We start from the raw sequence: 576,716 nt of genomic DNA on the forward strand, positions 1-576,716 counted from the left end.
ACATGAGCTGGCAATGTGCACCTGGAGCCCAGAAAGCCAATTATACCCTGGGAACAGGTTGCCCAGAGCAGTGGAAGATGTCCTATCCAAGGAGGCAAAATTTCAGGTCAGATTGAGTTGGGGTCTGAACAACCTGGTCTAGTTAAAGTTGCTCCTGTCCAGGGCAGGAGTGGTGGACAAGATGACCTTTAAAGTTACCTTCCAACCCAAACTACTCTATGATTCTACAACATGGCAACAATGCATGGTGGAACTGTTCTTCAATGACTCCTACAATATAAGAACTGGAGACTACTCAATTAAATCAGAAATAATCCAGTTTATCACAAAAAACCAGTTTTTGTTAAAAGAATAGACAGTGAACTTTTAAGAGTTTGCTACCACATGGAGCTGTGGAAACAGTGTCAAAAAGGTTAAAAAATGTGAACAGGTGAATTCACAAACAGGCCAATAAATGCAAAGAAAAGGCATAGGTAGGATTCTACCTCCCATCCTTATATATCTGCTGGCAGATACTGAGGAAATGGAATTGAACCAGTAAGCAGCCAGGCTTACATAATTTCTCAAAGTAACATCATTTTTGTGTGACTTTCAGAGACAGAATACTGGGTAAGATGCATAATTCTGGAGGGCTGAAGGCACTATTGCTCGTGTCAAAATTTACATTGTTTTTACACTGTTAAAAACAATGCTTATGCCTGCCACTGAACTGTGTAAAAAGGTGGGGGCTGATTGTCAGATCCCAGCATTACCTCATGGAAACGTGATATTCATAGGTCAGCTTCTGGAGTGCAATGCCTACCCCTGTTCCCTCACAGCCCCCCAAAAAATTTAGCATTGTCTAAGAGAAGGCAGCTTGATCCCTTACCTACAGCAAAGAATCCTCTGAAACAGACACAAATCAGGTAGAATCAACTTGTTTATAAATAGATTTTATTTCTGAATTTACAATGTTTAAAATAAAATATATCAGTATGTAGCTATTTCTAATAAAAGCAAAAATACAAAATTTCCATTTCCTTTAAAAGTGCAGAAACATAAATTATAAAATGGCAATTTTACAACATACAATGTTATTTGTCAATGTTTCTACTATCAAAACAGATTTGTAAAACAAGCACCATAATTTATCTTACAGAAGACTTTTCATCAAATCAGCATCACAGGGCAAAACAAGTAGGACATTAGTATGGAAATGTAGTAGCAAACCTTTTAATATTTTAAATTATATTAACTGTTATAAATTCTTATAAACAGATAAAAGACTGTTCTATTCTTTTGCAATAGCTTTACCATATAGCTGAATTTTAATTGGGCTATATTTGCTTGTCAGCACAACGAAGACATCTTCGAACATTCCTTCCACCTTTGGTTTGAACTGGACTGGCAAAGCAATGTAATGACAGGATCTAAAAAGGCAATTGTGGGCAGAAAAACTATTAATAAACAGGTAAATGCTACCTGACAGACAAATTCTTGTCTAGTTTGGATTACCACCACAATGTGTGCACCAGATTGTCAAGTTTAGTTTTATAGATTTGATTGTCTATTTTTCTTCTGAAGGACTTTGATCTTCAAGGTCATTTTTTCCTTCTGATTATACAAAGTAATACAATACTTTATTACTTCTAGTTTACCCTGGTAAGCTTGGGCTGCCTCTTGGCAATATTGACAGTGCATAAACTTTATTTAGAGCAAAATTACTACATTTCTTCCCTTCAAACATCACACAAGTACACTAAAATTTCCAATTCTTTTCTGAAATCCATGCATTTGAAGCTACTAAATTCTATTACTTCTAATTGCCTCCAAATTAAGAAATATTTTGCTGAATTATTGTAAATCACTATGTCCATCCTCAAACAGCATTTTAGAAATTTTACACCATTTTTACATAATCCCTCTTCTATTTGGATTACATAAAAACATACCAAATGTAATGGGTATCTGTGTTAATTGCCAAAAGCCTAGACTAAATTACTTAAAAATATAAGCTGTAAAAGCAATAGCTGAAAATTCTGAGTGGCAGTCTATTGGATTCTATGGCATCCAGTAGAAACATCCAGCACTGAAACAGGTGGCAGTAACAGGCACAGACTGAAATAAGGAATTATGAATATCCCCACTTCGTAGAAACAGTAAAGACAGTTTTGTTTACTTTTTCTATTCCTTCAATTTTCTTTCCTTAACAGTGTATAGTATTGTCCAAAGTCCTGTGGAATGTGCTTATTTCTACTTTTTCTCACAGTGTTCCTACCTTTTTGTACTCCTTTTCTCTACACTAATCCAAGCTATCATAATCAGTCTATGATTTTACCTTTCTACCCTATCCTTTACCCACATCTGAAATCGTAACACCTGCCTTACACACAATTCTCATTTGCTACTATCATCCTTAATGAAGTAACCACACCAGCATTTTTTTTCTAACAACGCTCTGGTCAATCAAATAAGAGTACACACATTTAAAATAAAGACTGAGATGGTACTGTATTTTTCCATCAGGTGAATACAAAAATAAAGTACTAATTGTACATCCAACAGTACACCAAAGGAATACAACCCAATCAGTTTCATGTCTCATACTCGACTGCCAAGTGTTGTATAACAAATCTGGCAGTGTCTGTCTTTTTAACCATCTATGATACACAGGCTGAAGATATTTACTCAGCTATTTAAAAGGAAATCAATTTCTTAAAGTGAAGGACATCAGTATGACTATTTAATCTGTACATGCATTATGTTAGAAAACATAAATTTTAGTAGGAATAGAGTGTGAAGCTGCATATAACTAGGCCACCTAAGAATTTACAAAAGTAAAAGTAAATTCAGTAGAAAGCCAGAAGAGATGCAGAGGTCTGTATCATCTCCAAAATAATATATGTATGCTCCCTGATACATTATAGAACACTTACTCAAAAAGAACAACATTACCATACTCAAACTTACACTTTATCAAAAACTTAACTGTAAGTTAGGTATTGCTGTTTCAAAAAAATGGCCACATCTGGCTGGCGAGTTTTAATTTCCAGAATATGTACCATATGGCCTCAATGGTACTGAGGCACAGCAGTTTCTTAGCAAATGACAGCCATATGAAATTCCTCTTGATCTCTAAATTCAGGTGTCCATTGGGTGGGTGCTAAACACATTACTGTTCTTCCCTAAAAGCAGAGTAAGTCAGACATTATGTAGTCTGCTTTTTAATTCTCACAACTGAGATAAGACTCATCACACTTGCTTCCATTTCATTTTCTCAGCTACAAGACTGGAAAGTTTAGACCCCAGATGTAATAGCCCTTTGGGCTACTCCACAACATAAATGTTCTCAGAAATTAAGCAGCCTGGAAGATTTTTCTCAAGTACAGTAATCAAAAACTATAGATTCAGGACAAGTAGAATTCTGCTGCAGTTAACTCTTTTTCTCTTAAAACACCCCTTTTATTTCAAACTTTCCATTATGCCTGCACCTCAGTCTCTGAATAGTGGCTGGCCTTTACAGGTTGTTGCACCAGTTTCAAGTGGTATTTCTGAAAAGTCAGGCACGTCTGAAGTCTGCTTCACAGGCAAACTAATCCTCTAATCCTCAAAACACAACACTGCAACAAGTTGAAAAAGAAGAGTATGGGCAGTTAGCCCAGTTTAAGTCATAGTAACCAGATGGTTCATCAATGAACAGTGACCACTGACACCCAGAAGGGTGGCTACTGGAAACAATAATAATTACTGAAGGGAACAACTCAACAAAGAGCTTTACCTTTTAGTAGTATCTGGAAAATATACTATTCTGTAATCAGATGGCTTTTGAAAGCAATAAAATTGGGACACTTGTTTTCAAGCTTTAAGTAGGCACAGCAAACTGGTAGTCCTTCCAGAAACAGTAATTTACCATTTTTTTAATGCTTAATTCATATTTTTCTATCACTTAAGAGTCATATTGTTAAAAGTATTTTCTTTGCAGTAAAAAAAATTCTGGTCTGTCAACAAACTGAACTCTTTTGGGTGTAAATTGCAGACAGAATTCCACAGCAGCACTGTGTACAGGTACTTGGGATTGCCTAACCAATTGAAGAACTGGCAAAATCACTACACCAAATTCTGAAGGAGAAGACTCTTGATATTAGATACAAAGTTTCACTTTCTTTATCGAGATTTAAAACTTGATTACACAGGATTACTTTTAAATTTGGCCCTCAAAATTAAGAGCATGCAATAGACCATGTTTAGTACATGACGGGTTTTTTGGCAGAAAACATAAAGATAGATGGTATTTTCTACTCTTATACTCTTATTTACAGACTAATATTCCAAGTTCCTGCAAAGAGTCTTCTCATCCAATTAGTTTTGAACATTACTTCCTAAGATGCCCAAGTTTAGAAGGAAACAGTTACCAGTGGCTTTATTGATATCCTCCTTGATGCTATTCTTGAATAAAAACCACTTATAACAGTTTTAGCATTTTTTAAAAAAACATCTATCCAAGTCAAGCAAATCTTCTGTGCTTTATGCTCAAAAATGGGAGAGCACTATGTTGACTTCAGAGAAATTATTTTTTTTTAAGATGGGAAAAGCTGGTATTTACAACCAAAGAAAAAACTGCTAAAGTTACTAGGGAAAAAAAAGTAGACTGACTTTTAAACTTGTTAAGGCTACTTTAGATAAATGCAGTAGGAGTTCATAATCTCATGCAGAAAATATACCAAGTAGTTTTTACAGCATTCCTCAAAAATATTTTTGAAATATCCAAGTGTCTTCCAGTGAAGTTACTATTTTTTTGTCAAGGATGTCTAAATCAAGCCATCCTGTCCTTTGTGTGCTGCTGAACAGCCTCAGACAGACCTAGCTAGTTGTCTTTATTTGAATAGATGTTATGCTGGTCACTACTCCCAAAAAAACCCTTCTGTGCCATCTCATGTGAAAGATTTAATAAAAAGATGACATTTAAATTGAAGCACTAATAGAAGCCTAAGAGGACTTGGCACTGGAAAGTGGCCTAAAGAATACCTTGAATACCTCTGGCTAACACCACCACAGGCCTGTCTCTGTGATGAATGTGGAGCAGATTAGGAGGCAGAATATCTAACTCCATTTACAATTTCTGTTCTCTATAGCCTTAGCTTCCCTGTGTTTAAAATGGGAACCTGTTTCAACACTGAGAATGTGTGCTGCACCACTTCTAATGAAACAGTTGCATTTCTGCTTCCTGACAATCCCACTGCTGCAGATGAGCATGTGAGATGCTGCACTTCTCGAAGAGATGAGTAATACTACTGTCACATACTTGTAATGAACTCCACAGATGACTGGGTTTATTTTCAGGGATTGCTATCACTAACTCAAAAATTTCTTTTATGCAGGTAAAATACTGAAATAGTTGGTAGGGCCAGACAATTCCAGTGGCTGCTGAAACCTTGTGTTTGCAAAGAATCTTTGATGCAGCTCTGCAGGTTTGTCAAATTAGAAGCATGATGAAGGCAATTTGCTTGGTCTGTTGTGCAGAAAGTATAAATGGAAGGAATGACTTGATTGTGCACAGCATGCCAAATGGTTACATGAAGCATTAGGCTTAACATTAAAAGCAGCAGCACTGTTAGAAACAATTTGCAGGGAAGAAATTGGCAGATGCAGAAATAACTGTGTGGGCTCATTCTGTTTCGAACAGAGATTAGAGAGTACAGTTTAACAAGGAAAAAAAAAAAAAACCACCCAACAACCAAAAAAGCCTCACAACCCCCTCCCCTCTCCAAACCTGTAACCATAAACAAAAGCATCCAGAATATTTAAATGTACATTTTAGCACTGTACGTATATAGAAGATATTTATCTTACTGAATCACTTGGTTAATTTCTTTGTTAGGAGAAAATGTTAGCATATGCATTACTCACCTTAGAGAGTATTTCAAGTGCCTGATGTAGAAAGGCTCCCTGGGACTTAGAAATTTCAGCTGTAATTTAATACAACATGCTTAAAAGTGCACTATATTTAAGCCCATCATATTCAATTTATGACATGTGTAAGATAAATCAGGTCATTTACAAATACAGCTTTACACAGACCCAGGGTTTAAAAATACAGAATGCCCACATTTGTGAACAGTAAAGAAAAAAATTTACTTCAATATTTTGAATTAATTTAAAAAAATTAAAATCAGCAAATCAGAATAATAACAAATCTATGTAAACTATGATCTACCATGCTTTACTGCTAATATATTACAAATACACAAAGTTATTCAGTCAGACAAAATAAAAAATTATACAACAAAATTCTTCAACTACTGATTTTTGGTCCTAGCAAACTAAGACATGTACTATTGCAGTCTTAGTCAAGAGTAAAAGAGAAAAAAACAGTGCAGTTGAGCAACTGAAAGGACTCACAAGTATCTATTTAGATGAAGTCTGTCAGACTCACCATGTGTGTTGTATGGGATTTATTCCGCAAGTGCACCTTTAACATGCTTGTTTCCCCAACTCTGGTTAGAGGGAAAACATAGACATCTTCTGGTGCATATATCCCTTGAATGACTTCTTTTTGTCTGATTTGAAAAATGGATTTAAGATATTAACATTTCTGACCTGTATGATCAGTGTATGTTGATTGCATACTTGAATTAACAAGTGTAATTTTTTTGAGAATAAATCAGAAAAAATAGAAAGATCCAGAAAACATTGACTCTCTCACCTTAAGTTTTGTAGGCAAGATATTCTAGCCAAAAAGAATAACAAAAGCATCACTCTGGCATAAACATACAGGAATTTACTTATCTGCAATTTCACAGTCTGAACTTTTCCCCCATATGCTTTACCAGAGACCTAGAATCTTATCAAAGACTGCAGGTTTGACCAAACGTTTTACTCTCCTGCCGTACTCACATCATCCCATTGCAAAAGAACTGACAATTAACTTGAAACTGAACAGCAAGGTTAAGACATGCAGCACTGTGGTTTTCTCAGAATTTACTTTATAGTCAATTGGGGTGTCCAAAAGGCAAATATATAAAATTCTACTGCCAATACCAGTTCATTCACCACAGCATATCATAGTTAGATAACTTAGAAACTCAACTGAAAACAAAAAGCATGGAAGATTGAACAATACAAAGCCACTAAGAGGTTTTGGCAAGTCTGCTTTTTACACCTGCCTACTCTAACATAGAATCATAGGATCATTCAGGTCAGAAGATACTCAGATGGTCACTAGCTCAACCTCTTGCTCCAGTCAGGGTCAGATGTGAGGTCAGAGCAAGCTCACCAGTTAAATCCCAAAACCATTTGAGGACAGACAGTGCACAGACTCTCTGTGAAGCCTGTTCCACCCCACAGATGTCCCAATACTAAAAAAGGTTTTGGTTGTGGAGTTGGATTCTACTCCCTCACCCTTTTGCCCAGCTGCAGACACACTCTTGTCAGGTTTTGTCCATACATACCTTATTCTTTTTGGTTGTCCTTCAGAGTAAGCTTTCCTTTCTGGTGTAACTGCAAGCTCAGTTTTTTTAAGGGCACTTGGAGAAGATTTTACAACTGGTGTTTCATTTTCTGCTTTAGTACTCTATTGGCAAAACCAAAGAAGATTGTAAACTTCAAGTTCAAAAGTATTTAAGTATTCAGGAATGTAAGTCATTCCCCTTACCCAATCCAAGACTTTTTATTTAAAGAATAATCTTTCAGGAGCATGAGAGTCTGGATCATTGAGATGGAAGCAATTAGTTAGGAGCACTATGTCAACAGACTTCTGTACTTTACGAATACTTATTTATTATGAGACAGTTCACAACAAACTAGGAGTGCAAGTGGAATCTCAAAAGGGCTGCAAGCAACCAAGATTTTACTAAAAGCCAAAAAATCCCTCACTTCCTCTGCAGATATTACGCCCGCATGCCTCAAGAACAATCAAGTTGTTTAGCCAACTGCTCAGAAAGAAGGAAGACATAAATCATCATTATAATCTGAATTCTCAAAACAGCAAAAAGCTTGGTAATAATTTTGTACTATGAACAATACATCCTTCTCAAAGAAAGGCCTCTCCAGAGAGGCAGAAGCAGATAATGCACTATATGGTATTTTCTGCATTCAGAAATTAGGCCAAAATATTCATCATCACCAAGACCCCCATTTAGGGTATTCTAACACAAGACCAGATCACCCAATGGGAATAACTGGACAAATAACCAATTTCAAATTCTGTGTTGCTTAGTGAATCTTGCCAGATATTCTTTGGAGTCCCCTTGGGTCACAACATCTTAAACAAAGTTAAAGAACCTCCTACACTTATGGTTGTACAACATTATGTCAATTTTTGAAATGGTGCTGACGTTTTAGACAAGCAGTTGATTCCCTGACGCAGGGAAGATGAAAAAAATAGATTCATCTTCAATAGAGCTGCTATGACAAACTTGTCTTTTAGACATTCATTTCTTCTATTGAAAGAGCTGCTAATCAGTCTGTCAGAAATAGCAGCAGCCATAAAAAAAAAATCTTATTTTAAAGAATATATTTTTCAGTCGCAAATAACCCATGAACCCCAATAGAACCTAATAAAGACAAGAAGGGATTTGCACATGTGTCTTGTTTCAAGAGCTTTTATTTTTCCACATAGTGAAAAACAGTGGGCATCATGCCTGTTATCATTCAAATTCTAATTTATCAAAAGGCAATTTGACTGCAAGAGAATAAGGTACATTATGGAAAATGATCACAAGTTACCCCAGTATTTATAAGGGCATATTGAAATACTGCTTGCTTTACCACAGCCTGTACTGACTTCTGCTGTTTCAAATGAGAGCAGTACATTAATACTCCAAATGATTACAATTGAGTGTTGCAGTGCCAAAGACACCTCAGGAACACAGAAATTAGTATAGCTTGAAAATTGGAATTATTTCTCTCACAGAGTATAAAAAAGTTCTCCCTCTTCTCACTTCTGAGATACACAAAGATGATGCAGCTCTGTGCTGCTGATACTTTCAAACTTATTTATGTTACTTATGTACATTACTTAACTTTTCAAAGTAAATAAACCATGTAAATTAAAAAAATGGCATACATTCAACATTTGTAGTATCTTCAAAAAGTAGCACGGGTTCTTTAAAAAGCCCTCAACTTTCTACATGCTAAAGGAGCAGTCAGGACTTTGATGCTGTCTCAGCCTTGTGGCAGGTGCTTGCTAGTTCACCCACAAGGGACTGATAGTTAGACCCAAATACCAGTCCAAGACTCCTGTGCACAATTCTCATTTTCAGCTCAATGATCTTCAAAGAGCCCCCAGTAGCAGCTCCCAGCAGCAGGAACAAATGCTCCTCAGGAAAAGAAAAAACTAAGTTTGAATGACCAGCGCTGAGAAGCTGGGGCTCAGACCACACAGAGAATCCCTCCTTCCTCTGTCTCTCAGACTGGTTTTGGAGACATGATGAGCTGAACTCCTGACTATAATTTCCAATGGTGAGAGGATTGCAAACACATGTAGAGCATAGTCAAGATTACAGTCAATTAATTTGCCAGGAAAAAGATTAAAGTGGTATGTGCCACTGATTTTCCTAACTTAATGTTCTTTTAATTCCTTCCTGAGCTCTTTTAAATTTTTCATTTCTTCTGAAGTGGTGCTATAAATAAACATCACTCAGTCACTCTGAATGACAGTCAGTCACTCTTCCCACTTCATTCTATCAAAAGTCACATTAACCACAGCTGTAGCCCCCTGCCTCAGCAAAGCCACCAGATTCCAAATCCTTTTCAAAGTTTTAGTAACACTGCCTAAACTCTTGATCCCGAGAAGATAACAGACTATGATTCACTTGTCTTGCCTTCTCAACTAAAAGCTGCAACACCCTAAATGTTCTGTGTTGATCCCTCTTCTGAACAGATGTATGGCTCCCTACCTCGTTGATAAATACAGTACTTCCTTTTCAAATCTTTCTGAAAATGATCGTGACATGCATTTCAAGTATTTTCTACAAACTTTTTTCCCCATGTACAGAGATGCTATCAAGATCTAATTGTTAACAGCTCTGAAAAAAATCAAGAACAAATCTGACACAGTAGTTCAAAAACATTAATATCAAGTCATGCTGCTCAAAGATCTACACAACTCTGACAACTAGTCACGTTTTAAGAACAGACTTCCTTAAAACTCTAGAGTTCTGTTAAAGAATTAATCTCCACATTTCAACTAGCTTTAAAAAGACTAATGATTTAGATGTTTTCCTCATTTTCAGGAAAATTCATCAAAGAATTTGATGAAAGTTTAATAAAAAATCCTCTAAAACCAAACATTATACAGGACAAAAATTAGAAGTTATTTAATATAAACCTTTTTACAAGTACTCTTTCAACACAATTAATTTGGAAAGAACAAGGAACCTACAGAACAAATGTAAGGTACCTCAGCAAGAAGGATAAGTAAGGTTCTTTCCTACTACTGAAGCATGCTTAATACTCCAAAGAAAGATCCCAAATCTTTGAGTGGACTTCTTAGAAAAATAAGTCAAACTTTCTAAAGAGGACAGCAAAGCATAGATAGCAATCATGACATACTGAATGTACAAAGCACTTCACATTCAGCTTATTTAACTGATCATTATAATCAATTCTTCCTTATGGTAATAAATCCTCTGTCCTAGGTAAATTCCTTTGTATAGATGGGATAAAAAGCAAGGTAAGGAGAGAGAGCACAGAAAACCAGTTGCAACTCCCAACTCACTTCTTCCAAGCCTTACCATGAAGTTTGAGCTGAGGAACCAAAGGGGAGCAAAGGAAAGCTCAAACCCAGTAGCTCCCATGTATAAATGTCACAATTATCCCCACCTACATTGTTACTCTGATAAAATACTGAAGCAGGTTTTATTAGAGACACAAATACCCATTTCCAAGATGGATATTTGAAAATTCCAAAACTGCACTGAGTTATGTATTATAGCAAAGGTCAGTTACTTCATTACTTATTTACAGAAATAAAACCAGCAAGCAAAAAAACAAACAAAACTGATAGAAATACCTTTGTCTACAGAAACAACTCCCCTAGAATGTAAATTTGTCTCTACTTTCTTTGAGCTAAATAAGGTTTTATATCATAAATGGCAAAAGATAATGCATTATCACATAAGGAAGAGGAACATGAGGAAAAAATACAATTTAATCCTGCAAAAATACTAGCAGGGTTGAGTTTTTTTCCAGAATATACCAATGTATATATGAAAGAGTAGTGTCTAGCAAAATCAAGATGATATCAAAAATATACTCACATTTCCAGAAAGCTGAAATTTTAATTTGTGTTTCCTACTGGGATTTCCAACTGAGTAATACTCAAGATCCCAAAACTGGGAATAATCTCCTTTATCTCTAGGTGAAAAAATCACAGCAACCTGAAAAAAAAAATTTTTTTTTGCAGAATACTAATAATCTTCAGAATCTTCACATCTTCACAATCTTACCTGTACAAAGTTATGGTTCAGCCAGCACAAAATTTACACACTACAGAACACACATGGCACACACAGGCGATCTTGCAGAAATCTATACAACCAGCTAGTCCTTCTCTGCCAGCAAGTGGAAAAAATGGATGAAAAATGTTGCGCAAGCAGTTTTGAACAAAACTTGAGTTCAGATAATCTGCTTTAAGCAAAGCCAGCAAGCGCCGGCACAATTACTTCTGTTAGTAAAATGGAGAGAAAGGGGACCAGGAAGGGAACTATGTGCACTTGAAAAACTTCCTTCATCTGGCAAATAAGTTGTGAAGAACTCAACTCCTCCAGCTCCAAATCTGTATGTACACTGTACTACAATTATTAGAAGGCCTAAAATTTAAACCAACTTGCAACCTATAAATTTGATCATCCTTAAAGATCACCCGTAACAAAGCCTTGTCTCCATATAGTGCTGTACCAGGTTAATTCAAGAATAAACTTTCGGAACTGAGGTTGAGGGAAGAAGAGAAAGAGAGCAGCAGATTAGAATAGACCACTACAACTATATCTAATTAGCCAATCATAATATCCACTGCAAAAAAACCAGCCAGTCATGATAGCACTGTACCTTATCAGCTCCAGCTCACAGCCTGGCATGCCAATGATGTAAATGTTATTCAAATAGGCCTGAACTAGGATTGCTAAGGTAAATTCAATTGTTTAAATTGAAATAATGGCTTGCAATATTATGAAATTACTATGAAACTTCACAGGAATAGTTTTTTTATTCTTGTAAACAGACTACAAATTGCATGTCTATGGAAATAATGTCATAATTACCCATAACAATGAAAAGATAGGTGTTAATGAAGATGAAAAGATAAAACTCAAGTAGCATTGTGAGAGAAGATGAGGGAGGAAAGACCCTTACAAACCCATTCAGTCTATCCCTGGATGTGCTTTATAACTGTGGTTATGAAACCCTCTACTGGCCAGGAAATAAAACTACAAGTCAAATGAAACCAACTTTAGGAGCACACAGCTGTTCCTGAGCATGTAGAGCAACAACACTTCAAGGAAGGGAATCAGGTGCTTATAACAGTTTTGTAAGAACCCAGGATTATTTGCCATTTTCTTCTGGAATTTTACAGAATATTTAAAATAATTTGTTCTTAAAACCCCCAAACAGTAACATAAATACATCACCACTTTGAAATCAAACTACTTTGATTGCATGAATTCTTAGAAACAGCTCTGCTGAATTAAGCTGATGCAGAATATCTGACACACTCCAGAGCCCAGTACTGAAAACATTTTATCATTATCAAATAAAATTTCTTTCTCATTTAAGATCTTATTTTGCAATTGAGATACACTAATATGCCTGAAATATTTATAAATGTTTACCTTCTCTTGTCCGTGAACTTCGAGGGTACCAGAAACATGGGAAAATCCAAAAGCAGGGTAAGGAACCCTACAAACAGTGCCACTTCCATCCACACCCTGCAAATCAATTGATGAGTCAGATTTGAAGGGAAAGGAAAAAAATAGCCTGAAACCACACAATACACCCACACCCCCCCTTCCCTTGCAGAAGACTGAGGAAAACACACCCAATTAAGGTACTTTTAAGTAAAGAATTGAAACTGACTCCCTAAAAGCAAATTAATAAAGACAAACTACCAAATCCAATCACCACTACTACTGGCTTACAGTTCAGAGATGGTGCACTGGCTGGAACATGACATACTCAGTCCCATGGGTACTGGCAAGGGTGCTACATAACCATTTTTCATCATTTCACAACAATAGAGCATAATAATAATTCTAGCATAAAATCCAAAATCATCACAGCATGTCAGACTATCAAAAAATAGGGAAGCATTTACAAATACCAACAGCTAGGCACAGGCAACAGCACTGTAATTAAATAACCTTGACCTAACTCAAATTTCTACACAGACACCACAAACAGTGCAATTTCAGCAGCGTAAGTCTGGAACAAGACAAGTCTGGCATTCTGCAGCCAAAAAGAGACACACCTATCTTTCATTTATGCTTGGTCACTTAATACAATCTGGATGATGACACTGTGCGAGCACAAGCAAACTCTGTAAAGCAGTAAGTGAAGCAGAAACTGTACCACTGAGCACTGACTGATTCATAGTCAGGGAGCACATTAGGGATGAAGAAAAGGAGCAAAACATTTCCCTGATATGGACAGAGGAAAAAAACCTTTGTAACTGAAGTCATGCTCAAATATATATTCTTCCTTGAGAGGCAGCAGGGAGAGAGAGCACAGCAGGAAGAGAGAAGTTAAAATAAAACCCAGGGATTTGCATAAAACTCCCAATGCAAGCATTCACTCACTTTAATATAGGGTGGTGCAAATGATGATAATTTCCACTTCAGATTTTCATTCCCTTTATTCTCAATTTCCAGGTAATTCTCTAAAAGAGAAATATCAGAACAGCATACTAAACATCTTTGTTCAAGTATCCCTGGTGTAAAGAGTTAGCAGAAACTGTGTCTCCAGATGAACACAAGTTTAGTGGAAACAGTTTTCACTGCAACAAATCTCAAGAGCAGACACAAACAAAGCACACTGTCATAAAATTTGTAGAAGCTTATACACAAGAAATTTAGACTCCATCAATAAATCCCCAAAAGATATCCAACTCCTTCCCAAGATATTATTTGATCATTCAGAGACAAAACACAGCATTCCAGTCTGGGACCAAATAAACTTGTATCAAATAATGTGTTTTATTACTCAGCATGCATATAAATATATGTCTCTTGGCAAGAAATTATTAGGACAATATCATCTCAGTCTAGAATAGCACTTTAAAAAGTTTAATTTGCAGACATAAATTATATAGGAAATATATAAACACCAAAGTATTATATTTCAATCCTTTCATAATTCTAGCCAACCCCCCAAGATACAATTGATAAATTAATTCTTGAAAGTCCTCAACTTTACTGGAAAAAAAATTAGTGGCAATGGATCATTAAGAAAAACCTTCATTACCTATAAAAGTAAGTACTAGAAAAAAACTTGGTATGTAGATAACAGAATGAGAGTTCCACAGAGTTACTTTGAGAATTTTAAGCGTTACTGGAACTAAAAGTACAGTCCAAGCAATTCAGACTCCATTATCTACCCTGTCCTCCTCAATCACTATGTTCCAAGACAAGGACAGCCAACCTCATAGCTGACACTCCTACTGTCCTTAGGAAGAGCATTTATTTCCCTGCTAAACACAGACAGATTGGTCTCATCTCTTATGGGCCACAAGTGCAGAGGAGAAGGGATCTACTGCAAAGGTGCCTGAACCAGAAGAGTTTCAAGCAGTCACAGTAATCTTTTAACAGTCTCTTTTCCCAGGCACAGCGTAGCTGCATTCATCATAGTGGCAACTGATTTGCCTGTACACAAACCTATCTGAGGAAAAAAAGGTGTGACTATAGTGTTTAAGGAGAACTGGGGGGCGGGGGGGGAAGTCCCCACAAAAAAAAAAACCCACCCCAAAAAACAAAACTAAGACAACAAAACAACAAAAACAAATAAAACCCCCCAAAATAATCAAAACAAAACAAAACAAAAAAAGCAAAAACAAGAAACCCAAACCAAACCCAACAACAACAAAAAAACTCAAACACCCCCAAAAAACCAAAACACAACCCAAAAAACCACAAAAACCCAAAGAGCATTTCAAACTAACGGCAGAACTGAGGAACTGGTCATTCATACTTATGAGTGTGAATTAAGAGAACAAAACCAAAGTCAAGGCACTAAATTCCCAAACATGCAATATAGTACACAAAGCCTCTGATCACAATTCACTACAAATGCTACATTTAATAACTAATTCCTCTTACCTGAGCTTTGACCAGGTCTTGTTTTAGGAAAAACAATGTTTCTGTTTTTTATGTCCATTTCTGTTAGAGGGAACCTGGGGAGAGGCTTTGGCACACCAACAGTGGGATTTTCAGACTGCGGAGCAATTATGTCACATCTTCTACATGGAAAGTCTGATCCAGACATGCTCTCTGTGACAGCCTCTTGAATAAGCACTTTAATAAACTATTGCACAATTTGGAGAAAAGCAAAGTTTTAAACAGTGAATATTGAAATATCAATAAGTCAAACTATTTAGCTTACACATGAGAGCTTATGTTCAGCTTTACATTTCAACAAAGGAAAGCTCTCATACATTACATCACCAGATCTTCTCCAACCTCAAAAGTTTAAAGATTCTAGGACAAGTTTAATTTAGGAGAAAAGGAACATTCACTGAAAATTTGCCATCTAGGCATTTTAGTCCAACAGGAATAATAATTTCAACTAGTTTAACTGACAATTCCTACAACATTCTCTGTTGCAGATAATGGAAACAGAGCTGCTTCATTCAGAAGGAGCTCTGTGTTCCTTTTTGCTACACAATTAGAAATTTTAAAAGTTTCAATTAACACTTGTAAAATCATAGCATACTTTTTGCTGATTTGGAGAAGCAGCAAATAAATGACAAAAGCATTATTAACTACCAGATTTCCTGTAATTTGATGGGTTTTGCTACATTCTCTACACTTGTCCTAGTAGATCTCTTAAATCCTTTTCTCATATTGTAGAACATAACATAGTTAACTCCTTCTCAACAACTTTCCTGTTTATTTGGGTTTTTTGAGGGCAGTTTCCAATTCTGTATCATTCCTCACACTTCCCTCCATGCAAAAGGAAAGTAGATACAGTTTTATCTTTTCAGTGTCTACTTCTCTCTCCATGCATTGTTACAAATAACTCAAAACCTACACTGACTGTAAAAATAAGAAAAAAAGTCTCTCTCTTTAGTAGAGATTATCAAGGAGTCCTTCTGCTCTTACATAGAAGAAAGAAAAACTATTGGCTTCATAATTTTTTTTTCTATGCCTCAGTTTTATCAGGCAAATATCTTGGATTAAAATCCATGAAGAGGCAGAACCTATTCTAGGCATTCTTTATCACAGACCTGTCATACAGAAGGTCAAGTTTACTTTAGGGGAGTTCAAAAGGAGCTTTGGTGACTTGTCCAATATCCTCATTTAACTTCTTTTATTTTACAATATGACATCTATATATACATATATGTAGAGTTTTAGAAAATGATGCATAAGGCAGTGGTGGGTGCAAATTTGTTGGAAATTTAGTGTTCAATCATGGTATTTCTTCAGAGATGAATGAACCAAAAATCAGTTTAAAAAATGGCATCTTAACTACTTTTCTTTATGAGAACATTACAAATTTATAAGAATAATGGAACTTGACAGAGCTTCTGACTCAAATCTACTAGGTTTTAGCAACTTTATTAGAACTGACAAAGTAAAATAAAAAGTTGAATCTGAAGTCTCAAGTAAACCACATACCTTTAGTCCATTATCACAATGGATATAGATTAGGCCGCTCCAAGGAATTAATATGGGCCTTGTGGCAAGTGATGGATTAGGACTCACAAGAATTAGTGTACTGCTCCTAAAAGAAAAAAAAAAATTAAAAAAAAATCAACTAGCATGACTCTCATACTAGAATCAGTATCTACAACATTTGTTACTAGCCCACCCAAAAAAATTATGCACTTTTAAGATAGCAGGTAAGTGAAGATGCTCTACAGATTGTTAAATCTAAGGTAAGCAGATATGCCATATATTCAGCTTTAATAGCCATGATCCCAGGATCTACTTTCACCATCACTGAGAAATCAGATCACCTCTTTTCATGGCCTAACTCAGTTCAAGGAGTCTGCAGGCTCCAGCCCTCACAGTGCAGAGTATAAAATATTCTGGCTGGCTCCTATTGTGACAGGTTGACTGCCCTTGGCACTGTGAGGAGATGGTCATGAAGAATAGAAAACTGGGCAAGTGTAGCTTGCTGTGCTTAAGTCAGCTGTTCCCACGGGTCTGCTTCCCACTTGCAGACCTCTGTTCTTGATCCAAACTACTTACTTGGACCCAAAATGTGAGGATTCTGCTCACTCTTTTCCAGTGAACACATTTTAAAATTCTACACTGCAAGAAAATTGCTTGCAGAAGGCCTTCAATACCCTCTTTGTAAGATATCATCCAGACGATCCTGAATTTGGTGTATGAGACACTCAGTACGCCCTTACTTTCACAGCTACTGGAAAGTCATTCATTGTTACTGCTTTTTGAGACTATTTTTCTTGGCACTGACTGAATCTGCAATAAGTGGCAGATATACTAGCCTGTCCATGGAACTCTATTCTGCTCTCACTAGTGATGAAAGTTTCCCAGAAATTTACATCTACATGAATATGAAATTAAGTGTTGAAAATGCAATCAGCAAGGCAGGACTGAAGAGAAAGTATTTTGTGTAAAATCTTCAAAGTTAAAGCAACTACTGAAATATAATTCTGAAAGCAAAACCTATTTTTTGGTGGGAGACTTTTTTTTTTTTTGGAAGATGAGAATAGTTTAATAACAGGGTCTTGAAGCTGTTCTGAACTGAACCTTAAAAAACACCAGAAATTTAGAAGGGAGAGGCAAGCAGACCTTTCAAGCACAAATCGTGGAAGTCTTATATACATAGACAATGATATTATCACTACTTTTCCAAGAATACCTTAATTGAGGCATGGGCAAGCTGACACTGGCTTGTCACTATTTTCGTACCTACAGATACTGAGAAGCCAAAGGTTGAATGGCAAAACCCAGTTTTCTCAAAATAAAAAGAATTTCAAAATTAAGTTGTGAGGAATATCAGCACATTTGCTAAAGAATATGCTAAGTCCCCAGAAGAGAAGCCTTCTATAAGAACTGTAATTTTGGGGTTGCTTCTTGGTTGTGGAATGGAGGAAGAGTTTTTTGTTTTTAAATGCACAGCTAAATTTTAAACAAAATTTAGCTGGCCATTCAGCTCCTTGAAAACTATGCAATTATAATAGTACTTCCAGGCACAGAAAAATAGTGGCATCAAGGTAATTTTACTCATGACAGAAGAACATTCCCATAACACACAACTGTAAAAGGATAAGGTCCTAAAAAGAGCTAGATTTGCATGTTAGTTGACAAAAAGTCTATACCCTGGAACTAAAATAGTTTCAGGGTGCAGTCTAAGCAAACTAAAGTAAATTCCTGAAAACCAACTAAAATTCCTAAACTGGTTACACACTTCAACTAAAAATAAATTCCTCCAAAACGTCACCACACTTTCACACATAAAGGAACTTATGGAAATATACTCACCCTGGTTCAACATCTCCATGCTGTGGGGTTACAGTAAGGCAGTGAGCTGGCCATGAAAGTTCAAATGTCAACATACGATTGGAATTGTTGAGAATTTGTACACGTCTAGTATCTGCTGCTTCACCTGTAACACACACAAAAAAGCTAACACATACAAAAATTCACAAAAATGTCCAAGATAAGGAGATTCAGCAATGAAAAGAAAGCATTTTCTGCCCTAATTTTACCTTCACATTACTTTAAAACCTTCATGGGTATGCAGTGCATACTGTATGTATACACAGAGCATATAATCTCTGATGACTTATCCAAAACTGTGCTCAAATCAAGTCTGCATAAAGATTACTGGCCAATCCACACTTACAAACATCTTATGCAGTTCAGTTATCTTAACACTTAAGTGGCTATTTCATTAACTTCAAAAAATACTTACCAAGAGAAGGAGATGTCAAAGTCAAATACTCTGGTGTAACAGCCCAAGTCTGTTGAGCATCTGATTTATTCTGAGTTAGATCATTAGTTTTTGCAGCTAAAGAAGCACCCTGAGGTCCTTTAACAGGAAGAACGTCCAAAGTTGTAGCAGTAGGTGTGACAGAGTTCTCCAACCTGAAAATAAGACTGCATTAGGCAAAAGCAGTAAAAAAATATCTCATGAACAATTATAACAGCCTACTCTTAGTATTTCTCAAAATTTTATTATTGAAGTACGATACTTTGAAGTACTTTTTACATGGGCCCTCAATTTAATTCAATTCTCCATTAAGTATAAAACAATCCAGCAGCTACACCAGGACACAGCTTTTTCCCAGAATGTTTGGAAGTGGAAGGTCATTTAGAACAAGAGGAACTAAAACAATTATCTTCAGAAGATAATAATATAAAATAATTTAAAAACATATACAGAGAAAACAAGTACTGCATAGAGAAATAAGGCAATGCAAGCTGAGTTTCACAGCATGCTGTGTAACACATTGTGCAGATCAGGAGGGACCTGTGGAGATCACCCAGTCCAATAACCCTGCACAAAGGGGCAGCTACACCAGGCAGTTCACAACATTGCCCTGCCAGATTTCTGATTTCTTCAGAGATGAAAACTTCACAGCCACTCTGGGCAAGCTGCTCCAATGCCTAACCACCCTCACAAGTAAAAAACCATAATTACATAAATATAATTATTAATTATGGTTCCAATACCTGCCCAATTCCAACTGGGATCCAGTACACTGCTGAATGCCATCCTGATCACGAGCAGAATATCCAACCACAGAAAGGAGAACCCTTTGCATATTTGCATAGAAAAGATGGATATCATTTGTCTCTCGTGGGACATCACATACTAAAAATGAGTAATAGAGAAATTCTAGTAAGGAAAATTCTATAATATTCAGAAATTACACCACAGAGATTTAAGACATAGGCCTAGTTAATAATCCATCAGCAAAGAAATCCAAATCATTTCAAAATTACTTCCTATAAGCTTAGTTATCAGGTGTAGCTCAACACTAACATCAAATACAATATATAAATCTGAATACTTTAAAATTTTTTATTATAATATATAATAATAATGACATATAAAACAATAAATATAAAAGGAATACAATATAATTTCCACCTTTACAGAAATGCTACATACTAATTTGATTCTATGCCAAATTAGAGTAAGCTTTTAGGCCAGTTTTCTCCAACACTGGTGTAACAACTTCAAAGGATTCTCCAGAGCCCAAATATCTAATGTTCACTAGGATCTCACCTCAGCTAAGATGAATGATTAAAAAAAATCTTTACTTTTCCAAGTAAAGACAAAATACAATTCATAGGGAAAGAAACAGACCACATTTATTCAGGTGTAGTAGCCTTAGGACAGTAAGTAATTCTATATGTGAATATAACTAACTCAAGAATAGGGTTTGACAGCAAATTTATTCATGACACTTATGGGACTGAACACTTGGGGGGGTGCTTTAAGGAACCCTTTACAATATACTGTATTCTTATTAATGCAATTCTTACTAACAAGCAGAAGAAAAAGCTGTAAAATTTAGGAAGGAAAAAAAAATTATTTTGGTGTTAGCCAAGTTCCTGCCTCTCAATCTTCAAATATATCTGTCTAAAACAAACTGAATCTTTCCAAATAGTTAGTAAGGCAAATACTTTCCAAATAAACGCTGCATTTTCAATGCTATTATATTTACAGACTGGGGTCTCATGTTCCTAGGAGAAAATTACAAAAAATCCTTTAAATAAATAGATACTGAATGAAAAAAGGCACATTCTGTTCTGATGGGTTGACCCTGGCTGGATGCCAGGTGCCCACCAAAGCCATTCTATCACACTCCTCCTCAGTTAGACTGGGGAAAGAAAATACAACAAAGCTTTGCCCAGTACACCTGTCCAAATTCATAATTTTTCTTCTACATTTATTTAAAAAAAATAGTGAAAAAGTAACTAGGATTCAAGCCAAAAGCACATTTGTCACATGGAAACAAGTATTATATTTTTCTTTTAAGAAGTCATAGTCTTACCTTCTGTCACAAACTGCTCTCCTTGAAATTCCTCATCAAATACTGCATTTCTCACTAAGTTGTTTTCTGGGATGATGCGTTTTTCCACCTCAGCTTTATACATCACAGCTCTGTTAGAGGTAAACAGGACTCATTAAATTAAACAAAGTACTAGAAACAACAAATTGAAAAGATTGATACGAATCATAATAATCCAGCATCACTTTCACTTCATCTTGACTACACCAAGCTCAAATCTGGGAGCATCCATTTAAAACTGAAGTCTTTTCACAGTCTTAAAATGGTTAAAGAAATACCTGCTCTATTGCTGCAGAGTAAAAGGAAACACTGAAATAATGGTTACCATATGTTTGTCTTTCTATACTTGTTCTCTGCTGTCAGTCACACCTACCTAGATTTTTGATAAGTATATCAGGCATCTGAGTGATGTTTCAATCACCACAGGAAGCAGGAGAATGCTATTTTGGTTACAAGTGAAAGTCTTTTGAGAGGAAAAATTGACTAGTCAATGTCAGAGTAGCAGCAGGTGCCAGCCAACATCAGGAACAGAGAGCCAAGGAGCGTGACTGCCAACAGAATAGAAAAGACTGGGAGGCACAGGGATATAAATACTCCTGGGAAAAATGGGAAGCTACAGGTCAGCAAGAGGAAATCTGGCACTCAGATAAGGTCAGGGTGATGGAGAAGGAAAGAATACATGAGCACTAATAACTCTCAGGTCTAAGCTACTTACTGGGCTGCTGACTATATATAATTTTGGAGTAAGGAACTTGGGGCACAAACTGACAGATGAGACAGAATACTAATTTCACATTCCTGCCCCTAAGTCCCAAATCATGCTCCCATTCTAGTGCATAATTACAGAATGGGGTTGGACTGGCTTGGAGAACTCAGTCATTGCAAAACATACACATCTCTTTCAAGTTATCAAGGGAGATTTCAGAAAAACTCCCACCAAGAAACAACCAGCTAGACCAGTACTTTCAAGAACAATATGCCAGCCTGCTGACTAATAAAATCATCAAGTAATTTTGCATGCATAACAACATCCAGAATCTGAATTTAAAAAACTAAAAGTTTCCAATAATACATATGTAGTTGTATTCAGCCTCTAGATGGGTTTTCTGTTGATCTGTAGACCAAAACTGTTCCCTAAGTACTTCATCCCTTTAAGGAGGATTCCAAGATAGAGAGCATTGCCTCAAACAAAACAATTCACACAAAAAACCAGGAACAAGCAACTTCTAAAATATCTAAAATAAGCCAGTTTCCTGTCAAGATCAGGAACTATTCCACAAGCTTCTTATTCAAAGCCATGCAGTTAAATCCAGCCATGTTTAACACTTCATTTGGATAATATACACAATGACTATCATATATTGTCAAGGCAATGGCATTTAAAAACAATAATGAAACAATGCTGTTTTGAAGTTTTGCACTGAATTATGATTATCAGCACCTTGCTGCTCTACCTAGTCAGAACATTCTGCATTACACTGAACCCTATGGACAGCACAAGTCACAAGTGCCACTTATGTCACTGAAGGCAGAATATGCCATTTCTGTGTGTTTGAGTTACACAAACTGAAATGCAGAATAACATGGCCACTATTTAAGACCAGCAAGGTACTCTCAACAAGTTTCCTTTGTGTGTCATGAGCATATGTGGATGTTAATTTTCTCATATACACATCTACTCAAACACATTCTTTGTCAACAAAATTCAGCAAACCAAGACATGAACTTTGTTTGAAATGTAATACTCCTGGATTTCAGTACTATTCTCTTAATGAGCCTCTTCTTTAAGAATTACAGTTACATACACATTAGAAAGAGAGATACCAAGACAGAACACAGATCTCCTTCAATACAAAAAAGAAAACATTTTCCCAAAACCCAACACACTTGAATTTAAGTTAAAACAGAATAAAATCCTTAACTGGGATTCTAGCTACAGTATGTAAGCTAAGCCATAAATGAACAAACCCCCATCAACAACTTGCATGTGCAAGGCTTAATAGATCTCTACATATCATCATCATCTTTGAGCTTGTTCTTCCTCTTTTTGGAAATACATTAAAACCCTACTTGTGGCAGCACATACTCCTAGCTTTAACTTCTTATTAAACATCTGTGTGGTACAACAGCAAAGCACATCTTACCTGCGATACTGCTGCCTAGAAACTTCATCTCCCCAAAAGAGACATAGTGTCGATACCACCACGGTTGGATGGAAGTTCTCTTCCATTGGATTCCATGTTACAGTAATCACCTGATAAAATAAATAGACAACGCACCAAGGAAAAAAAATCTTATTGTTTGCATTAATGTTTGGACTATGAGTCAACAGATTACTCCAATCAAAAGTGAAACAGGACATAACAAAAAATAGGTGAGATTTCAATAAAGAACTAGTCAGACATTTTCACTGATGACATTTAATTTAAATTCATAACATTTGCTCAGAACAAAGCACTGTACTTACTTCATGTGTTCCTTCTCTTAGTACAAACTGCTCTGGAGACACTGTCATAACCCGAGGATCCATCACTGTTTTTGTCTGTAGGCTTCCCAAGCACAGCACTTTAACATAGGCAGCCCGGGAACCTGTGTTTCTCACGTGGAAGGAAGCTTTCTGTGATCTTGCAGACAATGAGCTTTCCAGTGTAACCATGAAGCTACCTGACAATTTTTTAACATTTTCTAAAATTATATTGCTTGTTCCTCCATATCCAGATAACGGTATCTGGGAGAGAAAAAAAACCCACCACCAAAACAAAAAGTACTTCAAATGAAAAAAGCTTCTTAGTAAAACACATTTATGTACAACTATGGTAAACTATATAGAGTTATAGAAAAACAAATGAAAATGTTAAAAACGTGAACTGAAAAGCCTTTGCACGAAATAGAAAAGCTTAAATTTGCTCTATCATTTTCAAGTTCTACTTCCAAGTTTGTTCAAGACCTACCTATAGAACAAGACAAGTTCAGATTTTTAACACTTCTAGAGTTAAAATCTTAGGCTACTTTTAGTATAGTACATAATAGTACTATAGTACTTTTAATATAGTATATATTTCATCATTCTCAAAGGAATTAATTACATGCAAAATTGATACTCATGCTCAAAGCATAAAACATGACTTTAACAAGTATACAGATATCCATAACATGGATCTTGAATGCTCAGGTTTTTGACAGAAACACCTATTTGATACTAGATTTTCAACAATTACGAAAAAAGTCCATTTAAAATTTTTAGTTATTTAAGTCATGTTGGGACTCTTACAGTATACTTCACCCCTGTCTTTGATTGAATCCCCAGCTGTTTGATTTCCAGCTTTGCAAAGCAGCAAGTTACTCGAGTGGGAGAAAACATCAGGTAGATGTTAGTATCTTCTTTGGGACGCATTCGGAGCTCCCAGTTACTGGTTAAGCGTTGTTCTGATCCAAATATACTTTGCAGCTATCAAAACAAAGACATCAGAACTGAGTGACTATAATAGAAAAAAAAAAACATACCAATAAAACTTATTACACTAGGAAAGAAGTATTAACTTATTTGAACTCCACATTAACTTCTCTGATAATGGCATATTTAAAGTTGCAATGCTTAATATGCAATGAAAAACACAAAGTCCAAGATACTTTACATTCCCATAATGAACACTTTGATGCCTCTCAGTTTAAACAGACTTTTTTGTCCTCAATCCCCAACATGTCAAGGCTGAACTTTACTAGCAGTACATTAATTCTCTGTCAGTATAAGATTTTAGATTAAAAAAAATCTGAACATCTGAGGGAAAAGGGGGATATAAGTCAATGCAGGTTACATAACAAAAAGACCCATTAGCTATGGTAATTACTAAAGACTAATTCCAGTTTTTCTATCCTTGTCTAGAGTCCCTCCTGCAAGAAGGGCCACTGATGGATCACTCCACCAAGTACTGACTCTGTTGTGAAACAGCAGCTTAGAGAGCTATAAACTGAGCTCCAGTTTGCTGCAGCACTCCTATTTCAGCAGCTCCCAAGGACACCAGTGCAGCTTAAGCTCTGCTACCACACTCATCTTGGCAGCCTCCAAACAAATACACAGCCTGCTAACACTCCAGGGCAAAAACATTTTCATTATAAACACATACTCTGGTAACTGTCATAAACACTACAGAGAAATTTTAATGGCAGGCACCTGAAAGGAGTCTTGATCCTGGCCTCTTATCAACAATCTTAAATGCTGGGTCACAGATGGAGAGTCATTTCTTATAATTAACTTCTTCTGTCTGAAAAATACATTTGGTTAGATTTTACAGCAAATCCAAATTAACTGCATATATTAATTTATGGAACCAATGGAACTGGGCCAGTCAATTTTGAAGTCATTTAATGGGAAAAAATCACCTCTTGGGACAACAGAATATGTTAAATAAAAAGCTATTTCTGTATTATCAAACTTACACACCCTACACTGTTATACACCACACAAATACCTATAGCAAAACAATCCCCAAATATACATATATATTTAAAAAATATATAACTTTTCTGTAGTTCCAAGTACTGTACTTTACAGACTGAACTTTCAAAGAAACCAGCAATTGTATCAATACAAAAACTCCTTAAAAGTCCCCACTTCAGGACACAGTTATGATGAGATTATCCAGAGAGACTTAGTTATGCAGAAACCAAATCTCATGAGTAGTCCTGGCCCAGATTCAAAGGAACAGTTGTAAAGAACTAAATTCAGGTAACTTTTCCTTCTCATATACTTCTCAACGTAATAGTAACACAATGAGTGTTGCTAAAGTTACAGTCACTTAACAGAATCAGGCTGACAGATTTTTTTTTTTTTTTTTTAAAACACCCTAGTGTTGACCAGGCTTCTGGTACTCAGAGCCTTCCTCAGCTGATGTAGGAAACATCTCCAGCAAGTGCAAGTGCCTTTGTCATTTTAACAAGTCAAAAAACATCGACACATGAATTTGACAAGTCCTAAAACTGCTACAACATAAGAGAATAGATCATGTAGCTGGAATTAAAGTGGAGGACAGAGAGAGTAAAACCTCTCTCTTTCAACACTGTTAGACACTCTTTTGTAACTGTTGAAACAAAATTACAGAAGTAAGTTCAGCTTCCTAAAACCAAGGGTTCCTCAACACTGTTTTACAGGAGGAACAGAAAATAAGAAGAAGTAGCATACAGGAAAGAAGCAGTAATTCCAAAACACCATGTACAGGGCGATTGTAGAGGGTGATCTGGTCCCCCAAGGAGCAGCAGCTGGTTCAGTTGCTGAAGATTGGAGGTGGGCCTGATCTTGACAGGCCACACCTGTAACCAACAAGAACTAGTGATATACAAGAGTAAGGAAAGAGGAGTGAGGGGAATCAGATTACTACTGCAAGGACCTGGAAAAGTCAGTGTGTAGAGGAGCAGCCTGCGAGGAACATCAAGAAGGTGTGAAGCTCTGACAATACAAAAACCTTGTGCTATGATGATGACAGAACTCGTGATATCTAAGACAACACACCAAATAACCAAAACCACTGTTGGAAGCACAGTGCACCCTAACAAACCAGAAAAACAGAAATGCTGCCATCAGAAACTGTTCCTGGATACAAACATGGATTGATTTTAAACTACCAGGAACATCATTAGAGTCCTCAAAAGGTTCAGTATCAACCAACAGTGGACTAGTCGTCCAAGTAACAATTATTATAAGTTCAGAGATCTGCAAAGCTTGCAGACTTTACATATAAAAGAAGCAAAGAATATCCTAACAATTATGAACACTTTCACTAAAGTGTAGAATACTGAACCTGTAAACTTGATACTAAAAAAGTGTGGACAAGAAGTAGTCTGAAGGATAAAATAATATATAATTGGGGCAAAACAGATTCTTCAGCACTAGTAGTTTTAACTCTGAAACACATTCAAATCAATTAAGGGGTGTTCAACTGTTTATGCTATTCAGATGGTCAAATTATATTACACAGACTGGATTCTGTTCATTGTAATGGATGAGATGAAGCATAATTAATCCCTAGCAAGAAATACGAACAATTCTGTTGGTTCTTTTGATACCTTTCAACTTAATTGAAAAATACTTTTCTCCTCATTTTTATGTAGATGACACCTAAACTTACAGAACCAGATATTCTAAGCATAACTAAAGAGTCCTCCAAAATAGACAAAGTTCAAACAAGATCAGTTTGTTTTCAAAACTTTCTTGCACAAGAAAAATAATTGCAATATACTGCTTCTTTCACTTGAGGCACAGAACAAATTGCTGCCAATTATCAATGTCAATGGGAAATTTAATTTCAAATAAGTGCAATATAAAATACTTAACATGATATTTTATATGAACAGCTGTCCAACTTATACTTACACTGATGACCCAAGTGATACTGCTCCCCAGGCAACAAACTGCTTGTTGGAGAGGATGGGTGGAATGTCTGAGCATTCAGCTGGTGTAGATACAGGTCTGTTTTTCCCAGATTCTACCTCACCTTCTATCATCACTTCAAACTGAGGCCCCGATGGCAGCACAAGGATTTTCAAGGTACTTTAAAAATAAATGCATAAATTTAAATCCCACAATAGAAAAAGATTAGCTGATGAAATCAAAACATAACTGAAAAAATATTACAGGTAGGCACTTCTAAAACTACCTTCTTAAGGTAAAATTACAAATACTTTTTTATTTTATGACATAGACCAGTTTTAGGTATAGCCCTGCATTTACATCCTTTGGGCTGTAAGTATATATGCCCCATGTACCTCACACAGTCTTCTGAAGTATTTCATCTGGAAATTATTCATATAAATATTTTAGAGACTACAGCTCAAAAGTATTTTTCATCCATAATAATTTCTAATTATTTTGACAGACTAATTTTAGAAAGAAACAAAGTCTGGCTTTAGATTAAAAAGATGCCTTTTGAATGCCATGAGAAACTTCATTGAATTTTTACAGGTGTGAGATATCCAGGAGCACCAAGAAGGAAATCTAGCTTTTAAATAATAGCCTGAATCATTTGTTATAGCAGAGAGAGACTTCAAGTCTCTTCAGGAAAAAAAACCCTCAAGAATCTCCATTCTAGCTGTCAGTGAATCCCTATGATGCCAGCTGACAAAGCCCTGAATCCCATCAGCAGGGAACATGGACTCTGGTTACTGCCTCAGTTAGTTTATTAGTTTTTAGGCAGCACTTGGATGTAGATTACCACGTCTCCAATCCTCCTGAGTACTTAAAGCCTGTAAAAATTCAAGCTATCCAATAGGATCATACTGTCACTAACACAGAACTTCATTGTTTAATTTCAAGGCACTGGGGAGGCCTGGTTAAGCTAGCCAGTGAAGTTGAACATATTTTGAAGATACTCCTTTGTCCATTCTTGCAGAAACTGGAAATCATGTAGCAAGAGAGGGAAAGCTGCTCTGGAGAAATGAGTCAGACCCCTGTCATGCCAAAAACTCTCACATGACATTTTAACTGTCACTTGAACCAGTGAAGTTTGTTTTGCAGAATGAAGTTCAACAGGTGCTAACAAGCAAAACTATGAATGCTTCATCCATCAGCAAAGGGAACTTGTACATTAGTGCTGTACAGAACAAACTTTCATCTGATTACAGCAGACAAATGAATACTTAGAATCCTGATCTGTTCTTGAGTTTTTTCACATGTAAAACAGAAATAACATTTCCTTTGCCTCAGCAGAGAGAGAAAGAGGAAAAAAACTGAAGGGGCTGCTGAAAGTAAGTATTTTGAATCTTCGCTGTACTTTAGAAATAACTACCATATAAAGGGCCTCACAGATTCACTTCATTTATTTACACTAAACAAGTCTTAGACTATTTCTTGATGGAAAATATTATCTATTCATTCTGCTATACACACCTGAAGGGGCAGATGTTCTATAGAAAAGCTGAACCTTAAAAATTCTTTTGTAATGGATGAGAACACTCATGAAAACAACTGAAGTCAAAAACTCTCATATGGGTGAAACTTTCTATTTGTTCATTACCTTAAGGTCAAAAGCAGATCAGTTTAACACATGCACACAGAATCAGTTATATTACCTTTCTGTAGTTATTGTGCTTTTTGGAAAAAACTGGACAGTCACTACTTGTTCTTCTCCAGGAAAAAGGAAAAGGTCCTCAGGTTTAACAGTAAAGCAACTGTCCTGATCTGATGTCTGAAAGCAGGCAAGGGAAAAAGGGAGGGTTAGTTACCAATTTTAATCCCTTAAACACTTTTCCAAAATGTAATACAATCTGGTTGTGCATCTGTTTTACGTGCAATCCAGACAATTTGAATACACCTGGAGTCTTCAATACTTTATCAATTAGCACCCAGTATCATCACTTAATGTGGCATTTGTGATAGGGGTCATATGTAGAGGGTGATCTTGTCCCCCAGTGAGTAGCAGCTGGACCAGTTGCTGAAGATTGGAGGTGGGCCTGATCTTGACAGGCCACACCTGTAACCAACAAGAACTAGTGATATATAAGAGTAAGGAAAGAGGAGTGGAGTGAGGGGAGTCAGATTACTGCTGCAAGGACCTGGAACAGTCAGTGCATAGAGGAGCTGCCTGTGAGAAACATCAAGAAGGTATGAAGCTCTGACAATACGAAATCCTTGCGCTATAATGATGCTAGAACTTGTGATATCTAAGACAACAGTCATAGATCCTATTTCCATGGCCTCGGATCTTAGCAATGATGGGCTGACACATCTCTTTTCAGAAAATGGAACCAACTGTTCCTTCTGTTGAATTTGAAATGCAAGTTTCAAATGTGGTTAGTTATCTTTCAGTCTGGAACCATACTTTCCATGGATTCTCAAAAATGTGAAGTAAAGATACTGCATATCTGAAAAGAACTTGCTTTGAGTTGGCAAGAGGTACACTAAAAACTACTGCAGTTTTGTTAGAAAACACAGATGTTTCCCAATACTAATATTCATCTTTGCCTTAAGCAGGCTTTACTCTACCAACTAACTTAACACCTGCTTTGCATCACAGGCTTCACTACTTTTACATATAACAAATATTTTAGTTAAATTTAGTAAAAACCATAACGGTATGTTTGTTATAACAAATAAAACTGAAGTTGAGCAAAAGAACACCCATATGCTTTTTCTAAAAAAGTAAGCAAATCTCCTTGCCATTTCTCATTCCCTATATGTAAGCTTGTAAAGCTTTTATTAAACCACAGAGCTGAGCTAAAATCCCAAGGCTCATCTCTAGCTTCAGTACCATATGAACAGCAGAAAAATCATGATTTCAAGAGGGAAAAGCCAACCTACCTTAACTTTCAAATGTACACTAATGTTTCCAGAATTTACCAATGGCAGCTGCTGATTGACTGTTGAACCCACACTAGTAGACAGATGTATTTTCTGTAAAAATAAAGTGTATGTTTGTACATATACATAATAAAACCATACATTCCAAAAGTAGGAGTCTAGGAGAGGCAAACTGTTCTTGAAATACAGTTTGTAAATACACACAAACCTCTAAGTCCTTTGGAAAACGTATCCTTGCTCTTCCAGCTCTTGCTCTGAGAAAAATACTTTTAATCACAGTGCTAGGTCCTGGACTATCCACTTCCACATCCACTCTTGCCAGGAACTCCTCTGGTGGACCCAAGAAATCTAGGAATGTGGAAAGATGATGGTTACATGACAAAGGCTATGTAGACATGCTCTGGATAGCTGAGAATTGGAAAAGTACTGGACTCAGCTAATCTGACTCCATGCAGCTGCAATGTTGCTGTGGCCTTGAGCATGGCAGGATGATGTAGCTGAGAGAGAGATGGAGATGTAAGTTGTAAAGAATGAAGTAAGGGGGGGGGGGAGAATTGATATTTATAGTATAACCAATAGACTGCTTAGCTTACAGAATATGCATGAGCTTATTACTTGTTGTGCTTAAATGTCTGATGCTTTAATCAATAAATGAAGCTTGCTGAACTCTCCCACTGAGCGACCCAACTTCCCTCACTGTGACATAGGAACAATTTCTTCAGTAGCAAAAGCAAGTCTGCCAACAGCAAAGGCCATTCCTATGGATGCATGTCTCACTTCAACTACTCTTCAATCTTAACATATTCATGGGGTGATAATAACAGCTCTCCCATTACTCCTGCAACGTTTTTTCTCCTCTTTTAAATAAAGTCTACCAGGACCTTATTTAAGAGTTTTACCTTTTTGTCGTATGTGACTGAAATTGTCACTAATGCAAACAAAAAAACCCAGCCTACCACACCAGCCAAAATAGTTGATATATATATATACTATTTTCTATTCAGCAAGTCAGAACAACTCAGAGATTTCTTCAAATTTATTATCTTCTTTGCAGTCAGTGCAAATTTTTCTTAAGTGATGGTTTAATTCCCTCAGTAAAGAGAGTTAACACAAATTCCATGCATCTTGGAGTACAAACATTGTACAGCTTCGCACTTAAGTAAAAATGTCCCTAGTAATATACAAAGGATTAAGACAGAGACATTCTGCCTCCTACAATTACTAAACATTAGTACGACACCTGAAATATTAGCACACACAAACCAAACATGGTTTCAAGTTTGCAGCCTGTTCCTGCAATTCTAACACATGTATACATTAAAAGTCAAATCTGTTTCAGCTGAAATGAAAATCAAGTTACTTTACCTGAAGAAGAAATTTGTTTCTTAGGTGCATGAAACAGAACCCAAACTGTTAAAGCTTCAGGATCCTGAAAAAGATAGTAGTTGACTCACCTTATGGAAGGGAGAAAATTATTAGAGGAGAAAACAAAACATCCACAAAAATTGAACATGCAAAACGTGTGCTGCCCAAAAATCATTACTGTGAACTCAAATATTCAGCACTGTCATTTCAGACAGCAAGTAAAAAGATGAATCAACCAACTACTCACTTGCCCATCACAGCTTGCATGTATCACATGGTTTACAACTGATGGAGCTGCTGTCTGAGAAACTGCATCCATTTGTTCATTAGAAGTAATAACAGGTTCCTTGGAAAAGGTGAAGCACCTCCAGGCTACTGCATTCTGTAAAAAAAAAAGTATTTCAAGTATTAAATCTCTTACAGTCAGTAACAGCAATGCTGAAAAAGCTGAGAAATGCAAGACAAGTTTTAAATGATCCAAGTAGTTTGGAAAAAAAGAATCAAAAATTACGCTGTGGTTTTGGTAAGTATATGATAGTCCAGCAAACCCTCTAAAAACAACAGGAAATCCTTTTGCAGTAAAAGGGGACTTTTAGTGAGAGTCTGGTTAGCTTAAGCCCTCAAGCAGTTTGGCTGTTCAAAACCAAACATCACTAGTCCCCAAGACAACCAGATCCACCTCAACAAAAGGCCAGTCCTTTCTTGTTCCCCTGCATAAGGAAACAAAGCCAGCTCTTCCCATAGCACAAATCAGCCGTCAGCCCAGCCTAGACAAAAACATGAAAACTGCATTGCTAGAGATGCAGAGGACCACACTGTAACTCTCAGACAGGCTATTATATAGAGGGAAACAAAGCAGATCAAGAGAAGAGTCCTGCTCTTGCAGAGGAAGAGGGAGCATGTTAAACTTGTTAGCAGCAAGCTTGGCTGCTTGTTTGAACAGTCAGCTGTTCCATTTGAATAGTGGAATATGTCTTCAGCTTCTCAGAGAGAAGAGGAAAGCTTCCAGCTTCCTCAACTTCTCAAAGGGAAGGCTCAGGTAACACAACCCTTTTCCTATCTGCTGCCCTGTGCTATCAAAGCAAGCAGCAGAGGTGGAATCCCATGGCTAAGCTACAAAAAGTAACCAACAGACATGAAACAAAACACCACACTCGTATCCCAGAAGCATTTTTGTTGGTACCTTTACAGGAGAATCAAATTATTACCCTGCAAAAAAACCTATTTATTTCCTGACTAACAAAAGACTTCTTGGGAAGTCTTAAATAGAGTGGCCAAAATATATTTCTTAAAGATATGTAACAAAGTGATTGGGTACTAAAATTCAGTATCACAAGATGTTAACTCTCACATACAGAAGTTTACTGTACTTACTGCGTTAATAATAAGTCTAATTGGCATAAAAGCATGTGTTTTGTTGATAAGTTTTAGGGGAAGAGCCTTCAAATTGCCAAAAGGCAAGTCACCAAAATCCAGGCAATCTCCTCTTCCTGTTTCCACCTGGTTTTAAAACAAAGGAGAACTTAGAAGAAAGGAAAACCTTCAAAACACACTACCTACAAAAAAATACCAGGATGTTACTCCTCTATTCCACCCTCTTTACCCTATATCCACACAGAATACAAACCTCCTACCAGGGGTAGGAAGAGTCTAAGAATCATGTTTTCTTTGATATTAGAAGGGGCCACAGCCAACTGCTTATCTCCCATGCATTTTACCTCAGTCAATTAAGTCAATCTTAGTGCAATGCTTATCCACCAAAATCCAGCATACAATCAAATTATGTTGGATAATTCAAATTCAAAGTAAGTTAAAACCATGATTATTGTTAGCAAGTAAGAAATGTCAGTTTTAGACAGTTAATACCACATTTCAGCAAGTTGAAAGTTAAGAAAATAAGGGACAGTTACTTTTTGCTAGCTTAAAAACACTTAAGTGTCATGATCTGCAGCAAAATACAGCTTTTATTTGGTACTTTTTCCAATCTCAGGAATGTAACAACATGCAGAGATTGAGCACGAGGTTTAAACTTTATTTGAACATGACACAAGCTTGAATATACTATGAATAACATGAAGAATGGACTACATGTGAAAGAATAAAAAATGCATTAAAAACAAATTAAAATTTATGGAAGAGGCATTAAAAATTACATCAATTTGTGTCCATTCATTACTTCAAAACACATCATTAGCCCAAAGCAAGTTAAAAGACCACCATAAATGAAAATGTCCACTGGGGCTGATGACTGAAAATTTTACTTTTAACAATGTCACAGACTACCATGTAATTTACTCAGGCACCTCCAGAAGTATCATCAAGCCTTTTTATGTCTGTCCATACTCTTAAATCTAGAACTCTTTGAAGCCAGATTTAATTATTAATGTCACACTCTCTCCCACCTGGTTGTTCTTCATGATAGGACACAAGACAAAAGAGCTTTACACATGCACTTACTTTTAATTTTTAATTAGCCCAAAATAAGAAAATAGTCTCTACAATCGTAAACAAGCTAGTGGTAGTGAAAATCAAGACAAAGCCTACTTGATGTAAAAAATAAAGAAATCCTTACAATTGGAAATAAATGCTTTTTGTTACATTAAACTCCCAATCCAACAGAGCAGATACCTAGTAAGCATCAGATGTTTAAGATCTTAACAATGAAAAAGTAATGCCCAGTCTTTTAACAACGAAAAAGTAATTTTTAATTTATTCTTTCCACACAGAATCCTTCATTTCTAGCTAGCTGCTTTTGCACAAATGGAACTTCCCAGACAACAATATGCTTCTCAAAAATTTTTTTCTATTCCCACTCAAAACATATGAAATTCCAGGTTTCTTTGAGGTGCAATCTTGCAATCCTCTTATTTTCCATTGTCATTAAATTATTCATAAAACTGCAACAATGAAAGGCCCACAATAAACAGCAACTTACTTCTAAATTAGGATTTTCAGCAACTGCTGTCAGAACTACCCTGCTTGCCAAAGCTGCTGACTGTACGATTGCCTCGGCATCTGCAGAAACTGGCCAAGATGAAACATTGAGGATACACTGGAAGATCCCCGAATGGGAAGGCAAGAAAAGTATTTTCAAGTCGTTGGTAGAGTACGGTCCTACAATGGTTTTGTTCTTGAAAACCAAACATTGATATTTCATAGGATCCATCTGCAAAACAAAATACCTGTCATTTGCAAACAGGCCTTTTACCAGAAGACATTTCCTTTTCCAAATACCATGTTTATCTGGCTGCTTAACTCAGACATTTTGTATATATTTCTCCTCCATTTAATTAATGCATCTTCATATCCATGGCCCATTTGCATCCTGCTCAACTGCAGGCTTTTTCTTTTAATTTAATTTAAACAGAGAAGTCAGCCTGAAAATTGCTCAGGTTTCTTTATACCATCTAGTGAAAGAGTGCCACTGGGAAAATTATTAAGTAAAACCCTGATTTTTGAGAAAGAACAGCAGTGGATCTCAAAGCTGACTGAAAAAACATCAGTTTTAATCACACTATGTAAACAATTGCATATATTTATTCATGAAAACAACTGTAAAGCAATTTCATTTTAAAAAATCACCTCTTGATCCAACAGAATTGCTGGTTACAGGAGCTGCACAAAAGCTCTATGAAGCTGATTAGAAAATTATGCAACAAATCCTTATTCTCACACATACACACACATATATATACATATATATAGGAGCACACAGAATTGTGGCCTGATGTTCTTTAAAGAGGAAGCATTCTAAGAAAACAAGATCAAAACCAGAAATCATACTCCTGGAATGACACATGCTACACCTGCTGGAAGACTATACCTGAGGGATGTGACCTGACCAGGATTTCTAAGACTTATAAGATGCAATATTTAAAGCAAATAATTGTCTGCTATTCCCCAGTAATATGGACCAAATGAAAAAAAAGCATGAACCATATTTAAAAAAAAAAAAAAAAGCAATACTTTATACAATCTACATCTGAACTGAACTGTGGACAACACTGCATAGTTTCAACAGATTAGCTAGATAAAGAGCACTATACCAAAAACTTAAGAACAGAAATAACATCTAACTAAAGTTACCAGGTATCAAACTGCCATAAGTTCAGAGTATCCTATGCTTGTTCTGTTGTATATTCTTCTCTATTAAGTGTATTCATCAATAAAAGAAATTAAATCCTTCTGATGGACCTTGAATCTAACCCACCCTCAAGTTTTCAAGATATTTTACTTCTGGAACTATTAGTATGATAACAGAATTATACAGAATACAACAAAACTGAAGTGGAAGACAGCCAACGTATGGCCTACAAGCTACCTACAACCCACAGAACAACCCATCTAGTTTGAAGCCTGCTCTAAAAGGCTTCTAAAATGCCTACTCATTTTCCACCACTCAAGATCTCCTGATTTCAAGAAAAAGAGAAGCAAACTGCCAAAAATGTTTTTGCAGTAACAGTCCTCAGCATGGATGTTTTCTGGCCTAGGGTTGACTTTTCTTGCATACACAAAGGTGGGACTGAATAACCCATAAACTCAAACCTTCCACATTTCATACACACAATATAATTCTACAGATCAATCACCTCGTGTGGCATTTGCCTCACAAAGTCTACTTCTTGGAGGAAGTCAGGTGGCCTGGCTAAAGAAAGTAGCATTGCTTTTGTGCATATTAACGATAAAACAGGGGGAAAAATCACAGATCTGTAAAGAGGGCCTTGATTTTACACATGATATCTGGGAAGATTACAGTATTATTGAGTTTTATGAAAAAAAAAATCTCTTACCCTTTCCCCATTAACTGAAACACTGAGTATTCCAATGTTGACCTGCAACCACCGGTCAGTTGGATTATAAATACTAAGAACCGTTTGAGATGCAATTCCCACACAACAGGCATTCGGGAACTTCAGTTCTTCTGGTACTTTTATATGCCCTTTGGAAGAAAATATGCTCCTGTTAGTTACAAGTACTCAGAAGCAAATGAGCACTCAGGCTGTCACCAAGTTTATGAACTCATCTGACAAATGCTTCATTAAGGCAAGGAAATGTTTGACTCCTACAGTTCTCATCAGGACGTTTTCCATAAGCATGACATTTGAAATTTCAATCATTTTTAATTTGCATCTTAAAGTTCTACTTATGGAAATGGCACATTCCATATGGACCCACAAAGTATATTTATAAATACACCTAACATAAAACAGTAAGTGGTCACAATTTAATCTGCACTAGCCCAACTCTGAAAATTTGAACATTACTATTACAAAATCTTGTAAGTATAAAAGTAGGTAAGGAGTATTTCACTATTTTAAAATGCACTAAGATCAACTATTTGAAACAATCAACAAACAAGCTCTAAACTGTTACAGATTCAAATCTTCAACCGCACTAGCTTGTCATTTAGGCTGAAAGAATTAGCCAGAAAAAAAAAGTACAGCAAGATTGTAGGTTAAAATAAGTTTTTAAAAATAAATAGTAATTTGTGTTGCTTAGGTTTAGAGCTCAGTCTCGATACCAAGTAAGAGCAGAAAGGACAGAGGACACTTAGCAGCTTGTCTTTCCCTTCATAACCAGCAAACAGTTTCAACCTTCCATGGGGTTCAGACTTCTTAGGAGTTTTGGCCTTCACTGACTGCTAATACCAAACCAGGCTGGAAATAGAAATGTCCTCTGCTTTCCAGATAAAATACAATGAAATTTCAAGAGCATGACAAGTCATGCTCTTGTCTAGTTTGAACTGCAGCTAGGATTTCTCTTTCTTCTGTGAAAGGTAGTTCTAGATCCTTTACACAAACACAAAACTACTCAATACTGAAGAATGCTGAAATTTTGAGAAATGTTTTTTAAGACCATTAGGGGAGCTGTAAGAATAGACACTCAATTCAGAGAACAACATTAAACAAGGAACACTAGTAATAGGGTTTGCATAAGCAATAATTGCAGTTACACTTAGTACCATCCTAATTTTATTTACTGCAACATAAGCAACATCACTATCACCATTCCTGTCCACAGCTGTATTTCAAACACACTGTAAAAATCACACTCACCAATACCAGGTGACTTCGACAACTCCCACACTCTTCCCCCAGCTCCAAGAGGTTGAGCAGTACATGGTTTTATATTTAAGATATTATTACTCCATGAAGTACTGTGTGGATTATAAGCTGAAGCTGCACCCAAAAAGCCAGGACCGATATTTGGACCTAAAGGAATTCCTAACATAAGTGGATTTTCAACATGTCCTGCTGGTATACCGGAACAAGGAAGCCCTGCTGGAAGGCCAAAACCTGCAGCACTGCAGCCATGAAACTGAGACAGAACTGCATTTCCTGTAGGTTGTTTAGTTCCCAGATGCTGTTGTGCAAATGGAGTTGTTGCAAGACAATGCCCTGTAAGTAACGTGGGGACAGAAGAAGAAATTGCTTGACTCTCAGAGGTAGTGACATGGGATTTAACAGTTGATACATGAACGTGCTGTTCACCAGATGAGTTTTGTTTGCATGGCAAACAGGTGTTTAATCCAGAATACACAGGTAATACATTCCGAGATGGCAATCCTTGTCTCTGTGCTTTGTCTGTCTGATCCTGACACATTTCTTGTGCATCAACGTTGACAGAAAGTGGTGGAAAGGTGCAGAGTTTACTTGGTAAAGCTGATTTAACATGGTCTAGCTCTTCATGATTTGCTGGTACATTTGAAGGAATAAATGGAAGCTGATTCATCCTCAGAAAACCTTCTTTGGCCAGTTCTTGGTCCAGTGCATTATGAGGTTTTCTTTGAAGACCAGTAAGTTCATTTTCTTCTTGTTCCTGGTCAATACGAAGTACTGCTTTTCTTCTATTTCTTTGGAAGGAGCGGTCTTCTAGATTTCCTTTTCTGTGTTCCTGCAGAGGAACTGGGCTGGCCTGAATTATTGTTGTGCTCAGTTCACCAGCATCTTCAGCCTAGTAAACAATTGTAACATGTAGTATTACATATTTAAGAAACGTAATAGGGTACATAAGACACACCTAATTCTGGTACTGCCTGTTCAGGAAACTTTCCTGTCTGATTATTACTGGGACTGCCAGCCAATATAAATAATCAAGTTTGTCTTATCAGAAGTTTTACTTTTTTAACTGTGACTCTTCACCTTGAAAAAGAAAACCTGAAGCTTCAACCTGTCTGCTATCCTTAAGACACATTCTACTGGGTCTGCCTGAGATGGAGGTGATTTTCTCCACAGCGATCTCTGTGGTGCTGTATTTTCAGATTTGTGTTCAAAACAGCATTGACAACACACCAGACATACTACTAAAAAAACCACAAACTGAATGCCCTTGAACCAAATCACTATCTGAAAAGTATCTGAGATGCATGAAAATGCACTGATACAAGCATTTTCTTTGTGTGCTCACAAGAAATCACTGGAGCCCAGAGACCTGCTATTTTAACAGGTATGGTGTCGATGGCATGGACACTCATATTTACACAGACATGCATGTAAGTTAGAAAGGTTCTTCAGGTTTTATCTGTCTGTTTTGTAAAATTCCATCCACAATTACACACACTTTGGAAAGCAGGAGACATAACAGATTCCAGATTCCAAGGAATGCACATCCACATAAATGATTGCCAATTATTTTAATCAGTGTAAGACTGCAAGTCTGAACACAAAATTTCACCCTCAGTGTACATTCTTTTCTAAACAAGTAAAAACAGTCAGAATGGCTGTCAGAGGTAGAAAATTATAGTTTCAGTCCTGAAAAAAGTAGTACAAGCTACATTATGTATTTATAAACACTTCTCCAGAAAAAAAACAAACCAGGAAAATTGCTCTTCTAACAGCTGAAGCTGAACAGCAAGGGAGCCTCAGGTGTGATGAAAGCAATACAGATCCTGCAAAATGCTACTGGAGTACTGCAGCACATTCCAAGAACAGAATGAATTCATGAGAAACTATTGAAAAAAATTAAAGGAAAAAAATACATGAACTCAAACTTTTTCAAAAGTTCCTAGTTCTTTAGAGATTGTTTTACTATGTTTGTATTTATTAGAGTGTGTGCATTTAGCACAGTTGACACCGAAACTCAAATTTCCATATTACTCAGAAGCTGGAAAGAAGAATATCTTCTCCCTATGCACAGCATATCCTAAACTGTTTGAAAACCCTTTAAGCTTTCCTAATTTAGAATTAATTTGACCTATAAATTTTGATTTAGGGGCAAAGGTGAGATGCTGTCCTTTTCTTACCCAGGATGCCCCTGGACTATGCATCACTGCTGAGTTCTTACAGGTACTGCCAGATGCAGAGACATAGGTTAACCTGCTCATGCTTGGACTCGAGTAAACAGACTGAGGTACCACATTCCCTTTGCAAGGAGATTCCTGACAATGTGATGGGTAAGTAAAGTCCACTTCGGATCTGAAAAAGAGATTCAGAATATGCCAGTGTTAACATATATATTTTTAATGCTGCCATCAAGAAAACCAATGTTACTCATTACCTGTACTACTCTAAAAGTCAACTTAATTAGATGTTCTGTTAAATGCAGTCAGTAGAAATGACAAATCAGCTCTCAATTAACCTTCACAAGTTGTGGCTTTGATATACATAAAACGCATTTTCATTCTATATAAATCCATATAGGTAAAGCATCAGAGTTCCAAAACTGAAATCAGATGCTAAGGCCACAGAAGCAATACAACTTATTAAAAGAGGTGAATCAATATACTTGTATCTAACTTGATTAAAAAGTCAAGTGAAATCACTTGACCTCTCATCACATTATTAGTTTCCTATTCGCTGCTGAGATTCTCTTAATTTCAAGTAGCTGAAAACACAGGATCTCTCAGCACTATGTTCAACAAAAAAAGCTAAAATGACAACAATTAAAGTCACCGACAATTTTAACTGGAAATCCTAATAGCTATATAACATGCCACACAAATATTTCTACCCACCCTCCCCCACAATAAGCAATGATACAAATCGGAGAACTAGATGGAGCAAAATACTTCTAAGTTTAAAAAACACATCTTCATTGGTCTATACAATGTCCAGCTTAGTGTAAAATGAAGTCTTAGCCTAATAAAGATCATAGTCAACATTCAAACAAACACATGATCCCTCAACAATCCCCATGAATCACTAATTCTTATAACCTGCACCAAGAAATTTACCCTGAAAATGCTGCTCCAGAAGTCTCACTAGGAGAAGAGTGAATCAGAGGTGAAGTTGAAGGCCTGAAGCTACACTGCTCACCCTCCAGATTTAAGTCACACTCAGGTAGTACAGGTTTATGCTCTGGCAAATAAACAAAATTTAAGTACCATATTAATTTCTGGACAGGAAACAAGTTTACGGACAAAAAAAAAGCTTTTTCAACAAATTATTGCATCTATATAGGTTTACTTACCATTACTATTCTGGAAAGTTGGGGACAGCTTCTCAAAAGTTACATGTTTTGCATTCCCCCTACGAGGAGTACTGGCATCCTTGTTTCTCTTCTCTGTATTTTGCTTCCTGTCATCATTGTGCAATTTCTGCACAGGCTTGGCTGTTGTAGGACTTACTGGGACATATTTACTAAATTGCTTGTCAAGTTTTAAGTTGCTGAAGGACACAGTATTTCCTGCACTTCCCTCCACATCATTACACAGTTCAGGAACAGCATTCGCTGCTTGATCTACTGTTTCTCTATCTTCAGCTGTACTACATGCATTAGTGAGATTGCTGTTCTGGTAAGCAAGCAGATTTCGCTGTGCCACATCCATTTTTGCTGCTGAGAGAATTCCACATGTGTGGGCTTCATTTTCATTAAGTGTCCCTGATCTAGTATCAGAATCCATTGACGGTAAATGTTTACGGTTTACCAAATCTGACAACTTTTCTGAACATCGAACATGATCTGCAATTCCATCTCCACAGCTGGAAACACCAGACAGGCTAGAAAAATTCTGTCTGTCACCCTCTTCATTAAGATAGTCAAACAATCGCTTCTCTATTCCTTGCCGTTTGCTGTGATTATTCATCCAGTCTTCTCCAAAAGCATCCTTATGCTTATCTTTACCCACTAAAAAGGTATCAGATATTAGATTTTGGACAGATGCTTCGTGTTTCTTGACACTCTCATATTCACTTTCACATCTTTTCTCATCTGTTTTTTTGAGGTATTTTTCCATATCAAATGTGCTATTTTCCTCACTGCTGGATAATGCCTCATTAGCAGAGAGTTCAGTCTCTTTAACAGCTCCAGGAAGGACACGTGTTCTTTTACTTTTATTGGAGAGTGCCATTATCATAGCAGCTAGCTGGGAAGGTTCAGCACTGGAGGAAGCATTAGCAATAGCATTTGCAATTGTGCTGATACTCAAGACAGAGTCAGAATGATTAGACAAGCTATTCTCAAACTCGCCTTTATCAATTCCGTCCTACAACAAAACAAAACGAGTTAAGTACCACAGTAAGAAAATTTTTGTTCAGTGTTTTGTTTCGTGTTTGCATTTCAGGATATGGCAATATATTAACATTCATCATTGATGCATTTTTAAACACCTGTCTAGAAGGAACGCTACAACAGGCATTCTCATTCTCCTGATTTTTAAAGTCTACTTCACAAAGGCTTTCTAGATTAAATGATAATAATAAATAATTCTTCCTTCTACTAGGAAGCCTTAGTTCCTGTGAAACTTTTAGAATCCTGAAATGCTTTATTTAGCTCAGTTGCAAGAACTGGGAGTAAAATCCTATCAGGGACAAACAGCAGAAAAGTTACCATGACCAAATACACAGTAACATCCAAAATAACTTGAAATCATCTCCCTCTGCAGAGAGAAGACACAGCTATTCCTACAGCTTTTTCTGTTACTCAATGTAGAGGGCTAAGTACATGACAAAGGCCATGTAGACATGCTCTGGTTAGCTGACCAGGAGTTGGAAAAGTACCAGACCCAGCTAATCTGAGTCTCTGCAGGACTGCTAGCAGGATGATGTAGCCGAGAGCGAAAAATGAGAAAAGAGAGATGTAAGTCGTAAGGAATGAGGGAGCAAGATAAGAATTGATATTTATAGTATAACCAATAGACTGCTTAGCTTACAGAATATGCATGAGCTTATTACTTGTTGTGCATAAATGTCTGATGCTTTAATCAATAAATGAAGCTTGCTAAACTCTCATATTGAGCTGTCCCGAGACTTCCCTCACTGTGACAACTCAAGTCTGATTTCTTCTTTAGTTTTCACATTGGCTATTCTTAGCAAAGGGCACAGAGTAGGTATAGACAGTTAGGTCCAGAGCCCAGTTTCTTTCTCTCTCTCTCAGACAGACACAAACTCAGGAAGAACTGAAAACACCTGTCCTACTGTAGATACCTATGCATGACTTAACACCCCCAAAAGACAGGCAAAGCACAGAGCAGACGTTACACCATGACTGGACTGAAAACAAGCTGAACTGCCAGGCTCAAACGGTAGATCAGCAGCACCAAGTCCCTCAGGAGGCCAGTCACTCACTGGTAGGGACTATCCTGGGGATCAAGACAGGGACCAGTACTGTTCAACAACTTCATTAATGATGTGGATGATTGGGCAGAGGGCACCTTCAGCAAGTTCCATCATCATACAAAACTGGGAGGAGCGGCTGATATGCCAGGAGAGTCAGCTGTCATTCAGAGGGAGCTCAAGTGGACAGAAAGACTGGCTGAGATTTTCAAAGGGAAATGCCAAGACCAGCACATAAGGAGGAATAACCCCAGGCCCCTGTACAGGCCCTGGGCCAACCAGCTGGAAAGCAGCTTGGCAGAAAAGGATTCCAGGGTCCTAGCAGACAGGAAGTTGACCACAAGCCAGGCAAAGAAGCTCAACAGCATCCTGGCCTGCATTAGGAGGAGCGCTGACAGCAGGCTTAGGGAGGTTCCACAGGCAGGGAAGGTAGGTATCCAGGACTACCAAACTAAAAAGACACTTTTTTCAGATGTGCATCGTGCTTATATTCTTAAATGCTATCCACTAAAAGCTTTTATTCCAACGCTAAAGGTAAGCTGTTTCATTAAAAAACTAGAAGGGGAAGACACAGCTGAAATTCAAAAACTTGATCACAGAACATCAACAGCCTATGAGTCTCTGAAAAACTATGAGATGACAGACTAAACAATTCCTAAAGTGAAGTGGGAAGAAAAAGGAAAATGAGATGGTGATAGTATCTTACTACTACAATTGGATTATGCCATTCTAATGAAACTGTCTTTGAAATAGGGGCACCTACTTGGATTCAAATGATCAATATAAAAAGCAGTGAGCTGATGTGAAAGTCAAAATTTATCTGCATTTAAAGAAGCAATAATAACTGGAATAATTTGAATTTTGTTTCAGTTCATAGTTGCACTTTAAAGAAAAATACAAGAGAAATACCTTTGCTTTACTTTTGGCAGCAGATTCTGTATTAATATTTTCACGTATTCCAGCAGCAGTATCCACCCTATGCCCTGAACCTTCAGAGCTGGTAAAATCTGCATGTTTTTTTGTTTGTGCCTCTGAGTCATCTAATAACAACAACATCCAAAAAAAAAAACAAAAAAGAATTAATTTACAGTAAGGAAATTGTCTAAAAACCTGCATTCTTGGATGCTCGTGCTCCCTTAATGCCCCCCAGAAAAAAAGAGCTGTTCCATAAGTACCTGAAAACACCTCAGACAACTGTGAAATCTCTCGGCCGATGTCACCTCCAGATGAATCAGATCGCATTAGCAAAGGAACAGGCCGCCTTTTCTTCGGGGATGTAATATAGTAACCAAAAGATGGCTATGAAAATATCCCAGAATACAGCATGAGTAAATTTAATAATGAACAAATAGGTTCAATACACTTCCAAAGCAGTTCTGGCCCACGGTGCTTGCTGGGTACACCTCTCATACCACTAAGAAATAACACAGCAGTGCAAGTGCCCAATCTGAACACATACACTGCACTTCCCATACATACATAAAATAAACTAACAACTGGCTGAACCCCAGCTAGGGACTAAGTACCACACAGCTGTTTACTCACTCCCCACCGCCTCCCAACAGAAAGAATTGGAAAGAATAGGCAAACCTCTTGGGTTGAGATAGGAGCAGTTTAATAACTGACACAAAAATAAATTACAACTGTAATACTGGAAATGAAAAGGAAGGAGAGGGGAATAACACCCAAGAGAAACAAGTGGTGCCCAACACAATTGCTCACTGTCCACAGACCGATACCCAGCCTGTCCCTGAACACTGATCCATGGCTGCCAGCCAACTCCCTCCAGTTTACAGACTGAGTAGGATTCTATGACACAGAATATCCCTTTGGTCAGTTTGGGTCTGCTGTTCTGGCTGTGCTCCCTCTGAGCTTCTTGTGCACCTGCTTCACTGGCAGAGCATGAGACACTCCCAAGTCCTTGATTTAGGGCAAGCACTACTTAGCAACAACCAAAACATCAGTGTGCTATCAACATTATTCTCATACTAAATCCAAAACACAGCACTGTACTAACTGATACAAAGAAAACTTAACTCCATCCCAACTGAAACCAGGACACAATTTACTTACACCAGTTACTCAAAATAAATAAATACAACACATCATCTCTGCCTGAAGGCGTGGTCTGCCACTAAGCCTTTAGGACAGACTCTAACCCTGCCAACTCCAAAAATTCCTCATGACACAAATTAATTACGTGAGCATGTGTGACTACTTCTTCCCATTGTACACACTTCCCCACGTTTTTTTTTTGGGTGGTTTTTTTTTTTTTGGCATGAAACACAGGTGAGATCCTGTCTAACAAGAGTAGAAGAGAGAAGTGCTAGGTATCCACCAGATGCAAGAAGTATACAGATGGTGTTAAGTCAGAATCTAGATGATTAAAATTTTAGTGAAAATTTTAATCATCTAGATTAAAATTTTAATCAGACAGCACATCAATTATCAATAGTCACTCTGAGATGCCCTCACTGTTCAAATACCCTTGTCTGAGCATTTCACTCAACTGTGTGGGTAATTTGCTGGGACTTCCAGCATGCCTCCTGTATATGGCGTACTTTTTTCCCTCTACTCCTACACATAGTTAGGTCCTGACCAAAAGGCAAAGATCAACATTCAACAATAACACCAGGCAGCACTTGACATCAGAAATTCCAGTAGGAAACCAGTCAACCCACACCTGGTAACACTCAGAGAACTTCCTTCCTAAATTAACTAAGAAAATCAGATCCCATAAAGAACTGTTAACAAAAAAACAAAACCAGGGCTAACTGTTGTTTGTCCTGTTTTTCCTCTTTTCTCAATATTAAATGTAGATACATGTAGAGGGTGATCTTGTCCCCCAATGAGTAGCAGCTGGATCAGTTGCTGAAGATTGGAGGCGGGCCTGATCTTGACAGGCCACACCTGTAACCAGCAAGAACTAGTGATATATAAGAGTAAGGAAGGAGGAGTGAGAGGAGTCAGATTATGGCTGCAAGGACCTGGAACAGTCAGTGTGTAGAGGAGCTGCCTGTGAGAAACATCAAGAAGGTATGAAGCTCTGACAATGCAAAATCCTTGTGCTATGATGATATTAGAACCTATGTTATCTAAGACAACAGATACATACCCGTTTCACATCACTGCCTCCACCGAGACATCCCAGAGCTTCAGATCTCTGACCAAAGAACTCCCCCAAAGACAAACGTAAATAGCTGGCATCTTTATCAGATGTTCTTGGCAGAAAGAAGCTATTAGCAGATCTCCACGAAGTATTTGCTAAATCAGCTGCAGTTGGACTGCCTACCTTTCCTGCCTGCAGACAAAGAGATTTCAGAAGTTGCAACTTGTAAATAAATTAGAAAACTATTTTGTTTACATTGAGGTCATTAGTTACCTGCATAAGCCTGTGTTCTTTCTCAAATTCTTCCTGGTCTTGTGCAATCATAGCTGCTGCTTCAGCTTGAAACCAAAGAGAACATTTATTAAAATAAGGCAAAAGTTACAAAGTACCATAATTAAACTCAATTTGATGGAAAGTTATTGCACTATAAAATTCTAGACCTGAGACAGTCTGGACACACTAGGAGTTATTCAATCCCAGTTTTGTGAAAAAAGTTATATGAAATTAGTTAAAAAGGAGATCTTGCTGGATCTCTAGAAGCCGAAGTAAAACCAGCATTCAGCAAATTAATTTAGTGGTGAATAAAGAAAGTTTCTAACAGCCTTAGCCCCACGCTAAACTATAAATTTTTATAGATTATTGTTGGGGCTTGGTTACATGACAAATGTCACGCAGACATGCTCTGGATAGCTGAGAAGTGGACCAGCTAATCTGAGGCTCCACTTGTGAAGACACTGTAGCCTTGTATAGCTGTATTATGATAACAAAGATGCTGTAGCCGAGAGCAGAGCATGAGAAAAGAGAGATGTATGTTGTAAAGAATGAGGAAGTAAGAATAAGAGTAAGAATAACCAATAGACTGCTTAGCTTACAGAATATGCATGAGCATATTATGTGTTGTGCTTAAATGTCGGATGCTCTAATCAATAAACAAAGCTTGATGAACTCTCATATTGAGCATCCCATCTTCCCTCACTGCAACAGATTATGATACCCATACTAGCCAGGACCAAACATCATATAGCTAACTCAGATCAAACCTTTACTATTTTTGAGGCTGAAAATTTTTCCATTGTACCTATTAATGAAAAACCCATGCAAATTAACAGGCCAAATAACTCCATCTTATTTTTGAATTCAAATGCCTGTACTAGTTTCCCAATTACCATCTAGAGAACAACTAACATTTAAGAATCCCTTCACCAAAATGTTGTGAAAAATTGATCAAGAGATACTACTCTACTACCTGACTGCAATGTTAATGCATCATTAAGCTCATCAAAACTTCAAAAATACATGTCCTTGTACACAAAGCATCCCCAGGCATAGAGGGCACAGGGCAAAAGCTAAGAATGGATGCAAACTTGTAAGGTGAATACAGCTGCTGTCCATAAAATTACTCATGGGAAGTCACAACACATACTCGGAGGAAAAAACAAAGTTGACAAAGTTGGAATACCTCTTTATTGAGCAATCCAAGTTCATGTCCTAAAGGCACTATCAATGACATGTTGTTATATTCAGCTGAACTCTCAGTCAGCAGCAGTTCTTTATCTTCTAAATGAGTCCTACAGCCTCCAGAGACTTTCTGAAGCACCCATCACTGTCAAGTGAGCACTCCTGCACTACTCCGTACAAGAACACACTGTGTGCACAGTTTGCTGACAGAGAGACACGTCATAAATGAGACTCCAAAGATGTAACATGTCCTTTCTGTCCTTACAAATAAAATTTCTTCAGCTGTCACACACCATTGAAGACAGACAAGCAGACTAGCAGCCAGAAAAATGGATTCTGTCAGTGTGTTATCATCTACCACAAAGAGGTAAGCTCATTGACTTGAAAGCAGAAGCATTTAAAAATCTATCAGGTGGAAAAACCTAAATAGCCTCGGAAAAATTTACAACAGTGAAATATTCTAATCACCTGACAACTCAATTCTAAGATACAGAAGGTGTCTGAAATATAATGATTCTGAAAAATCATGGATGAGTTCTACATTACTGACATAATGTGTCACGCAAATGGTATCTTCTTGAATCATCAGAAAATCACTACAGTGTTGAAAAACATTATTTCAACCAGTCAACCCTGCTTGATCACTCATTCAAAATAAACAGCATTGGACATCATTCACTTTGAAAGAAAGAAGAACCTTGAGTGGACCATGGACATCTTGAGAATACATTAGTCCACCTACACGTCAGCTTTAGAAACTAGGAGAGATTAGGAGAAATGCTGCTGCACACATTGCTTGAATCACTTACAAAACATATGAGCAGATGACATTTTGGTGCTAAGGAATCAATTTGCCTATGACATTGCTTTATTATCCAAGCCTGTACGACAAATATATAGACTCTCATGAAGATCAGTCTGACATAGCTTAAGGATAATGAACAACTTTTTAAGTAAACAGAGGTTCAAAAGCCTGGAATTCAAGGGAAGACAAGAGCCCCAATGTCCCTCAAAAAGCTCCAACATTTTTCAGTACCACTACCATTTTTCAGCATCAAGACATTCCTAGGAGACTTCACAAAAAATCAGCAGCTGGACAATTCAACACTTTCAAGTCTCTCAAATTTTGACACTGTTTGCATTCTATTAGATTTTGTAGTAATTCCTATTGATAATTATTTCCTCTCTTATAAGCATCACTCAATACAAATTACTCTTCTTCTCTTTTCCTTGCAAGAAAGGAAAACAATCATTAAAGTTCAAAGGAAAAACTGTGGAAGTGAGAGGAGTTGCCTTAGCTCATACAATAGGTACCAACAACAAATATTAGAATGCTTTCTGTTTTGTTTTAAAACACACTTCATGGGAAGAGTAGGAAACACAGAAAGAAGCTATGTACTATAAATAATGATACAATATCATTACAGACTACTATCAGCATCAGCTTCCAAATAATTTGTAGTATCTAAAACCTGGAGACTTTGAAACACCAAGTACTGATTTGCTGAAGTGGAAAAAAAAAAAAATGGAAGAAAGTTTACTTAATATTATTGCAGACAAGAGTTAACTGAAAAAGATGACTACATACCACCAGTAATGAACTCCTCATTTCTTTGATCATCTTCAGACATATTTAAACCTTGCTCTTCATCAAATGCAGTATAATATGCAAGATCAGTCACCCATTTGCCCTCCTCATTTTGATAGACAATGCTGTGTGGTAAATCCCCTAAAAGATACATCAAATGCTACATTATGGATTAAATAAAAAAGGGATATGGCAAAAGTTACTGCAACTGCAAGCTTAAACTAATTTCATCAGCAAATAAGTAAGAGTTAAGTACAACATACAACAATCAGTGTTTCTGAAAAGAATAGCAAATCAGAATTAATTCATGCTACACTGGTTTTTATTACCAACTCCTACAACTAAATAAAAATGCCTAGCTTACAATATTATTTCTTTTTCCATGCAACAGAATATGGTTACAATTGTATGGACTGGTTTAATGTAAGGATAGGTTGTATGTAAATCATCCTACCTTTGTCTGTTGTAGCTAAACTTAAGTTCTCACAGCTGTCCCCAGCTGGAGACAGGTAAGTATCAGGAAGACCAGATTTACACTGAGTTGCATCTGCCTGAGGCGCATTTGCACCAAGAACCTCAGGAGTGGTGTCATGTCCCAGAAATCCTCTTGCTGTGTGTAGCACTTCTGCATCAGAAGAAGCAGCCTGACAGACAGAGGACTCCACTTCTTGCTTCGGAAGGACATCTGAGACATCAGCTTTATGGCTGTCCATGCACTGTCCATGGAGATACATGGAATCTAATCGCAACTCAGCAGCTGTGCAGGAATCCAGCACATCCCCAGCAGTCATGGAATTCTTTGAAAACAATAATCATTTGAAAAGTAACAGAAGCACAGTTATTAACTGCATGTATTAGAAGTTCTAGATACAAAACAGTCCAAGCTGACTATGTTTCAAAAACAGGCCTAGAACCAAAGTGGTATTATTAATTTTTTGTAAAGGAAGGTTGGGTGGCTAGCTAAAGATCTAATAAGTTTTCAAACACACTGCCATCTTCTACTACAGGCTTACTCTACATGAATAATAGGAATTTAAATGGCAACTTCATACCATTTGCTGCACTGCTCTGGGCAGCACTTCTCTTTGCACAGGACATCCAGTTATCCCTTCATTTTGTGAATCTTCATCACTATCACTTCCAGAGTCTATTCCAGTCACAGCCCCATAACTGGCAGATTCCTTAAAGTCCTCCTTTAATTAAAAAAATATAAAATATATAGGTTCCACTAGAATAAATAAATATATATATTAAAAAAACCACTACAGGGCCTTTCAGCATGTTAAAAAAAATCTCTAGTAGAAAAGAGATTAATGATACTTTGTTCACTCATATGACACCATCATAGCCAGCACCTCTAGTTAGCCTCTGCCACTAAGAACAGCTCCTGGCCACACCAATTCATGTGCCTGCAAGGGCATGCACAGCAAGAAGATACACAGCTTATTCCTACTGCATCTTTTCATTCCCTTTGACATGGGTTCTGTGTTATCCCCCTTTCCCTCCTAGCTGACCCATTGCTGGATGAGGGCTCCAAATCAGACTCAGAGCCTTTTGTACCTACCCTACTGTCTATCTACAAGGCAGTGAAGCAGGAACATCTTGCACAGAGAAGCCCTGAGAGCAGAGCTGTTATTCTCACTCTTAAAACCACATATCCCTTCCTTCATGCACTGCTGTAACAAATTGCAGCCTACCAGACTACTTGTACAGGGTTAACATCACTTCCCAAACAGCTTGGAAACTCTGATGTCAGTTGGGAAATTTTTGAAATTTCAGAAGCTGCAGTTTAACTGTTTAAATCACACTTTTCCACTGTGGTCAAGCACGAGACTGCCAAGATCACATCGACTGTTGAAAAGCCAAGAAAATGGAAAGGCACTTAATCCCTGGCAACTTGTTTGGAATAGAGCTAAGTGTTACTCTAAGGCAAATCACAAACTAGCCTGTTGCTGCCCTACATTTAACTTCCACATATTTACCAATTATTTAAGAGAGTTATTGACTCTCCTGGAAAGCCAATGTTTCTGTGTTGCTATACACTTAATAATACCTTGGACATTGCTATGCAAGATGAAAAAAAAAGTTATTTAAACAATTATTTATAAACTTGGATCATAAAAAAGAAGTGCCAGCATGTTGCCTTAATACCTATTGAAACAAAAAAAGGAAACCAAAAATATGATTAACTCTGTTTAGAAATACCAACAAATATAATCACTGAAAGTTTAACATGTTTAAGAGCCATTGGGCATGCTGAGCTTTGAACTTTAAACCTACTTGTAGTAAGACATTTTCAGAAAGCTTCAGTGCTGCACAGCGTTCTGAGAGGTTTTGCAGATTGGTGTCTCTTCTTATTTCTGGTTGTATCAGCTGCTCAAAATACGCTTCCAATTTGTTATCAAATTCTTCATCATCAATATCTTCACCTACGAAAAGAGAAGAAAATATTCTTTTCACTTTTAACCGACATTTTATATCACCTGACATACTACCAAAACAACTCCATAATTTACACTGAATACTGAATTGCATGATAAAAATAAACAACCCAGTACTGGAACCCTGAATAGGCAAATATTTCCTGCTAACAGCTACCAACTCCTCAGAGGACAATCAAAAGTAACTTCATCCTCCTGAGTAGAAAAAAAAAACAAACCCAACCAGTATTTCCACTCAGCAAACTATTAACTTAATTCCTATATGCTTAACTCTCAAGTGAAGTTATGCAACAAGAAAGAACAAAACTACTTCAAAAGGCAGTCATGACATACGGATGTGCCATGGGAGAAATGCAGTAACCCTACTTTACTGCAAGGGCACTTCATCTCAGAACAGTCAACTTATTGATCACTCTGCCTTCCCCCCTGGTACATCCAAGAACATGCCCTGTCATCCTTCATGTCATGGGCAAAGTCAGCTGCATTAATGAAGAAGAACAGGTTTGTCCTCCTGCAGCAGCCACTGGAAGGGCACAAAAAGTTCAAAATTCTTTGTGATATAGAACTCATGCTCTCACTTTTATGTTTGCAGGTAAACTGGACTCAAAACACTGATGTCACCCCACACACATATAAAGAGAGCACATAAAGAGAGCTGGACTCAAACTCAAGTAAAAGTCCTTTTTAACTGCATGGGTGTGCTCTTCACCACAGAATTTTATCTCTACTGAACTGAACATGTAGGTAGAGTTACCACTTTACTAAATCAATGCTGACGTTGCCACTTCTATCTTTGATTCACAGTAACTGAGGACTATTGTTTAATTTTTTAGATTAAAATTCCAGTTGTGATCTTCTCTGACAAATTCCATAGCCACCTACTCCTCTTACAATTTTAAAATGTCAGTTTTCCAAAGAACAGTTTTCTTTAATATTGTTAAACTACTTTTTTATCAAGCACAATCTGATATGAAATACTTAAATAAAACAGGATCTTTCTTCTCAGGTATGCAATAACATTGAGTCAGAATTAGACTCTGCTACCAAGAGTTATAAACGCACCTACCAGTGGAATCTTCATCTGTGCTTAGAAGAGATGAGAGTTTCTCATTCTCCAAAAAACTTGAAAGGCTATTGCTAAGATGAACACTTGAGATAGCACCTTCCATCAGCTTTTCAGAAGGTTCAGATGGGCCAACCTGTGAAAAGCACCCATAAAGAAATGTTTCTAGAAATAACTATCGTATGAATTCAGTTAATAAAAAATAATTAATGAGGTGAATAATAAAAAAAAAAAATAAAGAGGTGAATAATATTGTAAAACTTTGCACACTTTTTTTTTTACTTATCCCAGAAAACACTCTAGTTCCAATGGACTTTGCCTGCTAGCTTCCAGAATGGATGCATGCAAGAAACATGGGAAACATAAAAGGGGAAGAGCAAAAAAGCATCTGAAGGACACCAAACTTACGAGATCTCAAAATAAAAATCTGAAACATTGCATTAGAGTTTACACTTGAAAAAACTGTCCTCCATCATTCATTGAGCTGAAATCCCAACTTAAATGTACAAAGACATCTCCAATAGTTTCCTGCGCTGTTAAAACACAGCCTCTTCAGAAATGGTACACACAGATCCAAACTTTGTTGGAAATTTCTCCAAATGAGCACACTGAATTACTCAAAAAGTAATATTTCAGCTGAATCTAGCTAACAGCAAATACTCTGTCTTTTCTATAGCTGAATGATTTTTAAAAACAGCATGATGTAACATCTGCTATGGATTTAGAGTCATATTCTTTGTGATGAACAGATCATCTTTGATGCACAGCAAAAAACGTCCAAGTTCATAAAGTAAAGAATTCAAAAGGAAAATGAATTATGGTTTTCAGATGACAGCCAGCAAGCATTCAACTGCACTCACTGACCACTGTGGCTGCCACAAAAATCAAATTACAGAAAACTAGCTGACACATTAAGGAGTATATATTGGACAGTATTTGGTCGCAGCCTGGTGTGTTTTCTAAAAGGAACAGGAGATCCCCCATTCCTGTCTGCATTGGTTCTCTGTGACCAAAACTCTTAGCTTCTCTAACTCAGTAGATAGAAATGGGTGAAGCATAACCCCACCTGTCAACACCAGCAGCTATTTGCTAGCTCTGGATTGTGTACTTCAATTTCCAAAAGCACTACAAAAAAATTCCTCAAAAGATGCTTCACTAAGATAGACTAGAACTAGGATAAAATGCAAGGTCCTTACAATGAAAAAGAACTACAAAACAGTGGAGGCTAGGAACAAACAGTTTTCTCAACTGAGGAAGATTAGATGGAGTCATGCTCACATGCTACTAAGTGATCTGCAAAATGAAAGCAAAATGAGTCATGCCAACACCTTTATAAACTTAAGGTCTACACAATATAAGACAATAAACACAGTTCCATTCCTCCTTCCTCCTCTCACAGAATTAAATCTATTAGATTAATAGCAGAAAACATTTAATTTCACTGTATTTAGAAAAGCTTTTACCTTGCTGTTTTTAACATCTGGGAGAAAACACATTCCAGTTGGCAAATCTGAAACATAATTAAGTGGTGTATTTTAGTAGTAAAACATGAGAAAATAAGTGCTGTTATGCTCTAAGGTTAAATTGAGCCTCTGGAAGGTTTTGGCACACACCATAGAAATAACCCAAACGTACAAATTACCACAACACTAAACCTTGTACATTCTTATGACAACGATCTAAAGCAACTTGTTAAATAAGCAAAAATTTCATCAGGGCTAGAACACTAAAAATGATGAAAGATATTTACTGCCTTAAGGATTTCCACAAGGCAGCACAGGAAAGCAAGGAGTCCCACTTTGTACTAGAGGAACAAGTGTTCTGTTCCACTGTCACATTTCACCTATTGGACCAATTCTTGTTTTGGATCATTTTAAGCAGCTTCCAAATGTCTTTTATATCCACACATAATCCAGCGGGAAGTTCCACATGACAGAGAACAGTTTAGACTTGAGCATACAGATTTTAGCAAAACAGGTTTGCAATTCTTCAGTAATAGGTGTGAATAAAAGACAATTTCCAAACAACAATTTCCAAGTTAAAATCAAGTAACTAAATCCGACTAGCCACTATCACATCCAAAGACTGGGCAGTCTCAGCTTTCCAAAGCATCACCATTTTGTTGCCACTTCCTCAAGAATACAGCAACAAATGACTGGAGCCAACACTTCCCTGTTAGAATTGGTTTTTTATAAGGGTCTATTTATATTACAGATCACAATACTTTCTAATTGAACAGGTTATCTGTCAAAATTATTAATACTTCACAAAAACCTATACAAATACTCAGAGCTTGGAAAAGGATAATGTCTAGAAGTATGTATTTACTAACTGTATTAACTGAATTTTAAAGGACAAGTAGAATTTATTCACAGAACTAGCATTAGCAAAAACACCAGACAATCTTAATATCAGTATATACTTTTCCTTCCAGTACTCTACCCAGACTTCAGAAAAGAGATAGTTTTCACAGCAAGTATTCAAAACTATTTTTTCATGCATAACCTCACTAGAAGGGAATGCTTCCAACACCTAAAGCAGCAATTAAAGACATCTATTACAGGTTGGAATAGGACAAGAGAAGAAATGCTAATTAAAACATCACCTTGCAGCCTTACTGAAATAGAAGGGGCAGAGAACAAACTACATACACTTCTTCCACAAAGCTCCTGTGTAGAGGGTGATCATGTCCCCCAATGAGTTGCAGCTGGACCAGTTGCTGAAGATTGGAGGTGGGCCTGATCTTGACAGGCCACACCTGTAACCAGCAAGAACTAGTGATATACAAGAGTAAGGAAAGAGGAGTGAGAGGAGACAGATTACGGCTGCAAGGACCTGGAACAGTCAGTGAGTGCATAGAGGAGCTGCCTGTGAGGAACATCAAGAAGGTGTGAAGCTCTGACAATACGAAATCCTTGCGCTATGATGATGCTAGAACTTGTGATATCTAAGACAACATTCCTGAACTAAGTCAGATTACTACTGGCATTCTATTTATGGTACTATATAGCAAACACTGTTTTTAACAACTTGCTGTATAGCTTTGTACTTTGAGGAGAACTCCAAGAACATGTCAACCACAAGCTTTCTCTGTTTTCAATTTGCTGAAATCCAAGAGATTTTTTTTCAAAACCCATTTATAATCTGCCACAAAAGAGTGAAAGGGTCAAAAGAAGACATCTATAGCATAAAAAGCTAATTACAGTGACAATAAATACACAATTTTTCCCAAAATTTAATACCTTCCAGTTGTTCAAGAGGCAAAACTTCACATAAGGTACTTTGACTGCAATTTGAATGTTCAATGACATTCTGAGGTTGCTCTCCATATATTGAGTGGGATTCTTTCAAATTAACACAGGATGGCTGAGGCTCTTTAATTTGTGTAGCAATTTCCCTAGAAAGAGAATTATTTAAATGAAAAATCAGTTAGCTACACAGACTATCATCTCTCGTGATAAAGATTTGATAAATTGGCAATTGCTTTGTCTCAGTCTGTTGTTTCTATATAGGATAGATTCTAGAGACCTGTCATTGTACAATAAAAGAAAACGTGCCAAAATTACAAGGACTTCAGTTTCACAATCTAAACTGTGAAACAGTTTAGATTGTGAAAAGAGTGGAATTTCGTGCAAAATATACCTCTCTACCTATTTGTTTCTCTCTTCCATTTCCATAAAAAGAGGGAAAAGTATAAGGACAAACTCTGAACAAGTTCCATGACCCATGTGAGACCAAGTCAAACACTAGAAAACATTTTAGCAAGTCCACAATACCACCAAGCCTTTTGTTACACTAAATAAGAGACCAAATTATAAGGAACACGAATTACTAAAATTGCACATAGTTAAATAACAGCTTTTGCAATTATGCAGGAAAGTTATCCTTCACTTCTGGTTTTACAGAATGTCCACACAGGCTTATAAACTAATCATGCCAGAAGTTAAAATTTCATACTTTTGTTTCAATATTTTAAATAAATAAATGAAACTAACATTTGAAAGTCTAAAACACAACAATTCCATTGTTCTGGGTTTTGTTTTCTTACTTGAGTACAATCAAGACACTGACTCCCTCTCAAATCTTATATTTTTCTTTCTGATAGGGACACACTGCCTAGGGCTTTATCAGTGAGAAAGGCACACAGTGCAGTTGCTGTCACAAGAGAAGCACATCTGGCCTTGGTGAGAATAACCTATGCAACAGCTTCCAGAACTTCCACCACTCAGCTAGGCTTTCTCAAGTGCATCACTAACAATAACTATTTCCTAAGAAATACCAATCACTGAGACTACAAGGAAGGCAAATTTAATAGAATCTGTTGCTCCTTTCTGTATGCAAGATGCTTGATACTTACTCAAAACATATTTATATCAGTGCAAAATGCTATTCATGGCATAACCAGAAACACCAGTTTAATTCTAGATTATGTAAAGTGAACTAGATACAGACAGGCCAAACACAGGTAAATCAATTAAATAATCATGCTTAGGACACTTTAAATTAGTATGACAAAACAAAACCTCACAGTCTAGGAAACATCCCTTCTGAAGATTTTGCTCCTGTCACATACACGAAGTCTAATTAATCAATCAACCAGCAGAATGCTGCTGATGTAGGGCTGCACAGGCTAAGTGGCATCAATCACTGAGTGGAAGGCCACTGGGTGCTTCCACATGGCCTAGCACTATCCCCCTTCAGAAAACATGGAGGAGCTGGTTTTGTAGGAAAAGCTGCCCAGGCTGTCAAACACCACAAGCCAGCAGGCAATGCACAGCTGAGCTGTCCAGTTACTGCAGGCCAGTAGTAAAAGCTGCTGCTTTCAACTCTGCAACTCAATTCTGAAGTAGCCCATAATTAGCCATGCAGTACATACAAATCTACATATTAACTTACTGGTATCTGCCTTTTAGGGCAGAATTAGATTTTAACTACCACACTTACGTGTCATCATGAAAGCAGAGGGCAAATCTTTCCACTGGCTCAGGATGTGACTGACTGCTGTGAGAAGATCCTGACAGAGGTGAATGTCTCCCTTCCAAATAGGATGCACAGTCATCAGGAAGCCTGTAAATGTGGGGCAAAAAAACATACATCAGAGTCATTCCAATATGCACTGCTCCTGTTTTCCAAAAAACTGGGGGGGGAGGGGGGCAAAACTCTTTTGGTATTGTAAGTGGTATTTGTGACCACTTATTTCCTGTAAGTTATTTCAATATTTTAGGTAATCTGTATTTACAGATACACATATGTATTCTGAATGCTCCTCTCCAGTCTTCTGTAGCTCTTTAGAGAAAAACCACGTTACAGTGTTTAGTGGCTAATAGTGTCCTTCTGGAACACACACTTCTGCAAGGACAGGGTATTAAAGTCTCATCTTACTTGTTGTTAAGTAACAGGGCAGCAGTTAAGCACAAAGGCTTCAAATTGCTACTCTTTGCTCTATTTCTTGCTGAGCAAATTTTAGTTCTTACAGATAACTCTAGCTCTTACAGTTTCTAAAAGGAGCTAAATTCAGGTAAGTTCAGTGAACAGTTAACAGAGAACACACATGTAAAAAATACATTATTCTCTACATAACTTCAAACTCCAGTCAAGTAAGCTGAACAAACAAGTTAAAAGAGACTTGACTGTTACAGTCTAAAAATTAAATTACTTTTGAAGGGCAGCTTTTGTAAATGTTAAGTATTGAACTAGTTACAAATTAAATGCAAAGTTTACACTGGTAATACAGACAATCCTATGTTTGCTGATTACTGAGATACTGATTAGTAAATAGTTTTATCACCGACCAAGTAATCTGCAAAATTAATTTTTGCTCCCCAGAGTTAGATGCTTCAACTGTTTTTTTATATCTCTGAATGGCACTTACTGAGACCTCACCTGTTGTCACCACCCTCTTGGCTCCGGGCAACAGTGGAGGCCGCCACAGGTAACCCCGGGTTGGAGACGGTGACATTCTCAAAGACGACACTCGCGCTGCTGTTGAAGGAATGGCCCAAGTAGCTCGGGAACGTCTCGTCGGCGATATTCCTGAAGTCTTCCATCATCCTGCACACACTGCCTGGAACAGCACTCGGCCCGGCAACACCATCAGCCTCGCTCGGACAGCATCTGCAGGCAGGATCCAAACAGCCTCACTCTTACACGCGGCAGAGCACTTCACTCACACATCACTGCCAGTATTCCTGGGCAACCACCCTCTTTAGCCACAGACGTGCTCGATAACCATTCCCAGCCCTCTCCCACCAAGACTTTAGGGGGACACACTTTCACAGCCCTCTCGGAGTGCCTAAGCGGGGCTCCTGCCACTCACACCAGCGCCGCTGCCAGACGCGCCAGCCTATATTTAGCCTGTAAAGCCGCCCGGACCGAGGCAGTCCCAGCCTGCCTTCCTCTCTCCGCGGCCCCTCCAGGGAGCACCTGAGGCGACACCAACTCCGGGTGGCCGCGAGCCGCGGCGGGAAGGCTCCGCGACTCACCGGTCACGCTCCGCCGCGCAGTTCGGCGACGGGGGAGCGGCTGGAAGCCGGCGACCGCCTATTTGTCCAAACAGGAGGAAGAGAAAGGCTCTGCCTTTCCCGAGGGTCCCAGGCGCGGTAGGAGAGCTGGCGGACAAACGGACAGACCGCCAAAACTCGGGATGGGATCCGCCCCGCGCTGCCGCCGCAGCGCCCCCCAGCGGCCGGGCGGGCACCTCTCACTACCCAGGCGCGCAACGGAAACGGCCGCGCGGCCGGCGGCGCGTGCGCAGCGGCGCCGCACGCGCCTCCCGAACTTTGGCCAATGGCAGCGCCCCAAGCGGAGCCTGCCATGGGCGGGCACGGAGCGGGGCGGCAGGCGGGGAGCGAGACAGTCGGGGCGGGCGAGGCGGCGGCGCTGATTGGGCGATGCGCGCGCGGCACCGCCCAGCTCCGCCCCCGGCAGCGTCCCAGGGGCCGTTAGGCGGGAACGGGGGCGGGAATGGGCGGCGGAGCCGCGAGTAGTGTGGGCAATGGGATGATGTCAGCGGTGAGTTTTGCTTCAGGTATTTGCTTTCAGGCCAGCCGGGCTTACGTCCCTGTACCAGTGAGTAGCTCGGGGTCTTCCAGGGAAAAGACCGCTGAACATCCCGCCTGCGAAAAACGCCAATCACTTGTTTTTCAAATCTGAAAAGTTTAATAGTAATAAAATGGTTATAAAAGTAGTAATTGTTATGAACAAAGAAAGGCTTACCCTTTTTTTTTTTTTTTTTTTTTTGTAAAAGTTGTAGAATTACAGGTTTAACCAGTTCTGGCAGAGGAGTGCTTTTGTTAGCTGCTTGATGTAATCACCTGTTAAGTAGCAGGTCGTTAGCCATCTATGGTTGAGAATTCACTCTATTGTATCAGCATCACCCTGCTTGTGGCCAGGTGGGAGGATGACATCCCCCCCAGATGGTAGAGGGGAGGGGACCAGGAGTTGATATGCAGATAAGTTTAGAGCCAAATGCAATGGGGCAAGCCCCCATTCCAAACGCAATTAATAAACCCCTAAACCAGCGAGCCAGTATGGAATTTAGTGATCAAAGTGGTCTCTAGACATCAGGGGTGAGGTGAGGTAAGAAGCCAGCAGAGACTCTGAAAACCTTAATGGCCCCTCACCACAACTTAGAAGATGTTAGTTGGAGTCAGTATCCGAGACTGCCAAGGCACAATGGGGATCCTGGTGTTGCATATCTGTCCCGTGGTCTCGTGAGGACCGGCCCCGGAGTCTGTGTCCTGGTGGACGAAGCAGCATCTGCCTCCTCCTCCGAATTAGTCCAGGAAGCTGCGACCTGCGACGGTGGATCTGCGGATCGGCCGGGCCTCTCAACCTTGAGCTGATCACTTTTATTAAGGTTATCATAAAGGAGAGATATCTCCTGCCCTGGTTGTTTCAGTAATACAATGAGAGTAATAATAACTTGGGTAATTTGAATTAGGGCATTATGAGACAATAGAAACAAAGTGTTACAGACGTCCTGGTGCCTTTTTCTGGGCACCATAACCCGGAAAAGGACACACGTTTAACAGAGGATTAACCCTTAAAAACAATAGCCCATTGCATATTCATACACCTTGTACATGATGCATAATTCCATTCAAACAAAGGATTCTGTCTGGTCATCGTCAACTTCTTCCTCTGAATCCTAACAGCGCCTTCGAGGTGGGAAGAAGTTCGTTTCTTCTGATAAGAGGGCAATAAATTCTTTTTCTCTGAAAGATTTACATGTCCTGTGGCTGCTATCTCGCTGCAAGTCCTTTCTTTAAAAAAAGTATCCTACATAGCATAGTTTCTATTTTAACATTTTGTTATAACATAAAGCTATATATAACACACTACTTAAGAGAATTAATACAGCATTACTTTCTAACACAACACATGTAATATTCATTTTAATATTTGCGAAAAGCCAATCATAAAATATGCATTTTTCACACCGCCTGACCCTGCTATCCCTCATCCTACCTAAAAATGGGGGGAAAAAAAATCCATTCGGATTAACTCATGTGACATTGTTTATATTCCCAGCTTTGTTTTCTGTTCCGTTTTTGCCATCTGAATCAGTTAGATGAGGCTGAGAAGCAGAATTGTTAGAGGTGGAAGAAACTTCTGGAAATGGTGCAGTCCCACCCCCACGCCAGGGCAGGGTCACCCAGAGCAGGTGACTCGCTCCAGCTGGGGTTTGACTGTCTCCAGGGAGGAGGGCTCCACGACCTCCCTGGGCAGCCTGTCCCAGTGCTCGGCCGCCCTCAAAGTTCTTTCTCATATTGAGGTGGAACTCCTTGTGTTCTAGTTTATGTACAGAACATAGAAAATTTCATTTTCATGCTGAAGCATACGTGTAACAGGGTTTTCTTAAGTAGAGGATGTGACCAGATGCCTTCCAAACACGTGTGTTTGTGTGTGTGTGTGTGTGTGTGTGTGTGTTTGCATGAAAACTTCTACAGATTTACATCAAATTCAGTGCTGTCCAGGAGGTTTTCACAATGCATTTCTACAGTTGTATTCCTGGTATAAAGAGTGCAAAAATCTAAAGGAGTGAAACCACATTTGTCATAATCAGAAATTCATACTGGTTCAAATACGTTCAAAATAAAACCAAACCACAATGAAAGCAAAACCACCATGGATTCAAAACACACACACACATACAAAACCAAAGAAAAACAAAGAAAACCACCAATGCCATCTCATGGCTTCTACAAGACCTAAAAACTTGTAATCCTGGCAGCTCAAACTAAGATGTGCTCCAAGCATAGAAGCAGCAGAAGGGCTATTGCTGGTATTCTTGCAGAAGAAGAAAAAGGAGTGTAGCCTTAAAAAGTGCTGCATAAATTTTAAATATTGTGTGTCCCTGCTGTAATTATCCCTTTAAAAGCCCTTCTATAATCTTTCCTCCTAGAGTTCTGCTGCCTATGTCCAAGGGTCCAGATCCTGCACAGAAGTACAGTTCACAGGCTTGAGTTAAGGAAGCAGAGGTGGAAAGTCAGGGATGTGGATCAAAGGCTCCTGGTTTGGAGAGAGGTCAATACAAAACAGCAGGTAGGGGCAAGGCAGGCTTCGGCCGCAAAACCAGCCTGAGTTCATTTGCTGAGGGTAAAGTACCTGGCCCCTGTGTTCTAACATGACTTGTTTGCACTGAAACTTACAGCATGTTTCCATTAGTAAGAAGTGTGACTGGAATTAGGATACCTAATAATAACACATGTTCATCACAGAGGAAAATACCGTGACCATGCTGAAAAAAACTATTAACAATGCACTACTAGAAGCTGCAAAAAATTGTTATTACTCTAACTGGTTAATCTGTCACCTCTTTGAGGGTTAAGACACAAATTCTTTTCATCATGTAACATTTCTGTTTATCATACAAAGTTGGCATGGTTTTGTGTTAACTTTTTCTAGTAAAGGTATAGCATTTTTTTCCTTCTCTTCACTTCTGTTCCTGTTGGTGGAAAGTATCAGCAGCATCCCTCCACACATGTTCAGCAAGCACATTCTAATACCAGTGTACCTCATGGATTTTTAAATTAAAACTTGATTCCTCAGAAAGAAACTAAGAAACAAATGTAGTGGATCTGAGCAAATGAAGTTTTCACAATACAAGGAAAGCTCATAGGAACATGTCATTTTGGAAAAACACAAGTTGTTCTCTCCCTTACCTCACAGTAGTGGTCTGGGAAACAGGCTAAGTCCATTTTGAAGCACATTGAAATATACAATTACACTTGGGGTTTCTGCAGCACAAAGGCCTCCTCTTTCCTTCCTTCCCCCCCCAGGATCTGCCCAAAAAACTCAGCAATCCCATCCTGTGCAGTAATGCTACTCCTGGGCAATACCATGCATTCTTTGTCCAGCATTATCTTCCTGGCTGTCCAAGTCAGTGCCAACACGCTGATCCACAGCAGTGACGCTCCTGTGCTGACACAGCACAAAAGACATTTGGCATTTTTCAAGCTAGCACTCTTTCTTCAAAACGTCCTGATTTAATTCAATCACTGAAAAAGAACTGAGAGGTAATGTGAAACCCAAGAGCTCTAGCAGTCTCCACATATCTCCAGCACAACCATGGGAAAAGTCAGAGAACACCTTGTGGCACAGACCAGGAATATGCAGCTGCGCATCAAGAAGGGCACAAAGCAGAGCTAGGAGAGTGGACACCTGGATCAAAAAACCACCTTCATCAGGAACAATTAAAAAATCATTAAAAGGAAAAACATACGAATACAGACCTTTCAGAACAAGTTTATTAGTCAACCACAATTATAAAATTTAAATATTTATATAGCAAGATGGAAAAATCTTAAGTAACCAAACACTTCAAGTTATTTTGCTGCAGTATACACAGGAATGGTTTTGTTTCTTTAACAAGCTGATCCAACACCATTCTTCACTCACAAGTGTCTTGAAGGCATGTCTGATTTTGAGAATGTGTTTCACACATAAATGCAGTATACAAAAAGAAAAAATTAAAGACCATACTAAACTGATTAAGGAAAAAAAAAAAAGAAAAAAAACCCCAGGCAAATTGAAGTAATCTACTCCATAAAGAGCTCATGGCTAATACTGTTTATATATGTTGCCAAAATTCAAAGGGTACAAATTAAAATGGTCTTTGATACACAAATAACATGTTGTAAATGTTTTTTGTTTAGCAAAACATGCATGAATTTCCCACACTTTTAAAAAAGTCTTTTGTACCAGAGAAGGAATACAAAGGCAGCCAGAAATGGAAGCATTCATAAACACCCAGAATAAGGCCCTTCAGAATTTATTTAAAGTAACACATTAAACCCCTTCATTCTCAGGTAAGAGATTAAGAGGCCGAGACACACATCGTCTGCGAGGGTGAGGATACTGGAGGTTGGCAGTGTCAGCATCACAAGACTGCTCTATCAGAGGAGGAGGAGGAAGGAGCTGGGCATGACTGGACCATCTCGATCCAGCCCGTGGGGAATCCAGAGGGGGAAAGAAATACCTGAAACAATTAAGAAAGGAACAAAACACCAAAACAAAAAACAAACAAAAAAACAAACGAACAAAAAAAAAAAAAAACAACAAAACAAGAAAAGAAGAGAAAGGTAGTAAATACAAGGAGAACCAAAGGGGAGAAAAGACATGCTGGAAAAAAAAAAAGGCTTTAGTATATCCATGCCGAAACCAATAGAACATAATAGCAGAAATCAAGGCTTGTAATTCAAAACAAGACAAATCTGGAAACTTTTCTTTAAAGCAAAATGAGTATTTTCCACTGAAATTCATCGAAAATAATACCATAGTCATAGTCCTAGCATGCATTTTTACAAAAGAATGGATTGCTTTGAAGTCAAAAAGGTGGTGTAGTACAGCTATTAACAGGATTTCATTCTCCCAGAATTTCTGTGATTTGTTAACAGCTTTCAGTAATGCTTTGTTTATGACACAAAACATACATTAAATACTATCAAAGTACACTTGCTGCATATTCCTCTAATTCAAATTAACGTCACAGCATTTCTAGAAGAGACGTAAAACCACCACTTTTTACATTAATGATATACATTTACAGAGAATAACTGCTTTGAATGAAATACAGTCCTTGTATCTATTTACATATTTCTGCAAAATCCTCAGTGTAAATTCAAGATTCCTGGTGAATGCAAGATTCAGAATTATGCCACTCCATGTAATTTTGCTGCTGTTTTTATTAAAACTTACCCGTAACATTTGTGCATTTTAGTATAACTATATTATGCTTTCTGTCTTGTTTACAATTCTGTGGACTTACAACAAAGAACAGCTATCAGTTTATTAAGGAAATTATGGGACAATTAACAACAAACTGTATTTTGGCTTCTATCTCTGTATGGCTAAAGTGTTTGCATTTTTCAAGGATATTACGTTTAGAGAATTTAAGTACTCCATGTGATTATAACTACTACCACAGGAATGTACAAATATGTAACAGAAAAAGTACTTTTTTAGGATGAAGGAAGTATGACAGTACTTACAAAACATTTATTTGAAGTCATACTAAAGAATATAAACGATGCAATTACAAACCACTAAAAGCCATCATCTGTACAATTGTCAAAACAGTTTTCTCACTCCTTTAGAACTAACAGTTGCATATATTACAAAGCAGTTACAACCTTGTAATGTTTAGGGACTCTTAATCAAATGCTGAACACTCTGATATGCAAAACAAACTGGTTCTCAAAACAATTTTAATGAAAGTTATTATAATGGTCGTTTCCCTCCTCCCATCCCAATCAAGGACAAAAATTGTTGGTTTTAATCACAAACTATCTTTTAATTTTACAAGCTTTCAAAAATACGTTCTGATGGAAGTTTTGGGGTTTGGGTGGGTTGTTTATGTTTTTTTTCCAAACAAGATGCCTCTCCAAATATTTTTCTATCAGGTGTTCCATCAGTATGAAACTGTGCAGGCTAGTACAAAGACTGCACACAACGTGTTTGAAAAAGGCTTTTTGAACAGTATTTAGTAGTTAGCAGGCTGCTGGTGTCTTGGGAGAGGTCAAACGGCGCTGGGGAAGGGGAAAAAGGAGTTCGTTTTCCATTCCTGTGTGCATGCAACAAGCAGCAAAACACCAAAGTTACTCCAGTTAGCTTGGTATCAGCTCTGCTTTCTGTTAAAAAGGACATAATACAAATGGAAAATGGAAATTGTATCATAAATCTAGACACACAATTACATCAACATAATAATACAGCCCTACTGGTTTATTTCCTAACAATCTACATTGCATGTTCTGAAATTTATTTCGAGTACAAATCCAGTTTGGCCATAGCTTTTATAGCCTTTTCCTGTGCCATAGCTCTTGTAAATGTTTATACATAATAGACATGAAACACAGCATGTACAGTCAGAGACGAGTTATGTGTAGGATACCTATTTAGTCAAATGTCAATGCATAAATCTTTATCAGCATGTTAACACTAAGACAGAAGTTAGGAACTGTGCTTACACAACTCAGGCCAGTATCACTAAAATAGAAAGCCTGTAGTAAAGTGTGTAAGGCTCAATCCTAGGACAAGTCACAGTATGTCCCGAAATTCCACAGCCCCTGAATTAATTCTGGAAATAACACTGTCTTACAAATTAAAGGCAAGAATAATTTATTAAAAACCAAAACAAAATACCTTCCAAAATACAAAGCAATGAAGGGAATAGAAATAATGCTAGAAGTTTCAGCTGCACAATGGCTTAGCACCAAGTTCAGGGACAGGAGAAGAGCCACCAGTGGGGGTGGGGATGGTTAGTCTTGGTGGCACGGCAGTCTTAGATAAGGAGATTGTAAAACCACACCCTATGCTAAAGAGTTGTAAGACAGCCTGCATTTCCCCACAGGAGCCCAAGCAAATGCAGCTACACAGCTCTGGGTATACCATGTCCAAGGCAGGGCTGCAGTTCATTTGCTACACTGAAAGTAGAATCTGGAATCATGACCAACATCATTTTACTGCCCGTTCTTGTAGGGACTGGGCCCTTTACCAACTCTTGTGTCCACATTTATCTTGTGAGGAAAATGTGAAACCTGTTCTCTGTTCAGCAGGGCTAGGGATCTTGAACTGCCATTCAGGATTTACTGCTGAAAGGGCAAGAGGGTGCAGGCTGGTGCTACTCTCCAAAAGCCAACTTTACTGATAAGCATTCCAAACTGAAGAAAAACCTCACATGAGTAGCTGCACATGGATGGAAAAGAAAACTACCCCAAGGCATTTGAAACAAAGGTGACTACATAACTTAGAAACTGCTGCTATGGAATCTAGCCACATCTCATCCTTAGATAGGACTTATAATTCTGTAAAGCTGATTGTACAGACTGCACCATACACATGCAAGACTCAGCATATTTCTACATTTCAGTGTGCACAAATTTTCAGAAGAGGTAGTAAAATTTACCCATTAAAAAGCAACTATTACAGAATAAAAACCTAATGGAGATTGAGGCAAATTATTTGCAACATGAATGCCATATGAGGAAAATTTAAAAACCACAAAACTTTTATTCAACTGATGCTACAGACCTTCAAAAAACAAGAAAACTAACACTAACATTTGATTGTTGAAACTGTTATGAAGTAAATTTTCTTCCTTCCCTTCTGCTATCTTACCCCAGAGAAAACAGAATTTGTTGCTGGCATTTTTGCTTCACTTTTAAACACGTATCTAAACCAAAAGGGCAGTTACATGCCAGTAGGATGAAGCTTCTCATTTGAAAGTATTTCAGAAATGTTGTTTTTAATAATATGAAAGGACTAAAAATGAAAATAATTATTTACATTGCTTATTTATACAGACTGATTCAGTATGACTTACTGTTTTGTTCATTTTCCTCTTAACACTGGAATAACAGACGAACCACAGAGCAAAACCAGAGGAGCTTATAGAAGTACTCATGCAATAAATGACACTGCACTTTAAAAACACGTGAAACAAATATGAGAGCTAATGAAATGAAGATTCAGAGAAAAGACTACTGAAAATCAGTCTCTCTACTACTTAACCTACCTGCTGGCAGATGATCCATTTAGTGAATTCTGCAGACTTGTATTGGCTGAACCTAGAGAGGCATTAAAAATTCCCTGCTGAGAACTACCATTCACCGGACTCCCATTACCTTTCAATATACCAGTACACTTCCAGTTGTCCATGTAATTAGCTGCAAACACAGATATACAGACACTGTTAGTTTCTCTTCTGAAGCTCAGTTTCTCTACAAATATGTTTCAACTGCCCCACACCTGGTGTGAATCACACCTGAACTTCAATACCCATATATAAATCTCAAACAGCTGGGGATCTGGCCTTTTAGCCTGATATTCTCTGCCTGTCCATAATTTAAAACTCAGTTTCCACTATTACAATACTGAGGAACAAATGAGAATGTGTAAGGTAACTGCTAGCAGATTTTTATTGTTGTTGTTTTGGGGGTTTTGGTTTGGTGGTTTTTTTTGTTTTTTTTTTTATTTGGTTGGTTGGTTGACGGAGGGGGTGCATTTATCTGTTTGTTTGTTTTCTCTTAAAATGTAAACATAAAAATCCATATCCCAGGACACTGTGACTGAATGTAGATTTTCTAGGTTTAGAGGAAAATTTCCAAGTCAGGAAAAATATCCACCTTACTTTCTAAAATGACAACTTTATGTAGCTCTAGCCTGGTGAAACAATTTCAGGGCACGGTAACAACTATTCACAGCAGCCTAAATCATGCAAGTATTTAACACAGGAAGTTATTTCTGAATTCTGTTTTTCTTAAATGTAAACAGAAATATAGAAAACATGAATCTATCTTTCACAAATCAAAAATGAACACTCACTACAAAATTATTTTTTGAGTAAAATTTCTCAAGTATATTCAGCAGACTACAAAGTTAATGTGTTTCAAGTGGGTGACCTTACCCTTCCAGAGCCTAACACAGCCATCATCACCAGAGGAAGCAAGCACTGTGCCTGTAATATTCCAGCTCACTCGCCACACCTGGGAGTTGTGATTATCAAACTGTGCCACAATATGAATTTCAAATTTTGTTAATCCTCCTGATGAAGTCAATTCTTTCCTGTTTAAGAGAAAAGTGACAGTTCTGTACAACTGTTCAAAGGTCTGGGCTCTAACATGATGTCAGAGAGAACTAAATCTTTGAAATAACAACTGTTATTAGATTAGGTATTCAGGCAAAATTATAGACTTGCTTACATCTTGTCACCTTCAAAATCAGGCTGCTAAAAACTATCCTGCATACATTATTAATTTGCTTTGCAGAGACAATTTGAACAAGACTGTATAGTATGCATCACATCGCACCAAACCATCTTCCTCTTAAGCTCACCTTAGAGGTTTTAGTGTGAAAATTCGTACGTCTTTGGTTGCTACAGCCAAGATGTGGAAGGATCTTCCCAGATTTGGAGCAAATGCAATATCATGTACAGGATCAGTGACTGTCATCAGAGCCTCTGCCTTTGCATATTTCCTGTACAGTGCAAAAAATTAACCTTTAATGCCATGAAAATTGCCAGTGATGCAAATTATATAAAGCAGATATAGAGGAAATGGGGAAAAGGGTTAAGTATACACGATAAGACTTGCAAAAAAAAAATTTTTTTTAAACATAAATTTAGGCAATATTTTCAAGCAAATTTCTTCAGGAATTGAATCTATCCAATACAGTAGCCACTAAGTACAGTATGCTACAGTATTGTGAGTCATACAACAAAGCAAGAATTGCAGTACAAAGGACATTTTTGTCTGCAATCGGAAAAGAGAAATAAAGATAGACATTCCATTCACAAAACTAAAGGAAATTTGCATCTCAGTAACTCACTAAGTTTTCCATGCTTTTAGGCAGACCACTGTCTGCCTCCTCTGCTCTATGATAAACACATATTCCACTTTCTTAGTAAGTTACAGTAACTTTATTGTTAATGCATAGAGAGCATTGCCTGAAGCTGGACATAAAACGCACAGAACACTCTGGCTCTTTTCCCACATTGGTCATTCCCAATCAAACACAATTTCTCTGTTATCATTTAATTGGAAGTGGTGGTGCACAAACTTACTAGCCTTTTCTGATTCTGTGAACTCTTGACTTGTACAACCTGAACTTTGACAGACCATGAACAATTCACAGCGCTTTCTGTCATTGTAATAATGCCTTTAAAATCATTGTAAGGTGGCTTTGAACAAAACAGTGCCTGGTGCAACACAATTCAAATTTCAACTGTTAACTCCTTGTGCAAAATTAAACACATAATTTAATAGACACAGAACAACTCTCCCTTTAAAATGCTGGTAAGAACACTGACATTTCTTCACTGACAGAGAATAAAATTATCAATATTATTTCTCTTAACATCAGTTACCATTCTGAAGTCTTCCTCTTTTCCTACCCAATGGATCAGAGACAAAATTAAGGTATTTTTATTTACTACTCCACTTCACATCTAATGATAGGAATAAAAGGCCATATATTATAAACAACCTCATGATCCCACAAACATTATGTATTGTTATTTAGCATACCTGGTGTTTTCGTTATATTCATAAATTTGAACCTTAGCCAGTATATTTGGACTGTTGTCATCGCTTCCTACAGCTATCATTGGAGAATGTGCGCGAGAGCTAAAAGGTGAAAACAAATGCTGTTATATTTACATATTATACCTATATATCTATATAATATTTATATATAATATTTCCCATAGAAAGTACACCAAGCCATTTGTTAAATTTTAAACACATTATCTATGGAGAAACCAAAACAACATCACAAAATACCACAAGGAAAAAATCCCAAAGAAACAGGAGTTAAATGCTAGCCACAGTTACCACTATCTTCACTCTGTTGTTTTGAAAGCCCACCTTATACACTCACTAAGGTGAAATCATTAGACAACATTATTTAGCAATTCAAGATGATGTTCTCAGACAGAAGAACTGACTTTCTATAATAGACTGCACCTGCAGTCTAGTATTTGCCAAAAGTCTGGCAGAGTCTGCATTCTTTGCAGTACTTTTAATTATTGATTTAGTGATACTTCATTCAGGTTTCAGAAGATAAATCACATAAGCTAAATGTACATGAATTCTAGTTTTTAAATCAACTTTAATCCTATCCCATGCATTAAAGTGAATTCCTGTACGGTGAACCTTCAGCATGGATGGCTACTGAATAGGAGAGTAACTGGATCAGCAGGACACAACGCTGTGTCCACAGGGAAAGCCATTAAGTGCTTCTGGACAAACAAAAATCAAAGCAGTTCAGCTTTGAATGGTTTTTCCCTTCCTGTTACAGTCATAAAGCAAATGTTTTAGTAACATACCTTGAAGGATTCCAAGAAATACAGCTGCAGCTGAGCTTACACGAGATTTCATGCTGAAGTGACCACTGGCTGAGATTCATCACATCTGGAGCTTCATAGATCCTTACAACTCCATCTGCTGAACAGGTTGCTAACATAAGACCCATATGTTTGGGAGCGAACTTCACATCTGTAACAGATGTTCTACTGTCTACTAGAGTGGTCCTCTTGACCTGCAAAGAAATTTCCATCAAAAATTTATTCCCTAAGGAAGGCTAATCAAAGACTGACAACACCATTTCACAGGATTGCTTACATCTTCCACCACAAAAATTACCCCCCCAACTTATCTATTGTTTGAAAGATGAGCAAGAACAGCCAATGCTGTTTCACATTATCACTTGTCAGAGAAAAACCCAACTTGAAGTCCACTGTAGGTGCGATTCATGTCTGCCAGCTGTTTGCCAGGGAACATCTTATTATGAAACACCGTTAATAGTGACACAAACTGGCCTGAATGCAGCCTGTTGCAGTGTGTTTTTATTTTGCAGGTTATTGTTTGATTTGTACTTTGGTAGTCCTTTTGGGGTTTTTTCTCCCCCTGTTTTAGAGGGGCACAAACCTGCCTTTGTTATTCAATTGAGCCAGGTGTCAGTTTTATCTGTTTGTTACTTAGCTACTTTTCTGCCAAGTTTCAAACCCCTTCCTCCCACATCCAGTTGTTAACCCCTCCTGTCCCATACAGTTTTCCTCCCTTCCATTCCTTGCCCTTGTGTTCCACCCCCAGTGCTCTTGATTAGTTGAACACTGTATCCTCCCTTGAGACCTGCCCCCCTTTACAAGCTGCTGTTTGCCCCCAGTTCCTGGCCTGGGACCCCGAGACTTGGGGAGTGTAACATCAAATAAAGTAACCCAGTGCCACCCAGGCCCGTGCTGTGGCCTTTTTATTCCGTGCTGCTCCTCCCCTGGTAGCTGGGATTCTGCGGAGCCCCGAAACAGGGGGACTGTCTCCCCACCACTGTCACCATCTAACTGGGACCTTTTACAGTAGCCAGTTAGCTGTTTTCCTCAAATGTTTTAACAATACTTCCTTTGTGTTGGAATGTTGCCACAAATGAACAAAACAAAGGCAAAATCAGAAACTTTACAACTACTGAAAAGAAGTCTCACCCAGTGACTCTGGCCTCGGAGTTTATCATTTGACTCTCCCACTATTTCTTCCCATACAGCTGCTGTTCTATCAAAGGAGCAGGAAGCCAGGACCTGCCCAAATTCAGGATGGGCCCATGTCACACGCCACACTGATCCACTGTGTGTCTGCAAGAAAACATCAGAACACTGTAAAGAAGCAAACTTACTGAGTTAGGCCAAGGAACCATATATTTTCATTACTTTCTGAAGAAGAGAATTCTAGGAAGTAGTAACACTGTTCCTCTGAAACCTACGTTCTTTTATATAAAGTTAGGTATCAGCTGTTGCAGTTCTTTATTCTAACCAGCACTGCAAAGTTGCTGCTCTTAGTGTTTAAATGCAATTCTTACAAGCACATTTCAAGGCATTATTTATTACTACTTTAAGTTCCAAACTATAATTCTGCCTTGATGCAAAAAGTACAGTTTTGTTCTCAATCAAATTTCAGCCATTATCACGTTTATTTCTAGCTTGCCTGTACTTTTCAAAAGCACTTGCAAGCACTATTAATCTTCTTTTTAATATGAAGCTCCTCTTTCATACCTAGTCAACATTCCTGTCTTAGAGAAGGGGAATTCAAAAGCCTCCCTTGCGTTGCCATTTACAATTGCATGTGTATGACTGCACTGTGGTCCTATTAAACATAAGTTTAAGACCAATTCAGAAGCTGAATGCACTAATTATCCAGATGAAGCAGAGCCTCTATATGACACAGTTCTCAGAAAGGTTTTGAAGAACAAAAAGCAGAGGTCAGATATTGTAACATTTAATAGCCAGACATCTTCTTTTTAATTTCCTCCCTTGTATTTTTTTTTAAGTCTTACTATATGTGAAAGGAAATATTAAATTAGAAATTAAGGTAGTGTTTTCTATTCCCTGAACACCAGTCACTGATAACATTTACTAGGACTAGTCTGCCAACATAACTAGATACTAACAAGAGCAGACTGCATGTTTGCCCTGCTTTAAGTGAGAGGCACTACAAAAGTGAGATGCTTTACAAAAGCAAAGAAAAAGTATTTTACACAAGACATACAGAATCTACATCAAACCAAAAGCATTTCTGCTCTAAAATTCAGCAGAACCAAAGCACGTTTCTCCAAAATCAAAGGAGAAATTATGATTATGTCTGTGTAATTTTTACAAATACATACTTTCCAGCTGGCAGTGCAATGCCAATCTCCATTTTCACTTTTGTCCCAGACCTATTGAGAAATCAAAATACAATTATACAATTTGTAAATAAACCTTGCTGACTAGTACTTTAAAGACACAACCATTCATATATATATAAATAAAAATAAACAAAAACATACACACACATCCCACTAAACCTTTTCATCCAGGACACTGTACTGGGTTCAATACGAAATTGCACTATACTCCACCATGAAACTATCCCTATTACAAGGGGGGAGAAGAGGCACCACCTGCAAAACCCACTACTGTATGACTTCTATCTCTTTTTAAACAGTAAATTCCATAGAAGAGAAATTATTACAACTCCCAATAGTTTATTCACTTTGCTCCGAGAGCACACTGTTCTGTTTCATTCTAGAGCCCCCAGCACTCTCATGTGCTCAGCTCTGGTTGCAAAACCCAAATGCAGCTCCCAGCACTCATCCCAAAAGCAGAGTAGGACAGTAAAATAGACATCAGGGTAGTGGGGGAACAGATCTTGTTTCTTTTTATGAGATTTCTGCCTTGATTTTTAACCACATGCAAGTCACTGAACCTTCCCCTGTCTTGATTTTCCCATACATCTTTATACTTAGGAGTTTTTTACTGAAAAATTATGTAGAAAGTCATGAACATAACCAAATGAATGACACCACCTGACACTCCTGTTTGTCACTCATTCACTTTAAAGCTGCACTGAAATTCACCTCTTGTCTGCCACTCTGGCTCTCTAACACAACCTGGGTCATGCCGTCCCCTCTGGTTGGAGGAAAACTTCTGAACAGTCTCATAAAGGATTCACTTATGACTGGAAAGTAACATCACACTGCTAAAGAACCGTTTCTGTGTCCAACCCACCTCGTGGCATCTCTTTTAAGAACTGCACACTCTACGTAGTCAGTCCAAATCAAAGATCCCCATGGCTTTGGCTTACTTTCTGGGGGGGGCCATTTTATTGTGGTTGGTTATTTGCTTTTTCGTCTGTGGTCAGGGAGAACGGGCTGCTTCTTTGTTTAAGCCTAATCTACATATGACACAGCTTTCTACAAAAAAAGTGACTTTTTCAACCGTTGATCTGGATTTAATAACAAACATGTCCGCTCTCTAAAAATTAGATTTCTTAAGTCTATTCAAGTGACTGAGTCCCAAATATTTGCCCATCTTCTCACTATGCACAAAAAAAGGAAAAAAGCAATCAACTTTTCGTTTAAGTAAATGTAAAATGCTACTTTATTTCCTCTAAAGGAAAATGAAGGCTTCTAGTATTCCACACTTTCCCCAGTCTGCCAGGGCACACACAGAACACTCCGGCTTTTTGCTTACTGGCACTTCACCTTCTTCCCACAATAAATACAGATTATTGGCACTACATTATGAAACAGCAATCTTTTTCGTAAGCATCCTTTAATAAACACAGATTTGCAGCTGAATAAACTCCACAAGCGGCACGACTGCAGGCGCAGCAGTCGGGAATGCTTTCCCTGCCGCAGCACTGGCTCGGAAGCGGAGTTCCCGTGTTTACACGCGTTAGCGCGCACAAACACAACGCGCACTGTGCGCTAAAGCCTCCCGCCCCCACGGCCCGACACCGCGCCGGGACCGAGCGCGGACCGAGCCCTCGGCCGCGCCCCGGCCCGGCCCACAGCCCGGTAGGCCGCGCACGCCCGGCGTCGCGACACTCGCCCAGCACCAGGCCGGGCGGCTCCCCGCTCACCTTGACGCTCTGGTCGCTGGAGCAGGTGGCCATGCGGCGCCCGTGGAAGTCGAAGGACACATCGTGGATGAGGTCGCGGTGATCCGCGGCGATGCTGCGCGCCACAAACATCCCGCCGCCGCGGCCACGCGCGCGCACGGCGCACGCCTCACGCGGGGGGCGAGGCGGGGCAGGGGGCGGAGCTGCCGCCGCGCGCGCAGCCGCCAGAGTCCGCCCTGTGCGTAGGGGGCTGCTCCGCGCATGCGCGCTCCTTCCCACCACCTGGAAACGCGGGGGAGGGCGGGGCTCGGATCGGACCGGACGGGATCGGACCGGGCAGGTTCGGACCGGGCCGGCTCCGCTCCAGAGCTCTAGAGTCAGCCGCTGGGGGTCGGGGCGGTATGGGAAGTTACTCTGCTGCCGCGCCTGACTGCGACATGTACCCTCAGGAAGCGACAGGACGGGAGGACGTAACCTCAAGCTGCACCAGGGCAGGTTTAGGTTGGACATCAGGAGGAATTTCTTCTCAGGAAAGGTGGTTAGATATTGAAATGGGCTGGCCAGAGGGGTGCTGGAGTCATCGTCCCTCGGGGTGTTTGAGGAAGGACTGGACGCGGCACTTGGTGGCATAGTGGTGTTCGGTCTCGATGGTCTCGGAGGTCTTTTCCAGCCGAGCTGGATCTGGGATTCTGTGTGGTTGCTGTGCCCACACCGCAGTCGCATTCCATAGCGGGTCCGAAAAGCTGCGGAGGTCGCTGTGATACTACAGATCAATAAACAAGCGCTCAGCGCGGCGCAGTGGGATGTGCTGCATTTGCTTCGTTAATGATTTACCGTACTACTGAGCCCTGTCAGATGAGCCTTGTGGTGCGAAAGAATGAGACCTGCTTCCTTGTCGGAGAAAGATTTGGGAGGATGAAGTGCGTGACCGGCAGTGCTGGCAGAGGAGCAATCCGCGGAAGGTTGAGCAACTCCTGTGAGGAAAGGCTAAGAAAATTGAGATTGTTCAGTCTGGGAAAGAGATGGCTTATGGGTGACCTAATTGTGCCCTTCTTGTACCTGAAGGGAGCCTACAGGAAAGATGGAGAGACACTTTTTACAGGGGTGTGTAGTGACAGAACAAGGGGGAATGCATTCAAACTGAAAATAGGTTCAGATTAGATATTAGGAATAAATTCTATACTGTGAGGGTGGTGAAGCACCAAAACAGGTTGACCAGGAAAGCTGTAGATTCCCCATCCCTGGAAGTGCTCAAGACCAGGCTGGCTGGCTCGGGCTTTGAGCATGCGGGTCTAGGAAAGATGTCCCTGTCCATGGCAGGGGGGTTGGAAGTAGGTGGTGTTTAAGGTCCTTTCCAAGCCAGGCTATCCAGTGATTCAAAGTGAGACACGGTGGGTGCTGGATAAGATCCAGACTATGAAGTGAAAGAAGCAGAATAGAGCCTGGCATGTGGTAGAAAACATCACGGGTGACTGAGCTCTGGGCAGGAGCTACAGAGCAGCGATGGCTGGTCTGTAGTCAGAAGACTGTGCAAAATAAATGAACCACAGCAGATGGAGACTCTTGAGGGCTCATACTTTCACCCCTAACCTACCACCTTTCAAGGAGCTCCTTACCAGAAGAAGCACTTTCTTCCGGTTTGTGTCTTGCAGTATCTCCTCCCAAACTGGGTCATGCAGCTCACATGCCAATACCTTTTAAATACCATTCATTCATTGTAACACTGAGCACAAGACTGTTACAGCATCCTGTTTTTAAGGAATGTTTGATCTGCAAGCTGTGTTATTTACTGACTGTTCTGAAGATAACTACAACAGTGGACAAGTATTAGCAAAGAGAAAATAATTCATGCACTGTATTCCAAATAGCAATTATGCAGTCAGTAGATTTAAGAGAAAAAGGAATAATGAAATTATTATTGTGGCAATAGACAACAAAAGCAAATACATTTGTATTTAACTAGTTTATATTTCAGGACCAAAACAGTACTGAAGTCATCAGAACACCTCCAGTGCCTTAAAGCTATGATCCAGTTTTCTAGTCATCTATTAAAGGGGAAAGGATGATATTCCCTGATACGAGATATATCTGGTGTGTATATTTGAATTGAATCAAATTCTCTGGATTCAAGACAGATTCAGACGTTTTCTAGAAGATTTTTGGTAATTGCAGCTTTAACAGAAAATTAGGTTTGACATTTTCAAAAAGACTTTTGCTTCTCACTATCTCATTTAAAATTTTCATGTTCATGGCAATGAGAATTCAATTTCTGTCCACTCAGTGAATGGAATTTGTTCAGAGATGTCCAAATTCTTCCCAGAATTATAAAGAAACTGTTACGTGCTTGTGAAATAAACCTGACAGTTTGATATTTAATGCATTTATTTTTGCAAACTGCAGACTACATTCAGTAGGGACTGATGGAGGTGCTGTTATCACATGCCAGAGGGATCCTTTCACTCTTTCTGCATAACCTGCATACAAAATATGCAAATACTTAGCACCCTAATGCATGAGTTTCATTGGCAGGCCTTATATTAAGAGTAGATGTGGTGGTACCCAAATGTGATAAGGAATTATAATAGACAGAGAATAATAGATTAAGGTAAATTACAACAAACTTGGACCTGAAGGTACACCATGGCTTTAAAATGCTAGGATTCAATTATTTTTGTGATACTGGGTAAGGAAAAGTTAACATGTTGAAAAATATATTTTTGCCCAAGTACAGCAAATATAAAATTGCTTTCAATTACAGAGGGTCAAAAATGTGGAAGAATTTGGAAGAAAAATCACCAACTGATTTTACATTCTTGTCCAAGTTGGCCAATATTAGTTTTAAAAATATTTTTTTTAAATACTGAAGAACTAAATCTCAATGGATAACAACATCTGGAGATGAAAAGAGGAATTTGCAAGAAAACTGTCAAGAAAATTTGGATATCTAAGCTTTACCTGTTTATATTAGTGCAGAAATTTAGTTGGCATTTATAACTAAGAGAAAACTTGCAAAGCATTTTTAAAAACAAGAAGTTAATGAAAGGAAGAGGTTAATATTTTCTCATTTCTGAAGATGAACTGGTATTGCACAATTCCTCTCCTAGAGGGAACCTCACTCGGGGCTCTAGGTCTGGAGTACAAATACCCTTTTTTTCCCCTGCAATCACATGCAATCACTTTGGGAGTGGAAATTTCAGTATTTTCTAAACAATGGCTAAATTTTAGGTAATGCAATAGAAGAAGCAAGCAAATGTGGTTGTGACTGTTTCAGTGCTGTAATGAGAGAGACAGTAAATTTTTCATGCTATCCTCATATGTAAGGAAACAAACAAAAAAAGGGCAACCCCCCCCGCCCAACAAACAGTAGTAATGCATCTATTTAGATTGCTAAGAAGGAAGATTTTTATTTTTTAAATCTTTCAGCATAATTAGAGATGTGTATTTTGAACCTTCAGTTATTGCTTCATTCAAGCAGCTGGAGAGACAGTGCCTAATAAAAACATTAAAGCTGACTTTTAAGTTCTTTGGTCTGTGACAGTGTATCTGAACGGTCAATTTTTTTTTAGCTATTTGGGGAAATGTCTTTTACTGTAAACCACTGACTATGTTTATAAAAACTGCATTTTTTTTTTAGAACAATTGTTTCCAGTCAGTGATTCAGCTGTCAAAACCCAATTCTTTTGCAATTTTAGTAATGTAATGGTTTTGTTGAGACTTGAGTACATTTCAACTAATAAATTAATATCTTTCACCTGCTCAAGTTTTGTTTATTACTTCAGCCAGTAATATTGGTATAGTTCGAGCAGGGCAAAGTTGTCAGATTCACAAATAATTAGCATCAATAATTTTCATTTAAACAATATACAAATATGTAAATATATCCCAAAGGCATATTGTGACCTAAAATGTTTGTTTTCTCTGAAAAGACACAAAAATTGTACACTTCAAGTCAGGATTAGACTTTATTTCTGACATTTTAGTTTGGTCAGTAAGCAAAAAAAAGAAAATCAAAACCAAATAACTGTTTTTTTTTTTTAAATACATGTGCACATACACAAATATTTGTCCATTTTTAGATACAACCAGCCCCTGACCTCATTCCCTAGATTCAAAGCAAGTTAGGTCAGTTTGGATTTATTTAGAAACTGGGTCCAAAATCATCACTTACTTTAAAAAATCCAGGAAATTTGGATGATTGTCATCCCAGAATCTTAGTTTACTGTGGTGTCTGGTTTTAGTCAATGCCCAGGAATGAGATAAACACATTTGCCTCTTCAGTTAGTAGAAAGACTGATACAGAATTAAGGTTCAATAGAGGAAACATTTAATAGTGAAACACCAGAATTAGCAAAGGGATGAGAGGACAAGATACAGCCTTTGTTAAGGCAAGCAGTCATTAAATAGACAGCCAATTAGGATGGAAGGCATCCAGTCTAATGAAGAGGTTTCACATTTTCTGGGAAATGAAACAACACTTGTTTAAATTCTTTTAAATGGCCAGAGAATCTCTTGCATTAAAAGTAAAACAAAATTTGTTGAATAAGATCAAATCTCTCTGGACCTCTTCAGGAAGATTTCAAATGTTACCAAAAATTGGCTATAAAAGCTAACATGCTACATCAAAAGAGGGATTTTCCAGTGATGTAACATGAACACAAATTATCTTGGATCACAGAAGTCTTGACATCTGGGATAGTATGGTAAATCAGATGGAAATAGTATGAAGAGTATGTGAGCATTTTCCTTTTGCTTCCTCACCTAGGTCTAATAGAAACTTTTGTTATGAATATTCAATTTCTTCTTATCTTAATCTAGGTGAAATTAATAACAAATTCAAGATTACTGCCTAGTGAGACATTCCCCTTTGAATGGTATAACAAATCCAGAAAGCAAGACACTTAGTGCTGAAATGCAGCTCCCTGCTGCATTTCCAGAGTATCCAGAGGGTTGTAAAGTTGGTGCCCAAAGGGACAGTCCCACTGCACAGCAGTGGTTGGCAGCTACCATGGCCAGGTCAGGGGGGCACAAGCATCTGCTGCTGACGGTAACCAGAACACTTCCTGTCACATAGCAAGATAACGGGAAGCAAGCTGGAACTCAGGGAAACCACAGGAAGGTTTGCAGGTTCCAGTTATCTGAGGCGTGAATCAGGATTCAGCTACCAGCTAACCTTGGAGACTTCCTCTTACAGCTGAGTAGTAAGGAAAGATATTCAGTTTGTGGTGATGGTGTGCATGAGGTGGAAAATACAGTTGTGTTTTAACATTACTATTTGCATAATGATCTGCAGAAGAAGATCACACAACTATGACAGTGCTGGTACATATTTTTTAACATTTTGATTCAGTTTTACGCCTTGATTAAATTTAATTGAACCGCAGCACAGAAGAAGTAAAAGCATCTGTAATAAGGTTAGTTTTTCACTTTTGACACAGTAGGCCAATTTTGTTCTCAATTTGACTTTATAAAACTGCATAACTTAATTTATTTCTGCCAGAAGTCCAGTGTAAGTGTATTAGCATTGGTAGAGATATTCAAAATTATTTTAACTGACATTGCTTTGAATTTTAAAAAATACAGTTAGTACTTTCCTTTTCTCCCTTTTGACTACCTTCTTCAAGTAAAAGATGCTTTTGCCTGTAGAGAGAGATCTTATAAAATGCAAAGGCCTACCAAAAATAAAGTAAATAATGAACTGTACTCATTAAGAATGTTTGTATCAGCATGGGATAGAGGGTGAGGAAGCCTGCTTAAAATGGCTACCACTGTTACATGCTTCAGTCATGTCTGCACTAGAAGCTGGTCTGTTACAGACACTCATGGATTATCATGAGTTTGCCAACAGCAAACAGCTTTCAGCAGAGTTAAAGGTTCTATTCCTGACAACCTTTTAAAAATATTATTTTTGGCAAGGAAGACATACCTGACCCTGTGAAATCCACACAGTTTTTGTACCATGTTTTCCTTAACTTAAAAACTGGATTCACAACAATTAATAGTATTTCACAGAGAGTAAAAGGATATCTGCTATTATATGTCCTGGATTAAGGCAATGTAGAAATACAGACTGGTGTTATTGAGCAATTAGATTTGGGGGAAAAAATCTGGTAAACCCAGACATTTAGGAGTTTGCTTAGCTTCAAGAATCTGAGGCTTAAAACTTGGAAAGAGTTTGAAAATGTTAGCAAGTGGTCTTGTATGTGTAACAAAAGTGTCATACAAACTGGAAGTCTAAAGGTGGATGTTTCAGAGGAAAGCAAGCATAATCACAGCAGTGTGTGCAAGATGTGGTTTGAATTCCTGTTCACAAAAAAAGAATACCAGCAATTACTGTTATGAAGAGTAAGACAAATTAAGAGGATCACTTACCAGGCATGACTGGCCTATCATGGCAAGAAATTATTAACAAAGTATTATTTTATGTGAGTAACCTGAGAGCAAAACAGGCACCTAAAGCAGGGCAGTGAACCTTTATGTACCAACCTGCTTTGTTGCTGCTGCAGAGTTCCACTCAGAACCTGGTATTTATTTTGCTAGGAACTCAATAGAATGTCCTAAAGTGGATTTAAAACTAAATGTTTTATCTAAAAAAAAAAAAAAAAAAGACTGTTAGAAAGATGCAAAAAAAAAAAAAAGTTCCAACTCTATAAAATTAGGTTTTACCACTTAATGTAAAAAAGAGTAAAGGAAGACAAAGTAAGCAAAATAATTATTAGAAATGACAGTCAAGCAAAGCAGTTACTCAGTTGTGATCAAGTATAGCTGTGGCAGCACATAAAGTTGAGTTAAGGAGAAACAGAAGTGGTGCTTTATGTGTAAGTGGCTTATGGATGGGAAACTATTCTGAGTCATATGAATGTGCGAAGAAATGTGAGGGAAAATTGGAACAAAAGTTGACAAGCAACATAACTGACAGCTAGGAAGGGAATACTGATGGCTTCATAACAGATGAATATGAAGGTTGATCTCAGATGGTATAATTACATCAGAGCTATCTTTAAACTCCTGATCTTAAGTTGGGAAATAGAAACAGCTTGTAGGAGAAAAAGGAGAAAATAGCTGAGAGTTTTCACAGTAAGAACAGACAGAAAAGTCTAAACTTAGCAGCGGTGGCTTTCCTCCGTCTGTTCTGGAGTGTGGAAAGAAACATCAGAAGTAGAAAACAGGGTATAAATGCTAACAAAGTTACCAGTTAAATCATTTTTGCAGACTACAATTATGGTAGAATATCCAATGCATTATTATAGCTGTTGCTTACAGAATGGTTGTGTATGCTTGTTTATGGGCTGAAGAAGCCTTTAATGCCTTCACTGTTGGGTGCTAACACAAATCTTTTGCTACCTTATAAAAAGATTTCCCAGCACCACTAGTTACCACTGTAATATTTAATGATTTGGACAGTGAGGTCAGGCAGGGTTTGGTGAGCTGGGTTTGAAGAAGGACTTCTGCCTTGTACATTCCATAGCCTCTCAGTGACCTCAGAGATGAGCCAGCTCCCATTTCCTTCAGCAGTTCGCTCGTGCAGGGGGAGAGCAGTACTGAGGGAAGGAGCATGTGCTGCAGCCATTCCTCTTCAGCCTCTCACCATGGATTGAGCTGCAGGATGACAGTCCTCCTGCTTTGTGGGGACAAAAGAGGCACAGCTGTGGTGGGCCACAGAAAGCAGGAAACTTTCTGTGTTGCACCACAGTACATATAGCATTTGATGCCAAATACACATCATGATGCCATCCATTCTGAATGTGACAATTTCATTTACTACAGGTATATCTTTAGTAAATAGTAATAAAAATAATATTTTTAGTAAATAAAATAGTAAATAAATATAATAAATATAATAATAAATAGTAAATAAAAATAATATTTTTTCTTTTATTTGGAGTTTTTCTTTCTCACGTATTTGAAGTGAGCGTACAACTTAATGTGATCTGCTTAATAGATTGGAAAATTTTAAGTAGCTGGTTCCTGGAGCTGACTCAAGGCTTCTCCACGTACAGGAAAATTTGAATTTTGCAGCAGTACTAGACTCTACAGAAAAGAACATGGAGGTTGTGGAAGGTGGATGTGCATGAAGGAGAGCATGGAGGAAATAGGAGAGGGAGGTGTAGGGAGATCCATTGTCAAGACCATTCAGCAAGTTTTGGGATGACCAGGAGTAGAATTAAGACAGCTGCTTCATCAGTCACTGGATGCCAGCTCTCCAGTTTCTAGTTTCAGGAGATTGTTCCTCTCCTTGCCCACACTCCTCACCTTTCAAGCAGCAAATATCTCGTCATTTACACCTCCTCCACTTCTTCCAGGGCTCAGCTGCTCTGGCAAAGGAAGGGGCAGAAATAGGATTGGCTCAAAAAGTCAGGTTTGCTACTGCTGCTGATGCATACTCACTCTTAGAGTGAGTATGAAACACACACACATACGGTTTAACACATATATCCTTACAGTATAAAAGTATAAATTACCTATAGGCTGAGCAAGTTTGCTGTCAGAAGGTAGAGATCAGTTGCTCACATGATATGAACAGGTCAAATGCATGGTGTTCCACAGGAGAAAGGCCTTGGCAGAGGAAAGAGCAGAACTTGGCTGCTCTTTATTGGGGCCCTTGTGCCACCCTGAACAGCCGTATCCATAGGCAACCTGCCCGCATTGCCTATAGCTGCTGTATTCTGCTCAAATAAAATAAAAACTCTAAATTTAAAATGGAAAGCTCACCAATAATTTTCTTTCAGAATTTCTTTTTCATTTGGAAAAAGAAGAATAGATATTTATATTAGGGTGTAATATCCAAATGTTTGTCTGATACAAATCTGAGTTTATAGTGCAGCAGAGCTGGTAAATGCAGTTTGAAGGATGATAACAACATGGTGAAGTAACTCGCTTATTACTTATTATGTGATTGATACTTTTGTTGTTGGTAAGTGTAACAAATATGCTTCATTAAAATGCTATTTAGCTATAATAGACTAAAGAGCTTTTGAAATCAGCGTTTTAGGAAAACCACATATTCCCCAAACACAACAGGATTACCCATTCTAAAAAAAAATTACTTAAGCAGCTATACAGAACATTAACATATCTTTGCATCCACAAGCAGAGCAGCTCAATAAACTCAGGGTCCATCCCAAAATCAACCTTATACTTCTATCTTCCAGCAAAATAATAATTATTGGAGCCATTTTCGTGTATCTAAAAGAAGACACATAAGAAATAAGGACCTATTATGTGCTCTGGGGGTTACAGGAATCTCAGCTGAGGCAAGTGGCTGTACCTACAGGCAGCTTCAGACTTAAGGAATATATATGAAGGGGCATAGCCAAGATTGTCAAACTGTTAGATGATTCTTCAGTCTCTTCTTATGGAGACTAGACCCTGTCTCTCTATCACAGATTTCAAATTAAATTTCTGCAAGGTGCATGGGGAGACTATGTTATAGATATGGAATCACATATTTAGGGATGTCATATGCTATATATAGCATATATATAATCATGAGGCATAACAAGACAGAGTAAATTTGACTAAGGCACAGTCTGGGGATATAGTCCACATAATATATACCAGCAAATTTTAAATAGGCAGTGTCAGAGCAATTATCTGCTTTGACCACCATTAAGAGAAGCTAAACATATTTGTCTAGGGAGGTTTCAGACTCCAGTAGAGAGAACACCAAAAGGCTCCCTAGGGATGTGCTAAGCACTCCTCCTCCCTCTGACATTTCTAAAAGGAAATGTGATTAATTTATTCTGACAATAATAATAGTTCATTGTTTCCAAAGCATTTGAAACATCTGGATTAAGAACATGTAATGAAATCCCAGACAAGATTCCAGGGGAAGCATACTGAATTTCTGGAAGACACATGACTACAAAAGCTAATTTCCCATTCACTGGAAATTTTGAAAATATCTTGTTGTGCTCAATTGTGCTCTCCTCTGCCCATGAAACTCTCACTAGCAAAAATGCCTTACTGTCAGATGTGAGGGTACACTCCCTTTAAAGAGAAAATGTACTGTGACTTCATACTAATCACCAGCCACTTTATTCATCTTATGTCTCAACTCAGCAATGCTGTTAGATCAGAATCATAACAAGGAGAACTTCCCAACAGAAACTCCTATGACGACAGATTACTCAAGGGAATCATTAAAAGTAGCAAAGAATTTATATAATTTGTGAATGTTATTGTGTATACGGTATGGTCATAATTTACGTTAACATATTTTAAATTAAATTATTTCTAAATCTTGAAATTTCACTGTTGCAAGAGAAGAATCAAGTCTGCATGTTGTTAAGTCTCTTTTCTACAGTCTTGTACAAATTAGCATGGTTAGTTGGCCTTACAGGAATAAGAGATTTTTGTGTTGTGACAGAAATTTAAACTGAAAACTCAAGGCGCATGCCAAAGCAAACACAGCCCAAATCTGAGAGAGCATCCACCATACGAACATGCTGAAAAAAGTACTTGGGTATTTTAGGAAATGTTCACATCGTGCCACAGGATTAATGGTGCTTTGAACATTCCCACACAGCTCTATCGTGGAGGTGTACTAGCAACTGCTGTACAGGGGATGCTCCTCTCAGCCAAGGTCAAGTCAGTGACACTAATTGCCAGCGACTGCTTTCTGCCCAAGGTAAACCCATTGCTACATTGTGGAGGAAACAGTGTATGCCAAAAAGACATCATTTTTACCCACACAGCTTTTTCAGTATTTCCCCCACCATTATGTTTTTGAACAAAATGAAATACAACTATTTCAGATAGATGTATCATTGGTGAGTGGCTTATGTACCATCCCTAAGTGCTGAGCATCTCTTCTGAGCTCCTGCCCTTGAGATATCTGAAATACAAAGAAAATACCCAGTACACTGAAGCATGCTGTGGGAGGACAGCAGGAGCAGATGATATTTATATACACAAGTATCATGCACGAAGTACGGGCATACAAATGGAACACTGAACAGTGTACAGAGACTACTTAACTACCATCTGCTGACTTGCACAGATTAGCGAAAGCAAAAATATTATTTCAATTTTTCCCCAATAATGCTAAATTCTGATGAAAGAAGTAAACTTCCAAGAGTTAATCATGCAGTTATCTGCCTGATCATTAAAATTATCTGACTTATTTCTTACAGAAGTAATTAATAATTTTAAATTATCAATAAAAATATAGTTCAGCACTTGATAATTTTAGCTAATTTAATTTCTATCACATTGTGTTAGAAGGGTGGATTTAAAGGTACACATCTATGAAATTCTCATTAGGAAAACAATTGTATAAAATGCTGTGCATTGAAGTTTCCAGTTAGAGTAACCAGAGGGCTATAACTTTCAGCATAGATTTCATTAATCTGATTAATTATCAAACCTATTAATGACTCATTCCTCTGTGTGAACAAAGCACCGCCCCTTCTTCCTCTCTGAGGAAAGTGAGAGGTAAAGAAAGAGAAGGGAAAGTTTTTAAATCACCCTAAGAAGCATATATATTTATGTATTAGAAATGTAATCCTTGCATTATTTCATTGGAACCTCCTGTACAAAGAAATTAAGGATTTATGCCATTTGCTGTGACAGAATTGTGTAAATTCAATAGTAATATTGCATACTGTTGATGCATATCTGACAACAGAATTAGCTGTAATTACTGATGCAGTCACTTCCTTCCGTTGTCTGCCTCATCCTGCTTTCCAAGGTTGCTGAAACTCTGGAAATTAGGTGACAGTTATCCTTACCACTTTTTCTGAGACAAAGAAATAATGTCATTGCATGATTTGTGATGCTCCCCAGAGAAAACTCCAGGACAAAGACCGTGCATGTGGCAGAGTTTCATAAACAATACATCTCACTTCTCATTCACCATTGCTGCTGGCATATTGTTCCTTGTATGGCATTTACCAGCCAAAATATATTCTGAATCTAGAAATTAGATTGTGCATTTATAACTTCTGATAACAGTATCCATAAGGTATTACCAAGATGATGAGAAGCAATGGGAAATCCAGACTGTTCTGATTATGACATACATGTTAATGTAACAACTTAGGGAATGCAGATACAGGTTTATGGCAGTTGTATCTCCTAATCCCCTCCCACTGTATCATTTTCAGGAATCTAGTCACCAGATTCAATTAAATGTTCTTTCTTAAGTAAAAAAAACAGAAGGGAATACTGAGATGGTCTTTGATGAGCACAAAACAGATAAAAAAACTCCAAACATCTTTGGTTTTACTCTGCACCTCACCTTTCCTGCTCAGTGCTTCAGAGGGGGCTGGTATGAAGGAAGCAGCCATCTTGGACAATGAAAATTCATTTCAAGTGAATAGAGCTTCCAAAATTAGTGTAAGAGAATGGGAGCTAGAAGCTACCTGAGATGTTGAAGTGACCATGTGGGATATTTCTTGACAAATGCAACCTTAATAACATACTTTGTTTCTTTATTTCTTTCTAACATTTTTCCCTTACTGCAAATCTATGTTAGAAAGTCTGTCACTAAAGAACTTGCAGGGGTCTGCTTGAGGAGGGGTACCATACGGTTTTTAAAAGGAAAACAGTGTCTTTTAGTGATGTCTCTTTGTACACAGTGAGAGATTAGGAGAAAAAAACAATTAAAATGTATAACATGTAAAAGATCCAGAGAGTTTCATATACCTATTTTGATACTGGACACGTTCTGCACAAGGGCACTTTTCTCCCTGGGTTGTTAATTCCAGTAAGTGGTCATGTCATGACTTGAACTGCTGGAACTGTTCCCCTGGCTAAAATAAGATGTTAAAGACCTTGACAGCATTCCAATTGGAAAATGCGTGTTATGGATCCTTCTTTGAGTACATTACATTCAGTTTTTCTTTTCTTTGAGAAAACAAACAAATTGGCTTAGCAGTTATAGCCCATTTGTATGCCACAAGGGTATGAATTAGAGGTTTGAAATGTCTGGACCAAAGGAAACATAGCATATATTCAAAAGCTCTATTATACTGGTTATGCAAAACAGATTTTTTAGACTCCTTACTTTAGTAGATTAATTTCAAAGACATTTTTATAAGAGACATTATCAAATTAAAGAAGGAAAGGTAAATTTTACATGCACTACTAATTTGTTTTTGTTAGGAAATCATACTGCCTGAAAAATTAACAATTTCTTCATGGCTCTTTGCCACCTACAGGCAAAATCTATTTTCCTCCTTGCTTTTTGATTTACTTTGGAGGTAAAAAGAGAGGTGCATTGATTATTGCAGTCCTGCCTTGCCAAGTAAGTGCAGCAATGCAAATTTTGCTGTAGTGTTCCACGGCCCTTACAAGATCCAGTGCCCAAGTTTCCCCAGTGACACAAGTGTGAGCACCTTGTTCTCTATAACATACCGAAGGACATCTCAGCAGGCGAAACGAGCTGCACACTCATGGAACTCTGCCATCAAAACAGTGACTCAGAGAATGTGGCTCCTACAGGGCTGCTCATTATCTCAAGAGGACAAGCTTCTACGGGAAATTGTATGAAATTCGATATATTAACGTCAACTTAAAAACAGGCAAAGATATCACAAATCCTGTACAGACCTACCTCTGCTATCACAGGAAAGACAGAAGTAATTATTGTAATAAATGCTAAAGGCTCAACACTGCATGGTAAATTTTAGTATCTACGAAGTTGGTAACAATAAGATATTTTAAATCCCTATTACAGCAAGTAGTACAAGAAAATCCTTTCCTGTTATTGGCACATCAGGCTGTCTACTGCAGGAGTACAAATTACAAACATGGACTACAATCTGAAGACTCTTATTTTGAACAATTGGGGCAAAAAAAACCCAAAAAAAAAAACAAAAACAAACAAACAAAAAAAAAACAATTCAGAGATTGTTAGACCCGTGAAAATAGTCACAATTGCTTTGTTTTGATGCTGGGAAACCCAAAGGAAAACCGGAACATAAAACTGAGAATACAAGTTTATAATAGAAACATTTACTGTTACTCCTCAGGAGAAAGTCTTCTTCTGCTAAAACAGTATTTTCTTACCAGAACTTCTCCTAGCAAACAACAGTGGTCTGGTGCATCACAATCTTTCCTGCTGTAATTCAGAAAATTACCTTAATTTTGTAATTTGGAAGATAAGCTTGAATATTGACAAAGATACATATAATCAAGCATGGAAACCACTAAAATACAGAATCTGTGCTAGAAACAAGTTGCAAGATCATGATACTGTGACTTCACCATTGTAAGAGAACTTGAGTGAAAGACTCGCTGGCCAGCATAAAGAACTGCTCCAGAGCTATTTCCAGAACTGCTCATTAACCATTATGCCATCATACAAAGTAATGTTTTGAAATAATAGCTGTGAGATTAGAAATGGTCTAAGCAAGGAACAGCCCTATTCAGTCTGTGAGGCAATTTTTAAGTCTAAGAAACCCCTGATCTTCAAACAAACTTTCAACATGAAAACTATGTCCGCTACAGGCAGTTACTATAGATGCCATTTCTAGCAAAATTGACCTTCTGACAGGGACCATGGAATGACACTAAGCCACACTCACTGAATTAAGAGTTCCTCACTTGCAAATGATGATTTCAATAAATGTCTCTGTAGCTAGGGGTGAAAAGGAAAGAGAGATAGAAAGTCAAGTAACGTACACAAATCATTCCCAGAAAGAAAGATCCTCTCTACAAGCAAGAAAAATAGTAACTCGGAGTCATCTTTCTCTTGGCAATGGCTCTTTTCTTCTTCCCGTAGCTGTACCCAACACCCCCTGCATTGACTCATAGGCATTAGGCTTTGTGGCTGACTGCACACCCCAGCTTAGGTTGCTGGAAGGGCTGTTTCACAAAGCCACAGCAGAGCCTAAAGTTGTTCTATCCCTCAGACATCCTGGCTGGCGGCCTTTTCTGCCAGCTGGTGTGTCCATTCACTCGTGACAGCACTTCTGCCAGTTACCCTTTTCTTTTCATACTCCACAATTATTTCAGCTTCACCATGGGAGTCCAGTGCCATACAGAGTCCAGTGGCACAAATGTCTAGACTGTGAAACAGACTTCCTTAACAGTTCTTGATATTTCCTTTCTTCCTTGGCTATGAATTTCTTCTACATAGAACTCCAGACAACAGTTTGGGCAATCGTATAGTCTGGGCACAGCTGCATTGCCCTTCTCCTCCACAATCCCATCACCTTACTACAGAACTGTTTTTTTCAGACACTGAACACTAGGATCCCACTGTTGTGGATTTCTGACTGATGTGAAAGACCTCCTCAGCTGAAAGCAAATCTGTTTGAGGCCCTTGCACTTCCGCTTTTGTTGCTGCTTCAATGATTTGCATTTTGCTACATACATTTTGAAGGGTTTGCTATGGGTGTTTTCTTTCTTTTTTCCCCCCTTCTTGTTGTATGCTAGAATATAATTATGGGCAGGGGAAGGAAAGCAATAATATAGCTGAGGAAAAGTATTTGCACCAACACCCACTTTCAGTAATGAGAATTTTAACGTTCACTTGAGCAAGGAATACAGCTTCCAAAAGTCTGAAATATGAGTGCACTGTAAATGCACACAAAAATTGAAACCTGTTTTATCCTGACCACTAGACCTTTTCATTCAGCTTCTCCTACTATCTACCAGATGTCAGAAGAGTGTCCAGCCCTTCTGGGTTTCAAGTCCTATCCAGTTCATCGGGGAAAGAGGATCCTCTTCTCCTTTAGGCCTTGGGCTATAAGACTTGAATCAGGAATTACATGTTCTCCTCCTTTCACATCATGGCAAGCTCAAGCACATTACAGCTCTCTTCCTTAACAATTAAAATTGATGTGGAGTGTATTTGTGAATAAAACTACCTCAGGGAAGAATTTGTTCTTCATCTACCAATCTCTAAAATGGTTCTCAGAAAAGCAGCACAAACCAGATCATTTCCAATAAATGGTGCTTAAGTAGTTCCAGTGAATGACCCAAAAAAGTACACACAGAGGAACAAACACTTAGTCTGTTCCAGACTGGTACTAAAATAATTGTTCAGCCAAGGTCACTGGACAAAAACATTTAAAATTAACTCAATTAGTCTTCATGGCACCAAAGTAAATTTTGAAATCAAAACTGCAGTGGATACCAATTACTTTGGGGTGACTGCTTTGTCAGTACAGCAATGGGCTTCTCAAATTATCAGAGATTTTAATTAAAAAACATTGCTTGCTTGTGTTTATACTAAGGCAGAAACACTACAATACACTAGACTTTACAGCAACTATGTTGTCCCTCTTTGCATGTCTCACATGGTCTCAAGGGCATAAGACTTTCTGTAGTAGTTCATCTGGGCTTGGCAGCACAGCTAATACAGAATGGGAGGTTATTATTGGCAGAATAAATTTTCTAATGAGTGTACTTGGTTTATCTTGTATATATAGTTCTCCTTCACAGACCATTGGAAATGTAATCTTAGGCCTATCCTGGGCTCAGATGGTAAAAGCCAAAGAACTGGTGCTGCACTTTCTAGCATATTTGCAGTAAAAATAAAGCAACCCAAATATGGACAATAGCAACTTCTCCAAAACAAAAAAAAACTGGTTTACAAGTTATTGCTTTTCTAAGCCAGCTCCAAAGCCCAATTAATAAACATTTTTAACTTTCCATGAGACGTCTCTGGGCACTGATCTGCATTAGAGATTCTAGATGGAGCTGCTACTATAAAACTCCTTTTTCTAACCACATAATTATATTGCTGTCCCAGTATCAACTACATCCCCAAATATCACAAGCACAAGTGAAAAGCACATCATGTCATAAATGCTATAAATCCAGACCAATCAGCAAGCTTATATACAGGGAAAAGCCTATCAAAGACTAAAATCAGTGAAGAAGATGTCTATTTTAATTTCTTTATTAAAATACATTATTTTTCAGACAGCTTCCACATACCTATTTACTGTCTTACACCCAGTTGTGCAACATAAGTTTTCTGATGTAAAGAACAATTTTATTCATTGAATTAAAAGAAATCTATTTCAAATGAAAATCAATCATTACCTTGAGGATGGGCACTTGGACTCTTTTCTGTACTCTTAAATCACAAACATAATTCACAAATGTTTTCTTATTTGCTTGTTTCATAACTGATCATACATAGAACACTGACTAACTAGAGAGCACTTGCAGAACTATAGACATGACCCATGCCTCAGTTGTGCAGGCAGAAAAATCCAAGAAAGCCATTCCGTATATTGATTTCAAAGCTTGACCCCATAGTTCAAGAAAATCTTGTACAACATTTCCCTGAGTTAGTTGGAAAAACTTGTTATGAACTTGATCTAAGCTGTCCCATCTGCTGTAATTCAAAGGCATCACACAGTCCCATGGTGTCCAAGACTCCAGCTTTTCTTCCAGGACTTGGGGAAGCACAAGAGCCAGTAGACTTGGAGCATTGTGTGGCAGAAAGGAAATGCAGCAGCATTCAGTGACAGGTATTCAAAATCTAAAGTCTGTTTCAAAAAAAATAGTTATTCTTCTTGTTGTGCTTAAACATCAGGTGAGGACCACAGGAGGCAGGGGGCTGTGGTGGGGCTGCGGTGACAGCACATGAGGAACCACAGTGACGGCACAGCCACACTCAGCATTGTGAGGGTTATCACAGGGGCTGCAGATCACAGAATCATATGATCTGGAAGGGATCTTAAAGATCCCCTAGTTCCAACCCCTTTGCATTCCACTAGAGCAGGTTGCTTAAAGCTCCATCCAACCTGGCTGTGAACATTTCCAGGAATGGAGCATCCACAACTTCTCTGTACAACCTGTTCCAGTGTCTCACCACCATCTGAGCAAAGAACTTTCTCCTAATACCTGATTTAAACCTACTCTCAATTTAAGGCCACTCACCCTTGTCCTATCACTACATGCCCTTCTAAAAAGTGTCTATGCATGTCTTTTTGTTGGCTTCTTTCAGATACAGGAAGGCCACAAATAGATCACCCCTGAGCCTTCTCTTTTTCAGGCTGAACAATCCCAATTCTTTCAGCTTTTCCTCATAAGAGAGGAGCTGCATTCATCTGATGAACTTGTTGGCCCCTCTCTGGATTTGCTCCAACAGGGTTGATGTCCTTTCTATGCTCGGGACTCCAAAGATGGATGCAGCTCTCCAGGTGGGGGTGACAAAAGCAGAGCAGAGGAGCAGAGTCCCAGGATGTGGTTGGCTTTCTGGGCTGCAAGATCACACTGCTGGCTCGTGTCTTGCCTCGCACCCACCAGCACCTCCGAGTGCTTCTAGGCAGGGCTGCTCTCCATGTATTTAGACCCCAATCTAAATTTTGTCCTGCGGTTTGAAGTGACCACTAGGTCTTGATAAACCTCATGAGGTTCCAATGGGTACACTTCTCGAGCTTGTCCAGATCCATGCCATCCCTCTGGACGCCTTCGCGTCCTTCAGCTGTCAGTCACACCACAGCTGACACGCTCAGCCCCTGCCCGTGTGTACGTGCCTGGTGTCGGGCACTCCGAGGGGCCCGGGGCAGCGGGTGCCGGTGCTGGCCGAGCAGGGAAGCCGAGGGGAGTGGCTGGGGCGCGCTGCAGGGCGGAGGGCCCTCGGGTCTGGGAGAGGGCAGATACAAATGTTTCCAGGGAAACCTCCCAGCCGGTGAGGGGCCGTGTTGGGGGTGGGGGAGACCCTGCGGCAGGGAAAGGGTGTGCCAGGAGTTAAGGTTCAGGTCAGGAGCCCGCGGGAGAGGAGGCGGCCGCGGCGGGGCCGAGGGCGGGACTGTCACCGGGGTGCGGGGAGGCGCTGTCACCTCCCACAAAATGTGGAAGACTGGGAGAGATCATCTGATCCAGCCTCCCTGCTCTAGCGGGGTCATCCTAGAATACATTGCCCACAATTACGTCCAAACGGTTCTTGAGTATCTCCACTGAGGGAAACTCCACAACTTCTCTGGGAAATCTGTTCCAGTGCGCGGGCACCCGCACAATAAAGAAATTCCTTCTCATATCCAGGTGGAAAATCCAGGAAGGCACGCTCCCTTCAGATACCTACACACACTGATGGCACGTAGTTCCCCTTTGTGGCACTAATTCACGCAGTTTTAAGGCGCCGGGCGTTACCCAGTGGTCTGCGCCGACACACGATCTGTGCTGGGCCCCGCCTGCCCGGGGGCCCTAGGCTGGTGACCCCAGCAGTGCGGCCCTCTCTGACCCGGCCCGACCCCTGGCTTTGCCCAGCGTCTGCCGGAGCCGTCCCTAAGGGATTTTCTGTCCCAGTGAGGCAATCGCTGCGGGACACGGCGTTTCTGCTTTCGGGCCGGCGAGCCCCGCCGTGATTTGTCTGTCCGACGCGTCCGTGTCTCCGCTCCGAACCAGCGGCTGCCGGCGGAGCACATCGCCGGGGGTGCGGCACTGAGCCGGGCTGGGGACTCGCCGGCGGCTGGAAGAGCTCATGCACCCTTCGGGGCCGTGTCCGCTCAGTGACATCGGCACAGCGATGCAGCACTACAGGCTGAGGGCGGAGTGGCTGCAAAGTGGAAAAGTGGAAAAGGACCAGTGTTCAACAGCAGCTGAACGAGAGCCAGCAGAGTGTAGAGGTGGCCAAGAAGGCCAGTGGCATCCTGGCTTGTATCAGCGATAGTGTGGCCAGCAGGATCAGGGCAGTGAAGGTTCCCCTGCACGCACTTTGGTGAGGCTGCACCTTGAATACTGAGGTCAGTTCTGGGCCCTCAGCTCAGAAGCACATTGAGGTGCTGGAGCGTGCCCAGAGGGGGACAGTGAAGCTGGGGAAAGGTCTGGAGCACATGTCCTGTGAGGAACGACTGAGGGAGCTGGGGGTGTTTAGCCTGGAGAAGAGGCGGCTCTGAGGTGACCTTATCGCTCTCTACAACTGCCTGAAAGGAGGTTTTGGCCAGGTGGGGGTCGGTCTGTTCTCCCGGGCAAGCAGTGACAGGACGAGAGGCTGCGCCAAGGGAGGTTAAGGTTGGACATTAGGAAGAAGTTCTTCACAGAAAGGACGATTAAATACTGTGACGGACTGCCCAAGGAGGCGATGGAGTCACCGTGCCTGGAGGTGTTTAAAGAAGGCTGTGGCACTTAGTGCCATGGTCTAGGTGACGTGGTGATGTTCGGCCACAGGTTGGATCTCTTCCAACCGAAGTGAGTCGGTGACTTTTGTGACAACAAACGCTCGGTGGCCATTTGGCGACCGAAGCCCCCGGCCCTGCCGAACCCCCGCGACACCTGGGTGCGGCCCCACCAGGCCAGTGACATCACCCCAGGTGCTTCCCGCCTCCCCGTCCCGGGGAGGCGTGATCTCTACGGCCCTCGGTGGGCGGGGCGGGGATCGCGCATGCGCTCGGCGCCGGCTGCGGGACACCCGGTCGCGAGCGTATGTGCGCGCCCGCCGCTCCCGTGAGGCGGGGGGCTGTGCGCGAGCGGTTGCTGGCTCGCCGCTCGGCCTCCTGCGGACAGGCTTGCGTGCCCTGGCGGCCGCCGCCATCATGTCCGCTGCCATCGAGCAGGAGTTCCAGGAGATCGACGCCACGAACGACTGGCAGGCGCGTTATCTGGTGAGCCGAGCGGCGTGGTCCGCTCTAGCCGGAGAGCAACAGGGAGGGAGGAACGGCGGGGGGAGAGAGACCCGCGGGCCGACTGCACCCGTGCCGGGCGTGCGGCTCCGCTCCGCCGCCGCCTCAGCAGCGGGGAGAGCGGAAGTCGCTGGGCCAACACGACTCTCGCCCTCAGGTGCGAGCAGCGGAGCCGTGGGCAAGCGCTACGCATGCGCATTCGGGGCGGACTCGGGAGGGGGGCGGTGGCGCGCAGGCGTGGGGCGAGGCGCGTGCGCGTGCTCGGCGGCGGTTCTTGGTCCGCGCTGCCCCCGGGGCTCAACGGAGCGGGGCCCGCTTCGAGCCGGGCCCTGGGGTTCCCGCGGCTTGCGGGCGGGGTGGGAAGCTGTGCCCGATAGTACGGATTCGGCCTAGGCTTGGGCGCCCCCCCCTCCTGCCCCCCTCTCCTGCCCCCCCATCCCTCCGCTGGTTCGTGCGGCTCCTCAGGCACCCGTGTCGTTCCCCAGCCCCCGTTCCCGCTGCCTTGGCCAGCTCGGCGTCTGCTGCGGGGGTTCTGCGCGAGTGCCAGTAAATAAAATGCAGTATTTGCAAATTTTTTTTTTAAACGAGATTAAGAACTTCCAAGAAGAGTCAGTTCCATAAAAAAAGGCGTTATGTATCAGCTGGTGTCGCTAGAGCAGTTATTTAAGCCCACAGTATTTTATAGCACTGTTTCACAAACGAGGAAAGAGAACCGAACCCCAGAGTTTTCTTTACTGACTTCAAATTATGCTTTTTCTCTGTTAAGTCAGTAATTTATTTGATTTATAGGCGACTCAAGTACAGTATCTCTACTGCAGTATTTCAGATGTTGCAGTTTTGGATATAGCTGTATTACAAATAGGTAGGATCTAGCACCAAGCCTGCCAGAGTTCAGGAAGGGTTTGGACAATGCTTTCAGGCACATGGTGTGGTTCTTTGAGTTATTCTGTGCAGAGTCAGGAGTTGGACTTGATGGTCTTCGTGGGTCCCTTCCAGGTCAGGATGTGCTGTGTTTCTGTGGGATGGCTGGGTATTATGTGGGAAAACTAATATCCGAATTAGGCATTAAATTTCTTTAGATTTAATTCTTACTAGCAAGCCTACCCTTCCACACCATCAGTGTATAAGTGTTTCTAGCTATTTTAATATTTCTTTACCAAAGCATGGGTCTGTTTCTGTCCACTGATGGTGCAGCTGCTTTAAGAAACAAAATATGTTGCATCCTGTCACTGAGTAATACAAAATTTACCTTTCATGGAAACTTGGGTGTGAATGTCTGCCAGATCCATTCACTCCATGAGCAAGTTCCCAAAGCTTGTCAGGCATGCAAACAAGAGAAGTTCCAGTGTGCTGTTTTAAAATTGATAACCTAATTCAAGAGGTTAAGAACAAGAGGTTTTTATACAAATAAGTGGAGTATTGGTGCTTGGCAGTTGCTGCTCCACATTGTGATTTATGTTCTTAGCAGATTGGCAGTACATTTTAAAGAAAGGTCATGCAACCAATACTAAAAAATAGAGCTTTCTTTTGTATGTTATACTTCTGCTGATGCCCTTTCTGGCTGTGTTCACTGTCTGGGAATAGACTAGACTCTTTAGGAAGTTTGAAGACAAAGATAGTGGGAACATTGAGAAGACCAAAGAATGCTCAGTTGTAGTAAGAAGTTTAAATGCCCTTTGGGACATAATGATCAAATGTAGCAACATAATCTAAAAACAGAAAGAGAATTCGAAGTAAAATATTGTTAATTCTGTACTGAGCAACATTTCTGCTGAGATAGCATTAGCAGAGAGATATAAATGCAAAGCAGAATACATTGAAGGTATTTTCAGTTTTCTACATAAGGTAATTCTGTATATCTTAGTGAAGTCGTAGAAAAGGTGTACTCAGGGAAGAAATCAATAAAGCAGAACATTCAGAACATGTGAACAGTACTGTCCTAAAAACAGTGTGTTAGTCTGAGTATCTCATAGATTATTAGAAGGTTTGTATTAATGCGTGAGGAGAACAGGCTTTGATTCCCATTGATATTTGTGACTCCAGAATTCTTCATCTTGGTTCACATTTAACTACAGCTGGATGAGATGAGCCATCAAACCACCAGGAATAATCCTATGGCCCTTAAATAGCAGACATAAAATCATTAACTGGTTCACTTATGTTTTTGGGGTTTTATGCTGCCAATTGCTTTAAAGGAGCCCGCAGAATACTGCTCTTGCATCTGAGTCCCTCACTGCTTTGGGAGATAATGTGCAGCTCTGAGGTAAACTGTAAGCATAATAAATTTTTGGGATTAGGGTTGTTTTTTTTTTCCCCTTTGATCCTGATGCATCATTAGCTTGTCAAATGTAGGAAGATCTAAATGGTAGCAGTTTGGCCATGAATGAAATGGATCTTCTGGGTGAAAATGACACTAGGGGCAGTAAAACTTAGTTTAAAAAACGTTAGTTATTAGTACTGTTGCTTAATTAATGGTATGTGTAGAACATTAATCTTAATCAGGTTGCTGACTATAAGTCAATTCTTTATTTTGTCTTTTCAAGGAAATCCGACATAAATCCAGTGACTACCCTCACAGAGTTGCAAAATATCCAGAAAACAGAAATCGAAACAGATACAGAGATGTTAGTCCATGTGAGTATCTTTTCTGCAGTCATTGCAGTAAACTTACTAGACCTTCTCTTACCCTGTCGACACTGGAGGTGATAAATCCTGGTCATTGCAACTTATGCATTTTGTTTATTTCTGTAGACGTGTATCCTGTGATAAATGTGGGATTTTTGGTAACACATACACAAATGTGTCTAACAGGAGGGAGAAGAGTCTGCATGTTAAGCTCATTGTGCTGAATGGTGAATGAGAGATGGTTGCGAATCACAGGTATTAGCGTATAGGTAAATTTTTGTGAGCTGCAGAGTAATGTTTTAGAGGTATTTTTCTCATAGGGAAATGATTTGTTTAATAGTGCTTTATCTGTTGTAAAAAATGAGTATAGAGGTTAAGTTAGTACATCTTGACTAAAAGAAATGTTTTTATTTTGGGCTGAGTGATTCTGCACATTTTTAAGGTGGTTTGGAAAAATGCCACTCAGTTTCTACTGTTACTTTAAAGAATGCTTGAAATTTTGTCGGTTTTGCCCATGTAGTAAATAAGGTATGGAGTGCTTTGTACTTCTGCTAATTCCCATAAAATGGTCTTTTTGACATAATGATCTTATGTCCCATGTGAAAAAGCTTTTTTTAGACCAGCTTCTCTGCTACAGAGATGATGTGGGCTTCTTTTCATCAGCATTTTACTTCAGAAATTGTAAACCAGAATTATTGCAAAAAGATATGTGAGCTACAGATAGGGGAAAAAGTTATATAGCTTTAATTCTTTTTGCAGTATATTAAAGTTGGGACAGATAACATGTTTATGTGTTCCTTCTGAAGTTTCCCAGAATACTGGAGGGTCCTGAAAACTACCTTGTTACTGGATCTAGAGTTTTTGGAGGGTTGCTGGTATATTGGGGCTTTTCGCTTGGGAGCCTGATCTGAATACCTATTCTAAGATTTGGAGAAGTGCTGAGCTCCTTGTTTCCAGTTGAAAGTTGTGGTGACATCATGTGCATAGCACTTCTCAAAATGGCACAGAAAGGGTCTTGGATTGAGTCACACTGGTCAGATGCAGCGCTGCTCCTTAGACTGCTGCCAGGATGCTCCGCTGGCACAGTGAATTCGTCCCACATGGATCCAGTCTGGCGTGGTGCTGAACCCCCCCTGAAATTTTCTGTAAATCCATTTCCCACACACGCTGATGGAACTCAACCTAGGAATTCAGTGCATGGCCTCCTTGCTATGTCTGCATGGCATCCCATTGAAGGGGAGTGTCCAGTGCTGAGGAAGATACTCAGATGAGGCACGGCTGACTTTCACCAGGCTCAGGAAATGGAGGCAGGCCTCGGGTGGACACGTGTTGGTTTGTACAGAGGCACTCGAGTGTCCCAGCTTTGCTGTCCTGCTGCAGCACAGCATTAGCGTCTTACCAGTGCTGAAAGAGACGTTTTATTCAATTTCTGTTTCATACCTAAGTTGCAATGGGGGTTGTAAGATTAGAAGGCAATAAATAAGATTTGAGCCTAGAAATCCTAGGTTCTAGTCCTGGGTCTAACAACCTATACAATTTCCATGTCAGATGCTGTATCTGTGCATTTATCTACTGTTTCTCCGAGACATTAATGTAATTTATGTAAAGAGAGTGAATATTTACTTTCAAACTGTTTGTGCTTTTTTCTTTTTAAGAACAGGGTTTCTAAAAGAAATAAAAGTACATTATATTATTTAAGTAGTATCTAATAATGCCTCCAGTAATACCTTATGGATGTGACTTGTATTCATCTCCTGCAGTTATGTGGAGCTCAATATTTTCCTTAATCACGGCATGCCTTTTACAGTCATGGGGAGCATCAAATGCCTTTGCTTTAGTCATGGCAAAACCTGCTTCTGAAATGCATGTTTAGCCAGTAGAAAAAAAAATGAATGATTGTATTAATTCCTCGACCCAGTGCAAAAGTAGAGAGACAGATAAAATCTAGTATTGAAGTAGTGGTTGGGCTTAGGAAAAGGTTATAGCTTTTCTGTTACACTCTGACATAGATTATTACATGATGAATGAACTGAATAAGATGGTGAATTTTATGAAGAATTTGTCGGTTTCTAGCATTTATAAAAGAAGGATGGTTTGAATTGGTTCACCTAGCTAGCTTGCAGAACTGGGCACTAGGAACAAAGCTGTATCAGGAGAACATGGCAAAACACTGTATTTGAACTAGCTAATTCCTGCTGAATTTTACTCCTGTATTTTTTGATATGACTCAATTGCTTCAGTAAGAACAATGAGAGTCAGGAGCAGAAAGAGGCCTGGAAAGGAGCTGTATGATAAATAAGATTTTGAGGTAGCAGTGCCTAAATTTCAAATCAGCTGGGATAAAAGCTGCGTGGTTTGGTCACTGTGGTGAACACATCTAATTGTGGTGCATGTATGCAGGGACTTGGTGTTGCAGAAATGTGAGATAACTCAGTCTCACACAATCTTGACGTCTCCGTCCTTCACTTTGCAAATTTTGCTGCTTTTAAACAGTTTAGATGAAAAATGGGTGGTGCTAATATTCTCAAATAGTCAAAGGCCTTCAGAACCAGCTGTTGGACTTTTAAGATCTAGCTACTTAATCATACTGAAAGATGAACTTTAAAGAAAGAGTTTTATTTCTCCAAAAGCAATGAGAAATTGGTTTATTAACTCTGGTAGCTGCCAAGCCTGTCTAAAATCTGAGGTGGTGTGTCTGCAAGAGAAAGTGCAAATGTTGTTCAATTTTATGGGAAATATGTCAATTGCGAGTCCAGGAAAAAATATTTTGGGTTGGTTTGCCCCATTTCAACTGTGATACCTGGGACAAGTACACTGAAACAAAGTTGTTTCTCTTACATACATATCCAGATAAAAATTTATTTCTGTTTTTTGGGAAAAGCTAAGCATCTCTGTCCATTACGGTTGAGTTTCACCGTGTTTCCTGTTTCATAAGTATTTTTGTTAGTATCCGTTTTCGTTGGCTAAAGATCTGTAGCATATGTAAGTTTGGTTTGGTAAAAGCCCTCAAGAATTACTGCCTAGATGAAAAAAAATAGCTATCTAATAGTTTGGTATTAGTCTAGAATAGGGAGAGGAGTATTTTGGCTTCATAGTACTGAAACAGGAAGTTAATCTGAAATAGGTTTGGTTTGACAGCCAGTCATTTCCGGACAGATGAAGCCATTTCTCAGAAAACGTTGTTAACAGAGGAAAGTAACTTGTGGGGGTTTTATTCTTTATTAATTTTAGTGAAACTCCAAAGATTTCTGTAATTAACTTTTTCTAAATCTTAACCTTAGTTCTTATCAGTGGAGTTTGGTGTCTCAGATTGACTGTAAACACCTTTAGAGCTGAGGTCCTAGATTTACAGGCAAGAAGGAAATCCCCTCAGCAAAATTGGCAGGATTTTTTTTTTTTTGCCTTTTGCTTTTGAAGGGAAGATGGGGGTTTATACGATTTTCTCTTCAGCCTTGCTTTGTAATATGGTGTGTTGCTCAAGAACCTGGGTCATCTGAGTATTTTTGCTGATAGATCATATTGCTTTTGGAAGATTGTGCAAGGTAGTGATTTCTCATGTTTTCTTCCTGTGGCCTTGAGTAGATTTTGTGTCAGATCTTTCAGCCGTAGGCTTACAGTTGGCGTAGAGTACGGGAGAGGAACATGAAGAGAATTGTGCTTTACAGGGAACAGAGTTGGAGCTGATTTGAATGGTTTTACACATGGTGCTGATTAATTATCATTGCAGGAATGTTTGTTCCCTTTCTGTCCTGTGCTTCAAGTGTATGTGTTGAGAACAGGGAGATGTGCAGCCCAGAATAAGCCTGCTGCATTTCTTGTCCACAGTAGAAGCTGACATCGGTGATTTTTATGACATTATCTAATGATTCTCTAAAACATCTTACCATGTGAAACATTGTAAAATAAACTCAACTTGCTGTTGAATCTGGAGATACTTCTACCTTTGGTGTTGGGGAAGAGGGAAATTTTATAGCACATACTGATCTAAACATTATTGTGCCCTAGGATTTTTACCCATAATCCTGCTTACAATTTTAAGGATGCTATGCAGTAGGGACATGTATATTTTGGTATGAATACATTTCAGTGGTGAGCTAGGCCATGACTGAAATGATGGCATTCATTGTGTACAACCAGTGACAGCATGGTGAGGAAAAGTAATTTTGCTTTTCCTTTGCCTTAGGCTACCTCTGAAACTTGAGACTGTAAGTCTAGTGACAAAGTATTGCAATTTTAATAATTTAGCAGCTCAGATAGTCTAGATTTAGATTAGTGAAATGGAAGGGATTTGTTGGTAGGCGGGAAAGGTTAGGCAGGGTCACTGGGATGGCTTGCGGCTGCATGTTTTATTTATGACTTTCTTTAATCCACTAAGTAGCATTTCTCCTTCCTCTGTTGTTAATGGCTCTATATTTGGGGGACCAGAGACATCTCTTGGATAAAAGATAATTTTGAAGTTATACAGTGTTCTAGAAACACACTTGTTTTATGATGAAAGCCTTTCATTAACCAACTGCAAGAACTGCATGATGTAAAATGCCAAACATTTTTTATCTTGGTTTCAACTGGATCTGTTATTTTCTGTTAAGCAAGAGGTGAGCAGATTGATGAGCATTGTGAAGTTTTAGCATTATTTGATGCATAGGAAGTATTGTCAGTGGGATGGAGTTCCAATGGAAATGGGTAATCAGAATTTGCTTGCTCAGATAGGGTCATTCTGGGAGTGTTTTTTCTCAGTGCAGGAGCCAGAATGAGAATAATTTTTAAGGTTTCCACTTCCTTTTCAGGCTATGTAGTTTGTCGAAATAGGGGAATTAGTGCTTCAGAAAAGCAGTACTGTATTTTAGCTGCTGTGGGCATGGCAACACACGAGCTAAATCTTATCTTAAAGATAGGTTTATCATTCATATAAATCTAAGTACTTTGTAACTGGAAATTATATACATACGGGAAATAGTTACAGCTAACTCACTGTCAAAAGCTGGCTTGCTTCAGTTAATTCAGGAGAGCAAGCCAGGGTTTGAATGAGGTTTCTAGGTCATTGTGTCCTTTAAGAACCTCATCCCTTGAAAGAAGAGAAATCAATATATTCTAGTGTTGTTTTTTTTTTTTTTTTTTTTTGTTGTTGTCCTGTGGACTGTCTGCCAGAGTACTTGCAGGATCTCTTCTGTTTTAACTGGGGAGGGAGAGGGAGGCTGTCTCTTTATAGAATTAGTATTAAAGGGACTTCAAAAAAACAACTTGGAGAACTTTGTCTTGTTTACAAAGCGAAATTTGTAAGAAGGGAAAAAATGAATCTGAGAATGTAAGGATTAAAGTAGGAAACCTCCTTAGAGGCTTCAGTTGTTTGTCCCTGGCAGCAGTACAGCAGCTGCCGCTGGGTGATTAAATTGTTAACAGTGCTTGCTTGCGTCACCTTTCCGAGAACACTGGTACCGGTATGTGTGATTTACTATAACTAGATCTTAAGTTTTTCCTGTTGGCAAATGACATGTAATATTTACAGAGGTCTTGGTTTCTTTCCAGTAGAAACATTTCAGATAAAGTGATACATGAAAGGAAAAAGTAATGCTTTCCTATCCTGGCAAAATGATACTAAGAGATATATTTTACTTTAAAATGCACATATGTCTTAATTTTGCTGTGTCTTGGCTTTGATAATATTTTTTTTTCTTCACGCAGGGGTATCATAAATCTTTTAAGACTCCTGAAAGTTAAGATGGTGTTGCCTTACAGCTGGAATGCTAATGAAAACAGACTAACCCAATATATTTCTCATGCTTTTATATAAAAAATAAATTTCCAGCATTTTTCTGTTCTCTGCACGTTTGTATGTGACTGAATATAAAAGCTAGGAGCTAAGGGAGGTGGGCCAACAACCCCAAATTTGAGTGCTTCAGCAGCAGCAAAACAGTTCTACTTTACTTTACTCAAATCCAACAAGATCATCTTTGGTGGTTGCCAATAGCAGATAGATGAGAGAGAATTTAAAAGCAGATCAAGACCTAGTAAAGGTAATTTTCCCAGGTTTCCAAACACATGGAAAGTGTTAAATATAAAATCATATTAAATTGTGCAAGTTGTCTGTAGAACAAGAGTCTATCTAATTCATTAACTGTTTTTTGATTGCCATCAGCTTTTTGCCTGTCCAGGTTTATATTTATGGATTTCTGAGATAAGCCTGGTGCTGCACAGGCTGGCTGTGAGTTCATCTATTGCAGTTGTGCTGAATTTGATACTTGGTAGTTGCTAATGTCCAAAGTGTCTAAAGGAAGTGAGCCTTTTGGTGCAAGGATGGGTGGGCTGGCATTTTAACAGCAGTCTGGGCCCTAATTGAGTTTTATGGATCAGACTAGGTGCATTTAGTTTTAAAAACTGGTATTGCATCATAATTCGCTCTGCTGTCAGTTTCCTTATGGAATCTCTTCTATCTCTTCCTGAGATATGTTGAAGTTTCTTAAAGCAATTTTAGCTTGCTATTTTTTATTTACTTTTCTTATTCTGCTAGGTGTTGGGCTTTGGGAGGTTTACAGTCAGTTGAATCTTATTTTCTGGCATGTAGTTGTGTACAAGTTTTAAACTGAAAAGACTGTTTATTTAATACAGTGACTGACAAATGGCTGAAGCATTACTTACTGCAGACAAGTCTGATTACCTAAATGTCTCCTAGAGGTTCATAAACCTCCTAGAGGTTCATTAATCACATACTAAAAGGTTCTAGAAACAACCACAGTGACTTTTTATTATGCAGTTTTTTAGTTTGACAGTATGATAATCTTTCTCATTTTAATGGTAGAATTTTAAACAGAGTCCTTTGCTTGCCTCTGCCATTAAAAGAAGAATTGTCAGTCTTGCTTGTGTAATTTTGAGATGAAACCATGTTGTTAGATTAGGCTTCATTTAATTGGTTGATTTATTGACTATTTTTGGTTTTGCATGTGCCTTTTAAGTATTTTTATGTTGTATAATATTAGAAAATGGCTTGCATGGAAAATGAAATTGATCAAATTCAAGCCTGGCTTGAATTACTGCAAGTAGATTTTCCTGTGGTTTTTTTAGCTGTGCGAGCCTAACTTTGTTTCTACACCAACCTTTGAAACTTCAGTTCACCAAAAATCTTGTAATTTAGGAAATAATGAGCTTAGTGCTGTGGAGTGATCTGGTGTGATAGGACAGTGTTGGCTAGTGTGAGTTGTGGTGCTGTTGTATTAAGGAAATGTAACTGTTGAGGGATGACTGTGAGGACCTTTAGGCTTGTGTGGGAGTGTTATTTTGTTTGCTTGGGTTTTTTTAAAGAAAAATAGGTATTCCAATTTTCTGAGCAGCTTCTATTAATAGCTGCCTGAAATTACTCTGATGAAATGCCAATGGGAGAATGGGACAGTTATCAAAGTTATGTGAGAAATTAGTTTCTCTCATTTTTTTGTTTTGCTGTTTGGGTCATACAGCAGAATTTAGTTCTAGTTGCTTGTAGGCTAGGCCTAAACCTAAACTTGCCTGTTAGAGAGTATTCATCGAGATGGATGCATCATTAATTCTTAATTTTCTTTGAATTTTAGATGATCACAGTCGTGTAAAACTCCAGAACACCGAGAATGATTATATCAATGCCAGCCTAGTGGTCATAGAAGAAGCCCAGAGATACTATATTTTAACACAGGTAAGCAGTACAATTACTGGGTTATTACAGGGATTGAGAATCTAGGGGAGGGGGATTTGCACAGTTGTAATTCGTATTTGGATTGTTTCTTCTCTCCATGAATTAAAAATATCTCGTTATTACATAAAGTACAGTATCTCAGTGTGATGTAGTTGCTAACAGATTATTTTATGTTTTCAGAAAAGCTAAAGGGGATATTGAAGTATGAGTAATTTACTGTATATGAAGCTTCTCAAATACTTCTTGCACTTTTCTTCAGTTCTTTTGTAAATATGTTGCAACAATACTTTGACCCCTTTAAGCCATCTTGTATCTTCTGAGCATGCCTGCAGTAGCTTTTCTTCTAACAGTGCAATAGTAGTGATTCTTAAACCAAAATAACCATTCCCTGAGTTCTTACTGTTTTGTTGTTTGGTTTTGTTTGGTATTTTTTTCCTTAAAAAAACTCAGCCCTTTGAAGTCCTGGAATGATCTGTGGCTACTTTCTTGCTTGCCATTTCTATAATTCTACTAATAATTTGTTTAAACTTAGGGGGAAGACTCTTTCCTGCTTCCCACAGTGAACTATTAATTGTGCTCAAACACTGCTTTGCCTCTACATTCTCATGCCTGTTTTTTGTATTTTTTACTACACAGGGTCCACTACCTAACACATGTTGTCATTTTTGGCTAATGGTATGGCAACAACAAACCAAAGCAGTTGTCATGTTGAACAGGATTGTTGAAAAAGAATCGGTAAGTGACATTAGACCTAAAGTTGTAAAATAAGCCACACAGTTGAGCAATGTTTGGTTGTTACATTAGAAGAATTAAAAGATGTTCTCACTGATGTGCAGTATAATGTGTATTTAATATGACAGTGAAGTGTGGGAGCTAAGACATACAGTTCAGTTTGGTGAAAATAGCATCTAACAAAGGTACATCCCGGCGTAATGGTGAAAGTAGCATTCTGAGAAGGGATGTACAGATAGAACTGCTGAGGAGTAGAGGCCGTGTAAGATGTTCCTAGGACAAAATGGGAGGTGGGAAAAAAAGTATCTTTAGATTGATTCTTCTAAATGTAATTGAGTAGTGTACCTGTTATATAGAGATATTACCTGTAACAATGAAGGCAGACTGCTGCCCAAGAGCTGTTGAATTTATCTAGTTATTTTTGATTCTTTAGTACCATTGGCATATGTGCAGAATACACAAATCTTCTGTTATGATGTAGTTTTTCTGCTATGGTGCCTTAAAAGCATTGCAGATTTTTGTTATAAACGCATGTCATTTGAGGTTTATGTGTTTATTCATTGCAGGTTTGTGAAAAAAATTTGACTGGTCTGTTAAAAAGTGACCTATTTTCTTGTACAAAAATTTTCCTACAGAAAGTTTGAGTGCAGAGCAAGAGGTATACAAGACAAAGAATAGTTTTGCATTGGTTTGTTAGTTCATTCTTTTGTTTAACTAGAGCCTTCCAGTATTCAGCAAGCCTGGGTAGAACTGGGTGTGATAGATGAGTTCTGTAAATGTGCAGGTGTGCAAGTCAGAAACAAAGGGGGGAAATGCTGAAATAGCTAAGCTGAGATCTCAGTTCCCTGTAGAGAACTGGAGGGGGGAGAGGGAAGGCTTAAGATGTATCTCGTTAGCCATGTGATGGAAGAAAGCGTAAACACATAAAACTGGAATGCATAATAGCCACTGAAACAGTTGTAGTAACTTAGCTGTAAACATTATGGACTTCAGGAATTCCTCAAAGTGGGAGCAGGTACTTGAGTCTACTGTATTGAACAATGTGGACTCAGAATCTACATATTCAAAGCCTAAGATACCAGGATATTTAACAAGGTTTTTCTTTTTTTCTTTTCCCTTCTTTTTTCTTTCTCTTAAAAAAAAAAATCCACTAGGTGAAGTGTGCACAATACTGGCCAACAAAAAAAGAAGATGTTATGACATTCAATGAAACAGGCTTCCGTGTGAGACTGGTGTCTGAAGACGTCAAATCCTATTACACAGTGCATCTACTGCAATTAGAAAATATCAACGTAAGCTTTTCTCAGTCTGTACAGCTTCTTTTCATGGGCTTAAGTGTGTCACGAGAACAACTTAGCATGATGTAACTTCAGGTTTGAGTGAGCTTTTACACTGGAAATTTTAATGCATTTTGCTTCTGAGAATGTTGAAGATGTTTGTGTGGAAATAAGCAGGTGTGATTTAGACCTCAGTCTATACATTAGGAGAGATAACATCTTTGGCATTTGTATACTTGTGTTTTCCATTTCGCAGTACCTTAACATGCTGAATTCTAAATGATGGTAATGGTGATTCTAAGAGAAGCTGTAAGAATTAACTTAAGGGAGGAGCACAAGAGTGGAAAATTCTGATTTCCTTTGAATATCAGATACCTGACTAATTACTGATTTTGTACCGGAACTTGAGTTTTCTATGTAATTTAGTCCAGCTATCTTAAGTCTTTGTGGGGAGGAGTGATTACCACCCTTTAGTTACCTACCTAAAGGAGGTAGGTAACTTTATCTCCTCTTGCTCCACCTCTCCATTTGCTCCAGAGGACCAACCATCCTTTTTTCTTGAAAAATTAAGCACTTTGACTATTTAACCAAGTTAAGCTCAAAATAATTGTTTCTGGCCTGTGCTTGGGTTGGAATTTACTGCTTCTGTTTCAGAGTGGAAGACAGGATTGAAGAGCTTGTCTGTTTGTTCCAGCTATGTCGTGTAAGATATTCTCGCTTCCTATAAATCTTGCCTTATTTTAATTGAAAGTGCCAGTATGGCAAGTTTTCAAGGTCATCTTTGTCAGCAAACTTGGGAAAGGAAAGCTTGAAGATGTTCTTCTTGTTGTTTCATACAACTATTGATATATTTGTTCCCAAATATTTGAATTTATAGTAACCGTTGATGGTATTCTGAGATAATATTTGTTAATTCTTAACGTCCCTCATGACATCAATGTGATAAAACTTGGCATATTGTTGCTTGGTCTTCTCCGTGTTAAAAGGGCTTTATGAAATAAAGCTGACCTGAAGATTTTCTCTTTAGTAATTTGTTTATTGACAAGCAAAGGCAAAAGAAAGATGAATAATACTGGCTAGCCAGTGCTTGAAAAAGGACAACTCTGCCTTTTGGAAAGCTGAGGCAAAATTTGGTAACTACAAAAAGTCTTCTTCGTGGAATTGTTTGGCTGATGTTAGCCCTTACCTTTGAACTTCTTATTTTCAAAGGATGCAGTTTTCTTTACATGTGTATGTTTGAACATAACATTAACTGGAAAATGCAGAAATGCCTCAGGGAACAGCACAATGTATACTTCAGTAGACTTTTGAGTTGGAGCTATTGAGCACTCAAATTTCTGGGTTTGTTTTGGAGCAGCAATGCAGTTTCTTGTATGTCATTGTCCTGGTTTAAGACTGCAAACCAGGACAGTCATATAAATCAGTTTCACAAATACCAATCTTTCTGTAATTAATTTTTATTTTATATCTCTAGCCCAATGGTAAGGCTCCATGAATATTAACTCCAACACACAATTTTTGTAGAAGGAGCAGAACATACTTGGTTACTCAAGCAAAAAATGCTGCATAGTTTGTAGTCTAACACTGTCAATGTTATATGCAGCCTTTTGTAAGAATTTGATAATTATACCATATAACTTGTGGGAACTGACTATTCACAGTAACTTGAGATGTGAGCTTAACTGTGTTTATGTAAGTTATTCTGCAGGGGCCTTTGGTGGAGGCAGAGTGTAAGACATTTAGCCACTCAATGCCTGGAATATAGGATGACTCATGAACAAAATATACTCTGAATGCCCAGAATACTTGAAACTTAGTATTTCCTTGAAAACAGAGAGAACCAAGGTTGTCTTTATAATGCAAGCATTCTGAGCTCAATTAAGTTTGTCTTACTGCAGCAAATCTCTTTAAGACATAAACACTTTACTCTTCATATACCCATATTTTGTTTATGTTGTTACCAGTGAAACAACCTGTGAGTATTTAGTTGATTGGTTTTGTTGCTTGTTAAAGATTACTTAGAAATACAGATAGGATTTGGGGCTGTTCTTTTTCAGGATTGTATGGAGGTATTTCTTGGTTTGATTTTTTTCTTTTATATTCGTTCCAGGAAGATTCTGTTCTTGGGGCTAGCACAGAGAAAATGGAGAGAAAATGGTGTTTATTGGTATCTTCCCAAAAGTTTTGAAAATATGTCTAATGTTCTTTGTTTTGCTGTTGATCATTTTAGAATTTATTTATTTTTTTGCCTGACCCAATCTGTGGTTTAGAATATAGGTATTTGAAGCTGCTTTTCCACCATGGTTCATTTTGTATCTTCCATGGGTTTGGTGGTGTCAGTTGTCAGCTTTTCTGAAAGTTGAGTGCTGTTTTCTACTGTAATAGCTCAGGTAGAAGAACTGTCCCTTAATAGAGACTTATTTGAAGGCTTCCACCAACCAGTGCTTCTTGGAAAATAAAGGGAGAAGGAAGATAATGTGCTTATGTTAAAATTTTATAATAATTTATGAGTGAAGCTTTTGAATGGCTGTGGTTTGAAGCAAAGTCTCCTGGCTTATTGGAGAAGTGATAGTGAGGTGTAGGAAAGCCTATTAAATCTATAAAATTACCTTTGCAAAATGCTGCAGAAGAATTGTTAGGTATTGACATCTGACTTGGGAAAGACTCCACCTTGTGTTGAATATGTATTTTTATATTATTCTTTATTGTTGCGTTTGGCTTTTTTATTCATTAATGTCACAACTTTTTGTATTGGTCTTTGGAAAAAGAAAACTTTGTTCTCAGTAATTTCTGATGTGGCAACCCAGATGTCCTGAGAAAGATACAGTGTGACACATAATGAATGTTTATAAGCAAAACTACTGCACAGGTACAAAGGAATTCAGAGAAGCTGTGCAAGGGCAAATGAGCATCAGATCTTCAGGGAAACCAGGGATTGCTTGGATTAGGAAACGGAGCAGTGGAATTTGATATTGCAGAAGGAACCTTTCTGAATGCATCTCAGACTGGGTTTTTGGAAGTAAGAATACAGCAGTAGAAGGAGAGGTTGGTGAAGAAAGTACTTGTTGGTGGAGAAAGGACTAGGACAAATTAACTAAATTTGATGTGACACTGGTGGTGTAGTACTTTAGAGTGAGGACCATTAATAAATCTCTAGTGGAATCTTGAGTCCTCCACAGTAGCAAAACCCATTAGTAAAATGGATTCTCAACTTAGTACCAAGCTTCTATGTGGCTTTGACTGTCAGATTAAGGTAATGCAAGGCTGCTTAGCTGCCCTAACTAGTGATCCTGTGGATGAACCAGGATGTTTCTGATGATTATTTGGCCCCTTTATCCTCAAGGCCATTTTTATTTAAATTTTGGAAAACATTTTGTCCATCATGAATGAACAAATAGAGGAGGCTCTGGTGGAAATTGATTTATGATTTTGAATTTCAGTTTATGGAATACTGCCATTATAGGATGCCTTTTCATTTTTATATGATCAAATCAGTTGTTAATGAACTTAAGGCTTGTTCATTAAATATGGAACCACTGTATGGTTGTAGGTGTTTTATATCCATATATTTGACCATTTCAGTAGCATTTTGATTATGGCTTTTAGAAGCAGTGTGTGAAACTTGACAGACCAGTGTTGTTTTGTTATCCCCTGTTTTACTTGACCCTGAAGGCACCAACTTAACCTTTGAGCATAGTGTTTTATTCATGTTCAAACTCTCACGTGACTGAACAAACTGAAGTTACTCTTAAGATTTTTGCTCCTTTTTGTGTTGAGTGATTGGATAGTCAATGTAAAAAGGTTATGGCAAGTCTTGTTTTGCTGGAAGTTAATCCAGTGGGATATTCCTTTTCTGCTCAAGTCCTCCTGTGGATCTCTGTAACTTGGATCTTGTCCTTTAATTATACTGTTGATGTTTCCAGCAGTCAGTGCAGAGCTGTGCACAGTGGTGTCTGCTTTATAAGTTCATCAGGTTTAGCTATCTTGGTTATTTATGGAAAGCTTATCCTAGTAGTAGTAGTTCATAGTAGTTCCACAGTTTGAGTAATGAAAACCAAAATAGTCATTTAAGTTTTGTCCCATGAGCATTCAAGTGTTTTGGGTTTTGTTTTTCTTTTTTTTTTTTTTTTTTTTTTGGGTAGCTAGCTCTAGGGAATAAATCTTGGAAAATTGCATTGTGGTTACTACATAACTAGCTGATTTTCAGTTACCATTCAGAAATAGATAATATTTCTGTGTCATATCCCTTGTATATTACATATAAAATTTTATAGTGCTGCCTCAGTCTTGGAAGTCCAGGGGTTTTTATTTGAAGAGATTAGCTAGTTTCCTGGTAACACTTCAAATTAAATTAGTTGTTATTTAAATTTGACTTTTTGTCCATCAATAGTTGTGAACCAAAAGCCAGACCTCTTCTCGTAACAGTCCCACGTCACTTCATGTAAGTGCTGCATGGCTCAGTGACTGGGAGTTGTTTAAGAAAGGGTGGTACAGATCCTCACAAAGGCAGTGTTTCAGCTGTGCAGCTTGGCTGCCAAGCACCACTTGAAAGAGCCATTCTGTTTAAGAGAGCAGTGTGGGAGGTTTGAAATACTCAAATGGGATTTGGCTGTAGGATTAGAGACTGCGCGAATTCAAAGATGACCAGCTGGTTCCAGTGCCTTGCAATGGGACTCTTGTAGAGAGATGAAGAGACTAGGTATTTCTAGAATGAGCTGAAGGGATGGAAAAATCATGGGATGGATAAAGCCTTCATACAAAGGAAAGAAAAATGTAGTTCTGTGGGTTAGATCAGAGTGACATGTACAACAGCACTGTTTCATCTGTCTTTTAGAAATAACTATTTCAGATTAGTGTATGAGTAGGGTGACACTTAGCCATACTTTGTTCTTTTTCTTTAGGAGGAAGATGCCAGTGCTTGTTGTGGATGGGATTGGGGTAAAAAAACCCACACAAAAGAACCCCCCCAAGCAAACAAAAGCCCACACAAACAAACCCCACAGGTCACCTTTTTTGAGGTGACAGAAAAAGGCACTTTTAACTTCTTGAGGTGTAAGGGATGGTTTCATCTGGAATGCCCTTTCAGAATGTTGAAGTAGGGAGAATCAATTGCTACCTACAGAGACCATCTAGATTCACAAGAAACAACTTCAGTCTTTACTTTGCATGTGCATTTAGCTCACCTCTCTAGTCCTTTTCTTAGTTTTGTTTCTAAAGTGATGAATTGTTTTTCTTAGAAGTGGAGGAAATTGCTTAAGTGTTACTTACAGATTTCTTATGAAAAATGTGCCTCCTTCATAATTTTTAAACAAACAGGTCATTCAGTTCATTTGTGAGTTAACCTGCTACTTGAAAAGCTAGGTACAGAAGAGCAGTAGGAGGGCAAATGCAAACTCTTCAATGCTTTCCTCCAGACAAGGGGAAGTCCCAGTATATTTATACAATTTTTGGCCTGATACTCCTTTTTTCCCCTATGAAATCTTAACGCAAACTTGTTTTCCCAATATTGTAGATCACACTTTGTTGTCCTTGTTGAGCACCTAGCCAAAAGACACAATATTTCTGGAAGATAGTTGTGCATCCGAGAGTGATTGGACTCATGTTAATATCCACTGTTTTCTGTGAAAGTATTGGCGGTCTAGTAGTATTGGGCATTGAAGGCAAAAGACAAGTTGGGAGACTTGTTTTTGTTACTGCAGAAACCATGAAATGGATTCTTTTAGTTTTACAAAGGAATTTCATAAGTTGTCTCTCATAAGAAGTAGAAACAGACTGAGCAGATGAAGAACAGTAGAATTTATTTTATTTCATGGCTATATTTTACTGTTGCTGAAAAAGAAGAAGAATAGCTTTTCTGGAATACATTGATTTTGAATCCATTTGTGTTCAAACTTTGCCAAGGTTTATGTAAGTGTCAGTCTATGTGAAAAATTAAATAACTGAAATAATAAATTATAGCTGAATTAATTAAAAATTAAATAGCTGAATTAATAAATTTTAAAAAATATCTGAACACTTATAAAATTCCTGAGCTAAATTCAGAATGACCATGGCAAGGAGAGCAGCATTTAACAGCACAAAACAAAAAATTGATCCAAATTTCATATACATACTCTTGCTGTCATTTCAGTACCTGCAGTTAGTTGGTTGTGTTAGGAGAGGAACTCTTTACAGAATGATTTTAAAGCAGCTGTATGATTTTGGAATCCTCCTTTTTTACTTAGAAAAGATAGAAGATGTCCAGCAGAAGTCTTGCTAGATGTCCTGCTGTATGGGTTTTATAGCCTTTTCCAGGAAGGAACACTTCCTGCTCCTCTCAGTAATGTGGTTAGTCTAAAGAAGATGTAACACCTCTTGGCATTAAAACTTGCTTGAAGCAAGAATGCAGAGTGTGTACAATGCTGACATGGGTTTTTTCAGTCATGTTAATTCTAGCTGTCTAGAACTGCTGTCAGACATTGAACTGCATTATTGGTAGACAAAGAAAGACATTTGGGAGTAAGTAGTAAAGAAAACCAAGCATAATATTGGAAGTTTGAGAAGAAGAAGAAAAAAAACCCCAGTGTGTGGGTAATAATTGCAAAGGAGAAAATTACCAACTCAGATAAAACTGCTTCAGTGTGCACTGTTGGTTGTCATCCAACTTGAAGCAAGTTACTGGGTTGTTTGTCTTAATGGGAGGTTTGAAATAGAAAAGAGCTGTTGATTGAGTTTGGGGGAATGTGCACTAACTGAGCCAAAGAGGAATACTTTCTAGTTCTAGTGTTTATTTGTTTTCACTTTTAGAGTGGTGAGTCCAGGGTGATCTCTCATTTTCATTATACTACATGGCCAGACTTTGGAGTTCCTGAATCCCCAGCTTCATTCCTGAACTTCCTGTTTAAAGTCAGAGAATCTGGTTCACTGAGTCCCGAGCACGGACCTGCAGTAGTTCACTGCAGTGCGGGAATAGGACGTTCCGGCACATTTTCATTAGTAGATACTTGTCTTGTTCTGGTAAGTGTTTGCATTCTCTCTGTCACCCCTTCCCTTGGTCCTGACACCCTGCCAACCTTCCCAATATGGGCTTTTTGGTCAGAAGGCTATAAAAACATTGAAGTTAATGACATTCCAGTGGAAACTTAAATTAAGACATCATGCTCTTTTTTTCTTCACACATTTTGATGGCAAAAACACAGCTCTTGAAATGCATTTACAAATTCCTCTTGAAGTACCCAGGACAACTATATATTCTCAAAGCTTCCTGGAAAGTAAATTGTAAACATTCTTTTCCTTTTATGTAAGATGTGCTTAGAAATGGTTGAGGATTGGTTGTTTTTTTCATATGAAAAAAGCTTGTGAATATATATTGAGATGATTGAATCTGTAAGTCTTTTTCTCCAGAGCCCTTTCCTTAAGCATGCAGAAAATTGTTGTTTTATCTGAATTAGGATGAGAACTCAGGCATGCTCCTAATTCTCCTGCAGTGTGTAATGAAGGGTGGTGCAGAATTTCCCCTGCTGTGCAGCCCTCTCGGTAATGGGGCTTGGCATCCAGTTCCAGTGCCACATGGATGTGTAGATTGTTTGCTTATAGTAAACCTGTCATCTGTAGTTGCTCATGACATAAGTGAACCATGAATGTTAAATAATATTTTAAGTAAATCAAAATTTTTTCTTGGACTTGAAAGTCCAGGCACAGAGTTTTCTCTTTGTGCTTGGTAATAGTGAAAAGGACAGGTTTAACTGAAATAGAATTTCAGTTGAATTACAAGAGACACATTTTCTGGTTACTTGAGTTTTATGCATTTTGAAAAGCATAGGGGTATATTTTGATGGAAATGTATTTCAGAAACACCCTGTGAATGTAATGCGGGGATAAGCATGTTCATTGCTTGGATTTGGAGTTCTGCTTTACATAAGGAAGCTTCTGCCATAGTCAGTCTGAATTGCTGTTCTATTCAGAAGCAGTAGGAAATACTACTTTACAGCTCTTATTCTTATAGTCCTATTTCAAAGTCCAAATAAGAGCCTGAATAAAATTGAACATATTTATATGTCTTAAAATTAAGACTTAATGTTAGGGTACTAATTTATTTGTTCAATACATGATCCTTGATTTGGTCATAGTAAGTTTTCATTAGATGGTTTGCATTTTTCCTTCAAAAACAAATTAGAAATCATTGGAGATGTTAATCTTCCTTATAACTAATAGAAGCATAATATGGACAAATTAGATTTAATTTTTAACTAATTTTTACTTGTAATTATTTTTATATACCATTGACACTTTCAATGTAACTTGCTTTACAGATGGAGAAGAAAGACCCATTTTCTGTAGATATTAAGAAGGTATTACTGGATATGAGAAAATATCGAATGGGACTTATTCAGACTCCTGATCAACTAAGATTTTCATATATGGCTGTAATAGAAGGAGCAAAATTTATAATGGGGGATTCAACTATACAGGTAAATGTTTAGCTCCATGTATTTGAATAGCAGATTGCAACAGTAGTTAAAAATAAGCTCCAGAATATTTTAAAAATGTAATTTTGTGAGATTTAAATGATTAACCTTTTTTAGTAGATGCCTAGTAGGTATCAAAGGGTATCTGTTCAGTGCCTTCTATCAAGCTAAACTTTTAACCCTGTGTATATGTTCCCCTCTTAGATAAAATATGAAAATAATTTATCTGTCCAAATATATAAAGAAAAAAAAATGGGTCAATTGATATTTTCAATACTAAAAAGGAGAGGTAATGTCCAGTATCACTTTGAAGATAGCAAAGATCTGTTTTACAATTTCTTTGGTATTTTCCTAGCAAATGAGTTGCCTGAAGCTACAGATAATATTTTTTTGTAAAGTTGCCTTGTTTCTTCATAGCCTTTAAAATTTGTGTTACAGTTAGTACAATCTAGCCAAGTATAATGATTTTGGGTGCAAAGAGGTTACCAAATAACTGTTTTATCAGTGTGGTTTGGAGATTACAGCTTTGTTAAGTGGCTGGGCCTAGGTGGGAGGGAGAAGTGGCAGCAGAGGCTTCAAAACACATTTAATTCTGCTTTCATATGCTAGGACTCTTTTATTTTGTAGATTTCTTGAAATCACGAATAGGCAGATAAGCTAAAAAACACTTCCTTTCTTTATGGTACCAGTAGTGGTCTGATTCTTCCCCTTAGCAAATATTTCTTGACTTGCTGTGTAAATAAAGTAATAATTTTTCACAACTGCTAATCAACACGTAGATAGTGTGCTGTTGGTCTGATACCTGTGCCATATGTCTAGAAGACTTCATGATTCATCCTAATGCTAACAGCAGTTTAGTCTCTTAATTTTGTGGAAGCTGTTTCTGGTGGTATATGGTATTGTGTCTAGTAATATTTTTCTGCTTCACCTTTTTTAAAAGCCATGCTCCAAAGTGATCAACTCTGGTTCCAACACTTACTCATCTAGATCACAGGATTTCTTACTTCTGGATACAAGGGAGCATTGTCAACTCAGAAAACTGCTTGTCATGTTCAAGTGTGTTAGTAATTCATAGTAAGAGAATGCCTAGGAAGGCACACTTCTCATTTGTTCTTGTTTTCTTGTTACGATTGTTCAGATGATCTTCCTTAAATCAGTGTTTCCTGCAGTGCCAGGCATTTGTCCTGATGCTTCTCTCTTGAGGCCTTGGCATTATATGCAGAAAATCAATTGGCAGTGCTCAAAAAAAGCATGTTTCTCTTTCTAGGTCAGCTAGGTTGACCATTTTTATTCCATAAGGAATGGTTGACTCTTCGGAGTGTGAGAGGTATTCACTTCTCTCTGCTAGTGATGAAGAGGGCCTGAAGTTATTGAATGCCTCTCTTATTTAACAGTAGCCAGATGTTCATCTCTGATGTCTCCTTGATTTTTAAAGGCAGTACACTGTGCAAACACAACTTTAACTTTTAATGGAGGAGTCAGTTCATTGTTAAAACTCATTTTGCCAGCAGTCTATTTATAGGTAGCTGTTTTTTTATATCACTCTCTGAGTTTGATATTTCGTTTAGACCAGCAATCTTGAAATCATTCCACAGACAGGAGTCTATTACTTGGTTTGAGAAGATTCAATTTTTAGTTCATCTACCTTATCACAGACTTTTAAAAGTAACTGATTTTTTTTTCCTACAAGGTATTCTATGTCTCTATAGGCACTGGCTGATTTGTGTGAGGAAAATGATTGTTTTTTGGGGCTGATTCTTTTCCTTCCTGTGCACTTTCTAGGGTTCTTTTCTGCGTGAAATTTTGTTGTAGCAATTAATTCTTCAGGCTATTTATCATTAGGACAGACATCTAGCAAAACAGGTTTACTTCCAATTTCTTTTTTATTCCATCTCATTTCAGATTATTTCTCAGAACAAGGTGAATAACTATTTTATGATGCAGTGGATCTCTGGGCTAATGGGCCACTAAGTGAAATAGTAGGCCATGACTCAGGCGTAGATAGCTCTGTTAAATTTTCCCAGTTCTCTCTTTTTAGGCAGTTCTTGTATACAAGGTCCTGTTGTATTTTGAAGCCATAGAAGGTAAGAGCACAGCACAGGCCTGTAGCAAGTAGAGGGAGATGGGAAATGTGGGACAGTCTGGGATTTTATAAGACACAATGCTTCCTAATTGTGGAGCTGCTGTGGACAGTACAAACCCTGGAGGTAGAGGCCTCATGCCTTTGCAGTAGCACCATCCTGGAAAAGTAGAAAATAGGATCATTGATGGTTGTTGGAGAAGACACATCTTGACCTAACTTTATTTCTTCATGTAGCAATTTTTTTTCTTGATCTAGTAGTTCCTTTAATCTGCTTCTGTGACTGTTCTTTTGGAAGACATCTTGGCAAGGGGGCCCTTAAATATTAGGGGAATGTTTGAAATGTGTTCTTGTTTTCAGAAACGGTGGAAGGAGCTCTCTAAGGAGGACCAAGCGCCAAGTTCCGAGCAGTCTCCTCCACGCCCAACCAAAATAACCACAGAGAAGTACAATGGGAACAGCATAGGCCTGGAGAACAATGATCAGATGGAGAAAAATGCTGATCTATCCACTAAGGTTCAAGATATCATAGATGGGAACATGGAAAAGTAAGCAAGATAAAGAAACTTTTTTAAAAGGCAGATGCACTCTCTCAAAAGGCTGAATTATTAGGCTGCTTTTCTTATTGTAAAAACATTAAACATTCTTTCTGCAGTAGCAAGGGAGAATGGGCGGTATTTGACCATATTATTTAATGATTTTAAAAATACCACCTCAATGATTCCTTGTGATTTGGTTTTACTATTCAGAAGTCAAGAGAAGAAAAGCAAGTGTCATTAACTGAAGCAGCTAGACCTCATACTTTGAAAGCATTTTCTTAACAGATTGTAAGTGAACTCCACTGTGAAGTGTGAATGAGGTCCCAAAATTGTCCAGCATTTCATACTGATTTTTAAATACAATGCTGACTTATGTGTCAGAAATTACATGGTTCCTCAGAAACACAAAGGTTTTATCACATACCACATTTTGTGTAGTGGTTGAAATTGTATCATTGGAGCCATGTATTACCCTCTGTTCCTATTAAATCTGCCTGCTGTGAGTAGGTTCTTGTGGTTTAGCCATGTCAGGTCAATTTGCCTTTCCCTCAGACGTGTTGATGCCTCAGCTGGGAGGCACAGTGTCACTTGGGCCTTCCCACATGTGGGTTGCCAAATGTTGATCCATAGCCAGAGATCCACAAACTGGGTCAGGGCTGTGCCAGGCTGAGCCATGTGATGCATAGAAGGAGGCAGGGTGTGTCCCAAAGGGCTGCAGCCTGAGATGAGACCCAGCAGTTCAATGTAGATAGGCTGGAATTGCAAAATAACAGCTAGCTCACCAAATGTCCCCATGAATTTCTTTCTGTTTCTTCAAGAGTGTTTTGAGAGAGAATGACAGTAATTCTCTAGTTGTTTGAAGGAGCCCCTCACAGGAAGGAGTGAGGCTATGGGGTTGTGTGTTAGAAGTCAATCAAAGTTGGTTTTTGTGTCCGAGTTAAGCTGTCTTAGAGATTTCAAGGGCACTTTTGGAGACAAAAATTACAAGGTTGACCTGCTAGTGTAACACACAGAACTTGGTTTATCATGTGTCCTGTATCAAGATCTGGTTTGCATCCTGAGATGAGTACCATTAATCCTGCATGCAGCTGTGAGTAGGAGTTGGAGTCAGTGTATCATGGAGACTGCTGTGAACTCTGCAGTGGAGGCACTCATGTAAATACTGTGACACTTGGATGTGGTACCTGGCACTGCATATAAAGGCAGCCTCCACACAAAACATCTCAGCCACCAAACGGGGCACAGACAGGGGCAAAAAACTGAGCTCAGATAATTTAACTCATTCTGTTCTCTGTCAAACTTGTAGATGAAGTACCGTGTACATCTTTACGTCTGTCATTTACTTATTTGTGGGGCTTTACTATCTGAAACTCTCTACATCAAGGTGGTTAAAACATAATAAAAGATTGCTTGGTTTGGATTTTATATACTGCTGCTACATGCTACTGGTGGGTTAACTATTGGGAGTGTTGGAAAGAGGTTAGTTTTAATATGATAATAGCCTTTTTTCCTGTTCTTCAGTGTAAGATTGGCCTTTTTTTTCTTTTTAAGTTCTGTCCGAAAGCGACTGCGGGAGGATAGAAGAGCGCAAACAGCACAGAAGCTGCAGCAGATGAAGCAGAAGCTAAATGAGACTGAAAGAAAAAGGAAAAGGTGGTTATACTGGAAACCTATTCTCACTAAGATTGGGTTTGGTACACTGATTTTAGTTGGTGCTTATTTTTGCTGGAAAATGTATTTTCAGAAACATTCCTTGTAAGTGAACAGTAAGTGTGACTGCTCCAACAGCTGATTTTGCTGGAAGGTAATGAGTAGGGTTGTGACTTTAAGCATAAACTCCTTATTCCTGGAATGGGTACAGACTGTTACATACAATAGAGAAGTGATGTAAACTTGATCTCATGTCGACATCTCAGGACTTTCCACTGCAGGTACTTAGAAAAATGAACCGCTGCCCCCCATAGAATTGATGGTTTTTGTTTAATATGAGCAGGTACAAACTTGCTGCAACTGTTTATATACTTTTTAAAATGGTGTTCTACCAGATCTTGAACAAATGCTGAACCATGAAGGTTTAGCTACTGAAGGCTGTCTGGATTTAAATTTACATGCCTGACATAAGCAATAAACAGTGTTGTATCATTTACATAATGCAAAGAAGTTATCCTTAAATATGTGTAATGTGTAATGTACTAGTGACATGAACATAAACATTTTATATTCTTACGACCTAGGATAAATATATTTTATAATTGCATATTTAATCTTTTTGTAGTTCACTGTACTTTTAAAAGCTCAGTTTGTACAAATTTCTGACCAAAAGAATTTCATTTTGAAACTAAATGTAATTATAATTTGTGCATGAAAAGAATAGTGCACCCATTCCCCACATTTGACTCTCCAGTTTGAAATGAGCAGCTAGGGGTCTGATGAAGCACTTGCCAATTTCTACTCTGTTAATTTGCATTCCTTATTTATTTTTATAGTTTTCATTATTTAAGACTTAGAATTTTTTTTAAGGCATTTGAGAACTTAGCCCCCACTGAAATTCATACTGTTGATTAATGTATTCAGACATTAGCTACTGTTTGAAGGCCAACATTGTTCAAGTTCTGACATTCCATTAAATGTAAAACTTAATGTTTTGTGTGTGTCTATAGATTTTAATTGCTAGAATGAATAAAATTAATTCATCATAGGAAACACATCAAAGGAAACGGTAGTTGAACTTCCAAGTGGCTCAAATAGAAAGGAAATGTTGGTAGTGTTCTCCCATACCCAGTGTTTTCAGCTGTATGAGCCACTTTGGTAGCTTCACAAAGATTAGAACTGCTTTTTAGGTTCCCCAGCACTGTATTAGACATGCTAGTAAAACACTTAAGGACCAATATTTTGGGAGTATCTGTGCTACAGCCCCTTTAAAATTATCGAGCACTCCCTTTCCATTACTTGAGTAGTAACACTTCCTAAATAGTAATTCAACACAAACCACTTTCTGCCCTTTCAATTACCTTTGAATACAGAGATGGTATATGGCTGAATGTAGCTTGTTGTTCAAGCTAGGATCTCATAATTTATAGGATTGGATTGTACTTTGAAACAAGAATTTTATTTATTCAAGCATTGCCTTGCTGGGTAACTTCAGAGAAGTTATGTTTTCTTCTTCCATTTTCTAAGCTTGGTTGTTTTCTGTTGGGTGTGGGGTCCTGGGGGTTTTCTTCCACTCCCCTCCCCCATTTTGTAAAGCACTTCTTGGATTTACTGCTGAAAAATACTCAAAAGAACTGGATGATTATTTGCTCCTTATTCAAAGGAATAGACTTCAAAGTTTTCAAGTATGTCCAAGCTTGGTAGTCACATATGAGGCATGGTGCCCAATTACTCTGACATTTACTACACAAAGCTAAGTACAGTTTACTCTTTAAAATTCTCATTTCGCAATAGCTAATACTATTCTGGACTATGCTGTTTGTATAGTAAACAAATGCTGAAGGGTCCAGATGAGGAAAACAAATGTAGTTTCATGGAGCACTGGATTTGGGAAGTTGTGCGTCAGTAGAACAAGACAGTTTGTTCCACAGCATTGCTGACCAACTGTGCAGCTTGAGTAGCAAAATGACTGCTGGGACATAGCACAGGCAGGCAGCTCATGTATTTTAAGACATTTCACAATTTTTACAACCACAGTAACTTTTAGCCAGCAAGAAGATTGTCAAAAGATTTTTTTTTTCCTTTAAATTGAGGATAGGTTTTTCAGTATCAGCTGTAACTGATAGTAGGTGTAAATGTATGTGCCTTATAAAGATATTTTGGTTATGGAAAAATACATTGGAATGTAATTTAAATGCTTTTGTAACAGAAATATTCCAGATTTTATTCTAGATACTTAAAAGCAGCTAAGGAAAAAGTGCAGGCGAAACTTGGACTGATACCACACTGTTATTTATTGCCCTTCTTTTGGCATGAGGAGGATTTCCTGGGCTACCAGTATCCTACAGGCACTGAGCTCTAACTGCAGCTTGTCAAGTTGTCACTTGATTTTTTTTTTTTTTCCTGATTCCATTTTCTAAATTCTGGGGTTTCAGTTTTCTTGATCCTGAGTAAGCATTCCTTAGTTCAGGGTGGGGCAGGGCAGGGGGCAGCCAATTCAGATCACCTCATACTCTGTTACCTTCTTGATGCAATAAAGCAGGACTTGCACATTCAGCAGTTGTTCTGTAAAAGTTTGGTTCTGTGATTGCAAGTACCTTGGGAGTCTTAAATGTTAATAATTTAAGGAGGATGAACCAGTACAAGCCTTGGACAAAACTATTTTGAACAGTGAATTGTTCATGATAGTCTGATAATAGTAAGGAAAATCAAATGATTGGTCTCTTTTTACATTCCAGGAAATAATTTGGATAGAAATCTTCTTTCTGGTCCATCACTAATCCTTAAAACCCAAAATCTGGAGGATTGTTTTCCTTGCTGCACACTAAGCACTTGTGATACTTTGTTATTCTGGAGGATTTAAATTTGCAGCTTTTTTGCACATCTTGGATGTTAAATAGGAACAAATATGGGCCAAAATGAAGAACTGTTGATCCCAGTCATCTCTATCATAGGAAATGCTTAAAGGGTGAAATTGAAGGACATGCCTTCTGACCCCTCTTCTCTCCCCATCCCCAAGTTCTGGCAAACTGCTGCCTGGTCCCATGCTACTACTAAAATGTCATTGGGCTCAATTCAAAATTGGTTTTGGTTTGGTTGGTGTTTGTTTTCCCTCTCTTCTCTGGAAATGCATCAGTCAAAATATTTGATGCATAGTGGGCATCTCTGATTAAACATTTGGCTTGCAGATGAACGCTTGCGTACAAATCACGCACGTTTTCATAAATAAATACCTAGCAAACATTTGGATCTTCATTGCAAGGGGTTTGCAAGATTGGAATTAATCCTCTAGGTTTCCTATTTGTGTTCTTGGTGCAGGGACAGTCCACTTAGTGACGGTACATCTGTATTTTCTTTGAAATGTATTAAGTAAAATAATTTAATTCAGTGTGAAATAGCAATTTGGAAAAAAACCTCTGGATTTGTTATGGAAGTGAGATGTTGCCAGTGAAATGTGGCTTATTCTGTTAAACCTCGAGTAATATGGTTTACTGACATCAGTTTATGTCCCCCTGAAAAGGGAAGAGGCGTAAATGTGTATGCATGTATGTGTGACTGGATTATGCAGGCGATGAAAAAGCCTGGTTAGCTTTATGTTTAATGAATGTAAACCAAATTATTTAGTTTGCTGTTTGGCATTATAGTAAAACCTGAGACACTTGAGGACTGCACGAGAAACTAAATTAACAATGACAAAAGAGGAAGTCTTCTGCAGGGCTGAGTGGCTTAAGCTAGAGGACGGTATTTGCAAAGGTGACGTGACACACAGTAGTCTTCCTGGGCCTTTTTGTTTGCCCCCAAAGTTTTAAGTCAGTCTTTCATTTTTATGTACAAAAAATAAACGTGTTCAAAATTGTATCTCTGTCTGAGTCTTTATTTAAATTGGAAGGATAAATACTTGGAAGCCCTCTTTCAATGTGTCATACCTGGTGGAGGAAAGCTCCTTTATGAATCAGTGTAGTGCTTGCAGAACTCATGCATTTTACTTGTAGTAGCTCGGGGTTTTGGTGCTGTGAACACCATGGTCTTTTTCTGTAGACTCTCGGAGTAGAGTCTTCCCTTGCCTAAAAACATAATGTCCAGTGCTGGGATGTCTTTCTCACTACAGGAAATCTTTGCCTAGAAACAGTTACTTTCAAGCTGCTGTAGCAGGATTGGCCTCCAAAGCTGTGAGAGGTGATGTGTTTTGAGATGCAGCCTGCCATAGTCCCTCTGAGGCCCAAGGAGACTTCTGCAGTGCTTGTGGTTACATGTGTGAGGAAGTGGTTTGCTGGACTGAGACTTGTACTTGAAACTCTCCAGCAAGGATGTGCCTTATATTGTAACGTGGAAATACCTTCTGGAAAAGCAACAGCTTTCCAAAAATACTTGCTCAGAGGCGGTAGTTGCTCCAGGGAACACTTGAGAAGCTGTTTGGTTGACAGTGAGCTGCAAACCTGCTGTCAGTTCTTAGCTCTTTTTTTTCTTGTTGTTTTTTATCCCCGTACTCTGTACTGAATCGGTGACTTTCTTTTGGTTGTATGTCGCAGGCCGAGACTGACTGACACCTAAGCCTTCGAGACTTGTGAATATTCTGCAGCTATAAACTGCAAATAATTGACATGCAAAGCGAGACATGACCCCCCCTCTTCGGGAACAAAAAGTGAGGTCTGTTAAGTACCAAGAAGACCTCAGTTATCTGTTTACAGCGTAAACTGCACCGAGGGGATGAAGACCACCAGCAGCATGTGCTACTTTGCAAAACGAAATAATTTGCCATCTTGTGTTTTTATAATGCCTGTATTAATGTAGAAAGCTGTAAAAGAACTAAATTAGGAAGTATTTTGTTTTGTACTGCCATTCTTATTGTATTTTTATACTTTTTGGCAGCATTAAATATTTTTTTAAATTGATGATGTGCTGTTGTGTGCGCGTTATGTTAGGGAGAAGCTGTTAAGAGTGTTTGTTGTGGAAAAAGAAGGGTTTTGCCTTAAGGTACCTGTCTTAACTGGAAAATGGCAAAATTATTAGAGTGCTTTTTGCAAGTATTTTCATTAATGCTAAGTATTGTAGTTTGATTTAGGAGGAATTCTTGTACATTTCTTTTGTAATACACCACTAAGAATATTATTTTAATAATCTGACCAGTTGGTTTGGTAATTCTTTTTATGTTTGCTATAAAATATGCACAAAATGTTCAGAGTAACTTTGTGACGGGAAAGTGTTCTGTTGGTGATTGCTTTAAAGGGAAGAGAGGTTTAACCTGACCTTTCTTGACCCAGAGTCCTGTGCAGTTAATGGGAGCCGAGGAAGAAAAACAAAGTGCACAAAAATCAATGGTGTCTGTAATTAAAAAGGTTTTGGATTGTGCCATCACCGTGTGTTCTATCTACGGTATTTTCCTCACATCTCCCACCTTCTGTCAGTCTTCTCCTTGACATAGTCAGGATGGATTGAAAATGGGTAAGCCAGAGTGCTGCCTAAAGGAGTTCTTTTAACAAGGTCAGCAGGGTTTCCAGCCCTGTGCCTTCTGTAACAGATCTGATCTCAATTCTGCACTAGTTCTCTGATGGTTTCAGATAAACCTTAACTCACAAAACTGTATATTTATTATGACTGTCTAAACAGGCATGTGGTGGGGTTTTACATGGTAGCAGCCTGAAATCTTACGAGAACTTAGTCTTGAGGTCCATTCATGAAAGCAGTGATATTCAGAGTTGCGTTCAACTTGAAGGGAAAGCTGAAGCAGGGGAGTCCTTAATGCTATTACTTGAGCTAAAGACACACTTGACACCATCCTGAAATGGTCTAAATTTCCAGTCTGGTTTGTTCCAATTTTTTTTTTTTTTTAATATGAATACCATTGTTCTGAGCCTATGCTGGAGGAGAAAACAACATTGTGGCTTGATTCAGTTTTCAAGTTGGTGCAGCTGTGAAACCAGGAGTGTTTGTAGCAAGAGATTAAGCTCTGCCAAAACCACTGCAAGAAACCCTGCTATTGTTGATTATGGGAATAGGGCCTGTTTATACCACTAGGGACATCTTTGCATAAGGCTTTCAGATATTCATGCCTTTTACCTTTAGCTATGGTTTAGGTTTTCATTATTTTCCCCCTCTTGGAGTTGTGAAGAAGCACACAGTGCATGACTACTGGCAGTGTGCATGCCAGTATTCTATTCCAGTGCCGTATTCTACCTGCTGCTATCGTATGCAACTAGTTTATCTTGTGGGGCATAAACAGCTGAATATTCTAATAGAAATGCTGATTGCCCTTAGTTTTTAAATGGTTTTCAACTACTGAGATGATGGAATAAAGTCGATGTCAGCCAACTAGATGAATCGGCAAAGGAGATCAAGATAGAGTAGTTCCAAAACCTTTGTTGTGTTTAGTTGAATGCTGTCTTGTGACAGGAGAAGTTTTGCTTTCTGACCTCTATACTTGTTTGGTTATTTCTACACAGGCCCCAATTCTTGACAACTGTTGAGAAAGTGTATTTAAAAAGGTGAAGGAAGGGGAGAGAAAGGACCAAGTGAGTGTGTAATTGTAACCTTTAAAGAAATGGCTTTAAAATGATCAGACTTGTGATAGGCATTTCTTTCCAAATGAGGAAGCTGTGATTTACTGACTGCGATTTATTTTCTCCATGCTCAAGGGCAGTGTTGCAGAGGTGTTTTTATTTTTGCTGGTCATCTGAAGAGCAGGGCAAAGGCGCAGCCTTAGTCCTGCAGGAAGGTTTTGGTGCGTGCAGGGCTGTGCTTGCCTGTCCCGGGCACTGGAGGCAGGAGTGGCTCGGGGCAGCGCTGCCCGCCGAACTGCCGGCCTTGGAGAAGCTGCGTCCTTGTTCCTTCCGCAAGGATCCGACTGCCCTCTACCTTCTTCACAGGGAACAGGAAAGCCCCGAGGATTTTGTCTTTCGGAAAGTACTCCTCAAGAGGCACAGCCGAGTGAAATTTCAAGAAGGGAAGAGGAGAAAGTGTTCTCCTTTTCCCTTCTTGAAATTTCACTCGGCTGTGCCTCTTGAGGAGATAGTGAACATCTTTGGCTCACTTAAGAAAAATACCGTGAAGCAAATAACACCCCTTTCGTTGCTTCTGTCTGCTCCTTTGGTCCCTCTAGACTTCATTTGCTTGCCTGCTCTATATACACCTCGTAGTCACTTGGCTCAATTTGAATATGGTTATTTTTCTAACTAGCTTTAGGCTTATCAGACTTGCCTTCTGCTGCACGTGGCCTTTTGTCTGCATTCTTTGACTACATCTGCATTTTGACTCACCAAATTTGACTTACCTGTTTGGATACCTGTGGGAGCTCCTAAAAATAGATTTTGGTTAATTCTCACTTTTCAACTCTAGAACTAACCATCTTGCATCCATGATTTAAAGTTGTTTTTAAATCAGCTGATGTGACCAAGCACTTCCAAAATGTCAAAACTGAACACATAGCTAAATAGTATAGTGCAACAGATACCATGACAAACATGTCACATGTGAACCATCCATCATTCAGCTGCTCTCTCAGATAAAGCCTGTAAAATACACAGATACCAGACTTCCTGATATGACACAAGGTTTCCTGATTCCTTTATATTTCAGGGCACTGTATTAATGTTCAGTCCAAGAAGGCTCATTGACCTAGAATGCTTTAGTTTAGGGAACTTAGCAGCTTCTAGAAATGGAATGGAAGCTGGGAAAAGAGAAGGCTTCGGGGTAACCTAATTGCGGCCTCCCAGTTCCCAGAAGGACCCTACAAGAGAGCTGGAGAGGGACTTTTTAGAAGGGCATGTAGTGAAAGAATAAAGGGAAATGGCTTCAAACTAAGAGTAGGTTTAGGTTGGGTATTAGAAGAAATTTTTTACTTTCAGGGTGGTGAGGCACAGGCTCAAGTTGCCCTGAAAAGCTGTAGATGCCTCATCCTTGGAAGTGTTTAAGACTAGGTTGGCTGGGGCTCTGAGCAACCTGATACCTCCTAGTGGAGGGTATCCCTGCCTTCAGCAGTGGGATTGGAACTAGAGGATCTTCAGGATCCCTTCCAACCCACACCATTCTATGATTCTATATAGACAGAAATGACAGAGCAGGCTGTTACACTGCTTGCAGTCTCCCCAGTTGAAGCTACCACAACAGCACTGGGAAAAGAAAGCAAAACCAGATCACTTCTGACCTTCACTTACCTCACCAGGAAGTCTTGGAAAAAAAAAAGTTAAGATCCGCAGTTGACATGGAAGTGGAAGGGTTTATCTTCCAAGAAAATCTATGCCTACACATCTCTCGCAGTTCTCAGCTGCATTAAAAAGGAGCACCTTAAGCTTGTCCATGGCAGTAACACTTAACCAGGGAAAAAAATTTCTTAAAAAATATTTTATTAGAAAAGACTTCCAACCCAAGTTACTCAATAAACAACTGTACAAAACCTATTTCTTTGGTGAGTTTGTGAAAGTTACCTTAATTTCTTTAGCTACCCACATACACAAAAGGAGTTTTTCTTAAATAAAGCATTTATGTAGAAACCAAAGCAAGCTGCTGCTCCTTGGCATTTACTGTGTAATCACCACCTTGAGGGACATCTGCGACCGCACACGTGACTCGCAGCGAGCTCAGAGCTGATCAGAAGAGGGCAGGTGGGAGACCGTTGCCAAAAAGCAGGCGCCAAGAACTCGGTATCTTCCACTGTGAAGAAGAATCTGTGGAATTGTTGCTCTGCAACAAACCCAGAATAATTCAATTTTAAGTAGTAATAATGTAACTGGGTATTAAAATAATAGGCAGCAGCACAAATGTCAGTGTCATGGTGGGTTGCTTTAGAGAAGGGCACTGGAAGAGAGAACTCAATAAAACCTTTACACAATTTTTGCCCGCACCTGTCAAACAAAAGAACTGGTGTTCAGATTTGTTTTTTCAGGTGGGCAAACTCCCACTGATATTTTAATACAAATATATATTTTATTTGGCATATTCTTGATGACCAAGAGCCAAAATTAACCCATCTGGACTGAAGCAAAATGAAAATAATGGATATAAAATATGACAGCGAGAACTTTCGATCAAGCAGTACTTACTTCACTTTTAATTAGCTGGAGCCATTCGTTAAGATAGTTAACAAGAACAAATGCATCAGGGATGTTGTCTCCTTCTGAGCAAAATTTCAGAAGAACTGCCATTTGGATTCCCTCTGAACAGCTGCAACAGAAATGAGCAGGCATTTATATTTTGTTTTTAGATCCAAAATAATTATATTTAAGTATTAAGAGCAGGAACAACATGCATGTATCTTGTGAAAAGTTAAAACCAAAAAGGAAAAATGTATGTGTATATATATTCTTTTTCCTCCAGATCTCCTAGATCACATTTTCACACTTCATGCTTTTTTGCTTAGTCTTGAATTTCTTCCTTACTTTGCAAGGCCACAATCCTACATCTTCCAAGAGTATGCAGGCCTTTTACATATTTAGTTTGCATTTTTGTGCTGGTGAGGTGGCTTCACATCCTTTGATACAATCACTCCTTATCTTTCTGTGTTTTTAAACTAGTAGTTTTGCAGGCTGCATATCAGTACTTCACTCAGAATATTCTTATTTTTTTAATTTAGATATTAATATGGTTACTTTAAATCATTTTACCTCAAGTCCTGGCAGTTTTTTTCTTTTGCAATTGTATATGGTTTCCATTCTGAAGTCTGTATAATTGTAAGCATGGCATTAGCAACTTTGCTGCTGTTGAATTCAACAGTGTGGTCAGGTGTCAAAAGCAATAATTAAAAAATAAAAGTAAATTTTCCACCGGACACAATGCATCTTTTGCAGAACCACACAGATGTGCTATAAATGAGTATTAGTTTCTAAAATTAAAAAGCTCAGCTTTCAACACAACTTCTGATGCACGCACCTTTTAACAAAACCCCCACATCTCATTTTTTTGCTGGCCCTGAAATCTTAACTCCTTCATAGTGATCAGAATTGTCAGCGGATTTTTGGGGTTTTTTGTATAACTGATGTTGGAACCTCTTGCCTCAGGAAACAGTTTTAGTTAAAGCAGCACAGATATAGGAATTCTATTTACAAATTGTGGTTTGGATAGTTTCAGATACCAGATTGATTGTGATCAGAACTGTAAAGACTTTATTATTTTCCTTTAGCCTATTCCCTTATATTTTTATCTTATTCTAACTTCATGATCCAGGACTCCCTACTTTTCTTCCTCCTAATTATGGGCCTGACCTGAAAGAAATTCTATTCCCATAAAGCCCTGTTCTATAAACAGAAAGACTTTTCTTTTCCTGTAATGTAGCAGTTTATAAGATAATTTTACCCAAGTACTAAAAACAAGACTTCTGATATCTTTCCATGCTTACCTTTAGGCAACTCACCTCTCAGTAAACAATAGTTTTGTGATGCCACCTCCAGGTATATGCAAAACTTTGTCTGTATTATTTATTCCAGGATAAGCTGCTACTTTTTCCATTTCTTTCCAGTTTAGCTCCTTCATGCGGCCTCCAACTGCTTTCTCCAGATCAGGTGTGAGCAGGTAGCGCAGTGGTGTCCTAGAAACAAGTCAAGGATGCACTCAATCTGCCAAGGAAGGACACTGCCCCACTTATCACCTGTGGCAGACAGAAGGTGCCAGCACTGAGGACCTCAACCTGCAGGGAAGAACTGCTCTGACATTCTCTCCCTCTTCAGATCAAAGTTAGAAAGTAAGTCTGTGGCCTCAAAACTGTACAAACTATTCAAATTTATGCCACAAATAGAATTTAGGTACCCTTTCAGGAGCTCAGTTAACTGGCAAGTGCCAAATACATAAGCACCTAAATAGGGAAACTGCTTATGGTTGTTAAAATAATTTACAAATAAAATGTGCTTTTTCTTCCTTCAGATAGGAGGTGATTAATTCAAAATCTGTTCTGGTAAACTTAGACTTCACCACTGTACAGTATTTTTAGTAAGCTCACACTACTAATACATTTAGACTTCAGTCAAGTTAAAAGTATTTTCTGAATGCACTACCCTCACTCTTTAGTAAATCTGCTATAAGGGAGTTGTTCTGTGGTGCTGAGGGAGCTGGGAGGGTTTAAATCACGACTTATCACTTAGACCTCATCAAATAACCATCAGTCCCTCTCACTTCATTCCGTGTTAGCTGGCCATCCTGCAGTTGTATGGATCTACCACTATATCTAACATGGATGGGACATGCATAGATGGGACATGCATAGATCTAAACCTCCTTTGAGGCCCTATACATCTATAGAGCCTGAGGATAACAACCGCTGAAATACTGATTTTATTTGTTTCTCTTTAAATCACCAATTATGATGCCCTCAATCATCAAGAAATGCCTGGGTTTTGGATGGGTAATATCTAGTTAAAAAATACTGCAATTGCATCCTTGCAGTTGCCTCCCAACAAATAATAACTGGTAACTTCCTATTAAAAAAAATTTTAAAAAATGACAACTTACTGTACCAAAGAAAACCTTTCAAATGTAGAATGATGACAAAGAGGTCAAAAACAAACCACTACTACAATCAAGTATTAAAAATCTAACCTGTGATCTGTATGTCAGCAGTTAATCCCTGACATTGTCTGCAGGCACAGGAAGTTAAAACTGAGGCAGTGCAGGCTAAGTGCAATTTGCTTACAGCTTTTCATTTGATCAGTACTTCTGACAGTAGCAGCCCAGAAAATTCAGTGACTTATCCTGTAATACGTCATGTTTTAACAATATACTAAGCATTTTATGACCAATGCATACATGCAAGCAAAAGCACGTGCTTAAAGTACTCAGGACATGGAAGAAGAGGGAAATATATCAGTCAAAAAAGCCCAGAAACATCAGTTAGGTCTTTTAAGGACCCAAGCATACCCCAGAAGCTGCTCATCATCGCGCTGGTACGCATGGCTGCTGGACAGAAGGACAACCCTGGCACATTTGCTGCTCTTCACCCAAGAAAGAAGGGTTTCACAGAATGGCCTGTACTTGTTCTTCATGCAATGACACAGACAAAAAAGTGAAAAATTTAATGTGTCCCTAACAATACTAGGTGTTACATATAATGTTTGGCAGTGATGTAAATTATTCTTCATATCCACTTAATCTTCAGCCCCACATATATCGTTAGAAAGCAGAGAACTGCCCTGGTTGTTTAGTTAGGCAAAACTACATAGAATTATAAGAATCATCATTAAGACCATGTCAACAACAACAGTATCACCTGTTTTGTGTGCCATTAATACCAAAGGGAAAAGCTTTAGAGCAAGATGGGATGGCATGATCACACAGTATTTTTCCAGACTTTGAACTGCTAAAATACTGCACCACAATTTTCTCTTCTGTCATGGCATTCTGCTTATTTTAAATTACAGCCACTGCCCAGTTAATGAGTAATACTAAATTCCTCATTTTTACCAAATGAGTGCTGTAAACTGAATCTAGAATACTATGAAATAATTAAATTGGCCTGACACACAAAAATAAAGCTATTACAAAGAACACAGAAAAATAATAAATGTAAAAGAAAAAAATAAACAGACAAACCAAAGAGTGAAGTAAGAACAATCAACAAACATACGTACCTTTATAAAAGGTGATCTGATCTGCAGAACTACAAGTTTCTTTGAAGGTAAGGAATACACTACAAGAAGAAATCATTAAGTCTTGATGAGCAGAAACTGAGAAAGAGGTCTGGGTTTAAATATATCAAGAATTATCCCATTTACAAACTTCAAGTATGTGCACACTTGATATTGCTTTGGATTAACATCACAGAGAGTTTTGGCTGCACTGCAATGGCTCAAATTCAACATTTCTCACTGGTTCCAAATGTCAAATTGATTTTCCAAAATAACAACAGGAACAGTTTCCTCTGTGAAATGTAAATACATTCCCGTTTGTAGGTTTCTGCAGCTGTTATTACTGACCTTAATTTAAGAACATCAGCAAAATATAACAACAACAAAAAAAGTAAATGTGATGTTCTTGAATCTTATTTGCCCCTTGCAAATACCTTCAGCATTCAAAACCCACCTTCAGCATTTATACTCAGCTCCACTGAGTTTTCCTCTGCTGTTGCATATGGGTTATTTCCAACCATTGGCACCAGGCAATCGGTGTAGAAGTAACCAACTTTAGTCATGTCAAGTGTGGAAATCACCAGATCTATTGCCAACTGACCGACATTCCCCACCGACACTGCTGGCTGAAGGAACAGAATGAACCCAATTACAGCGTGCTTTGGGGATGGCATAAGGTGCTGTTCAAATAGTGAAAGCTTAAAATCTGGTCAAACATGATTTCTAAAAGTGGCTGCTCATCTTCTGGCAAAGGTGACTATCTCCTACCAGAAGAACTGGTAAATACAGGATTTGGTCTCTGTCTGACAAAAAAACATCCTGGCCACTTTTGTGAATAATTCTGTCTCATTGTAAACTGAAAGAACAGCTTGGAAACTCACCTCCTTTTTTCCACATTTTTGGATTGAGAGTAGGCAAAAGACACTCAAGCAACTGATGTGAGACTGGCAAAGCTCAAGTGATGCCCAAAGGCAGCCCTGGTATTACATATTAAGCCTCTAAATCTCAGACTGACTCATAAACAAGAATAGGTTGTTTTTAATTTTTTTAAAGATAAAAACGATAAGGGTACCCTTAAATTAATTTCACAGGAATTGCTGCGGGTTATCAATCGGGGCAGATACTGACCTAACATACTGACCTAATATAATGGCACAGAAAGTCAAGAGTCTGTGTCCTTCCAAAGAAACTATTAAGGAAGACAACCATAAAACGTTCGGTTGCTTTCCTCTAATTTATGATCAAATCTAATAATTGCTGCTGCTGCTGCTGCCCGTTGGGGAAAGACAGCGGATTTGAGGCTGGCAGAAGGCGAGGGAGGCTGCGGCAGCTCTAAGCGTCCCCAGGCCCTGGCTGGTGCCGAGCTCCCCGGCAGTGCCAGGCGAGGAGCCCGGCAGTGATGTGTTTCCTGCTGCTTGTCAGCTGACCGGGAATGCCTTCCTGCGCAGCCTGCACAGTCATGCCGTGCTCTGCAGCCCTGCCTGGGAAGTGATGGGTCCCTGCAGCGAGCCCAGCAAGGGCAGAACTGACGGCGTTTGCCGCTCGGCAGCCTGCGCTGGAGCTCTGGTCCCACACCGACATCGTCACCGCGGGCACATGACCCGACACTGATGTCACACCATGTGTGAAGGCGATAAAAACACTTCCTAAAACAATCCTAATCCGAAATTTAAATGTAGTAGAATGATTTTTTTTTTTTAAACACTGTAAACATTTATATATCGCATCTAGATGAAAAAAAAATCCCAAGCTTTTACTGCAGTGACAACTCACGGGTGCTGCAAATCCAGTAAAAGCACAAAGGGCGCATTAATTCCTAGAGCAACAGCATACAGCTATAGTTCCAAAACAGCATCTAGCTATTGCTCTAAAATAAAATATACAGCTCTTGCAGCTCGGCACGGATCGTCTTGAAGGGGCGAACCCGAGGTTCTGAGGAGGGACAAGTTGACAGAAACGGAGAACACCGCTCTAAGCTCTGCTGCAGAGAGAGCCCTCCAAACCCTCTTTTCCCCGGCGAACACCCCACAGATTCCACGCACACCGCCTGCCCTGCGCTTTCTCCACTTATCCCGCGGCCAAGTACCCAGGGACTCGGGCCTCGGGCAGGGCAGGGACACCAGACCCCCCGTGTCCCGCCGCACAGGAGCGGAGCGGAGCCCTCAGCACAGAGACCGGGGGCAGCGACCCCTCAAACCCACCGCGGGCGGGAAAAGGGGAAGCAGGAGCGTGACTCACCATGAGCAGGGTGAAGCCTTTCAAGTCGGGGGCGGCCGAGCCCCCGCCGCGGTCGCACGGAATGAACATGCCGGCCGTGAAGGGAGGAGGGAAGCAGGCAATGAAGAAAGGAAGGAAAGGAAGAAGGAGGGAGGGAAGGCAGGAAGCAGGGCGCGGACGCCGCACCCCCGTGCTGCCGCCAGGGGGCGGTGGCGGCGCTGCCCGCGCTCGCCGCGAGGCCGTTGGGGCTCGTTCCCTGGCGGCTCCGCCATGTCGCTGCCGCCGGAGAAAGCCTCAGAGCTGAAGCAGATCATCCACCAGCAGCTGCTCAAGGTGGGACCGGCGCCGGAGAGACTTCCCCTGGCTCTCAGGGAGCTGTGCCGCCCCCCGTGCCGCTGTGACCCGGCCGCGGGTGGCGGCAGCGCCCGCTGAGGCGGTGGCGGAGCGCGCCCGCTCCGGCGCCCCGCTTTGTTTCCCCAACTTGGGTTGCTGCAGGTGGTTTCCAGGCGCCGCTTGGTCGCTTTCGTGCTGCTTTTTGAGCGAGGGTCTTGAAACTGACCGGGAAATAAGTAAGGAGGGTGTAACTCCTGTATCTCTTGTCAGTGCAGTGGTGAATGTTCCTGCCCGTCACACAGGAGAACGGGGTTCCTGGAGCGAGTCCAGAGGAGGCCAGCAAGATGATTAGAGGGAGGCAGCTTCGAGGAAAGGCTGAGAGAACTGGGATTGTGCAGGCTGGAGAAGAGAAGGCTCAGTGGAGACTTCATAGCAGCCTTCCAGTACCTGAAGGGAGCCTGCGAGAAAGAAGGAGACAGACTTTTTACCAGAGCGTGTAGTGACAGGACAAGGGGAAATGGATTCAAATTGAAAGGCAGCAGGTTTAGATTAGATATTACGAAGAATTTTTCATTGTGATGGGTGCTATGGGACAGGAACATATTGCCCAGAGAAGCTGTGGATGCCCCATCCCTGGAAATGTTCAAGGCCAGGCTGGGTGGGGTTCTGAGTGACCGGATCCAGGGGAAGGTGTCCCTGCCCATGACCGGGGTTTTGGAGTGAGAAGATCTTTAAGGTGTTTTCCAACAAGGCCGTTCTGTGATTGTGTTTCAGTGATTGTGTTTCAGGTCCCGGTGGCTGTGTCCTTAACATCCTTCCAGTGTGAAAGTCAGCTCTATAAATCCATCTGCTTTCACTGCTCAGATGATGGGCAGACATTCTCAGATTTCCTTTTGAGCACAGGGAAAGCTTGCAAGGGGGAATCTGCTACTTTTGTGCCTTACCTGTACAAAAGCATACTATTTCCCCTTAAAAAATAAGGAAGTATTGTATTAAGCTTGAATTTTGAGGGAGGTGATAAATTGGAACAGTGACCATTTTGTAATTGATGGATTTGCAGACCTTTTTGTAAGAAGGGAAGTTCAAGATGAGTTGCTGTCAAAGAGCAGTGAAAACACCTAGGTTTTGTATGCTTGTAAATTTTTTTTACTGGGAAAAAATTCACTGTTTTGTAAAATAGTGGCTCATTTGATTAGTTCTGCAAGGATCAATGTTTTGGTGTAGTTATTTCTGTGTTCCTAGTAAAACCCCCTTAGGCTTACAGACTTAATTGGTAAGTTGTACCTGCTGCCATACAGAGGGCTGCTGTTTGTAACACAAAATGAATTTCCTTTCAGATGGATGTCCATGGGAGGATACGAGAAGTTCTTGCTGAGACTATACGAGAAGAGCTGGCACCTGAGCATCAGCAGCTCTCCACAGAAGATCTGATAAGAGCCCTCAGACAGCGGGGAATCATTGATGATGTTATGAAGGAACTTAAATTTGTAACTGTAAGTAGCTTTTTAAGAGGGGAAGTATTTCTGCTTATTCCTCTTACTGACATGGTGTTTTGACAAAGTGAAACTGTGCTGCTTCTGGAGGTTTGTAAGGATCTTACTGCTTTAAGACATTATAGGAGCAGAGAAGATTAATGCATATGCTGAAATTGGTTTTAATACTGCACTGAAAATATTTGTTCAGTTTTAGAATTAAGAAGGGAGCATACCTAAGGAATGGCTTTCAGATGAAATGGAGGATCCTTTAATTTTTAGAAGACTGTGGTAAAAGCACTGTTGCATCCCTTGAGTCCTTAAAAAATCTTAATTGTAATTCCAGGATATGAATGAAATGGGAAGGACTTCAGCTCCAAAACCATCAACACATTTTGTTGACAGAGAACCACCAGTTTTGAAAAAAAGTATGTTTCTTACTTATTTAATTGTTTGGATCATAGCTTTGAAACAAATTTGAAGTCTATGATTTTTGCAATCTGAATTAGTAATCCAGTATGAACTGGCATAAAGGTGGAAGTTTCCTCTGCTTATCCACAGGGAGTAAACTCATGTAAGCAGCAGCAGTCAGTGTTGCAGTAAATATGATTTATTACTATTTCATTTGATTTACACTAAGATAACTTCCATATATTCTAAAATTACTTTCTCCTAAGCATGTTTCAAAGAAGTTTCTTTTTTTGCTAGTCTCTTGTTAGTTAGCTGATATTGAACAAAATAAGCTTTCTAAGATCTGTTTGTAGTCTCTTCATTTTTATTGCTACGCTTTACAGCTAACATTGACCCAACACGGAGGTATCTTTACCTTCAGGTTTTGGGTGGAAAAGCTTTTCTGGAGCATCTTCAGGAACCAGAGCCTCTGCCTGGCCAGATCTGTTCTACCTTCACTCTGTGTTTACATTTTCGAAACCAGCGCTTCCGTTCCAAACCCGTACCCTGTGCCTGTGAGCCCGATTTTCAGGATGGTTTTCTACTTGAAATACACAAGGATAGCCTAGGTAAGGAGCATTGTGAATTTAAAGCTGATGCTGTTGGGATTTTTTCTGACCTAAGAGTTACTGTGAAATACGTTTGATATTATTTAGTGGATTTCTTTCCTGTTTTTTGTCATGTTTTCCTGAGGAAATGGATTACTCTATTGGGTCATGCCACTTGTAGATCTTTCTCTGCTCTTGCTCTTTTCCTTCTTTTTGACTCTGAAATACTTGAAATTGACCAGCTTTATCAATTCTTAAATGTAAATTCCATTTTAATTTTTTGTGTATCTTGACCTAGTTGCATTACAGTATTAACTACAAAAATAATTTTATCTTCTCTGTAATCTCTCTGTAGCTCTGTCCTAAAATGAGTATGGTTTTAGAGATGGGACCATTGCTTACACTTCTGGACTCAAGATCTTCTTTATACTTAGGACAGACATTGCATTTTGTTGCATACTGTTTTAAAATCCTGAGGAGAACTTGGGATGTTAATATTCTTGCTGTCTTCTTTTGGTTTAATAATGGCAGGTGACGGAAGCAAGATGGTGGATGCAACCACTATGTTATCTATATGTGACCCAGTGCATATGGTTCTGATCAAAACAGACACATTTGGTGAGACCACACTGGTAGCATCCTATTTCTTGGAGTGGAGGTCTGTCTTGGCTGCAGAGAATGGCATAACAAATGTTGCTGTGGAACTCCTGGGTGTAGGTAAGGATGAAAAATGAGCATGTTATGATGACTTAAAATACTGGATACTGAGCTTGCTTACAAGCTTAAAGCAGTATTTTTGATCTAGTTAATTTCTTTCCACAATTCAGAAGTAACTGTTAAGTATCCTTAGAAAATGCTTAGAAGACTTAATGGTCAGATTTTTCTGTTACCGAGTTGCTAAAAATGAGTATTCCAGATCCCCTGCAAAAATAGTCCTCATGTCTGGGAATTCTCACTATTGATTATCTGCAAAATCTGGTTAAAGTGTCAGAAACAAACCAACCAAACAAAAATCCAGTAGTTCATCTCCAGGAATATATCTGATCAGTGCACTGGGGAGTAAAATCCAGCTTGTGTGCCTTTCGTAGCAAACCAACAATTGCTGGAGAAAGGGATCTCTGCTCTGCTCCCATTTATCCCAGTGGCTGGAAGTGTGTTTTCTGAACAGCTTGGTTTAGTTGCTTAGCAGTTAGTACACTTAGCAGTGTGTATTTTTGTATGTTGCTTGTGTTGCTTGTCCCCAGTCCTCTTCTCAGGACTTCCAACCCAAGTTTTTAGGATATGATTTAGTGAATAAAGATTCGGTCTCTCATGACTTCCTACAAGACTTTTTACAAGAGCAGGTAATCACAGGACAAGGGGGGATGGATTCAAACTGCTTGAAAGTAAATTTAGATTAGGTCTTAGGAAGAAATTCTTTCTTGTGAGAGTGGTGAGGCACTGGAACAGGTTGCTCAGAGAAGCTGTGGATGCCACATCCTGAGAAGTGTTCAAGGCCAGGTTGGATGGAACTCTGAGCAACATGATTTTGTGGAAGGTGTCCCTGCCCATGGCAGGGTGATTGGAAATAGGTGATCTCTCAGATCCCATCCAACCCTGGCCATTCTGATTTTAATTTTCTATAATGAATTGGAAATGCATAACAAATAAGTTTGGTTTAATTCTCGGACAGGTTATGGAGCAAATTAAATTTAATTCTCAGTAGCTTTTTTCCAAGTAATAAAGTATCAGTCCAATAAATCCAGTGCTTTTTCTCCTCTTCAAAATCCTGTCATTGTACAAAATGCATGTTGAACATCAAAGGATGCTGCCATCTCAGATAAACAGATAAACTATTATGTGAGGTTTCTATTGCTTGTATTGCTTATGGACCCATCTGTAATCTGTTCTGTAATGCTCATTGTTGTTTATGTAATCTTAAATTTTCAGCATTAGTTGCTGTTCATTTGTTTGTTGTTTTGGGGAGTTTTTTCTAAGTTGATTAATCTCTTTGTATGGCAGCCAGTCCTTCATAATGACCTGTGTCCTGGGGGAAGATGAGCTTCTTATTTCTACCTATTTAAATTTGAGCTACTTGTGTAATCAGTAGAATTAGGCACATTTACAGTGTGTGATTCTCTGACATGATTTTAGAGGCTCATTCTAGACATTTCTAGAATACCATTTCAGAATTCATCTTATATGTTCCAGGACTGGCTGCAAATAGGGCCTTGGATAATTGTCTTGGATGTAGACACCAGTGCTTTTTTTCATATATTATGCTTTCTTACAGCCTCATTTGAGTTTAAAATTTAAATAAAGATTTCCACTTTGTCTATGTTGAAAGAAGTTTAGTTACTTTTTGTGATTATATAAGGCTAACATACATATTTTATTGGTTTGCCCCTGCTTGGCTGGAATAATCTAAGCAAGTTGAATATGAGAGAACTGATAAAAATTTATTTTGTTTCAAAGGTACAGAATCAAAGGTTTCTGTTGGTGTTTTAAACATCAGGCTGGAAATGTATCCACCTCTTAATAAGACACTTTCTTCAGAAATAACTAGTACCCAGGCAAGTAATTTTGGGAGGGCTAACTTATTCTTTTGTTGGTGGGGGGGAAGCTCAGTATAGAGTTATAGATGTTGAGCACTGTGGAGTTTTTGAATGTTTAATACTTCTTTTTTTTTTCTATTAAATTTAAATATAATTACGTTTTTTAAACTACTTTATCTATACTGAACAAGTTAGCTATTCTGCTTGGAAAGCCGGTAAATTCTGGCCTCAAGGTGCATTCAGATATTTCTCTGCACATTAAAATCCAAGCAATTCTTCTGTGCAGAAATACATTACTGAAAATGAACAGTACTTCGGTGAAGCCTAACATGAACCTACAAACAAGAGATAAAGCTTGAAGTTTTTCCTCACTGGATTTCCATTTAAAGATACTATGGATTTGCATGACACACTTAAAATGTTAAGCTTTATTTTACATAGGCCAGGATGTGGTGTTAATGTACTTACTGGGTATGATGCCTTGAGAGGCTACCTAGAACAAAGGCTAGACAGAGTTAAAGGAATAAAGTAGGTATTTATTAAAAGGCCTTCAAAGGTTACTCCTTGGGCAGTGCAAGAGCCTGGCCATGGCTACACCCAGGATGGACACTGGGTCATGAGTTTTCACACTTCTGTGAGTTTTGGTCCATTTGCATGTTGGGGTTAATTGTCCAATTACAGCTTCAGGTTATGAAGCCCCATCCTCTCAGATTGCTTTCCTCAGTTCGCAGTTGTTTGTACTTTTTGGGCCTGAAGCTGCAAGGTGACCTTGGTTCTTGGGCTGGAAAAAGTTTGTTTTGTCTAGAGAACTTACTAACTCTTGATATGAAGTTCAGCATTACATACTAAAGCAGTACAGAATCTGGAAGGTATGAAAGCTAAAATTTAAGGCATCATTCATGGGCTTTTTTCTCCTGTTTGGAATTAGTATGTGTAGGATTGGTTTTGTTTTTCCTACCTACAGTTCACTTTGGAACGTCAGAAGACAGCAGAAAAAGAACGTTTATTTCTTGTGTATGCTAAGCAGTGGTGGAGAGAATACCTGCAGATCCGGCCTACCCACAACACAAGGCTGGTAAAGATCTTTGCACAGGTTTGTACATTTTACAAATGGACCAAGCCTTTCTTTAAATTTTCTTTTGATTTTATTTTGAACTTCATGCATACGTGGAATCTGTATAGATTTATGATATGTTTATGTTCGGGTCAGGGCTAAATGTGGTGTATTGTGCAAAAAAAAAAAGAAATTTTTAAGGACTGAACTTCTGTTTGCCTGTTGAAGCTTAAGAGAGTGGTGCAGACAGGAGGGTTGCTCTGACTACCTCTGATGTACCAAGTGAAAAAGACTGCTCAGTCTTGTCCTTGAATACTCACAAATGTCAGAGACTTAGGTGATCTGTACAAACTTTTTCAGAAAAGTTTTGTACCAGATAAAACAGATAAAAAATTGACTTCGTAGATGTATTAGAACGGATCCTCAAAATATTTGAACTCTATGTCCTCTGCAATGCAGTCTCTCTGGTTTATGTCCTACAACAACTACAGTTAAAATTACTTCAGTCTGATAAGTTACTGTATCAGTTACTTCTCAGTAACTGTACCTCAGTGAAAGGAATGGTATGATCCTTGCATTTTTCGCGCTATGAATTTATCCTGCTTAGTATCAATTTTCCTACCACAGTAACTTCTTATCTCCAAGCAGTGTCCTGAAGCGATCTGTGCCCCCTCTTCGGTGAGGCAACAGCGTCCCTTCTGGCTGTGCCCTGAGTGCGCAGGAGTGATGTGAACTTCCAAATCCCAGCCAGCAGCTTAGCCCCACCCCGTCACTCTCTCACTCCTCATCAGTGGGATGGGGGCAAGAATAAAAACTGCAAAAGAAAGGAAAAGTTCATGGATTGGGAGAAAGGTGGTTTAGTAACAGAAGTCAAGCAAGGAAGAAAGCAAGCAGGCAGAGGAGGAAGGAAGGAAGAAAGAAAGGGAGGGAGGGAAAGCAGTGATGCAGAGACAGTCACTCCCCTCCTCCCAGAGCAGACAGATGCCCTGATAGTCTCCAAGCAGGGGCAAGTTTAGAAAAAGTCTGTTTCCCACCCTCACTGTTGTTGTTGCTGAGCATGCCACTCTATGGCATAGAATATCTCTTTGGTCAGATCAGGTCAGCTGTCCTGGCTGTGTCCCCTTCCAGCTTTTTGTCCAGCCTGAACCGACAACTGTGTGGTGGCAGAATGAGAAGCAGAGGTGGCCATGATCCTATACGAGCCCTGTTCAACAGCAGCTAAAACACTGGTGTGTTCACAGCACTGTTTGGGTCACAAATCTTAAACACAGCACTTAGGAGGGTTGCTGTGAAGAAAACAAACTCCCTTCCAAATAGACCCAATACAAAGGCGTAAGGGTTTCAGGGCAGGGTATAAGGAGAAACAAGTCTATAATGAGATAGGATAGGAACTAGGCCCCTGCTAGTTTTGTACCTATTTAGAGCTTGAGTTTCCCATTGGCCCTAGCAAATCCTAGTAAAACTTTCTGGGAACAGAAATGAGTTTATTAGATCAGTTTGATAATGTAGTTACCATAAAGTTTCAGATGAGAAATGCAGAAACAGGCATTATATATATGAGACAATATTAAAAAATAAATCCTGCCTGTGGGGGTTTTTTAGATTGCTTTCAAGCTGTGAAATAGTTTTCAACAGGATTTCAGTCAGCCTCAAACAAATGCTGCTTTTTTTCCACCAGGTTGCTGGAAAAGCATGACAAAACCTTAACGGGGACAGTATGTGACTACAGTAAAAATATGAGACCATAATCTCCTGAAGCTGCAGAGATTCAAAAGGCTTTGATCCTTTTTTTAAAAATGCATGAGCATAAAAGTACCAATTTAGCACAGTGAGGAACAGAAGACCTCTATGTTCCTTGAAATAGTTTTAATAGATGATAATCATAGTATTTGCCTGCAGCATGTAATAAAACAGATTTTTAAAAGTCATCTTATTTTTTGATTTTTACAAGAACTTAGAAATTCTTAGTAGTATCGCTTAGTTTAGATCCAGTTACTAGATGTAATTGCTTAGTAGATCTAGTTACTTCATTTTGAGTAATTTTTTATTGCTTGCTGTTACAAAAAGAGGTATTCAAAATTAGAAGCAAATAGACAACTTTTAAACTCTAGAATCAGTTGCTGAATGTTTACTGTTTTTGGGGGAGGGTTTTTTTGGGGGACGTTGTGGAATTTGGTGCTAGATTTGTTCTGGTTTGTTTTTATACTTGATGATAATGTGGAAATGGGCATAGTAGGTAGAGCATAAGCAGTTCCTCACCCATTTGAGAAAATTAATTGCAGCCTGTGCTGTTCCTGGTGTTCAGACATTCAGTCCAGAGTGCCCTGTGAGTGACAGAGCCCCTCTGAAATCTGATGTCTCTAAATGAGTGGTCTTAATGGTCTTGTGTCCTAATTCTGGGGATATTTTCATGTTTTACCGTTTCTGAGTGATACTTATTCCAGGGAGGATACATCCCAGAGGAAAAAAGTCTAAACTCAGATTAACGTTTTTGCTACACTTGCGCGACCGACAAATAACCCCGTTTGACGTGTTCAGGATGAAAACGGGGTGAACCGGCCGGTGTGTTCGTACGTGAGACCCCTGCGGGCCGGGCGGCTGCTGGACACGCCGCGGCAGGCAGCGCGCTTCCTCAGCGTCTTGGGCCACGAGAGAGCGCCCGTCATCGGCGGCGGCGGCGGCAAGCAGGAGCAGTGGTGCACCCTGCTTGCTTTCTTGTGCAGGAACAAGGTGCGTGACAGTGCCCCTGGTGTGCCACTGCGGGGGAGGTGGCCGGCTCTCAGCCTAGTCAGGAGTTTAAAACAGGATGCAGATAAAATGCATTAAAATCAGATTTGGATGGTTCTGTTGCAGTTGTGCTTGAGGTTTTTAAAGATAAACAGGTGATAAATAGTAAACAAGAAGGCTTTGGAGCAGACTTCCCTTTCTACTGTACTAGGGGTCCATTTGTCAATGCATGTCTTTGACACTGAAATTTCTTCTCTTCTGTTGCGTTTGTAAGAACACTTATTGTCATCCAATGAATCCCTGCTACTGTGCAGGACGCTAGTTAAAATTCTGCACTAATCCAGGAAGAGTAGAAAAAGTCTCTTTAGTCTCTTGTCTCTTTTGCTAATTTGGTGGGGTTTTTTCTGTTGGTTTTTGTTTTGGTTTGGTTTTGGGTTTGTGTTTTTGTTTTTTTTTTTTTTAAATAGATGGCCTGAAATATGCCGATGGTTTTTACATTCCATTTTTGAAAGATCGGAATTTTCACTACAAGTTTCAGCCTATTTCTTGGTGGTCCGACATTTGTATCATATGACTGTAATCAAAAGGCAAATCAAATTGTAACTGGTTCTGGTTTATAACTCTTCTGTTTTATAAGCAGAAGTACCACTGATCACTACTGATACCTCTTTGGAGTGGTCAGTGCTTTTCATTGCCATGGAGATACTTCTGCCTTCAAAAATTACATCACTGGTGTGTTTGCATTTAAAAGATATGTTCAGGGCAGCAGGAGCTGTATCCCAGGTTTTAGACCTGCCTCCAAGACCATGTAGAACAGGCATTGGCTGTTGTCTCTGAATATCAGATGATGCATAGGTGCTGTATGAAGGCAGCTCTGGCTGCCCACTGGCTTTCAGATGGAGATGGCAGTAGGGACTTTGAGGACAGCTGTGTCTGGAGACACAGAGAAAGGTGTTCCTTCAAGGCAGAAATGGAAAGCTGTAAGGAAAATAACTGAATTTAGCCCCTGAGACACCAGACACCATCATTTTTCTTGTGGAAAGTGGTATAGCATTATTAAAATAACACAGGTTCGCTACAAACTTGTTTAAGCTTACCTTTCTACGTATTTCCTTTTTATACTGTGGTAGGGCAAGATTGTGTTGTTTTGATACATCCAGGAACTCTGAATTTTACATTTTCAACATTCTGAATAGTTATTTGCCTAAAAAGCCTTACTGTTCTGCTTCTGAATGCTGTACTTTGTGTTATGAAGCCTTCATTGTTTGAGCAATTTTTGTTCTTACTTTACAGCTAACAATTGTAAAGAGCTCGAGACAAAAGATATTAGACATTGTATTTGGAAATTGTTTCCTGTGAATTATCAGTGGTAGTAATGTGTTTATGAGATAAATGTTTTCCTGACTGAAGGAAAAAAACAGCTGCACATGGTTCCCAGCTGTTTTACGGTTAGATCTGTGGGGGACCTTGTTTTATCTTTGTCTAGTTCCTGAAGATTAACAGCACATTCAAGAAAGTGAAATACCAGTAGTTACATTTTACTAAGTGAAAAAATTCCTAACTGTGAAAATACTGCATAATTTCTAGTCTTGCCTCAGGTATTTGCCTTATATAAATTTTTACATTTAATTAGAACATTGTTTTTGTTGTCATGGTCAGTAGATTCTGGTTTTGGGTTTCTTGAAGGTATCTCTATAATCATAAGGAATGTTTCCCAGTGTTAATCATACACTATACTTGAAGAAACAATATCAACAGTCTATCATGCATTTTAAATTCATTTATTCTATTACAGAAAACCAAAACTTGTCTAGTTTAAAAGGTAAAATCCTTACTTTTGATACATGCTTTAGATAAACAGGAGAGTAACATAACTTGTTAAATGGTGGCTTGATAAATAGCACTATTTTCTTTCTTTAAGGTTTTATTATTATTAATAATATTTATTAATATTTACTGTCTAGGGTGACTGTGAAGACCATGCTAATCTTCTGTGTAGTCTTCTTCTTGGGTTTGGATTGGAAGCCTTTGTGTGTGTTGGAACAAAAGCAAAAGGAGTCCCCCATACTTGGGTAATGACTTGTGGATCTGATGGAACAATTACTTTTTGGGAGAGCTTAACAGGACATAGGTGAGTAAAAAGAATATAAGTAAACAGAACAGTGTATTTTGAGGTTTCTGTAGGACATTTCTGCTCTTGTGGTTTTTTTTTTTTTTTTTGTCTCCAAATCCTTTCATATAATCCAAGTGATGTTTGTCTTTGAGTTTTTTTCCATCTAATGCTTTTGCTTGGAAAATAACTGATTCAGTGTGAGGGGAAGTATTTAATCAGTTTGTAATATATTAGTGTCTTTAATAGTGGTATCTGTTTTGTGTCTTAGGGCAGCTGATTGCCATCGATGTTACTGCTGCCATCATTTGTAAAGGAAGTGAAATCTGACATGATTTTTTAGGAACCTATATTTTTTGCTTGATTTCATCAGTGAAATCAGTGTTGTATTACTTTTTTTCCCTCTGAAGAAATCTCTCCGAGTTCTCTGAGATTTTCTCTTGGCTTGACTCATTTGAGAAGGGCACATGTAACTGTTTGGTGTACTAAAGCTTCTGGAACATGTTTTTTCCAGTGTTCAAAAAAGCAATTCTCTTTTGCTGCTGTTTGTGTATCCTGTGATTAGCATTTGCACGTGTATTTCTCTAAATGTGATGAATAGCAGGGCAACTGGATGAGCATGTTCTTCTAGTTGCAACATTTAACTGCTTGATTAAACAGCTTATTTTTCTAGATTTAAAGACTAAAAATGATGTATTATTTGATTGTATATTATGCCTCCAAAGCTTATACAATTACATTTCTGTAAACAAATTAATGCCATTTTGGGGGGAAAAGTTGATGACAAACTTGGCTTGTATTTTTAAAGGAAAAATGGCTATATCTCTCCCGTCTAAATATTTTTACCTTGCCTTGAAAGAAGTTGTATTTATGAGAAATTGAATCTTTTTGACTAGGTACATCCACAGACCTATCAACCCTGATGACCCTCCCCTAGCTGAGCAACCCAAGCCACTGTACCCATACCGCACAATAGGTTGTATCTTCAACCATGAAAAGTTCTTTGGAAATTGTCAGCCCTCTGATGCTGTGGAGGTCTGTGTGTTTGACCTGCATGATGAATCCAAATGGAAACCCATGAGTAGAGAAGCAATAAAATCTGTATGTGCTCCTGGAGCAACGTCTTCAGTTCCCCCTTTTCCTCCTCTGTGTGCTTCTACAGTAGATGCTGCTGTAACAAGCAACGAGATGGAAGTGCAGCTGAGGATACTGGTCTCTGAACACAGAAAGGTGAGAAAGATTGGCACTGATCTGTCATGGTAATACAGGTTCGTGTGTTAATTGTGTACTTGTTTTGGATAGCCATTTGTTAGTTAACATACTTGTATCTTTGCAATGTCTTTTCCATCAGCTTTTGCAGAAATGTGAAATGGGAAAGGTGAAACAACTGAACAAAATATTTGGGAAGACTGTAATGAGCAGTTTTAGACTATTACTTGCAGTGGTGATCCAGCCTCATGCATGGGCTTTTTCCCCCCCACCCTGCCTTTGCCCCTCATTTTAGGTCCATGATCTTCAGCTTACTGGCACCTGCAGACCACCCATGAAGGGTCTCTAAAAGCACCAGGAAGATGAAATCTGGTCATTAGTGGGCTTTGCCAATCCAGTACAAATATTTCTGGTTCCTCGATAAAGCAGGCTTTCAGCTTTCGTGATCTTACTCTGACTGCTTTACAAAATCTGAGATATTTTTAGAAGTTAGTTTTGTCCTTTACCAGGATTTTTCAAGGGATAATGTGCCAGAAATTATACTTCCTGTGCTGGACATGAAGGCAATGATCTTTTAAGTCCCTGTCAGCTTATGTCTGTTTTTAATGAGGGTTTTTGATTGTTTCTGTTTTATCTCCCCACACAATGCTCAGCCTTTAGGGTGGCAAAGTAATTCTCAGAGTGTGAGTCTGATGCAGTGTTGAATACATACATAGAAGATTTTTCTACTTCTTTGCATTTGGGATGCTGGGAGGAAGGTGCATGTACATAGTGGGAAGATAGATAGTAGAAAGAAGGTGCCTTTGTGTTTCGGGGAGCTGTTGTGCATCATTTTTTCAGAAAGGGTTTTCCATGAGACATTTGAAAAAATGTCAGGTGAATCTTAGTTGATCTTTTCCATATTTTTGCTACATATTTATGCATATCTTCTTACATTTCATGCAGAGATATTACAGCTGAAATATCTGTTTCAACTCTGCTGACCTTATGTTTTAGTCTAATAGTTTAACTTCATTCCTTGATAAATGTTTGATACTTGTGGTGTCACTTGCTTCTCCCATTTGGTGTGTGAGTCAATACATGAATCTCATTGCTTCCTTCACTGCCATTAACTGCCAATATAAAGATTCTTGGATTTATTTGAATCTGTACAGTAAGTGAGTTTAGGCATGTCCTGATGTACCTTCTGCACAGTTCTCATGGTTCTGTGACTTGTCTCCCAGGATCTTGGCCTTTCAACTGTTTGGGATGACCAGCTGTCCTATCTGTTGTCACAAGCATTAGCAGCCTATGAGCTGGAACGCACAACAGGTGTTTCTGCAGGGAATGAAGAGTTTCAGGATGCCGTAAGGAGAGCGGTACCCGATGGTCACACCTTCAAAGGGTTTCCCATCCATTTTGTGCACAGGAATGCCAGGAGAGTATTTGCCACATGTCTTAGGTAAGTCTAAGTGTAAAGACAGAGTTGTATGTTAAAACTAAATAGTTTACTTTTTTAGTAATGAATTTTAAAGAAAATTAATTTCCTTAGGTTGGAGCTGGAGGAAGAGTGGTGTGGTATGTGTAATAGATTATGAGGTACAGAGCTTTTAGGTTACATTGGTGATTCAGTGGTCATAGAATTCTTGTGTATTAAATTGAAGAATGAGGAGTCAATTTTATTTCTCTGTACCTCTTAAAAATTATCAGTGGCGGTGTTATTTTCCTCCAAGGCAACAGCCCTTGCACTACAGAATGATATTATTTGTAATGACAAACTCACGATATTAATTTTTACTTAAATGCTAGTCACACTTTAAAAAAATTGCAATATGTAATTAAAAGCTTTAACAATATCTTAGGATTGTCTTTTACTCCTGTGTTTCTTTTTGTCATATAGGTCTCCTTTTTGTGAAGAAATAATCTGTTGCAGGGGAGACCAAGTGCGACTTGCAGTTCGTGTACGAGTGTTTGCATACCCTGAATCTGCGTGTGCTGTTTGGATCATGTTTGCTTGTAAATACCGCTCTGTCCTTTGAAAAAAATCCCAAACTCTTCATACCTTTTTAGTGCTGCAAAATAATGTATGTGGGTGTAAAGTGATTCAATTAAAACAAATATAGTATTTTATATAAATGGCGCTGATTTTGAACACCACAGTGTGTGTATTGAAGGGGATTGTGTACACAGTAATGATTGTATTTATAAAGAGAATTTATTCTTTGTAATAAAAGTTACTTTTTATATTTATACAAGTGTGAGTCAAGTTATTAAAATGTGTCCAAAAAATACTGTCTTGTTCTTTGCAGTTCTGAATTGGTTTAAGAGTTTCTTCAGGTCTGCTTTACCTCTGCAGAGTAAGAGACTCTTTTCTACCTCATCTTTCCCTGTAGTGTACAGTGAGTACTTTGTGAGTGACTGAGATCCATAAATACTGGTGTTTAGGCATGTGTCCTTCAGACAACAAAATTTATTTCTGCTTCTTGTGGATCTAACCATAACTTCTACATTTAGCTTCTGAGAGCAGTTCAGTCAGATAAAGGTAAACTTGTTAATCTGTGAATTTATGGACTTATTTCAAAAATACACAGTAAGACTTGGATACCTGAAGATGTGAATAGCTATGATGGGTTAGATAAAGTAGTTAAACTTGGTGTCTTTTGCCCCTTGATACCTTAAGAAGTTTCTGAGGTAGAAGTTGTAGCCAGACCATTTTGCTTGACAGCCATTCGTGATTTTGTCTAATTCTGATGCTCAGATCCGTACTTAATTAGCCATCTGTGATTTTTGTCTGTCTTAAACCTGTGGGTGATGATTTTGCTGAATATCTTTATGCTTTGCAAAATGGCAAGCTGATGGGTTTACTGAACTTTTCTGTTCCAAACTTCTCAGGTTTTTCCCCATGTGGACTCCAGGCATCTCTTCTTATGGCTGGAAAATCTGAAACTGTTTGGTTCCTCCTGCAGAAGCCATTCTGTGTCAGTGATAGCCCATGACCATCTCTTTTGGTTGTCCTTATAAGAAAGAGGCAACTCTCTCTGCTGCTGCTGGCCAAAAAAAAAAAAAAAAAAAACAAACCTTAGAGAATCTTGCAACCCACACTGCAGGTTTGAATGTTAGCATTTTGCATGGTACATTTAATCAGCACTGTGGCAGTGTGACACCATTTGTGTCTTTTTTCTTCAAGAGGTGTTAAATACTTCCTATGGCAGCACTGAGCTTTTTCAATTTTAGGAGTCTAATAGTACATTATGTACTTACTGGCCCTGCTGCTAACTTTAGAAGTCTGGTTTTGTGTTATTTTTTTTTAATACCTGAAAGATAAAAATGCATTCATTTGTCCGCTCTACAGCATACAGGATGCTGATAAAAGCTTCACAAGTACAATTTCTCCCCCAATTTCCTTGTCTCTAAACGTAGCCTGAAAGGCTGGATCATATTGGATGGTGAATATCGCCAAATTTAACAGCATTGTTTAAATACCACTTGTATCTTGTATGCACCGCTGTAAATTACAAGAGAAAGGAAGAAAGAAGCAGTGGTGTTCAGAACAGCTGGAAGTGAAGGGGGAGAGAGGAGCTGGAATGGGAAGAGAGGAGCTGAGAGTGGAACGGGAAAAGGAGTTGGCAGTGCAATGGCAAGAGAGGAGCTGAGAGTGGAACGGGAAAAGGAGTTGGCAGTGCAATGGCAAGAGAGGAGCTGGGAGTGGAATGGGAAAAGGAGCTGGCAGTGCAATGGCAAGAGAGGAGCCGGCTGCTTGAAGCGGCGGGGCCCTGCCCAGCTGCAGTACCGCTCCTGGGCGGCAGGGGGCACCCCCGGCGCTGTCCCTCACACCCTCCCGGCTCCCATTGGATCAGGCGCGAGCGGGGGATTTGTAGTTTCCTTTCACATCTGAGAGGTAGAACACTAAAAAGAGAAACAGAGAGTGTGTTTTGTTGAGCTGCAGATTATTTAGTCTGGTGTTTTTCTGCGTGAAAGTGCTCGTTTGCCTGGGGCGAAGCTGGCATGAAGGGCCGTGCCCTTCTGGTGCCCAGGTGTGTTCAGAGGCAGGAACGTCAGTTCCCAGCTGCTCTGAAGGATTCCCTTGTTCTTCCCTTTCCAGACTGAGCTGGTTTAACTCTGCTAGCCTCTCTGTGTACCCTGGACGCTTCCAGCCTTGCTGCTGCCTGGGATGGAAGTTTCCCGGAGGAAGTGTTTGCTTTGGGAGGGCAGACCCTGTAATCCAAAGGCACTCGCTCTCCTGCTGTGGAAGCGGGGCCCTGCTAGTATGTTTCGCTGTGTCTGTGATGGCGCGGGTTGGTGTCAAGCGTTCAGCACTCGGGGGTGCAGGGAGTGTCATCCCGCGTTCTGCCGGGAGTTGTTTGTTTCTGGAGGTGGTGGTTACCGACACCCGGCGCAGAAACAGCGGCCCGAGGGCTGTGGGAGGAGTGCCGCACGTCTGTTGGTGTCTCCGGCAGAGCTGGAAGCGGCGGGCTCGGCCGGCGATGCGGGCTCGGTTGCCGTGGCAGCCCCGAGTGAATCCTCTCCGCGCCCGCCATGGCGGCCGTGCCGGCAGGGGGCGCTGCGGCGGCGGGCGGCGCCGCGCGGTGGGGGCGGGCGAGGACGAGGACGCCATTGCGTTGCTATGAGCTGTCGCTCCCCCTGCGGCGGCGGCGGCAGCGGGCGGACCGGGCGCCGATCCTGTGCTTGCCTTCCTCCTGACTCCTGCCTGTTTCCTGGCTCCTGCTGCCTGCCGCGCGGGCCGGGCTGTCTGTCCGGCGGCCTGGTGGCACTAGCGGGGCGGAGAGGATGAGCACGGCGGGACCGGGCGGCAGCAGCAGCAGCACAAGCAGCAGCAGCAGCAGCATCAGCGCAAGCAGCAGCAGCATCAGCCGCTGCCGCGGCGGCGGGGCCGGTCACTGAGCGAGGAGCACCGCGGCGGACTCAGGGCATGGAGCCCCAGCCCGGCGCCTCCCGCCCGGCCGCCGAGGAGGAGGAGGACGGCGGCGGCGGGTCCGGCGGGCAGCCGGAGGCGCTGTCGCTGGAGGAGATCCTCCGGCTCTACAACCAGCCCATCAACGAGGAGCAGGCGTGGGCCGTGTGTTACCAGTGCTGCGCCTCGCTGCGCGCCCGCGCCCGCCGCGGAGAGACCCCCGCCGCCAGGCTGGGGGCGGCGGCCGCGCACCTCCGCGTCTGGCGGGACGGCGCCGTCACCCTGGAGCAGGACGAGCCCGACCGGCCGCCCCCACCCGCCGCAGGTAAGGCCGGGGACCGCCGCCGCCGCCGATCCCGCGCAGCCACCGGCGGCAGCAGCCGGGGGTCGGGCGCGGGCGGCCGCCCGTCTCCATCAGCCTTTGTCCGGGACGTGACGGTCCTTCCCGCCCGAGGGTCGCGGTGGGCGAGCGCTCGGCTCCTCGGTCCTGCCGGGGGCTGTGGGGGGTCTGCGTGCGTGTGTCTATGTCTATGTGTGTGTGTGTGTCCCTGCGGCATCTCGGTGTCGTGCGTGGAAAGGTAGAATCCCTCTCCCGGGATGCGATCGCTTGCGTGCGGGCACGGGCAGGCGAATGCGGGTCCAGTGTTTTATAATTGCGTCGTCTCTCGTGGTGCGTAATCAATCCCGTGTCATCCGCACCCCGGGAGCGCCGCTCTTGCGGGCTCCTCGCTCTTTGGGTTCCTCCGGCCGGGCCGTGCATCCCGCAGCGGCTCCCGGAACAGTTTGGCATCAAAAGGCACCCATTAGAAATATATCCATTTAGATGTGTGCTGACACTAAGTAATTGAGAAAGCCGTGTACAGGGGCTTAGCACCTACCATCTGTTTCGTTAAAATACCCCGGAAAGCGTATTTTGTATTGGAAAGGAAAATGAGGGCGCGTGTCTATTTCTCAGCCTTTCAACGCTTCTGATTTTAAATGTGGAAAGCAGTATTTTTTTCTTGCAAGTAAAGCTCGATTTCTGAAAAGAAATCAAAGATGGGCAGCAGAAGGATGTGGCCAATACGTGATGGTATTCCCCAGTATCAGCCTAGTCCTCATTCAACATCACAGAATTTTCTAAGACAGAGGTTTCAGCATTTTAAAGCTGTGTGAATCAGAAGGCAGTGGTAAATTCACAAAATGGGATTAATGAAGCCCTCAGCATTTAGAGCACGAATATTATGCCTGGTGTTACAATTTAATGAAGCCTTTTGATACAGTGCCTGTCTGAAAAGTCTTTTGGCAGAGACTTGCAGTAATCCAGTTTGGAGCTAGTGGTACATGCAAATATCAAAATATATTTAGTGGAAGAAAGGACATCATTTTGTTCTGCAATTGTAATGAGTCCAATAATGACTTCCATTTAAATGTGATCTGGTGTGCTTTTAGAATTATTTTAAAAAACAAGTCTTTGTAATGTTAATTAAATGCCAGACCAGCACCCAGAAATTCCAGGAAAATGCTCTCCTGACCAAGGCATCTGCATGTCACAAGCACATTGTAGAGTTTTGTGTTGCATGTCGTGTGCTGCTTTTGCTTACAGTCTTTTGAGATGACATCAAGACTTTTTCTTTTCTCTTTCCTATTGCAGGAAATACATTAGTTTACTATGTATTTCTTTCTTTTGTGGCTTTTTTTCTTGCTATTGGTGGACTTACCTTGTTTCCTCTTACACAGTATCATTACTGGCTGCAGGAGAGTGTTGAATATACTTGAATATAAAGTTCAGGCCCCTCACTGATATTCAGCATGTTTATGTTAAAGCTTTACTGTGAAAATGTTTCAGTCAACATGTCCTAACCTGTGTATGTTGAAACCACATCTAAATTTTTGGATGGATGAGATTTTTTTTTTTAAATATTCCAGCCCTGTCCATTTTTCTTTATTTTCACCTTATTAGTGTATGTATTATTTTGTATAACACCACATGTGTGTGCTTATATCTTGAGAATCTTAAGAGAGTGTGTCTATGTACCTAAGCAAACATAACCAGTCTGCGAAGACCTCCCAGGAAAGCAGGAGGCAGGAGCTATCCCAGGGAGAGTACCCCCTCCAGTGCCTGTAATAGAAAAGGGGAGGCAGGGATTTTTCTGCCAGCTGTCCATTCCTAAAGCATCCTTGGTGAACTCGCTTTTCCATCAGCTGCAGGCTGGTAGGTGCCTGGATTTGAAAAGAGGCAGGATTCCTCCTGGGGTACTTTCCCTGCACCTGGCTTTCCTCATCTTCCTAACTTTGAACAGACTTTGGAAACAGGCTGCTCAGCCTCCAAGCTTTCACAAGGGATTTTGTGTTCTTTGATTTGTGAAACCTGGAGCAGGTTTTCACTGGAAATTGTTATATATGTGATACATCGCATGTTGGGAGTTCTCTATACTGAATATTGAGGAGCTGACAGAAGGCTTGCTTGTCTTTGGTATCTTTTGATCTCTTCCTATTATTTTCTTTATTGCTCACTGCATTCTCTTTGAATGATGATTAATGTGCTTCCTCAGCCAGTTACAGCTTGAGCCTCTGGAATAGGTATTTGTTTGTAGGCTCCTGTATTCTCTTTGCACCAGTGAAAGCTTAGGAAGAACCAGAGCTCTGGCTCTGTGGCCTGGGGAGCAGCACAACATAACAGGCTCTGAAGCTGTATGGTCACAGTAATTTTACTTTCAAGATATAAATTAAAGTTCTCTTAGAAAGAAGTACTGATTATGCAGAAACTGATGGTATTTTTCCAAAGCAGTTTCTTGTGAAACAGTTTACCAGTTCATGTGCAATACTTGAAATTCCAAGTAACAGTACATAGAAATTGGGGAAAAATGTCCTTGAGATACGAAAGAGATGAGTTTCGCTGATAGTGGGGCAGAAAAATGCCCTTGGAGTTGAATCCCATCCCTAAATAAAACCAGAGACTGATTTTCAGATCTTTTCAGTTTTATCTGTGGGATCTATTAATTAAATGATCTTAAAAAAATACAAGGTTTTGGTTAAAAAGAAGTAAAAAGATGAAGGATGAAAATGCTGCCCAGTTGTTCCTCTTCATGTCACCATTGATATCACCTGAATCCCTGACAAGAGGAGGATCAGGAAGGATTCCTGCCTTTGTATTTCAGACAATTTAGATTTAAATGCCTTTGTCAGGAGGTTTGTTAGAGCAATAGGGGTTCTGCGGGGGAATGCTCTGAGTTGTAAAGCTGTTTTGTTCTAGAAATACATAAAAAATGTATAGGTGTAGGTTGGTGCATAGGTTTGGATAATTCACAGGAACAAATATTGGCTGTTATTTTCTGTTTTAGTAAACAACAGAATCCTGTGTGGGCAAATAAAGGAATGAAGAATGGTGTCTTTGGGTAGTGAACATTCAGGCTTTGTCCAGGATTGTGGCAAATGATGTGATCAGTCACGCCTGTCAGTGGGGCTCGGGCAACGTCAGGAGCAAACACAGTCGTGTCACAGTTTGCTCTAGAGATGCACATGTAGCCATGTTTTTACAGAGCAATAATAACTTTTTGCTTTTCCAGAACCAAAGAAAGAAAGAAAGAAAGATAGATTTTGTGTGAATATGCAAAATAAACGTAAAGCTCACCATGGTTGTCTTAGTGACATCTAAATGCCACAGAAGTGTGGGTTGCTTTGAAATACCCATGGTGGAATTGGAGATGTAGAATTTATTTTGACTAGTGGGTGCTTTAGCAGTCTTTGTAACTTGCAATTTATGTGAAAAGAGCTAATGGTGGCATCAGTAAAGTGCCAGATGCAATAAAAAATAACTTCTGAATGAGCTAAAACATTTGGGGTAAACATGTGGTTTGACTTCTCCAAGCTCTCTTCTTGTAGAATCGCATTTACACATGTTTTTGTAAACCTGAAGTAATAATGAAATGATAGATAGAGGAGCAGAAAACCCACACAAGAGCTGGCAGTCGATATCATGCCCAGGATTTGGGGGCATCAGGATACTGTAGGGTGCCAGAGGCTGTTTCATTGGGGTTGTGTCATTGCTGCAACCTGGATAAGGAGCTCTTGCTTTTCAGCACAGAGGCTGTGTCACCTCCTTCTCAGAGGTGGAAAACAGAACAGTTTTGGGGGGGAGTGAGTTTGGTAAAATGAGGGTTTTCCCTGCATGTTTTGTAAGTGCCAGATCCCTGGCTTAGCAAAGGTGGCCACCGATTTTGGGCATTGCACTGAGCTCCTGAAGAGGAACAGGCCATGGGGATCTTGGAAAGTGGCAAAGAAGGATACTTTGAACACCGAGTTGGGCTCACTTCCAGCTGTTGGCTGTTCAGGGCTGGCATGAACATGGTGTTCCTTGGCCTTCATCTCCCTCCTGAGACCCTAAGCTGTGGGTAGTGTCAGTGGCCCTTCTTTTGCCTCGTCCTCCAGCCCTAAGAGAGAAAACACACAGGAAATTACTGCTGGTCTTACCAGAAGCAAGTACTATGCAGATTTTTCTCTTGGAAATCTGCCAGGTGTTCAGCAGGAGGGCATAATGCATGGCGTATTCTGGCTTTGAATCAAACAGATCACAGAAAAGTTGACTGCATGGTGGCTTTCATGGGACTTGGAGGGCTCAGGGTGAGACATGCTGGAGAAGAATAGTTTATGTTGTCTTGGCAGTTTTAATGACTTCCATGTCCATTTTACATCCTTGTGTGCCTAGGTTTTGGAAGGCAAGAATGGAGAAACAGGATGAATAAATGCAAATTCAGCTTGTGTGCATGAAGATGTTCTTATTTGTCAGTCCCTGGTGGATTACTGAAAAAAATATGCATGATTTTTAGTGGAAAATGAACATACTACAATTTTTCTTCTAATTTTGTTAACCCTTTTTAAAGATGATGGGTGGGAGTAGCCTTTCTTGATGGTGGAGTTTTGAAAGAGGTGTCGCTATGATTAGTACTAAAATAAATAGTACCTTTAGGATGAAGACTTAATTATGTTTGGAATTCAAATCTAATTCAAGGGTATTCAGAAACATCTGCATTTAAAAATAGTAAGGCTTGATGTATTGAGCCTCACTTTCTTGTGTGAGAGTTTTAAGATAGATGCCTATATAGGTATTTTAATATTGGATGTCAAGTAGGAAGAAAATACTACTAGACAGCAGAGAGGAGCCTCGGTGAGTTGATGCTTTTATCTCTTCTTGCTCTACTGATCTGTGGAAGAGAGAAAGCTTAGGCCTTATTTATGCCAGGCTTTCTGCCATCAGTGTGGCTCCCAGTATGTAAGCATGAGCTGGAAGGCTTCCAGACATGGCTTATATGGATGCATCCCATGCACTGGGGGTTACGTGGGCTCTCTGTGAATATCAGCAGATGCTGGGCATCCTATTGTAGGCAGTTCTGGTAAGGAGGACAAAATAAGCAAAGAAGAGATCTCAGCATAACAAAATAATGTATTTGGTTTAAAAAAATAAAAGCATATTTCAAATGCCTGCACAAAAGAAATGGAAGGAAATTGCCAACAGGGATAAGTGACCTTAGTTGCCTGTATTTGTATGGAGAAATACTGAAGATATTAAGTATGCAGTGAACAAATGAACTCTGATTTGGTGTTGTCTGAAAACTGCATTTATTCCTGAGGAAAACATTGAAATTTGAATTTAGTAAGAAGAACTTTGAGGAATTGTGGGCCCCTGGTATTAATAATACCAGGGGGTACTATTAATAAGTAATAGATAAGACTTTAACAGAGATTTTCTTGTCTAATGCAGTAAAAAAGTTGCTTTAGAAAGGAAAATGGAATTTTAGTTGTCATTGTTAACAGCAGTTGAAGAGAAGAGTGAAAAATGAGACATCTGCCATGATGTTGCAGAGAGTTAATATCATGTCCCTGTGGGACATTGCTGGAGAAAGAACAAAGATGCTTTTTTGGGGGGTGTGGAATAGGCAATGGATAATGGAGTCCAGCTTCAGGGCTGGCTGGGGGTGATTGTTTACTCCACAGTGCCCAGTGAGAGGTGATGGGTGAGACTGGGGGAGCACAAGCAGAGCTTTGAAAAGGAAAACAGTAGCAGTGTATGATGTGACAGAGGGGAAGAGAGAGAGAGCCTTGAACAGGATGATTCAGAGCAGGACAGGATCAGAGTTACAGGCAGTGCAAATGACCTGCACAGCAGCAGAGTTGTGGATGGGTCTTACCCAAGCCTGTGTTTGCCCAGTGTGCAGTAGGAATGTTGCAGGTAACAAGAGGATCAAAGGTATATAACATCCTGCATCCATATTGGCAATGAACATATCTTCATGAAAGTGGAGAAGCTTTTTCATGATATCTGTTAAAAACAAACTGAGGAGTGTTTGCTCTTTGTTTCTGAATTAGTTTATCACATGACAGCATCAGATCCAATAAGGAGACAATATTGTTTTATTCCTGATAAAACCTTAAACCAGCTTGCATGACATGCACAACTATGATTGCATTACTGCATTTTATATGTGTGCACTTTAAGAGGAACAGAAGGAGATCAGTCGCTTTGTATAGTGCAAAGACAGAGCTGAGGTAAGGAATTAAGAGAATTCCTTTTTCATTTAATTGAGAGAGCTTATTAACAGCTGGTGACAGTTCTCAACAGATCCAATAATGCTGAGTTATCAGTTTAGAAAAGCTGTAACCTGCTGGAAGCTCTGGATCCGTCCAAAATGATGGGAGAAACTGCTGATGGCTTGAATGGAGTCACAGTTCTGCCAGGAGCACACATATGTATTGAATGAGCAGGCAACTGGGTAGCGCTGGGAAAAATTAGAATATGATCAGAGTAACAGAAATTGTAAAAAATAAAAATCAAGACCTGTGAACTCTGCAAATTCACACTCTTTTTTGGGAAGAGTCGATACCTGTACAGGCCAGAGGAGGATGAGTGCAACATCTGTATTTATTTAAGCATCTACAGAAGAGATTGGCAGCTATGAATGGAGTCCAGTAGTACTTGGAGATGCAGAACTACCACAGTATTTATCTTAGAGTGACAAAAATTGATGTGATCCCAAGGGAAACTTACAGGTTTGCTAAGGAGAGCAAGCAGTGGAACATAGAAAAATCCTGTTGATCACAGCTTTGTGCAGAATAGAAATGAGACAAGACAATGACCATGTAATTATATCTTAGGAGGTAGCATGGATTTGTTAATTTGCAATTTAAAATATTTTTATTACAAAATTTAACAGGGTATTAATACAGAAGAGCTCTTAGTCATTACCTTTACTTTGTGCAATAGACAAAAAATGCTTATGACTGTTCAAAATTAGGAGTAACTTCCGTGAAATGTTGAATGGAGAAAAAAGAAGGCATGAAAAAAGATTGGCACAGGGAAGCAAAGTCCTGATTGCCATTGGTCTAGAAGAATCTCTAAGAATTTTCCCTGTATTCTCTTAAAATCTTTACAGTTTTCTCGTTCCTTTCCTAAGCAGAAAAATGAGGCATATAATTACTAAGTCATCAGCTGTAGTCTGATACAGAAATCATGAGTCATGGCCAAAAAGCCACAAGCTCTAAAACACCATCCCTTTTCTTGTTACCTTCTAATTACAGTTTAAAGGAAGGATTTGTTGATCCTAAGTATTTTTCTTAAGAACCTGGGTCTCTGTGCTTCCTGCTCAGAGGGAGTCTCTACTTCTCCTAATCCAGTCTGCTTCTTTTCACGTCCTCATGTTCTTGCTCTTTTTGACCTTCTTCCCTGCATCCTGATGTCTTAGTCCTAAGATATGCTTTGCCTATATATAGACAAAGAATATATTAATATTTTTCACTTTTTAAATTTTGTTAAAATATTTTTTGTCTTTATATTTTTCACTTTTTTTTCCCCTGTTTCATTTTATGTTACACGTTTTCACTGTCTTTCCTCAGCTTGGCTCATTTCTCCTACATCAATATTTTCCTCTCCCTTCATTTAATTACAAATCCCATTCTTTGCATATTTATCTCTTTTCCTTTTGTGGTATGATTGCCTTTGCTTTCTTCTTTCATTCCCTTTCCTTTTATTGGTGCTCCTCTTGACTCTTGTGTTGATGAACTTGTCATTTTTGGTAACTAATCTGACCGGTTTCAGATTAGCTACCAAATCTCCAGTTTTTGGTAATTCCAAAGTTACCAAAATCCCACTTTCTGGATGTTTAAATGTGAGCCTGAACTTCTGTTTATTTCTTTTCTTGAGGAATCCTCATTCTCTTAAGGGAAAAGAAAAGCTCACTGTTGTAGCTACGGTGCCTCTTGAAGATGTAAAAGCTAGAAAAGCAAATACAAATTCAGTTTATTGTTAATTTGGGGGGTGTGACTAAAGACTGTTCAACTCAAGGAGCCTGAGTTAGTGACTCTCATGTTCTTCTTGCTCCCTTTCCCTAGGTTAGCCCTTAGGTTCTTTCTTCATCCTCTTCTTCCACTGTCTTTCAGTGCATACAGGCAGCATCTGTCATTCCTGAGGGGAACTTGAGTTCTGTTGTTGTAGCAACAGCAGCTCGATTTCACTCCAAACCTGCAGAAGTGGGGTGTGACATTTAATTATAATGTTAATCTTTAACACAAAATGAGTTTCAGGTTTGTTGCCAATTTGTGCATCAGTCACAATGTTGCCAGAAGAATCGGTGCTTGTCATTTCAATTCTCAGAGAAGCTCTCTTGAAGGAACTGTCTGTGGATGTGAGAAGAGGAGTCTGAGACACTAGAGGAAGGCTAGGGAGATGCTCTGAGCTGCAGGGCTCTCAGACCAGCTGATTATAGCCAAAATGGTGGCTGTGTGATTGTGGTGTCACATCACTAAAGTCAACTCAGTAGCTTGGTTTTTCTTTGGATGGAGGAGTGCAGATGTGTTGGCACACCCCACATACTGTCCTACAAATACCCTGGGTCAGTCCATTCTAACATACTGAGTTATGTGTGTTACTTTTAAGACTCAGTCTTAAATGTGTGCTTCTTACCCTTGGTAGGAGTACAGGGAGCTCCAGCCTGAAGGGTTGAGATTCTTCCCTGGTGCTTGAGGAAAGTTTGTCATGACTCCTCTTGCTGAGGGTTTGATAGAAGAATACTTTTCAAACAGAAATTTTGAAGAACAAAAAATGAATGTGAAGGTTTGGGGTTTCTTTTTAATTTTATTTTTTCTGTCAAATGTGTCTCTCTGAAGACTGTTTTTAGAAATACAGGAAACCTCCAATGTAAGTCACTTTCCTTCTTTCAAAAACTCTTTAGTTCTTGCATTTCAACAGAGAGCGAAAAATGATCTAATTTTCCAAACCATAATTTGTTTATAAACTGCAGTTGACAGTTAAAGTTGTGCTGTTTACTAGTAATGAATGCATTAGCTTTTATTTGAAAACTGTCATGGAAAATTACCATTGAATATTTTTTGGCAGTCAGAGTGGTAAAAATGCTGCACAGATGAATATCTAGTTGAGTGGTTCTGAAGCCTGGAAAAGTCTGCATTTGTGTTAAGAATCAGCAGCTGGAATAGTTTTTTATTCACCTGTTTACCAGAGAAACACTTCATCCTGCTTGCAGACAGAGACTGTTCTATGACTTGTGGGGGATTTTTTTTTTACTCCAGTGCTAATGAAGGGAGTGTGACCCTTAGGCTACATTTATGCGTTACTGCTCTTTCAGTCATGTCAGCTGAAGAGAGACGAAATTTCTACTCCCAGCCACTATAGATAAAGCCAGTATAAATAAATTGGCTTGCAGGGGCCATATAAAAGCAAATTCATTTCAGTCTTGATAGATACATGTGAGTGCATCAACAGTATTGTTAATGATCTCTGCAGAAATGTAGTAAATTCCCAGTGGAGGGAGTCCACGAGTGGCTGTGACCAGCTTTGGGAAATCTGCTAAGTGCCTAGCTGGTCTCAGGGCACAGAGGCACATGGAATGGTTAATAATTACCATAATGCAGTGTATATTAAAATGTTGTAAGTCAGTCACTTGCACTAGCTAGGATACTGTCTGGGTGCATGAAAGACTTGTTATCCTCCCTTCCTGCCCCTGCACATGCTCTCATGACAATATTATTGGGATTTAAAATACTGGTGTAAATAGGAATAAATAGTTGAGTTTAATAATAAAAAAAAGCACTCCAGAGTTTGAGTGCTTTTCCTTGAGGAACAGCTTTCATGGAAGTTTATCAAAGGAGCTGCAAGATAAACTTCTTGCTGTTACTTTTGAGAAATTCAAATTTTGTCTTTCTTGTTTTGGTTCAGGCTGATTTATTTGTTTTCTGTGCTTCAGGACTTGTTTGGCACTCTGTTAAAGGGATGTTCATAGGATCTCAGCTCTGCTGTGAGGTGCAGCTATGAGTGCTTGGTGCTTCTCAGAGGATCTAGAGGACAGCTTGGCTCCTGTTCCCTTAGACCATAGGAGATGCAAGTCTGAGTATTTTAAACTATCAGCGATTGCAAGCATTGGTGGCCTAGTGTATGCACTGCATTGCTATAGGTTTAAAATTTGTACTTTTTAATGAAGTAGTAATTTTTTTAAAAAGTAATGTCTTTTTAAAGACAGCATGTGCTTTTTTCTTCCCCTGTCTTGACTGCATTTCTCTGAATTAATCTTGTATCATAAAGATACATTGTTTTGGTCACCTGTCATTTGACTTCACTAAAGTAGCCCCTAATATTAGTAAATCTGCTAATAATCCTAGCAGTTAAAAAACATTCTCAGCAAATTTCCCCTGCTTGTAGTTTGTAACAATCACGTGAATGTTACCATTTTAAACACGAAAAGATTTATTATGTGGATCTGAAAGTGAGTGAACCAGAGGTACCAGTCCTTTTGAAAAGATAATAGGAGATGCAAAAGCCTTTTAAAGTCACTCTTTGCTCTTGGTTTTGAAGCCAGACACCAGCACTAAGCATTAGCTTGCTTTGGCAACAGTTCAAAAGGAAAGTAAACAACTTTCACTCTGTTAGGTGGGTGTTCCCTATGAATTCAGGATGTGTCTAACCTTTAGCTTCAAAGAGAAGGTGACCAGTTCAGTATGAAAACTTAGGTTTTTCTGTGCAGGTGACTCTACCCAGAGCTGAGTGTTTTGCATGCCGTTCACATTTATCATGTGAAGTCAGTGGGATCGCTCCTCTGTGCAAGCATTGTGCCAGCCAGTTGGCTGAGCTTCCTTGGGCTTGTCAGCCAGTCTGATGAAATAGTCTTTCCAGTTATGGGTACAAATCACAGGCTTTTCCAAACTACTGCAGTAAATCCTTCCTAATCATCACCTGAACATGTGCTCTTAGAATACTCATGCACAGTCAAGCAAATGCATCCTGTTCTGGTTTTTAAGTACATGAGATCTCAGAGTTCTGTCATGCATTTTGTAGGCTCTATGCTATTGGGTCCAAAGCTGCAAATTCTAAACCAGCAGTGTGAATGCAATGAAGCTGAAAAGCTAAGACAAAAAATGTAAAATTTTATATCCGTGTGTTTCGGAATTAAAGTTTTGGGTAGATCCCCTTTCAAATGGATAGATTTCTGTGGAACAATTAAATTCCTTGAATAATTTTTTTCCAGCAGGAAATCATCCTGTCAGGATTCCTTGACCCTACTTTGATAAGGATTATTAATACAAAATTATAAACTTGCTGCTTTCAGTGATATGATGCTTTCCTATGATGCCCTGTGAAATTCTAGTCTTCTTTTTGCTAAGCTGTCAAGCCACTTTGGTATAAAATTATTTTATGTTTCAGAAAACTGAGATTTCAATTTAATGAAACAGTTCAGAAATTTAATTTTTCTTTATTATGCAAATTCCTAAGTGATGTTTCTGAACTCAGAGGAAATGCAAAAATTGACAAGTGAGACTTACAAAAATAGTATAGTAATGTTTTAACTTTAATTTGTTTGAACTTCATATATCTGTTGAACTCTTTGAAATCCCAGAAGTATCAGATGAAACAGTGGCTTTTCCCTAGTTTATGAATTAATGCTGCTTATTCTCTTGAAATAACTATTTGCTACTGCTTAATTTAAGCCAACATGTTTTCATGTTCCCTCCATGGCTAAACATCAATCATACAATTTAAATAATGAAGCCAGGCATTAAAGACACTTCTTTTTAAAAGCCAGTATTGTAAAGGATCCAAAGAAAAATCTTACAGGGTAGGTCCTTCTTGTTGTTAACACCAGGATGCATATATAATAAAACATTATTGAAATGTGTGATTCAGGTGAGACAAGGAATATTTAGCAATTACTCAAAAAAGAGAAGTGACTCAACTTTTTAGTTTTGTTCTTCATTGTCTCTTTATCTGAAAACTTTTTTTTTCTCTTACAGATAAATCAGGCCGTTTACACTGCACAGAAATGGAGGTAAGAGAAGTATTTTGTGTTCTCTCTTAGTAGTGATTTAGCTCAGCTCTTTCTCATTAACTTAGAGTGTAGATGTAGTATTCTTACAGTGTGGAGTTATCTTTGCAAAGTTGTAATGTTTATTGCATTTATAGCTTTCACTGGCAGCTGATAAGTGTGTCTTAACATGGGATGTTTAGTCTCATGTTCAAAAATACAGGAAAAAGGCTGTGTGGTTTTTCAAATCCAAGATTAAAGATTTGTGATGCAGCCAGTGTAATCTCATTTGATATTAATCTCTTAAAAACATATGTGTATTTTAAAGAATATTTAATGTAGGCAATTTCTGTTGGATAAATTATTCTGTTATACTTACTTTTGAAAGGACTAATCAGTCATGGAATAAATACTTAGTGTTTATGGAATGGCTTGGTGATTTTTCACAACCTGAGAATTTGGGTGGACCAGAGAATACAAGCAATCTCAGGGTTGCTTGTTCATTTAAAATCATCCTGATTTCAGATACTTTTGGTATGACCTTTAAATTATCACTCAGCAATGTTGTGGGGTCCAAGAAATATTGTTGTATGTCTTGCTGGGGTAACAACAGAAACACAAATCCACTTAAATCTGCTTGATTTATATCTTGACCGTTATTTAAATCTGTATATTTGTCACTAAACTGTGATTAGTGTTGTAATTGTTTAAATGTCAGATTCATAGATTTAATCCAGGACTGAATGCAAAACTAAGTAGAACATCTAGTTGAACAAGATGTGGACTCATAGTCTATTTTTTATTATCATACAGAGTAAATAATACAGTCTACTCAAATAAAGCTTTCCAGCAATAAATACAATTTCTGTGTCCTTTGCAGGGCAGCCTTTTCTCACTGCCTTTGAACTTTCTTTGAAATGTAAAACTGAGTTTTTACTGCAACTGTTCCATCCGTACCTCAGGCTGAGCCTGGAGATGGGACAAGCGGTGGAGCATCTTTAATTGGCGGCTTGTCAGCGTTCTCATCAATAATATATGTGAAGGTGACAAAGTGCTGTTACCAAGTGCAAGTGGTTTATTCATAGATAAACTGTGCAGGATGATGGCTGGCTATAAAAACAAAATGATAGGCCAGCTAATTCAACTACAGATGGTAAAATGCTAATGTTATCCAGGTGTTTTCAAGTATTATTAATAATAATAAAATCTGAAATGTTCTTCCTGCAGGATAACAGTGTAAGGAGCAATTCATAACAGATAGAAGTACAGAAATTGGAAGTGGGCATGTTTTATTGCTTTGAGTGGTTTGGTTTAAACAAATGCATCCTGCATTTGTTACAGGATTTGCAAAATCTCAGTTCACAAATCTAGTGCCTTATTTACAAATTATAATCTAGTGTGTCGTATGCTCTGCATAGTAAATATGTTTACAATTTTGCTTTGTGTTTTTTAAAAGGAAGGTAATCAAAGGCCCTAATATTAAAAATACAGGTAATATACCACTGTTAAAATGTTTTTAACAAAACATAAAGTACTTCATTTTGGGAAAGTAGAAGTGTTATTGCTTCAAATGGAAATGTCTAGTAAGAGTCAGTTCAATATGCTATATTTCATCTTCCATGGGAAAAGAGTTTTTTAATTTTGGTCTTCTAAAAGTTTATTTGTTGATAGTTGAAAAACAGATTGGAGCTTCCCATGAGGCAGAAGCTTCACTTTAGAATGTCTCTAATAAGCAGCACTGTGACCATTATCATATTGACTCTTCTCTTTATCTTTGTCATTTTGAAGGAGGCTGTGAAGGAGTCAGTAACTTTTTTCTCCTCCAAAATTCCTTTGGGGTTGCAGCGTTAGGCTTGAAGTTGATGATGTTTGTGTTTTTCAGAACTAGGAATTCAGCAGAGACAGCTCATCTCACTTTTTTTGGTCTTGTGGAAGAGAGTGGCCTAAATGAACATACTAGGATATGTGGGAAACTTCTTAAAATCTTAATGAATAACAATCATAACTTTTTTTACAAAACATAAACTGTCCAGAATTGGTACACCTTTTATTTCAAGCCAATAATGTGAGTGGTGTGTCAAGTTCAGAGTCCAGATGCCATAGCCATAACAGGAGGATGGGAGTAAGGAATAAGGTGACCTTGTTTAATCTGCACCTGCCTATAACTCTGTTATGTACATAATGATAGCGCTCCTTAGTCATCTCAGCCGAGGTGGTGAAATTATATAAAATATGCCAGCCTCATTTGTAAATATTTAGTGCTCACATAGAAAGTATTCTGTGAATGTGAAATGATTCATATGTAGGAGGGTTTAATTGCCATCTATTTGAAAAGACCCACCTAAGTGAGCACAGGCCTGTTGTGTGTGATTAATGCAGTTAACCAGGACGTGTGCTAACACAGAGACACACGCAACCTCTCACGCTGCTTAAGGGTCAGAAGGGAATTAAATAGCCTGTCCCAAACAATGGTGAATAAATCACTCAACACTATTCAGTCCAAGTCAAATCACAGAAGGAATCAATTGTAGAAATGTTTTGTGGAGACTGTGCGCTGTCTATGCAAATTCTATTCATGAGCTCTCAGTATCATACATTAAGATTAAAAATCTTAATGTATATTGAAAATCACAGTACTTGTGTATGGAGCTAGTTTTTTTTAACCTTTTCATTGGAAACTTGAAGCATTGACTGTATTTTAGATAATTATTCAGGGGAAAAAATATACAGCTTATAAGAATACAGCGTTCACTGTCATACAAATGAGAATATACCTGTAAGTTCAGTGTATTGATGCAAATAAAATTAACCACCCGTCTCATGCAGATGAAAATGAGAACAGGTATTTAATAGCACAGAATGTTAGGATTTCAAAAGAGGTGTCATAATTTTGCATTAAAAGCCATGCCACCCCTGTATTAAAGTGTGTTGCCTGCTCATAATTCAAGCAGTGTAAAATGGGTATTTAGCATATAGTAATATCTAGGGTTCATATTTTTATCCTTGTTAAGTGTAAACAAAAGTAACATTCTGATTGAAGAGTAATTGCTGCAGCAAACAATCCTTGTCATGCACAGTAATAGTCACTTTGTTCTCCTTCCTGAGCATTAACCCTATGGTGACAAGGGAGAAGAAATGTCACTGCACAGAGGACAGGCAAAAATGTTTGAGAATAATTAATTTTAGTAAAATATGAATGCATGTGACTTCCATCAAAATAAGTTTTCATTACATACTGAAAAAAAAAATTTCTCTGTGAATGCTTGGTTGCAGATCTGGTAATTCTATGAAAGCTTATGATTCCTTGTGCTTTTAAGAGGAAAATTACCACGAGCTCTGATTTGCCTTCTAGAAACCAAGGCAGAATCATGCATCTTTTCTTGCAAGCATTAATTTGTGCTTAGCATTATGTGGCAGTTCTGATAAGTGAAGCACTCATCCCTTGCTGATGGAATTATCTCGCAGAGAAGCTGCACTCTAGCCTTTGAGGGACCTGTTATTTTAGATACCTGAAAGTCCATTATGCTTGTTCATTGATGTGGGGTTTCCCTGGGAATCAGTCTGACCTCCAGATTTTCCTGAAATACTCCATAGTTGCAGAGAAGCAGCTTAACAGACACTCAATTAAATAACAAACACACAAAAAAACCATAGTTTAGGTTTTGACCTTCAGTGTTTTGCAATGAGCTGCTTTTTCAAGAGGAGCTTTGCCTTTTTGTAATTTGTATAAGTTTCTAGCACATCAGGAAGAGATTTATCTTGGAGAAAAATGGATTTCTGATTTTTCCTTGCTATAAGCTTAACACATTGCCTTTTTCATTCAGCAGTTTCATTGGGAATACACAGCAAATATTGGGCTGGAGAACTAATAATGTATTTGACTAAGCTGATTTAGTGATAGTCAAAGCCTGCCATCTGTCCAGAGTTCTCGAGGAGAATTTGGCTGTTCCTTGTAAAGGCTTTGTAGTTTTGCAGTATATGATGTGCCTTTATTAATCTACACGCCCTGAAGTCACACAGGATTTATGATGAAATCTCCATTCCAGAGATACCTCTGATAAACCTTTCAATCAACTGGGGAAGAGTCCAGAGGCAGTTTCAGCCTTTGGTCTTCTGACAATTTCAGATAATGGCTGGTGGAAAACTAGGTCTCACAGTAACTTGGGCCCTTCCAGGGAACCTTTTGCCTGCAAAAACTACAAATAATAGAACATAGAGCATGAATTTAGGTGGTGTTGGTGTTTATTTGATGTTTTGGGGGTTTTCTTGGTTTTGGTTTTTTGGTTTTTTTTTTTCTTTTGGTAACTACAGAATTCCCTTTTTTTTCGTAGGATGAGATAGAAAAATCTGCAACTATAGATTATATGAATCTGAAACAGGGCTCAGAGTTTAGGAAGAGTAAGATAATTTTTACAGCTCTTTAGTTTTTGCAGAACTCCTTCTGTATAAATTCTATTTAATTGTGCTTGAGAAGATACCCATCTAATCAGAAGCATGCTAGCTTACCTATGGCAGCAATCATATGCACTCATTGATAGCTATCATATCAATTAGCTTTAAGGTGCTGTTTTTTGAGTTAACCAGTGCTGGTGGATGTGCTTTCCTGTCTGTTCAGACCAGGAGACTAATTTGATTGCTCATTCAAACTGGAAGAAAAAATTAAGCTTTACATGCTTGCATACCAACAATTTAACAGCCCTTTGTGTTGTCCTTCTTTGTTGTTCTGCATAATAAAACACAAGTTTAGAGTTTCAGTATGAAATAGCAATGCTGTCTCAAAACTTTTTTTTTTCTGCTAAATCTCTTGAAGCCTTCTGAGATTATATAACATTTTCCTATGAACTCTGCTACTTATGAATTTTCTGTTAGAGATGCTGCGTCTTCCTACCTCTTTGCTTATTTCCAAAAAGTTAATAGTCAGAGCACAATAACATGAGGAGCATTCTGTGGATGAATAAAAGAGGATAATAGTGTGGTTGCATGGTGGGAGTTCTTTGTTATTGCTTGAAGGACTTTGCCTAGGGCAGTGCTGAAACTGAGGTAAAATACACCCTGGAGTTCAGTATGTTCAGTTTCAGTGATAAGTTTGACCTGATAGCATTTGCTTTTGGATCTGTAGGGGACGAACTCCAACTCCACCCCTATTCCTGAATGTCTCTATTCACTTAGAAGTTCAACATCCACAATATAAGAAGTTCAGGAGATAGGCAGGTGATGAGAATAAAATATGTAAAATGTAGGTTAAATGACAGATGAAAGCATATAAAGCAGCTCAGTCTCTGAAGATTTCCTGTTGTTTACATCTCTTCTTTCCCTGCACCACTTCAGTCCACACAGTGCTTACTTGCAGTGATGAGTTTTGGAGTACTGAATAAAACAGTTTGGTATTTGATTTTTGGAAAGCCAAGGAAAATGAAACTTTAGCACTTTTTTTTTTTTTAAGATGAACAAGAAGCACTTTAGTGGGCTAGTTAAGTACCTTAATATAATACTGCATTTATTTTGTGCTGCATTTTTTCTTCCATATTCTACTTTTGATGTTGTAGGACATGAGTAACTTCCTTTGACTGAAGTAGATATTCATGGTGTTTCATGAAGAGATTTGGATTTTTTTTGTTTTTTGTAAAATGCTACAGTCTTAATCTTAAGAGAGAAAGTTGTTCAAAAGACCTTTTGTGTCTGTGTGTTTCTAACTGATGTCTAATTTTTTTACATTTCTGTAAAAAATTTCTGACTGGGTTTAGAGGCTCTCTACCATAAAATTCCTGGAAAATCTAAGCAGCATTATTTGAACAATAACTTGCATTACTGGCCATGGCTAATTTTAACACAGCTAAGATAGCCTAATTGCTTGTTAATCAGTTTTGAATTTGGTCAGTGGTCAAAGAAGACAGGAACTCAAAGGAGCTAAACACTATTTCACTTCAGCAGTTCAGTTACCAGGCACTGGTTTTCCAATTTAAAAGCAAATGTTGTTTTAAATTTAGGCATTAAGAACATGAGGTAAGGATTGAAAGAGAGTTGTTTTCAAAATCTGAAGAGATTTAAAGTGAGAAAAATGAATAAGGTGAATTCAGAGTGCTCCCAGCTGCTTTGTTAAATACACCTGTGCTCCCCTTTCAATTGATAACTTATTGAGTCATTCTAACATTCCTTCTTTGAATGCACTTAGAAATATTGATCTAGTTCATCTGAACAATTATTGTATGAAGCAGATAATGTTTTAACATTTTAATTCTTGTTAGTCACTTTGTACTTCACATGTGTTAGACCCTTAGCAATTTATACTTGGGAAAATAACAAATCCTTATGAAAGGCTTTTTTTAAATGCAGCTTTAGGTGACCTAATGTAGATGAACACATGGAATTTTTAATGAACAAATAGACAGTGCTGTTAATTTTTATTTGGTCTTCATTCTGTCTTGCTGCCTTCTGTTATTTTGTCTCTCTGCTGGAAGCAAGAACTGCTGTTTTGTGCTTGTGAACATTAAGAAGCTGCATTTATTGCAAGAGAAGGGAGAAGAAATGTGGTGTTCCTCACAGGATTTCTAAAGGTTTCTTAGGGAAAGTACTAAGAGTAAAGCTTAATTGGAATTTTAGTAGAGATATGCATTTTCAGTAAGTCAGTAACAGGAGAGGACATGGTGGTTGCTTCAGAAATTCCCTGTAACACTGTCTTCAAGCATTCAGATACCATAAGGCTTATTCTTGCATGGAGTGAGATCAGCAGAAAACAATCTGTTGAAAGTAACATGGGTTTTTTTTTTTTAATAGTTTCTATGTTTTAGTTAATACATACCCAAATAGCTACATTTTTTCTTTGCACTTTTATAAGTAAATGTTTTTCTTCACATGAACATTTATCATGTAGCTTTTTATCAAAATCTCTTGACCTGAGAAGTTGAGGCATTGAACAAAGCAAGATTTGCAGTCGAGTAGTGAGAGTGTGCAGCACTGCGTGCTTTCTTTGGCAGAGAGGATCCTGACTTGGTCTTGGGGCTCACTGAGGCAAAAGGGGGTTTTGTTAGTTTTGTACTTTCTTTTGTTTGACTTGACACAGTGCAATTCATTTGAGCTTTTGTTCCAGAGTGAACTGTATTGCAACTGGTAAGTTTCTGTGCTGCCCATGACCTACCAGGGTGAACATTTTCATCTTAAGCTGTTTGATTTTGTCTGCCAGTTACATGTCTGTAATGTCAATCATGGGAAGACAAAGCAAGCTCCAAGATTTCTTCTTAATAGCATAAAGGAAAGAAAGATGTTCCGTGCTGAACTGTTGGATTAGCCTTTAGTGTTGCTGTGAGCTGTAGTAGGTGAAACAAAATACTTTTATTTACCAAAAGGAAATGCAGAGGGTAAATTGAACACACAGTTAAAATTAGACTAAATTCTAAATGTGTATTTCATCACGTCCCTTTCTTCTATTAACCAGTGGCTATTAAGAAGCACCTGTAATGCTTTTAGTACTTCACCCTCAGCAAGAAGTAAAGGTTAAATAATTAACTAGGACAAGGCAAGCTGTTCACACTTAGTAGATTTACTCCTGCTTCATTTAAGAAAGTAGAGGTACTCTGTTAAATTGACAAGTTTTTCTCTTCCACCTATTAGACCCTAAGCCTGAAACATCCTTGTCCATGTCGCAAGTCACAGTTTCTCACCTGTATTGTGCCTTTACTTCCAAGTGTCCCTCTCCTGCTTTCTTCCAAAATCTTTTATAATTCATTCATTAACTTCCTTTTTTTCTGTTTCTTCTTAACCAAAAAGTTAATCATCTGCTTTTGCAGGTGTGTGTTACTGCCTCTGCGCAATATTTTATGATTCTCAGTGTTGCTGAGATGACCCTCTGCTCCAAATGTGTGCTTTCACAGAACTCTGCTCTTCTGCTTGTTTCTTCTGGTCCTAGTGGATGATGTACAGCTATCTGAATTAATTATTTTTCTGCTGTGTATTTCTCATTGTGTCTTTATCTTCCTCCATTATCTGGACCAATGATACAGGCGTTATCTTTGACTTGCACCCTTTCCTTTCCTCCAGATGCTTGCCAAATCCTTAATTGCTGTCTGCTAAAAGCACCCCTCTCTTCTCTGTTGCCAAGCAGGCTTTGTGTTTTTTGTATTGTGTTGTCTTGGCTAATGCAAACTGCCTGCCACCTACTCCTTTCTGAGCAGTGATGGGAATTATTTCTTCAAAGTTTTTTGAAAGACTCTCCTCTGGCTGCGTTGTGGGTTTGGGATTGCCATATGTTGCTTTTTACTTCACCTGTGACCTACACATTCAGGCTATCTTCTTTCTGCTGTTGTAGATCTGAAGCAAACACTCACTGCATAGTAAACAAGTTGCTCCATCTGGTCTGTTTGTTAGGAAGATGTGCCATGCGTTGTTTGCTTTGAAGGGAAGCTCTTACAGATGCTTCAGGGAACATAGATGAGAAAAACATGCATATATCCTTCGACAAGATATTTCAAACTCCTTCACTATTTGGTGATTGGGAATCAACATTGTCTTTTGAATATACTTGGTAACATCTCAAATGACCTTGTTTTTCTGAGCATGTTGCCTGTCCTTGAATATTTGAGTACTTCACCTTTATTCTCAGAGTGAAAGCTCTGTGCAATTCTTAAGTCTTCCTGAAATGTTTCATGCCACTGGGCATGGAGAAGATACATACTGTTGAAACTGCATGGAAACAGTCACGTAATTGTGGTCTCTAGTCCTTGGCCACCTTTTTGCTTTGTAATTTTCCAAAGAGCTGTTCTTTATAATTTTGTATTGCTTGGTGTTGGAGTTAGTTTTAAATCTACAACTAGTAAGGCATGTAGAAAAATAGTTATTTTCCCTTTTCTTCTTTCTTTTTTTATCTGTCTGTACAATGACAGAAATGAAGCCCTTAATGAACTTTGTTGGCCAGAATAATAACATCCAGCATTACTTTATCATAATAGTTTTAGTTTTCATAGACCAACTGAATGTCCTCAAGGACTTTTGATTTTATTTAATACACAAATTTTTTCTTAGAGTGAATTTGTCTTCAAAATTCTGCCAGTTTCAAAATTTTGTGAGCTGTCATTTTCATCTGATAGAGAGAGCTAGTGCTGAACCTAGCTTTCTTTATGCAAAGTCTGGTGCTTCCACTGCACAGCATAAAGGGTATTTGAACAGTAACACTGCATGTTTATGGAGAGTCAGCTTTATAGTTATGCCTGTAACATTTAAACCATTGGCATTGGGAAAATGTGTTGGAATACTATTTGGTTTTCATGTTTTGGATTCATTGCTGGATGAGAAATAAAAAGTTAATCTGAAAAACACAGGTAAGGGTTGTTATATGAGACAAAGGAAGAAAAACATCCCATTGAGATGGGGAGACTTTTGCCACTTATTTAGAGACATTATAGCAAAATTATTTTTCAATTTAAAGTACTTCATTTTCTTACAGAGGGAAAATGTTTGTTTAAAAGTTCAGATCTCTTATCCCTGGCCTCCTAGCTTTCTGGAGTGTTTCCTGCCCGCAGCTCTCAGATCCTTCAGATGATTTCTATGTCTTGTTATGCTTGTTATATACACAGATGTGGTAGCAGACTGCACAGTTTAAAACCCAGACCAGGAGTAAACGAGTGCATGATGAACTTTTGGTTGTATGAGTTGCCCCAGTGACTTTATTATATGGACACTAAAGCAGACTTGATGAATATTTTGGTGGGAGAAAATAAACCTTCTCATTTTAGAGAAAGAAAATTGAAGTTTGAAGACATCGGGCAGATTGCCTGGTGTGACATTTGGACTACATGGTGGAGCCAGCCTAGAATCTAGAATGTTTAAGCCTTAATCACAAACCCCAAGATCTTCCTCCAGATTAAAAAAACTGCCCAAAGTAACAAACCCATTACTTTACTGCCAAGAAATTACTAATTCCCTGGAGAGACATTTCATCAAGATAACTAGGAATTTACTTTCAGGCTAGACTATTCTTTGTTTCTGGTGTCAAGTTGTTAAATACTTTGAAATTCTATAGAAGTAGTGGCCTATTCTCTTTAAAAATAAATTTCTTATCTTTCAGGTTTGTTCATGTAGATGTTGCCATCCTAATACAAAATCAGACTTTATTTTTTATTGTTCCTTTTCTGAAAATAGATAAGCTGAGCTTTGTTCCTACAAAGAAGACAAGCTTACCTCTAAGTTTCTTGTGTACATTTCAGTCAGAAAAAGCATTGCAAAAGAGACATAGAATGTTTGGAAAAGATAAAAATGAACAGTTTCATAGAAGGAAAAAACCAAACAGGGGGAATTTGAAGAAGGAGTCATATTTAAGTATGAATCAAGGGAAATTATTCCAGTAATAAAGGCTAGAAACATCAAGAACTAATACAAAATAAGGAAACTTCTTTTCTGCAGTGTTTGCAAAGACAGTGAAACAAATGATGCCTATTGTCATTTAAATGCGGATTAAATAATGTTTGTCTTTGCTGTGTGGTATTACTGTAATAGTAATTAGTAGGACAAAGAACTTGAACAAAATATTCTGTTAGAAGTGAGCAAGCTTGGGGTCCTGAAAAGAGAATTTCATTTCACAAAATCTGCTTGAGAGGACTGGCATCATTTTTTTCTTGCACTTGTATCATGAGCAAAGATAGAATCATTAAATCTAGCCTGAACCTCACTGTGAATTTATAGTGTAAACCAGCATGTTTGTGTTGTTCTAGCCTTTGAAATGTCATATGGAAACACAAAGTGTCAGACTAATAGGATTCCATACACTGTCCTGTCAGTGGCTTGTCCTTCTGTTTTTGGAAAAGATGGCTTGTATACATATGGAGATCTTGTTTCTTCAATCTTATGTCTGTGTGAATCTCTAGATAAATGGATTTTGGCAGACAGTGGGCACTGCAGCAGATACACATATACAGTGCCTTGCATTTCCTGGCATGGAAATTTGAACATGAATCACCAGACAACTGCATTTGTATTTTTGTTGTGCGGTTGTTTACCACTGATTGAATTTGTATGACACTGGGTTTTTGTTTGACTTGGCCTATTACAGGTTTTATATAGTGACAGCGAAAGCAAGTTTTCAAAAAGCTTTCTGAATGGAAGATAGAAAAGTGTTGGTTGCTGTGCTTCTCCCCTGTTTAATGGCTGCAGGAGCAAAGATCTGGTTAAGATCTTGCTAATGTCTTGTTAGTAGCATGCCCGTCCCTCTCGGTCACCCAGTACAACAGGAACTCTATATTACTTTTTTATGATTCATTCTGTTGAAATTATCTTGACTCACTTCTACTCTTTAACATCCCTTTCTCCTTTAAAATAATTATTTTCTAATTACTTTGCTTGTCACCTCTTAGTGCCAGATCTCTCTAGCTCCTCCATGAATGAGAATCCCAGTCTGCCCCTTTTTGTTTTGCTTTTTAAAAAAATTTATTTTAAATTGCTGCAATCTGCCTCCAGAGAACAGACTCCTCAAAGCATTCTTCTTGTCATCCACCCACACATGGAGTATCTCTGCTGCTCCAGAGTGTTCCAGTTACTAAGTGTAGAGCTGTCAGTGGATTCAAATCCCACAACCAGAGGAAGCAAAGCCCACATCTGCAGAATCCTTCCTTGGAAAGGAGATGGGTGGCTCTTTAAACCATCTTGGCCCTGTTTGTGTTCCAGGCTAATTCTGTTGCTTTAACCCAGTTCTGCCATGGCCCCAGGGGCTGCAAATGGCAGGAGTGCTGAGCATGGTAGTGCAGGATTTCATCTGCAGATCTTATGAGGGTATCCTGAGCTAAAAAACCCTGAGCAGAAGAATCTGATATGAATGGATACAGCAAACACTTGTCCTCAGCCACAAATTCTGCTAAATTCTAGTTGCCCTAAGCCTCCCAGGTGCTGCCACTGCACCTTGTGACAACACCTACAGCTGCAGAGAGACAGGATTCTGAATGTACAGCTGACTCTTACAGGTGCTGTATGTCCCTTTCCACCTTGGCCCTGTCACTTGTTCTTGGCCTCTGACCTCCAGCACGCTCGTGGGCACTGTGTCCTCTTGACACTAAAGTAGGGGAATAACTCCTGCTGCCACAGTCCATTTAGAGATGTAACTACTGCACAAAGTCTCTGATTTTCACAGCTTCTTCCATTACAGTGGCTGACTTAAGAATGTCTTGCAGAATTTCTAGGGTCAAGAAAAACAGTCATTGTCCTTTTCTAGCCTGCAGAGAATACTCCTGGGTCATAAGATTCTAAACAATCTGATTCTTGTATCATGAGACTGAACGATGCAACATCTTACTGAATTTGTACCTTTGGCAATATTCACTTGTGTTTCTTTCAATGAAGTTGGTTTTCCTGTTAATCACAATGTTATTTATGAGAAGACATTGAAGACATGTGAAGATATATGACAACTGTTCCTATACAGAAAATTTATGTTTTCCTTGTGGATACATAAAATTTATAACTTGCTCTGAAGCTGAAAAATTGTCCTTTAACATTCATAGGTCTGAGGCCTTCATATTATCTCTCAGACTTTTTGTCTTCACTGTGGAGTGAGTAACTGTGGGGGTTGCCTATCCCTACTCAAATCCTTTTGACATGGCTAATGTGTTGTGCCAAGACAGATTCTATCAGCTGTGGTCCTGTTGGCATTGCTGATTGCCATTTATTTCATGAGCCTTAGCTGCATTAGAGTTGATACTGGGAAGGTTTCCAGCACTGACTTCTTCAGCATGGGCACCAGGATCTCTGCAGTTTCATCAGCTGTGGCATTGCTGATGACTCTGGCAGCAGTGGTGTTTGCCTGGGGCTGTGCAGGGCTCTGGGTCCTTGCATGCATGAAGGCCTCTGCATTTTAATGCTTGTGTGTTGTTTGTGAGTCAGGGCTTGAAATCTGCCAAAGTTACAATGTTATGGAACCACAGAATAATATCTTTAGAAGGGACATTTGAAGTGACCTCTGGTCACCTGGCGTGGATGACCAACATGAAGGCTGAAGACAATACCACCTTCAAGTTAAATGTAGTTGATAAGGACCTTGCCTAGCTGCATTCAGGGTTGGACATCCCACAACCTCTTCAGGAAATCTGCTCCTCTTTCACTGCCCTCCTTGTGGAGATCACATATGCAGACAGCCACCCACCCAAACACAGAAAAACAACTTCTTAGTGGTAGCTGTAGTTACTTGAAAATGTAATTCATGGGTATGAGTACATTCTTTCTGTCTTGTCTTTAATCTACCACCACTTGTTTTGAATTGCAGGTTGAGAAATACTGAGGGCATGGAGGTTAGTACTCAGAGCAGAGCATTAATGTGGCAGCACAGCATGAAAGACAAAGGCATCAGCTCCATCTTGGAGTACTGTTGAAGCTAGAGACAATGAGTGATCTTATTTAAACTTTGTATTATTATTTTTTTTTTTTTTTTTTTTTTTTTTTTTTTTTTTTTTTTTTTTTTTTTTATGGATACAAAGCTCATATTTTATCATGCATAACAAGCAAAACCACATAGGAGTCTTTGTATGTATTTAGTTATATTTATTTTTGTCATGGTGAAATAGCACACAAAGGAAAGCAGAGTGGACACCTTGGTGTTTCCTGTGAGGAGCAGTATGGTATTGCTTGCTTTGCAGGCATGTAAAACAACATCAAGAATTGCTGTGGGTTGCACAAGGAAAAAATGAAGTGAGGCTTGGTAGCTTTTTGTTAAGTAGGTATGGTAAGCAGATATGTGCTCATTTTGAATATCTGGGGTGGGATGAAACAAATTCCCCTTTAAGTGAAATGGTGATTTCAAGAGTCATAGAACCTTGTGACTGATCACAAGTTTTAGAAGAAACTTCAGTTCACTGAACCTAATGTTGCTTACATAAAGTTTGTTGTTACTTAATGAGTCTTATGGATTGTAATGTTTAAAATTACCAACACGTGTTACCATGATGTAGTCATTTCCAAATGTTATTAAATGATCTTAAAAAGACTGTTAGGCTGCCATTGTTATTAGGCAGCTGGATGTATCTCAGTTTCTGATTTAGATTGTATCACTGTTTACCTGCACTCACACCAGTCATGAAATGTTTTCCAAACATATGAGCCTGGACAGTTTCTACATAAACTCTTTGCTCTTTGTATATCCTGGATCTTTCTGCCTTTGTTGTATACATCCTTTTCTTCTTCCCACCTGCATGTCTCAAATTTAGATAGATCTTTGACAGGGATTATTTGTATAGATTTTATATATCTGAGATTATTTAATGTTTCTTATAGAAATGCAGCTGCCTAACAACAAGTAACATGCTATAAAGCTTTTGCTCATATATATGCCTATACAAATAATTCAGTTTCAAAATAAGAAGGCTTCAAGATAAGCAAGTATTTCCCAGATATTAGTAATGTTTTCTTAGCTGCTCATTTTGTTAAACCAGCCTAAACATATGCTGTTTGGAACACTGGTGGTTTGTTTGCTCATTTGTCATAATGAAATAATTTATGTAAAAAAGACTAAATGCCCATGTGTAAATCAGTCCTTTTTATTGCTCCTTAAATGCTCTGAGTCAGGGTTATTTTAATTCTGCATTAGCCTCTTCAAGTGTTTGATGGGAAGAAAGTTTGGTTGTTTTCTAGGTTCAGAGAGGAGAGAAAGGGAGTCTAACACATGGGAGTCCTAAAACATGGAAATAGCTTGGAACACCCACGCTGCCCTTGCACAGGGAGATGAGGTGTCAGAGACAGCACAGGGAGGTTTCAGGGAGGAGGTGGAATTGCTGCCCTGGCCTCACAGACTGCCAGCTGACTCACAGAGAGTCACTGGGCGTGTAGGATGGTCAGGTGGCTAGGGGGAATGAGCCATCACGTTGGCTAAACCAGGCTAGTGTCTCTCAAAAGAGCCAGAGGTCCTGACAAAGGACAAATGGGAGGAGGATCCTGCTGCTGCAGCCCCCTGTGTGCACTGGGGGGGGTTGTGCCCCCCAAAATGAGTCTGCCAGTGCAGGAATTGCAGTCACGTGATAACCAAGACTGGTTTGTGGATGTGAAAATCACATGCATGTTCATGTTCAGTATTTTCTGCATAGTTGGTGTCATTTCTTTTAAAGGAACGTCTTATTTTTTACTGTTGATGGACCTAATTGGTGTTAGTTTCATAAACAATATTGGATTAAAAAGGCCATTGTTTGCTCCACAAAACCATCAATGACTTGAAAACAAACATTTTCCAGGATATTCCCAAATACAATAGACTTCATTTAATTAAAAAATGAACAGAACAAAAAAAAACAATGTAGGCTTCTGAGTAGTCTTATTGACAGCTATGAAACAAGTGTAGTGAGCAAATTGCCAAATCTTTATTCTGTAGGATGAAGTTTCTGTTTTCCCAAAGAACATGACTATTATTTTGTCTCATAGGTCAGAAAAACTCAAGATTAATTAAGAATCTGATGCAGCTTTCTCACAAGTGAACTTTCCAAGTCCATATATATTTCAGTTATGTCTTATATATCCTAAGTTATGTCTGAGCACTAGATTGTACTTTTCCTTGAGTTCAGACATCTGATTTTTCAGTAATATTTTCTTTTCTGATATATTTATATCAGACACATGTGTTTAATAGAATAATTCACATTTTTTGCCCCGTGTTTTGGTATTTCCTGGTACCAAAGTACAGTGCTCCATGCCAGGATCCTCTGCACACACCTCTGGTTTATAGGGATGGGTTTCCCATGCCCAAAGCTGTTTCTGCTGTGCCACAGTAGCCTTGGATCAGGTGACTGTGGAAACAGCCACATCAGAGGTGTGAAGAAGCCTTGTTGCAGGCATTCCACCTCCTTTCTAGGAGGAACATTTAAGCTGAGCCTTTGCATTTTGTCTCTTGAGCTATGCTGCACTTGTTCTGTGCCCAGCCACATCCCTAGCTGGACCTGACCCACTGGCTTCCCTTCCTGGCCAAGCATCCTCTTGCCTTGTCACTGTGGGATGACTTTGGTCATCGTGGGCTGTGGCTGATCCCGGTTCCTCTGACCAGACCTGCTCTGCTTTTCCTGTTTGAGGATGTGTGCCTGCATCCCTGGTCAGTGAGGGCACTGCCCCTGCCTCTGTTGTGGTCACCCTCTGCTCCTGACTCGCCTCCTCTTGTGGAGGTGGCTGCCCTTAAATGCTTCCTCACATGAGTTCAGGAACAGGGAAGCGTGTTTCCTTTCCCTGATCACAGCATGAAAAACCAGTACAGAAAATACAGACACACACAAATGCTGAACTTTGAAGGTGGGTGTGCATGCACTTCTTTTCTCTCCCTGTAGCACTGGCTGCCAACACATGCATGTGAGTACAGGTTTACACAGAATACAGAAGGTTTGGAAAATGCACACCTCCACTGCCTCATCTTTCTTGGGAGTATCATAGTGGGTATCAAAGTAAGTACCGAGGAGTTGTCCTGTGTCTGTCCCAGTGATTGCCCTACCCTAACTGGTGGCAGGAATCAGCATGCCCCAATGCCTGAGAAATTAATTCCAGGTTTGTTTCTGTATTTTACATCTGCATCCCCTCCCAGGCCAGTGAAGATGCCATGATGAAAGGGCCAATATCCATAGAAGAGCCACCAGCCAGCCAATTGGGTGGCAGTGGCCTATCCATGTTTTTCATCTTCCCACCCTTGATGTGTGATTTATGTGGCCATTGTGAGCTAGTCAAAGTATAAATTTAGATTATTACTGGGATCATTGTGCCTGTTTGCTCAAAGGTCAAAGACTTGTTTGTGATTAAGAGATATTCCTTTGTGGAAAATCAAGCATCTCGATTGTTTCATAGCAAATTATATTTAGAAAGAGATATTTTTACTGTAACTTCTGAGAAGAGAAATTATTTTACTGTTACTTCTTAGGAGAGAAATTATGACTTACTTTAAATAAGTCTTCTTACTTATGAGTCAGAAACAAGCAGGCTTAAACTTTCAGGCCAACAAAAAATGATATAATAAATACTAGATCTCTTCTGATACTCTAAGTGCCCTCCACTTGCTTTGACTAGCAGTGTTACTACCACACACTACTGTAAGCACAGTTTTAAAGCAAGCTAATACATTTTGTGTCCCTCTCTCTCAAAGAGAAGATATTGCATGGAAAGAGGGAGCTTCACTTGCTTTGAAGAGGAACAGTAAAAGCCTGACCTTCCCAAAGATGGATAACAAAGTCAGCCCTGTGTCCTTTCTCCTCTTGCAGTATCTGAACTGGGAGCTGTTTTGAAGAAACCTGAGTTTTGTAACTTCATAGTGTTTATGTATTAGTTAAAACTAGGTTTACTTTAATACCAGAGTTGACTTTGGATCTACAGGACACACAAAGTAGTTCTTTGCCCATTTTCATTGCTTCCCAAAGAGGAATGAACACATACTTCATGTATTTGTGGAGCTCTTCAGTTAGGAATATTTGTCAGATGGCTTTGCTTGTGATACTGTTGTTAAAGTGGTAAAGGAACAGAGCACATCAGAAATCTTCCTTTCCTGAATTACTAAGACAGTATTTCAGAAAAGCCCAGCAAAGAAAATGGCAGTGTCTGTCTGACCTATGGCTGCTCTATGAATAAAAGACTGAATATGAAAAATGATGAATCTGTTACTTAGTCAAGTGGTTATGTTTAAGAAATCCTACAGAGTGAGCATCCCATAATCATCTGATGCCACCTCTTTCACATCTCTGTGCCATTCTGGCTCCTCTGACTAGATGCTGCTGTGTTGCAAATACAGAAATTTCATTAAAAACAAGAACCCAATAGATCCATTTATTACATAAAAATTTTATTTTTGACCAAAGTATTTACAGATTGCAAACTGACTGAAGCTGTGAACCAGGGAGATTGAGTAGGGTAAGAATTGACATACAGATATTTTTTCAGCAGCTATTTTATAAGGGGTACCTCTCTTCACCATAACTGAATCATTTCCTAATTGATGAGGAGTGGGGAGAAGTTCCCCAACCAATGAGTAGTAATTGAGATTCTTCCATCCTAAGCTGACTGATGTATTTGGGCTGCCTTCAAGGCAGTGGAGCAGAGATTGCAATGCTTTGGATTTGAGCATGCAGTTTTTCTAGAAAAGAGGCTCTTTCTACTTAGAAAAGTCTCATATATACATATATATTTAAAAATTAAAATCAATGTATCTGATGCTACCATCTATACGGTGTGTATATATATGTGTGTGTGTATAGTAACATCTGGTTGTATAAATGCTTGAAATCTCAGTCTGGAACATAACTAACTCTTGGTTCAGTGACTGTCTTGCAGTGTGCTTCAGTGTTTGAGCAGGAGTTGTGTTTTGCTGAAAGAGTACAACTGCCACAGTTTCCAACAGAAAATACAAAACTTAGGACTTGTAACCACAGGGAATACCTGGCTCTCTGTTTCAGCCTGCTGGAGCTGACAGACATGTCCAAAACTAATGGTGTATCCTTATAAGTCAAAAATTGTCTCACCAAGCATGAAGCTTCTTTTTCTTCTGTTGGCAGCAGAATGTGAAAGTGGGAAACCTCACCACACTGCAGGTCTTACCTGAAATTCTGCAAGATAAATAAACTTTCAAGAGAATTATATCCTCCTATAAATAAATTTTGTCTGCCTTTTAGGAGGAGTAGCAGAAATATTTTTTAGGATATTGCTGTCTCATCAGAACAGTAGAAACATTCTATTTCTTAGGTCTCATGACATCTTGCATACTCAGTGTGGAGACTTTGGTCATTAAAACTGCCTGAAGCTCTACTAAGCACAGAATCATAAACATGTAGATAGAAGGGACTTTTAAAAAATATTGTTTAGTTCTCCCTTCTACATAGAAGCAGAAAAAAAAGTCTGTGTAATTTTTGCCATCACCTTTCACCCACTAAATGGTTTCTTTCTAGAAAAGTGTTGATTTGCTTGTTTATTCCTATTGACTTGCTTGTTTATTCCTGTGCAGCTCCTCTTTGTTCTTGCTCTTCCTACCTAAAAAGAAGATTAATGCTCATGGTTAAAAATTAAAAAAAAAAAAAAAAAAAAAAAAAAGGAATGTGAATCCTTATCTTTTGCTTTCTAGGTGGTGCCTTTCATGCCTTTGGGTAATTGTAATGCAATAGATAACCACCTCAGCTGTAAATATTCTATCCTGCTGATAATATTTTCTAGTTCTTGAATTCCTTGGGATGCAATAAAGAGCTGTCTGGTCTCTGGGGAAACAATGAAGTGAAAAACTAGCTAAGATTAAGTTTAGGAGAGGTTTAATGTAAAAACTGGAATGATTAATGGTTTTGGAAGAATAGTGTATTTCTCTTTGTATTTCTGCTTTTATTTTGTATGCTGCATTAGGTAAATTGCTTGAAAGTTTGTGAATTTGCTGCATGTGATTAGAAGACAAGGTGAAGCAAGCCTGGCTTTTGTAATACTGAATTTTTTGGCCTTGCTTAGTTAAGTACTGGGAAAGTATTATAGTGGTAATGGCTACTAAATCTGCTCATTTTGGGTAGGATTTGATGGCTGTTCAAAACAACCTTAATGTTTCTAGGAGTGAGAATGTTGATAGTTGGATAGTGTGAGTTTGGCTTTTTACTTCTTTTTTATTTTCCTTCCTAGAACTTCTAATACTGGTGTAAAATGTCCATAGAGCCTGGGTATCCTAAGCCTCCCTAGAAAATCTGCAGCTGTTGAAGTAGAAGTTACATAATGATTACTGTGGGAATACTAAATCTGAAATGAAGCAAAGCAGTAGTATAAAAACAAAGCATTTAAAATTGGGTCAGGCTTCAGAAAACTAATTTTTTCCCCCTCAGAAATTCTTGTTTGAATTCTTTAATTCCTTCCCTAAAGCCTTTTAGGATTCCTGGGGTTTGGTTTTGGTTTTTATTTACTGGAATTTAAAGGCTAAAAAATCTCCATGTTAAAATGAACAAGCAAAAATCCCTAAACTTTGTTGCACAACTCAGGAATTGTAATTGTAGGGAACTGACTAAATTGCATGAGTCTTTTGCTGAAATCATAAAAACTGCTAGCTGGTATTTCAAGTGCAATTACAAATGTGTCTCAAGACAGAACAGGTTTTAGTAGATATATGACCAGATAGTTTCCTACCTGCTGTGCTGCAGTCCTCATCATTTGTCTTAGACCACTCTCAGTGTATTGTCAGGGCTTGTCCTTAGATTTACACTTAAAGGTTTTCAGTGCCAATTGTGTTGAAGCCCCATGGAATGCCTAGAACACATATTCCTCTGCTACAACTTAAATATACCATATTATTATATATAAACATTATATTTTAGGGGAAAAAAGGGGAGAAGAGGTAGCTGTTTTATGCTACAAAAACCGGCCTAAAGAACAGCAAAATAATGTGTTTGTGATGAAGCCTCATCTTCTTGGGGGCACAGAAATCAAGGGGTTTTTTATTAACCACATCTAGTTCATATCCAGAAACTCCACCTTCATTTGGCAAAGTCAGAATATACTGGCATAATCTCTGCTTTTAACAAATAATATTTCTGTGATGCTGGTACAGTCTGGCTGTTCTGGTGGGAACATCTAATGCATTCTGTGATTACTGAGAAGAGAAGGTGACCTGGATTTTACAGTATGAATTTATGTATTTCAGGGAGTCAGCTCTGTCAAACAGCAGCGCTTCTGTGAGTCAATTAAACAATTTAATTGTTCAGATGAGAAAAACATTACCAAATGAGTCAATACTAATATTTTTGTTAAAGTCAGGAATTCTGAACATGCCAGAGTCTTCCTATTTGTTTCTCTTTATATCTAGTTTATTTCTAGTTGCTGTCTTTCAAATATGATATGGTGCCATTCCATCTTCCATTGAAGCTGAATGTTCTCAAGTTGGTCTCCTCCCTTTGGGATCAAGAAGGATGCATTTGTGTTTGGTGCTGCCCAGCAGGCAGTTGAATCAGATGGGACAAAAAGAGTTACTGTGCCAGGAGTGGGTTCTGGATCTTACAGATTTTTAGTGACTTTTAATTCTTTGGTATATTTGGTCTTTCCAAAGACCAAACTATAGTTTAGCACAGTGCTTAGAGATTCAGCTTTGTACATTGCTATCATCTGGACACTTGAAAGACTAGTAGAAAAATATACAGGGTTTAGCTGCTTATATTTGTTATTAAAAAAAAGGAGGGAGACTTCTTATAGGTAATTATTTTCACCCTATTTGATATAAAATGTACTTTTAAGGCTGTATAAATTATCAGTTTATAGATTATGAATTGTCATGTGTACATTTTGAATCAGCTTGCCAGGAGAATTCTTTATTGTCTGTTAGCCAGACCAAACACCAATCCCATAAACAGCTTTATTCCAAAATATCCACACATAAATATGTAATGACTTTTATACTTTCATTAAAATAACACATAACAATAGCACCTATGCTGTAAAAGAGATAATAATACTGCATGCTTGTGCATGGACTTGTGCCCATGGCAAGATTCCATCTTAAAACCTAATAAATACTGTCATAGAAATAAAGCTTCTAAGACTGGGGTTTTAAGTGACAGCCTTTATTTTCTTTTAATCACAAATGTGTGCTGATTTATCACAGTATTTCTAGAAAAAGGAAATTCCTCATTTCTGTATCTGCTGCTGTTGAGGTTGTGGCCATCAGTATGATTGCTTTATGCAAACTGCTGCTTCCTTTGCAACAGCAACATGGAAATTTAAAGAGAATTGTTTGCTTAAAAATTTCCAAACAGAACCATTAGGTTGGAAGGGGCCTCTGTTCAGCTCTCAGTGCAGACTAAGTTACTCAGGGCTTTTTTTGGGGTTTTAAAATCCTCCTAGGGCAGTGGCTCCATAACATCTCTGGATAGCCAGTTCCAGGGCTTCGTTGTCCTCCAGGTGTTTTTTTGTTTGTTTGTTTGTTTGTTTCTGTGGGGTTTTTTTATTATATCTAATCTGAACTTCTCCTATTTCACTTTACTTTCATGGTCTTTTGCTCCTGGCTCTGTCTTCTCCATGACTACTTTGCAGGTATCAGCAGGCTGTGCTTCACTCCCTCAGCAACATTTCCTCTTTTCCAGCCTTGAAGAAGGCCAGGCCCATCTGCCTGTCCTCTAATGGCAAGTGCTCTGGTACCACACATTCTAAAATAAAGGAAATAAGGACAGTCTCATCCAGGGATGATTTCCTTGTCTTTTTAATTCTTGGGTTTTTATGGGTTTTTTTAAACATGCTTTTCAATAAATTGTATTTAAGGGATTGTCAAAGAACACTAAAGGGCTAATTAGAGCAGAGGATGTGGGAGAAGCATTGGAAAGGAACATCTCAGAACTTTGTGAAGTTGAACAGAATGGAAACAGCCTATTCACAGCCAAACCCTGCTCCAAGGAACAAAGTGCTCTGAAATGTGCCTTACAGAGACACAAGAACCTTATTATGATACACATACAGGGTCTTTTAATGATTAAAAGTGAAATCAGAATGAGGAGGTGTTTTAAGCTTTTGAACCATGCAGTATATAGGCTGTCTCATGTTATCTGATTATCTGTTGTAAGCAGGCATGTATTTTTATTTTTTTTTCTGTAGACTTTCTTGGGTTGCTTTGTCAAGGTTTTGTTTAAATCAGCTCTGGGAAGTGGAGACGTGAGATACATCAATAGTTTTGAATTAATCCTCATGGAAACAGTATGTCATGTTGTGAAAGCAAAATGCTTGAAAGGAACATGTTCTGCAGGAAGGTCTGTGTGCTTTTAAAAATGAAAACTCTTTATAATTCATTTTGCTGGCAGTTATTCTGATATTGTGTTCATCCTTTGTTTTGAATTCTTTAAACTGATAATGTTCAAGATGTTCTTGGGATTTACTGTTTTTTAGTATAGAGGCAAAATAGTAGAGGTACTTATGATACCAAAAATTCTGTACACAAACATAAAATCCTTGGCGCTGGTTAAAAGTTAATGAAGCTTTTCTCTGATCCTTTATTTTTTTGAAAGCAAGGAGGGGAAAAAAATCCTTTTGTGATGCTTTCTTTAACTTTCTTTCTTCCTGCTTGTAAAAATGGAGCTTTGTATTCTTGACCTTTCTGCCCTTGCAGGCACAGAGCAAAATTCCTGTGCTGCTGCTCGATGTGTTTACTAACAAACTGTCTCATTGAAAGCCTCCAAGAAATCCTCTTTGGTGCTGTCTGTTCTGTATACTCATAACATTAATGTTCAACTGATATTATTTTTTATTTTTTATCAGACAGAATATTTGCATATATATATATATATATATATATATATATACACACATATACACACACAAAATTACTTTCTCCTACTATCGTGCACTCTAATTGTACAAAATCCTGTGGTATTTTAAATATTTTAAACAGCCCTGAATGGAAAAGGACATACCAAATCATCCTTGCCTTTTTTTCCTAGCAATTGCTGGCAAAAGTGTTGGAAATAATGTTGAAATGGAATACTGCAGAATACTTGACCTGAATAGGTACAGAGTAAAAGCATGTGCAAAAAAAGAAGCCATTCTGCTGTAACAAATATCATTTCAGTTTGCTGGTAATGCTTGTATTGACTGAAATGCATATCTTTCTCTTATATATCTACAGAGAGGTGTCAAAGTTCATGTTCATCCATGATCTTACTGAGAGCTGATTTTAAAAAATTTACTTCTCTTAAGTGCTTAGAAATAATTGCTCCTTTGTTCCCTCTATGACATCATTAATTAGAAAGAGCAATAGCATTTTAAAGGTTCATATTTTAACAGACCTTATGACTGTTCCTTTTAAAAACCCAAACAAAAAAGAAACACCAAGAACAACAGTATATTAGATATATTAGCTATGAACTCCCTAATTCTAGAGACCTCTAAACTGGCTAAGGGTTTCATTTCTAAAATGTAATTACTGTGTCTAGGTGATTATTTTTTCACAATTAATTTCATGTAATACCCTTGCAAGTCACATTTCATAACTGGAACTTCTTTATGTTCAAACTATGGTTGAACTTATAATTTGCGTAATGACACTGTAAAACACTTGTAAAGGAGACTTGCTATAATTAAGCGTTAAAAAAGCTTAAGCTGATTTTCACAAGCTCTGTGCAACTGACCTAATGCTTGAAATTTGTAGGTGGTACTAGCAGTTGGTAGTCAGGAAAAGCTTGCATAATTTCTTTAAATTAATTAGTTTTAATTTAAAGCGAGGTGCTAACAAGTGGCGATGATTAACATCTGATACGTGGTGCTGCTGGGGCTTCCAAGCCCTTCCTCTTGGCTGCTCCTCTGGCTGTTCTGGCTGATGGTCTTGGTGACAGGGACTGAAGCATGGTGCCTGCAGCTCTCTGCTGCATGACTGAGAGGCCACATGAAGGGGGCAAATGCCACCTGTCCCCTGTGGAAGGAGTGCTTAGTGCCATGCCCACGCCCTGTGCTGCGCTGGCCGCTGGTGGCATCCTGGGTGCGGCTCCAAATGGGGCTCCTGTGCTCAAAGCCCTCAATGGGCTCAGACAGCCTTATCACCAAGGCTGCCTGTCTCCTCCACAGTAGCTTCTCCCAAAGAAATAAGACTATTGAGGTGCACCTTTTGTCTCTACTTTGTGAAACACCTGGCACCAGATGGAAGGTTGAACATATTATGGTCTTCAGAAAAAGACAAACCCAATTTATGTCTGGGATTGTTTTTAAAAGCAATTATTCCCCTAACAGTTATGGTGTTAAATTGCTTCTTGTGATAAGCTTCCAGAGTAAATAGAAGAGGTTCAACTCTTTTAAAATAAGCAGCTTAGCTTCAAAGCCATAGAAGGGATAGACAGGAAAGTGGTTTACTGTAGGTTGTTGTGAAGACTTTTGTGTGCCTGTGTGCATGTGCTCTCACACACGTGCACACTGTGTGGGCACAGTAAAAACATCACTGAGGTGGGCTATGCACTCATGTATTTTAAATATTATTCTGAAGGAATATCTTAGTGTGCTACTATTTCTTCACACACACATTTTTTAAGAAAGGAAAAGCTTATTAAGGATGTACATTCAGGAGTTCACAAACTGAGAAAGCCCATAATTGATGGTGACGGCTTTGCAAGAGCAGTTTGGTTCCTTTCAGTGTTTGCATCATCCTGCAGGTTTTCCCCAGCATTTTCACAGAGTCATCCTATGTTATAATTGCAGCATTCAAATCAAATTTCAAAGAAGGGTTGGCTCTGTCATGGGCTTTGCCATTATATTAATTACTGTAATTTAAAAAGGTTTTACAAATGTATTTTCATAAAGTGCTTTCATTTTATTGTACAGATAATCTAATTTTAGGTGCCCCATTTTGAATACCTAGAATCCAATTTTCAGAGTACTTAACACTATATAGAGCACTTGAAGTTCTGAGCATGGAGCTTTCATTGATTTCTTTTCATTTCAGTTTTGGGGGTTCAGTACTTTTGTCATTCTGACCTAAGTGAAACTGAGGTTTGTTGGACAAGAGGGGTATAAAATCTAGGGATGAACTGTACTAAGTATGTGCAGCAGGTCTTTTGGATACTTATAAAGGTCTACTGTGACTGAATGGTAAAAGATTTTATTATAGCTAAGAAATGTCATTTCTGAAACCAAAGCCATGGACACCCAGATGTGTTTTAAGTCACTTTTCCAATCAGTGAAGACTGAAGTTTTACCAGCAAAAAGTTGCCTGAGTTTAACACAATATGTCTTTGTTCTCCCCATTAGGGGATGAAACAGGGTGAAGAATGGGTTGAAAAGCACAACCCATGGGGGGGATGAAAGGCAGGCCAGACACTTTTGAAGTGTTTTTGGGTAGAAATACCAAGGAGACTGCTGAGGATAAACCAGTCCATGTGGAAGGCAGAAGCCTCATATTGGATTAGGGCTTCAACCCTTGTTTTAGGGTTGAAGCTTGCAATTTTACAGGCGTCTGTATAGTAATGTTTTGACAGAGGTCATTTTTGCTAGCACCCAAGCCATCCTTTCTTACTTCTTGCTTTGCCAAAATAAAACCTATGACCTCACTCATGTGATAGTTGGGAAATGGCAAAATTAGTGTTGCCCCTTCCATCACAATAGCAACTCTCTTCTGCTGGTATTACAAGATTTTCATGTGCCATGACAAAGCATTCTGCTGTCTGAAACAATGAATTGTAATAATAACAATGAATTATATCAGTTACTAGCAATACCCTTGCTGAATCCTGATTTGTGTATTCTTTTTAAAATAAAATTAATTAAAGTGTCCTGGCAGGGGGTTGCTTCATTGACCCTTCATGCTATGCCAAAGGTATAGATTACATATGTTTTTTTGTTTGGTTGGTTCTAATTAAATCTGTTCAGTGTCTATAATTAACAGTAACAGCAAGAGATTCAACAGGCTATTTTCTGTCCTTTAAAATTTTAAGAAGCCCCCTCTTATTATTTCATTTCAGTGGGAGTAGCTATGAAAAAGAAATCTGCTATCTGAAACTAAAATTAGACATCTAACAATGCCTGTGGGTTTGGGGACAGGAGAGGGAAGGAAAAAAGACAGAGACAAGCCTGTGTAGTCAACACAAACTTTCTTTCTGTTTCCCTTTGCTCTTTGTTGGAATAGGATACTTGGGAGACACTAAAGCTTTCTCTTCTCTTTAACTGCATTTATCTGAACTCTGCCGGAGTTCAAGTTACAACCAGCTCGAGATATCTGACCTTGACAGCCCCAAGCCCTGCAGAACAGGTGTAGACCACCTGAGATTGCATCTCACAGGCTGGGCATTGTGAAGTAACTACAAAAACTAACTTGTAATGTAGATTTGTACATCAATGCTGCTTTGTGACCCGTCCTCATTAGAAGCCTTTATAGTCTCTTGTAATGTAGATTCAGCCTGGCAAACTGTTCAAGGTGATGCTGGACAAATGCTGATTTGCTCACATGTTATCTCCCCTTTGGAATAAATGCTCATTTGAGAGGAGTCTCCTTGGTAAAGATCTGTGTGATAAGATGGCTTAAAGTACTGCATCCACTTGTGTTCCCAATGCCATTTGTTTTAGGGACCATGTATCACAATTAATGGCTGTATTTTCAGGTGCATTTCACACAGGTTATCAGTTTTCACTTGGCTTTTTGATCCTTTCTTTTCCCGAAGAGACTCAACAGTGCAGTTTCACATAGGTGGGAGTGGTTGTATGCAGTGTAAGGTAGTCTTAAGCATCTTAAGCATCCTGTTTCTTTGCAGTTCCCCTCCCCTTTCCCACCCCTGATTCTGATCCCTCCAAAGCTCCCTTACTCGTTAGCACATGTGCAGATTTTTTGAGACAACACATTTCTTATAGGATGCAGGTTACTTCAGGTGAGGGTCATACAGGTAAAAACGTGGGCATTTTGTCTCTATGGGATTTTAACCTATTGTAACATCTGTGGTAAAAAGCAGAGGATTTTTGAAAAGCAGAGTGGTCAAACACTGTGAGATGACGTTGAAAAATATTACCTTGTGTCCAGATTAATCTGATATTTGTTGTTGTGAAGCAAGTGCTTATCACTGAATATTTTTGCCCCACTATCATATATCACATCATATTATATCATATAATAATTAATGTGTTTTAATCAAGCATGCCACTTCATCTTAATAGCTCACTTCATATGCCTCCTTTTCTACCTTTACAAGGCTATGAGTGTCATAGTTTCATTTTGCAGAGGACAAAGGAAAAAAGTTAAGAATTTAACTGCAGTCCTTGTCTGGCTTTCCTTGAGAAGCTGCTGCTCTCTCAGTTGCTGATTACCAAGTGTTAAGTAATTTATCCCTAGAGTGGAAAGATGGATTAGATTTGGTGAGTTCAGAGAATCCAGAATCCCTCTTTTGAGGTACTAGAAGATGTAAGCACCTTCTGGTTGTAAAAAGGGCCAAATCACAGTGAATCTGTGCTCCTGTTTCGTTCCCACCTCACAGTCCCTGCCCAGCAGACAGGGACTAAGCAGAGACAACATCCCTGACTGGCCAGCTGGGTACTCCATAGGTGAAAAGAATGTTCTATGGGAATGGTATGACTTGGGAGATTGTAGTTTTAGTACCTTATTCACAGGATGTTGTAAATGATGAGCATTTAACTACGGCTTGTTTTCATCCATATTTCATTATCTGTAGTCCCACTGAAACTGGACTTGCAGTAAGAAACAAAGATGTCCTAAAAGACAAATAGAGTGCTGAGCAATGTGTATATATAATGGTATTTATTTTGAAAACCCCACAACATTTGTCATGAGTGTTAGACTACCCATTAGTTTTTAGTTTCTTTTATTTAATTTACATTAACATATCCATGGCCTAGCCTACGTAGGATTTTTTTCCACAAAGGCTAAAGAAAAGTGGGTAGCAGGTGTATGTTTGAACTGCAGTACAGGTGAACTTATATTATTTCACCTTTTAATATCCAAAGCTCCAAATTATATTTTAGATCTGTTACATTATGGTGGTTATTACATTCCCCTGGTAATTCTACGCTGATGGTAATGACTTGCAGTTTCACAATAATGTAGCAGCAAGAAAAAAACACCTAAGTGTACCTGAGCTGCCCAACTAAAACTGCAGCTATTTTGTTACAGAATTTGGTCCAAGAAAATGGCTGCTGCTGTTATTATTTCTGTACTGGCTTAATAGTTTTCTGGGTATTTTACAATTTATGACATTTCAGTCTCAACTCAGTCTCTTGCATTAACAAATAGCTTTTTGCAAGTCTGTAGAGCAGCAAAGTTTGTGCCAAGGACCCTGTGTCCATGGAATACATATCCCAGTTGCTTTATTTCAGCTGTGCTCTCTTCTGAGAGCCTTAGGCTGAGTGTGCCATCAGCAAAATGAGTACCTTAGGTGGGCTTTTGGATTTCATCTAACGTTTTAGCTTCATCCAAAAGGAGCCCCATTCTGCACAGCAGCCCATGCTGCAAGCCAGAAGCTCAGGGAGGGATGATGGGGATGTTCAGTTCAAAAGATCTGTTCTGATCAGTCAGCATAAACATTAAGGTGAGATCCCCAAGGGAGAAGGTCAGTCAAAAATCTGTTTTATTAAGGTTAACAAAAGCCCATTTTGCTTGAGAAATGAAGTGCTGCATTACCCTCTAGCAACTGTGGCTGCATTATCCAAGCATGTGCTTCCTCACTTTAGCAGCCCACAGTAAGCCTGCAAGCATCATTTGGCTGGGTAGCACGTTCATCACAAGATGAATGATGAATGCAGAAACAGGGTGGTTTCTATGCAGTCACAATTTGTATGCAGTTACTTCTTAGTTACTGAGTTATAGAAGAGAATTTTTTTTAACAGATCCAGTGTATTTTTTAATGCTGTAGCTCAAAAAATGTGACTGAGCAATACACATAAAAATGGGCCCTCAGTAGAAAATATTGCAAAATTGGTGAATTGGTAGCACACCTGGTAGGTCTGATAGTCATCACAAGTCTCCTTTTCTAGGTTTAATGGTTGCTGTTCCTTAGAAAACAGTGACAAGTGATCTGTTGTGAACAGCTTAATGGTAACATTCAACCATCTTTTGTAAAAAACCACTTTGGAAAAGAATAAAATATTCCAATAGGGATTTAATTGGAAATTTCATAGCAAGATGAGGTATGTTTGGAGGAAGCATCTGTAAATCAGTCCAGAAAAATTAGCTGCACTCAAGTGATTAGGGAGATGTCTGTAAATATCCCATATGCTCCAAGAATATTAAGGTTTACCTTCAATTAAAAATTCCTCCAGAATTGTTCCTGTCTGTATCTGTGATGGCTGCTGGCAATTCTGCCTAACACAGATTTCATGTACTGTTCCCATAAGAGCAGCAGCCACTGAAGTCTCTGCTCACTGGAGGAAGTTTCTCCCTGAGGCCATGCTTTCTAGTGAGCAGTAATCCACAGTTTGAGGTGTACCTTATGCATAAGGGAAAAAAAAAAAAATTGTACCAGTTTCTAGGTCACATACACACTTCCACTGGTTGGTCAGTTCATGGTGTTTTAGCTGGGAGATGTGTTTAAAATTATTATAAACATTATTTGTTCCTATTGAAAAATAAAGAGTTTTCTAGGACAGAGAAAAGCTTAATTTCTTCTGGTAGAACACTTTTATTGGCTTAACTAGATAAGGGCAGTGAGCAGGGAAGGTTATCTTTATAGTCTGCTTGTTCCTTTGCACCTGGGCTTTGCTGGAGTGAAACATATTATTCCATAAAAACACCTTTGAGTGTAATGGAAAAGTCCTTAAAAACTTGATTTTAAGGGGTTTTATTTAATTCAGTTCAAAGAAAAATCTAAAAGAACACATTGTATTTGGAGTGTTTTACTCTGCTTTAAAATATCTTTCATGTTATTGGAGTTCTCTTACTAATAAATCTTAGTTCAAAATATTATTATGATTTGAGTTGGACATTTTTATTGTTTGGCTTTTGGGTGACTTGACTGATCTTAATATTGTATTTTTAAAAGAACCAAATGTTTCTTCTTTTAAGGTCCTTTTAAAAAAATTATTTATTTTTTAATCTTAACTATACAAAGCAAACCCTCCTACTTTTTCCTAGGTAGCTCAACCTACCCATCCTAGCTACACCTACCACAACAAGTATTTGGTAAAAATCATTGTTTATGGGTTAAAAATGGAGATTAGGGAAGACTACAAACATGGGAAAAACACAGAAAAATTGTTAGAGGGAGGATTGCATTACACCAAGAATTTTATCAAAATATGTTATGGCAAACAATCATGCAGTCACTCCTTTTTAAGGCTAATTTTAGCTCTTCCAGTTAAAGCAGACATTTATTTCTTTCATGGGTAGGAATAGATCTGAGGTTTCTGCTGTGCTGTACTTTCTTTTGCCCTAAAGCCAGCAACTGATGTCTGGTAGCACAGGATGCATCTGTGCAAGCACAGAGAGTGGGGGTTTGGGTTTGTTGGGCTTTTGGGTTGGGCTTTTTCTCCCTGAGCTGCTGAGGGAAATGTGACTTTTCCCAGCCGGATCAGTTTTCTGAGCTGTCAGACCACGCTGCAGCACAAGCCCTGTGATGTTAGCAGGGGGCACACAGGGCAGGGAGGGTGGCACCCACCCACTCCTCTGGTTTGGCACTAATAGGTGTTCCTTACAAGCAGCATTTTCTGAAACTGTGCCATTGCAGTTTGTCTCCTGGTGCTGGTCCTCACCAAAGGCTCCTCTCGCTTGGGAGGTGCTGCCTTTGCAGAAAGTAACATTTACATGGCTCTGCCTTTTGGTGCAAATAATCCCTGCTAAGGGCTGAATGAAAAGCAAAGCAGATTCTGCTGTCACTCTCTGCTTCAGAATTCACAGATATAAATTGTTCACTTGAAATACTGAATGTTTGAGTCCCTGGAGGTAGCTGAGTAGATGCTCTTTCAAACTGATTTAACTGAAGGTTTTTAACTCCTTCAAGAGTGTTGATGACTGTGCTCATTTAGTCAGAGAAATCTAGGCATATGTTTGTAGTACAATGATATCTTTCTTTTATTCTTTATTTCTTAAACTTTTTGGAGGCTACTAAATAAGAGAACAAGAAAAAAATTCTCTCTCTTTTTTTGGAAACAAATGGATATCTCTCCAATCTAAGAACATTACTTTTAAGTAACTTGTTTCTTGACTAGGCAGGAATTTTTTTGCTATTCCAAAACTGGGGTTCCTATAAAGTCCATCAGAATTCAATGTTTTATCTTTAACAGACTGTTACATTGTTGTTTAGTAGTTGGGGTTTTTGTGGTGTTTTGATTTTCTTATTGTTTTCTTCTTGTTGTTGGGGATGTTTTTGTATAATTTTGTTTTTAATTAATGACATTTTTTTATTCCCTTCAGGAAAATTTTTTCACTTGTTAGAGAACTATCTGAAAAAACAACCATTTCTTAATTTTTATTGGTGTAGGAATTGCCAGACAATTTCTGTTTGAGCTCTAATATGAACTGCAGAAAAGGTATTCCCAAAAGGGTATGTGGATATGGTAGAGTTTGTAAAATGTTAAAGTCTTAAAGGATAATAAAAATAATTAGGGATACTTAATTTAATTAAGGAGCAAAATTTAAAGCCACAGTGTCAAAAATCATTAAAACCTTGCTTTTCCCCCCCATTTCTTAAGCTTCAAGACATTAATTCTCTAGAGTGTGGTCTGGTATGTATAATTACACTGGTGCAACAAGACAAAGGGATGATGCTGTCAGAATTTATTTCCTGTGAAGTTTAGAGCAATCTGATATTCTACCCTTAGTAACTGTTTTCTCTGTGCCACTTACATTTAAAGAAACCACTCTTACATCTTGCTTTATGTTCTCAAAGAAAAGCAGCTTTATGTGTTGCATTGCACCCAGCTGATAAGCCTAACCATTAGCCTCAGGCATGTACTTTTCTTCATTTTTCCTGCCTCTAGTTTATTGGGAACAAAAGTCATATGGAAAGCTGGATGATTAGAAGCACTTCCAGCTGGGTTGAAGTCTGTGTGCATGTCATGCAGAAATATAATTTAGACTTGCACAGCACTTCTTATCCAAAGCTTTGAAAATGGGTTAATATCCTCATAGAGCAGGTGGTAAAATTGTTATAGGAGAGGGGAAATGACCAGTGAGAGGTTTCACTGGGAAGAGTGACAAGGAAAACCCCCCAGGACAGACCTTCAGCCCCATACAGTTCCTACATTTGAAACTAGCTCCAGTACTCCAGAAGAAGTAATGTCTATGCTTTGCAATGAATTTAGGAAGGGCAGTGCAGCTTGTTTTGCTGAGGAGGTTGTGGGTGTAAAGATGGGACTAAATATAGGATTTGAAGTCTTTTGTGTCAAGAAAATTGCAAGGGCATTTGTATTCTGATTTCAAGGTGCTATGACAACACTTACCTGGACATTATAAACCCTTAATTTTAGTTTATATTTTGCCCCAAAAGCGTGGTACTTTCAAATAATCAGGAAACTCCACAATATGAATATAATTCCTTGGCTTACTTTTTCTGGGTCTCTTTTTGTCATTTAAAGGGTAATAATGTGGTTAGAAAGACAGGGTAATATTGCAGCATTATTTTAGTTTCCAAAGATAAGAAGTCCAAAGGGATTTATAATCCCTGTACACCTGAGCTCAGCTCTGTTCTTTACAAGCCAGTGAGGCAGCTTTGGGAATTTGGTGTGAATCCTTCATTCAGGGGTCAATTGTGATTAGAGCTCCCATGGATGTGACAGGTCACTCTGTCCTGGTGTTCCCCCTTCCCCTTGCTACCACATTACCTCAGATACACATCTTTACCTACCTCTCTTTTCCTTGGGCTGAGCACAGCAGAGTGCCTTGTACAGGAACTTTAGCACATCCATTAACAAGGTCTCAGCATGGAAGAAAATCAGGATTGCCTCTTTTAGGCCTAAATTTATGAGACTCTCAAGTTTCCCAGGCAGTGTAAAATGCACTGAATGGAGCAGATGATTTTATTCTAGTTTTTTTTGAGGCAGTAAGTCTATTTAGTTGATATGCATATAGCTTTTTTGGTGTATGTTTTTGCTCCTAAGTACCTGAGTGTCTTACATAGATGGAACTGTTGGAATTAATCCCTCTCCACTAATTGTTGGATATCCAGTAACTTAGGTAACTGCCACCTAAGCAGCTAAATAAGTTATCTGGAAAATATCTGTATTCTATTCAAAGGTGCTGAGCATTGTAGAAAATTTGGCTGTGTGATGGAGGTTCCTGCAGATAGACAGAGTCAGGAATGCTTTGGTTTTGTTATAGTTTTTGGAGGTTGGTTTTGTTGTTGCTGGTTTGGGTTTTTAAAATCTAAGCATAAAATCCATATGATTTTTTTATTTTTAATGGTGTAACACTTTTAACCTGTGACTGAAGGCAAATCTATGTTATCATCACCGTACTGGAATACACAGGCATTGTCATTACTGGCAGAGAGCAGTAAAACAGTGCTCAGCAATTTGTAATCCAGGAATATGGCTGTTCCATTAAGGATAATAAACTGTCACTGTTCAGCACTTTGACAACTTTGACAGCTGGCAGGAGCTGGAATATCTTGTACTAAGGTACTTCATGCCTGAGGTTATAAACTATGTGCTTTATGTATAAATAGCTTCTATCTGTGATAGAGGTGTGTCTTAATATGTATTTCTTCTGTGGTGATTTCATTGTTCAGAAAGAAATAGAAACAGAAATTTGTGAGTGACATTTCATAAGCAGATTCTCTGGGGTTTTGTGGCCCTAAGAGCAGGTGCTGAACTTTTTGCTGAGTTTCAGCCGTGTCTTCTGTTGCTCTTTGGTGTAGGGTAAGTCAGCCTTCCATGCTATGATTGTATGAATTTCAGACCTGAAAAAAAGAATGTCAAGCTAATGTCTTTTTATAGGTAGGTTATTTGTCACCAGTGCCTACTTGTGCTTTTTTGAACTATTTTAGCAAATACAGTTTTTCCAATAAGGTCATTACGAGAACTTGAAGGTAATTTTGGAGTAGCTCCCCTTGCTTGTTACTCAAATATTTTATGTTCACTTAGGCATTCAGTTTTGGATGAATATTTGGGAGACACAAATGCCTGGTCCAATGTTGCTTTTTGTGGGGAAGAGGGCCTGGAAGAATATTCATAAAATCAGGAGCTTTGCAGAAGCTGTGTCCGCCTGCAGTAATATTTTGCATGACTTACCCAGAGATCATATGTGACCTAAATAATTAATGTGTCTGACTCATTAGTAATTCCTTGGACTGTCATGATACTCTATGTGAAAATTCACATGCTTCATAAGCAAGGCATGTCCTTATGTCAGGATGATGTTTCCTTACATTTATGACAAGCAAAAAAACCCCGTAAGAGCCACACATTTTTTCCTTTCTGGTCACAGGCTGTATGTGTGAATTCCCATCAGCTTCTTTAGGAAAGAAGCCTAAGTGTGGCTGAGTGACCTTCCACAAGGCAGTGGAGGTAGCTGGGCATGGTTTGTCTTAGGTGGCTACATGATAAATGCAACATCCCTGGACATCTTTGAAGTTTCTCCTTTGGCATGGATGGAAAGGACACCTTCCTATGGGTGGTTATGTGACTTGCCATGAACATGTGGTACCTCCAAGACAAGCAGTGTTAAATGAGGTTTGCTTTGTGTGGGGTTAACGAATGCTGCAGACACTAGAAAGGAGCAGCACATAGCAGCCTTCCTTTGTGCCACATCACTGTGAAAAGGACCTGTTGAGTCATTACATTTGGGCTTCTTTCTTGACAGATTTGATTTTATGCATGGAATCTTGGAATCAGGACAATTTGACTGACAAGAGAAGTCTGTTAGGAGGCAGAAAGACATATTTTTTCAGGAATAGAGGAAGATGGATTTGAGGAAAGCTAAAGCCAAACCAGAAGAGTTGTCATGTTCCCCACTAAACTTGTTCAGGTGCTTCATATCTCTCTGTAAAGTTCATCAGCTGTGAAACACTTGAAATGCAGGCATAGAACTGACAAATATGGTGAAAGCACCCTAACTTTTATAAAGTCTTTAGTGAGCTGCTGCTGGAAAGCATCTAACATGTACATGGAAATGTAAAACTTTACTAATCGAGAATTTGGATTTAAACAAATAGCTTTCATTGTCCTGGTATTTTGTTTGCTTGGCTTTTATAGTCATTAATTTTGGTGAAAATAGGTGTGAGAAAGTTCTTAACTCAGAGAACAAATGGTTTATATTGCAGCAGGTGTTTACTCACTTTAATTTTTGGATTAATTAAATGAGGGCCAAGCCTATAGCAGGCAGCTGTGATGGTTGACATAAAAGCAGTGGGGAAGGCTGAAAAATTCATGCAAACTGACTCTGTGAGTAGAGTAGTTAAACTGTGTAGATGTTTTGAATAAAAATGGCATTGATTTTGCATTGCTTCCTGACTACCATAAATTGAACTGAATCAAAGCTCTGGTGAGCTCTTTATTACATATCTGCTGTATCTTGTCTGACAGACCATAGGCAGGTGTGCAATGTCAGCCAAACTCAAACCAGTCACACATGAATTCTCAGCATCAGAGCTACTGAACTAGTCTCACTCTCCTTTGTGCCCCTTCTCCTTGAGCTGCTTACTTCTCTCCCTCACTGCAAAATCTTTTGCTGCAGTTGATCTGGTACTCTCATGTAATCTAGATAAAGCTTTTTTCAAAAGGCTGATGTGATAAATGGCAATTTCTGTTTCTTACACAGTTTGAACCCACTGGCATTTCTGTGGCCTGGTTATGTTTTTGGAAGTCAGCTGAAGTCTTTGCCCCTTCTGTTTCCTCACCTGAAATACTCACCTGCTTGCCTTCTATTTCTATAAAAATGATATGTATATGTTTAGCTATGTTTTATAAAATAAAATAAAAAAAAAAGACGACAGAACTAGAAGTTTGTGACAGGATTGGATTTTCTGTCTTTAACTTAGGATAAAAGAAATATTCTCCTTATTTAAATAGCATCAGGATAACATGACCTGTATTTGAAGCTTGATATGGATAGAGGACTATTTCAGAATTTTCAAATGACTTTCACCATCTACGTTACTTAATTATTGCATCAAATCCTTTTACTGAGGCTTCAGCCATTGCTAGAGTCTCCACAGTTAAATGAGAGAACTTAATTTTATTTTTTCTCTGGGTATGAACTGTCACTATGGTGAAATTCCTTCAGGTTGAATAAAGTCTGTAGTAACAAAGTAATGATTTGTCATGATCCTGGGGATTATAATGTCTGAACTAGAGCTAGGAGAAAATTGACAGTTTTGTTTCAATGTTTAAAATGAAACACTGCAGATAAAATGTAAATTGAGACTGATACAATAGAAAAAAATTCTGCTTTCATTTATGCTCATAAATTATATTTCTCCTGAGAGAATGTCTATAGTGCAACTTTAACAACTAAAAACCACCTTTATAATTATCAGAACCTTTCAATAAGTTGAAGAGTTGTATTCACTTGATCCTTACTAAACTTAAAGTTACATTAGTACTGCACTCCTAGAGGCAACTATGTCCACCAACATTTAACTCCTTCAGTTTTCACATATTAACTTAATAATAAACCAAACCAAAAAAAAAAAAAAAAAAAAAGCTAGTATCTCCTTTGTGTGTTTTAGGCTTGTTCTGTGTCTTTGATCAAAAGCTCTTGCACTGAATCTCTTTAACACACACCTGAATAGTACAAAGAATTCAGTAAGTAGGTCTGTCTGCCCACTTAGTGCATTCAAAGACTCAGGATATAAAACCATTTTGAAAAAGAGCTCTGAATATGGTAAAGAAATTTTCCTAACTCTGAGTGTATCTAAATGAGACTGAATAAAATAAAAAGGATTTATTTAATTTTGTCTCATATTTATTTCTATTAGACCTGACATACTCTGATTTTCTTTTTCTTTGCTTTCATTACTGCTTTGACTTAAAAAGCAAGGCTCATTATATTGCAGAAGGCAGTACCTTGTTATTTCAGTAGCAAACCAACATCACCCAGAAGTTAAATAATTCTATATCTTATGTCTATATTCTTTGGAAATTAATGATTCATTTGATTCGTTGGAAGTAGTCCAGATCCTTGTTGCTTTCCTGGAAGCACTTGGAATTTTTTTCACTATTCTCATTTGCCAGTCCATTGCTGTTGCTCTAATTTAGTGAAGGTCACATTTAAATTTAGCAGTGTCCCTTGCCATTAAAACCTGGGTAATGCTACCCCATTTCCACTTGGGAATGCTCTGGTGAAAACTGCTTTAATGTACCTGTGGTGTGCAGTGACAGCAGCACATCTCTCTTAGCATCCTGTTTGGACATGCTTTTCCACAAGGTGCTCCTGAAAGTTATGTAGGGCATCTCAGGATGAGCGAAATAACAAAAAAATGTACATGGGGTTATCTTAACCCCTTTCTTTGTTCACCTTTCTGAAAAGCCTGGTGTTTTTCAGTGCCAGAATTGAATGCAGAAGAAACAACAAATTACTTTGTTAAAAATGGAAATGAGAGCCAGAGCAAAAGCTTTCACCCTCTGTCATCTAGCTAGAGAAGAGCGAGTTGGTTTTGCATAACATTTTAACATGCCAGTTCTTTGGACCATCTTACAGAAATTGAGCACAAAAACTTGTGTGTGTTTGTCTTCTAATATGTCCCAGATAATTTAAGATACCTAACTCTTGACTTCAAGGGTGTCTGTGTCTATGTTTATACTGCATGTTATGGTGTCAGAAGCCTGGTGTGGAGCTCCTGGCAGGCTAATTGAAAGTCAGCGTTAGCACAGGTTAGTTTTTACATAGCAGAGTAGGTGGTGGAGAGGAGCTCTGCCCTAAGGAGTGCCAGCCCTGAACTCTGAGCACTCTCCCCATGAGGCAGAATGATTCTCCTTCATTAAGTGTGTTGGAGATCTGGGTAAAATATGGAAGCACTTAAAAATAATTATTGTACTGTACATTTTTAATAAAAACCTATTGCAATTGATAAAAGTGCAGCAGCAATGCAAATATTGTTCTGGCTGGTGGCCAAATCTGAAGTTTCTGTAGGAAAGTTCAAAGTTAGTTAACTCACCTTAGGAGCTGGAACTTTACAGTGTCTTTACTCCAAGTTTAGGGACACAAAACCTGAGTGGCCTTTGGACCAAGGGAGAGCTTTAGGGAGCATTTGGCATTTGAGCTGAAAAACAGTCCTTTGCTGCTCTGAGTACAAGCCTGTCCTTAGGCTTTGTGTGTTTAAAAATTGAGGCAGACCTAGGAAGGGGATGAAAGCTCAGACAGTGCCCCAATGTGTGTGCTGTGAGATGTGGATTCTGCCTGTTCAGGGAGATGTGTATGTTGAGGGGAAAAAAGGCTTTTTCTCAAAGTGAAGTACCTGCAATAAATGCACTTTTGCAAGTGTCAAACCTCTTTGGTTCCTGTATGAAGGCTGCATATATTTGGAGAGCTCAAGGATATTAAACCGGCAGAGTTCATGGGAAGACTGTAATTTGGGCCATATTAAAAACCTGAAACCCTGTCAAAGAGGCATTCCTTAGGCTGTTGGAGGAAGCCATATGGAATGGAAATATGGGCAGTGTTTGTGCATTAAAAGAATCAAAATAATTTTGGTTTTGTTTTTGCCATAAGTGTAAAAGGAGTGTGTGGATATTGTTTTTACATTGTTTTTAAAGTCAAAGTGTTCCAGCAACTTTATCACAGTCTATTACAAAAACACTGCATGAGTCCAGACTGGTGTAGAAACTGCAGGAATGCTCACGGTGGGACAAAGCTGCCCTTTCACTAATGATTTCAGCACAGCAAAGTACAAGTTCAGTCTGTGGGAAATGTTTGTGTGTTGGGGCTTTTTTTTTGGTCTGAAGCCATGACTTTGCAAAGAACTTGATGAGAAGGTATAAAGCTTCATAATACAGGCTTCCTTGCTTATTTTTAAAATTTATTTATCCACTGATTGATTTCCAGAGGTCAGGTCTTTGCTGAAATTTAAATCAATCAGGAGTAAATGTGTTCTAAATTTCAAGGTATTTCAGGTGTTCTGTTTTGTTTTTTTAACTGAGTTGAGCAGCATTATTTACTGTTAGTGATGACACTTATTTGAGTGTTATGTAGTTGTTTTGGGGTGTAAATGTGCAACTTTATGTGGTTTAAAAAAGCTTTACTACATCCATTTTTACCCTTGTTTTCCTTAATATATCTCTGTTTTCACATCTAATTGAAGACTATATCAGTGCTTGTCACTTGCTAGGTGCCAGAGGTTTTTATTTTCTGTTAAATTGGCCAACAGTAGAGTTTAGAACCTGTGATTTCTTTGTAAATAATTTATGCTTTAAAAAATTTTTTAAAAATAACAGTCCCTGATTATCCAACTCAAAAATCCCTCTTATTTCTCAATTCACCCAATTAGCTGTGAAAAGATTTTTTTTTTTTGTTTGTTTTTTTGTTTTGTTTGTATTTGATTTGTATTACAGGAAAAGTGACAGCACTCATGCGCTGAAGCAGCAATCAGTTGACTTGTATATTTTGCTTCCAGTTAAATAGACCTAAAAATTTTATTTGTATGAAGTTGCCTTAGTAGCTTTATTCATGGGAAGAAGCATTGACAATTCCGTGACTTTTGTTTGATAGTTGTATGGCAATTGAGTGGTTTGCAGGATCCTTGGTAAACTGATACTCCTGACAGCACTGAAGGTTTCAGTTTCAATGCAAGCCAAAGCAAAGTTACTTAGTTAAGTTGTTTGCTGCTTTGTCTTTCAGCAAGAAGAATCTGTGATACAGACAAGGAGTAAATATGGTTTTGATCACGTGTCCTAACTAAGGAGCTGAGGGACTGAACTACAGCTCTGACTTGGTGCTGTTATAGGCTTTCATCTTGTGTCAGCTTTGCATGCATTATGAAATGTGTTCATAGCACATAAAAACACACAAACCATATTTACTGGTCTGCAGAAACCCCACTGCTGATACATCAAAGGAAGCAGCAGCTGTCATCCAGTTATAGCCATGGTGCTTTTGAATGCCTTAATCCTCTTCCCAAACAGAAGAAGGCAGAGAGAATGCACTTTTTTTATCCACTCCCTCTTCTATTTTTTTTTGGAAGTTTTGGTAGCAAAATCCAGAAGCTGTGTTCAGCAGCCATCACTGTGTGGCACAAGACATAATTTTCTTTGCATCTGATCTAGACATTTCAGTCTTCATGGATGCTAAGCCCTTTCAAATGTACTTTTTATTAAAGCTAGAACATATTCACTTTGTGTTTATTCCCAGGCGCTCAAAGTATCAAAGTGATTATCCAGTTATCCTTTATTTTCATTTCAGCTCTTTTTGTTCCCTTTCAGTTGCTGAAGGGGTGGATGTTGGGATTGTACTCAGACACATGTCTACCATTGGAATGAATATATTTTACCCTGTGTGATTCCACATTTTCAGTTTATTTTTTTTAACAATACAAGTTTTACAAGACAGTTACTGCTAAACAGTTTCCTTAAGAAGTGAGCAAGGTATACTACAAATATAAGTTTAATCTTTTAGAGCTTTTTTAAGGTCTGTATGGTGCAGTGTTCTCTCTCCAAAGTAGTCATGGCAGAAGTCAGGGGAAGGGTACGAGAGCTGAGCAAGAAAGCAGTGATGCTTCCCTGACATACTTTCCTGTCTCAATAGCACTCCCCAAGACTGAAGCTGTTCTTTGAACTCAAAAAACACATACAGGTTTTTCCTCTTCACTAATTTGCCTAATCACTTTCCCTAGCTGCATGTTAAAATAAATATGTTTAAACACATTTCAAGGTTTTAGCATGTCCAAAAATGTTTTATTGAACTAAGTTAACAAAATTATTGGAAATAAATTATAAAATAAAGTGGTTTATATATTGGGTTTTTAATTTGTTTTTTGTTTATTAGCCACTGTCTTGCAAAGTGAATTTGCTCTGCAAAGTAATCCCAACAGAGGAATGAAGTACACAAGGGTAAAGCTGTCAGACTACAGCAATCATTAAATCGTCTGTCTAGATAAAGTAATGGGAAACGATTTTAAGTCTTTGCTAACCTGCAGCCTCTCAGACCAAAAATACTTTGTTGTGCTGAAATAAATAAGCAGCTAGAGTAAAGTTTAATGTTTTGAGAATCCCTTTGTGTTGTCCTATTTCCTGAAAAAGAATTTCAAAACTCTGCAGTAAAAAGTGTGTCGACCAGGATCGTACCGAAAGGCAGATTAGAGAAAATGTCATTTGATGACAAGGTTTGGTATATTTAGAAATGCTCCTGTTATTAAAGTTGCTGCTGTGCCAACTACTCCTACACTGGAGTCTGCTGATTTGTGTGACATGCTATCTATCCCAACACACAAGGAAGATCAGAGATTACATGCAATAACTCCAGTCCTACTTCCGTTGTCAGACAAGGATCTCCCAGCAGTGATATTACCTTCTTGTGGTTTACTATTGCAATCCCATTTTCCCTTCCCTCTTCATTAATACCCATTTTCAAACTCCTCAGTTTGAAATGCCATCTATTTACATCTTTAAAATCCCAGAGGCTTTGATATTGCTCATAAGGAAAATAACTAATGTCAAGAGAGAAAATGTGCATTCATCATTGTGGGATGTTCATGACAATCTTTTCCTAGCTCACACTGAGTAAGAGGTCATTGGTTTGCTTTGCTCTTGACAGGACACAAATAAGAAACCTCAATTCAATGAAAAACTGAGGTAGGACTCATCACTATGGAATACAGTTGTTGGCAGTTTCAGTGGCAAATGTGTGCCTCCACAGCCGTGCAACAGGCAAAGGAGTTCTTGTGGGCTGCTGTCCCAGTGCTCAGTGAGTAATGCTGGGACATCCACGGATGTGTCCAGACACCTCTCAGGTCAATGAAGAGCCACAAACTGAAGGGCAGTTTCCAAGTGTCATTAAGCTGTGAGAAGAAGAGGGCATCTCATGTTAGTTTATTCTTTCTTTGAATTTCTTCCTACCTGCCCCACAAAAAGAGATTATGTGTGCACAATATAGTCTTACAAAGTAGAGTAATGTTACTTTGAGGTTTGAAGTATCAGAAGGAAAAATAATCTTAAAAGGTCCTGCTTTGTTTTTAAACTATGAATTTTTATTTCAAATATTGAAATAAGAAAGTTGTAGGTATGTGGTATGAGCTGCTCTTGCTTGTTCTATGCTGGATTACTTAAGTGCTTACTCAAGTGCTACTATAGGTATTAGCAGATCATTTTTCTCTAAGATTTTGGTGGTTGTTGCCCTCTCAGTTGCTGGGTTCGTTATACAAACCCCAGAAAAGGTTGTTCCTCACTTGACCTCTTCGTTCATGTAAATGGCATTAATATATATTTCTGTTTTGTTTTTGCAGGTTATTGAATCACTAGGGATTATTATATATAAAGCTCTGGACTATGGTTTGAAGGAAAATGAAGAGAGGGAATTAAGTCCTCCACTGGAGCAGCTTATTGACTACATGACTAATGCCACAGAAACAGATGGGAGTAGGGATGAAGGATATGATGCTCTGGATGAAGGAGTGGAGGATGACGATGATGACAAAGAAGAAGTTGAGGCCATTCACTCCTATAAAGATGTCATGAAGGTACAGTAATGGGCAGTTTATATGATAGTTCTGTCAATGAGAAAGCTCTGTTTTCTGTGTTATTATTCTGTGTGATACTCGCTGTGTCATTTTCTGATTTCCCTGGTCCATTTGTAAGGTTTGTTTGTGAAAATGACATGCAGCATTATTTCAAGTTTGACATTAGGCAACAGAAAATCCATTATCAACTTTAGCATTGGATGTGCCATTAGTAACACAATCTGATTTAATCCCTGCACTGGATAGTCAGCCTTCCAGTGTAAACAGCTGTTGAATTACTTTGTGTACTCTTGGATCCTTCATGGTGTGTTTCAATTAATTCACCTTTTCATTAGCAGGTTATTAGGGTAATTATTTCTTATCAGTTCCTTCACTTGCCACCCTCCCCTCCTGAAGCACAGCAGTGCTTTTGTACCAGTAGCTTATTTGGATGGAGTGAGTCAGGACACAGCATTTCACTGGTGATCATTATGGTTGCAGTTCTTGACCTGAGTTGTGAAATTCAGAAGTATAGCTTATGAATTTTAATTGTGACAAGTTCTTTAATGTTATCTGGGTGACTGTGAATAATCATTTAAAAGTATTACCTTCTGTTTTCTACAGAGTAATGTGTGCATGTTTTAGAGCCCAGTGAGCTCTTATTACAGTCAGAGGTATTAATAAGCGTGGTTAAAAAATAGTGTAATTGGTTTAACTTATAAATAATCTGATATTAATACAGGTTGGAAAACATTATGCTAACTTTTACCAGAGGACTGAGCAATTTATAGTGCTTCTTCATAAATGCAAGTCATATCTAAGGACCAGGAGCTTAGTGCACCACATAAATTAAGTGTCATGGTGGAAGTTGAGACTAGAAGAATGTCCCAAATCAGAACACATTGACAATCAGGAAAAAGACCCCACTAAAACCCTTCATTTCTGGTGTGTTAAGAGTAGAGAGAAACTCTTAGGAAACTGGAGAGGGAGTAACTTAAGGATGATTTTGCATCTTCCTTGCTTCAGAAGTAATGATAAATGCTTAATGCCTTTGTTTTTCCTCCCTCCCTCAGAGAAGCAGAGGCCAGAGGGAGAAATTAATGAAATGCTCTTTTGCTCACTGTGATGGGGAGGTCCTGGCTGGCTGAAGTGCTCTGCCCTTCAAGCCCCTGCCCCTGCCAGCCTTGCTGAGTTGCTGCATGCAGGTGCTTGGCTCTCTCCTCCCTCTGCCTCTCCCTGACACCCAGAGGGGGCCAGCTGCACCCTGCTGAGCCCCCATGCAAGCTGCTCCAGACAGTCTAGAGGAAATGTAGAAGATTGATGGGATACATTCCTCCTTTTCCCTCAGTTTGGCAAAATGCTGTGAATTGGTGACAGCTGAAGTTTTTGATAAATGTTTTGATAAGGTTGATAAGTGAAAGTTTCCCTTAGTGCAGAGGCAGACAAGACCTTTGTATACACAGAGCTGAAGACCGTGGCTTTGTGGAAGTGGTTATTTTGCAAGTTCTTTACATGATTTCTGCAAACAATAAAGGATAGACTTGGAAAACTTTGCTGAACTCCTTTAGGTACACTGGTGTAGACATCCCTGAAATCAAAAGCAATAAGAAAATTCAACAGGTTTCAACAGTTAAGGCCATGGAATGGCATCCTGTTCATTTGGCTTTGTAATATCTCTACTAATTTGAGCTATCTACCTGTTTCTGTGTTTTAAAATCAACATCTTACATTTTATTTCTTCATCATATTTTGTAAATAGTTTTATATCAACCTGGACATGTACTGCTTCTGTGACTTCATCTTATTAAACTGAAGGTCAGCTGTCATTTGTACATCATCCTGACTTTTACTCCTACCTCCCTTGGAATTCTCTTTTATTTCTGTTGTTATTTTTGCCTTAATTATGTGCTGCAGGCCTAATTCTGCAAATTACCTTTATTCCCTACTCAGTGTTATTACTGCATTGAGAGGACTAGAATGGCAGCATTGTTCTGCCATAGTTTTGACATGAGTGCAGATTTGCAAGATCTTTTTTTTCTTGACTTAATACCTTTTTAGGGGTCAGACCATCTTCTGCATGTGGCTTTCTCTTATTCCCCCCCACCCCCCCCATCCCTCAGCAGTGGTAAAATGTTAGAGGCTACACCCTTATTTACCCAGTGACTGTTTCACAACAGTAATGTGTGCTCTTGTGACCATGAGGTTCAATTATTTTAAGATCCTCTTGGCAAGACTCACTGCAAAGCTTTTTCCTCCACAGTTTGCAGTGAATGCTGAAGCAAGTTTGCTCGTTGAATTGAGAACTGTTGTTCTTGCCTCCCCTTCATTCTCTGCATCACAAGCTTGCAAAATGGTAGTGATGGCCTGTGTGCTACTAATACTGATTTTTAAGGTTTCTAACTGTGTAGTCTCCAGTCTGGAAATTATTTTGTCCTTGAAAAGTGATTATATGGTTCCTCCTCCAAAAACTGTCTTTGTCTGGCTGCTAAAACTGAACTCTTCACCATTAATCACTAACTTGGGTGAGCACATTTTGTGATGAAAACACAGAGGTAGTTAAGGTATGTGTCAGGTTTTTCTGTAATGTGAAATAAGCAAGGTCAATCCTGCACCCTCCCCCTAGCCTGGAAAATGCTGAGTAATAGGGCAAACACTGATTCCCAAGAACTGGGAAAAGGGTAAGTGCTAAATAGTACTGCCAAGATTATCATTGGCAAAGCCAGTGGGGAAGACACAGACAAGCTTTTGTGCTGCTTCTTGGTATATTTGGTTGATTTAAGATCTGATTTCCTTGGCAGGATTATCCTGCTGCCCAGACTTGACCTACTGTTTTTAAAAATGAATCTGTGAATAGAGGAGACATTGGTTACCAGAGGATTTTAGTCTTTGATATATTTCTGATTTGCCAGCCCTGCTGCAAATGAAGGGAGAAACAGAGACAGCAAAGACTGGACATATTCAGACAGATGCTTTCCTTGTTTGAGTCCCTCTCCCCACCCCATCCACTGTGTGTACACACTGTGCTGTGTGGTTCAGGAGATCTGTACATGTGGGAGCCAGGTTGGCTCTGCATGCACACAAGGCACAGTAATCCCAGGGATCAGGAACACAGGTTGGCAGCACAAATACACCTTGGGAAGCCTTGGTCAACAGAGAATAGACAGGGAAGGCCTGGCATGCTGGGTAGTGTAGGGCTTGCTAAGGGTGTGGGAAGTCCTGTCATGTGGCACCTTTATCACAGCATGGGGCCCTCCCTGATACTGAGACAAGATGATGCAGTTTATCAGCCTCTTCCAGAGTATGCTCAAACCCTAATTCCACTCCTAATCTTAACATTATCACACTCCTTATCCCACAGATCTCTGCAGACAGATGGTTTAAACCAACAGCATCTTCCTGTTAACCCAGAGGCACTTTCTAGCTGCGATTTATCAATATCTGCTGGCTTGAGCCCCAGCCCTAAACCCAGTTACAGTATTATACTTCATTCTAGGTCAACACCCCTTTCTAATTCTGGATGTAAAGGTAACCTCAGAAGGCTTTGATAGCAGGTTTTATTCTGTGCTGGGCTGAACTGCCACCCTAGCCTGTCATTTCCTCCAGGTTTGAGCATCACTGTAGCCAAATCACTACTGCCAGTACCAGACTTTACTTCAGCCCTTCTGCAGAGCAGAGGTGTTGTAGAGGTGGTGTCAGTTGTGACTGCCAGCCACAACACTAACCTTTGTCACTGCCTTGCTACCTTTTTCTGCAGGTCTTGTAGGAGGTACATAAAGGAGGCAGCACCCTTCCTGAACCAGTGTCTTTCTCTTTCTTATGTGCACCTTTCATCCCAAAAGTTAACTCAGCTTTTAACAGGAGCCTTATCTGTAGCTGAGCCACACCTTCTTGTCCAGGACACAAATACAGGTGGATGGTCTCTGCTGCTCAATGGCTTCAGGTCCCAGGTCTTACCTAATTGCTTGTAAGAAGTTCAGGAGCAGTGTTTGTTAATTCTGACCAAAAATTAATTGTCATGCAAGTGCTGCTTCACAAAAGTGAATAAGTGGCCCAGGTCCCACAGTAAACAAAACTCATACATAGAAACTCCCCATGCTGACTTAATTTGCATGAAATTTTTTTTCAGAGCAGCATAGTCAGTATTGGTTATCTTGCTATAAGAAAAGTAAACAAGGATGCAGTTTGCAATATTTTTATTGGTAGAAAATTATGTTTGTGCTTTGCAGAGAGGAAGAATAAATTGTTTCTCTGAACCTCAAACACTTCTCCTCTCCCATTTCAGTTTTTTTAATCATTGGCGTGGTCATGAGATGAGAAACTTGAATGTCTAGGTGACTCATATATCTTGGTAGTTCAAGGATATGGCTGACTCTTTTCAGCTGAAAGGAACTGAAATTTACAGTGGTGATATTGATCTGCCTCTGTTTTATTTTAAGTACTCTGATAGTAGAAGAGATCTACCATCTATGGCATGTGTAGGATTATAGGGGAAAAGAAAAGTATGTCCTGTCTCACTGTAATTATAGGCAGGATAAGAAGATCTACATTTAGATCTAAGTATTTTGGAGACTCCCTTCTGAGTCTGAGGACTATTATCATATAGATGCTGTGACCCCATGCAACTATAATATGGGAACCTGTCAGAGAGGAACCAGAAAATGCAGTTAAAAACAAGTCAGGGTATTTGTTTATGACAGACAGTTAAAGAGTTCATGTTACTGGAATTCAAAAGCCCATAATTTTGTCTAGTCCAAGCTTAGTAAGGTGCAGCTTTCTTTGAGTATAATTCAGTTTAAGGCTAGGTTGGCTTAAGCATTTTTGAGCCTGAAATTTATGCTTTATTTCCAAACAAGCAACTTGCAGTGCATGCTGTAACTCTGTGTAAAGCTGGTGATGATTTGGAAACTTACTGAGATAGTAAAGTAAGTCCCAGATGTTGCCAATTCATTTTATATTAAAAAGGAATGCAGCAATGTTGGCCATTTGTGAAAATGCTCAAAAACTACAACACTGATCCTTTCCTTTCTCTTGAATCCTGTACTCACATGTTTATGTGCTAGTCTTTATCTTGGTGGATCTCATTTTAGAAAAACATGACTTTTGTCTCATGTGCATGGAGAGGCATTGAAATTACAGTGGGTTGGAAGTCCTCAATTCTCTTCACTTTTTTTCTCATAGTACTTGCTGGCTTGAACAAAAATTTATCATATTCCACTTGTGGATCTTCAGTCACATGGACCTGCTGTCTGAGACCCCCTTTGGAATATTGGGAAACCTCCTGTGCCATCTGCTTGGGTCTCTGAAAGTGCAGCCATCTAGTTTTTGTACCTCTTAAGTTCCGAGGAAGGCAGGTTCTCCTTTGGCTCCTTCATTTTTTGCAGTTTAACTTTTTGGGGACTGTCAGCTAGAAAGGACCCCCAGAATCTCCCAAAGTGACTTTGTAAACACAGCCCCATCTCTCACTGCAGTTACAGGACATGTCAGGGGGATGCCCCTGGGCAGTGTGGGCCTCTGGAGGTGGAGTTTCATGGTGCTGCTCTGACCAGGTAGACAGCTTGTGTCAGCACACCTCCTGGTCACCCTTTCTTTCTGCTGCATTGACAGAAGTGGGAGCTCTGAGCTCAGCAGCGAAGTCACGAGGACCAGGGCTCATCTCCAATGCTCAGGAGGTGAGCATGTGCTCAGCCATTCCCTTTGGGACTCCTACAAAACGATCACTGAGATTGCACGAGCAAAGGAACACATGGATCTTGGCTGAATAGGACCCATCCACTGGCCTTTTCTTATTCTTTCACCCTGCTTTGAGAGAACTTGGAGTTATCTTAGAAATGCAGTAAACCTGCTGCTTTTCTCTTGTCCAGGCAAGCCTTGTGCATCCTATTCATTCAAAACGCAGTGTGTTTCTCTTGTCTGTGCTGTCACCTTTGCTGGGACCTTTGTCACCTATGTGTTGTCAAAGCATCCCAAAAGTTTATTTGTCTGCCTTTGTTCTTTAATCAGTTCCTTCATCTACAAACACAATTGTGCAGGTGCAGAGTTAACAGTGCTCTTGGCTGAGTCATGGCCAGAGCCAGTGTTGGAAGTCCTGCTGGAAGTCCCACAGAGCTGAGCTCAGGACAGACTGTGCAAAATTAAACAGGAGTGTCTCTCTGCATGTTGGAGTTTTTGTATGAGCAATATCTCTATGTTGCTGATATTAAAATAAAAGTATTTAACAATAATAATAGAGCTTTGATATGAAGGGCTTGTATTTGCAAGAAGTTGTCCCTCAAGACCTTGGTCTTTCCATTTAAAAAGAAGAACTTTTTGTCTTCCTTGCTTTAATTGTTCTTGGAAACATTCCTTCCATCAGTAGGGGCTTAGATAGATTGGAGTGTCTTACTCCAGGCTGGGAGACAAACCAAATGACTTTTCCTGCAATGATTTATGGCTCACAGTAGCACATCTACACTGGTTAAAAAACCCTGTACCCATAATTCACATAATTATACTGGTATAACCTGTCTAAGGTCTAAAATAGTCTGAGGAATCCAAGGAGTTGTCCAACAAAAACAGGAAACACAGATGGGGTGTTCAGATTATTTTTATGGGGAGGTTAGAATACACCTGAAATTTGTGTGTGGGCCCTTATACATCTAAAAGAGGCAAGTAGGGCAGGGACTTTTTCTCTCTGTCTTTTTTATGCTGTAATTATTCTAAATAATTTATACAAGGGTAAAAATAAAGTTCCATATTTTAGTGCAGGTGGAAGGATTCTTTGGTGGTAATAGTGGCCCATAATGCATAAAAGGCAGAATTTGTCATGACAGATCTCCAGTTATCCCATAAAAAATACAAGTTTGAAAATGTGCAAAGCATTCTGTAAGAAATAATACATCTGAAGTATCAAAGAATCTGTGTGAGCCTGCACTGCCTAAAATATACCCTGGAGACTAAAGGAGATCAATGAGTGTTTACTTTCACAAGGTGTGTTCTGTTTGATCAGATTAATTTGAAGTTCTAAGTAATGACTGGAAATCAGAGTGATGATCAATTAACAGAGTAAAGCTGTAGAGACCCAAAACAAAGTAGGGAAAGAGCAGAGCCACAATTACAAAAAGGACCCATATCTTCTCTGCCCTGCAGATTAACTGCAGCACTCAGCAGAGCAGCGCTGCCTGACCTGGCCAAAGCTGGAGGGATCTGCCTGAGTCTCCCTCTCCAACTGTTCACCTCCCCTCTTCTCCAGGTGTTAAAACTGATAAGTGCACAGAAGGCTGTGATGGGTTTTTCAGATTCGCTGTCAGCCTGGTAAAGGCAGTAGATCTGTTCAGAAAAATTACCCAGGACAGCAGCTTAAGTTAGGATTTGGTGAAGGTTCATCTTGTCAGAGTCCTTTCTACCCATGCAGGCTTGGATGTTTGTGGTGTTGCTGGTGGCTTTTTATCCCTGCAGGCTCTTTTAGCTATTTTAAAAGTAAAGTCCATTCTTAAACAGGCTCACATGACATCTTCTGCTGTGCCTGTAAGGTGCAAGTGTTTGATTTATATTCCACGTAATGCCAGCATCCCACAGGGGATAACCCAGGAGGAATTTCCAGTGTAGCTTCCCAGGACCCCCTGTATTATTTACATCATGTGTGGGATACATGTTTCAGCAGACAGGTAAACTAATGGTGACAAGCAAAACTGATGGGCAGTTTTCTCTTACATGTAGTATTATGTGCTGCAGGTCCCCAGTCACTGCACTCATTGACTGTGCTCAAAACAGCAGATAAACTAATCTCTGCAGTTTTTATGTTGGGCATCTGCAGCTCATTTGAAATAGGCACTGTGGGTGTTCTTGTAGCTCTAGTGCTCTACAGGCATGAGAGAAGCAGGACTTGTGGGGTGGAGGAGAACTTCTCAATTAATCTCCCTGATTTAGCTGGGAAAAAATATGTTACTCCATCCAGGGTGAAAGAAAAGGTCCAATGGCAGAGTGTATGAGTGCTGGTCCTCTATAAATTGGGGAGTCCCTAACTTCTCTGAAGTGTTAGAGCCTCACAATCCATCAGCCTGTTCAGGAGAGAGGTTAAGAGGAAAAGTGGCTGTGGAAGTTTTGCCTTTTCTAGTTCTTGCCGGGAAGGAAATCACTGAATATGAGTGTGCTAAGTTTATTATTGCAGTATTGTGATGGCCCCGATGAGGGGAGAGAATTATGTATTTGACTCCATGGATATCAGAAGGCTAATTAATTACTTTATTTTACTATATTATTCTATACATCTAAAACTGAATTTGCTAAGTATTTGACTTTGCACACAACTGCTTACACTGCATTGAATTTCGTGACTGTCAGCCCACAGTCTCAACACAAACACACTCTTGGCCCTGATAGGCCAAGGAAACAAACCACTATGACTTTGGGTAAATAATTTCCATGTTGTGTTCTACTTTGCACAAACACAGGCCCAGCAAATGATAAGAATTGTGTTTTCTTTCTCTGAGGTTCAGAAGATGTGAATCCCAGAAATATTCTGGGGAAGAACTGTGCCTTGCTTTTCTCTGAAGAGAAATGTGGCCACAGTTTATCCTGATGATAGCAACTATGTAAAAAACTGTGCATTTTGCAAAAGTAAAAAACTGTGCATTTCAGATGTCAATATTGCTAGTCCAGAGTCACTTATAATGGTATAATTGCATTGGCAAAGAAAATAGAAGCAGCATAGATGCTACAAAGTTGCTTAACTCCTTACAGAGGCATATTGTCCTGTAACAGCAACATGGGAAAAATAAAGAAACTGAGGGAGGGCCCTTTAATTAAGCCACTGTGATCTTCTTGCTTTTGAATTATTCAAGAGGGAGCCTTGGGCTTGCGGCAAAATTTCTTTTGACACATTTATTTCAGTGCCAGTAACAGTATAAAAAGAAATTAAACATTTGGAGGAAAGGTCATAGAATTGATTTAAAAGTACCATTAATTGTAAAAAATAATAATCCCTCTCTTTTATCTATGTGATTTTTTTTAGTATGCTCTTGACTACTGTGCTCCCGTTACACATTTTCTGCTCCCTTTTGCTTAGGATACTGTTGCATGCTGTATTTTAGAAAAATATTGAAGTGAGATAAGGCCATTTGATACAAAAAAATAAACAGTGTCTGCTAGATTGTGCTGACCCCTGAAGATGCACATCTAAAAGGCAGGATATCATATTTATCCCAAAGATTGGTCTGAAGACAGAGCATGTTTTGCATTTCTTAGTAAAAGGTTTTTACAGTAGGTTTTTGTTTAAAACATTTGCTTCCAACATCCTTAAATAGTATTGTAACTGAAGCACTCCTGAGAGGTAGCTTTCAGAAGATTATTGTCTGCAGGATGTATGGCCCTGAGGGTGTTTTAAGTGATTGATTTGTGAATATTTTTAATAAAATAACAGAATGGGAAAAGCAGTATTCTTCTGGGTGGTGGCTTCAGGGCACTTCTCATGTAGTTTCAGGTTTGCCTCACTGCAAACTTTGGGCCATGCATTCCAGAGCTTCTTCATACGTGGGCTGGGTATGCAGAATTGTGGAGAATGATTTGAATGCTTTAACCTAGCAGGCTTTCAAATAACTCACACTACCCTGCAACTGAATCAAGTGGTCTCAAGAGATGAATTCTTCGAATCTACTGAGCTTGGCAGAGCTTTTACTGAAGGGAAGGTGTAGGGCAGCCTGGATGCTATAGAAAGATAGCAGGCATGGCAATTCAGGGATTTTATGTGAGGAGGCAAAAGCAAACCAGCAGCACTGAGTAGCAGCCACGAGTAGCTGTTGTTGGAGACCCAAACTAAACACTCTCAGGAGGACTCCGTAGCTGAGGGATTGACAAGGACAGAGAGCTCAGGGATTGTGCTAAGGGCAGGCAGCTGCACGCAGTGGCAGAGCTTCACATGCTGCTCTGGCTGCCTTTGTGTGAAGGCTGTAAAGAAGGCACCAGGAAGATTCTTTTCGGAAGCTTGGGTGAATGGAAAACAGGCATGTTATTGCCTCTGCACTGAAGAGAGAACAAACCCCTTTGTTTTGATATTATTTATCTATTTATCTCAGAGAAAGAGGCTAGAAACTTGATTTTAAACACTAGAAAAACCAGGCATTTGTTTTGTAGTTATGGCACTCATGTTGGCAGGGAAGAACGTGATACTTTGGGTGATTTAAGGCAAAAGAGAGTTGTATGGTTGGGGTTTTTGGAGCAAGTTGGCTAGGTTTGGGGTTTTTTGCCCTCTCTAAGGTCAAAGCAGGCTTGGAGTTGGGACAAGAAGGTCCTAATGAGGAATTGCATTTGTTTTTTGGTTTTGGCATGCCAAGATTTCTTGATGTGAGCATTAAGACCAACACTTGCTTTAAATCGGCAAATTCTCTTGAGGCCAAATCTCTTTATGAACTGGACTCTTCTAATCAATTCACACCTACCAGTCTGTTATACATACATACATACTGTATGAAACAAGCCCCCATAATAATGTATTTTGTACAGTCACTTACATAGGTAGATGTAAGATATCACTATCCTCAATCCACCTTTTGGAAAGGCAAAATTATAAGATGATGTTTAAAAACATGACAGTGTTAAGTGAAGAAAGTGAGCTATAGGGCTTGTTTTTAAAGAAATCTTCTGTGGTAGCATGTGATATTACAAAAAATATGAAAAACCCTGAAGTTCAGGCCAGTATTAGCAAGATTTATGAAGTCTTTTCATGTCTGGACAGAAGCAGCATGTCGCACTTAGAACTATTTTTAATGGTTCAGAGGTAAAAAAAAAAAAAAAGGAATATGTTTTCTGGGCAACACACATTTGGAAATAAAAATACTCAGGGAGTTAATTTTGTCCTTGTGTTTGCCCTTGTGCTAAATTTCTTATAAACCCATAGAGAAAGTGAAGGGATTCTTGGACCTTAGCTTGATGAAAAAAGCTGGGGACAGTTCGCATAAATCCCTTCAAAGTAATTTTAAAGCAGCTTTGAACGTGACAAGTGTTTAAGTGAATTATGTTGATAGACAGGTTTCATTAATTAAAGTGATGTCATTTGGTGTCTTCAGTTGTCCTGGTTTTTCATGTGGGGCAGTGTAACTGGAGGTCAACATGTGGTCAGCTTTACTTTGAAAGTAACCACTGTGCTCCTTTAAAAGGGTGATGTCAGTCCCTTTCACATTTGAGTGTGCTGGTGAGCAAAGGAGGATGCTTATTGCAATTCCTTGTCCTGGTAATGGTGCCTACTGTGTTTGGAGCCAAGGCACTTTGCTGGGGACTTTCCAGTGCAGTCTGGTTGCCAGAGACACTTGGCTTCATGCTGTCACCTTCAGGAGAAGTGCTGAAATCTGCCTGTACCAGAAACCTTTAAAAACCAGAAAATCTTACCTCAGAACACTGAGTTGGGCTTACTTTTCTACCTTGGAAAGGGAGAGAGGGAACATCCCTGCTCCTTCCTGGTGGACAGGGGATGGATGGCACCCACCTGCCCTCAGCCTGGCTCTCTGGTCAAGCGAGCAGGTAGAACAGGACGGGTGTTTCTGTTGTGTTCAGGACACTTGCTGAAGGTGAAACTCAGGAGGTTTGTAATCTCTGGGCAGGTATTGCTTGTGCCTGGGTGCAGGGCAGCCAGCAGCTGAGGGGAGATAACCAGCAAGATACCTAGACACCCCCCACAAACCTCTTTTGTCTTACGTGCCTACCACAATAAAAGGATTATTAATTTTCTTTACCACTCTGGCAGATAAAGATAACCTCTCTTTGAAGGTAATTTGGCAGCTATCTAGGCCTTTTAATGAAGGTGCTGCAAGCAGAGTGGTTTCTCTGCAGTTCCTTGCTGGTGTCATGCAGTTTGAGGGAACTGATCCCCCCTTGCCTTCCCTGCCTCCCCCAGATTCCTCTTGAAGCTGTCTTTCTTGTGGGACACTGATGTGTACTTCAGGATACTGGCAAAAAGCCCTGTAGAAATAGTTTTGGGCTTTTTGACAAGATAATGATGTTTTAAGATTTCTTTGCTGACAGAACAATCTGTGAGCTTTAACACTCATCAGTTTTACACCAGACTTTTGGTAGATGTGAGGGTACATCTGAAATTTGGTTCAGAGCTGTTGACTAACTCCATCTGAGGCACTTTGCCAAAGTCTTAGCTATGTCCCTTTATCCATTGCTATAAAGTTTAGTATGAAATTGATGTTAAACTGCCTTTCATCTTTCTGAAGGCAGCAATATCTGAAATAGATGTATATACTTGCATTTCCAGTTACTGTACTTTGCTCTAAGTCCTGGTTTTTAGAAATATAACTGCTCTGACTCTCAGCCTTCAAAAGTGGTTTTATTATGAAAAATGGTAGTATAGAAAAGAGTTGTCCAAGAGTAACAATTGGTCTTTGAGTACATGCAGGAGAGTGCTCTACCATGATCACCCCTTTGATAACCTTACTCTCTCTGGACTGAGGCCACTAGAGTATTAATTGCCTTCCAGAGATAAAATTCCCTTTATATTTCTGCTTTATAAGGCATTGATAGACTTATCATGTAAAAGCATCAATTTCAGTGGACATGTAGTAGATGCCTCTGCAAGTGCCAGGGGTTTTAAAGGTAGCTTTGAAGTTGAAGAACTGAGCTGGGAGTTCCTGCCTGACTTGTAGAGATATATCTTTCATGATGTGTAAGTGAGAACAGGTAAATAATTACCCATGGTGCAGGTCCTTGGAGTACTTGGCACAAAATTGTTTAATTATTTTTAGGGCTGTGTTTGAAAACAAAACAGTCATGCAGCCTTGACTGGAGAATTAGAAAAATGGTTTGCCTACCTCCATTTTTTCTTTTTCCCTTCAGATAACAAGATTTTGATGAAGAGATGGCTGGTAGCTGGGTTGTGGTGTGTGTGTGGGGGTTTGTTTTTGGTTTTTTTTTTTTTTTCTGTTTTTTTTCCATTAACTATTCTCTGTTGAGGGCCACATCCCTTTTAGTGAGGAACATACTTATTTTTACAAGGTTCCTTCTCAGATAAGAATGGTAAGACTAGTCTGATATGGTTGAAATAACCTAAAGTGCAAAATTATTTTATGCTAATTAAAAGCAAGGTAATAAAGGTTGGAAAGATTCTTCAAATACTTTAAACTATGTATATGTTTTCCAATGCATCTTTTTCTGAGTTTGCAAGTAAATTCATTTCCAAAAGAATGCTCAGCATTTGAAAGTACAGGGAAGTTTATTTGAAAATAAAACAAACTGTGCTTGTACAGTCAGAGATTGGCCCAGGTGCATGGGTTGCCCTACTTCTATAAGTGGCATATTTTGAAATAAACAAGATAACTGTTAGGAAGAACAGCCAAGCCCAACAGGAAGAGGAATAAATATTCTTGCATTCACTTTATTATTAGCAAGAGACCATCTCTCTTGTTCTCCATCTTTGGATTCCCATCTTGTCTTGAGGTCTGTGTCGTTCATCTGTTTTGGAAGCAGAGACTCATTGCTCTCCCCTCCAAGCAGTCATGATGTGAGGAAACTGATATATTTTAAGATTGCATCCTTTAAAATGTGCTAGAATCTTCACAATCTCTTAATTAGAAGTAGTGAAGGTTATATTTCGTATATATTCCTATGAGTTCAGCACCTAAGACTTCAAGAAAACCATCAATGCTTAATTCAAGAAAACCAAGATGCTTAATAATTCACTACAGCTGTCCATCCTAAATGTCCACATGGAGACCAAGATCCTTTGAGCAGAGAGAAGTGCAAATGGACCAACAGATCAGGGAAAGATATCCTGTAGCATCATATGGGATTTGGTCAGCAATGGCTTTGATCCAGAATTTTTTATTTTCCAAATTAAAAAACATTCCTGACCAGCCCACTGGGCTTTGCATTGACCTCAGCTGCACTGACAAAAATAAAATTTGTAATTCCTAATATCACAAGGGAGAAAGAATATGTGTGGGCATGGACTGCAAGGCTGTGAGAGAGCCCCAACAGCACAGCTACAGTCCCCACAGTGCAGACTCAGCACACTTTGGGGTACATGAGCTGGCCTTGAATTCTTGACAGAATGGTAAAAATGCAGTGACAAAGTGGTAAAATGCTTTTACTCCTGCTGCTGCCAATGGCAAGAAACGTGTGGAGGCAAAGTGAAGCAGCAGAGTTGTCTTTGCCTCAAGCCTCTGAGCATCCAGGGCAGTATAAACACCATCTGCAGTCCCTACAGGTGGTGAATCCCACCTATGTTCAGGGAGCATTTCAGAGCCATTGGCTCCAGGTAATTCAATTTCTAGTAATTACCATACTGGAGACAATTTCCAGGAATGAAGTGTGTGTGAGGAAAAGGACAAAAAAGGGCACCACCACTACAAACAGAGGGAACTGAGGAGAAAATAACACTTTAAAACACTTTAAAGTTCTGCTTTATTTGATATCTATTCTTTTTGAGTAATCAATGATATATATTTGAATCAAAATTACTTAATCAATTTAATCAATAAATTGTGGGTTAAATAATTTTGTTCATACCTATCTTAGAGTGGCACGTTTCACATTTATGTAACTGATATGCTTGATAAGACAATTGCAATGTAGATTCAGTGGCTATAAATTTTAAGAGAAAAGTGTTCAGCATACTTGCCTGGAGGAAGAAGAAGAGAAAGAATTTTTCTGTAGGCTTTTTTTATGCAATCAGGGTTCCAAGACCTGGTTTCCCTGACAAAGGTAGTACAAATAAGGAGTAGGCATACATGAAGGAGTAGAAAAGCTTTTCATAAGCTGAGGTCTAAAGGAAGCAAAATGAAACTGGCTAGAAGTTACTTGATTTTTTCATTGGGAGTGAAGTTTGAAAGCTTGTTATGCTTTGTCATGCTGTATATTTGGTTATGTGGCTGGAAAGCTGTTTTTTGGATAGGAATAAAAAAGTCATGCTTCAGGACAAAACATGAAAGCAAATTATTATTATTATTATGCCTACTGAGAGAAGTTTCAGCACTTTACATAAAAACAAACAAGCTTCCCACACACACATACACTTTAAATCTTTGTATGTGAACTGCAAATTGCTGCCAAGGAAAGTGCATGTTTTTATTTCAGTTGATATATTTTAATTGGATTTTAAGTGGCTCATGAATAAACTGCCTTACATTAATATATTGTCTCTCAATTAGAATGTATACCAACATCTGAACTGTGTAGTGATGAGATTGATGGGCATTATTCAAAAGCTGAGAGATGCAGCCTCTCTTCTGCAGTATTCTCCCCTTCCTTTTCTACATGTGTCTCTGGTTTGATTTGGTTTCTGATTTGGGGGTCATTCCCCAGAACTTTATGGTACCTTTTGTTAAAATTGTTTTTTCATTTAAACTGTTTTAAAAAATTCACTATTTTCTGCTGTTTTTCCTGAGATTCTCTGTTGGTTTTTTTTCCAAGCAGCAGCCTGGGTGTAATCACTGCTTTATCTGCTTGTGTGGGGGCTTGGGGAGAGGGGAAGAAAGAAGGGCATCCGTCCTGCCCTCATTCTCTGCTGTATGTGCCATGCATCCTGGTAAAAACCAACTCTCCCCTCTTCTCCTGAACAGAAGCAGTAATTCAGGAGTAGGAGAAGGCACCCTCCAGCCCTAAGGAGGGCCTGAGCAGCATGGCAGACAAACATACAAAATAGCTTTACAAGGGTGCAGCTCTTTGCTAGCAGTTGTTCAGGTCTAAGTTATTTAATAATGTGAAGGGTGGTTCCACAGCTTAATAGGCTCTTAGCTAAATAACTACAGGTAGCCCTGTGAATTTGCACAGCCACTCCCCTTCTCCTTTAATTATCCAGTTTTATCATGTTTTCCCATCTATGCCTCTGCTCTGCTTTTGAAGCTGTTTTTTTTACCCAGATGCCTCCGCCTCATCCTTCACTCTGCTGCTCTGGCATGAAATGCAGGTGTGAGTGGTACAGCTGAGAGTTGCAGTAAGCTGTTGTCTACCTGTGAAGCAGAGAGCTTTAGAAAGCATCGTTGCTGACAGGCTACCTAGTGGTTTTGCTATATGTTGCAGGGATTGACATTTCATGCAAAAAAACCCCAGAAATAGTAGGTTTTCTCCCTTGCCCATGAATAATCCCATTGATGTTCCACTGAATAGTCAAAGAAGGAGAGCTAGCAAATTCAGATTACTGCATATTTATATTATTAATTCCTCCATTATTCTGCTAAGAAACAACAGAGCACAGTTTCTCTGAAACTAAGAGAGAATGCAGAATTGGTTTGCACTTAATTGGCTCTTTTGAGACAAGTTTCTTTGAGAAACAGGATGTTGTTAGTCCACTGTGTAAAGACAGTGTAACAATACACTTAACACATAGTCCAGAAACAGCTGTATTTGAGGGGTAAAAATACCCTAATGGCTTTCAAGAAGAAATGAGAATTTATACAAGTGCAACTTTGTCAAGAAGTCTGCACTAGCACATAAAATTATTCAGTCATTGAAAATTTAATATCAAAATGTCCAGTGGAAATAATCATTGTCTCATAAAAACATAGGTTGACTTTCATTTAAAGTCTGTTTTGATAGTCGTGGTCTTCCTTCATTTTTAGAAAGCTAATAGAGTGAGAATAGGGCTCACTGAGCATGAAAAATACAGGATTTGGCTTAAAAATCAAGATGTAGCAAGTAACATATAGTGGAGTTTGCTTTTCTCTTCCTGACACCAGTGTAAGTTTTAAGTACTTTCAAAAGTGTTTGTAATTATGTTAAATATTTGTAAGACTCATTTACCTAAAGATGGTATCATATAAATGTAACAGATTACAAATTATCTTCACCTTTAATTGTCTGTTGTTGGGTAAGGTTCAAGTTTATAGGTGAGACTGTTCAGTGGGGTGTTAGTCTTGCAGTTGCCATCTGTTGAAATTTTATCAAGATTCTCATCACTGCTTAAATTCAGTCTAATAGCATGGAAAAGTAGTTAAGACTCATCAAATAGTTGTGTAGTGTTAAGATTTTAAGAAAGAAAATGAGTCATGGTGCTCAGCACTTCAATGCAATTGGTACCTGAAGGAAACAGTGTCAGGACAGATACTCTGTTCAGGAGAAAATAGTGGAAGGGAGCCCTTAACTGTGAACCAGTTTCATCCTCAACATTTTGAATCCGTGTGTTTTGCTTTGTGTTTCTAAAACAATGGCAGCACCCAAAAGCTCACAACAACATTTCCCAGCACAGTCTACCCTCATGAGGAGCGTCTTTCAATTTTACTTGCAGGCTGACTTTAGTTTTGACTTAGGAGGGCATTTGTAAGCATTTGTTAGTCCACTCCTGTTTGACATTTCAGCATATATATATATATAAATCATTTGCTCAAAGCCTTTCATCCTTAGACTTTGCAAAGCAGAGGGTGGTTAGCAATGATGATGACCATTATCTGATGCAGACAAGTGGACATTTCTTTAAGGATCAGGATCCTATGCAAAGCAGTGTTTTCAATCCTTGCATCATTCAATTTCCATTTGCAGCTTTGGCTTTAATTTCAGCAGCTACCTTGTTGTGTCCTTTACGCAGTGGTGAAAGAGAGAACCATCCAAGGCCACTGTTTCTTCAAATTATACTTGTTATGGCTAAATGCAATAGCTTTGCTGCTGCATTTGCAGGTTCATACTAGAAAGGAAAATCAGTAAAGAAAGACTGTATTCATTAAATGATTTTATGGGGAGGATCACTCAAAACATTCAATTTGGAAATGGTGAAAGTAGGGAACTGTTTAATACTTCCCTTGTCCACCCCAAAGCGATGATCAAAACAGCAATACCAGCCCAAGGGAAGGCCTTAGCAGAGTGCTGGAGATCACTGAAATACCAAGGTAGATATGCTTGGTACCAGCAATTTGCTTCAATTTCCACAAATCTACCTTTTCCTTGAGCTGTGCAAAATTAACTAGGGGATCACATGTCAAGCAATTGGATGTTCCGTGGCACTTGCAAAAGATCCTTTAAAATATCAATTTGAAAGTTACCAAACTTTTGCAGGTGAAGAGTAACTGTCTGTGAATACTTTCTGTATTTTCTGTTAATTTATTTTGTGGATTAATAGCTAACTCTGCTCCCATCCCTTTTATCTTACTGCAGTCTTTCCTCAGTGGTATTCCCCTAGAATCCTTATGAGAGGGACCAGGCAGTCCTTGGCCCACTGCAGTTACAAGCAGCAGAGCCAGGAGCACATGGCTGCCTGGAATGTTTGTGAGAGCACCTCTGAAGTGCTGGGAAGCAGCTGAAATTGGCTTCAGGTATTTTGAAAGCCAACTCAAAACTTGTACTGTGCCTAAGTTGTGGGTACTGTGTACAGGGGTGGTCCTAGCAGGCAGAAACATCTTACAAACTCGTGACAAAACTCTTATTCCTGTCAACAGCCCATCCCTCAACGTTATTCTGGAAGGTAAAGCAAAGCAAAGTGCTTAGTTGAATTTTACAAATATGCAGGTACTGTCTTGGTAAGATTTCTCTGGTAAGGTATGGGGCTTCTTGAAGTTCATATTCATATTAAGAAGGATATATATGAAAATAAAAGCATAATCATAAACTCTAGTTTATCTTCGCGGAGGTAAAATCTTTCAGAAAATAGCTGGGACTTGAAAAGGCATCTCAAGCTGAGTTTTATTTTGTGAACCTGTTGCAGTACCATACTGCAAAGGATGAGGCAAATAGCTAGTACACTTGCATGTTCAGTGATCTGTTGGTTAGAGTTATTTCTTCTTGTTGCTTAAGAAAAAGTTCATCTTTTAAGTCTTTGTTAATACTCCAAGGCTTTCAAAACACTTAACAAGCCTGGCATTTGCAGGCTGGTAATATGTTTTGCATAATATCAATGGCCTGTCTTTGTGGCCCATGGGAAAAAGAAATCTTTTTCTTCTTTGTGGTGCATTCCCCAAGATAATTACAAGTGGAAACACTTTTTGTCTTCTGAAATCCTAATTCCAGCAGCCCAGGTGTTTTGATGAATCTTCCAGTATATATCTAGGCAAAACGGTTTTGCAAAACTTAGCTGCATTTTAGTGGGAGAGTCAGTTGTATTTCTTGTACCTTTATGGAGGCCTTGCTGGAATATATTCAAACAAATGCAAGAAATGCTGTTTGATCTCTTCAGATGGTTAAATTGTGATTCCTGTTAGCACTGCTTTGGCTTGGTGCACCCTGTTTCCTAGTCAACTGAGAATGAAGTTGGAGGAGCTGGCAAGGCTATGATATTTACATAATGCCTTTTTTTCCTGTGAACCCTGAATGTGGATGGAAACAGCCTCTAATCTTCTTAGTGATCTAAGCAAAGATTGAATGCTTTGGGTCAAGCTGGGGTTTTGGATAGGCTCAGTTAGAAAAAAAAAATTCAGAAATCCCAGCTCTTCACAACGATTGCAAATGGAAATATTTACAGACTGAACTAGTTAATGTTTTAGTAGTTGATAATATTTTTATTATTTCACCAGTGTGCAAATACCACATAATCTGTTTTGAGCCATACTTTTTGAGACTTCTTGGAAGCAGAACAAACAGGCCTTGTAGTAAGCTCTGGGCACTCTTGGAGTTCATTCCCCTTAGGGTAGTTTTAAGTTGTAACATGGGGGGATGAAAAGGCAAGTGTCAGAATAAGCATACAACCTCAAAATGACTGGGAAAAACTGCATATATGATCTTAATCCTTCTTGCACTACTACCACTGTGACATGGTAAGAGGAGGAGTTCATTAGGTAGCTGTCCTTTTGTATCTCAGTTATTAAAACAAAATGACTGGGATTTTTGTTGTGTGTTACAGTGACATAACTTTCCAAACACTACTACCATAAACTTAAAGATTTTAAATTTTTTAAAGTGGATAAATATCCTGAACTCAGGCTAGAAGTGATATTTCATGCTTGATTTGCCTTGCCTGCCTAGATTTTGTGGTATTTCATGCAGAAGTTACAGCTTGTCAGGCATTCTGAACCAATGTGCAAGTACAATATATTACAATGAAGGGGGAAAAAATCAGCCTGTCCTATTTACATTTTCCTTTTTCTTCAGGCTTACCTTCCCTAATCCAAAATACTCATGTTGAGTCTTTTGACTTAATATTACCACAAGAAGTTTTATTATGTAATGCATCTTCACATAATGTAAGATGACTCAGAGATTGATTTCTCAGAACATGAAAGTTAGTAGGAGCTGCTGGCCCTCGTTTAGTACCTGCAGCCTAAGGTTTGCAAAGCAAATGATCAGGATTTATGTGATTGCTTTGGTAACTTCAGTTCAGCAGCAGGCTTTTTTTTTTTTCTTTATCTTGTGTTCACTAATAGAATCAATATTACAACCATTCCCTGCTTGAACTTCTCACAACTGCATTTCATTAACTTTCTCAATATTTGATGCAAAATGTTTCTAATTAACATGCCTCTGAATAAAGAGAAAAAAGATTTTTAAAAACCTGTATGCAGTCTGTATAATAATATTTTTTTCTCAGCTATGAAGACTTAAAACATTTTATGACCTTTTTCAAAATTGCAGTAGCTATTATTTTTATTTTTGTAAGTAGTGTATTTTAGAATGAAACCCTTTTTTCTGTGCTATAATTAATAACTAGAAAATTAAAACATAGTAAGGCAAGTAAGGACATGATTCACTATTGAGAAAAAAGAGCACAACCATACTCAGAACTGGTCTAATGTTCTAATGTTTTTATTTAGGTAAATGCTTAGTAGATTATATCTTTTTTGTATGTGCTATCAGTATTGCACATATTAGGCATGCATCTGTTTGGGTTTTTCTCCCTTTATCTGCCAAGGAGATGATCCAATTTATTAAAAAAAAAAAAAAAAAGGAAATAAGAAAATGAACAAAAAGGAGGAAAAAAATGAAAAAAAGTGGGGAGTTGGGGGGATGGGGAGAAAAAGGGAGACATATGTCAACTATGTCCTTGTGATTATCCAGAAATAAATTTGAAGAGTGTAAGAAAATTTTGGCCATCCACTGTAAAACAGCATAAATTTTGAAGTGCAGGGATCAAGGGCAATTTCATGAACATGGCTGCCTTGCATTTCCTATGTGGAAGGAAAATATATAGGGAGGAATAAAAATATACACACACACATATATAAACTTTCTGTATATATATTCTTTTTTACAACTAAAAGGAGATAAATACATAATCAGAAGAGGATATTGCAGGAGTCCAAATTGTGCTTGTAAAGGTTTATCAAAGGAGTTACAAGTTTGACCACTGAGCTCTGTATTGTTATTCTAATGGGAAGAAATAAAAGATAGCAAGGGGCCTGTGGCCTCAGAGAGCAACTTGTCAGTGAGATTGAGGCAGTCAAAATCTGTTCAGCCCTTGCCCCCTTCTCCCACCCTGGCAGCACATTCTCCTTGCTCCTTTTTGTCTTCTCTTCTGTGAGTGTGTCCATGCCATGAAGAGTAAATGTCTCCTGCTCCACTTCCTTCACATTGTTAATTTTTATCAGGGTGAGTAATCCTCTGAGTTAGGGCATGAACTCCCGTGCCAGCAGAAGGGTATCTGTGGATTCCTACAGCTGGAAGCCACAGGACCACACCTTTTAGTGGCAGTGTGGATTTAAATCAAATGGAAGGCAATATGGAAAAGCAGCCTGAGCTTTACATGCATCGTGCCCCTCGTAACCACAGTGTTCACTGTAATAACAGCAGAGGTTTAGACAAGTATGCCACTAGGCTAATTAAGGGCTCTTCTGCTAAAGAGGCTTTTGTCTCAAGCTTTAGTTCTGGAGATCTGAATGTAGCTATATATATAAAAAAACAGTTACAATAGAGCCACATGAACAAGACCAATTTTATGGCCTTCAAGTTTCAGCTTTGGGATTTTTTTAATTTAAAAGTGTTTAGGAAACAAATTACAGATGCTATTTTATTCTGTCTGTTTTCAGCCAATATTTCCATGAAAATGATATGTCCATGAAGCTGGATGTCACTTGAACCATTCAGGTTCTCAGTCTGAAATGTAAAGGCTGGTTTCAGTGAAGCTTCTCTTCTTGGAAATGGGAGCTGCATGCTTTGCTCTAGAAGCAATGCTGGACTGACTGTTCATCAGTAACTGTGAATAATTCTCATTGATTTGAAGGCTTTCAGAGTTTGACAAGTTTAGCATATATGGAAACACCTGTAGGGTTCCTTTACATTAGCTATGCCTGTGTTTGAAAATGTTCATGAATGTCTGAGGTAAAGCAATAAGCCTGGGCTTCCATAGCTCTTGCTGATTTGTAAAATCTTTGTGCTGCTTGAAACAAATCTGATCAGAGTTTCAGCTTGATGATTACACTGTACTTTTTTCCTTGCTTCACCTTCCATCCTTTCATAAATTGGTAGGGATTTCTCTTCCATGTTCGTGGGAATACTCAACACTTACTGTTAAAGCTGGTTGGAATTAAGTATGTTTTCCCAAAATTTGCAACTGCAAGATGGCTTGTTTTGACAATTATGTTGAATTATATTAATTGTATTGTCCCCCATCCTTTTTTTTTTTTTTTTGTTATGAAAATGCAGTGTCTTGGTTTTCTAGAACATGGTCTACCAGTCCCCTTACCATTCCCACAGTACTCTTCTCATAAAACAAATGGGAACAGAAGGTTTAGAAAATACACTCAATTCCTGACTAAGCTTAAATGTCTCATGGATGCTTGTGCCCTTGATGCTTGGTTGCATTCACTTTCATGTTATCTGATGCTCTGTAGCATTAATGAAAGCCACAGGGATGGTTTTGACCCTGTTATTTGTTTTTCTCCCCAGCTGTGTGCTGCCCACCTGCCGACGCGATCGGAGGCCCCCAACCACTACCAAGCAGTGTGTCGGGCTCTGTTTGCTGAAACTATGGAGCTCTACACTTTCCTGGCCAAAATTAAAAGTGCAAAAGAGGTAAGCAGTCTGAGAAGGTTTTCTGCTTTTGAGCTCATCACCACGTGAATTTGGCTTACAAAATCATTTCTGTAGCCAGCCAACAGGGACTGTCAGATGCTTGAGGAGATGATCTGTAGTTTTCAGGGAGTACACTCTTTCAGCTGAGGTTTTTTTATTTTTTAATTTTGGCCTGTAACCATTTACATCCCTCAGAATTTGTTATTAATTGTGACTAGTCTATTTGGGAATAAAAAAAAAAGAGTATTTTCTTGGAGGGTAACATTGCATACATGTACCCATTCCTGCATGCAATATATTTGAGTGTAAACTCTTCTCTGGTGTTTTGGGGATGCTATGAAGTGTCAGAGCTTTGCCTGTTCTTCCTCAGCTTCTTCCCAAGAGGGAATTCTCTTTGCTGAGAATTATCTGAGATTCTTCTTCCTCATATTTTGTCCCCAGTCAGCAGCTTCTCTTACCTTTTGCTGTATGATTGGTTTATTGTCTGTCACATTGGTTTCACAGCAGAGCCAGCTTTAAAAATAGAAACATTCTCCCCTTCAGGTCACAATGCTTATGTTCACTGCTTGTTTGGCTGTTATTGTTGGCTGAAAGGCCATCCTGTGAACCATTGCAATTACTGGTCTGGCTGAAGAGTGGAGATAGTTTCAGTGATCTGGCCTGCAGAACAATTGTATTAAAACGGTCTGGGTGCTGGTAACATTGGAAAACTGGTGGGTGAGGGGAAGGGCAGGAAGGGAAACTCATTTCTCAAAGCTGGTTTCTTCACCAAAGCAAACTTGTCAAGTAGCAACGCTTTCATAATTTTTTTTTCCTTAATAAATCCCTGAAGGATTTCCTTTTCTTTTGTGAGTCAAGATCTACAGTACCTTTGAAAAGTAGGATAAGATTTTACAGGCTGACCTAAAAATTTTGCTGCTGGAAAAGGCAGAGCTGTTCCACCCACGCTCATGTACTCCCACTGTTTTCCTTCTTCTGGTTCTAGGGAACAAATGCAGTAAATATCAAGCAAAACAAAAACTAAAGGAGTTACTCCTTATCAGGTTAATGAGCTGAATCAATTCATTAAAGGGTCAGATGAGCCTCAGATGAGTACAAGAGAGCTTTTATCACGTTGACGGTGGAAGATGCAAACTACTCAGAGGCATAAGGGGCTGCTGCTCTTTCCTTCCTGAGTGAGATGCATCATCCAGGAGGGAGAATCCTTCTGAGATGTTTTTCTGCTGCACAGGATCACATTGCATCTCCACTTCTTCTCCAGTCTTATTCAAACTGAAAGCAATTTTCTTTTTTTTTAAAGCAGTGTCATACAAGGATAATTTTGGCAATGTCAGCATGACTAAAGAGCCACTTGTTTTCTGAAGTGCCTGTGTTATGGAACATCTGCATCCAATGTCCCTGATACAGGAAGCAGCCAGGATACAAGATCTCCATGCTAAAGCTGTCTCCCAAACCTTGACATCATTAATTTCACATCTTGGCTTTTAACTACTGGACTTGTTAACTGAGGGACCTGTGCTGGAAACACCTCACTCAACTGCTATTGCAAAGTCCATGTTGAGGCTCAAAGATAACACCTTCAGAGTTCTTTCTGCTCAGAGAGGAATCATGTTTCCAATAGTTCTCAAAAACCTTGACCACAGTGAGCAGTAATAGGGCATCTTTGTTGTTAATGTCAAAATAAAATATTGTGGCCAATAACCATTTAAAATCATGTCTTAATAATATTTTAAAAATTATTTTTTAAAGTGGAAAGGCATTTTGAATTTGCAAATTACCTAATCACCTTATCATTGGGCATCAAAACCCAACAACATCTGAGCACACCATAGAGAATACTGTGAGTTAATCCAAGCCATTTGCCTCTCACAGACTATTCGGCATTGATTCAAAGCACATTTAGGTCAAAGGAAGTAATCCTTGTGGATGGAATTTTGGCCCTACTGAATCAGTAAGACTTTTTTTGCTGCACCTAACTAGGGCCAGAATTTTGACCTTTTGATTTCATTTTACTCTGGATCACTCCTTCAGTAGTCATGTAAGAAATTACCAAGAATATTATCTTGGAAGCAGCTTTTGGAATCTGAATACTTTGGGTTTATGATGTGCTTGGTCCTTGGTCATAGCTTCTAACTAACTATAGATGTGGAAGGTATTTAATTTTGAAAATAATACAGTGTACAAAATAAAAAATAGGTATGAAGAAAATATGAGGTGCTATGCTGTAAATCTTGTTGCACCATTTTAAAGCGACCTTTATACTTGAGGCAAGCAGGCATCATATGATCATGTTAGGTTTGTGCCAGTAAAAGCTGTGCTATTGTTTGCATGCTCTTGTCTTGCAAACACACAGCAAAATCTTAAGTCATGAGGAGTACAGTTAAATACTCTTCTAGTGAATTCCTTTTTTCTTTTCCTTTTATTGTTGTCATACAAGTAATGGGTATAAAGGAGATAAACACTTAATACTTCAGTAAGGAAATTTTGTTGTCATGGATTTGTGGTGATTGCATTGGCAGAGTACTGGGGGAAAATAACCAAGTTGCATACATCAGTCCTAATTAAAAAAAAAAAAATATATATATATATAAATACTGTGTAATATTGTGGATTTGGCACTAAAGATGCCCAGAATTTTAAATGTTTAGTTTGTTTCAAAAAGTAACAGCCTAATTTGGAGATCATCCTTTAGATTTCCTCAGACCTAGATGCAGTTTTGGATGTGAGATCAAAATAAAATTAAAAACACCAAAAAAGGGAAAGAATCCCCTGGAATTATTCAAAGTAACTTTTCTGTGGATAAAAATTACTTTGAAATTACTTGGATTCCTTCTAGGGCCACTGAGTGGCAGATGTCCCTGTATCTGTTTCCCAGGTATATGAGGTTCATATTTTTTGGTCAGTAAATGCTTAAATAGGCAGCTGCACTGTAGTGGAAGAGGGAGAATTTTTATCAGTAAAAATTGACTTGCTTGGAGTGAACTAAATCTGACCTATATTATGCTGCAGCCTAGAACAGGTTTAGATGGGAAATAAACTGTAAAAGAGTCAGGGGAAAAAATATTGCTGTGATGCTCTTTTCAATTTGGCCCTATAAAAACTTAGCAGGACTTTGAAAGTCCAGGATTTCAAAAGGGATAGAGTGGTAGGTAGGAGGGGTAGGTTTATAGGTTGTAATGTGTTTTAATACTAATAAATATACTGAGGAGTTACGTGTTCCCCAGTCATCATCTGTCATAACAAATAGAGCATAGATTCACAAAGGGTTGGACTGCGTGAATTTGGGTGAGTGTATTAATCAGAGATGATGAAGTGATGAGTGAGCTGTTCAGATCATCTCAGTGGATGTCAAATAGAATGTTTAAGGCACTTTGTCACATAATTGATGCCATATGATTATTTCCAGTCTGATTCCCTGTGTATGAAAGGTCAGCAGCAAAGTTGACTTGCAGACAGGGAGATGGTGCTTCTATTCTTGAACAATTTCATGTAGTGGATGCACAGGATGAGCAGAGTTGTGATGTGATAGAGCTGTTGCAATAGTTAAAAAAAGTAAAAATCTAAAAGTTTTCTTTTTACAAGGTGAAGGTTTTTTTAGCAAGTTTACTGGGGCGTTTTCCAGCTTGCTGGCAGCACCTGCATGCTGCTCAGGGTCTGTGAAAGGTGCCCTTGCTGCAGACTCACCCTGGGTACCATCTGCTGGTATCCAGGAGTGGTTTTCTGTTGGGCCAAGTCCTCCTAATACTTGTGACCTGCTGTTTAGACTTTTACAGTTCATAACAAAAATAGAGTACAGCTTGTTTTTCATGTTAAGAAGTGTGCTTTCAAAATTGCAGTAAGAAAATCCCACTGAAAGGGATTGTCTCTTTTTTATCTTTTTTTCTTTTTTTTTTTTTTAATTGTTTTGGGGGGGAAATGGTCCATGAGGTGAAGGAAATGCACACATATATGGCGGGGGGCAAGGTAATTTGAATATCTGCTAAAAATTGACCCATGTAAAAGAAAAGAGCCATCTTTTTCAGAATTGTCCAAAAGTCATTGACATAACCTTTGGTGGCACCTGGCCATAGACAGAACAGTAGGCACAAATAAGTGATGTCCATGAGATAAAGCCAATGTTCCTGCTGTGAATTATCTGAAAAGGTCACACACATTGCTCAGAAATGGCATTGAGTGTGACTGAGACAGGGAGAGATAATGCAAGCAAAGGAATGCAAAACTGGTGCTCTGGATAGACAGGGGATTCACCAGGCCTGTATCCACATTGTGAACCTGCTTTTTTGGGGGATATCTGCCCTAGTCCTCCTCTGGCTCCCTGTTACTGCCCGCTCTTGCCTTCCCCTGCAGTTAATGTTCCACGTGCACTTCATGGCTGAGCAAACCAGCAAGGTGCCCTTGCTGCAAAGAAACCTTATGGTGTCCCAGGCTGCAGTAGCAGGAATGCTGCCTCCAGGTCAAGGGAGGTGATCCTCCCCCTCTGCTCAGCACTGGTGAGCCCACAGCTGCAGTGCTGGGTCCAGTTCTGGGCTCCCCAGTACAGGGGACACCATGGAGAGAGTCCAGAGAAGAGCCAGGAAGATGATGAAGAACTGAAACAACTCTCCTGTGAGGAAAGGCAGAGAGACCCAGGGTAGTTCATTCTGGAAATGAGAAGGTTCAATCAATGTCTGTCAATACCTGAGGGGAGAGTGCAAAGACAACAGCATCAGGCTCTTTTCTGTGGTGCACAGTGGCAGGACTGGGGGCAGTGGACACAAACTTAAACACAGCAGGTTCCTCTGAACAGCCAGAAGTACTGCTTTTACTGTGTGGTGACAAAGATTTTCTGGAGAGGCTGTGGATTCTCTGTCCTTGGAGATGCTCAAATGCTGCCTGGACATGATGCTGGACAGTTGGCTCTGGGTGGCCCTGCTTTAGCAGGAGGCTTGGACCAGCTGCCTTCCAGAGAACTCTTCCACTCTGAAACACTTTGTGGCTCTGTGGGTGGTACCAGTAAAGGTGATACTGGCATGTGGGACGTAGACCTGTGGGTGACAAACTCCTGAGCTGGCCCAGGTGGTGCTAGAGAACACCATGTGGTGCTGGCCAGCATGGGAGAGGGGTGTCCAGTAGGTAGATCTGTTGCAGTAGGTTTGACTTATACCTCAAAAAGTTTTAGAGATTGATGTACACCCTAGAGCATCAAAATTAGTATTCCTTCCAAAACTAATTAGGACTTTGTATATTTTTATAATTGCCTACATCTCTAATTGCAGTGAAAATCCATGCTCATCAAAAACTTATCCATAATTTCATTATCCACAGCATGCCTTGTAATTAGGCTTTTGGTAGAAAATAGAGAAAGCTCCCAATCTTTGTTCTTTCTTTTGGAACATGTTGCCTTGCATTTCTGTCCTTTCTAAAGAAAAAACCTAATTCTTTCAGTCTGCCTAGATATATTTCAATCCAATCTGTATGAAATGCAAACATACAAATTCTAATTAAGGATATGCATGAAATGAAATTGTTCCTTTCTTTTATTCCTAATTTCATGCCCTATGAAGGTTCAGTTGCAAAAGAGCTAAAGAAAAAGGTCAGGTGGCTGTGCTGCTGTATTATTTGTACGAAATGTGATAATGGAGGTAGTTAATAGGTACCTAAGCAATGTTAATGGCTAACTTATTTTGGAAATAGAGTCATTAGCCAAGTTGTGCTCAAAAGTCTTGTGACTGTATAAATTGTCAAATACTCTGCTGCTTGGATTTGCAGAGAGCACAGCTGTAGAAACAAATCAGTTCACAAACTTTTCAGCTCATAACTTCACTTTTGCCTACACTTCCAAGTCTCCAGTGACTCCACCTTTGCAGCTGTATTTTCATCAGGCTTGTGGCTCCATTCTGATCAGTTTGATCCTTCAATTTAGGACCTTTAGTAAAGGAAAATACTGCTGGTTTGTCTTGGACAGGGGAGGGTTTGGTTTTGTTTTCTTGTGTGATGCAGCTGCTGTCATTCTCAGTGCTACATGCGCTTGGTTTGGGTTTTTTGCCTCTCCTTGCACAGTTATGTTGAGCAGCATGGTGACTATTGCCCCCTTCAGAGCTGAGCAAAGTGCATCAGCCCATATCCTGTACATGAAGAACTTTGTCTGCTATCAGCTCGAGGTTTTCAGGGACTGATTTAAGTGATCCTATTCCCAGTTTAAATTAAATGGGCTTTGGGTCTTTTCAAAGACCTAGAGTAATGCTACTGCCTAAGCCCTTGGAATTTAAACCCGTGTTGAATAGCTGAAGGTATATAAAAGGAGTTTTTCCTATATGTGAATGTTATATATTTTTAAATTGAACCTAGATGTGCAAGAATGTTTTACTAGTTTCACAGATAGCAGTGTAAAAATCAATTTAATCAGTGAAAAAATGATTCCTAGTTTAGAGTATGAACTGGGAGCTGCAGTAGATTGTGCTCTGCAATTGGTGAAAGTCAAAGTTCATGTCTGGATTCCCTAGAATACCACATTTATTAAAGCATCGTGTTTTTAGAAAGCATTTTATGGAAGGGAGTCTTTGACACTGTACTGACAAGAGTCTTACATAAATTCCCATCTGTCACTGAGCACAGAAGAGCACATCTCAAATGTGGGCCACACAGCAGCAGCAAATCAGCTGCCTGCTTTTAATAGTACAGCAAGAGGTTTGAAGACATTTGATATTTTTATTACTAGCTTTTGCCACAAAATGCAGTCTTCTAAAGAAATGGTCAAATGCTGTAAAGGTTTTTTAAAAAAGCAAAAGCTCTTGAAACAGTAATTTCCTACACATCCAGCCCTTACTGCCTGAATGAATGCCCAGGCTGTAAGCAGTGAATTGGGTCTGAGGTTCTGGGATCATTTAGAAAAGCCCTTTTAAGACATTTCTGCTTTCTGGAATGGAAATCCATTTAGGCCATGTATTTATTGTACTGTAATAGCTTTTCTTAAGCCATTGTCCCAAGGGTAAGTGCAAGTGGCTACAGCAGCAGCAGCTGAGGTTACTTGCAGGTTTTGGAACACGGCTGAATTCTGACAAAGGGTCTATTATATTTTAAATATGTTGGTTTCTATTATTTATGGTTGAAACAGAGGTAGAAACCCACTGATACTAGCTGAGGATGCTGGAGGGAAACCCTAATGTTCCATTTAGTCTACAAGTTTAAATATAATCATTTGTCACAGTGAATTTATTCCTTCCCAAGCAGCACCTGACAGGTGTGGAAGAGCTAAAGAAGCTTTCCTAAATACTTCCTGCAAGCATAGAGCACTTGCTGGTTTCTTCCAAAGCTTTGCTAGTTCTATAATGATGGATATTCCTTTATCTCCTACTCTTCCCTACTGATTGCATGGTGAGCTGCATTTAAGTGCCAGAGCCAGGTGCCAGGGAAGGGAATGAACTGTCCCTGCAAAGAAGTGTCTGTGGTTCCAGGGCTGCAGCCAAGCACTCAGCACAGGGATGGGGAGTGAAAGAAGCCCAGCTCTGGCAGTAGCCTGTGCTTGTGCCAGCTCACTTCTATCATAAAACTGCACTTGGAGACACTTCATCTCTTGGCTGGCAGGTTTTGTTCCTGCAGCTCTCTGGTGCATGGTAGCCGGCATCACTTTCGCCTGTGCTGTTTTGGGTAGGAGCTGCCCCTCTAGCTATGTTCCAGAGAAACTAATTAGATGGTTGCCTTATTTGGAAGATCTTTCAGCTGCTCAGGGTGGGGTTTTTTTCCCCCTTCTTATTTTCTGCTGTTAAGAAAACCAGGTTGTAATCACTTCTAGCTTCATGAAATATTTATGTCAGTCTAAAGCATCAGCCTTTGGGCATAAACCAGCCCTGTAAGCTGGATGGTAGGGAACACAGTTGCTGAGATGGGTGATTGCCACCAGTCTTGTTGAGTAGCTGAAGTATAGGTTAAGCAGCTGGAACATGGTAATTTTTTTAAAAAAATAAAGTGTACCTTCCAGTGTGGGAAAGAGGAGCAGATCTGACAGTTGTGAGCCCATTCACTGAAGTTATCTTTTTGATTACAAAGAGATAAAGGAAAAAGTATCCAATGTTATGTTTTGCTGTTTACCAGTAGATGTTAGCAGTTTGCAAGAAATAAAGTAATTTACAGTTCATTTAACTGCATTTGAAATGATTACTCCAGCTGTATGATACAGAAAAGAAGAAACCCTGGATAGCAGAGTACACATAACCAAGGCCTTTATGTTACCCATTCTTTCCATGTTTCTGCTTTTCCCTTGGAAAGGGCAATTGCCTGTAAGTGTCAGACTGACCACAGTGCCAGGGCCAACAGAAGTTTCCATAAAGACATTCTTTCCCAGTTGGGTATCCAGTTGTGATGCTGCAAGTCATGCCAAAATGTTCCCACATTGTCCCATGAGGTATCTGCTTTTGTTAGTGTGGGTGATTTATGCTTTTTTGGAGTCTCCTTGTAAATTATTTATTTTATTTTGATAGGGCAATGGTAGTATTTCTTCTCTGATACTAAAGTAATTGTGTTACCTACATAAATAAGACAATCAAGAACCCATCTGGTCTCTTTCCAAAACCTCTGTGGTAGCTGACTCACATGTCCAATCTCTGCAGCTGGGTTTGGTAGATGCTTGCACTTTTGAATGTGCAAGTTAAGCACTCTTCCAGGGCTTCCATTTCTTACACTGAAATGTTGGCAGTTTAGGAACTACCTCCAGGAAAAAAAGAGTTTTTAAGAGTAGGCTTATTTTTATTTTTTCTGGAAAGCTCAGAAGCTGAATTGAGACTGATTGTTCAGTTCCATTAAAAGAAGAGCATAAATGCTTAGAAGATGGAAGTACTTTTGGTAGATACATTTGTCAGATCTCTGACCTGTTGCTTTTGTCTCATAAAAATAAAAAAAGTTTTTAGTAGAGGACTTAAATATCCATTTCAGATATATTAGTGAGTACTTAGAAAATCAATCTAATTAAACATTGTTAAAGATTTCCTGGAAAACTCTCCATAAACGTGAAGTGGATTACTGAGAAATTGCTTGCACTGCTGATTCCAAAACATTTCAATCCAGAAGCAACTAAAAAAAAAAAAAAAAAATTTAAAAAGCCTTTTGAATAAACAGATGTTGATGTGTATAAGAAAATTTGTGTAAAGCCACAACCTTCTGTGTTCAAGCTTGCCTGTTCTTTGGTCTGCTGTAACTTTTAATTGTTTTTCATGTTCTTGTTGGTGTGAAAGCTTTTTTTTTGCCCCTTTGCACACCATCTTTTCCCTATTTGCATGATCTGATCTTGTTAATAAGCAGCAGTTTTCATCTTTGAAAGATCAGTTTCTCTTCCTCACATGATTTTATTATGGATATTTCAGAATCTATACTCATGTTATATTATACAGACTAATTAATTATAATTTGTATATATACAATTCTGTCACTATTCAATTTTTCTCATAGTTGATTTTTCCTTCTACAAAAATGAGCTATCTTGAATTCAACAAGCATTAATTTTGGTGTGAATGGATCCTTATTAAGCTGGTAATATTTTCTGTGTTGTAGCTTACCAGACCTGATAGGTGGTCAAGGTTTTTTTCTGAACATATAAAAATTTAGGGATATAAACATTTTAATGTGTAGTTTTATCTCCAGCATGTTATTATCTGAAGTACTTTCATACTCAAAACTTAACATTTGTTCCCAGCATTTAAGGTTAACTTTCCAAGGAAGAGAAATCTATTCAAATAGTGTTTCAAGTTACTTTTACAGTATTGCTGTTCAAGTCATAAAACATTCAGTAGAATACCTGAACAACATGATACAAGAGATTAAAAATTAAGCTTCAATTTTACTTGAGAGTTAATGCCACTGTTCATTTATTCACTCAACTCCTTTTCATTGGCAGAACCTGAAGAAGATTCAGGAAATGGACAAAGAGGCAAGTGATGAATCCAGCACGGATCTCGATGAGCTGAAAAATGCTGACTGGGTAAGACAACAATGGAAAAGTGATTCAGCATCACTACTGGCACTTTATTTTTCTTTATAAAGCTTAACTAAGGCATTATTACTTCTGCCCTCATGAGACCCCACCTGAAAGAGTGTCCATCTCTGTAGTTCCCAGCATAAGAATGATGTGGACCCGTTGGATTGAGTCCAGGGGACGCCAAAAAATGCTCAGAGGGCTGAAGCACCTCTCCTATGGAAACAGGCTGAGAGAGCTGGGATTGTTCAGCACAGAGAAGAGAAGGCTCCAGGGAGACCTTAGAGCAGCCTTCCAGTACCTAAAGGAAGCCTCCAAGAGAGCTGGAGAGGACTTTTTATAAGGGCATTTCATAACAGGACAAGATGGAATGGCTTTAAACTGAAAGAGGTTTAGATTAGATACCAGGAGGAATTCTTTACAATGGAGGTGGTGAGGCACAGGAGCAGGTTTCAGCAACCTAGTGAAAGGTGCCCCTGCCCAGTGCAGGGGGTCTGGAACTAGATGAGCTGTGAGGTATTTTCTACCCAAACCATTCCATGATACTGTGTTCAAATCAGTCTCTGGGTTTTTTTAGTATATGTATTAACCCACTACAAGTCAGAACTAAGTGAAGTCTCAACTTCCTTTGCAGACAGATGAAACAGTACAAGTATCCAAGCAATATGTTTTTCCTTAGGCTGTTTTCATGGAGAAGCTTTTGCAGTTTGCAGACTGGACATTTAGATAGGTACCATGCTGACTGCCCTTCAGAGGGGCAGTCAGGCAGTAGACACCAGCTGAATTTCTCCAGGGATGAAAGAAAAAGGCAGGGAAACTCTTAAGCAAGAAGTAACTTAATTTATTTTCTAGGTTCTGTTCTTGCCAGTTCATAGACAAATATTATGAGGTTCTTAAAAAGTACTTGATTTTAATTTCCAATCTTCAATCCACCACCTGTTCTTTCTTCTCTCCAGCCATTCTGCTTCACAGAAAAAGAGAGGGAGATGTTAGTGTGCAGTGCTCTTACAGGCAGAGCAAAAGAAGTTGAGTTTTGCTAAGGCAAGATCTTAGGACTTGGGAGTCCATTCCAAAATTTCCATTTGAAGAACAACTTTTGAAAAAATTTCACAGGAGAGTCCTGGGTAACAAAATTTCAGATTCAATCACTGTTTTAATTCACACAGTATTAGCTAGAAGTCTACAAACTTTGATTATGTGCTTGCAGTATACTTGAAATGGGAATTTAGATGTAAGGTATGAGAATTTCAGATCCTCTTTCCATACATGAGGTGAGACCCAGGAGTCCTGCTGAGTTGCAACAAAGTTTTGTCATCTTCACAAGTGTTAAAAATAAGTTTATATAAAATAAAATGGGATTTGGTTGATGTGTTAAAAATAAAATAGTAGAGCTGTAAATATTTGGTGGTGTCCTGCAAGGAAACTTAGGTTTAATGTGAGATGGTATTCAAGGGCAAGGTATGAAGTAAAATTTCTATCTCTTTTGTCTTCAGGCCCGTTTTTGGGTGCAGGTGATGAGAGATTTACGGAATGGCGTTAAACTGAAGAAGGTTCAAGAGCGTCAGTACAACCCACTGCCCATAGAGTACCAGCTCACACCCTATGAGATGCTGATGGATGATATCAGGTCCAAACGCTACACCTTAAGGAAGGTCATGGTGAGTCAAGAGAATCACTGCAGGTTTTCAAACCCCAAATGTTATTTTCCTTTTTTTATTTTCTTTTTGTCTTTCTTTTTCTTCTGAGAATCTTGAAATTGTTATTTCTTATAGATACTAACATTCATTTGTTCATGGGTTTATTTGGCATCATAAATTTGTGCAGTGCATTGAGGAGAGAACATGAAACCAACACATGCAGTGAATTTTGTTTTCCATGTGGCAGGCATTTCAAATTCTGAAAAACATGCCTATCTATCATAAGCTTATTTGTTATTATCATAACAAATTACTTGTGTAGGGTTTGTGATCACTTTAAGAGTCATCTCAGAAGTCCTGTCATGCTTTCCAATGAGAGATTGTTTTAGACTTTTCTTATTAGCAGTACATTTATCTTGAGCTACAAAAACATAGTTTTTGGAGTTCCAGAATGTAAAGTGCTACCATGAATGATACTGTGATAGGAAAGGAAAACCTAGAGTGTTTTTTTGGAGTTCCAGAATGTAAAGTGCTACCATGAATGATACTGTGATAGGAAAGGAAAACCTAGAGTGGTTGAAAATTGCCTGTATCACAGTGTCTGTAAACTTACTTTACCATGATCTGTTACAAATTTTCAAGGAATAGTCTATGTTAAGAAAAATTAAATCTTCCATTTGTAGAAGTTGAGCTCAGTTATTTTCAAATAACTGAGCTCAACTTTCAAATCAAGACAGTATGTCATGGCAAGCTAGAGAATGTTCATGGGTCTCCTCTCCCTAGATCCTCATAAAGGTGCTTGTAAAATTGACTTGAGGCACTCTTTTTATCAGAACCCATCTACTGGTGTCTCCCTGTTCTTTCTGTCCTTTTGGGTTTTAGTTTTTTCAATATTAAGATCTTCTTCCTGATCATCTAGCAACTGATCCAAAGGGTGTCTTATCCCTGATAGGACATTGTAAATCCCTTTGTCAAGGGCATGTATTTGGTCAACATCAATATTTATACCTTACACTTACTTATCTTCACCTGTCATTAGTTACAATGGAAGCATTGTCTTAGAATATTCAGTATTCAGATGTATTTACTTTCCTGACAAATCTTCACACAGTGACAGAGCTGTGATTCCACCAAAAAAAATCAGAAGGGAAGGTGGGGGTGAGGGAGACAGATGAGAGAGGCAGAAAGTGTGTAGTATAAAGGCTTTTTATGTTTGAGCTGAAAATACTTTCCTAATCGAGATCAGGATTTAGACTCTCCAATTGTATTTATTTACAAATCAATAGGGTAAAATGCATACCCAGGTATTGATGTTGTCTGTCTTTCCCCTAACAATTCAGAGAACTAAGCTAAGTGTTCCTACCACCCTCTGCAAAAGAGGACCAGTCCCCTCAGGACCTCAATTACTGTATGCAACCAGAACAGTAGTTTTGTTTGAATGGGAACCCCTGGGTGATCTAATTTTGCTTTTGTCAGACTAGCTTTTAATTCAGCTGCTGCTAAGCAAGCTCCTGCCTCTTCAGAAGAGATTTCCTTCATTATGTGGTACATCTTGGGGGCACAGCTGCTGCTCTGCTTATCCAGACTCTGGCTCTGTACAAAATCCCTGGAAGGAGCTATTTTTGGCCTGCTCTCTTGTCTTCTAGATAGATTGTCCAAAGTGAACTCTGGGAATAAATATGATTGCAATCAGCTGCAGGTACAGTACCTCTAAGGCTGTCATGCAATTGCTGGCTTAGTCTGACAAGTGCTGATGACACTGTGTTAGAAAAATCACTTATTTCTTACTGGAAAGTTAAACTCAGTAACTTGGCTTCTGCTGCAGGGTCTGCTTGAAGATTGTGCAAAGCATGTTCAACAATAAGAGTGCAGCTTGACATGGAACATGTGGAGCCTAAAGGATTCACACAGAATTACAAGTTCAGTTAGATTGCATAGATGCATCCTCTAACTGGCTATCAAGGTGAAGTTGATTGTATGGATTCCCATCAGCAGAAACCCTTGTGGTTCTTGAGAAGAGGAGAAAAGGACCCAAAATCTGAATCTTAAGGCAGTCTAGGAAAGATGGATTATGTTTCTTTCTATCATTCAAAATGGATGTTCAGCAAAATTTGTATTAAAAGTAATTTTGCTTTAAATTTATGGGTGGTAGTTTTAGACTTGGTAGCTTGTGAGGACACGTATCCTACTAATGATACCAAGAGATTCAGTAAATTTCCAAAGTAATAAGTAATTTCTGTAAATAAATGAAATGCAACATGAAATCTTTACTGTTCTTTTTATAATGTGATGCTGTGTTTAAAAGACTAGCTTGATCTGTCGCTGACTGCTCAGTGTTCTGCATAGAAATTAAGGAAGGAACAGATGTTCCTGTTAGGCCATATTTTAGTATTGCAGACTGTTGTGCTGACAGACAGCAGTGACTGGAGCTTCCTGTTCTCACCCATTGTTATAGTGCAAGTATTCAAAATGTTTTGAAGATGTAAAATGTCAAATTCTGGGCTTTTGGTAAATAACTGGTTTCATCTGTCTCAGTGACGTTGGCATTTCTATTTCAGTACATCTGAAAATAATTTCAGGTTTGTCATCTTTCTATCCTGAGGCAAGAGTCCTCATTGCTGCAATTGCTGTGGGAGCAAGATAGCTTTCATTCTGGAATTTTATGAACTTTAAATATCTACCTTAGAGAGATTTAATAGCTTTCCTCACCTATGGAGCACCCACTCCCACAAAGCTAAAAGCTGTGGTCATTGGTGGAGTCAGCACCTGGAAATGAGAAAATGTAAGAATTAAATTACTCTTTCAGGCTTAATTTTTCTTTATTATTTGTATGTGTTGAGCTAGTTTTTAATTTCAGTTAAAGTGTGCTTCACAATTAGCTCTGATTTCTGCCCGTCTCCACCTCCCTCCAAGCTATGCACCATTCACTGTGTTTCTTGAGCAGTGCTTATTGAACAGTAACTGATGTCTCTTGTGTTGCCTGCTCAACACATGCCTGTCAGGTACTTTTATACCCTATCCAAACTCAGCATTATGTTACATAACAGTTACACTCCTTGTAGGTAAGAGCACTCTTGTCGTCATATTCGAGCTCTTCACAAGTACCTGTCATGCAGTGGTATTGGCCATGTTGCAGAAGGGGAATTTAAACATACAGGTTGAAGCCATTATTATCAAAAATATCCAGTAATTTGAATATCTAAGCTGAGAATCCTGTGGCATGGGGTTTTTTTGTTTTGGTTGGATCTTTTTCATTTACTTCTTTGCAGTATTTATCATCTTAGAGTACTTAGGTTAATTGCAGTGACAGCTGTGCACAGACAGTATTTTCATAAGCATGAGTTCATATGCCTCAAGCAGGATATAGAGAATGTGAGCTTTGCTGTGCAAAGGACTTTGACCACTTTATCCAGCTGGACATTGCAGAGTTTGGTGTCCCCTTACACACAGGTCTGACTTGGTTGTGGTGAGTTGCTTTCAGCAGGGGAACTGTGCTTTTTATTTTACACCTTCATCACAATATTTCTACAGAAGTGTAGGAGTCATCCTAGGCAGAGCAGGGAGCTTTGCAGTTCCTAGTCATGCTTTAGGGGTATTCAGAGGAGGGACTCCCGTTACCATGTGGTTTCATAAACTTGTTTCTGCAATAGATGTGCAGGAGCAGCAGTGTGAGTGTAGTGCCTCATGATGGGAAATACCAGAGCACTTCATTCTTGGACATTGCTGCTTCAGCTTGCTGTGGGGTGACAAAATACTGTGTAACAACAGTGTTAACTAAAACTCTATACTGTCTGCATAATGCAAGATTGTAAATAGATAGGTACTTAAAATAATTTAATTCACCACTGAACTTTATTGTGAGCTGTTCTGGAAATGATGTAGTGTGTCCCCTCTGTTTCAGTGCCCATGCAATTTCCTTTTAAATGAAAATTTCTAGATAGTACAATAATATCAGTTTCCTGTTGACTGTTATTTAAAGATAGCTCTCTCCTACTTATTGCTGACACCTTTTATAGCTGAAGAGATAAATGGCTAAGATAATTGAGTGTCAATGATAGGTGATGTTATTTTTTGTGAAAGTTATCATCAATGTACAAATTGGGATCACCATTTTTAAAGCTTTGATCTTCAGCCAGAGGTAACTAAGCACCATTTGCCATTATTTTTTAAATTGCAAATCCATATTTATGTATTAAAATGTGATGGTAGCAGGTTGTTGGTAGGTGATGACACACTAATTTTTCTGTGCATTAGCTGTTTTCTACATTTATGTTTGATTTCTATAAAAATTGGTTAAGCTTTCTTCACACTGTCTGTTTTAATGCATACTGCTGTACAAAAACTCTTTTACACACATGAAGGCTTAGGGTAGTTCTACAGTGTTTTGAGGTATTTATTCAAATACTGGTTTGTAGCTGGGGCCAGCCTTGTTAAGTGGAGAGGGAAAAAAAAAAAAAAAAACCCAAACTTTTTCCTTGGTGGGTTTTTTTCCCCCTGCAGTTTGGGTATCATGGCTGCATCTATGCAATGTCTTTGATTGAGACTTGAATCAAGAGCCATGAATTTTAATTAAGTAAAAGTAAAGGATGCATTTGAAGTTGCTCACTACAGAGAGAGTTAGTTTGAGTAAATAAATAAATCCAGTCTGAACAGAGAGGATAAAAGTTTCCCTGCAGTACCTTTCATGTCTGTATCTCATTTGGGCGCCAAGTACGAAAGGTGGGCTCTGCCACTGATGCTCCTGCTCTTGGCTTCTTGGCTGCAAAACATCCACTTGCTTGGTCACCAGCTCCCCATGCATCCTGTGGAAAATCACTTAAGCAAATCCTACATTTCTCTTTTTCCAATCAGATGGTAATACTGCTACTAATTATACCCTGGAGTGCCCTGAGGTGAAAGGCTCAGAGCCATGTATTATTTATTGGCTATTGTCACACCGAGGGTTGTTCCCCAAGGCTCCAACAGAGATTATCAGTTTACAAAACGGCTGTTCTGATGGTAATAATTCCCAACTTCACCCATCAACTTTGACATCTGATGAACAGTAGCTCCGGGAAGAGAGACTTCTCGTTTCATTAACAATCTTCCAGGGCATGCTGGCCTCAAAAAACTGCTCAGAATTTGAACAGAAGAAATCAATCACACCCCTTAAAATAGTATTCTCCTCATCAGGAAATGTCAAATCATGGTTTAGTATAAACCTTTTCCATTTTAATTTTTCTGCACTATTTTTAAGAAGATGATGCATGTTGCAGAGTTTAGCAGCTTGAAGTTCTTTGCCAAGCAACATGAAATTCACTCTAAGGAGACTAAGGAGGGTGGAACAAATAGAGTTTGGAGTGTGTCTGGGGTAGGATGTCTCCAGAAAGAGTCCTCAGGAAAGCAATTAAATGTTCCCCAGGAGGGACTCTGCCTCTGATTTTTTAGAGGACAAGGGATGAATCTTCTCAAGGAGGCTGTCTCTGAGCTCAGCCTTGACACAGGGCATGCCTGAAGTGAGCAGAGATTGGACAGAAGCTGCATGCCATTGGTGAAGTTCCATTAGGGATCATATTCAGGTGACTTTATGGACATTTAAAGCCCTTTTTGTGATGGCAGCAGTCCTTCTGGTTAGTAAAAGGGCATGTTATTTGGCAAACCAGACATGTATCTTTACACAGGTTTTCTGGCTACTGAGCTTGTATGAGTACAGTCCCACAAAAATAAAATGAGGCAACTGACCCTTAACAAAGAAGTCTGAAATATGGAATACTTGGTCTAAGCAATACAGTGTTGTGGAAATGTCTGTCAAATTGGAGGACAGTGCTGATGGCCAGCTACTGTGCAGTAAGAGGAGATAGCAGAAGGATATACATGACATAGGATGATCTCTTGTCCCTGACAGAGTATGCTTGGGCACTGTGCTCTGTGAAGACTGAACCTGACAGGTGGGGTTTTTTTAAGCAAATCCATACACTAATTCCCAGCTTACAATTTAATACATTCTTCATATGATATGAAAACTTCCATTGCCTTCTTTAAATCCTGTACATATAGTGAATTGATGATACTTCCCTGTGATGTCTTGTATATGGTCTTACACCTAAATGTCTAAGTGTTTCTGGAGAAAACCAAACAAGAAAAGCAAACAACCCTCACCCAGCCCCTCTGCTACAGAAATATGTGATTTACAGTGAGGAAACCTATTTCTCCCATAGACAAATTGCAGCCTTGACGTTTGATTTCATTACTTCAAAATCCTAAATATTGCTGCTTAAAGCTGCTGCAGTTGGAGTTATTTTGCAGCCATCAGCAAAACTGAAAAGCTGCAAAGTACCTTTTTTTTTGCTTGCCTGTGCTCTGCATATGGATCGTTCTCCACTCAGGACTGGTGGGGTTTTATGTCTGGTGCAGGTGTCAGAACACTGCAGCACTGTCAGGGTTGTTGTGAGTTTCCAGCTGATCTCATGTGCATGAATATAAATGTGAAAAACAGCAATATATATTTCACTTTCTCCTTTCCAGGTCAACGGTGACATCCCACCTCGATTAAAAAAGAGTGCCCATGAAATAATCCTGGATTTCATCCGATCGCGACCTCCGTTAAATCCTGTACGTAATCCAGTGGGCTTCATTCCTTACAAAACAGTGGCTTTTCAAAGCATGTTTGGTTCCAGCAAATACCTAAACATAATATTTTTCTGCCTGGGCTTTCAAAAATATTGTCTTTTGTGCATAGAACAGGACCCATTAAAAGAACAGTGTGTAGTATGTCGCACATACCAATTAACAGCTGCTATTGCTGGCAGCCCTTTATCTCCAGGGAACCACGATGCATGAAACCCTCTTTCAATTTATGCTGAGGTTTGAAATTGAGTGTATGTCAAATCATATCACAGCATTCCACATCTTCTTCAAAAAAACTGTGAAATCTACTTTCAAGGATGCACTTTTTAATGTAAATATGATAATCTCTGTATCCCAAGGCCTCGGCAAGGAAACTGAAACCAACCCCGCCACGGCCCCGCAGCCTCCATGAGAGGATCCTGGAGGAGATCAAGGCAGAGAGGAAGTTACGTCCAGTCTCCCCTGATGAGATAAGGCGGAGCAGGCTGGGTAAGCACGTGGCCAGATTTTATCTGCAGCATCCACAGAAAACTTCCCACATAGGAAGCAGCAATTTTAGTCACATCTGTGCAGATGTCACCAAAGATTAATTACTCCTTCAGAAAAAGAAATAGCCTACAGCTTTTCTAGGGCTGTGCAATCTTTGTGCTTAGTTATATTTTAAAATATGAAACTGAATGGTTTACCTTGATTCCATTCAAGTTTTTTAGTGTGTTAGATAAATGGAATGGTATTGTATTCCTTGTTGCACGTCACAGTTTATGCTAGATTTGCTGAGAATGGAACAGATATTGCTTGTCTCTAGTGCAGTATACCTTGACTATCTGCAAGTATTCTTTACATGTTGATTTTTAATTAATTTATTCTCTTTGTTTCCTGTTGTTAGCATCATCAACTTATTTATTTTAAAATTGGCTTTTATTTTGTTTACTGTTGCATTTATTTTGAATTAAATCTTTGCTTCTTTTTCCAAGTTATGTAAAACGTGTTTGTAGGTGTTTTCATGGGAAAATAATTCAGACTTGCATTGCAAAGCATTTCATTCCTGCAGTGTATTTTCAGCAAACCGCTATGAAATGATGCAAATACTATGCGATGCAGCAGTCACCCGTTTGCATTAGTTCAGTGGTTCTGATGGCAAAAGCATGACAAACACAGGCTTACATAGTGACTTAGATTGCTTTAAGAGTACTGTATTTATCTGTATCAGAAAAACTGAAGGAGCTAAATGTTTAAAGAGCACATGTGGAATCTTATGGCTGAAAACTGTCAAAAATCCATGTACGTACTCTCTGTCACTGCTTTTTGAAAGGTATTTGTACTTGCCACATGTGCCCAAAGGCACTGGTCCAGATTCAAGTGGATTGTGACAACCCATTGTTTCTGGAGAAAACCAATTTCATCAGTCTTGCTTTGTTGCATTGTTTTTGAAATGCCTGATGGAGTCTGCGGAATGCTTGCGTGTGTTTGTAAAAGAACAATGCTTCAAATATTGGGTTTTTGGGCCTTCCAGTTTCTGGTTTGGATTCAGTTTATGTTTGCTGTATCAATTAACATTTTCTCACAGGCTTCTCATAGACTTTTTTCCAAATGTAGGAAGCTTTGGAAATGTGGAATGACTCCTTACTTTTCTTTCAAACATTCAGTTTCAGTGTTTTATATGTTGTGCATCTGGGAACTACTGTGTTGTCTCAGGGGCAGCAAACCTGAGCTAATAAATCTTTACAATTTCTAGCTGGTATAAATGACATCAAACCCAGTTAGTAAACAGTTTCTAAATCTGATGTTAAATTTTGAACCACTACTGCTTAGGACTTCTGGACTGATTTCAAGGCATTACCTTCAATGAGGGATACCTGTCTTCCACTAATTCTTCCCTTTTTGTTAGAGCATTAAATTTTTGTGTTTTGGAACTGGGGTAATTCTTCTTAAGTCCAGTGAATTGACTGTATTCAATGCCACATTAATGGAGGTATAAAAGTGGATGCATGCAAGCTTTTTTCCAAGTATATATTAGTTGCTGGCATGAAGAACTAAAAAGACCAAAGGCCTTTAAGATAATTACATATGAGGTTTTGTTCTTTCCCACAACTGGAGTGATTTTTATGCCTAAAGTTCCTTTTAAAAAAGAATGTGCTTGTGCAGTTTGGGAACAGAGTAACGTTAGTGGCATTCAGTATGGCACAAATAGATCTGCCATACAGTTTAAATGCCCACTGAATGTAATTTAGTGTAACAACATGTAAGGTTTAAGGATTATAAATCTAAGTAGAAATGCCATGTGGGACACTTGCACCATCTGGACTATTTGTCCACAACTATTTGTTGCTGTTAAAAAGGAGAAAAAAAATAGCCCATTACAGTGACATATTCAGGAGCATAAGGTGTGTTTCACATGTCCCAGACATGTTTCAGATGTCCCAAACTCCTTTTTGCTCAGTTTATACAGTCAAGAGCACAACTACACTGGGCTGTTGGGGCGAGTGGGGGCTGTACTCTTGCAGTTCCTCATGTCTGATAAGGCTGTACCTATGGCATGTGTCCCCAGCAGCCACAGGCTTTGTCCCCCTCTCTACACCACACATGGCACAGGTAAGATCTTCTCTACCCTGGCCAGTCTCAGTCTAAACCTTCTTTGGAAATGGGGTGGAACTGTGCTCACAAAGGGAGAGGTTTGAGTAGAGGAGTTGGAGTGAGCTTTCAAATGACCCCATAAAATCATCATTGTAAGCCATGGAGACAAGCACAGCCTTGAGGTACACGTGCTTTTAATTAAAACCATGGATTTGTGACTCAAGCAAGCGGAGCTAATGGAGCTTGGAGAGACTTTGTTTCATGTGCAGGTTTTATCCATGTCTCAGCATCGGGTGATAAACACCCTTCTGTTTTAAGAAGTTTGTGCCTTTATGCTAAGCATGGACAGAAATTTTAATACCATTACTGTAGCTATTATCTATGGATAATTTCTATTTAATGAATACAGAAAAAATTCCCTGACTCCCAAATTTAGCTCTGAGTCACCTACTGCATGCAACACTTTAAATTATTCTCATGAGCAAAACTTGTCCCAGAATCCCAGTACAACCTTTTTATAAACATCTTTTAGGACAGTGGTGGTGTGTATGTCTGACAGGCTCTTTCTACCAGCTTGCAGATTGTTCACCTGTCAAGGAAGACACTTAAGCTGATTTCAATTTTGATGCGTTTTTGCACATCCTTGTCACTGGGCTTGGCCTGCTTATCTGGATTAGTGCACTGAAATTTTGTTTTCAGTTAAAGAATATTTTAAGGGTCTGCTCCCTGAATACTGTGCTTAATTGGAAAAATGGATAGGTCTTTCCAGAAATGAAGAACATCTGACCACTTTCTTATCTAACAATAAAATCATCAGAGGCTCAGGAAGAAGAGACTAATATTATGGATGCATTTTAAAGGCTAAGTGCACCTAAGGTTTTTTAAAAGAATAGGAATCAGCACAAATCAGATTTTGTTTGGCCTTTTTTTCCATCCTCTTCAAGGAGGATTGCTCTACTGCGCAAGCTTAGCTTGGGTGTCTCTCTTTATTAGTTTAATTATAATCATTGGAGATTATGCTTAAAAAAATTAGAAATATCTTTATTTCAGGTCACTGAAACTTGTGTGAAATGTGGCTTTGTGCTTTCAATTTTTTTTCCAGCTCTTTCTCTGTCTCTCTCTCTCTTTCTCTCACTCTTTCCCTTTTTCCTGTTTCTCTTTTGTGTTGATTTTATTTTAAAGTATTAAATTGTTTAGATATTTGTCTCTTGTTTTGACATTTGATTTATTGAATTCCAAAAATCTTAATTTAGTAGTAATATAATTGTTCTGTTTGCAAGTCCCTTTTATGCTACTGTAGTTTTCAGATTTTGAGTTTTACTACAGTAAAGCAGTAGTATGTCTGACACATTTTGGATTTAAGCAAGAGAGTCCAAAATGTCTCAAGTGGAGTTAATATTTTGGGTTTTTTTGTCCCTCTGTTTTTTGAAGAGCTGAATCATTTTCTTTTTTGTTGTGTTTGTTTCTTTTTTTACAGCAATACGGCCACTTAGCATGTCTTACAGTTTTGACTTGTCAGGTAAAATGTGCTGCACCACCTGACGTGGTTGTTGTGCTTATCGTGAAATTTGTTCCATCTGTTTGTTGAATTCCCATCTAAGAAAGAAACTTGAAGGGATTCTTCCAAGATATGGTCAGTGAAAATAAAAAAAAAATTAGATAAATTAGTTATTAATACTTACATTTCCTTTGCCATAAAAAGATGCCTAGCTACAGGAAACATCTGCATTTCACCTGAAATACAGAGTGTATTCACCAGAATGCTGCAATTCTGCTTAAACTAAAAAACAAAATAAGGTGATCCAGAGCTATTCCAGACTCTTAAAATGATTGCAGATTTCAGCATCACCTTTAAGTCTGATTTATTTATTGATAAATCTGACTTCTATGTCTTTGCACTCACTTTTTGACTAGACCATCTTTTGCAGTACTTCATTTCTCACCAGGATCCTAAAACTAGCTTTGAACTCATCTACCTTTCTAGATTAAATGAAATATACCTGTGTATATTGATGTAGAAAGAAACTGTCAATTCTACAGTGTCTTTACGGTGAAAGCTTTGTGAGGTATGAAATCAAAGACATTCACCAACAAAAAGGCTATACCTTCCTTCTTTACTTGTTAAAAAAATAAAGTTTGCTGGTACAGAGGATCCAAAAGGTCACCCTTCATCCACTATCTAATATTAATGTTCAGGTTTCCTCTGGTGAGCCATTAGTTAGGACATGCAGCAGCTGCATGAACCTGTTGCCCATTGCATTGATACTGCAATGTCAGACAGCCTAGTAGCCAGAAAATAATTCATTCCTCATTATACACTAACTTTCCAGGGTGATCAGGCCCAAAATTTCCATCATTGATGTTGGAAATATTCAACATCAGCCTCGAGGTTTGTTGGCAGAGGAAATAGCTAACTTTTATCTAATTTCCCCTAGGTGACTCTCAAAAAGGTCTCCAAATAAATCCATGCTATTTGCACCACCTCCCCTCCTTCCTCTGAGTTACAGATAGAAACATCTCATCTAGAACTTCAGCACAGTTCACATCCTCAGTTTTTCCATGCATCCTTTAGCCTCATCTGGTTATTTTCCCCACAGAAAGGCATCATCTGACTGAAATGCTGGCATATTGTGAACTAGAAAGACCACATAGAAGTTTTACCTAAAAAATACAGCATTTATGTAATGTGAGAACACAGTTTACAAGTGACATATCTGTGAATGTGGCTCCCTATTCTGACTGAGCCAAGGAAACAGCTTGCCACTGTTGAGAGGGGAGGAGGGACTCTCCCTGCTCCCTTCCTCCCCAGGCTCCCCTCTAAGCATGTGATTCTCCCCCTTCTCTGTGTCAGTCCTGCTCATTTATTCACAGGAGGACCATCTTAAACTCCTGTAACCCAGGAACAAATAGTTTTAATATTTTTTTACCAGGTTGTTCTTCTGCTCTTTTAGTGATTGAAACCTGCCTACTATCTGATCAGATGATCAGAGAGCTGGCTGAGGAGGGCAGCTGATGAGCAGGGGTGGAAGGGAAGAAGGAACAGGCTCTGCTGTCAGAGGTGGTGACAAGCTGTTAATGCAGCTCGAGCCTTTTTGTGAAACCTTACACTCGTGGTGTGTGGTGCAGCTACTACAGCTGTCTGCTGGGATTCACATTACATATGTACATGGCATCATATTTTACTCCACTGAAAGCTGCAGGGTCCCCAGGGCCTCAGATAGAAGCATAAACAGGCAAACTTATGTTTTCAAAAAGTATTGCTACTTTCAGATGTGCCAAAAGTTCTAGTTTTAAGAATATAAAGCTGAATATGCCCATGACCAGCTAAAGGGAAATGCTCAGATCTGTCTTTCTATGTGTGTCTGTCTGCTTCTTTTCTTGCCTTGCATTTCTAAGAGTTCTGAGACATCCTCATTTGTTGAAATCCAAACAATATTCTGTAATCCATTAATTCATAACCATAATATTTTTATTTTGAATAACTAGCTTTAAAAATCTGTACTGTACTTGGATTTGCTGGTTTTGACTGACCACCGAAGAACTCTTCCTGGTTTCTTTATCCATCTCCCAAATGTGATTGGTTTTGGTTTTTGCAAGTCATGTGGTTCTCAGCAAGTAGCATCATATGGCGTGACTGAGTGATCTGATAAAGTGTCCTTAGAAGTAAATTCAGGATGATTAAAACATTCCAGTGAGGTAGATGTGAGACACCAGATGAGCAGTAAAGTGAATTAGATGGGTTGGGATATTGATAGTAAGCAGATAAGCAGTAATTTTGGATGCTGTTGCTTTGCGTGCTTTTACTTTTTTCATTCTTTTAGAGGCAGAGAGGCTGTACTGTGCTTTCATCACTGCTTGCACACACTTGCTTTTTCACTGCTTCCACTGCACTCTGCTTGATGGAATTGCTGTCACAAAAACCCCACAAACCAGCTGAAAAAGAGAAGTGTTTCCTGCTAAGTGCTAAAGGACGGGTGCAGGTTTCCATTATTCATGCTGCCTGCGATGGGGAGGATGCAGAATCCTGAGAAGACTTTTGCTGGCACCAAGCCAGTGTAGTTGGTGTGTCACAGTGCCCAGCTCCACACATCTGCCTGCTGTTCTCCTGAAGAGAAGAGGAGGGGCTCCTGGGGTCTCCTTTTACACTGCTTTTTCCTCCTGGTAGAATAGAAGGAGCAAGTGGTAGCCACCTGCAGTGAGTTACCTGAGAGGTACTCAGATAACAACTGGGGACCAGGGCAGTCATTACCACTTGCTCTAATAGAAAAATAGCTGAAAAGCAGCTTCATTTCAATGCAGTGCTGAATGCAGCTCAAAAGATCAGTCATTGCCACTCTTAACACTCGAGTTCTTACCTCAGAGCTGTGGCATTGCTGCTTTGAAGTTGTTATTTCAGAAACAGTTTGTACGTTTTGGAGGAAGGGGGGAACTGGGAGGTGGGTGGGGAGAGAAGAGGAAACTGAAGCATTTAACACCAAATTTCATGGGGATAATTACTTTTAGAGTATGTCTGTCTCAGACCAGTGGGAGGCAGGAGCTCCACCAGGTCTTTGTAAACTATTAGCTTACATAGCACAGTGATACATGGGATGCAAACACAGCAAAAGACTGATTTATTAGTTCTCAGGGTTGAATTCAACATCTGAAGTCCACTGAAATGAGCACATCTCTGTGACTTTTACTCATTATGTAATATGTCCCACCATATTATTACATAATAGCCAGAAAAAAAAGCAAACATATAATAATTCTGCAAATCCATCTTAGCTTTCTTTTAAACTCAGTGTAAAAAATTATAATCCCAAGGAGTACATTTCCTGTATAGAAGAAAATTTAGGTTTCTATCATCACTCTTGGCTGAGGAGAGCTGGTTAGGAAGCAGACAGCATATGGTTACATGGCTGCTGAGGTTTGCATGTAATTTATGGTCTGCTTAATTCCTTGTTTCATGAGACATAATCTTACATGTAAATAAAGGCACATTTCATATTATCCTACAGTGGGGTATTTTGTCTCCCCCTTCCTAAGGCTGGTCAGGGAAGCCCAGCACAAAGATCAAGTAATCAAATCAAGACCTTGCCTTCTCTCATTTGCCTGTTGTAATGAAAGCTTAGAGAAAATCTCAATAGAAACCAAACACAATCATCCAATTTTCAGGTACTGTTCACTGTACTTGCTGCCTGAAAATACAGCGAAATGACACTTCCTCAGCGTGTCTGGTCTGACTCTCTAATAAATTCTTAACCCCAGGCTATTACTCACACAAGCCTTTCTAAATATCATTGAAATCATCTTCAAGGCATTTAAGTGTTTTATGAACCTAGAGATTGTAAACTACTATCCATTTTTAAAAAAATTTATCTAAGTTTTGTTTCAAAGAATTGTCCATTGATTTCTTCTGTCCTGTTCATATTTATAAGATTTAGTCTCTTTGTTGCTTCTGACTTGTTTATCCTAAATAATTTTATCATTTTATCTTGTTTATGGTAGTGTACAATTGTCACCTGCAAATGTTTCTGTTGTCCAAACAGATCACTGAAACAGCTTAATCATTTTTTGGTCTATGTCTGCTAACAGATTCTGGTTTTAATTTTAGAACAAGGCTTTTTTCTTGAAATCTGTTTGTTGAAACTCGAATGTTTCAAAATTTGAGTTGAAACATTTCAATGTTTCATGATATTTTCCTTAAATTATGATAATCCATTTATTCACATGGATCCAGTACTGTAAGAGCAAGAATGATAAATTGAACTTGATTGATCAAATGGATTTTATAGATTGGACTGTTTTCAAATTTTATTCTTGTTTTATTATTATTCTTTAGTGCTTGCAAGTTGCAAAAACTCCCTGTTCTTTTACTCTAGAGGAAAGAATGGTGATAAATTACATTTCCTACTGAAGAAACCTTGAAAACAACTCCTATGATGGATTGTCTCCTTGATTGTCTTCTAAAATTTCTTTGGTGTTTCAAGAAGACTCAAATCAACATATGAGCAACTCAGCAATATGTATGAACAACTCACATGTGCCTGACTTTAAAAAACAGCTGCTTTAGGCTTCCTAGATCATGACTGGCTACATAAATTACTTTCAAAATGGACCAGAGAGTTCCATTTCTGAGGCCTAAAGAAATTTTGCCTATATTCCTAGGGGAGAAAAAAAAGCAAGCAAACAAACAAAAACCACCAGAAAACAATTTTTGATGTGGAAACACATTCCATCACCTGCCATAGGGGGTGTCTGGTGGTGTCCCCCCTTTTTCCTTTCCCCAGGCCTATGGAGTGTTTTGCTTTTTGGCAGGAGGGCAGTGCTGCTGCCTTCCCATCATTTGTCTCCCAGTGAGTCCAGCAGTGCTTACAGGGCATTCTTCACCCTCCCTACCATCAGGCAGGGGAGTCCCCACCCAGGGGGTTTCGGGGAGAAGGGCACCACCTTTGGCTGTTGTGGGGTGGTGCTGGAACCGCCCTGTGCCATCCAAAGACAAATCAAAGGTTTTTCTTGCTCACTTGGGAAACCCAGAACTTCTTCAGTCAGCTACATGCCAGCTACTTATGAGGTCTCAAGGAGTGTCACTGGCAGCAGGGAGGGGAGGCAGTTTGGGTTTTGTTTTCCTGCTGTCTCTTTCTGGAATTGCGTTGGGCTGCTGTCAGAGCAGGAATGCATTTGATGTGGGGGACGCCCGTGCTGTACCCACAGAAATCTAGGAGGAAGAAAACTCATGACCTATTAGCCATTGTGGTAGTCAGGACACCCATTAGCAAAGCCTTTGAAGATAGGAAGTGAGGGTTAGGGAGTCCAAGTCTTTGATTGCAGCTCTTTGTCAGAAGGACCTGAAAGCAGTAATGACACTGTAGTGCACAGATTCATAGGCCTGGAATGTCACCGTGACTTTATTAGCCCAAATAATTGCCTTTTCTTATACTCCCAGTTAAAGATATGATTTTTACAGCAACTGTAATGCACTGCCTCTCCTTTTTAAATCTGTTTCCAGCATTTAACAATAACCTGGATAATTCTTTAAAAAATATATATTGGCTTAACTTTCTAATTTTCTTAGCTTATTTCAATAGGTGCTGTGGTGAGAATGTTGTTAAACAGACCTACTTCTGTAGCTGTGCTTTGTGTAGTCTGTAGCTTTGATTTACCTGGTGCAAGGATGGCTTTATCCATGCAGATGGTGTTGTAGCAGGAGTGACTGACTGTTTATACCAGGGCAACTGTGTAAGTCACTCCAAATGATGTGTGAGTACTTGCATTGTTGGCACTGTGAATATCTGGGTGATATCATTTTCCTGTCACAGTCCTCCCAGTAACCTAAGGTACAAGTCACTTGACCTTCTGTGCCTCTTTTCACCATGTGTAAAAATGGGAATAATTACTCATCATTACCCTACCCTTATAATACCCGGAGGTACCTTGTTATTACAAGGCTGGGGACGGAGTCCTATAATTACATGAGCAGAAAAACACATTTGTAGAAAGACCAGCTGCTTAGACATACATGCAGATGGGAGATTAAAAGCTTCTCTTCCTTGTCCCTCCAACATCATTTTCTTCAGATTGGGATACTGTACTTTGTACTTTTACAGGGATAAAACTGATTTATCAGACCAAACTCTAAGCTCTCCTAAAATATCAAAGGCTAGGTCATTATCTTAATGTCTAAAGCTAAGCTAGGTTAAGCACAGCAGACCCAAAGCTTACATTATCCAAGATGCATCTTCATTGCACACTGGCAGAAATCCTAAGTAATTTACTCAGTGGAGTTACATCCTTGTAAAAGTTATGTAGATGAAAACAGAGCTGGAGCCTCATGTTCCTGCTGTTCCATGAAGGTCTGACCTCTCAGACCTGTTTTTAATACAAACGGCCAAGCAAGCCCAAGAGTTGTGCATGTGTTCGACGAACACTCATTATTTACCTCATTTTCATTCCTTCTCTCTATCCTGCAGAGTAAAGGGCAATTCTGTCCTCACAGGAAAAACTGGGTTTACTCCATGCTAAACCTCCTAATTTCTGTGTGGTGTTGTCTCCAGATTCACTGGAAACCCACTTGCCCAGATATGGTTGTGCATTCTTCTGGTCCTTGTTACATAGTTAATTACAGACTGTACATTGAATTAAGAATATTTTCGGGTTTAACACAGGCAGTTTTTTTAAAGCTGATTGGTGTGGCTGTGAGGTTGGGTTTTAGCATTATGCAATGCTGCTTTTTTGCACTGCTTTCATTCTTTCATACTGCTTCTGTACTGCAAGCCATTGCCTGTAATTGTCTGAGCAGTGAATCACTAAAAGTAAAATAATTGCACAGATCCAACTATCACAATAATTTTTTTCCTTTTGTGTATATTGCCTGGACAGTAAGATTTGAGAAGGCAAAATGCATTTCAGGTGCAAACACCAATTGTTCTGTTTCTTTTGGTAGATGTACCGACGCCAGAGGTTGGCAGAAAATTAGTGGATGCCTCTGTAGTGAACGGCAGCCCGGCACCCCAAGGAAAGCAGAACGGGGCCACACAGGCGACAGTGCAACGCAAGAGACTCCTTAAGGCTCCCACCTTGGCTGAGCTTGACAGCTCAGATTCAGAGGTAAAAAATCAGGACACAACTTGATTCTCGATTTGTCAGAATCTTGCTTCTTAGTTTGCTGAACTGATCAGATGAGAAGTGACAGTGCAAATTATAATCCGAATTTTCCATGGCTGCTTTGTCAGCCCATAGAACTTCAAAAATACTAGATCAGACCCAAAAAAGGAGAATGCTCTTTTGAAAGATTAAATGGTAATTTTGGCCTTAAACCCACATTTACTTACTTTCCTAAATGCCCAGTATCTGTCCACAGTGTGTTTGTAGCAATTATGCTTTTGGGAATTTAGGAAAGTCCATAGCACCCTTCTGGCACTCATGCAGGAGCTGCTAAAGGACTCAGATGTGGGGCTGGCTTCACCATAAAAGCTGTTAATAAAGAGCAGCAGCTGTGCCAGAGCTGTTGCAGTTTGCTGCAAGTGTCAGTGCATTAATTTGCTATATAAGATTGGGAACAAGCACCCCAAAAATGTGTCACGGATAGGGACAAGCAAATAGCACTCAGATGGAGAAAAAATTTTGAATTCATCCACTCCAAATGAAGAGTTAAAGATTTAAAAAGCATTAAAAGGAGAAAACCTTAAAAAGCTTTTTAGATTCAAAGCTGCATTATATATGATCCTCAGGAAGCACCAACATTACATCCTCAAGAATGAGCTTTGTCTTCTGGACCAGTAGTGTTATTAATTGAGTTTGGACCTTTCTGAAAGTTAAGCTGTCTGGAAAGCACATGCAGGCAGGCTTTATTCACAGAGGATAATTTTAGCCTGGGGAAAGCAGTCTTCCCTGACTATTTTTCTCTCTTGTAAATGGGAAAGGAGGGGTTTCCTGACAGGGTGGTTACAAAGGCCTCTATCTGAAAGATAGGAGGCTGGGAAGAAATATATGTGGGGAGAAATTTATCTCTTTGCATACTTTCTGATCTCTGAAAGGTTGGCCCTCTTTGGGGTTATCCTGTGGGTGACTTAAGTGGTTGCATAATTTGGTGCATCTGTTCTGAAAGCAGAAGAGATTTGCATTCTGAGATCACTCATCAGTCTTTAAAATTACAATAGAGGCTATATGTGGTTTGTTAATGTGAATGAAGCTGGGCAGGATGCAGGAATACTAAGATCTGTCTGTGAGAGTTGGGTCTTACAGCCTGTACCTCTGTGTATCCTGAAGCATCATGCTATTTCACACAGGAAAATAAGCAGAAGTCAGTAAAAGAAAATTGTAATGGGAAATGTGAAATGCTTCTTGTAGAAGGGAAAAATAAAACGTCTAAACATGACTATTGATTAGGGAATACAGTGTAGGCAAGCAAAGTGGTATGGAACAAGCTCTGGAACATACAGCAAAAGATAAATTGAAAATAAATCAACCACATTGAGCTGTCACAGAGAACAGATGCTGGACTAGTTTGAGTCAATAGAAATAGCTGGTGAAGCAAGTGAGATGATAAAGATGCTCAGCAGAATACTGGTTGGGCTCAGGAAGAGTGCTAAGGTAGTGAAAATAAACTGAAGGGAGTTTGGGGGAAGTTTTTCAAGGTGGTGAAGGACATAGAACATTGGAAGAGAGTGAAGATTGCTCTGTCCAAATGTTTTATTTCTTCCCTGACTTTTACTTTGTATGTAACACAGAGAAGAGTCTGTGTGTGGTTCTGATTGCCTGAAAATGACTCGGCCACCTCTTTGTCTGCAGTTTGAATTGGGCTTAACCCATTTGGAGTTACTCACTGGGAGTGAAATTATTACTGTGTTGTGCCCTAAATTACAGGCTGGAAATACCTGCACTGCTGAGCTGTAGACCTCCAAATGAGCTGTGATGCAGATGCATTTTCTTCCCCATGGATCCCCTTTGTTCTTTCATCAGTGTTGCAATGCAGGCTATGTCCCAATACTCAGTGTAGCCAGGCAGAGGTGAAAGGCAAGGTCTGATACAGCCCTATGCCCATTTTCTATCAAGGATGAATATTATATAAATTCTGCCTTCTTTCCGTCCTTGCTTTTTCTTCATCACCACTGAAATCACAGATTCCAGGGGGCATGGAACAGGAAGTGCCATTTTGCTTTGTGTGGCTAAGAGAAGTAGCAATCTAATAGTCACTTTTGGTACAGAATAAAAAATTGTCTTTTTCTAACGATGCTACAGTTATCTGGCTAAAAATTTTGTCTGTGATTTATTTAGATGTTTTAAGCTGCAGCTTTCTCAGTAACTGTAAAATTCTAATTGTTTGACACTCTGGAGAAGTGCAGAGTCCTGGATTTTGGGTTTGATCCAACCTCAAACGTAAAATGTCAGATAGTCTAAAATAATAGTCAACAGTTGCTGTATAGATATGAAGGAATTCATGCAGTGGTTCATCAGGACTTCCTACACAAGATTTCATTCTCAAAAGAAAGCCCTGTGTGTTTGAGAAACTGTAGGACAGAAAAGGCATTGTCAGTGCATGTGTTTGTGCACAGAAGAAGTAATTTGAAATTACTAACCTCGAGTACCTGTTGTCTAAGTAGGATTTTATGTCCAATTTAATTTCCTCCTGGCTTCTGTTTTCCATGTCTTGGTTTATACTTATTTTTTATACTTAGCCACTGGCTCCAACAGTTCATTCTTTAGAAAAACAGAAAAGCTTACTTAGTTCTTCATCCTAGCTCTTTAGCTTCTCCGGCAATGGTAAACTTGTCATCCACTCAGAACAATCTGACTTCTACAAGGTGAAAAGTTGAGTAGTTCCTTTGTTCAGGGCTGTTCTCTTTCTCAAAATATAAATATTTTACTCTAGGATTAGGAACACTCTTGCACCCCTTCTAAAGGACAGTGCATCCAATTGTCATGCAGGTTCTCCATTGGTCTTTTAAGGCAACCATGCAGCAATATGCAGAGCTGTCTTAGCCAGCTCTGTAGCTGAACTGTACTGCTTTCTGCAAGTAAAACAGCTGATGTAGCTCAGTGTGCTGCTCAAGCTTCCTTGCAAGCTTCCCATCACAAGTGTTTTGTGGGGTCACAACTGAAATGTTAGAGTGAACATTACTGTTTTGGGATGTGAGCTGGTGTAAGATCTCTTGCAGAGTACTGTGTTGTGGCAAAGAGGTGGGAACAGTGTCCTCAAATACAACACCTACCCTTGGGCTAAGCCTAAAGGACAGATCATCTGATGGGAATTTGTAGAACCCTGTGTCCTGTGATGCCTGGTGCTCATTGAGGTGATCCTGCCAGCTTTTCCTTCTGACTTGCTGTTACCAAAGAAGGCAATCTTTCAGCCAGTGGAGATTTTCAGCTAAGGAAATCTGTGAGAGAGAGGCTTAGCCACTTGCTGGATTTTAGGGCAGGTGACTTATTTGATCTGTAAATCTTGGCAGTCTAAATGATGTTGAGTCTTTTTGGTTGAAAGCATTCACGTTAGAGGTAAAGAGCGCTCAAGCTCAGTCCTTCAGCTCTCTTCATTTGGGAGGCTTCTGTGATGATCTCTTTCTTTGCTGGTACCAAGTGGCTGAAGACAGGCTTTAGGTGACAGCAAAGGATTTAATAATTTGGGTGGCATAAAGCTTTAGATAGCTGAGAGCTGTTTGGTCAAAGCCCATTTTACTTTCCTTCATCTTACAGGAATTGCCCTTGGCTGTTTAGAAGAAGCATGCAGATACAGTGAATGAGATTTCCTTTAAATACAGAAGAAAGGAAAAACACACCAGGACTGGGAATTAGGGAACAGTGCAGTCAAATTCAGTTTAATTTCTCTTCACCTGAGTCACTTGTGTGAGAGGCTCTCCTTCCTTTGGAGGCCAGAGAAATCTAAGTGCTAATTCCTTGTTAATGTGAACTATAAAGCTGTGTTAACATATCTGCTGTAGCTGCAAATCCCTAGGAGTGTTTAAATACTACAAAGGAAATTAACAGTTTACAGTGGATTCAGGCACCTCTCTCCTGATCTTGTTCTTTCATGCTGTAGTTAAACACACTGAATTCAAATAATGTACCATTTATTTCACTTTTTAAAAAAACAGAGCCCTGAAATTCTGTTTGCTCAGTACTGTCCAGAGTCAATGTTTTTCTCAAGACTTCTAGGACTCTGAGTGACTGAATGGTCCAAAATGTCTTTGATGTCTTTGTCTTTTTGTGTTTTCTGTTTGTTAAAAAGCAGTAGAAGAACTAAAACAGTACCTGAGGATTTCTGTTTCTTTTCCTCTTGCCACACAGGAGGAATCAGTGCCCCAGTCAGGAAGTAGCAGCAGCATCTCCCCCTCACAAGTGGAAGACCCCTCTCAAGAAGGAACCAGCAGCAGAAAGAGTGAGTTATGAGAGAGCCCAGTAGCTGTTTTTACTCACCTCTGTTGTCTTCTGTGCTATGAACTTTGTCTCACACTTATATGGAAAGCTGAAGTTGAGTGTTGTTAATGGAATAAACTTCTAAAGCTGAACCCTGCTGAATGGGTCAAGTGTGATAAACATTTGGAAGGCATTAGCCTTCACTCTGGGTGGATATCTTTGTGAAACAGGTTTCATCCCTTTCAGGGATGAAACCTGTAGGACAGTATGTAGGACTGTAGGACTGTAGAGGAAGTCACAAGTGAATGGAGGAGATTGCTCAGCTATGCTCGTCTCATAAAATAATTTTTTGCTATGGAAGCATATTCTAACCTAAGACCAATTTAAAAGTTTCCTCCATCTCTGCCACTGTGAGAGGGTTTGAAAGACGCTCAGCAATCACCAGTATTTCCCAAAAATACTTACTGGGAAAAGGGCGAGATCTGGCCTTTTTTTTCCAGGCATAGTTATTGCAGGTTTTACAATATTTTTATTTTGTCTGAAGCATTTCAGTTTCATTTGGAAGGTTTTGTAATGAGCTGTGTAATCTGTGCACTTGTTTTCTGTATATGATGGTGAAATAATGAGAACAATATCCTGAAACACCTCAGTATGGATACGTAACTTCAGCCACCAGTAGTAGGAATTCTAGCAAATCAGTGGCTGGATTTATGAGCAATGTTATCCAACAGTCTCTGATAGAAGAACTAACGTGTTTGTACTGATTGAATCCTTAGTGCCTCCAAAGTTCTTGCCCATATCGTCCACGCCGCAGCCCGAGAGACGGCAGCCGCCTCAGAGACGACACTCCATTGAAAAGGAAACACCAACCAATGTGAGACAGTTCCTACCCCCTTCAAAACAGAGCTCCAGGTCACTTGTAAGTGGAGTGGGTGGTAGGAGAGAGAAAAAGAGGAATGCTAAGAGTATAATGAAAATTAAAACTTGGCTTCAGTATGATTAGAACATGACCCAAAGAAAACTCCTCAATTCAGAAACAGCTCTTGGCTACTAAAAGTGTTTTGAAATCAAGATTTGAACTTTGTCTCTCTAACATATCTATCAAAAATCCCAGGTACAGGTGCCTCAGAAAACATTTACACTGTGATTAGGACTCTGGGTAAACCACATGTCTTGATTTTCGTTTCAGAATGTTACCAAAACAGATGAACTTCACCTAACTGATATTCCACTTGAATAGAGACAATTCCAAAGCAGTGGATCTATTTTGGGATTTGGGGGAATTTTTTAAAGTTGTTGGAAGTATTGCAGCTAATAACTGGATGAATTGAATGATTTCTTTTCTTCCCACCTTAAGAACTTGCCTGGTAATGTTTATACATCCAAAAGCTCTTTCAGTAATCCAAATCAAGGTTTGTCTGTGTTGCTTTGTTGAAGTTACTGAGGCAAAAACCTGTTTTACTGCTTGAAAAGAAAGTACAGTGCATTTGATCAATTAGCTTTAATTGAGAACTGTTTTCCAGCAGAGTACAAACAGCAAAGGGTATGAAATCCTGGTTCGTTTATGTTGGCATACTGATTAGTGCATTGTAATTTCATGCAGGGTATGTTCCTTGTCTCTTTTCCTACCAGCAGGGTTTCAGAGTGTGCCCCATGAGGTGTGCTGGTGAATAGAGAAATCAATAAATACATCCAAGTCTTTAAAGGAAGGGAATATTCACTTGCCCTGTCTTGTAGTGCAGTGGTGTTAAAGGGCTTTGAAGAGCATTTTTGTTGGCCCAAGAGATGACAGCTGGGATTCAAACCTATAAGATGATGAAGCTGATCAGTTCTAGGGAAAATACCTCCAAATATTCCCACAATGAGCTTTTCCTTTTCAGAGGTCTGCTGGATTTTATTACATCCTTCCAAGTAGAATGTAGTTTTTTATTCCAGGTGCAGGTCAGGTAGTAACATGTGGATAAGTGCACAGCCCAGGTGGACATCTCCTGCCAAAGTGAACTTGGAGCAGGACATATTGCAGCAGACCCATACTGAAGAGCTCCTTCAGCATGTGTTTGAAGTCACTGTCACATAAAGTGGGTTGTTCTGGCACCTCCTGCTGCAGGAGGGGTAAACCTGTGGAAAGCCAGTCTTTATTTTCTGGTAAGCCCAGTGTCATTCACAGACAAATAGTTCAAAGGGAGGATGGGAGAAAGCATCCTGTGTTATACTAAGACATTTGCTCCATCACACTTCTAGTGTATGAGTGTGCTGCATTGTATATTAACCTTGTGTTTTAGAGGATAATTCAACTTAAAATCTTATATGAGGCTGTTGTTTTAAATAGGTCAACCAGGTTCTTACCAGGATCTTCTTGACCACATACATACTCTCACTCTCTCAGTCTGTTCATTGACATATGCCTAGAAAAATACATTAAAAATAAAAGGGAGAAAAAGCCATTAGATAAGTCAGGCTAATTTGGGAACAGATGGGAAGGGTTTTACTAGTTTCTTTTGTGCTCAGGGGGGATTTTTGTTTGTTTTGGTCTTTTTTTTTTGTTGTTGTTTTTAATCTCTAGAGAACTGTCACCTAGCTTGGTTTTGACTTTGAAGTGAAAAAGAAGGAAGCTGGTAGTGAAATGATGTTCTGTTAATAAGAACCTATTTTATTTGATGCCTTGAGAGCTAATTCTTTAACTTGGCAATAGTGCCCTCTAGGGTGTAACAGACACCTCCCTCAACACTCTCGCTTTCATTTTGGGAGATGTGTACTGGTATGCTGGCACTGGCCCAGTTCCACACTTTGGCTTTCTGCAACTCTCTCCTTCCCAGAGGGATGCCAATCTTTTACAGTGGCTGCTCCAGATGTTGTACCTGTGAAATTGCCATGCCCAGAGTGAATGCTTCTCAATAATGCAGAATATTATTTATTTTTTATTTGACCTCACGCTTCTTTATTCCTTCCTCCGGGATTGATGGAGTTTCATTTCTTATCACCAGCTCCTGTGACCCTGGTTTCTCTCCAAGGTGAAAGAGGCCTTGTCAGCAAATAGCTGCCGATGCCAGTGAAACCAGGCAGGGGTTTGCTACAGTCTCTTAGCAGGATTAGCAGGAAACTGCTCTGTCTTGCATACTAACGATGGTTTTGTGAACTGGCATTTCATCAGACAGAGGTGGTTAGGCCCAAGTAGGTGGGGAGGGGAAACAAACTTGGAAAAGTGCCAAACACAGTCCTTTTGACATGCCACCCTGCCAGTGGTACATGGAAAGGCAGAGTGGCTCAGTGATTTTGGGGGGGTCAGCCTTGGTGGGTGCTGTAGTGAGCTGATTTGGTGCTTAATCAGTGAGATCAATTCAGTGTCCTGAGATTTACCTGTGGGTGCCTCAGTCTGTTTGCTTTTTAAATTATTTTTATTATCATTATTTTTTTTTGTCATGACCCAGAGGACCAAAGCTAATGGTTTCATTTATACACAGCATTCGCTTCTCTGCTTCCTATCTATTGTTCAGGTTCCTAGGATAAGCAGTTTATTTCCAAGGATGACTTTCAGACCACTTTTTTCAACTATGCAAACAGCTTCTCTGCTCAGCTCTCATCCCGTTGAAGCAGCCATGTGTGGGGTGGCAGGGGCTATGTACTATCTCTGTGAGAGAGCTTTTGCCAGCAGGTGGAAACCAGCAAAGGTTTGCCTCTTTTTGCTGGCTTTGGAAATCACCTTCACCAGCATGTTCCCTCCTAGGGGAGCACTTCCTCAGCTCTGGCAAGAATTACAGCTTAGGCTGGGACACTGCACCTGATTGACTTTGATTTCAATGTGTGTAGGATATTTGTGTGTCTTCAATCACCTCACGGGGAAAAGAAATCAATTCTGAAAGGACAGCAAACTAAAAATGCAACATCATCAGATTATCAATGGGACAGACCTTAAATATTACAGCACATCAAGATCCTGCAGCAAAAATCCAGCAAAACTATTGTGATCCTTGGACTATGTTTAAAAGAATGAGGTTTTATGTTTCTCCCAAGGTACACTACGTAAAATGGGAGGGCACTTGTAATCTGCTTTACTTGAAAACCCATATATTGTTTTGGTCCTCAGCACACTTGTGTATCAGAACTTGCAGAATAGCTGATATCCATCTATCAGGGAAGGCAAATCCACTGAAAATAAAAAGTAATTCATTTACCCCTATGTTAACTGAACATTAATTATTTAATTTTTCCTTCTTTTTGTTGTCCCAGCCAATAAGTAGAAGGAGGAAGGAAGTTGTAGGAGAGTTTATAGTTGAAATATACAGCTGACCTTTTAAAAATTTGTAGTCTGCAAAAGAAGCAAGAGTTTAGACTGCCTGGCTAATTGTGAATTGCAGAATTTAGAGGCCACTCTGGCGCTCATTCATTTTGCAATTTACTAATGCAACTCATTTGAATGTCTAGTGACATCCTTTAATGAAAAGAAGGAATGCATTAGAGTAAAAATGTGTTAGTCATAAGAACCTATTAGGTGTGTATACACTGAGAATGACCTAAAAAGCACGTTATGGGTATGCAATTCTTACTACCTGCTTTTCCTGCATAAAAAAATTTTACATACACACTTGAAGGTATAGTGTTTATAAAATGATTGTATAGTCAGAGTTAAGCCAGTCCCCAAGAGGATCATGGACCCTTCAAGTTCAAAATAGTATTTGCAAATAATATTTTTTCCCCTTTATAAATAAGCATATTGGCTTGTGTTTAATATTAAGAAGAGTATTGAGGTTAATTCTGGAAAATCAAGACCATTCAAAGCACATTTTATCTTTACCATGTTCTGTCATATGCGAGTATTGTAGAGTACTCTCACTTGGAGCTGCTGAATTTGGGTGCAGGTTTGGAAGTTTGAGCAGTAACTCCAAAGCATTATTATTCAATGAAGTTTAGCCAGTGCTTAGCAAAATTTAATTAATTTCAATGCCTTAGAGGTAGTGTAGAAAAAAAAATTTCTTGTGTACTTATTTATATTCTGAAAAGGGAAAAAAAAAAAACCCAAGCACTTTTCTGAAAAGTTATTATTTATCTTTCATTTAATGTTGCATTAACATTTTGTTGTCCTTGTGTAACCACTGGAATTAAAACATTAGCATTTAAACGTGAATATTTTCTATGTTTCCCCTGCTGCCTGCTGGCTATTTCTATTTTAATGGTATTCATTTTGATTGGTACAACAACAGGCCCACACTATTCCCCTAGTACGTGCTCTACACCTATAGCAGATCCGCAGAATTTCTTCAAAGGAGCAATATTCCCCGACGTCATCGTTCTGTAAATTAAAGGAATGGGCGTTCATGAGGGGGAAGGAAGAGCTTCAAGTAAGAAATGTCTTTCTAAAGGACTTAAAGCTCTGGTTGATTGCAAGCATTCAGTCAGCCTCATTCACCTCGGATAGTTTCCCTCAGTCTCCCAGGATGCAGACTGGGGGGTTTTGCTGGCATTGTGTGCATCCCGCTTTCCCACCCACTTCCTCTCCCGTGCCGCCCCAGCCTTCAGCCGTGCCTCCCCATAGCAAGGCAGTTGCTATGGGAAGAACCCAGAAGGAAATGCTGAGAGCTGCTGGTTAGCTGTAAAGTTGCTCATAAGGAACAGAAGATACTTTGTTTTGGCTGTGCACTTTTACACCTCAGAGCAAATTGCAGCTGCTTTTGATATCGTTTGTTTTTTCCAGAAAACTAGTTTTCCATATCCTAAAGGTTTAGCTGGCAAATCTAACAGTTAACTTAATTCTAGTCTTTTGTGGGGTACCCTAAACAGAGTGAAGTTTCTTTGTGTTCCCTTTCTAGATAGGTAAGACAACAGTTTTTAAAAATGTGGTGGTTCCTAAATGCTAATGTTTGCCAGGTCTGCAATGTAGAAGGATTTTCTTTTTAATCTGATGGAAAGACAGAACTCTGAGTACATGGAAATGGAGCATTTCCGTACTAATCCGATTCATCACTTCAATTTGTAAACGAGATCTCCAAACTGTCAGCCACGTCTTTGTGTATGCAGGAGAAATTTCCTTCGTTTATTCAGAGAGCAGTGCCTGTCATTGTCATTACTGCACAGTAGCCCCTCTGGGCTGGCTGAAAAGGTTCACTAAGCATTAAGCAATGGGAGTTCCCACAGAGGTTTCTGTCTTTCTTTTGGAAATGTATAATCAACTACTGGGCTGAATTACAAATTGGGTTGGTGCTTTTTATTCCCTGGTACCAAATTCAGGAATTCTGCACTCAATCTTCTCCTAAATGCTGCAACACAGAACAAATACAATTTTTTTTTAAGTGGAAAGTTGTGCTTTTAATTCTCTATTTGAGTCTCTACCATTTATAATGCAACACTGGGTAAGCAGTTCACCTGCTTGATACTGGAGCATTATTCTGTAAAGTTTAAATTGCTGCTGTTACTTTCTGGGGCAGAAAGGAGAACTTTTCTGCCTGAGCTGATGTAACTTTTTGTAGTCTTGGTGTGATTCTGATCATGTGAGCACTAAGATGTGGTACCACTGAATAAAAATTTTTGCTAGAATGGGCTACTAACAACTTTCCTTGGCCACTCTGGGCATCACAAAGTCTGAGAGAAATTATTTGATGTATACCTCAAACAGTATACATAAAATAATGCCATCTACCATATTACATTTTCCCTTTCAATTTATAAATCTGAATGTTGATTGGTTTGAAACAAATGTTCACAATAAAAGACAAATGGAGAGAAGAATCAAGTGATTTGAGGAGGAAAGATGAAGAAAACTGTCATCGTTGTGAAGGTTGAACATAAGATTTTATATCACATTTCTGCAGCTTCCAGTGGTTTGGCACTCATGTGATGCCCATGAATGAGCCAGTGCTATTCCAGTTTGGTGGGAGAAACCCCCTGTTTCTGGAGTTACTAACCAGGTGGCTGGTTGTCTAGGCTGAACTCTGGAAGAAGCCGTTTGTCTTTGAAATAATATGGGGTTTTTGGCTTCCAGGAGGAGTTCTGTTACCCCGTGGAATGTCTGGCTCTGACAGTGGAGGAGGTCATGCACATCCGTCAGGTGCTTGTGAAGGCGGAGCTGGAGAAGTACCAGCAATATAAAGATGTCTACACTGCTCTCAAGAAAGGAAAGGTAGGGCTGAGTCTGGGGAGGCCCTGAAGGGTACTGAGAGAGGCAAGTTGCACAAGCCTCCCATTTACACATTTGTTTCTTACCCTCCATTGGAGAAATAGAAGAGTTATCCAGCAAACATCCCCCTAAATGTGTGGTACATGGGTCAACTTCCTCAAGTGATGTCCAGAAACATCAAAAGTTTCCATGGAAATGCCTTGTTTGTTCAGATTGCCTATAAAAATGCAGTAGCATTTGCAATTATCAGAGTGTATCTGTATGTGTCTGGTTTGAACTTCATTGACTGAGGTGATTTCTGTCCCCATGCCTTCTGCAGGTTTGGTTACCTTTTCTGTTCCAGAAAATAGAATTACAGATAGCAACAGAAAACTACAAGTTCTTCATATATGAACCCTTACTATCTAGCATAGAGGGAATTAAAGCCTGCAGAGAAGTGATGCAAGCAGAAGGAGGTTTAATTTTAGAGACCCCTTAACTAATGCACTTTTCTGTAAACTGCAGATTGGAGATTGGTACTTCCCAGTAGAACCAGCATCCTTTTCTCCCACTTTTAATTTGTGCTTCTTGGATACCTCCAGAAAGCCTATTTGGACTTAACTGTGTGCTTTATTTACAGGCCTACCTGTATCTAATGTGCAGATTTATTTTAAAGGTTCAATACATTTAAGGCAGAGGAACAATAATCTTATAATGTCTCTCATTAAATTCAGCTGTTGCCTGTTGTCATGACATGTTAAGCTTAGTAATGAGCTTTTCTCAAATCTCAAAGTAGGTTGAGGATTTAATTAATTTACCCCACTATTAAAATTGTTTGCTTTTATTTCTAACCAAAGTTATCTAGTTAATGAGCAAGTATTTAATTTAGGCAAAACAATTAAAGGCCTAATTTTAAATATATGAAGATACAGTTCTGGACCTTGTTCTCAATGTCATCTTAGAAGTACAGACCCCAGAACTGGATGTAGCCCTGCCACTGTGACCTTGCCATCAGCAACTGGTCAGTGAAGTCATCACTGTGTGGGACTTTGGTTAACACTGTGCATTCCTCTCTTCTTCTTCCTCTAGCTCTGCTTTTGCTGTCGAACAAGAAGGTTTTCTTTCTTTACCTGGTCTTACACTTGTCAGTTCTGCAAGAGGTAAGTATTTAATGTCTGGTAATAAATGACTACAATTTCATATGAAAATGATTGATTTATACATTAGAAACCCTCAAAAATTTCTGCTGCATACTCTTGGTTTGGTTTATTTCTGTAACTGTCTGTGTTAAAAAAAAAAAAAAGTATGCAGAAACATTTCATTTGTAAATTACCGAATTGCTTCCTTGGACTGAAACTCTTGACTAAAAGTGAGAGAAACTTTGGTTTGTTTTTTTTTTTTTTTTTAATGAGAAAGCAACATGGAATTTTCTGAGGGTCCCCACTCAACAGTTCTACAACCTCTGTGTTTAGGGAAAACATTTCACGGCAATTTATTTTTGGGGGAATTTATTTTTTGGGCAATTTTTTTTTGAGTATTGAGGCAGGGAAAATGCAAGAAGGAATATTTGCAGGCAAAATGATAAATTTTGAGTTAACAGTGAGACAATAAGTCAGAAGATCTATGTAATCACTGAGTTTTGGTCTCACTTACCAGGAGAGGTTTCTTTAGAGGAAAACCACTTAATTTTTCTTTTTTTATTTTCCTGTTTTTTGATTTAGGTGACATTCTTGTTCAGTATTTCTCCTTGCTTCTGGCTTCATGTTCAAATTGAAGTTACTATGTTGAAGAAGCTTTAAAAATAAAAATGCTTGTTTAAGGGGAGCATGGAGGGGGGTGGGTTTCTATCTCCTGAAATCCCTTACTCTTAATTTAAACATAATTTTTCCCAATGGATTGATTCATGCTCTTGTTTTTTTACACAGACCTGTATGCTCACAGTGTTGCAAAAAAGTAAGTAATGAAACTTTTGTTTTGAGCCTTTCTAAAAAGCTGCAACCTTTGTAATGATGCTGCACATAGTGCCTTGTGCTGTCCCCAACAGATGCGGCTGCCATCGAAGCCATACTCCACCCTGCCCATCTTCTCCCTGGGACCCTCAACCTTGCAAAGGGGAGAAAGCTTCATGAGGCCAGAGAAACCCTCTACCAGTCACCACCATTCCCTGCGGAGCAGGTGAGACACAGCCCTGCCTCACTTGTGTCCGTTGCAAATGTTCCCCAAATGTTTCATGCTGCCTTGTCAATCATGAAGATGCTGCTCACCTTTTTGTAGTTGGTCATGTTTTTAATGCCTGTAGTAACTTTCCTGAAGCCTAACAGTGTCCTAACAGTGTCTTAAACCTTTTTCACATTACAGCTGCAAAATAATGAGAGTCCAGGACAACTGTATTTTAACATGTCTTTTTCTGGTGTGAATGGACTCCTTGGAGATAAATTTCACAGGCTGAAATCAGCCACTGAATGAGAATTCAATGATGTCTAGTGCATAGATTTATCTTCTTTTCCCCTAATTTTTCTTACTCCAATTTTCTTTTTTTTTTTCACTTTAATACTACTGGCTTTATATCTTATACATAGATGGTTGTCAAAGCTAATAAAATATAAAAGAAATGCTCCTTTTTGAGGGAATCTGCTGTATAAACCCTCTGCACAGATCACCATTGCTATGGTGCTGTGTAAATTAGCCAAAAACATCAGCTATTTTTAGTTACTAGCGAGGTTGTTTTTGCCAGGATGTAAATACACACGCCTTCAGTCAGTTACCCTGCAATCTTGCCAATCCAGGCAGAAGCTGTCCTCTCCAGTGTTTGGAGTAATTTGGGACAGGAGGAAGGAAAATTTAAATCCAGAACTTTCTGATGTGATTTTTTTTCTGGGGCCTACAGTCAAGCTGACAAATACTGTGACAGATCCTGCTCTTTTGCCTTTCAGGTTGACCTCAAGGTCCAAGTCTGTGGATAAGTCGCACGAAGAGTTTCCCAAAGAATTAATGGAGGACTGGAGCACAATGGAGGTTTGCGTGGACTGCAAGAAGTTCATCTCAGAAATCATCAACTCAAGCCGGCGCAGCCTATCCCTGGCCAACAAGCGAGCCAGGTTAAAAAGGAAAACGCAGTCCTTCTACATGTCCTCACCAGGAACCTCGGAGTACTGCCCCTCGGAAAGGACGATCAATGAGATCTGAGCCCCGTGCCTTCTGCTTTGCTTCATCTCCATGAGGTCATCATCCATCAGCGAGGTCACCGGATCCGGATTGTCACCCCGTTGCTTCGTTCACTTGACTGGCTTGGGTTTGCCTTCGCTCCCAGGATTTCCTGCTCCAGCAGCTCCCGGAGGCACAGAGCGCTGTGTTTGGATCTGTGCAGGGCGATCCGCGGCACGGCAGCTGCTTGCACTGGGAGAAAATCAATAGTTGGGAATTGCTGCCTCTTTCGTAGGTGTGTGTCAAAATGAGAAAGCCTTTTCTCGCTTTCAGTCTTTTCTTAACCATGCTTTGAATCATTTTTCAGGAGATGAGCTGAGAGCAGGTGTCTGGTGGAGAACCAGCTCTAGCACAGTGTCAGCGTTAGCACACTAGCAAACAATAGGTCCTGCTGCATTCCCACCCTTGTTGAGGCAGCCAAGGGCTGCGTCGCAGAGCAGGCACCCAGCGTGAGCAGCTCTGGTGAGATCCATCTTCCTTTGACCCATTTGGTTGCTCTGAGATCAGGGTTCAGCACGGGACTCTGTCAGTGTCAGCGCCCTGGGGCAAAGCAGGTGACAAAGCTCTTGGCCCGTGTGGTTGGTCACAGCCCTGAGCTGCTGTACTTCTTAAGCCTTAGTGTCCTTCTGAGTGACTCCTGAGCAGGTTTTAGTTGTTCACTTTCTATCTTGAATGTATGATAACGACTACTAGTAGCAGTGAATTTTAGTAGTAGACAAAGTTGTACAGTTTATGGGGAGGATGGGAAATAAGGGAGGCTTCTAATTTTAACTGAATACCTGTAAAATTGTTCTTGTGGTTACTCAGAGAAAGCAGTGAGTAAGGTGTAAATTTGTATTATAATGGAGCACACAGATACTGCTATAGTTCTGTCTGACAGCATATCCACTAGTAGCCCCATTTTTTCTGGGGTTTATAACTTGGCTGTAAAAATTCGTGTTTGGCTGAAATTTGGGACAGCGCTCTCTCAGATTGGGAGCGATCTCATTTTTTTCTTTAATCTTTTTTTCATTCTTTCCCCCTTTTTAATTCACTCACAAGGGAGTGCTAGACTAATTGTTTAGAAGTTTTACAACGTTAACTGACTTCTCATGCTTTTTTGCACTTTTTTTTATATTCAAAATACTTTTTTTTTTTTTAATTCAGTCATAGCCAGAGTTTAGTCAATAATTTGGGGCCAGATCTTTTTGGTATTTAAAAACAAGCTAACATAGCCAAGTTATTAATACTTGAAATCAGCTACTGTAACTTTTTTCATAATTTTTTTAATACCCTGAGGCATATTTAATATCTATATAGCAGTGTATTATAGAATGACATAGCAGAAAAGTTTCAGATCTATTTATTAACATTTCTATTCTTCGAGTTAATGAGAGATACCTCAGAACTGCTCCAAAGTCGCTGGGACTGGACTTCCATAACATAATTTTAAAGGTGTATTATACAAAACAGCTTCCTCTGTCCAAAAAACCCAAGAGACAGACTGCCCCTCTGGCCCTGGCAAGGCACAGTGCCCAGGCTGGGAGGCACCAGGGCTGCTTGGCTCCCATTTGGCAGCCTTTGGAGCAGCCATCCATATCGTCTCTTTTAGGCTGATTTGAAAAGCACACGCAAAAGTCTCTGTAAACCTTCCCAGGGAGTCAGCCATCCTTATTTTTTTCTTAAAAGCTCCCTTGGAAAATGAGAATTTTCACATATGTGAAACTATTGAAATAGTTTCTATTTTTTTCTGAACCAATGCAAACAGGAAAAGCAGGGCTCAGTGCTAACTCTCCCTTCTTGCTGTCCCATTTAAGGTCAGGTGTCACAGCCCTCTCCTCATGGTACCTCTGGAAAAGTGTCTTGCATGTTAAGGCATCTGGAGTACTGGCATGGGATAGGGATGCAGGATTGCAGGGGAGCAGCACAGGCTGGCTGGTAGGAAAGATTCTGCTGTTGCTGTAAGGGTTGCCTGATCTCAGTCACATCAGCACTTTTTCTTGTTTCTGTGCCAAAACCAGGCCATGTGTTTGCTGCACAGTGCACCAGGGGAACCAGACAGAAACAAATGCAGGAAATCTCACTTTGCATCTGCCCTGTTGTTGTCGGGACTTTTTCATGGAGATGCCCCGGCCACGTTTCAGTTGCACAGTCCTGTGCTCACAGTCTGCTTCCCTGGTGTCCTCAAACCACTGAGGTGCAGGGCATCCAGCACATTAATTTTCCTCTTGGAGAGGAATTTGGGATGTTGTAGAGCAGGCAGGATGAAGGACTAAGTAGCTCCCAAGAATGTAAAGGCAAACAAGTCTTTCATGCCTGTGCCCTGCTCCACTCTGGCAGTGTCCGGGGGTGGCTTTGGGGCAGTGGCAGAGCCTTGTGATCCAGCCTGTGCCTTCCCGGAAGTCCCACAAGTCCTTGGCTCAGGGCAGGCTCTGCTGTGCTGAGCAGGGCACAAACACTGAAAAACAACGCAGTGGTTGTACAGATGGCACCCTGTTGCTCACACAGAGCTTCCCTGGGCCAGGGCCTGGATAACCTCCCTTTTTTCCCTGGAAAAAACCCTCCAAGCTGCTGACACGTGCTGTGGCAGGCTCCAGAAGACACGGTGTGGAGGGCTGCCTCTCCCCTTGGCTCCTCCCTGGCACAGTTGCTCCGCATTATCCCAGCATTTCATTCCCCGAGCAGAGAAGCAGCGGCTTGGTTGGTTGCGGGAAGCCTGAAGGAGCTCAGCTCGCTGGTTGCCTGGCTCTGCAGAGGGGGCTATTTTTAGCTTTCCATCTCCTCCCTGCCTGCACCAGCATCCCAAATGCACTGCAGCCATTGGCCCAGCACCCCGTGGTGCTGCCCAGCATGTCCTAGTTACGGGCTGAACTTCACGTCAGCGTCGGAGGGGGAAATCAGAAGCTTGTAAATATCTGTAATATATTTATTAATATTTAGGAAGTCTCCATCAATCATGAAATGGGAATTGAATTTCCCATGATGTTTTAAAAAGGAAACGAGTCTTATTTATATGTGTGTTGGCTGTTATCTTTTATTAGAGTTAACGCTTTCAGCCCCCAATACAGTTTGCACATCTTAGAGTGAATTACTGCTGAAAAGAACGCAGCACTAGCACAGTGAACTCTGTTCCACGAATTTTAAAATTTTTTTGTTTTGTTTTTTTTTAGCTGTATTAGTATGCCCAAGGTCTGTTAAAATATATCATAGGAGATCCAAGGAGCTAAAAATACCTCTGGCAGGATCAGTCTTGTTTTGTATGTGAACCTGGTTGTGGGGAATGCAAAACCAGCTCTGCCTCACGGTGGTGATGGAAGATGTGAGCAGGCTTTTGCTGCAGCTCTCAGACCTGACCTTTCAAGTGTTCATGGTGACAGTAGTGTTTTGAGGGGTTGTTGGGGTTTTTTTTCCCTTTCTCCATTACTTCCTTTATACAGGGAGGGGTGTTACCTGGTAAAAATAAAATGCCTTTCCATTATAACCTTTGTCTGTGTTAATTATTCATGGGGAAGCTGATTTAAAGGTTCTGTCTCTCTCTTTTTCATGCTTTTATAGTTTTGTAAGATCAGTCAGATGTTTCTTTTGGCAAAGAATTGTTAACAAAAATGATTGCATAACAGCTGAACACTGGCTGGGCTGCATGAGGGATGAAAACCTGTTGAAGTACCTTTAGAATAGCAATAAAAACTGCTTGTGTAACCCCAGTGATGTGATTAACTCCTTGTCATCATCTGCAGCCAACTCCCTCTGTTACCAGTGGGCTGCTTTTTCCAACACTGGCGGGCTGTACCTGAGGCAGCACATTTGTCCTGCATGTAATACAGGCTTTGGGAAATCTCTATCCCTCCCTCATCATTGAGAGAGAAATGCTGACAGTCTTTTGGAGCGGTTTTTGATGGATTTGGTTTAGTTTTTAAACCAGAAGTGGAGAGAACATTATTATCACAACTCTTACATCGTTCTCTCCTCTCTCTTGAGCATCCCTTTTTCCCCAGTCAAGCTCAGCATCAGCTTAACTGGTTCGTTACTGGCTGCATGCTCTATAGGTTAAAACTTATTTAGAACCTCCAACTTTAAACTCCTGATTGCTACCTTCCTGCTTTACTTCATCCAGCAGCTCTGCACAACTCTTAGGAATGTCTGTCTTACATCTCAGTCTCATCTGTGAAACAGTGACAGCACACAGGCATGAGAGAAAGGTGCTGCAACTCCACACTCTGGTGCTACAGCAGATGGATTATATTCATGTTACCAGAAAATTTTATACTGTTGCCATGTTAATAACTTGGAGCTGCTCTGGTTTATTTCTTCTTTTGTGTATGTGTATCTTAAGGCCAGTCTGAGAATGTTTATGAATACCAATTCCATCTATAGAAACCTCTTTCATTGTTTCTGTCTGATTTTTACTACTGTGTTTTAGACTTTTTGGGTACCTGAAATTACTATTCCCCAGAACTTCCTTGTAGGAGAGCCATGACAGAGGTGCATTAGCTCAGCCTGATGGGACACAGAAAGCACAGAACCCTGTGCTGAGTGGCACCTGTGAGCTCCTGCAGCCCAGAGCAGAGGCAGCCTGGGGCCTTCCCTGTTCCCTCACCTTGACATTGAAAAATCCCAGAGCTGCCCATGTTGCTCAGCTGCCCTGGCACAAGTTGAGAGCTGCTTTGTGTCCCAGAGTCCCCAGCTGCAAAAAGACACTTTAAAGTGGTTACAAACTGTTTAAAGAATTTTGAGAGCTGCTACTGAAGAGCTGAGTGCTCAGTGTCAGAGCTGAAAGGATCCTGCAGTGGAAGTTTCCATCTGCTTTCAGTACTTGAAAACAATTAGCCCTACTTCCAGGTGAAACAAATTCCAGAGAGGTGAAATTTGACAATACTCTGACAGGCAAAGACTTGTGAATGAATTTTTCTATGGTAGGTCAGCACTCAACAAATGTCATGGGGTGTAATCAGGAGAAGGAGCTAAACAGGCATCAAATTGTATGCAGTAGTAGCTTAGTTTGTTTATTTGCAATAAATCAATTCAGTAATGTTCCAGTTTCTTCCCCGGTCAGGCTGTTTTGCAGTGGCAGGGCCTGCCTGAACTGAGTGTCAGATGTGAGGTGGCTCAGGCTCTGTGTCCTGAGGTAACAGGAGCTGCTGCTGTCTGCACAGGGCAGCGAGATGGGTTCTGTAGAACATTTCGAGATGTTTGGGACAGCCCTTTGGAACAGACCCTTCAGAATAGGCCTTACTACAGCTAATTAAAAAATACACCTGTAAGCAGATAGTTTTTCAAGGTGCCAGGCTGCTACTGTAAACTCACAGATAAAAAGGACCTGTTTGATTATTGATATATTTGATTTGTAAAAAAACCAACCCATAAGAGCACTCAGTATGAAAAAAACATATTCTTGGTCCCTCCAATGCAGCTGAAGGTGTTTCCACTAAGCTTCAGGTCCTCTCTGCATTTCTCTAACCAGTGACACCAGTGCTAAGAAATGGGAGCCAGCAATGCTTTGGCTTTTGCAGGATGGGCCCTGGGCCAGACAGTGCAGTGTGGGATTTTTTAAACTGGATTTCAGAAATCTGAGTTCAGAAATCTGCTAAATCTAGAGTTAAAGGACATGGGCATGAGCTGATACAAGTCCTGCAGGAGGCTTTCAAAGTTTGGTGGAAATAAGCACCAGTTCAGCTGGCACAGATCTATAGAGAGGCAGCACTCTCAGGGCCCAGCTTCAGCTGAGACATTTAAGGTGGGCATGTTCCTTTTGAAGGGCTGGTGGTTACACTACCTGTGAATCAAAAGCAAAATGAAGATAATGAGAAGGGTTTTTGAGCTGTATTTCTGTTAAAGCTGGTTCCATTTCCCTCACCCCCTTCTTTAATAAAAAAAAAAAAAAAATCCCAAACGGGAGGTGCACTTTAACAGGCCTAAAGCACAAACCCTTCCCCTTCAAGCTCCCCCTGCTTCTGTGCTGTCACTGTGCATGTACCGTCTGCGCATCTTCAGGGACACCAGGGGCATCAGCTTTAACAGCAACAGGCCACAGAACTGTCTTCTGCTTGTTTCCATGTTATGTGGTACTGAAATGCAATTTCTTGTTCATGCGTTACTAATTAAAAGCTCTTTAAAATTACTGCATTGCTCTCACTTTCTTGAGGGAACTGTAAAGACCACGGGCACCTTTTCCTATAGAGCACAGCTGGCAAGGCTATGGTCCACATTTTTTTGGCCAGTCAGAGCTCTGGGCTTTAGCTGCTGCAGATCTTAGCAAGGTCAGAAACAAAATTATAGCAAAGTAAAAGAGAAGGTATTGTACCAGCAGGGCCCCACATTAGGAGCCTTTACTGAACATTTCACTTGAAGGTGCCTTCTGGTAAAATGAGAATCATACAATCATCAATCACCTCAGTTGTGGAAAAATTAAAAGGGCAGGACTTGTGTTTCACAGAAATGCCTTCTCACTGAACAAATCCATAGTGAAAGCATGACCTCCTCCCTGGAGCTGCAATTAAAAGGCTTAGCCCAAAACCTGCGTGTTTCTCACAGGTGGCAGGTAGTGTTGGTGGGGTGAGAAGGTAATTTATAAGATAAATAAGGTCTTATTTACAAGTCAAGGCTAGTGATTTTAGATGAGTCTTTCCTGCTCTAATGCAAAATGAAGCAGCTGCCAGTCCCAAATGTAGTTACCAGCCCAGGCCCAGAGGACCCCTGCAGAGCTTTTGAGCAATGTGTGGCTTACAGCAAGCTCCAGAGAGACTGGTACTGGATCCTGCTGCCTACCCAGCACAGATAAATGGAAATTGGTTTTCTGCAGCTTTCTCAGAAAACCAACAGTGTGTTAGATATTACCACAGTCACACCCAGAAAAACTGCACATGGCATTTATTTTGGATAGCACCACAGGGTACATAGACACTTTACAGCCCTGGCCTCCACAGCTCTCAGTCTAGGGAGGTGCAGCAGCAGGGATGGTGTTGCCTACCCACCACTGCTCCACCTGAGGATTGAATGAGAAGTGTCTCATCAAGGAACATGGGCTGGTCATTTTCTCAGTGCTAGGTTGTTACACTGTCAGTACATCAGCGCCTGGTTTGTGCTCTGCGGCAGTTCCCGACACCACCCACTGCAGCTCAATGCCTTTGCTTACTTTAAGAAAAGTTTTAAAGTGGGAGCTTTCACTAGGATTGCCTGCTGTCCTTTCCTGCAGCATGCCTGCTGACCTGCTGGAGAAAAAGAAAATAAGAAGCATGGGGGCACATGGAAGACTCACACGGGCACAAGGCCAAATTAAGAAAAAGAAAGGATAGTCTAAACAACCCATTTAATTACACACCAGACCAGTTGACTACACTGTTTTAAGACAATACTTTTGTTGTTAGCATGAGCCTGCGCCAGCACAACAACTAGACATCAACCAGTGTCAAATAGAAGCCAGTCTATTTCGAGTGTGGGATCTTCAACATCTTGAAATGCTTCAGGGCCAAGAACCAACGTGCCCAGTTTGCCACATTCTGGGAATCACTGCTGCTGTCTCCCCCCGCTGCTTCCCCTGCAGTCAGGAACCAGCTCTTCCAGCTCCTTCCCTCCACAGCAGGTGCTTGTGATGCAGCTGTAGGGATGGGGAGAGCAGCCACAACTCTATCCAGCATGGAGACCGGATGTGCTGGCACCAAATTCTTAAAATCTGACCACTTCCCTACATCACACCCTTGAATTGTAACCTAGCAGCTGAGAAACACCGAACTGCAGCTTGAACAGCTGCTGTACACAACCTCCCTCTCACAACACCCAACTTCAGTCCCACTTTCAACTCTCCAAGTGCAGAATTCTTACTCAAGATGGCACTTGCTGCCTATTAATCAAGTTACAAGCTCTGAGCTTTCTTCTGCTTGGCCCCCAGCACTTCAAGATCCCTCCAAGTAAATCAGCTCTGACTTTACACCATTTCTGCTCTACACATTTTTTTCCTCCTATGTATCCCTTTTCCTCCTTCTGCTGCAATCCAAAAAGCTGCACTCTGCTGCTCCCACAAGCAGCCTAACACTTTCCCTCACATGTAGCTTTCTGTCTTTGAGATGCCTCAGCCAATGCATGAGACATAAAACCAACTCCAGAAATATTTTTTAGCCATTTCTAGTAAAGAAAGAGAAGATAGAGGAATTTCTCTAGGGAGGAATGAAAATAATTCCAAAGGCAGGAGGTTTTTTTGCCTCAAGGGCCAACTCAGTCTATAACAGTCTGAGAACTGGAATGGGAATTGAGATGCTTCAAAATCAGTGTTATGCACAGCACAGACAGCTAGAGATCCCACCAGATCCCATCAATCTGACCAGTCACATGGCCAAGGGAGAAGGATTGAAGCCCCATACACCAACAATAAGGACAGAGAACAGGGTAAAAACTGCCCAGGAAAGCTTATTGGAAATTAAGAACCATTTCATCTGCTGAACACTGGAGCACACCTGGTTCCTGTGTGACCCACTGCAAGGTCCTTTGTACACACTGGCAAAATGAACAGCCACAGGAAGATCAATAATCCCATGGATACACAACAGGCACCTACCCCTAAGATGAGAGGGAGCCAAGTGACAGAACAGGCTTCCAGAAGAAATTTGGTTCTTTCCTACTCAAAGCATCTCCACTCTCCTTTAGCCTAGAGAAAAACAGGAAAGGACTGAGCACAAGTAGGAAAGGTGCTGATGCCTGGCCAGTGAAACAGCAAGTAGATTGGAAAACCAAGCATTTAGCCACATACTTCCTAAGTGGGAGGAAATGGTGGAGTGAAAGCAGCCCAAAACCAGGGAGGAACAAAACAGAAAGGAGATAGGGAAAGAAGCAGACAGGGATTAGTTCCTGCAAGAAGGAAACAAAGTGTCAAGAAGTAATCCGGGTACCTGACCTGTAATTGGCACTGACCCGAGGGTGTGGCAGAGGAGCTCAGCTCCAGAGAGCCGGTGGTGACTTTTGTGGAAGCCAGAGCGGGAAGTGCTATGCACAGGTCAGCCGGCCGTAAGACAACACTAAGTAAATATTTCATTTTTGATGCAAGGAGCACCTTTAGACAACTCTTCTCCCATACCAAAGCAATACATGAACCTCTCCCAAGGCTTTCCTACCCCTGCTGACAGTCATGTTTTCATCCCTCCAGCAGGCATGTATGGAAATGCTGCAGCACAGGTTTTCAAATGTACACACATCACCAACTTTTCCCTTTGCAGCTATGGCAGAGCTCTTTTTGTGCAGAGCTCTGCCATAGCTGCACTCCCCTGCCTAGCAGAACAACACCAGGAACTAGAACATCTTCTGTGTTCCTCACCCAGGAGTGATGTCACTCCTGAAAAGGGGACAACAACTGACCTTCACCAAAGCCATCCATCTTATTTTCCAGACATGGGCTGCTTTAAGCTCTAAGTTTCTGTTCCAAAATAGGAAGGGCTTTAGTCCACATAAAAAGAGCAATGTAAATATCTGCTATTCATTTAACTGCTTTCAACTAATAGACATATTTTTTAAAGTAGGTTTATTCATTAAGATCATGTAATTTAGTTACACCCAAATTAAAGTTTACTTTCAAACCAACCAGAATATAAATGCTGAAAACTCTCTTAAGCTACAAACACTTTAAAATTATCAGATCAAAACAGTGACCAACATTTTACTCTTCAATTTTTTCAGAAATTACTCATGCTCTTTAACAGCTTCCTGAGCACATGCTTGCCACTTGAACAAGTAAACATCCTTGCAACATTTGTTTCACTTTGTGTGCACACCAAGAAATAAGTTAAAATGCCCTAACAGAGGGTCCTGTCAGAGAAATATATACTACATCTGGACCAAACATGACAATTCTGTAAACATCAGACAAGGCTAGAGTCATTGCCAATATATATTTATGCATATTTAATAGGAAAGTTTCTGCAGCTGTTGGAGTATTTTTCCAGATAATGAGAAGCATTTCAGAGGATTTTAAAACCATTTTGTACCCATGTGGAAAAGAGTTGAAAAGGTTCAGTTACACTGGTAGTCAGTAGTTAACAGAAAGTATTTAGAAACGAGAGTCCATTTGTGGTTCTTGTACTCTTCTTTTCTCCACTCAGGAAATTAAAAGTTTCTCTTTATGAAACCTTATCATTTGGATTTAAAATTTTCTGCTCATTTCTCATTTCAACTCTTCTGGTTATTGCATCAATTTCTCCCTCAGTTAAGATGTGATGTGAAGAGCAAGGACCAGTGGAACAGCACAGTTTCTTAATTCCAGCAGCCTACAAATACCCTTCTTAGAGATAAGTAAGTATTTTTCAGCACCTTCAAGTAATCCCTGTCCCCACAGGGAAGGGAGGAAAGAGGAAAAATTAATAAATAAGAAAATAAATTATACCCTTCTTCCACCAGAAAAACTATTTTAGGCTATTAACATCAATAGAAACTTTATCTTTGTTTGGATACAAACATCTAAGAGGTAAAGTATCTGTGTGTCATGTTCAGGCAGCACCTAAGAAGAGTTAGTTAGAAGATGTAGCCTTTCAAGATGATCCTCTAGATAAATATCAGATTCTATAGTATCACATTCTGACTCATGTAGTTCCCTTTAACTGGCCATAAGACATTATCAGATTACAAACCAGACAAAATTCAGTGCTCTAGGACCTATCAGCCCTTTACAGAACAAAAGTTCACACAGAAAACCCTTAACCCCACCCACACATGCTTTTTTTTCAAGCTTTTCAGTTTGAGATGGTGTAAATATAACATGGCCTCTACCTTTGTTTGAAAAGGTACATTTAGGCTGCTTTGAATTTGTGCTAAACATTTTGTTTCCAGTGTTAAACATAAATTGTTCAAATGAAAAGAGCATCTGCAGGAGGTCAGTTTAAACTTCTGTAGACAAGAGCTGCTGTGGAGATGATGGATGAGGTTACTTTTCCACTGATTCAGTATTCTTATAAATGGACAAAATCTCTGCAGATCAGCCTTGGGAGGGAGCTCTACAGAGCAGTCTGCAGAGTAAGACTTTTCTGTCAGTTACTTGGTTTTATTTGGTGAACCCAATATTTGGCTTTATTTATCCGTGGACGCTGCTGCCATGGCTGGTTTGATCCCCTCACGCGTGGACTTCAGCTCCTCCAGTTCTGTGTTTAGTTTGCTGATCACCCACTCCAGGGCATCCCGGCCCTGCCAGAAAAATACCAGGATTTAGGATCAGAACAGACACACCACCACTGCTCATGCTTCTATAGTTCTTCCTCTGTCAGACATGAAACTTGTTTTAAAATCAATGCCATGCTCTGCACAGTTTGATACCAGATTATATTGATAATTTCTTAGCATCTTCTTATGGAAACTTCACTTCAAAGGCATTTGCTTCACCCCTAAGCCAGAAGCAAATGCAACGCTGGTGTGAGCTGCCAGTAGCACAAGGCTTAATTCAGCAGTCAAGTTTCCTTACCTAAGAGAATTGCTGGTCTTGCTGTTTGCTGCTCCCACCACCCAAAGAATATTATAGCAAAATCCAGGTACTGTTCTCAGCTTTATTAGCCAACATATATAGCAAGTTTTTGAGAAGATCCAGGACACTGAAAGTCTTCCAGTGCTCTTTCAAGTAGAAGCTAAGTGATCTGATACCAATCAAGAGTTCAGAAGTGGACTCACACTGAATTTTACATTTGTACATGGCAACTTTTCAGCAGCTAAATCAAACTAATTGAGAGTTGCACAATTTATATCAAGGTATGGGAACGCTTCAGTCTCAGAACTGACAGCCAGTGCTTCAGTAAGAGCTGGAGAACTCAGGGCAACAAGCCTGGCAAAAACCTTTCACCTGAAGAAGACTCTAGCAGCTGCACCCCAATGACCTCAAGATGCAGCCAGTGGCACAATGAAGTCAAGAAAGAGAAAGGCTTTAACTAAACAAAAGCCAAGATTTTAGAACTCTGCAAGCTCAGAATTGCAGCTTTTGTCAAAGCAAGCAGATGGGATCAGATGGAGAACACCAGGCCTTTTTTTACTTAGAGAGAAGTCAAGAGACATTCACCCCTATTACACTACTAAGAATAAGAAATACAAACAGTGGAGAGCAGTAAGTGGGAGCCACATGGCTCTGGCCAAGCTTAGAATTCTGGAGATAAAGGATTGAGCCCAAGAAGTCATAAATGTTCAGGAGAGCCACTGTCAGTGTTCAAGCCTTCTGTAGACATTGACAGAAAGGACAAGCACGGCCTCCTCTGCACAGCGTTTTGTTCCAAACTGTGATGTGCTAATTTTGATGTATTCATTAAAGGTGTACAGAAACATCACAGCGTCCAGAACCTGCTGCTGTCCTTTATAGATTACTAAGCATGAACAAGAATCTGCATAAGCAGCTTTGAAAACCTAAGGAAAAAAGAATGTCAGAAGAAAGCTCATACACACTTCAAGGATTTTTTTGCCAGGCTAGAAACATCAGTCTGGAATTATATGAAAAGCCCAGATCTAGAGTGTAAAGTGTAACCTATTAAAAGAAATTAAGTTTTACTGTGAATAGGAGTACAGTTATCTCAAGACTCTCTTGAAATGACTCACTAAGGTCAGTGAAGGGCTGACTTGGTTTCTCTTTAGGTTTTCCATATTCCAGGGACTCAGAGAGTAAACACTAATTGCTACTTTTGCACTGGCAGGCAGTCCTTAAACTGAAAAAAATCATCCAGGTATCACAATAAAGTGTTCAGCTCTTGGTCAAGGCTCAGAAAGGGAGATTAAGCTCCCCCCAAACTACCTCAAGAACTAGGATGTCTAAGTTAATTGGTTCAAGAGATGTCTTTAAAAGATACTAATAATATTCAAGAAAGCACAATTGAAATTGTCCACTTTAAGTACAGGTTGCTGATAGAAGACCTTAGAAGGGATGACTTAACTTCTGAGCTCCTTCTATTTGAGCACCAAAGTGACTGTTTTTCAGCAGGGAGTAATTTCCAACTTCTCCACAGACTGTGCAAGACCTGGGAATGCCAGCAAAGCACAGATAAAAGCACCCAGACATGGGCAAGCTACTGTACAGCAACAAGTTGTAACCAGCCAGTGAATTAACTAAGATGAGTGCTCACTAAGGAAGAAGTGGGGGGCAGGGAGGGGGAATCATCTTTCAGTAAGCCGGCATTTGGACCTTTAAAAGTCAAGTTTAAATATCCTCTCTGAGGTAACACAGGCACACAGAACTGAGACAGCAACAGCTTGGATGTTACATTTGTTATATTGCTCAAAGAAGACTAGTCAGAAGGTAAAACACCCTGGCCATAGAAAACAATCAGTAGAAAAACAATGAGATTCTTTTCAGACCCTGACTTGAAACAATCACATCATTGTCTCTTACTTGATATCTTTGTGGATGAGATAAATTAATTTTAAAAATCCATGACATTCAACTGGAACACCAAGATATTTCCTCCAGTTTTTGAAAGTACCTAGGTCTGTGTATATCTCCTTAGACTAGCATACACTATATGCCATATTTTGCAGCTAAGAATAAACTCATGATTTTGGCAAGGAAGACTCCAGGAACATTCTGCACAGGGAACTAAGTATAAATCTCAACCAGATCCAAAGCCTCCAAGTGCCACGAAACTACCCAGTTATCAGAAAAATCTGACAGAGGACTGTCTATAAAGTGTCATACTGTACAACAAGTTCTGCAGTCAGTCATTAAGCAAGCACACTCATCCCCAGGCATGCACATTGTGTTATTCATTTTTGCAGGTGTCAGCAGCATGATGTGGCTGGCAGAACAAGCGCTGCATATGAAGATTTGTTGGTAGAGCTTAATGACTGGTAAGTGCTGAGCCTTTGTACTTGATGTTTTCCAGAAAAACAGCCATAAAAGCGTAGTGGAATGAGAACGTATAAGCAAACACTCATGGCACACATGGTTCTCAAACTTTCTTAACTAGGAAAAGCAGCAAAATGGATTTTCTGCTTTTTAAGAAATCTTATTGGTTGAAGCGGAAGCCGATACAGGAATGACAGGAACAGGCTACACTGTCTAGTGGAAGAAAAACAATCTGCAGAGGTCTCATAGAGGCAAATACACTCAGTTTTCTCAACCCTGAACTTGGATTTGTACATAGTTATATAACTGAAGGGACATGTCACTACCAAAATGAATGTAACTACAAGACAAATGAAAAATAGGAACAGTCTGGCATCCTGACAGCGTCAAGCTTTGCACAGTTTTTCTCAGAAGGGCAACACTATTCCTTAGGCAGAAGAAAAGCAAATACAATTCCGTTACGCAAAACATTAGCCCTACCAGATAACCTGTTTCAAGAAATCAATTTTATATCCTAAGAACAGAGTTCTGTTCCATTTTTATAAAGCCAATTCCACTCACTAGCCAATTTATTAACTTCTTTAGGTACCAGCTTTATATACTGAAATCACAGAAACTAAGACCAGATCAAACACTCAGTGGAGGGACTCCTCACATCCCTAGTTGTCTGCAGTCTTCAAGCCATAAGCAAGACTGTGTGGCACATGGCTGCAGCACGCTGGCTGCCCAGTGGCACAAGCATGGGTTCATGGATCCAGCCTGGACTGGTGCTACGCTCACCCTCCACAACTGCAGTGCAAGGAACAGGTCTGCCATTCCTGTATGCAAGGTGTGTGAAACAGACATGCAGGGTCATTTATGAAATCCACGTGACAACAGTCCATGCAGATATTTGCTAGAAAGCTGAAATGCTGTACCAAGAAGAATGCTGGCATTACCACTAGTTAGTACAAACTGCAGGTGTGGAGAACTGCTAGCTTAGAGCGCTTTCAGAATTTTGAATTATCCACTCAATAGCATCCCACCCCTAGAGTAACACAAAAAGATTTACAATAAACAGCAAATTATTTTTTCATTGTCATTAAAAATAATAATGCATCACCTGCCACTGCTACCTCAGAGCAAAGTCTCAATAATTCCTATTTCTTCAGAACAACAAAACATTTTTCAGTAACTGTCATGAAATTTAAGAGGGGTGTTGAGAGCACAGAGGCACAGCACAGCATGCAAGAAGTGCTAGTAGTAGCTCAGTAGGTACTGGTTAGCAAGGAAAGGGCTGGTAAGAGCAATTACAAATTCCTGCCAAGTTCAAAATCTGTAGAGACTTTTCAGTGAAATCCACAGGACAAGATCCTTCTGATTTGCAAAAAGCTTGTAAGCCACTGCGCTCCTTGAAAATGGCAGAATGGAAGAATCTTTAAAAGAAATTGAACTCCCTCACAGGCAACACCTCAACAGGTACCAGGAAATATTTATGATTTCTCTGATTTCAAAAGAGATATGTAAATGAAGTCAATGCCTCAAGAGAAACTTTGCCAGCATTTTTAAATGTGCCTAACCTGATCTGGCACACAAGCCAACTAGACAATGCTTTGCTACCTCTGGGTCAGCCTGAAATTTGGTTGTGAGCCAGGGTTTGTTCCTCTCTTTCAAGAACATACACTCCACACAGACTTTTAGATGGAAACCAGATCAGAACAGAACTGTAATTTAACTGAAATACCTTCCATAAAACAGAGAGCACCCAGCTAGGTAAAGATACTCTTCAGTGTCTAGAAATGATCCATCACTCCTTCCCCATGCCATGATTTTCACATGTTTTCCTCTCACCTTAGGAGAAGCACACAGAACGGTGGAAAAGGAGGCTTTCTCCTCTCTAAACTAGTTGGTCCTACCAAGTTGGCTTACACTGGCTTGTCAAGGAGCATCCCTAACAAGGATGAAGGGGTGGCCAAAGCACAGGATTTCTGGCAAAGCAGGAGTTACCTGGGCCAGATTCCCATTGTGCTGAACCCCTCCAGCAATGCAGAACACAATCTCAAACTCCTAACAGTATTCATTCTGCTGTTCGGCAGCAAGGCCTACGCTTCTCTAGCAACTCCATTTCTTCCCCAAAAAACTATAGGACAAAGTGCTCAAAAATAAGCACTCCTACAGCTCTGCCTGTGCTGAAGAGCAGCTCCATGGCTGCAGGCAAAATAGAAAAAGCAAGCACAGGGCAGAGCAGTCAGTGCAGTGTTACCCAGGTGAGCCAGCACAGTCTCACCTCAGAGAATATGCTTCTGTTTACACTAAATTACTTTAAGCCAAAGGAAAGGAGACTGCTCAATAATGGATATGAACTGGAACAACTGACAAAAGCAGCATAGAAAATATGCTGGTATTAACTGACAAATCCACATTATAAAGGCTGAAAGTGAATTTACATTTTCTACTAGCACTAATGCTCAGAAACAGGTTGCTGAGGTTCTATTAAAAAACTCCTGAAACACTGTGCACAAAATCTAGAGAAATTAAATATAACATTCAACACACACCATTGACAATCACTATTTCAATAGAAAGAGTGATTGGGTGGGGAAGAGAGGGAGAAAACTGAATAAAGACATACCTTTCTGGCATTAGAAGATATTGTATTTGCCATCAAGCTTTCCAGATAACTGCTCAAGCTAATGCCTTTAACAGTAATAATTGCTTCTTGGGTTAGCACAGTCCTGTAAGGGAATAAGGAAAGATTAACACCTAAGCTGAACTGGACTAACAAATTTTCTCCTAGACAGAAAGACACACACAAATTTCCCTACTTACTTTTCCGGGTTTTCTGGATGAGGTGTGTAAACCAGTCTCTCGTCAACAGACACCAAGTTTGTGAGTGTAATCTTAAGAACAAAAACAGAGCTGAAATCATCACTTCCCACCTTTCATTTTTCTGTTATCAGCAGCAGTCAATACTCAATACCAGAACACTCAATTTAATGTCAAAATACTGTACACAGAATATAAAACCCAGAACACAGTCAATAAAAAGACCCATGAAGGGTGACTCATCTTCTCCTATTCTTGATATAATTATATCAAAGTTCCCATTCACAGGACAGAGCACCAACAGCTTTCTCTGAATGTCGAGTCTGATTTATGGACAGTGATTAAAAGAGGCTCTTCCAGACCCCCACAGCACCACCTGGATTAGACAGAAAGTTAATATTCAGGAAGGACAAGGCCTCTTGTACAGAGACAAGACTCTCCTACAGATAGCCACATGTTAAATCTGAGATTTATGAGTTACCAGGATACCAAAATTTAGCACAATGCTTCATTCACATTCTATGAAAAAAGGCATTTCACATTAAAGCTTTTGTTGGAAATGACAGAACTCATTCATTTAAAAGTCAAACTATTTTACATGCATTCTGAGAATCTTACATTAAAACAGAATCCCAAATGTTTGATGATGAGGTATTAAATTTGGAGAAGAAAAAGGGGAGGGAAAAAGAGTCATCTAGGACACTGATTAAGACCTCTAAATTGTTGCCTCCAATGAAAGACACAGCTACACTCCTAATCTAAATGTTAAGAGCAAAACATCCAACTTCCAGAACTAATTGTCAGAAACTTCTTAAGCCACCACTCACATTAGTTGAGCAAAGCTCCATCTTCTTTTCCACTGGATCTACAACAGAATGCTCCTCTATGTAAGTCAAAGTTCTACTTGTTCCTAATATCTGAAGGGGAAAAAAAATGTTAAGTACCAAAATCCAACAAACTGAACCTTAAAACACATAAGTGCCAAGTTCTCAAATAAATAGAAATCCATGGATATCAGAGGATTGTGATCAGTGGTGAGACTTCATTGTCTAGATTGTATCAGCCCAGAGCATGACACAGACCAGCCTGGAAGGCATTTACAGACACACACAAATTTCAGCTTTTACTTCGAAGTCAGCTCCAATTCACAGGATGACATAAAAGGGATCACACCCTTAATAAAGAATGAAGGCTACAAAAATGTACCGCTTTGACAATACTGGGCAATCCCCACTCTGTGCTGAGAAGACGGTGACTATGCAGCCTCCCCTGGTTATCCAGGCTCCTGTCGAGGACATCTACTCCTACCACACAGGGATTCATGGGGTTGGGGTACTTCCTCATAGCAGCTTTGATCACAGTATCCCAGGGATGCCTGTGAGGAAGGAAGAGGTGAGAGTATCTGTAAGTATTTTGTATTGAATTGCAAGTAATCACATGATACTAAATCAAGTTATAGGTTGTGCAATATGGTACAGGCTGTGCAGCTTCACAACTCCCAGAAGTCCCTTTGGAATACAGTTATGCTTGGAAAGGCAATACTGATACAAAAACAGAAGAAAAAAAAAATTCTTCTCTCCAGACTGATGCAAGGAATTATTAATGCAAGACTAAGAAAAATGAAGGCAAAGAGCAACAGTCACTCACTGCTACAAGTGACATTCCAAGTAGTGCCCACAGAGATGGTGGAAATTTCAGCTCATTCCAGAAAGCCACCAGGAAAGCAACCTCACCTAACACTTAAGCTTGCCCTGCTTGGAGAAGAGGGCTAGACTACATGACCTCCAGGAGTTCACTCCACCACAAAATTTTCTGTAATTCTAAGCATACCAAATAAACTAAAGAGGACATCACTAGCTTCTGCTCCTTCCTGTAGAAAAAAAAAAAAAAAAAGAAAAAGCAAAGTGAAATTAAATTCTACTAAAAAAAGGATGATTGTGAAAGAAACAGATTTTTAGAAACCCCACCAGTTCACAGCCTGACGTCTGCACCTACACTACTGCTTCAGGCAGTTTGTTAGCATGATTTCCACTTATGGATACTTTTCTCAGAACTGTTTTTACAAAACAAAGTTTGATAACCCTAGATTCCTGGGATTGGAGCTGGCCTGCTATGCAAGGCCAGACTGTCCACACAGCACTTCAGGTACTTCAGCTATTTCCTTCTGAAATAGCTCCTTCACAGGAGGCTACAGAAACCATGGACTTGATCCAACAGAGAAATTCTGTCCCTAATTATTTCTATATTCAGAATAACTAACTGTCCTGACATAATGGCCTTAAAGCCTTAAAGGTATGTTTAAAAATTCAACAATTGGCATCTAACTTAAGAAGGCTTAGGGGTGCCAACTTGTACTTAAGAGTTGCACTTGGGGCCCTAAATGGACTTTATTTTAGTCTTAAAATAGACTGGTACAGAAAGGCACTGACAGTACAGCACTACAAGAACAAACAGAAAGTCAGAAAAATAAGTTATTTTTCTAACATGAAAAGTGTCAGAAAGCTGTACTGGTGCATGCAGGAAAAATAAGAGCCCTCAATTCCTGCAGCAGAAGGAGAGCTGGAGGATTGCTCCTTGTTCCATCTTTGGTGACTTTACACCTCCATCAACAAAAGATAACCAAACTGAAAATGACAAAATTCTGTTAAATGTCCCTAAGGGACTGAGTCAGAGATCTGATAAGGCACAACAACATTTTATTAGCCATTCAAATGAACTACCTACACCCACACACATTACGCCATAAAATGTGGATGTTCTAATACAGAACTTTATGAGAAAATGTCAAATAAAAATAGCTTTTGCATTCCCTAGGTGACAGATACTCATCTCAAACTCGGGAGTTGTGTCATGCTCGAGCAGCCTCTGCCTGATATTTCCTGCTAGAAACCACAGTTCGCTTAGGCCAGACCAATGCTGAAGCAGAGCACCGAGTACCTGCATCAGTGCAAGGAATTCAGTTCTGTTGAGCTAATTAAAGAAATTCAGAGCAACACGTCTGGGATATTTTGTAAATATGTCAAGAACTATCACCGCCGGGGCTCTTCGGGCCTCAAGACTTTTGGAACACCAGTAGCAGAGGAATCACCGGCGATGGCATTGCCCGAGCTGCACGGGCCCTGCGGAGCCAGCTCCCCGGGACAGCTCGCCACACAGCTCCCGATACTTTTCCCTGTCGCTTCCTCGTTAGGCGGAGGTGGAAGCGGAGGGCCAGAACCGCGTTCCGTGCAGAAATTGCGCTGATGGAAAGCACACTTAGAGCTGGCTGCTGGGCACACCGCGGCACACCTGAGGCTGAGACACCGTCACTCTGTCCACACCTCTTGGAATATATCATAGGCTACATCAGTAGTTTGGGATTTATTTTTAGTTATCATGTGAAAGTTATTTTTCCTAAACACCCAGCCCTTCATCAAGCCACGCTGTGGGGCCAGCTCTACCACTCCATCCTGTTGGAATGCTGTTCCCGACACAGGAGAAGCCGAGGCGCAGGGTCCGGCAGCGCAGGAAGCAGCTCGACACGATGCAGGACCGGCACCACCGAAGCCCGTTCTTCCCGGCCTCCCTCCTCCTAGGGCCGCGTCCGCAGCATTCCCATTTCCGCAGTCACCCCGGCGGGACCCGGCTCGCCCCGCACGGCCCGGCTCGGTGAAGCTCCGGGGTCGCGTCGAACCCTCCGCACCCCCCAGCACGGCCCCCTCACCCGAACACGTGCTCCGAGCTCCAGATCTTCATGGCCGCTCCCCGTGTGTCCCTCAGAGCTCGGCGGTAAGCAGGGCGCGCGGCGGCGGAGCCCGGCTGACTGACAGCCTCGCGCCGGCCCGGCGAGCGCGAGCGGCCGCCGGGAGGGGCGCGGGGGCGTGCCCGGGCCGGCGCGCGCGTCACGCTCTTACGTCACCGCCCCGCCCCACCCGCGCCCGTTGAAGAGGCGACGCAGCGCACATGCGCAGGAGCGCGCGCCGGCCAGGCCCGGTGTCATCGTGTCCCGGGCTGGAAACGACTCGCAGGTATCATCCAAGTCCAGTTCGTAGCCCTGCACAGGACAGCCCCAGGACTCACACCGCGTGCCCGACAGCATTATCCAAACGCTTCTCGAACTCTGTCAGGCTTGGTGCTGTGCTCAATCAGCCTCTATGTAAAGAACTTTTTCCTGCTATCCAGCCTAAACCTCCTCTTCCAGTTTACGCTGGAAAGGTGCAACCTGAGAAAGCACTTCTGTATTACCATTGGCTGGCTGTTCCCCAGGTCCTCACAAACCAACCTTCACCATCAACTCCTCAGTGCCAAGGAGAGGTCGAGCTCCCGGAGCAGGTCTGGTGGAGAGCTGCAAATATGATGGAGTTGGAGCGTCTCTCATGAGAGACGAAGGGCTGAGGGACCTCGGCCTGTTCAGCCTCTGGAAGAGATGGCTGAGAGAGGACTCCATCAATGTTTATATGTATTTAGAGCCAGGGGTGCTCAGAGGATGGATCCAGGCTCTGCTCAGTGGTGCCAAGCATTAGGACAAGAGGCAACAGGCAGAAACTGATGCACAAGAAGCTCTGTCCAACTGAAAGTGAGGAAGAACTTGTTTACTGTGTAGGTGACTAAGCACTGAAACAGATTGCCCAGACAGGCTGTGGAGTCTCCTTTACTGGAGATACTCAAGAACCATTTGGATGCAACTCTGTGCCATGTGCTGTGGGATGATCCTGGTTGAGCAGGGAGGCTGGACCCGATTAGTCACTGTGGTCCCTTCCTTTCCCATTTTGTGATTTTGGGATTCTGTGAGCTACCGGTGTTTTGGTTTAATTAAACCAGGAGTTTTGATTAAATACCCTAAAAACAGCTATGGGGGTGATAGACAGGGACATCATTTGCAGGGCTGTGCCCAGGGATGAAGTCATTGTTGAGGAATACACATGGGGCAGTAGCTTGGTTTGCAAGCTGCAGATGGAGATGTAGGTGCAGCTCTCAGTGGGAGCCTGTGACAAGAGGCCATGAACTGCTAACCTTTTGGTGGTGCCAGCCAGGTGAATGGACACTGGAAGACACAGCAGGAGCGAAGACTCATGAGTAAGAGCAAGGTTTGCATGTGGCTTGGTCTGTGGGGGTATAAAAGCTGGGGGTTCCTTTGTTGGGCTCCCTTCTCAGAGGCATGAGCTGGGGCTGTTTCTGTGTTACTGCACCATGAATAAATTGCTTTATGGAATGAGACATTTGAGACTCTGCCATGAGGAATGTGGAGTGGATCCAGAAAGGAATCCTGGCCTGACTGTGTTAGGGGGGTCAAGTGGGGCACCTGGGGTGCACTGGAGCTGCCTGCTAGAAAGGGGCTCTGGTCCCATCAGTGAAAGTCTCTGGCCTTGGGTATGTGAGTGACAGAGAGTCTTGTGAATGATCAGACTGGGATGTTTCCTTAACAGTGATAACGCCAAACGCTGAGTTCATCTAGAGGACTTTGCACAGACTCATTCTACAGTAAACACAGTGATATGAAATGCCTTACATAATGGGGCAAAACCAGGAGACAGGTTACCTTATTTCCTACCTCCAGGCTTTGTAAAACGCTGCTGCAGGCTAAACCAGCCCTGGCAGCAAAGAGACCCACCCTTCTCAGTGAGGCTGGCCAGCCTAGGCTGGGCTGGGCTGGGCTGAGCCTGCCCTGCTGACTCACCCACACCCTTGAGTCAGCAAAGGAATCGGGACAAGCTGGAAAGATGGGCTGAGACCAGCCACATGAGGTTCAACAAAAACAAATGCTGGGTCCTGCACTTTGGCCACAATAACCCCATGCAGCTCTACAGGCTGTGGTCAGAGTGCTGAGAAAGTGGCCCAGTGGAAAAGGACCTGGGGGTGCTGGTCAACAAGAGCTGAACGTGAGCCAGCATGTGCCCAGGTGGCCAAGAAGGTCGGTGATACCCTGGCCTGTATCACAAACAGTGTGGCCAGAAGGACCGGGGCAGGGACTTCCCCCCCCCCCACCCTGTATTCAGCACTGGTGAGGCCACACCTCAAATATTGGGTTCAGTTCTGGGCCCCTCAGCTCAGAAGGACATTGAGGTGCTGGAGCGTGCTCAGAGGGGGACAGTGAAGCTGGGGAAGGGTCTGGAGCACATGTCCTGTGAGGAGCGACTGAGGGAGCTGGGGGTGTTTAGCCTGGAGAAGAGGCGGCTCAGGGGTGACCTTATCCCTCTCTACAACTGCCTGAAAGGAGGTTTTGGCCAGGTGGGGGTCGGTCTCTTCTACCGGGTAAGCAGGACGAGAGCACATAACTTCAAACTGTGCCAGGGGAGGTTCAGGTTGGGCATTAGGGAGAAATTCCTCAAGAAAGGGTGATTAAATATCGGAATGGGCTGCTCAGGGAGGCGGTGTTGTCACTGTCCCTGGAGGTGTTCAAGGAGAGCTCGGACGTGGCACTTGATGCCATGGTTTAGTTGACGTGGTGGTGTTGGGTCACAGGCCGCACTCGATGATCCCGGAGATCTTTACCGACCCGATGGGTTCCGGGATTCTGAGAAACCCGCCCGCCACAGGGAGGGCGGGGCTCCGGTGGTGACGGTGATGGGCGTGGTCAGAAGGCTGAGCGTGACCCTCTTGTGGGCGTGGTCTCCGCTAAGGGGCGGGGCCAGGTGTGCCCTTCGGACGTAGGGGAAATGCACGCGGCGGCGCGATGACGTCAGGCGGCGCGGGCCGGTGGTGACGGCGGGTCCGGGCGGCCATGGCGCACCGGTACCTGCTGCTGGCGCGGGGCGGCGGCTGCCGCCGGGGGCTGCCCGGGGCCCCGCTGCAGCAGCTGCTCTGCGGGAGGGGCCTGCTCGGGGGCGCAAGGCCCTGCCTGGCGCAGGTGAGGAGCGAGCGGGCCGGGGGTCGAGGGAGGGCCGTGGTGGCGGTGGCGGGCGGCCCCGGGGCGGGGAAAGGCGCCCCGCTGCTCGGAGCCGAGCGCGTCTCTGCTGCCCGCCGCCTTCCCCGGCTCGTCCTCACCCCGTTCGGAGGACGCAGCCTTGGCCTGCTCCGTACCGGCCCTTCCGGGCGGCGACGAACGAGGGCCCGTGGGTGAGTGAGCGGGCAGGCTGGAGTGCCGCGCCTCTCGGCCTGGCAGTGGCAGTCGGCTCCGTGCGGAGAGCCTGCGGGCTCCTTCGGCAGCAGCAGAGTCCTCTTGCAGAGGGAATACAAGGCGACAACCCAGAACTGCTGCTGGTGCTGCATCCGCCGGTATTCATAGAAACTTAGAGGCTGAAGGGACCTTAAGGATTTTCTCTTCCCAACTCCACCGCCATGGACAGGGACACCTCCCACTACACCAGGTTGCTTAGAAGCCCATGCATCCTAGCCTTGAACACTACACGTGCATCTTCTGTGTGCAACATGTTCCAGTGTCTCACCATCCTCACAGTAAATAATTTCTTCCTAGTATCTAACTTAATTTCTCCTCTTTGAATTTGTATCTATTTCTTCCTGTGTTATCACTACAGTTCCTGATAAAGAGTCCCTCTCTGACTTCTCTGTAGATCCACTTCAGATACTGTGAAGGTAACTGTGAGCTCTCCATGCAACTTTCCTCCAGGCTGAGCAGCCCCAACTTTCTCAGCTTCTCTTCGTAGAGCAGGGTTCCCACGTTCCCACTGGTTTCCCAGGTGCTGTGTCCCACCTGATTCCAAAGTTCTTCCATTGCTTTCTCAGGGTGATGAGTTGTGCTAGGTGGGTTTGGGGCTGGGTGAGAGACTGAAATGTTAAAGATTAGTGACTGAGCAGTTTGTTTTGTGTGTCAGTGTTCTGGAAAAGAGGAGCCTAGTTGTTTGCATCCTGGGATTGCATACTGCAATGATGCCACGAACCTGCACCTGTGGTACTAACTGGTAAAGCATGATGTCTGTGTGCACATTCTTAGTAAAATGGCCTTTGTTGCCAGCTGTTACAAGATGTGTATTACCCTTGTTGACAGCTCTAACACAGTGAGGGTATGACAGGCCTGTGGGAAAAGGAAGTTGCTTAATTCCTCTCCCTTTCATGGACATCTTGCTTTTCTTTGTTTTCCTGTAGCATAGAGTGGTGAACAGCCACACCTTTATAGCTGTGAAGGTTATCTCTAAGACAGTGATAATTGTGAAGGAATACACACAGAAGGATGTTAGTAGCTTTGTTGTCAGCATGAATATGTGGATTGTTTGTAATGGTGAATTTGGTTTTGTTTGATCAGAGCTGAACATCGTTTCAACAATAAATAAAACATTACCATCAGTGCTGCTGATCTCTTGGGAAGCTAATTCTTGTTACTTTCAACAAAATTTAAAGAGTTCTTCTTTGGAATCAGTCTTAGGAAGGGGACTTTGTATTCATTCTAGCATCCGGCTTTGTGTGTAGGCAGAAAAATGAGGCTCTTTGTTCCAAAAAGCCATTACTATTTTAAAATTGATCTTCCTGTAAGAAAAAGTGAGTAGCTTGGAGTCATAGAACCTTAGAAAGGCTTTGGTTGGAAAGGACCTTAAAGATCCTCTAGTTACAGTCCCCCTTGCCGTGGGCAGGGACACCTCCCACAAAATCAGGTTGTTCTGCGCACCATCCAGTCTGACCCTGAGTACTTCCAGGCATCCACAACTTCTCTGAGCAACCTGTTCCACTTGCTCACCACCCTCCAGGAGTAAAGACATTCTTCCTAATTTCTAATCCAAATCTCTACTCTTTTAGTTTAAAAACATTTCCCCTTGTCCTACTACTATTTGCCCATGTAGAAAGTAACTTGCATTAAGGTAGATTTCTTTACCAGCTTTTTGCTGTGCGTTGTCCTCTCTTCCCATTATGTTCTTGTGTAATATTTTGGTGGCTGTTAGATAATTAAGACTTTTTGGTTTAATTTTGCTTTGATTTGGAATTTGATAATAGGTAAAACTGTAAACTTCCAGCTTTCTAGAATTAATGGATTCTCTATCTTATTTGTATAGCTAAGCAAATGGATTTTCTGATCCTGCTTTGTGCAGCCTCAGTTTTGTAAACTTTTTAAGTAGTTCTGCTTGTGGTCTTGGGTTTATGTGGCACTCTGGACTAGTAACGTTTTATGGGTTATTTTAACTCTAAAACTGACCTTTCTGTGTTTTTCTTATCTAGAACTTACATTTATAAAGTCTTGAGTTTTAGGATGGTGTCACAAGGCTTGCCTAAAAGAAAAAAATTCAGATTTTTGGTTTGATTTGGCTTTTTTGGAGGTTTTGTTTTTGGTTTTGTGGGGGTTGTTTTTTGTTCTTTGTTGTTGTTGTACATACAGTGAAATTTTTTGCCTCTGGGAGATCCTTGGCAAGAGTTTCCTGGTATACAGCCTGAAACAGCATCCAGTCAAAATGTGCTCTGTTTGCTTTCTCTCTGTTTATGCTTATATCAGCTAAGCTTGCTGTGGCATTCCCATTGTCAGACAGACCCTGTATCAGGATGATCAGTTTTTGTGCTGGTGTTTTAGAGAATTCTTGAATATCTCCAGTGAAGGAGACTCTACAAGCTCTCTGGACAGCCTGCTCCAGTGCTTAGTCACCCACACAGTAAAGACGTTCTTCCTCCTATTCAGGTGGAGCTTCCTGTGCATCAGTTTCTGCCCATTGCCTCTTGTCCTATTGCTCAGCACCACTGAGAAGAGCCTGGATCAACCTTCCTGGCACCCTTCCCTCAGATACTTAAAGACAATAATGAGGTCCCCTCTCAGCCGTCTCTTCTCAAGGCAGTCAGGTGACTCTGAAGGTGCCATGAAGTCACTTGTTCCTTTTTCTCACAAAGCAGCTTCAAAGCACTCACCTCTCTGCATATTAACTTGACAGGTGACTGTGTGTGTTCATGGAATTAAGGATCTGTAGAGACAATCCAGCAAGAAGCAAGTCCCATTATTTAGCTCTGCCCCAAAGCTGTTGTCTGCTTACCCTTCTCTCTCTCCCTCACTTAAACAATAACTTAATTCCGTAGTAAACCTGTGCTACTCTGGCTGAGCCAGGCAATTAGATTTGGCTTAATTAAACATTTCTTTTAAACATGAGCAGTTGTTTCGTCTTAGTTGGAGTAAAGCTTTCAGCATATTCCAGTCTCTTTGCAAATAAAAAGTAATTGGAGTTTGCAGAAGAACTAAGTCCTTAATTTTTCTGTGTTGTAGGGGACCACTAATAGGAGAAAAACCCACTGTTTCTTTGAGTTTTGTCAGTTGCTGCAGCATTTGCTCCCTGTCTGTATTTGAACTATACATGATCTGTGGCAAACTCCTTATTTTATTGCCCACATGGCTGCATCCAACTTGTCCTAAAACTTCTTCTAGGAGCACAGACAGAATTGCTCATGTTGGAGGTCATAATGTATTGGATTTAGTAGCTGTTCTCTACATTAGCTTCTCTCTAGACTTTCTGCACTGTACATGATTCTGAGAATCCATGAAATACTCTCTTGTATTTTCAGTATCAGATTTTCTTCAGAGACATGCAGCAGCACAAAACTAATCTTGACCAAGCAGCCCAAGAATTCTTAGCTCAGTCTACAGCAAAAGCAAGGAATGGGAACATTTTGGTGTTCTTCTTTGTTCCAGCAGGTGGAACTACAGGGATGCTTGAAATAAGTCTAATGTATTTCATCATTTAACAAGGGGTGGAAGAGGAAGCTCCAGACAGAAGATTTCAGCAGAGTTACAGCTTTCAGTTAATGAATGACAGGATGCCTAGGGTAGTTCTAGTGTGCAACCAAGTAATCAAAAGTTTATTTGATATATAAAAATTTTGTTTACAGCCACTGTACCTTGACCATAGCACTGAGCTTCCCTTCACCAAAATAGTTCTAGAGGTGATAGTCCCAGATGGATGTTTGCTGTCATATAAGGCTACTCAGAGTCATGTTTTCAGGACCTGTTGCTTTTCAGTTAGTGTTTGGTTTTTGCAGTTTACTATTTCTGTGGCACTTAAGGTAAATAGCTTCCAATCAAAAAATCCAGGAGGCTGAGTGCCTTTATGTGGTGGAAGGGAGTGGAGGCAGAAGGAAAGTCAGTCTGTGGGGAAATCTTGGAAAATTTTGTTTCTCAGAAGTGTTGGAAAAGCTTATGAAAGGGATCTTATCTAAAATATGTCCTTCTTGAAGAAATCAGATATGATTTTTCTTGAATAAAATTGCAGGTTATACTTTTTTTGAAGTATCATTTGTAGTAGCAAAATTTTGTTAAGAACTAGTAAGTTTAAATATTTAATTTTCCTTCACTGCACTTAAATTATGAATAACAGTAAACAGCCGTAGAACAAGGACACCAAGGACAAGAATAAGCCATGTTAAGGCCTAGGTTTGTTGTGGTTTTATAACTGGATGTTTACCCACATAGGGCTTTAGATCTTCTTTTTGAACTGAGATTCCTTGTGTGTTTTAGTTTCTTAGCTGGATGTAAGCATTGTCTCCCACATCCCTTTCTTTTGGATTCAGGTAGATCTCTTATATTCAGAAGTTACAACTTCTTAACTATTTGAAGGAAGGTTGCAGACAAAACATGATTGAGTAGTGTGTGGATCTCGCCTGTACAGTCACAGTTAATGTCGCATTTCAATGTCATTTGGCTGGTATGATTAAACATGTCCCATAGAAATCAGTGTGTATTCAATGTTCATAACTTGTAGTGTTTTCTGCTTGATTTTTCTCTTTTAATGAACAATGTTTTGTTTGTCTGTAAGATGAAACTCGGTTCTTAACAACAAGGCTAAAAATCTCCTTGGTGTAGAAATTACTCTTGATGAACTTTTCTTTTTCCATTGGTATCTTACTTTCTGGCACACAGCAATTACTACAATATCTGTAGTAAAGTTCCAGTTGTAAAGTATCGTCTGACTAGCTGCAAGGCTCTACTAGAGAACTTGAAGATTTTTGTGGCATGTTCTTGTTGCTTTATATTTCTTTTTCATCTTTCAGCTCTGTGACCAAGTTACTCCTGGAGTTACTGCTGATAGAAGCACTGTTTTGGCAAGTGTAATCGCTGCTTGCAGAAGGCTTTTCTCTCAACCTCCCAAAGGTGACTCTAACTTTGATTCGTGAAACAAAGCAGACTGCTTACATACCTTGCTGAGGACTGTATTTAGGTGCTATTTAGCTTTATTGTCTGTGGGGAAGTCAGTTCTTGCACTAACCAGCCTATAATCTTGAGATGGAACATTTGATTTATGGGATTTTTAGGAGCTGTTAAAGAATAGTATAGTTTGTTCAACACTGTGCAGTGAAGCTTCCTGTTGACCTAAATTTCTCCATCTCTGGTTAAAACATAGCTTTACTTCAGGTTATTAAATAGATGTGATATTCTCTTGTCAACACAGCAGATTTATATATGGAGACCTGGTAGAGCTTTTCAACAAAAAGACCAGAACAAAGCTGGTTTTGCAGTCTGTATGTTCCTAGCTTCTTTGCTGGTGTATACATTCAGCTTGTGATTACTGAATTGTGATGAAAGAATTATAAAATAAAAACCAGTTGTGAGCTCCTTTCCTCTTTCTCAATAGGATTTGAAAAGTATTTTCCCAATGGGAAGAAATCTAATGGAACTAAAGGTACACCTGGAGAAACAAAAGGTACAAAAAGCTGCTTCAGTTCTTTATGGAATGTGTATTCATTAAATTAGATTTTGGCATAACAATTGTGAGTTTGGGTTTTAGGTTTTTTCTTTATTTTTCAGGGAAGATGTAGTTGTACCAGAATAGTTTAGAAGTGCAAATTGGCATGTTTTTATTATACATGATATGAAAACAAAATAGCGTTCATCTTCTGGAATAATATTTATTTTTATGCTTCTGTTGGAGTGCTGTCCCTCAGTTATAAGTTAACAGACCTCTCTTCTGGTTGTAACTCTTTCTCTGTCATTTAATGGACTATATATCTGGTTTTTTCATGGAAAATGCTGTTTTTCACATCATCTAATTATTGTAGTATTGCAGACTAGTGTATTTTTCAGAACATCTCCTTAATATAATTAATAAAAGGTACGGTGAGATTAGCATGAGATGTAAAAGAAATTTTTTTTTTTTTTTTTAGAAACAAAGCAAGCTACTTCCAGACAACCCAGCGGAACTAGTAGTGGAGGAGGTGGGAGTGGTGGAAAAAAAGGAGGGAAGAAAGAAGAAACTAACTGGTGGACCAGATTACAGAAGGTTTTGACTATAAAATATCTTTCTTTATGTCACTAACCTTGCATGATTTTGCTTTTTAAGGCCATATTCTGATTGTCCAAGTCTTGCTCAAGCCTCCTGTGCCAGGCTTTTCATGGCAACTGGCTCTAGATGGCTTCCCACTCAGTACCTTTCATGAATAACTATTTTGTGCATAACTCCAGAGGCATCTGCCTCTGTTCAGGAATGTTAATGAAGTTTAAGCTGTGTGAATGTTGTTTTTAGTAGTCAGTATTCTTAGAGAGAAGCCTCAGACCTTTAAAGGCCTCGTGTTTTGTTTCAATGGCAATTTGGAGAATTTTTCGATCACACAATGGTCATTAAATGTAGTTTGCTCTTACATGTTCTGACCTTGATGGAATACTTAGGTGAGTTTTCCTTTGAAATTTACTGCCTTTTATTGCCAGGTGTAACACAAAGATGATGGCACCTGACAGTACAGGAATATATAAAATATTCCTGTATGTATATAGAGAATGTTTTTGGTGCACGTTTTTCATCCTTCTTATTTTCTTTTTCTTTTGTAATTTTTTCCTTTATTTTTTGTTGTTCATGTATGCACTCCTGGAGACCAAAGATAATTGTTCTAGAATGGAGGCAGAAAGGTCATGTGATTATATTTTTTTTCCTTTATAAAAACAGTAGTTCATGAATCAAAACTCTTCAATTACTGTTTGTAAAACACTTAAAGAATTTCTATTGCTGTAATGCCTCAGTTCTATGTGAAATTTCTGAAATGTGTTCATACAACAAAACAGACCTTTGTTTAACATTCTCTGTGTCAACCTTGAGGGCGGGAAATAGAAGCTACAAAGAAATACCAGAACCTGTTTCCTATGTGCTTACTGTATTACAGACTCTAATTTTTCTTTTTGCCTTCTCCATTTCCTAGGGTGACATTCCATGGGATGTCAGGGAGTTTCGGATGTATGTAGTGGGAAGTTCTTTTTTCTGGACAATGGTTGTGTACTACTTCTTCTTCAGGGTCCCTGGGAGAGAAATCACCTGGAAAGACTTTGTCAACAGCTACCTTTCTAAAGGATTGGTGAGTGGGGAGGGGAATCATTGTGAAATATCACAGTGCTGAAGATGCTCATTTCTGCCTTCCTAGTTAGGCTTGTGTTTGTGTGTCTGTAGAGAGAGAATTGGCTCAGTGTAATTTTCAAGGGAAAAAGGACTTAGCTTTCATTTTAATCGGTTCCTAGATCTGATGTTCTGGATGGATGTGTGAAGATTTATGTCATTTCAAGAGAGGAGAGGGAATAGCAATTCAGGACAAAACTTTGGTTGAATAACTCATGTGGGTGCTGGGGCAGTGTAGCCACACTCTCTGGGTATGGCTTTACAGTACAGGTAAGCTGACGTAATGGTTTAAAGAGACATGCCAGCTGCCTTTGGAAGAAATTTGCTCTGAACCTTATCACCTGCATGAGCCCATCCCTCTGAAAAGAAAAGGTTTTCTGCTTGTTTCATGTCTAAAATCAGTTCCTTGGGGAATCTGAGAAGCAGCAGTGGTAACAGAAGGGAATGGGTGGGGAATGGAAGAATCCTTTCATTGGCATCCCTTCATCTCTGACTGTGTTGTAAAGTAGCCTCCTCTCTTTGTTTTCTCCTGTCATTTTTTCTTACCTGGAGCCACTACTGGAGCAATCAATTTTATCATCAATATCCTATCTCTCTGTAGAACTTGGCAGCTTTCCATACTTGGAGGAATAGGTTGGTGATGCCCTGAAGTTCAGGAGATTGTCTTGCACAGGCTTTTTCCACTTCAAGAGCCATGAGTTCTTTGCTCTGCTCCCTCCCTGCTTGTAGCTTCGCCCTACGGATTAGGAAGGCATTGGTTTGCTTTGTCCTCTAGGTTTCAAACCTAGAGGGATTTTCTGTTAACACAAAATTAACCTTCCATTGCCTTACTTTGGTAAGCTGCTGAAAAGGGTGTCTCTTACCTTTCTTTTCTAACTGATCTCTGCAGAGCTGCTCAATATGCTTCTGCCTAGACTGTCTTACAATCAGTCCTGTTCTAAATTGGTGGTTTTGTACACCTTGTGAAAAAAACCCTTACTGATTAAATTTCTGAAGTAGTGAGACACTGAACTCTGTAAAAATATTAGTTTAGCTCTTACAGTGTGATAAAGCCTGAAGCCTCCTTGCAGAAAAGCATTGTGAAAGTTGGCTGTTGCCCAAAACCAGGTTTCTTGTGTCTTTGTAAGATGTGGTGTGGATATTAAGACAGACTAAATGTGTAGCTATTAAGTGCTGTTGGCTGCCTTAGTAGTGGGGGGAAGACAGCACTACTGGAGTCATGTGCTTTTCAAAACAAAGGTGTTCAGGTAGTGTTGTGTGAAATCAGGTTAGTTCTAGAGTGACTTCTTAGCTCATGTTTTCCTTCAGTTCCACCAGAAATGGCCACAGGTAGTGAGTTCAGAGAGCAACCTTACTAACCTGTGTGCAGTTCAGGCCCAACTTCTAAAACTAGAGTGCTAGTTTTAAATGCTTTAAAAATGTTAAAACCAGTTATTTTATGGAAAGGGGAGGAAAACATGGAAAAATTTTTAGTTGACTTTCTAAAAAGGCCCTGTCAAATCCAAGAAGCTAACCACTGGAGGAGACCTGTAAAAAGATCTTAATGGTATATATCTGTTAAACCTGTAGCACAGTTCTTAGGTTTATATAGTGTCTGTTACCCCAGCTAAATACTTTTTAATGTAATGGATGTTACTGTATTTAATATTGTAGCACAGGAAGCCCTTTCTGTTAGGGAAAACAGTTGTAAGAACAAAGTTCAGATTTCCCTCATTTTGCTCAGTTTGGTTTGTTTTGGAAGCTGCTCTGAGAGTTTGGAATCATATAACTTAATGGTTTTGGTGTTTGACCACTGAGACAATTAACTACTGTTTAACTGTTTTACTGTAACTGATTTTTGCTGATGCATGCATTGAGTTTTTCCTTGAGAAAAGGATACGATGTCAGTCTTTCAATCTAAATTCTGTTGTGCCAATATTCCTTTTTTTCCTGATTACATACATGATTCCTAATGGCAAACTGTAGACTGTGGAACTGTCCTGAGGTACATGATTAATTGTAGTCTCCTAAGTGGAAAACAGAAAGATTCACATTTGTTATCTGAAGCTGTGGTGGAAGCACAGTGACTGTACACTCTTCACTCAGGTTTTGTTCTTTTCTCCTCCTGCAGGTGGACAGACTTGAAGTGGTGAACAAGCGCTTTGTTAGAGTCATCTTTGTTCCTGGAAAGTCTCCTCACGAATGGGTAAACACTTTTAATACATGTACATGAGATATTAGAAGCAGCAAAACAGTCTTTTTATGTAAAGTTTGAGACAAAAACTTGGCCTGGATCAAAAGCATGTTTTCTTGTTACATCATCCTACATCAAGTGTTTTTCACTTTACTGTATCAGTTTTTTTGCCATAGATACCTTGAAACTATGACAAGTAGTTCCTTTCCAGCACTATGCTCTTTAATACAGATACTTAAACAGGAAGAGCAAGAAATTGCTGGAGGTTCTGTATTTTTAACTGCTGTTTTCCATCTGCTCAAGAAAATCCCAGACTTAAGTCCACATACTTAGGAATCTTTTCTGTTCCAAACTGCTTTAGCCAGTTACTTGAGAGAACAAAAAGAAGTGTTTGTTTCCAAAGTATTTATTTCATGGAACTGCTCTTCTAGTAGCACAGCAAGGAATAGACTGATGCAGGTGAAAGTTTTCCAAAGAATGATACTCAGTGTCAGAGACCTAATAAAAAAAAATAAAATTTTCCTAGAAAATTCAAAGCATTAGAAAAGCTTTATCAGGTTATCTCTTCTTAGGTGGTGGAGCTCTTCTTAACTGTCTTTATGAAACAAGGTCTGCAAGTCCCTCCTGGGTAAAGTGAAATCTGCAGCAATTACTTAATCAGTGGGTTTCATTGTGGCTTATTTATACACCTACTCTTTAGCCCACATACAACCAGTTGCCTTTGTTTCCCAATCAGTTAACTGCTCTGTTTTTTCTTTTTCAATGCTCTGTTTTTTCTTTTTCAATGTTAGGGTAAGGAGGGACAAGTCAGGCAGGTCGTAGTGCAAAAGGGGAGATTTTCTTGACCAGATCTCAACACATTTTGAAAGTAATGACTGGATTTTTCTTTCTGGTCTGTGATATTTTTTTTGCTGTTTTTTGGTTTGTTGGGTTTTTTTTGTTTGGTTGGTTGGTTGGTTGGTTGGTTTTTTTTGTGAAGACAGCTGACTTTAAAACTAGTATAAACTGCAGAAGCTTTTCATAAGAAAAGCAAAAACTTTTCTTAATGAGAAGGACTGAGACCTTCAAATGAAACAGTAAGTTGTATGACTGCTGTGTTTCCAGGTTCAGTGCTCTGTATTATTCTGACTATATAGGTCCCTTATAAACATCTGTTTATTACTCCCTTCCATTTTTTTTTCTGAAGAAAATGCCAGTATTTCCATCTGTTTAAAATGCCCTAAAACTATTGGGATTTATCATCTCTGCAGAAGCAGTGATAGATGCAAGTGTATACAGGTTGGGAGCTTCAGATTTGTTGGGTGCCTCTTATACCAGTTAAACACTTGACAAGGCAACTTAAACTCGGTCCAAATCTAACACATGCACAAGGAATTACCAGACTAGAAGAAGCTGCCTTGTAGTAAAGGTGAAATAAGATAGGGCACTTGGTCATCTCTGCTATTTTCCTCGCAGTACGTCTGGTTTAATATCGGTAGCGTGGACACTTTCGAACGGAATCTGGAGACTGTGCAGCAAGATCTGGGAATAGAAGTGGAGAACAGATTGCCTGTAGTCTACTCAACAGAGAGTGATGGGTAAGAAGTTACTTTAAAAAGTCTCTGGTAAAAAAAAAAGGTTGTGTTTACAATAGAGAAGTAGGTTTGTAATGCGCATCCCTTATGCTTCACTAGGTGGCAGTATTATCAGAAAAACAATCAGCTTGGGTTTGTTTTTAATGTTAAGTGTAAGAGACTCTGTTTAGTACTTTGTCTATGAAGAAATCCATATCCTCTTACTCTAAATATAGCTTCGTATTATATAAATGTTTTACTGTTATGCCTTTCTTCATTTAAGCCCTTCCTCCCTGTGACTTTTACTAGAGCAAGGGTTAGCTGGGCACAGCAGCAGAGCTCCAGAGATGATGCTTATGTAGATTTTTGAGCGGACAGATTATATCATAGAGCCACTGGCTGAAATATTCTTGGCATCGATTTTTGGCCAAAAACTAAGCATAAGTCAAATTTTGAGGCCTTGGAAAAAAGCAAGAAATGAGTGATTAAGTAAATGACACTAATCTGCCTGTTAACAGAAACTGGAAGATGGATCATGCTCCTAATAATTAAGAAAAATAGTACTGATATTAGATTTACAGCACTGTTGCTTTTCATTAGGGAATAATGGCTCTGATACTAGATTTGTGTTCTGAATTTCATTGACCTTACTTAGAAGACAGTAAAAGTGCTTCTCTGATGTATTTTTCCAAATGGCTTAGAAGACAAACGTACTCTTTTAACCCAGGGATTAGTTTCTTTTTGGTTCTAAGTGAGCAGTTTAGAAGTTACTCTTACTGATGTCTGTCAGGTTTTTTTATCATCAGAAGTTCGACTTTGGGTGTAGTAGCCCATGTGACTAATGAAAATGGCTCATTTACTGCCTCTGTTGTGTTTATGTACTTGGGGGTATTTGTTTTGATTTAGGGGGATGGAGGGGAATATCTTGGTTTTACTGCAGTTTGTGTTACCAAGTTGCTGCTGCCTCTTGGTCTTGGTGGCAGCAAGAAGAATGGCCTTAACTCTGGGCAATCCTACAACTTCAGACAGAGGTTTTTATTTCCCTGTTCTACACACTGCCTGCCTCATTTCCCTATTTCTTCATAATGGAGCATGCCATGGTCCATAAATTAATCTGTTGAGCCCTTATTTAAACAAACCTGGGGAAAAGTGATGGTCAGGGCAATGCAGCACTTGTGTGAAAAGGCTGCATGTTGGCCTGAGGCTTCTCGACACAGACTGGGAAAAGCAGATCAGTTCCTATGCCTTTTTCAGCCTTGTACAGACTTTTACTTCCTGAATCCTTCTTTCTGACCGCATCCCTGATCCTTTCCTCCTCAGTGCCTGTTCTTCATATAGATATTTATATATATTGCTCTGCCCCAGGAATGCCATAGAAAACAGGAGAGAACAGCTAAGTATCATCAAAGTACTGTTGTTCCCTGTTGGATCAGAATCTGCTGAACAGCACAGTAAAGGGAAAAATCCTTCTTTTCCTCTTTATCCCAGGAATGTGGGTTATCTGAAAAGCCTGGAAATCCCGTGCTTTATGATTGTCATTCTTTTCTGCATTTTGTTTTTGCTGAGTGTGGATGGAACATCTTGTGAGCTGTTTGTTGAAGCTGTTCCTTTTCACAGAAAAATCTGTACAGTGTTCAGATACTATGATAAAGAGGACTGTGTTAGGGTTTTGGGCTTTTACAGAGCTGTGCTAGAAAGCTGGAGGACAATGGACAATGAATAATAATTCTAAAAAATCCAAAACCACACAACAGAAACAAAAAACCCCACCCCAAGAAACCACTCCCTCCCCCCTGCAAATCTGTATCCTTGAAAATGAAAATTAAAACATAGAAAGGAGAAAAAAAAATGTAAAAAGCTGAAAGACCTCAGGGAAGAAGAGCATGTATTTTGGAGAGAAATTTCTGCTTGAAGTAATAGGATACACTGTCTATATGCTACCTAATGCAGCTTACTTTGAGAATATAGCCATTTACATAACTAGTCCTGTAAGTTTACCTTTGAAAAATAAGCTACTTCTGTTTATTAGATAATGCAGTTTTTCCTCTGCAAAACTCAGCAATATTACTTGATGTGCTTGGTTTAAAAATGAGCAACTATAACTGTAACAATTTGTTCCCAAATTTATTTTGGTGGTTTCCCAGTGTGAACAACCTGCAGAAGTACAAACATTACAAGTTAATTGAGTATTAGTCCTGAATTTGCTTATAATGGAACCAACATCTTCTGTGTGTTATTTGCAGTAATGGATTTTTGTGATAGGTTTCTCTTTTTTTGTTTGTTTTTCTCCACAGATCATTTCTCCTCAGTTTGCTGCCTACAATTCTGATTATTGGTTCATTGCTGTACACATTAAGAAGAGGTCCTGCAGGTTTAGGTCGGGCAGGGCGTGGAATGGGTGGACTTTTCAGTGTTGGTGAAACTACTGCCAAAGTCCTTAAGGATGAAATAGATGTTAAATTCAAAGATGTAGCTGGCTGTGAGGAGGCCAAATTAGAGATAATGGAGTTTGTTAACTTCCTGAAAAATCCCAAACAGTATGAGGATCTGGGAGCAAAAATTCCAAAGGTAAGGGATCGATGACTTAGACTTATTCTTCTAGTAGTCCTCAGTATTCTAAACTGTACTAGGACTGTTTACATATGCAATGCTTTCCAGCTTCTGTCTTCCAATCAGAAAAAAAAATAAGCAAGCATTAAGTGTCAGTAGTGTAACTGTGGTGCCAGAAGACTTGCTTTTTGGAATACATTATCTGTTCATGTGGACCAGAAGTGATACACATATAGGTATAACAGCAATTTTGCAAGTGGTTATTACAGAATTGCCTTTTGGCTGTGCTGGCAGGGGAGTCCACCTGATGATATACCTTTCTTTTTTTTACTTAATATGTCAGTCAAAGAAAACACTGTTCCTGCAATTCTAAGACAGCATGGTAGTGTTGTATCTAATTTGTTTTTTCTTTTGCTCCTTTAAAGGAGGGATTAATCTTCAATTATTTCCTTGCATGATTTTGACTGTGGTGAAAGAAAAGCCAGAGGGCTCAATCTCATCGACATGTTATTTCATAGGCTTAATATTATGTTCTCTTTATGAGGAAAATATATCTGCTTCTCTTGCAGGGGGCAATTCTGACAGGTCCTCCAGGTACTGGGAAAACACTTCTGGCTAAAGCTACAGCTGGAGAAGCCAATGTGCCATTTATCACTGTCAATGGCTCAGAGTTCTTAGAGATGTTTGTTGGTGTGGGTCCAGCACGAGTAAGTCTTTAGCCTTCCTCTTTTCTTTCAGTATTGGCTGTTGAAAGGGTGTTGTCAGGTTTGCGAGACAAATGGTGTGATTACAGTTGAAGTTGTTGCTTCTATGCAGATTTCTTACAAGTGATACCACGTGCAACTGTCTAAACACAAAAATCATCAGTGTACCTTTAAAAAAAGTTACTGAGGCAGTTCACTAGCTGAACTGCCCTAATGGTTTCAGGCCATTAAGGATGTGTCTCTTTTCAGGTGCTTGAGAACACAAAACAGCACTCTTTAAGCTCTGTTGTATGGCCTACTGTCCAAAATTCGCATCTCTTCATGTGTGCTGTACATTTTTTGTCATCAAAGAAGCGCTCTGTAATTGCATCACTAATGTATAAAGTAGTAAAGCTCTGAGCTGCTTCTAATTCTCACTCAGGTCAAAATTCTCCATTAATTTTTCATTTCCTGTTTGCTCCAGTTGGATTCCTCAGTTGTAGATCTGTTAACTCACTGAACTGGTTTTAATAAGGTCCTTCTGATAGGTTTGCAAGCAGAGGAACATGGCAATGTTGCATCTAAAATTCAAGTCAGATTGTGCTGTAACTACCACAGTAGTTAGGTAATACCTTGCTTAAAATATGAAAGTCTAAAAAAAATTTCAGCTATCTACTCATGTCCTGGATGTTTTTTCCAGACTTCTAGAAGTTAATTCAACTCCCAAATGAATATTTGGAGGGGAATTAAGCAATTTATCATTGCCTTGAAGGCTGGCTGAAGCCTTTGGAATGAATGCTTCTTCATTGCCCTACTGAGCTGTAGGGATACTGTAACTGATGTGCCTCTTCCCACCCCTCTCCACCCCCCAACTCAAAGGAGCTACAAACCAGTCTGATACATTCTTTGTTCTCTTGTTAAGGTTCGAGACTTGTTTGCTCTGGCTCGTAAGAATGCCCCGTGCATTCTCTTCATTGATGAAATAGATGCAGTAGGGAGGAAGAGAGGAAGGGGCAACTTTGGAGGACAAAGTGAGCAAGAGAACACACTCAATCAGCTTTTAGTAGAAATGGATGGTGAGTATTTAATGCCTAATACTATGTTGTAATAATGAGGATACTGGAAAGACTATGCTTGTTCAGACCTGCTAACCAAGATTTGGATTCTAGCTTAAATTCAAATTGTCTCTCTTTCCTTGTTTCCTAAAATAAAGCATGGTGACTCACTTTGCTGCAGCCTGATGTTTTACTAAAATTCATTCAGAGAAAAAGAACCCTCGTTCTGTATCTCCTAACTCTTTGTTGTAGTTGAATAGTCAAAAAAAATCTTCACAATGAGAACAGTCTGTCTTTAAAAAAATACAGCTAGCCATGCTGGTTCTGTGATTTCCTGAGCAGTTAATCTATTATTGTGTTTTGAAGATAAAGCAGGATTTGATATAGTACTTCACAAAGCAGAGCCCAAGGCCATTTTCTTGCTTGTTATGAAAAGCTGGACAATGCAGCAATAAATAGAAATATTTTTAGCTTTAAGATCATTTGTTTGAGCTGTCAGTTCTTACATGACCCTGTAAAGTGGGCAGTCTTTATTTCTGGTTTTGGGGTTTTTTTTCACAGAAATTATATTTACACAGCTTTTCTCAATCACTTTTCTTTAACAGGATTTAATACAACCACAAATGTAGTCATTTTGGCAGGTACTAACAGGCCAGATATTTTAGACCCTGCTCTGATGAGACCAGGACGCTTTGACAGGCAGATTTACATTGGTAAGTTTTACCTGGGTGCCTGCAGTCACTGCAGCTATTTATACATGTAGCTTCCTTGCACACACTCAATTTGAATATATATGTGTGTGAAAATTAAAACCATATGTCTTGTATTTTACAGGACCCCCAGATATAAAAGGAAGAGCGTCCATTTTCAAAGTTCACCTTAGACCTCTGAAATTAGACACTGTCTTAAATAAAGACAACCTAGCAAGAAAGCTTGCATCACTAACCCCTGGGTTTTCTGGTAAGTGACTCCTAATGCCACTAATATTTTCCAAGCTTTAGATGTTTGATTTCCCTACTAATTCTGGTTTTCTTGCACCTGATTTTCTGGATGGCATTCGATTTCATTGTATTTATTGAGACAGCCTGAAATTCTCTTTGCCTGTTAGAGCAAGTAGGAGATTTCTGAGGGTCTCAGGTTTTGTCAGCTTCAGTCAGGGTGACATGAAGAGGGAGTTTGTTCTGTCTTCAGTACAAGCAATTCAAAGGTTTCTGATTGTTATCACTCCTGTGAGTGTTTTCCTTTGTTTGTCCTTTCCTTTGTTTGTTTCATTCTTGAACACTTCTGGAGAAGACCTGGATTTTGTGAAGTTTGTGTTCATATTCTGTAGGGGGGTTAATGTGGATGTAAAAAGCAAAAAACACTGCAGAATTCAGCTGCTGGTCAGATTTGAAATTACAATTACAAATACATATTTGAAATTAATTAGATTATAAGACAGTAATGGGAGTTCTCACATATATTCCCAATTCAACGCTTGTGAATTCTTCACTGGTTTTTGGTCTATATAAAACAGGTTTTCTGTGATTTGACTGGCAATGTTTCTGGTAGCTACAATGATGATGTTTGTTGCCTCAATAGCACTACTGCAAATAGTTTTAACAAAAAGTGGATGGTTTGAAATCAGTAATGTGAAAGGATATCTTCTAAAGATATACCAACATCTGAGCTATACAGAATTCACATGTAGAAAATGCATGCAGCTAAATACATACTAGTATATATTTAAGCATAATCTGTTGCAGACAGAAAAGGAAGGTGAGATGTATCAAACAAGTACTTCACTGGTAATAAACTTTATTTGCTGGCTGTCTACCTGTGAGAAAAATCCTAAAGCCTATAACTACAGTACATGTATTTAAATAGATCTTAAATAATTAAGCTATTTCAGAGCACATTACCTTTAATTTTGAAGCTCAGTGAGAGTTTATAGCACACCAGTTATGGGTAACATTATGTTTATGCTAAACTCAGAAAAAAGTGTTGAAGAGGATCAGTAATTCTTGCCTTCTCTTTTAGGCGCTGATATTGCTAATGTGTGTAATGAAGCTGCTTTAATTGCTGCAAGGCATCTCTCAGATGCTATAAACCAAAAGCATTTTGAGCAAGCAATTGAAAGGGTTATTGGAGGTATGTGAATAGCACCAGTTGTTTCTCAAAAATTGTAATAGGCAACTGCCTTTTTTATATGTGTAGGAAGCCATGCTTTTGGATCTTTGTCCTGCTCTTCAAAGTTGTTTTCTTTCTCTCCTAAACACACTTGAGATTTAGAAAAGAAGTATCCTGTCTACATTGCTGACTTCTGTAATAGAGGAAGGGATACAAAGAGAAATTTCATCAGGACCCGTCTCTAATTTCTTCTTCAAAATGACAAGAAGAAAAGCTGGGTTTAGGGATGCTTTTAACTGCTGCTAGACTGAAGTAGTTTAGAAAAGATTTTTAAAGTTCAAATGTTTTATTTAAATATTTGAATATTCTTAAGAACTTCTATTGAAACTAGAAAGTCTAAGGAAGGACAAGGTTACAGTGAAACCTGGAAGATGTGAATTTCTAAAACTTGCAAGTTTTGGGGTGGTGTTTAAACTTTTTCAATGGATCGCATGTATGGCCTCTAAGTATTGCTCATCATCTTTGCAAATGAGGTGAAGGATTTCAGAGGAGAAAGTTGTGTCTGAAACTATTAATCAAATTTATTTTACAAAGGTTTGGAAAAGAAAACTCAAGTACTCCAGCCAGAGGAGAAAAAGACAGTAGCATATCACGAGGCAGGGCATGCAGTTGCAGGGTGGTTTTTGGAACATGCTGACCCCCTGTTAAAGGTAAGAAGGCTAATTTGGACTTTTAATTTTAACATTAGCATGAGCAACATCTTTTTCTTTGTAGTTCCCCCCTCCCCCACAGTGTTAAGTACATTTTGCTTCATTTCTTGTAACTTTCTTAACTGACTTAGCTGTTACGTCGTTTGTGATATAAATGTCCTTTGAAAGTGAGAGATCTGTTCTCATGAATCTGACTGCCTTGATGGCTGCTTTTTCTCTGGGGCTTTCAGTACTGATCAGTGGTTTAAGTTATCCTTACCAGGTTACACAGGAATTCTTCAGGAATATAGAAAGCTAAATTTTAGTTTCTATTTGTTTCTTTTGGCTTCACAGCATGAACATAGAGGAAAAAGCACCCCAATCTCCCTAACTTGCTTTAACATTCGTAGTTTTGTATAGCTGTGTTTTCATCTCAGGCTTAAAAATATTGTATGATTTACTTCTGGAAGAAAGGTCATTAGTAAATGTGGAAATTCCTTAAACTATTCAAAATGCTATATCTGTCACAGAGTACATAATGCCCAATAACATTCAAGGAATTGTGGATTTTAATTAAAATGGTCTTTTTAAAATATGATACGGTTTTTAGAGAAGATATGACAGTGGTCTTACCTTTCTTTTCCAGATATTCTAGTAGTTGTTTTCCCAGTTTAGAGCTAGCCAGGGCTTTTAAGGATAAAACACAATGGGGGCAAAACTGTAAACGGAAATAATGTCTGAATTAAACCTCAAGGGTGAGTATGGTGTAGGTTGCGGTATTAAAAATAAATCAAACTGAAGAATGCTTTATGGTTTTAAACACTGTTTAGTTGTAGCCCTGTTACTTTTGTTTGTAGGTATCTATTATTCCACGTGGTAAAGGACTGGGTTATGCTCAGTATTTGCCCAAAGAACAGTATCTTTATACCAAAGAGCAGCTACTGGACAGAATGTGCATGACTCTGGGAGGACGTGTGTCTGAGCAAATCTTCTTTGGAAGAATTACTACTGGTGCCCAAGATGACTTGAAGAAGGTGACCCAGAGTGCATATGCTCAGGTATGGGCTTCAGTGAGACTTCTTTTTTTCATTTACTGTTTTCTTTATCTCTGACTTAATTAATATTTTGCTGTGATGCAGTTTCATCAGATGTATCTCTCTGAAGCCTTGTTTCAGTAAACACTGTATGAATAAGCATCATGGTGTTGTTTAGAGATGCTCATGACCAAATATTTTATTTCAGTCTCACAACAGCAGTCCATGCATTAGGCTTCAATTACTGCCCTACGTCTGCCCACAGGAATGTACACATTGCAGTTGGAGCCCATTGGATTCAGTTACATGTGGGAGTTGTTACTCTTATTTTAAAATGGAATTTAGTGCTCAGAATTGATCATATCATCCTACATTTACAATTGCCCAGTGTGAAGATTTAATTCGAGTTCACACTTGAAATCCAGACAACCTTGTTTGAAAGCACTATTAGATGTCAGTTAAGGCTATGGGAATTAAGACATTGGTTTTTGTTTGTATCATATTAACTAATGTAGATGAGTAATTTAAAATCTTATCAATGCAATGACTCACCTAAGTGTAGCTGTGGGCTACACACAGGTGTATTACTACATTTCCTGCATCAGGACAAAGGTTATCATCTCATAAGACACTCACAAGGAGTAAAGGACATTTTGGAGTACACTTATCTTCCCCTGCATGCTTATCCCCAACCCCACCTACTTCCTGGTCTCAGGTGTGCTTCTTTTGCCTCAGGTCTGGAAGGCAATGTGTAATGATATCCTGTTAATTCTATGAGATCTTCATGACTCTTGCTCAATTTTAAATTTATAAAATAAGTTTACTTACAGACTTTTGTACATGTCAACCAAAATTAAGAAAGCAGGTTAAGATGCTTGGTTCTAATGGTGAGATCTCTTTGAATTCTGAATATTCGTTGTCATACCTGTGTAGATCTTGCTATAGTGGGAAGTGCTGCTTTCGTAACCATCAAATGGATGTTAGCCATGGAGTGAATAAATAAATAGCTGTTTGAACTTGCTTCTGCCTCTGCTGGAGCAAAATGCAATTTAAAACATCCACATTTGGCAACCGGACAAGTCAGTATTCTGTACTGAGTGAAGCAAGATAAGAATTGTTTGACATTTGTAGAGGAGTGTCTTGAGATGAGAGATAGCATATGATTTTTGGACGTGACAGAAAAAACCTTCAAGACCCTCTACTTTAGTACTTAAGTTAGCTTGCCTTTATGGGTGAGTAGAATATGCTAAACTTTAGAAGTATTTTGAATTGGCAAAACACTTCTGTTTCTGGTAAAGAAAGGTTTTACTGCTTAAGGAAGGCTGATGTGTTTTTTGTGTAATAGAATTTAAACAGCAAAGCACTATGCATACCACTAGCAACCACTTTAAAACGGTGTTATTTGTGTCCTTCACTTTAATCAGTAAAAAGAAATAAGTGAAAGTCAATGCACGTGTGTTAACTTCAGTAGACTTGAGTTTTCAGGGAAGGGTTGATGTTACAGGAAAAGATTAGGGTATAGGAACAGGACTTCTTTCCTTTATGTTGGCCATATTTTACATCAACATACTCTAAATTCTTGCTGTCTCCTTTGTTGATTTAATTTTTTTTCCTTCAGATTGTTCAGTTTGGTATGAATGAAAAAGTGGGGCAGATTTCCTTTGATCTCCCTCGTCAAGGAGACATGGTCTTAGAGAAACCTTACAGCGAGGCAACTGCCAGGTTGATAGACGAAGAAGTGCGGTCGCTAATTAACATTGCCTATGAAAGGACATTAAATCTGCTGACTGAGAAGAAAGCAGAAGTGGAGAAGGTGAGCATTACAGTGTTTTTAGCCACTAAGTTCCAATCTGAATTGAACTGAATTAGATTTAAAATAGAGTCTGTATATGAGGAAGTTTGCTCAAAACCCATTTGATGTAATCTTAGGAATGTGTCACAAGACTTAAACAGAAACCTCCTTTTTGTGTTGGAACACCTCTGAGCATCTCACAAGCATGATTTAACATCCCTCCCTGCTTATATGGTTAATATTCATTTGGGAAGTTGGAGGGAAGAGACTGCCTGCTAACATAGGGTTTAGTAAATGTGATAGGCAAACTTAAAAACACAAAGATTAAATACCAGGACCCCATTTTTTGGGGGCAGAAGAAGCTCCTGTAACCAGCTAAGTTCATATGACTTCCTTTCTCTGAATTCCTTTTTAGTGATAGTAAAAATATCTGTGTTTTCTTCCATTCTGTCCCTTGGCTGCTTGTGGTCTGCCTCACTGCAGCCAAGATTCAGCTTGTGCATATTCTCTTTCTTCATGCCACAAAACCTGATACAGCAAAAGAATAATATTCTAGGATAGGCATCCAATAGGCTTACTGACAAGGAGACAATTTTGTATGTATTTATAAATCCTGTTGTAGCAGGTCAGCATCCCAAAAGAGATCACTGAATGTGGTTTGTGCTGAACAATGAGCTCACTGACCCAAGGCTGCAAACTACCCTGGTGCAGTGTTCACACATTGGTATTTTATGGTGCTCTTGAGCTTGTAACACAACAGCAGCCTGATTGAACCATCCCCACTGACTGGAAGGGAACGCTTGTTTTCATCTGCCACTTAATGTCTTGCATCAGGAACCTTTTGGCAGAAGCAAAAAGCTGCTGTTCTGAAGCAACAATAAAAGCGACAGTGACCCACAGTGAGGTCACTTTGCTTAATCTTAAAAGCAGGATTAGAAATAAAATTGTATTTGTGCTCCCTAAAAGTGCTCAAGGGGGAGAAGAATCTTGTATCTGATGAACTCTGAACAACCTGTTTTTTCCTATCAAAATTAATCAATGCCAAACTAACAGCCTTAAGAAACCCTTCCACATAGGACCCTTCCAAATTAGGTGTTTGATACGTATGACATAACTTGTTGTGCTATTCCAGGTTGCCCTGCGGCTTCTGGAGAAAGAAGTGCTTGATAAAAGTGACATGCTAGAGTTGCTTGGCCCAAGACCATTTGCAGAAAAGTCTACTTATGAAGAATTTGTGGAAGGTACAGGAAGTTTGGATGAGGATACTTCACTACCAGAAGGCCTTAAAGACTGGAACAAAGAGCGTGAAAAAGAAAAAGAGGAGACAACAGATGAACAGGTCGCTAGGCAGATCAGAGGAGGGATGCCATTTTAACTGTGAAGTGTGTGCCCATGGTGACTTGCACTCTGGAAGAGAAACAAACTCACCTAGTTTGTACTTCAAAATGAAAAATATTTATTCAACCAAACTGTATTAGGGTGGAAGAGTGATCTCTTGGGATGAGATAAGGAAGTTCTGCTTTCGATGTACATGTGTGAGATCATCAGTTCACTGGTAAAAGGTGATCAGCTTTTGTTTGCCAGCTGGAGAAGCATACAAGGAATTGGAGCTGCAGTGGAACGCCAGAACTGAGCCTCTCAAGCGTTGGAACAGTTCAGATTCATGCACCGATTTTGTGGCACTGGTTTTTGGTTTTTTGCAAACATCTGTAAGCTTACAAAAATCAAAGGGTTTTTTGATTATTTATCTAAACTATACCTGTATATGACCTGTTTCCAAAAAGAAAAAGAATCATACAAAGTGCATTGTCAAATGTAAAAGTCTGGTTGTACAAAATACTAGCTTTGGAAAACTATCAGCTCTTTCATCTGACCCTTTCCCCTTTACCTCATTTTGATTTTAGAGTTTGTCTACAGAGAACTGCCATGTAAGTTGCCAGTGAAACTGAACACTTGCTTAAATATCTTAAAATGTACTCATGGTTCAGTGTCTTAAATTAAGTCTGAAACTGTTTGGCTCCTGCAGTTTTACCAGTCAGTTTTTTACAGAGTTCTGTAAACTATTGAACATATGAATGTGATGTGTAAATACAGTTTGAGTCAATAAAACAGTACTTTTCTGAACAAAGCTGTCCCTTTTTTTTGTTTTGGTTTGGTTTTTATTTTTTTTTTTTTTGTTTTGGGGTTGTTTTTTTTGTTTTTTTTTTTTTGGGGTTTTTTTTTTTTTTTTTTGGGTTTTTTTTTTTTTTCCTTGCTGGTTTCTGGCTATAGAATTCAGAACAATGCAAAACTGTGTTAATATAGTAGGGTAAAAGGATTGTGTTCACAAGTACAAGCAGCAACCAAAACCAAAGGTGATGAAGCAGATCATCAGAGTTTCATACTCATTTGATTAACAAAAACCTATGGGGGAAAAGCTATGTTAGCAGTTGACTGCTGCTAACAATTCATTAGCTGGAGAATTTAGCTGTTCAAAAATTAATGGCCTTTCTCCTCATCCCAGCAGAAGACGGAAGCATGGGTGGAGTGGTGGTTAAGGGGGGGAAGGAATGAACCATTCTTCTCTGCTGGACCAAAAATCCTTTAAGGGTAATGAGTCAGAGGGCAGGTTAAAAGGATAACTAGTGACTGATTCCTTCTGTATGTTGCAACATGACAAAGGAAAAAGTTTATCTGAGTTTAGACCCTTGGTTCTAAATGTATTTGAGTTAAATTATTATCGGAAATTATTCTTTTGGATTTAATTTTTCTTCATGACAGAACTTTTTCCATCTGTGATGTTACCTGGCTTTACAGTAAAGAGGAATGAGGAAAACAAAGCAAATATAGCTATTTTGGGCATATTTACTGGGAATTTTTAGTTGTTAAACGCTTCTATTTATCCCTATTGCATTTGTTAAAGAATGGATGATAAACAGGAAAGCAGCCTGGAAAAAACTAAACTTAACTTCCTTAATTTTTGGAGTCAAAGTTTAGAATGATTTATTGCAGTAGCAAAATGCTTTTAAACTCAAATCTTGCTCACATGATAAAGCAGTTCTTGATTTCTGTGCTTATGCTCTAGTGTTGTAGCTTATTATGTATTCTGCATTAATGCCTTGTTTGTTCTTTTCTCATCCTCCACTTTAGCTGAACACTTCTTGTCTGGGATATTCAGTTTGTAGCCAGTGCTGAGGACTAGCTGTGCTTATACTGTAAAGGTCAGGTACTGCATTTCTTCATTCCTTGCTAAATAAAACCTACAGAAAACTCAGCAATCAACCACCCAACCCCCAAACCCTTAACCTGACTCTTCACAATGGCACAACCAGACTCTGAAAAAAATAATCTCCAGGAGATGGTTTCTCTTACTCCCTGTTTGTGTCTATTAATAAATTCCACTCCTGTTCAGTTGCAGCAGTTAATAGATGTATGAAAATGGCCTTACCTCTCCTTTACCTTTGCCTCTCTTTTAGAGCACTAACTTGTTTACTTAGCCTTACATTAGCAGGTCTTAATCTTTTGTGCCAAAAATGACAGATTTTTTTTGTTGGGATTTTAGAATCAAAGATATGGAAAAACAACCAAAAAAAGCTGTTTATCCAACCTGCTTCTTTGAAGAGGATTGCTAGCCTCCTTCGGCTCCCAAATTTAGGATGTCAGGTGGTTGAACATGAATCAAGAAAATCAAGTTTAGTCTGTGCTGTGGCTGCCAATAATGCCAGATTAATTTTTGCAAGCACAGTGAGCAGTGCTGCTTCAGCTACCAGGGGCTTGTGCAGCACCAAGGGCGGAGTTGAGTTCCCCTGCTCCTCCCAAGGCTGGGAGAAGGAGCAGGTCTAGACCCTCTTTCCCGACCTGACTCTGTTCCCAAGGGCTGACCACATTTTCCTGAGGGATACAAGTGCAAGAGAAGGATCGGAGAGCATAATCTGAGCAGTACTCATGGGATGCAGAGCAAGCAAGAGCCTGACGTGGTTTGGTTAAGGCAGCACGTGCAAGGACTCTCCTGACTGTGAGCTGAGGGCCTGCTCCATTCCTTGCTGCTTTGACCAGAGTGGCTTTGCAGAGTTGCTGACCTATGGAGTTAGATTCCAAATTCTGTCCTGATGCCACACCCTCTTCCCAGGCAACAGCTCACCCACTCTCAGTTTCCAAGTGGTGTCAATGGTGTAGGTTGCCATCTTTTCTCCCCAGCCTAGTGTTGACACGTGTTTGTGTCTGAGCAGTGGGAGCTGCACTTCTAAGACTGCTGGAGTCTGGCTTGTCCTGGCAGCCTGCTGCTGGATACTGTGTGGTACTCACATGCCCTCTGAACAGAGAGAAGCTGAGAGACAAGCAGAGAAGAAAGAAAACACAATTCTTATCTTGCTTGCTGTGCCTGTGTTGTGCTAAAGTAGAATGCAATATGGAGATTTTTTACCCAAAGTGAGGATGTTTTGTTCCCTTGGCCTATCAGGGCCAAGAAGTGTGTGCGTGCGTGCGTGCGTGCGTGTGTGTGTGTGTGTGTGTGTGTGTGTGTGACTGTCACAGGACAGTCACAAGAGAACCAGAGATGAGTGCAGTTCTGTGCAGTTGTGAGCAAGAGTGAGTGCCCGGCAGATTCAGTTTAGATGAAATGTACATAGTATAGTATAATAAAGTAGTTCATTAGCCTTCTGATGGTGGAGTCAGATGCATCACTCTCTCTCCCCTTCATCGGAGTCGTCTTCGATTTACAATAATACTGCTCTATGGCCAGGTGCAAAGCAGTTTAAAAAGAGAAAAATATGATGGGCCAGGCACAGAAGTAAACCGTTTCAGGCTGAGAGACTAGGCTGAAAAATTAAAGGGGAAATGAAAAACAGACAGGTGAGGGCTTTGAGAAGAAGAGTAACAAAGCCAGGTGCGACTCACCATGGATATTGCAAAATTAGAGAGAAGCTTCCAAGGAAAAGGCAGGAAGTTATTTGAAAGGAAGTGCAACTGAAGGAATTGCTCACCAAATTTGCTACTAAAACAATTTTCAGTAGTTTCTCAGGAAAGGACGGTGATTAGAGTTGGTTGACTGAAGAGAGAGAGGAAGTGTCTGTGCTTCCTGTGGCTCTGTTACTGCTTGTGCACAAGCTAGTCCTCTGATGATCCTCCTACTACAGGGTCCTGGGTTCATTATGGTGGGAGGGGTTTTTCCCCCTAGGATCAGTTGGAAGAGCTGTCACTTTCGTCTAAAGAGAGCATTAGTTTGCCTCTTCCACCTCCACACATTCTAGAGATTCACATCAAACAGTTGCAAGTAAACACATGTGCAAGAATGGGTGAGTCAAAGCAGGATCATTGTGAGGGCCAAATTCCACAGCCTCAGAGTCTGCATTCTGCATTTTGAGTCAAGTGTATGAAATGCAATAAGGAGCAGGCTGGTTCACCAAGTTAACAACTCCATTATTTAGCAATGCCAAGATTTCTGGCATTTTTAAAGTATTAACTTCTTTTTTTTACAGAAATACCAGAATTTATGACTTGGACTTAGTTATGAAATCTGTGTTACAACAAAATGCAGTTTCACACACAAGAAGATGGTTAATTCTGTTTCATTCAGAGAAACTGTGCCAGTGCTTTAATTGGAAAGCCTGTGCCTCAGCTGTGTGATGGCAGGCTCTGAGCCTTGTAAGGCATCCTCGCCCCTTCAAAGCAAACAGTCAACCATTTACAAAGAATCAACTTCACTTTGTTTAATGGCTTTACTCCCAATGGCTTTTGCTTTGTATTGTCCTGCACACGTAATTCTCTTCAATGTATATTGTGTTATAACTTTATCTTGTGCTGTAATTAATATATTGCCACATCTCCCATCTATAAAATACATATTTAAAGGTGCTCTATGGCTATTCATAAATGCTTTTAGCATCACTAGACATAGCAAAGACCATGGCCCTGTGACTTTGCTGTCTCCTCTATGATTCTTCTAAAAACAATCAGCTGGGCCCTACCAAGCTCTGCCTCTGTGCCAAAGCCAGTCTGGTTAGCAAGTTCCAGCAACTGTCTCAAACTCTGAAGTGAATTTCTGTTAAAATCTTAAAATAAATGAGCTTTAATTCACTCCTTAAAGCTCATTTAGTTCCATTTCTGTCTGGAATAGCTTTGGGCAGACAGCTTTAGGTTATGTGATTAACAGCTGCCTGGTTTATATACTTCCTGAAATACTGTCTCATTCCCTGGATCCCAAACTAGCAAAGCATCATCTTGTCAGGAGAAGAAGACCTTTGGAAATTTCACTATTTTTGTAAAGTGCTTTTTTAAGTATTGAGCAACAGTTTTGCTTGGGAAGTGCTTCTGAAAGCAGGAAGAAAAAGCAAGAGTTCTTGAAACATTTAAAGTTTGGATTTCCAGAGGTTTTCTCCTTTGTTTGCTTGCTTTGTTGCCTAGGAACTGGCCTAAATAAGAGACTCCAAGTAGACAGAGTGTTCTCTGGTAGAGGATCTCTAATGGAGAAAGGCTGTTTAATTGATATGAGCAGAAACATAAAGCATGCACAGAGGGCAAATGCCCAGCAGTCACTTTGTCAGCTGGCTCAGGCAGAGACCTTTCTGACTTGGCTTTAGTTGGGGCAGATAAACCTCTTGTTCACCCTTAATTTTGCCAACAGCTTTGAGTATAGTGGATAAATGCTCTTGTACTTTAACCTTTACCTGTCCAGTTGCTTAATCTATCTTGGTAGCAAGACATGCACGGCATGTGTAGGTGTGGTGAACTTACAAACCCAGGTAGAGAGATCTGTTGGCACATAGCCTATGTCCCCCGTCCCACCATGATTTGTGGATCATCTGAATTTCAGCTACATGGGCTGGGTGAAATAGACTTAGGACTAGCATTAGCAGCAGGTGATAGCCAGGAAGTCCAGTAAGATATTGGGGTGCCACTTTAAATCCCAGGGATTTATGATGAACACATCATAAATGGAGGGATTTCATCTATATATCAGATACATCTATCAGATTAATCTGTATATCACAGGTATCACCTGTGATTATTCAGCAGCAGCAAGAGAGAAGTCACATCACACAAATCCAGCCTCCAGCCTGCAGCTCACTGCACATTAATATAGTATTGACTGCCCAGAACACTTCTGCTTGAGACGGTACTATTTATTTTATTTTTAGAGGACTGGAATCAAATATCACTGTTAACAGTTACTGTGCAGAATATCTAAAAAAATTTTCTTTTATTATGAATAAATTTTGTTTCTGGCAGTTTAGTTTTGTACATTTGGTACAGAATACTTCAAGCTCACAAGATTTTCTTACTCATAATTGGATGAAAATAGTGAAGCTCTAATTTGTAGATTTTCATGCCTATTTTACATCTTCTCTTCTGCAGCTTTAGGGATGACAACCCTAAAGAAAAAAGATCCCAAACCAGCAATCTCCACATTCAGACTCTTAGGCCAAAGTCTTAACTGAATGCCTTACATTTGTCTCATAAATCGAAATGGCCCAATTTCCAGCAATGCTGAGTGTCCTCAGCGATCCAAATGGACTCTGGAGAGCCCTTCTAACACCTGAAATTCATGCTCCCTTTTTTATTACTTTTTAAACGTAAGTATGGATTTACAAAATCTTCCACCTAATATTTTTTATTCATTGATCTCTTCTTCATCATCTTCAAACGCTTCCTCTCCATCATTTGCTGTTGCTTCTTGGTATTGCTGATACTCTGAAACCAGGTCATTCATGTTGCTTTCTGCTTCCGTAAATTCCATTTCATCCATCCCCTCTCCCGTGAACCAGTGGAGGAAGGCCTTTCTCCTGAACATGGCAGAAAACTGCTCCGAGATCCTTTTGAAGAGCTCCTGGATAGCAGTGCTGTTGCCAATGAAGGTGGAGGCCATCTTGAGGCCACGGGGAGGTATGTCACACACCGCCACCTTGACGTTGTTGGGGATCCACTCCACGAAGTAGCTGCTGTTCTTGTTCTGGATGGCCAACATCTGCTCGTCAACCTCCTTCATGGACATGGGGCCACGGAAGACGGTGGCCACCGTCAAGTACCGGCCGTGCCTCGGGTCACAGGCTGCCATCATGTTTTTGGCGTCGAACATCTGCTGGGTCAGCTCTGGCACCGTGAGCGCCCGGTATTGCTGGCTGCCCCGCGCCGTCAAAGGAGCAAAGCCCGGCATGAAAAAGTGAAGGCGCGGGAAGGGGACCATGTTTACCGCCAGCTTCCGCAGGTCGGCGTTGAGCTGGCCCGGAAAACGCAGGGATGTGGTCACCCCGCTCATGGTGGCAGAGACCAAGTGGTTTAAATCTCCATAGGTGGGGGTGGTGAGCTTCAGGGTGCGGAAGCAAATGTCATACAGAGCTTCATTGTCGATGCAGTAGGTTTCATCCGTGTTTTCTACCAGCTGGTGGACCGAAAGCGTGGCGTTGTAGGGCTCCACCACTGTGTCAGAAACCTTAGGAGAAGGCATGACACTGAAGGTATTCATTATCCTGTCTGGATACTCCTCTCGGATCTTGCTGATGAGCAGGGTTCCCATGCCAGACCCTGTCCCTCCTCCCAGGGAGTGAGTGAGCTGAAATCCTTGCAAGCAGTCGCAGTGTTCGCTCTCTTTTCTTACTACGTCAAGCACAGAGTCAACCAGCTCTGCCCCTTCTGTATAGTGTCCTTTGGCCCAGTTGTTTCCTGCACCAGTTTGTCCTACAGTGAAATACAACAGGGAAAGAAAATACACAAAATTATTGGCAAGGTTTCATATTTGCACTCTAAATTGACTTACATCTGTAAAAAAAGCTGCTATAAATCTATCAGGTAGATAACTGTGCTCTTCAGTTTTGCCTAAAAATAACTCTGTAAATATCAACATAAATTTTTTATATAGTCTCTGGCAGTTTTCATTAATGTCTTTGGGTGTATGAGGTTTTTGGTTTGTTTGTTTTCATTTGGTTGGTTTGGTTTTTTTTTTCTTTTATTTGTTGCTGTTGTTGGGGTGTTTTTTTTTTGTTTTTGTCATTTTACCTTCCATAAATGCAAAGATAGCCTTAACTCCTTGTTCTGAAAACTTACACACTCCCAGTCCTGATGATTCTGTAGGCACAAGATGACTGTTTGATATTTAAATGCTTTCTGCCTGTAAGGACCATGATGCATGCAAAGCTAAATCACAGATACACATTTTTCAATCAAAGTGAGAGGTTCTTGGACTGTTCTTGTGAGTCAAAGGGAAAACACTGTCATTCAAGAATAAAGCTGCGCTTCAAAATCCTATTTAACTTGTTATATCAGGAAAAATAGCTTTTTAAATTCATGGTTACCTAGCCTGAATGAAAATAGTGATCAACAGAAGCTTCAGGGACATTATTCAAAAAACTTAGAAGTTAAGTGCCTTTTAGGTTTTACTGATTTCCTTACAAACTCACTATTCTTCAGGATATGTAAAATTACTTGGACAACTGGATTACTGATATTTCAGAAAAGTGATGAGTCCAATCTTTTCTTCCCAAGGCTTCCCTCCTTGTTTTATGTGCCACTCAGTTTATAAATAAGATAAACAGTGTGGATCATTTACTATTGTCACTGTTTTGAAATTGGTTAGATAATGAGGAGGATTAAATTGGGCAATCAATTTTTTAGTCCTGTTCCTCACAGTGTCTACTATACACATACATTGTGAACTCACTTAGGGTACTCCTGGGAGTGGTATTCAGACGGAGCAATGGTTTCAGAATTAATTCTAGAGCTGGCAAATTCTGTGCTGTTCCCCAAGACCTTCCCCTTCCTTCCTAGTACCACTTCTCATTTCAATTCCCACAGCACCATGACAATGCCAAACATATGAACCAGGGAAACTGCTGGCTGAGACACTTCTGAATTTTTTTGCACTGATTTCCTCATGGTGTATTTGGTTACTTAATGCATTGTTCTGTATGTTGCTGTATTTTTCTCTCTTTGAGCCTAGGGAGCTCAGCACTTCCTGTCCAGCTGGGCAAAGCACGAAGTAACATCCTTCCAGAATGAAATATGTTTGTAACACCTGCAGCCTGCTTGAGCAGATCCCCTACTACAGACAGGGAAGCACATCAGGATGCACACAAACAAGCAGACATCACTCCAAAAAGCAGAAGGCATTTATCTCCTAATGGACATAAATTCTGATTTTAGGACAACTATGAGCTACTCCTGTGGCAACACTACATTCCATCCACTAAGCCACATGCCTGGGGTCTCCAGCATTTTCACTGGTGATTTTCTGCTTCTACACCCAGTTATCTAACACTTCCAGAACCACTGGCTCTACAGCACTGTAAGGCTACCACAACACAGAGCATGTAAACATGCCCTGGAAGCTCCAGCCTTCTCACCCCATGACAATGCAGTCTGGAGGCCCTGACAAGGCTGCCACAAGTCTGGAAATACCTGATCACGACCCTGTGAAACTCTACTGGATGCTCTCCAGTTATCAGGTGCCTACCTACCTGACCTCTGAAAATCTAACACAAACACCTAGAAATGTTCAAATTTCACCGGGGCTAAACTCTCTGGGTGGAAAATGAGCCTGTGCCCATAAAACACAGGACCTGGCAAATCTTTTGTCCATCCTGGAAGCCCATGTCCATCTACATGAAGCAATCCCACAACTTATCTGTACTCCTGGCACCTCCAGGTCCTTCTATCACTATTTCTTCCTCCAACAACACACTGCAGGGTTATCACACATGTTCAGGTTGAGCTGCACATGCAGAGAAGCCATTTGTCTAACAGTCTAGTTTTTAATCCCTAAAATGGCACTTGTTTCCTACAATCTTCTTTTACTCCTCTACTCTCTTCACTGCTCAAAATGTAAGATAAGCCTAGTAAAATAGCTCAGTAGCACATTAACACTTAGGAGCCTGATGTGAACAGCCTGCTATAGAACTTGCCTTTAACTGCTGGACAGCTGTATTTTGGTTGCCCCCATCAGTCCATACAAATTAAATTGGAATGGTATCTCTGTAGCAAATCTACCAAGGGTGTACACAAGAAAAGAATGACAAATGCAAAAATGTACAAATGCAAACTGGTTAACAGGAGAAGACACATCAGAGTTCACACAGCTCCTGGTGGGCAATTGTGTGCAGTCAGAAGGCCCACCGGTCTCATACAGCAAGATTGTTCCACCTGCAGCTCTTCACCTTTTAAATCACTACCTTGTCAACACAGGCATTAAAGAATAAGGATTATTTTGTGTCCATCTCAAATTTCTTGCTGGTTTGATATAAAATTCCTGTATCTGGAGTGTGTGACCATATACTCAATACACCTGCATGAAATCCTGACAGATGGTCCACGCTTACTTGCTGTGGAGGTGTGGGCACATGCAGGTTTATACAAGCAGAGGTGGAAAACACCCCCATCAGAATGAGCCCATACAGCCTGGGCTAAAACAAGTATGGGACTGCCAGCTCCTGCCACTAAATCCTTTGTGGGCCCAGGCCAGATTTTTAAAAGAGAAAACAAAATGCTTTGTTGGCTTTTGACACAGAAGTTCATTACTTCAGCGCTCAGCCATTCTACATTATTCAGCAGGTTGGGAGGACAGTGCCTGACAGGGCAGGGGCCTCTGACAGATACGAGTCGATCACATGCTGGTGGTTCATTGTTCTCTTGGCAGGAAGGGAGTACAGCAAACTGGGCTATTGTTGAAGACATTCTGAATTGATTTTGCTCTGTTTTTACGGGTGTTGTGCCAAACTGTAAAGCTCCAGTTCAGGTATTTCCATAGGTCAGGTGAATTCACTTTCAGAGAGCTTGTGTGGTTCGTGCAGGTGAAAGGGAATGAAAGGAAAAACCTGAACACAGAAACAGACTTCATAAAGTTGCCTATATCTATGGCTTTTCTCCCTAAGCTTACTCCTTAAGTTACATGTTGTAATTTACAGCTCCTTTGGAAGAGACCCTTACCATCACTGCCATGGAGTTTACAGGAGAACAACATGGAAAACCTAAAAGTTTTAAGTCAAAGACTTAAAGGAACTCTGTATGGCTTTTTCACTCCCCTCTCCAACCCAACAACCCAGATTTAAGTCTGTTTTATACCGTCCAAATTATGTTTATCTTTCCTCTGTCTGTCCCTGGCATTGTTCCTTCCTTATGTTAACACAACGTACCAAACTGAGTTCCAGCCCAAGCTTGCCTTGTCAGTAGGAAATGTGTTTGTGGCTAGTGCAGACTTGGAAACCAAAAGGACATGAAAGTTCTCATGGTAGCTTTCATTCAGACTTCCCGTTTCAGCAAGTGGCTCACTTAACTTCCACATGCTGTTCCTGCTTTAGTGCAAAGGCACTGACAATGCTTCTGTGCTTCATAAGGATGCTCTGAAAGGGTAATGTGCATCTTTAAGCTTGGATGCTAAGTGCTGTGGAAGTCTAAAGTAAAGCAGTAAAAGTAAAAACAACTCTCGGCAAGAACACTGCAAAGCCAGAACGTCCCCACATATTTTCAGACTGTTCCTCATTATGCTAGAAACTAAGCCAGTAACTGGCTACATCTGTGTTTTCTATATTGCAGATTATCTTCTTCCACTGTTACTACACTGCAAGGATATACTGAAAAAGTTTAATTACACAGCCTAAAAACAATTCTGTACTCAAGCATTTAATGTGAATTTAAGTGAAGGGTAGTCTGGTTGGTTTGTGGTTGAGGTTTTTTCCCTCCTCCCTCCATTTTCTGCTGAATTTCTGTGCATTTTGTTTTGAAGAATTGGCCTCAGGATTTCTCTGGTGTTCATATATGTAGAAAGCAAATGTACTTTGAATACTATCGGAAACTTCCAGCAGTTTGCTAACTGAAGGAATGATCAACAAAAGAATGACTTTTTCACTTAACAGGATGCTTTGACTGGCTTACATAATAATTGCAATCCCACTGTTAGCTATTAGGATTTCTCAGAAGGATCCCTTTGGAACAGGGAGATTGAATGCTTTTTGACCATTCACTTGGCAATCAAACAGTTGTTGTAGAAGTCAGTTTTTTACAGAGAAACATCCACATACCAAAGATGAAATTATCGGGCCGGAAGAGCTGACCAAAGAGACCAGAGCGCACACTATCCATGGTTCCTGGCTCCAAGTCCAGCAAGACTGCTCTTGGTACAAATTTGTGGGCTACAACACAAAGTAAGCATGCCCTTAGTGTTCAGAAATAAGCTAGCACAGTTATAGCTTTTAATGCACAAATATATTACATCTCATATTGTTAGTCTAACACATAGTTCATACATATGTAAGTACTTCCTATACAGAAAGGCATAGTGGTGAAAAACCCACCTCCATAGAAATAAATCAATTCAGCTTGGAAAACAGGCCCGACATAACTTGGACTCTACAAATTTTCCCTTTTGTAAGCGCTTTATTAGCAAGAGGTATTAGGGAGTTTCTGATTAGAAAAAATGGTTTACTTGTTCTTTTTAAGAAAGTAGGTAATCTTTTCTGTAAATATCAGGGTGAGTAAAGTGCTTATGTTCAAGTTATCCACAAGCTTTTGTGTTTGAAGGATTCTCCTCCACTGAAAGAGCTACTTGGTGTACATTGCAAACAGTAGTAGTCAGCACATCTACCACAAAGCACAAAACAATCAATCTGAGTCAAGTTGAATTTGTTCAAGGAAACTCAGGTAAATATTATGAATTAACCCCAGCTGGACAAAAGATGAAACATTCACACTTGCAGGTTCATGTCCACAGACCAAAGGACTCCAGATCCCCATTCTACACTGTTAACACCTTTCAACAGCAGAGGTCTCTGAGGACTTGGATGCCTTTTGCCATCTCATTAATGAAACAGTTCTCTATTACCTGTGGCCCAACCCTCTCATTCATGAAAATTAAAGAGAGAGTACTATACATGTGGGCTTATGTAACCAACAGTTTAATTTGGAGTAATTGAAGAAATGCATTTGGTGAAGTAATCACACATTTGAAGAACAAACTCCTTCTGTAATGTTAAATAATAAACAAACCACCACCTCCGGACCCTAAGGACAGCCCCTTGTGCCACTTCTGTGTCTGGGGAGATAGCACCCAGCCATCTTAATAGTTTGTAAGAAAGTAGATAATATTTCTGTTCAGCTGGGCGGCTGGTGGCATGAGAGGAGTGTGGCCAGATGTGCAATACGACTTTATGAGCCCGTCGTCTTCTGATTCGTGTGCCCCTTCCCACGGAGCCCCCTGTCGTCCCGCACCCCTCCCGGTCCCCATCCCACACTTACAAGATGATTCATTGTAGTAGACATTGATCCTTTCCAGCTGCAGCGCTGAGTCACCGACATAGCCTCCGGCTGGGTCAATGCCATGCTCATCACTTATCACTTCCCAAAACTACGGGAGGAAAAGCGAGAAGTGGGTTGGGAACTTCCCTGCCCAGCGCCGGGGCCGGGGGCGGCGGCGGTGCAGCGGCAGCTGCCGGATTCCTGGCGTGCCCGCCGCCCCTCCCAGCCCGCGCGGCAGCGGGAGCCGGGCGGGCACCGGGATTCAAACCCAACGGGCGGCGCCGGCTCCGCGCCCAGGGGCCGCCCGGGCTCTGCCGCCCTCCCCCGCTCCTCTACCGCGGCCTGGCCGGCTCAAACAGAAAAATAGTTTTAAAAACAATTTTTTAAAAGCTGTCCCGTCTGGTTTCGGTGCTTCCCAAGGCCTTTTATGGTCACGGGGAGCGGAGCGATGCGCGGTGCCCCAGGCGCGCCAGGCGCCGCTCGGCGCCGCCATCGAAGCACGGGCGATGGGAGCGGGGACGGCTGGCACGGCCCAGCCCAGCCCAGCCCCCGGTGTGCAGCAGCCCCGGGGGTTCCAGCAGCCCCGGGGAACCACCGGGCGCGTCCCCCGTGCGCTCAGAGGCTCCGCAAGCGGCGGTTCCCCTTCACACTCACCTTGGTCCCGATCTGGTTTCCGCACTGTCCAGCCTGGATGTGCACGATCTCCCTCATGGCTGCAGCCGCTCGCCCCGCCGTGCGCCCTCTGTCCCGCCGCCCAGCCCGGCTGTGCACGGCGCCGTCCCACCGGGCGGTGCTTTATGGGCTCCCGCACCACCCCCGCCCGCCCGGCGGCCGCCCCCGCCCGGCACCGCCCTCGGCACAGGGGCGCGACGCCGCCCGCTGTGTGACACCGGCCCTCGCATTGTCCCCGCCGGCAGTGGGGTCCCGGGGGGTCCTCCTGCCCCGGGGGGCAGCTCCCGTCCCTGGTCTGCTGCTCGCCCCAAAGCCAGGCCAGCAAACGTGGCTGCGGCATCCTCAGCCCCGTGCGGCTGCCGGACATCGCCGCCTTCTCCGGCTCCTGTTCCGTGTGCCCCCGCCCCGACAGGCGCGCACATGGCAGCCTTTGCTGCACAGCTCTTCTTCGGTGGAATTTCTTCACAGAAAGAGGGTGATGGGACATTGGGACAGGCTACCCAGGGAGGCAGTAGAGATATTTAAGGGAAGACTGGATGTGGCACTTAGTGCCATGGTCTAGGTGACATGGCAGTGTTAATCATGGGTTAGATTCAATGATCTCAGGAGTCTTTTCCAACCTAACTGGTCCTGTGGTTCTGTGATTCTGTGAAGGGGCACCACCCAAAAGGATTGGTAGCCCTTCTCTGTGCCTTGCCATCTTCGTCACACAGCTCTTTCCTGATGGGTTTTTGATTTTGTTTTTTTGGAGTGGTTTTCTTTGTGGGTTGGTTTGTTGGTTGGGGGGTTTTATTCTTGTTTGTTTGTTTGTTGGTTGGTTGGGATTTTTGTTTGTTTTCTTCTGCCAATAAGACAAGCTTCTGCCTGAAAATTGTATCTGGGATGTCAAGCACTCTGTGAAGAAACTTTCCCGAGAGCTCATGTCACCACAATACAGAGAATGCCCTGGGATATGCATGGTTTGAAATGCCTTCATTTTAAATGAAAAAGATTTTCTTTCTGCTCCAGAGAGGGAGCCACTTTCCATAAAGCTGCTGAATCTGCTTTATGACCCCTTTGGGTAACTGCTGCAGAGTTTCCCAAGTAGACGGTTCCTGCTGTCAACCCAGCATGACTCTTCCATGGGATGCCATTGTCTATATAGCCTATTCCAGTATTTAGCCCTGGTGGGAGACATTCATCTGTCCATGCACATCTGTGCTGCCCGACCCAGTCTCTGCTGTTGTGCAAGTGCAGCCCCGAGGCCAGAGTTACAGAACCTCCTTATCCACTTGTTGAAAGGTGGCCCAGCTGGGGCTCTTGTGGAGAACAATCTTGGGTGCTTTCTACAGCTTGAACACAGTCAAGGTAGCCCCCACCAATCAATGCATAACCTCCAAATAACCAAAAATCTGTGCATTGGGAAGCCACCTGCTGCCTGTCTGCCCTTAGGTTGCTGTGACATGAACAAAGTCATCTTGGTTCTGTGCTCCCAGCTCCAGCCTTGCCTTTCCACAAATGTTTGTCAGCAGGGCTTGCAGCATCTTGCAAATCACCTCCAAGTAGCTCCCATGCTAGGCTGAGTCAATTCATTTTCTGACACCAAGGAAGCAGCTGGAGGATCAGGATCAGCGTGTTTGCCTTGCAAGCAGCCATTAGCAGAGGAGTGGATACTATGTGCCTTTTTCTCTGCCGAAGGACTCAGAATAAGTGTCCTTCTGTGTGTGAGCTGCATTTTTGGAAGAGATCCATGAACAAGGCATTATTCAGCAGCCTGATTAGTGAGGTTGGCTTGGACATTGCCTGACTCTATATGTCCTTGACTGCGCCTTCCAGGCCTGACTTTCCTCACACTTTGCAAACCCTCCCGTTTATTGCTCACACTTGCCATCCTCTCACCTGCTGCTGGTGTGCCAGTTCTTTAAATCCAGTAGGTTCCCAGATAGTAGTGGCGAGGCTGGGTGTGTGCTCCCAGTAGGCTCACACACATACAGATACAGATACAGATACAGATACAGATACAGATACAGATACAGATACAGATACAGATACAGACACAGCTGGCTATGCCGACTGACCCAGGCAGAAAACACAGCACTCACACAAAAACAAACAGCAATAATGGCCCCATCCTGTTCCCCTCTCTGGCTGATCAGGACAGAAGCCCATTAAAGGAAAATAAACATGTATTTGCATACATCTGTACAATATGAATTCCTCTATAGCTGGCCTGAGACACTAATCTTATTCTGTTGTTAACACCTGGATGCCCAGTCTTTCCAGTTTTTGGCATGTGGAAATGTTATCCCAGAGGCCTGTAGTTCCACTCTAGTTGCTGGTAATCAGATCTACAGCTATGAACTCTGGCTCCCTTGTCCAGTGCTGGCTTTAGGACACGCAGCCTGTTCAGTAGCTGACCTCTGGATCCCCAGAGATACAAATCTGCCTCACATAGAGAGACAAATAGGCAAACAAGTTCCTCTGGTGCAGAGCTGTGGCCACACCAGCAACTAACCCCACCACAGCCTTCTCAGAAGGACCCCTTGTCTCTCCGGTAGCCAACTCAGAGATCCTCTGGCCTCTTCGCTTTCTTTCCTGGACTCATGGCTACTCCTAAACTTGACTGCCACCTGCCCTGGCTTGCTGTGTGCTAAAAGCCACACACAGACATGCAGATTCTCATAAAGTGTGTGCTGTCATCTCTCCAGTTGCTGCATCTAAGACACGCAGGCCCCTGTGACTTGTGGCCCCCACAGCTTGTGGCCCCTACCTCTAATTGGTGGTACTCAGGCCACCATACACATATATACACATGGAATATAGGCACCACTCTCACCCCCAAAAAAATTCAAATACAATCTACAAAGACAAGACAGACCGAGATGATCAGGTGCAAGGCATAGCCAGACAAGAGTATTCACCAACAGCCTGTTTACACCCAGCTGAGTCACTGTAGCCCCGTATCCTTTTATTTTTCTGTATCAAACTTTATCCCCTCTTACCCCCACCTTTGATTCCTCCTCTGAACATCCCAAAAGTTGTCTTGTACAATCCCAAAGATGTTCTTCCCCTCTATCCCCTAGAGACAGACTCCCACCCTCTTGCAGGCAGTAACTCCTCTCTATGGAGTGACCCACAGAGCCTCTCCCATTGACTGTGGAGATGGGTGTCACACCAGACCCCAGGCTGAGCCCTCACTGACAGGAGCCAGGGCAGAGGCTCCTTTTCTCTGGGTGTGCCATTGGATTTCTGCCCCCGCCTCTGTTCCTTTGCTCTCCTTTCCATTTGTGGAGACAAGGCTTGAATTGCATAACCCAGCAGAAGGTGAAACCCACGTGATGATCTGAATCAAATTAGATTTTAAGAATAAAAGCAAGAAGGAGCAAATGGACATAGGTAGGCAGTAAGGGGAATAAAGAAGCAATGAGAGTGTACTGTAGTGGAGCCTTTAGTCCACATGCCTTCTGAAGAGCTGTCTAAGTTGCACTGCCAATGTCTGTAATCTTTGAAAGGTTTGCCTGCTCTTTGTGAGTAGCAGTTGGTCAAACAACATTTAGAGGCCAATCTTCAGCCTGTTTCCCACACATACAAAGCAACCCACTGAGGTGCACAGAAGGCTGTAGAGCTGTGTGCCTGATGGAGGTGAGCCACAGCTTACCCAACTAATTTCCATGAACAAATTTTATAGTTACGTAAATAACTTTTCATTTTCAGTCAGACCTGAATCAACTTGCAACTTCTCCACCAGCAGTTTTACTGCTGGTAATCTGAAAGAAGACACTTTTGTTGGTCACTGAGTGTGGATGTGCCTTCAAATTCTTTTCCTCCATGCTTGTGTTTACTTAATAGTTCAGCTGATTTAGGAGGTGAAGGTGCCATTATAACCTGTGTCCACAGAAGCCTGCAGATCCTTCTTAGGTCTCCACAGACTTGGTCTGGGATTTAAAAGGTACTTAGGTGTTTCACAATCCTCCTAGCTACTTAACTGTTGTGGATTACTTATGGCTGTATTTTAAAACCCCACTAAACACCTCTCGGAATTTTAAGGCATCTAAATTTCTCCCTGGATGCTTCATCTGAGTGAGTCCATGAGATTAATTGTATATTCAGATTAATATAGAAACACACTGTAAATTCTGTACAATGGATTCTCACTTGTTATATTTGGCTCTCTCAGCTACCTCTTTCTCACATACCTATAATATAGATTGACCTCTAACCTTCATAACTCATAGACTTTTTTTTTAATTTCCCATTTACTCTATAGGTTAATTTAATACTTACAGTATGGCTTTTTTTTCCACCATGCACAAAAAAAAACCACCAGAAGAACTTTAAGGTATCCTTTGCAGATTTACTCCCTTCATTGTTATTCCTTATTTATATCCTTTTGCAATTTTAATTTAATTTCTGCTGTTAAAAAGAATTAATTAATATATTTAATCTGAAAAATTAGTGAAGTGTTACAATAGCTTCAAACCACCAGCTCAAGTTTGCAGATTCATGCTCCAGGCAGCCTTTTGAACAATCAGTTTACATAACTTACATACTCATGTTATATTTTGCTCCCAAGTGTGAAAGCAAAAGACTAAATTCTAGAAGAAGTCAAAACTTGTGTTTTAGGGAATGGCATGACCATTTATGATAGAGAGGACATGGACTGAGGAAGATCTGGATGCTAAGCCTTATCTGGATGAGTCTGGCATTGCTAGCTGGTAAAAACCCAAGTCAGTTTATTCTACTGGACAAGTCTCTGGTGCTCCAATGTGATGGTCTTCAATGTGATGTGATTCTTTATTCCTGTTGGTCAGAACTGACAAGGTATCAGAGAGCAGCAGCAAATTAAATACTCACACTGATCTTGTGTGAGACCCAGCTGCTTTGAAACAGCTGCACACAGTCACAGGATGGGGCCAGGGGGGGTTGTAGAGCTTTCTGTGTTCTGTCTTCAGGTTTTCTCATGTTCTCCTTGCTCGTGCACAGGCTACATAGAAATGGATTTCTACAAGATGATGAATTTCACAGGCTGGACAAAATGGGTAAAGTGTCCGTGCTGCAGAGCAAAAGGATTTTCCAGTAATAGCAGCTGAAGCAACAGTCATGTCCCACAAAGTCACATGGAAATTTGCTTTAATGCCTTGGAAAAAAACCAGCAAAGTTCTTCTGTATTTAACTAGTCATGTGGTATGATTGTTAAGCTGCTTCCTGCTTTTCAGGAAACACATTTGAGTTTATATCAGGGTTGTCGCTAAGATTATTTTATTTACTGAAGTTTTTAAGGATTTGAGAGAAATTCATGCCATAAGAGGACACTTAACAAGTTAGCTATTATTTTCTTTTTTCAGAATGGGAAATTTGCTGTATTTTAATATTTAAGAATATGTGTTATAAAGCTTGTTAGCACTTATATTAAATACCATAGCAATAACATAATTCACATAGTGGATTTACTCTGACAGCTTGTAGCAGGCTAGTACATGCTACTAAGTCCATGGTGACTTTTAGGAGAAAAGTCCAGTCTAGTTCCTCTTTCTTCTTTAGTCTGAAGAGTTTCATGCAAGTTAAGAAAAGGAAAAAAAATCTTAAAATAATTTTTTTTTAACCTGGCTTCCTGAGAAAAGTAAGCATGGGAAGTCATGCTGCTGTTCAAGTGTGTACCTGTGTATCTCCACCACTACCTCCTTTTCCATCAGCCTCTTGTGACAAAATCTACAAGAAGCACATGAGTTACAGAGACAATGCAGCTGCAGATGAGTCTAGAAACAGCTCAAGAACCCAACAAAAACATTTCAAAGGGGAAGTGAGACGGTGAGACACAGACACACAGACACACAGACACACAGACACACAGACACACACACACACACACACACACACACAGAGAAGTGTATGGTCTATTATGACAAACACCAGACTGCACATTTAGATCAGATGTTTTGGAGTTTGTATTCTGCCCAGAAAATCCATTATATTTCATATGGTTCTCAAACAGTTTCTTGCTTTGTCACCCCCAATACCCATTAAACTTAAACTTGCTGCTGTGGCAGCTGTGGTTTTACGAATTGCCACCTATGCTCATACACAGCACTCAGGGGGTTGTTTTAATGCCCCTCCTCTGGCTGCTAGCTGTAGCTGTCAATGGAGATACTGCTGGTGTTTGTTTTAGCTCACAAGATGTGGTCCGAACTTTGTAATGTTAAAGCAAAGGTCACTAAGTCAAGTTAGGAGAAAATACCTTAAGGTGCAAAGTCCAAGAGACTATGAAGAGACACTGGGGGAATTCCACATCTGGTCCAAAGGAGTTTCTTGCTGCATTTTCACACACTTCCATCACTATTTAACAAAATGGATGGAAAACTTTAATTCCAACCCTGAATATTCATGTGCTTGAGTACAGGTGCTTTTGCACTTTCCACCACTTAATGTCTTTTGATTTGTAACATATTTTCTGTCCTTTGGAAATGAGTATTTTCTTCCAGCCCTTTGTTTCTCCCCATGCTTAGCCTCAATGCTAACAATTACTCATCCAGGACTTTTTGCACAGTTGGTCATAGTGATTTTTATGCAATAGCTGTAGCACCTGGAGTAGAGGGAAGCATGTACCTGCCTGTTTTGTCAGGCAGAAATGTGTGTTTGGTGTGGCTGTGTTTTTAACCTCCATTCTAATCGGTCACTTAGCTACACAAACAAACAGAGCCAGAGAATGGGCTGCACTCTGTTCAACAGAGTCAGTAAAGGGGCCAGTCTGGTGTTTCCTTACAGCTACAACCAAGACTGTGGGAATGCAAAATAAAGGCAGGCATTTATCTGTGTTCAACTCTCCAGCCCCTCTACACATTAAAGATTTTGGGGAACCAATCTGTTTGGAGGACAGAATAAAAACATAATTGAGCTGGAATGTGTACCACCCATTATCTGTATCACGTGGTGAGTGAGTGGTACAGCTGTAAGAGGAAAATGAATGTGAGATATTGACAGCTTGCTTTTGGAGTTTAGTCAGCTCTGAATAGATGCCAATACAATGCAGAGCTTATCAATGAAGTCCTAGTATTCTGAGTGTGGGAGACATCAGAACAAGGACAAAAAGGTCTTTTACCCAGAAGTCATGCTAAAGACTATTAGGGGAAAAAAGCATGTTTTGACCAGATGAGTGCATTGATGACAGCTGGTCTTGATTAGATGGAAGATCTGTCTAACCTAGAATTCCACTTCTGACAGTAGTCAGTGATGGATGCTAGAGAAAGAATATGGTAATGCTCCCCCAAAATGCCCTTCTGCATCTGGCAGTCAGCAATTAAGCCTTTGGTGAACCACAGGAAGGATCTGGACCCCATATTTAATAGTTTGTTTCAAGTATTCCTGAAGTGATATGATTGCTTTTTAACACAGTTGCACTTTCAGCCTCCAAAGTCTCCTATGGCACTGCCTTCCAGGCACAACTGAATTCCATTCTGTGAGGGAGTAGTTCTTTCTGTTGTAGAGCTGACAGCTGAAATTGGTGCCCCATAACTCTTTTGTTTGGGGCACAGTGACTACCAGTTGCTAATGACCATTGTAGCTGTGTGTAAGGGGAAGGTTTTAGTGGTTTTGTTCTTCATTTTGCCTACTTTCTGAGCTGAAAGTATTTCACTAAATAATCTCCCCATGTCTGAGTGTGACCCTGCCCTCCTATGATAGTCCTTGCCTATCAGCCTCCTTTCCTGGCTCTACTGCAGCGTCTGTGAAATGGGAGTAAGAGTATTTAAATCTTGACCATTGTCTTATGCAGTGTTATAGGATGCTTCTTGCTCCTGTCTCTATTTTCTAATATGCCTTGTGTTTGCCCTCTTGGTTGCTGCTGAGCTTTTTCCTTCACTGAGCTGTTCACACTACCTCCAAGATGTCTTTTGACAGCTAAACTAAATCCTGTCACTGGAAACACAGGGGTTGTTTTTCCTGTGTAATGCAGTTATGGATATTAAATTGCATCAGGTGTTGCTTATTCAAATTAGCATCATGGAATACTTCTGAAGCTCAGTCCACTTGACAGCCCAATTAACTGTCTAATTAAAAGATTTTTGTACAATCACAGAAATTTACCAGTTCAGTTCTTTTTTTTTTTTCAGAGATGATTTAGAATTGAGCAGATCAGGTCCAAGCACAATCTATGGATTTAATCTGGAGTTTTCTTGTCTTTTGTTGCTAAAGCTTCTTATCCCATCCAGCTCAGTCTCCTTAACACCCTTGAGTAAAACCCTTGCAGCAGAGATCTGTCCTGCAACCTGCAGGAGGGGAAGGGGGAAAGACAGGTTTAGGTTTTATTGCACAAACTTAACTTTTCATGGTTTTATTCCCTGAGAAAAAAGAAAAGAAAGAATAGACCTCTAAGATGAAGGGCTGGAATCCTATTTAGATTGTCACTTATTTAACACTTACCAAGCAAAGCAATATTTGAGATGAAATGTGTAGCTCTCCAGGTAAAAGTGATTCATCCCACTGTGGGAAACACTTCTTCTATAAAAGCAGGTTTGCAGCTAAAATTGACTATAAATTGCTCCAGTGAGGTCTTTGGTTTCTCAGGTGAGTCACAATTTTCCTCCTCACCTGTTTTCCCAGGTGGTGAGTGGCTCCTGGCTGCCACCCTTCCCTCACCAGCACAGATCCCACTCATCTGTCACACATGTCCAACCCAGACCAGCATACCACTCCTCTCCTGCTCCACAGATGGTCCTCTCAGATTACATTTGTGAGAAGAGCACCATTCCTCACAAGTCCACAAGCCTCAGGACAAGCAGCACAGCACCAGCTATGACTGGACAAAGCCTGGCTTATTTTTAACAGCACAGCCCTCATCAGTGTCAGGGCTGGGTGGGTGTCCTGAAGCTGAATGCACAAAAGCAGCTGAAGCATCTCCCTGGGAGCTGGGTACTCCAAGAGTCACCTAGTGGGAATGAGGAGAGCGAGCCAGCACTGACACACAGAGAGAAGTGAACATTATTTTTCTTAGGAAAGCACTCTGCAGCAGTGGCACTGAGGGTGTTCACCCTTGCCTGGGACTGCAGCCACCAGCAGCATCACCATATTCATGATCTAAAGGCTGTTGAATGCTAGGAATGTAAGAGGTCAGTGTGGCCCAGGGCCAGGACTCAGCCCACTGCTGGCCCTGCGAAAAACACACTTCACGGTCGGTTTGTTGGACAGAGAACCAGAAGGGGGGAGGATCTGGGGCTCCAAGAGACACTGCCTGCACAACTGAATGCCACTGCTTTGTGGGAAGGGTGTGGAGACACAGTTGTTTCCTGTGCATGGAAGATTTGCAGAGAGATACATCTCTGCTGTTCAAATTTATTTCATTGTGGTGTCCTGGCTCTGTTAATGAGCCGGGACTTTATGTCACACGTGGCCTGTATGATCTGTCAGGAACTGGGCACAGCTCCAAGTAATCAGGAGAGTCTTAGGACACCCCCTTGGTTAGCAGGGGAGGCAGTTGTGCTTTAAGTGCTACAAGATGAAACAAGGAGGCTGATCATTTCTGTGTCAGAAGACTTTGCATGAAATAGAACAAGACATATATAAATGTCTTTATTTCTCATTTGTATTTCTTTATCCCCAACCCTTCTCCCCTCAGTCATAAAGTATTTTTAGTTTGAATGTGGCCAGAGGAGATCTGGAATAGGTGATGGAAGGCCACAAGAGAAACAACACAACAGGTCTTGTGTGTAAAGAGGCCATTAGGGTAAGGTATAAAAAAATAGGCAAAGGTATAAAATAATAGCTTGAAATTGGTGACATCAAGCACAGAGAAAAACACAAACAAGAATGTAGCAGCTGTGAAAGAAAACCAAAATGTCAAAACCAACCAACCAACCAAACCCACCCCTGCACTCCAATAAAACCCCCAACCCCAAACTCAACAACCTTTGGAGAGAGAGCAGTTAGAGAAAGTGACTTTCATCTGTTAGATTGCTGCTGCCTTTAGCCATAGCTGGGGCTGCAAGTGACAAAACCTGCTTTGTTTCCACTGATCACATCTCTTGCGAAATCTCAACACCGTACCATGTCAGGGCCAGCTCAGACTAGGAGGAATTGAGAGGACTCTTTACTAAATTCAGTGGTCACAAGGGTGGAACTATGAGAGACAGTACTTATCAAGATGAAATATTGATCCTAATGTAGTATGCAGAAAGTGATTGTAATAATGAGGAAAAACAGCTTGATCATCCCATCCAAAGATGAAATGGTTTTTCTGGGAGACTGGAATATTTTCAACAGCTATCTAATACTTTATGATTTCTGGTAAAATGGATTTATTTTTGAGTAATCAATCATCTCTGAAAACACTTCGGTTATTCTGGAAGATAGTGACTTTTATTTGGAAAGCAAGATCACTTGGGTGCAAACTGGGACAATATTCTGCAACTGTTCAAGGCAGCTTTTCTAAGCAACTTCCCTAAGCAGGCAAGAAAGCAAGAGAGCTGCAGCTGGGAGAGCACCTACACTGAGTACATTCTGTACAGAAATCACTGAAATGACAGCATTTGCAATTTAGCTTCTCAGGAATAAAATAGAGTTTACCATAGACTTCAGTTTGTCTAGCTCAGTAATCAATCTGCAGTCCTTCTACTTAAATTAGATTATTTATAGTTTTCTTGTACATTCTCTCCTGATTTTTGAGATGGGAGAAGATGATTTGAAAACACTCTTAATAAAGAGCAGCAGCAAACCAAGCTATGAGCCCCTGCAAGGGAAGACGCTTTGTTAATTAGAAGTGTTTTAAACATAAAAGATTATTATGGACTTCATGGTGTAATTAAAAATGTGTCATAAGAAATTACCTTTAGGACTTTAAAGGGCTTCTTAGATGTCTGAGATTTCTCTGGGTCTATAATAGACTGACTACACACATCATTAAGCTACTGTTTTCTTAAATAGAGTTGTTGTCTGAGGATCTAAGCTTTTTCTTTTTTTTTTTTTTAATGCATGACAATCAGAAGCAACCTGTTATAATAATTACATTACATAAACTACCCCCCCAATCTATACTTAATGCATGCTAATTATTAAAGCAGACTTTTTAGAAAACTGTTGGTCAATCAATTTTTTATATTGCAACTGCATAAAATGCATTATCCTGATTCTAGAGTTTATTAAGACATACTTTATTTCTGGTGTTACATCTTATTAGTTGTTTTGTTTTATGAAACTACTAACAGTACTATTTTAAAGTTCTTTTTCCAGTGATAATTGCTATTTATTAATAAATATTCCTAATTAAAACACATTAGGAATGGGGCCTACTATGAACTATTCGGACTGATGGGTGACCTTAGAAAGAGAACATGCCTGAGACTGAGCTTAGTAAAGTGAAAATATGAACTTTGTCTCGCATATGACTGTATTTTATTCCTCCAAACATTGCTGTGAAAAGCCATTCAGAAATCACTCCAAAAGATTTGTTTCCAATTTCACTGGCCACCATCAGCACCTTGGGGTTTTTTCTTATTTTTACTTCCAGTGTTTTGTGCTTGTGGTATGTTCAATTTTGTTTAAATTGTGGTAAGTTAAATTTTGCTGTCTGCCATACAACCACCAGCTGATCTCTCAAATCATCCCCATAGTAAATGTGGGGAGAAAATAAGATGAAATAATCTGTGGGTCAAGATAAAGACAGGGGGACCCCTCATCAATTGCTGACATCAGCAAAACAGACAGAACTCAGGAAAGATCAATTTAATTTCAGAAAAAAATAGAGTAAGATGGTGACAAACAAAGGCAAAACAAAAACACCTTGCTGAAACTCTGCTTTCTTCTAAAGCTAAATTTTACCCCTTAATTCCCAGCTCTTCTCTCCCTGTCCCCAAGCAGTGTAGAGGAATGGGGGCCATGGTCACTCCCCATCCATTCTTTTGTGTTGTTCCTTCCCGTGAAAAATGCGTATTTTATGATTGGCTTTTCGCAAATATTAAAATGAATATTATATGTGTTGTGTTAGAAAGTAATGCTGTATTAATTCTCTTAAGTAGTGTGTTATATATAGCTTTATGTTATAACAAAATGTTAAAATAGAAACTATGCTATGTAGGATACTTTTTTTAAAGAAAAGACTTGCAGCGAGATAGCAGCCACAGGACATGTAAATCTTTCAGAGAAAAAGAATTTATTGCCCTCTTATCAGAAGAAACGAACTTCTTCCCACCTCGAAGACGCTGTTAGGATTCAGAGGAAGAAGCCGATGATGACCAGACAGAATCCTTTGTTTGAATGGAATTATGCATCATGTACAAGGTGTATGAATATGCAATGGGCTATTGTTTTTAAGGGTTAATCCTCTGCCCAGAAAAAGGTACCAGGATGTCCTTAACTCTTTGTTTCTATTGTCTCATATTGTCCTAATTCAAATTGTCCAAACTACTATTACTCTAATTGTATTACTATTTTTATAACCATTTTATTACTATTAAACTTTTGAAATTTTAAAAACCAAGTGATTGGTGTTTTTCACGCTTCCTCCTCCGTGGGCCCTTCCCGCAGGGTACAATCCTTCAGAGCCTGCTGCAGTGGCTGCATGTGGAGCAGGCTGCTCCAGAGCAGGTCCCTCGCTGGCCACAGCTCTACCAGAACACTTCCTCATCCGTGGGCTCCCCATGGCTGCAGATTCTCCAAGGCATGGCCCCTGCTCTGGGAGGAGGAGGGGGTCCATGGGTGGATGTTTTCTCCAGCATGTTCCTCCCACAGGCTGCAGGGAAAGCTCTGTCTGGCACGTGTAGCGCTTCCTCACACTTCTTTTCCGACCTTGATGTCTGCAGGTTAATCTCCCACATGTTTTTCAGTCCTTTCTCACAGCTGCTGCCCAGCATTTTTTACCTTTTCTTAAATGTTTCCACAGGGACACCAGCAGCTTGTCTGAGGGTCTCAGCTTTGGGCAATGGTGGGTTCCTTTCAGAGCCAGAGGGAAGGAGCTCTGAATGACACAGGGACAACCCCCACAGCATCCCTCTGATTCCCAGTGCCAAAGCCATGCCACTGAACCAAACACAGCTCTGATCCGTGCCTTCCCACAGCAAGAAACCAGAGGGGCACTGCTCCACTAGTCAAGCTCTGCAAACTGTCCCTTGAGCTAAATCCAAGATGTATTTGTTAGATAGAAAGATCAACAGACAAATCACACTTGCATTCTAACCCCCCTCAAATTTAAATTAATCCTGAACTAGACACATATGATATTTCACTAAACTAACTTAATTTTTTCCCTGCAGTCAAATGTCTACTACTCTATCTCTAGGTAAATGACTGCAGAGAGGTTCTGTCAGGTAAAATATATTAAGAGGTCCTTGATCCTGACAGTGTTTGGTGAGCTCCAGAGATCACTGAACCCTTCTATCTCCTCTGCTCAGTATTCTGTAGTCTTTTGCAACTTTTGTAAAAGATGGAGGAAAGCAAACCTTTTGTATGAAAGGAAACACAGTTTGCACAGTTTCTCTGAGGCCAGAAAGTGAGTCAGCAGCAGGGAGTTAGAGTTCAGAGCCACAAAATTGTATCCAGTTACTTCACTGCCACAGTCCAGCATTTGGAAACAGTTTGTGCCAGGCCATAGATTCATTAATATTAATGATTATTTCAGGAATAAGTTATTCTGGAAATGAATAGAGACAACATCCATAGCCACTATGTTATTTATTAATGAATGATGTTCCTTAAAATTGTCACCACACAGCAGAAAATATTCTCATCACTGAATGCAATTTTCACCCATCTCAGTTTTCACAGCAAGTTAAATACTGAGATTAAAAATTGTGATGTAGGAAAATGCTGTATTTTCCCTTAGCAAAACAACAATCCTTACACTTCAAAATATCTTAGCTACATATTTGTCAATGAGAAAGCAGTGATAAACTCTAAGCCCCACAAGGACACTTGCTAATACATAACTAAAGTGGTATGTTAAGCACAATAAGACCTCTAATAAGCCTTGGGGCATCAAGTCAAAAATATGCCTTGTACTTTGGTTTTAAACCTTTTTTTACTTTTAACTAAGTAGCTTGTACCTTTAGTCCAAGTGTGATTTCAGGGAAGAAGCACACTGAAATGACTGAGAATTATATTTCTGCCAGTTAGGTATTATCATATGAGGTTTTTTTCAAGTTTAAAATTCAGAAACACCAACATTTCCAAAACTGTTAATACCTACCTCTCTGCACACTTCACTGGAAAAAAAAAAATATTGCAGTTCAAAGTCCAGTATTCCTGCTTTTATCTTCCCTCCTTCGTAGGGAAGGGATTCGTAATGTTCCCTACAGCATATTCCAAATGATCTAAGGAATTTAGACCCTGGCTTTTCCTCTCTCCCTGGACAGAAAGGCTTTCTCCTGAAAGAATTGGAAGGTGTAAGAAAACTTCCAGGGGTTTATGAAAGGAAGGAAATGAAGTAATGATAAACTGCACACAGATGAAAGCTACTAGATTCTTCATTCTGGTAGAGAAGAAAGCAACTTTGCTCTGTTTGCAGAACACGAGCAGTGCCTGAGTCAACAAGATCTCTTACTTCAGTGAAAATTCCTTTTTTGGTCACCAGAGAGTAGGACTTGGTGCATTGTCAGTAAGTGATGCAAAGCAACAGGCAAAAAGGGTCAGTGCAAACAGGGAGGCAGCAAATGTGTTCCACACCTTCTGCACATCACTGCTCCCAGCCTTGTCTGCAACAGCAACAGGTGCAGGTTAACTCAGTTTATGGGAAACAAAACTAAAGCTAAAAATGCCAAGTGGCAAAATCTAGCTGCTTCTCCACATTCCTGCAGTAAAAAGCCCCCATGTTTTCAGTTTTTCTGTGTCTTGCTAGATAATGCACAGCACTGGTATATAGTTTTCTAAAAGGTAGGTAATGCCAAAGTTTTTCTGTGCTGCATACAATATACAGCTGAAGTAAAAGCTATTCTTCTGAAGCATGCTACTTAAAAAAAAAAAAAAAAAAAAATCAAACTGGCTCCAACTCACAGAATGACAAACAACTCCTCCAGTTTGACTCAAAGCCAGAACTTTATTTCCAGAAAGAAGCTGGTACAGTAGAAAATATCACCTCCAAATACTAAGCCTGTGAAAGATCCAGATTCAGAAGCAATGAAACAATTTTAGACAACTTCCAGGACACTCCTCCCATTTTGAGAAAATATCAAAGCTGAGCTACTTTAATTCAAAATGCAAACAGCTGAACAGAGGGAATTGCTCCAAGATGGAGACTGCTGCACACAGGAACTTCAGCAGCTTAAGTTTTAAGTGTTAAGCTGTTGAAGGAGCAGCTGCTTAAAAATATTGTACACTCATAGCAGGTTAGCTTTTCAGATCACTGCTGGACTCCCAGATAGTGCCACTGTAAATTGTGGTGTGTTAGTCTTGTAACAATTGCCTGTGGCTAGAGAAAGCTGGAATTTGGGATCTGCACTGTTCAGACATGCACAAACTTTTGTACTACAGATATTGAAGAAGCAATTCAAACAAAGCAACAATGAGCTATTCAGGTTGTTTTACATTCTTTTATTGCTGGTTCTCCCAGCATAGGAAACATAAATACTCACAGAAGCATTTAAGAGAATTTGCTTTCAAGAGGTATGCTTGTTTTAATAGGATAAGTGGCCCTTAAAAGCTGAAAAAATTAATTACTGTGTCCTTGTAAAGTCAGTTAAATGCAATTCCTTGACAGGGAAATAAAGACTTTGGCCAGCTATTAACATGGCAACAATCATTTATGCAGGGGGTGTCAAGAAAAATACAGATAAAACAAAGAGGTTATATCAAAATGGAAGCTTTCTCATTACTCCCAGAATAGTTTATTGTTTTCTTCTGAAGGACACCTGACAGTGCTGCAAACTCCAGACATTTTCTCCTGTGAGAAATTAGGAAAGAACAAGTCCTCCCCTTATCTGGAGAAGTATGCCCTCTGCCTCCTCCAGCAAATGCTCAGAAGTAGATGGGAAACAATAGGAATTAGGGAAAAAAACAAAGCTTTTCTTGGCTGTCTATTTTTTTGTAATACCATCACTTTAGAGATGAGCAGAGACCAACCAAAAATTGTATCCATCAGTCCCTTTAACACTTGGGTTTAGGCTGCCTTTCCTCTCAACAGTGATCTGAAAGATGCAGCTCCAACTGGCATAGCCACACTCATAGTGGGAAGGAAAAAATAAGCACCTGAAGGTGAGGTTTGCAGCTAAAAGCAAGAGCAATTTTCCCATCTATCAGTGACCTCTGAAGTGAACAGACCCAGCTAAGAGGTCAGAATAGACACCACCAGCCATGACACTTCATCTTTCCCACCTTTCTGCTTCTCTTTTAGCAGATCAGGTCGGTGCAGTTGGTGCACAGAGTTAATGGATTCCTGTCTCAGAGGCATGGCAAGAACTGTGGGGTCCAGATTGGTCTTTTCCCTTTTGCTTTCACTGATTTCCCTGTCCCACTTGTTCTCTCTGCACCAGAGCTTCTCTTACTAGGTGACACCCACTGTCAGGACAGACACATTTCCTGCATCTGATGTCCCCTTAACAGCTTCAGCCTTCCTGAAGTTCTTCACATGCAAGCAAACAAAAACCTCAAAAGCTACACCTGTGAACAACCAAAATTGGGCTTTTTTTTTCCACCACCACCATGGGTCTGCATTTTGACACAAGATACTTAATGGTTCTTGTTCTCAATTTTTCACACTGTTGAGGAAAAGCTTACTGAAAGCTGGGCATAGCAACAGTTCAATAAACTGCAGGAAGCATTACTTTGTCCTCTAATACAGCTTGTCTTGGGAGATCATAATACCACAAACACTCACTTTAGAGCACACATGTATGTTATGCAAGACTAGACAGTGTCCTGCTGCTCTCCCCTGAACCCAAGGGCAACAAAACATCCAGCACCTCTTACATGTACCTCGGGCCCAACTTGACACCCAGTGTCATCCTGTAACAGTAAAAACTGCAGTGTGGTGGTTTAAACCCTGAAAAAGCTTCAGCAGGCTGTTTATAAGCCATGTTCATGGCAGATTATTCAATGCTCAGGCAGAACTGGGCATCGGATTCATTAAGAAAATGTATCAGGTTCTTCCACAGTGTGAGCTGTAATAACCTGAACATCCTGAAGATTTGGAAAAAAAATATAAAGAACGATAATGAAAAGGTTTTATTTGTTTCAAGGGAACTTCAGAAGGCTAAATTTTAACCTTCTGCTTAGGGGTTGAACAATCTCCAATTAGACTTCATGAGAAGAGTCAGTCACTGAAGTAAGACTGAAGTTGCTTGGTTCCATTGTCAGCAGGAGTAAATAGGTGCACTTCACCTCAATGTCAGCTTCACACTAACGCCAGCACTGTTAAGGATTAAAGCTAACAAATAAACAAACAAACCCTACAGTCCCCATGCCCTCACCTTACAGCCCAGTCTGTTCAGAATGCAAGTAGATAGCCATGAAAAACAAACAACAACAGCAGAACACCAAAACAAACAAAAATATCCACACAAAATCCCTAATGTCCTGATTGGTGCAAAAAATATTCCATGGTTACAAAGCACTAAAGTTTCCAAGTATACTTATTCCTAATTTTGAATTTCTGGGACAAAACCCTGCCCCCTCTCTCCTTCTGCCAGATTCTCAGCCATTAGGCATCCATCTTTTTGTGGTGTTCAGAGCCTGTGGACATCCTACACTTCATGACTAAGGCCTACAAGCACTCCCAAACAGGAAAAATGTTAGTTCACATTAGGGCACATCCCCCTGCTATAACATTGTTACAACCAGAGCTGGGTAGGGGAAGGGCTTTGAGCAAAAGGATTCGACATCAGGAGCGCAGCTGCGGTCACTATTCCCGCCTGGATCTCACGCACATGTCTTCTTCATCATATTCACCCATCAACTGCAACATGTATGTTCCAGAATAGAGCAGAAACTGTCCAGTTATTTGTGCTGCATGGGACATTAGCTGAAGCACTTTCCTGGAAGAAAAGTAATTTGTTTAAGATAAAAAAAAAATCCCCAGCAAGATTACATTACCCCTTTCCACCCACACTGTGATGAGTTAATATATTTAAAAAACCCTCTTATTCCTTTTCACTTCTGAGGAGAGGGTCATTTTTGTTACTTCTTTAGAGAAAATCCTCAATGGACAGGAAACTATTGACATGTTGGCAGGACCAGAAATCACATTCAGCAAAGCAGACTGACATCCTGCTAGATGCTTACAGGCCTTCTGCAAAGCCATCACTCAAACCATCCCACAGTACCACAGAAAACAACTTGGATTGTTGTTTGATTTGTTGCCTGGGAGCAGCATTCCTGCAGCATAAACTCACCTCATGTCTCACCTTTGTCATTCACTAATACAACCGTGTGTGTATCTGCAAGCCACAGACTAAACCTGATTAGAGCAGAAGCTGAACCATCACATTACAGTGGGTACTCAACAGCAAAAGAGGTGAAGCAGGAAAATTACTGCTGGCCAAGCTGCAAGCTTTAAGAATTCTCAGTTCACAGCTACTTTATTTCTACAAACTTGATAAAATCGGCATTCAAGTATATAGTGCTGTGTAAGAAACAGTACAGATCCATAAGATAACACCAGGCAAGCATCAGAGGTTGACAATGTAAACTGTGGATCTTCACAGGGAAAGAGGAAGTCATATTTGATTGGTCATTTATTCAATTTAGTTGTAACTGCATCTTCCATTCTGCAAGAAACAGCAGGGACACAAGTACTGAGAGCTACATTTGAGTCTCATTCCCCAGAAGTTAGGAGGGCACTCAAGTATGATGCTGAGGCATTAGGAAGCAGTACAAAAAAACTGGAACCATTCCAAGACTGGAATGGGATCAGTTTCTGAAGATTCAGAAACCAGAGCAGTCTCTCATCTGAAAAAAAAAAAAAAAAAAAGATTTTCTGAATTCTTGTCTAAGAAAACATGCAGCTGTGAACCCTCTGCTTCTATTCACATGTCCTTTGAGCTTAAGCAGAGAAGGAAAAAATCTTCTTCCTACAAATTAATTTTCAACCCCACTGTCATGAAAGGTCTGCAGTTGAAACCCAATGCCTCAGCATAGCAGGATACCCTGTGCTTAGAGCCTGCGAAGCCTTTACAGAACACTGTACCCTTATTCATGCTTCCCACACGTGCCACTGCAGCCTGTTCTTCCTCCAGCGACAGAAGAGGCCAAGGAGCTTTGCAGTTGCAAAGAAAGCTGCACCTGGTGCTGGGCTTTGAGCAGCTGCAGTGTGTCACTTGCACACAGGAGCAGTTGCCACTTAAGCCACTGAGCAAGTTATTTGCTGAAGGGGACATTTGATCCTTCAGTGGGACACTACAGGGAAACACCACCAGGGGAAATGCACTAATCAGACCTGGCAGGCTTCCAGCCCCTCCCAGCATGAACAGCTGCAGCATTTTTCAGTCCTTTCCCTCCACACTCCGCATGTGGGCTCGGGCAGAGGGCATCAGAGTTGGCAATCTGCAACTCATTAGCAGAGGGACTGCACCAGGATCCTGACATCCTGTCTCTGATTTCAACAGCAAGTTGAGACAGGCCATGCCACTGTTGTGTTCAAGGGTACCCAAGGTTATGTCTTCTGTCACCCTGATCTTTGCTAGCAGACTGCCACCCCACCCTGGCAGTGACACTTCCCTTCCAGCTCAACCCTGCAGCATAACAGAGCTTCCAGAAGAACTCCACAGCTACTCCAGCTGCTTGCCAGCATCGCTCCTTTCTCACCAGCTGCCCTGTCTTGGCAGGGAGGCAGAATTGTCACTTCAAACTCTCCTTAGCAGCACAAGTTCCAGTGCTGATACTCAGTTCCATAGCAGGCAGGCAGAGATCAGAGTTTGTTTTGGCTCCAGAGAGTTTGACAAACATAAGAGCTGGAGGAATGCAGATGTCCAAGGGCAAACCTCTGCTTTGAAGAAACCCTAAGGAAATCTGTGTTACAGGTGGGTGTAGCACGTAGCTGGATAATCACTCCATGCTGACCAGAGAGGAGTCTTGTCTCCAGCCACACCAGCTGTAGCCTGAAAGCTTAAGGACCACCCAAGTAGAGTGGAGAAGTCAGTGAGACTGAAGGACAGGGAAGATCAGCATTACAGCACTAATCAGCATACCTGCATCAGGAGAGGAAGGACTGCTTAAAGACTGCTTCATCTAAAGGCCACATGTCACTCAGGACAAGTCAAAACATCACTGATGACATAGACATCTGTCAGGTCTGGTCCTCAAGTAATAAAATGCAGCACACAATTGTGTCTCAACCAGAAATCAAAGTCAGGCAGAGAAACTTGGGGTTGCAGCTTAAACAGCTGTCAAAGCACAGCACCTCTGGGAAGGGGTCTGAACTCAGGAGTCTCCTTGAGCCAGGGCAGAACATAGCTGATCTTGACAAGGCACCAACTTTCAACTCATTGCTGAAAACAGTGAACTGGACAGGTATTATTTTGCCCTGAATAAGACAACTTTTCCCAACAGGCAGATCTACCAAACTCACAGCCCACAGCAGGTCAGTCCTGCAGGAGACAGTGGTCCTTGACAGGCTCCCTTCACAAGCCTAGAGACCACACCAGCTGGCTCAAGAACAGTGATACCACAGTTTTACTACAGATGACAAATCCACATTAGGAGAGCAGAGAGTCATCTCTCTTCCATTTTCCTTTGCCTCCATGTAGCTCTAGTGGTGAATCTGGCAAACAGGAGCTGCATTGTCTGAGCAAGCTTTAAGACCCCTAACATTAGATCTCAAATTCCTTTCATTTCATCCCCTTGAAGTCTCCTCTTCAAAGAGCTTCTCTCCCCAGCCTCCTGCATTCTTCAGACAAAGAAGTCAAGGAAACATGAGGAAACTCTCTCAGCAGAACAAAGAAACCCTACTTACACCCTTTCAGTAAATACAAGCTGATAAGAGCTTTGCCTCTGAGGAAATTTAGGATTCAATCATAAAAAGCCAAAGAAGTTTTTTTATCAGCCAGCTATGCATGCACCTTACAAAGGGTCAGCATATTGACCAATAGGTAAGAAATAAAAAGACTGATTTTATCAACACACCTGCTTCACAGAGCCAATGGCAAACACAGATTTTTACATTAGCTCTTGCCCAGCAGTGGAAACACACTCACCGTAATACACTTTTAGCTCCCATGCATTTGATGTCGTATGAGATAGAGTAGATCTCATAGAAGGTTGCCTTGATGTTCAAGCAGCCAATAAAATCCTTAGGGTTCAGTTTGTAGAGATCAAATGTGATGTTAGCTACTCCCATTTTCTTCTTTTTTCTCACAGAGACAACTCCATTTTTTGTCTGATTTAAAAAGAGAGAGACAGTTTGTACCACGACACAGGAAACTGCAGCAAGACAATTGTTAACTGTGCAGATCTTCAGAAGCACCTTTGCTTGCTCCAGTCTCTGGGCTAGTTCTTTGTCAATTCTAAACTAGAATTAAAAGCATTAGCACACAGAGAAGGAGGTCTGTAGATCATGTATTATTTTTCAAGTCCTGAACAGGCTTCTGAAGTTTTTCAAACAGACACTAAAATTCTAGAGTAACAAAGCACCTCCTGAATATTTATTTTCTGTAGTAGGGCTTCTTCAGAGTACACTGAAGACACAGGTAATACCACTGGACCATCTTCCTGCCATTCATTTATCCTGGTACATTCTGGCTTCTCTCTGAGGCAGCGAGGTTAGGCCACCAAATAAGCAGGATGACACCAGGTCCTTCTGCTTAGTCAGGAACACAATACTGATGAGCACTCTTGGAGACAGCTACAAAGATGACATCTGTGAAAAGTCAGGGACTCATTTCAAAATCTGGCTCACAGCATCCCTTTCTTCCTATTAAAAAGAAAAACAGGGAGGGAACCACTGCTGATCAGGCCAAGGGTTTAATAATGAGATTTTAAGAGGAAAAGCAAAGGAGAGGGAGCATAGAAAGTCATCTTCCACCTTAAATGCACCCTCTTTTACTGAGAGCAGCCCTTGTCTGCTGCGGGGGTGTGCTTCAGGAAAGGAAAATCAAAAAGCAAATAGCAAAGAGAACCCATATCCACAGAGACATCTAGTGGATACACGGGATCCTCTGCTCAGCACATTCCACTCAAGGTTAACGACCTGGCAGCTGCCAGGCTGTTTTCTGCAGGCTAAATGAAGCAATGAAGTTGTGCAAGACTGGGCCTTTTTGTACTTGACACCCCAGCCCTCAGACAGTGTCCTGATAAGTCAGACAAAGTTAAACACAGCAGTACATCATTAGCCAGCAATTTTATGCCTGTTTTACTTTGATAACCTCCAAGCTCCAGCCACAGGGTCCCCTATCAACAACAGCTCTGGACATGTAGGAGCAGTTGGTGTGCTTGGAAGCATCTCCCCACACCCCATTAGCACCAGAATATTTGGATAAAGCAGGACAGGGCTGGTGCTACACCCCAGGTGATTGGTGAAGCTGTGACAATCCCTCTGTTGTCACTCAGCACATTCTGCAGAGGGGCTGCCTCCAAACTTGTGCTGCTGCAATGCCAGACAGGAGACAGGGGAAAGGAGCAAGGTGGAGTCACACCCTGGCTGCAACTCCTTTTCTGCCCCTGGAGCCCTTGCCCCAGGTGCAGAGCTTGAAAAACCAGTGAGGTATTGGGGGGAAAAATGTAGAAGCTGCCCACACTGCAGCAGGAGGCTGGGAAAACAGGACCACATGATTGAGCTGTATGTGTGCAGGTACAAAAATTGTGTCCCTGACTATAGCCAGCTCTGCAGCTGGTAGAAAATATTCTGATGCCAGCTTTTCAGCAACAACCATCTCATGGAAAAACAGCTAGGAGCTTGACTCTATGTTATTAATGTACAGATGACTATTTCCCCATAAAAGAACAAATCAAATTCTGAATTAATATGATTAGAAGGCTAAAGCAAACCAGTTTTAATAGTTCTTAAAATCCTTAGGCATGAAGATGAATATTAGGTTCTGATGCCAACTTCTTGCTATTTGCAAAATCCAACAAGGCATTTTTCTAACTATCATTAACTATTACTGCCTTCAGATGGCAGAACTTGCTTTGTATTACTTTATTTGAGCATTTTTACAGTCTAAATCTTTCAAAGACACTGTATTTTTTTAACTTCAGAGTCAAAGCCCTAATTTTCTTCATGTTACAAAAAGTCTCAAATATTTCTGAGCTTCTCCAAAAGCAGGGTATTTGTCCTGTAAGTCTTTTCAGTTGTAATGTTTTACTTCAATTCCTGATGGATTTTGCCAACAGATCTATGTCCAAACAAGGGACAATAAGAAATAGGAACTTGATTTTTCATCCAGGAAGGCTCAACAAGGAGTTTACACCGTACCTCTGCAGAGGAATTTTTCTTCCTCTTCTCCCCTCTTTCCAACAGTTTCAGCAGCCACAAACATTCTTCCATCCATTTCTACTCACATGAGGGAGAAGCAGTAAACACTTACTGGTGTCCATTTCTGTCCATTTTCTAGAACCATGAAGTGGGTATTGTCATCCAGGGACTTGAAGAACTCTTCTGTGTCCACAACTGTGCCATCTTCTTCCAAAACCAGAGTAACTATTCCAGCAGTTATAACAAAGGCATCCAAAGTCTGAAAAAAAAAAAAAAACCCAGGAGATTTTAGCATTCTAAAGAATCATTTCATATTGAGACTCACTTATCTGAAATACTTCCCTAGTGATGTTTGTTTGGTTTTTTTCCTTGTTTTTTAGAAGAACAAGAGTCTGTGGGCTGTCTTTCTGGGATACTGTATTTCCCTGTGAGCCTCATTCAGTCAGAGTGGGACTGTTTGCTGTACCTTGCTGAGGAGCTCTTGCAGGCTGCTTGCGACAATTCCCTTCCGGCTGCTGCGGGAGGCGTTGGACACACGGAAAGGGCGCCCTGCAGGCATGAGAGGAGGGAACAGGGTCTGTTTGGTTACTGCTCCTACAGACGCTCCCATGGATATGAAAGATCTAAGACAAATAAAAATTCAGAGTTACAAAAGCAGTCGTGTCAAGTACTGCAAGAAGGAGGAAGACTGTTGACATAATCACATTATACAAGTAATTCACAGATCACATTAAGACCCTTGGAGCCTAATTTCAAAACTAAATACTGCAGTGCCCTACAGATATGGTATCTCTGCACTCTCTCTTGCCTGTGACATTTGGAAAGATTTTTAAAATGAATACAATTTCAAGCAGACACCTCTAGCTCAGCTGACGTCAAGGTTGCAATCATAGTGAAGCTGATGGGCTGTAAAACTGAATTGAAAAGGCAGCAGCTCTTACTGCTTTCAGTTACTTAGCTCATTCTCTTCATTTACAAGATAAACACTCAGGGAGATACATAATTAGTCAAAAGCAGTCTTGTGTGTTAAGATATGGGTTTGTTTTAGGAAGTCTGAACATATTACCCATATTGAAAGCACCCCTTGGCAGAATGTATGCAGAGCTTTGTGATACAGCTACACTTGACTTCGAAGAGTCAAGGCACTGGTTTGTAAATTATATCTGCAGCCTATAAAACTCCATCTGGTTTTGATAAGAAGAAAATAAGTGGCTTGTATCAGAAGGAGTTAAATGCAATCAAAGTTAATATCCAAGTACATAAATACATAGTCTGGGAGCAGGCTGCCAGCAAGGCTGGAAGAATTAAAACACTTTTAGAAAGAGATTTAAATTTTTTCTGGGCAATTGCATATTTACCTTTGGTAAACCAAGCACATAACACCAGTAACAGCCTACTCCCAACACCCATGTACAGATCTGCTCTCATCTACACCTAGTGACAATTTTTTCTGCCAAATGATAATGGCTAAGTCAATACTCAGCCTGCCAGAATTGGCATTTTCCCCTACACCTGGGAAGGGCTGATAGCTAAGTCTTTCAAAGGGAGGCAATATTTTGTCTCCCACACTCCTGGACTTTACCCTCTGTATATACCTTTGGCTCCTTCATGCTGAATTGCTCAGGGGTGGGAAAGGGATGCATCCCCACTTTGTTCTCCCACATAGGTGTAAAAAGTCAACTTTATGTAGTAAAACCTATTCTCAGAGACTTTCACTGAGGATAGAGTGAACTGCCAGCCTTTCTCTGCAACCAGAGAGTACATACAGGACTTCATAGAACAACATACAAGGAGATGGTATAAAGTTACCTGACTTAGAATGTCCCAGTCACATCTTTTGTGCAAATCCTCACCAACCGTGCAGAATAAATATCTTTTCCACACCTCTTATCTGGTCTATAAGCATCTTTTTCGAATGCACAGAATGTCATTTTTGTGCCTGACCAGATTCAGATTTCAGCAAATAATTGGTTTACTGATCCAATTCTGAACCACTCTTCTGGGCTATCACCTTTCCTCTAAACAATAAGTTTACACCTTCCACAAAAACTCCTTAGCATTATTGGAGCTTTAATTCTTTTAAAGGAGGAGAACATTCAGCAGTTTCCTTCCAGCTCATGCTCTTTGTTGCTAGTCCTGGCTAGAGAGTGGCTCTCACCATTTGCCATTTACACACACATGGCTGATGGAAACCTCTGTCCTCCCTATGACAAAGCTGGAGAGCAAGAGCAGCAGCCTAACTTTCAGGAAACAAGCTGTTTTATATTAAAGAGCTAATGAGCCCTTTTCCTCCTGGAAAAGGGAGAGGGCCAGGGATGTGGACATGGAGACAGGAGCACTGACAAGGGCACTGAAGCTCCACAGAAGGGAAGCCTGCTAGGACAGGCCCTGTTTGCCAATCTCTCTGCTGACTAAGTTAATGGGCCCCAATGACCCCACTGGTCGTGGGCAGCTCACATTCTGAATCACTGAGTCTCTCCTGCAGGAAGGAAGCCTGCTCATCTACTTAGGGGCTGGTGACACCACTTCACAGGGCACCCTGATGGCAAAAAGTGCAGCACTGGGCTTTCAAGAGCTTTCACAGCTGATTACACCTCATTGCCTCTCACAAATTTGAAAATTTGCATGTAGAATAGCAACCTGAGTGATATCCCTGTGAGCACTCCAATTTTTTTTTTTTTTTTTGGTTTTGTTTTGTTTTGTGAGAACAGTCAATATCAGTCCCATTAAAAAGTTCGCTTTCCCACTCCTTAAGCCAAGCTGTCATTCACAAAAGACAAAGCATAAGGGTAACAGCCAAAACATACGCTGACAAAGAATGAGAAATGTTAGGGATACAGCCCGTGGGCAGGACTTGAGCCAACAGGGCTCACCCCAGCCAACTCTACAAGCTGTACTTCGAAGCTCTGAGCAGAAGTTCCCCAAGGAGTCAGGATCAGCCACCCCACACTTCTGCCTAGTTCTATCTAAAGTCAGAGCAATAAAAACAAACAGATAAATAAACCAGGGCTTACATTATTGCCACCAGTCACTGAACAGGAACGATCTGAAGAAGTTATTTAACAGTGGTGAAATTTCACCTACATATTGATAAAACCTGTCAATATCATCTTTAAACCAAGCCTGCTTATGAACAAGTTAGTCTGGGCTCCAGGGCAGGCTGAGATTTCAGCTAATGAGGAGACACAAAGAGGATGATGAAAAGCAGCAAGATAAACAGAGTGTGAACCCTTCCATTTCTGGGCCTATTGCTGAAAGCTTGTTTTTATTTTGTGTGCCACTCTCCTTCCTAGATCATAGGATTAAACAGGCCAGCCTACATTCAGAGCTCTTAGAAAGATCCATTCTTGCTGTAGTGGTCCTCAAAACAAAGTCAAACCAATTCCTGATACAGGGAACTCCTCTCCTAGACTGGAGTTACCAAAAATAATTTCCTATCAAAAGCTAATCAAGCTAAGTCATGAAACAAGTGGTGGAAATGAGCTAAGGTGCAGTTGCTTTTACTAGAAAGTTGAGTGACACGTTAAATACAGACAAATCACTATTGTTTAATCAATCTTTAAAGCCAAAACGTTCAAGTCCTAGGTGTTCTCTAAAAGAAGAAGGAATCTCACATCTGCTGAAAATACAAAATTATTTTATACTTGAAAGATCAAATACCTTCAAACCCTAGCATCTTATCCAGTTTGTTTTGGATAGCTACAACCTGCTGGAGAGGGCTTTACAAATGCCGCCACAAGCATTCACTCCAGTGTCAAATCGGGTGGGAGAGATGAATGAATTCTTTATGAGGACACGGGGATTAAAAGCCTGCCTTGAGCCCTGCACACATATTTCACTCTTTATCTTTGTTTGCAATATGTCCCATATGTTTGTCTAAGAATGTGGTGCAATGGTCTTCAGCCTCTCTCAGAAAAACCAACGTTGCACAACACGCTCCAGGATACGGCACGGATTGATTTTTAGGTTAGGGTTCACTGGCAGTGACAGCAGCAGCAACAGCCAGGCAAAGCAACAGAAAACAAAAAACCCAAAACAAAATAGAAAAAGGTTGGGAATTAGTCAGGACACTCGGGGTTCAACCAGGTGGCAGCGTGGTTCTCCTGCTCAAACACGAACTGTGGAGCCGCCACAAGCGCGGCGGCAGCGGATGGGTTTCCGAGCAGCGCACAGCGCTGTAGCTCCCCGGACGCGACGGGCTCGGTGACAGCATCACCGGGCTTGTGGTCAGCAGCCTCGGGTGCCGAGAGGCCGCTACGCCTCAAAGGCATGTAGGACTCCTGCCTGTGCTTCCCTCAGCAGGGCTTCAGCCGCCTCGCAGGGCTGCGACACCGTCCTGACCTGTTTCTCCCACGCAGCGTCCATCGGGGTTAATCCCCCACCAGCCCCGCCCGCCCCGGCTGCCCTCTCACAGCGCCCTCTGGAACCGAGCGAGGGCCGCCCTGCCCCGGGGACCTCCGGCAGCCGGAGCCGAGAGAGGGCTGCCCAGCCCCGGGCACCCCCGGCAGCCGGAGCCACCAGCCGGCATGGAGAAGGAAGGGCATGGAGAAGGGGCGGGAGCGTGCCCGCACTCACCGCAGCAGCGATCCCACGCAATCCCGTGCCACCTCCATGGCCTGCCCGAGCGCGGGGCAGCGCCGGTCACGGTGCTTAAGTGCAGCGGGCGGGGCTCCTCCTCCGGCCCTGGCCCCTCCCTGCCCGCCTTCCCCGGCGGCACCGGGAGCCGTGCCCCGGGACAGGGAGCACGGTCGGGACAGCCCCGGCGGGCCTCAGCGCCTGTCCGCTGTCCCAGGGATGCAGCAGCAGGTGGCAGGGAGAGCGCTTTGGGAAGGGATGTTTCTTCAGGAAGCCCTGTGGTTTATCTCGGAAAGGAGAGGAAAGGTTTTGTTCAGCGTGTGTGTGGGATGCGTTCTACGCGTTAGCTACTTACAGCTCATGTAACAGTGGAAGCCAATCTCATTTGCGGCCGCCCGGCATTAGAGCAAATCAACAGATTAAGTGTCTCAGCTTCTGATTTTAGGGCCTGTGAATAAGCTTAGAGCTCGGATTATTGTATACAGTAGTGGAGGTATTTACTGTTACTCCTGCGGGCAGGGGAGCAGTGGCTTCTGTTTACTACATAGGAACAAAGGCAGTGTTTCCTGTTCACATGGACACAAGTCCTTCACAGTCCTTTTGGGCTCTGGAACCAGGCTCTGTTGCCTACAGCTGTCCAGCAATTATTGAACAGGAAAAATAGAGCCAGGAGCATCAGGACCTGCCTCAGGTAACAGCCTGACCTAGGGCCGGGATCTGCACAGGAAACCTTGCCATTGCTGATCAGGGCATGGCTCCAGAAGCCCTTGTCACCAGCACTCAGGTTACCCCTAGGGTCAGGAATAATCGGTTACTTGGTTGCCTGAATTGCTTTTCCTGTTTAGGGTAGAAAGGACCACTCAAGATACCTCTTACAGTCCAGGTATTTTTTGCAGGCAGTCTGACATCAGCTAGATGTCTTCTTCAGTCCTCAGCATTTGGGACCTTCACCAGCTATTAAGAATTCAACTTTTTTGGTCCAGGGCAAATTGCTTTCTTGGATGGCATCTCCTCTCCAGCCTGATGAAACAAATAGCTTCTTTCTTCAGAGCACACTCTAGACCAAGAAACTTCCCCCTGGGAAGCTAAGGCCAGACTTTTATCTCTTCCTCCTCAAGCTGCTTAGGTCTTGCAAGTGTCGTAGGGATCCTTCTCATATGTTAACCCCTTCCCCCCCTGTTTCCTATAGCATTTAGTTTTGTTACTCTTCTGCAGCTAGTCCCTGACAACATGTCAGAGAGAGCAGGAAGTGAGGGGCAGTTTATCATTCTCGAGCACTGGGCTCCAAACAGCCAGCTTTCCCCTGGATCAGTATCTTGTGGTGGATTGTGGGGCACAGCTGATGTTGAGTCTGAAAAGTGATGCATTTTTAAGGAGTTCTTGACAACAGTTTATCTACTGTCACAAACTTGTGTGCACACTGCAGCTTTTCCTGCTGTGGAGGAAAAAAAGAAAGAAGGTGTTTGTCAGATGGTCTGTCTCCTCCTCCGTCTGTGGAAAGGAAGGGAGAGTGCCCCTTAGAAATCTTATGGAAATTGCACTAACTTTAGGGATTTTTCTGAACAGGCTGGGATACAAATGTCTGGAGCAGTGAAGTTTTGGTCTTGCAGAGGTCAGTTTTTCTCTGGTCACGTGGCTGTCCCCAAAGTCCTCTGCAGAGACGTGCAGCCAGCGCATCCCCTGCTCAGGGGATGTGCAAGGCCTGCCACAGCTCTGAGGCAGGGGCTGTGTGCTTTGCAAGGACAAGCTCCTCCAGCAGCATTAGTGCTTCAATTTGCATTAGTTGTTGTAACTAATGCAAACACAGATGCCTAACTAATGCAAACATAGATGTACAAGAGTAACAGGAAAAACACGTCCTTTTAAAGGCTGTCCTCATGTGAAAAGGAGAGAAGGGTATTGCCTGTGGTTTTACAAGCTGCACAAATACTCCTTGCTCCTGTTTTTTTCCTTCTTTTTTCCTTTTTCTGCAAGCAGCAGTAAAACCATCAGAGGGGTAAAATCACTGACCTAGGAGCTGGACTCCTGAGAAAGAAGTGTCTTTGAACAGTAGCAAGACAGGAGACAGATGGGATTTGCACACAACCTACTGAGGAAGACTACAAACCAGGAGCAGGTTCCAAAACTGGCAGGCCAGGGCAATCAAATGAGATGTCATTAAAAACTGATGTGACAAGACAACACCCAGTATAAAGACAATAGCTGTAAGAGGTAGACTCTTTCCACTCTTTTACTGGGAGAGAAAACAAACTGCAGGCTGAGGTGAGGAGGTCTGAAAAATGAACAACATTTGCTTCAGTCACATCACTGAAGATATTAATCGTGCAGGGCACAAAGTACATGGCTGATACTGAAGGGAGTCAATACTAGAGGTGGAGTTAAATAAGGATGCTAATCCCTCCTGCTAAATTGCTCTCTTACTGTCCCCTTGCTGAGGGCAGTGACTGCCTCCACAGGTGTTGCGTTTCCACTGCAGTTCAAGTCAAACAAGTTTGGTTAAGTAACTCCTCACAGGGGTCATATTGCTATGGAAAAAGGTTTGCATCTGGCATGGTTAACAGGGAGGAGGAGGCACTTGAAATAGTTTTGTGAGCAACTTCACATTGATGAGCTTGCAGTATCAGGCCAGGTTTTCCTTATTGCCCTTTGAGAAAAATAATGTCAGATTGGAACAAATTTAGAGCAAAGTGGGAATGATCTGAGATGCAGAAAAACATGGTATATGGGCTATGTAGTTTGGGAATTGGGAAGAGATACCAGTCATGGACTTCAATGATTTCAGAGAAGTCTCTGAAGAAGAAGGGAATAACCTTTTCTTTGTTAAGCCTACAGAGGCTTAACCTGTAGGAAAAGAGAATTAGGTTGTCCATTCAGAAAACTTTTCACCTCTTAGGTGACTGGTAAGTGCTGGGCTCAATTGCTGACAGAAGATGTGAAGTCAATTAGACAATGATGTTTCTTGGGCCAGTGGTCTAATAACACAAAGGACAAGTCCAGACACTAAGGATCAATTTGGACATTCCTTCTGTTTCTCAAGGCTCTGACAAATAATATGAGTGAGATTAATGCAGAGTAAAGTGCATTAATGATGCAAATTAATGAGGTGCTACCTCGCCTTCCTTGGCCCAAGAGGGGAGTGAAAGAAGTGAGCAGTCACATTTACAAAGGCAGCAAGATTAGGAGGATTGGGTTAAATTTGTAAAAGCTGGCCTTCTATTCAGCTTTCTGCCCTTTCCTGCTTTCAGTTAAGTCTGATCCTGACTTCTGTCAGAAGCACTCTTGTGATCACCCCTAAGCAAATTTGTTTCTTCTCCCTTCCATAGAGAACCAACTTTCTATTCTTCACTGTGTCCTCAAAATAACAATATTTGTTCCTAAACTGCTTTTACTACTCAGCAGATTTCTATCTCCACTGCCTTTGGTTCTGTTTTATTTCTTTCAGGCTGTTTATGTTAAAGATTTGCTTGTTCATTCTTAATATTTGTGCTGACCAATACTACACCATCCTTTAAGGTTTTAGAGAACAAATTAGACAAGCATCCATCACAAGGGGCTAATATACAGCAGATTATTTTGAGAAAAGATTAGGGAATAGATTACATGAAGTTGCTTTTTGTTGTTTTCCATCTTTTTCAGAATCTTTGCTGGTGAAAACATATTTTGTGAGGTGAAGTTCTAACAGCTTTGCAGGAGCCTCCAGGAGTTTTTGTTGGCTGTACAGAGGGGAGGAGGCTCCTCCTAAAGGTGATCTCGCTGCTCTGCATGGCTGTGTAGAAGAAGATGGGAACTTTTTTTGGTACTGATTAAAATCCTCTGAAATTTCCTGGAAATGGTGCTGTGGCCAACAAAGCCCCCCATGCTGAAAGCTCTGTTTGAACTAAAACCTAACCTTTCACTGCAGGGAATTATCTGGACCAGAAAAACTTGTTCTTTATTCTGAGATTTCATGGGTGGGTATTTTTGTTGTATTTTGTTCCTTTTGGTTTTCAGTGATTTTAAGAGTAGGATTAAGAGAGTGTTGATGGGTGGGCACAACTTAGGAATGCTTAGGAAAAGTTGCCCTGTCAGGAATGGCTCAGGGGTGTGAAATACTTGGACACACAAATTTAAATTTGGAGGCATTACAGCCAGAAGGAGTATTAAAATCCCAATGTCAGGCTTTGCCCTCCTCTACCCCCTTTGCAATAATGCACATGTGAATGAAATGCACATATTTGAGGGCAGCACTGAGCTGAAAGCTGACTTATGGAGGACATCAGTGTGACAGCAGTAATGAAAAACAGAAATATTGCCCAGGAGGTTTTTGAAGAAAATGAATTGGAAAATTATTATTTGTTTATTCTGATCATGCCAAGGATAATTTCAAAAGTTGGAACTCCAAAGATGTATAAGTTTTAAATAAAATGAAATCACTTTTTTGTTCATTCATTTCTAATATCTTTACAATTTCTTATTGCTTAGTGATACTCCCCACAGGAAGAAAAAAATATTCAAGAAGAAATATAAATTAAATTTTTTTTACAAGCACTGAAATTTTCTTTTCTGAGGGTTTTCATCACAAAATGAGAGCTGTCAGCTGTGGAATTGTCCCACAGCTGCACAGCCATGCTATGGTTTCTGTAGCAGGGCTTCAAGAGTATCAGATTCCAGGCAGCACTCCAGGACTACTGCACCTCAGACTGAACTGTGAGCTCAGGCTTCTTTGGTAGATGCACTAATTAATCAAAAAACTAGATTTTAAAAAAATCTTCTTAGACAAGAAGCATCTTTATGTCCTACATGGCATTCTTTCAAAGTTTAAAAAGAACAATTATTGTACTTTGGTGTTGTCCAAAACAAAGGCTGAGGCAATAACAGTCTGACAGGTTAAGGGGTGACTTTCCTGAGGCTCCCACTGCATTTGAATCCACTGCCTGTTGTGGGTTCACCTGAGAGCTGGAACAGTCATTTTTTAAAGCATGCAAGAACAGGAACAAGATTCACAGATCTACACAGTAATCTGTGTGCATGTGAAATTTCCAAAGCAGCTCCACTATGAAAATTTTTAAGGATCACAGATTGAAAGAGACTGAGAAAAATATTGCTATGACTTACTTTAGATTCTGCCCAGGTACTTTGCCCTCCAAACACACACACTCTTGGGAAGCTGCAAGCCCTAAGTCCAGTTCCTGTCAGACCTAATTTGGTGTCTAAGCCTGATTTAGGAGCTAAATGCTCTCTGTCAAGAGCTGGCCTGCCTCTGTCCCTGCCTCTGTCCCAGGTATCCAGTCAGCCCTCAGACTCCAGGAGGTGTTTGCACTGCCCGGAGGGGGGTCAGGCTGCAGGAGGAGAATGGGTTTGTGCTGTGAGACCAGTAGCTCCCAGACATGAATAGTCTCACTCTGCCACTGCAGCTTCCTGCCCCTGGCTACCTCAGCTCCAAAGTCCTTGTCACCTCACCCTTCACAACCTCAGGGCTGGCTGTGCCTCCCCACCAGCCCCAGCCCACACAGATGTGGCTCTGTTGGGTTTGATTCTGGCCATCAGAGGATCTGTCCAACAAACCCAATTAGTGTGGGTCACAACACCTTGGAGCATGGAGTTACAACACCCTTTCACTTATGGTGGAGCTAGAGCACTGATAGTGAGTCTGGGTGATTCCTGAGAAATTCAGCTGTCCATCACTTTGGAACATGCTGAGGAGGTGACAGGGCTGCCAGCCTTATCTCGTGGTCACTGTTGGACATTCCTCCTAACAGATACTACAGGAATCTTACAGCAGCTCTTTGAGACTGAAGAAATCTACTTTTTTTATGGCTTGCCTGACACATACATGTATGAGACAGCCATAGGCTCAGTGCCATGGTGGTTTGCTGGAATCATGCAGGGAAATCTCCCACATGGTCAGGGGGGATAAATCTTGCAGAAGGTGAGAAATGCAAAGGGATCACTCTTTCAATAATTAATTCTTTATTCAGCTGATGGGTTTTCTGTTTAGGCCCAGCTGAGTGGTTTAGCAAAACAAAGACAGATGGCAGCAGATTATATCAAACACATCTTTGTCAGTGGATAATCAGCACAGATTCTACCACCTTCCCACCCCCTTCACCCAGAGCTCAGCCAAAGCCCATTAAGGAAATAGAAAGACTCCTATTGATTTTGGTGGGCACTCAGCCAAGAGCTCTGTCTCAACAGTTTTCTCAGCTTAACTTTGGCCTAATCATAATTTTTGAATGTTTTGGGGTTGGGGTGTTTTTTTGTTTGTTTATAAAAAAAGAAGAAAGTAATGCTGATGTAGTCACTCTTGGGAACTACTGGGGGAGAGACCAGGGGAGAGATTATATGCCCAGTCTGCTGCCATTAGCATATCCAAGGTAAAAGTTCAGCTTGTTTCAACTCTGAGTTTTATGCCAGTTAAGTTCAATTTTTAGGGAAAGTGCAGAGGGGAGGGATAGAGATGAAATATGTGCTCTGTCTGCCTTCCAAGCTGCATCCCTGGACGAGCTCCTTGGAGCAAGCTATGTTTGGGACAGACCTGGGAGCTTGGATGTGCTCAGAGTGGATTCTAAAGGCTCTTGGCTGCAGGTGCCTTGTGAAGACTTTGTCCCTTTCTGCTAAGGTCTGCAGACACTGCCTACTTGTTTCTCCTTTTAGAAACACTTTATCAGGCCAATCTCACATTTTGCTCTGAAACTCATTGCTGTCCCTGGCACAACCTTGTAGAGATTGGTTGTATTTCATGTTATTCCCACAAATATAACTGGAGCACTTTACCCTGTTTCCATACATGAACTATATTGATATCTAATTGGCTTTTCTGCATGGCTGTGGTGCTGGCTCTCCCTGTCAGTGCCAAAAGTGCATTTTGCTCCTTACAGTGGGTACATGTAGAACCCCAATCCTTCTCAATGAATCCTTCCTGTCTCAGATGCTGTGTTTAGTCTTTCCCTCCTGACACACATTCTCTTACAAGAGGAAAAGCATGAAGTGTGCAGTGACCATGTGGTTAAGGCTGACAAGCCTTAACCAAAGAGATGCATCCTCAGCAATGCACTCCTCTCTCAGAGCTCGAGGAGAGATGCAGGGCAAGGCTTTGAGGTGCTCCTCTTGTGCTTCTGTATTGCAGCACATCAGCAATGCCAGAGGTGCAGGCTCGGCCTGTTTCTCTCTCTGGCTGGCTGGGACCGATGGAGGAGCCGCGGTGCGGCAGTATGCATCCAGGAGGCAGCACGGAGGAGTGGATCCTGGGAGCAGACACACATCCCAACCTAGAGCTGCCCTCTGTTGGCGAGCCAGGCTGGCTGGGTCAGTCTCTAAAAAAGGGGTTTTTTGTGTATGGGTAGGGCTCTATTTAGGGCAAGTTACAGCTCCACAGCCCCTGAGCTGCAAGGTGTGAGGGAAGACAAGAGAGCCTGATGCAGCCACCAGAGACATTTCAGGATGACAGGAAAAAAAAAGGATCAGATGCTGCTGGATCAATAATTGCATCAGGTTTTGGCAGACTTCTTCCCTACAGCTCTGAGAAGGAAATAAACAGAGATGGAACTGTCCTCTGTATGCACCTCTCTCATTTCTTCATGCAGAAATAAACATCACTCTCAAATCTGTGCAGATTTACAAATATTTAACAATTCAACAGGGCTTCTGCAAAGTTATCTGTGTTTTTAATGACCTGCTTTTTAAATTCTGTCCCTCAAAGCCCTTTGATACAGATAAAGAGGAAAAAAAAGGTGCTAAGAAATGTTGTTTTCCCAGAAACAGCGATCCCTCAAACTTAATGTGTGAATATACTTAGCTGTCAGCAGGTGGCTCTGTGTGAAGAGTGAGCTCTTGTTCTTGATGGATGCACAGAATTGAAACTGTTTCAAACAAACTGGTTTATTTTTTCAAGCTAACAGGAAGATGATAAAGGCCTATAATTTGTCAGTAGGAATGATAGTTGGTCAGAGGAAAGATAATCAGTGAGAGACTCTTGCTTGAAGGAAACTGTGGCAATAACAGTCTGCTGCCAGAGGAAATGTCTGGTCTTTTCAACAAAAGCCACACCAGCTTTGCTAGATATGCAGATTTTCAGGTATAGCATCAAGCATTTTATTTCTGTTTGAGGGTTTGGATTTTTGTTTTCTTTTTAAAGTTCCTGTTTTCAAGGTATGATGTCACTGAATAGAAGCACTGGAATGTAGGATCATATCTATTTGATTGCAGTGAGTGGGAATCTTTCCATTTTATTCAGTGGGGGTAGGACTGGCTCCTCATTGCCTCATAGTTCCAGGCTGAGGATTGTCACAGTGGCTCTCTGGCAGGGCTGCAGATCAGATGGTGTCTGAAAATGCTACAGCAGCAGCTTCATGAATATGTAAGAAGAAATCCTTATTTGAAATGATAGTTTATTAGATAAACAATATAATGTGCTTTGAACAAGTGGAATGTGCCTTCCCAGTATTTTAGCTGCCTTCTTGTTTTAATGCTGGGGAGCAGTTGTCTGTCATAAGCAGAGGAGAAGATCTTGTGTGAAAGTATATTTAAGAGCTTTTATGAGAATGGTGAATCTGAGTAAGGTTTTGAGAAAGAAAACTGGCTTGCACTGGATGAGTGGGCTGTGGAAAGATTTCAGTGTGTAAGGAAGTGGCAAAAAAGGAACAATATGTTAGCCATGGTTCAATTGTACTGGCCATTTCCACGGCTTAGGATAGAGATAGATTAAATGTACTTACAGCACTTAAGTTGAAGATGTTTCAATGTTTTCATGAGAGTCAGAAAGAAATTACCACCTTTTTTAAAATTCAGGACCTTTCAGTCTTATCTGTCCTGTTCTGTGACATTCTGCTTGGCAATGAATTATTTCTCTGCAATGTCCTTCATGTGGGTCAGGGCAGTCCCAAGCACAGATCACAGAAGGTCATTGGATCAGTCAAGCATGATTTTCCTTTCATAAATCCATGCTGACTATTCCCAGCCACCTCCTTGTCCTTAATGTGCTTTGAAATGGTTTCCAGCAGTATTTACTCTGGAAATTTTCCCAGGGACTGAGGTGAGATTGGCTGGCCTGTTGTCCCCAGGGCCCTTCTTCTTGTCCTCCTTGAAGTCAGGATTGACATTTGCCTTTTCCCAATGCTTAAGAATGTCCCCAGATTGCAACATTTCACAGGCAACCAAAAGTGGCACCAGAGTGACATCAGGCAGTTCCCACTGCACTTGTAGGTGCACTCCATCAGGTTCCATGACCCTGTAGTGTCTGGTTTGAGAGGGAGAGCTTCAGCTTTCGAGCAGCTCCCACGGGGAGAAGCCTCATTGTAGCTTTTTCCAGAACTTTCTTCAAAACAAATCAAATCACCTTTGCCTTGGATGTGGCCAGTTAAACCCCTGGGAGTGTACTCAAAGTCCTGACAGTGAATTTGTGAGGCTGGCTAATAGGATAAACTGCCTGATTTACAGGAATAAGGGGGAAGTGGAATTCAAAGGAGGCATAACCATAATGAAACTCTGGGTTTTGCACTTGTGTCAGTGGGGAGAAGGGAGGAACTGTGCACAACTTGCAGGTTTTAATGAAATTCTACTCTTCTATGGCTAGCATGAGTCATTTTGTTTTTATATCATCTGAGCATCCTTTTTGGGTGTGAAGTTTGACTACTCTGCCTCCTGGATTTACTCCTTCTCAGTCTCTTCAGGAGCTGGCAGACTCAGAGCAGAAATAGCTTCATTTGAGCTCATGTGTTCACAGCAACTGTTTAGACTGAGAGGTGTGTTCAGCGTGAAAGCTGTTTACACAGAGAACAACACAGATTTTCTTTCTTTCTTTATCACTGTGGTAATATTGCTAATGCATGCTTTTTTTGAAAAATGAAAGATTCACTTGAAAATGTTTCTAACATGCACACTGGTCTAATGATTTCTGTGATCATTGATTTGTAGCACTCATTAAAAAATAACCAGAAACTCTTTAACTTGTATAAGATACAGGATGAAATTATAATTTCCAAAGAACAAAGCATCATGTTGCAAAAGATAAACAAGACTGCAACACGGATATTTTTGCTTTTCTAAATTATACTTCCATGATGAAATCTCTGTATGATGGAGATGAGCTTAAATTCAGCTGATATCAGTGGGTGGAGAGCATTCTTTGAAATTGTACATGCTAATATGATGAGTTAATAAGGTCTTTGATTTCTTGATTTAGAGTAGTTTATTAGTTGTAAAATCCATATTTCCCTTGCCTGTATAAAACATTTAAAAGTAATTATTCTTAGCTTCCCATATAATAATTACAGAAGGATGTCTTAGATAAGAAAATGGTATATTAATTATTAGGAGGTTTACATGAATTATAATGATTTTTATGTTTTGTTGTCCATTTCCAGATGTACACGTAGGTTCAGATTTACTACAGACTTAGCAAATCAGTAGGGGATATCCTGGTGTAATTAAGTAGCCTTAATCTCTTTTGAAGTCAAGCTGCATCTTGTAAGACTAATTCTTCCTTCCTCCCACTGCTCTTCTATGTCTAGGTTAAATAGTGCAGAGATAGAGTGTATCTGAAAAAAAAAATCTCCGGTGCTTTTCTCCTAAACTTTGGAAACTTGTGAGCACTTGTATATTTATTTCTATGTTTGAAAAGTAAGTGTAAAGTATTAATATTCTGTTAACTTTGCATGTCTTGTCCATTTTACAAATAGGAAACACCAGGTGCAAAGCAGGGACAAACCAACATCACATTTCTAAATTTCTACATGTGTGTATAATAATGACTGTATTTTACATTAAAAGAGTTCTTAAAATATTTGCTGTCTCAAATGTTAAATGTGGCCCTGAGGCATGCTGGCCACCTAAAGCAGGACTTTAGAATCATTTGGTGTCTCCAGAAATCCTGGCTGTGTGTCACCTGATGGATGTATGTGTTTACATCTAGAATAAACCAGGATTTCCACCACGAACGTAGCCAATTCAGGGTCCTGTGGGTGATCACTGATGTCACACTATTTCCAAGTCCTGCTGCATCACTCATACAGCCACAGTGCACTTTCATCTACAGTTTCACTTTCTCAAATATCTGCAAATTCAAATACCACCATTGTGTATTTTTGGCTAAAAGAGAAGCATTGCTGAAGGACACAGACCTTTCACACTTTAAGAAGTTTCCAGCTTAATGTGATAAAGATTATCCCTTCCCTACTGACCTCTTTAATACCTAACATAATCTCTTCTGTGCAAAGAATGTGTCTGCAAAATTGTTTGTCTTAGAAAACATCTCTGAATAAATGCTTTTCTTTCCACAGATGAACACTTTAAATTTGATTGGGACAGGTGGCTGGAGACACAAACACTGAGAAATTTTAAGACAATTTTTGTCTTTTGTGAGCCTTTGTATTAAAAATTTGTATAAAAAAACCTTATTCCAGACTCAATTTTTAGCTGTCATATCTATACATTTATATGCATATATGAATAAAATACTATGATTCCACCATTAAATTAATATTGAAATATAAGACTGTATTAAATATTCAAATAGTATTTTTTTTTTCCAAATTGTATTGTCACATATCCACTAGCACTGATTTTGACAGTAAGTGCTTGGAGGAGGAAAACACTCCTGCTTGGAGGTGTCTCATCTTCCATGTTGCAAACCAGGCATTGCCAAATGAAAGGAGGCTTTCCCCTCTGTGACCAGATAGAAAATTCTGCCTGCATGAGAAAATGTTGGCTATTTTATTTCTCCTGAAAAGAGGTACAACTCCACCATTTTATCTAATTCCTCCTGGTAAGTGTTGGCAGGAAGGCTCAGACCTCAATTTTGAATCAGTTTGTTTCAGTGAAATGGGAAACAAAAGTTTTAATGGCAATATTATAAAAATCCTGAGCATCCACTAAAAAAATACTGGCTTTTAGTAAAACTAAAAGTCAGTAGCTAACTGAAGAAGCATGGTGCAGTAGGCAGCATGAAGTAGCAGTGTGCATAAAAGGATGAAAAATGTATAAATGGTGTTTATAAGGGTATGTACTGAAGTATTCAGTATGATATAAAGGATTTCAGTAATTGCATAGAAGTCACTGCAATTAAAGAGCCTTCTGATCATTGACCAATTCCCACCCCACCTGTATGAAGTGGGTCTCTCTGGCTGCCTAGTTACCAGGCTGCACTGTGCTACCTTTGTAGATATGGTTGTACACAAGAGAAATTGCACTTTTTTTTTTTTTTTTTTTTGTCATTGAAATAGTAACATTCACTATGCTGGTACAGAATTCAGCTTCTTCATGTTGTAAAACATGCATCTTCCTGTTCTGTGACAAGAAAGGTCACACTTATGTCCATTTTACTCTAAAATTCACTGCACAAATATAATGGGATGAAAAGGACAGAAGTACAAACCCACCGTTGTAATGCATTTTAAAACTGAAACTTCAGGAGCAAGCCCCATGGAAATCCAGAGTTAGTGACAACAGTTCTTCCTCTTTGGAATAGAATTAGTTCTTCTGCTATGTGAACACAGCATGCATATTAAATGCAGCATCCTATAGTGCTATTGTCGTGACTGGTGGATGGATTAAAGAAAATGGAAAATCCTCCTTCCACTGCTGGTGAATGATTTGTTGCACTCCTTATTGTTGGGGAGCTGTTTTATGAAAGGCTTGACTTTGACATGCTGTAAATTGGAAACTGCTGGAGGAACAATAATTTTGACTTCTCTTCGTTTTCAGTCTTGACAATATAGTCCTGAATCAGAGCACATTTTTGTACACAGCTTCCCTGCTAGCATGAAAAAAATCATAATTTAAACAGTCTTGGCAGCTCTAGGAAGGTACCAGGAAAAAGGTGTGGTCTGTGTTAATTTGGTATACTGGCTTAGGTCTTATTTCATTATTCAGAGATCCCCCTTGCACATCTCCTGTGCAGACATTGAACAGATCCAGCCCTGCTGAGGGAACAGCAAAACTCTAATTCTGACACCAGAATTGCTACTGGTAAGTGATATTTTTATTCCTTTAATCGAAGCTGTGGCCAACAGGAACCAAATTCTAGATGAAGCATGGAGAATGCTGCCTGTGGGCCCCTAGGTAAATGCTCCAATACATGCATATTTTCTTCAGTACTGGGAGATTAACTAATATAATCAAGGGGAAAATATCAGTCCTTCAGCACCTGAAACATTCTGGGACTTGTTCTGCAAAATCTGACAAGCTCAACAAGACACACAGTGCAGAGGGATCAGGCACTGACCATTTTCCTGGAGTTTACAGCTATTTTCACTTTTTATTCTACCAGAAAGCACCCTTTGAGATCAGACCAGCAGACTGGAGGTTTTTCTCTTCCAGTGAGCTGGTGAGTGATGCAGGCATGAACTGGAACAGCTCTGGGAAGCTGAGCACCATTTGCTTACAGAGGAAGCACTCTTCAGAGCACAGGAGTCTTTGCTGTGCTGCTGTTCAGGGAGAAAATCTTCATCCATCTTGGATACATTATGTACTCCATAATGTATGCACTGGAAAACAGCTGAAGCATTTTACAACAGCTGGCAGGAAAGAGTCCACGTGTTTGAGCGTTTTGGGGAAATTTATGTTTTTGGCTAATGTGCTGCACTATGAATGTTGCACTCACAGGACAAGCTGCTGGGCACATGCTGAGCGAAGTTTCTCTTGGCTATCAAGAAATAAGGAAGAGAGGACAAGCTCCAGTACTGTTTATTGCAGTCAAATAACTTTAAGGCTGCAATTTGATGCAAACTCTGAACAGGGATACTGTGACACCATTCGTGAAGGGAGCTGTCCTGCTTGCCCCCTGCTACCCCCTTTGGTGCCTGAAGTCAGCTGCTCATAGTGGCCAGGGAGTGAATTGGCTTGGGAAAACGGTGTGCCTCGAGAATAATCCCTTTGTTGTTTACTGGGGTACTTTGCAGGCAGATCACTTCACTCATCTGGTCCCCTGGAAGGGTTCAGAAATGTTTGCCCTGGCACACAGGCAGCAGAGGAGGTGAGGGAGGCAGGATTGTTGCTCCCCACACACAGGGCCAGTTTAACATACTTGGACTACAGTCCAAATAAAAACCCAGACTGCATCCTGGGCACAAACGAGAACTTGGGATTGGGTTTCTGCACTTCTCCCTTCCTGCCTTGCTTGGCTCCCAGCACTGCGAATTGCTGGCGTGTGCCATTGGAGTGGATGCACAGATTTCCCTGCTTTGCCGAGCTCTGGGAGTGCCAGGGCACAGCAGCCCTAACTGGGTCAGAGACTCTCTTTGTACAACTGAGCTGAGCTGCAGGGAAACCTTGCAGAGCCACGAAACAGTCTCTCACACATGCAGTGGGGGGGACTGGGTGAGGGGGGGAGCGGATGAAGTGGGGCTGAGCTCCCACCACACTTGGTCCCCTGCCAGCATAAGCTTCCTTCCAGGGCTTACAGGCACGGCACAAGCCTGAGTAAAGCCCCAGCTGCTCCCACGGCTGCCAGGGCTAAGCAGCCTGGAATCAGAGCCGTGCCACCAAGCCCTGCATCTGTCACTGCCATCTCCTCTGTGCCCGGGAAGTGGGGGGACAGTGAACAAGAGACAAGTGAGCCCATTAGCATTTATTACTTGTGTTATTATAGCACCTCAGTGCCTAGCTGTGGACCAGGATCTCATCCTATTAGCACTGTGAAAACCCAGAGCCAAACTACTGTAGTTCCTGCCCCGGAGGGCTTACAGTCTCCTTTTCCAAACAGGGATACAAAGAGATGAAGGGGGTAAAAGGGAGCAGTGACAAAACGTTGATCACTGTGATGGAAAGCGCTGGTTTTCTGCAAAGAACCATCAGCTTTAAAATGCTTAGCTGGAGTTAGATGCTCCTCACACAGTCAATATTTTGTATTTCTCATGAAAAAATATCAAGAAATCACACAGAACTTCATGTTATATTTAGTGAAAAACATTTTTCATTGCAAGAAACACACACAAGGTTATTTTTAAAAAATATTGTTTAGTTTGTATCTTCTAAGCAGATTTCTGATCACGTTTATAAAGTCTACACATGCAGTGTACAAAAAAAAGTTAGATTTTTAACCAACTCTTTTGGCTCATTCCTTTATTCAATTTGCACTCTTGCAAAAAAGAGATACCTTTTAATTTTTGATGAAAAAATATAAGTGATTTCATATTAACTGCTTTTCTTGACACACTTGTGTGATTTAAAACACAATCTAAATAGAAATTATGGGCTAGATACAGGGATAGAGAACAACTGTGTATTTAGGAAATATATGTAACTGATTTTACAGGCTTTTCTGATCAAAAAGTGTGATTACAACGTTGTGCAAGAAGGGCACGTGATTTACAACTTTTTGCAAGCATATCTTATGTGCATATTTTTAATAACTTGCCTGTAAGGGGCCAAATCCTGCTGTTCTGCTTGAAATTTCTCTAAAATCAACAGCTCTTTGACACTGTGCTCTATTCTGCTGGCCTCCTACTGCTGCATGTCATAGTTAATACTGTGAATAACTCAGCTTGAGTTCAATATTCCTGGTTTTAACTATAAGTACTCTATGGTAGTAATTGTTTGCAGGTTTGAGTATCTTACAGAGGCCTACAGGATAGTATGATTTATGCCCATGCAGAGGGATGAAGAGAAACAAAACTAGTTGGGCAGTTTGTAAAACAATTAAATGTTTTCCATGGTCAGCTCTGCTATTTGCCATTTGGATAGCCCTGACTGGAATCACCTAAGTAACCTAAAAAAACCCATTACCTGAAAACAGTTTCCAATATTAGCTTTCTTCTCTCTATGCATCCTCTAAGCTGCTGTAAACATCCAGGGTATCCATATATATACACATACACCCCCGGGGATGTGTGTGTGTACATCCATGGACACGTGTAGGTGCATATATACACATATATACACACACAGAGACACACAGAGATGTACATATATGGATACAGAGCTATGACCTGGTTAGGGAATAACAATGCCATTTTTATTGCATTCTTAAGCATCGTGGAACAGGGGAATTATTATAGGCACACATCTCAACTACTCCTCCTTTACTACAGTCCTAAAGCTCATTTACCTGAGATCTGCATCTGTAAAAATAAAGTTCCATTTTTTAGCTGTGTGTTACAAAAGACTAAATATCAGCCCCACAGATATGAAATTACAACTTACTTTTGAGACTAATTTGCTACAAGTAAAATATTCTATCTTATAAAAAAGATACTGCTGAAAGAGATACATATTAAAAAGGAAACACGATTCTCAGAGGTCTAAAAATCTCCCTATGCCTCCTCACATGGTAACAAATTTATAAAAAATATTTGACACAGAAAATCTCCCCAGGAATCATCCTGCTGTAATCACGTACCCTTTCAAGACACCCATCTCGCACGCGTTATGCGGTTCGGAGGGCACGCTCCGCACAAGGAGCGTTTAATTCTCGTCGTCGCGCCGGTAGTGGATGGTTTGTATTTCCTGAGCTATGAACATGGCCATCTCTCTCGTGCCTGCAGCAATCACTCGGCAGGACATAAGGTCCAGAGGTCCCCCTGAGGACAAGAGGATTAACCAGAAGTGTCTTAAATATAAGCCATGCTGTAATTAGATAGGGTCAGAAACACAGAAACAACTTCATACGTAGCTCCTTCTGGGGTAGGAAGGACAACCTAACTCATCAACTCCTACATGGAAATCTCCAGCAATAAAATATTTTATAAAATTCTAGATACTGAGCCAAAGTATGCAAGAGGAGCAGTGAATGCCTGGATTTGTTCAGTAGCCAACAATAAATGCAATATTCCCCTTTCCTAACAACGGGACAGGAATTAGTTCATTCAATTCATTAGTTCAATCAGTTCATTCATTACCCTTCTTAATCGACCAGATCTTTCCACAGTATCCAGGTACTGGTCACCAATAAACCATTACTCTGAGATGTGTGTCATCTAAATTAATTAAGCAATAATCTGGAGACTGTGCTGCCCTTTACTCCCTCTGAGTAGTTTCTAGTCATATATGTCCAAACTGGTACCTCAGAGTCCTCCTTTCTCGGGAGGATGTCTCGGCTGAAATCTAATTTGAACATCTGAGAGTACCTGCCAGTCTCCTGGGCTGGTTCCTTACTGTGATATGAGGCTTTGAGGGAATTACTCAAAGTAATGAAAATACAGTTTGACTCAGAAGACCTTTGATGGGCTGAAAGCCCATGCTGGAATTACATCAGTGTGTTCTGAATAACCAGCCTGAGCCTAGCGGAGGGTACAGACCTTTCTACAGGATACTGCTAGAAATGAGGTAGAGCCACAGGGGTGACACTCAGCCAGTGCCCCAACAGTCAATGGAAAAGCAAGGGCATCTTGCTCACCTGAAGTGTCTATCACAGTGCCACCTGCCTCTCTGATGATGACAGTGGCTGCTGCCAGGTCCCAGCAGTGCAAGCCAAACTGGTAGTAGGCGTCTGCAGCGCCGGACGCCAAGTGGCACAGGGCCAGCGTGGAGCTCCCGATGACACGGACCCTGCACCCCACAGCAACACAGAGAAGAAAATGCTTTTGACTTCAACCTCTGTGTACAACACACTTGTTTCAATCTTTTTTTTTTTAATATTACTTTTTTTAAAGACTTTTTGGTCATAAACGTGAGACATATGCTGTAAAACATCTTACCCATGTGCTTGGGCCTTGAGCAGTCTCTCAATGTTACCAAGGAACAACTTCAGAGTTGCAGGGTCACGTTTTGGACCAATTTCTGTTAAAATTAAGGCCTTCGAGATATCTGCAATGGTAGAGAGATGTTTCCATTAATTCAGCAGCTTCCAGGTAGGTTCCATAAATTTGTTTTTAAATTAAACACTAATGGACTTGTCACAAAAAAATAATCTTCACGCCCCTTTTACAACCCCAAACTTTTTCATAAAGTGACAACTTTGCATAGAAATTCAAACAAAACTAGGTTTCTCCTATCAAATAGTCTGCTCTAAACACACTTAAAAAAACCCACCCAAAACAGGTGGGTAAGGAATGTAATGCATTCTTACATTCCTTCTCTTTCCATACATTGTTTTATTTCATTGACCAGTCACCTTTTGGCAAATTCACTAATATTAGCAGTCAACTAAAAATAATCCAGTAATCTAATGACTTCTGATGTTAACCTATTTGTGTTTGAAAACATGATGGTTCTTGAATAGAGAATTCTAATGCAATTTGTTAACCAATTATAAACATTTGGGAACCCAGTAAGAGGAAAGAAAAGTTTCCCCCTAAATCACCAGTCATCTAGAAATAGCCCATTCTGGCATTTCAAAGACTGAAGACACCTTATGACAGAAAAAAATAAAGCCCTTCTTATGACAAATCAAAGCAGTATTTTTAATAATAATAATAATAATAATAATAATAATAATAATCTGTGAAAGTTCTATTTGTCTTGTGTTCAGCAAAGGCAATGCTCTCCTGGAGCAGATGGAGATACCAGCCTTGTGGACAGTCAAAGGAGAGACTCACAGTGACTTGAGAGGTGTTGAAGCAGTCCTCATGTGAGATCTGAAAATTGCCAGGCTACAATAAGAGTGTGCCAGTGCAGGTGGAGATGGCTGACAAATGCCAAGTGTCCCTGCTCCTCCTGTGCCAGCTGAACTCAGAGGCATTAAAGGGATGGCAAAACTCAAAGGTTTAGTGGTTGGGAGCTCACTGATTGGGCTGTGCCCTGTGCCAGGTGTCACCTCCTACCCTGGGCTGAAGGTGAGGCATTCCTTCAGGTAGGCAACCTCTGCCTGGTTCTCACAGCTACCTGCATGAGCTGAAAGTTCTCTGCACAAGGAGCAAGGAGGTTTCAGAGAGCAAATTAGGCTGGAGTGGGGCACCATTTAATTAAACAGGCTACTAAAGAATTTACTGTTGCAGATGAACCTCATGGATTCCAGCAGCATGGTGAAATGGTTGGTAAGTAACAGGTATGTAATTAGATTAAAAGTTACGGGGTGTCACAAATATTAACTGTAGGAGCACAGATTCAACTGCTGCTTTTTAAATTACTGTGTTAAAACAGAAAAACACCAATCCAGGCACGCTGGAGGGTATTTGTTGTTTAGCCACTACTAAAAATTCTGGATGGTGAAAGCAATCTGCCTTAGATTATTTTGCATAAGAGACCCAGTTTATAATTAGAGAACATTTAATGTCCATCTCATTGCAGAAATGCACCAAGCATTCACAATATGCCAGTCACAGTCAGGTTGTAACTGAGACAGTTATTCTTGTGTTATTAAAAATATTTCTAATGCATAGAGAGATCTCTTCAATTTTCCTCAAGGCTACAGCTGGAAATTGGATGAACAGACTAAGGCAACTAAGAGGGAGGTCTCTGCTTGGGAAAAAGAGCTGACTGATCACAAGACACTATGAGATTTCAGGAATTCAATATGTGGGGTTGGTAGAAAAGATTTCACAGTGGTATGGATAAATTTATGAGGAAAAGATCAGTTCTGTTGACCCCAGAAGATTAAAAAAAGAAAACGCATTTACAGTATTAACACACGTAAGGCCTGACATCAATCTAAGCATGAGAAGAAAGTATCACTCAAGATAACAGGGAAGATGGATCCTTCATTTAAGTGTTTAATAGCTGCATGGACTCCCTATCAAACCTCTACAAAACTGGGTGTTGACAAAGAACAATGTTTGCCTGGGCTGTGGTTTCAGATGATTAAGCCTGAACAATGAATGTATAAGTGTAGATCAACGTCATACAACAGTCACATTTCCTGAAAACAAATGGCAACAAGTGACATGACAGCTTGGGTCTCAAACACATCATGGCCAATTCAATTCCAGTGGCAGGCAGAGGGAAACACAAGTCTGTCCTATAGGGTTGGTTTATTTCACTGAAGCCACAGCCCTTAGAGAGGAATTGTGATTTAAAACACTTAGAATATCAGTAGGAGTGAGATTAAAGCAGCTCCAGCTTCACTGGTGAAAATTTCCCACCACAAAATGATGTATCTCAAAACAAAAGAAAATTTCAAAGCCTTTGGAAGGGCAGAAGGTCTATTTCCCTTGCTATGTTCTAGACACCCACATAGACTGGATGTCTAGAGAAAGGAAGGCAGAAGTGACATGTGCCAAAATTGTTCATTGCTCCGCTGGAAACCAGAACCCTCTGACTGCAAAAGCATGTGAGGCCATTTCCACGGTGGTTCATGCAGCCCACCTGGGAGCACCCCCAGGTCTTCCTAATAGTCTCTGCCAGTATGGGCTTTTTTGGAATATGAGATATTTGAGCACTGATAAAAATGTGATGTGTAATCAGTGATTCAAATCTTAGGGTTTTAATATTTACAATGACTTTACAATCTGTTTCTCCAAATATGTAAACTCCAGATCACTATTAACTTAGATGAATAGCCAAACTTCCCAAATTTCAGGTGAAATTTTGATGCAGGGTCTGCTTCAGGCACTAAAGAAATCTGTATGTCTAATTGCTCGAATTTACTGTGTTTTGAGCTCACTAAATCTCTCTTTGGGGTGAAATTTTTACCACCTTGTGTGTACAGTGGTGCACACTTCTGGCATATGTCTGCTTCCACTCCCAACTGAGTGCTATGCTCTCCTCTGCATTTTGATTATCTAAAAGAAAACTTCTCTAAATAATATAAAATTATTATTTTATATAATCATTAGATGAACACACAGGTCTATGATTAGTTTAACTATAAATAAAAGACAAAAGAATTCCATTCAAGTGTTGGCAAAGTGTTGCTGGCTATTTGTACATGGAAATACACCTCACACACCAGAGCAAGCTGTTAAAGAGCCCCTCATGAAGCATGCACCCTTTAATTCACTCTTAGCACATTTGCCTACAGACATCAGACACTCTGTGACGTACAAGATCACTGGAAAAGAAGTGAACAGCAGCCACAACAGTACTCTGAATTCGATTCACCATTCCCATTGCATCCTGCTCATAAAAAGTTATGCCAGGGCTCACCTGGAATGAAACTGGTGAATCTACACATTCTTCCTTATTTTAAACAGTGGTTGTGAAGCAAAATAATTTAGGATTATTTAAATAGTTCATATTCAGATGTCTATTTTAAAAAGAAAAGGAGGAAAGTGATTTTTCAGAAAAAAACAAACACAAAACAACAAAATTATCATGCAGGTGAAATACTTTCCATCAGGATAATGATGTTCATTATCCTAATGATGATTTGCAACAACTCTGAAACAAAATTAATATATTCCTTTTAGAGTTCTAACAAAATCTAGACCAACCTGTCTCTTTTGATACCTGAAGCCTTTTGTCATTACAAAATGCCCCTTGACCTCTTCTACCAGTGTATAATCGTTCTTCAGTGCAGTGGTAAATTACACCAAATTCAAGCTTTAAGATTTTGAAAAGGAAAGAAATGAATGCAACTCAAATTACTCATCATAAATATAAACAACTACTAATGGCAAAAAGATCAGCAATATTTTAATTGGTACACATAATAAAGATTACACTGATGCTAAAAAACGGGAATAATTTTACTCTTACTGTGATATTGAGCTATAGGTCATATAAAATTCAGTTTATAAAGAAAAGTTAATGCAAGTTAATGTGTTCCTGATCCTCTAAATTCTTACTCACAGCTTGTTTCTGTTCACATTAGAATGGATTAAACACTGAGTTGTTTTCAAATGCAATTGAAATGTTTTTACTGAAAATACTCAAAACCTCTGAGGCAAGACTCTGAATGCTTTGCTTTCACTGGTGAGCAGTTACTCCTTGAAGCAATCCCACTGACCTTGGCTGGACCATAAAGATTTGCAGCCCCAGGATCAGTCAGGCATCCAAACTCAGGAGTCATGGCACTCTTCATTAACAGTGGATGCTTTTGTAGGCACCTCAGCTTTGGTGGTGCATTGAATTTTTCTGCTTTTTCAATCAAAGCAGTACACTCTAGTCACTTGTCCAAATCCTTCTCTGCAAAATCCTTTTGTGAAAATCTCTTGAAGTCACAGGACTCCAAGAGAAGGAGTCTGGACAGAAATACCCACAATGAAACTTAAGAATGTGCAACACTGGACTTTTCGTGGGAGATTCTGTTTACCAATGAAAAGAGGGTCAGAATCAAACCCTTGGTATTTAAACTTTCTATTACTTTAATAAGCTCCATCAAAAGACTTTAATGCACTTTACAAACTTCAAGGGTCAGCTCTGAAAATTGCCCCTTGATCAGTAATATTAGAATTATTTAATTTAGGGGTACACAAAAATTAAGTGACTTCCCCAAGGTGTCTGAATTTGGCCACAAGGTCAAGAAAACATCTCAGATGTTCTAGACTTCAAACCTTTTCCTGCTGCACTTGGTGTTCATCAGAGACAATTTAAAGGGAATAGACTGTCCTGGCTCCTTACCCCGAGGTCCCATCTAAACCAAGGGGTTTTTTTGAGGAACACACTATTTACAGACTCTTTCCCTAAAGACATCTGCAGGCATTTCTTCAAGGCTTATAATCAGGCCAGTTCCCCTGTGTGTACTTTGGCTCCTTTTCAGTTTACTCTTTTTTCTGCTTGTCCTAATTGTTTAACTGAGGGAGATTTAACATCATTCTTTACTTTTGTTTCAGCTTTGTTTAGTTTACATAACCCAAAATATGCAGCATCAAAATCATGACGGTGTTCTAGAAAACATAAATATCAGCGAAAACTGTCTGGTAATAAAATGCAGTGTTCAAAAGGACCTTTGGCAATGAATAAATTTCAGAAAAGCATGGAAGTGTTTCTCTGCAGTTTCCATATTGGAAAAGTCTAACCAGAGAAGTACACAACATTATTGATTTTAAATCAGTAAGAGGCACTAGCACATCTGAAAACTTGGTTGTTACTGCACAGAATTCTTGCTGGCTTTGCTTAAAGCTATACATATATTAAAGATTGTGGAATTAGGCTGAAAGAGGCACATTCATTGGCAGTTTGAGTAACCAGTTATTTCATAGATATATATCAAATTGCAAACCAGCAACATCTGGAGAAAAGGCACTAGCACAAATGACTATAGCTAAGAAACTCAAAATGGCACATTGAAGGCTAGATACCTTCCCAGCCTCACTATAATCAAGGTCTCATGAGGCAAATATAGCTATTTTACTACATTAACAAAAATACCAATGCAGATTGAATGAACTAGGCCCATACTTTAACCCTCTTCATAAAATCAGCTCTACATTGAGTCCTAGCAGGAGTTAGCTTTCACAGATACTGCTAGCAGGAAAGAGGCAATAACAATAACACAGGAACACTGGGATATATGTTTAAATTATGAAGAGGCAGCACTAAATTGAACTTACTATGGTTTTGTGTAACTAAACCTTGCTCACACCAGTACTTCCTTCTTCTCCAAATAAATCCCATAATACTTTTATTAATTCATAGATTTTTTTTAAATTGCCACTTGGCATATATAGGTTTTACAGGACTATGATTTTAGATGAGGAGAGTGTGATCAGATGCATTTAAAAAGCATAGGAAAATCTGAGTAGTGACTGATTTTTTTAAGTTTTTGTTTTTTAATTTAAAGTTCCCACATGGTTTTGAGACTTCTAGCCAACTCTCAGGTGCCCATCTTAAAGAACATACTTCATACCTCTTTGTTAACAGCAAATCCAATGCTCACCGCCACTGTTGGAAATCTGTGAAAAATAAGAAATGAAATAGTACTGGTGAAAAATCTCTCAACTTACTCCTTATGCAATCCCCTTAGGCAACAAAACCCCACATGCAGCTCTGTAAGTTTATTTGTCAAAATGCACTTGACATTACACTACTTCTCCTTTGTCAGCCCTTTAACTTTGTCAATTCTTTTTAAAATGTAAGTTAATATTGGAGAGGGCAAGAAATAAACTCATGAAGACGTCACAATTTTTACACTGAACATATTGTATATTTTAGGGATGTTTTTGCTTTAGTGTGATTGAATCATCCAGTATAAAACCACTAATGTTATAACAAGTCATTGCTTTTAGAAACACACTTCGTTCAAGCTTTGCATCTGAGGTGGCAATTAAGTAGCATGGAGATACCTTGCTGCTGACCAACAGCAGGAAAAGAAACCAATTCCTCTATGTTGTCCTTTTTCAAAGTGATTGTCATGTATTTAATTTGGTCCTTTTGACTACTGTATAATTATTACATTTTGAACAATGAAATAAATTCATTTCTTAAAAACACATTTCAAAAAGGACTTTGGAAGTCCATAAAATATTGCTAGAAAGAATTGCATGAAACATCACCACATGACACTGCCCACCTCCCCTGGAATTCTGTGTAATTGCACCAAAAGTCAAGGAAATTCTTCTTCTTTTTTTTTTTTTTTTATTTTTCTTTATGAAAATTGTAGTTTTTTTAAGCCACTAACTTTAAGGCAGTGTTTCTAAGTACACATATTATGAATAGTCATTAGTTTACAGTTCCTAACACTCAAATGGTGAGTTAAAAGTCTTAATTTTTGCAGCAAGGACCCCTAGTTTTGTGGAGGTACTTTAGAAATTTAACACCAGCATCTCTGCACAACTCAGCTTTCAGTGCTGCTCTGCACACACGCAGGGTGGCAATTCCCAGGAAGAAGGAAGCGCCTGGGTCTGAAGGGCAGGATTCCCAGCAGGAATGTGCAAAACCCACGGGTGGCGCTGGGCCAAGCGTGCTCACAGCACTGCCTTGTTCCTCCCGCGCCGCGCGCTCGCTCCCTGCACGGGAATGTGGGTGAGACACGGCTCTGAGCTGGGGCTGTGAGTGAGATCTGGGCTGTGAGGGAGAGCGGGCTGTGAGTGAGAGCCGGGCTGTGATGAGAGCGCGGGGCTTTGAGTGTTAGCTGGTGCTTGGCGTGTGAGCCGGGCGGTGAGTAGAGCTGGGGCTGTGAGTGTGAAGCGGGGGCTGTGAGGAAGCCTGGGGCTGTGAGTGTTATCCGGGCTGTAGCTGGGGTGGAGGGTTGAGCCGGGGCTGTGAGCCGGGGCTGTGAGTGTGAGCTGGGGCTGTGAGTGTGAGCTGGGGCTGTGAGTGTGAGCTGGGGTGTGAGTGTGAGCTGGGGCTGTGAGTGTGAGCCGGGGCTGTGAGTGAGAGCCGGGGCTGTGAGTGTGAGCCGGGGCTGTGAGTGAAAGCTGGGGCTGTGAGTGTGAGCTGGGGCTGTGAGTGTGAGCTGGGGCTGTGAGTGTGAGCTGGGGCTGTGAGTGAGAGCTGGGGCTGTGAGTGTGAGCTGGGGCTGTGAGTGAGAGCTGGGGCTGTGAGTGTGAGCTGTGAGTGTGAGTGTGAGCTGCGGCTGTGAGTGTGAGCCGGGGCTGTGAGTGAGAGCTGGGGCTGTGACACGGGGGTGTGATTGAGATCTGGGCTAGTGATTGAGAGCTGGGGCTGTGAGCTGGGGCTGATAGTGTTACTGGGGCTGTGAGTGTGAGCTGTGGAGTGGTGAGGCTGGGGGCTTGTGAGTAGAGCTGGGGCTGTGAGCCGGGGGTATTGAGAGCTGGCTGTGAGTGTTGAGCTGGGGCTGTGATGAGAGCTGGGGCTGTTAGTGAGAGCTTGGGCTGTGAGGGTGAGCCGGCGCTGTGTTGTAGCCGGGGGTGTGAACTGGGCTGTGAAAGCTGAGAGCTGGGCTGTGAGGTGAGAGCTTGGGGCTGTGAGCCGGGGGGGTGTGAGTGTGAGCTGGGGCTGTGAGTGTGTGCGGGGCTTGATGTGAGCTGCGGCCTGTGAGTGGAGAGCTGGGGCTGGTGGGAGTGTGAGCTGGGGCTGTGAGTGTGAGCTGGGGCTGTGAGTGTGAGCTGGGGCTGTGAGTGTGAGCTCTGAGTGTGAGTGTGAGCTGGGGCTGTGAGTCAGGGGTGTGAGCTGGGCGTGTGAGTCAGGAGCTGTGAGCTGGGGCTGTGAGCTGGGGGTGTGACATGGGGGGCAGCAGCACAAACTCCATCTCGCCCTCAGGTAACAGCACAATCGCAGCCTCCCGCACACACACCACACCAGGTACCAAGAGATAAAGGGATGGCTCCTATGTGTGCATCCCCACCAGGGAAAAGCAACTTCAGGAGGAAGGGAGGACCTGTGAGAAGCTGCGTTTTGGGTTCTGATGGGTTTCCCAGGCCATTTACCTGTGCACAAAGTTGCATGTTCCATCCACAGGGTCAATAATCCAGGTGGGACTGTCGGTAAGGACACATTTTGAACCTGCAGCAGTGGACTCTTCTGCAATAAACCTGCATTTGGTGCAAGGGTAAAACAAGTATCCCAGAACATTAGCTTACATACATGGCTTGGAAAGTACAATCCCATCATTCTGGTTTTTAAGAGAGAACTTCTCCCTCTCTCCATAAAACTTGTATAAAAGTAAACATACATACTGCTTTTTAAATTTATGAATTGGTAACTTTCATAGAGATTTTGAGGGAGAGTTCTACAGCATACTATTTTACATGACCAAAAAGGGCTCTTAAGTACACTTCCCCAATACACCATTAAGGAAGCCATGAAAATGAATGTAGAAATAAATCTGAACTGGCAACTCTGGAACTTAAGGAGAAGATTATTTTATGCAGAATATAATTTTATGGGTTAGGTCTGTCTCTTGTAGTAACGAATATAAACTGCAAACTGTATCTGCTTCTCTTCTGCAGTCAAATTCAGTCAGAGGGAAATAATACACTCCTAGAAAATCCACAATCTTGCTCCTATCTGTATTTTTTACAGTAATCAGGAAATTAAGAGGTTTACAAAGCTGGACTTTCTTTTTCCCATGACCCAGAAAAAAAATCAACAAATTATTTTTTGTTTGTTTGTTGTTTGGATGCACAAGGGACAAAATGAAATCTGAGATCATCTTCTCTTCTGTTGTTCTGTCCCAGTTTTTTTTAGTAGTTTTTTTTCTCCTTTTTCCCTGGGAAACGAACATCCAGTTCTGGCACATTTCCTGTCAACCTTAATTATCCCTGCTTTCCCATAAACTGCCCAAGGTCTCTTTCTGTAAGAGATGTGCAGGTGCTACTCTCACAGATTTTCATAAAATCCTTTATGTACAGCAGGAGTGGACTCCAACTGCTAGTACTGAATCTTGCTGGTGGTTTCACATTTGAACAGCTGGTAGTGGTATTCAGAGTTGCTGCAAATGCTTGAAGACAAAAAAAGCTTTTCTCAAAGACACAAAGAGAAAAAAAAAAGGATAAAATAAAGAGAAAATGTCTTTTGCAAAAGAGTCCTATTGGAAAAATTACCATCACACCGCAACAGAGTCCTTCCCTAGGACTAGAGTAGCAGCTATTTTATTTTGTGTCTTCAACTTGTACCTCATGATTCCAGGTAACACTTAAAGCCATGAGTTTAAAATGTTCTGCAGACATCACAGGAGGAGACTTCTGGAATTTTCCAAATGCTACTCTGCCTCAACCTAAGCAGAAACAGACTATTTTGATGGCATTACAGACCCCCAGCTGGTACAAAGAGGGAATTAGGAAATGTTTGTTACTATTTTCATCTCCATTAAAAGAAACAGCTGAAGGACAAAGTGCTAATGCACAACTGAGAAACGAGAAAGACTTGAACAGGTGTTTGAAACTCTCAGTTTAACATAACACTTAGCAGGCTCCTTGCTCTAAATATTCTACTATTTTGTCTTGTTGGTGCTGTATCACTTGACTTTTGCTTTCACAAATCCTGTAATAAGCATTCAAACCCAATCATGCCTTGTCTGTGCTGCTGAATGCAGAGGAGGTTCATCTTGTAGGTGGAGCACCTTCCATCCCACCTCAGATTATCCATATTCCACAGAAATTATACCTCTGCTTTTACCCTCTGCCAGCTCCCCCAGCTGGAGCTTGAACTATAGCTGCTGTCTGGCAAGCCAAAGAAAGGTGAAATGAGAACCTCATTAAAGACAGGAGAATTTCTGTGTAAGATGATTTGCCCTGAAGCATCATCAGCCAGTCCCTCACCTTTCCCTCACAGTGGGGGTGTGATGCTGCAGTCCCTGAGCTCAGAAATGCTAACCTGGAGCTGGGGCACAGCAGTGCCACTGATAAATCCTTCATGCTCAAGAGCAATTTTTCCAAAATGGATGTGGACCAGATTAGGTGCACGTTTTATGAAATCTGGGCTAATGGGTAACAAACCTCCCCCCCCACCCTTGCTGCTATACAACACTGGGAAATGTGAGAGTCTTGCAAGGTCACCTCATATGTCTTGCTTTGCGTCCTGTAAAAACCTGCAAACTAAGCAAAACACTCAGCGTGAAGTTCTGGAGTAAATTCTAGGAACAGCTTGAGAAGTGGGGAGAGCAACCACCTCATTAAAATAGTTAATTTAACATGCCAGCCTGCCAGCTCTGCTGACCTCTGTTCAAATCTGGATTACACTTCACTCCCACTGCAAATGAGTCCAGTAATTTTAGCCAAGCCTTAGACTACATCTGTTCATGCCACTCTGAAATTCATTGCAGGAGCAGCAGGGAAGCTGTACCAAACCATCCTGTGCAGCAGGAATGATACCCAGTCAAATGCAGGAGACTCAATCTGGGCAGGTGCCTCACCTACCCCCATATGGGGATCCGAGGACAGAACAATGGGAAGGTAGAGTTGGATGTGACCCTTCTAAACTCCTGTGTCCTGATTTTAATGTCTGCAGAATTAAGGCCACAAGGAACACAGAAGATGACAGTTTGTGTAATAATAGCAGGGGGAAATGTTGGGACAGCCTTTTGCAACCAGCAGTCCCTGGTAGTCTGGCTGTGCCTACCCACAACTCTTGGATCTATCTGAAAAGAAATCCTTCTGAAAAGACTCACCAGGGCACATCAGAGTACCAAAAAGTGAGCAAAGACTAAAACTTGAGTGAAGTGTGAATGAAGATGATACATACCACTTAACCAAGAAGAAAAAAGAAACATGGGACAGAATTACTTTTTGAATGGATTTTCCAAATATTTCTCTGTACTTCTGAGTACATTTCCAGTATCTCAAGACTCAAAAGCACCTCGGTGAAAACGGCCTATTCTAATAAGATTCCTTTTAATTTTTCTAACACCTTAAGTCCATTTTTGATTCAGAGGACATAAGAATCAAGATGATTTAGAAGAAAAAGAAATCACAGAAATCTTCAGTGCTGCTTTCAAAGCCTGGTTAGGGGAAAGACTGAATACATTACAAATTATATTTTAATATTTTAATTGTACTTCAATTTAACCCCTGACTGTTTTAGTAGACTCCTCATTGCACGTGTTTTAATCTAGTCTAGTTAAATTAAGCTTTAATCTATTTTTTAATCTAAATTAATTAATTATCTAAAGAAATTGAAAGCAAACCCAACAACCACTATCAACAAAACATGACTGTCTTTAAGAAATGGCAGTTCCTTCATTTACTTATAAAGTCAGAAGTTAACTGTGTGGAGTTGATAAAATCTGTGACTTTTCAGTTGCTAGGCCTATGTTGACCTTACAACTTTTGTTCCCATTCTGAGTAACTTGAGTGTGTCTGGTGATTTGCATTTTGTGGGAAATGTGTAGGTTTTATGTTCTCTGCCAGACTGCTCAAGGAAAAAAAAACTAGCACAAGAGTGGAGATGAGAGAAGAGTACAGCCAGCAATAGTAGAAGGAATATTACACAAATAATAGGCTTGTAAAGCCTGGCACTCTCTTGAGAATTGCAGCCAAGAACCACACATTATGCTGTAGAGTACTGCTTCGGTATGCCATCCCATACAGCATGTATTTAGAAACCCATATTTAGTATAAAAATATGCTTTCTGCTCTTTCTCGTGGTGTTGGTTTTTTGCCCAGCAGCATCACTGACAATCAGATTAGTAGCTGAGCCCTTCAGATTTTCCTCTTTGTTCATTTCTGCACAGCACTAGAATGCAAGGCTCATCCCCATCAGAGATGCCCCCAGTTAGAAAGGAGTCAGACAGTCAGACACTATTTAAGGGATACACAAGCCTTGCACTGGCTCTGCAGGAAAATGAATTTTATCCATGGAAGTCAAATGTAGAAATCAATGTCACTCTCTGCATCAAACCAAACCTGGCAACTAATACAAACCCTCTCTCTAATCTGTACATGAGCCGAGTTGTTATTTTCAAGTTGATCACAATAAATCAAGAGGAAGTGACAACCTGATCTACTTTTAAAACCTTGGGTTTGCACCCCATGTAGTATTTATAGCCTGTTTATGAGTAGGCATCAAATAATGATGATGATGGCAAACAGCCCTGCTTCCCACTGATCTTCTCACTACAGAACACAGGGTAAATGTAATTACATGCACTTTTACCTCTCCTGATCTGGCAAAGGCATATGTGTGATGGCAACAGGAAAGGTCTGCAGGGTGGGACCTTTGCTAGTATATATTTCTGCTATATTTTATAGATAGCATTAGCATAATTCTTATACAGTAGGCAACAGACCAGTATTCTGAATATCATGGAGATCCACATGAAACCTTCAGCCATGATGTCCCTACAGGGCAAACATTGCTATTAAGTATATATATCAAGAAACACAGAAATTATAAAGTACTAAGTATAAGGAAATGGGACTTTTATAAAAAACAGTAGTCCTATGAAAGTGTAGGAACAATAGGTAAATATATAAGGAAGATACAGAGACAGAAGAAGGATGCACAGACTTTTAAAGTTCCCTTTAAATGCCAGTCAGAGATGCAGCACGGAAAGGACAGAAAAAGGTCATTGATAGTTGCTATAGGCACTCACCTGTGGGAAGGAAATTTCTCTTTTAGAACAGAAATAATTAAATTTTCCACAAAATGATCAGTTTCTGTCACGAGATCTGCTGCAGATGTCTTTGTGGACACTTGTTTTTCCTCTGTTAGAGCCTTCCTAATAATCTGAAACAGAAGTTCATAAATCAGATTTGTTAGGCTTTCAGCCTGTGCATACTAAAATAATATCTTCACTGAAAAAAATATAGCTAATCCTGAAAAACAGCTGTAGGCCTAATTCTACCAGAGGCTGTTATAATTTTTTGACAAAAAATCCTTCTGAGCTAATGAGTACTCTTTCGGAACATGGCGTTTTGAATCACTCTGCAAAAACCACTCCTGACAGTTCAGAAAAGGATTGATTAAGGGATGCAACTAAGGGAATAAAAGGATGATGGCAGTCATCATGATTTAGAAAATTACCAAAAGTATGCACATGGTAAGATAAAACCTCAAGGCTCAGGCAGTTTTCAAGGAAAGTGCTTTTTCTTTCTTTTTGTTCTTTTTTCTTTTTCCTTTTTTTTTTTTTTAAATATACAGGGCCAATACCCCACTGCTCTCTTACTGTAAAAGATATGCAATAAGGCAAACGTAATTGGTTTCCATTTTGCCAACATTGCTTTTTTGGGGTTTTTGTGGGTTATTTTGAACTTTAAATGCTGACTACCCTCTGGTTCCCAAATAATTGCCATGTGTTTAACAAGAACAAAAATTGAAGCTTTCCCTAGATATGAAACCAATGATTTAAACCTGGACTCTCTTCTGGAAATGTCTTTATCTGATTCTCCAGGGTATTACTGTTACAAGCTCAAGTACAAATGTACATATGGGAAAATACTTAATGAAAGCTTTTCACCTTTTCCCCCCATTTTCTTTCTGTTTTTTTTTTTTTTTTTTCCATTTCTTCATTAAAAAGAAAAATAAAGGGACAGGATGCAAAAGGAGATTGCTTACTTTTTAAGCAGTGAAAATGATAAATTATTTGAAATTTAAAAAAAACAAAACAGAACCAAGCAAAACTTAAGCACCACTTATTTGAAACGCAGCAGCAACAAGATCAACATTCTAACTCTCATCTAAAGTTTATATATTTAAATTGCTTAACTAAATTTCCATTGATAAAGTATTTTAAAACCATTGAGAAATACTAGATGACTAAAGAAAATGGTTCTTCTGCATTATGCATAGGAAAGGGAATCAGAAACTCCCAAATGTCATCTCAACTCTTGTTTTTTGTAGTATAAAATACTGTATTTGAAGGGTGTGCTAATTGATCTGACAAATAATGGATATGGCCAATTATTGCCTTACTACAGAAGTTATCTGGACTAATGCTTCTGCTTTGTGAGTAAAACATCAGCTGTGCCTATTTACTGAGCTTGTGAGGGCAGGTAGTAGCTTCCAGTTTGAGGTCTTGCTAAAGTTCATTACTGTATATCAAAATATTAACCACACTTAATCTTTTTACTCCTCTGTAAAACCTCTCTGTAAATTCTCTTTTTACTCTTCTGTAAAACCTGTGCGGTTATCTTGAAGGATTTACGATAGAAGCATAAACCTGTAACTCCAGCAAGGCCCTTGAGCTCCTCTTCAGCCCAAAGCAAAATCCAAAATACTCCAAGCTCCCTCCGTTGTGTATTCTAAAAAATCTGCTCTGCTGATACCTTTTATTTTATTTGCTCTTCATTACTTTCCTATTGTCTTCACATAGTGAAATAGATGAGGAATGTCCTCCTTTTGACAGAGAAGACTTTAATTTCTCCTTAGCAATGCCACGCTCTTGACTTCTATTCAGTTTGAATGCATAGTAGATGGAGATTTTTGCAGCCATTGAAATCAGTGCCACTGCTCAGCAGGGCAGTGAGATCATACCTGAGCCTTGCTGGGAAAGAAAAAGTGGAGATGAAACCTCTCCCCTGTGGACGTGCTCGGCAATGAGCTGATTGCATTGCATGCTCTGGCACTTGATCTCTCCAGTTTGAGTACAGCCCTTTGCACATGCCAGCTTCAAAGTTCATATTTTTTCATTTCTGATCCTTCACCCTGTTGCCATTTTTAACTTTAACCCTGTCTGTTTCTCTGGTGGCCAGCATGAGGCTGCAGACCCTTTGGAGGTGGGAGTAGGCAAGGGTGTGCCTGCACTATGAAGTGGTGGCCAATGGCCCTCTCACCCATCTCCTCTGCTGACCCGTGCCAAGGAGCCACGATACACATTTAGCATTTACCAGCCCTGCAATGACTGCTTCTCCCCACCTCTTGTGCAAGCAGAATGTCAAGAGGAGAGGAGGAGACAAGTCATGGTGGTGGGCTGAGGTCACCAGCCACAAATGGGCACCACATCTGTGGAGGCTCACCCACAGCACGCAGGATGGACGCCTCTCATTCTGCCACTTACAAAGGGCTTGACGAAAGGGACCCCATGCATTTGCTCCAGCTTGTACAGGTATGCAGTCCAAGCCAGAGCAGCCCCACACAAGGATCACATTTCCTGCATAATTGGTGAAAAACTTTTATTCTTTGGAAAGTGATCAAACAGCTCAGAGCAGTGTAAAAGTCAATTTATACTGAAAAATCCCTAAAAGTCACCTGCCTACAAAAGAGTGTTAGGGTCTGTGCCTCAGAATACTTTGAGAGCATCACTCAACTCTTCTCCTTGCCAAAGCCTTACAATAATGTCTGTGGATACCTGCTAAGTTGCCTGGTCTTTCCAGATGTACTTGGGGTTCCATAAAGTCTCACTCTAGGTTACAGGTAGCAGGCAAGCAGAAAGCAAAGGAACCAAAGGATGATGAAATGGAAACAGGAGGCTGCACCTTATCCCCATTGTACAATGAAATTGGCAATCAAGATGCTGTAATTTGACTTTAAATGTATTTTACTAGACTTTATTCCTGTACTAGGGCTTGTCCTTAGATTACTGAGATTTTTCAGCAATTTCTAAGCAACTGATTTTTGGGAGCATGGTTATTTAGAGCAGAGCCATTTAACACTCTTAGCCCATGTTGCCCCTCCTCTAATGCAGATCTTATCCTAATACCCTGCTTGGGAGCTTTTGGGGGGTTATGCAAAGCAAGGGGCATTCACATCATTACATGGAGACCACATCACAGAGCAAGAGCCAGGCTCTCCCTGCTCCCTCCTTCATTCCCATGGAGCAGGGGAAATGGAGACTCTGGGGCTCAGTGCAGTCAGTCTGGACTCTTCCTTTTTTAATGCCTTTGTAAAATTTATAACAAAGCAGAATGAACAAGACAGAGGCTCAAGATGCCTTTTCCCCCAGTACCTGCCAGGAGAACCACCTACAGTAGTGTGCTCATGTCAGATATTTCATTTCACCATACTGCTTATACTCACCATACACTTCTGGGAGATCAAAGATGGATTTTGGATGCTTGCAGTACTGTCCTGAAATATTTGCTGACTGATAAAATCAAACACCTAGATAAAAAGCATGAGTACCTGCAAATAATTCAGGAAAATCCAATCTGGTTTGCTAAAACATCTGTCCATGTTACATAGAAAATAGCCTAAAAATTTCCCCTGGGACCTAACATCATGGAAAAAAAATCTTGGCTTTTTAGAATACCAGTGAAAGTTTTGTCTTTTTATTTTTTAGTGGTATTCTGCTAGGTCTTTTATGCCTCATAAAATTATTTTCCAAAAAAGAAAAAAAAATAAGAGAGAAAAAAAGAAAAATTTTTAAAAAAGGCTTTGACTTCAGCATACTATGTCCTAGTGTTAGTTTCTTACTCTTATTTTCACCTGGATGTATGTTTACTCATTTTGGCGAAGCTTTTCCAATTCTGCAATTGGAGAGAACAATGCAGATATTACTCAGTGCTCTTAATAGCATCAAAGATGCATGGACTAGTCATGCCTGCTTTTCTTGAGCAAAAAGTCATATCAAACCTATGGGTGTATTCTCATGAAAAGAGCAAGCAGCTTACTTACAGAAAAAGCAGAAGAGAAGTTTGAAAAAGTGCAGTTATTTGTGGCCTTGTAGAGTGAATTTTAAAGCAGGTCAATTACAGACATTACAAAACCATGACCATTCTCGTTATGAAACAGCCATATATATATTAAATGAGAGCCTGTGATATTTCATAGAAGTAATAAGAACTAAAAAACAGGATGGGCAAGAGAAGCAATGATTTTAACCCAGTAATAGAGGTTACTCCAGCAACAACACTTTTGAGACATATATGTGTATATGTACTTATATATACATATAAAGAAGCATCACTTCTTTATTGGCCTTTTAAGTTTAGAAGAAATTATTCCAGAGTATAGACACCTACCTCTTGGAAAGAAGATGTATTTTATCTATAGTCATGAAACAATGCAATACAAATCAAGTAGTTGTATAAGCCAAAAGGGGACACCAGAAAACTGTATTACTGGTTGACTTTTCCTAGAAATCCAAAATCTGGAAGTGTACATTTTTCTTCAGGCCAAGACTCTTGTCGACATTTTCTAATGACTCCAAACCTTCCTAACCTGCCACAGTCCTGAGAAATGGAGCCCCTGAAAAGAAAGGCTGCAGAGGCAAAGTCTGACACAGGGATGGAGACTGGAGTTGGATCTGGGGAGACAGAGAGTGCAAGCTGATTTCTGGGGATGGAGGTGAAGGTGGAAAGGCCTGAGGGATGGGAAGAGAAGCAGAGGAAAAAAATGAACTTGACTAGTGGAATTGACTGCTTTTGGTGATCAAAATAATACTTATTTTTGTCAGTCAATTTTCAACAAAATTCCAGTCCTACCAAATGCATGCTACACCACACTAGGTATCCTTAGCTCTAGTTCATTTGGGAATAGCTGGAAGCAGATTGACACTTAAATAAAAGAACAGAGACATACCTGCACCCTCTCTTCCAGAAGGATCTCCAGTGCCTTTTGTAACAAAAAAGATTCCTTAGCGTGACAAAATAATTGGGAAAAAAAATTACCCAGTTTCCAAAGTCCTACTTAAACAATATCCTTGGCTGGTTGAAATTTGGCTTGCCAAGGAATCAGCTATTTCCTGCCATTTGCAAGGTAGCAATGGCAAACTGTGATTTCAGATTCAAGGATTAGTCTTACAGAATGTTTACTTCTTCCAGGAAAAGGTGCTCAGCTGTAATTTTCTAAGCAAGTGAAATGATTGGGGAAGCTTAAAGCTGGCTTCACAAATTGGTATTTTGAGAAATAAGGTGTGGAGGCTTGAGCAAGTCATGAGTCTCTTCTTGTGAAATGGCTGGCAGAATGCTGTGCCGGAGAAACTCCTGTTTTGAGAGTCTGTGAGAGCATGACCTGTCATCCTGATTTGGATTATCCATTTAGTCCCTGTATTATTAAAACAAGTCTCCTCTCCTCTGGCATTCTGTTCATCTGTGTAGTTGTTTTTCACTAAGGAGAAAATATGTTTAATAACACACCTAAGTAAAAGTTATAGGTCTTGCACTCAAGATAGAAAAGGGAGCTTAAATCAAAGTGTATAGGTATGAAGCGTGTTTCAAAATAGAGCAGAATGGAAATGAGGGAGAAATATACATTGCTGAATAAATTTGTGTTTCACCCAGCTTCTCAATCAATCTGCTGATCCCACTTCTTGGCTCTCTTAGAAGTTTTGCTGCTGCACAGAGTGGGGTCAGGATGCCTACTGAGATGACTAACCTGCTGTGTCAAAACACGGATCTGAAATAAGCTACTACAGACCTTCATCACTCAGCTATTTGTCCCTAGCAAGTGAATTTCAGCCACTCTGAAGACTATGCCAGACCCAACAAGAGAGAAAACCTCCTTGACACGGTTATTTTTCTCTGTACAAGCTGCTGGAAAACAAATGCTGGCCCCGAAGGATGCAACCGCCAAGGGATGGGGCCTCCCAGGGAAGGGGCCCCTCGAGGGGATGCAGCCCCCGAGGGAAGTATCCCCAAGGGCTGGGCCCCCCCTGCCCCGGGCTGGGGCCCCGAGAGAAGTGGCCCCGCGGCATGAGGCCCCCAAGGGGTGGGCCCCCCGAAGGATGCGCCCCCCCAAATTTTGGGGTCCCCCGGGATGGGGCCTCGCTGCCGCCATCCCTCCCGCGGCGGGCTCCGCCGGCGGTCGGGCTGAGCGGGTGCCGAGCCCGCCGCCCTCCTCCCCCTCCCCAGCTCTGCGCACCAGCCAAGCGCCCGCACGGCCCTTCCTCAGACCGGGAGAAGGCTCCTCCGGCCGCGGAGCAGCCCGGGCCGGCTCTCACCTGCCCGGCGCGGCGCGCCAGCTGCACCGCCACCTCCGCGCACTCCTTCCAGGGGTCCCCGCCGCCACCGCCCGCCGCCGCCAGCCCTTCCTCCTCCTCCTCCTCGCACGGCTTCATCGCGGCGGCCGCGCTGCCCGGAGCGGGGCCGGGGGGCGCGGGGGGCCCGGCTCCCCGCCCAGGAGCGCCCGCCGAGGAGGATGCCCTGGGCGCACACACCGCCCGGCGCTGTCACTGCGCGCCCCGCCGCGCCCCGCCCAGCGCAGCGGGGCGGAGAGAGGCGGCCGCCGCGGTCAATGGGGAAGGCGGGCTGGCTGCTGGGCGCTGACTTTAGGTGAGCCCCGGGGGCGGAGGAGGGCCGGGAGAGGCGGGGGTACCGCGGAGAGCAGCGCCGGGGCCGCGCCGAGAGGGCAGGGTTCGCAGGGGGGATGAGGAGGGCAGGGTGCGCTGGATGCGGGATGCGGAGGGCAGGATGCGGGATGCCGGATGCGGGATACAGGATGCGGAGGGCAGGCTGCGCCGCCATCGCCGTGCCCCGGCCGCCCCTCCTGACATGGCGCCGGGATCGCCAGGCTGGGCTGGGGCGCTCCTGTTTCCCCCGGAGAAGGAGGAGCAGCCGCGCTCCCAGGCCCAGCAGCCCCTCCGGGCTCCGCTGCCCCCGTGTCCCCAGAGGCACCTCGCCAGCTATCGGCGTTACCGGGGCTTTGGGGAAAAAGCTGGCGGCTTTGGCATTGGCCGTCTCCGGAACGAATGGGAAAAGTGTGAAAAGCGGCCTCGGGAGTTCAGCTTGTTAGTGCTTGGATGTTCAAGTGTGTGGCAAGAAATACATGGCTCTTTCTGTTTTTCCCTTGTCTTCGGGCGTCATTTTGGATTTGTCAAGGATGAGAAGAAGAGAATTCAGAACCCGCTGTTCCAGAATCCGTATAAGCCAAATTGCCATGCCGGCAGAGCAGGGAGCAGAGCTGAGTGATTCTGGATCTGCCTCTTAGAAGGAGGGCAGCCCAGGATGAGTGCGTGCTTATGCAATAGAGCAGCCAGACTGTTGTGCTTAAAACACCGAGTGAGTGTTGGGAACACACACTTTATCTGTCAGAGTGAGGCTTTTCCAAATGACTTGCTCTGATGCACACTTGGCATTGAATGGGAAAAAAGAGAGCCCAGGGACTGAGTGCATCAGCGTAGCTTTTTGAAAGAGGCATTAGGTACACAGAGTGTATGAAATTTGTTATTGTCTTTCAGCACCTGCTTTGTGGTTGAGAGTTTCATTTTCAGGGCTAGAATAGAGATGGTTTAGTAGTGAACACATTTGCATGAAGAAAATTGCATAACACCACCATTTGCTATCTCTGAGCACAAAATTAATTTCCTAGAGACTAGGCCAAATTAAATTGACCTGGGTATTCTACTTAATGTAACCCTAAATCTAGCCCTATTTTCTTTTGCTGTTTATTTTGCAGGACACAGATGACTTTGGGATGCGAGGGACACTCTTGCCTTGGCAGTTCACAAAAATAACGTACACTTTTTAAAATTAAACACTTGGGCCTTTTCCTTCTAAAGTAAGGGACTGAACTTCTTGGATTGTAGCACAAGAATTCAACTTCATTCTTTAAATTTCTAAGCTGCACCCCAGCAGTGCATGCCACAAAAACCACAAGGCTGTCAGTCTACTTGATGAACTATTTTTTTAGTCCCCATTTTGAATCATAAAAAAAAAAAGATAATAAACTCTGAGGTGAATTAACACAGCACATAGTGTAAAAGTATGATTAAAGCATGAAATGATGAAATTTTCTTGAATAAATCCTCACCAAATGTTTGTCAGTTTTTCTGCTGTTTTGACTTGTTTCCTCCAAATGCATATTTATTTTGTTCTTATGTTAGATGAGTTTCCAGAAGTGCAATAATCCTACAAACATACAGTGTAATTTGGCCTAGTATAGAACAGAATTGATCTGGATCCTTCTTTAATCTGAGTTTCCTCTAGGTTCTGGAAATCTGTGCTTTTTACTGCTGCCTTAGCATGAGGCATCTTCAGGACCTTCCCTAGAGAGTTTCTGTGCAGGGCCAGATGGGTAAACATATTTCCTGGTGAGATTTGTGGACTGCTGAGATGTAGTATAGACAGCTTTAACTTTGGTGAAAAAAGAAAATTTACAGTTAATCATGGCTTTGCATTCTAGGAAGCATCTCAGACCATGATAGAAGTGTTTTCTGTGTTTTTCCTTGAACTACAAAGTTTTAGTTATTGAATTTACCAAGAGTAAAAGTCTATACCTATTTCTGAAACAGGCCAGATCCTATTCTGATGTAGTGCAGATGGTTTCTTCTCGTATCCCTTGGGTCTGCCTCAATACCTGGAGATTTGTTGTTATTAGGCTGCCACAGGGGCATTTGGAAGGCTGTTTAAGGCATGTTTTAAAAGCAGGCAGTGTGAATTACAATGCAGTAGGCAGGATACACAAGTAACCCCACTGAAGGTATCTACAGAAAGTTACACACAACATCGCAGAGAAGTACTGTTACAAAGAGGGGGAAGTGCTCTCCTCAATATTTTTCTTAGCAGGAGTAGGTCCTCTTTCTAAGTGATGTCTGGAAAATAAGCATTTGAACAGTAGAATTTTACCAGCCTTCTCTTCATTCTGGTGGTAAAATATTAATAATAGGGTCACCAGAGGCTGAACTGGAGAGGTTAAAATACCTGAATGAGACATTGTTTTTTACAGATTCACTGCAGCTATGTGACTTGTGCAGGTAGATTTAAAACAGAACTTGAAGGCCAGTAAAGAATACTTAGAAAATCAGTAACTGCAGCTAGTATTTTAAGACCTTCCAAGATACTTCGCAAAAAATACAGCTGTCTCTAAGGCCTTTAAATGGTAATATTTCCCTTTATCATTCTCCTAGTCCATGATTTTTTCAAACCTTCCTTAGCCTAGACCTGCCCAGGCAGTGTGAGCTTCCTCATGTGAGCTGCTGGCTGATTTTGACTATCCATTCACCTCCGAGATGGTTGAGGCTGCTCTCTGCCTTGCTGGATCAGACTCTTGGCTCATCTTTCATAACTGCCAAGGTCTTTCATAACCTCTGATCTTTCATAACCCCAAACACCAGCCAGTTCCTCTCACATGCCTTTCGTAACCTACACACACGCCACGTGTTTAATCTCATCCACTTGGAATAGGCCCATCCTGATGAACCTGAAATACAAGTGTTTCTTGGGTGTTTTGTCTGCCTCAATCCTCCTGAGCCCCAGGCAGATTTGTGTGGATGTCAGACTTCCTTCCCTGAGACAATGAATGCTCAGTGGAGGGGAAAACCTCTTCTCTCTGACCTCAGAGGAGAAAAGGGAGTCTAGTCGCGGATTTCCTTCTCTCCGGGGGTGTGAAGCCCTAATTGACTTAGGTGTGGCTCAGCTGGGGGTGGCAGTCTCCTTCCCTTCCTGCCCTAAGCCGCTGGCAGCGTCCATCGCGCGGCCGCTCTGTGTGCCACACAGGGGTCCCCACCGCCGTCTGCTGGAGCGAAACCCAGCGTCACTCGGGGGGGAAGCTGCCGCAGCTGGAATTGGTTTAATTCTGCCTCAGCGGACAGCTTGCCGTTCTCTACTCCGACAGTAATTGCAGACTGCAGTGAGGTAGTTTTGCAGAGAGAGGGTGACCTCGCTGTAGCTACCCGGCCGTCGACATGGAATCCTCGGATGACTTCCAGTGTGGATCTTTGTCACTTCACGGGTTTGATGGATCTTTGTCACTTCATGGGTTTGATGGATGCTCTCCTAACAGGGAATAAAATGGGAGGACAAGCGTATAACAGCTTTAGTAAAAACAGAGAGGCGAAAAAAAAGAAAAAGGAAGAAATCTTTTGCAATTGTTAGCCTGAGTGCGAAAGAGCGTTTCCTCAGTGTGACAGCCAGAGGCTTGCTGCACTGTTATTAAAGTGCACTTCAGTGGGAATCCATGTAGATGGCTTTTTTACCCAGCATAGAATTATACTGGATTAGTCATATAAAATTGTTGTTTACCATCTCTAGTCCTTTTCCCCAGAGCTTTTATCAGGAATATCACAAAGCATGTAGTTTGAGCCTGCTTTTACGCGGTAACCCAGCCGAGCAGCTTTTTGTTTGTGCAAACTGCTGCAACGTTGTAGTTTAATGTAATCCTAATGTTGCAATGGGAGATTTTACACCTGATGAAAGAGGTTGTTTGGCCCAGATTTTCCTTTTGCCTACAAGAAGGGAAGTTAGATAGTAAGGACATGCTCTTACTTCTTGCTGGACTCTCCAGAAGAGCTGTGCTGATTCCACTCCTGCTCAGTTAGAGACAATCAGGAACTCCTAACACTGGCACTGTTTTTCATAATGCTCGCTAATGAGTTATTTATGGCACAACGCTTGATTAATGCACTGTTCTGAATGGTGTAGGAGATATTTCTTGTGCTCCCTTTCTACCACGCAGAGCCATACTCTGACCGTCTTTCTTCTTTATGTCTAGAAGGCTCAGGGATCACTGCTTAGACACGGTCCATGTTTTCCCTCCTGCCATAAACTAAGAAACTGTCTTAAACATACGGTGCAAGGCTCTCCCTTTAGATCTACCCTAAAGGTAGTAGGTTATAACAAAGAAATTTTTTTCACTTCAACGTCCAACAGATAGCTCTACTGGTAAAATGACATCCTTCAGTTTTTTTCTGGAGTTTTCAGACTGATTGTCATCCTGGGAAATTTTCTCTTCCAGGAGGTGTGGCTGCAAGAACTTTCCTGAGGTGTGAGTGCCTTTGATTCTACAATGAGAGATGTTTTTCTTCTCTGTAGGGGGTTCTGTGACAAGGTAATACAGCCCTAAGCTGTTTCTCTTTTCCCTAGACCACATTTGTGAGTATAAAATAAAAAGGTATTTTTCCCTGGCTTTGAAGGGAGAAGCAGCAGACTGCCACATGCATGTTGGTATTGTATTTTGATCCACTGAAAACACTGAACATTATCCACTGAAAACAATCTAGTATTATAACTTGATATTCCTGTCACTGAAGGGAATACAGAACTTCTGTCAGCATGCTGTGACAGGGATGCCTATAGCCTAATTTGGTTTTATAAATATTGCCTCTGGTTTTGCTGCCTTTAAGATTAAATTGACTTTCTTATATATTATGAGAAAGTATTTTCTTGTTTCCAGTTCTGCAAATGGTCACCATAAATCCAATCATGTCTTGGTGCCTTTTCTCTTGATATGCAGGAAATGTTTATGAACTGAACTCTGAACTTTTGCTTTTAGCCAAAGTGGTCATTCTGAGGCTTGGGAAAGCCAGACTGCTTCTCCCTGTTTCAGGGGAGGTTCCTGAACACGAATGGGATCATTACTCTGTGACCAAAGATCTAAACAAGATGTGGAAAGGGCCTTTTTCCCATGTTGGCCATTTTGTTCAAGGATGTTCCATGATTTTTCAACTGGTATTTGGCTGTGAGACTGACAGCCCCAATTGTGCCACAGAACACACCAAGCAGAAAAATCACGTTTAGTCTTGCCATCTTCCAGCCTGAAAGGGACTGAGGAAGACGTCACTGCTGACACAGTGGGTGGATGGAATAAAAAAGATTAATTTGGGGCAGGTGAAATTTGTACCTGATTTACAAAGCCATGTAGATTTTCATAGCAATAATTTAATTCCTGGAAAATCAGATGAGGACGGTAGCTTTCTCTGGGGGTTGAAAGGACCCATAGTCACCTTTAATCCATGTAGAAAAAGGCTACACTTGGGAGTTACTGTAGGGTTGCATCATATTGTAGGGTTGTATAATCCCATGCCTATATATTTTCTGACAAATCAATGATTTTGGTACACATGGAGCTGAAAAAGAGTGAAATGGGTCACATTTTTGCTGTTTGGCAGCAAGTAGGGGACTCAGCACCACTGCAATCAATGACATTTTCATTTATGTAAGCTAGTATGAAATGTGTCTTTGTTCATACCAAACTACATTAAAACAAAAATGCAAGGAAAAGATTGTGTTCAATAAATGAGCTGAATAATAGTGTAAGGAAATGTGTCTGCTATCATTGTTTACAGTGGAAAGTGTCTTAGTGGCATTTCATACATTCACTTCCACTGAGAAGTTTTTTAAAATAATGTATTGCTAGGATCTTTGGAAAATTAACAAATTTCTAATCAAGTGCACATAAGTCTTTTATCATTAGTATAAACAATGGGGTATTTTGTATACACATAGGCTAATATTAGCTTTTTGATTTTCAAAATCTGACGTCCAGTGCTACACACCAGCCTTGGGCCAATTTTACAAATTGATGGAGTATCTTTAATTTGGAAGAATGGATGCTTATTTTGGAGCCTCTCAAAATCAATGGTGGTTTTGAAGATGTTTGATCATAGTGTTTAAACCAACAAGAACTTCAGCTGTAGCTTTTTCCAGAAGTTGCAAGACACAAGTAGGGTTTTTTTTTGGTGTCATTTGGATGGATCAATGCTTGTTCGACAAAATCTGCATCTATCTAACTCCTTACAGGTCTAGCTGCATAAGTTGAGAAACCTGGCTGTTGTCTGCTTCCTCTGTCTGTCATCAATTCCCCTGCTAAGCATGGAAAACTGGGAAAGAAGGGGGTTGCATGGCTTACTTTCTAGGTCAGAAATCAGGAATTCTTTCCATTTTAGCTTTGTTGGTCTATTTCCCAACTTTTTGGTGTACTACTGATAGCAGTTTCTGAGTTTTGAAAACACTTGGTTCTTAAAGACTGTGCACAGCTGCATTGTCAACTCCTGGGTAAGCAGGAGAGCAGCAGTGTACCCAACTGGTTATTGTGTTGCTGGAAGAGCTGGGGAAACTGGGCCTGCAGGTTTCACACATGAGAATCACAGAATGGGTCGGGTTGGAAGGGATCGCAGTGGGTCATCTCCAACCTCAATGCTCAGCCAGGGTCATCCCAGAGCACACCACACAGGATTGTGTCCAGATGGTTCTCAAATATCTCCTGTGAGGTAGACTCCACATCTTTCTAGGATTCCACTGTGCTGTTCTCTCTGCATTGCACTCTGACACTTCAGCTTCTCTTTGTCACTGGAAAAAGACTTTCTGAAGTAATTTTAGAAAGTTTTGTGAAATATCATGATCTCTATTATATCAGAGTGTGTTTTCTTCTAAATCAATAACATAGATTCATTTAAATGGTGGCCTGGAAGGGATTTTTTGTCTACTTGCTCTTGTCATTGTGACGTGCATATTAGGTGTACCTGTATTCAAAGTCATACCTGATCATTCTCTGATGTGTTTATTAAATCGTATATTGAGGAAGAACTATGTGAATTTTTCTCTTTGATATCAAGAAATTTTCCCTCTCATCCAGTTGAAGGGATGAGAGATGTCTACTCTATTAGACAGTAACTTTATTTGTGCTCATTTTCCTCTGGAAGACACAGGAAACAATTACTGCTGTCCTTTACAATAACCAAAGTCAGTTAAAATTATTCTGATTTCTGCACCTCCTGATATGCTGTATTTTCTTCTGTATGTAGTTTTTATTCCTGTTTTACAGTCTCCTCACCTGAGACGCTGTTTGTGTTGGATAAACCAGAATAAAACTGAGTAACTGCATCTCAGGTTATTGCTACTTCATCTAAAAATGGGATTTCCCTTTTCCTATACCTCCATGGCATTGCTGGCTGCTACTACCCCTCCCAAGTTTATTTTTTCTTTGCTTCTAGTTAACTGTAGCTAGCTACATCCAGCTGTCCTTTTACCAAGAAGTCACCCTGTGGTTTCTACAGCATGAACTGTCCATTGCTAGTTCATTCCATGTCAGTTGCTGATTGAAGTAGCAATTTTAATGCCAGGCAATTGGAGTCAAGGTGATTTGTCACAGGCTCCAGCAGTTAGCAGTGTTGGGTGGCTGCTTCTATGGAACCAATGCAGAAGTCTTCACAGGCAGGATTCCTGGCAGCAGGTAACACCACAGGAAGTCCTTCCCTCACATGGACTCTCTGGCTGCTGATAGCCTCAGAGCTGGGATCTTGCGAACATTCAGCTCAGCACAGCAAAACCTGAGCTGAATATACACAAGGCTTCCACCTTTCACTGTGACCCCTGTGTGAAGTTCAAGAAGATGACTGGATGGGTGACTGGGTTGAGAGTGGAGAAGGAGAGATGCCAGGTTGTGCCCTGGAGCCAGAGGTATGTGACACTTCCCTTAATCTGATTACAGTTCCAGTTCCTGCTCGCAGCCCAGCCTGACCTGTCTCCTGCCATGTTTTCAGTGAACTGTTGACTCACAAGCAGGCAGTGATGAGCTCCTGTCACGTCCACACCCTCTTCCCAGGCACAGCAAGCTGAGAAAGCTGGGGCTCTTCAGGCCTCACAGCAAGCTACCAGTATCCAGGGGTCCTACAGGGAAGCTAGAGAGGGACTCTGTCAGGAACAGCAGTGATAGGACAAGGAATAATGAGTACAGATGGAAAAGGGAAATTTAGGCTGGATACTAGGAAGAAGTTCTTTACTGAGAGTGGTGAGGCACTGGAATAGGTTATCCAGGGAGGTTTGTGTGTACCCCAGCCCTGGCCAGTGTTCAAGGCCAGGTTGGATAGCAACCTGGTCTGGTGGGAGGTATCCCTCAGGGCAGCAGGTTTGGAACTAGAGGATCTTCAAAGGTCCCTTTCAACCCTTAGCATTCTACAATTTTGTGACTGGTTCTATGCAAAATTTGCCAAGCATTGCAATCAGGTGGGCTCCGTGGTCAAGATGGAGGGGCAGGTGGCATCTGGCAACATCAAACAAAAAAAAAAACACAACAAAAAAACCCCCAAAAACCTAAAAAAAAAGAAGAAGAAAAAAAAGGAAGTGTGATGTGCTTTAAGAAATGAGAGAGATGAGAGAAATGAGATTTTGTACAAAGACAGGAGATGCAGGGAACAATAGAAGAACCAGATTTGAGACCTAGCAAATGAGAGAGGAACAAAAAAAGTTTTAAACTGCCACTGACAAAGGCTTGGAAGAGCAGCAGGCAATAGTCATTGCTTTGGGTCAGTCTTGCTGTGATAGCTGCTCTTCCTGTGGCTGGTGAGTGTGTGCTGTTGGTATGGTGTCTGTAAGGTCCAGTCCTGAGGGTGGAATGCTTTTGTCCTGCCTGTGTACCCTGCAGCCTGGTCTGCCAAAAAAAAAAAAAACAAACAGAAAAATAAAAAACCTGAATCAAAAAATCACAGACTGGGTTAGGTTGGAAGGGACCACTGTGGATCATTTGGTCCAACCTCCCTGCTCAAGCAGGGCCATTCAGATCACATGGACAGGATTGTGTCCAGATGGTTCTCAAATATCTCCTGTGAAGGAGACTCCACATCTCTCTGGGTGACCTGTTCCAGTCTTTGGCCACCCCACAGTAAAGAAGTTCTTCCTCATACCCTAGAGGAACTTCCTGCAGGTCAGTTTGTGCCCATTGACTCTTGTCCTATTGCTTGGCACCACCGAGGGGTGCCTGGCTCCATCCTCTCGGCCACTCTCCCTTTAGATATTTATACACAAAAGGCAAAGCCCAGCAAGAAGCAGCAACAGCAAGCACCCCAGCACCAAGGACACAGCCCCTGCTCCCCGAGGGGCAGCAGCATTACCAGGCACGCTGCTATCTCCTGACAGGGGGATGTCACCGGGACAGCCTCTACCCGTTGGGATGGGGCGAGATGCACAACCTGCTTTTGCAGATATCCCTCACTTGGCGTGTGTTGGTGTATCCGTGCCATCTGCGGCCGGCTGAGTTCTCAATATCCCCCGGTCGGTGCCTGTCCGTCACAGTAAGTCAGAGAATCTGCTGAGGTGGAAGGGACCCAGCAGGAACACGGAGCCCAGCTCCTGGCCCTGCGCAGGCCACCTGAGTATGACACGCACCAACTGAACCTGCGAATAACACTAATGACAGCCCAGGACAGGAAAGGTCCTGGGCTGTTTCCCCCGCGGCCGCAGCCGGTGCCGGAGCAGGCCCGGCCACCCCGGGCTAGGCAGAAGCTCCGCTCCGCTCCCGCGCCGGGCGCTCGGCTCTGACGTCCCGGCTCGCGGCCTATCCCGGGGCTCATCCCGCTCATCCCGCCCATCCCGGCCTGCTCCGGCGGCCTATCCCGGCCTGTCCCGGGGCTCATCCCGCCCATCCCGGCCTATCCCGGCCTATCCCGGCCACTTCCCCGCCTATCCTGGGGCTCATCCCGCCCATCCCGGTCTATCCCGGCCTATCCTGGGGCTCATCCTGCCCACCCCGGCCTGCCTCGGCGGCCTATCTCGGCCTATCCCGGTGCCCGTCCCGGCCTATCCCGCCCGCTGCCCCGGCGCTCGCCATGGCCCTGCCCGTCGTACACAGGTGCCTCCAAGTGAGTGCGGCCCTTGATCCCGGGAGCCCCGGCCCCGGAGGGCGCGGGAGGCTCGGCCGGGCCGGGTTTGTCCTCGGCGCCGAGCTCAGGCTGGGAGCGCAGCGCGGGGCTCGGTGCTGGCCCAGGGCTTCGGGTGTACTCGGTACCCTGTAGGATAAGGCATTACACTTATATATGCTTGTGTGTATATAAATAATAGTTCTATATATGTACATACATATATATACACACATGCCCACATAAATGCTCTCTATATGTGTAACCTGTAGTTATTTATGTTATATATATAACTGTAAATACAGTTATATGTATTACAAATGTATAATATATTGCCTTATATATAGCTTTAAATATGATATATACAATAATTGTATATATTACAGGCAATAATTTATATATATATACATATAAATGTTATATATATGCATACACTATAGTTATGTATGTTATATATATAACTATAAATACATAGTTATATGTATTATGTATGTATAGTATATTGCCTTATATATAGCTTTTAATGTTATATATACACTATATACACACACATATATTTTATATATGCATTAATATATATATATGTAATTACATATACAAAATGCATATAGCTATATGTTGCCTCATATATATATTATATATATACACATTATATATATATTATATATATATATAAATAATATATATATATATATATATATATATATGAGACTCTATACTGCTGGGCAAGGTCCAGCAGACTTGGATGCAAGAAGTTCAGCCAGTGTGGCTGTCTTTTTGTCTCTGGTGAGGTTAAATAAAAAATAAACACCAGCTTAGTTGCAGAGCTGGTGTTGTTAGTTTAGGAGTATAACTTGAGTGCTTTGTCCCTCTGTGATCAATTTTACATGCAGAACCAGTTGCCTATGTTCCTTAATGAATTATGAAGTTATGTTAGACACCTTTAATAGATACCTGTTAAAGGAGCTTTGTTGTAGTCAAATGTTCATAAAATTTGAAGCCAGTTGTTTTTCCTTCCATTTTCCTTTTAGATGTTTCTATGGTTTAGAAAAAATGTAATAAAGTTTTTGGGAGAGGGTTTTAATTTGTTACCAGCTTAATTAACTTTTGATTTGAAAGCGTTCCTTGATTTTTCGTTTTTTAATTCTCTTCCTTTTCAGCTCACTGATGAAAATGAGCAGTTAGTCAAGAAGGTGAAAAAACTACACTTAAAAAATAAGGAGCTAGAAAGGAATCTGGGTCAGATCCAAGAACAACTGCATCTGCAGCAGTTAATGCATGTCTGTGGCACAAGCAGAGAGTAAGAATTGTCAAACATTTCTCTTTTGCATCAAAAGAAGTGCAGGGTTTCAGGACTTTTGTTGGCATGTACTTAAGATGAGTTAGGAATTATCTGCTCTGTGTATTTTGAGGAGCCATCTGTGAACAGGATGGTGGGTTGGAAAATGCTGGGGTCTGTAGAGGAACAAAGGACATCTAGGGCATCTTGTACAAAATTTATTGTAGTGAAAGAAACAGTTTTAATATCAAAAAGTAATACTCCTGCTTAGCCAGTACTCTCTCTCTGTCAAACTACAAAGGCTTTTACACTTTTTTACATCAAAAAGTAGTAAGATAAGGATAAATTGAGTAGCATCCATGCTGTTTAAAAGATTTAGAACCTAAGGACCTGGAAAACTGTAGTGCTAGTGGTTTGGAGAGTGTCCTGCCAGAATTTACACATCAGTTCACAAAAATCTTCCAAGGCTTAAGTTTTGGTGATCTTAAGTTTGTGATCTGCCTGGAAACCTCTACCATAAAATCAAACTGGAAAGTCACTTGGCCTTTTTTAGTTGCTTTGTTTAATTAAATGAAATTGGTGAAATATGATTTTATGAAGCTGTTGTATTTGTTTCAATTAAGTGTTCAGGTTCAAACAGAAACCCATTTATGGCATAAGGGTGGAGACAGCAAGGATCTGGTTCTAGAGAGTGACAGTGTCAGGTGAGTTCCTGGAAGCTGCTTCTTCACAGAAATATTCTTCTCTGTAGTGTAGAAAATGTTCATGGTTAAGTCAGTTGATTTTTTTAAAGTTATGCAAGTGGCTTTCAGCCTTTGAAACAATGGGAAATCATTCACATTTTAAAAGTAATTACAAAATCTTGATTTGAAAAGAGCACCAAGCAAAGAACAAAATGGATTTCTTTCTCGGGTAGCTCACTGAGAAGAATTCAATGACCTAGGAACCTCCTTTGTGTGTCTGTGTGCACTCATATGATCTTTTTTGTAGATTTTTTAAATTTAGAATTTTGTGGTTTCATTTTTATTTTGTGGAACCTTTCTCAGCTCATTTTATGTTGCTCACTGTTTCATGTATATAAAATTTATAGGCTCATTTTGAAATAAGCTAGAGAAGCAATTCTACTTTTCAGTCTAATAATTTTAGAGTTGAGCCACTACTTACTGTAATTTGCCAATAAGTGATAGAATTAAACCCTTGCAACTGCTTTTCTGGTGTAAAAGCTACAATTTCGTCTTTAAGAAAAAATATACTGGAACATTTAAACAACTAGGCAAGCTATGTAGAATATTGCTCCATCCCTCTATGACTTGATTGTTAAATTGTAAAATTTTAGGCTGCTCACCCCTTCAAAGGCTGCTTTTTGTCCACTTACATAAATGTGGATCTTACACAGATCTCTGTTGCTCTTTGGCCAAGTGCCCTGATTTTAGTGTTTTTAGGTGGCTGTAGAAGACCCATTTCCTTTTTTTTTTTTTTAAATATCTTTGCAGTGTGCCGGGCTCTCTTTGCAAGCTGTGAAGTTACATAGGAGGGCTGGGTGACTGGCTCTGGGCTCAAATTGAGTTCCTAGTTAGGTGCTCATGTAGAAGAAGTCCAAGTTAGTCTTTGAATTGAGTGCTGTACCTGCCTTGTACAGCAGGTTGCACGTAGATAACCTGACCTAGCTTTTTTTTCTAGCATTTGTGTGTTCTTTCACAAAGCTGTGCTGTGCTACAGTATTGCTCACCCTTCTTGTGGTGTGCAGTCATGACTTACTATGAATGGCAGCTCTTACTGTAGTTCCTAAAAAAAAATAGGAAAAATGTCTGCTCATGTCCATCAGCTAAATTGTGGGCCTCGTGTATGTTGGCTGAATGCTATGAAATATGGTAGGAAATTAGTACAGCAGAACACGATGCAAAATAATATCAGAGGGAAAGCTAACAAACCTAATCTGTTTATTTGACATTTATTTTACCCACTCACTTTCACATAGATTTCATTCACTCATATCCTCGCACCCACACACTTGGAAGCAATGAGATGTTTTGTGCAACACAGAGAGCTGGGAACTGCCTCATGTGTCCTCATCATGGGTTCTTGATTGGTGCTGGAAAAACTTTTTAAAATGCTTTAAGAGTGTCCTTTTGCTATTCCTGTTGTGCTAATGGGGAGAGGAATGCTGTGTATGACATGCTGCACAGTCACTGCCAGCCTCCTGTTGCTGCTGTCTTCCCTCAAAGAGTCATTTGCACTGAGCTTTAATCGGAGTGTGGCCATGTGTGCTGGACAAAAACAACGGGATCCTCAGTCTGGCTGAGTAAAAAGGATTCTTTGCCATCCATACAGACCATTCTTTTAACTTGCTTTGCTGTTATTTTTTGGTGCTTTCTCTTTCTGTGTTGACAGTCACATTTCATTCACTGCCATCTTGAATATTTCTATTACGAGTCTCTGCAGCACAGCTACAGGCCAAGTGATCTCTGTGGGGCATCTCTAATACTTTTACCATAAATGATGCCGCATTTTGTTGTCTTTCATGTTTTACAGCAATTTATGCATTTCTATTTTAGACTACTTCAGCTGTATAATGAGCTACAGAAGCGTTATGTTAAAGAAACCAAAACAAACAAGGAGCAAAGTGAAGCAATTAAAAATCTCACTGTAAGTAGAATTTGTTGGAGCTGATATCAAACAGCCAAACATAAGATTTTAGGGAGACTGAAAAGTAATTCTTACATTTGTGAAATGGAACCATGCTTTTCTTTTTATACTTCATTTCCTATGACAGAGATACTGGAGGGTAGCCTGTAGTTCCCTTTAAAAGTGAACTCTGTCACTGGTGTGTCTGTAGCAGAAAGTTGTCTTCCCTTCCCTTGGATTTTTCTTTATTCATCCACCTACCCCTCCTTCCAATTGTATATGCACCTTGTGACCTCTTTTGCACCAGCCCTGGTGTTTTTTCTGCATGTGTCATGAGCTGATTTTTCTCAGAAGTTCAGCAGAAGGCAAACCAGATGAAGACAAAGAGTGTTCTTTTGGATAGCAAGGTCTGTGGCCCTTCTGTGCAGAGTCTGGCATCATAACTGGAGTGAAGGTAGGGTTGTGTGCTCAAGAGCAGTTCCAGAAGCTTCAAGAGGATATTGCCTCTTCAGGCATGGATCAAGCATTGCAGCTCACCAGTCTAATTTCTTCATATCTGCTTGGTTTTTTTTTCCTTTCAGACCATTTGGGTGAATGTAGTTTTTAAATCAGCAACTGAAAGCTCTTAGTTTGCATTTGGTTATGTTTCCAGTTTTATTCAGTTGAACTGCATTTTTTCTATGCATTTAAAAAAGATTTTCTCAACAGATTAAAATTAATGAGCTAGAGCATAATCTTCAAGAGCAGAGGCAAAGAATTGAGCAACTGGAATGTAAAAAGGTTTCTTGGAAAACTAGTGCTGTTTCTAGAAAACGAAGTCAAACCCCAGAGGGAGGAGTAGCTTCTCACAAGGATGTTTCTGCAGAGAAAGAAGCCTGTTGCAGTAGATATTTAGGTAATGGTACAGTTAATTCTGATGATGTTCCTTCCAGTATGCCCAGCAGAGAGAATGCATTTTATTTCTGATCCAGAGGCTGCTTCAGGCTATTTCTTTTCCTTCAACCAGCAGTATCTCAAATGTTTTTTTCATTTTTGAAAACTGGTTGTGTAAAAATGGCATTTTGTAATCTAGGATTCCTCCTTGCATTTGTTTGTGATAAAATGTTTGCTGTTTTCTCTTTTTCTGAAACGGATCCGTTGTTGTAATCAGAGGTGGGAGTGCGTGGCTGTATTTAGTGCTGGTATTTATTCTAGTAAGATGTATCTGTGCAGATCTCTTAGTAATAATGTTTGCTGCACCAGCCTTTGGTTTTCAGACACTGAGTCACAGAATAACCTGTTTTTAGCCTTAAAACATTGGACAAGCCTGGACAGTGCTGGTTCCAGTACATTCTTCCTCTCATAAATAAATCCAGAATTTAAGGTGTGATCCTCTTACACTTCAAAGCATAGAAAAGAGATAGATAAGATCATGTAATGTAGTCATAATTTTCAGGAAATGTGTAGCAGCAAGAGCTGATGTGACCCTCTCATGAGCCAGAAAAAGATAATCAAAGCATGTGATGTGTGTTTTGTGGATTGTAAAATTATTTGTAAAATAATCCCACATCTAAGAATCTGGCAGATCCAGATTATCCAACTGGCAGATCCTGATATCTTTCATTGTACCTGAGGATATGCTGGGCCAGTTCTTAAGAATAAATCACTGTATGAAAAAGGTACTTAAGAAGCTGAACTATAATTTTCTAATATCACAAAAGGTAGGCAGCTCTTCAGCTGTAATATGATTCATATGAGGGGGAGGTTGACTGTAATGGTTGAACTCTACATTTTTTCATTTGAATATAGAGCTATTGTTGAAGGAGATTAAAAAGCTGAAGAAAGAAAATGGAAAGTTGTCTGCAGAAAAGAGAGCACTAAAAAATGAATTAGCTGGATTAGACAAGGTAATTTGTTTTAAGACAAGCTTAACAGTAGGTGATTTTTTAAAAACTTAACTTTTCTGCCTGAGCTGAAACTTCTTTAGGCTGAACATATGTTGTTATCAAGTAGAATAGATAAAGAAACCAGTGTATAGCGTTCTGAGAGAGATGGAAGTGAGTGACTCCTTGAAACATTCGTATCCTGAAGGGCTACTCAGCTAAGGAAGACTATTTTCTCTTGAACTTAAGCATGTCAAAGCTAGGCCTCTGACAGAACTCCAAGTTTAGGGAGGGCAGAGGCTCTGAATTTTTTGTTAGATCTATAGGTGTAAAAATTGAAAATGTGAACATTTGGTAATTTTTAAGTTATGTAACAGGATGCTGAGCTCTTACCTAACTATAGAAGACTCAGTTTAATGTGGTGACATCAGGTTTTATTTTCAGCAGCAAATTGTTTAAGCTGATTTTTGCTTGTTCCTCAAGTCTTTTTATTTTGTTATTGTAGTTTTTTTTTTTTTTAAGAATCTCTTTTCTTACCTTGCAGTCCTTTCTCCCAGATTAAATAACATTATGGTATTAATTGCAGGGGTAACAGTAAAAGAGGGTGATAGTTCATTGGATGTGTAACTTGCAGAACATTAAGCCAGGGTGAGTTCTAGTCCCCTGTGTTTGGGAATCAGTGACAACGTGTGGTTGAGAGATTCATCTCGCAAGAGAGATACATAAACTTGAGGTTGTGGCTTTTTAGCCGTGCTCCCTTTTTAAGGTACTTTTAAGTTGCTGTATGTTATATGTATGTAGCTGTTCATTTAAAAAGTGCTGGAAGAATAGGGAGGAGAATGTCAAATATAGATGGTTATAGGTAGGCACATTGTTGTTTTGGTAGCTTGAACATTCAAGGATTGGTGAAACAAAGTGTTGGATGTTTATACTCCTCTGTCCATATGGTTCCCAACAATTTCTAATTTACGAAGAGTCAGACTGTGACTTTATTCCCTTGTCATATTGGACTGTCATTATGTAGCTGTCTGGTAAATCCATATTTTATCCTTTTTAAAACTGATTTTTCCTATTACTAGTCTGTATTCCAGCCTCTAACATAACTTGAACTCTGCTTGTGTGTTCAGGGCAGAAATTATGAAATTATTATCTAAGGTTGTAGTTGAGTGCTGTATCTCACCATAGCTGTGTTTGCATAACTCAGCCATACACTGGTAAAAATACAGAAAGTGTCTTGGAATAACTGAACTGCTGACTAGCTCTTACTGAGAATGTCTTTGAAAAAAAAGTTCAAGGTGAATATTTCTGGGTTTTTTTTAGGATTTTTTTGAAGAGGTAGAAGATCTAAAACAAGCTGTACAGGAATCTGTGAAACTGAACAATGAATATGAAAAGTGCTTGAAACAAATCAGTGTAATATATGGACTTCCTTTTACAGCACATTTGTAACTACTGAGTAATTTAATGCCAGGTAGAGTTTCTACATATTTTTTATAATTACTGCAACATTTAAACCTACCATTGCTTAAGTGGTACCATAGTTTGATAATACAGAGTCAGTAATGTCATCTCATTATGACAAGTTCTTGGAAATGTTGTATTTTGTGACCTTGATTTTTTTGTTTCTTTATTATTTTTAAATAAACTGATCTGCATAACTTCAACTATGTATCAAACCCATCTCTTTCACACTTGCAGAATATATTCTGGTTGTGGGTGTGTATGGGAATAAAATAAAATTGTTTTATTTTTCCTAATTTTCCAATTTATCCTTTTCTGTAAGCTACATAAAATCAAAGTGTCTCTAGATTTGTCAGTCTGTATGAATTTCTGTCCTAAGGATGTGCTAATGCAAACCAAAATTAATTCTATCATTAAATTATTGCAGAGGGGTTTCTTAAAAGAAAAATGCTAAATCTCTGCTTGGAATTTTTCTTCAATCCCAATAATAAGAGAAAATTTGTGGATGAAGGAAGGATTTAGTGTTCAGAATTGGAAAGTGTATTCTGAGCATTTCGCATCATCAAAAGAAGAATTCCTCAGAAGCTCTTTTTTGATTCAAGAGTTAGGTACTTGAAGAGCTGTGGTATTTGAAGACCTGAAAAGGAAAGTGGGAGTGCAGAAAGTCACAGTCCAGGAGGCAGACATGTGGTGTTGCTTCAGGGAGGGTGAGCAGGGAATGAAAAGAGACAACTCCCAGTTACAAGTGTACCTTGCAGAACCTTGGGAGATTTGATCTCAGCTTGTTTCTAATGACATGCCAGGAAAGTTTAACATAGTTACATTACAGAACTATGTTTTTCTAAAAGGTGTAGATCTCTTCCTTTGTGACATTGTGGTGGTAGAGTTGAGTGAAAACTGCTTAGGGTAGAAAGACTAATTAACTAATACAGCTTCTTTAGCTTCATAAAAATACGTGGACACACCTGAGGGGTAGGACTAGGAGTAGGATTAAGACTCTCGTGTCCCAATTGGTTTGTTAGGACAGTTTTATGAAGTTGTAATTTAATAAAGAAATTTGCCTCAAAGCATTTGCGATGTTCAGAGTTGGATATTCACCAAGCGATAGGGTAAAGCTCCAGGACTCCTTGTGCCTGCTCTGGCTATAGACCACTGTGTTCCCTTTTTTCATTCTTGGCTCATTGTAAATTAAAGCTGGATAATGTTCTGAGCAAGAGATGGGAAAGGGAAACAAAAAAGGAGCAACGCAAATCTGCATTGCCAGTAAACCTCATGGAAGAAAATAAGGAGGATAGCATGTGTGACAGAAAATTATCAGTGCAAAATGTTTGTAACATTCGCTAATGAATAAAATAAGCGTGAATGCTGGGGAAGGAAGCAGTGCCAGTTAGAGTCTTTTCCCCCACAGTGTTGTGGTTACACTTTCAGCGTGTTTAAACTTTGGTCGCGTTGTTAAATGATTCAGCAATTGTCGTCGTCCACAGGCTGTGTTTTTAAAGGTCGTGCAGAACAAGAAACAGTGAGGAATCCTCCAGTCTTTTCTCGTAACTGAGGTGTCCCGGCTCTGCTGGGGAAATCTGCTCTAATGAGAGTAATGAGCCGTGCGCGGGGGAGCGGCAGCGACGCGCGGAGCCGCAGCTCCGCCCCGCAGCGGCTGTGCGGCCCCGGCCGAGGTCAGCTGGGATGGGACAGGGGATGGGATCGGGGATGGGAGCAGTCGGGGCTGGCAGGTGGCAGGGCGAGGGGGGCAGGGATTTCTCTCAACCAGTAGTGGGAGCTGTCTTTCGGCTGGATCTGCATCGCCGACTTTCTATGAGGTTGCGTTGTTTTTTTCTTGTTTTTTTTTTTTTTTTCTTCTTTTTTTATTTCCCTTTCCGGTTTTCCTTTCACTATCAGGAAGGCTGGCGGTGGAGGGTGCAGATGGGGCACCTCTGGCAAGCTCCACATCTGTGGCACAACTGCCCAGCCGGTGACAATTAGCGGCGGAAACGCCGCAGGAGGAGTGTGAGTGGAAGTGACCGGCTCTGGGGCGCTGATTGTGTCTGTTGCTGCCTGTGACTTTTGAAAATGGCAGTTTGCCTTGAAGATTTTTTTATATTCTACTGAACGCAGGTTTGGTTTGTTGGTGTGGACATCTTTTTTTTTCTCTTTTTTTCTTTTTTTTTTTTAAAAAAAAAACCAAAAACTTGAAGGTATCAGTTTGCTCTTGAAGCTGTGATTTTCATTTATTTATTTATTTATTTATTTTCTGGCTAATGTAAGTTAAATAACCTACTGGCATTTTCTGTTCAAATTAATGCTGTTTTTTGTTGGAAGAGGAGACTGTCTCAGACTACCAAAGTCTACTTCCAAATAAGCACTGCTTCCTACTTTGCAGGATAGAGCCATATAAATTTGTGGATAATAACATTCTTTGGGTAAGAATTTGCCTGTCTTTTTGTCCTTGTTGCTGTGCCAGTTAGCAGATAGCTCTGCTTTGATCTTTCCTCCTTGTGAGATGTACAAGCAAGGTGTTGCTACTTTGTTTGCTAGTTAAAGGGCAGGCAAGATGAGTATATTAAACAGGTTAATCAGTCTCTATGTGTAGTACCACATATTGTGGAGTTGTGACATTTGGCCAGTGGCTTTTTTCTGTTAAACCAAGTTTAGGTAGAACTGAATTCCATGCAATTAAGTATTAGTCATTGTTCTGTTTGATAATGCATACTAGAAATGTTTCATGGTGCAGGCTAGTGGTTCTTTGTCTCAAATAAGTACTTTGTAGTGCTGATATGGGAAGCTTGAAAATAAGTGGCTATTATCAAATAGGGGTTGTGGTTGGAAGAATAATATAATAATCATGTGTCAGTATTCACTTTCATGAAACATAAATCAAATGGGCTAGTTCATAGGACAGTGAAGAAATTCAACTTTGTTTTGTGTTCTGCATATAACTGAGGCCAAGATTTTAGAAGCAATCCACTAATTTTGTGTGGATTTGCAATTTTCCTGATATTTGGAGTATAAATTTTCAACGGTACCAGATATTCACAGCTGTAGTCTGATTTAGCCAATTCAGACTTGGTCTCCTAATCACTGAATACTGTGTTGAGTAATTGCTCATGTCCTGGATATTAGTCCTAAATTAGGATTTTTTTCTATTGTTGAAAGCAAAATTGCAATCCCATTGTTGGGTGGGGGACCACATTTTGTGGGTTTCTCTGGAAGTTCTTCCTGAGCCTGTGAAGCAGCATCTCTATAGGTCCCCTGGAGTCCCTTTACTTTGACCATGCTACAGAGTTTACCTTTGAAGAGTGAGGCTTTCAGACCTGCAGTGCTCTTCAGACTGAGACCCTGAGAGGCTGGACCTGGAAATTGAGGGTTTTCATTGGAGAGTAAGGGCTGGTGCCTCTGTACTCTCAGCTGGGATACTTTCTTGTGGGCACTTACCCTGCAAAAGTGTTCCTGCCAAGGGCTTTGGAAGAAACAGAAAAAAATACTTGAGTTTCAAAAGGAGAAAATTCCCTGTTTAGGTTACAAGGTATCCAAGGCAGCAGAAAACAGTAAATCTCACCAATTTGGCTCATTAACTGTTTCTCTATAGCTGCAGTGCAGTTTTGTTTTTCTGAGGGTTAGATGTTTCTTGTTTTCTTCTTGTCAGAAATGAAGCAGCATTAGTTAATTACCTGTCTGTATGTGCCTGTGTTCCTGGAAACGTCCCACAAACTTGTTCTGGGATAGTGAATTGCCCTTGGTTCTTGGAGATGACAATGAACCGTATTAAAGGTTGTAATGCTGTTGATTTGGTGTAGCCATGTTCTGCGCTTGTGCCAGATGTCCTCTGGGAATTGTTTAGCCCAGAGAAAAGGAGGCTGAGGGGAGACTTTATTTATTTCTCTACAACTACTTGAAATTAGGCTGTAGCCAGGGGAGTGTTGGTCTCTTCTCCCAAAAAAGTGATGGGACAAGAGGAAGTGGCCACAAGTTTGCCAGTGGAGATTTAGATTGGATACTAGGAAAAATTTCTTCACTGATGGGTTGTCCTGTATTGGAACAGGCTGCCCAGGAAAGTGGAGGAGTCACAATCCCTGCAGGTATTTAAAAGAGGTAGGGCTGTGGCAGCTAGGGACATGGTTTAGTGGTGGACTTGGCACTGCTGGGTTAAGGCTTGGACTCAGTCTTGGGGTTCTTTTCCAGCCTGAGTGATTCTATATGGATCCTAACAGATTTTTTTTGTTGCAGCTGCTGTTCAACCTAAGCTCTGTCTTTACCTACATTTGACCCCTACTCATAGTGTTTTCACTGTGAAGTCCTTAAAAAAGCATAATGCACCAAGATCCTGGCTGGCTGTAATCTGCTTTCCTTGGTGCTGGTGGGAGTGAGTGCAGTTGTGTGCTCAGCTGGCCATCTGTGTGCCTGGAGGAGAACTTTGTGCTTTAGGTCAATTACATATTCCCAAGCCTTGCAGGGTGATGAGAAGCTAACACTGTAGGCCTTGCATGGTAGCTTTCCATAGGGAATGCTGACTCAATGAATATTTTATTTTGTATTTTCTCCACAGGGATTTTGTGCTGACAAAAAGCCCAATGTGATCCTTTAAGCAGTCCAAGCTGTTTTCATCTGAGAGGAGGACTTGAGCCATTGTTTTATGCTGGTACTGCAATGCTGAGTTCTAGCTCAACTGCTGTGAAGAATCTCCCTCTGAAGAGGAGGCTCTGTTTTCTGCTGAAACTTGTGGGCTTTGTCAGCTCAGTGTTAATATTTTGTGAATTTTTAATTTACTATGTGGTAATATTTCAATGCCGATGGCCAAACGTGAAAGGTGGAGCTCACGTGGCTGAAAAAGAGACTTCAGCTTCAGTCCTAAAGGCCATAATTTTAGCTGATACACACCTACTTGGTGAAATCAAAGGACATTGGCTGGATAAGCTAAGAAGGTAATTATTAATGTTTTAAAAATAATGTCTAGCCAGTTTTAGGGTTTTTAGTAGTAACTAATGGGACAATAATCCACCATTCTATTAAAAAGCAACTAATTAGAACTGTAATGAAAAACTAAACAAGCTGGTATTACTTCTTGCATGTCTTGGCCCTGATGGTATCACGGTGGAATTACCCACCAGGTAAGATGCACCTACTATCCTTACACCCAATTTCTAAGTATGTAATTTGGGTTTCATAATATATTTTCATATTTCAGTGTGTAAGAGCCAGTTTCCCATTCCTATCACCAGGCTGTGTCTCTGTATTCGGAGCTGAGGATCCAGAGGTAAGGCAGTGATAACTGGTTCTGTATTTTCCTTTCAGGGAATGGCAAATGGAGAGATCTTTTCAAACTGCCTTATGGTTACTGCAGCCAGATATTGTTTTTATTCTGGGAGATGTTTTTGATGAAGGAAAATGGAGCTCACCTCAGGTATGACATCATCAGTTGTCTTGTTTCAAAAAATGAGGATTTTTGAAGGAAATGGAAGCAGATTAGGTATACAAATCTTTGTTTAATACTGCTACAGTTGTCCTGTTGGTAGAAGTTTCTAGATTTTCAGATAGGAGTTGAAATGTTGTGATTCTCCTTCATTTTTGGAAGTATCTTGACAGTTTTTTGCCTCCTATAAAACTTACAAAATGTAAACATCTGAGTTTGTGCTTCTGTGTTATAGGCTTGCGATGGGCTGACCCTGGCTGGATGCCTGGTGCCCAGCAAAGCTGCCCTATCACTTCCCTCGGCTGGAGAGGGAGAGAAAACACAAACAGACCTGCCTCCTTTACTGACCTTGGTGTCTGCAGGGCTCTTCCTCTTACAAATTCTCACTCCTCTCTCTGGCTGCAGTTGCAGAGTTTCCTTTTCTGCCACCTTCCTAATTCTGTTATCCCAGAGACACTGTCAGCCTTGGCCAGCAGTGGGTCCATCTTGGGGCTGGCTGGCATCGGCTCTGCAGGACACGGGATGCTCCCACAGGAGCCACCTCTGCAGCCCCTCCAGTACCAAAACCTCACCTTGCACACCCACTACAAAACCTTCGATGCTGTGCAACAGCACCAATTTCTTCTTCTGTTGTTTTCCTGCAGGCCTGGGCAGATGATGTCAGGAGGTTCCAGAAAATGTTCAAGCACTCAGTTTTTACGGAGCTGGTGGTCATCGCTGGCAATCACGACATCGGCTTTCATTACGAGTGAGTCTGTCAGTGCCAGGAGCACACAGGTGCCAAGAATGAAGTGTCAGCCTGCCCACAGTAACTGGTGCTGGGTCTGAGGCACCTATTTTGTGGTTATACAGACAACTTCTTGATCATGATCAAATTAGAAAGGGTCGTAATTTAGAGTAAGGCCTGTGCACAGAACAGGTTTATGCTTCTCTGACCATATGAGGGTTGTTCAGAGCTGATCCTTCTGCACTGACATGGAATCCTTGAAGCTGCTTTTCCTTGTATTGGGCCTCCGCCTTAGAAAGGCACCTGAGCAAATTTCCACTCCCTTTAGCACACAGTAGAGTGTAAGTGCCCTCACTCTGCTGGTGCTTCCACTGATTGGAGGGCCTGGAGGACACCAGAGGTGTCAGAGCATCCCTGTGAGTTTCCTGAATGATTGATTGTGTGAGCTGGACGTAGGAGCAGCAAGCTGCATGAATGGTCAGCAAACTGTAAAGCAACTGTGTCAGCTGAGTTCCAATGGCAATTTCTTACCTCAGTGTTATTTTTGCTCTGTGACACAGAATGACTACTTACAAGGTAAATCGATTTGAAAAGGTTTTCAACTTTACTTCAGGAAAGCTGATAACTCGGAAAGGAATAAAGTGAGTATATTTAATTTTTTTCTAATGAAATAGTATGGGAATGCTTCACTTAGGGCCTTTTTTTTATCACCTACCTTATGATGTGTTAAACCCAAACACTTTGTACAAACCTGTAGTTTGATATGGACAGGAAGCTGTACTTAGGGCTATGTAAGGTGTAACAATTTCCTTTCAAATGGAAAAGTACTGTGGAGTCAGAATCCATTTCTCTGGTGTGCCTTTATACTTCCTTGCAGCTGCTAATGAGCCATGGCTGTAAACACAGCAGGATAAAGAAACATGAACCAACCCCCTCTGTGTTTACAAATTAGGAGTTCCATTAATTTTAATAACTTCTTTAGTCTGCAGAACTTAGCCCTTGTTTGAAGAATTCGGGAACACAGCAGTTGTGTGTCTGCAGTTGTTCCACAAGGTGGGGTAGTAATGTTCGAGCTGGTTTTGGCTCGGTGCAGTTTGTTCTCACAGCTGTGTCCCCGTGGCTGCACTTGGCTGCTGTGTGCTCTGTTAGCTCCAGACACCGTGCAGGAACCCGAAAAGGGAATGCAATACTGAGTTTGTGGAAAGGTGTTGAAATCTCAGATTCAGGAAGGGAAGGCCCATTGCCACTCTGTGTTTGGCACGTGTGCCCTTGGGTTGTACTCACTCGTGGAAATGTGAGATTCAAAGCCTACAGGTTCACACTGGTTCCCTTAATTAAGCAAACATAAAGGTTTAATAAAAAATTCTGAACAGGTCTGGAAATAGTTGTGTCTATTTTAGGAAGATCTCTGAGCTTCATGAATGCTCAGTATAAAGCTGTTGCTTATCATGCAGATGTGGGGCCCTCAAGATATGTATTTCAGCTGTTTAAAAAATAATTATTAAGGAACATCTCCATGTCTCCTTTGATAAAACAGCAGAGCAGAATTCTCCTATGCAGTTGCAGAGATTGCATGTCTGGTATCCATTATCTGCAATGAGCTGCACTATTAATATTCCTAAAATAAATATTCCTTAAGAAACTATTTTACAACAAATCTATGGTATACAAGCAGCTTAATTTTTGTTTTACTATTGACTAGTATCTCTTAAGTGAAGCATTCAGCTTATTTTTGTTTTTTAAACAGACTGAATTTAATTGGGGATGTATCTCAAGCTTAATGTGTGACTAAATGGGTATGAATCTTGTGGCAGAACTTAAGTTGATTTGAAATCTACAGGGAAACCTTGTATTAAGAATAAAATCCTGTTTTGTGTGTCAGAGGCTGCAAAGCACAAAACTAAGCTTGTTCAGGGCAGTCACCCACATGCAGTGCTGTTCTGCTTTTCAGTTGTTCTGAAGAAATTCAATGTCTCAAATGCTGTCTCTGAGGTCTAAACTGTGAGGGGAGAGAAGCAAGTTCTCCTTTCCCTCAGAATTTAGTTTAGTGATGAACTTCTAACATTCCACTAGAATACAACTTAAGTATCTGTTAAAATATAAAAAAATCTTTAGCATAAGCATGAAGCGTAAGGTACATTGTGCAACCTAATCAACAACTGCATAAAGGAGCCAACCAAGCAGAGACATGGCTGTGGTACAGATACTCAGAGGAGGATTTGGAACACATGACTTCAGAAGCTGTTACATTCTGCTGCTCTGTTGAGCTATGTCCAACTTAGGAACACTTGCATTTTATAAAATGAAGTTTATCCCACACGTGTGCATGAACAACAAATGCCTTCCTGTCCTCCTCACTTCTCTTTGCCCACCCCCTGGTATTTTCCAGCTTTGTCCTAGTGAACAGTGTAGCCATGGAGGGTGATGGCTGTGCTGTCTGCCGTACCTCAGAGGCAAAACTTGAGGCACTTTCTCACAAACTGAATTGCTCTCAGCAGGTAAGAGATTATTAAAGATCTGACTACAGCCAGAGCCTCCTCTGCCACAACGGGAATGCTGATACTGTAGCATAGCCAGGATACAACCAGACTCTCCCTAAAAATCTGCTTCCAATTCACAGTGCAACTTGTTAGCAAGTCTTTCTCCCCCTCATTCATATCCCTCTTAACCGTGTTTACTTAACTATTATCAGTGTTGCTTAGCACTAATGGTGTTGACTTCCTTGTCAGTGCTGCCAACAGAGTGTCATTTCCTCTGTTCCAAGCAATTGCAGTTCTGTAACCCTCCCTTTGACTCCAGATACATAATCCAGCATTTATATTTATGGATATTATTCTGTTTTATAGTCTTCAAGCATGTTCTTTTAGGTTCCTTATCCTACTGCAATCCTTTCCTTGTACCCTAGTAGTGTTTTAATTGTATTTTTTAATCATATCAAATAATTTCTTGTATTTCCTTCCTCTTCTCTTTTTCATAGGCTGAAGGGACACACAGTAGGCAGCATGACTGACTGGGCTGGCAGTCAATCAGGAAACCAGCTCCCAGTGGAAAAACTGCCAGACTCTATCTCCCTTGGGCTGCCCTCAAACTCCTTTGCCCTGTTGGGGCAGAGATCCTGCTGCTGCTGCTTTCTGCAGTTGATGGAGCTCAAAACTACACACTAAAGCAGCACAGAATCTGAAAAATATAAAAGCTAAAACTTAAGCCATGACAGTCAGAAAGAGCACAGCTGTATTTACAGCATGTACAGAATGGGGAGTTTCACCAGTCCACAGTAAAACACTTAGGAGTTAAAAGAGTGGGTAGTATTATCTGAGCTAAACTGCTTAACAAAAACCAAATCCAACAACCCCACCCTCTCTAACCCCTTAAAACCTAGCTATTGCTTAGTTACTGTCACCCCTTCTATGGCTTAATTTTGTTCACAGAAACCAAATCACTCCAACAAAAGATGCAGTGATGTGGAAAAGCTTCCAGCTTCAGAACCCATCCTTTTACAGGTGTGTTAGAGGTGGGGTGAGGCAACATATTGACATGTTGTTTTTGTGGATTATCACTGCTCCAGAAAGGCTGGATCATTAACAACTAATCCTTGCTTGCAATTACTCCCAGCATTATCCTCTCTATCGGAAAAGTGATGCTGAATGCACTGGAGAAGATTCTGCTCCTCCAGAGGAGAAAAACATCCCCTTTAAAGAGAAATATGATGTACTGTCTCAAGAGGCATCACAAAAGGTTTGATTTCTTGGGAACTTGAGTGGCAGTGGGTGGGTGAGAGGGGGACATGACTCTAGATAGAAATATGTTAAAAATTGTGGTAAGGCTGTTGGCTGAGACAAACAGAGCACAGCTGCTCCTGTCTAATGAGGCCTGGGAGAGGCTGCTTGTTAGAGCTGCTCCCCTGAGGATCCTCACCATCGTGGCCTTGGTCCTGCCAGGTTTCCCAGGTACAGCTCCTAAGTCTTGTCACTCTTAAATCTGCTGTACTGCCATTACCTCCACTTCAGCATTCTGTACTTTCTGTACTGTGTAAATTATTGACACATCTGTTATGAAGCCACAGTTTTCCAACACTTTGAAAGCATCATTTCTGCTGAATTAGTAACTACAAGAAAATTTAAAGTATTCCCTTAAAACTCAATGGTCATTGATTCTTTCCTTCTGCATTAATGTCTTCACTCAAAAACTGTCATTACAAGATTCTTCCTTAGACAAGAAAATAGCATTGCTTTACTAAACCCAAAGTTTTTCTCTTTGTGACATCCACAGCATACTGTTGCCTTTGTTCTGATCTGTATGAAAAAAAAAAAAAAAGCCCAGTACTTGGGATCAGGGCTAAATGGGTGCGATTGATATTGCAATACCAACAGATTTCTTACTGGAAAACAGAAGTTTACAGAAAACACTTTGTAAGAATATGAGAATTGCTATAATGTTCAAAGGAAAAAAAGGGGGTTTTAAGTTCAATTTCTTTTTAGCTGTGACATAATTTTTGTGCTTTACCATTTTGTGTTCTAGCTGCTCTGGTGGTTTCAGCCCCGTTTGATTCTCAGTGGGCACACTCATAGTGCTTGTGAAGTGCTGCACGCAGGGAAAATTCCAGAAATCAGTGTCCCATCATTCAGTTGGAGGAATAGAAACAATCCTAGTTTCATCATGGTAAGTTTTAATTTTTTTTTTTTTATTTTTGTCAGATAACTTTCATAGATAAATCAACATGGCAGTCAGCTATATTTTAAAACTGATTCTACCTGTAAAAACGAAAAATAATAAAAAAAAACTGCCTACCCACCCAACCCACTCAGTACACTGCATCCACTTTATAAAGTACATCTGTGGGAGCCACATGTTCTGTGTGGTACAAAGCAATGCTGCTAAAGACCTAATTAGTATCTGGGTACATTTTCTTAGAAAGAGGGTGCACTGTAAACTATTGACTTGTAAAAATAATCAGTATTGTGCACTGAACAGTAGAAAGACCAGTTTGGCTTGGCTGATTTACCAACTATGAAAACAAGACTGTATCCACCTCTAACCCTTTTGCAGGGTGATCATGGTTTTCAAACGTGTGCATTAATGCAGTGAAAGTGTTTGTGACGTGCCCACAGTCTGCCTCCTCATGGCCAGTTCACATTTTATACAGTGTGTTGGTTATGCTTGTGCAGGCAGTTCCAGTGCTCAGTATATCCTTAGAGGTAAATCAATTAGTTCCCCAGTTCAAAAATAAAACAGAACCCTTAGAAACTTGGAGTAAGAAGCAAAACCTACAATCCGTTTACAGAGTAGTCTGTGACATGGAGAGGGAAATCTTTTATGTACGTTTTCGAGTTTAGGCTGCTTAATACACAGGTAACCCCAAATGTTTAAATTCATTTTATGCAACTGTTAATATTTGTTGTTGAAAGTAGTTCTGTTTATTTCATAGTCCTGAGAGTAGCTGCCTTCAAACTGCACACACACTCTGCACATGCCAGACAGCACATCTTCACTGCAAAACAAGAGGTTGGCTAATTAGAGTGGCATCCTCTTCACTTCTGTTTTAACTCCTCAGCCTCGATCTGCTGTAAACTTCAATTTAAACTGCAAAGTCAAGCCAAAACCCCACAAAGTTCTTTGTTGCTCAAGTTCCTATTCCTAATTTGGATTAGCCAACGTGTGTTTTTGCAGCATGTACTGGGTAAGGAGGGGAGCTTGGGGAAGGAAGGGGCACATTCACAAAACCTAACTTTAGCCTGGAAAGGCTCCTTCCAGGTGGATTTGCAGCAGCTAAAGTTAGGCTTCTCTTGAAGGCAAATCAGATGAGGAGCCCAGCTCTTTGTTTATGCTAGATGGGAAGATTGGCCTCTGGGCTAATGTTGGCCTGGTGAATATTCCAGTTAGTGCCCAGCACCACAAGGTATGGACTCTTCAGCCCCCTGGAGAAGGCACTGGTACTAGGAAACTGGCCCCAACCCTTGCCACCCAATGTAGGGATTTAGAAATTGGAGATCTGACAGCTGTGGTGTTCACTCCTGATTCAGAACCCACTGTAACACAGCAAAGTGACGGTCTTCATTTCTTTTCCAGGGCAGCATAACACCAACTGACTTCTCCCTCCAAAAATGCTTCCTTCCATTTGAGAGCAGAGTCTTCACTATCTACTGTGCAGCAGGTGCTCTGCTTGTGATCCTGGTACTAGCTCATGTTCAGCTTCTCACTCCACCGTTTTATTTTGCTCAGCGTTTAATCAGTAAGCATAAAGCAGTATGAAGAGCCAGACATCTGCATTCAGTCACTGAAATACCAAAGCTGAGAACAGTCAAACATCAGACTATATTCATGCCAGCAAATGACCTAATTTGATTGCTAGTCTGAAGGCAGGTTGCATTTACACATACCATAGAAGTCCTATACAGCTGATATGACTACTACAGGATAAATAATTAACTGAAATGAACGTTTCATGCTGTACAAAAATACTGTATTCGACAATCAAATGAGTCCTTTTCCTGCTATAATTTTTGTATCAAATATGTATATTAAAAGTGTAACTGTACATTATGTAAATCCTATAGCCTCATCACTTGTCTGCACTTGTGTCTTACCCTGGTGGAGGCTGAATCTTGCAAACTGGAAATGTTTCTCTGTTTTATTGCTGCATGGCCCTTCAAATGTCATACTTGTGTTTGTTAGGGTCAGGCAGAATCTGGATGCATCAACGCTGAGAGATGCAGATTTCCGTAACCTTTTTAGAGTGTTCTGTGTAAGGGACTGTGGTTTGGGACAAGAAATCTTCTGGTTCCTGACACAGTAAATTGTTAGCTGACTATAAGTTGCAGTTTTCCATCCACCAGACAACATGGGGAAGAAGCTTGAGGATCGAGTTTGCTGATACACACTTGAAAACTGCTTAAAAAAAAAAATGAGGGTGACACCTCAAGCTGCTGCTTTCCAAAAGATGTGCTATGATGAGCTTAAAAAAAGAGGGCCCTATTGCATCCCAGAGATCTGTGGTGAGGGGCCCTCTAATTGCCGATCTCCTGCAAGAAGGAAGGTCAAATACAGCTGCAGTAACATTATCCTATGCCTCAGCCATCAGTCTAGAGCCAGGGAAAGGAATGCACCTGATTTTACATTCCACAAGTTCCGCTGACTTTAGTGTAGTGTCACATTTTGAACTGTACTAGCTCCTCTGTGGGGAGGCAGAGGCCACCAGCTGTGCCACAAAGATAAAATCTGAGCTCAGTGTCTCCAGTGTGTGGGGGAAGGTGGGACAAGCCTACTGCTGCTCCCCACCCACCCCAGAAAAAACAGAGGGACCACTTCACACCTGGACCAGTTTTCCTGCTGATGTTCCTGCAGAAGTTGGGAGCTCTAACCTGAACTCCTGGACTGGGGCTAGTTTAAAAACAAAAAATTACTATCTTTTGTTATTCATTCTATTACTTTCTTTGGCATGAGAAATAAGACAATTCTGTTTACTGTTATGAGATTTCTGCAAAGAGAAAATGGTCATATTATAGTATCTAAAATGGGATTGTTTTATATTCAACTGGAAACAAGTTCTCAATTGGACTGTAGTCTAATTTAAAAAAGATGACTGATTGAGGTTTATAACTAATAACAATATGGTAAAAATTAATAATAAAACCTGCTGATTTATATGCCAGTGTGGGGACTGTGTTAGCTTTTCATCTCTCCCTAAATTTAAAATGAAGTGGGGGGAATGGTCCGAAGTGTGATAAAACATTCTATGAAGTAATGTAGTCTAACACTTCTCTAGGTTTCTGTTATTGCAACTGTAATTTTAGACATTTGTACAGGTTATCTTGGACACAGGAAAAGTATATAGTCACAGACATAAAACACCTATGTATAAAATATAAAGCAGTGTTATAGTTACTAAAAAGGACATGCCTTATTGCTACAGCAATTCTTGCTTTTTATATATTGTACTGTACCACAACTTGTTTTGAGAATGTCATTTGCATAAATTATTCAAGTTTGAGAAATATTCACACATTTTGATTCTACAATATTTAAAATAAAATAATTTTCTAATGTGTCTCTTTATTAAAAGAGAAATAAAAATGTCATCTTGTAATTCTCTTAGGCCAGACACAAGGGTTTATACACCTTTTTTTTTTTTTCTTATCTTCTTTCTCGCTATTTACTTGCACAATGAAAGCCGCTGTTGGTACAAAGATTGAAGAGCTCTATATAATGGTGCTTTACACATTCACAATCGGTCTGTGCAATTGTGAAGTTCTATGAATGACCAAAGAATTACCAAACATATTTTCTAAATATAAAGGACAAAAAAAAAAAAAAAAAAAAAGAAATAAGAAAGAAAACTAAAATAAATCCTTGTTTCCCATTAAAACAACACCAGGTTGCAATTTGGACACTTGAATGAATTCCAATGTTTTAAAGCTGAGACTTCAAAAGAGAAAGGCATGTTTGCTGCAACATCCGGTGACTGTAATACCTTACTTGGAAAGGTAAGTGGTTAATTTGCATAATTTATAATTTTTATACTAAAGAGCATTTTTATATAAACCAGAAAAAAATCCCTAAACTCTACAGATAAAGTTCTTACCTCCAGTCACTGCTGCAGGTAAGGTTGACATCAAGCTGTACAGCGCAATCAAAAACATACTTACATCTTAGCTCATTTTACAGGTACAGCCATAATCAAGGCACAAAGATCTTCTACAAGTATTTTTCTTCAATAAAGTTGTACAAAATAATATTACATTTTACAGTCTGTACAATATAATAAACCAGCAGTAAAACAAAAAAATATATATAGGGAGAGGACTGTTGTCCAAGAATGATCGGAACTAAAAGGATCATTTGTGGACAGCACAAATAACATAAGTGAGGGTGGTAAATTTTCTGCCTAGATGCAACAGGCTGAAAAGTAGCTGTAATTCAAATGCCTGAGGTGTGCAGAGACACTTAGCTCCAAAACCCCAGAAAAATTGCTTTGTCTTCACTGTTCCTCTCATTATCTACTCTACTTCCTGTGCCAGTAACGGCTTAAAAGAGGAGGTCACTTTATCAGTTGACCTGCAACTCAGAAATGCTAAAAACTGTGACAGAGTAATAAATATTGTGGTGCTGCTACATTGTGTGTCTACTTCCTCAACAGTATTTAATAACCTGATACAAAGTGCATTAATCTTTTTTCACCCATCAAGTACTCTTCAATGTCATGTTAAAAAGGAAACCCACACAGAGGAATAGGTATGACTTCAGTGTCATCCAGATGACATACCGGTCTGAACTGAGGTTAACCCACTGGAAAAAATTTAGCAGGTCACGTTCAGTTTTAAAAAAACAAAAACCTAAGGGAACAGAGGTAGCCAAAGGGCTTAGTGGAATGACAAGAAGTGGCATGTCAAAATAAAGCACAAAAATAGTCCCAAAAAGCATGAAGGGAAAATAACCCAAACTTGCTTCAAATCAGCTTTAAGGTTAAACAATTAAAGTAAACAAAGTGAAGAGACTGACTTTTCTATAGTATATTCTTCCACCCTGTGTGGGGTAGTATCAAGAGAAAGAGTAAGGAGCAAAGAATTTAAAACCACAGGTTCCACGGTGATCCCCCTCACAAGAGTTCGTACTGGCGGAGGTGCATCCTCTGAATGATGTCTCGGCAGTCGTTGAACACTCTGCGGATGTTTTCTGTGTCCACTGCACACGTGAAGTGTGGGTAGCAGTAATGCCGGCCGTCTCCACTCGCTGTACTTATCCTCTGTGCAAACAGGGAGCAAAACCAAAAAGGATCAGGGGCCATGCAATGAGAAGATTCTCATCTCAGCAGTCTACAGACTTGGGGGAACCAAGAACCCTGGGAAATCTGCATATCAATCACTAAAAAAGGGAAACAAACAGAAGGGAGGGCTGTGGTCTGGTCAGTCTGAATGACAAATCTGAAATGAAGATTAGAAAAGATTATGGATACTGGGATCAGGACAGGGGTCGTTTGTGGGAGCCACGGTTGCCATCCTTAGCTGCACAGGCTGTCGCCATTTCTGCATCACTGTGCAGCCAAATCAGTGCAGCCTGCCATGCACCTGCCCCAGGAATTGTTTTCTCTTCTTTTTTTGGTGCCATCATGTGGCAAATTCTTGAACTCTTTTACATCAGCAACACAAAACCAAAACCCTCCCAGTTGTGGAGCCAGCAGTGGCAGAGAACAGCATTCTACTGCTTCTGCTTCTTGTATGCAGGCCCCTGAAGTTACTTTCACTTAGAGCACCTGTTAAGCCAGCTGAAGGATTGGTATCATCATTGAGCCCAGAATTTGGTGGAATTATCACCAGAGTGCTGGGTTCACTTAGAGTAATAAAGCATGCATAAATCTAGTAAACATCATTCCATGCAGAATTACATTTTCTCAAGGCTAGTGCAAACCTTTTTAGGTTCTAACTTCAAGGTCTAGGATCATTTTTCCCAGGGTTATCTTGTTAAAATTCCTCAAGATCTTAAAACATATATTCAAAAAAGATATCCTAATTTTTGTTCTGTATTACTATAGGACTGACAAATAGAAATCCATTCTAGACCATTATCTTGCAGAATATAAACGAAATGTCATGAAAGCAGAAGGCCAGTTTTTAGAATAATGATTTCTATAACTATCTTCTAAATTTTATTATAAATTTCTCTAGTTAAACAACAAAAGAGTGTTCCATCTCACTCAGGCTACACCATATATTTTTAACACAGGATTTATTTTACTTTCAGGTTTGACCTTTTAAATACCTGAAGCTACAGATATGCAAAACTGTAGGCATTTAGAAGCCATGATTTACATAATTAGACCAACAGGCAATTGCAGCTTTTTCCAGGTAATTTGGGTAATATTACACATTCAACACTGATTACACAGGGCTGTTCATGCACAGTCTAAAAATTATTTTCTTACCTAGTTCGAGGGTTAACCTCATGAAAAATACTAAGAACTGTCTGCTTGTGTTTATCATGCACTGATTTCACTCATGTCTATAGCAATAAGCTGCCCACAGTATCCTGGTTACATACACAGCATGCCAAAGGATGTATTTTCAAAATATTAGGGGACTGTCTGTTTTTGTTACCTGACAGCTCTTGCAGTCCTCTCATTTAAAGATAAATGCAGAATTGTCACCCCTACCTGACACTCACTTTGAAAAGCAGTGTGTTACTCAGCACCAGTTCACAGAGGGGATAAAACTCCCCTGGGACACTGATGAAAGAACATTTGCTTTTCAGGCAGGAATATTTAATAGTGGCATCCCTACACTGCAGGGGTCAGGATGACATGCAAATTCGAGGAATCCTGGTCTGTGTGTTTGAACAGCAGCTCCTTCACCTCCCAGATACAGGTTTTGTAAAAACCAGCAGGACAAGAACCAGAGGGGCCGTGCCACTGTTCTAAGGGGGCGTGTATTCACACTGGGGATCTATTCAAACAAAACAGCAGCAGCTGGAGAGCCCTGTGTGCAGAACACAAAAACAGGGCTGGGGAGCAGCCACACCCAGGAGCACACAGGCACACTGCCTCCAGGAAGAGTCTGGGAGAAGAAAGGATGTGCCTGAGCTGAAGGACAGAGGATTTCCCACAAGATACACTTCCAGGACAGGGAGATGCTCTCACCAGCCCAGCCCTGAGGTGCAGGCACTGGCTGGGCTTGGGGCCAGCTACCCCTCCCACGCCGGTCCCTGACTGAAATCTGAAGGATCCCAGCCGTGCTGCCCAACCTCGAGGGGCCACGGCCCCCACACCAGCCCTGAAGCCATGAGCTGACATCTCTTGCCTTTCTAATCTATCCTGTGTAGCAATAGTTATTGGAAATGTGGTAAATTTTAACCTCCTATGAAAATTCCTCAAATTACAGGCATTAAATTTGCCACTACCATTCCTACAGCCAGGCAGTTTTAAGGGGTGCAGCCATGGTGCTGATTGTCACACATATCCATAGTTTATGCAGACCTAATACCATGATAAAAATCCCAATAAAGCATAACAAACACAGGCTTCTCTCAGCCATGCCTGAAAATTTAACAGAGTGGGGCAAGGAAAACATCATAAATCAAGAAACTTGGGAAAGAAAGTATAAAGCAAAGCCAAGGCAGTGACAGATAGAAAATACAGGTCTTTTCTTCCTGGCACCTGGCAAAGGCCATCAGATCCCTGCCAGTCTGTATTTCTCCTCTGCCCCTTATCACTCCCTCTCTGAAACCTCAGCCTTTTGTGCCTGACCCCATGGAACTGGAAGTGACCATTTCTACTTGGCCTTCTCCCACCTCACCCTCTCCAGGCATGGCCACGTTGCTCAGAGCACAGAGCCAGCAGACAGACGTGTGACAGAGGAGACACTCTGCCAAACCTGCAGCAGTTGCAGGGAAATGAGGGAGAAGCTGTTCTGGCCCCATGCCTGGTGAGCCCCAAGGGGTGTCTGGCAGCTGGCAGGTGCTGGCCCCAGCACAAGAGCTTCCCTTGCCCCCAGCACCCACAGGGGTTTCCTGTGTGGCTGCAGAGCTGACACTCCCTCCCCTCCCTGCTTCATAGGTGGCCTCCTTCTGTAATGCCAGTGACTCACGGCAGGAAAGGACCTCACCCTCAATGTGTGTTCTTAAATCATGAAAGTAGATAAAGGTGGGGAGTTTCACCCTAATTTCCCTGTAACTCATCCCTCAGAGCCACTCTCCTTACAGACTGGATATCAACACTGCTTCACAGGACTCCAGCATTACCACAGGAGAGATTTGCCTTGCAGCAAGTTTTTTTGCTAACTCTTACGTTAACACAGCAGAATCTGACATTTTTCCTCAGGATCCACAGGGCTAAGGCAGCCACTGGAAATCCCCAAAGTGTGAATACAGTAAATTGCTTCTTTCTTGGTGCGTCAGCAGCTGTAAATCCTAACAAGGCTCGTAAATGCAAAATGACTTTAAAATTCTTAATTCTAATGACTCAGTTTGTTGTCTCAAACACACACTTATAGTTTCTACCAGTAGGGCATGATGGATGAGCTTTGGTTCTGGTCTCTGGTACTGCTCTGCACTGTGGGGACAACTCAGAATGAGTGAAGCCACAAGTGATGCTGGATTACACTCTCTGACAGCAGGGCTGGGCTGTGATTGTGAGAGTGACGACCACTTTCACCTTCAAAATGCAAACACCACCTCTTCACTCCAGCTAGAGAGGAAACCTTAATTGCAAGAAAAATGTGACTAGACAAGGAAACTTTACTATGATGCTTCAGTAGGACCATGACACCAGTCCAAAGTTGAGGGGTAAACCTCCTAACTGGCAAACCAGAAATCTTATTTAATCAAATAACGACATGGCCATTCTAAGCACTAGCACTTACTGTGTGACAATTAGCATGGCAAGTGACTTTATAAAAAATGGGCATAAAAATGTGCAGCACTGAGTTAGGTTCTGCAAGATGGGCAGCTGAAAAGAACTAGGGAATTGCCAGACGTTGTCCTCTCCTTCTAGCTTTCTGCAAAATCCCATCAGTTTTCCCTAAATAAACTATGCCATCTGTCAGTATTTCCTATGATAGAATCACACATAAGATGAAAATTACTCACTAAAAACTCATCCCGGATGAAGAACTTGGCTCTTGTGACTTTGGGGTCTTCTCCTGCATCTGGTATTGCTGTTCAATTAAAAACAAATGACATCAGAAACACAAAAACCAAATAATCATCTATCTGTAACAAAAGATTTAATAAGAAGGAAGTAGCCCTTCAGTACAGAAATTGAAATATTAGAGGAGATTCCCAGTAGGTAATTCTAAAATGAAGAGCTACAGTAGAACCTGACTATGCGAACAACATATTTTAGGAACCTGAAAATTGCTGAAATCATTGCAACAATGTCATTGGTCACATCACAAAAAGGCTTACTCACATCCACAAGTTTGTTCATATAGATATAAACCAAGTGGGAGTTAGGGTTTAGCTTTTATCAGAAAATATGACTAGAAAAAGCAGCTGAGCTGTTCAGTTCCTGCAGCAGAATAGTGTCTCCTGAAAAAAGCTTCTGCAGGCAGGAATGTGAGTTTAAAAATGGTTAGTCCAAGATTACTCTTGGAAAAAATGACAGCATTGAAAGACCTTTTGATATATATATAAATGTATTTTAATTCCAGGCCCCAATTCAGCAGAATATTTCAGATATATTCCCCATCAAGGGATCTTGGATTAAATTCTTGTTGAACAGGAGACTTGTTGCTCAATATTAACAAACAACTTCATCTGTTTGTCAGCAGATGAAGTTGTCACTATCTAGGCCATGCAATGACTGTATTTACTCTCAGTAACAATGCAGTGAAGAGATAACCTATTTATTTCCTTTCAGTGTTATCTCTCATCTAGGATTCCAAAATCAGATGCTTATAAACATAACATCGTAAAGGCCAGAATTTATCAGAATATGGAAATGCATTTTTCATCCATAGTGCTGGGGGTAAAAATAGAGCAGCAGCACAATCAACAGCACATTGGAATTCAGTGCTGCTGCCCTTAAATTATGTCAGCTGAAATTGAAGAATAAGTGAACAACTACAGATTAAAAATAGAGAGCTGTTTCATGTGTGAATATTCTGGATCACTCTAGATACCCACTGTGAAATACCAAAAGCTACTTTTTCCTGACAATTGGTTTATTATAAAAAACCACAGAAAATGCACCCAAACTCTATGTAGTGCATGTTTGAGAAGGGGAAATTTGGGAGATGAAGATAAGATTTCTTCTGAAAACCCTTACCATTACGAAACAGATGCCAGATCAACTCGGACATCACTTGGGTAAGGCAGAGGTGAGTGGTCAGAAAGTAAAAGTTTTGCCACTTTTGCTAGACAGACCTGAGACCTTTGGGGAGATGCCTGCCTGGCATAATACCAGAGTTTACCTCTGCAATATGTTACTGTGGTGCAGGAACCATTGCACTTCTTGAAGATAAGAAACTGATCACTCTATCACCACAACTCTCTTCCTATGTACTGATGTGGTTTTCCTCCAATTAAGTTCCCTTACTGGTCTGCTGGGCTTCCCATCAGTATTTCAAAAACTGAAACTTACAGTATTGCAGGATGCAGAATGGCTGAAAAATAAGTCTCACAAATCCCCAACAAAGCTCAGCGCTGTGGGAGGCCCAGGCAGAAGCATCTGGGAAGTGGGGGGGATGTGTGGCTGCTTTGCTGCCCTGGGACTGGTGGCTCCTCCCAAAAAGGGAGGGCAGGTGTTATGGAGCTGGAACCCCTTCTGAGCCCACCCACACTGGGGTGCCTGTGAGCTACACACTGCTGGCATGCTCCTTACCTGACCAGCAGCTCATGTCAAGGAACAGCATGGGCTTGTGAATGCGTGTGAGAGACAGACAGACAGACAGAGAAAGGAGCTATGGGCTGGGCCACGTCAGCAGGTCCAATCCAGCACGGGGAGAAACCTTACCATCCTCAGGTACAGTATAATGCGCATATTCAGGAAAGTAATCTTCAATTTTTGATTTCCCTGCCAAGACTTTTTCAGCCAGCATGTCCTGTTTATTCAAGAATAAAATGATAGAAATGGTCCGTAACCACCTGTCAAAAACAAACCAAATGTTTGTGTTACCTCTGACACGTTATTCAACAAAAACATATCACATTGATAGGAAATTTACTGGCTATCCCTGTGTGGACAGAGAGTGAAATAGTGTAGAACATGCTTTAACAGAAAAAAAAGGATGACCTAAATGATTGTTTTGGTTGGTCTGCACCTGTGCAGAACAATGGGTATATTTCTAAGGTCAGTAAATACATTTATAAAAACTGCAGTTGACATTGCTGAAGAGAGCAGTTTTCAAAATTTTTTTCTAAATTCTCTTTTAGTTATCAAATTAGTAAACTGATGACATTTTCTAGAAGCACCACAGTCAGAACCAGACATTACTGTCTGCTTTATTTGGTTATGATAAAGGGAAAAAAAAAAAGGCTAGAAAGGTCCCTTCCCTCAGACTGCTCTAAGCTACTGTTCATCTGCACAGTTATCCCATCTTTTAGGGTGGCCTGCATGACACCTGATGAATGGAAAGAAAATAACATCTCTTTTCTTCCCCAATTAATCCATCACTGTGACAATGTGCCTTGGGATGTGCAGTTAACATTCCTCCTTCACTCTACCTTCAATCACTTCTCAGTGCAGAGCATCCTCACAGGTATGTGCTGAAAACTTCATCACCTTATTTTGCACATTGTTTTTACTTGTTCTCTACCAGGAGCCCATTTGTGTTGCTGTTTGGTTATGTACCTACAATTTAGAGGCACTGTGGCAATTTAATGGTAGTTCCAGTTAGGTTAGGTCTGAGGCATCACCCCTCGAGGCAGAGGTGTCCTGTGCTCTCAGAGCTGACCCTTACAAGGATCAGCTGCCCGCATAAGGAACAAGCACAGGGAGCTGCTCTGCTGCTGCTTTGGAGGAGGAGATCAAATGATCCTCAGAAGATCTTGGTCTCAGCCAAGCATCAGAATGATGCCAGGAGAGGGTCTCTCCTACCTCCCTTGCAGCAGCCAGCCTGGGGGGCCTTGCCCTTTCCAAGCTGCTCCCACGCCCTGCATCATTTTGGCAGGAATGGTGAAACGCCACATGCACTGTCCCTGTGCCACAGCCCCAGGCAGGGAGGGGTGTCACCGTGGGGACACTGAGACCTGGCCCAACCTGGGTATTTTCTCAATTGACAATCTGAACCTACAGCAAGGGAAGTACTATTTTGAAAGGAGTTGAACTGTAATTAAACTGGGGAGGATGGGTGGGAAATGAGGTTTGTTTTACCTGTTATTCCAGATACTTTTGAAAAGGTCCAGGGATTCCCGTAGTCTGTTTGTGTTATTGTCTTCCCTTATTACCATGTTGTAGCTACTGCAAGCCACAACAAAGATGATAGCTGTGACATCTGGGCAGAACACACAAAAGAAAGAAGGAAAGAAAGGAGAGAGAATAGAACATCTCCGTTATCCCAGCACATACTCCTCAGGGTAACACCACCATTACTCACCAATCAGCCAAAAACACCAGAAAAAAGTTATCTGTAACACTGGACTCCTGTGCTAGTGAGGTACTGTGTGTGGGTATGAACACTAAGCTGCTCACACCTCAGAGAATAAGTTTAAAATAAAACATGGAATGTTTTTACTTACCATTAAAGCATTGGATCCATTTTCTTCTCTCATCTCTCTGGCCACCTACATCAAACATGCTGTTAAAAAGCCATAGGATGTTATATCACTTATGTGCACTAGGAAAAATCGCACGAAGCATGCACAGCACGAGGGTTCAGTTTAAAAATCTGACAGCCCCAAGGACAGGGGCAGTGAAATACTGCCTGAAGAGGAGAGAGATCTGCTGATGCTGCACTGCATGTCAGAGACAGCTGCACTGCTCCACCTGCCCTGCTCTGCCAGGAGAAGGCTACTGAACCCATAAAATGAGAAATACACTCTTCAAGGACAAGTGTTGGCCTTTCCAGCCTGCAGCAGTGCATATGGCATGTAATAGTGTGCTATAAACAAGTACAGGTTTTGGGATATTTTGAAGGGTGGTGGGGAAAGGGCATCTCTGTATGGAGGAGGACATGAGGCAGCTCAGCCCCGTGAGCACTGCCACCTTTCTGGGCAAGAACTGGTGAGAGAAGCCAGTCTGCCTGTGCGTGTTTCAGAGACACAGCAAAAAACTTTGACAAACACAGAGCTTGCAGCCCTCTGGAAGAAGGGAGGATTCACACTGACTTCTGTGAGCTCTCACCCCCAAAGGTATTTTATGATTTTATAGTGCTATACCAATGCACCAGTTTTTACAAGAAGCCAAACACAACCCTACTATAGAGCACTGGGAATAAACGTAACTAATTAAAGCTATTTTTGCTAAGTATGAGGTAATTTTACCAGGACCTCTGGAAAGAGAGCTAAAAAGCCAAATCAAACAACAGAAAACCACCCACTGCCATCCTAAGCCTGCTATACCATGCATACGTGAACAGAGATGTCTGAATGAAGCTATTAAAAAGGAGTATGATATTCAAAAATCTTTAATAACAGACTTACTGGAAATTTACTTTATCTACTTGAAATCTTGTTTCAAAAATCCCTGATGTCAACACTCTGCATCTTAATAGGTCCTGGAAATGAGAAGACAGAAGCTGATTAGTAAGGCTTTTTTTCTAACCTAATTTTGTTCTTAAAAGCTTGGAATATTATTTTCCATGAAAAGTCTTAAATGTTTCATTTAATGAAAGTTCAATCAGACCTGTTGGTAAATCTGCATATGTCTGTACTGACATGGTAAATAAACTTAAAAATGATCACTGCATTTGGTTTGTGCACTCAGAAAGCAGGAGACCCCATCTATGTTCTCCTTACTGCCCACTGAAACCTATTCTTGATGGTGATACACCTTGGTATGTCATGAGGATAATGAATTCTGAAGTTACATAAAACTAAGAAAAATGTTATTCATGTTGTAAAGTCAAATATTCAAATGTTAGAAAACTCCAGATTTACAGTTGCCCGGGCAACCTTAACTCTGCCCTCTTTTGTACTGAATGAGACAGGAATCCTATCGAAATAATAGCTTGTGACTGAGTAATTAAAGCTCTGTTACAGAGCACAAGGGAACAGAATTTAGGTCGTGCAGAAATATGGCATTTCTTTCCTATTTTTTAAACTAGCAATGCTTAACAACTTAACCAACTCTCCTTTAATAATTAAAAATTAATAATTTCCTGAATTCTCAAGCAAAGCAATTTATGATGCCTCCTTCCTGGATGGAAGGAGGGAGCCAGTGGTGCAGAGTGCAGGCACAGCTTGCCTTTTTTCCCTACCCTACCATCTGCTGTTTCTGGTAGCCAAGGCTTGGCTGCTTTGACAGCTGCACACACTCAGCTGAAGGCCACTTATTCATTACTTTTAGTTATTTTATATGTTACTGTCATTTTCTGTCACTTGCTGACTTTGTTATGGTGCAAAAAAACCCAAACAAACAAAAAACAAAACCAAAAAAAAATCCAAAGACCAGAAAGCAAGGGAAGAGAAGAAACAAGTGATTTTTACCAGTTAATTCAGCACAGCAACTAATATAGCGCAACAGGACAAAAACAAAAACAAAAGAGAATCCCCCTCTCAGAGCAAGTTTTCCACCTGCCAAATACCAAGGGCCTTTTCTGATCTTTGAAGACATTTCTCCCCAAAGGAAATATCAGGAAAATTTCCTAGGTGATGAAAGAGTACTTCAGGTAGAGAAGGGCCTCCCAGGAACAAACAGGAACTACTGTAAATAATGAAAGCAAAAATGAGGCTTTTCTTCACTGACTTCTCTCTCCAGGTGCGTGATCTTGATGCTAAAACCATGAGGTCTAGATGGAGCAAACCCCAGTGCTGATTCCTTTGGTTTGAAAATGTCTCGAGTGCTTGAATAATTGATCCTATATTGGGTCTCTATAGGACATGCTTGTGGTTATGGACCTAAATTAGTTCTGAAGGAAGAGGCTCTCCTCTGCATGCTTCCTTGGGTGATCTCTGGCAAGTCACCTAATTTCTCTGAATTTCACTCCCTAATTGCACAGTTAGATTTGACAACTCTGTCTTTTTTTTAAGGGCATCCACCTGCTATATGCCTTGCATTGTTAGACTGAATTATCCAGGGCAGGGATTATCTTCTGCCACCTGTATTTGGAGTTTATGATGTGGCCCACAATCTTGGCTGAGACTGCTAAGTGACAGTGGGATAGCAGCACTGAAAAATAACAACTTCAGACTGTTTGCTGAAGAGACAGCAAAGGAAAGCACACAGCCTGAGCTCAGGGAAGTAGGTTGGAGCCAGGCAACACGGTGAAGCCCCTCCTTACTTCAAGACTGCACCAGTTCAGCCTTAACATTAATGTGTTTGCCATTAGAGCACTCCATCAAGATGTATCACAGCATCTGGGGAAAAAAAATGTACTGTCTTGCAAACAAGGCTTGAATAGAAACTCTGCTACCTGCAGGAGATGGGCACAGCCTGCAAAGAAGGAATCTGCAGGCCTGCAGAGAAGTTTGCAAGCTCTGTTGCTGCCACTGGTGCTCTCCCCTGAATCTGGACACCTCACTCACTGCAAGCTTTTGCCTGTGAAGGACCCTTCTGATAGACATGGGAAGTCTCCCTCTGGGGTCACCTCCACCACTGAAATAAAGCATTGTTTCTCTGTACCAAAGGCTGGTGAGGGAAACCATAACTTTTTACATTTATGCTTTCTGTTGTTTTTTCCATTCACCTTTTTTTATGTGGGTCACAGAATGGGAAACAAGAAGACAAAACAGATGTATTACAAGAATTCCAGACCTAGATGTTACAACAGTAAAAGACAAGTTTGCACCACCAAAATGCCTCTTCTTTTTTAATATCCATTACTTAAACTGCTGGACCATATTTTGCTATTCTGCCATATGCCCTATTTCAGCTGCAGTAGGGACAAATAAATTACAGCAGAAAATCCAGATGAATGTCAGCCTTAGTTCAGACCCTACCCCATTATTTTTACTAACCTGATCTGTGGGTGTGTAGTCATCCATGCTGACGCTGTCAATTCTTTCTAAAAAGCTGGAAGAAAAATAAACATGCACTTAGATATACAAAATACTGTCTAGTAAAAGACATTTCACTACCTATTCTAGTTTACAGTCCTGCTGAGAAGTAAAACACAACTTGAATGGTAAAATTAGGAGCCTGATTATTTCATATACTGCTCAAGGTTACATTTTTTAAGCCAGACAAACACTTTACCCAGATGTTGTTTCAATACAGCACTTTTAAAGTTACTATTATGCTGTAGTCACAAGTGGTTCAAAATGCAGTTGAAATCTTACAATTTTGTGAGGTCCACTAAAAAATGCTACAACTAACCACAGATCATAATATCGTATGGTTGTTAAGATTTAAAAAATATTTTGGGATTTAATATAGAAAATGTGGCGAAGGGGTGCCTTTTTTTTTTTTTAGTATAATGCTGATAAGTATAATGTTATGTTAATTATGGTCTCAGTAATGTTTGCAGAAATGCTTGTGGGTATATACAAAAAGCTTTGGACTGACTTGCTGCCCTCCAACACAACTAAAGCACAAAAAGTGGAGGTTAATGAATCTGATTCTTTATATCACCGAAACTCTGTGACATGCATGGAGTGAAAGAAAGACAGCTGCAGGGAAGGGCAAGGGAAAAAAGAACCAGAAAATCAGGGGGAAACTACATTCTATGATTATTCAAAAGATTTTCCAAGCTTTAATTCTTTCCTAATATGTGTTAGAATGGCAGCACTTACAGACATAAAAATGTGATTTTATATTTATTGCTAAAAGAAGCAGGTTCTCCTCTCTCTCTTCCATCCATTTCTTAGATCTCCTCTGAGCCCAGCTGGCTCATTTTCCCCAGACTGACTTTATGACTTAGAAGGTTTCTTGAATTTCTACATTGTTATTTGGTATTTGGCAGTGAATATTCCATTGGCCCACATATCCCACTACAATATTGTCAAGTCTTCTTTATCAAAAGGCACGTTTTCCCTAATTTTACTTGAATGTGCACACGGAATATGTGTCCCACTTAATTGCAGTGGGAAAGAAATAAAAAACCAGTGAACTCTTGACTTAAAATGTAACTCGCTGTTAACACAAGGGTCACACACACTGACCAGTTGAAAAAATAGCCCCCTAAGAGCTGTTTGCAATTCTCATAGCAGTTTCCCACGGATATGAACTGAAAGGAAAAGAAAATACACTGCACATATATTCACTTAAAATATTTTTCCTTTTCAAACCTCCATTGTTATAGCAGGGAAACTAAATGCAGTGTCTACAGTTAGAATACCCAGCTTCTCTTTCTGGATGATCAAGGTGTGATAGCTAAGAACAGGGTTTAAAAAAAAAATCACTGTTTAGCACAACCCAATGGGTGCCTGTTAGCAAAACTATATGGAAGAAACTCTGAAGAAAAAGCATCATTTCACAAATCCTCCTTACTTGCCAAAAGCCCTATAAATTTATATAAGGATACAAAAGTACATTTTTACAGTCAACTACAGTCACCATGGGAAAGCAGTTTTTATTCAGGGTGAACCTTTTGGTCAGATGATTGTCGTCACCTAGACTGAGCAAAGTTTAACTTCAGTTATCCCCTGGTTCATGCAGACGCCGGAGCAGAGCGATGCATTTTTAAGTGACACACCTATCACCGAGAGAACTCTCACCTCATGCTTGCAGCAGAATATGAAAAAAAGAAGGCAAAAAAACCCAGAGCAAAAATGTCTCCAGGCTTACTTCCTGTTCAGAGTAACTTTCCTTAACATGGTTGTTCTTCAAAGTCTGTTCCAAAGTACAGACTATGTCTGACACAGAGAGGGATCTACTTAAGAGCGTGGACTGAAGTCAGTGTTTGTGCATAAATACAACTCCATCACAAACCTTGCAAGACAGTGTGAACTGGCTCTTTTTGCAGAAACATGTCTTGTGAAGTTGGTGCATAAAAAAGAAACAATACATCTTGTCTCCACAGTACCAGGACCATTTTGGCAGAACTTATCCAAAATGGTGCAACACAGTACTAAGTGCTAACTCACCCCTTTCTCACCTGTACAAGTACTTAAGGGAGGTTTCTGGTTGTTAGCACTTGCACATTTCAAAAAGGCAAATTATAGTAAGGAACAGAGGGGTGAGGAATAATGCAGTTACACTACACACAATCCATGGCAGGTTGGAAAAGAGGCAAGTCTCCCAATTAGATGTCCTGCTTATGAGCTGAAGTCATCTTCCACTTCCTCCCAGTGGAAAGACCTGTTTTGAATACCCTAAACTGCAACACCACAGCTAAGAGAGAGCCAGCTCTGACAAATACCATGTGTTTCAAAAATATCATTTGACACAGCAGCTGTACCATTTTATGCTTGTAAGGTTGCTGTCTGCATGTAAGCTGTATTAAAAAAAATGTAATGATTTACAACGTTTTACCTGCCACCTTGCTGTAACAAGCTGGAACGGTATCACTAGTATCCAATAAATCCACATGCAGCTACTAATAGGATTGGGATAAATTTTGTAGCTTTATAGGAAATTAACCTTTTCAGTGTGTCATGGACAGGCTTCCTAAGACTTCTTCTGCAACGACATCGTTAAGTGTGCAATGAGATTTCTTAGACAGAGAAACACAGACAGCTACACTCTAGGCTTTTCAAAAGAAAAATCAGGTTTTTAATATCCTTCATATGAACTCCTTACTTGGCTAATTAGCACAGCATCAAAAAATAGTCCTGACAGGCAAATGTACATACTGGGTACAAGAAATGGATTCCAGATGAGATAAGGAGTCAGTACTGCCTCATTTCCTAACCCACTAACTTCATTCTCATTACCATATTAAAATGGGAAAGCTGAAATTACTTTTCTAAACTGCTTTCTAGAGAATGTTAACTTCACCTAATCCTGTCTTGAATAATTAAGTTCTGACAAAATATAGATTATTTTATACATATATATATTTAAAGATCAGCAAATTTTGAATTTACAGGACTGAAATTTCCATTTAAAGAACCTAAAGTACAAAAAGATCAACTGTGGCAATGCTAATGTCTCAACTCAAAGAATCAGTGTGAGGAAAACATAATAACACAAGAATGAATAAAAATGGACACCAAGTATCACTTACTCTCTGTTTAGATACTTTTTTTTTCTTTTTTTCAGCTCAGGGATGTAATTATTTTCACAGAATCATGCCTTTTTACAATACTGACAGGTCTTCTATTTATCTAGCTTCTACAGAAACCCATACTCAGGATTTATTTTAATTCTGCAGTGAGTGTTTTGCATGCATGTGCAATGAACTTCAAATTCACACATTCAATTCTACAGCGAATAAAACAATAACATGGTACAATATTTTCATTTCACAATTGTGGTTTTACTTATAAAGGATTCAATCAGATAATTAGTATGACATTTATGTTCTTTTTAATTTTACATAGGGTGTTTTACATTTCCTTACATGGAATAGGAGAAACTACCCTTTTCTTAAGAAAGTAATTAGACAAGTTATTGGAAGGAAGGTCTCTTTGGCTCTGGTTGGAAACACAGTGGTTTGGTTTAGCAACAAATTAAAGCAAACTAAAATGGACCAACAAAGTTAAAAAAATAATGAGCTACTGACATTATTATATCTATTATTAAGCTGATCTGTAGTTTTATAAATATCTTCAGTGAGTTTCCTAGGAAACTCAGCTGACACTTAGTTTGACAAGCAATCTCTAAATTTTACATTATGCAAGCTGTGAACACAAAAGTACAGGTTTTAGATGTGCCTGCCAGTGCATGTGGGAACTATCAATAAGCATTATTCTCTTTAAAAACCATGGCAATTTGAGCAGCAGTAGCAGCTATGTAAGAATTTCTGAAAAAAGGATTCATAAATGCACAAATAAAGAGGAGGTAATCGTACATGAAAATTCTTTTCTCACTAAATAAATCACTACACAGCTTTGTGTAGATATTCTGACTCCACAAACAAAATGACAATTAAAAGAAAAATCGTGTCTTAAGAATATATGATTGACAGAAAACCCATGCTGTATTTGTGAGAGCGTACTTTGACATCCAAAGAATTGGAAAAATGAAGTGCTAAATCACAGATCAATACAACAAACTCGGCATTTTAATAACTCTTGATCTACTTCAACCATTTTTATGCTCTCACCTGAACATTTCAATGGCCTTACATCAACAAATTCCCATGGAAAACAAGAAATCAAACCCATTCAAAATGCTTCTCTCTTTAAGAGGAAAAAGTATTGTGGAAAATCTTTAAGGTTTCAAGTTCTCAGAGTAAAGAATCTCAAAACTATCTTCAGGTAAGTTGTGGGGTCAGCAAACCTTTACAACTCAGATGGACTGTTAAGAGCTTTGCAAATATCTCAGCTAGGCTCAAGTAACTATATATATATATAGGTATATGTAACCATCCAGCACCAGGACTTTTAATTCCACTCTCCTTGGATATGAAGTCACAGGTGAGGCAGATGCCTCACAAGGAAAACACACACCCCAAGTCTCTAGGGAGGTGAAATGGAAAAGACTTTTTTTGTTTTTAGTTTCTGCTTCAGTTCTCAGGGCCAACATCAATAACGCACTATTTTCCCCCTTTTTCCCCAGCCCCTCTATATACATATTTTAATCAGCTAAGCCATTACAATCCTGTTAATTTTTCCAGCAACATTTGAAACGGGAAACTGCAGATTTTTGTTTTCGAGAACACCTGAACACCTTAGGGCTCTCAGGTTGGGCTTCAAGCAAACTCACACTATCCTGATGTATTTCTAGGTAACTGAGAAAGACATAATGAAAACAGCCTCCAGTAATATTCTAACCCCTAAAGGATTCATTTTCCCAAGTAATTTGCTGAAAATATCAGTAGAAATCCCTCGGAAGGCTTGGCAAAATTTAGCGGCTAACGATTTCCCTGCTGAATTTAAATCTTCACTATATTTTAAATACAGCTTCCATGTGGTAGAGGAGCTCTCCCCTTCTCTCTCTCCACAGCCACTTCCCACCAGGAGCCAGCATTCGTGAGAGGGCACAGCAGGGCAGAGGGAAGAGGGAGAACCAGACCTGTTTGGGATCCGCCCTGGCTCACGGGTGCTGTGCCCCAGTTTTGAATCACCAGTTGCCGCAGTTATGGAACAGAACACCCAAAACAGACACGCGAGTGCTGAAGATGCTGCTGGAACAGAGCGCCGCCTCCAGCAGGGTTGGGAACACAAGGATGGCTGATGTGCTTGTCACACGGCTTTGGCACCTGCTCCAAGCCCTGTGTGCTCGCAGCTGTACGAAGGCTCTGTTTCACCGCGATCACGCTCCCCGCGTACCTCCAGCCGCGGCGACACGGGCGGTGGCGGGGGTGACAGCCGGGAGGGGGCGCTCTCTGCCCGGCTCCCGCTCCTTTCCTTTCCTTTTCCTTCTCTTCCCTGCCCGCCCCTTCCCCGGAGCGTGTCCGCAGGCGGAGAGAGGCTCTGCTGGGTCTCGCCGTGAGATTTTTGCTCGAACACAGGTAAAACAAGAATTTAGCAAAGATCTCCTGATTTTACCTTGCTCATCCCCTTTTTCACTTTTCACTCCGTACTTGCCCATGGTCCGCCAGCCTCCCAGCAGAGCTCATGCGGCGCTGCCCGGGGCTGGTAAAGGGCTGCGTGGGGATGACCAGAAACCGGTGGGATTTATCCACAGAAACGCACTTTCACCCATCCCCGCCTCCCAGCTCGCCAGCAAGGAGAGCCTGCTGTGTCAGGAGATGAAGAGGTTAAACAGGATGCCAAGAGGGAGAGCAAAGTACAGTCATGCCTGAAAACTGCCAGCTCCTTTTCCGCCCAGGGAAGCTTGAGGATCTGTGGTTCAAAGCATCTGCCCAGCCCTCTGCTCGGCCAGGGGGGATGCAGCGGCTGGAGCCGGGTCACCACCAGCCTGCTGGGGACCACGGACAAGTGAGAGGATTGTACAGCCTTTAGCAAAGCCATGTATTTCCCTAGAGCAGTGAAACCCACTGAGCTTGCTCCAGAGGGAGAGGGGCAACAAGACTGGGAGGGCCTCAGGCCACCGATGGTGACCTGTCCTGGACACCCAAGTCTGGTGCACAAGCATGACTGGGAGTGCGTAACCTGTCCCGTTTTGTCACTGGCCACGGCTGCTGCCAGCTGTGGCCCCAGCCACCATGAAGTCATCAAGAGCACTGCTGTCATGAGAGGCTGTACTGGTATCAGCAATCAATGCTCCCTCGCCATCACACAAAGCAGGAGAAGTCCAGTTTGAACCCTTTTAACTGATGGCAGCTTTGGCCAAGACACTAAGAGCAAAGATAGATGATGATGGCTGCAACCAAGGGCTCATACACCATTCATCAGGCAACCTTTTCCTGCAAGGAGCCAGACTCCTGGTGACAACTGGGGGCACATTTGGTGAGGAGACAGAAAGATGGCCAAAACCTGGCCATCCTGGTCTATGGGTTTTCTATGGTAGTTCTCCTGTACTATGGGTTTGGTTAAGGGAGTTTCCTAGCAGACATCCATTTCAAACTCACTTTCTCCACCGCTAAGCACGTACTGCAGAACATCTCTACGCCTCACAGGCTTTCCTATGTGTCCAGCTATTAACCTAAACAAATGCACAGAGTTCAATTGCATTAAATGTTTCAGATATATGAGTAATACTCCCCTTCTGTTTAATAAGAACAATCTCACTTTTAGCTGAAAATACATGAACTAAACTAAAAACTGAATAAACAGTATGACTTCCATAACTGCTTGCCCCCACTGGTTCCCTAAATTTGTTAAGAAGCAGTGCAAATTTTGGGAAATGCATTTCTTCCTTCTAAATTTAGCAAACTAACCACTTCTTGGCTTAGCAGATGTTTTTGCTTTCCGAGCGAGAGGCCTATGGGGATCATCATTAACCCTCTTCTTAACATAAACACTGACTAAGACTTAAATCTGGAAAACTGTCATTCACACAGAAAGGTTAACAGGCTCCAGCAGAAATGAGACTCATCATCTGCAACTTCTGCCACATGGGATCTCAGAGAACAGGGAAGATGACAGGCAAAGAGAAAAAAGAAGAAAGGTAATTTATTTACTTATTTTAAAAGGGACATTATTTTTCTACTGCGTGTGTTCAGACGTTTTATTCCCAGGGGTGCAAGTGGTGGAGCCACTGCAAAACACAGACTAAGAATGAAGCACTGATAAAATCTGAAGCTTGCAGGCTGGCACATGCAGACTCTCCTTCTGACCAGCCTGAATCCACTAAATTCAATGTATCTTCTTCTTCCTTGTGAGTGGATAATCCTAGGCAGACAATCGTTATGTGCATATTGATATACCCATGGAGTGTTTATACAGATTTGAGTTCTGCAATGTTAAGGCTACATAGAGCACATTCTGCAGTCATAAGTGCAATTTTGAATAAAGGACCCAAAGATAAAAACCTGAAAACAGAAAGCTCATATTGTGGTATCCAGAGAGATCTGGATCCTGACTGCTTTGTGCGCTCATGTATGGCAGATTAGGATCTCTTTATCCACTGTCTGAATGAAACAACTGTTTAGCATCTTCCAGCAAGTACATAGACTGGTGGCTGGAAGGGAAGCTGACAGTACCTGAAACATCAGATGAGGCACGTGGGCAGAATGCAGCTGTCCCATCAGGACCTGCAAAAATGTCGCTTTTGACAGAATAACAGATCAAAACACTGAGTTTATGTCCCACTAACTAAAGTGCATAGAAGACCTCACCTCCCTCTCTTCTAGTGAACTCTTCAAAAAGGACTTGGACTTTTATGTTCAGGAAAGCTGAGCTGCGGGGAAAAGCCTTGATAATACTCCAAGCTGTAACATGCATCAGGTTTACAAGCACCAGATACATACCATAGCATTGCCAGGGGATTTCAAAACTTAACAAATTGTATTTTCACTGAATGTTGCAAATAGAGCTTCCCCTATTGCTTACAAGTTTATCTTGCTATCATAATGGAAAATTACTTCGGTGCAACTTACACATTCTGGTTGATGGTTTTGTTTTCAAAAATGGTTGCACTGTAGATATCTTCCTAGTATACACAAATTCACCAAGTACTGTGAGACCTGAAGAATCCAGGTTAGGAACAGCAATGGTTTTGGAAATTGAAGATCACTTACTCTGGTGGAAGTGGTTTGGAATAATAAATCTGTTGTGGTGACTGCCAAAAAGGAAAAACCAGTTTGACTGGAGGTTTCTACAAAAGAGAAAGCAGAAAATCCCCAAATGGGAGAAACAAAGGTAAAAAAAAAAACCAGACTGAAGAGGAAGTCACGAGAAGTTTGTGTTTACCTGTGGCACCAGTCCAAACTCAGTGCAAGAGAACTTGCTGCCAAAAGTTCTCAGGCCTAAAATCAAGCCAAATGATTCCAAAAAGGGGATGCTAATACTCTCTTGAAAACCCAGATGAAGAACAGTGAATTCTTTAGGGTGGCGAACGCTCCTGGCCAGAAAAATCACATGCACGTTTCTTATTGTTTTCAGACCTGTGTATTTTTGCTGACATGTAAATGAAAGGAACAGCATGTTAGAATCGTGAGTAAAACAAGAGTCTTATCTGTTTGCTTTCACCTATCATCCTTGTCAGGTGTTGACATGGCCAGGAGAATTGACATGGCTGGAGTGCTGGGGTTAAACAGGAGAATGGCAGTAGCATCAAGGATTGAATCACAGGATCACAGCTCTCATGAGAATATATTGGAGGCTCCAAGACATAGACAGCATCTGAAGTTTCTACAGGTAACACCTGTTTAAGGAATACGAGGGGCCCTAACAACCATCCTACCAGAGAAGCTTTCTGGGATTGCATGTAAAACCTGAAGTATGCCATCAGTGCAAACTAAGGAGATAGAAAAATATTTTTATGGAAAAGTCAGGAAGGCAAGCAGCTTCCTGCACAGTGGAAAAAAGAAACTTTAATGCTGACCTTGCAGAACACCTGGAACAATTTCTTTTACCTTATTGCAGTTGATGAAGTGTGGTGACAGATCATTTCTGTTCCGCACTCCTTAATCCTTGTCCCAGCTTTAACAGTGCACTCTCATACCTTCACCTTGTGTGAAGGACATGTTTCACTAAGGGTAAGGTCATGCTGGACATAACTCTGTGAGTAATCCTTTGTTATGTGGTTCACCAGCTTCTTCTCAGAGTTACTGACACTGGATATTACCTTGTCAACGTTCAGGTCAAAAAAACTTACACAACAGGCCAAAAATCAATGGCTCAGGAGTTAAGAACAGAAGAATGATGAGAATGGACATCCTTCCATCAGTTCCTGAGCATTTAACCCCCAAACACCCAACAGAACCACTTCACCCATCATTCAGAGGTAGACTTGCTGCCTTCCCTTTAGCAAAGCACAGTGACACAGTGACCGTTCACCTTCAATGGGAAGGACTCAAAGCTTGCTCTTCCCAAACTTGCTCATGCCAGGCACCAGAGTTTATTAGGGCTTCCCTAATTGTAGTCCAGAGCAGAAAACAGGTTATCCTTCTTATTCCCACGCACAACACACTCCAGAGCTATTAATGAAAAATAGTACCAGGTAAATATCTGTATATGATCATCTGCCTTAGAAATTACCAGGTGAAAGTAGTAACATCAAGCAAAGGTCTAACAGAACAAATAAAAATGCTAGACATAACCACTAGAATCATAAGAAAATTCCTGTATCTTTACAAATGCTGCTGCTGAGATGTTTTCATTGAATTACCATTGTCCTGCCCTTTTTAGAACAGAATATATTTAACCACAATGTATTCAAGCAACTGGTCACACCACCTACAGCTTGGCTGAGTGATTACCTCGGGTAGCTGGAGGAAGGCATGGAGCTAAAGCAAGAAGATGAATTGTTACTACAAAAACGGAAGGAGAAGAATGCAGTGACTATATCCAACTTGCTAATAATTGGCCTAATTCCATTTAACAGCTATAAGCTATTTAAACAACTCAGTGTTAAAAACTAGCCCTACAACCCTGCTAACTGTACATTTGAGAGGAAGTCACATTAACAACTGCTTACTATTAATAGAGCATTTTGTGAAAAGCGTTCCTAATGCTGCACTCCCTGTAAGTTTCTTTACATTCTCATCAATTTTCCTTGACTTTTACAGTGCACAGTGCATTTGTACTACTGAAACAACATACAATGAGTTGAGTTTGAGGAATGAGGAAAATAATTAGCAACAACCTGATAATGTCTTGCTTCAAGTTACTTTAAAGATTAAGTTATGCTTCTGTTTTTAATCTCTCTACCCCGTACCCAACAGGTAGCTGTAATTTCTTGTGTCTGGTTTACCAGAAAAGCTAAGGGAGCAAAGGGATCTTGGCTTGTGGCTAACAGAGAATTTGGCACCATGGACAATCCTTGCTGCTCCTGGCGTGGCCTCCACACTGAGATGTTGGTTGCCACCATCTATGGCCAGAGGTGTGAAAGCTTGGGAAGGAGGGGGTTGAGCAGCACTGGACATGCTGTGCTGGTGCTGCAACACAGCAGCATGGCCCAGCCAGCCTGAGGATCTGCAGGGAGCCACCTGGGAGCCTGGCAGCTGCGGTTCCTTGCAGGATCGTGGCCAACATCACTACCCCTGAGGGCATGATAGTGCTACTATGAGAACAACTTTGGCCTTTACAGCTGAAAAGTCACCCTGCCACTTCCTAGGAGCTATTGCTTTGTACCATGTTCACATCTACAAGAAAGGGCAGAAACTTGATAAAAGCTACCTTATTGAAAAAAATCCACCGAAGCCAGTTTCAAATCCTGGACTACTTTTAAAACTCCTAAAAACAGGCACCAAGAAAGAAGCTGAACTTCCTAATTTGTCTTCTCCATCCATACAGTTAGTAGAAAAAAACGTGGAAGATTTATGCAGTTGCAGCTGGAGAAGGTTGAAAAGGAATATACAAATAAGGCATAAATGTCAGAAACCCAAAGCCACATGTCAGTTCAGATCTCAAAATGTTGTCTTTTTTCTCTGTTTTTTCTTTTAAAGATAAGATTAAAAACACCATTTCCAGCTTGAATGTAACCTGTGGAAATGGAAACCAGGAATCATTTGTTCTCTAAATATGGAACTATCACTCGTGTTTATGCAATGATTTATAGCTGCTACAGTTATAGGCAGGTCACCCTGCGGTCAGGCTCTGAGGGCAGGTGCAAATTTTGTATTTTCAGGGAGAAAAGGGAGATGACTTTTTATACTTTTGCTTTTTCTTTCTCACTGGAAACACAAGGATGCCTAAACCAACAAATTCCCTAACAGGTTCCCTTTCCCTCAACAAACTGTGTGTACGACATTGTGGCTCAGACGCTGGGATCTGCTCTGAGCAGGAGGGTGCCCAGCACTCATCCTGAGGGCAAGAACAACTCTAGGATGACCTCTAAAGACCTAAACTGCTTTCACAGAAAGTTTGAATTCAACCAAACTTCTAATAAAGAAGTTCTTCAGGCTCAGGAGAGTTGGGTGCCCTCAGGAAGTGAAGGTGGAAAGATCCAAAGTGGAGTGTAAGGAAGAAGAAGAAGAAGAAGAAACACCTTTATCCTCTGGGACTTTATCCTTTGGAATCTTGGCTCCACAATGAGATGAAACTCTCAATCACACAGAGTTGGACATTTTTCAAACAAGAAATCTGGGAAGCTTCATTAAGTGATACCAGACCTAAACTGCAAAGTTACAGACAAAGCCTCAGCCCTGAGAGAAGGCATATCTACTATCAAGTACTGTCTTTGCACAGTACCAAAAAATTAATTTTTAGATTGACTGTATATTATTTTTAAAAATGGTCTTCCCTCCCCTAAAAAAACCTTTCTTCAAAAGGGCTTTTAATAATATTCAGTGAAAATTAATTAGGGAGTAGACACTGTATTGATATCATCACAGAAACAGAATTAAACCACAAAGTTGTTGTTTGTTTCTTCTACTTCCAATCAAATGTGATTTCTGATTCCAAATACCAGAGCACAGGTATGGCAGCTAAATCTGCAAGCATTTATTTTAATCAAATAAGCACACAGATAATTGCCGATCTTATAATCCCTTCAAATTGTTAGTAACCTCCTTAATTAGATTACACATAATCCAGTCCTAACACCAGCACTACAAATACTGATCTCCTGCTCTTAACAAATGTCTGTACTGCAATGGGGTATCATACATTAGATGTCAAAGCAATTCCTTCAGAAGAACAGTAACTTGCTTTGTGGGGCATTACTTCGTTTGGGGGTGCCTTGACAAAAAATTTAAGTAAATCCAAAAAGTACAGGTTTACAACATAACTGTGGTATTTTGAAATCAAAAGCCATTTATTACCTCAGCACACACTGATACTTCATCCATTTTGCAAGATGTTTTTTTGAGAAGATCTCAATGCAACTGATTCAAAAAGTGAAAACAAATAATATTCATATTTAAATGAAATGTTTTTGACTATGGTTTTTAAATTTCAGTGTTTTTAAAAGTATTTCTAGTACCTTGAAAACCCTACAACAAATCAAGATATGTAAGTAACAAACAACAACACATCTTTAGGACATATATCTTCATTTACTGGTTACATGTTAGATTTGGGGCTGCTCTAATCTAAATTCAGCTCAAGCACTGCAATGCACTTCTGAGCAGATTTGGTGTCAAAGCATCATGTGGACAAAAGCCAAATTAGAGGAGAGAGAAAATGGGGATGTTTCCAACCTTTCTTAATGCCCTGTGTTTGTGTTTCTCCCCTCTCAGCACTGAGAAATTGTATGATGGGCTCCACCACCACGCTTTGTGGATGTCCCCGGCCACCTCTACTCCTCTAGAAAAGACACGGACAGCCCATGCCAGCAGGAAAGAAATGATGACCAAAATTAATCTGGAGCATAATAGATGTGCACTGAAAAACTGCTGACCCTTTCTTCAAAACTGACACCATTTTCAGGGTGAGCATTTTTTTCCCAGAAGCTACAAGTAAGAAGGAATTTTAATAACTGTAGAACAAAAGTAGATAAAATAAACAAAAACAAATGGCAAGATATTCTATGTGGCAGTTTTGAGCTTCCCTGCACTTGTTTTTATTATGTCAGAGTGATTATGTATTTTAGATATACAGAAGGACTAAGAAGTTCAATGCAAGAAAAACTTTGATTCCACCAAGACTCACTCAGAAGCACAGTTTTAAGGATGTAAGTAATCCTACTGATTGTGACAAGACCTTGGAATTCAATGGGACAGCACTCATGCTTAAAAGATCAGTAATGTGTGAAAAATTCAGGATGTGTGGAGCCTGAATGAAGGTTTTCCCCCTCAAAGCAAATGAAGACCCACTCTTCACTCGCTGCAGCCCAACTCTAAACCCCACAGTCAGAACTACTGCCCAACACCATGTGACATCACAGCATGTCTCTGTACTTAGAAAGTACAGAGGTGGCTTTTTATTCTGGGGAATGATCACAACTGTGTCATTCTCCACAAGTGTAATTATCTTGCTATTAAGAGTAACATGTCATTTTTCAAAAATCCAGCAGCTTTAGATACAGATTGTTAGCCCTCTCTCATATCTTCCAATGCTTAGCACAGGATATAATAAATGCAAGAAAAACACCCTACCTAACAGTGGTTGTGTCCACATGTGACCCAAGGGAACCACCAGTGCACAATCCACCACCAGCACTGACAGGCTCCTCTGTAACCTCCATCAAGCCACCAGGATCAAGGCAGGCTCCAGCTTTACCTCTTAGTATGGTGTATTGTATTTTAAATACTTCTTCTCATTATAATGTGGATGATCCTATGGGGACACTGCAACAAGGACACAGCCTAGGTCAGTGTCCTTCCACTTTCTAGGTGTCTCCCTAGTGACTGCCAGGGGCAGTATCATTTGCCACACCAGAACAGGGGCTGGCCCATAAGCTGAGGAGGCCCCAGGACACTCACTGCTGATACAGCAAGACCTGCACACTGATCTGTTGAAACAACTAGGAAAACCCCATAATTTGCCATCATTAACCCCAACTTGCCTCTTGAGAAGAATAGCCTCACATGTGCTAAGGAGGTTTTGTTAATTATGCATGCAGGATTTGTTTTCCAGTGTAATTGATTTTCTTCCGCAGTTCACATTAAAATGTCTTCTGTTCTGACAAGGAGCACAACATCATGCAACACCCATGCCCTGCTTAATTACATCAGAAGAACAAGAAAAAGACCAGAAAAGTGAATTAAGTGATAGCATCTCTGCTCTTTACAGCCCTACCCCACCTCTATCCTTTCATAAAGTGTTTTTAAGTTAAATTTGTTTGCTTTAAGAATCTGAATGACTGTGGTCTTTAAATGTGACAGAAGAGAGAGGTGCTGGAAGTAGATTACAAGAGCACAGCACTGGTGATTCAACTAGACTTTTTTTGTATTTGCTGCTTCAAACACAACTTTATGGATTATCACTAGAAGTCTGGTAATGAGCTGGCTACAATGAAAATTTAATATAGCTACCATATACACATCAATAGTCAAAGATGTGCCCATGCACAACGCTGAAAATTCAGTGCCCTGAGGGATTCAAAGTAAGAGCCAGTGCACTGTGGCATCATAACTTCTATGAAAATGATCAATGTTTTAAATATGACCTACAATTGTTAAGGAAAGGAATGGAATTAAATATATAATGAGAAAGCAATGTTTTAACATTAATAAATAAAAATAATACTGCCAAACTACACCCAACTGAGAAAGTGAATTATGACATGACATGAAATTCCAACATGTGATGTTTTGAGGGAAAAAAATGCATTTCCCATAAACCCACGACCCAACATTTCTAGGCAGTCCATACTTTCTGTAACTGTTAATAAACCCATGTACCTAGATGAGTGCCAAATCTAGACAAGATGTCTTTTATTCTGACTATCCCCAGAACACACATTCAAGTGATTGGGACTGCCCCAGGTAGCCACACAGCATATTTAGAGTTTTACAGATACATACTGATATGCATTTTTATCGGTGTTGAAGAGCTTTTTTCTGTTATTCACATCATCTACTGAGCATTTGAAGGAACATCCCTGAACACAGCAGGACAAAGAAAATTGTGGAAGGAGCAGTTTAGATAGAAATATATCAAAATTGAAACCATGGAAGAAAGGAAGGTTTGCTTATTTATAGTACAAAAGAAATTCCATCTGGTCAGGCTGTGGGTTTTTTCTCGTAGAAATTAAACAGGAAATTAATTTCTCCCCTTCCCCCTCTTACAAAGCAAGGCATTTGATGCCAAAAGCTTGGTATTTGTAGATTTGTCTGCCATCAGTCATTAATCAGCCTCATACAGTTTATAGGTAGACAGATATTTCCTGACAGATACAGAAAACAGATTTAGAACCGAAGCCGAAAATTATATAAAGACAGATATATAGATACACATCTTAGCACCCTGGAGTACATTTCCAAAAATAAACTAGTCAAATGGTTATCTTCCTAAAAAAGCTGATTGCATAAGCATAATTACACCAAACACAAGTACCTGCACTATCTCTGTGCGTGTTATAAATAGTTCAAATTTACATTATACAGTCTTATTCTAAAACGCTATTGTTCTAAGTTCATGCCTTCTCTCACAATCCTTTCAAAAAAGGCCCTCAGCTCTCCCCACTAGCTATTTTCTGTCACTGCTGTAGAACTTGTTAGAATCCGAATACACTACTTCCACCTTGCAACCTGCACTCACTCCTGCTCCTAAGAAAGTTGCTTGATCCAAAGAAAAATTCCAGCAGCTAAGAAAGTCGGTTGATCATTTCACTCTTTCTCTACTGATGACCAGGATTCCTCTGCTTGCTTACAGGGTCTAAATTTTGTAACTCAACAACTTTTTGTCATCTTGGAAAAAACAACTGAGAGAGGTGTGTATTTCAGTGTACAATTTATTCAAGATCCTCTTCAGCGACCTTAAGCTGAGACTGTTGAGAAGGATATTCAGTTAGATCCAAGAACAGAAAAAAATCTCCTATTCACTGCTAAGTACTAGATGAGAGAAGCACTATCTTCTGGATGCACACTGAGAGTACCGGGTTTTTCCCCCCACCCGTCTTACTTTGTGACATAAAATTCCACTTGCTGAATTTGTGCAAAAAGGCCCAAATCTCAGCCTAGCAACAAGTAGAAAGTGAGCATATAAAGCAAGACTGAGAGGGGGAAGATGGACTGGTATTGCCAAGCATTACCTTATAACACTGCTCATCAGCATCAACTCAGCACTCAGACAATCACCACTGTGCTAACAAAAAACATGTATATTTTTCATTGAAGTGGTTAAATCCATCAGTGATAGGTAGCTGCTTGATACAAACTCCAATTTTGATTCATCTGTCATTTAAAGGTTAAGACCATGGGGGCAAACCTCACCCCAAGGAGGAGGCCCTCTGTCAGCAAGAGCAGCTCTGCTGTAGGACACAAGCATGACAACACTGTGGGAGGGGACCCTTTGCATGATGTTTTGCTGACAGCAAGGGTTTTGTTTAGAAAGAGGATACAGATGAGCTGTAGTTTGTACCCATGATGACAACTTAGAAAATATCACCTCCTCAGCTCCATTTCTGCATGTTGCATATGCAGTAGGTAGTTCCTCCTATACATGGTATATAATGAGGAATGTAACAACTAAAAGCAAGCCAGCTGGTATTACTTAAAGTTACTGAAATAACTGAGTATTTCTAAGAAAATACACAGAGACTCAAAAAAGCAGAAAACAGTCCACAACAGCAGAAAAACACCTGTATGCCTTACTCAATTATGTTACACAAAACAAGGGTATTTCTGCCTTCTCTCGGATATTTATGATGAAGTATTTTTTATGTTTAATCTTGTAGGGGCAGACATTTTTCTGCCCTGTGTCTAGCTTATGAAACAAGTGTCTACCCATGTTTCAGATACTGGAAGGATTAAGTGGTTTCTGAGAGTGGTCAGGCACTGAAATAGGTTGCCCAGTGAGGTGGTGGAGTCACCACCCTTGGAGGTGTTTAAGAGGTGTCTGGATCCAGCCCTGGGTGATGTGGTTTAGGGTTTTACAGGGGTAGTGTTGGGTTTATGGTTGGACATGGTTGGACTTAAATGTCTATTCCAGCCTTGATGATTCTATAAGTCTAGGTAAACATGTAGCTATGAGCTTATTCTACTCCCAGTGGAATTAATGCAGCAACCTGACCTTCTTTCCTAGAATGAAGTCAAGCACACTTTGCAATTTACCTTTGAAGCTCAGCAAGGGGTGTGGAGGTTCCTAAATACATCACATTTGTAGAACAAGTAAGAAGAGTTTTCCCAATGTGTCAGGAAACATGATTATTAAAATCCAGTATCATTACTTCAAATTATGAGAGTTCAGAATAATGGAGCAAGATGTGGAAATGAAGAAAGAGAAAGAGATAAATATCAAAGAAAAGACCATTTGGATAAGGAAGAGGAAATGCTGAACTAGAGCTTACGAAACTCGCATTAAAAAAAAAAAAAAAAAAAGACACCCACAGGATAGGTACATAACTATGTATTTGAGAAAATTATACCTCAGACATTATCTTCATGGTGATCCACAGGCATACAGAGAATCACTGCAGACATCTACTGAAATTTAAATTAGCTAGCTCAGTTATGGATAGCAGTATATCTGCTATGTCAAGGCTTTAGCACCTCAGCCTTGTATTTTAGAAACATGGCTGTATTTAAGCTTCTTTTTTCTGCACAGGTGCCCAGACTGGTTAGGTTGATGGTAGGCTGGGTGTGTCCACATGGGCTGCAATTGCACCTGTAGTCTGTGTCAAAAGATTCAAAGAGCCTGAAAGGAGCTGGCAAGAGAAGACATATGTAAAAAAACTCCTCTGAATTTTGTAAATCAGTGGAAAGGCACATGTATAGCAGCTTCTTCACCAGAGACTGTGGAACAAGAAAATTACACCTCTTGCAAGCAGTTTACAAATATTATGTCCTTGCAAAGGTTTTGCAACTATATATAATAATGCCAGCTTTGATCTAGTTGTATTTAATTCACTATCTAATTAAAACAGTTCTATCTGCCAAAGTTAATTTAAGCAGTCATATGTTAACCCAGCATAATTTTCAAGAAATCTTCTTCCTTTACAATTATATTGCCGTATGTTAATATGATGGCTTTTAATAGATTTTTTGTTTACATACATGTCATAACTGACCCACTGAAAGATTGTATCCTAGTATCCAAGTAAAGCAGCATCTGTTCTAAGTTCCCCTGTAGCTAGCAGATTCACAGCAACTATTACTCCAACTTGCAATTTTTTGCATCACTAAGAGCTCAGTGCAATTACTTCCTAAGTGTGCCATCACTGCTCCATGCCTCATTCAGTAAAATCTGTTTTATGGGTGTTTTAGTGGCGAGCTGTGCTGTAGAAGCTGTAATTTGTGAGCTGGATGTGACGTACAGCCTCGCAGCACACCGATTTATTTATTTTGCTTACTCCTGATAACACTGAGGTGTGTGTCTGAAAGGCCAGCATGGCATCCAGCGAGCAGGAGATTCCCCACCCTTGCTGCCTGCCTTGGTTTCCTCCCAGGGCTGGGACAGGAAATGCAGTGGTTGCAATACACACAACTGCCAGCCCTCCTAAGCAGTGTCAGCACTGCAAGGCCACTTAGTTTGGCCACAAACATGAAGGTGATTACTGGCTTCTGATTTGGTGTGGCAGATCTGCTGGGAATAAACAGCAAATTACTTGCCACAGAAAGCACAACATTGTTTGCTAGTATTGGCCAAATCACAATTAGCTCCTGCTCTCCAAATTCTGTTGTTCTGAGACCTACACACCACAAAAGTTCTAGCTGACAACCAACTACTTTCCTGTGATTTACAGTTACTTCAAATCAAAATGTTTTCAGCTAATCTGTGTTCTGAAGTTACAATGGTAGAAGCCATTCTAGCAAAAAGAGGCATGAGAATGCGTTGCAGCTTGCATATTAAAGAGGAAGAGATGGGTACTGGAATAAGGAGGCAGAGTACCTGTGCAAAGGAACTGAAAAGAAGTAAGTTCAGGGGTTTATTCAGAGATATTCATGGCCACATCTTGTAAGCCACATCTTGTAGCTTACAGTTAGGCAGTATGGTACACCCAGATTCTCAATTCATACAGTAACTGTGAATTCTGAGTTCAGCTGGGTGCTCCCTTGCTTTGGCTACAGGCACTTGAAAATCTGGCCTCAGAAAATAAAAAAAAAAAAAAAAAGAAATATTAACATCTAAACAAATAGTTTACAAACACTTGGCTCCAAGTGTTGAGTTACCCAAAACGTTCCATGAAAAAAGACTTCATCATTATTGCACAAATTTAGAGTGCATGAAACATTCTTTAACAATTTCCTGTTTCTACTCCTTGTTTCTTAGCTTTTCCTACTCAACATTATATTTTATATTGATTTTTTTTCCCCTGGCTGCAACTTGCCTAAAATTAAAAAAATAAACAAAAATGTACAGCCAGTGGGTCAGATGGGGCTACAGTTCCTCTTTGATATCAAAGTCTACTAAATTCACAATTCCAAGAAGACTCACAGCACCTATACAGGGCTCATGCCACGTCTGATGTGCCTAGGAGCCTATATCACTGTTCTTTCCAAACCCAGATGCCAGCTTGAGTGACTCTTCCCCCTGCCCAGGGGGAAAACCCAGGCAGGAGCAGCAGGGAGGTAACAAGAGGGATGTATCGCACTCAAGAGCTCTTTTGTGTCATCGGTGACACAGCTGGCTTTGATATTTGAATTTCTCTTGATGTTCCTATGGTACATTATTCTCATCTGACCCTGCTTTGCATAGGCTGCTATTGTAGGGAAATCATATAATTCAGCTTAAGCTGACAACCTTTTCCCTAAGTCCTTTTCCACAGCTATTTGCATTTACTGTAAAGGCACAATCACTCTCCCATCTCCCAGGCTCCTGAAAGAGAAACCCCAACAAACTCAAGCCCTGAAGTCCATTAAAATACATGCATGTGAAGGATCAATAAAGGATGCATCACCTGAACAGGTGGTTTCCAGGAAGAAGGAAGGCAGCTGTTTTTTGTTCGTTTTTTTTAAACTATCAAGGGAAATGAAAAATTTCAACACCTTTCTTAACCTTTATAAAAATTGTGTCTCAGCTGCTTGAGTAATAATAGGATGATGCTACAGAATGATCATAAGCTTTTATGGCACGGCCTTTGCAAGTGATTCTGAGTAACCGACAAGACAGTCTTTCTTGTAACTACCTAGCTTGTATTTGTGCCTCTGACAGCATGCAGACACATGGAAACCAAAGTAAACTAAGTAGAAGTTAATCTTTGAAAGGTTCACTGAGTATTTACTCAGGTTAATGTATAATTTCTGAGGACAGATGCATTTAATGCAAAAAATCCCATGAAATAAAAATACTAATTGTGAATGGGAAGCCTCATAGAAGAATATATCAATACAATTCATGTGTAAGAATGAAGTATTTGCTCATATTGCTCTTCTGCTTGCTGAAAAACAATATCTTCCAGTTGTGAAGCTGTGCTTTCCCAGCAAGAGTATCCCCCGTGCAGTGGCACTACTGACAGCTGCATGGGCTTCTGCTACACTCATTTGTCTTCAGACAACGACGACACTCTTGAAGGAAGATAAAAAATTACTATATAAAAGAGAAAATTTCTAAATGAAATGCCTAATGGTAAAGACTGCATCGAGTGAGACAATGGGACACCAGGAAATATGGAATTCTTATTAGGCTCCCATGTTTGCAAAATAGGAAAATCTCCTAAGAAACAGGACTGGTTCATTTGCCTCTCGTGTGAGGCTTTGATTTGGGTTCTTTCAGTACCTGAAGCTTGTTTTTTGACAGCGCCCTTGTTTTGTTTACACTGCATTGCTGGGATACTCCCTTTGATTCAGCCTGACACACGTGAAGCTCAGCCAGCTTCTGTTCTGCAGTGCTGCTGCTGCTGCACTAAAAATAGCTTCCGCTTGCTTTGGCTCCACATCTAATTTATGGAAACTCACAGAAAAATAGGCCCCAGCTAGTGGGTGAGCGACGTACGATTCTACAGCGTGTGCTGCTCATCTCACTCGGCCTCCTGAAATGCATCACTGAAAATCCAAAATTTGACCCCGCAGTTAATGGTGGGAAGGGGAAAGATGAAAAGGCTTAATATGCTCAATTTGTTTATAAGGTGCTTTAATGAAAATTTAACTGAAAATGTCAGACAGTTGGACTGTGCTGTGTAAAAATGCCTAGAATTTAGAACAGAAATTTGTAGTAGGATTACAAACCTCCTGTTTGCTCTAACAGCTTTCACTTGTTCTATACAAACTACTTTCCAGTGCCATGAAAGTCATAATGTAAATATGCCCTGTAAGAAATGCTTATTTTACAAACTTTGCCACAGAACTCAAGTCTGTGTGAAACATTTTGCATCAACATAAATCTGACATAGAGCTTTCTTGGAAAAAAAAATACAAGTTTATGTTAAAACTCAAAATCAAAGTTAGTTCAACCAAGTGGTTACATCTTTTTCTACAAAAGAATGGGTTTTAATGTTCTAAAGCAAAAATTTTCAGATGTTCATTCACAGTACCACGTCTAGGAGTTTCACCAGCTGAGCTGGAGTTAGTTTCAAGGGAAAACGAAATTAGAAACAGGGATGGCAGAATTCTGGTATCTGTATTAATGCACTGTTTTTTAATGATTTAAATTTGAAACACTGAAGTAATGAATAAAAATTCCAAAATTGAAAAGCAAGGCCTGTTTTAAAATTTTTTAGAGTGAGTAATGAAGGCCGTAAGGAAATCGGGACTCAGATTTTATTTTAGATACGAACCTTAAGTTAAGGAAAATTCAGATGGCTATCAGCAACTAAAGCAGGGATTTCAAGGCTTTCTCTTGTAAAAACCAGCAAATAAACTATCTGGCTTTGTCCAGTAAGGCTCCCTAAATAAATTTAGCAATCTGTATGCAAACTATCAATTTAAGGATTGGTGTCTAAACTTTTATCCAAGTAGGGACATTACTGAAGCAACTACCAGGGTTAAAAAGGAATTTTCGTAAGTCTCAAGAGAGGTTATGAGTTATTGACCAAAAATTTCAACAGAATCCTGAAACCAGTTTAGGCTGGCTACTTAGCTGCTTGTGAGTTACATGACTAAGTAATGGTTACAGTGAGTCTGTATCAACCTATTTATGCAAAAACTACTGTGCTGTGTTACCATTAGAAAGGTTTTCAATTGAACAGGCAATTATTAACTTCAATAACTTTTTGGCAAACCCTTTTTTTAACATCCTGCTGTGGCGGGGGGAGGAAAGGACAAACGAAACCTGTTACACACATATGTGTTCAGAAGAAGGGTATAGTCTATGAGAGGAAAGAAAAACAGCACTCTGCAGTGGAGTTTTTATGTGCAACTGTGTGTGATGGAGAGGGAGAGGAAGAAAAAGAGGAAACGGTAGGATTTAATGCTTGCAGGAGTGTCATTTTCCTTTCCACCCTAACCACTGAATTCTTTTATTTTCAAGAAGTTCAAACCAGAACTTTAAAAGCCTTTTTTTTTTTTTTTTTTTTTTTTTTAAATCTGGGGCATATAAACATGAAATTCTGTTTACATTCTTAATTATGAACAAGTATTGAAAATCCCTGGTCTATCTCCAACCCCAAATCAGTTTGATAGCATTCAAATCAATGTTTACAGTCTGGCACTTGTTGCCTTTGCAGCCTCAGCTCTGTGCCTCTTTGTTGCTGATGGAAGTGAGAAGCACAAAGTCCCACAGCCTTGCAGTGCAATTGCTAGAAAGCAAATGAGAGCTGGGTGTAGATGTGAGATCTTAAGCTTAGGAGAGGAGAGAGAGCAGGGGCAGCCATCCCTCACACCCTGCTCTGCTCATCTCCCCTATCAGCAGCAGGATAACAGCATGTGAATACAAAGCTCGGCCCTGCCTTAATATAATTCTGAACGTTACATAAGTGCTTGATAAACAAAGCAGGCAGCTAGAAATGAGATAACCTAACCATGTGTATATTCAGCTGAATACTCACTTAGATTCCCAGCTCATATGCTGTGACTGTGATAAAGGGCAAGAAAATGGCCATAAATACCAACCTCTAAAGGCATTCTTGCTTCTTTTAGGACAATGTAGTTTTTAACACCATGTGCAGGATAAACATGCCAACATTTTGAATATGTCCAGATTACACTTTTTATTTCCTTTTCCCTCCCCTAATCCTAAAGAGTAAAATGGTTGGCAACACAGGAAGCATTTTCCAACCATTTTCTGGTCTACCCACAGCGACACAGAGCAGGTCACATCTTTTACATGCACCTTCAAAAATGTGCTATAAAGTAAATGGTACTGCTTGGCTTTGTGAACCTAATTCCAGGCAATTAGGCTGAAAGATGCATTATATAAATGTCCCCACTGCCCAAAATACACGGGCAGCATTACAGAAGATCCCAGGAAAAACCCCCAACACCATCTCTAACGTACACCTTCCATGGTCTGGTAAGAAACATTTCTAGCAATGTCAATTGCATCTCTTGTCTTACTGATGAATAAAAACAAAAGCATGAGGCCATGAAAAGTGAGCCAGCTTCACACTGATAAGCCATGCTTGAACTCAGTATGTTTCTAGTCAATTAAAAGCTATTTAAGAAAAACTTTACAAGTACCTTTAAACAAAAGCGCACTGCTCCAGAACAGCAACTAGAAAAGCCATGGAAAGGAAAGAAAGAAGGCATGGAAAGTGCTGATAAAAATCCCTGAACAAAATGAAACAAACCAAGAACCCCAAATGAGAGTTTAAACATTAGCTATACTTCTAGAAATGTTATCTTAGCTGTACTAAAAATATACATCAAAATGCCCACTACTGCTATCTGAAGCTCCCTTCTGTTGGGCCCTCTTCCTTTAGAGCAAACAAAGTTGTAGTAACAGCCAGCTTTCTTCCAACTTCCCCTGTGAACAAGGTCTGCTGGTGGATATAAGCGGTCAACCACTGCCACCAGTTCTACAAACTTCCACATTTCTCTAATCCTATTCATTGTCTTGCCTTTTTTAATTTTTAAGTGGCTTAACAGCACATGCCAGTATTTTTCGTAACTCCTTGGAGGGGTGCCTGTTACTTCTCACCCATCACCATCTCATGTCAGGAGGCATTGTCCAAATGCTACACATTTCTTATGAAGTCCAGAAGAAAAAGATGATCCTGATCTTTTATGTTTAATACGACTGGATTTGTACTTTCTCAAAGGCTACAACTTTTTTAGAACCACAAACCATTTTTGGCTGCCCTGCACTACAAAAAGAGAAGCACATTCTCCCATCTGGCACATAAAGCAGTGTTTTTCATGAACAGAGTTTTCAGGGATTTTTTTTTAATTGGGAAATAAATCTAAATTTTTATGCATGTGTCTGATGTAACTGATGGAAGGAAATTGCTTGCCATGAGATTTATCTTGTAGCTACAAAACATGCCCTGTGGACATCTGGTCATCTGCTGCAGAGTTGGGGTTGATGAAGAAAAGGGAAACAGAGACATGTTTAATGACCTCTATCCTTTGGAGCCAGAAAAAGGCTTTATTGACGAATTTTATGCCTTGGTTTATCTCAGGCTCAAGCATGGGAAGAAGCAGAGACAAAACTTATCTATGTATACAATTCTGAAGGATTGCCAGGGCTCATTTAATCACCTGCACCAGGATGTGTAAGGACCTTTTGAAATTATTTGAAGTTTTCTCAACTGAGAGAATGTAATTTTTTACTCCAACTTTGAGACTGTCAGGATCCAGTTCCAGAGGAACAAGGACCATTCATCAGAACCAGAAAGTCTGGCAGCAGCTATGACATGGTTAAGAAACTGGCTGCTGCAGCAGATGCACGAGGCAGGCCCAAGGACTTCCCCTTCTGTCCCCTTCCAAGTTCACACATTGTAAGCAGTAAAATAAAAGCCAGTCAGTACAGCATGCACAGTGGTAGAGTATCATGCTGTGAGATTAAAAATAAGACAGGGCATATTTGTGAATTACAAATGTTGGCTGGTTCAACTGTGAAACGTGCAATCAGCACTTCCCATAAAGAACTAGTGCGTAATTCAAATATGTTACCATTTATGCTACACCTTTTAGCCCCCAGAAATCATTCTCAAAATTATTTAGATTTAATATATCTTTTTAGGAGGACCAGCTACTACACATGCAAAGATCTGAACAGGCAGAACCTCCTAGTACCGGCTGGAAAATCCACATTAAAAATAGCAAGTTTGGTTGAAAATCCAGTGACAACTCTGGAAACTGCTTAAATGTGAACCTTAAATACAAACATGATTTATGCTTGGACTACTCACTGCATGACAAAGAAAACAGCATAAGCCTCACCACTGGAAAACAAGTTTACGTTAAGAGTTATCATTGTTAATTGCTTTCTTTCTCAGTTCTATCACACCACAAATTAAATCTGTAGACCTTTTTCTAATAGCTTTCTACTACCAACCACAGCAACTAGAAGAAAATACTTATTTTAAGACAATGAAGTATTACACATGAAAGTGAATGCCTACACTGCTTTTGTTCTTATACCAGAATGGGTTCCCCTATAAAAATCACAGCCACTCAAGAGAGACTTTTTTAAAGGTCAGATCAAGCAATGGACCTGAAAGAAGACGAAGCCAGCTTAGAAAAGGATATTTCAGAACTACAAAATAAAGAAAATAATTTGATCTTTAATGACAGGCTTTTCAATTATTCTGGAAGTCCCTTTACATTTTGCAATTCTTCTTCTCTAACTGCAAGATTTTGCTGCACTGTCTGCAGTAGACAGGACAAACAGCAGAGTGGCTGCACTGGCTGCATGAAGAGAGATTGCAGGGGGGCTGCTCCCCTGCTAAGAATGCAAAAAGTCACCCCTACCACAGCCTGTGGTTGGAGGAGATTACTGAGTATGTTTCTCCAAGCCTTTCTGGAAAACTCTCTCAGGAAGAGCTCTGTATCAATGCAGCCATGTTGATTAAGGGTGTGACTCTTCTCACGCTCCTTTTCTGATAAAGCCTCAGAGAAGGCCAAGCCTTTCTGTAAGGCACCCAGGTGCCTTTCTGTAAGTCCACCCAGGTCTATTGCTTTGCATGCCTAAAATGGCCAGGTGGCAGATGAAACTGTAATATAGTTTAATCAGCAGGAAACTAAATAGCATATATAATCTCAGCAGTCAATCCTACAGGAGGACACTCCATTCAAACACTGCCTACCTGCACTGTATTTACTAAAAATAGAGATGCTTTCCTGTACCTATTCTACATGCAATAACCTCAGATTACACCGAGTTATCCATTTTAGAGACAGATTATATTATTTAACAATTCAGAACCCTTAATGGTCACTTTCTCCCTAGGCTGCTGGATCACTGGAAATCCAAACAGCTCCTGCATGAACTCTTCTAACTGACACGATGGATACACTGGTCCACTGCCTTCACTGATGCTTCTGAAATGCTTCTGAACTAACTACCAGGCAACCTTCTGAAGATAATATTTTTTGGCAAGTTGAACTCATGTGGGTGCTTTCTTATCATCTAGCTTGGCTCCCCTTTAGCATCCTCCATGGAAAATACTCTTTCTATTAAGAGAAGCATCTGACATTTGGATGGGTGTATTATGTTTGTTTTACAGAGTCTAAAGCAAATATCCCTCAAAGCCATTACTGGAAAATATCTACATAAATATCTACATTGTTCCAGACAGTTCTACAAGCATTAATGTTGGTCATAGACTTCCCACATTTAAAAGCTTTTTGGTGTCTGCATTTCACAATGAACAACTCAGGCTTTGTCTACATTTGGCACACAGTAAAAACACACTGACTACTGAACACAGTTTTACTGTTATTACAGATAGGGAAAATAGTTCTTAATGACGTTTGAATTGGTCACATTTTACACACTGGTCCTTATGCACATGAAAGACAAAAAACTGTGAGCTAATTCCTTTCCAACATGGTGTATTTTGTCATAGTGGACAGAGAATTGAGCTGCTTAGGGAAGAATGCTCCTCAATCACTTTCTAAATTTTCCTCTGCTGTTTAGAGGAACTTGCAACAATCTCTGCATCACAGATTAGATAAAATGGTTATGCTGCTTTACTTCTGTCCTTAATTCTAATGTAAATATTTTCCTAAAAACTTGAAAACATCTGCAATATTAAAAAAAAATTCAAAATATTTAATTTATGAAGTGGAACAAAAAGATATGGGCTGCATTCATTTTACTTTTACTAAATCTGACTACTAGGATTCACATCCCAGCTCTTACAAACTTTTAATTTCCTCTCATGTAAAATTGTAGTGAAATGGAGCAGAGTTCATTTGATATGCTGTACAGTGAGAACTGAGAAGGACCAGACCTGTATCTGTACCACACCAAACACCAGAAAGTACTGAAGCTCTCCTGATATTTTCTAGAGAGAATAATGATGTCCTCGGCAAAGAGTGGCACCAGCAATTACTTCACTGCAATCGGCAAGACAAACTGATATCTATGACTGCACTGTACTGAAAAAACCTATGACTCCTCCATGCTAACCTTTAATATCAAACAGAGTAACAGCTTTTACAAGCTCTTAAGAAAGGCACTACCCTTTTTATTTTCACAGACAGCTGAACTGAAGACATGTATAAAATACCCAAGGTCAAACCAGGTAATGTACTCTTGATTAAAGCTACATTTCAAAGCTCTTCTTCCTGATCTAGTTTGCCCTTTTGCTTCTCCTGTGTCAATAAGGAAGACAAAAGTCATAAGAAACTGAAGTAATGCATAACAGATACCACAAATCAGCATGATACATGATTACAGTCTGCTGTGAGCAGCTCACAAATTGAGGAGAATTCAAACAATAGCACATGTTCTGTGATCTGGACATTGAGAACTCCCTTGACTCCTTTTCCTGTGAGCAAGCCATTGAGAAACACTGACATTTGGTCAATATAAAACACACCAGGAGAGCACAGACTGCCCAATACAACTGCCATTGTGGTTTTCCTAGCTGTAAACTGATTCCTCCCCCTTCATCTCCACTGCTGATTCGTCACAGCTCCTTTAACCAGTGCTGACAACAGTCTATTCACATCACTGTGCATTGTATCACACACAGAGTTTCAGACTCATCCTTAGAAAGGCATCTAACTGTATCTCAAACTACCAAACAGAAAAATAGAAAGCAACATGCCTTAATTTGCAAAGGACAGTGAGCAGGGGGTAAAGAAAAATCCAAACAAACAAAAGAGGATGAATGCTTTCAATTTAGTCTCATTCTTTAAATAGAACAGAATATTACCAATGGAAGAGCCAAAAGATCCCCGCACCTATACACTTTCACTAACTGGGCTTAGGAATAAGTCTGCTGTAAAACCAACAAATGAGATAAGTGAAAAAACAGTTTCCATAACATTTTATCTTACCATAATCAAAGAACTTACATGGGCAGAACAAAAATCAACCTTGAGCTTTGTGAACAGAACACAATGCAACAGGGGCACAATCATTCCAAGAAACCAAAGCAAATTTACTCCGAATTCCATCTTGCACAAGAACAGAAAGTCATGCCTGAAAGGACTGTTTTTATTTAAATGGTGAAACACTGATGCTTGTGATACTCTAGGAATACACACAATACTGGACCATCATACTTTGTTTCTGAGTCTGCAGAATGCCTCTGGCACAATCTGACTATAGTGTGTCAGTGCAGTACAGTGCAGTAAAACTGCAGATTTGGCTCTATATCACATCTCAGCAGACTCTTCTGAAAGGCATCCCCCCCAAATAATCCATGGAATATTTATAAGCTGGAGACTAAAGTGTGCCTCTGGGAGAGAATGGTACAGGGGAAGTGATATAGGGGACTGGACGACGAGGAAGCAAGAGGCAGAGCCCCATTTGGTGCAGGGGGAACAAAGGGAAGGAAAGCACCTTGTTTCCAGAGTTCCCTCACCTTCTCAAGTTGGTAGCAGATCTGGAAGTCATCATTCAGGGGAGAAACTCTCTATTACCTGCACACGTGTAACACATGCACTATTGCTCATACAATTGTATATGCAGAAAGAACTTGGCTGCAGAAAACTGCACCTGGTAAGTCAGTTCTAGCTCAGAGCACCAACCAAGGCATGCAGATGAGTGAGTCACGGATCTGAATTGATACCTGCAACTGTATTACATTTAACTGGAAGGAGATGTGTGTTGAGAAAGGTCTTGAGTTCAAACACGTGAGCAGCTCCTGGGAAGAAATGCAAAACCTGAACTGAGGCCCCATTATGGAACAGAAAGACAATTAAACAGCTGCAAATAAAGGGAAGCCCTTCTTGTGCTCAGCCACAGTTGCCCTGGTTGTGCTGCCCTGTCTACTGGCACAGCCCATGTCACTCAACACCTTCCACTATTGGTGGGAAGCATTTTTATTGCTTTTCCTGTTTTAAGTATGTTGAAACTCAATGTAATTCCATATATTTCCTTTCCTTCACACTCCTTACTGGTCTCCAGTCCACAACGAAGAGAAGAATAATTTAAATGCCCTCTTCTGTTTACATTTTGAGAAACAACTAGGATTTGATTATTTATCTTTTAGCAAGAGAGAAATAAGTGAAGAGTCCTCACATTCCCCAGAAATGAACACAAGTGCTTCATCCAACTGGGCAGTTCAGGCTTTAAAAATTTCTGTTGAGGCCATATAACTGGAGAAGGAATTCTCCTTCATTGAAATGGTAGTTTCTTAATGCAAAGAGAACTTCAAACAAATAAATATTTCAAAAGATTATGTTTCTAGAAAGTTTGTATCCTGAAGCCAAGGTTCTACTCTTTACTTTGATTTCTGTCATCATCTGAGAAACAAGTATGTTACCTGCCCTCTTTTAAACTACTTAAAAGCAGAAATGCACATAAAGCCTAATCTTTGATTTGTTAATAGTTTTATTATTTATATACAACAACAGTTGGGAATTTCCAGCATACTCCAATAAGAGTTTCTGATGGATTCTTTTCACTTGAGAATTATGAAGGAAGAATGGATTTACTAATAAGATGAAAACAACTGTTCTGAAAACAATGCCCATTTCCCCCCCTTTTTTTCTGCTGGTATGCTTTGTCTGATTACATTGATACATAAAATAGAAAAAAATGAAATTATTAAGAAACGGTCAAAGGAGGATTGGGAATAGCAGATAGATAAGCCAACCTTACACACCTAGGTAGATATGCAAGAATCTCACTGTGACAAAAATGACACATTATCTTCTATCTCAATTGCCCAGAGGCCCAAATAATAGAAAATGATCAATTTATCAAAAATAAAACAATGAACAAACGAAACAAGGTAAAGCAAAGAAATTGATCTGAAATTATTAGTAAGTGGAGAGAAAAAAGGGAAATATTATCAGCCACCAAATTTAGATCAAGACCACAAGTCATAGGTTTGTGCACTGAAACAGAAAAAAAAAAGGCAATGCAAGTAAAAATCCAAACATGGATTCTGCTCAGAAGACTTTCAGCCAGTGTTGCAATAACTGTTACACATGTGTAAGGTGAGAGAAATCTCCAGAAAATAAGCAGCTGAAATCTCTCCAAAAGAGAGTGATAGTGAGATATGCCTCTGACTCCATTTTAAGAGAGAAAATTGATAAAACATCAGTGATGATAAACATTTCAGGCAGTAAGTCCCCAGAAGAAGCCATGATCTTTTTCACAGGTTTTCACAGATTTCTATGGAGGTACAGGGAATTACTGAGTGTTGTGCTTAAAAAGCACTGTTCTTGATAAACATTTTTGTATGGAACTTTTTTTCAGGCAAACAGGACAGCACCACACTGGTTAAAACAGAAGCACCTGTCTCGGTGCTCTGAGGTCCACACTGTAATTTACAAAACTAGAATCAATCCTATTAGAGGCAGAGGGAAACTGAGACTTTTTGCTTGGAAAGCCTTTCCTGTTTCTCCTCCGGGAAAAAAGTGTACTTGTGCTCATAGCCTACTGTTGAAGATAACACCCATCTTCTGGAACAATGAGGCTGAGATGAAGAAATCTGTCTTGCTTGTGAATAAAGACACTTGTCTTAAGCTCATCCCACAGGCTGAAAGGTTTAGAATTAAATGTTTTGGAACTGCCCTTCAATTATTTCCTTTCTAAAGAAATTCATGGAATGCATAACCATTTACTTTTTGTTATTTTTTTCTATATTTCAGTTTTTGTGGTCTTCTGTGTATTTCTGACAACCTCACAGTATCCATACCATATCCACATTTCATGTTTACTGTAACTGCCTTTTAGCCAGGCAACCTTGATTGCTCAGAATCCAACTGTACATTTACTCAAGTTCCTGAACACTTACCTGTGCTATGCTCTTCATATAGTGTGGAAATAAAAGATCTCACTAGCAATGTCTCTTTGGTGGTTTCCAGGATCTTTTGTTCTTTTTCCCTCCTCATATCCATTCTGCTCATTTCCATCAGGACATAGGCTAAGCCCCCTCAACATTATGCAGTCCCATACATTTAACATTTGCCTCATTAAAGAGACATAAGAGCTGAATTTCTGCCAAAATACTTGGTACTTTATTACTTTTGCTTTATTTGTGAACCCATATTTATTATCTTCGCCCACATATAATCTTCTCTTTTCATCCTCTAAAAAGGTATAACTTGTTTACAACTTAGTAAAAGCATGCCTAAAATAATTTTTAATATTAATATAATAATTCTTTCAACATACTGTATATTAGGATGATCTCCCTGACACAGGTACAGAATGGTATATTTATAAATAAGTTTACAAATTTCTATGAATAAGCTTTAATAGAGGTCTCACTCTTGTCATTCTTACATAACATAATTTGCTGGTTACTATCAGGTCAAAACCCCCAAATTTTGCCTGTGTTAGCTGTGCTCTCTGCACCACAACCTCCTCTGTGGACAACCTCCCATCTCGACCTCAGCCCCTACTGACAGGAGCTGCCTACAAACCTCAGAGGAAAGAGGTGACTGACCAGTGCAGAACTGGTTAGTTCTGCTGTGATGCAAAACAAAACCAAACAAAACCACCAAACCCCCAAAAACAAAGACTTCCATGTAGCTAAAAGAAAATGAAACTTGGGGGAACTAGTGACTACATCTGACCCCCTTTTTTTGAAGAATTGTAACAATGCTGATGTAATGATCTATATTTTTCTACAATCAGTTTTGTAGAATGTAGAGAAAGGCTTCCTGGCATATGCCTCTTTAGAGAAAAGCTTTTCAAACCCACTCTGTTTGTGGTAAAAAGCAAGTTTATGGCAAACTTGCTGAGAAAAAAGGTTTCTACGATCCTGACAATGTAAGGAAAAAGGACAACCAACTAAATGAATATAGAAGTCATACTGGACCAACAAGTTCCTTTACACTTAAAGCCTACTTCTACATTCCCTGAACAGAATAAACTCTAGTGGCAACACCATAGCTTTATAGCATTCTACTACTCTTTAATAAACTGGTTTTTAATAATTGCTACAGTAGTGTTGGCAATTACATGTTTGACATAGTTGGGCCAATATATAAGTTGAGGCCAAGAAATTACACCTGTGCTGACCATTAAACTTCTCCACAATGTAGTTGGGAAGGAAACTCCATAAAGAATAAATATCCAAAATCTGCACCACTAGGATTTCAGGATGCAAATGCTCAGAATGCAGATCTTCCCAAACTCAAGCTTCTAAACCAAAAGAAAGGTAGTGAATCCTTCTTAAAGAAAGAAAAAAAACCAGCATGGAGGCAAAAGCAGAGAATAAAGAAATGTAGTAAGAGATTTTGGTCAGAAAATGTATTTAAGGGTTATTTTGATATTCAGTCCAAATAATTTACACAAACAAATATATGAAAAACAAAAACAAAACAAAAACTCCCAGCCTCCCTGCCATGTTCATGAAAGAAAACCAAAACTGAAAGGTTGTTCTCAGAAGATCCATATATCTGATTTCAAGATTCACCTTTCCATGCATTAGCACTTATATGTGAAAACTGCTTAAACTCATCTCTTTTTTTTTTTGATTACAATTAATGGAATTATCAGGGGAGTATTAAGAGGAGGAACAACTAATTTTTGAACCAATTCTAGAATTAATTATCTTTCAGAAATTTTATTATTTGGTATGTCCATTAAACAGGATCTCTACTGATACGTCTTACACGTATTTTCCACTGCTTAATTTAGGCACAAATTAAACTTCAGGTTGAACCCCACAATGTAACAAACAATTCTAATTAAATCAGAAAGAATACTTTTACAAAAGACACAACTGAAACAATTTCTCTAAAGTCAAATAAACCTTTAAAAAATTCTGGCAGCATCACTGTTGACTTGTACTAAAATGAACAAAATTAGGTTTAACTTAATTATGAGAAGTAGAGAGACACCCTTGAACTGCTTAGTTTCCCAGTCTGATTTGTCTTAAAATTGGGATTACAACCAAACTGATAAATACCATGACTCTATTTTGGTTTAGTCTGAGGTGTAAAATTTATTTTTCAAGCATAGACGCTTAGTCTTTGGACTTTTTCAACACAGTATCAACTGTATTTTATTTTCTTATTTCTTAACTTCTGCATTCCACCATCTTTCTTTTTCCAAATCTGTCAGTGCAGTGTTAATTTAGAAAAACACAGCCACCCAAACCCTGGCTTCTTGTAGATCCTAATATAAACAAGGCTGTGTACATCTCTTAGTGCAGAGCAGGCTGTGTATGCAGAGGCAGGCCAGTGAGCAGTTTCTTAAGAAGAAATATGACTCTTGGCCTTTCTTTATCCCGTCATGTGAAACTCACTACTTGAAAAAAAGAAAAACTGCCCATCTCTAAGTGAAAAAATGCATGTGGTATTTAAGAAAACTTAAACTTCAAATGTAAATAATTTGACAGTATCCCATATAACATGCCATTAAATTTGCAATGCTCTTCTTTTTTAAGCATTTAACTCACCGTTATTATACAGTTGTTATATTAAATTTTGTACCTAAACATGCATTTCACAGTAGGTTAGGTTTAAAGTAAGAGACTATAGAACACACTTGTTCTATAGAGCATAGTAAAAAAAAAAAAATTCCCATAGACAGAACTTCAAATACATTTGTGTTACGTAATGATTAATAAGGTGATGTATTCTTTAACCAACCAACTCTGCCACTGAGAACATGCACATACTCAGCAATGAATTGTAAATGAACAGATTGAATTAAATTCTGTAGAAGTGGAATAAAAATAAGTGACTCTCAATGTTCCCTGCAATATAATGAAGCTGGCTTTGGTCATAGTTTACTCTTTCTCCCACGCATACACTGGAAGAGTCTTAAACCAAGAACAGCACATAAATAACACCACAACTGACAGAATGACCCACAACTTCCTTCTGAAATCCACTCATAAATCCTGCATGCAGATTCTAGATAACCATCATCGGCACTTTTACTTCATTTGAAGACATTTTGAGATGCTGACCCTGAACAATGATTCATAATCAGGATTCTGGAGTTAAGCTGTATCAGCATGTTTGCTGTACTCTTTCTTTAACTTGCCAGGAGGAATACACATATTTTTAAGGTTTTCTTTATTGGCAGTTATCTGTACTCTAGATAAGTTATAAACCTTCAAGGCAATTTCAAACTATGCTGATTAACTCTGCTATTTTCCTTTCCTATGTTTTAATAACTACTTCTATGATTTTAATATGCAAAATTCAAACAAAATGTCCCTCGGTGCAGTCCAGCCTTACAGAGAAGCCTTCCCTTCCTGCTGCTCAGTACCCCAGAGTCTGGTCATTTTTGCCAGTCACACTGGCCCACTGTGCCAGCTCACTGATTCAGCCCTGTACCAGCACCTATTCACATCTGTCCTCAATTCTGTGATGCAAAATAAACACAGTCTTTTCTCTTTTAATAATAAATGCAACAGAAGGCTCTTTCTTTGTTATAAAGTATATTGATGCTTTATATACTGAGGGTAACAGTATATTGATTAAAGTATATTACTGTGTCTATGCTGAGGGTAACACTGAGTGTCTTGGTGCTTCAGCAGTCTTTTGCTCAGGCTTGAAAAGCTCCTCAAGTGTATTGCAAAAGCCTGTAGTTTAACTCTGTAGAAAGGATATGGAAAAATATATCTCCAAATTAAATACAGGATACTAATAGAGAAAACTAAATGCAGACAAGCTCAGCTGATGGACCTGCTTGCAATTCTCCAATTTGCTGAATGGATTACATTTCCAAACGAGGCTGAGTTGCCATGTTACACTAACATGTCCTGCACCTATTATTGCCCCGTGTGTGCAGTCAGGTAAAAAAAAAAATTAGGAAAAACATTCATCAGTTGTTCAGGAAAAACTGAAAAATTTGATGACTAGGAGAGGAAAGAACTGTTTCCTCGACAGAATAAAGCCAGCTTTGCTGTATTGTTTCGAAGAAAACGAAGACTAATAAAACATCAAAGAGAGTCCAAGTGTACTTTCATGCATCTGTCATGACTCTGCCTAGTCTTTAGATTTTATTACTCCTTTAAACTGAGGTTAGGGAATATTTTATGTTTCTCTGCCTTTGACTTTCAACCTTTTTGCTTGTTCTAAAACCGCAGGAAACAGAACCAGTCACACACAGTGAAGCATGTGGGAAAATGTATGGTTTAAATTTATGTTTGAGCAGCCCATTGAGGGCAGCTTAAACAGTTCTCCACTGGCAATTAGTTAATAAGAAAAAGTATTTGTCACATCAATTTTAAAAGGCAGAGAAGGTACTGTGTTTATAAACTACCTCCTATCTTTTTATATATTTGAGAAGTGCTATTGTCTTCTCTAGGTATGGAAGGCCTTTGTGAACCAAAGTTGTTTTAACAGGGGGGGTACCTGCCTGTATGCATTCTGGCTATTTCTGAACGGTATTTTCATACTGCTTCATCCTCCAAACTGAAAATACAAATGCACTTGGAGGTTTCTCTAGCTACTTCTTATTCCATATCTTTGTACTTCTAAATACTAGGATTATAACATCATGGTTACATTTTGATTACCAAAATTAAGATAGAATTGGTTAAATCGAATGATTTTTGTTTTGCAAGTGAAAGCAAGAAGGGGAACAACAACAACAACAACAAAAATCACAGCAACACATGAAATGGTTATTTCATAGAATTCCCAGTGCATATTTTAAGAAACCACAATTCTGCCTCTTGAGAGTGTGGCCTATTAGTTAGTAAACAGTGAAAAATTCAAGCATTACACACTGGAGAATGACTTCTGTCCTATCTGGCAGCCACCTCTGTTTAGAAGACTCATCAGTGAGGCTAAAGTGATTACTCTATAAATATAACCTCTCTTTTTTTTTTTTTTCTTATTACTATTAAATAACAATTTAGTGGTTGGTTAAGGCTTATAGTTTATCAGGTAAGTGGAGAAAACTTGTTCGTGAATTAACCAAACAAAATTTGCTTCTAACTTAAGCAATGAATTTTTAAGGTTTGACTGTGATACTGCATGAGAAACTTTAAAAGGAAAAAAATGAAGAAACTTTATCATCACAGTGAGTTGTTTATATATGAACCAGAATAGATGGAAGGAAATAATATTATGGTTTTCTTGTATCACCATAAAAATTTAGTTCTTAAAATCTCATCACATGAAACATTTCATATTAATACTTTTCTCATGCTGCTAGAAGTAAAAATTATTAGTCCTATATTTACTAAGCACTTACCAAATGTAAAAAGAATCACTGCCTTTAAAAATAATGTTCTCTAGATAACAACAGCAACAATAATAATAGTGCTTAGCTTAATTTATCATAAATCTATCCGCATTTACTGCACTGCACCTTATGAAGAAAAGAGTATACCAATGCACCTAATTGCAATGCCACACTAGACAAAAGAAGCAGAGAATGCCAAGGCAGCTTTTCTGACCTCAGCCTATAGGAGGGAATTTACTGATGACTGTGCATGCCAGCAATTAAACCTTATGTCTACAAGAGTGCAAGGCAAGTCAAAAATATGCTTTGTTTTAAGAAGTGCTGCTGTTGAGAAAAGAGTTATCTTTCTTCTCTCACTGAGAGCTGAATCTGTGGACCACAACAGAACAGAACAACAGAACCCAACAACAGAGTTGGGTTTTTTTTCGATTACCTAATATAGGATAGACATTTCAGAAATTGGCTGAAACCCCCCCAGGACAGAATAACTGCAAAGAAAAAGAAAATCTGTGTCTTTTCCATCTATATCAGCTCAAATATAAAATCAATTTTCTTCGGCCAAGCTCACATCCCTTCTGTTTGCTTTTCTGAGAACTTGTATAATTTAGGTTTATTAGCCCCAATGTTCACACAGAGACCAATTTAGGCCTGCACACTTAAGTATATCTGAAGGGAAAGAAGACTGATAAAGACTTCTTTATCAGTCTTCTTTCCCTTCAGATATACTTCAGATATACTTCAGAATCCTGCCCTCAACCAGTACTGGGGCAAAGTACTGGTTGAGGGCAGGATTCCCTTAAATCCTTGGTCTACTTCCTATTCCAAGGAACTCAGCGGGCTGAGAAAACCCTTTCCAGCCAGGGCCACTCATGAACACACAGGCTGCTATTTGCATGTGAACACAGTGAGATGAAATTCTATTCTAGAACTTTCTAATAAACCTGAAGGGAGTTGCTTTTTTATTTCTAACAACAACAGCTTGAGCTTGAGCTGTGTGTGACCTAAAAAGAGAACTGAATGTTTTGCTTTTGTCTTTTTTGTCCCCTTCCCAAAGTGCCTAGTTCTGCTTGTCTACTCTTGCGCTCTAGTACTACCACCTTTCTCTGGCAATGTTTGAGCACTGCAAGTGTCCTCACACCTTTTTTTAGATCACTGAAACTAATTTTAGCAAGCCACCAGACAGCTGAGTAGCCAAAACTAAGTTAGCTCAATGCTTACTTTATGGAAACAACAGATGCATGTCACCAGACTGGGGTGCCTGATATCCCCCAAGGATGACTGATGTTCTGAATTGAAATTTTGTACCTCTTCATTACCACATAAATTAACTGACTTAAATTCATGAAGTTTTTAAAGACATAATCAACTCACTAGCTTTTTTTCATTTTTTAATTGAAGGCCATCATACCTGAACCTTTATTTGTTTTGTTCTGTTCTACATTTATAGAATTTTTCTTTGTCGTTCCCATCCATGGATACAATAAAATTTGGGTTTTTGGTTACCAGCATAAAGAAACTGAAATATTAAAAATGGAGCTGTATTCATCATATAGGAAACTAACTTTTTAGAAAACTGTCCTTGAATCAGAGGAAAATTTTAATTTCTGCCTATTGTTTATATACTAGACAGTTCAATGCCAAAACTTCTCTAAATCACAATCTGAAAGTCCCTCATAGACCTAGAATTTGCTAAATTTAAATTATGTGGATACAGACAAAAAGCACAGTTTGAATATAGTTCAAATAAGTTAAAGTTAGATGGGAGATTTATCATCATAAACAGAATAAATCTGCTGAAATCTGTCTAAGTCAAATGGGGACAGAACTAAATAAAATCAACTTTTCAAAGTAAGTATCAGTATTGAAATTAAACTTGAAATTTACCTTGTAAGAAATATTAAATCAGAGGACAAGGAAAACAATAACCTGTCAGTTTTATGATATTAATCTAGAAGAAATATATGAAGGTCATTAAGGAGAGAAGATGGTTGATGGCCATGCAATAATACCCCCTCCAAGAGTTACATAAATGTCTTTGTAGCTGGTGATAAAGAACAATCCTGATCTTTGCTGACCTCTAGCTTGGCCACAGATTCGTATTTGTTACAAATATCACATGATGCATCAACATGATGTGTGCACTAAATGTATTCCTTAACAATGAAAGAAGTGAGATACATAATAACTCATGTAAGAATATTAAAATGATTAAATGAATAAGAATGAGGGAAAAGCATTCCAGTGAAGGAACAGTATCCTGATAATTTGAAAGGGCATTGAGGATCAAGGAAAATTACTTTCAGGCAAAAAGTAAATAAAACATTTGCCTCTGTGTCCTTCTAATACCTCTGATTCCAGCAAAATACTTCTCCCACAGATATAAAGAAAATTAGGTTAAATTTTAAAAATACAGAAGCTCTGTACTGTAGCCAAATTAAACTATTCCAAAATACACTGTATTTGCAACTCTTTTAACAGTCAGCAAGTTTGGACGCTGACATTATAATTTCCTAATAATGCTCTTCAGTATTCTTAAGCCAGCCGCCCAACTTGTAGTCCAATGATATTTATAACTTATGCTAGGATTTTTTAGGTTTGGCTTTGTGTTTTTTATAAGCTGAGAAGTGGTGGCCTACTGATAATGTTCTTCCTTCACTACTAAGCAAAAGATTCGGATTTAGCTGATGGCATGGGATGTTTTCTCCTAAAGCCAGTGTGATGGAAACACTGCAGTTGTTTCAAAATCCCACAGTAAGCATGTGTATCAGCATTACACTCCTTCCCTTTTCCCCTTCACCAGTGAAAGATGACCACAGACAGGTTCTGAGAGAAATGCCACATGCTCCTGCTGAGCCAGAAAACAGCACCCTCACCCTCTGTATTTCCTAAGTGAATGAAAGAACCCAGTTTCCAACCTCTGCTCACAGGCTCTCAGTTATGAGGAGAATGTGCCCCCACCACCCTGACAAACGTCCATCTACTGCTAGCACAGAAATGTTCTTCTGGGTAGAGGGGCAGATAAAAGCTGGGTGCATTTTTAGCATCTTTCTGTCAAGATTATATTTCAGTGTTTGAAATCATCAATACCTGTGAGAAAAATGGCTGTTTGATCAGATCACTGACACAGCTGTACCTGACTTTCAAGTTTCTGCTCTAAGACTGAAGGTGTGTAAACAAGGATAAGTCAGTCAGCTGTTATATTTTCAAGTAGATCATGACATGAAAAGCACAGATACATTCAAAGAATATTGAACTATCAAATGATACTTCATGAAGGGTCTTGAAGGTAAAGAATTATGCAAATGTACTCACTACTATAACAAATAATCTTAGAATAAGGGAAAAGCAAGCCAGTTAGAGTTATGGAGGGAAGAAACAGAAAAAACCCTTTTAAACTTGGTTTAACCTCTTACAGAAAAAAAGGTAGTAGGATTTAGTTTTCTGTTCCAAGACAGTGGACTTAATTCTAGATCCAATTTTTTCCCTCCTTTGTGTTTTGGTTTTGGACACAACATGAGACCTAACATTCTTCCTGTCAGAGCCTGTAGACAGGCATCATTTTTTTACAGGGAAAACACACCACCGTTAACACTATAATTTGGTGTATTCCTGGTTTGGTCTGGCCCTTTCAGCACCATTTTCCAAAGTAGGATTTTGTGACCTTTACTGATCATTGAAGTAGGGTTCACATTCATGTATTTTAAATATGTACTGTTATTCTGTTTTCTTGGTCTGATGTTTTAGTGTGTGAATAGATATGATAAACAGTCAGTCTGCACTTTTCAGCAAGCACAACTCAAATCTGTGGAGGTGGTGAGTGAGGGCAGAGAGGAAACCCACTGATTACCACCTCGGACAGCTGTCTAAGTCTCTCTGTGTACAACCACTGCTTTAATTTCCAGCTACTCTGGACTGTGAGCAAATGCCCAGGTTTTGGTAAATGCACTGAGGTCAAATGAGTTCCTTCATACACATGTCTAATTTTTCCTCACTTCCATGTGCTGATGAATCATTTTTTCCCAAAAATTGTCTGGAAAGAGTGAAAACAAACCATGACCCACAACATCGGAATTGCCCACTGTGGCAGAAGCATGACCAGTCCTTTAGTGACATGGACCTATTCCCCTGCTTCAGGCTCAGCAGCAAGAGCATAGAGGAGGGAAAAGCAGAACACTGAGTCCAGGAACAGACTTGTGGCATTGCTGCTGACCATTCTGCCAATTAGATAAATTGTAACCCACTGCAGTGTGTTCTCTGGAAACCCTAAATCCCATAGCAACTGCAGGAGCATGTGTTCTTACAAGAGCAGTTCACATGAAATGTGTATTTTCAATGGAAATCTAATTCAGACCTGTGTTACTATCAAGAACAGCTGAGTTTGTAGCCCTTATAATGTTAACAGACTATTTTTGATTAATAGGTTTTAATCACTGTACTATGTACTTATGATTTGCACCTTCACAATCTACTACACTTCTCAGAACATTTCTGACCAGACTGAATCTGCTTACAGATTTTGACTGTGTTACATAGATGTGTACCACTTCACTTTGAAGGACAGAATACCAAATGTATGACTGTCTTTAATTACATACTGCTTATAATTTTTTCCACCTAGAAAATATATTAGTAATGCAGGTATGCATTTGGTTATGTAAATGTCTCAGAAATTTTTATGGAATGTGAAAAGACAGAGCAATTTCAGCACTGTCTGGGTCTCAGAACTTTAAACAAAGGATTCTCCTTAGATTGACTCAACATTTTTCCAACTTAATAGTTTCAATTGAAATGATTTTATGTAAATCAATTTTGAGTGGAATAAAGATACTTAAAGTTATTTGATTTTTTAAACTTTTCTTTATTAGATGTGAAATATTTGAGGCAGAATATTTAGTTGTATAATAATGGCAAACTATGATAATAAATTAATTTTGCTCCACCTATATAGAGAATGAAAATGTTAATTCCCGCATTGCAAAACTCCTGAATCTTACTGATATATTTTCTAACTTGTTATAGACGATCACATTCTTGGCTATAAATTTCCTAAAAGAAATACTTACTACTGTGCACAGTCAATCAGCTGATATTCGTTTGACCTCTCGAAGCACGCCTTTACACCTTCATCATCCCAGAGCTTTTTTGCATGTTCAAAGAACTCCTGAAAATGGGAAATGCAATAAATCAGAGAACATATCTCAATTTTTTCAATCCCCAATCTGAGCTGTTCCTTCCCCCAACCATCATGCTTTATGCTTTGCAAAATGATAGATTATACACTTACAGAAGAAAAGCTATAAGCATTTATTAGCAAAGTTACAATAAAGTATACAAAACATGGCTGCTGAGAGTTTCCAGGACATGATATATAATGAAGACTGTCTTCAAAATTCATGCCTGTCCATATACAAAATTTACTGTAAGTACAAAAGTTACCTAGAAGAATGTTCACTTCATTTTTAACTGAATTTATGCTTCTGTCATGGAAAAGGCATAAAAGTGACACAAAAAGCCACTCAGCTTATAAACATTAGCTTTCCAGAGAAAGAACCAGCCTGGAACTTGAAAAATATTGTGCAACTTTTCCTGAAAAACACAACTTTCCGCTACTTGGTATTTTCTCATGCATTATAATAACTTGATTGCAAGACTTTCAGAGTCTTTGCTCAACACTGCATCCTCCAAACAGCTGCCTGGCACAATGTGTTGTTCCTAGCAGCTATCCCAGGCTACCCAATCCAGAAAGGTCTGCCAGCAAGCTTAATTCAGAATGATTTGGAAGAGGAACCAAAGCTGTCCTTTGTGCCAGAGAAGCCACAGCCACGCACGGGCAGAGAGGTAGGTCCAACCCTGCCTGCTGGCTCCTTTTCTCTAGCCCCAGTTCTAGAGACTCCAGGATCCAGCTTGCTTTAAAGCTGGGAGTCCATTTTGTGTTTTATCCTTTCTGGTAAATGACACTGTAACAGAGTTTTTCCAGCTACATAGTTCTAAATTCAAATGAAGGATGTTTAGATGAATTAGTATTTCCTTTATTATATGGCCCTTTCCTCCCTTGAACAAAATTGTTAAAGCAATACGTCAACTCAAACAGAGAAGTTGTTTTCTTAACACCTCAACACTGCTAATAAATCAGTGGAGTCCTTTGGTTAGTCACAAATTTGTGAAACCTAACAAATTGCTTTTCCACAGTTCAACTTGGCTCTGTGTAAAATAGGTGAAATACCACTATTCACTTCATGATCCTGTCAAAATTTTGCATAAACATCTAAATTCTGAAACTTTTCTGAAATTGCTTGCCAGTCTCTCCCCACATCTTTTCAGGATGTAAAACCTTTTCCCATTTTTTCCCACCAACTATACCATGCACAATGTAGGGAGAGAGAAAATTCCATTCTTTAAGAAGTTTTGAAAATGTTAGAGAAAAGAAGATATTAAAGCAGAAACCTATGAGAAACCTTTGCAGAAAGTCTTGGATGGAGAGAAGAAGCAACACCATATATAGAAAGATGCTTATCCTGCCCCTGAAATTTATTTCTTCACTTGGTGAGGACATGTTTATTTAGTCTTTGTTATTTTTATTACTTATATAACTATTGTTTTAAACACTGCAGATCCACCTTTTGAAGCGATGCTACAGCTATTATAATCTCTCTGTTCCTACATCAGGAAAAAAGCAAAAACAAGCTGAAGAAAGGACAAGATATCAAACTAAAGTAGAAAGAGAAAGCGGACACACATAACAGAGAGAACGACTACAAGAAAAAGAAAGAACTGGAAAAGTCAAAATGATAAATACCAGAAACCATGGAACATTCCTCACAGATGAAGCTTATGCTTGATTGATACCTGGGGCATCAGCTGAATGCCTCTCACTTGCTGGCATCTCTGGCCAAAGAAAGCATTGCCTTCTCAGTGGATGGAGTGAACTGTGGGTAAGTGTCAGGTCCTGAGGCAGAAGGAGCCAGCTCTCCATCCCCTCAGATGGGAGCAGTGTCCAACCCAGCCCTTCCTCCCACAGGCACTCACTGTTACAGGTGTGGGGTCTGAGCACAGTGTGGCTGCCTTCTCCTCCTCCCCATCAGGGGGTGGGAATTCCCACCCACCCTGAAAGCCATCTCCAAGGGGAATAAACATGTAAAAAAACATTCCCATTCAGCCCCACAGAGCCTACAGGAAGGGGAGGGGATGAGGAGGAGGTGAGTGTAAAGGTATCCTTTTCTGAAGGGTGGCATGGATTGAGAGATCAGCTGAAAACATAACTAATGAAGTAAATAAACAAATAAATAAAGTTGCATAGCTATAGTAGCTCCTCACTACTGCCTTTACATCCTCTGTATGAGCTTTATTTACTCTTAAAAATCTCTTCTGAAAAAGAGGCAATCATTTCAGCTCAGCTTCTTGAGACCCTACAAATATGTTGTAAATACAGGATTTCCATATATAATGCTTCAAATATTTCCACCTGACCATTATGTCTATGCAGTCTATTTAAAATTACTTCCAGACTTCTAGTCCTAAGCAAATCATATAAAGCAGAGCAAATATACTTCCCTCATTAAAATGTACCAATCTACTGCAGAGGAGTACACTTGATTGCAAATTGCCTCCCACACAGCTAGCTACTCGATCCTTCCTTCCCAGGTGACTAAAGCCTTCCAGAAAAATCCTGTTTCATTTCAAGGTGCCAAGTACCATGATCCAACTTTCACACTTGTTTTTAACCCTTCTCTTGTCTGCTCTAAGTTCCTCAGTATTTCTTCTGCTCATCTGCATAAGGTCCCCCATTGCAAGCACAGAGGAGGATTCTGCACATGGCAAAGATATCTGGATGGCAGCCCCCTCTCCATCACAGACAACATCCAGACAGCAGTTACCATGTCAGCTTCAACCCCTGCCATCAAGGCCCTTTTGCCTGACCAGCCTTCCAACAATCACTCCCCTCAAATCCTTACAACTCATTGCTATGAATCCCAATGCTTGTCACTTCATCCTCCTTCCTCCCACCACGGCCACACTGTGGCCACCTCAATGGCAAACAGGCGCTGGTGTGGCCTCTGGGCTCTGCCTGCCCTGCAGCACCTGCTCTGGGGCTGCACTATCCTTGGGGTGGCAGCCACAGCTGGCAATTCCTGTCATGAGGAAAGAGCCAGGGTAATTCAAAGGACAGAGAATTCAGCTTTGCTGTGACCATGGTAGCTTCCATTCTGAGCTGGTCAAACTAAGACTTTCTCAAAGGTGTGACTCCTGGAAAGTGGCTCCTCAGTTCTTAGAAATCACGAGCCAGGTCCTTAAAGAAACCTCGACTGGGACAGAATAAAACAGGAAGATGGTAAATCACTCTGGTAATCTAATGCACTGTGTTTGCAACTGACTTCTATCAGATCAAAGCCACCAAAATCTACCAAAATATTTAGCATACTGAAGAGAACCAGGAAACAATGTACTGTGCTTGAGAGCAGAAAACCACCTATGTCATGAGCAAACAAAACAGTTTTTTCAACTAAACTCTTCCTTAGGGATGGAGGCATACAAAGAGTTGCACCTATTGATAAACATATAAAATAAAGCAATCAATAGATTTTTAATTTAGTATTTTAAGTGGAGTACTAAAGAAGTAAATGATAATGCTTTAGATCTCATGAGGTACAGGTGCCATGAACTGCAGGTACTTTTTACATTGCACACATTAATTTACACCATTTATCTAAGAATTTATACTGATCGCTAGACCATACAAAACCTTGATGTGATATTTGGATATCATCAAAATGAAGATGTAACACACAACACCTCAAATATTTATGAATATAAAACTATTTGGAAATTTTCCACTCTTCCTGAGACAATCCAAAACCTCAGCCCTGCATACCTGAACCTCCTTCTCAAATTTTGCTATAAATAATCATATATCATTCAGAAATCATGAAGAGCCAAAAGAAGGTTAAGAACAGCTTGATCTGATCTAAACAATAGCCTATTTTTACTGTGTTTTAAAAGGTCTTGTAAAAATATTTTTACTCACCTAATTCAGGGAAAAATTTCCTGATTCAATGTATTCCCATACATAGAATTCCAAGAAAACAATACAGGTAACAAATGCAATGTAATACAGCTAAGCCTCAGGGCACTGTTTTTCAGCTTTGTCTTACTAGAAGTTACAGCCTGATCTAGATATTCAATTTCCCTTATTTTGGAAATAAACTTTTTTATTGGTAGGTTACCTTAGAAACCTCCTCCCCCTTATAACTCCTAAATAAAAAAAATTCAAGTAGCCAAGAAATGTACTTAGTTCACTTTTTAGATACCTAAATTTGGAATAAACACTATTGATGATTAAACAATTACGTATCTTCATGAACAGATCTTTATGTATTTTGGAAAAAAGAAGTTTTCATCTAACTGCTTTACAAACCACAAAAGTTCATGTTAGGTCAGGAATGAAATTTTTATTCTACTAAGATTCGTTCTGCCTTTCTTCCGGATGGAGCATACATTTAATATTCCTGAGAACATCTATCCTGATGTCCCCTTCAGTCTCCCAGAAAGTGGAATGTAAAAGGCTCCATCCAGAGCCATATTTTCTACCTCTGTTAATATATTGTAAACATGGAAACAACTGCTTAGATCAATGTGAAATCAATCTCCCTCAAGCCAAAATTTATGCTCTTATTCTCCTAAGCTTCAGGACTGTCAGGACTGTAAGACAATTTCTCATCTTAAACACAGATTAAACTTGTCTGATTACCTGACAACCACTTAAAGAAGTGGCAAACGTTACACATTTTCATAGTTCTGCCATTGTGGGTGTGAAATGAAGTCATCACTTCTATTCTGAATTTCAGTTACTACTTCTTCTCTCAAGTACTTAACCAAACAAAAAAGTAAATCACACAATGCCTTAAAAATCTCCACCTAACACCTCCCCAACTCCCAATGACAACTGCCGTGCAAGATAATCCAGAGTATTAATTCACACAGGAAGGGAGGTATGTGCCTCCCCACTGAGCAAGGTACTTGTACCTCCCAATGCATAGTGCAGGGCTTATGTGTCTATATCCATACAGGCAGTCCCAGTCTCCCATCTATGGAACCACGGAAACATTTTCTGGAATAAAAGAGTGACAACTGATGGGGAACATTGTAATATCATAAGGATGACACCCAGTGGAGTCAAATGAAGGGTGTATAGGCAAACTACCAACATTTCTAAATGTTGCATGTTTGACTCTGCAATTCAAACAATATCCTTTGAAGCATCCTTTTCTGTACCAAATCTAAAGACAAAACGGAACCAGATCCATCAGCCTTCTGAAAAGTCCCAGAGCATGACAGCAACAGCAAACAGCAGGATGCCATGCTGTTACAGCAGAGGACAGACAGCAACACGGTGTGGGAGAGGTGACTGGGAGGAAGAACTCTAACCTAGCACTTTCATCTCCTCCCACAGAGCTGTGAGTGGTGCCCAGGGGATGATCAGAGTGACTGCATCGTGGGTGATGGGAAGCTCAGCCGAGCTCCCCCTCATGCTCCAGAAAACTTCACAGCTCCTGGGGCTGGGCTGCTGCCCTGGCAGATGCCACAAATCTGAGCGGTTTTTCAGTATTCTGTTGGGTTTTGCAGCATAGGCCTTGTAAAGTAACAGAAGAATGGCAATCTAAACCCAGCATTTAACTGAGGTGGCTGTAAACAGATGTTCCAAGAAACCCACAATAGACAGTGAGTGACAATCTGCCCCAGTGACTCCAATTATTACTGGTTTGCTTGTACCAAGTGTAGCAACTAATTTTCTATTAAAATTGCTCTTCATCCCCAAACATCTACTGAGTGCAAATGCAAGCTGTGTCAACAAAAAAAAACCCCATTAAATGGATTTAATGATTGGGTGAAGTATAAGGTAAGGCACCCAAGAGAGAAGGAAGCCTGCTCAGTTACCTCTTCCACAAACAAGCACAGCCTCTTGATAATCAGCCTCTTGTTTACGAATTAAAAGTGTCCCTTATGGCTCAGTCAGCTCTCCTTAATCCTTTATGAAATGTTCTGCCTAACAAGGGAGCTGTTTTGCTCTAGGTATACAAAATGCAGCTGCTCAAACTCCTAATGCCTGCAATGAAGACAGGCAAACAGGTACAATTTAAAAACAAAAGGAGAATAGTGACTTTAATTTTCCCAACAGCAGCATTGTCAAAACCTTCATTAGCACCAAAACAATAGCACAAGAAACACTGCAATGACGAAGTAGGGAGGGGTGGCCAACTAGCACACAAGGACCATGCTCTACAGTAGGGTTCGCATGTTTCTAAAGAACCAGCACTTACAGTAGATTAATTATACAGAAACCTTTAGGAAAAGTACAACCTCCACCCCCTGCAAAGTATTTTCTGTTGTAATTTGTGGGTGTGCAATAATCAATGCAATTACTCTGCTAGTTAGTGACTCATTCTGATAGGCACAGCAGCAGTTTGGCCTCTAACCCTCCTCCAAAACCTAACTTCAGATCTGTCTAAGAGAATTACAGGATAATACATCCAGATCTACCTCTGTTCATTTTCACTGGACTTATTTTGCCTTTTTTTTAAGGTCAGATGCAACAGTCTTCAAGCATGATCAGTTTGCACTAAGCATAACCTCAGTTCATTAGAGCTGAACATGGGGGGATGGCAAATACTGCCTTCACAGAACACAACCTGTGCTAGGGCATCTCACATTCCAAGAAAACAAAACTAGTATATTATTAACTCCTAGGAGAATCTTATCTGACTTGCAAGTAAAAGGAAAGAAGCTGGGGCAACAAACAGCATTTATAAATGTATAAAAGCACGTAGCCACCTCAAGCCCCTGTGTAACACCACTAGACAAAATGCATCAGCTGTGGAGCTCGCTGACAGTGTTCACAAACCATGCGTGTGACCAGCATGGATATATTCTACATTCCTTTCCTGAACTATTTCTGTGACTTCACTTTTAAGCTCTTACTCTACACTAAATTTCCAAGAAGAGTGTGCAGTTGAGGGATCAGCCTGATCGCCCTAGCAGTTCTATTTCTGCCTGCTGGAAACATGTTCCATCTGCCATCTTATTTTATAGAAATCAACAAGTTCAACTTTCATAGATCACAAAACTCATCTGCAAGGTCTGAGAAATGATACATGCTTCAAACTTGTATCTGTCAAGCAGTAAAAAAAGGTCCAAAAGGTCTTCAGATCATATGAGCAAAAATACTAAGATGATTTTGTACTTTTGTAATATTTTGAGGCCAGCACTGTGATTTGGATAGGCTTTGCAAAGAAGAATACATTATAAGCCAGAGAACAGTTCCACATTTTTTCCTTCACTACCTGTTAAATAGTGGAGCTTTTTTGCCAAGCTAGATAACAAAGCTTTTATCATACTATTACAAAAAACCTCTGATTCAGTCTTCTAGTTTCCATTTTAACTGTGTACTTCAAGTTTCAGTCTGTTCAAATCCTTGAACATTGCTGCCCACCTGCTATTTTAAGGGGCCACCAAGCTCTCAACTAAGAAAAGAAGGAGAGATAATTTAAGCAAATTACTTAGTGTATATAGTGCCTAAAAAATGTGTTGAGGATGGAAAGCTCACACCCATTCTTTTCCTTGAAATCATGGTGGCTTTGGAGAGTCAGGACCTCTCCGTGAATGTACATAAAAGCTCTCAATTAAAAAAAAAAAACAACCCACCTCTCAAAATATTTGTGAAAGTAATTAAAGGTGCATTACACAATCCTATAACATTGCTGTCCTTTGTATTTCTGAAGCACTTGTGGAAAGAAAAATGTAGGAACTGTTAAAATTCCCTCAAGCAGAATTTTTTTGTGGACAACAGATGACAACAAAGCATGAAATTATTCTGCAAGTGCTGAACAAGATGCAAAAAGAATTAAAAATATGTAATGACTTGACAAAAATTGGTAGCAAGTGATTTATCCCTGTTATCAAAATGCTGCTTACACAGTTGTCTTTTGTAGAGCACTGAGCCTTGAAACTGGAAAAATTACTGAAAACCACATAACCTGTATGTCACCTGTACTGGGAGAGGCTTTCTTGTTGTTTATTTACCGAAAGCAATAATGGCACCATGAAAGTGTACAGATTCTGTAGGACAAAACTTGTTTCTTAAACTGACTAGGTAAGACTAAACAGAACAGAGTCTGTGTGGAATAAAGGAAGGCAAATCAGCCCACAGCACTTTTGTTACTGATTCTGGTTCTGCAATCATTTAACTCCTGGGCCTTTGCAATGAACATCATATTCAATTTAAAGTCAATATAACATCCAGTCAGTAAGTGTGTATAGCCCACTCTGCAATCCTTGACAAAGGGAGCACGATGGAATTGAAAAGTGCTGCTGTTGGACAATTATTATAAAATAGTAAACTTGAGGCATTTCATGGCAGGAAATATTACCAAGATTTTTATTTTCAAAACACTGGCCAAAACAAATAACTTACAGGCTGTAAGTGGAATCAGAATTGGACCTGAGTCCTCCCTGATTATAAATCTCAAGTAGCCTTGTATTAGTTCACATTTTGTATTAGCTGTACAGTAAGGTAATTTTCTATTCCATGCCATAAGGTATTTGGGCACAAATCAGTACAAAAATTGGAGACCCTCCAGTGGATTGTTATTTCATTGAGTAGTGAAAATCATGAAGTTAATTCTCACCCGCTGCTTCCAGAGATAAATCTAAATGTAGGTTAAATGTAACTTTGTCACCTTTTGACACTGAGAACCTGGCTCACGTGCAAGTTGCTCCTGCATGCTTTCAGCCCCTCTTACAAGTCTGTTGTCATTACTGAGTGTGAGGACTCCCCCAAAGAAGTCAAACCAGTGGAGTACAACAACGCTGAGGGGAGGCAGCTCTTCCCTGTTCCCAGGCGGTTCTCCTGCCCTGCCCATAGTGAACCCCTGCTGCTTCTGTAAATACAGTTCCAGAGTGAAGACAAGTGTCCAGCAAGCTGTACACAGGACTGCAGCCTGCGCTTCTTCAATAAGAAAAGTTTCTACTACTCCCAGCTTCAACTTTTTTCCTTAAACCAGTTTTGAAGGTCATACATCAAGAACTATTTCATGCTCAAATATGCAGTTTATTATTTGTAAGTGATTTCCTACCAGACAAGTGGTTTGCAAGGACAGGGAACTCTCATTTCCTTTTATAGATTTGATTCGGAAATAAATGCTGGCAACATCACGTGACAAATGGGCAGCATCCACAACTTGAGCAACTCTCATAACTGGATCAGAAAGTAATGGAAAAGCCAGCCTGCTGCTGCCAGATCTATTTAGTGGCCTGTTCCTCTGCCCAAGTTTTATCTAAATTCTTCAGCATTATCTCTCTTCATTTGACACTTCTTCCTGTCCTTATCCATGTGCAAAACCCTAGTTTCAGCACACTAACTTACTCATTCTTAAATATTTATACTAGTAGGAAAAGGCAATACAAGTCTTTATTATATCTCTATGGCTAAACTGAATTGAGTTTCAGGAAACTTTTTCTTCTAATTAACAACAAGTGTATATATGTATGCATACGAGTAAGGACTTTCTATGAAAAGCAAAAACTTCTTTGTATTTCTATCTGATAGCTGTTGCCTTTTAGAACTGTTCTGGGAAATGACTGGATACAACTGCATGAACTAGTAATTTTGACTATCTGAAAGTAATGCATTTTAAAGGAACCCCATAGTTTGAAGATGTGCTTACAACATTTATGGATGCAAAATTACATTATTATTCAGTAAGATTAAGGCATCTTAATAAAGCTCTGAGATATAATAAAAGTAAATGCAAGGAAATCTTGGCTGCAATTTACATAACTTATAACATTCTTCTAATGCCAGTTCCCACAAATCTACTGCTGATGAACCCCAGAAATAAGCCTTTTCAGACTAACTTAGAAGAGATTTAGCTAGCAACTTCAGAAAAGTAAAATTTTCAATTCCTACTATTTGGTCCTCAATTCCCATTCTGAAGAGTACATAATTTTCAGTAAGTATAATAACAACATCCTATTATGTATAACATGGAAAGAAGGTATATACAGTAACAAATGAAATTGTTAAGGCATCAGAAGCAAAGTATCTCTTGTTAGCCCATAAATATTTTTACCACTCAGAAACTGCTTAGAAGTCAACAGAAATGTATATCCATAGGAATAATAATCTGTGTCTTTACAAATATAGATGACTAGAGACAATGTACAACTTGTGGATGGAAAATTCTGTTGGAATGTCAGAGCTGAAAGTCACTAAGGGGGCCCAACTGTTTGGCATGTAGATGTTTCCAGGGTATCTGAAAAAAATACCTTATAGAGCCTAAGATAGCTTCTCCCCTTTCTTCCCAGTCCTTTATTTATTATTTGCTGCAGGATTATTTCTCAGTTCAAATGTAATCTAACATGAAAGCTGCTGATCAATATTGTCAACAGATGATTAGTGTCTTGTGACTGCCAAAGAACTGCTAATGAATCTCAACAAATGATGCTGAAACAGGGACGTGAGGTAAAATAATTGAATTGAGGGAGATGATAAAACTAGATAATTCCTTCAGTTTAAAAGGCAAATATTGCCAAAACTCTTTAAAGAGAAAGAAATTATTTACACTTGTCTCAGAAATGGCAGGAAATCCATTTCTTTGTATTAATTAAAATCAAACTGCCACCAACTATAGCGCTGCCTACCTGAAGTAAAACACAGAACTTGCGAGTCTGAGGTCATTGATACAGGACCCTTCCACAACCTGCAACAACTGAGGTGAGACTCCAAAGAGCCTCCCTGCACCTTCTCTCCCTTCTTTTTCCTTCAGGTACTACTATGCTAAAGAGCCTGCCAGAGCCACCATCTGCCTGCCAGGGCCATCAGCAACCTCCCTGCAAGACGAGCAGTTGCACATGAACAAAAACGACCTGACTGATGCTGCACCTGGTGAACAAATTTAATTCAGCTGGATCTGGAGAGAAAACCTCACAGAAATAAATAACTTCTTCTAGCAGCAACCACTGTGAATTTCTAGGGAAACTCCATTCCACAGACATTCAGCCTTTTCATCAGACCTATTGCCTCCTGTGAATGACTGAAAGAGATGGCTGGGCAACAAAAGCATACAGGTTATTCCCAACTCTCTAAATATCTCCTTGAAGAATGCCAGGAACAGGTGCATTATAGACAACAGCCTTTAAGCAACCACAGATTTTTGAGAACTGGAGGTAGTTAATCACCAATAGTTACTTTTAATTAAACAAACAAATTCTAGACAAGCTCCTCTTCCTCTCTTCATGTCCACTGATCCATTGTTTATTAGTCAATAGCTTTTTCAATTTTCCAATTTAAAATACACTAGCAAGGGAAAGAGCCTTCTTCATTAATTTGATCAAAGACTTTTGGCAGTTAAACCAGAAAACATATGTAAAAACCAGAAGTGAAATTCTTGATCAGTTGTAGCAAGTCGAAACCTTCACACTGCGAAATAATCCAATATCGACATTTAAAGCAAACAATAAACATTGAAATACCCAATGGAAAAGAGAAAAATAGACTTATTTCCGGGGGAGAAAAGGCATTGACTTGGAGAACTCAAGACTCTAAACAGTACTTCGATCTGTCACACTTGGTGTATGACACGTTTGGTTAAACATAAATGCCTTCTTCATATGGAGTTGTTAATTTTTTAAAGCTGTGGCTTTCTTATCTGCCTTTTATAGATCGAGGTTTATTTTTAATGCAATATAATTTAATTAAGCAAACATTTGATATACATTTTCAATCAATTAATACAGATAAGTTCATGACAGATTCAGTGTGTAATATGAGGAAATTTGTGTAGGAACTTTGTTTTTCAGGATTTGCCTTCTACAGGACCATACTTTGAAATTGTATTTATGCTGCAATTAATAAGGCAATTAAATAATAAAGCTTTTTGACTATTATACTTCTGCTAGTGTAATAATTTTTCACAAAGATTTCTTTACATGAAACTATAATAAAATCTGAATAAAGAGCAGAGTGATCTTCACAAGAGAATAGTGATCTACAAACCAAAGTTTTTTGACTTTTCTATTGAAAACTAAAGAACATTCACATCCCCTATATAAGGTAGGGTTTTTTGTTGCTCAGAATCAAAAAATAGAAGTTAGTTCTCTAACACATTCATTGACTTTTAGAGACCATATTGAAACATGAAAATAAGCAAGTATTTTAATACACTGGCTCTTCAATGCACTGCATTTGTACAATTTCTACTTTTTAATGTTTCCCCATGCAGCTGAGTATTTAGCACTGTCCTTGGGTGTTGGATGTTTCCCACACAAAATGACTGCACTGAGCACACGTAGGCTGCAGCAAATCTCAGCAAGGTTAGAGAACATTTTGCTTTTGCACCCCCAGGCACTCGGTGCAATGGGAGCCTGATGGTAATGTGAACCTTTAAAGGACATAAACTACTGTGCAAGGCTCCACCGGCCATCAGCATCTTCAGACATCCCAGATGGGGCAAAGCTTTAACCTGTCCTTTGCTCCTGATGGCAGAGCTGGCAGGACTGTACTCTCAACACAGCCTGAGCAGGCTGCTGCTCCCTTGAACAATTAATAAAAATGTAGAGAAAATGCTGGCTTCATAAAACAGCATTTAAGTACAACAGCAGTTGCACTTCTGTTGATGGTGACTGTTGTGGAAAACTAGGAATACTTTTTTTCTACATTTTTAGGAGAAACAAGATGGCAAACACACTGCCCCAGCTGATTAACAATAGCTACAGGGTCCATAGAGCTACATCACACAAGAAGATGAAATGTAGGTCTGCAAGCAAACCTTAAAATAGCATAAATAAACATAGTCCAATTGCCAGTAATTGATCCATGATCATCTTGTTTATGATACGCTTTTAAATCACAAGTCAGTGCTAATAGCTCCTTGATGCACAATTATTATTTGGTTCATTACTACATAGACTTCTAATGGTATGAGCTGGTAAACTGCAAGATGTTTATTATCAAGAGAATACTGAAAAGTCATTTTACCTTTAGGAGCAAACAATGAGATAAACATATCTGCTTCTACTGGAGTAAACTGGTAGCAAGATTCAAGAGACATTTCAGGTTTTTGGTAAAGCAACAGGTAAAGCAACAGCAATATTGTATATAAATTATAAAGACTCATTCTAAAATAGATACCAAAGATTAGGCAGCTAGCTGAAGTGATTTAATATATTTCACCAAACATATTAAGTGGTTCCTGTTACTCCAGGTAAGCTGACTGAACTAAACATTTCCAAAAGGAAAACTGTATTAAGTTCCTAAAAATATGGTAGAAAACAATTTGCAACAGAAGAGGACAACAAAGGTATAATGGAATATCATTAAATTAAATAGCTATCTTTGTTAGGTAACAGCCACAAGAGTTGATACATATTAAAAAAAAACCAAAAAAAACAAGAATTTTCATAGCAAAGTTATAAACAATTCTGTTGTTCTTTTTTCTTTCCTTAGAAACAGATACAAAGATATGAGTTGTATATCACAGAAATTTGCTAGATTAATCACACCTGATCAATGTGTGAGAAATTCAAATCTGTGAATAGCAGAATGTAAGAGCAAAAACCTAATGTGAAAGCAAGTATTTAATAGGAGTGAGCCTCTGATAGCTTAATTGCATCATTCAGAAAGACAGCATGATTACAATGGTGGAAAAAATCCTTAGGTCAGAATACCTATTCTGCCTTGACAGATCAATGCAGATACCCTGCATTCACATGCTATATGAATTTAAGATATGTAATTTAATAGGCCTTACATTTTCAGATATTTGCTCCCTGTGACTAGAACAAAATGGTTATTAAACCTTTTGGTGAAATTGTGACATTTATCAGCCTCTCTCATCAGTTCTACATCATGCAATTTAAATTTCATATTTATATATTGCTTTAATGTATCAGCATATAAAAAAATTGATCTTTCTTAGATTTCAGTTCTCAAAATATATCTCTTTTAAAACATAATCCACAGCTATCAGTTTTTTAATGTTATTGAACTGTGTACCTGATTCCTAATTTAAATCAAGAAATTCTAATGGCAACTTACAGAACAATTAAAATATTTTCCTGAATCTATAAAATTATTCTCCATTACTGCAGTATAAAACCGGTACACTACAAAATGCAGAGTCAATCCTCTGACTTGGAAATTTTCTTTTTGCGGATTTACAGTCACATCAGCAACTTCCAACTGTAATTTACTGCTATAGATACTGTGTTCACATGTAGCAACTAACACTTACATGCTCATAATGAAGATTTCCAGGAACAAAGTTGGAAAACTACAGATAATCTAACACACCTCCTAGAAAACAGCTGCTGTGTGGCCGTAGCATTAGATAACACATCATAAACCAGATGTAAGATTGTACGTCATAGACCACAGATGCAGACACATTCATCCCTGAGTTCTTTAATTAAAATATTAAGCCAACAGATAAAGTATTGAAATTTGAAAGTATTTCCTGCAACATTCATATTTTGCTACTCATCTTGGGCCTTACGAAAAATCAGTAATAAAACTTATTGTAAAATAAAGCTAGCACATCAATTTGCATATTCAGCATCCAAACTGCTCTTCCACATTCAGAGCATTTTGTGTCAGCACTAAAATGCTAAAACAAGTCTTTGAAGAAAAGCATGAACTTTATTTGTGGATGCACTGACTTCTCCCAAATGGTTTGTAAAACAAACCAGTCACCTCTTGTCTAACTCAGGGCTCCCATGCTGCCATGTCAAACCACTGGGATGTCAGAGCCAGAGGATGACAAGAGGCCAATCCTGGCTTTCCCAGTCACCCACCCCCCACATGGAGCAGCCGCATGAAAATGGTCATTCTCTCCTTCTTTCCAAGGGCCACTGCCCAGGAAAGTCAGTGTCCAACACAGGCACCACCCCTGCCACAGTCTTGGGGTGGGAGCTCAGCTGGGCCAGCTTGAGAAGTAGGAGAGAGATGGAGACACCACTGGGATGGGGTGTCCAAGCTTTCCCTGGGCACTGACAGGGCCCAAGAAAACCACCAGCTGCACATGCACAGACTATGCTTTAACTGACTTGGAGTTACAACTTTTAACAGAGATAAACCAAACACATCACTAAATAGTGGGACAAGAAATTCCATTCTCTTCGGCTTTACAAAACCAGTCAGAATTCTAGCGATGCATGAAAAATATATCTATTTTTACTAAATTATTTAAGTTCTACACTGATATCCCATGGAAAACAAGTGCTTTCCATATATTTTTTTAAGTATAAACAGTAAGAAAAACCCCATGTGCTCTTCCAAAATTACTCAAGCACAGGTCACAAAGTACTTCTGCTGAAACTGAAGCATGTCACAGCTCTTGACTAAATCGTTAAGCTCACTTCAGATGGTTACATTTTTCTGGGATTATATATCTTGCTTACACCACTTGGAAAGCCAGGGCAAGCATATAAGAGAGTCCAAAGAAAGGAATACAGCACACCTTTGCCTTTCCTTCAAGAGTTTTATTTTCTCTTGGAGACTTTTGTTTAAAAATAACTTTTAAAAAAACCAATCAGTCTTACCTAGATCACTCAAGAATTATAAAAAGAAGGAAAACCAGTGTGTTGCTATCCATTTTATTAACTGTTCCATGCTAGCTGAAAACTATTAAATATTCTATCAAGGCAATCAGTTCCAGCTTTCCATCTTACTTTTTCTGAACAGTCTGGACCATGCAGTCTATGAATCTGCCACATTACTGTTATGATTTTTTAAGAAATGGGGGATTTTTGTAACACTCCTATTTCAGTATTTAACATAAATAATACTGTTATAAGCTGATCATTCTGGCAGAAGTACAGCACATTACTGGAAATACCTGTTCTTGGAGGTGCTTTGGATTGAGCTACTGGGTAATGCTTTGGACAGATATTATTCAAGTCCCTGTTGGCACATTCAACATGAGTAGGTCAAGTATATGGCTACATGTTGTGTTATTTTTTGCAATTCAATAACAGTGCAAATATGAACCGAGAATATTTCTCCCCTACAAACATAAAAAAGCAATTATAGCCACATCAGCATCAAAAAATATGAAGTACACTGTGATTGTTGGTTTTCCTGCAAATTTTCATGCAACAATCCTAACGAACTACCTAAGAAAGTTTCAAATGTAGCAATAATGGCTTTTGGAGATGATCTGGAAAACAACTTCTGCTTATGAAACTTTTCTTTGCATTAAACTTCATCTATTTGAGCCAGATTCCCCAAACCACTGAAGCTCTGGGCAACAGGCTAATGAAAGGGAATCATAATACTTAAGACTGTGGGGTTCTAAGACACAAACAAGTAGCTATTGCCAAAGATAAGTCAGCTTTTCTAACCCAAACATCCCGGGGAGAGGACAACTGCCTAACTGGGGATTTTGCCTGACAAAAGGGGTAGAAGCTGTAAAGAGAAGTTTCTCCCTGGCTTTTTAAGGACAAGGGTAGGCAGCACATGTGACAAAGAGAAACAGCAAACAAGGAAGGAGCTGGGGGAATGATTCTTTCCTTTCTGGAGGATAAGCCACCAACAAGGACAGCAGAAGGAAAAGCAACAACCTTAGCAGCATCCGCCTTCAGCTGAGCAAATCCTTCAAAACAAGTAAGAAACGTGATGGGAATGTGCCCACTACAATGACTGTTTTGGTCTAGGTCAGTTTTTTTCTATGTTAAAAGTACAGGTTGTGGGAAAAATCTTCTTGAATCTACATATGCACCCAGTTTAAAAAATTGCCTGAAGAACATGGCTGTACTTCAATTAATATCAGATGCAACACTCCCACCTTTAGAGAAACAGACATCCTTGAAACACTACTCAAAAATGTGCTTAGGTTCCACCCTCAAGCAGCATTGCAGTTTTGAATTCAGTGGCATATTTCAGCCTCCATAACATTTAATTTCTCTCCTATTTGTAAAGTTCCTATGATATGATTGAGATCTAGCCTATGACTAGATCCTTTGTACCAGAAAAAAGACTCTAACCTTCCAGTCAAACTGTAGGGGAAAAAAAAATAAAATCCCTGAACATCTCCTCAGGTGGGGAGCTCCCTCTCCTTATCGTGCTAGCTCTCAAACAAGATACGTTTTTGATGTGATTTTGATTTTACTTGATGTACTGTTAAAAACCAGCTTAAACCAGCTATAAGGAGTAGATGGGAGGTTATTTTTTATTCTAAATTGGTTATCTATTCCACTATACAGCTAGGATGAGAAGGAGAAGGGAGAGTGTGAAGAGAAATGAGGCATTCCAAATAATCTGAATAGGAAAAAAAGAATAAAATAAATCTTCCTAAAGGAAATTAGGCATTCTTAAGAGAAACTTTCAAAACTTGAAGGAAAAAAGGTCAGTTTTAATGACTAATTTCTTCACTTGATAAGAATTCACAACCATCACAGCTAACCCTCCAGCAATTATAAAAATGCCCTGACTGATGCTCACTTGTGACTTCGACTGTATTTTGCAAAAAAATATTACATAAAAGAGTGATTTTTAATTATTTTTCTCTGGCAGTCTAAAATTTTTACCTTCTTAATTGGATTTCTGATATCCTAGAGACCTCTCAATCAACAAAGAGTTTCAATGTGGGAAGTATTTCACTTGAGCCAGTATTTCACTTGAGTTTCAGTGTGTGAAACTCACCCAAAATCTGCAGCAGGCATTTTGATTATTTTAAAGGGCAGGGGAACGAGTATGTAAATTTGGTTATTATGGTTTATCTCCAGATTTTAACAGTGTAAAGTATTGAGGAGAGAACAAACAAACAGTGAGAGACAAGCAAAAGCATCTCAGAATATGTAAGGAGTGAATGCAGTCACTGAAAATTTGTTTTCCTCTTTCTTCACAATTTCCGACTGGACATCCAATTAATCTGGTAGAGAATGTCATAACTCTGTTTCCATAGAGATAAAAAAAGGAGAAAATTTGTAGTAATTAAAATAGAGAAAATTAAAAAAATTGTACACATTCTGAGATTTCCAGCATTTATCATGGAAGTGAATCTTTGCTCTGTAAATCAGCCTCAGCACCTAAGTACCACCCTCATAGTAGCTATGGGTAAAGTACTGCCAGGACCCATTGGTCCTCTGGAATTAGTATGGCAGGTAAGAGGAAGAATGGTGAGAGTTAGCACTGGAGAGTTAGCCTTCAGAGTCAGCACTAGACTTACCTGTCTTTCTAGTTCTTCTATGGTAAAGTAGTAGAAAAGAAGTGTTAGTAAGGAAAGCACTCCAGTTGAGACTAAAAGATCCACATTCATTTCTGCTCTGACTCCTAACAGCGGTCTCTGTTAAAAAATTCAACAAACTCAAATATCTCTACCCATAGTGCTCTGCTCTCCCTGTGCTGTGGGTTTTTTAAGGAAGCTTTATTTCACCTTAGCTCACATATTTTAATGTGTCTCTATTTTGTCAATTGGGCTTTAAGGTATTGGACTTTCTAACTTGTATAATCATTAGTCAAATTAAAAAATTATCCTCGATTTTGTAACAATAGAGATAACAGAGAATGACTTTATGCAATAGTCTGTTACTAATCTTAAAAGCCAAAACGTACCTATTGTGTTTTCTTTCTACTGGCAAATTTTATCTCACTCCTGAAATACTAATTTAAAAATATTCCTTAATTATTTAACACTGAACTATTCTTCCCTTTTTGACTTGCCATTTCAAAAGTTGGAATTATTCAAAAGAAAATAAATAGAAATTCAGCTGCAGCCAAAAATGACATTTTTCTCAATTTAGTAACATCACTACATGAGAAGAATGTAAGCAATATCTTGATTTCTTTGCTTGCATAAAGACAAGGCAAACATTTTGTAAAACTTTCACAGAATACTCAACCCAGCAATTTCTAATCATCCTAAATGAACGGCAAAAATGCATTCAGTGGAATGTACACATGCTTACACAAGTAGATTATTATGAATGCTATCAGTAAGATTGATAATTTGCAAATGATTAAACTGCAAAGATAAATAGAAGGTTGATTTTTATAACTTGATTCTGGCTTTGCCTAAAAGGATCGACAAGGAGCTGGTACAATTGTCAAATATAGTCATGAATCCCCATTTTAGGCATCTATTTATTTCAACAAAATTCCTAAGAGATACTCCGTTTATAAGAATTAATATTTTCTACAGTCAAGGAATTTTGAAACTATTCTTTATATGAACACAACTTATTTATTTTTATTCAGTTTCTCGAGAAGACTCAAGACTTTATTTATGTGGTAGTTTTATTTAAGGCTATGTTTTTCTTGAGATTCAGAAAAAGGAATGCTCTTACATTTTTTCACATTATCCTCCCAGCATACCCTAGATCCAACGCTCACAGCTTCATCCTGAAAAACGTACCATGACTATTCTACCTCCCTGCAGAGATGCTCTTTTAATTTTCTAACTTCTCGGTAAGAATGAAGTTAAGAAGGGTCGTTTTTCACGCCGCCCTTTACAAGTTGTTACAGTACTTAATAGAATAATAGTTGGGGCTATGGAATCACGTATGGAAGTATGCAGCATGTAAATGATTACAAATCAGCACAGCACATCAGCATCCAGCCATGCAGCAGAGCAGCCAAGACCCCACCCTTTTCCAACCAAGGGCCCTGGTGTGCCGGCTGTGATTCTGGGAGGAAACTAGCTGAGGGTGAAAGTGTTTTCTAGCAAGTGAAAGGGACAAAGAGCGTGATAGCTGACCTTGTTATTTCCTGGGTATTGCTCTTTGTGCTGAGGAAATAGGCATTTTAGCAACATCAGCTCAAGCACGCCAAGATTGTCTCATTTTTAATGGATTAAGATAACTTTTCCTTATAGAGCGACCTTTGTTTTCTGTTTGGACAGCCAAATGACAACAACATGAACTGCTGCTGTGTTTGTTCACTTTTCCAGCAGCAAAGTTTTTTAAGATACAAGTGCTTAAAAATCCAGTACGTTTGCCTTAACATATATCACTTAAGCCTACACTTAATATCTAAACCAAAGAGAATTCCTGCCAATCCAGTGAGTTGGTGGTCCTGTCAGTCCTCTGGGAAAAGAGATATCTTGCTCTGCCCTCTGACAGAGATCCAGGCAGAGCAGAAATCTGAATTTCCCAGATGACTGCTCTGACTGTCTGCCTTGGAAGCTCTCCCTGGCTACACATTTAGCAGACAGTTTTGTTAGGAAACACTCTTCCAAGTTTTCCCGGATTCTTAAAAACTTTTGGTTTCAATGAATCAGCATATCCAGATGAAAAGCTGCTGTATTGAAAAATTAATGAGCAGCTGTATTTATAACAACCTCTGAGATGATACTTATCAATTTTGTAGTTCTGACCAAACAGTTAGCTGTGTACTAGCAGCCAACTTGACCACCAGAACATGCCCTCCTCCCCTCCAAATGCACTTAAGACTTAAATCAGTAAATTATTAAGAACTTTAAAATTTTACTGATTCAAATAAACTGCTCTTTCAAGAATGCTTGTTCTCATGATATTGATGTATTTGTGTCATTATGGAAAAGGAGAGAACTACAACTTCAATATCAAATTGGTGGTTTCCTCATGGCTGCAAAATAAGGAACCTCACACAAGAAGATACCCCACTGTGGTAAACACTCAAGATATATTTAGAATTACCAGACTGAACTCTTTCATTCTGTAATGTTTAAATACAGATAAACTGTAAGGGACTTAAATGATTAGAATGCTTCATTAAAAGTATATATACTTCTTGTTGCTATTGTAAATCAAGATCCACAGAAGAATACTTACTCATGGTCTGCTCACTTGACAATATAAAATGTTCATTTCAGATATGGTTAGCAGTATTTTCTGATTATGCCCAGAGGCCTCTGTAAATATTGAAGATTAAAGCCCAAACATAACTTTTTGTGGACTTTAAAATGCCATTTGTGGACTGTCAGAAGACCCACTGAGACTGTATTAAAGCATTCATCCTTCTGCTGCTTTGAAAATCCAGGCAAAAGCTCCTGTTTGCTGTAGCAAGAGGGGAACACACCGGCAATGTAAGTATGGACTTAAAATTACAATTACAAGCAAGAACGGACACCTCCAAACATGAAACAAACCCACCTCTCTACTCCTGCAGCTCATGAAACCTACTATTTGTGCTAGGGCTAATTCAAGGAGAAAAAAAATGTAGTAATTTCAAAATACCACTTCAAAATTAGTGATGACTGGCACACAGGTAACACATTTTTATTGAGTCCTATCCACACTGAATATACCATAATTACCTGGAAATTGGTCAGTGCTTTACATGAGGAACACTAAGTCACTACAGAATTACTTTTCCATCATTGCTACCATGGACATGGATAAGCACAATCCCTGGTAAATTGTAACTGCATGTAATACATGCATTCTGATGTTACCATAGGAAACCAATTCCTTAAGCCACAGTAATCCTTTTAAACTAAGCTAAATCAGGTTATAGTAACTAAGTGTAGCTTGTATCTCTGAAACATCTGCTCTCACATAACTTTTAAATATATTTTAAAATTAGATATAAAATCTTTATCCAACACACTTCTGTGGAAAAAAATCCTTCTAAGTACAAATATTTATTCTTACACTTCACTTAAGAGGAAAGAAGAAAAAAATGAATATTGTGTCATGGCACATAAAAACACTTGCACTTTCCCATATGACTGCCCTCTCAAGACAGCACAATCTTTCCTCAACAGCTGAATTTCTAAAAGCAAATATAGGAACACAAAGCCACAGTTTCTCACAAAGGTTTCCTTACCACTAAAATAGCCTTATGCAGCAAAATCATGTCTAGGTTTCAAGTGTCCTGCTTCAGCTGCAGTGGTACATACTGTTTTTTATGAAGCATTCTCAGAGCATGCCCTGTCTGCACAGCACAAGTGTGACACATAAGTCTAAGTGACATCCCAGTCTAAAAGGAACGCCCAGTACCCCCACAGAAGATACCAGGTCACATGTTGTACTACCTGGAATATGTTGTATTGAGAAAACGAAGAAAAGTCATTTAGAGAAGTACCATGGAAAAGCCCAGTAGTTCTCCCCTTCCCCCCAACACACACACATACACACAAATCAAAGACTTGATTTATTTTAGAAAGATTCAAGAGTATTCCTAAAAACTCCTTTCTATCCAACTCCTCTCTGTTCTGATGGATGTAGCAGAGAAAAAGCACATATATGGTTTTGCTTTCACTGATCTAACTGCAGTTACCAGACTGAAGCAAATATTGTAATTCCTAATCTTACAATGTTTTCTTTAGATTCCTAACACAGATTCCCTTAACCAACATGAATACATCATCTGATTTTCAAATGCTCCCACAGAGTACTCCATGGATTTCTATAGAAAAGGGCTATTCCAAGCAATACATGATTTTCCTATGTTTTCAACTTCCCAGGGAAGTTAAATTTGCAAAAATTTATGCTCAAATCTTAATATTTTCTTTTGCAAACTGTCACAGTTCAATTTTTGTGAGTCTTAAATTCTTAAATGGCTTCATACTTGATCACACCATATCTGTACTCGGGCAATAACGTTACAACAAACAGAATGCAAACGAAGAGATTTAAGTTTCCATTTTAAAGAGAAACAATACTTTAGCTCTATTTAACTAAACCGAAGCACATTTAAAAAAAAATTTAAAAATGAAAGATTTAAATTGTGCTAGAACTTTAAATAATCACTAAAAATTACTATACCCATGCAGACCACCAAAGCAAACTTCACAATCAAAATGAAAGTTGGAGATTTACTCTTCTTTGGCAAACAATTGAAATAAGATTATTTCAGGCATACACAAAGAACTGAAATTATCATCTATTCATTTTCAAAGCCTAAAACAAATTGTTCTGGCCCAGGAGAAATGGAAAGCAAAATGAACCACTTAATACTCTTGAAACCTAATCTGTAACAATTCCAAAGAAGGCTACCTTTATTTGAGAGGAAAATGAGCAAAGAAACCCTCCCAAACCAAGCACAATGTGGTGCTTTTGAAGTCAGATGACAAAGCTGGCTAGCCAGCTTCTAGACCAATTCTGAGTTCAGAGACTCCGTTTGCCTCACACTGTGAGCGCCAGCGCTGAACTCTTGAACCTGCAAGCAGCAGAAGCAGCTCTGTGTACATGGGCCCCAGCAAAAGATCACAGACCTCCTGATGAGAAATGCCCAAAACCTCTGCTCAGAACAGCGAGGAGGCTGCACACTCCCAGTATTCATGACCACAACTCAATCTTTCCTAATTCCTATTTGAAGACTTGACTAAAATATCTTTTGCCACACCTCTAACCCTTACAGCATGTACATGTCACAGACATGAGGGGCTCACAGTCAGTGGTTTTTTGGTTTGGGTTTTTTTTTTTTTTTTTTTTTAATAAGAAGGACCTATAGATGGTAAGGGAAAGGAATATAAGCTCAAAAAAATGGATGCAGTTTTTTACTGGCTGTGCAATTCCGTATGACTGTGCCTTTCAGAATAAACTTGAAACTTCTCCTGTCCTAAGAGCTTCTGTAATAATTAATCTATTTATATATTGTTTATTCCATCTCACTCATACTCCTAGCTTTAAAAAAGAGCATAAATCAATGAAAAATTAAAAAAAAAACGAGGAAACAGATGCCCTTTTCAAAACATTAGCATTAATTCAGAACAACTATAAACTGTCTTTCAAAAGAAGCAAAACTCATTACAGATTTCTAATGAATCCTTAATTAAAATCCACGAATTCACAAAAATCTTTGTAAGAAAGCCCAGCAAGTCCTGTTTCTCTTTCTTATAGAGGAATAGACTTGAAGTATAGAAAAATGACTTGAAAGACTGATATCTGGTGGATAAGAAGGCAGTAAGAGGCATGTAAAAGACTTTGCCCATATTCTGTCAGGAATTCCAAAGAATTAGATGAACTCTTTCCAGCCGGAGTGGAAACAGAGAACTCGCACTTCCATGTGTGCAGAGGTGTGTGGCAGACAACACAGCCACATGAACAGCGTCTGCTACTGATCTGGGCATCTCACAATTCCCTGCGTGCTCACTTCACAAGACGTAGATTCTGTGCCCTGAGGAGTGTGTTATGTCCAGCACAGCAGCATCTGTTTGCACAGCTGAGTGGGGGACACTCCTTTCTGACCACTTCCATCATGTACTGCTGTCCTGGGGCTGCCCACAGCAGCCCAGACTCTGCAATGGCAGAGATGAGGTAAAACAGGTTTGACTTGGCAGCAGCTTCCTCTCCAGTCTCGCCAAGCCTGGAAATGCTGTGGCAGGAGATGTGAATGAAGTAACACTTAAAATGCAGCTGGGAACCAGCTGTGTCATCCTGGCTCAAAGGAAGTGACCATCTGACTCCACAGATGCAAAGTCCCACTGAAGCCTAAAAGAAGGAACTTCTTATTAACAGAGATCTGTACCATTAAGAAATCCTTAAAAAACCTTCTCTTGAAGAGAACCGCATCTACTTGTACACAGAGCCATGGTGAAAAAGAACAGTGGAGAGCAACTGTGTCTCCTTCCAGGCTACCCCTAACTCTTGCTTCTGAGAAGGGAACACACAGTTGTCTTAGATGGTATTTAAGAAATCTGAGTCAGGAGCTTAAAACTATGACAACATGTAAAGCAACAATTATATATCTAGTGAGAAAGGAATGCATGAGGGAGGGATACTTTGTCTGGGTGCCAGCACCAGTGAGTAACAGCAAATGGTTCAAACTGGAAGGGCCTTTCCCTTAAAGAACCAGTGGGTCTCCATTGTTAGGAGGATCCCTGAGCATTTTGCAGGCTTAGGGCTGAAGAATCTGCTCTACACTTTCTGTGGATACTGTCTGATCCATTCCAATCTACTGTATCCTGCCTCACCCACTGTATTCTGGAGATTTAAAGCTGAAAATTTATTTTTGGTAATACTTAAGAATCATCTCACAGAAATAAGGGGGAATGTCACAGGATAAACATGCTTTTATTGTGCTAGTATGTACAAATGTACTGCCCTGTAGCTACATTGTTTTTTTACCTCATGCATCTTTAAATCATTATACATCTTCGCTTTTCTTTTATGTTCATCCATCATTGTAAATGGAAATTCATCATAAGGATAAATGTAATAAACTACTTCAGTCAATATTTTTCTTTAAATAGTCACCAACACATTTTACCTTGCACTTATTTGCTATATTGGAAGGATGTGATTAAAAAAAATACTTGTTTTAGAGGTGGAATTTCTTTTCTCAGCAGTTCATACTGACAGTCTGATTACTGCTTCTGGACTTTAAAAACAAATGTCCTATAAACATGAAATTAAACAGAGCCATGAAGAATTAATAAATAAAAGCATTCCAAGTAAATGTTGTTTCTGATCTCTGCATCTTTCTTTATGATCTGGGTAAGAAATTAATTTTATTTTTCACAATTACTAAAATAAAAATGGTCTTAGATTATTCAATTTTTCTCCTTTATATTCAGTTGTAGGTGATCGCTAGTTCTTTTAAGTTTTGTTGAAGCAGCAGAATGCCATGAGGTGCATATATGACCTGAGAGTAGTGGGAAATTTTTTTTAAGAACTTTATTTTAGATTTTACTGACAGTTTTCTTATGCCTTCAAAAAGCATCTGGATTTTCTGTCTCCATGGGCACCTATCCTATCACTGGGTGGAATCTCCAGATGGTCCAATTGTCCAACACTTTTGATTTTAGAATAAGAACTTCCTCTCCTAGATAAAAAAAAAATATTTTTTGCATTCCCTCGCCACGTGGTTCAGATTACCCCCATACAGGAGGTATCCTGAACACATTGAGATAAACTCAGAGTTTGTTTCCCAACTATTTAACTTCAGGCAAACATCACATTAAAGCTGTCCATGTCAGTGTTCACTCTGGTGCTACAGAGAGACCCTCTTGATCACTGCTGCAGCCCTGTTTGACGAACTGCTCCTGAACCTCTTTTTGTTATCTACAATTGTTATTGTTTAGATATTTTTTGATAATATCTTATAGGTTTTCATTTTTTCCTAAAGATTTTCTATGCATTTGCTGTTCATATCATCTCCATCAACTGGAACTTCTCACACCTATCTGCAAAGTAAAATAACCTTGTAAAAAATGATACCTATCAGAAAAAGCCATCAAACCCACCACTTACACTATAAAAACCTTATGGGAATCAGAAAACCTTTAAACACTTTGAGGGCATCTTGTGCTACAAGCCTACTAGGCAAAAATGAAAGCACCAGCTAAATTTCCATTGCTCTGTTCTATTGAGAGTTTTGCATTGCCTTTTTTTCCCTTGAAGATAACATAAAGTATAATCCACGACATAAAAGATTTGATCTGCTTCTGACCAGTACTCTTAGTAAAGTATTTTTTCTACACAATGGTTTAAATTCCAGTAGTTCACCTCCCTCTCTGAACAGTCTCACACATCAACTAGGGCTACACCATCTGAGGGAAAGGTAAACTAATATACTGTATTTGTTATTATTTATCTGTGTTTCTCTACATGTGCAGGAGTGAAAAAGATTGGTTTCCCTCATTTCTTGCATTTCTCCAGAAACAAAAATGTGATGTTGGTGTTGGAATGAGAAGCCAGAATCACCTTGACTAGCAAACCTTGGAGACTGAGCCATGACTCCGCCTGATTTTCTTTCCACTTAACCTAAAAAGCAGGAGAGGTCCTTCAAGGGGATGTGGGGAGTAGGATTTTTTTTTTTTAGGCTGTCTGGTCCTTTAAGTTAGGATGACATTTTGTAGTGTACCACTGCTGCCTTCCCACAATGAAAGTACTTCTAAGGAGGTTTTTAAAAATATTATTATTTTAAAAATAATAAAATTGGTTTGTTTTCCAGTCTGATAAGAGCACAGTTTCTCATGATGAGTTAACAGTTTTATATGGAGAATCCTCATTGAAGGCTGGTCACTGGAATTCCCCAGATTTTTTTTTTCATATGCAGTGTACAAGGATCTTTTCAGATAGGAAATCTTTGAGATCTCAGGAGATAATAACAAATAAGAAACTATGCAAAAAGCTGCATTATCTCGATTATATTCAAGAAAAAGAAGCAAAAAATTTATGAACGTGGCAGACATAAGTAAAGAAGAAGATTCAGGAGACTTTGTTGTCAAAACTTCTTTCACAAACAACACTTTGAGCTTTGTGCCCTCTGCTCCAAGTTTTGTGAACTCAGCATTTTCAGTGAAGTGTTCCCCTTCAAGGCAGCCTGTGTATTTTGCAGAGGCCTCAGCTGCCAAGCAGAACCTGGTATTTTTAAAAGGTGAGTAGCTCTTGACCATATAAAATTAGGCATAGGATTTCAGTAGCTGAAGAAAATACTTGAAACTATGCTCCTAACATTTCTCTAGAAATAAAACCTCACACTAACTGGTGAACCACTAAAATCAAAATTCTGTGCTTAAAGCAAAGACTACTTGAAGGTAAACATTACACTTTAGAATCCTTAGGGTGTTTTTAAATCCATGAGATGTTGTAGGAAGAAAACAGTGAGGTTATGGTCCCATCTTCCTTTATGGCTTCAGATTAAAACTGTTTGGTAATAGTGAAAAGTAAGGCAAACAGGGCATGCATGTGTATATTTGTGTAAAAACATGAAAATGAAAACTGCTTTTGAAAGGTTCTGCAACTAGGATCATGGAGAGGACCAGAAAAAAGAAAAAGAAAAGAGAAACAAAAAAGAAAGAAAATAGTAGCCTAGATGCCAGCTACTGGTTATCTGCACTGCTAACACAATAGGTCCAGTGTTTTTAGTGGACACTGCCAATGCTCTTAGTCTTAAATTAGAGCAGGCAGCTGTTTTAGTGTACAGCTGAGCATGACATAAGCCTGTGTAAACACTTTTCTCTGTCACATTCTTCTAAGTAGCTGAGGGTTGTATTTTTCTCCCTTCATGTAGAATAATCCTCTTCTCCAGAAGTTCCAAGTAACTTCTAAATTGCACTTCAATTCTGCCATTAGAAAAAAACCCAAAAGACTGGGGGGACAATATAATTTGTCAGGTGGGTGTGTGTATCACGCATCAAAATGACTACTTTTAAGGCTAGCAAGCTCCATAGCATTCCACAAACACATTATCCCTGTTCTCTTGAGCCTACATTTTCCAATGTCAACACACCTGGCAGCTTCCAAAGCCAGTTCTGATGATAGTGATAGGAAATCCCTACCTGTTGTTCCTATGGGTTTCATACATAAAATAATCACAAAGCACGGTGATATATGTCTGTATTTACAAAGAAACACACTGCAGGAAACAACTGATTTGGTTCCATAGAATTCCTTGCTGTCCTCACATCTGAAGTGGACTCAATTACTGAGGATTTTTAAAATTGAAACATTAAAATTGCATAACCAACACTGGTAAATTGTGAAATCCTAGTAGAGTTTTCAATAAGCATCTCTCTCCCTTCTCCTCCTCCTCCCTTCAGTTTACATATACTTTTTGGGGCACCTATGGTAAGGCAGAAAACTTCAGAACAGACTGCAACAAATGAACAACAATTTGCACAGTACCAAAATTATTAAGTTGAAACCATGACACTGATTTGCATGAAAAGGCAGCTGACCTCCATCTTATGACTTATTTTTACACCAAATGAACTCTGAAGCTCACATACAAAGGCAGATAAACTGCTCTATCTTCCAATTTTAAAAAAGCCTGTGGAGATGGAAGAATTCATGGCAGAGTAACTGGGCTCTTTTACTGCAGAGAGACAAAAACAGTGGTTGAAGACAACCCCAGTCAACAGGCAAGAACAACAAAAATTCCTGGAAAAGCTGCAGCAGAAGCAACAAGTCACTGGATAGACCTTGCTAATGCAGAAATTGTTAAAGCAGCCAGTTTAATACTTAACTCTCACTCTTACCTTTACCTGATATATTTTTAAACTCACTGTCCCTTGAAGAAGGACCTGTAATTTCTGTGGTATGTGATTCCTATATTGTTCTGGCCCTGTAAAACTGTATCTTACTTCTAGGTGAGCTGTCTTCACCTACACAACAGGAGGGAGGATACAAGAAATGTGGTTGCAGTGGAAAACAGTTTCAACCAGGCTACTTGAAACAGGGGAACAAGTCTGACAGAAGTAAATGCTTTCTCATTCTGTTACCACTTTATACCACCACCACCCTGGCCACTTCTTCACAGGTCTTCTTGGCTCTTGAACAACTGAGTTACAACAGTTCATCCAATGCTAATCTAGATGGTTTTTGTTGGTGATTCCATCCATATAATTTAAATATTGTTTAACATTCAGCTGTTCTTTCACTTTCATCACGATCAGGAAAATTTATAAACCAAGAGTACAAGCTCCATCTTTCAAGTTGTTCAAGTTCTAAGTTCAGGTGAAAAAAAACCAAAACCAAACATCTGCAGGCCGCTTACTGCTTTAGACTTCTTGATTGTGTGACGTGTGTTATATATGGCTGTATTTTCTTTACAAGGAAGATGCAGATCAGCCTCACTTGTTGCAGGTGCTCCAAAGCCTGTCACCCCACAAGGACACACACCTCTGGCATGAACCAGGTACAGGCATAGAAGCACAGAGAAATTTATATTGGAAGTGGTTTCTGGATCACCCAGTCCAACCTCCTGCTCAAAGCAGGACTCATACCACATTTACAGCCGAGTCCTGGGGATGTCATGGCCTTTCTGGGCCACCTGTTCATGTCTGACCAAAGTGGATTTTTTTTTCCCTAATATGACCTTCCCTTGTTGTACATCTCTTGTCTCTTATCTCTTGTTTTACCCCTGTGCATCTCTGAGAGGGGTCTGGCTGTTTATGTAACTCCCTATCTCTTTCAAATGGGGCCTGATTAACTCCTGCCTTAGCCTTCTCTTTCCAGGCTCAATCATTTTCCTCACTAACTTTGTTAGTCATTCTTCCACTGGACTTACTGAAGCTTTCTGGTATTTTGGGGCGGTTGCAGAATTGGACACTACCCCTAGACAAGATCTCATGAGTATTCTGTAGAAGAATAATCCCTCCCCCTGACCAGCTGACACTCTTCCTAGTGCTACTCAGTATGCACAAGACACTGCTGACTCAATGCTTACTGTCTCCTTCAGACCTTCAATGTAAATTTCAGTGGAGATGCTACATGGACAGCTGATCTCCTGTCCACACTGATACTCCAAGTTTTTTTTTGTCCCAGGTGCTTGACACATTGTTGAACTCTCATTACTGAACTCTTGGAGCCTAGCTCTGCAGAGTGTACCAAGGTCCTTGTGAATGGCAGCCCTGTCTCCAGCCAGTCAACTGCTTCACCCAGTTTTGGGGAATCCCAGTCAAAGGTCCATTCCAGTCAACTGGCTCATCTACCCCACAGCTCCTGCAGTGAATGTGCTCCTGCAGCTGTCTACTTTGGAAAAAATGGATTTTTTTCAAAATACTGGAAGCACAACAATGGCAGCAGTGTGAATTGAGGAAAGCTGCTGTCGGGCAGCATTTAGACTTCTGCTGCTAAACTCGCCAACAGAACAGCAGCACATATAGGTTAGTTTGGACATTTCTATATGAGGCACATATTGTTGTATAGGCAAAATTGTGAAGAACTGAACAGCTATGAAAGCCCTCAGCATAACAGATAGGGAAAAAAAAAAAGGCCTACAAACTGGGAAGTGAAGAAGTGATTTAAGAGAGACTAGCAAACAGTTTGTTTTGTAGTCATTAACCTCCTCTGCCATCTGGTATTTATGCTACACACACACAGACACAAAGAGCCACAAGTGCATGCATATAATTTCTACCCTCTGAATTTCAAGGCACACAGAAACAATTAAGTCACCTAGATTTTTAAAGCAGATAAAATATTTCTTTAGATGCTTTTCTGACATCTGCAGGCAGTTATCAGTTTGATTTCTTTCTTTAAATTAGATTGTTTGCCTCAAGCATACACAGAAAAGTCTTACACTAAAAAAGAAAAAGTTCCTTGAGATGAAGAGAAGAATTTCTAAAAGCAGTGGCAGAGAAGAGATTGTCCTGCCTGGTAAAATCCTGCCTGGTAAAACCAGAGAACCTGTAGAGTAGAGGATTGCTCAATGGGGCCAGCTACAGCATTACCTGCCAAGTCAGCCACTCTCACAGACTGGGAACTAGCAAGCGAGAGACACAGCCAGTTGGCTTTGGCGGAATATTTAGGGAGGATGCAGAGGCTTATTTACTGAATAATCTGGAGACCATCTGGTGGTATCCAGTGACAAGAACATTGAGCTGAAAGTAGAAATGCCTGAGCTCTATTTCTGGCTCTGCCAGCTATTCTCTGTGACCTCTGGTGGCTCCGTTTGCCCATATACAAATCAGGAAAAAAGCTACTCTCTTCTCTAGGAAATTTTGATACTTCAGTAAGAATTCACACTTACTACTATTTCAGTAGTATGATTATTTATTTACATTATCAATAATTACTTTAGAGTTAATTGTTATTTTATTTTTTGAATCCGAGTTTGCTCCCTGTATTAACAAAAAGATTACGACCACGTCAAGGGAGGTAATAGATAATGTGGAGTTAAACCAAAAGAATTTCAAGACAAGCTGGACAGTATTTTTAATTGAGACATTTCTAAAATAAAGAGACCTTTTTTCTTTTTTTTCTTCAGAAGAAAATGCACATTAATCACAGGAAGGAAAGATCTGTACATTTTACTGGATCTTCCCCACCCAGCCTAATGCTCACTATCATTACTGAGCTGTAGAAAGTATAATCTAAAATACTTCCGAGTTCTGAATTTCTTACCATTTTGCTGAGCCTTGAACTAATCATCTGTAGGGAACAAAGGCAATTGAGTAACCAGATCAATATCTACAAGACATGCTGATTCCCTTCACCACCAATGTACTCTTTTCAGAGCCCCACAGACTTTCAGACTGGTAGCAGTAGGTGGATATAGCGCTAGATTTGCTCTCTTTTCTCCAAACTCCACTGAAAATTTACCATAGGGGTAACGCAAAATCAATGGGAGAATAACAAACAAACAAAAAAAATCCCACCAAGGAACAGCAGCTCTTTGAGAAAATCTCCAGATGACTAAAAACTAGCACTAATCCAGACTCTGATTCAAGCCAAAAAGAAGGTTTTTGCTTGCTGCAAAAACCTTCTTTTTGGCTTGAATCAGAGTCCCCATTGAAAGTGTTTTGTTGGGTTCTTCCATAGGTGCTAACACAGCGGAAGTAGAGAGTTTCTGCCTACCAGGAGGGTTCCCACGCAAACAGAACCCAGACACCTCCCACTTTCTTCCCACAAAACTGGTCACCCTTGCCTAATCTCCTTAAGTCATCTGGTGTCTCACTGGGGAAGTGCTATCTAGGACAAAGTAGTCTGTAGGCATGCTGGCAAGAGTGGAAAGTGAATCTTGTGACCAAGTGCACTGGGGCTGAGCTGCTCAGGAAAATGATAACAAAGTGGAGGAGCTCTATTTTTAATGGGGGACAAAGGCTGAAAGGTAGCAGGAGGACTTCACCTCCCTTGGTGGGAGGGAGAGGAAGAGAGAGAGGAAGGAAGAAATGCACTTCTTTTCACAGATACACAGGTCAATAACTAAACACATAACAATGAAGTTTAAATTTAAACACCGAGTTATTTTTTCAACAATGGTTGTGTATATGATAGCCCTAAATTACGAGCTTTCTTTGCTGATGCTGGAAGAGATCCAAGATAGTTCATGAAGAAGCTGGGTCTTCAAGTAAGTAGATTAACTTTTATATAGTATGTAAGATTTTACAGACAATGTGTGGATTGGAAAAAGGTTTGTGTTAAGATCCATATTTCTTAGGAAGGGGAATAAAAATAGCCAGAGGCTGCAGCAACTAAACCAAGTCCTGGGAAGTCAGCAGTAGACTTCCAAAATAAAAATAAGGCATACTGCTTAGAAAGTATTTCAATGGGAGAATAATACAAACCCATAAAATTGAATCTCTTCCACTGCAACCACAGGACTGCCCGAGCCTGCATGATACTATGTATTTCACAATGCTTGTATCCCTGCAATCTCATGCAGAGATTAATAAAGTGTGGCAGGATACACTTACAAAATATTTAGGCAGCTTTACAATTCAACCAACCCTGATGACAGGGGAATACGAAGGGAGAAATCACTTTATTAGTCACTCAGTGGACTGAGAAAAGTACTGTGTGACATGGAATGTCATTAAGAGGTTACTAGGGACATACACATACAAGCCAGCCTGCTTGCTTGTATTCTTTTTCTAAAGGACTTCTAAATTCACACATTCAAGTCTGTTTATGGTAATATATTTTGTATACATTGCAGTAAGATCATATTAAGGAAGATAACAGTTGTTCAATGTATTTATTTTCAACTCTGCTAAACTAAGAAAAGTGCAATAGATTTTTGTGCGTGTTTAAATCCATCTCCATGTTTTTTGAAATAATTCTGTACTGCAAAAAAATGCTACAAATCATTATTCACTTACTGTTGATACATTATAAGGGCTCAAACAAATAAACGCCATAATTTTCCTTTTTCCATCTCTTAGTTCAGTTGAAATTCCACTGTCCATCTTGAAAAAATGAATCACTCCAAATATTAATGGGATTTTGGTTAAGTTAGTTACAGTATTGAATAAACACTCTCAACTGTTATCACCAGATTTTCTCACATTTTCAATCAGTATTTTCACTTTTCTAGCTGTTCTGAATGTTTTCAGAATATGGTTTGCCCATAAGACATTTAATACTATGATAAAAAAATTGAAATGATACCTGCCACTTTTAATGAAGAAGTATCATGTTTAAAGAAAGCATACCTTCAAACTACTTAGCTATGATCTGAATAATCTCATCTCAAAATTCTTTAATGCTCAGTAATCTGAAAAGCATTATGCTGCTCGTGTCTTATCTGCAGTAAGGAAAAGCAGAGCTCTGTTGTAATTCACTGAAACACAGCAATATCATATTATATTTTTATTTGTAAAACGGCTATTTACTTTCACTTACAAAACAGTGATCTTAAATTTAAAAAAAATTAAAAGTTATTAATGTAGTATTTCAGGCATCAAAACAAGCTTTTAAACACTGTTCAATGTACTTAAAATATCAAACCATCAGTACCATGCAGGACAGAGGTTTTAAAGTGTTCTGACATCAGGAACCCTCTGTAAATTTCCCTTCAGCAAGAGCAGCTTTCCCCTGCTTTGAACAGCATAATATGAAAATGATGGCTACACAATTCTGCATTCTGTACCACACACAACCACTTTGGCCAGCCCAAGGCAATGATGAATTTACACTACATGAAAGACCTATGACAGTGTATCTTTTCTTGGATGAAAGTAGAGCTTGGGTATGTTGCAAAGTATTGGCTCCTGATGCCACTAGCAGTTTTGTCACTGGAAGATGTTGTCACAGCCTTCCAACTACAAGACATGGCTGAACTGCACCTCAGCAGTTTATGATTTTTCAAATAAAAACTTGAAGCATGTCTGTTTAGCCATTAAGATCTGCCTACTTTAGAACAGCTACTGAAGGCTATTTTTGTTTTAACACACCATTAGGTTGAACGTCTTCTGTATTTTGTAGTAACAACTTCACACAACACCTATCCTCTTTCTCTGTTATATTCATTTAATGAATTACAAGAAAAAGCTACACATAATGTTTCTAGCTAGCAGCACGCACTTCTTTTATGTGGCTGTACATACATCAAGAGCTATCTTACCTTGGACTTAATGACATGACATTAAAGGGGACACCAATTAAAATGTATGAAACCATAAATTTGTAAAATTAGTTCAAAATCTGTCATTTTTCTATTTTAAAAGTTGCTATTTTCTGTAATGACTGTATTTTAAAGGTGGTTTAGAAGTGATGAGACAATCACTACGAATCTGACAGGCACTGGAGATGATAGATATCAACCCCAAATCCAATGCGGTTCTCCAGCAAATCATACTCTTTGTGCTGATGATATTGACACTGTAGGACAGGATCTTTTGATGAAGTACAGGACACAGAACATCATCTTTCACTGCACGCTAAGGGAAATTACCTTCCTCATCTAAAATATACTTAAAAACTATTTTTATAGTTAAAAACTATTCCATATTGATTAGCTGTGTACAATTTGAATGTGCACATACTTGTGAAAATCAGTCTTGTGCTCTGGGTGCGACTAGAAGGACAAAAATCATGATGTGTTTTGCTTGACTGAAGCAGGCCAGCAGAAAAGTCCATAAAAAAAAAAAAACAGAAGGACTGAAATGAAACTTTCAGTAATCAATACAAACACTTTACAACTTGTTGTAAGAGCAAGAAGATACATCTACATAGAAGACTCTGTATATCTAGCAAAGTCACTCATGCAGCAAAGCACTGGGGCAACACTGCACTCAACATTCTGCACCTGGGTCCATCACTACACCCATCTGTTCAGAAGAATTCATTTATTATAACTTATGAGCAGAAAACCTTCCATTCTCCTTGAGAATGAAAAATATTATGCAGCACTCCACAGTTCTTAAAAAATATACTGTCTTGAGGGAGAAAGATCATTGGCAGCCATAAGCATAAATATCATTTAAATTTCAGTTGTAGTTTAATTTATCAATCTGTTTCAGCCCTACTGCCAAAGTATATGCTGTCTCAACTTAGTTTCCTAAGAAATGGCGACTTACATTGGATCGCCTGTCTGACAAGCAGTCATGGCTTTCACCTAACTCTGCAATCCATTGGCCAGTTCCAAACAAATGCCACAAAACGGCAGAGGACTCACAGAAGGCCTCCAAATCTAACAAGACTGCCCTTGGCTGGAGAAAGGGGCTCCTCACCAGCCAGCACTTACTCACCAAAAATGCCCTGACATGCACTGCCTCTCGTCCACCTGGAAGGGGACAAAGACTGCTCTGAGCAGAATCAAGCAATAGACCTGAAGGAGAAATGGGCTATTTATTGTCACTGGAGAGAGAAGTAGGCTGAGTGCCTACAACATCCACAGACAACCAGAATTCATTAGCTCCATTACTTAGAGAACTAATTACACTCCACAGGACTGAAAAAAACCCAAACCCCTTAAAGCTCCTGGTGAAGATCAAAAGCAGATTATGCCAAGCACATACCCCATTCTGCTTCAGCTAGGAAGAAAGACAGGAGAAGGAATGGAGGAAATGAGATTTAAGTTACTTGCTGGAATTATACAGAGATCCAAGCTGGCTGCCAGAATATGCCTATTTTTCACATTAGGGACTATTCACTAACTCAAACTGTAGTTCAGATGCTAGTACTACGTATCAAGGGTGGCAATATAAATCTATGTTAGCTCACTTGTATAATATCCATGTATAGCTATATTGAGTTACTCTTTAATACTATATATTATATAATACATACTACATAAATCTTGCAGAACACTTTCCCCAAATCTAAGAAACTTTTATGATGGCCATCATCATCATAATTCCACAGAACAAATTTAAGATACAAACCACAGCTTTTTTAGCACCTTCAGCAACCTCAGAGCACAATAACTCTCTGGGCTGGCTATTTAACAGAAACTTCTTTAATCAAAGCCACAAAAACATGGCAGTCCAAGATAAAGTCAAAATTAGTTTTAAATTGTATTTCAAAACCCAAGTACCCACCAGAGATAAAGCAGACTTATTGCTGTACTGCAAAGTGTTCGAAAACTGCTTTTCCAGCAGCAAACATTTATTAACTGGATGGAATGTTCCCATCTCATGAAAATAAGTTTTTGTTTTAGAGCATCTTTAGGAGTCCAAAACAAAACATTAGTTTTATGCTTACTGTTTAAAGTAAATTAATACAGATAATCAGAAATAATCAGAAATTTAAATTATTTGAGTCCTAATGAACACGGCTTGCTACCGGTCACTAAAACTTTCAAGACACGTAGTGAGCGTAGACAAAAAGGGTCCAAATAGGTCAATGACAGAAAAAAAAGATGCCATGTACACAGCAGAATAGTTAATAATTTTCAAGTCTACAACTATGTTTACAGGAAAATTAAAGCAGGAAGTTATTAAATGCCACATTATATCTAAAGGTATCAATTTAAAGTCAAGTTTTTAATGGTTTTCTTTTTGATGAGGTGTAAAACAGCATTTCTAAAATTCATCTGCTAGAAAGATGCAATTTCTTGACTAGATAAAAGCATGAACATCTCTGTAAATGTGGGTGCTATTTTTTTCCTAGTATCACAGCCTGCTGTTTGTTTGCTATCTAGCTGTTTTTTTTAAAATACATTTTGATACTTTTAGACATGGGACATGCTTCCAGCTCCTAAATGACCTGCAGTGCAATTTACTGTAGAGTGTACTGTACAAAGTTCTTTGGTATCCACAGGAACAGTTACCAACTGATGTGAACTTCCTTCCCTAAAGAGCTTGTTTTGAATAACAAACTACTCCAGGGGGAAATACATTATCTTGTCTAATCAAATGTTCAAGTGAGGCTTGTTTCATTCCAGGGCTTTACTATGCATTGTAGAAATGTTTGTGGCACTGACCTTTAATTAATCTCAACCTTAAAGGAAGACAGTAAAAGCTTAGAAGCCCAGATTGTGCATATGATTTTAAAGCTACATTTAAATGGTTTAGAGAATTAAGGAAAATCTCCTATTTTTTTAGTGACAATGTTCTCTAAGATGCTTGCTTTTATGTAATCAGTATAAAAGGTTTTCGTAAATATCAGTAGTTATTTGTTCTTTGTTCAATCAGGTTTAAAATCCAGATGTTACTGATATAGGGTTTATATTACCAACATGCTTCCTTTTACCCAAGTGTATTTATTCAGTGCTTTTTGATTAGCTGGAAGTGTTTCCCACTGAGAAACATGTACTTTAGACAGAAAACAATTCAACAGGACAGTATCACATATATGTAGGGCAAAAGTTCATTTTTCACGTCAGAGAGCTCGTGTTCGGTAAAAATATAACTCGGCCTCCTGTGATGTCTGCCTAGGTGGCACGAAGCAGAAACAGCCAAGCCAATTCCTGAGAGGCTTTCTGCTGAGGAGACATCTTTGGGGGAGTTTACTGCCCAGGTGCCACCAGGGAAGGAAAGGACAAGTCAAGGATAGTGAGGAAAGAAGAGGAAACCAGGGGAAATATTGGGGTGCCTTCTTCAGCATCCTCTTTCCTTCACTTCAACCATCCCAGAGCAGATGTCCCTACAGGAAAATAGAGTATCTAGCATGGTCATGGAGAGTTGGGAAAGCAGAGCAGGAAAGTCTTTCTGATGCTGTGAAAAGCACTAATAAAGAGAGAAATATTCTGATGAATTACTCAAGTATGCAGGGTTGATTATGTGTATCCATGAAAAAAGGAAGAAACTGACATAATTCCTGTTGTTACACAACAATAAATACTGAAAGTTTTTGACACTTCTTTCAGACTGCTGTTAGAAAGACAATATAGTAACACTATAAATAAAATCAGCAGATAATAAACAACATCTCAAAAACTGGTGCAATACTCAGGTGTATACATTTGCTGTAATGACCAAATACTGTTTTTACAGTAAACATTTTACTCATGCATACAAGGTATAAAGCTCTTAGAAAACCAGAATAAAAATTAAGCCCCAAATATTATTGCTATTTTTGCAATTGATGAAAACCAATTGTATTACATTCCTTGAACATTCTCTGCTTGTGAAGTGAAGAGTCATAAATTTCAGGGATTTTTAAAAATTGTACCAATGATTCAGTTCCAAGTCTTATTCTGTTTGTTTTTGATGTATTTTTGACATCCATTCAGGTAAATAAGAAAACAAGCTAGTTATTTCTCTTCCTCACTGCTAATTTTCAGTTCTAGCTGGCTGCACAGGTTAATTCTAAGTTGGCTGGCTTTCAATCACATTTTCTATCTACCACTTTGTAAACTTTCTTGGAAATTTATCCCAATCTTAAAAAAAACCCCAACATAATAAAACCTGATTAAATGAAAACTTTACCTTTGAGTAAAATGTCATTGTTCTTGTTTTGCACTTATTTTGAAGACTAAAGTAACAATACTGGCTTCTACTAATATAACATTGTTCTAGTTTTGAACATGTAATATGTTTATATTTTAGATAATTTATATTTAGACACGGATGGAGAGCAATTTTATTCTAGTCTAAAGTGGCTTGTTTTTTTTTTTAACAAACCTGGTGACAAACATGCTCATGCCAATATTTTACTTCACATAATAAAAACGTGAATTTCCTTTCCAAGTGTCTCTTTACATGCTCAGGAAACATCACTGGGACATTTTCCTCGTGATAAGAGAGGATTCTGATTTTGGAGAACTAAACATGGAAACTAAGGTAAAATATGGCAGTAATACAATTTAAAACAAATTACAAATGCTGCTAGATGCACAGAAGTATTACGTGGATTGCCTCCACATAGTACTTGTTATTAAGTGTTCAGCTTATAATAATTAAGTATTAAGATTAAGTATTCAGCTAAGATGGCACCTGCATTTTTGCAAAGACTGACTTATTCTCCTTCCATTTTTTCTGGTTACATAAATTCAGGGTGAAATGCAAAGGAAGTTTTATTTTTCATTTTTTTTCCTCCATGAGAAAAGAGATGAAGTAATTTAATGCTTGAGTTAACACAAGCACAGATACTAGGGATGTATTTAACATTTTTAGCAGGAGTTGAAAAGTTCAACTGAAAAACTTCACTGGACTTTATGAAGACAAAACATTAGATCTTATCATGTTTGCTCTCCATTTATGTCCTAAACAACACAATTTAGCTCAGCAAAAATCTGAATTGATCCTCAGGCTTTTCAAGTGTATTGTGAAACCTCAGGAGCTTCACTGCTCTTGTGGAGAGCCCTTTCCCTTCTGGATAGCCACAGGCTCCCTCCTGTTATCAGATAACACCTTTTACAAGGACAAGCTGGTAGAAATGAGTTGATGATTTTCTTGTTGTAGAAGCCTCTCCCAGCTCACAGAAAGAAAACCAGAAAGAAAACCATCATGGATTCTGGAAAGAAAGGCAATGTGGTCTCACACTTGCTATGGTGCAACTGGAAAAATTAAGTAAGGGTTAACAGGGGAATCTCACTGGCATATAAGCCAAAACTTTCACCTGCTCAACAGCTATGATTCATTTGTTCTTTTAGTTAACCTATTTAAAAATGAATCAGCATGCTGCTGATATGGGATAGATTGAAAGTAATCTCTTCTGGAAATGACTTCTTAAATCCTATATCAAGAAGGCAAGGTCATGCTAGAGCTCTTTCTAGCCTACTGTCCTTTTTCCAGCAGTGGATGCCCAAAAAGAAATGGGCAAGGTCAGGACAAGGATACATATCAACAGTCTTCCAAGACTTCTCAAGAACCCAAGCCAAACAGGCTTTCTCCATACTCAGGAGACCACAGCTGATTTCTGTTTTGTGAACTCTAAACTCATCCCATCCCCTCCAAAGGCCAAGTGAACTTCATAAAATAGCTTTGATCCTACATACTATCACTGACATGATGTGCACTGGAACAATGCTTCATTCTTACTTTACATCCACAGGAACACTTATGCTGGCTGATCCAATACCATGGGAAAATGTTAACAGAATTTAAATGTGTATATACACATATATAGGTATGCTCCCCTGCCATGTCTTTGGTGGTCAAATGACCCCTCATGGAATTTCTGCATACCTATCTAGCATGTTTTCAGTAAAAAAAATAGAGCAGTAGAGTGGAAGTGCCTGGCAGTTATGCAACAAAATCAAGAGAAAAGGGTTCTCATGACATAAGGCTCAAACAGCCATGTAAGTCTTCTGTACACTCAAGTTCATGTGAGTCGACTGCTTTTGAAAGGCACCAGACTAAGCCTTAAGCCTTGAAGCTCCTTTACACAAAGTTAAGTTTAGGAATAACTACAGTGAATGTTGCTGTGTTTACTTATCCAAAAGGGCAAGGGTGAGCAAGACAAACCTGTACTTATACCATTTAATCTCTGCAAGGAATGTCAGTCTTCACATCAGAAGAAGCAAAACCAACCCACTACACTGGATTTCTCCTGACACACAGATTCTCAATGGCTTTTGGTCTGGCTCTAATCTCTGCCTGTAGATACTGAGGTGGAGGAAGTAAGCCTGCTTGTTTAGATAGGCATCACCTTCCCATTACATCCTACTGCTTGTTCCCATCTCCGCTTTCTTCTTCTCCATTTTGTGTCACCCGCCCTCAGTTAAAACCACGGAAATGATCTGCACTAAAAATAGCCTCTCCCTCCACCTCATTTGGTGAGGCCAAACAAACAGCTTTACCAGGACACAGCTGAGGGCACAGTGCATAAAAATGGGAAAGTGGAGTGGATAGTGATTGGGGGAGGGCTGGAGGAAGGAGGACAATGGCTTAGCCTGGCAGCATTGTTGGAAACAATGCACATGAAACTAAACAGCAGGCACTCCTTAGCTGCCCAGAGCAGCAACATGACTCAAAGACTTGCTTAAATTACAAAAGCTGAGGAGAAAAATAATTGATGTAGAGCCATGAAAAGAGAATCACATGAGCCTAAGCATCTTAGAAAAGTAAATGAATTCCAAAGTCACTTGGCCAGTGATAGACCCTCCAGTTTTGAAACATCAGGTCCTAACAAGAACCCAACCTTTCCACACTGGAAAAACCTGCCCAGAGAGAGTATGCACTGACACAACTGAGCCAGACCTCACCTACAGCAAACAAAGAGTGCTCAGAGCAAACTTGCTAGGAGCAAATGCCTGGAATTCCCCCCCAAGTCAAGCTAACTGTTAGAGTCACAGTTTTCTCCCTACTACGTCTTCACATTCCATAGAGCAACTCTCCACAAAGTGCTGAAACTTTTTATTTTAAATTTCTCTCTTGGTGCCTGGAAGCATGCAGAACAGTATGTTTTTACAAAAAAAACCCAAAACAAATGCACCTAATGGTGCTATTTGCAAAGATGTTTTGTTGTTAGTAGTTTGGAAAGGGAAAAAGTAAAAGAAAAGAAAACTTTGATTTACTACATATTTTTTATCTCTGTATTTCCCCAGGATTCCAACTCCTAAAATTTAAATATGTTGACATCTATCATGTAAGCAAGGATCAGGAATGGCGTCAACATGACATGTGGCTGTACTTATAATAAGCCTACCACTCCTAACAATTACAGAACCAAAAAATATATGCCTTTCAATGTGACAATCTTTTGAGTAAACAACATTGCAAGACCCATGTCAGCATTTTTTCCTTCAAATTCATTCCATTAGAAAAGTAGGAACTACTCCTAGTGGGAATATGAAATGGAAGTTGTCTCTTTTTTCTACAGATTTTGCTATCAGAAGCAGGAGAACTAATGAAACCTGGATATACTGTGATCTGTGTCTGTAGTTCTTTAAACCTCTCTAGCAAAGTCAACAGCTTTGTCTTAACTCTGCTCTCAAACCCCTATTCTGAAGACAAATGTAAAACACAAATCTCCAAAGAGCAAAGACGGCACTTGCCACGGGACTCATGAGTTTACTTCCTCGTGGTGATAGCTGGGAGCTGTCACTAACATTTCAAAGCTACTCACCTGCCACCCTCCACCTGGAGAACCTTCTCACTGATGCCACAGACTTTAAACAAACTTGTTTTATCCTCCAAATTCTATTTTCATTTCCATTTACTCCAGGGGCTACAGCTAATAGCCTCTGAACTGGATTTTTCACCCCACTGTTATCCACCAGATGTCCTAGATCTTGAATAGATTAGAACCTTGTACAGAAGTAGGAAAAGTCTTATACATAAATGCACATATGCATGCCAGTGCACACACGCATGAAAACAAAACCTCCTGCCTGCTGGTTTGAATTGAAAATATCTGAAGACAAGCTCTTTGCTCCTCTGAGCCTTTAGAGATAATACTCCCGACTGCATTACTTCCCTCAGCCATTTTTTTCTGCTTTTAGGGAGGAAAATGTTAGGCCCTGTCAAATTAGGAAATGTGCGTAATTCACTTCTCCATGAGAACTGAATCATGTGCATCTTGCCAGGAATTAGTTTTAAAGCAAGCAACATGTGTAAGCACAAGAGAATTTTGTGCATGCTATGTTATAGTCTGCTGTCTGACATAGCATCCTGGAAGAACATGCACTATTTATGAGAAATTATCACTGTCTGTTTATACAACATGGGCATAACAAAATTAGTTAGATAACTAATGAAGTCCTAGATTAATTCAAGACATGATTACAGAAGATTTAGTTTTGGAAAAGAAGTCCCAGAGGCTTTCAACCAACATGCCCACAAAAGTTCTGTGAACAGAAAGTGGCAAATGTGTAAGACCAACTGACATGACCTTGTATCTTCCAAAGTTTCCCAGATTTTCAGAAGTTTTTAACTTCTTGAGCATGACCTGATTCATGTAACTGAAAATGCAGATGTAAGTGCCTGAAACTGGGCAGTTGTATCTCAGTGCATTTATGAGATTGTGATTGTTAAATTCACTGTTGCAAATATCCCAAACATGTGGACTGCCATACACCATGGAAGAGAGGAATTTTCTCCTCTCCTCAACTTAATTTCCTCCCTCTGAACAGACAGGCACAAGAATATGTAATTACAGCTTTTTAAATATTAAAAATTGTATTTGGCTCCCTTTCCTCTTCAACTTGGAGTGATCTCTTTCCGTGAGTAAACATATCCAGTTTACTTTGTGTCCTCTTACTCTTGATACTCTCCTCTGGACTCCATTTGTATACTTCTTTTTAAATTCAGTTCCCAAAATTAGACACAATACCCTAGCAGAGGACTCACCATTGCCAAAGAGAATGGCATAATTGCTTCATGCTTTTTTGTACAACAGCCTTGTTAATGCATCCCAGAATGAGTTAACTTATTGTTTGTGGTCCATTACTACAACAAAGAATTTTTCCTGCACTACAAGCAGTTTCTTTGCATCCTGTATCCTCTTCTATTCCCTTCCCTAGGGACTTTCTGTTTATTCCTGAGAGGCTACCAGAAGGGGATGACTGGTTGACCTGCTGGAGACATCCATGTTTGACAGACTTTAATGCACAGATTCAGTATTACCAAGATCCTATAGCAACTTGCTCTTAATTGCTTGTACTGCTAAAAAAAGCCTGAAAAGCAAAACAGAATTGAACTATTTTCTTTGAAATGTGCTAGTCACAACTGATAGAGAAAATACGATGAAGAGAGGTACAGATTTAAAAATGAAATAAGTCAATAAAAATAAGTAATTTAGCAGTAAAAAGAGGCCTTCACTAGGAGCCACTCCTAACTATTTTTGCTTCTTTAATCACAATATACAACACTTTTTCCCACAAACCACAAGTGCTGAATCATGTAAGACCTAAATTGACATAAAAATAACAAAATTCTGCTACTTGCAGCATTTCCCCAAGGGACATCAAAAAGTTCCATTTTCTCTTAGTGACACACAGCATTAGGAACTGCAAAAAAAAAAAGGGGCATTTTGTATTTTTAAACATTTTATTTCTCTAATGAGAAGGGTTCAAAACAATGGTGTTCTTTTCTGCTAAATCAGGCAAACCGTAATGAACGATTAAGGAACTATGAGCAGATTTGAAAGCACAAATGTCCTTTGTGGTACTGTAAACACTGCCTCTCCAAAATCAGGCTGAAGAGCAATTTATTTTCCATTTTAAGAACAAAAATAAAGTGTGGTCTCCATCTGTATGGACGAAAATGTTAGTCATGGTACATAATTTTAAAAATGCATCTTCATAAGTCATACATGGCAGTAAAGCAAATGAAAAGACATGTCATTACACATGTCCTGAGAAGACATGACATGTGTAAAAAAATTAAATGCAATGGATTTTTTGAACAGACTAGTCAACATGTATAACAGATCCGAAAATACCTGAGATAAGGATAATTATCATTAACAGTACCCTTTGGGCTCTGCTAATGTATTGGTACAGAGGACTACACGCACATTCCTCTTACCTGCAATTGTGCTCAAGCTCTCAGAGAATTATAAAATAATCTACTGTAATTATACAAAGATATCAACTCAGTGTCAAAAACTCCCCAAACCCTACCAACAGCAAAACACCAACAAAAACCCCCACCCCACAATAAAAAAGACTAGATAATGAAAAAGAAAGCAACAGCTTGAACACTCTTTGTAGTTTGGGTTTCTCGTTGCCCATGGGGTCCAGTAAAATAGGAGGGCAACAAGAATGAGCAAAGTCACAGAACAAGCCCTGTGAGAGAAGTTAAGGAGACTCTTTAAGTGGAAAGACAAATAATTGGAGGTACATGATACACAATGAGGGGGCAATGTCGGAAAGATGAAATATTTCTAATAGAGAAACTAGGGAAGACTTGTGGTCAGCAGACTTGGAGGGAAAAAAACCCAACAAAACAAACAAAAACCTCCAAACCAATCAAATCAATCAAGTGGCACTTCCTCATACAAAACATACTTAAACTGCAGAACTTACTGCCATAACTGAAAGCTCACACAGGTTGGGGGGCAAAAAAAAAAAAAAAAAAAAAGAAGAATTCCGGGAAGAAAAATCTACCAAAATTATTAAATCCAGAAATACCACTCGTAGCCAAAAAAACCTCAGCCATAAATCTGTAGACTAGGACAACCAATGTGGGAAACATTACTATGTGCGGGTCCTTTTTCTATTTCACTATCAGTCACGATCAGAGATGAGATCTGGTGCTAAATGAACCCGTGATCTGAGCTGGTACAGTATTCTTATGGTTTTATTGAGCTGTGCAAATCAATTTAAGGTAAATTATCTAGGACACTGTGCATAAAACCTTTCCTTCTGCACAGAAAGTTATGCTGCTGCAGCCTACTGTTCAGCAAGCCTTTTAAAGATATTATTATTAAAAAACCCCACAATATGAAAATGAATCACAGTGATTGAAAAGACCTACTGTTCACAGCTTAATAGCATCCAGAGAACTGTCACTTATCTGAAAAGGATTTTGCTTATTTCAAGTTCTGTGCCAATCTCTAACCTACACAACTTTATCCACCCCCAAGAAAATCCATAAAAGTGCTCAGCGACCTCCCAAATATAAAATTAACAGGGAAAAATGATCTGCTTGTTTTGTTTTTCAATTATTTGTGATTTTCATATTAATATCACTGCATAACCGGAAGCTCAGCTGCATGAATGCTGTGCTGGCAGTACTAGCTGTGCATTTAGGTCCATATATATCCAACTGTTTAAGCCTTTGCAACATTAGACCCTTGGGAATATAGCTGCTTAGGATGAATTCTGTATTTATGGAATATAATAGTTCTTACCAGCCTTTCATTCATCAGTGAAAAGAATCAAAACTTTCTCTATAGAACTGAAGGCCAAGGATGAAATTGAATACTTTACTTCTTTAAAATCCAGTGAAAATCCTCTGCAGTTTGAATGGCTGGCTCTCAGAAATGTCAACAGCCATTGTCCTCTATTGACTTGGTTTTTAGTCCCTAAAATTATTTTTTTATTATGATTTCTCACTTACACATTCCCTGACTAATTATTCTTTTGGTCCATGAATATACCCACACTCTGCCGTTGGTTAGTGTGTTAAGTTTGCTGCTGTTAAAATCTGGGGAGAAATTCAGCAGATAACAACAATGATTAGAAATGCTAATGCCAGGGGTGGGAAAAGAGAAGCTCTACTGTTCAGCTAAAAGTATGCTATCCTAAATAAGCGAGTCTTCTTTTCCCAAAAGGAACAGGCAGCACTGACATCCTGAGATGGAAAGAAAAGCTAAAGTTAGAGGACACCTGTCTGCCAGAAAGAATATTCTCAAACACATTTTAAAAGCTACAATTCCTACCATGAAGACTCACTCTGCTGTGATACCTGCTGGAAATCCAATAATTAATGACATGGTTTCAGAAGCACGTGGTGACACCTGACCTCTTCCTCTAGTGACCATATATCACTACATAGTTTTTTCATTCAAATTTCTCCTCTGCCTTTTTTCCTTTTCTTTTTTTTTTTTTTTTTTTTTGGTTTGTTTTTGGTTTTTGTTTTTGTTTTTTTGGTTTTTTGGGTTTTTTTTTTGTTTGTTTGGGTTTTTTTGCCTGGAGATGGTAACTCCTCATGGCACACAGCCTGCACCAAAGGCACTCTGGAGCTGACTGACAACCAGGTCCTGCTGCTGTTTGTGGCAGCTGTAGGTTTGCAGGCAAGGGGCAGTTCGTTGTCTGCACAGAAGGCAGCAAGGACACACTTTCCCCTGTTTTAGTTAACTGTTCTTTGCCTTTTCTTGTTTTCTTACCTGACAGTTCTTAAATTTGGTATTATTTAGTTCCTATGAAAGAAAGTATGTGGGTGTATGTTAAGAAAAGAATGATCTGCACAGCTCTGTCACTTAACATCCTCTGGAAGTGAGGGTGGACGTGATCAAAAAGCATTCACAAAATTAACAGAGATAAGAGGGCTTGCATATCTTTAGCCTATTTCATCTTGCTAAACAATTTCAGTTCAAAACAGTGGGATAATTATTTGCATTAGAATATGTTTTAAGTCCTACTGACAGCACCAAGAAAACTCAAATGTAATGAATTGGCAGAAGTGTCAGAAAATGTTTACTTTTAAAAGATTTAAAAGGCAAAGTTCATCTCTAACGTCGACTTAGCAGAAAAAATTCCAATATTCTATCTTGCCTAAGGATAAATATCCTTTCAAAACATCCAGCATAGGTTTTTAAAACAAATACTAGTAGATTAATTACAAGAGCACACTTTAAACCAACCAAAATTAATCTACTGATTTAAAGCAAGAAACCCTAATCTGCATGCTTCATGAGATAGCTGGCATGCTTACAGTACGGGGTAGCTCTGTTCCAAGAAATTATTACAAGTTTCCAAAGTAAAAGGCAATATGAACTTGAAACAATGTTGTACAAATTACATTCTTCTCCTGACTCCTTTTAAAGAGAAGGCCCTGAAACCTGAATTGAATCTCTTTAACTACAGCAAAAACAAATTATGTGACAAGAGTGATAGAACAAAACCATTAACATTTTATGGAAACTTTAGCAGTTAACTGCAAATGTGCATTTTTCTCGCCTTTTATCTGCTTTTTAGCAGTCCTATTTATATTTATTATAAAGAGCTTCTTAGATCCTCAGAGGAAAGAAATTGTTCATAATACATTTTGGTTTTTAACCTATCAATTTCAGTGTATGCAAGGTATACATAGTCTTCTGTTCACACTATTTAGCTTGTTCTCTGTTCCTCCGCTCAGGTTGCTACCTTCTGCAAACAAAATATCCTGTCTGTGTATGCAGTCTTTGTTGACATTAAAAGAGGTAATCTGCTGTTGACAATAAGTACAAGCCATGGATGAAGCTATGGAGGTGATGAAAAAAACAAGCAAAGGGCTAAGCTCAACACGGCTGCAGAAAGAGAAGCTGTGATCTCATCAGGTGCTGAAGAAAGGGGATTGTAGCTCTTTGCGGCTGTGCAGATGAACACTCATTTCTTTGGAACACTAAATAATGACACTAATATTATTTGAGTAGCTGGTAAGTCTCTGTTCCATAGGTTTCCACCGGCTTCAGTGACAAGGTGCATACATGTAATGATTTATCTACGATCTGTACACTTTTATTATGGTCACTGAAGCAAAATACAAAGATCCTCCCTGACTAGTAAACACACTACTTCTGCAGAGCACTCAAAAATGGCAAAAAATCAACCTGTGATCTTTGGCTTTAGAGACTGAAAGAATTAATTGATAATAAAGACAATTCTGAAACATACTCTGCTATGTCTACCTTTTCTCTGGATGAGATGGAAAATATGTTTTTATGTAGTTTATAAATAGTGGCAATTCATAAAAAAATTCAATATCCTTCTTCTGAAAACTGACACTCTTGACAGTCTGAAATGTCATCATCCTGACTAAATGGACAATGTGTCTTCATTAAGAGTGTGGTTACTTTTTGCACTTATTTACATTTACTTCCATTATACTTCAGTTTGATTTACACATAAGCGGAAAAACAAGTGAATTTCTTGCCATCATTTGATGTTCATGTCAAATCTCAATACATAAATTCCTTGGTAATTAAATCTTCTACTTCTGAGATTTCAGTGCACCTCAACAGTAATGGTAAAAATGACAAGAACTTCTTTTGTTTTTTGCCTTAAAAAAGACTGAGGATCGGGATCAGTTCTGGGCAGGCTACTACACCTCTGTCAAGCATCACCATAGGGATCAGTGCTACTCCATTGGCTGTTTTTCCAAACCTGGCCTCGAGGGTGGCACAGGACTGCTGCCACCTCAGCATCGCAGGATCGCTTTCAGAAGATACCCCGGCAGCAGCCACAATTGTGAAGGAATTCAAAACAGCAGACCCCGAAAGCAAACACACTTTAAAATAAACCTATGTCCTTCAAGGTCTGTGGCCAGGACAATGGTAGTACAGGCTTTAACCTATTGATTTTGCCTTTCTTTAATTCAAAATTAGAGTGTACACTGAAAAATACCTGATGAACAAAAATATTCTAATGTTCAGAAATTATCCTCTAATACATTCTTGGTTCTGTGAGGAGAATCAGTCACTCCTACTTAAAATGATAATTCAAGTTATTAGTCTTCCTGTTGCCATCAAATCTAATATCCAAATTTAGATTTAAAAATATTTCTATACTAATAAAATGCAATATAAGTATAGGAACTTTTAATCTCAAATTGTAGCAAAAAAAGGCAGAATGTGACATTTATTATTAATACTTTGCAGTAGTTGACTGGATGCTGGACTGACTGTAAAAAATCCCTCTAACTAATTTGTATTAATAGGTACAAAACTTGGAAGTAATACCAGAAAATGTCAACAGGTTTGGAGACCACAGAAATAACTTAAATTTTACTTAGCAGCAGCAATAATAATAATAATAATAATAATAATAATAATAATAATAATAATAATAATAATAATAATAATAATAATAATAATAATAATAATAATAATAATAATAATAATAATAATAATAATCTTTCCAATTTCACAGTGAAGGTCTCTGTGTTGTGTGATGATAATAAATAAGTCAGGCTGGATAAAGTGTGAATACTGCCTCGCTATCTGGGAAATCAGACTCGCAATATACAACAACAAACATTTAATTTGGTGTTACTATGATGATGTAATACTTAATGTAACACTGAACTTCATTCACAGGCACCATTGTTCATAAGACTTCCTCAAATAATTGCCTTTTCAGAATGGAATTAATTATTTTACGCTGTGAGCTAGGAAAAAAAAAATTAAAAATGCAAAGTACTTATGAAAAAAGTGAACCTTTTCCAGATATTTCAAAGTTGAATCTGTTCTTAAAAATATTGAGACAGGAAGGCTTAGAAACAAAATTTAATATCTGCTTCTTTAATTTTTTTTCTGAATACAACTCCTATTTATTAACTTTGGATCATTTGTGATCATGTACAGGATTTCCTATGGCTCTCAGTCCCAGTATTTCTACTGCTAATTGTTGGGGGCCTAAGTAGATCCCTGAGCTCCTTCCTGGGATACAAATTTAATTATTCCTTCTCATTGCTATAAACTGTTGTGGGTCAGTGAGTTTGGAACAAAGGATGGAAGAAATATGTTACGCTTTTATTACTGAATAATGTTCTACTATAGCAAAAAACTTACTTTGTCTTATGCTTGAACATCAGGGTTTTTTTTGTCTGAAGCAAGCAGCATACCAAACACAAACTGTGTATTTTAAGCAAGAAGTCCTGAGCTTCACAGAAAAGCTGTACTTTATACACAAGCCACTCCAATTTTAACCTCCAGTTGTTTTCAGTAAAGTCAGAGCATTTATTAAGGAGAAAAAATAAAAGAATTAAAGAAAACCATGGTACAGGTTTGTAATTTTACAGTTCCAGTACATATTATAAATTTGAGAAGTTTAGATGTTTTAAGATTTGTTGATTTGGGTTTTTTTTTCCCTCTCAAACTGTTCTATACTAGTTTGTAGTATGATCCCAGTTCCAGTCTCATATTTTTGAAACTACCCAGTTAAAATAATAACTGATTATTTCTGAAAGCACAACTGGATTGACTGATCCATCAAAAGCAAACTTGCTTACAGAGAACAAGAACAACATAACAAGTAACAATGAAGTATTTTTTTTAATCTCATGTATGAAATACTTGTAACTTTGACACTGACTAATCAGAACACTAAGGAATCAGTTTGCTGATTTAATGAAAAACAGACAACTTAAGCCGCATCTGAATGCAAACAGGTACTTCATATGGAAGAAAAACTATTTCTGGGCTTTAGCAGAATCTACTCTTCACAGGGAAAGAGCTCAAATTCAGTATCTGCTGTGAATGCATAGTGTACAGCATGAAAAAACCTGCCACCACCATAAAAACATTTCATGAGTTACCTGATTGCTTCTTCTCCCTATTATTGCCTGGCCTTTCAAAAACTTTCTGTGTTTGTTTAAATATGAAAATATGTTTTTATGTAAATATGAAAATCTACCAATGTGCATTTTAGATCACAGAACACCACAAATGACTTAATTTTTTAAAGTTGAATTGATTTTACAAAGTTAATATTGATATTAATATTGAGTAATGTTAAGTACTGCAACCACAGGTAGTTATAAAAACCTGTGTTCATTCTGCACAAAATAGTAAACAAAGCCCCAAAGTAAAAATTTAGATAGAAAGAAAAATCAAGTGAAGCTATTTGAGTGACAATATTCTCTGCATTCTCTCTTTTATTTTCAGGTAAAACGTGTATTTTCACACTCACAAAAAAGATGGGAAAATTGTGAGTTAAGTGAAAATCAGAAAATGCAAGGTGATGCTATTTTGTAATTCCTTTGGCCTACATCAAAGGGAAACTTAAACAATTTGTGGTCAAATAAAGTGACAGCATTAACTGTACAACCCAAGCAAGTTCAACCATATATAAACCACACTTATCAAGTTTTTTTAAATCCAGGATAAAGACTTTCTACAGCCCAACGCTACACTTCACCTAAGCAAGATTTTCAGTGGCTTCAAACATTGAGATGCACACTGTGAAAAGCAGCCACCTCTAGGCATCAACACAGGATTGAGTTTGAATACCAGGTATCAGAAAAATTTCAAATGCTTAACAAAAGTCTATGTAACTTCAAACTCTGAGCAAAAGTAATCTTTCTTTATCATGTCTTGATATTATGAATGCAATGCCCTGATTTTTAAAAAGAAAACCTGAAGGAAAATTAAAGTCATCAGACAGAACTCAAACTGCAATATCTGAAAATGTAAAGCAAACCGCAGACCTGATTAATCTAAAGTACTTTCCCTGTCAATGCCCACATTAACATTGCATTCTTAACAGCTAAATTAAAGAGCTTGCCTGACTAATAAAATAGCTCTAAAAATTATATTTAAAACTCACACATTAAAATCAGCACAAGGGAGTGCATTCACACAACTCACCACTTATGAAGGTTCCAAAAAATACTTCGCTTCCCAAAAACATTCTTTGCAAAGGAAGATAAATCTTTTGAAAACTCTCCCCGCTCCCTAAAACCTGTGAAGTGTTTACATGTTCTCCACTAAGCAGATGATTCAGGTTTGCTGGTAACTGGTTTGTATTGCCAAACACTTGACAATGCAGCCCAGGGGTAGGTGACCATTACCTGCTATAAACCTACACAAAACTGATCAGATGAGCTTCATTCAAGACATATTTTATGCAAAGTGACTTCATTTGGCGACATTTTCAGGGAAGACAAGTGGTAAAGGAATTATACACTGATCAGCTTTGTAGTTCCCAGAAAATTCAAAAACTTTAACAAAGACAACTGACCTTGAATAAACACAACTCAGATAATACACCACAGCTACCAGCATAATATGGCCTTAATATGTTCTCCCTGACTGACAAAGGACAAAATAAATCCCCATCAATAGAGGATTAAAATTGCAGCAGGTCAATTCCTGTTAACTTTAGCAAATATCAATCAACACATTGCCAAAAATAATTTAAAAATCCTTTTTGATAGGGCACCCATGCTGCAATTCCAGTGTTAAAGCACTTCTGCTGATTCTACCTTTGAGCAAAGATAATGGCTAATCTGGTCAGACAAAAATTTATCTTGATAGCTGTCACAACTTCAAGGAAGAAAATACAGTGGACACTTGACTTATTTCTATGTATCACTTTTGTGAAAACTCTAGCTCCAATTTTTATGATTTATGGAATAAAACACATCAGTCAGCCAGGAAATACTTTGTAAAATTGTACAGTCTTTTATAAAAGTAATGAAAGACTATGTAAAAATTATAAAAGAAATTCAGAAAACTTTCAGTTTTTTTATACCAACTAAAAGAACCATCAAGGTAGCATAACCAAACCATACAGATAATGATTTTTTAAAGTAAAACTCTTGTGGGGGGCACTCCACAGACTCTTAAAGTAATGTTAAAACACTGTAAAGACAAAACCATTTGTTTTAAAATTTGTATCACTACTAAAGAAAACATTCTGCTAACATTTTATAGAGAGGCATGTAATTTAAAAAACCAGACAAACAAAACCCAGAATATTTTAGTCTAAATATGAAATCCCCATCTTTACTCAAGTTCTTGGAATTTCAGTCATAAATTGCAATTAAGAGTATGATATCACCCACAGGAAATCAGTATTTTCATATCCACCTATTTTAAGGCTAATTTTCACAATTAAATGTGTATTAGTTAATTTGTATGCAATTTAAGAATATCTGTCCAAGCACACCCAATATGTCATAAATATGCTTAAATTAGCGCCCCAGGAGTGTTGGTCAGATTGTGCCATCAGTGATGTTTCTGCATTTCATCAGGAATCTCACTTTAAAGACTCCTGATAAGGTGCAGTCATTTTCCCACATTTGGCATGCAATGTATCTGAAATCCATCTTCAACTAACACACATCGATTTTTATGACAAGGGTTACGTGGCTAATGTCATCCAAAAAATGACACATCTGTAATTCAAATTGCAACACTAAGGGTCTTTAACAACTCATTACCATTCACAAACCCTAAAGCTGCCTCTTCCCTCATTCAAAGAAGGGTAACCTTTGTCACTCTATAGAATGTGCCAAAATGTGCCCCAGAGCTGCCTAAGTCAGCATTTTTCCCTTCACAACTATTTTGAAGTAAGGATGATTAGCCCTAAAGTCCGGCATGTCTACTGCTAAACACTTGCTTTGGGCTCAGAAGGCCTTACTCCATACATCAGCTATTAATTACAGAATCAGTAATGCTTAGCTGAGGATGCCTGACTGATTACTATCCAAGTATTTATTTTTATATCTGTCCTTATCCGAAAATACTAAATGGGTCAAAATTTATTTCAGCTGGAAACCTAATTTTACTTTATCATTGGCTTAAACTGGAGTAAAATCAAGCCCTGAAGCACAATAGCATTTTTTTTTCAATCTGCCTTGCTCATAAATCCTCCTGGAGATAAATAACATTCAAACCAAGAAAAATTTAAAAGCCCCAAAAAATCTTGGCATACTTTACATTTTACAAATATTAAACCTATGAATTGAGCTGAGATGAAAACAGAAGGGAAAATATCAAAGTGACACAGAAATATATTTACTTCTAAATCAGCATTAGATTTCTCTTCTTCTTTTAAACCTGTACCAATCTTTTAAATATTTTGTAAAATTAGGACTAATAATTGACACTATTTAAATAACATAACGGTATTTTCAGAAAACCTATTTAGTTAAAAACCACTTATTAATATTTTTATTTTAAACCAAAATGGACTATGAATTGAGATTTCAAATGAATTATTAATTGTTTCAAGGTCTACTGGGTCCTATTCTTTTCCCTCCAAGAAGGTTAAATTTTCTCTATATAAAATACCAAGCCATGAATCAAAATTGACTAGATATAGCCAGCCTCTTGAAAAAGGAGGAAATTTGAAAGCAATAATAAAATGAAAACATCTCCAGCCCTATGAAAAGTCCAGTTTAGCCTTCTTTTATCCCAGGAATTCAAAAGAACATATGTATTACAGAGAACTGCCAAGTATGTGTATCACCATTTTTTTTACTCCTCTAAGGATCAAAATTCACTAAAAAAAATCCACAGAAAATGAGCAACAAATGCTTCAGAACTGTAATACCTGCATAAGACAAATACTTAATGTCAAGCTCACATTCCATTTCTAAAAAGAGTTTCTCATTTTCACTAACTTACATCCACCAATTGAGCAATTATGCAATATGTGGGTGTACCTTGCAGTCGTTTTTTTTTAACATCTGCATTCTGTGTTAAATTCTAACTGTACAAGATGTCTGATAATTTTTCTTTATCTTGAACCTTCAAAGTGGTAGGTTTACCAGAGGCAAAACCACACATCAGAGAATATGAGTCATATAACAAAGAAACAACTCTTCCCCTTCTCCCCCTTGTACCATGAAGCTATAATAACCTAAAGACACTCTACTGTAAATGGCTTCTTTGGCAGTATTGATAGCATGTACAACTCGCAATCATTTAGCCAACAAATGAAGATATTTTAAGTCCTTACTGTATCCATAAAAAATTGCTTTCAGTACCATTTTAAGGCAAATTAAAACTCTGCTACAGCAAAAATAAAATTCAGAATGTCTATGCACTTGTTTTCTTGTCATGCATAAAAAATGAAACATTCTATGCATGTGCCTATAAATAATAACATAAAAAAATAGAAATAATGTATGATGCCTATGCAAGTTAATCTGAAAAGTATCTCTCATTTGTATACAAAAGATCAGCCTCCACAAACAAGTCCCACATTGATTCCATATCAAATTAAGGCAACATTACATACAAGCAAACCTGCTCATGCCAACTAAAATACATGAGGAAGCAAAGCACCTCACTTGACCACTGCTTACACAGGTTTCCACTCTGAAGTGCAGTTAAGTATGGGAAACAACACTGAGGCCACTCTAGCCTTTTATTTTCTCTTATATCCTTTTCTGCAGGTAGACAGTAACTCCTCAGAATAACATCCTGCATCTAATTCCACTAGGAAATCAGCTTTCAACAAAGTCTTATTTGATGTGTCAATATGTAAGATTGCATCAGAAAATTTGAAGAGAACTAAATGCAGAAACAGCATTTAGAAACATTAGCAAATAAATCCATAACAACAAAACCTTGCATCACTAAAACAGGTGCAACCACCACAGTCTTGCAGGAAAGTTAACAGAGGTGATGCTGGCATAAGAACTTTCTATAATCATCTTCCAAAAAGTAAATAACCCCAATGTTTCACTAAATACAAGTGTAGCAATATATTCCCCTTCAAAGCAGAATAAATCAGTGGTTTCTATTCTTACCTGTGTATAGTCAAAGTCAGAAAGAGGAGCTATACTCTTGATGTAGTCCATTCGAAATTGGTTTTCTGGGTTGGCCAATGGAACTGGGGGTATTAAAGTGCTCATAGCTGAAACTATAGTCTAGAATTGGATAAAGAAAAAAAACAAACACATTAATCTGGATACAGGATCAATAGAAGATAATCCAATCTGATCAGCAAAATGGGATTTCTCATCACAATCTTGGAAAGCATCATCCTTATAATTTCCAGTACAAACAAGCATGTAAGAACAGTATAAAGTGTGGTCTTACCACAATCGCATCTTTAACGTTTTTCCGAATATCCAGTATTTTCTGTTTCTTTTCTCTGCATTAAAACAGAAATATGAACACTTTGATTTTTTCTTCCAAAGCAGTTCAGTCACTTGCATTTAATTATTTTTCACTGATGGCTTGTTTATCTGCTCTTCAAACATCAAAACATACTAATAGTAAAAAAAAAAAAGGCAAGACAAATAAATTTTGCCCTTATCCATTTTCTTGCATAGTATGAAAAGCAATGCACATTCATCCCTAATATATTTTTTTAAATCATTCAATCACAGCCACATCTGCAAAGCTTCTCCTGATGGAACTGGAAGTCATTCTTTCATTTCTACAGCATGATGTAAACATGCTCTAAATTAACAACACGTAGGTGAAGGCCAACAAATATCTAAAATGAATGCTATAGATTAATAATGATTTCTGGCAAAGAGTTCTTTAGAGACAAAATGATGTAGCCTCACAAAACAGGAGGATTTCTAACAAATAGGCAAAATTAGTTTCAGTTTTATGCTAACCCCAGCACCGGAAAAACGGCACACAGTGTCATCTGATTATGATTTGACATGTATTTTTATATTACAGACAGATGCAATATTTGGTTATTTGCTTCTATGTAAAAAGTAGTCGCCATGTTGTTGCTACACAGGGGCCTGTCAAGCGCTGCAGTAGCAACAGTGTAAAATACAGTAAAGGGGCCAGAAGGAGAAAATGCAAACATACAATAGCAGCAATTTCCTTATTCTCACTCCCCTCCCTCCCGCACAACACAGTGTCAAGCCACCAAAACACAGGGGATGAGAGGAGAAATTTCCTAGCGTACTGAGTGTTAACCTGTTTCCAACATTTAAGGAAAAATAAGTCACAAAGTGTCAATAATTCTTACTCTGAATTAAATCCATTGACATGTAGGATTCGCATTTGTTTCACAATAGTGCTTTTTCCTGACTCACCAGCCCCTAAAAGAGAAAGAAGGAAAGGGAGAACATTGAGATACACGGTTCAGGCTGGGTGGTCGGAGAGTTCTTTTGGTTTGGTTTTTTTTTTGGGGGGGGGGGTTTGGACGCGACAGCATCTCCCACCTCGGCAGCATTTCTGTATGTGTGCATCCATGTGGCTCAGGCGCTGAGCTCGATCTGTGGACGCCTCGCTTATTGCTCAATACAGCAGCCTACATTTTCCATAGCCAAGGCGCACGCCGCATCTCCCCTCTCCCCGGCGGGCTGGGGCTGCTGCCCCCACCTCGCCCCGCTCGCCCCGGCCCCCACCTCTGCCGCTTCCTCCTTACCCAGCAGCAGCAAGCGGTGTGTCGCTTTATAAGCCAGCCTCTCTTTCTGCAACTGCTTCTCTATTTTTTTGTTGGCTTCTCGCTGCGCTTTCTCATCGATACGCTGATCCTCCGTTTTGCTGTTGCCCAAACACCCCATAGCCGCTGCTCAGGGTGGATGTCAAATCGCTGCCTTCTCAGATTTAGTATTTACAAGGGGGAGGGAGTGGGGGGGAGGCAGAAGACAAGTCTTTATATCCGTGTGTGTCCCTGCGACGGTTTCTCTCCGCTTCTTCCCACCCGGCTCGCTCACATAAAATGGTCTCTGGCCGCTTTCCGATCGCAGCGGAGTTGGCTGCTTCGCTCCCCACCAGAGATGCGGAGAGCAGGCGGCAGAGGTAACCCTGCCCCGGCGGGGAGGGGGTGGGGGGAGAAAGCTGTGCAAAAATGCCTAACATGCAACGAGAGGGAGAAAAGGGCTCCTCCTGGAAACCAGCCGGGTGCCGCTCTCCGCTCTCCCTCCCCACCGCGCACACAATCCCTATATTTCTCTGTAAAGGTCTATTTTTGTCTTCCTAACTCAGCACTGCCTCTTTCTGCGAGACCAGGAAACAGCCCCGCTACCAGCCCTACGCGCAGGGAAGCCGAAGGAGAAAGGTAAAAGCCGGACGGATCTACCTGGATCCTGCGGGGCCGGGGCCGGGCGGCGCCTCGGGGTCCGCGCCCCCCGCCCCGGGCCGCCCCCGCCCGCCCCGCTCGGCGGCCCCGGGCGCGCTGCTGCCGCCAAAACCCGGAGCTGGCACCGCCGCCGCGGGACCTGCGGCCTCCGGACCCCCGCCCGCGGCCTCCCGCAGGGGTAGGGAGCTGCGGGACGCGGCGCTCGGGGACCCGGGCGGGCTTTTCCCGGCCTTTCCCCGCGCTCCTCGGCGGTACGGGAAGAGCCTGGCCGCTGCCGGAGCGAGGGTTGGCATTCCTGGGTCTAGAATCCCAGGCTGGCACAGGTGATGGCTGCCATCGTGACCGACCTGCGGGAGCAGCGCCGGGAGCCAGCCCCTGGCAGCAGCGTCTGGGAGCGGTCGGGGTCTGCCCGCGTGAACCCCGACACACAGAGCACGCATATGCACAAACACACTGCCTCGACCTGACCAACAAAATGTCCCTTTCCACACAAGTAGTCACGGCAGCACACGGGCCGTCTTTTCCCTTTGAATATTCCAAACTGCATCAGCTGAACCAGAAAATGGAGCTATCCTAACAGCTCATGATAATGTGCAATACGAACATGATAATATGCATGTCTAATATCACTACAACAACAAATGCCGACAAGAAGCCCTATCTCCGTTCCTTCATTTGCCTCCATTTTAGATCCTAAAATGAAACTTCAAGCTAGACAACTCTATAGGTATTCCTTTTTGCTTCAAATCTCTTGCCTTGCAAACTGGCACCTCAGTGCAAAAGCAGCGGTACAGCACCTGGCTCGTCCTAAACTCCCCCTGCACAGAAATCACCTGCACTGCTCAGACGTGATGCTTGATACACTGAGACAGAAGAACACTACGAAAAGAATGGATATTACTCTGCAGTCCCCAAATACTTTTAGCTTTTATCTCCAAATAGCCCCCCATACTTTCAAAGATGGCTTACTGAAAAATTAATATTTTGATAGATACTTATGTGTGCAAAATCCTGGTCCCAACTAGAATCAAAGGGAGATTGCCATCAACTTCAATCAAAGAAAATAGCATTTTAATCTAAAATGTCTTGAAAACTATGTAGCAAAAAGAAACTTGATTTTACAAGCAGGAGGATTTAGTTTAGCTGGTTTTGGTTTTTTCAATGGCTCCCTCACTCCGGTGGGAAATGCTGAATCAAGGAAGAGAAACTGGTACTGTCTAATTTGAGCACACATCAGAGGAAGGTGAAAAGGGCAGAACCCAGAAAATGAACAGGTACTACTCCACCTGTGGTTGGGTATGCAGAGTTTTCAAGAGACTAGGAAATTCAAGTGCCAGATATGTGGTTTTATGATACTGCTTGATCTTGACTCTGGAAGCTGTTTTCATCTTCCCTCTTATATAGGTGGGGGGAGCTGGGGTAACACACTAGAGGATTGACAGGCTCTGCCAAGTCAAAATATGCATTTTTAAAGTGTTACTGAGCTGCATTTTTTTAGGACAGACCGCTTTTTTCCTATTGACATTTTTCTGTCCGGAGAGACAAAAAGCACCTCAGATACAGATAGATTTGGAAGCACAGTTCAGGGTGACTGCTGTTTTTGGAGGCTTTCAGACACAGGATATATGAAGAATAGCTTTTGTGAAGAGCAGTCATGTTTGCTCCCTCCTCTATGAGAGCCCAGAACTGAATGGCTTGGTTAGAAATCACTAACTGTGTCTGAATTTTCATAGTCCTTCAGTGTCAGAAGCTGTAATTTATGATGCACGAGATGTGTGCAGCCATATTCATTACCTGGGTAAATACCTCAGTTTGAGACCTAAGTCCCAAAGGTGGCTAGTGTCAGTTGGTCTGCAGGAATCTGCCTTGTTTCTTCCCCTCCTCTTCCCAGCAGTTTTCCTCTTTCATGTACTAACCCTGGCATTTTTGGTGCGACTTGTTCCCAGCTTTGAAACAGTTCAGTGCCAATAAATAGGATTTTACAGGATCCTGGTATATCCTGCTCTTACCTTTCTCCAAAAGAGGGAAAGTGTTTTTCTCATTTCCTCTCTCCCCCTCGAAAAACCCCATGACCCTTTTGGGTCTCTTCCTCCTGAGAAAAGATCACTCAGTTCAAGAATGATACGCACAAGCAACCTGTGCCCAGAAAGAACTTTTAGCTGTAATTATATTCCCAACCCTCCCTTTGCTTTTCCCAAACACATCACTTATCCCAACAAAACTGAACTACAAAATCCTAGAAGCAATAATAAACAACAGAGAATTTTTCACCCCATTTGGACACAGCTCTTTTTTTGTTTTTTCCAGAGAGAAACCATAGCTATCATATATGAATATGTCTCTTCTGCACACAAATAAATCTAAGACTCTATAAAAGGTTTGCAGCAGTGCTGCTTCACCAAACCAACTTCCAGTACAAACTGTGCACAGGAATAAAAATAAAATCCCAGACAAAGGAAAGAAGGCTCTTCCTGGTTTCCCCCTCTCTTCTAAGGCAACAAATCGTCCTTGAGTTTCTAAAGGATGAGGTATTTCACATTGCTTCTGCTCCTTCATATTAGGCAGCATATTTATACATACATATATTTTTATATGCACATTTATATATGCATATATTTATAAATATAAGTACACACAGAGTGGATATCTGTGTAAAAAAATGAGATTCACCTTCTACTTTTGTGCTACATTTGGTGGTAGTGCCTCATGAAACCAGGCAATACAGCACAAGACCTCCTGGGGGGAAACTGGAGACACCTTTACTTCCTGCTTTCCTCTTTGAGTTTCCACCTCAGGATGCACTGTTTGTGAGCCTCAGGCTGAATGCTGGGGAGCACAAGCTGCTTGCTTGAAGCCATATTTGCTGTTTTGTATGGAGGAGGATTGACAGCCCAGTTGAAGCCACACTGGGTGGCCACCCCCTGCCACAAAGTCAGTCTCGTTTCTTGTGCTTGTTCTGCTTGGAGTAAGAAGGGACAAAACCCCAGTAAGAATTAATGTGGAGCTCCTACAGATCCAGCTAAAGAGACTGGTTTGCTCCTCCAGTCCAGAGCAGGACTGATGCAGAGCTTTTTCTTGCAAACAGTAGGTAAAAGTGGAGAAGGTTTCTATACAGCAACCCTGCAGACCATTTGCAACCCATCTTCCCTTTACATGGCCTCCTTTGAGGCTTTGGATACATTTTTTAAAAAAGAACAAATGGAAAGATGGAGGTAATCAAAACACATAGGAGGGACCTAAGCCACTGGTAAAGAGATTCTTCCAGCTTGACAGTCTTCCTGCCTCAAATTTCACAGGGATCTCTGAACCCTCTGCTGACACTATCCTCAAGTATGGGCACTGTACTAGGCGAGTAACACTGGTGCCCTGATCACTGCTTCTCCTCACTAACTTCTTTTTCATGTAGCCTACTGCTGGCAAATCAGGATATGCAACTCACTAGTGGCTGAGTTTTTACTCCACCTCAGCATCAAACTTGGGAGGAAAACAAAAGAGAAAAATGAATTGTAACTGCATAGGCATGCAAGAAAAGAATTATTTCTCTCTAAAAATAAATTACTGGTAAGTTTCTCTCTCTGTAGATGTCAAATATTAACACAAAAGTACACACTCTGTGGAAGGCTACATTTGGAGTTTTATAAGATACGTGAACCAAAAACCAAAAAAAATTATGACTCTAACTGTGTTAAAAATACTGACTCTAAGGGTTTAGGAAAAAACAGCATTTACTTCGCAGAGAAGTGAATATCACACTCAAAACCAAATCTAACCTTCATCCTTTTGTTTAAACCCATGACCTCAAAAAAGTCATTAAAATTTTTTGAGAGGGGCTCATCTGTTTTAAGAAGCAGGATGGGGGACATGCCAGAAAAGATGAGGTATGCATTTGCACAGTGACTGTGGACCTGATCCCAAAGTGCCTTCACGTCCATTGATTAAGGACAAATTCCCTGATGCAGAAGAGGGTCAGGCAATGCTGGCGGGCCTGGCAAAGCTCTGAGCGGGTCCTTGGCTCCTTGACACGGCTGTTTCCCAAGCCATGCTCCTTTACTTGGCAGCTGCCACTGTGTAACTCACCTGACAAACCACCTTCTCCTGTGCCCACTCCTCTCCCATCCTTGTGCAGCACAGGGAGCAAAAGGGAGAAAGCAGGATGTGATGGAGTAGAAGGCTGTGGGCTTATGATAATAGTCTGAAGAAAAAGAAAAATTTTTCACAGAAGAACTGCAGGCAGCAGTGCACAGAAATGACAATGATGGCCTTTAGCCCTTTGAAAGCATTTGTGAAGGGGACGATTAGATCTAGCAGGAGCCAGATGCTTCTTGGGAAGCCCATGTAGAAAAGCATCAGGTGAAAAGCAGATTTGCAGTATGATTACACTAAAGAAAGAAGACAATCCTCTTTCATTCAAGCTAGTTATTCCTTATCCAAGCTAGTTATTCCTCATCCATGTCCCAAAGAAAGCAATGGGAACAGGGAACTTCTGCTACGGCCATCCCATCAGCTCAGGGCTTCCCTTTAGAGCCTTACTGGTAAAATGATTCCGGTGTTTATTCTTGTCTTTTCTGACTAGAAATCCCTTATCTGTGAAGAGAGACTCACATGGCATCATTCCACACAGGTCCATCTGTTGGTACCAGAGGCAGAAGCAGCTGATTGAAACTAACATAAATCCAGCAATATCCTAATAGCATTTAAAAGACTAAGCAATCTCCTGTGGTTTAAATATTCTTACATACTACAATGAAATAACATTGTTAAACAAAATGACACAGACGCATTTGCAATAAGCAAAAGGGATAAGTTTTTGATGAATTTGCAAGACAACAGTATTATAGGATATGTTACATTTTTGGCAAAAAAGGAGGCACTTTTCTGTCAAATTATGAAGAATTTCACTTGGCTGGACACTCCAAGGGCACTTCCCCAACTTTCCCTCCCCTTAACAAAGTAATACATTCCTATTTTAAGGCAGTGGAAAATTAGTCCTAATCAATTGTTTAGGGGAGTCATTAGAATTAAACAGATTAAAGCCAGGCATAATATGCTAATATTGCCCTAATTTAGAAGTGAATGAATCAATAAATAAAGAAGTCAGCTAGAATTATAGCTGAAGTTACCACTTTCAGAAAAGGAGTAAAACCTATACAGGAGACATGTCCTGGATTCTCTGCAACATGCTGACTAACATTTTGCACAGCTGTAACAGCAAAGCCAAATCATCTGTCTGCCGTTTGTAAATGCTTTTGTATGTCACATAAAATTTTGCATTTAATAATAAATGCTCAGGTCAATCATCATGATCTCACTAGCTGGACAGGAACAAAAAACTGGAAGGAAAACTAATTTGTGAGACACTAAACATCTGTGTCATGTGCCTTAACCTCACCTTTAACTCCAAGGCACACCTCTGAGCAGGACTCTCACAGTCATACCACGCCTGCCTCCACCCCAACATTCTGCTGAGCCAGATTTTCTCTACATTTACCCCAACCACATCTGACCTGTGATCTCCTTGTATTACCCCTCTATCTTGATATAAACTTAGACATACTTTTTAGTTTCTTCTCAATTGTTTTCACTTCTCTGCTCAAGAAATTAAGTTTTAGCTACCCCAGGAAATGGTTGATTTTCAAGACAAAAAAGGAAGTACATGTTTAAAAAGTTATGCTCTAATTCCCGTGAGTGCCTGAATAGTTAGTGGTATCTCTCCACAGAAAATTCTTGCACATATAGAAAATCACTGCATACAACTACCTTAGCATGAAGTGAGGAATTCTGTAACTGGTTCTAAACCCTGTTTAAGGATCCCAACATGCAATTACACACAAGAGCAGTCATTAAAAATTCGCTTCAGGAAATAATGTTCCCAGTAAGTTGGTAGCCTCGTGCACTCACAACCTGATTTACATAAATAATATTTACCAAAGAAATATAGCTTTTGCTTGACTGCATGATTAGCAAATCCAGATAAAATACCAAAACTTACTGAATAAACAACAACCCAGTATTTTTCTGCTTATGCATCTAATTTTTTAAACTATACATCTGCTTGTAACAAATACCTATTGAGTCATGTTCTACTTGGTCTATTGTGATGTTAGATCTTAAGTTTCTTATAAGTATTTCTAGGGTATATTTGTACAAAGCCGATGATCTCTGGATTAAATTGCTCTCACATTTTTGTGCTCATAAGAGCTCATCATTGAAGAGACATAGCTTGTTGACCCACGTGGTCCTTTCCACAACAAGGTTTATGTTACAATTAAACTTTAGGCTTTCATAACATGAATTTATTTATTTCTCTGGAAAGAGAAAATGGTCAATATGAAGACTAAGCAGATACATTACTTGTATAGACGTAGACTATTCCATCTGCATACCTATGTGGCAGAGGGGGAAATACAATCCTGAAGTGTGATAATCTCCTGGAAAATAAGTCTATTTTTTTTCTCTTTTTCTACTGTTTACTTACTCACTTTATTTACTGCTAGTCTCAAATACTATTCTGATAGATGAGTTAATGAAATTCAAACTCATTGATTTCACTGATCTTATTTTTATTAAATCCCAAAAGTTTTTTCTAGCATCTACTGGGCTGCTTGTATAACATGGATTAGATTTTTCGGAGCAAATATTTCTCACAGGATCATTTCACTTGGGGTGAAAGGTGATAAAAGCATTCGTGCACGAAGGAGAAGGGGGAAAGGTTGAAAAGTCCACAGAACTTGCAGACATTTTGGAACAAGCCATTTAATAAGTTACTGAGGAATCAGTGTTTTCTCACATACTTTGGGAAAGAAGAAGTTTGTTTTTACAATAAAAACACACAATGTGAGAAAATTTCCTAAACTATGGTAACATTTTCTCTGGGTTTAAAGTTTCAGACTTATTAACAATGGTGCCACATTTCTATACAATCTGCATAATTGCAGGCTTGGTTTTGGTTGATTTTTGGTTTGGGGTTTTCTGGTTTGTTGGTCTGTTTGTTTTTTAAGAAGACCCATTCTATCTTGATGCCTTGCAACCTCCTTAAAATTTTAGATCCTAATGCCCCAATGATGCAACACAATGCTACACAGAACTACCACAGCAGTGTCTGAGGTTAGGAACAGCACAAGTGTAAAAGGGGTTTAATCCAGCAATCTCAGCTAATGCAGCTGCTCAGACACTGCACTGTATGTTTTAAAACATTGAGAAGGTTTTAGAAAGCTTAGAGCTGCTTGGAATATTTAACAACTTACGACAACACTTCGTCAACCAATTTGCCCACCAATCCTAAAACATTTAAAGGGCTTTAAACCTACCCATATGCAGATTCTTCCTGCTCAGAATCAGTTACACACAATCTGCCACCCACATCACTAAACACAATGACAAGATTATGCTTCCATGTCTTTGCAGCCTATTCTTCACAATATGCAAATCTTCAGGAACTGCATTTCTGATCCCAATGCAACAGCACAAAAGCTATTGTCGTAAGAAATGGTTTAACCTGTCAGCAACACTGTCACCACAATTACTACCACTAATAAAGATATGATCATAATCTGCCACTTAAGGATCATTAGATACATTATGACTATTGTATTCTATTACATAGTTCTTTTACATGGACACTAATTGAGAACACTTGATTTAAATAAAATCGAGCACTATAAATTTTCATTGACAAATTTGTTCTTAACCTTTAGACGGCGTAGGGTGCTGCTTGCTGATGTAGGGAAAACCAGCTATTAAAAAGGTTAACCCTGCAAAATATTTATCAGAAATACAAACCACTGTAACACTGTACACAAAGAGGAGAGCTTGGAAGAAGCACACAAGGATGCTCTGTCTGAACATGCAAATGACTTACATTAAGCTACGTTAAAACTCCTCAGTACCATTCACATGCTTGTGGTCCATGCAACAATTTACAGTGTGTTTGGGGAGGGACAGCTGTATGTTCAGAATGATTCAAGGTTTGTACCTTGTAGAAGGCACAGAGTGCATTACAGAAATTTATTCAATATAATTATTTTCATATAATTTTATTGAGGCTGCAGAAACTATGAAAAAATAGCAAAGCCTAAATATGAGTTGTATATTCATCTCAGATGCAGCTCTTCCACATGTGTCATAGAGTCCTCCCCTCTGAAAGCCTAATTTCTCAAAATATTTCATCTCATAATGACCATGAGCTGTCAGAGTGACCATGAAAACAAATCAAAACTAAACAAGGATATGCCCTCCCCACCTCGCCAAATTGGAGGCCCAGAACATATCAAACGAGATATTCCTCACAAAGAGAAAAATATTAACATTATAGGAATTTGTGGAAAACACAATCAACATGGGTCACCTCCCCTGAAGATAAAGGAACACAAACTGGCAGAGGTACAGAGAAAAGGGATGAAGACGGCTAAACTAGATGGCTGGTATCAGACTAGGAGAACAGGATTTATCAGACTTGGGATCACTGTGTTTGCCTGTGATGACCAGGTGAAGCACATAGCACACCATGGCTTCCCTTGCTATCCTGCAGCTTCCTACTACAGCAGGAACACTGCAAAGGGTTGTTGCAGGCAATGTTGCATCTACAACTGTGGGTCAGGATGACTGGCTTTGCCCTACAGGAATCAAAAGGCATGTTACTGCTTTCCAGAGAAGTAGGAGAGAGCCTTCCCATGACTAGAGAAAAAGATGTAATATATTCCAAACTGAACTGTTTCACCTAATTTAATAATTCTGGCTTGAGATGCTGCAAGCCATGTGTAAATGAGACAGAAAGAGAAATTAGTTTCAAGCTGCCAAAAGAGCCTGGATCTGGTAGGAGCATGACTGGAGAAAACATCACCCAATTCCAGCTCAGAGAGTAGTGCAACTGTCTCAGGGGAGAGAGGGCACCTGGGCATCCCTTTCATCATGCTTCCACTTTATCACGGTGAGCTGCTGTTTCTGCTGTGGAAGTCCAGTCCAGCAGGGGGAAAGGAGGCAGAAGATGGCAGGCGTCCACACACCTTTTGGAGCTTGTTCCTTCTATTGTGTCAGCAAACAATAGCCTCCCCCTAATCTGTGAATCTCCTCAGGCTCCCTTCATGCCTTTACCATACTGCTTCCCCAGCCCCAGCTTTCTCTGCTATTTACAGCTCTCTGAACAGTCAGATTACTTCTCTGCATGCCCTGCAAGAAGGCAAGTTGAAAAGAGAAAAAGATGTCACTGAGTCAAGTGCCCACATTTTCCAGTTTAACCTGGATACTTTCCATATGCTATCTCTGAAATTTTATGTGATTTGCAGCATGAGCCAATGGCTGTCTTCTGTTAACTGCACAGAGCACTCAGGCAAACATTAACAAAAAACTGGTGCTGTGGCAAAATACTTTCAGTACTGCCAAAATCTGTGTTTCTCAGTAATTTCAATTGCCTATGGAATCCTGAATTGGTGTTAGCATACAATGGACAATTTATGGCATGTTGTTGCCATGAACTTGTTGCATGGGTATGGAGCCATGAGCAACCTGGTCTAGTGGGAGGTGTCCCTCCTCCTGGCGTGGGGGCTGGAACGAGATGGTCTTTGGTCTTGGTCTCTTCCAACCTAAAACATTCTGTGATTCTTTTCTGTGCCTTTTTGGAAAATATTGAATGGACAGACTGCACGTCAAAAATTCAAAATATCAACACACAAAAAATACAAACACTACATAACTATTAAGGTTTGGCTTTTTTTTTTTTTTTAACTATACTATCAGTTTTTAAGAAATAAATCTTAGCAGATGATTGTTCTAACTGTTATTGAAACCATGATGGTAACTTTTTATACTGAAAAATACTCCAGAAGTATTTGGATTACTTATAAACCAAACAAACCAATGCCATATTAACCATATACAATACAAAAAAATTGTAATTTTTCTACAGCTTCCTCTATTCCAAATGTATGCTATGGCATTTTTTTAATATTTTTTTTTTATTTACCTGGCACTTGAAAATCCTGACCCCAGATTTAAATACTTTTGTTACATATTCCAAGTTTATGCTTGGAACCTGTTCACTTGAACATTTTGGGGTTAACAGATGATAAGCAGAGAAAATTCTGCTGTGGGCCACACAGAAAATTTGCAATAATCATGCACAGTGACATGATGTTACATCCACTAAGTGTTAAAACCCTGCACATTATGCAAAACTCTACCATCAGTAACAATTTTAAGCAACTGCAGCACAGAGGGCTGAATCTTACAGTAAGTCAAATGTGGGGTGCAATGCCAGGACTAAAATCATTCTAACACAGATGTTTAAATCTAATTACAAAAAACAGATTATTATCTGATCAATCCCTCCCTTGAAATGCCTTTTTCTCTTCCCACACTATAAATGGATTCAAGGTGAGTTCATCCAGAGATCTAACAACCAGTGCCCAGAAATCACTGTGAAATGGAAGTAAAGGTTACTAGCAGGAAACACAGCTGAGCAACTGCATTGCATGGCAGCAAGCCAATATTAGTGAATTCTCATTGATGTGTAAATAACTTGGAAGGTAAAGGTGCAGAGCTGGTGACCAGTCAAACTTGCTGGTCACCAGCAAGAGACAAAGCTTTTGCACACAGTTTAACAACTCTTCTGATGATTAATCACTTTTAGTGGTATTAACGAATCAATTTTTTTTCCTTAAGAATTAATGCTAATATATTTTAATGCTTTTCTTCACTTAAAAGGAATAGTTCTTTCAATACAATGCTGTACAGTTTAGTCCATAAGGCATCCAATGACCTCAAGCAATGAGAAAATCCATATGAGCAAGCAATTCATATCTTCAACATGTCATGAAAACAGCTCTGACTTCTGTGATGCTTCTCGAAGATGGAAGAAAAATGCTTCAACGGTAAACTACTCTGTATCTATTCACTACAGGGATTGTGACAATACATTATCCTTTGCATTTTTTTTTTTTTTTTTTTTGTATTTTAAATTCCTCCCCCTCTAAATTCTACCACAACTGCAAGCCAGGACAATTTGAATAAAATGCCTTATGTGTACTGATGCTAGTAGGTATGAAAATTTGCATTTACCTATCAACCCACTGAGGTAAGCCTGAATTTCCCTTAAAATAAAAATGAAAAGCAAGCAGCATATCAGAGCTTCCCTCTTTCTCCATGTAGAATTATGTAATTAAAAGCCTAAGGTAATAGGTATGTTATATACACACACACAAATTTTCTGTCTCTTGGTATGAAGTTACCTCTCCATTTAAAGTTAGTGATATAATCCAATTAACCAACTTTTTCATGGGCTCCCCACCATCCAAATGTGGACAGTGTTCAGCTTTACTGGCTGAGTTTCTGTGGAGTCTGATGAAACTGCCTTGAGATCTAAGGCCTATAAAGACTGCCTTCAGAATTTTTTTTCTCCAAATGACCAAACCTTTCATCAAAATGCAAGACTAAGAATACTCAAAACCTGTACATATTTCTATAAAGTGAACAAGATCATGCATATGCCTAAATTAAACTGCTTTAGATAAACACCTGCTTGAAACTTCAAAAGGATCACTGTAGAGTGCTGCAATGACGTTATAATGGACTTTATGAAATTTAGCCATCATTCTGCAGGCATATCCCTATTTGTGTTGCATTTTCAATACTTTTATTTTTGAGCTCTTTTTCACTATTGATGCCAATTTCCACAACTTGTATTAAAGAGCTGTCCATATCCATCCATTTACGAAGCAGGCATACATGTCCTCAAAAATCCTGAGAGGCACAATACAGACAGACCTTTAAATCAAGAGCAGGCAAACTTAGGATAACATACCACTTTACAAGACGAAAGTTTGCAGAATCTGATAATATGGTCAAGTTAGTGGAATCCACCTGCAAATGCCACAGGTTTTGTCATACAGTTTCGGTGTGCAAGGTGGACCTTGCTCTTTGATACTCCCTTTCTGAGGGAAAGAGGGTAGCAGGAGAAGAAAGATCTTTATTTTCCACATAAAAATGCCAGAAGACTTAGTTTCAAGCTACTCAAAGTCAACCTACGTTGAGCAAGACTGTACACTGCAAAATGAGAGCCCAGTGATTAGACGAGCTACATGAAGAAGCTGTTCCCTCACTGGGCTGCATGCCAGTTTTAATCTTTAGCTCCTGACAGGTCAGACAGCCCAAATAAGAATTATTTCAGGTGTTTTGAGAGGCATAGCAGAGCTGGGCACAGAGAACAATTTTCCTTTGAGCTTGAAAAATCTGCAGCAAATAGGATTCAGTGCCATAGCTCAGAAAACCTACACAGACACCAGTGGGGGTTCATATAACTTTCCACAGCAACCCAGAGAAAGTGCTGATAGGAACACAGCTTGTTTCATTTCAGACAACAGTTAGGCAAGGTCAGGCAGCTGGAGCAAACTGAATACATCCTGGTCTACAATGACTCTGTCATACCACTGACATTTTAATCGAGATAGCTATCTTTAGAATAGGAAGTAAGTGCGTTAAGCAATACCACCTTCCTTTCCTTTCTGTGCCCCTATCTCTTTACTTGCTTTCCAAGTCTAATTGTCAGGACTAACCTATCATTTTATGAATGATTACATTCTCTAATTATTATAGACGCCTTCTTTGATAAGTTTCTTTCTTCCCCCTTGCCCCCCCAAACCACCCCTCTGCTCTGTACTTTCTTATTTGGGGCCTCTTCAGTATCTGCCCTCCATCCACTGCAACAACGTCAGCAGCATCAGTTTTGCAGGGAATCATACAGATGATTTCAAAAAGTTCTCTGAGAACTCACAACCATCATAAAAGAACAGTATAAACTTTTAAACCTCCTCCCTCTGACTTTTCATGCTTATAAGAGCTGTCAGCAGCAGTCTCTTTTCCTTTTTGATACAGACGATACACATTTCAGAAAACTGCACTGAATATGTAATTACATAAAGATAGGAGCTAGCCCTTTGAAAGTCTCCTTCCTGATTTATAGGGCATCAAAATCTCTCTCAAAAGAAGCAGTAAGACTCCTGTTTCCTGATAAACTCCTGCTCACAGATCAGTGTATAAAATTCTAAAGTTCCACCTCATTTCAAAGTGCCTCTTTTAAGCAGCAGATTAGGTTTTGAATGCTCTTGAAAAACAAAAAAACAGACACACCCTACCCTCAAATATACTTTTCATGAAAAACTTGATTAAAGCTGGTGAGGGAAGAACTTGGGACACTGTGATCAGAAACAAAGGTATAAACTGTGCAGGCCTAATGTTAATAGAACATGTTGTAAGGTATCTACTGTTCCTGAAAAATCAGATGTGAAAACATGGAAGGTTAAGCATGCTCATTTTTTTCCCCTCAAACAAATATAAATTCATTTTAAAAAACTTTGTCCATTGTTCAGTACCTTATCTGTATCTAAGAAGCAATGATAATCAGGACGTTTCAGTTGAAGTACCGAACGAGTAACCTTCAACCTAAAGCAGAAGGCCACGTGACCAACCTTAGAGACATATTTACATTGTTATTTTGAAAATGCACTTTATATCATATATTTCATTACAAACTCTTAGGTTCCAAATGTGCAATAGGGAAATAAATTAAACATAATAAACGTGACTTATGGAGATGACCTCAGAGTTAGAGCATAGGAGGGACTTGGCTGTGGAGCAAACAACTTCTGGAGATGTTCCAGGACTACAAACTCCCTTTTTTTCAATTAGATGATCTAACAGACCCCGTGACGATCCAGCACAACAAACAAATTGTCTGAGGACACGCCAAGTAGTAAAAACAGTAAAACATGATTTTTGCCTCTTAGCACTAGGAATTCACTCTCATTAAAAGGGGGCTCTTCTGCAAAAAAATCCAGTACTGTAATACACAGGACTGTATTTCACCCTTATGATTATAAGATCCTCTTGTTCTAAGAAACTGAAAAAGTTTGCTGCAGGACATGAATAAGTTTAACATAGGGACTACACATCATCAACACAGGGCAGTGGTTAGCAGGCTTCCAAGCAGTCCCACTTCAGACAGTTTGAAACCAAAATCAAAGCAAAACCAATTCCTAAACAGGATTATCTAAAGACTCATCACTGTGTAAAAATAGCTCATGTGTTTGATGCTCAGTCATGAAAACATTTTACAGAAACCTGAAAATAAGAAAAGGTGTACATTTATACACACATAAACACTTTTCTGATGGTAATCACACACATGTAGAATTTAAAACAACTGAAAATATCCAGCTCAGACATAAACTAAAAGGTGAAAGGAACCCACAAGAAATGTAACTCATGAATGAAACAACAGAGGTTTAATAGTGAGAAAGCAGTGCTGTAGGGGCCTTAGCTGGCTGCTTGTCTCCAGGCGTGCCCCAGTGCACAACTCATGTGTTTGGAGCACATTTTCCCCCACTTGCTTTCTCGGCTGAAAAGTTAATGAAGTCTCAACAAACAGACTTAAGTTCAAACATCATTAATTCTGCTATTAAGGTATATCACTAAGAGGTTCTCCCACTTATATAGTTATGAAGTGCCTGGCAACAAGGACATTTATAAATAATTTCTCTAAAGAGGAAAGACTGACCTGAATTTTATTGCAGATCACTAGCTGTGTCATTCTTTACAGTTTCAAGGCCCAGAACAGTAGCAAGAAGATGACAGATTCCCCCAAATTCGTGCACAAAAGGCTGCTGCAAAAATGGTATCAACTAATTTGCTACAGATTCATAACACAAAATGTCTCAATCATTCTTTTAAAGCATTACTTATGATAAAAATTAACAAGGGCCTTCAGACCAAAGCAACATCAGGCTCTGAAGCTGTCTTAAAAGCAAAGGTTTCAGTGAAGCCATACTGATAAGGGTAGGGTTGCTGAACTGCAGGCAAAGCACAGCAAGGGGGTGTCTCCTCTAAAAGCCTTGTTCAAGACATCAGATGGCACACCAGCCTTGAAGCCCTCCCTTCTCTTTCCCTATATGGGAGCAAGGCTTGAACCAGAAAGGACCTGTTCCAATCACTCATTCTGTGCTGTTCTTCCCCTTCTTCCTTCACAGTGACTCCACTACCACACAGCCTATGGATCCAAAAACATTCCTCCCCCATATGTTTGGCATGCTTTGGTTAGAGGACAGCAAGCTGTTACACATCTCCTTCACAGGACCAAAAGCATCTAGTATGAGATGGATGCAAGAGTCTGCATTTTGGCCAAAGAGGACACGTGCTTGGTTGTTTGATGGGGAAGGATTATACTGTCCAAGACTCTTCCACAGACACCTCAGGACATGTGGCCTGCTCCAGGTGGAAGATGACCATCAGCATTCACGGGAGAGTGCATTTCTGAGGAACACATGAAAGGGGCTTCAAGCTATAGGTCACATCAAAAAAACTGGGATCTCAAATTGCATGCAATGTTTTTGTTTCCTTGTTCAATTTTCCCCTGCTTGAAAGCAATTTCTTCAGTTATAATAGTAAAGCTGAATACTGTGGAAAGAACTGAAGAGCAATCAGCAAATAATGCTCTGAAGTGCCACTAATGTTGTCCATTGTCCTGCCATCAATGCATCCATCTATCACAAATCTGCACAGTTTATCATCTGTCATCAATGTTCCTACAAACATGCTGCACCTCTCAGGGTTTATCCTTTATGTCCAGTGTCACCCGAGTGTCCAATGGCAAACTCAGAGCTGCCAGGCAGGTACAGACTTCTCTTTAAGAACATAAATGTGGTTCATGTAATTGTTTTGAATTTAGTCAAGTCTTCTGCAAAGTGTTCTTCCATGGCTAAAAAAGGCCCAAATGCCCCAAATGACAAAGATGGCAGTTTTCTCAACCAATGTTCAGCTAAAAGACAGGTTATGATCCACTGCTCCTGGTGACTTCCTTTCAAACAAAAGCACATTAAAAAGCATGAGAATACAGAAGGGGAAAGAACTGATGGTGATGCAGGGGATTTTCAGAGGTGAATTAAGGCATCATATGAAGAATCTCAAGGAAGACAAGTTAATGTAAACATGGACTCATTAATACACAGATCACAGAATCATGGAATCATTAACTTTGGAGAAGACCCCTAAGATCATCAAGCCCAATCTTTGACTAATCACCACCTTGTCACCTAGACCACAGTGCTAAGTGCCACATCCAGTTGTTTCTTGAACACTTCCAGGGTTGGTGAGTCCAGAACAACCTAATCATCCTTTCTGTGAAAAAGATTCTTCCTCATTTCCAGCCTGGACCTCCCCTGGCACAGCTTGTGTTCTCTTGCCCTGTTCCTGATAAAGTGCATTTTTCTTTCCCATCTCTTTTCAAGACATAGCTAGCCCACCTAAAAATTTACCTTGAATCTCTATTTGCAGTACTTAGTAAATTATGCAATTCTGACTAAGATCTGAATTAGAAAAGATAAGAGGTAAATTAGGTCATAAGAAGACAACCAACATTGCAATCAATCAAGGTTTCATAATTTTATAAAAATGAAACCATTCATCAGCCACCAGATTTTTTTCTCAATCTCTGAAGAGTATGTGACAACCATTGAGGTTGGAGGTGGCAGAATTTTTCCTAGATGCCTCCTGATTCCATTTAATATTTTATTTCAACATTCTTTTGATCCCCTATCCCAAAATAGTCTCTACAAATACCATCTCAATGAGCTCTAGTACTGACATTAAAGAAAGTCTCCAAACTTTCTCAATCTGTGGATGCATCTGTATTGAATTTTAAACTACTGACATTTTAAGAGGCATCTCTAATGTTTTTACTGATTCTTTGTTTCAGCTCTCACTTGTGTGTTACTCAAGAGCACTGGTATGAAGGCAACTGTTCATATGCATTCAAGGCAACATTTTACCAAAAAAAGCTTTGGTAAGGAGGTAGATAAAAGTGGCATAGAGGAAGGTTTAATGCAAAACATCAAGAAGAACAGAGACTGAAGAAATTTCACCTGGACAGTCCTCAGAACTGTATTAACTGGGGAAGATGTGCAACAAGTAAGATGCTGAACAAGCAGAAGTGGGAACACTGTATTGAGAGAGGAGCTGAATACCATTCACCACACATATTGAAGTTAAAATTCTGCAAGTGATGATCAGCATAGATAAATAAGCCTGAGATCCGACCAAAGGAAACCTGTGAAAAGCTCTAAAAAGCAAATGTAGTTCTTGAAAGAAGAGTTTAATATGGGATTACAGGTATTTGAACTGCTTTTGGACACTTGAAAAACTGTTACTATAATAAAACAAACAAAAAAAACCCAACAAGTGCAAGTATACCACTACATGTCTCAAAAGCAGAAGAGAGAAGACTTTATTTTCTGTAACTGTGCCAAAATATAGGCTTTCCAATGATAAAATTGCAGAAATCTTCCAGCTGATTCCCCTAGCTTGGTCCCTTTCCAAGTTCCTCAGCCTTTTCTAGATTTGTGTAGCCAGAATATCTCCTTTGCCTACTGACATATATATAAAGTCATAAAACTTTCTCATAAATTCATTGCTAACAAAGATAAACAGACAACACATTATTATCATGAGAATACTCTGTCAGTCTCCCTGTGAGTGTTTCAGTACTTAGCTGACCCCCCCCAAATAAAACCTGTGAAAGGCCTTTGAAACAGGAAGAAAATTGTCTGCTGATTGTCTTTACTTCACCACCCACCAAACACATTCAAAGAATTCTAGAAAATGAAGAATAAACTGTGAAACTAAAGAAGAAACTTTGCAGAAACTCTGCTGCCAAGATGAGCCCTTATCTTTTCCAGAGGAGCAGATCAGCACATCCAAGCTGGAATCTCTTTGTGTTTATTGCTTAACGAGAAAGAACAAAGCATCATTAAGTCAATTACACAAAGAGAAACTTTTGAGATTGTTCTTGGTTAGAACTAAGAATGCTTCTGCACACTCAGTAGCTGCCAACCCCACCAGAATGAAAATGCCTCCTCATTGTCTCCCCAAAATCAAATTTCCACAGTAATATGTAAACAGATGATGTTATTCTATGTAAAAGCATACTTCAACAGATCAGAAAACAAAGCAAAATATATGGACTGTTTTGGATTGCTCTGAAGTTTGGCACATTTAAGGGGAGAGGGGCAAGGGGCAGGAGAGGAAACAGGTAACATTTAATGTTCTTAACTTGAGCATCTCTAAATAAATGCGTATGTAAATCTGAGATAGAGATAAATTCTTCTTCACTCTCACCACATTAGCTTTTCTAAACGTTGCTATTCTTTTCCTGAAATATAAAGGTGACTGTCACAGCCATGGTTTAGACTCTGAAAATATTCTCTGTCTCAACACTTTCCTCTGGATTTAGAGTATAGCATTCACTGTACAGTCAAAAAAGCAAAGGGGACACCAGATTTCAAGCCCAAATGTTAGCCCAGGCATATGTTTTATGCTTAAAAGACCATGTATCTGAAAAAATTATATATCCAAATTAATTTGTAGCTGATTAGTTTTCACTTGAGGAGAGAGGATAGAAGAGACAGGCTAGGCAATGAATGGAAACTGTGTTCCATCAGTTTACACAACATGACTGGCAGAAAACTGAAAAATTGTAAGAAAAATACTACAACTGGCATTTGTATGCTTTTGTTTTGAATAAATGTAAGCAGAATTCTTAAGAATCAAACTTCTTTTAAAAAGAGGAGCTGCACACATGAATGCATGATTGCAGGGCCAGGAAAATTAGAGAGTGAAGTAAAGAGCTAATAGGAAAAGGGGATTGAAGCTGTAGTGAAAAAATGATGGGAATAAAAAGGTGCTGCTCAGTAGCAGCAAAATTTAGTGCAGATGGAGAGAAGAAAGGAGAAGAGAGAAGATCCTTATCCAGATGCAGAGAACCCAGATGACAAAGAAAATAATATAGGTATTTGACAGAAAAGGCATATTAGTGGGAGGAATGCTTGTCAGCTCCATAATCCCTTCCCTTGAATTCAAGATTGGAGTAACCCTTTCCTTTAAGTTTCCTTTTAAGTTTCTTTAAGATCACCTCCCCTGCTCTTCAAATGTGAGTGTCATACTCTTTATGTAAAACCAGGAGAGAGAGCAGAGCTTGTGGCGGTGATGGGGCTATTCTTTAGAAAAGCCTTAACCATTTTGTAGCTTTAACTTCTTCCCTGACCCATGAGTTTCATGATCTAGGGCAATTCCAAAAACAATCCTGGTGCTCGAGTCCTGGTACTCTGGGAGTACAAATATAAATGCTGTCAATATGTACTGAGTTCTTCCCTGTGGAATGAAACACCTGACAAATTCCACAGTTTCTTCACTCCTGTGCCACTAACAATAACTGTTCACTAACGTCTCATTAAGCCTACAAACCACCATCACCTCCCCTTCACAGCTGACAGATTTATGAAATCACATCTTTCTCATAACATATGCATGATCTTCTGCATCAAATTGCAATTCCAGCTCTGCCAACATATTCCAGCTGTTCCCTACACCATTCAGTAGGGCTGGAGGGTGACAGCAGTGTTCTCACAAAACTGTCCAAACTGCTGCTGGCACTTATTAGGGACAGAGCAAAGGTGGCATGTGTACGTGTCCCACGTTTCTGAGTGAATTTTATAAAGCTTACCACTCTGGAAAACCGTGAACTATCTACACAAGTCCTCTGAATGTTCCACATCTGGAGTGCAAATTCTAGGCTACAGCTCCTAACACATAGCACATCTTCCCATTACAGCTGTCAGATCAGAAGGAGGTGCCAAGTCTTGAGATTTGTCTGTGTTACAGACATCTAAAATATTCTTACCAGTAATTTGCAAAGTGACCCCAAAGAGGCAAGATCTGATCTGGATTGAGAACACCACATGTAGTAAATGTATGAATAACAACTTGGTATGAACTAAATTAAGGATGTATCAATTCCAACTGCATATTCATGTATTCTTTCTGTTAAATTTGTTTGTTGCAGTTTAAGAGTTTTGTTATTTGAGCAAATGATGTAGTTATTTTCTTCCACATTACCTGCCCATGAATTTCTAATACAGTAATTTGAATAGAATTCTTGTCCCCACTATTTGCCTGAATTCCATAAATACAATGTATTGTACAAATTATAGAAATTGCACATCTGGAAACATGATGTATTACATAAATCAGTGAATTATCCAGTTAGGAGCACTAGTGAAACAGCAAAGATGATGCTTCAAGCCACCAGTGTTTCAATGGTTCAGAAGATTGCTGTGAGAACTGCCTTGCTGAAAACCTTGGCATTTTGGTGTGGGGGCAGGAGGAGAACACGTGTAAGAATGAGGGAAGAAGGAGGTTAAGCTCAGGAATTAAAAGAAATAAAATAAATAATGCAAAGGCTTTGCCTATAGAAAATTCTGTGCAGGTTTTGGGAGGGAGAGGATGTTCACCCCAGACAAAATCTAGCAATTATATCCTTGTTTTCACCTCTCTGAGTGAGCACTTTTTCTTCTGTTTCTGCTATCAAATATAAGTCACACAATAACCCTGCTACATTTCAGCAGTAAGCAATATCAATATATTTCCCTCAAAAAATTTTTGTGATCCCATATTATTGCCTTGAAACAGTATTTCAATATTCATGATAAAATCAGACCTACTCTTAGAAAAGCACATGGAATAAGTTCTATAATGTATTCTTGAGCAAGGGAATATTGATGCTCTGCTCAATATTGCAAAATGAGGAAATTAATGCCAAGATGGTGCCTTGAGTATAAATTGGAATCACACCACTTAACTGGAAGAATCAAAGCTTGGAGATGAGCTTAAATTGCTGACAAAGTTTAGTTCAATCCCAGCCAGAAAAGCCTCAAGCAACTCCACTGTCCTGAATTGTTTTAGCTTTTCTAAACAAATCAGAACAGCAAGTGCCATTGGAGTCATAAACAGACTTCCTATTTAAAATGCTCAACTTTAAGGCTATTGACCACATTCCCTCCCTTCCTGTCCCAATTTAAACTTGGCTTTCACAGCTCCTGCTGAAACCTGAGGTGAGCCAACTTTGAACCAAATTTAGTTTTGTCTGCTTTTAAATTGATTGGACTGGCTTTCAAAACAAATCAAGCAAACTCTCACAACTCCGGGATTTCAAGTTACTGAACTTCTTTTGAATAATCTCCCCCTTTTTATCCTAATATTACCCCTTATGCAGGGCTGATAAAATATTAAAAATATACCCTCAAACTGAGGTTTGGCTTTTTTTAGATGATACAAACCATTTTAAAAAATGAAGGATAACAATTGAAAATGAAATCAATGTGCTCAACCACACTTGAAACAATACTCATACTCAGTATGTATAGGGGGTGTGCAGAAAACATGGTCCAAAGCTAGCATTACAAAAAACCCCTAAACTCGTTGATACTGGAAATAACCTCAAATCAGGCAGGTTTTAAAAGCATCAGTATGAAAAAGGTGCCTCTTACCACAGGCCAACTAAATAGCATGTTCTCACAATCTCACAGCCCTGCTCTTGGATGTCTTGCTGATTTATCCTCTACCTGCTCCTGTCAAAGTTTATTAAATCTTGTTAAAAACATCCCAGTGTGATTACCGAGTAGAACTCAGGCAGCTGTGACTATTTCTGTGACAAGCTCAAAGTAATTCCTGCTGAAAGAGAGGAATGCCTTACCCACCATGCAGTTACAATAGATGCTCTACCATGGTATGGACTCATCACCTGAACATCAGTTTCCTGCCCCCCCCAGCAGGAAGTTGTGTAAGTTTAAAACAGAAAGGAATGACCTACTACATCATACTTTTTACACAGGGAAGTAATTCTTAAAACACTGAAGACTAAATTCTTACTCTTCTAACTCTCAGGAAAGATTTTCCCAACTAATGATCATGCTTTCCTAAAACACAAAATGCGAGAGCAAGGAGGCTAAATACTACTCTAAGAAAAGTTTGAAAAGGACTCTTCAATCAGTCTTTCCCACAGCTTGCTTAGATTTATCATGTGTTTAGATAAATAGGATCCACAGTCCAAGACAATAGTTTCTACTGACCACAACGCGCCAAGCTTTTACTTAGTACTGATCTATTTAGAAAACAAGGAGAAAATAGTATGTTTTGAAATCAAGTTTTAAATTACCAGTCTCTCAACTGAATATCTAAGGCAATCTAAACAAAGAAGCAGCTTTAAAGAAGCTATTACTTAAACTGATAGGCTAATTCTATAGTTTTAAGGTATTGTGTTCCACATACAGATAATAGAATAGCTATATATATATATAAATATATATTATATATACACACACCTGGGCTAGCAGTAAAAATATTACAAATATTTGCTTTGTTATATTATTCATAATATACTTCATTGCTCTGGCAGCAGTGTGTTAAAATCAGACAAACAGCAAAGCAAAGCAGTTAACGATTAATCCCTGCTATTTCTACTACTGCCAATAAGCTGGCTGTGGAATACCACCAGCACTCCTCCAGAAGCAAAAGTTAGTCCAGCTACTACTTTTACTGCTCCTACTTCCTCCAAGTGATTTCTTTCCAAAAGTCCAGTCTTTTTAAGATTTTAGTTACTAGTCTTCTGCAAAGCTGTGTTTGCCATGTTGCCAGGTTTTAGTTTCCCCAGGTAAAAGCACAGGCTTAAGGTTGTTCTGTGCTACCCTCTGTGAAATAATTTCTTTTCATTCTCCAGGTTCAGCGTATTTTTGTTATTTCTTTCCCATACACTTCACACAGGAACAGTGTCCAGCACCAAAATAGCTTGTCCACCACTGGGAAAAGAGAAAGTAGACCCATTTTCCTGTACACTTCTTGAAATGGTCTTCTTGCCAAGCATTGTTTCTCATCTGTTGTGGAACATGACACCCTATTTAAATGTCAACGTGAGTTCAGCTGGGGCAACCAGTGTATTTTTGAGGTGGCTCTACTCCGAGCTTCTTCCCTACTACCATCCGGTTACTAAGAGACCACGTTTAGTCTCTGGATTAATAATAATCCCAATGTGCATGTTATTTTAACCTTTATATACACCAAAATTAGAGGAACTGTTAAATTAGAAATTTCTCATCTGTGCACAGCTATTGGTACTCTGCCATCTACATGTTGCACTGCACCTCTAAAGCCACAATCACAGAGTAACTGAGGGGTCTCTGAGCTAAAACTAAGTCCCATGGACATTTGTGCCAGAGCTAGTGGAGACTCACTTAAAAAGTATGGGGATCTAATACAAAAGCCTGCATCTGAGCAACCAGGCTTCAGATGTGCATGATGAATGTTGAAAAATGAAAAATTTACAGTAAAATCAACACATAAAAAAGTATTGTTTAGGTAGTCATTAAGGAACTACACACTTACTGATTTCACAACACAAAGTGTGAAAAAACTTCAAGTTCTTGGTTAGCTTCCAAGAGAAAGGCTAAACATACAAACACTCATGCCCGCCCTCCCCCACTAAATAACGTGTGTAGCTAGTTATATAGCTTCAAAAAAATACATCTATTTAAGATCCCCAAATACCTTTTCATCTGGTTTTCTGGTTTTTTATCATAGCTGCCAAAGAGAGGACAAAAGAGAGGAAAACAAAAAAGTTCTTCTTTTTCTTTATTTCTTTTAGAGTTCCTCTGTCTAAGAAACCACTACTATCATACACCCATGTTCTTGAAGGAAAAGAACAACTGCATGTCAACTGATAGGTGCCACAAGATAGGTGTTGGGAAGATCAAAGTAGATTCACCATTCCAAGGGTTAGCTTCCACTGCCGCCTCACTATCTCCAGAGTATTTTGGAGGCATCTTTGAGAAGAGGATTTCCTGCTGCCCAAGCATGCAGCCAAGAAGAGTAAGGCTCTAGGAAAAAGCTTCTTGGGATGTCTCAAGGTACAGTACTTAGTCACAGAGGAGACACTGAGAGTGTTAGCTGCAAGCAAGCCTCACTCCTAAAAGCCAAAGTAAATTGGCTACATTGAAATCTCAGGATTTTGGTCACATTGGAAGTTGTCTAGTAGTTATTTTTCAGATAGTATTGATAATGTCCACTTTTGTTACAAAGTTAATGTTTGGGGCATATATATTATGTAACCATATAGCTAACACCCAGTGAGGTGTTTCTCATACCTGCTTCAAAGCTTGTTTCAAAACACATGCTAGAAGTCATAGAAGCACCTTCCAGAGAAAATACATATAACATCTAAATCTTGAACTTACAACTCAAAAAACCAAATTCTTAAACTGAGCGTATAGAATACCTTGGAAGAAATAGAAGGGTTTAGTGGGAGGGAAATGTACTGGAATAATCCAATTTACTTGACAGTCAAAGGGTGCTAGAATAGGAACAAAAAAGTGTAAAAGTGAAGTGGAATGTGATAACAATACTTCCCCACAAGGTGCTTTCAGGTCTTAACAAAAGCTATGCTTCTGAAAGTCTCTACAATTCAGGGCTAACAAAACCAGAACAACATAACTGATAACTGCACACCCAGAAAATTTAATATAATACAGTAGCTTGCAATTTTTGCATACTCTTCCACTTTTCCTAGGAAATGTTCAATTTGTTGTCCCAGACAAAACAGCCTTTGGTTATCACTGATGACTATTAAATTACAAGAACTAAACTCAAATAATAACTACAAACTCCGCTAAACAAAGCAGCAACAAATGAGGATTATAAAAATAAAGAGGATGCCAGAACAATCTTATTTTGGTCCTTAGCATGGACAGGAAGATCAAAGACTGTAATTGAAGGTTGGTGTTTCAACTTTTCCATAAGTCATCTAACTCCTTTCAGTGAGCAAGCCAGCTGCTTTCAGCGTGATTGGAGCAAAGGTAAAGACTTTTCTCAGAGTGCTGCTTCATTTCACAGAAGCTGTGTGGAACTGCATCCATACAATACAAAGACAGCAGTAAGGAAAAGGCTACAAAGCAAGTTCCTGGTCAAATAATATGAGCAGACATGTGGACAAAGGAAAGACTGTGGATGGATGAAAATAGCTTCTCTTATTTCAAACATGTAAACATTGTTTTGGACAACTGGAGTCTATCCTCATCTCTAGATCCATTTGTAAGCTTGTATTTGGATGGATATTTGATTTGAGAAACAGTGACACTTGTATAAAAATAGTCTGACTGAATACCTGTTTGGTAGGTTCTGAATTTAGAGACAGCATCTAAGCACTTGCTCTATTATTAAAATACTTCAAATTTGCTAACAAAATTAGCAGTCATTAATTCTTGTACTATGCAACCACCTCCTGGCTCTGTAACACCACATACTAGAAGCCTCTTCCCTGGATATTAGCTCTAATTAAACACTAAATAATTTCATTCATGAAAAAATGTTAATGCATTTAAAACCTCATGTAAGGTCGGGCACCTTACACAGTGTGATCTCCACTTCCTTTGTGCTGTTTATCACCAGAACACCGCAGTGATCTAAAGTTGTTTTACAAATTTCTGAGAAAAGCACAGCCAAACAACATACATCTTGTAAGAACACTGAAATTACCACGATTTGAAATATATGTCAATTCATTATTAAGACTCAGGAACTTTGTGTTCATCTGTTACACATATATTTTAAGGTTTAAATTATTTCTTCCACTCTGAAAAGCTTCAGGTACATTTTTTAGAAAACCTCCTGATCACTGGCCTGCATTTGTAGACCCAACAGTGCAAAATACCTCAACATAAATAAATGTTCATAGTCAGCAGAAATCAGTGCCTGTGATCCACAGGAACAGTGAGCACTCACAGCTACAAGCAAAGCCAAGGGAAGGGGAGGGGAGAGGGAAAGTTGGCTGAGGGGGAAGGGAAGGAAGCTGTGCTCTGAAGATATGGTGGAAATTTTGTAATTGTTTAAAATTTGGCAAACAACAAACATCTGGCAACATCCGTCGCAGGAGATTCTGAGCCCTGCCTATGCTTTGGTCCCTCATGCAGTTCAGCAGGAAGACAGTCACACATTTGATACAGCCTGAAACCACAAACCATTTTAGTATTATAGCTATTAATAAATCCTCCTGCTTCCCAGGCAAACAGGAACAAAGCCTAAACATACAAGAACATCAGTTTTGCTAACTTATGTGCCAACATGGAAAATCCAGGCTCAAAGAGTCTCACAAAACTTGAGAGAGCAGACCTATGGGTAAACTAGGTTCCACTTCTGCATGTTTCATGAATATTTACCTTTATGGACAGAGATTTGTAGGGTATTTTTTTCTCACCGGAATGCCATCTCTAAGGAATTTAGGTCTGCTTAAGCTTTGCTTTCCACATTTTTTCTACTTATTTAGAAACTATATATATAGTTAATAAATATAACAAGTCATATAAAGCAGAAGGTGTACCAAACTACCTTCTCTTTTCAGTATTTTTAGATTTGGCTTAATATATTAACATGGTTAGACCACTGTCAGGTAAGGGCAACTCTCACTGCAATAAAGAGGGCAAAGTTTAACTTAAGCCCTAGGTATCATATCTTCTATAAAAAGAAGTGATTCAATTTAGAAATTTTAAATTTAAATATGGAGTGTGAACTCTATTTTAGGGCTGGTTTTAGACTTGATCCAAGACCCTTGGTGCTTGAAAACACTTTTGAAAATAATTTTCTTTAGTGAAAAAATACATTTCTCATTTAAGAAATTATATTTAATATGTGTCTGATGTTACAGCATTCATAAAAAGAACCAAACAAAATCACGTTTCTCAACGATCTTTACTATGAGGAGAGTTTTTTTTGGAAATATTTCAATCAAAGTGTATCTCCATCCTAAGATTATTTTCAGAAAATTTGTTCACTGTATTGTCTTCATTTGAAGCTAATGAAAGACCTGAATGTTATTTGAGGGATGGGAAAACAAAATATTGGGAAGTATCAGAAGATAAGGCAAAAAATGCCATTCACCATTTCTGTGAGAATGTGACAGACTGCAGAGCGCACCGAGAACAGTTTTGCCACATAAAAATTGCATTCTACTATTTCTCTAATTTAATTATATTCTATTGGCAGAAAACATTTGAGAACTCTTATCTTTCTGACTTTTTTTTAAAGATGAAGAAGCAAAGTTTGCTTCTTGTCATGGTTAGAGCAGACTGGCAATCTTCAAACCCATGCCTCAATAAATCAGCTTGCTAAGAGTTTCCCCACTTGCCAAAATTAATCTCATTCCAGGCAAATGCCTGGCACCTGTTTCCATAGTATATTTCAAATGTCCATTTTCAATTTTTTTTTAGAACTCTCTTTTGTTGAAGAGGAATCATTTCATGGATCACTTCCGGTGATGAGCAAAACATGGTGACACAGTGATATGTTCTGTGATATGTATTTGCCAAAAATTGTTTGCAAAACACAGGGAAAAAAGAGTTCTAAGAATAAAAAAATGGAGTGCATACAGCAAATCCACTGTTCTTTCCCTACTTTCTACAAGGAAAAAGAGAAAGAAACCTATTTCTCTACAATTTAAACAATTTAGCAGGTGAAATAACAACAGCTTAGCATAGCCCTTTCCCAGCTACTGCCAAATACCAAAATCTACCACAATGTGATTTTAGGATCTCATCAACACCAGTACCTGGTGCCCTGTGCTCACACTACCTGTCCCGTGTCTGCAGTAAGGGCACAGAGCCACGCTGTGCCTCCCGGGCTCAGCCTTCTACAGGAGCAGCAAGATAAAGATCATTATTTGGCCAACCAAAACTTCCTGCTCTGAGAAGCTGCCCCAAGTCCCATGTGCCTGCAGCCACCTGGCCAGGCCAAACCAAACCAGCCTGCCTGGGATCCACACCTGTGATTCTGCAGACAGGAGGAGGATCTGTCTGGGATAGGGCTGTGCCACCACTGAGGGCAGGAATTGTGCTGGGACCTTGTTTGCGTGTTGGTAGGGAGGAGCAGCACAGGAGAGCACAGAGGGCATGTGCTGGGCAGGCACAAATTAGATGGGAGTGGGAAAGGGAAGGAAGAGTGCAGGATTGTATTTTGCTTTGGAGGGAGTTCCCTCTGCAGTGGGAGGGGAGGGAGCACAAGGTTAGACTGACATGTGTGACAGAGCACATTTGAACAGGGTTGAAATTTGGAGAAGCCAGAGGTAGTAAAGCATGGTGCCTATGATATTGGCATGGGCATTCCAGATCAGGGAGACGAATGGGATCCTGAGGAGGATTGATTTCTGCTTTTGAAAAGAGATGATGCATGAATATGCTGGGCTACTATCCTTGTCTGGGATTTCCTGGACAGAAATAAATGCACATGGCTTTTCCTCCTCTGCTGGTCCTACTGCAGCTGTACTGTACAGCTGATTCACACCCATGCACAGAAATGCCTGGAATTTTTCAGCTTATGGCAGCTCATTTAGAGTACTGTATCATAGTTTGAACAAGCTTCCAAAAGTTTCCAGAAGTCCCTAAGGAAAACATTCTCAAAGTCAGGCAAGAATGCATGCATAGTTGTTGCTGCTGACAGCAACACCTAAGCAAACTTGGTCTGGAAATCCCACATCCATCCTTTAGCCCAAAGGCGTAATTTCTGCATGGGGAAGAGTTAAAGACAAGAATACCAGGCATGTCAACGTAATTGCACAGTAAAGCCTGCAATCTCAAAAAAAGCTACTGCTCTCCAACCATCCAGCCCCAGAACACATGCAGAGGACAGAGGAAATGTCTGCTACAGTGAACAGGGCTTCACACTGCCCCCAGAGTGATTTTGATCCCTTCAGAGGATCAGCAGCTGCCAAAATCTATTCTTAGATATTTGAAAAAATTCGAGCATGTTTGAAGATGGGATACATTTCTCCTTCATAAACATTATTTTTATTTTGTAGGAAAGTTTATTATAAGCTATATTTAGTAAACTTCAAAGTAAGAGGTGCAAATCCATTTCACACTATACCAAAATGTTTCTAATAAAACAAGTTTAGAAGACAAAGTTTACACTTAACAGGCCAGCCCATACAGATTTCAACCTTCTGCCTAAAATGAATAAAGAACATCTCCCCATATGTGTAAAAAAAAAAAAAAAAAAAAAGAAGGGGGAACATTTAAAGGATTCTGCTATTGCTATGGTAGCCACATATAAAAGCAGGTACAGCCATCAATTTTGTTCTGCACATTCCTACAATGCAAGTTAAGATCTTTATTTGAAACTTTTTGGCACTAACACAAACAACTGAGATTCATAAAGACACACCAAATGAAATCTAGGAAAAAAGTCCATGCTAGTGATACTAATGTAAAAAGTCATTTTAAGCTTCAGACACAGGCTAAACTTCCTCAAGTAAGGAAACATGATGCTTTGTAGAGACAAAAGTAGCACAGTAAATAATTTGCCAAATATAAACAATATTAGTTCACAATATTAGTTCACAGAGTTTAATGGAAGGTACTGCCACACATTGCATAAAATTGAAGCCATCTGTTCAAAACATCCTCAGTGGGAAAACACAGATAAGAAAGAAAACCCCAACATCAAAATGTTTCATTCACGGGTAGAACTGAGAGCAGAATTTGTTAAAGAGCACTTTCTTTTTGGAGCCAAAATAACACAGAGTATCCTGAAGGGATCATCAAACACCAACTCCTGGCCCTACACAGGACACCCCAAGAGTCACACCATTTTCCTGAGAGCGTTGTCCAAACACTTCTTGAACTCCAAAAGGTTTGGTGCTGTGACCAGGGAACCTGTTCCAGCCCCCAGTCACTCTCGGGTAAAGAATCTTTTCCAAATATCCTGCCTAAACTTCCTCTGACACACTTTCATGCAATTTTCTCTGGCTCTGTCACCAGTCACCGCAGAGCAGAGATCAGTGTCTACCCCTTCTCCTCCCCTCATGAGGAAGCTGCAGACTGCAAGGAGGTCTCCCCTCTGTCTCCTCTTCTCCAGGCTGAACAGACCATGGCTTCATCATCTTTGTGTCATCTTTGTGTTTTCTGGAAGCTTTCCCACAGCTCTCCCTCCTCCTGCCACTGTGGCACCCGGCAGGGCTCGCAGGACTCGCGGTGAGGGCGCCCCAGCACAGAGCAGAGGGGGTAAATCCCTGTCCTTGTCAGCTGGCAATGCTGTGTCTGGTGCCACCCAGGACAGCACTGAGGGTGGTTTTGCTTGTGTTGCAACACAGACAGCACCCTGCTTAGAACAGGTTAGAGAATACACTGTAAGAAAAATGATCAGCATCTATGGATTATAGTAACGGGACATTAAACTATACACACAGTTTGGCTGAGGAAAGGTCCTAACTTCAGGCCAGTTGGCAGGACTATTCTGGCACCCAGTGATGTGGCAATTCTCCCTGTGTTCCTTCTCTTGGTGAAAAAGTGAAATTTCTCCTGAGGTATTGCAGAATGGGAAAGAGGGACACAGGAAAATTAAACTTATACTGATGAAACATTTACTGCTTTGAAGCATCCATTTCAGCTGCTTCATAAAAGCTGTTTTTTCATGGTTGAGAAAGTTATATCATATTGCAGGAATCTAAAATTGGGCACTGTGAGTATCTTTAATCTATGATTTTATCACTAATTATGTAAAACTGGTTCTGTTAATTTAATACATTTACAGCGGCTTTTCTGGAGACAGGTATCGATGCAGTGTTTTACTAATTTCTTTTTCTTGTCAGCTGTGGTGTTCTTCAGCAAAAATTTCACTGCATTTAATATTCAAGTTCTTTATTTTCTAGACTTATACTTTTTTTATTATTAAAATATCTGTACAACTTGACATGAGTACACTTTGAAGATTAAGTCTGTCTTGAATACTAGAACTCCTTCAAGTTTCCTAGATTGTGATGCTCTTATGGATACTGCCTTGTCTTTTAATAATGCATTTTAAAAGAGCTTAAACTTGTTTGATCTCACAAGTTTGAAATTCTTAGAAAGCAGAATTAAGTCTCCTTATTCTAACATAGTTTATTATTAATCATTTATTATTCTCTTTATATATCAATCTGGTTTTGATATTAATTTCTTAGATTTTTAAGTATTTGGTATAATGATAATCCTTATTTCAAAATTAAAACCTTGTAACCTTTAAATGAACTCCCAATGTTACCTCCCTCTTAAAATAACTCTGTTCCATTGAAAAGTAACTTTAATGGGCAGAAAAGCAGGCAAATGGCTATTTTCTAATAATCCAAACATTACATATGCACATTTTACCATACAAGCCCTAATATTTCAATTCTTTTACTACTGTGGATTTTTAAAGTGTTATAGGAACAAGTAAGTTACAGGATGACCAAGAAGCCTGTACTTACTAGGCTGGCTAATGAACTCATCCTCTAGAGTTCTGCCATACTTAGTTCCCTTCAGAGTGCTTTTGTGCAAGCAAAATATGTTTTTCACCAAGTACTCGTTATGATTTGGAAAAAATATAGAAAGCACTTCTAGTGTTATCCATTTTAAGGAGTTTAGCATGTTTCTGTACTAATTTAATATGTCCTTGTACAAATCTTTTCAGGCTCCATTTTTATCATATGCCAAGTACATTAGAAACCCATTACACATACTCAATATTTCCCCATTGTGATATTTTTGACATAATTATAGCTTCTTTTAAAAATAGCCAAAAACATGTTTAGCATTTCCCCCAAAATTAAAAGCAAACAAACAAAAAAAAACTCTTCTAAAGCCACATGATCTTTCAAATGAATTAGAGCAAGGAAGGACAGAAGTGTTTTAAAGTCTGCTAAGCATTTCAAGACAGACATTAACAATGTAAATGCAGTCTGAACCAAAATAAATTTCAAAGGTATAGCTAAGAACAGCCTATTCTGGATTTCAGTTAATTTTTAAATTGATTTCAGCCTAAAACTGCAATGCTACAGTATTTTGCACAGATCCATACATTACATCTTACCAGGAAGTAAGATGTAATGTATGGATCTACTACACTTAGGAATCCAAATACTAATGTTACTTTTTAAACTTAGAACCAGTAGTCACTCTGAACGTGGGTGACATTGCAGGAAATGAAAAAAACCTCCACAAAATTCAAATGAGATTATACTTCTGGACAATGTATTAGCGTTAAGAAACATCCCATTTCACAGTGGGTAAGACTGGGGCAATACATATATGTAGACTTACAGGTTTCATGACTTCTGGATTGGGGTTTTTTTTGGCAACTCAGTAAGACCTTCCACAGTAATTTCAAAAATATGCTTTCTAAAAGTGTGCCTGCGTAAATAAAGTCTATTCATACAAGGCTGAAAAAGAAAGATCCTACAATGGGTATGCACAGTCTTCTGCATAAATGTCTAAATCTGCAACACATACACGTGACCACTTCTGATACTCAGAATATGAAGATTTGGCTCTACTGTAGAGGGACAATGCTCTGTTTTCATGGTCTAAGTTGGTATCTAAAGTACACTCTGGACTTTAGTCCACTGAATGGCATTTCACCACTCTACATCTTCAGTTGGAGACAAAAAGGTTTGCAAGGAATATGAATAAGAAGGGAACAATGCCAAGTTCCTAGGAATTTTCAAGCAGCATCTATAGCTAGGCTCCAGAATGTTTTATGTAAAACAAGTCCATCCATAAAGGAAGTCACTGCTAAGTTAAAGAAAATTACTTCAAATCTTGCTTTTTAAAAAAATGTGGTGGACTGTTTCCAGTTAGAACATGAAAGAAACATTGAAAGTTTCAGATTCTTATAGGTTGGGGACTTTTTTTTGTGCTAATTTTTTTTTCTTTGCACTGGAATGAAATTATAATATATCAAAAATGTTCTGAATAAGAAAATTTTCAAGATATGGACACAGGGTCAATGAAGAAAGAAGTGCCCCTAGGGAAAAAAAACCGTAACTCTAAAAGAAAACAGAAATCAGATAAAACCACCTGCAGGGATGATTAATGAAGGGTGGTTAGACAGAATCTCATGGTGCCTAAAGGAGCAGAGGACTGCAAGGCAAGAACAACGTTACAAGCTCATGTAATCACAGACATTCAAGGCAATTAGCTCAGGAGAGTCCAGAGTGCACTGCTAGCGCTCGCTCTGCTCCACAAGCAATAAACATGACATGCTGATCTATGAGAGCATGTCAGAAAAGAGCAAAAGTCCCAACTATAAGTTCTTCCAGTGAGGTCAAAGGTGCCTGAGGTTCCTGCCAAGGCAAGAAATGTGTTAATGAACTTGCAAGCAGCACATATCAGCTGGGTACCTTGAATAAGGCAAGAAACCACAAACAGCAGTTTGTTAGACAATTATATTTTGTCTCTAACCAAATCTTCTGCATAATCACAAAGACTTCCTTAAAAGACAAAATTACATGCCTGAACTCTAATTATGCACTAAGTGTAATTAAAAAATGG

At 39.8% G+C, this 576,716-nt stretch overlaps 13 protein-coding genes and 1 long non-coding RNA gene across 42 annotated transcripts in view; 6 read left to right on the forward strand and 8 right to left on the reverse strand.

Moving 5' to 3' along the window:
- Positions 1 to 911: 911 nt before the first annotated feature.
- On the reverse strand, positions 912 to 59,661 carry CEP192 (centrosomal protein 192). Of its 2 annotated transcripts, XM_009101861.4 has the most exons (44): positions 59,472 to 59,661; positions 58,873 to 59,103; positions 57,934 to 58,056; positions 56,232 to 56,386; positions 54,453 to 54,499; positions 52,993 to 53,125; positions 51,766 to 51,914; positions 50,538 to 50,678; positions 49,940 to 50,282; positions 49,486 to 49,626; positions 46,713 to 46,777; positions 46,446 to 46,631; positions 44,506 to 44,629; positions 44,240 to 44,370; positions 41,247 to 42,261; positions 41,011 to 41,134; positions 40,081 to 40,252; positions 37,895 to 38,792; positions 36,629 to 36,777; positions 34,774 to 35,004; positions 33,213 to 33,338; positions 32,086 to 32,220; positions 31,839 to 31,902; positions 30,682 to 30,821; positions 30,474 to 30,566; positions 29,246 to 29,361; positions 27,552 to 27,728; positions 25,356 to 25,446; positions 24,456 to 24,632; positions 23,652 to 23,912; positions 23,329 to 23,438; positions 21,167 to 21,276; positions 19,836 to 19,977; positions 19,075 to 19,247; positions 18,642 to 18,765; positions 16,806 to 16,911; positions 15,285 to 15,489; positions 13,770 to 13,849; positions 12,807 to 12,902; positions 11,238 to 11,357; positions 7,428 to 7,549; positions 6,413 to 6,536; positions 5,887 to 5,945; positions 912 to 1,409 (listed from the first exon to the last, which is right to left on the reverse strand). In XM_009101861.4, exons 2-44 carry the CDS (start codon positions 59,037 to 59,039, stop codon positions 1,271 to 1,273), a joined length of 7,584 nt encoding a protein of 2,527 aa, XP_009100109.3. In that variant the 5' UTR covers positions 59,040 to 59,103; positions 59,472 to 59,661; the 3' UTR covers positions 912 to 1,270. The 2 variants fall into 2 exon arrangements, with proteins under 2 accessions (XP_009100109.3, XP_050827119.1); XM_050971162.1 differs by lacking the exons at positions 56,232 to 56,386; positions 57,934 to 58,056; positions 58,873 to 59,103; positions 59,472 to 59,661 and having other exon boundaries at positions 52,989 to 53,125; positions 54,453 to 54,498.
- Positions 59,662 to 63,722: 4,061 nt separating this feature from the next.
- Positions 63,723 to 75,562, reverse strand: SEH1L (SEH1 like nucleoporin). 2 transcript variants are annotated; one of them, XM_030235008.2, is made up of 9 exons: positions 75,381 to 75,562; positions 73,642 to 73,692; positions 72,467 to 72,613; positions 71,318 to 71,529; positions 70,518 to 70,616; positions 69,328 to 69,468; positions 68,900 to 69,057; positions 68,009 to 68,159; positions 63,723 to 64,471 (listed from the first exon to the last, which is right to left on the reverse strand). In XM_030235008.2, exons 1-9 carry the CDS (start codon positions 75,489 to 75,491, stop codon positions 64,282 to 64,284), a joined length of 1,260 nt encoding a protein of 419 aa, XP_030090868.1. In that variant the 5' UTR covers positions 75,492 to 75,562; the 3' UTR covers positions 63,723 to 64,281. The 2 variants fall into 2 exon arrangements, with proteins under 2 accessions (XP_030090868.1, XP_030090872.1); XM_030235012.2 differs by lacking the exon at positions 63,723 to 64,471 and adding an exon at positions 64,819 to 66,122 and having other exon boundaries at positions 75,381 to 75,560.
- A 20,086-nt stretch (positions 75,563 to 95,648) lies between these two features.
- On the forward strand, positions 95,649 to 125,789 carry PTPN2 (protein tyrosine phosphatase non-receptor type 2). 3 transcript variants are annotated; one of them, XM_009101881.4, is made up of 10 exons: positions 95,649 to 95,869; positions 98,431 to 98,521; positions 106,072 to 106,172; positions 106,809 to 106,907; positions 108,059 to 108,196; positions 114,968 to 115,177; positions 116,473 to 116,631; positions 119,069 to 119,256; positions 120,799 to 120,900; positions 125,427 to 125,789. In XM_009101881.4, exons 1-10 carry the CDS (start codon positions 95,801 to 95,803, stop codon positions 125,446 to 125,448), a joined length of 1,179 nt encoding a protein of 392 aa, XP_009100129.1. In that variant the 5' UTR covers positions 95,649 to 95,800; the 3' UTR covers positions 125,449 to 125,789. The 3 variants fall into 3 exon arrangements, with proteins under 3 accessions (XP_009100129.1, XP_050827771.1, XP_009100121.1); XM_050971814.1 differs by lacking the exon at positions 125,427 to 125,789 and adding an exon at positions 123,636 to 124,755; XM_009101873.4 differs by lacking the exon at positions 125,427 to 125,789 and having other exon boundaries at positions 120,799 to 124,755.
- Positions 125,790 to 126,064: 275 nt separating this feature from the next.
- PSMG2 (proteasome assembly chaperone 2) lies at positions 126,065 to 135,843 on the reverse strand. The gene is made up of 7 exons (XM_009101900.4): positions 135,681 to 135,843; positions 133,897 to 134,068; positions 133,446 to 133,504; positions 132,736 to 132,854; positions 131,240 to 131,413; positions 129,933 to 130,053; positions 126,065 to 129,573 (listed from the first exon to the last, which is right to left on the reverse strand). The coding sequence occupies exons 1-7, from the start codon at positions 135,747 to 135,749 to the stop codon at positions 129,481 to 129,483; spliced, it is 807 nt and encodes a 268-aa protein (XP_009100148.1). The 5' UTR covers positions 135,750 to 135,843; the 3' UTR covers positions 126,065 to 129,480.
- On the forward strand, positions 135,833 to 150,332 carry CEP76 (centrosomal protein 76). Of its 2 annotated transcripts, XM_009101911.4 has the most exons (12): positions 135,833 to 135,992; positions 137,330 to 137,485; positions 137,811 to 137,892; positions 138,259 to 138,483; positions 138,994 to 139,179; positions 140,917 to 141,014; positions 141,961 to 142,089; positions 144,589 to 144,780; positions 146,742 to 146,908; positions 147,784 to 148,117; positions 149,320 to 149,537; positions 149,976 to 150,332. In XM_009101911.4, the coding sequence occupies exons 1-12, from the start codon at positions 135,930 to 135,932 to the stop codon at positions 150,112 to 150,114; spliced, it is 1,989 nt and encodes a 662-aa protein (XP_009100159.1). In that variant the 5' UTR covers positions 135,833 to 135,929; the 3' UTR covers positions 150,115 to 150,332. The 2 variants fall into 2 exon arrangements, with proteins under 2 accessions (XP_009100159.1, XP_018764089.1); XM_018908544.3 differs by lacking the exon at positions 137,811 to 137,892 and having other exon boundaries at positions 138,297 to 138,483.
- A 2,344-nt stretch (positions 150,333 to 152,676) lies between these two features.
- Positions 152,677 to 285,264, forward strand: SPIRE1 (spire type actin nucleation factor 1). The gene is made up of 16 exons (XM_030227158.2): positions 152,677 to 153,312; positions 165,258 to 165,292; positions 207,970 to 208,203; positions 230,893 to 231,018; positions 240,884 to 240,967; positions 242,455 to 242,619; positions 249,103 to 249,189; positions 249,564 to 249,693; positions 260,204 to 260,367; positions 264,544 to 264,634; positions 265,389 to 265,531; positions 271,586 to 271,723; positions 272,789 to 272,859; positions 273,625 to 273,652; positions 273,744 to 273,874; positions 274,633 to 285,264. Exons 1-16 carry the CDS (start codon positions 153,006 to 153,008, stop codon positions 274,883 to 274,885), a joined length of 2,187 nt encoding a protein of 728 aa, XP_030083018.2. The 5' UTR covers positions 152,677 to 153,005; the 3' UTR covers positions 274,886 to 285,264.
- Positions 284,371 to 295,336, reverse strand: PRELID3A (PRELI domain containing 3A). Of its 5 annotated transcripts, XM_050971682.1 has the most exons (7): positions 295,174 to 295,307; positions 293,118 to 293,340; positions 292,677 to 292,845; positions 292,298 to 292,387; positions 291,474 to 291,544; positions 291,277 to 291,379; positions 284,371 to 286,039 (listed from the first exon to the last, which is right to left on the reverse strand). In XM_050971682.1, the coding sequence occupies exons 3-7, from the start codon at positions 292,812 to 292,814 to the stop codon at positions 285,926 to 285,928; spliced, it is 516 nt and encodes a 171-aa protein (XP_050827639.1). In that variant the 5' UTR covers positions 292,815 to 292,845; positions 293,118 to 293,340; positions 295,174 to 295,307; the 3' UTR covers positions 284,371 to 285,925. The 5 variants fall into 5 exon arrangements, with proteins under 5 accessions (XP_050827639.1, XP_009100171.1, XP_050827640.1 ...); XM_009101923.4 differs by lacking the exon at positions 293,118 to 293,340 and having other exon boundaries at positions 295,174 to 295,336; XM_050971683.1 differs by lacking the exons at positions 293,118 to 293,340; positions 295,174 to 295,307 and adding an exon at positions 294,408 to 295,167.
- Positions 295,337 to 298,116: 2,780 nt separating this feature from the next.
- AFG3L2 (AFG3 like matrix AAA peptidase subunit 2) lies at positions 298,117 to 321,449 on the forward strand. Of its 3 annotated transcripts, none has more exons than XM_009101943.4 (17): positions 298,117 to 298,296; positions 303,357 to 303,456; positions 303,938 to 304,006; positions 304,467 to 304,582; positions 305,493 to 305,645; positions 307,794 to 307,868; positions 309,312 to 309,433; positions 311,704 to 311,977; positions 312,529 to 312,666; positions 313,565 to 313,718; positions 314,303 to 314,410; positions 314,532 to 314,657; positions 315,717 to 315,827; positions 316,401 to 316,516; positions 317,353 to 317,553; positions 319,148 to 319,342; positions 320,454 to 321,449. In XM_009101943.4, the coding sequence occupies exons 1-17, from the start codon at positions 298,171 to 298,173 to the stop codon at positions 320,694 to 320,696; spliced, it is 2,427 nt and encodes an 808-aa protein (XP_009100191.1). In that variant the 5' UTR covers positions 298,117 to 298,170; the 3' UTR covers positions 320,697 to 321,449. The 3 variants fall into 3 exon arrangements, with proteins under 3 accessions (XP_009100191.1, XP_050826434.1, XP_050826433.1); XM_050970476.1 differs by lacking the exon at positions 298,117 to 298,296 and adding an exon at positions 298,328 to 298,844; XM_050970477.1 differs by lacking the exon at positions 315,717 to 315,827.
- Positions 321,450 to 326,406: 4,957 nt separating this feature from the next.
- On the reverse strand, positions 326,407 to 334,317 carry TUBB6 (tubulin beta 6 class V). 2 transcript variants are annotated; one of them, XM_009101954.3, is made up of 4 exons: positions 334,172 to 334,317; positions 333,518 to 333,626; positions 332,305 to 332,415; positions 326,407 to 327,973 (listed from the first exon to the last, which is right to left on the reverse strand). In XM_009101954.3, exons 1-4 carry the CDS (start codon positions 334,226 to 334,228, stop codon positions 326,910 to 326,912), a joined length of 1,341 nt encoding a protein of 446 aa, XP_009100202.1. In that variant the 5' UTR covers positions 334,229 to 334,317; the 3' UTR covers positions 326,407 to 326,909. The 2 variants fall into 2 exon arrangements, with proteins under 2 accessions (XP_009100202.1, XP_050826437.1); XM_050970480.1 differs by lacking the exons at positions 332,305 to 332,415; positions 334,172 to 334,317.
- A 16,964-nt stretch (positions 334,318 to 351,281) lies between these two features.
- CIDEA (cell death inducing DFFA like effector a) lies at positions 351,282 to 362,183 on the reverse strand. 2 transcript variants are annotated; one of them, XM_018908652.3, is made up of 6 exons: positions 362,061 to 362,183; positions 357,952 to 358,108; positions 357,598 to 357,744; positions 355,270 to 355,451; positions 351,956 to 352,113; positions 351,282 to 351,478 (listed from the first exon to the last, which is right to left on the reverse strand). In XM_018908652.3, the coding sequence occupies exons 1-5, from the start codon at positions 362,096 to 362,098 to the stop codon at positions 351,981 to 351,983; spliced, it is 657 nt and encodes a 218-aa protein (XP_018764197.1). In that variant the 5' UTR covers positions 362,099 to 362,183; the 3' UTR covers positions 351,282 to 351,478; positions 351,956 to 351,980. The 2 variants fall into 2 exon arrangements, with proteins under 2 accessions (XP_018764197.1, XP_009100230.1); XM_009101982.4 differs by having other exon boundaries at positions 351,282 to 352,113.
- Positions 362,184 to 376,587: 14,404 nt separating this feature from the next.
- On the reverse strand, positions 376,588 to 399,066 carry IMPA2 (inositol monophosphatase 2). The gene is made up of 8 exons (XM_030234989.2): positions 398,950 to 399,066; positions 392,725 to 392,858; positions 388,121 to 388,225; positions 385,639 to 385,684; positions 383,282 to 383,390; positions 379,670 to 379,778; positions 379,369 to 379,520; positions 376,588 to 378,553 (listed from the first exon to the last, which is right to left on the reverse strand). Exons 1-8 carry the CDS (start codon positions 399,064 to 399,066, stop codon positions 378,438 to 378,440), a joined length of 888 nt encoding a protein of 295 aa, XP_030090849.1. The 3' UTR covers positions 376,588 to 378,437.
- Positions 399,067 to 399,190: 124 nt separating this feature from the next.
- On the forward strand, positions 399,191 to 429,194 carry MPPE1 (metallophosphoesterase 1). 13 transcript variants are annotated; one of them, XM_050970483.1, is made up of 12 exons: positions 410,604 to 411,279; positions 413,131 to 413,221; positions 416,383 to 416,533; positions 421,064 to 421,439; positions 421,810 to 421,918; positions 422,572 to 422,675; positions 423,215 to 423,295; positions 425,044 to 425,152; positions 426,083 to 426,154; positions 426,267 to 426,389; positions 427,173 to 427,313; positions 428,721 to 429,194. In XM_050970483.1, exons 4-12 carry the CDS (start codon positions 421,165 to 421,167, stop codon positions 428,901 to 428,903), a joined length of 1,197 nt encoding a protein of 398 aa, XP_050826440.1. In that variant the 5' UTR covers positions 410,604 to 411,279; positions 413,131 to 413,221; positions 416,383 to 416,533; positions 421,064 to 421,164; the 3' UTR covers positions 428,904 to 429,194. The 13 variants fall into 13 exon arrangements, with proteins under 13 accessions (XP_030087970.1, XP_050826443.1, XP_018764211.1 ...); XM_050970486.1 differs by lacking the exons at positions 410,604 to 411,279; positions 413,131 to 413,221; positions 416,383 to 416,533 and adding exons at positions 399,198 to 399,280; positions 403,680 to 403,772; XM_018908666.3 differs by lacking the exons at positions 410,604 to 411,279; positions 416,383 to 416,533 and adding an exon at positions 409,161 to 409,299.
- Positions 429,195 to 432,136: 2,942 nt separating this feature from the next.
- GNAL (G protein subunit alpha L) overlaps positions 432,137 to 576,716 on the reverse strand; it is a 175,331-nt gene continuing 30,751 nt past the window's right edge. The window contains exons 1-12 of one of the 4 annotated variants that reach the window (XM_009102028.4): positions 542,863 to 543,536; positions 542,461 to 542,533; positions 541,563 to 541,617; positions 541,271 to 541,390; positions 485,012 to 485,109; positions 443,196 to 443,250; positions 440,721 to 440,794; positions 439,818 to 439,876; positions 439,453 to 439,573; positions 438,094 to 438,224; positions 436,227 to 436,294; positions 432,137 to 432,393 (exon numbers count right to left, since the gene is read on the reverse strand). In XM_009102028.4, the coding sequence (XP_009100276.1) occupies positions 432,247 to 432,393; positions 436,227 to 436,294; positions 438,094 to 438,224; positions 439,453 to 439,573; positions 439,818 to 439,876; positions 440,721 to 440,794; positions 443,196 to 443,250; positions 485,012 to 485,109; positions 541,271 to 541,390; positions 541,563 to 541,617; positions 542,461 to 542,533; positions 542,863 to 543,001 (1,140 nt within the window). In that variant the 5' untranslated portion in view covers positions 543,002 to 543,536 and the 3' untranslated portion in view covers positions 432,137 to 432,246. Of the gene's footprint in view, positions 432,394 to 436,226; positions 436,295 to 438,093; positions 438,225 to 439,452; positions 439,574 to 439,817; positions 439,877 to 440,720; positions 440,795 to 443,195; positions 443,251 to 448,553; positions 448,668 to 485,011; positions 485,110 to 541,270; positions 541,391 to 541,562; positions 541,618 to 542,460; positions 542,534 to 542,656; positions 542,790 to 542,862; positions 543,537 to 576,716 lie in introns of those variants that run through there. The other 3 variants (XM_018908697.3, XM_050970478.1, XM_050970479.1) reach the window with 3 other exon arrangements.
- Positions 448,642 to 457,937, forward strand: LOC108961381 (uncharacterized). The gene is made up of 4 exons (XR_001989667.3): positions 448,642 to 448,735; positions 450,191 to 450,297; positions 451,837 to 451,988; positions 455,975 to 457,937. It is a non-coding gene; the product is annotated as an uncharacterized LOC108961381 (long non-coding RNA).

The sequence above is a fragment of the Serinus canaria genome, chromosome 2 (genome assembly GCF_022539315.1).
Source record: "Serinus canaria isolate serCan28SL12 chromosome 2, serCan2020, whole genome shotgun sequence".
Classification (NCBI taxonomy): domain Eukaryota; kingdom Metazoa; phylum Chordata; class Aves; order Passeriformes; family Fringillidae; genus Serinus; species Serinus canaria.

What these genes read in the sequence shown, in the direction of transcription:
- CEP192 (XM_009101861.4), bottom strand. Translation starts at nt 59,039, where the DNA reads ATGATGGAAGACTTCAGGAATATCGCCGACGAGACGTTCCCGAGCTAC. An exon ending in CTCTGCTTTCATGATGACAC is followed by an intron (nt 56,387 to 57,933) that starts GTAAGTGTGGTA and finishes TTCTCTTTCTAG; the next exon opens with GGAAATTGCTACACAAATTA. An exon ending in TGAGGAGTTCATTACTGGTG is followed by an intron (nt 46,778 to 49,485) that starts GTATGTAGTCAT and finishes TTTGGTTTCAAG; the next exon opens with CTGAAGCAGCAGCTATGATT.
- SEH1L (XM_030235008.2), bottom strand. Translation starts at nt 75,491, where the DNA reads ATGTTTGTGGCGCGCAGCATCGCCGCGGATCACCGCGACCTCATCCAC. An exon ending in TCCGAGGCCAGAGTCACTGG is followed by an intron (nt 71,530 to 72,466) that starts GTGAGACTTCTT and finishes ATTTCTTTGCAG; the next exon opens with GTCAAGAGGACCACTCTAGT. An exon ending in ATTTCTTGGAATCCTTCAAG is followed by an intron (nt 70,617 to 71,317) that starts GTATGTTACTAA and finishes TTCACCTTTTAG; the next exon opens with CTCTCGCGCACATTCTCCAA.
- PTPN2 (XM_009101873.4), top strand. Translation starts at nt 95,801, where the DNA reads ATGTCCGCTGCCATCGAGCAGGAGTTCCAGGAGATCGACGCCACGAAC. An exon ending in ACTGGCAGGCGCGTTATCTG is followed by an intron (nt 95,870 to 98,430) that starts GTGAGCCGAGCG and finishes TGTCTTTTCAAG; the next exon opens with GAAATCCGACATAAATCCAG. An exon ending in TGGGGGATTCAACTATACAG is followed by an intron (nt 116,632 to 119,068) that starts GTAAATGTTTAG and finishes TCTTGTTTTCAG; the next exon opens with AAACGGTGGAAGGAGCTCTC.
- PSMG2 (XM_009101900.4), bottom strand. Translation starts at nt 135,749, where the DNA reads ATGTTCATTCCGTGCGACCGCGGCGGGGGCTCGGCCGCCCCCGACTTG. An exon ending in TCAGATCACCTTTTATAAAG is followed by an intron (nt 132,855 to 133,445) that starts GTACGTATGTTT and finishes CATTGCATGAAG; the next exon opens with AACAAGTACAGGCCATTCTG. An exon ending in AAACTATTGTTTACTGAGAG is followed by an intron (nt 130,054 to 131,239) that starts GTGAGTTGCCTA and finishes TTTCTGTTGCAG; the next exon opens with CTGTTCAGAGGGAATCCAAA.
- CEP76 (XM_009101911.4), top strand. Translation starts at nt 135,930, where the DNA reads ATGTCGCTGCCGCCGGAGAAAGCCTCAGAGCTGAAGCAGATCATCCAC. An exon ending in AATACACAAGGATAGCCTAG is followed by an intron (nt 138,484 to 138,993) that starts GTAAGGAGCATT and finishes TAATAATGGCAG; the next exon opens with GTGACGGAAGCAAGATGGTG. An exon ending in TGGTAAAGATCTTTGCACAG is followed by an intron (nt 142,090 to 144,588) that starts GTTTGTACATTT and finishes TGACGTGTTCAG; the next exon opens with GATGAAAACGGGGTGAACCG.
- SPIRE1 (XM_030227158.2), top strand. Translation starts at nt 153,006, where the DNA reads ATGGAGCCCCAGCCCGGCGCCTCCCGCCCGGCCGCCGAGGAGGAGGAG. An exon ending in AGCTGAAAAATGCTGACTGG is followed by an intron (nt 240,968 to 242,454) that starts GTAAGACAACAA and finishes TTTTGTCTTCAG; the next exon opens with GCCCGTTTTTGGGTGCAGGT. An exon ending in CACCATTCCCTGCGGAGCAG is followed by an intron (nt 273,875 to 274,632) that starts GTGAGACACAGC and finishes TTTGCCTTTCAG; the next exon opens with GTTGACCTCAAGGTCCAAGT.
- PRELID3A (XM_009101923.4), bottom strand. Translation starts at nt 295,205, where the DNA reads ATGAAGATCTGGAGCTCGGAGCACGTGTTCGG. An exon ending in TGCCCAGTATTGTCAAAGCG is followed by an intron (nt 292,388 to 292,676) that starts GTACATTTTTGT and finishes TTTCCCCTTCAG; the next exon opens with ATATTAGGAACAAGTAGAAC. An exon ending in TATCTTCTAATGCCAGAAAG is followed by an intron (nt 286,040 to 291,276) that starts GTATGTCTTTAT and finishes TTTTTCTGGCAG; the next exon opens with GGCCGGGATGCCCTGGAGTG.
- AFG3L2 (XM_009101943.4), top strand. Translation starts at nt 298,171, where the DNA reads ATGGCGCACCGGTACCTGCTGCTGGCGCGGGGCGGCGGCTGCCGCCGG. An exon ending in TTTCTCTCAACCTCCCAAAG is followed by an intron (nt 303,457 to 303,937) that starts GTGACTCTAACT and finishes CTTTCTCAATAG; the next exon opens with GATTTGAAAAGTATTTTCCC. An exon ending in GCTTTTAGTAGAAATGGATG is followed by an intron (nt 313,719 to 314,302) that starts GTGAGTATTTAA and finishes TTTCTTTAACAG; the next exon opens with GATTTAATACAACCACAAAT.
- TUBB6 (XM_009101954.3), bottom strand. Translation starts at nt 334,228, where the DNA reads ATGAGGGAGATCGTGCACATCCAGGCTGGACAGTGCGGAAACCAGATC. An exon ending in CTACTACAATGAATCATCTT is followed by an intron (nt 332,416 to 333,517) that starts GTAAGTGTGGGA and finishes TTTGTGTTGTAG; the next exon opens with CCCACAAATTTGTACCAAGA. An exon ending in GCCCGATAATTTCATCTTTG is followed by an intron (nt 327,974 to 332,304) that starts GTATGTGGATGT and finishes ATTTCACTGTAG; the next exon opens with GACAAACTGGTGCAGGAAAC.
- CIDEA (XM_018908652.3), bottom strand. Translation starts at nt 362,098, where the DNA reads ATGGAGGTGGCACGGGATTGCGTGGGATCGCTGCTGCG. An exon ending in TGCGTGGGATCGCTGCTGCG is followed by an intron (nt 358,109 to 362,060) that starts GTGAGTGCGGGC and finishes TATTTGTCTTAG; the next exon opens with ATCTTTCATATCCATGGGAG. An exon ending in ATGGACAGAAATGGACACCA is followed by an intron (nt 355,452 to 357,597) that starts GTAAGTGTTTAC and finishes TTTTTAAATCAG; the next exon opens with ACAAAAAATGGAGTTGTCTC.
- IMPA2 (XM_030234989.2), bottom strand. Translation starts at nt 399,066, where the DNA reads ATGAAGCCGTGCGAGGAGGAGGAGGAGGAAGGGCTGGCGGCGGCGGGC. An exon ending in ACATGCAACTTTGTGCACAG is followed by an intron (nt 385,685 to 388,120) that starts GTAAATGGCCTG and finishes TATTTTTCACAG; the next exon opens with ATTTCCAACAGTGGCGGTGA. An exon ending in CTCAAGGCCCAAGCACATGG is followed by an intron (nt 379,521 to 379,669) that starts GTAAGATGTTTT and finishes TGTGGGGTGCAG; the next exon opens with GGTCCGTGTCATCGGGAGCT.
- MPPE1 (XM_030232110.2), top strand. Translation starts at nt 421,165, where the DNA reads ATGCTGAGTTCTAGCTCAACTGCTGTGAAGAATCTCCCTCTGAAGAGG. An exon ending in GAAAATGGAGCTCACCTCAG is followed by an intron (nt 421,919 to 422,571) that starts GTATGACATCAT and finishes GTTTTCCTGCAG; the next exon opens with GCCTGGGCAGATGATGTCAG. An exon ending in ACAATCCTAGTTTCATCATG is followed by an intron (nt 427,314 to 428,720) that starts GTAAGTTTTAAT and finishes TTTCTTTTCCAG; the next exon opens with GGCAGCATAACACCAACTGA.